The sequence below is a fragment of the Pleurodeles waltl genome, chromosome 6 (assembly GCF_031143425.1).
Source record: "Pleurodeles waltl isolate 20211129_DDA chromosome 6, aPleWal1.hap1.20221129, whole genome shotgun sequence".
NCBI classification, from domain to species: domain Eukaryota; kingdom Metazoa; phylum Chordata; class Amphibia; order Caudata; family Salamandridae; genus Pleurodeles; species Pleurodeles waltl.
Genome location: NC_090445.1, coordinates 1,343,869,978 through 1,344,446,693, shown reverse-complemented (window position 1 = coordinate 1,344,446,693; position 576,716 = coordinate 1,343,869,978).

Below are 576,716 nucleotides of genomic sequence, written 5' to 3'. Positions count from 1 at the left end.
GCAAAGTACAGTCGTCGCAGCACTACATTGGAGGGTCCCACACCGCCGGAGAGCAACTCAAGGAGCTGGGTGTCGCAGGATGGAGTGCTGGAGAACTGGGTTGTGCTGTGCAAGAAGAACTTTTGGAAGAAGTGCACAGAAGCCCAAATTTGAACAGCTGGACCTTTGCACAGTGTGGGTCACTTTGGTCCACCACCTGTGTTCGTCGTCAGGAGAGGAGTCTCCGAGTACCGGCTGTCATCGCAGAAGGGTGCTTGCAGAAGCAGGAAAGTGACTCCATCACTCCACAGGATATTCCTTTGGTTCTTCTAGTGCAGGGTTAAGACAGGCAGTCCTCAGAGCGTGCACACCTTGGAAGCTGTTGCAAGTGCTGGCTAGAGCTGAAGTTGCAGGTCACAGGTGTCATCCTGGATATTGTGTTGCAGTTAGATTGGTTCCTGGAGCAGTCTGAGGTTGATTTGGCAGTCAGAAACTGAAGCAGAGGATGCAGAGAAGTTGTGAAAACTAAATCTGAGGGAACACCCAGAGGATAGACCCTAAATAGCCCTGAGAGGGGGATTGGCTACCTACCCAGGTATGCACCTATAAGGAGGGGTCTCTGATGTTCCCTGCTGGCACTGGCCACTCAGAGGTCTCCAGGGGGTCCCCAGACCTTGGAATCCAAGATGGCTAACACCAGGCACACACTGGACGAGCTCTGGGTACCACCCCTGGGGTGATGATAGACAGGGGAGTGGTCACTCCCCTTTCCTTTGTCAAGTTGCATGCCAGAGCAGGGACTGGGGGTTCCTGAACTAGTGTAGCCTGTATTATGCAAGGAGGGCACTGTTTGTGCCCTTCAATGCATTTCCAGAGGCTCTGGGAGGATACCCCTCCCATGGTTGTAACACCTATTTCCAATGGGAGAGGGTGTAACACCCCTCTCCTAAAGGAAATGCATTTTTCTGCCTTCCTGGGATTGAGCTGCTCAATCGCCAGGAGGGCAAAAACCTGTCAGTGTAGTGGGAGCAGCGGGGCTGCAGTGGAAACCTCAGAGAGCTGGTTTGGGAGCACTGGGTTCCATGGTGGAGCCCCCAGGGTGCATGGGATTGGCTCTCCAGTACAATATTTTGATTGGGGGGTCAATTACATGATTTTAGACTCCTCACATGGCCATATTCAGAGTTACCATTGTGAAGCTACACATATGTATTGAGATATATGTAGTGCACCCTTATAATGGTGTCCATCCACTCACTCCAGATGGTCCCCACAACTTGGAATCCAATATGGCTAATGCAAGGGACACATTGAAGGAGCTCTGGGCACCACCCCTGGGGTTATGATGGACAGGGGAGTAGTCACTCCCGTTTTCTTTGTCCAGTTTCATGCCAGAGCAGGGACTGAGGCTCCCTGAACCTGTTTAGACTGGATTATGTTAAGAGGGCACCATTTGTGCCCTTCAATGCATTTCCAGAGGCTCTGGGAGGATACTTATCCCATGCCTGTAACACCTATTTCCAATGGGGGAGGGTGTAACACCCCTCTTGTAGGAGGGTGGCCTGGCTTATAGTGGGTACCTTGTGGTACTTTCACCTTGTGCCACGTCCAGTTATCCCTTAGTAGTAGAATATAGGTGTTTCTAGCAGCTTAGGCTGTTAGAGGTAGCTATGGCAAAGAAGCTCAGGCTGAACTAGGAGACATGCAAAGCTCCTACTATACCACTTATATCGTATAGCACAATATCATAAGAAAACACAATACTCAGAGTTACTAAAAATAAAGGTACTTTATTTTAGTGACAATATGCCAAAAATATCTCAGAGGATACCCTCACTTAGGAGGTAAGTAATATTCACAAATTATATGTGCACAAACCCAAAACAGGTAAGTAACAGTAAGAAAAGTAGTGCAAACAATGTAGAATCACAATAGGATGCAATAGGTAGACATAGGTCTAGGGGCAACACAAACCATATACTCCAAAAGTGGAATGCCAATCACGAATAGACCCCAGGCCTATGGGAGGTTGTAGAGGGTCGCTGGGACTGTAAGAAAACAGTAAAGGTGTCCAAAATACCCCACCCCAAGACCCTGAAAAGTAGAAGTAAAGTTACAATATTACTCCAGAAAGACAGTATAGGCGTGATAGGGGATTCTGCAAGAACCACAACCGCTACAAAAGCACTGACAATGGATTCCTGTACCTGACGACCTGTAAAGGAAAAGGACCAAGTCCAAGAGTCACACAAATGTCTGGGGGGGCAGGAGCTCACTAGACCCCGGATGAAGGTGCAAAAGGGCTGCCTCCGGGTGGAAGAAGCCAAAGATTCTGCAACAACAGAAAGTGCCAGGAACTTCTCCTTTGGTGAGAAGATGTCCCACGGCGTGCTGGAGGATGCAGAGGTGTTTCCACACAGAAATACTGCAAACAAGCCTTGCTAGCTGCAAGAGTCACAGTGGAGGATTTTAGGTGCTGCTGGGGGCACAGAAGGACCAGGATGTCGCCCCTTGGAGGAGGAGACAGAGATGGCGCTCAGCAACTCAGAAAGCCCCCACAGAAGCAGGCAGCACCCGTGAGAGTACCAGAACAGGCACTTAGAAGACCTGAGGACAGCAGTCAACTCAGAGTCACAAAGGAGGGTCCCACAACGTCGGAGTCCAACTCAGCGAGTTGGGCAATGCAGGACAGAGTACTGGGGACCCAGGCTAGGCTGTGCACAAGGAAGTCCTGGAAAAGTGCACAGAAGCCGGAGCAGCTGCAAATCACGCAGTACACAGGTTTGCTGTCTGGCGTGGGGAGGCAAGGACTTACCTCCACCAAATGTGGACAGAAGGGCCACTGGACTGTGGGAGACACGTTGACCCAGCTACTGTGTTCCAGTTACCACGCTCGTCAGGATGAGAGGGGTCCCAGAGGACTGGTGATGCAGAAGTTTGGTGCCTGCGTTGGCAGGGGGAAGATTCCATCGACCCACGGGAGATTTCTTCTTGGCTTCCAGTGCAGGGTGAAGGCAGACAGCCCTCAGAGCATGCACCACCAGGAAACAGTCGAGAAAGCTGGCAGGATGAGGCGCTACAATGTTGCTGGTAGTCGTCTTGCTACTTTGTTTTGGTTTTGCAGGCGTACTGGAGCAGTCAGCGGTCGATCCTTGGCAGAAGTCGAAGAAGGAAGCGCAGAGGAACTCTGGTGAGCTCTTGCATTCGTTATCTGAGGAACAGCTCACAGGAGATACCCTAAATAGCCCTCAAAGGAGGTTTGGCTACCGAGAAAGGAGGCTTGGCTACTGAAAGAGGTAAGCACCTATCAGGAGGGGTCTCTGACGTCACCTGCTGGCACTGGCCACTCAGAGCTGTCCATTGTGCCCCAACACCTCTGAATCCAAGATGGCAGAGGTCTGGGACACACTGGAGGAGCTCTGGGTACCTCCCCTGGGAGGTACTGGTCAGGGGAGTGGTCACTCCCCTTTCCTTTGTCCAGTTTCGCGCCAGAGCAGGGCTGGGGGATCCTTGAACCGGTGTAGAATGGCTTATGCAGAGATGGGCACCATCTGTGCCCATCAAAGCATTTCCAGAGGCTGGGGGAGGATACTCCTCCCCAGCCCTTCACACCTATTTTCAAAGGGAGAGGGAGTAAGACTCTCTCTCAGAGGAAATCCTTTGTTCTGCCTTCCTGGGACTGGGCTGCCCAGGCCCCAGGGGGGCAGAAACCTGTCTGAGGGGTTGGCAGCAGCTGCACTGGAGACCCCGGAAAGGCAGTTTGGCAGTACCCGGGTTCTGTGCTAGAGACCCGGGGATGCATGGAATTTTCACCCCCAATACCAGAATGATATTGGGGTGACAATTCCATGATCCTAGACATGTTAAATGGCCATGTTCGGAGTTACCATTGTGACGCTACATATAGGTAGTGACTTATATGTAGTGTACGCGTGTAATGGTGTCCCCGCACTCACAAAGTCCGGGGAATTTGCCCTGAACAATGTCGGAGCACCTTGGCCAGGGTGCCAACACACTAAGGGGGTGATTCTGACCGCGGCGGACGGCGGTCGCCGCCCGCCAAGCGGTTCCCGCCGAAAGACCGTGGCGGTCATTCTGGCTTTCCCACTGGGCTGGCGGGCGACCGCCGAAAGTCCGCCCGCCAGCCCAGCGGGAAACACCCTTCCCACGAGGAAGCCGGCTCAGAATGGAGCCGGCGGAGTGGGAAGGTGCGACGGGTGCAGTTGCACCCGTCGCGAATTTCAGTGTCTGCAAAGCAGACACTGAAATTCTTTGGTGGCCCCCAGGGGCCCCACGACACCCCATACCGCCATCCTGTTCCTGGCGGGTGCACCGCCAGGAACAGGATGGCGGTATGGGCTGTCAGAATCCCCATGGCGGCGCAGCAAGCTGCGCCGCCTTGGCGGATTCCCATGGGCAGCGGAAAGTCGGCGGTACACCGCCGGCTTTCCGCTTCTGGCCGCGGCTGTACCGCCGCGGTCAGAATGCCCGGCGGAGCACCGCCAGCCTGTTGGCGGTGCTACCGCCAACCTCCGCCATGGCGGTAATTACCGCCAGGGTCAGAATGACCCCCTAAGTAACTTGGCACCTAACCTTTCACCAAGTGAGGGTTAGACATATATGACTTATAAGTTACTTATGTGCAGTGGACGTTATTTCACTCAGGCTGCAGTGGTAGTCCTGTGTAAGAATTGTCTGAGCTGCCTATGAGTGGCAAAAGAAATGCTGCAGCCCATAGGGATCTCCTGGAACCCCAATACCCTGGGTACCTAGGTACCATATACAAGGGAATTATAAGGGTGTTCCAGTGTGCCAATGAGAATTGGTAAAATTAGTCACTAGCCTGCAGAGACAATTTTAAAGCAAAGAGAGAGCATAAACACTGAGGTTCTGGTTAGCAGAGCCTCAGTGATACAGTTAGGCACCACACAGGGAACACATACAGGCCACAAACTTATGAGCACTGGGGTCCTGGCTTGCAGGGTCCCAGTGACACATATCAAACACACTGACAACAGAGGGTTTTCACTATGAGCACTGGGCCCTGGCTAGCAGGATCCCAGTGAGACAGTAAAAACACCCTGACATATACTCACGAACAGGCCAAAAGTGGGAGTAACACGGCTAGAAAGAGGCTACCTTCCTACACCTCTCCTAAAGGAAATGCATTGTTCTGCCTCCCAGGAGGGCAAAAACCTATTTGTGTAGTAGCAGCAGCTGGGGCTGCAGTGGAAACCTCAGAGAGCTGGTTTGGCAGTACTGGGGGCCCATGGTGGAGCCCCCAGTATGCCTGGGGTTGGCCCCCCAATACCAGATTTGGATTGGGTGGTCAATTCTATGACACCTCACATGGCCAAATTCGGAGTTACCATTGTGAAGCTACATATATGTATTGACATATATGTAGTACATGCTTATAATGGTGTCCCCGCATTCACGAAGTCTGCGGAATTGGCCCTGTACAACGTGGGAGCAACTTTGCTAGTGCAAGGGTGCCCTCACACACACTAACTTTACACCTAGCCTTCAGTAAATGAAGGTTAGACATATAGGTGACTTACAAGTTACTTAGTGCCGTGAAAAAGGGCTGTGAAGTAGTGTGTGCACTATTTCACTCTGCAGTGGCAGTCCTGCTGAAAGGTTTGTATGTGCTCCTTATGGATGACAAAAGAAATACTATGGACTTATAAGGGGGGTCCAGTGTTCCCATCAGAATTGGAATACGGAGTCACTAACGTGTAGTAACAAATGTGATAAGTAGAGAGAGCAAAAACACTGGAGTTCTGGTTAGCAGAACTTCAGTGACACAGTCAAGCATACTGACAACACACATAGGCCACAAACAATGAGAACTGGGGTCCTGGCTATCAGGATCCCAATGAGACAGAAAAAAACACACTGACAAATAGGTTTTAAACTATGAGCACTGGGGTCCTGGCTAGCAGGATCCCAGTGAGACAGTAAACACACACAGACAAACACTCACAAACAGGTCAAAAATGGAGGTAACCATGGTAGAAAGAGGCTACTTTCTCACACTAACCTAGTCTTTCTATCCAACCGGTGCTCCATCATGTTGGCTTTAAACCTTACTCTTGCCCTGGTATAATGGGAAAAGTTTCCTGCAATTGGTTATTTGTGCTTTTTGATGCTATTTTACTTGAAACTTCTAAAAATTCTGATCACATCTCCAGTTTCCAGAATTTGATTTTTTTATAAATTGGAGTGTAATTCATATTCTGTTGTGTTTTTAACTTTTGACTGTTTGTGGTACTTCAAAATGCAGACACACATTTTCTTAAGTTAAGCCTGCCTTGTATGTGCCATAGTTACCATGGGGTGATCTGAGGTTTAAATCATTGAGGCCTTTACTGGACCACACATTAATAGTGACGTTATTACTTGTTGTGGGGCCATAGTCCAACCCAACTAAAAATCTAAATTCTCCCATAAACATAGATTGTAATCTGTTTTGGCAGTTTTGCTGTTTTGTAGCTTTTCTATGTTATGTTGTTGTCTGTGGTCTGTATGGCTGAACAAACAAATTGGACTACATTTCCAGCCAGCACATTCCTTTCAAGTAGCAGAAATATCCATTTACCTCTGTCTAATGTGGTACCATACCCTGCCCTGGTTCTTCAAATATTTAAGACACTGGTCGTACCAGAACTGTGGCAGAGATCATAACTTAAATTAACATTTCCAGAGAACACTTTATGTGATGCTTCCCAAGGTCTTCATTCATTTATAGTGACAATCAGCCCAGACCTATGGCATGCTCCATGCCATAAATGAACACTTTCCATAATACCTTTATTTAATTCAGGTGAGTGCATGAAAATGATAATTTTCCAACGAAGCAGGATAAGGGAATCAGTGAAAGACTGTAAGTATGTCAGAAGAGAAAAACGGAAATACTGATATAACAGATGTACAGGAAGACAAGGTGGGGAAAACTGAAGCAGACAATGAGGCACACAGACGTGGATTAAATGAAGATAGAGGAAAGAAATTTGCAGCAAAACGGAGAACTTGAAGCCACAGCAATACTGAAAAATGGGAAGCAAAGGAAGAAGCGAGGGACAGTGACATAATATATGAGTGAGCCACAAAGAGAGGGCAAGAGAGTGAAATCAAGGGAGAAAGCATCACAGAGAAAAAAGAAACCCAAGACTCCTAGCCACCTTCAGGAGTAGCAACTGTTTGCTTTTGAGAACTACGAATTCTCCTCAACACCTACCAAAATGGCTCATGATTTAGAGGTTTGATCACGTATTACATGTGGTATGTAAATGTTTTGATGCTGTTATTATTTAACCACTCTTTGACTGGCATCCAGCTCAATAGACACTGGGCCCTTCCCACAGAACTTGCTTTTCATAAGTATGCGTGGTTTCCTTGTAAAGAATAAAAGGTAAGCCTACCATAAGTCTGAATAAAATCATGCCAACTCTCATTAAAAATGTGTGAAAATGGTTCCAGATTACCACTTTTATAAAAAGGAGATTTATTACTATTCTATTATCCAATGACGATTAAACAAATTTAGAAAAAATGATATGTTTTCCTTAACTAGGTTGAAGAGGTTCTAGGCATCGTCTATGGCCAACCCTTAAGCGAACTTGGTTGGATACAATTTAGTGGTTGGTCCCACGTTTAACATGGGAGTTAGAAATGTTTCTGGAGGAAAAGTATCATAATGTAAGGTGATTGCTGTGTGAAATGAAAGCTCTATACGGTTAGATAGGATGATTGCACGACACACAGTAGTCTTGAGTTTTGTGCTTAGCTGAGCGTGTTGATGTAGTAATATGTTCGAATTAGAATGTGCTGATTGTCCCCAGTCTCGCAATCGAAGCTTTTCACAAAACTTAATTTTTTTTTTCACAATTTCTCAAATTTGGAGGGCATTGAGTGAAAGGCATAAACATCTACCGGAATTGTTTTTCAGACACAAGTCCGCTTCTTGTATTTGTATTAGTTTGAACAACTCATTTTTCAGGTCCACAAAAGTTGACCAGCACCACCTCATACACTGGAGTTCTTCCAGGCAGGCAACAGCTTCCTCTTTCTTAGGACCCTATGCGCCCGTTAATCACAAGCGGGAAGTAATACATAGGCATGAAGGCTTCACTGGCTGGACCTTGACACTGCAGTTCCGTAGATAACAGGTAACTGACACCACATGTACGGAAGCAAATAAATTCAGATAGAGCAGGAGAGAGCTCTTGGAAATGATCAGGGATAAAAAGGCTTCTGAAGGGAACAAATTTATAGGTGCAAGATTTCTTCCCAAGGTTTCTGGCAAATTCTTCCTTTGTGGTGAGTGGAACAAGTTGTTTAAAGTGGTAAAAATATTCAATGGGAGTGAGAATTAGTAACTCCTAGTAAAATCCCCTAACTCTCCCAGGTTTCCGCAAAGTGGGGGCATTTCATCGACTGGATACACGTTTTGTGGCTTCAAACCACTTGCAAAGTTTCATATAACTTAAATCCAAGAGCGTGTACTCATCTCAACTGTGCAGAGTTCCATCTTTCCTCTCAACTTTGTTTGGCCCCGCCAGGTCAATCCCAGGAATTTAAAAGGACATGTCTTCCCCACAGCCTACCCTTAACACAGGCCTGCAACAGGGCATGACTTCACTGATTCACTCTGGCACCCCTTCTCAACCGGTAAATGTTCCACCCCTTCTATTCAAGAATATATTTCCACATGACATCACAAGATGTGAAGTGGGGTACAGACACAAGCGTCTTTCATTAAAATGTGATGAAACAGAGGTAAGTCAGAACATGTTTTATGTCACATACCTCGAATAAGGGCTTTTACTGGAATCTAACTTCATTATTAGTCTTTAAGTAGTCTGTGTGCTACAGGTGTGTTTTTGATAGCATTTTGAAATTAAAAGCTGCACTTTAAATACCATGTTATGTCGTATGTATTGCGTTATAGACCAGTAGGTGTGTTTTACGATTGTCAGAAAGTTTATTTTTGTGTGAAAGTCGTAAATGAAAAAAATAAAAAATCCACTTTGTGGTTTGTGGTGTTTTGTGGTGGTTTATGGTGGTTTGCAAGATTGTGTGGGGAGTGGAAAGGGTGAAAAGCACTTAAACGTAATTTAAACCTGTTAACAATTTGTGAAACTCACTTAAAGGAATAAACGCACAAAAAGTAACAAATTCGTTCCTCTCCCAAAATTTCTTCCATAGGAAGACATAGCATGTTTCACATTTTGCGCAAAAATTTGGACCACCAATAGTTGTATATCACATGATAACGAAATTCTGGAATTCAAAATAGTTTGCCCTTTTGGCAAGGGCCTACATGAGGGAACACATCTCTACTTCAAAATCTGCTTCTACAGTTTCAGTCAGCTCCACGAGGGTAAGCGTAGAGCTTCCAACTGTTAGAAATCTCTCTGTGAAATATCATACCAACTCAACTAATAATGAAGAAGCTCATATACTTCAAGTGCTAATGCTAAAGGAATTTGCAGCAGCAATGATTTGTCACAACCATAGGCAAAAGGTTCTGTGCAGCATTCATGGAAAATACATTAACTCTTATGTGACTATAACTAAATATTGCCTCTATTTGTATTTTACCATCATTATGATAAAACAATAAAAACATTTGTCTCCTTGTGCTCTCCTAAAATTATATAAGAATTCACTCACATACTTACAGTAGATACGTCAAAACAAGAACATTAATTCCCGAAGACAATGTCTAATCGATCATTACCATCTCCAGCTGACTTCCTTCATGCACATGCTCTTACATCTTGTCGTTTTACTTTACTAATAAACTGAATCCCCCATTATCTTTATTATACAGCAGACATTGTGAAATACATTGCATGAACGACCCGAAAATAAGATAGAAAAGCTTTTTCCTCAGGTGAATATAGTTTTTTTATGTGAGGAAGTCTGGATTCAGATGCAGACCTCATGATAATTATATTTACACGTTTGTAAGTAGTTCACATCTCCAAATAGACACTGTCGCGTTCATTCATTTACCCGGACAACTCAAAAAGACAAACGTTTCCTGGTGTGTGGAAGGACGCATTTTTTCAGACATTGTTCATCGGCACCCCCATATTTAGGTCAGATAAGAGAAGTCTTGAAGAGCTTCAACAGTCAACACAGAAACAGAGGTGAAATAGGTCAGCTCCTCTCAGCCACTGGTTGCTGGGTCATTCAAAGGTTGATCACATCACGACACACTACAATCTGCAGTGATTGTATCATGGTACCTTGAAATTGGTGGTTTTAGGAAATCCGTCTTTTCTGCGTGTTCACCCCATATCTTTCACCTTGTGCAGGACCCTATAATTTTTCTGGCTTTAGAACTGTCTGCAGGTTATGCCTTCTAACCAACAGTTGGGTGCCTATGCACTCCCTTTAAACATGGCGGCATTGGCACACTCCTAATGGGTATATTTAGCTTGACCCTTAGGTTCCTAGTATAAAGTACAAAGGCGGTCATTCTGACCGCGGCGGTCGGCAGTCGCCGCCCGCCAAGCGGTTCCCGCCGAAAGACCTCACCGCGGTCAAAAGACCGTGGCGGCCATTCCGGCTTTCCCGCTGGGCCGGCGGCTGACCGCCAGAAGACCGCCGGCCAGCCCAGCGGGACAGCCCCTTCAACAATGAAGCCGGCTCGGAAAAGAGCCGGCGGAGTTGAAGGGGTGCGACGGGTGCAGTGGCACCCGTCGCGATTTTCACTGTCTGCTAAGCAGACAGTGAAAATCTTAGTGGGGCCCTGTTAGGGGGCCCCTGCACTGCCCATGCTAGTGGCATGGGCAGTGCAGGGGCCCCCAGGGGCTCCACGGCACCCGTTCCCGCCATCCTGGTTCTGGCGGTGGACACCGCCAGAAACAGGCTGGCAGGAAGGGGGTCGGAATCCCCATGGCGGTGCTGCAAGCAGCGCCGCCATGGCGGGTTCCCTGGGCCAGCGGGAAACCGGCGGGAAACCGCCGTCTCCCCTTTTCCGACCGCGGCTTTACCGCCGCGGTCAGAATCGCCCAGGAAGCACCACCAGCCTGTTGGCGGTGCTTCTGCCGCACTCCGCCATGGCGGTCATGGACCGCCAAGGTCAGAATGACCCCCAAAATGTTCCCAGGATCTGGAGGTTAAATGACACTAGTGGACTGCTGCACCAGTAGTGCCATCCTTTACAGCGGCAGTGCAGTCATTATGCTTACCCGTATCACCTGACTGTAACAGTGCAACTCATGCACTGCAATCTGTCAAAATGAAGCCTTTTGACAGGTAAAACCTCCCTTTTATATATCAGTAAGTCATTGCTACGAGCGCCTTGTAGCCCATTAGGTAGGGTGCATGGTATATAAAACTGGTACATGTAGAAAATCAGTATTACCAGGTCCTTACAGGACAAAGCTCTAATGCGATTTTAACTGTGGCAGGACTAGCTGTCCTATGTAGAAATGCAAAGTACAGATGTAAATACTAATAATAACGTAATACTTACCTGAACTGTCAGAGGCATAGGACATTGCCTGTTCTCAGCCTAAGGCTCAGCCTTGAATAGTTTGGAAATACCACCCAGGAGCAAACAAAAGGGCTGACCTGAATGGTCCGACATAGCTAGTCTAAGCTCCACAGAATATGCAAGGCGGGGGCTGTTAGTATCCTTTTTTACACTACAGTGTCAAATCCTGATGACTGTTGAGATACATGTAACACTTGGGCCATAAGTGAAAGGGAAAGAACAGGATGCCAAGAGTATTGTTGTGTATCTAGTGTCTGGTTCCTGGAGCACTTTGCTTTTGTCTTACCAGGGGTACAGTGCAGTGCAGATTTAGATGTAGGAAGATATTAGGACATCAGGATATTACACTCCTCAGATACACCCCCATCCCTCAGAACCTGCTCCTTCATGTACCAATAGAGAAGTGCAGTCCAACAGTCTTTTGGCTGACCTCCTGGAGGGAGACACCAAGCTACAATAGATCTTTTCCTGGAAATAACCAGCTGACATGGGGCAACTGGACCCAGACTGGAACCTGCTGTTGACCTCTTCCTGACACCCTCCAAATCTCTAAAGGGCATATTTATACTCCATTTGCTCTGAATTTGTGTCATTTGTTGTGTACATTTGGTACAAAACTAACTCCATATTTATATTTTCACATTGGACATGTCTAACGTCAACATTTTGGAGTTTGCACCATTTTGTAGATGCGTGAACCTACCTTGCGTCAATGAGATGCAAGGTATGTGTTCCCATCTAAAAAATGGTGCTAATCCCATAGCCCCATATTTATATCTCTGTGCTAAAATGACGCACAGTTAGAAGTTTGTTCCTGTTTTTGCCTTTAACCAGCCTAATGTAATTTTTTTGTACAAAACCCCGTTCTCCCATACCGCCACCCCCACCCAACTAACGTCATTTTTTTACGCTAGTCCACTCTTTGTACTGGCTTGCACCATTCCATAAATGTGGTGCCCAGCTGGCACTGAGGAATGGCGCAAGCAGGTGCTAAACTTTTTGATGCAAAACTGCATTAGTGCAGTTTTCCATCAAAAAGTATAGATATGCCCCTAAGTGCCTCCCCTGAGGTCCTGGGGACTTTAGAGTAGTACTCCTGTGGTTGATTGGGACTTGAAAGATTAAGTAAGAAGATAAAACCTTTGGGGCCAGATTTATACTTTTTTGACACAAACCTGCATTAGTGCAGTTTCGTGGAAAAAATATAGCCCTGGCTAGTGCCATTCCAGGGCGCCAGCCGGGCACAATATTTAAGGAATGGCGCAAGCTGGCGCTAAGGCCCAGTTAGCGTCAAAATACATGATGCTAATCGGGTAGGGGAGGCGTAAGGAGGACTGGAGGTTGTATGGGAAAAAATGGCTCTAGACAGGTTAGAGTAAAAAAAATGACTCTGACCTGACTAGCGTCATTTTATTGATGCACAACCCCCATGGACTTGACTTCTTTCTTGGTAAAGACAGGAGTCATGCCCCACAGCCCAATGGCCATGCCCAGGGGACTTATGGCACAGTGACATGTAGGGGGGCCCAAGTTATGCCCCCCTATGGCACTTTGAAAACAAAAATACCTACCTGGACTTACCTGGGATGGGTACCCCCATCCTTAGGTGTCCTGCAGGTGGGGTGCGGGTGGGTGGGGGTGTCCCTAGGAGAAGGGAAAGGCACCTGTGGGCTGTTTCCATGGTCTTTGACCATGGAAATTAGCCAACAGGTCATCTAACGCCTGCCCTGACCCAGGCGTTAAATAATGGTGCTAAGCAGGCTTAGCGCCTTTATTTAAGGCCCTCCTCCTCCCGTACAAGTATCACACACAGGAGGATAAATAAGGCGCTAGGGCCTTTGAGTAATTTTTTGCCTCTCATTGACGCATAGTAGTTTTTCACAGTGAAATTCTTTTTGCGTCTAATTATCATAAAAAAATGACGCTAATTCGACACAAACAGAGTATAAATATGGGCCTTGGACTGAACCTACCTAGTTGCTATCTCCAACCCTAGCTCCATTGCAATTAGATTTCAATTGCAGGCTGATAGCCATGGAGCCCAGTCTACCCAGGCTACTGTCTACCCTGCTTTACCATGAACATTAACTATCATTGCATTTTGTGTTTTTGGGCGGGATGTCTCCTTAAAACTTTACACATTCATTTTCTGCCAGGGTGGGAGAAGGTAAGTGGGTGGGGGTTGGGAGTCACTGCAATGTTTTTCTAAGTTGCTTCTTTGTGAATGATCCTTAAATATCAATAAAACATGTTCTGAAGAAATCATTTTTTTTCCCCTTATTGGATTTTTGTCATTTTGCCTATTTCACTATACACTAGTTTTCTAATTTTGTTTGGGAATTTTATTGTTGTGCTTTGTGACTTTATTACTGTTTTGGTAGTGCATAAATACTTTACTTGTTGCCCTAAGTTAAGCCAGTCTACTCTGTGCCATAGCTACCAAGGCGTTGAGCTCAAGTTAACTTGTGACTTTGTGGGTTCACCCTGACAAGGGTTTTTATTACTTTTTGAGGTGGGCAGTCATCCATCTAAAATAATAATCAAATTTCTTGCAGTGGTTACTGCATTTCAAATTAAATTACTAGCGAGTAGCAACATCATGTTGTATATAATGCCGTCCCTCCGCTGCTGTTTCTACAGTCCCTCAAAATGCCATCATATATTTTCAGTTTGGCTGATCACACCTATCTGACAAAAAACACATGCCATCTATATACCGAAAAATCGGAAGATCAACCTTCCTCAGCCTTTGCCTTTGTTTGTGGTAGTTTTCATTCATATACTGTGTAAAGTGTGTTCCTCAGTATTTTATTAGTTATAACTGTTAGTCTTAAATTGTTTTTTTTTTTTACTTGCACAGACACCAATCAACCAAAAACAGCAAGTAATGTTTTCATGCATGTAAAAAGCAATAAATAATTAGACATCCATGAGTGTACAAAGCATAGAGATGTCCTATTTCTCACATAACACCTGACTCTTCCCATGCAGAAAATACTGCAACCACGCACTCTCAATAAAATAAGTCTCAACATGCAATTGGTCAACACTGTTTGAGTGCTAATATGCCTCAATATTTGTAGTTTCAAGTTATATGGATGTCAGATAAAAGAGAACGTATTAGTGTTCACATGCAGAGTAAAACAAGTATAGGCATCAATGGTCAAATGGACTAATGTACACAGAGACATCAAGGAACACAGAGCCAAATGTTGAGGCACCCAAAGACACCCGTGCACATGCAGAACATGTGTTACCTCAAAAATACCCCTACCAGTACTCAAGTGCAAAAGAGTTCAGCATGCCCACACACAAACACACACCATACAGAGCAAGTGTTTTCACACCCTAGTTGCAACAAGGATAGTGAAGCACATTAAATCACACAGATATAGTCCTATTTGCATTCATGTAGCACTTATAACTTGACACAGAAATGCACACACTGATACCACAAATGAAATCATACGTTATATGCAAACATACACACATGCACCGAAGTGATTGTGTAATTCATGATGTGTGGGTGAATGATCAATGGACACAGAAGAGCGAGTGGATAGATGAATGACTTTATGGATATGAGGAGTTATACATATATGGATAAACAAATGGTGTGTGAGCTGATGGACATACAAGTGTGTAAATGGGGGATAACAGAAACACTAGGAGATGAATTAATTGATGCAGATGGATGGATAATTCATTCATCCATCCATTGATACATCCATCCATCCATTGTGCACACATATATATTTACACATCAATTCCCCATCCATGCACTCACCTACCCATTCATTCACCATCCTAGCTTGTATTCCCTTACCCATCCATCCAGATACTTAGTACACATAGTACAAGTATTCACCAATTATTTTTATCACTAACTAACTATCCACAAAGCCATGCAGTCAAGCTCACCAATCAATACAAGCATGTTGTCTTATGAAAAAACAGACATTTGTTTTGTTTTATTTGTTTTGTCACTGCCTAACATAATTTGCACCAATCAGGAATTAGATGCAGACTGCTATCACTGGATTTCTGCACTTTGGGGATTTTCTTAAGAGATTTTACTCCCCGATTATGGCTAAGATGCTAGATGACACCAAGAGAAGTTAGATGATCCCAGATTTTCCTTACACAATTGAGAAACTCTTTGCCAGCTGCTTCATCTGCACCTTGAAATAAAGAGTTTTTAGTTGTGGGTCACAATATCAACCTGCAACAATACTGAATCCAGAATGCCCAACTATCTCTAATATTTGCACGTAACTCGTATTATCTTAATATGCCACTAGAAAATGTGGGGAATTATTTAGTTACCTCAGATCAGAACACTAACTCAATACCTAACAAATTTACAAACATTAATAACCACTAGGGTAATCACTAACTTTGGTTTACAGAATAGCATACTAACCGCATAAAGCGCTTCATCGCCTCAACAGTGGTTGTAAGCGCTACATAAATGCAGTTACAGCACAAAAAAATACCACCATATCATCAATGTAAGTACATATAAATATAGATTTACTCTTCGTAGCACACATCTGCATACTTACATTGAAGATATAGTGGTCGGCAATATTTTGGATTCTGTATGTTGCAGCTCGACATAAGTAAAAAAAAAAAAAAACTTGATATTGTGGAAGAATACCAAGGTTTACGGTAGACATCTTCCTCATGTAGAAGTTTTTTCCTTTGCTTCTTACTTTCCTCTTTTTTTGTAATGAAGGAATAAACAAACCTGTAGCAGTGATAACACCAATTATCTGCCTCTTCTGTAAATTGATTGACACCCCTCTCCTTGTTGCACTTCTCTTTGAAGTCCAGCAGCATAACATTGTTGTAGGGACTCCTGTTATAGTAACAACACTGTTGGATTTGGGCAACAGCACCACTGAGCGCAGGGAATTGAGTTTGATCCTGTGCCATTTGACAGCTGTTAGGCTAACCCTTCCCACCAGCCAACAGCACCTCACCAGTACCAAAGAGTAAAGGTGATTTGTGGCAGCCATTCACATGACATCTAGATTTCTCAGGGAAACCATGGTGGAAGAGATAATACCACTTTCTCTCAGTCATATATGTCTCACACATACAAAGGCAAACCAGTAACAGGACTAGATTCAACAAGTTTTATTGATTCAACTGCATTCTATGTAAAAAGGCATATATTTCAATCATAAGGATGATAAAACATAATCAAAGCAAGACTGTGACAAGGGAAAGTGAAACATAGGAAAAGTCTCATCATACAGTCACAACAATGGTTTTAGAATCCCTACCTGCACTACTAAGATTATATACAAGAGCATGGCAGTGTAAGCCTAAACTGCCCATCAGGTCCCCTAGAAGGATCTCGTACCCCATACCTGTGATTGTAGGTAGAGACGAAGTCTGTTGGTCTACTGAGAATTCTTCCACATGAAGAGAAGTTGTCAGGTCTCAGAAGAAACTTGAAAGGCAACAGGCAGCATACAATGGCAAATGTTAGAATTCCCCTCTATCATGTAAGGGGGAGTGACTTGACAACATGTATATTTATGTATATTAGAGTTGGGAACACCTTGTGCTGGCAATAACTTGTAACTTATCTCATTCAGCCTTGAATGAAGCACAGAATAAAAATATTATGCAGAGAAAAGAATAGCAGAGTCCTGGGCAAAAGAACGAGCTGATTAAATCATAAAAACATCTCCACTAAAATAAAGCTTTGGATAAAATAATAATAAGAAAAAAAAATAACGTATCGGAGTAAAAAAGCCCAAGCTGTAGGCCTAAGCTAAGATAATGTGCCTGTGTAATAGCTAAAGTAACCTCTCGACAATGTTCTGAATTAAATCAATTAATAATTTTAAAATAGAGAAGTGCTTGTTCACAACATTCATCTCATGCTTATAATTTTGTAAAATATCTTAAGGCAAAAGTAGTTTGTTTGAGACAACCTCATAATTTTCAGCAGTATTGGAGCAACGCGATTTAGACTCCATCCTTTAGATGTCATCATTGCGCAAATATGTATTTGCATTTGACATTATGGCCCTCATTACAACCCTGGCGGTCAGTGATAAAGCAGCAGTAATACCGCCAACAGGCCGGCGATAACAAAAATGGAATTATGACCACAGTGGAAACTGCTCAGACAGACAGCCACTTTAACACACCGATTGCCACGGCGGAATCAACAAGCACCACAACGGTAACCGCCAACAGCTAGAAGGAAGACAATTTACCATTCACACTATCATGACCGGCCTATCCACCACATTTTCTGGGGTGGTACCAACAACATCAAAAGCCTGGTGGAAACAGATCTCAGAAGTCAAAGGACTCACCTGTGGAGACACACCACGTCGCCATGGAGCCCGAGCTGCGCAGATTCCCCTTGCTCGTCTACCTTCTGCTGCATTATAAACATCAACGCCTGTGAAAACGACCACGGTGAGTACTGCCACCTAGCACACAAGGGAGGAAAAAGAGAATGACACACATACGCAACACGCAACACCCCCACCCCCAACACCATACACACAACCAGATGCAGTAACATTACATATTCATCCCGTACCCCTGAGGAATAATGCAAGGACAAAATGATTTGAAGAAAGTGAGTGTAATGCGACAAAATACTATGAATAAGTGCATCAAAATCCAAACGTATATACATATTTACAAATGTAGGGACACTGCCCAGTCCTCAAAGTCCGTGGGCCACAGGGCCACATCACATAGGCCAAGGCCCCACCTCACTCCTGCAACAACACAGAGAGAACACTGCAGGGACATCAGGACGAAAATACACAGGCACCTCAGGGGGATGGGGAATTGGGGGGGCACCTCAGCCAGAAGATGATATAATGCCACTGGTCCTGGATGGGGCTACATTCCCACTGCTTGCTCCTGGGGAGTACAAGGCCACAGTCTCTCAAGTGGGTGGTTTGGCCACTGCTTTTTCCTGGGGAGTGCGAGGCCACAGTCTCTCGAGTGGGTGGTTTCCCACTGCTTTGTCCTGGGGAGTGCAAGGTCACAGTCTCTCTAGTGGGTGTTTTACCCACTGCTTGGTCCTCAGGAGTGCAAGGCAACAGTTTCTCAAGTGGGTAGTTTGCCCACTGCTTGGTCCTCAGGAGTGCAAGGCCACAGTCTCTCTAGTGGGTGGTTTGCCCATTGCTTGGTCCTGGGAAGTGCAAGGCCACAGTCTCTCTAGTGGGTGGTTTGCCAACTTCTTGGTCCTCAGGAGTGCAAGGGCACAGTCTCTCTAGTGGGTGGTTTGCCCACTGCTTGGTCCTCAAGAGTGCAAGGCGACAGTCTCTCAAGTGGGTGGTTTGCCCACTGCTTGGTCCTCAGGAGTGCAAGGCCACAGTCTCTCTAGTGGGTGGTTTGCCCACTGCTTGGTCTTGGGGAATGCAAGGCCACAGTCTCTCAAGTGGGTGGTTTACCCACAGCTTGGTCCTGGGAGTGCAAAGCTACAGTGTCTCAAGTGGGTGGCTACTTCCACTGGTTCTGGAGGGGCATTGGGCCCAGTGTGCTTCATCCTGGGAAGGAGAGGGTGAGTGGATGGATTCACCATTGGTTCTGGAGGGGGCATTGTGCCCAGTGTGCTTCATCCTGGGAAGGATGGGGTGAGTGGATGGCTTCTTCCACTGGTTCTGGAGGGGGCATTGTGCCCAGTGTGCTTCATCCTGGGAAGGATGGGATGAGTGGATGGCTTCTTCCACTGGTTCTGGAGGGGGCATTGTGCTCTGTGATGCAGATCTTTTGGAGTGCAAGGTCACAGTCTCTCACCTGGGTGTCAGACCCACAGGATTTGCAGGGCCCAGGCTGCACAATAACCATTGGATGCAGGACTACAAACTGCCCATCAACGGTGATGGCTGCTCAGTGGCGGCAGTGGCCGTGCAGGTGTCGGTGCTGGCAGTGGTGGGGGAGGCTCCAGCCCTTCCACTGCAGCCTCAGACTGCTGCCCACTGGACTGCTGCTCCTGGCAGCGGTGTTGGTGGCAGTGCTGGTGGCGGTGCTGGCAGTGGTGGGGGGAGGCTCCAGCCCTTCCCCTGCAGCCTCGGACAGCTGACCACTGGGGATGCTGGCAGCGGTGCTGGTGGTGGTGCTGGCAGTGGTGGGGGGAGGCTCCAGCCCTTCCTCTGCAGCCTTGGATGGCTTCCCACTGGTGCTGCTGCTGCTGGCAGAGGTGCTGGTGGTGGTGCTGGCAGTGGTGGGGGGAGGCTCAAGCCCTTCCCCTGCAGCCTCGGATGGCTGACCACTGGGGTTGCTGCTGCTGGCAGCGGTGCTGGTGGCGGTGCTGGCAGTGGTGGGGGGAGGCATCAGCCCTTCCCCTGCAGCCTCGGATGGCTGCCCACTGGGGCTGCTGCTGCTGGCAGCGGTGCTGGTGACGGTGCTGGCAGTGGTGGGGGGAGGCTCCAGCCCTTCCCCTGCAGCCTCGGATGGCTGCCCACTGGGGTTGCTGCTGCTTGTGGGGTTGCTGGTGGTGGTGCTGGCAGCGGTGCTGGTGACGGTGCTGGCAGTGGTGGGGGGAGGCTCCAGCCATTCCCTTGCAGCCTCGGATGGCTGAACCACCATGGTTGGTGGTGGGGGCTCCGAATGAGTCCCAGCACCATGCCTCCTGTCCTTCCTGCCTGCTGGTGTAGGCCCCTTGCCCTTGCTATCAGCAGCAGGGGATTGCCCCTTGCCCTTCCCTGTAGCAGCTGGGGGTGCCTCCTTGCCCTTCCCTGTAGCTGCTGTGGGTGCCTCCTTGCCCTTCCCTGTAGCAGCTGGTGGTGCCTCCGTGCCATTCCTAGACGCAGCTAGTGGTACCCCCTTGCCCTTCATAGACGCAGCTGGTGGTGCCTCCTTGTTCTTCCTTCAAGCACCTGGTGCAGGCACCCTTTCATTGTGGCTGCCTGGTGTCCGGGATCCTCTCCCACCTGGAGTAGCTGTCAACACTACTGTGGCCGTGGAGTGGGTGGTCGAGGTGCTCGCCTGGGTTCTGACAACTCTGGCCCGACGTGAAGGATGGGGGGAGTGGTAGGGAAGAGGTCAACAGGGGAGGGGAAAAGATTCTTAGGGACATTGGGGCAGGAAGAGGGTGAATGTTTGGGAGAGGAGGAAGAGGAAGTGGTTGAAGGAGGTGTCTGTCAACTGATTTTGGGTGCAGGCATTCCATCGTGTACAGGCCCCTGGTGGACTTGGCAACAATGGAGGACAGGCACATTATCCTCACCTATAGACTGGACAGGGCCACAATCACAGAGTTGTGTGCCCAATTGGAGCCTGACTTGATATCTGCTATCCGTCACCCCACTGAGATTCCCCCTCTTGTGCAAGTACTATCTGTGCTCCATTTCCTGGCAACTGCTCTTTCCAAGTGACAGTGGGATTGGCAGCAGGAATGTCAAAGCCAATGTTCTCAATAGTGCTGACCACACTGTTGTCTGCCCTGATTAAACACATGCATTAGCTACATCATTTTCCCCCAGGTGGATGATTTGGCCACAGTGAAAGCTGATTTCTAGCAATGGGACACATCCCCAACAATATTGGGGCTATTGATGGTACACATATTGCATTTGTCACCATCCGGAGAAATGACCAGGTGTTCAGAAATCAAAAGAGCTTTCACTCAATGAATGTGCAGATAGTGTGCCTGGCGGATCAGTACATCTCCCATGTCACTGCAAAGTATCATGGGTCTGTGCATGATGCCTTTATCCTGAGGAATAACACCATCCCATATGTGATGACTCAACTCCAGAGGCACCGGGTGTGGCTAATAGGTGAGCCCTGGTTCCCACCCAGTGGATGTTGGTGTATGGGTATGGTGTGGGCCCTAAGGGTTAGTGTGTATCTAACCTTTGTACCTCGATATTTGCAGGTGACTCTGGTTATCCCAACCTCTCATGGCTATTGACCCCTGTGCGAAATCCCAGGACAAGGGCAGAGGAACGTTACAATGAGGCACATGGGCAAACAAGAAGAATCATATAGAGGACATTCGGCCTCCTGAAGGCTAGGTTTTGTTGCCTCCATCTGAGAGGTGGTTCCCTGTGCTACCCAAGAAGGTCTACCAGATGATCGTGGCATGCTGAATGTTGCACAACCTTGCCTTATGTTGCCAGGTGTCTTTTCTGCAGGAGGATGAGGCTGGAGATGGGTGTGTGGCAGCAGTGGACCCTGTGGACAGTGAGGGATGAGGAGGCATAGGATGAGGATGAGGACAGCAGAAGTGCAATATTTTGTCAATTCTTCGAATGACACACAGGTAAGACAGTGTAACTTCACTTTTAATTGACAGTTTTGTGTTTGACATTGTCATTGGCAGGTTGATTTTCCCACGTCTATGACCACATACTGTACCCTTTGGCATCTCTATTTTCAGATATGTGTGCCCCACTATCGATCCTGGTGTGTTGGCTGCAGCCAACTACAGGTCATTCATATGTATACATTACTGTGTTGTAATGCATGTTAAAAACTTGTTAAACAAATACATAGTTCAATCATTTGACAGACTCCTTACTTGTATTTTTTCAAATGGTGTTTATTTAAGTACTAATAAGTAGAGGGGGATGTGCAATGGGCAGGGGTGATGGTGGAGGAAAGTCCAGGATAGAGTCTAGTCTATGTGGATCACAGGTGCATTGTCCAAGGGTTCATTCAAAGTGGAGCAATGGCAGTTCAAGGTGGACAGAGTGACACAATGGTGACAATTAGGAGAGTCTTATTTCCTGTCCGGGGTCTTGGAAATAGTCTCTGGCTTCTGCCTAGATCGAAGGGAACATTTGCGGAGAGGTTCTACTTCTGCAGGAGGAGGGGTGCTGGTGGCCTGTTGGCCCTGTGGGGAGCCTCCTGTCCACTAGCGGCAGTGGAGGTGGAGGGCTGTACATCGGTTTGGCTAGTGGTAGGGGCCCGGTGGTGTGCCACTGCCTCCCTCATCATGTTGGCCATGTCTGCCAGCACCCCTCCAATGGAGACCTGAGTGGTGATAATGGACTTCAAGTCCTCCCTGATCCCCAGGTACTGTCCCTCCTGAAGCTGCTGGTTCTCCTACATCTTGTACAGTATCTGGCCCATCGTCTCCTGGGAATGGTAGTATGCTCCTGGGATCTTGGTGAGTGTCTCCTGGAGAGTCGGTTCCCTGGGCCTGTCCTCCCCCTGTTGCACAGGAGTCCTCCCAGTTTCCCTGTTGTCCTGTGCCTCTGTCCCCTGAACCATGTGCCCACTGCCACTGACCACAGGTCCCTGATCGTCCTGTGTTTGTGAGGTGGCCTGGGGTCCCTGTAGTGGTGGACACACTGCTGATTGACGTGTCCTGGGGACAAAGGTATGGGCCCACGGGGTGGATGCTGTGGTGGTGTTCCATGAGGGGGGAGGCTCTGTGGTGGTATGGGACTGTGCCTGGGTAACCGACTGTCTGGAGATCCCTGATGGGCCAGGTTGGTCATCCAGATCCAGGCGTCCAGAGCTGCTGTCATCACTGTGGGCCTCTTCTGGGTGGGACTAGATGTTGCTGGCACCTCCACTCCGGTGACATTGGATGGGGGACCTGTGGGGATGTAAATGCAGTGTTATTGTTTCTGTGTGTGACATCTTGTGTACAGGTGTGTTGCCCCCTATGGTTGCTATTGCCCTGACAGCTCTGCCTTATGTGAGTAGTTATTTGGTGGGCTTGCTGTTTCCCTCTAGAGTGTATGCTTTAGTGTCTGGTGTCCATGCAGGTCTGTGATGGGGGTCCATGCATTGGTAGAGCATGAAGGACTTGGTATTGGGAGGGGTGGGTTGTGATGGTGGGTAGTGTGGGAGGTGGTGGAGTGATGGGAGTGAGGATAAGGGTGGGGGTTTGTGATGACATGCAGGTGGGGGGTGATAGTAATAGAGATTTGACTTCAGTCCTACTCCTACTCTTGCCAGGCCCTCAGGATGCATGATTGCCAAGACTTGCTCCTACCATGCTGTTAGTTCTGGGAGAGGAGGTGGGGGTCCACCGCCAGTCCTCTGTATAGCTATTTGGTGTCTTGCTACCACAGAATGCACCTCACTACATAGGTCATTCCACCTCTTTCTGATGTCATGCCTTGTTCTGGGGTTCTGTCCCACGGCGTTGACCCTGTCCTCGATTCTCCACCATCGCTCCATCTTTCTAGCAATGGATGTCTGCTGCACTTGTGATCTGAATAGCTGTGGCTCTACCCGGATGATTTCCCCCACCATGACCCTTAGCTCCTCCTCTGAGAACATGTGGTGTCGTGGTGGTGCCATGGGTGTAGTGTGAGTGATGTGGGTGAGGGTGTGTGGGGTGATCTGTTGGGGTGTGTGATGTAAGGTGCGTGGATGGTGTATAGGTGATGGTGGTATGTGGCTGTGGTCTTGTCTATGGTCTTGCTATCTCTCTTGTGGCATTTGTTTGGAGTCATAAAGGGTTGTGGGTAATGTGGGTGTTTGTTTTATAGTGGTGTGGGTGTGGTGTGTGTATGGGTGTCAGGCGTGTGTTATAGAATTGTCCAATGTGTAGTTGTTTTGTTAGTGTGTGTGTATTTTGAGCACATCGGTATGTACCACCAATGGTTTATCGCCATTGAATGTCCGCTGCTGTGATTCCTGGGTCATAATGTTGTGGGCGTAGTTCTGTTGGTGTAACGGTGTAGGTTTTGCTACCACCAGTTTAACACTGACCTTTGGGCTAGCGGACTTGTGTGTGTGGCTATATAGTGATGGATTGCTTTGTGTGTGTCATAATATGGGTAACAGTAATTTGCTGCGGCAGCGGTATGTTGGCAGCAGTCAGCTTGGCGGTAAGCGGTCCTTGCCGCCAATGTCATAAGGAGGGCCTATATATGCTGCGTGCACCTTAAATAATATTAGCATGTGTAAACACTTAAATGCATTAATGAAATGTAACCACGGAAAGAATGAAACTTTATAATTGTATGCACTAATGTTCATTTGAAAAGGTTTACATGTATTCATTATTCAATTTTCTATTTACATGCTATTTTATTTGTGTTCTGCATTTATTTTGAAAGGTACATGTGTATATGTATAATCAGATATTCGAAAAGCACATTAAGGCCCTCATTGCGACTTTGGCGGATAGAATCATCCGTCCGCCGAAGCCATGCGGTCAGAAAACCGCATTGCAGTGATCTGACTGCGAGGGCTAATAAGATTTTACTGCTGGGTTGGCGGGCGGAAACAGAGATTTTGGCTGACAAAAAAGTGGCAGTGCCGGCAGTCCAACCATGGCGCTTTCGCCACACTCATAATATGCAGGCCGGACACCTCCAGACTTGTAATGATGGGCTAAATATTTAGTTAAAGTTAGCCTGGCTAAAGTCCTTTTAAAGAGTTCTTTGCTTGGTTAGCGTGTTATTTCTTTTGCAGTTGTGTTTCAAGGTTTCAATACACCCAGGAGCCCCTTGTCCTTGTCATTACATATATGAGATATATCTATCTCACAGAAAGAAAAACAAAACAAAAGGAATACTGGAACTCTACCCCACTCCCTCTCTCCAAGAGTACTTAGGATGTACTTCCACAGCATTCTTTCTGTTCTTTTTTCTGTCTGCCAACAGATTGGGATGAGGATAGTTTTGGCTCCCTTTAAGCCTTTGGAAATGGTGGATATCAATTTAGTCATGTTTGAAGTGGTGTTTCTGGTAGCCATCACTTCCGCGAGGTGTCTTGGTGAGTTGGGGCCCTGATGGCTAGTGAACCCTTTTTGTCTTTTTCTGAAATGGAATTGTGCTACGGTTTGGTTCTTCCTTTGTGACCAAGGTTGCTTCTCAGTTACATAAATCTCAGGAAGTGATCCCCACTTTGGTAGCTGGTTCTGGGTGAGGATGTTCAGTGGTCCTGATTGGACATGACACTGGCCTTGCTGGTATATTTGGATCAAACAAGATCATTCAGGAAGACGTACTCTTTGTTTCCTTTGGGGCTTCCTCCAGTGGGGATAATGCTTCCTCTTTCTCTATCAGTCATTGGATAAAACAGTTGATTGAGCTGGCTTACTCTCTGTCTGGGACTCCTCTTCCGGCTGGGGCTCAGGGGATATCAACTCGGGGAAGTAGCTGCTTCTTGAGATGAGGTGAGATCGGTGTCCATGTCTGAGATGTGCCAGGCTGCTACTTGTGCTTCCTCTAATACCTTTGTCAAGCATTATCATCTCCAGAAAGTATTGCAATCTGTGCACTCCTATTCTGCGTATCTTCAAACTAAGAGGAAACAAGGCTAAAGAATGCAAGGAATGCAGCACTCTTAGTCTAAGTGATGAATTTATTAAGGCACTTCCCAGGGCTCAAACAAAAGTATACACACGTATTAATCGGAGCATTTAACTTGAATGCAGCAAAACACATGCAGCTACTAAAATAATCACAGCAGTAGAATAATCAGAAAAAATGTAATATGTCAACAGTGAATAAATATGTATAAAATGAACATATATATAGTTATGCATGCACACAGTAAAGCTAGAGAATTAAGAATCAAAAATGCATCACCATGGGGATTGAATCCAACATCATCCTTGTCTTTGCCAGCGTCAAGCTGTGGAACCCTGGACAGCTGAGACAGAAGAAATGTTCCCTACATTTTCTTAGCAATGCATCCACCATCAGAAATGAGTTCCTTCTACCCCAGCGCCATGTTTTCCCACATTATATACCTTAAACAAACTTAAGAGGAAGGTTATGGTAACCTCCCGCTCCACCCTCCCTTCGAGTGAGTTGTTAAATTCAAGTGCTGCCTGTACTTGGTCAGTTTTGAAAACACACACAAAAGGATTGGCCAGATCCCAAGGTCCATTTCCAAGACACAGCCATTTCCTTCTCTGTTATAAGCACTCTCATCCTTGTAAACTCTTATCATCCTTGCATCACACATGTTATCATACATGTTATGTTCCCCTCCCTGGTGAGAAAAGCAAAAATATGTTCAATGTAGAGAACAAACTGTGCGAGGAAAAATATCTGCGTCACCGATGTGACGGCATTTGAAGCTACGCTAAGCACAAAATGGAGTCAGTGGTCAAGATGGAATGGGTGGCTAAATATAGATAGCATTACCTGTGTTAATAAATCACTTTTGGGTGTTGTTGTATGGTGTAGTATCCTTTCGAGATATCTTTCTCGGTGAATGCCGGGTTCTCGGCTTGGGTATTTGGATACTTAATGAATGGGACAAGGACAAGGGGGGCCTAAGGGTTATGTCCTATTACTTACTGGTAATCTTACTTGCAACCTTCATTATTCCTGGCCCTGTGGTCCTTGTCCCATTCATTACACCCCACACTCCCTCCCAGAAAGCCTGCCTTCATGATTGGGGCTTGGTAGGTCAGAAGGAATGCTTGGTAAGTACATCTTATGTACTCCCGGTGGGAGGGGGTGGTGTAGAGTTCCAGTATCCTTTTTGTTATGTTTTTTGTCTGAGAGATAAATATATCTCATACGTAATTATTGGGATGAGATCAACAGGGCCAGGAGTAATAAAGATTGCTGGTAAGTAATAGGACATTAGCTAAAGAAAAGGAGTATTGTTATATCTATTAGTTTGCTGATAGTAAGGCCTTAGAAGAGAGAGCTTGGCAAGAGACGTGAAGACCTAATGAGCAGCTGAAGTCTCCTATTTATCACGTATCAGGAATGGGATATGTGCAAAGTGGGGGAACTGTCCAAAGACTTGTGAGATGAGAAATTCAGGTGATTTTGCCAATGCTCAAGAGGGACAAAGAGACGATTAGTTCCTGGTGGGTAGGGAAGAAATACAATTGTTGTTGAAGGGTTTGTTTGTTTTAATTAGTGCTTATGCTGTTAAAGGTTAAAGCAGAGTCCTTTAGACTTTGAGAAGTACTGACCTCTCTGCTTCCTTTATTCTTGCAAGTTTGGAGTTTTATGCTAAACTCCTTTGCTGGAAGACTTTTACTGGAGACTTCACTATGCTAGCCCATTCTTGCATTTCCAAATTTCCTTAAGATTTCATTCAAAAACCATACTCATTCCTTACCTAGAACTCTGATTAGATGAATTTAGAATCATTTCAAGTTTAGGGGAGAGAACAGGAGTTTCTTAATGGAATAGTTATTTTTAATTCACAATTTCTGTACTGCAGTGACCGTTTTTATCTTGTATCTTAATTTATTAAGACTGAAGCAATTGCGTTATTTGAGCTTGCCAACTCTTATCCTGTATCTTTATATTTTCATAACACACATATATATGGGATTGATTATTGATTGGAAATAAAATTACCTAACTTCAATCACCGATTCGTGGCCCTCATTGTGTGGCCATCCAGACTTCACAAAATTTGAAATGTTTACTATAGTTGACTCCCTCTGCTTTTCAGTCAACTTTAAAGGTCCATCAGAAGAAAGATTGTGAGTCACTCTCCAGTTCAATCTCAAATAGTGGCATGTCAGATTGTTCAGTTACTGAGATAGTGGGAGTTACTGTGGAAGCCCAGTGTTGACCAAGTCCTGTCCCGATCTTGAAGCACATATCTTGGTTTGGAGGAGCAGTGGCCTTTCAGAAATTTGGAAGGAAGTTGCAACTAAAGAGAAGTGAGTATCAATAGGGTTGCACGTTGCAATTGCTTCTGAATAGCTTGCTGTGTTTTGGTGAGATTGTGTGGTGTCATGCAGGGATATTTTAAGTTGTTGTGTGGAAGCGGAAGTGCTTAGTGTGAAGAAGTTGAAGTGTTATCAGGTTTGACGTAGCCTAAGATCAAAGGATAGTAATAGGTTATCAGTGTGGAAGACACTGTGTTGTAATTGTCTGCTGTTTGGTGCTGTTAGTCTTGAGGTACCATCAGCTGCACAATTGAGTTAGAGACAAATATCTTTATGTGAGAGTAAGGTATGGTTGATGTGGTAGATCTGTCTGCGTAGGAGCAAAACTACATTAATATGGGTGATTTCCTGCTACTCGAGGTGTGAGTCAGAAGAGGCCGAAAAGTGTCACCCCGGACCATTTCTTGCGTGATTAGATACTATTGATTCTTTAGTGAAGCAGACAAAGTTGTTGAATTTGCTTGCCATTGTTATTGTACTTGTATTGCAATGTTTGCAAAGAATTGTGAAGGAGGGTGAGCTGCTGCAAGGAGTGAGAAGGACGTCACATTGTGCTTTGTTGAGATTGGACAGTTGGCATTTATGCTGTTATTGGTTGACTGTGTCATGCAGTGTTGTGCTGTTATTGGGTGTTGACAACAGACACAATTTGAAGCAGAAATAATGTATTCCTTGTTTAAAATTGTATCCTATTTATGATTATTGACACACTTGCTAAAAAATGAAATTCTTGAAGGCTATATGGAACTAGATTAGGGTAGATTTAAGAATACCTGTTTTTTTAGGGAAAAAGGCGACACCTGGCGATATGCAAGGTCATTGTATTGCCATAAATGTAGGGCTTCACAAATGTATTTGGCTGAGTCAATGGCATAAGATCACAAAGAAAAAAGGTGTATTGATTTTTCCACACTATGGCACATTTAGGCGGTCATTATGAACACGGCAGGAAACACTGCCGACCGCTGTGGCGGGGGTGAACAGAATCCCGCCGTTGGCAGTGAATGGAAACCTGCCATATAATGAACGAAAATCCCATCCCCGCCGAAAATTACCAGACAACCACTCCCCACCATGACCCTGTTGGCGGGAATCCCGGACATCCCCACCCCGCCACGGCCAAGCACACCCACATCTGCCCTCCAAATAATGATGCACAAATCACCTTGGTGGACAGTGGAGGCTGGACGACCATTGGCAGCTGCGACCGCCACAGGCGGCAAGTGGACTCAACAGCAAGAAGTGCACACATTGGATAAGCATATAACCCACACACCTAACACACATCCAGAACCCCATAAAACACCCCCAGACATACCGCATAATTCTTTGCAATGAATGTAGGCCAAGAAGACTGAGAGCACGAGAGGCAGACAGCGAACGCCAGCATACAGGAGACGCACACTGACCCACAGCAGAGCACCCTCACCTCTTTCCCAGCCCCAACACCATTGAGCACACTCACCATGTCACCCCCCAAACATCCACGATTCACCGAATCAGAGTTAAGGACCATGGTGGACGAGATCTTGAAGGTGGAGCCACAAATATTCAGGGCCGAGGTGCAGCACACACCCATCGCAAGGAAGATGGAGCTGTGGCAGACCATTGTGAACAGGGTCAATGCAGTGGGACACCATCCATGCACCAGGGACGACATCTGGAAGTGATGGAACGACGTGCGGGGGGAAGGTCAGGGGCATGGCATCAAGGCACCACATTGCAGTGCAGAAGACTGGGGGAGGACCGCCACCAACACCACCAGAATACACAGACTGGGAGGAAAAGGTACTGGCCATCCTGCACCCTGAGGGACTCAGTGGACTCACTGGAGGAATGGACTCGGGTAAGTCATCAACATATACCCCATGTACACCATACCTGTAATGCATGCACCACCCCACCCCACCCCACCCACACCTACCAGGACCATCACCCCACCCAGGCATCAGCCACTAAATCCACCCCCTGCATGACCACAAACCCACTAACAGGTCCGCATCCCTCCCCCTGTGCACAGCCACCCACCCCTGCAATACCCACAATGGAACGACACCACACACCACAATGCAACCCCACACTGGCGCTAAATGCAATATCAACCTCACAAAGGCACCCTGGAAAGCCACTGGAAGTAACACCAGCACAAAATAGCCCAGTCCTGTTCACCTCACATGTTCATGCAGCTGTAACAGACATGTTTATGTCCCCCAACAGGCACCACCACCCATGCAATCCTAACGGACGAGACAAGGAGTGCCAGTGCCTCCAGGGAGACAGAGACACCTCACAGGACACTGGTGAAGGATCCCTGGACACTGATGAGCAGGCAGGCCAATCACACAGTCCTGTACTCTCACCATGCAGCAGCCCCACCCAGGAAACCACTGTCACCCCAACCACCCAGTCAAGACCAACAACCCAGGGCAAGTGTCCCCACACCAGTGTATCCAGGCCACAGACGGGTGGAACATAGGTACAGAGGCCACAGTCTCCCACTCCCAACATGCAAGAAGGCGAGGACCCCAGTACAAGTGGTACTGCCAGACCTGTACAGGGGACATAGGCATAGGGGGCTAGGGCAAGTGCAAAAGTGGCAGTGGGCCGGGGGGAGGCCACAGTTTGGATGCAGCAGCCCAGGACGTTATATCAGAGGTATTGGGGGCCTACCAGCATACTCATGACAGCTTGGCACAGATTGTGTCCACTCTGGAGCACAGTCAGAGGATGCAGCAAGAACGCCACCAACTGGCAATTGAGCAGTGGAAAGAGCACAACACCACAATGGCCACCATAGCAGGAGCACTGCTGCAGCTGGTCCAAAACCAGTGTGACACCCACACAGGACAAGAGGCCCCCGCAACAGCACCGGACAACCAGCATCAGATTACCCCCTCAGCAGAAACATCACAGGAACTACCCTCACAGGAAACCCAAGGGCCTACCATGTCATCCCCTGAAGATCAACAGCAGGTGCCCAAACACACCCTCAGGCCAAGATATGGCACTGGAACACCAGCAAAGAACAATGCCCCCAGCAACAATCTGCACAGCAACCATCCCACCCAATCACCAACCACACATTGCTAAGAGGCAATATGAACTACTGTAAGACAAGATGGACCCATCATTAGTACCAACAAGGGTGCCACCATGTTGGTCTTGAGGACACCCACCCCTTACAACTTGCCATCACTGTAAATAGCACTAATCACTCACATCAACCAATAAAACACATATCACATCTGTAACACTGTCCCTTGTGTGTATTAAATTGTGAACAAAGTGAAGTATGGATGCATCTGGCTGAGAACTACTTTATTGGCAAATCTGTTCATGAAGGGAGTCCTGTGTGCCTAAATGGTGGCAATGAGTAAATGCATACAATTTCTATCTGTACCAAGCAGAAGTGGACCATATTTTACCTGTCATTACCAACCCCCCCTATATGACTGAACACACTGACAGTATTTGTCACAAACCCCATTGTCAGGCCCAAGTCCCACACATTTGCTGGAAGTAGAGTTGTATCATTTGGTTCCTGGAATTGACATCTTCCCCTTTTCATCATCACTCTCTTCCCCTCTCTGAGGTAGCTGATCAGGACATACAGCACCCTCCACCTCCAAGAGTGGGATAGAATGTGTCATTGCCACGTTGTGCAGCATGCTGCAGGCCACCACTATTCTACACACTGTATCAGGCCCATAGGCCAGGGAACCCCCAGAGATATGTAGACAACTAAATCTAGCCTTCAGGAGACCTATAGTTCTATCTATCACCCTTCTAGAAGGTCCATGGGCCTCACTGTAATTCCTCTCTGCATCCGTCCTGGGATTCCTCACTGGTGTCAGGAGCCAGTGCAAGTTTGGATAGCCAGAATCACCTAGAAAAAGGTGCGATACAGATTCATCATTGTTATGCCCCTTAGTCAGACAGCCTGGCTGTCTGCTATGTGCCAGTTAGTGACAGGCACCCTTACCTATGATCCACCCTCTGTCCTCTTGGAGTTGTTCCATCTTCTGTGGCACACTACTGTTCCTTAACACAAAGAAATCACTGACTGAACCTGGGAACATGCCATTCACATGTGAGATGTCCTGGTCTGCAGTACATACCAATTGGATGTTCATGGAGTGAAAGTTCTTTCTGTTTCTGTACACTTGTTCACTCACTCTTGGGGGGGTGATCGGTATGTGGGTGCCATTGATGGCACCTATAACATGGGATATGTTGGCAAAGACATAGAATTCAGACTTGATGGCAGGGAGGTCAGTACTATGGGGAAACCTCACATAGGACTGCAAGTGTTGTACAAATGCATTCAGAAAACTTGTCAGTACCATGCTGAACATAGGCTGTGAAAATCCAGCACCCATGCCCACTGTCACTTGAAATGAGCCCGTGGCCAGGAAATAAAGTGCAGAGAGCACCTGCACTTCAGTTGGGATGGCATGCTGATTACAATTTCCCAGAGTTAGTGCAGGATCCAGTAAAGCACAAAGTTCCTGAATTGTTGCACCTGTGAGTCTGTAATTGATTATGATCTGACACTCCACCATGGTCCTCACATCCACAGGTGGTGGGTAACCGATGGTGCCCTTCCTCGCCACAAGTGTCGATACCTACGAGGAGTTTCAAAAAGGTGCGATGAAGACACACACATAGGCACACTTGCCATCATTTGTGCACTGCATAATTCATTGTAGTGACTCTACATTAACTGCTACCTACATGTACCTATACATGTACATCACAAAGTGGGAACAGAGTATTTCATGTGTGGTAGAATACTTAATGGACAGAGGCTTAGGTGCTTCATGTGGCTAGTAGGGCCTGCATTGTGAAAAGTTTATTTTTGAAATGCATAGGTCATGGCAAGATGTCTGCCCACTGTAATTCTGGCCTTTCATTGTGGAAGTGACCTCATACCGCTAGTGGTTGACATCACAGCAAAAGGCAGTGTTTACCGCTGTTCGCACCCTCATTGGTGAACATGGATGCCAATGGGGAATCCTGGCGTATCATGATCACCGCCGGCGGTGACGGTGCACTCGGCCACGGAACGTACCCAAGTTTGTAATCGTTTATTCACTTGACTCCCTGATCCCGTGTGGACAGGTACTCCACTGTGTGTACTGCTGTGGCCTGCCTCTGGGTATGGATGTGCCTCGTGTTGGAGGGGAAAGGGCCTCGGCCTTCTTCCAGGAGGAACTGAAGAAGCTAGTGGACGGGGTCCTGCCCCTGTACGCAAAACTGTATGGACGGCCAGAGGTACAGTTGAGTCTGGGTTTGGGGGGCACTGTGTGTGTGTAATGGATGGTGTTGATTGGACATATGTGTGCACCTCTGAGCCTGCATGGGCCATGGTGCATGGCATGCTGTGTGTGTATGTCCTGTATGTATGACAGTACTGTCCGTCCCATAGTGGACGAATAGCCAGATGTACCTATCGTGCAAGTGCCTGACCTCTGTGTTCCATTTCTGTGTCACACTTTTAGGACAGCGCACACCAGAAGAGGGCACTTTGGCATGCCATAGCCAAGGAGGTGCAGACATTGGGGGTCTACAACCGGCAGAGCACCCACTGCAGGAAGAGGTGGGAGGACCTGTGGCACTGTGCGCGTAATATCAGTGAAGCCCAGCTGGGGAAGTCCTCCCAACCTGGAAGGGGTGCCCGTTGGGCACTGACCCCCCTCATGCGACGGATCCTGGCAGTGGCGTACCCAGACCTGGATGGGCGCTTGAAGGCTGCACAGCAGTCACAAGGGGGTGAGTATTCATTTTGCATACTTCAGTCTGGAAGGATGTCTAGGTGTGCATTAGAGTTCATGCTGCTTAGAGGCAGGGACTTCGACTGGTGTCCATCTACTTTGTGGTCCCCGAAGGATGTAGGGGTGTCTTTGTCAGGTCTCCCATATGTCGCCTCTTTAGGTAGTCCAGGGGATGGGTGTAGAGCAGTACTCTGGTCAGTAGTCAGGGGCATGGCCAAGGGCATAGTGAATGGTGCTGCATGTTGGGTGTGTCTTCTGGGTGGGTGTATGTCTGGACATCATGTACCTCCATTCAGCTACTTACAATTGTCCCTCCTGTTTTGTCTCCCCATCCCTGTTCTCTTGTGTTGGTTTGGTACAGCATCAACATCTGGAGAGGAAGCTGCGGCACCAGCAAGTGGGGAAGCAGAGGCCCACGGATCCTCAGAGGCAGAGACAACCAACTCCCAGGGGACCAGTAGGTGGGAGGGCGAGGGGAGTTCCACGGGGGAGGCAACTACCACAGGAGGTAGTGACTCCGAGACCTCCTCTGATGGGGGCTCCCTGGCGGGGGTGGACCCTAGTGGCCGCATCACTACCGTGACATCTTCCGCCACACCCTATTCCATCACCGCTCTCCCTTCTGCTCCCCACCGAATTGCCCGTGCCCGCTCACCCAGAAAGGTGGGCATCTCCTCCACCCCAGGCACCTCCTCCCCTGCCCCAGTCAGCCATGCTGCCCTCACAGAGGACACTATTGACCTCCTGAGAACCATCTCTGCAGGGCAGACAACCATCGTCAATGCCATCCAGGGGCTAGCATCAGAGGTGCACCAGACAAATGCCTATCTGGATGGCATTCACAGTGCTGTGTCTGCCCTACAGAGATCTTTCAGGCTCTGGCCTCCTCTCAGACGGCAGCCAGTTTCCCTGGCCATTCTGTCCCCCCACCAACCTCTTCTGCCCCTTCCAGCACCCCACTCCCTTCACCCATCCAAGGCACACATTCAGACATGCAGTCAAGCACATCAACACACAAGAAACACACTTAAAAACACAAGCATCACACCTCCCACAAGCATTCACACAGCCAACAGACACATGCACACACAACAACATCCACTTCCCCCAGTGTGCCCACCTCTTCCGCCTCCCTGTCTATCCCCTCTACATCCACACCCTCATGCACTGCACCTTCAGTCACTGTTGCTGCTCCTCTTACTGCACTCACCACAATAGCAGACATCCATACATGCACCCCATACACCTCACCTGCACTCACCACAACTACTGTAGTTGACACATGCGTAACACTTACCAGACTTGCAGACACCCACACAACATACATCCACACTAGCTGTCTATCTTCTCCCACTGTGTCCACCCCCCTCCAAAAACACACAAACACACCGACACCCACCCATCAGACATCCACCACACCACAGCACACTGTCCAGTCACCTGCACCCACTACACGCACCCCTACACCACAGACATCCACTGCCTCTGCCTCCACTCCCACGCCCTCATGCCGGACCACCCCAATTGCTCCGAAGAAACTTATCCTCTCCTGTGCTGACCTCTTCCGACCCACTGGCCCACCCCGTCTTGTCCCCAAGCGTGCTCACCTCCTTGCCCTTTCCACTCCTTCCACATCACAGCCCACCCTTGTCCGCCCTTCACATTCCTGTGCCCCTTCCCCAGATAAAAAAGGCCCATTCTAAGCCGAGTCCATCTAGCTCCACCCGATGTAAACAACCCCCACCCCCTTCAAAGGACAAACCCACCCCCCTCCACCTTCCAAACGAAAGTCCAAGGCCCACCCCGTCACAAATCCCCACCCCCACCACCCCCTGCCCCCGTTCCATGAGGTGCCTGGATGCCCATATGTTGCCCCATTAGGTGGAGTACCATGCACTTGTGGGAGTCAGGTTGGGTCCATTGTGGCCCATGGCAATTGTAGCCACACGGACTGGCCATTGGCCCTGTTTGGACTGTTTGGCTCTGTGAGCTTCACATTAAACATTTCTGTGTCACCTGTGTTTGGTGGCACGCTGTTGAACCCTGTTTATGGGTGTGGGCCATTTGTATGTACTATGGTCAAGTTTAATTAGCCTTGTGTCGGGTAAGTACCTCTTGCTGTGGGGTGTATGACTTGTGCTGCTGTGAAGGGTTGGGGGGTTGGGTATGTAACTGTGCCCTTTTCTCCCTTGTTTCATAGAATGCGGTACTTACTGTCGTCGTCTTCGTCGGCGGTCTCTGTCATGGAGGTATATGGCCAGGAGCAGGGCTGGCATGATCTGTAGCTCTCTATCCATGTCTGCTTCAGCACGTTGTGTGGCTCTCCGGTGAGTGTTTCCTTATATTTGGTCCATTTCTGCCTGGCTTTGCGTGGCGGTGGTTCTCGCCCCGAACTGGCGGTGGAATGGTGGTTCATTATTTGATGGGCGGCTTGGGCCTTTCTGTCGGCCTGTGGGCGGACTCTGCCGTCGTCATCAGCATTCCTTTGCTGGCGGTGGGTGGTTTTCGGGATGCCTGTCTTTCGTTTGGTTCATTATTTGGCGGTCCAGCCCGCTCCTCTGTTGGCGGTTTTTACCACCTCCACCAGTGGCGCAAAATGGACCGCCATGTTCGTAATGAAGGCCTTAAGTTTAGAATCATTGAAAACTTGTGAAGGCTATTGTATTGAATGAAACTACCCCCTAGACCTGCACAGTTGGAAGCTTTTAGTGCTTGGGAGCACACGGCTTATGTTAAGGAAAGGAAAAAGTATCAGGGAAGAGTCCCAAAGGCAGTGTGTAGCTGTGCAGCTGCTAGATGGGATGCAAAACAACAGCGGTGGAGGACTGATATGATGGAGCAAATGAGATTTTACCTTGCATTGTTGAGTGAAAAACTTGAGAAAGAGAAAGAAAAGAAAGGAAAGAGGAAGGAAAAGACAGGAAACCCAGAGAGTTCAGGCAAAAACTGTGAGAAAACTGTGATATTGATTCTAGTGATGATCTCCTAGATATGTATTTGTCAGAGTGTCCACCTCCATATACTGTGACCCAAACTGAAGGAATGAATAGAGCAGTTGCCAATGTAAACTCTGGAATGTCTACTAAGTCACAACCTGATAGAAGAGAGCTCAGGGTTTAGTGTCCCTGTTAGCTCCACTGTTCCAAATACCTCAGAGGCAATTGCTGTTCCAATCACTATAGGTCCTGTAGTTCCTTTGCATAAACCCGAGTGGGCAGGGTCGATTACACATTCTTTGAAAATCTCCATCGGAGGAGATGTGGCAGCTAATACTCCTGTGGTTCCAGGAATAGGAGGAACTCCTTTAGCCCCAACTCAGATGAATACCTGTTATTTTGTCTCTCCAGTATCAATCGTGAATCAGACAGGACTTACTCCTGTAAAAGATGCTACTCCATGATCACAAAATCCTAACATGTATATTTAGAATTCACCTCAGGGTGTTAGCAATAGTAGTCCTAGAGAAAGGACAGAGTCCAGTACCCCTGTAATACAAAATGATATTAATCTCAGAGCAGTAGATGGTTTGATTAGATTTGACAATAGGTTCCCGAGAGAAAATGAAGGTTCAGTATCAGGCAGAGAAATAATTCAATCACCAGTGAGGGTAAATGCAGTGAATGTGGTCAAACTAAATCTAAAACTGGATGAAATGATACAAGGTAAGCGTGATCTTTCCCGATTAGATAACTACCAAGAAAATGAACTTGTATTCACGTGTAAGACATTACTAAATGGGCAGGACAAGTTCATGATATATTGCATAAATTGGATCAAACTTATATAGGGGGTCATTCCGACCCTGGCGGTCAAAGACCGCCAGGGCCGCGAATGACGGAAGCACCGCCAACAGGCTGCCGGTGCTTCCTTGCCCATTCTGACCGCAGCGGTAAAGCCGCGGTCAGAAAACCGGGGCCGGCGGTTTCCCGCCGGTTTACCCCCGGCTGGGCGAATCCACCATTGTGGCGCTGCAAGCAGCGCCGCCATGGGGATTCTGACCCCCTTACCGCCAGCCTGTTTCTGGCGGTTGTCACCGCCAGGAAGAGGCTGGCGGTAACGGGTGTCTAGGGGCCCCGTAACAGGGCCCCATTAACCTTTTCACTGTCTGCTTTGCAGACAGTGAAAAGCGCGACGGGTGCAACTGCACCCGTCGCACCCCCTCAACACCACCGGCTCCATTCAGAGCTGGCTTCTGTGTTGCAGGGCTCCTTCCCGCTGGGCCGGCGGGCGCTACCTTGGGTAGCGCCCGCCGGCCCAGCGGGAAGGTCAGAATGGCACCAGCGGTCTTTTGACTGCGGTGCGGCCAAATGGCGGTTCCCGCAAGGCGGGCGGCAACCGCCGCCCGCCGGGGTCAGAATGACCCCCATAGTGATTTTAAACCAAACCACATCACTGCAGAAAAGCTATCATGCATGTTTTGATGAGAATGACATTTTCAGTACGAGAACATGAGGAATTAAAATGTAAATTAAGGAATTAATTAGTAGCATCCGGGAATGGAGTGAGTTGGATAAGTGGGAAAGCAGATAGAGGAAGAAGAAAGAACAAAGGAAGCCAAAGGGAGAGCCGCCTCCTTCTTTAATGGATATAAAGGTTGCTTCAAATTATCCATTGAGGAAAGTGCCTGATTGAAGCTATGTCCATGTGCTTTACAGTAAGAGTGATCTTGCATCATTCTCTAATGATTTTCTAAAATTGAGATTAAAATCAGTGGAATGGCATAAGCAGGTTGAGTGATTTGAGAAGATTTCACAAGTCTTGTGGGTAGATGTAAATGCCTCCTTTGACACTGTGGCACCAGGGTACTTGTGGGCAGATAGTAAAGTGGCAAGACGTGTCCCGAAAAGGAACGTCTAAGAAATCCAATAACAAATACTCCTTCACTGTTGGTGAGAAAAAACTATCAACAGGTGATACCTATTTGAAAAGGAAAATGCCAGCTAAGGACGTTGGTTGGGTAAAACATGACAGGATGACTCACAAGCCCAAAGGGTGAGTGCTTGCTCACTATGAGAGATTGTGGTAAGTGTTTAAGAAGCACAGTGGAATGGAGCCTCTTGAAGCTAAAGACATAGGAAATTTTGTGTCCTGGTTTGTGACAAAATTGAGACCTGAGATTAGCTTGATGATTCAACAGCATTTGATTTGCTGGCAGAATAATTCAATTGATGGAATCCTGAGATATGCAAAATAGTGTAGTGATTAGTTGGAAATGAAACAGAAATGGTTGAAGGAGAAGTCGATGGTGGCACCGATGAAAGCAGCACAGAGAGTAAGTCTGAGTCCACCTTTTGTAGGAAATGTTGATTCTAAGCAAGGAGTGTATCAACAGGAAGCTCCTGTGATGAAAGGTGGAAATGAGTTCTCACAACAAGGTAGAGGTTGTGGTGTTCCAGTTCAAACGAGTACTGGGAGTGATGTGGCAACCTTGAAGCGATTGAATCCTTGTCATTATTGCAACAAGTTAGGGCATTGTAAGCAGGAATGTTGTCTTAATTCCAATAGAGTGATGAATGAGAACCAGATTCAGAATTTAGAGTGTATTCACCCCCAGAGTAATAAATCTGTACATCCTCAGAACATACAGAGAATGCAAAATTCTGATATGTCCTAAGTTCCAGTGATGTAGGTTCCACAAGCCCCGATGCCACAGCAAAATGCCAATGGCCCCTGATTTAATTCAAACCAAGTTGCAAATTCAAATCAAAATTCCTTCCAAAGCCATAACTCGTTTCAGCAGTTTCCTGTGTTTGATGTCTTTGAGGGCTATATTTCTGATCAGTCACAATGACGGTACCTCAGGGAGCGGAAGATTTCGCACTTGGCGCTGTCTTAGAGATAGACCAGAGTGGTCCATTTGTAGAAAGTAAGGTGAATGACCACCCTGTATCATTTTTGGTTCTGGTGCTACCCGCTCTACTATTAGAACAGTGGAAGCTCCAACCCTAACCCTCTCTGGAAAAAGAATCCAAGTTGTAGGAGTCACAAATAAGCACATGACAAACCCTATCAGAGAAGTACCTGTTGAAATTGGGTTCTTTGAGGCGAATTACCAATTTGTGGTGTGCGATTTGAGTCCTGTGAGCTTGCTAGGACGTGATCTATTGTGCAAATTAAATAGCATTATCTATTGCACACCAAAAAGGCATAGAGTTCCAAACCCAGGATGAGGATGTAGGCTTTAAACTGATGAGTCAAGGGACAGAGATTGAGTTTTACCCAGTAATAACACCTGATGATTTACCTCTGGATCTTAGAGATACAGTGAAGCTGAGATCTTGGACTTTTCAGGAAAAGACATTGATCTCATAACGGGAGTTGAGGCTCTTTGTATCAAAATAAAGCCCAATGTTGTGTATCCAAGAACCCCACAGTATTATCTGATCCCTAAAACAATTGATGGGATTATGCTGGTGATTGAGTCAATGATACAAAAATGCATTTTGAAGGAGATAATGGGGAGTCCATGTGACCCACCAATTATGGGTTTGCAGAAGCCTAGTAGTAAATACCATATAGTGCAGGACCTGACAAGGATTAATAGCATTGTTATTCCCTGTTGTCCTGACATACTGAATCAAGCTCTGATTTTGCTTTAAATTCCATGTGAAGATGAGTGGTTCACTGTCATAGATTTGTGTCAGGCATTTTTCTCCATTACCCTGCATGAGGAAAACCAGTACCTCTTTGCTTTCCAATTCTAGAATCATGTTTTGGCATGGTGCCTAGTCCCACAAGGGTATACAGAGAGTCCCTAATTCTATAATTAGATCCTTAAAAATAATCTTGAGGCTCTAACCATGCCTTGTAACTATGTCCTAATTCAGTGCACCGATGACCTGTTAATGGCGTCTGATACTCAAAAAGCTTGCAAACAAGACATCTTTGCATTGTTGAACCACTCAGCTGAGAATGGACATAAAGCATCCATGAATAAGGTGCTCTACTGTCATAAGGAATTGCTATACCTCAGACACCACATTGAGAAAAGAGCAAGAAAGTTGTCACAAGAAAGAATAATGGCAATTCTTAAAATGAATCTGCCAACCACCCAAAGAGAAGGCAGGATGTTTTTGGGAATGGTAAGCTTCTTTTGCCAGTCGATACCCAACTTTTGAGAGGCTTAAACACAAGGAAAAGTCTGATCCAATAAATGTAGTAAAAACTGCTTGGCTGCCTTCCTAGATCTGAGAGAAAGTCTCTGTCATGCCCTGGCACTCGGAATGCCAGATTACAATAAAACGTATATGCTTTTCTGCAGTTAAGTAGAGCACTACGCTCTTTCAGTACTTACACAGATGCACAGAAATGTGAGACGACCTGTGACCTACTTCTCTGCTACTCTTACTCCTGTAGCAGCAGGACTGCCTGGATGCCTTAAAGCTACAGTAGCAGTTGTTGTCAGCATAGAACGGTGTGCAAGTATTATGATGGGACATCCCAACTGTTCTTGTGCTACATTCAGTTGAGATATTGTTGGCACATACTCACACTCAGCATCTTACAAATAGCCACAAAATATGAACAAATTATGCTGGTGGCTGAGAATGTCACCCTTAGTAGATGTGCTATCTTGGATCCTGACACCTCAATGCCTCTCCCAGAGAATGAAAATGATTATAGGGATGTTGGGCATGATCGTCTTGATGTTACTGAACCGTGCACTAAGGCGAGACCAGATGTTAGAGATGAGCCACTGGTAGAGTCTGATCACACACTGCTTGTGGATCGGTCTAAGAGACAATGAAGGAAACTTGAGAGCTGCCCATACAGATTGTACAGTTTCAGGAGGAGTTGAAACTTCCTGGAATGGAGGGCTATACATTGTACAAGAGGCTGAATTCATAGTTATCACTAGAGCTTGCTGTTTCTGATCAACTGAAAGTAATTATATTTAGAGATACTAAGTCTGGCTTTGGTTTTGTTCATAATTTCGGATACTTATGGTCACAAGTAGGATTTATGACATCATCTGGATCCCTGATCCACAGTGGGGAACATGCCATGAGATTGCTTGAAGCACTACAGCTGCCTGCACAAACAGCAGTTGTGAAATGTTCTGTACACCGCAGTGGTGACAATTATGTGACAGTGGGCAAACATTATGCTGATGAGGTTGCCCGATACTGTGCTTATGGGTCATGAAACTTCAATGGTAAGTATGTGAATGAATGTGAAACTAACTACGCTCTTTTGTGGTCAACAACTGATACCTGGGAGGAGGTGAAAATATTTCAAGAGAAAGTGTCAGAAGCCGAACAGCAGGGTTGGATGTGAGCAGGCTGTTTAAGGAGAGATGATGATATGTGGGCTTCTGTAGCTGGCAAAACAGTACTGCCTGACAGCATACTATTTCAAATGGCAAGACATTTCCATGGACCCGCACATATTGGAGAGGATGCCATAGTCAGTTTATTCACACAACATTAGTATAACCCAGAAAACCCACAAAGTAAACTGTTGACTGGAGAATTGTGTTGTGTTGTGTGTCAACAGATGAATGTAGGGAAAAGAACTCCAGTGACTGAGCCATAAAGGAAAATCAAGAGGGCCATTCAACAGGTTGCAGATGGACTTCATTAAAATGCTTCTGTGCTTCAGCCTTAGATGAGTCCTAGTGATTGTGTGCATCGTCTTGCGTTGGGTGGAGGCCTACCCAACCTGAAGAAATGACAGTCTTACAGTAGCCTAATTGTTGTGGAGGGAGTTGACATCTAGATTTGAGCTCTTATCTATACTTTTTTGGTGCAAAACTGCACTACGCAGTTTTGCACGAAAGATGTTTAGCACCGGCTTGCACCATTTCAGTGCACCAGCCGGGCACCATATTTATGGAATGGTGCAAGCTGGTGCAAAGGGAAGGCTAGTGTAAAAAACAAAGACGTTAGTTGGGTGGGGGTGGTGGTATGGAAGAAGGGGGTTTTGCACAAATAAATGACGTTAGGCAGGTTAGAGTAAAAGAAAATGACTCTAACCTGCCTAGAGTCATTTCCTGACGCAAAACCATCCATACCACATGACTCCTGTCTTAGAAAAGACTTTGAGCCCCCCACCTCAATGGCCAGCACAGGGGACAAGGGTCCCCTGGACATGGCCATTGCACCCAGTTCCATGTAGGGGGCCTCTTTCAGGGCCCCCAATGGCACTTAAAAAACAAATATTTACCTATACTTACCTGGTATGGGTCCCCCATCCTCTGCTGTCCCTCTGGTGTGGGTGGGGATGTCCCTGGTGCCCAGGGAGGGCACTTGTGGGCTCATTCCATGGTGTTCCACGATGAAGATAGTCCCACAGCTCCCATAATGCCTGCCCTGACCCAGGCATTATAAAATGGTGCAAAGCAAGCTTTGCACCATTTTTTACCCCTTCTTTCCCCGGGATCCGCACGGGAGGATAAATAAGACGCTAGGGCCTTAGAGACATTTTGTGCATGGGAATGCCTACTTTGCATCTCATTGACGCAAAGTAGGTTTCCGAAATACAAAAAATTACTTTAACTCCATAAATTTGAAGCTAGACAGGTCTAGCGCCAAAGTATAAATATGGAGTAAGTTTTGCACCAAATATGCGTCAAAAAAACATGATGCAAATTCGGTGCAAAACAAGTATAAATATGCCCCTTGGTTCCCTGACTTTACTGGACTCAGACCAAGGAATTAATTTCAATAATGAGATCCTGAGGACGTTGTATGCAGCATTACAAGTGGAGCAGAGACTGCATTGCAGCATTGTGGAGGTGATTGGAACATTGAAAGCCAGATTGGGCAAAGTATATGCATAAACATTTCTGAGGTGGCTTGACACTTTGCCTCTTGTGATAATGATTCTTTCCAGTGTTCCTGATAGAAAAACAAGATTTTTCCCCTGTTACATATTCATGGGGAGAGCCATGAGACTGCCTGCAATGCCTGAAAATACACTTGTGTTTACATTACAGATGAAATGGTTCTATTGAAAGGAACTAGCTGGCTGATGAAGGGTGATACCCTGAAATCGGTCCCAGGATGCTTGCTTCCGGTCCAGGGAGGACCTGGCTTGGCAGTTCGGGCTGGACTGTTCCCATGAGGAACAGGGTCAAGACTGATTTGCATATAGCTGGGTCCAAACTGGGGTGGCATGGTGAGCAAAAGAACAATGGATTAAACCCAGATCTGTGACTGGGGGTGAGTGTATGCATTGTTCAACACTCCATCCATCATCCTTTTGTGTTGCATCAGTTCTGTGTCCCTCCAGTTTGAAAGTGTTACTGCCTATTCATATCTGGAGCAGTGCCATGATCTCAGTCCTGATGACTAGGTCTCAGTGAAGAAACATGTTAGGAAATTATGTCTGGAGCTTGGGTAGCAGGGACCATACCAGGGTATTCTAGTTACAAATACTGCTGTTAAGTGTGGGCTCTTCTGGGGGCACAGCCAAGATGGCTGCCATATCAGACGCTTGTTGAAAGATCTCTGTGCCAGGTCCAATCAGTATCCTGCTTTATCAGCAGAATCTGCCCACAGACGTGCTACCCTCAGCCCTGATTGCATTCTGCAGGTGCCATTAACCAAGAGACCTGCTTTCAACACACTTGTGACCCTCCATAAGGCAATTGGAAGTGGCATTGAAGAGTATGGGCTGGCGTGGCCACTCTCTACTCAGATGCTTGATTGGAGCAGGGGCCATCTCGTGGAGCAGTGAGTGGTGTGTGTTACGCAGCAAGCAAAGCGATAGTGCTACAGCACTACACCACCCTCATGCTGGCACCCTTCCACCTGCTGTCTGCTGCCAACAGACACTGGCATGGTTTGTAAGAACATGGAATTATTTCCAGCACAGTTTTCTTACCAGCTACATGGTTCACCTGTTACTGGCATGTCCAGACCCGAAGGGGCTACTGGCAGTGGCATCAGTGCATCTGACCTGCATTGCCTTGGCCCTAATATGCTGTGCCACAGAGGTACTGTCAATCCATACCAACATCGAGCCAACATAACCCATGCCATCAAGGCACAATACGGCTGACCTACCTTAGAATTCTGCAACCCCTTGATGGGCGGAGGGCCTGGACTATTATAACCTGCTTATGCCAACTGAAGAGTGATGCTTAAGATGCACAAGGACTGCCTGGTTGATCGGGGCAGCAAGGCAGCAAGGCAGCAGGTCTCATCACAGAAGGCATAACCGAGGGTCACAGTGTGATCCCTGAGAGTTATCAGTAGCTCTGATTTTTTCCAAAACAGCCCGAATATGGAGCTGTGCCTTGCCCCCATGTTGTGGACTGTCATTGGGGGAGCGGACCTTGTGCCAGGGACGGGCTTGTCCTTCTGGTATATTGTGATCTTTGGTGGCCCGTGGGGTGGCACTGATCAACCCTGTGAATGCTCAGGGGCACTGCTGGAGTGCAATAACTGTAGAGGTCTGCTGGTGCACTGGTGGAGCCTCACTGAATCTGAATCTGGTATCAGTGTGATTGTTTGACCATGCAGTGTTGTACCAGTGTCCTGCAACCCTGCCGCTGGTACTGTGCCCTGACACATCTCTGCTCAACACACAACACCTAGGTACCTGTGAGACTGATGTGGTTGTTGGGTCAGGGTGCCCAGCAGACCAGCGCCCATACCGTAGTGTGCCCTCCCGGGTGAAGGCGTGTGCCTTCAAAGCAGCACCTGCCTGGACAGGGCCCTGGACAGGACCCTCTCTCTGCAATCTGCCAGTGGCAGTCTACACCTGGAACCCTAGGACTCTACCCCTCATCAGGGGCTTTGTCTATAATTGAACTTGGGTTTCCCATCACTCATTATCTGTCACACCTGTTTGTGTGGGATTGTAACAACCTCCTGCCTATTCCTCGCAACCACGGTTTACCATGCCACAGCATTCACTTGTTGCCTCTTACCTGCATCATACCATGATTGGGAAAACAGAGAACACCAGAACCCTGACCATGGAATCTAGCCCCCGCACCATCTTTGACCTCCTTAGACCAAACCATAGGCTCTCTGTAACACCTTGAATCCACAATACTCCTGGGGATGCCTTCGCTAAGGTGGTTACATCGTTGGAAATTGAGAAGGTGTTTGACACAATCAGCTGGGACTTCTTCTCCTTAACCCTTGAGACCATGGGGCTCAGACAGTTTCTGAGTTAGATCCATACTCTTTATAATAGCCCATCAGCACAGACTGCCCTTCCAGGTCTCATGTTCATGCTGGATGTCTTTGGGGACATATCAGGAATTTGCACAAACTGGTCTAAGTCCTGTTCGTTTCCACTTGCGCCACAACCCACACTGCCTGGAGTTGAGCCTCCAGGCACTCGCCTTCAGTGGTGTTACGATGATTTCAAGTCCTTGGGGGTCCAGATCTACCACTCAGAGAAGAACATAAAAGAGGACAACAAGGACAGAGTAATAGACTTTAACTGCCATTTTTTACCTTTGTGGCGAGGGTTGCCTTTATCTTTGCTAGGTCAGATGACAATCTCCAAGATGCTAGTATTGCCCCAAGTACTCTACTTTTTCAGATTTCTCCTGATTGTGCTTCCTAGACGTTTTTCCTCAGAGCGCTCCATGGGCTACTGCTCCAAATGATTTGGGGTGAGGGTTGATGACATGTCGCCTTTGCTACACTCCAGCATGCACCGATCGAGGGTGGGCTAGGGGTGCCTAACTTCAAGCTCTACTACGCAGCAGTGAAATTGCAATGGTTTCACTCACCCACATACCCTGAGCTACCACTTGTCTAGGCTTTCTTAGGTAACCTGAGCATTTACGACTTCACTATCCATCCCCAATGGGACACAATACAGATCACGGTTGCCTGTACCTGTTGGCGGAGAGTCATGCATCCTAAGGGCCCTCACTTCTCATACTCACTGTCCATTGTGATCTGGGAAATTCTCCTGCTTCATGCCATGGTGCAGAGCTATGACAAGGACCCCTGGAGGCAAGCAGGAGTTGTTCAAAAGGGGGATCTCTATCACAAGGCGTCCTTCATGTCTTTTTTACATGTTATGGACACCTATGGATTAGGAGCTGGTCAGCTCTTAATCTTTCATGACGTAAAGCATGCACTGCAATGGAGGCCTGGGGAGGGGGAGACCCCCACTTATGTCATGTTACATATACTTCTGTCCTCTGATAGTACACATTGTGTATAACCATTTGTATGTCACTCATCTTGGCACCGCTGACCACACCACTGGTGCATGCACTGGATGGGATGGAGTACTACAGCAGCCTCTGTCAGGTAAGGCCTGGTCCCGGGTGCCTAAAATGGTTAAGGATATATCCTGTAATCCACAATTTCACTTCACACAATTCAATTATGTGAATTCAATTATGAGCATCACACCTAACTTTCTCCTCAACATATTAAGCCCATATTCCTGGTATTGTCCCCGATGTGCGCTTGTTGTAAATTACTAGAACTTGGGTTTTACCATGTGGTGTGGAACTTTCTGGCGCTTTACCTGGTCTGTCCAGTGGTTACAGGCATGGTGGCTGAACTCACAGGCTCACAGGACACAATCTTGCGCTCGCACCTGAATCCTGTCTGTTGAGCTACCCAGAGAGTGAAAGGTGAAAGACACTTTAGCAGATTCATTGATCTTGCCTTTGTTTTATTTAAAATACAGGGAGCAATGTGTGGCAGGCACCTGAACTTCCTGTTCTTCAAAGTTGGCGAACCACACTACTAACTTGGACATGTATGGAGGCCAGTACCCTCAAATTGCTTCTCAAGAAAGCAAGAAATGGAACTCATGCATTGGTGGGGAATGCTTGGAGACCTTTCTGTTTAATGTTAAAGCCAAAAATGATGCAAGTCCACGTTGAACAACATGAGCACACTCTCTGCATAGGAACAAAAATACATGGCAGTGGCTCTGAATTGTTGCAGGTGTAGGTATAGAAACCAGACCGGTGGATACGATGACCATCGTGCTTTGCATGGCTCCCATGCAAAAATCCAATCTGTTGAGTACAACTCTTGCCAGATGTGTCCAAACATTTTCAGGTAAGTGCAGTAAAGGTATCAATCAGTGTGGTCAATCAATCATTTCAGAGCTGGGGGCTTTCCATCTCTCCTGACCCCACCCGCACATGCCTGAAAGGAGACCACGTAGCAGCAGTATGATCTGTCAAAGAGACAAGTATGATCATTCTCGCAAATGACATTTGTCAGCTGCTACATGCCCCCATCATTCTTTACTGGGTTTCATGACTAGCAAAACATTGTCATTACCCTTGACTATGATTTCTGCTGGTTCAGGAGGATGATTTGGGGATTCTACCCACACCTTAGCACCAGGGTTTTTGTCAATCAAACCAAAACCTTCCTCCCCACAAACTGTAAGGAGAGCTGGGGCAGTTTCCTTTTTCACAATTCCTCCATACACTGGGATAATTTGTGTGAATCGATCTCCAGAGTGTATCATCAAATCAGTATTTCCAATATTCAGGAAAATAATTTTAATTTTTCCTTGGTAGTCTGCATCGATCAGTCCCACGAAGGCCTGAATACCTTTGAGTGCCAACCTAGATCTGGGAGCAATCAATTCGAAATACTTCGGAGGAACCTGTATTCCAACACCTGTTTCAAAAAGTGCCATGTCTCTTTGTTTCAAGGTGTAAGCATTAAAAGCATGTAAATCAAGACCTGGAGATTCTGGTGTGGCTCAGTAAGGAGCCAAGGCTCCTGGTTTTGTTTCCCAATACAGGTTGGTGTTGGTTGCCCCATGGGGTTGTGTCTGTAATGCTTGGCTTAGCATTCTCATCAATGGAGTCTCTGCATTTATCAGTGGCCTGTAGTCCAAAATTTGGAGGCCTTAATTTAAATGCTCTCTCCAGTTTTTCAAAGTTCCATCTGATAGTTTTTGTAATTGGGCTTTAAGCAAGCTGTTAATTCTCTCAATCAGTTCTGCAGCTTGTGGATAATAAGGAATGTGATAAATCCACTCAATAATGTGCTGTAAATAGTAGTCTTGTATGAATTTCCCTTTGAAATGTGACCCATTGTCACTCTGGACCTGGAGTGGGACTCCATAATATAACATTAACAAGTCTAGAGTATTAATAGTGATGTACTGAGTTTCACGTTTATAAAGGATGGCAATCAGGTAACCAGAATAAGTGTCTACTACTGTGCAAGCATATTGATACCTGTGACTAGTCGGTAGTGTCCCAAAGTAATCAATTTGCCATATCTGCACTGGTAACTTCCATCTCCCCAACTGACCCTCTGACAGTTTGCGGGATAGATATCTATTGTGTGTGTTGACAAATAGGAGATTGCATGATCACAGTCTCTATAAAGTCTAGGGGTATGTTTATCCCTCTAATCTCTGCCCACCCATAAGTGGCTTTCTCTCCCAGGTGCACCCATTCAGCAATTCCCACTAAGTCAGAACTCTGTGTCGCCACCTCTGCCTCTGAAATTTTGGATTTGTCATCTGCAAGGGAATTGAACAAGCATTCTAGTGAATCAGTGGAACAGTGTGCATCTACATGATACACAGTAACTGTACTTTGTGCTAGCATTTCCAAAATTTCCTGCCACAATTCCTTTCCCCAAACTTCTTTTACTGTATTTGCCAGTTATGTGTATGTCATATGGGAAGCCAGGTGGCTAACCCATTGGCGGTGGACTAAGAATCAGCATGAATGTGACAAGTCCCAGGTAATTTTTAGTTCAATGCCTGATACACAACATATAGGCCCTCATTAGAACCTTGGGGGCAAATGCCGCCTACCGCCACGGCGGCGGGCGGCAACATACCATCGCCATGGCTACCGACCGTCCATGCCATTATGACAGTAGCCGGAATTCTGCCAGAAGACTGGTGGAATTCCAGCGACGGTAATGGCGGCAGACGGCAATAAGGTGGCACTGCTGCCAGCAGCAGCACCACACCAGCAAAACACCACCTACCGTATCGTGTTCCATGATACGGCCTGGCATTGTTTTGCTGGCAGACACTGCTGGTGGCCAGGAATGCCGCATCCCGTCTCCTGCCGGAGGACACCCTGCAAGCAGGTAAGTCGGGTTCTCCGACAGGAGGAGGGAGTGGGTGGGTGTTGTGCGTGGGGGTGTGTGTGACTGTGTGTGAATGCGTGCATGCATGTGTAATGCGTGTGTGCATGAGTGGGTGTGTGTGTACGTGCATGTTGTGTCGTGTGTTCTAGCGTGTGTGTCAGGATGTATGTTCATGAGTGTTGCTGTGAGTGTGTTTGAATGTATACATGCATGGCTGAATGTGTGTATGGGTGTGTGCATGGATGTGTATGTATGTGCATGTTTGTGTGTATATGTGTGAGGGGTCAGCAGTGGGAGGGGGAGGATGAGGGAGGACTCTGGGGAGGGGGCAAGGGAGACCCCTATCAGTGCCAGTGAAGGAATTCCCTGGCACTGATAGTGCCTACCGCCATGGTTTCCGTGGCGGTACAGAAACCATGGAAACCATGGCGGTGGGCGGAGTCAAAATGCCATGGGCTGCCTAGTGACGGCCGCCAGGACTCCAGCACGGCAGTCGTTACTGCCGTGGCGGTTGGTGTGTTGACTTGGCGGTTTGGCTTTGGACAAACCGCAAATGTCATAATAGTGGAGGTAGGTACCGCCAGCCTCTTGGCGGTAATACCTCCACTATAGCACTGACCGTCGGGGTCGTAATGACCGCCATAATTCTGAACATTGACTACTCTTTCCTTGTAGCTAACAACTTCTTGGTGATTGGGTTATATGACACTGCTTTCCAATATCTCTTGGCCCCCACATATTTGGCCAAACCGGTCGGTAAACCATACATCCTTCCTATCCTCAGGGGACAAGGATTCAAATGGCTCACCCCACCTCACTGTTTACTCTTTTATTTGCGGTACCTCCTTCATTTTCTCATCATCATGCACAGGGGCTAGTGACACCTGTTCATTTAGAGCTGCTGTCCCTGCTAGTCCCATTCAGGCCCTGTCTTCTATGTACTGTTTCTAACATATGATACTAGCTTCTTGCGCATGCACTATACGGTGAGTTTTAGGTGAACTCATCACCCACTGCATCACCCGCTCCAGTAACAAGCAAGTAACTGTTTTTTCAAAGGGAGTATATTGCTCTTCAGCATGAGGTAGATTTTTGGTCCAGAATCCCAAGGGCACCCTCTTTCTTCAATGTTTTTGCCACATGCTCCAATTTGCATATTGCCCCTTGTTAGAAATGGGGTTTCTGGTTGGCTAGGGTATGCACCTCAGCCAGGCAGAACCCACCCACTCTAGTCAGGGCAAGGGAGTTACACGTCCAAGATAACCCCTGCTCACCCCCTTGGTAGCTTGGCACGAGCAGTCAGGCTTAACCCAGAGGCAATGTGTAAAGCGTTTGACCAACACACACAACACACGTGACGCAATATCCCCACCACAAAGGAAACACAACACCAGATTATATGGAAATATACTGTATTGTACACAACGCAATTATCAGACCAAACATCACATATCAGTACTATCCTGCTACCTTAGCAGTTGTCAGAACGTTACACATTAGTTACTCTGCAACCTAGCAGTAGTCACACATAACACACAGGTTACTCAGTATTCTGCAACATAAGCAGTAGTCAGGAAAACACGTTATTACATCACAGCACTTGTCATAAGAATATCATAAAATGCCCATAGTAGGAACATTAGAAAACATATGGCAAGTTAGAAAAACATATTAGCAAGCATGTCCATAAAAGGAACATTTGCATACACGTATGTAAAAACATCAAACGCAGGTAGGTAATATATGAATCAAACAAAAGTCTGTAGATAGAACTTTGGATTGCAACTATATTGGTCCTTTAAACAGTACCTGTTGGATGAAGGTACCTCCAGTGCCTAGAAGGCAAACAATGGGACCCCCGGCGCTCTTATGCGCAAAACGGGGGCCTCCCTTATACTCTGGGTGAGAGGAGGGCGACATGCACCTCCTCTCTTTTATAGACAAGCCCCTCTGGGGACCGTGATTACTGGGGGCCCCCCAGGGCCTCAACCGGCCCTCACGAGGGGGGCCAAAGCCAGCAAAAACAACTTAGGGCAGGAGGGGGGCACCACGCACCCCCTCCAGTTTAATGACAGGCCCCTCCCAGGACCCGCGAACTCTGGGGGCCCTCCCGGGCCTCCACTGGCCCTTCCACCAAGGGGGGGCACACAATAATGCCCATTTTACCTAACAGCAGAAAAGGAGCGTCCTGCTCCTAAGGCAGAGGCCAGGAGGAAGGGGGGACTCCCCGCTCCTTCCCCTGGTCCTGCCGTGAAGCCACAAGAAGATCGGACCCCTCTGGGGGCCCAAGCAGCCACTCGCCTGTACCCGATGCGGTGCGCAAGTGTTCTTCCAGCTTCCCGGGCCGCTGCGGTGATCTTATTTAAAGGGGCACAATGCAGCAAGGAGCCTACGAGCTCCCAAGGCTCCATAAGCGTGCTGCAATAAGCGCTATGGCAGCCGCAACCACAACCACGGAGAAGCACCCCTCATGAAGAAATGGATGCAGGGGTCAGGGGCCACAGCACCCTGCCCCTGGGGAGCAGAATCTTAAGACAAGGTCCTCAGGTGGAGGGCCCAGCTACAGGCCAGCACAAGGGAAAGGCAGCAAGTGGCAAGTCCTTCACAGTGACCAGGCAGGTCAGCACAGCAGCAGCAGTCCATGGTGGTTCCTGGTGAGTCCTTTCAGCCTTTGGTGTCCAGTTCCAAGATGATTCCAAGAGTCTCCAAATTGTGGGGAAAATTCCCCTGTACTTATAGTCAGTTCTTACAGTGTTTTACAATGGTAGGGAGAGGAGGTTCCAGCCAGTTACAACTGGTTCTGGGAGAGCCCCCTCTCTCTCCTTTCAGCACAGGCTCCAAACATCAGTGGGGGGTTAACGACCCTATTGTGTGAGGCCAGGGTACAGTCTTTACAAATGCAGGTGTGCCTCGCCTCTCCCTTCTCTCAGCCCAGGAAGATTATTCAGTATACAGATGCACCTCTGTGACACTTCCACCCTCCCTGTGTACAGGCTGTCTGAAAAGTATGCACAAAGCCCCAACTGTCACTCTGCCCAGACGTGGATTGGAGTCAAGCTGCAAAACACCAGAATCATAAGCACAGATAAATGCGCACTTTCTAGAAGTGGCATTACTGTGATAGTAATAAAAAATACACCCACACCAGTAAGCAGCATTTATTATCACCATCACAACCATACCAAACACGCCTACGCTACCCCTCATAAATCAGACAATACCCCTTTCACATAAGGCAGGGCATTTCTAATGCAATCCTATGAGAAGTCAGCACTCACAGCAGTGAGACACCAAGTCAGGCTGTTTGTCACTACTACAACAGGCCATGCAATATGGCACATGTCCTGCCTTTCTACATACATGGCCCCCTGCCCATAGGGCTAGCTACGGCGTACCTTAGGGGTGACTTACATGTAGTAAAAGGGGAGTTCTGGGCCTGGCAAGTAAATTTAGATGCCAGGTCCCTGTGGCAGAAATCTGCGAACACAGGCCCTGCGCTAGCAGGCCTGAGACAGGTTTGAAAGTCTACTTCAGTGGGTGGCGCAAGCAGCGCTGCAGGCCCACTAGTAGTATTTAATTTACAGGCCCTGGGTATAGAGATACCACTGTACAAGGGACTTATAGGTAAATTAAATATGCCAATTAGGTATAAGCCAATCATACCAACTTTAGATGGGAGAGCACCTACACTTTAGCACTGGTCAGCAGTGATAAAGTGCTCAGAGTCCTAGAGCCAACAGCGAGAGGTCAGAAAAACCAGGAGGAAGGAGGCAAAAAGACTGGGGATGACCCTGTGTAAGGCAAAAATTCCAACACCCCTCAACAGTTACATGCAACTCAATGTCTCCTTCCTGTACTTGCCATAAGTCTAAAGCCTGTTGGATCACCTCCTTTGCCAAGTCAAACGCACACTGCTGTTGTTCACCCCATTCAAACGCGTGATTCTTTCATGTCACTTTGTACAACGGAGCCAAAAATCTGACTCAAGTGATGGATATGCTGTCTCCAAAAACCAAACAATTCAATGAATCGCTGTGTCTCTTGCTTAGTGTGGGTAGTGGCAAACTCTAAAATCTTTTGTTTTGCCTGTGGCAACACCTCTCTGTGCCTCTGATTCCACAGAATTCCTAGAAATTTCACATTTTGAGAGGGTCCCTGTGTCTTATCTAGATTAATCATCCACCCTTTACTCTGCAAGAGTTCCACAACCCACTCCAACTGAGTCTACACCTATTCTTGTGTCTCTCACTGAATGATCACATCATCAATGTAATGGGTCAATTGTACTCCTGGAATGACAGATACTTCATCCAGGTGCTCTGCCACCAGCCGGTGCCAGATGGTGCGTCTATGTAAATACCCCTTAGCAAAGACAACATCTTAAATTGTCGCCCACAATGTGAGAAAGCAAATTGTTCTTGACACTCAGGGGCCAATGGTATAGAAAAGAAAGCATTAGCAATATCAAAGGTTGCATACCAAGTCCCTTTATGTTTCTGCACTCTTTCAAAAAAAGTGATGGTATCGTGAACTGCAGAGGTCAAAGGGGTGTATGTTTGTTCAGCTGGCAGTAATCATGTCATTCTATAGCACCCATTTACGAATGGGCCACAGAAGCTTCATCCATTCAGTGGTGCTTGGAGCTATCACACCAGCCTCAATTAATTATTGTATAGTTTTACTTATTTCCAGATGCCTTCCTGGAATTCAGTATTACTTCAAGCAAATTACCTTGGTTGCCGGGGGCGCCTTCACTGGGGGTATCTTGAAATGGCCCACCCTCATGGCTGCCACTGTAATGTATCCGTTTGATCCAAATTGATAACAACCATCATCCAAAATAAAGTCATCCTCTTTAGAATGTCAATTCCCAGTATATATTCTAGAAGGGGTACAATAAAAACAGTATGGTCTCTAGTCATAAATTTGGTCTTTGGTTGGAAGTCAGGTTTACCCCTATCCAATCCTCGTTCTAATCAGGGTAAAAGAGAATCACATTCAGTTAACCCCAGCTCACCCCCTTGGTAGTTTGGCACGGGTAGGCATGCTTAACTCAGAGACAAGGTGTTAAGTAATTGTACCAACAAACACAGTAATACAGTGAACCACTACAAAATGACACAACACAGGTTTAGAAAAATAGCAAATATTTTATATAAATAAACAAGACTAAGGGGCATATTTATACTCTGTTTGCGCCGGATTTGCGTCGTTTTTTTTACGCAAATCCGACGCAAAGCTAACTCCATATTTATACTTTGGCGTTAGACCCGTCTAGCGCCAAAGATCTTGGAGTTTGCGTCATTTTTTAGCGTGGACACCTACCTTGCGTTAATGATATGCAAGGTAGGCGTTCCCTTCTAAAAAATGACTCCAAGGCATGTGCGCCTTATTTAAACTCCCATGCAAAAATGACGCACGGGAGTGGGCGGGCTTTAAAAAATGACGTCCAGCCGCTTTAGCGTAATTTTTTAACGCCTGGTCAGGGCAGGCGTTAAGGGACCTGTGGGCTCGGAAGGAGCCCAGAGGTGCCCTCCCATGCCCCCAGGGACACCCCCTGCCACCCTTGCCCACCCCAGGAGGACGCCCAAGGATGGAGGGACCCATCCCAGGGAACTCAAGGTAAGTTCAGGTAAGTATATATATATATTTTTTTTTGTGGGATAGGGGGGCCTGATTTGTGCCCCCCTACATGCCACTATGCCCAATGACCATGCCCAGGAGACATAAGTCCCCTGGGCATGGCCATTGGGCAAGGGGGCATGACTCCTGTCTGTGCTAAGACAGGAGTCATTTCAATGGGGGTTGGGAGTAAAAAAAAATGGCGCAAATCGGGTTGAGGCCAATATTTTGCCTCAAACCTGACTTGCCTCATTTTTTGACGCCCAAGCTCCATTTTCCCCTACGCCGGCGCTGCCTGGTGTGGGTCATTTTTTTTGACGCACACCAGTCAGCTGCGCCGGCTAACGTCATTCAATAAATAAGGCGCCCGCATGGCGCTTTGGAATGGCGTTAGCCGGCGTTAAAATTTTTGACGCACAACTGCGTTGGCGCAGTTGTGCGTCAAAAAGTATAAATATGGCCCTAAATATGATAAAAATCCACAATACACCATTAAAAATATGATCTTAGCTCTTAAAACACAAAAATAGTGCCTAGAGGCACAAATGCTGCAATTTGATGCTAAGCGTCATTGTGACTGAGTTGCTTCCTACAATGCAGTGCCACTGACACCATTTATGGAGTCATACAGACCCCCAGGAACAATTATTTTGTAAAACAAGGGGAAGTAGGCCGATACATGGAGTTAGGGAGCGAGGTGTTGCCGCATCAAATACGGCGTTGGTTCCGGTGCTATGGGATAAAGGAGCAAAGGCTTGTGCGGTGGTGTCAGTTCCTTACTACAGAGCGGTGGAGGTGAGGTGGCATTGGTTGCAAAGTGTCAGTCTGTTGGTACCTCCGGCAGACATGAAGTCTGGCAAAGTCACGTTGCTGCGGGGTGATCTTACGGGGTCACGCTCACGTCACGGGGTCACAGGCGCCACAACAGAGTTATGACACTCTTATCTCAGCGAAGTCGGGCAGGATCAGCTGCTGCGGCAATGCAAGGTTTGCAGAGTCATTGGGGTTGTCGCACTTCTGCGAGGTCCACGGCTGCAGGTGCAGGCATCGTTGGGGGTTCCATGCAACAGTGTCCTTAGCAAAGTTGCACTGCATCATCCGGTGTCACTTCACGGGATTTCACCAGAAATTCACTTCCAGGTGCCCAGGAACTGGAATGGCACCGTCTGGCAAGCTAGAGTCCACAACATGCAGGTTCAAATCTGAATGGTGAAGCCTCTGCTGTCCCTGAGGCTTTAAAACACTCTACTCCAAGACCTTGGAAATATCTCTCAAGCAGGAATGTACAATAGAGTACAGCCTCTGTCACCTCTCACAGGCAGAAGCAGCAACTGCAAGATACCCCAACAAAGCACAGTCACAAGTAGGGGCAGCACTCCTCCTCAGCTCCTCAGCTCTTCTCCTTGGCAGAGATTCCTCTAAATTCAGAGGGTTTGAGTCCACTACTTATACCCCTTTCTGCATTTGAAGTAGGCAAACTTTAAAGGAAAGTCTCTATTGTTCACAAGATCCTGCCTTGCCCAGGCCAAGCCCCAGGCACACACCATGGGGTTGGAGACTGCATTGTGTGAGGGCAGGCACAGTCATTTCAGATGTGAGTGACCACTTCTCTCTCCACTGTAGATGGCTCAACAGGATATGCAGGCTACATCCAGCACCCTTTGTGTCACTGTCTAGAGGAGATGCACAAACAGCCCAACTGTCAAACTGACCCGGATAGGAAATCCACAAACAAGCAGAGTAAAAGAGTGGTTTAAGCAAGAAAATGCAATTTTTCTAAAAGTGGTATTTTCAAAAAGACAATCTAAAAACCAACTTCACTAAAAGATGTTTTTTTAAATTGTGAGTTCAGAGACCCCAAGCTCCATATTTCCCTCTACTCTCACAGGAAAATTGCACTCTAATAATATTTAGAGCAGCCCCCATGTTAACCTATTAGAGACATTTTTCCAGACTCCAGCTCTACTTTTTCACCCTGTGCCTTGCACTGTGCCCTTGTCTTGACACACACCAGTTCAGGGATACCCAGCATGGCTGCATGGGTTTTCAGTTCTACCTCAGCCCATGCTGAGGACTCCAGGTCATTTCCAAGCAAACAGTCTACTGGGATATTTGAGGAGACCACCACCTGTTTCAGGCCATTGACCCCTCCCCACTCTAAAGTTACCATAGCCATGGGATGTACTTTAGTCTGATTGTCAGCGTTGGTGACTGGATAAGTTTGTCCAGCCAGGTATTGGCCAGGGGAAACCAGTTTCTCTATCACCATGGTGACACTGGCACCTGTATCCCTCAGGCCCTCTACACTTGTCCCATTAATTAAGAGCTGCTGCCTGTATTTTTGCATGTTAGGGGGCCAGGCAGCCAGTGTGGCTAAATCCACCCCACCCTCAGAGACTAATGTAGCTTCAGTGTGACACCTGATTTGCTCTGGGCACAATGTTGATCCCACTTGGAGACTGGCCATTCCAGTTTTAGCTGGATGGGAGTTAGAAGTGGTATCTTTCTTGGGACAGGCCTTGTCTCCAGTTTGGTGTCCAGACTGACTACAGTTACGACACCAGGCCTTTTTGGGATCAAAGTTTTTACCCTTGTACCCAGAATCGTTTTGTGAAGAGGCTCTGGGCCCACCCTCCTGTGCAGGTTTTTGGGGGCCTGTAGAAGACTCTTTACTATCTTTGTTTTTGGCTGTCTCACCACCTTTCCCCTGGGGAGGTTTTGTGACCCCTTTCTTTTGGTCACCCCCTGTGGAAGTTTTGGACACCCTAGTCTTGACCCAATGGTCCGCCTTCTTTCCCAATTCTTGGGGAGAAATTGGTCCTAGGTCCACCAGATGCTGATGCAGTTTATCATTGAAACAATTACTTAATAGGTGTTCTTTCACAAATACATTGTACAGCCCATCATAATCATTTACACCATTGCCTTGAATCCAACCATCTAGTGTTTTTACTGAGTAGTCTACAAAGTCAACCCAGGTCTGGCTCGAGGATTTTGGAGCCCCCCTGAATCTAATCCTATACTCCTCAGTGGAGAATCCAAAGCCCTCAATCAGGGTACCCTTCATGAGGTCATAAGATTCTGCATCTTTTTTAGAGAGTGTGAGGAGTCTATCCCTACACTTTCCTGTGAACATTTCCCAAAGGAGAGCACCCCAGTGAGATTTGTTCACTTTTCTGGTTTCACAAGCCCTCTCAAAAGCTGTGAACCATTTGGTGATGTCATCACCATCTTCATATTTTGTTACAATCCCTTTGGGGATTTTCAACATGTCAGGAGAATCTCTGACCCTATTTATGTTGCTGCTACCATTGATGGGTCCTAGGCCCATCTCTTGTCTTTCCCTTTCTATGGCTAGGATCTGTTTTTCCAAAGCCAATCTTTTGGCCATCCTGGCTAACTGGATGTCCTCTTCACTGGAGTTATCCTCAGTGATTTCAGAGAGGCTGGGCCCTCCTGTGAGGGAGCCAGCATCTCTGACTATTATTTTTGGAGTCAGGGCTTCAGAAGCCCTGTTCTCCCTAGATAGGACTGGTGGAGGGGATTCTTCCTCCATCCAGTTCACTATCATCCTCCTCTGTGTTATCCACAGAGGGGTTGGCTCTATCATACTCTGCCAACAGCTCCTGGAGCTGTACTTTGGTAGGTCTGGAGCCCATTGTTATTTTTCTTATGTTACAGAGTGACCTTAGCTCTTTCATCTGGAGATGGAGGTAAGGTGTGGTGTCGAGTTCCACCACATTCATCTCTGTACTAGACATTATTCTTCTAAAAGTTGGAATGCTTTTAAGAATCTAAAACTAGTTCTAGAATCTAATTCAAACTTTTACAAACTTTTAAACTCTAAAAGAAATGCTAACAGGGACTAACACAAGGCCCTAGCAGGACTTTAAAGAATTTAGAAAACTTTTCAAATTGCAAAAATCAATTTCTAATGACAATTTTGGAATTTGTCGTGTGATCAGGTATTGGCTGAGTAGTCCAGCAAATGCAAAGTCTTGTACCCCACCGCTGATCCACCAATGTAGGAAGTTGGCTCTGTATGTGCTATTTCAAAGTAAGGAATAGCATGCATAGAGTCCAAGGGTTCCCCTTAGAGGTAAAATAGTGGTAAAAAGAGATAATACTAATGCTCTATTTTGTGGTAGTGTGGTCGAGCAGTAGGCTTATCCAAGGAGTAGTGTTAAGCATTTGTTGTACATATACATAGACAATAAATGAGGTACACACACTCAGAGACAAATCCAGCCAATAGGTTTTGTTATAGAAAAATATCTTTTCTTAGTTTATTTTAAGAACCACAGGTTCAAATTTTACATGTAATAGCTCTTTTGAAAGGTATTGCAGGTAAGTACTCTAGGAACTTTGAATCATTACTTTAGCAAGTTGTTTTAAAAGTGGACACTTAGTGCAATTTTCACAGTTCCTGGGGGAGGTAAGTTATTGTTAGTTTTTACAGGTAAGTAAGTCACTTACAGGTTTGAGTTTTTGGTCCAAGGTAGCCCACCGTTGGGGGTTCAGAGCAACCCCAAAGTTATCACACCAGCAGCTCAGGGCCGGTCAGGTGCAAAGGTCAAAGAGGTGCCCAAAACACATAGGCTATAATGGAGAGAAGGGGGTGCCCCGTTTCCAGTCTGCCAGCAGGTAAGTACCCGCGTCTTCGGAGGGCAGACCAGGGGGGTTTTGTAGGGCACCAGGGGGGACACAAAGTAGCACAGAAAGTACACCCTCAGCAGCGCGGAGGCGGCCGGGTGCAGTGTGCAAACACGCGTCGGGTTTCCTTCAGTTTTCAATGGGAGACCAAGGGGTCTCTTCAGCGATGCAGGCAGGCAAGGGGGGGGCTCCTCGGGGTAGCCACCACCTGGGCAAGGGAGAGGGCCTCCTGGGGGTCACTCCTGCACAGAAGTTCCGTTTCTTTAGGGGCTGGGGGCTGCGGGTGCAGGGTCTTTTCCAGCCATCGGGAATTGGAGTTCAGACAGTCGCGGTCAGGGGGAGCCTGGGGATTCCCTCTGCAGGCGTCGCTGTGGGGGCTCAGGGGGGACAACTTTGGTTACTCACAGTCGTAGAGTCGCCAGAGGGTCCTCCCTGAGTTGGTTGTTCTCCACCAGTCGAGTCGGGGTCGCCGGGTGCAGTGTTGCAAGTCTCACGCTTCTTGCGGGGAGTTGCAGGGGTCTTTAAATCTGCTCCTTGTAACAAAGTTGCAGTTCTTTTGGAGCAGTGCCGCTGTCCTCGGGAGTTACTTGTCTTTTTCGAAGCAGGGCAGTCCTCGGAGGATTCAGAGGTCGCTGGTCCCTTGGAAAGCGTCGCTGGAGCAGGTTTCTTTGGAAGGCAGGAGACAGGCCAGTAAGTCTGGGGCCAAGGCAGTTGGTGTCTTCTGTTCTTCCTCTGCAGGGGTTTGTCAGCTCGGCAGTCCTTCTTCTTGTAGTTGCAGGAATCTAAATCTTTAGGTTCAGGGAAGCCCTTAAGTACTAAATTTAAGGGCGTGTTTAGGTCTGGGGGGTTAGTAGCCAATGGCTACTAGCCCTGAGGGTGGGTACACCTTCTTTGTGCCTCCTCCCAAGGGGAGGGGGTCACATCCCTAATCCTATTGGGGGAATCCTCCATCTGCAAGATGGAGGATTTCTAAAAGTTAGAGTCACCTCAGCTCAGGACACCTTAGGGGCTGTCCTGACTGGCCAGTGACTCCTCCTTGTTATTCTCATTATTTTCTCCGGCCTTGCCGCCAAAAGTGGGGGCCGGGCAACTCCACTAGCTGGAGTGTCCTGCGGTGCTGTGACAAAGGGGTGAGCCTTTGAGGCTCCTGCCTGGGGGAGGTGTTAGCATCTCCACCCAGTGCAGGCTTTGTTACTGGCCTCAGAGTGACAAAGGCACTCTCCCCATGGGGTCAGCAACATGTCTCTAGTGTGGCAGGCTGCTGGAACCAGTCAGACTACACAGATAGTCGGTTAAGTTTCAGGGGGCACCTCTAAGGTGCCCTCTGTGGTGTATTTTACAATAAAATGTACACTGGCATCAGTGTGCATTTATTGTGCTGAGAAGTTTGATACCAAACTTCCCAGTTTTCAGTGTAGCCATTATGGTGCTGTGGAGTTCGTGTTTGACAGACTCCCAGACCATATACTCTTATGGCTACCCTGCACTTACAATGTCTAAGGTTTTGCTTAGGCACTGTAGGGGCACAGTGCTCATGCACTGGTGCCCTCACCTATGGTATAGTGCACCCTGCCTTAGGGCTGTAAGGCCTGCTAGAGGGGTGTCTTACCTATACTGCATAGGCAGTGAGAGGCTGGCATGGCACCCTGAGGGGAGTGCCATGTCGACTTACTCAGTTTGTTCTCACTAGCACACACAAGCTGGTAAGCAGTGTGTCTGTGCTGAGTGAGGGGTCTCTAGGGTGGCATAATACATGCTGCAGCCCTTAGAGACCTTCCCTGGCATCAGGGCCCTTGGTACCAGAGGTACCAGTTACAAGGGACTTATCTGGAGGCCAGGGTGTGCCAATTGTGGAATCAAAAAGTACAGGTTAGGGAAAGAACACTGGTGCTGGGGCCTGGTTAGCAGGCCTCAGCACACTTTCAATTCAAAACATAGCATCAGCAAAGGCAAAAAGTCAGGGGGTAACCATGCCAAGGAGGCATTTCCTTACACTGACTAAGTATTTTTTACCCATGATTCTAATTATGTATTGTATGTGCATATGTGTGTTTTATTCATGTGTGTGTGTGTGTGTATAAATATATATATATATGTGTATGCATGTGTATATGTTGTTTCTGTGCCTGGCATGTTTGTGGATCATTGCATGGCTCCTGATATCTATGAATTTCTGCTCTCTTTTTATCACACTTATCTACCCATCACTCTTATGTCATGTCTCTATCAAACTATCCTCCATTCTCACTCGGACTCATCCCAAATCCCTTCGACCACTTTCATCTCCTAAATATCTCTGCCTAAGCTCTTCCCCTCCACCTCCACATCTAACTCACCAAACCTCACTCTACCTCTGTGACCTCCCACACAACTCTACTAAATTCTCCTGCATTCGTCTCACCCTACTTCTATGCTCTCCCTAACCCATCCACATCCTCTTTCCCCTCCGCTCCCCTATTATTCATCTCAAGCCTTTGGATTGAGTAAATGAAGGATAAACTCCCAATTAACACTTCTGGATTTCTTTCCTCCTCCACCCCTCCATTACTCCAGTCAATCTAACTAACAAACTCTCATATCTGCAACTCAAATTAACTCATAATAATACTAAAACTGTACTCCTTATTAAATTATACTAATCCATCACTAATTCTTGTTGGGTACCGGAGTAGCGTGCTACTCTTCGAAAAGCGCTTAGACGCCTCGTCAGGGGTAGTAAGCGCTATATAAATAAGATTACAATTACAATTACATAGGCCTTGTACAGCGAAAAATGGATTTGGCAGTATTTTACTGTGAGGACATGTAAAACACATCAGTATATGTCCTACTTTCAACGTACCCTGCACCCTGCCCATGGGGCTACCTAGGGCCTACCTTAGGGGTGCCATACATGTATAAAAAAGGAAGGTTTAAGCCTGGCAACTGGGTAACCTTGCCAAGTCGAACTGGCAGTTTAAATTGTACCCACAGACACTGCAGTAGCAGGTCTGAGCCATGTTTACAGGTCTACTCACGTGGCTGGTACAATAGGTGCTGCAGGCCCACTAGTAGCATTTCATTTACAGGTCCGTGCACCGCTAGTGCACTTTACATGGGAAAGCCAACACATACAATTTCACATAGGGAGCAATTGCACTTTAGCACTGGTCAGCAGTGGCAAAGTGCCCAGAGTAACAAAAACAGAGTCTAGTACACAAAACAGCCTGGGAAGTAGAGGTAAAAAATTAGGGGAGACCATGACAAGGAGGCCAAGTCTAACATGTGTACCCCCAGTTGAAAGTGGGGAGCGTTTATCCAACCTCCTGGGAGTTCTCATCACTAAGGCGGAAGAATCTGAACAAACCAACAGCATTGTCATGTTCTGTTCAGGGCGGTGTTCATCGTAAAGTCCATCCCCTGTAGGGAAATGGACCACCTCAACAGTTTTGGATTCTCACCCCTCATCTGCTTTAACCATCTGGGGGGACTGTGGTCCATCTGAACCCGGAAATGAGTCTCAAAGATGTAGGGTCTTAGCTTCTTCAGCACCCAGACCACAGCAAAAGCTTCACGCTCTTTTGCATTCTACCTATGTTCCCTGGGAAGCAACCTCCTACTGATGAAAGCTACAAGTTGATCTAGGCCCTCTTCGTTTAGCTGTGACAATACGACTCCCACACCACTCTGAAGTGTAGGTCTGCACGACAAACCACTTGAAAAAGTCAGGTGCCTTCAGCACAGGTGCCGTGCACATTGCTGCCTTCAGGGCATCAAAAGTTGGCTGGTTGGACATAGTGTAGATCACCTTTTTTGGTTACTTTTTAGTGGTTAACTCTGTTAAGAGAGCCACAATGGTACCATACCTCTTAAAAAACCTCCTATAGTAAGCTGTGAGGCCTAGAAAGGCTCTTACCTCAGTCTGGGTCTTGGGGGGCTCCCAAGCCAGAATAGGGTAAATTTTGGGTTGTAGGGGTGCCACTTGGCTACTCCCTTTTGCATTTTGCACTTACTAGCCTTAAAAATGAGGCCTTCCTTTTGCAGGGCTTCTAACACTCTACAGAGGTCCTGCAAATGTTCCTCCAAAGTGGAGCTGAACACAGCAATGTCATCCAGCTTTGCAGCACTTAAATCATCCACTCTAGCCAACACTTGGTTAACCAACCTCTGAGAGGAGGCAGGGGCATTTTTCATCCCAAAGGGCATCACTGTAATTTGATAGTGCCGATCTGGGGTAGAAAATGCTGACCTCTCCTTAGCCCCCTCTGTCACAGCAATCTGCCAATATCCAGACATTAAGTCAACTGTGCCCAGATATTTGGCATCCCCTAACCGATCAATGAACTCATCAGCTCAGGGCATGGGTTGGGCGTCAGTCTTAGTGACCGCATTGAGTCCCCAGTAATCCACACAGAGCCTGACTTCTGGAGTGGCACCAGGAGCAGCAACTTTTGGGACCAAGCCCACAGGACTGGCCCACGGGCTACTGGAGAATTAAATAACCCCACGAGCTAACGTATTAGATCCCTCATCCTTAATGCTAGCCCTGACCTTGTCAGTCACTCTGAAAACTTTTTGTTTTACAGGAGGACTGTCCCCAGTGTCCACATCATGTGTACACAAATGAGCGACCCAGGGATCAAGGAAAATAGTTAGGAAAACTGTCCCAACACCTGGCAACAGTCCCTTTGTTGCTCTAGAGTCAGTGATAGGGAGAGGTTCACACCCTCCACTGAACCATCTTTTTCGAAAGCAGACAGGAGGTCAGGAAGATGCTCACTCTCTTCCTCCACCCCATCATCTGTTGCCAAGAGCATAGTCACTTCCGTCCTTTCAAAGTGTGACTTGAAGCGGTTCAGATGCAGGAACCTCAAAGGTTTCCCAGGAGTCTGTAATTTCACTAGATAGGTGACACCACTTTTGCACTCCACCACCTCAAAAGGCCCAGTCCACTTGTTGTGGAGAGCTTGAGCTCAACTGGTGCCATTACCAACACTTTCTGGCCAGGCTGAAACTCAACCACAGTGGCATTCTGGTCAAACCAGTGTTTCATGTATTCCTGGCTTGCTTCCAGGTTCTCTTGAGTGAGCTTCCGTAAGTGGGCAGTCTGGTTTCTGAAGGCCAGCATATAACTGAATACATCCTGTGGGGGCTTACTTGAGACTTTTTCCAAGCCTTCCCTAACCAGTCTCAAAGTTCCCCTGAAAGGGTGGCAATACAACAACTCAAAAGGACTAAGTCCAAGACCCTTTTTTGGAACCTCCCTGAAGGCGAACAGAAGGCATGGCAAAAGGACATCCCACTTACGCCTCAAGTGCTCTGAGAGGCCCATAATCATGCCTTTCAAGGTGTGGTTGAATCTCTCAACCAGACTGTTTCCTTGAGTGTGGTAAGGAGTGGTAAACTTGTAGGTTACTTTACACACCTTCCACAGACGTCAAATTGGTTGATATGAAGTTGATACCCCTATTGGAGGCCATTTCCATGGGGAACCCCAAGCGGGTAAAACCCCCCATCAATGCACGTCCCACCACAGGGGAGGTGATTGATCTTAAAGTAATGGCTTCTGGGTACCAGGGGGTATGGTCCACCAAGACCAGGTTAAACCTGTTGCCCACGGATGTCTTGGGACCCAGAGGCCCCACAATGTCAATGCCGTCCCATTCAAAAAGGGTCCTGACCACAGGAAAAGGTTACGGGGAAGCTTTACATTCCCCCCACTCTTGCCACTTGCCTGACAAGTTTGGCAAGACCTACAGTGTGCATCTGAATGCCTGAGCATTTGGGGCCAGTAAAAGTGGGTGACAAGGTATTCAAAGGTCTTGTCCTGCCCCAAATGTCTATTTAAAGGCACATCATGAGCAAGAACCAGTAGTAAAGCTCTGAAGCACTGGGGTACCACCAACACACAGGCTGGCCCATGCTCTGCAACCTTAGGCTCGTTATATATGAGGCCGTCCTCCCAGTAGATCAAGTGTGATCCACACTCACTGCCAGATGCCTGAGCTGCAGCCTGCCGACGCAAACCCTCCAGAGTAGGGTATGTTCTCTGGGCCTCACAGAATGCTTCCCTGGTGGATCCCCCTTCCTTCTGCCACTAGGTCAGCTCAGAGACCTCCCCAGCTCAGCCATCTGTTCCCCTGTGGGCTCTAGGGTGTCACCGTCAGGCTCCACCTCCTCCCAGAACATGGGAACTTCTGGGGCCGGTTTCCCACACCTCTTGCCCTTCCTCCTTCTGGCAGACACCTGAGGCACTCTATTAGGCTCCAGGGTCTCCTGATCACCCTGACGGGCTTCCAAAGACCAGGTGGATACAGTCACGGACCCAGGCAGACCCAACATCACCAAGCTAGACCTATGTTCCACCTCCTTCCAAGAGGAATCCTCCAGGTCACTGCCAAGCAGGCAATCCACAGGAATGGTTGGACTCACAGCTACTCTCAAGGCACCTGGGCCCCCCCCCCCCAATTCAAAGGGAACATGCGCCACTCTGCAAAGGCACTCTGAGTTGTCTACCACAACTACTTAGTGAAGTACATAGGGATCGCTCTGCTCTTCAGACACCAGGTGAGTTCTCACAGTAGTCACACTGGCTCCTGTCTTACAGAGCCTCTACCCTCTGTCCATTGATAGTCACCCACTGCCTGTACTTCTTTGTGATCTCAGGCACCAGGGTTCTCTGGACCATCTCACTGTACCCTAGCGAGACAAGGATCATCTCAGCTGTCGCCTACCCACCTGGAAACAACTCCTCCCCAAGCACTACACTGGCCAAAACCTGTGACTGAGCACCAGTGGGTGCCTGTGTCCACTTGGGAATTTGGGATCCCCTCTCACCTGACCCACCTGGTCACATGCATAACACTTGTGGGGACCCCCATCCGCAGGTTTCCATTTGGAGAAACATGGCTTTTTCTCAACGGGGGCTGGGAATCCTTACCCTGGGAACTAAATTGGGGCCCTTTACAGAACTCCCACTGTTTATTCTTACTCCCTTTCTTCTGAGAGGGACCCTGCCCACCTTTGACGTGGTCTCCACCATACCTATTTTGGGCCCTGGTGCTTTCGCAATGGTCCGCTTCCTGTGCAAGCTTCCTGGGGTCAGTCAGCTTGCTGTTAATCAGGTGCTGGTGCAGCTCTGGGAAACAAAGACTGTACAAGTGCTCCTAAGCAATCAAGTTGTAAAGCCTCTCATGAGTTGTTACCTTACTGCCCTTCACCAAACCATCCAGTGACCTTCAAAGAATGTCAACACATTCATACCATGTTTGAGATTCCTTCTTCTTGTAGGACGTAAACTTGTTCTTATACTGCTCTGGGGTGAGGCCGTACCTTGTGAGTAGGACATCCTTCAAGATAGTGTAGGTGAGCCCCTGTGGGTCCCCTAAGGATGTCAGTGTGTCCTTACATTCTACCTCAGAGTGCTTCCACAGACCCGCCCCCCAATGTGCTTCAGGGACCCAGTTCATGAGGAGAGCAGATTCATACCCATTGAGCCACAAGTATATGTCATCTTCTCTCTTGTGACCCTTTACAAGGTCTTTAGGAATGTACACCCTTCTCTCAGGCTGCACTGCGGTACTGCTTCCACCATCCCTATTAGACTGGCTCCCCTGATCTAGTTCCCTCAAACTAAGCTCATGAGCCAGCAGTAGCTTTCTCTCCAAAAATGGCCATCCTCCTCTCTTCCAACTCCCTCTTCATCTTAGGCTTCTCTAGCTCAAGTTGGTGCACCCTGTCTGCCTGTCTGTCCTGCAACTCTTCAGGACTCAGACCCTTAGAAGACACACTGCTACCTGACCTGGATGCCCTCCCCCCTTCTATGCCCTCATGGCTGTCTTGCACCTCCTCACTCTCATTCTCTTCCTCTATGTGCCCCCAACCTCCTTGGCTCTCATCCAGGCCCTCAGTGCCTTTTGCAGCTCCTCCTTCCAGGTGGAGGTCCTAATGGGACAGGCAAGATCCATACAGAACTGTTTCAGTTGAACAACTGTATAACTTTCCCGCTTCCAAAACTCAAAAACAGCTCCAGCTGGTGCATCTCCAGATTGAGTCATGGTGGTAAGTTACAAAGTGAAAAGTTCCAAGGCAAAAGAAAAGGTTCCCAAAGAGAAGTTCACAAATTAAAGAGTAGAAGTAAAGGAAGTCCAAAGAAGAAAAACAACAAAATCAAGATCACCAAAACAAGTGGTATGTTGATTTGCAATGGTGTACACTGAAAATAGTAGTGTACACTTCATCACTGTATGTCAAGTATAAATACAAGTTCAATGCTCACCACTGTTCACCAATGTTAGAAATGGGTTATTTGGTTTGCAGTTATGTTACCCCCTGTCCTAACAAGGACCCTCACTCTAGTCAGGGTAAAGGAGAACCACACTCAGTTAACACCAGCTCACCCCCTTGGTATCTTGGCACGAGCAGGCAGGCTGAACTCAGAGACAAGGTGGTAACTGTTTGTAGCAACACACACAGTAATACAGTGAACTGCTACAAAATGGTTTTATCTAAATAAACAAGACAAAATACAATACAAATGCACAATGCACTATTAGAAATATGATCTTGGCACTTAAAAACACAAAAATAGTGCTTAGGGGCACAAATACTGCAATTTGATGTTAAACAGCATTGTGACAGAGTTGTTTCCGACAATGCAACGCCATTGGCGCCGTTTACGGAGTTGTACAGCCCCCCAGGTACAGTAAATTTGTAAAACAAGTAGAAAAAGGCTAGCGCACAGAGTCGGGGAGTAAAGCGTTGTGGATCCGATGCAGCGTCGGTTCTGGTGCTACAGGGCAGAAAAGCAGAGGCATCGCACAGCGGCGTTGGGTCGTTACTACAGAGTGGTAGAGGTGAGGTGGCTTTGGTTATGAGGTCTGCTGAGACATTGGGGTAGTCGCACTTCTGCGAGGTCTGCAGCTTTAGGTGCAGGTGGCATCTCGGATTCCATACAGCGGCGTCCTTAGTGAAATAGCATGGCGTCCTCTGGTGTTATTTCACAGGATTTCAGCAGAAATTCACTTCCAGGGGCCCAGGAATTGGAATGACACTCTCTGGCAAGCTGGAGTCCACAGCATGTAGATTACAAACTGGATAGGGTAGCCTTGCTGTCCTGAGGCTTCAAAACAGGAGGCAAGCTCTACTCTAAGCTCTTGAAGATATCTCTCAAGCAGAAATCCACAAAAGAGTCCAGTCTCTGTACCCTTTCAAAGGCAGAAGCAGCAATTGCAGGATAGCCCAACAAAGCACAGTTGCAGGCAGGGGCAGGAGCAGCACTTCTCCTCAGCTCTTCTCCTCGGCAGTGGTTCCTCTTGATACCAGAAGCGAACTAAATTCTGGGGGTTTGGCTCTACTACTTATACAAAAAAAACAGTTGATGGATGGAATGTAGACCAAATCCATCAGTTTTTTGCTCACCATGCCATTCCAGTTTGGACTCAGCCGTATGCAAATCCGTCTTGACCCTGTTCCCCATAGGAACAGTCCAGCCCGACCTACTACTACTTATACCCCTTTCTGTCTTTGAAGTAGGCAAACTTCAAAGGAAAGTCTGTTGTTCACAACATCCTGCCTTGCCCAGGCCAGGCCCCAGACACACGCCAGGGGGTTGGAGACTGCATTGTTTAAGGGCAGGCACAGTCCTTTCAGGTGTGAGTGACCACTCCGCCCTCAACTCTAGCACAGGTGGCTAATCGGGATATACAGCTATAGCCCAGCACCCTTTGTGTCACTGTCTAAAGGAGATGCACAAACAGCTCAACTGTCAAACAGACCTGGCCAGGGAATTCACAAACAGGCAGAGTAACAGAGTGGTTTAAGCAAGAAAATGCCTTTTTTCTAAACGTGGTATTTTCAAGCTAACAATCCAAAAAACAACTTTATTAAAAGTCTCCAAACTCCATATTTCTCTCTGCTCTCAAAGGGAATCTGCACTTCAGTAATATTCAAAGGCAGCCCCCATGTTGACCTATGTGAGAGATAGGCCTTGCACAGCAAAAACCGAATTTGGCAGTATTTTACTGTTAGGACATGTAAAACACATCAGTACATGTTCCACCTTTAAAGTACATTGCACCCTGACCATAGGCCTAGCTAGGGCCTACCTTAGAGGTGCCTTACATGTATAAAAAAGGATGTTTTAGGCCTGGCAAGTGGGTACACTTGCCAAGTGGAACTGGAAGTTTAAAACTGCACCCACAAATTCTGCAGTGGCAGCCATGTTTACAGGGCTACTCATGTAGCTAGCACAACAAGTGCTGCAGGCCCACTAGTAGCATATGATTTACAGGCCCTGGGTACCTCTAGTGCACTTTACTAGGGACAAATTAGTAAATAAAATATGCCAGTTATGGAAAAGCCACTACATACAACTTCACATAGGGAATACTTGCACTTTAGTACTGGTCAGTAGTGGTAAAGTGCCCACTGTAACAAAAACAGCAAAAACAGAGTCCAGCACACAGAAACAACTTGGGAAGTAGAGACAAAACATTAGGGAAGACCAAACCAAGGATTCTAGGTCTAACGGTCTCTTTTTGGTGTTCTTCCTATTTTCATCTAAACAGTAGTCTGCACTGCAGGGGTTTGTTTTCCACCCAACCCGGTGATGGTATAGTGCTGAACTGTAAACTTTTTGGGAGTTCCATAAACTCTAGAGACCTCTGCTCCAGTGGCAACTAAAGCACGGACTCTTTGAACATTTCTGTTTTTCTGGTGTATTTCTAAATCGATATAGGGTCTGTTATCTTTAAGTGCCCATCCCTGTACTGGAGCTTGGTCTGTTTTCTAATCTGATTTGAACCGGTCAACTTTTGCCCAAGTCAGGTATCGATATATGCTTTCATATCTGTGAGTAGATTCTCACCCTTCGTTGTCCAAATCTTCTTTCTTTTTCCCTCGTGAAGAAACATTTCTTTCCCTTCCTTTTCCATCCTCCTGCATCTGTGGCTGGCCCTGAATTAACTCATTTATTATCCTACTTGTTTACTTTTCGACTGCCTTCCTTTCAGCCCAGCCCTCTTTTGTGGTACATCTCCCACAAACTTTTTGGATCTATTCCATCAATCTGCTCCTTGCTGACACCATCCTTTAGTAATGTCATAAACATATCTTTCCTAGATACTCTGTTGTTATCTGTGCAACCCTTAGATTTCAAGTTGCTCTCTGGTTTACTCCAGTCTCCAAGCTCTCGTAGCTCACGAAGTGCCTCTTGCACCTCTTTTATTCTCTGTCCTGTCTGATTAATTAGGAGAGTCATTATTACTTGCATGTAAGCTGAAAAAGTAAGGCAAATGATTTTATGTCATACTGAAATGGTCAATGGAGCCTTTAACAAATTGTGAATTTCATCTCATGGAACAGCAGTTTTGATACTTTCTTTTTAAATTCTTTGCATAGCATCTCTCAGCGTGCCCCAAGCCTTATCATTTGGCAGCCAATGTGATTCGGTATGATATTTTTTATTACATCCCATGGCTGCCAATTGTGAGAAATTGGTCCCTCCTTGATTCCCATAACTCCTAAGTTGTTCTTGTATTATGGGGTCAGTGTTAAGAGTAAAACAATTCCTTGAATCTCATGCATCTAATGTCACTCCTGAAGCATCCGTGTCAAACAACCTCACCATCCACGTAAGCAATGCTTCCCCAGATTTCTGTTTATATCCGTCCATAATATAATTTACTTCTTGCTGGGTGTACTCTTCTAGAGAATTAATTTCAATTCCTCCCGGGTTCTGACGAGTGCCCTTTATTTTTCGTCTGAATATTGGTTGTGCGTGAACCACTTTTGGCTTGTCTGGCTCAAAATGCCCCCCCCCCCCCCACCTTTTTAAGCTCTTCATCACTGGAAATTGAATAATCAGTACTCTCTCAAATATTCATATCCCATTCATCGGGATACCAGTCTAACCCAGCTTTAGCAATTGCTAAATATACTTTCATTTTATTTATTTTACACTTGTGTTTTGACTTCTGATCTGAGGGACTTTGCCAGCTGCCCTTTCTGCACCAAACTGATAGGTATCAGCCTTATCTTACAATAGCTTATTCTGAAAAGACAGCATGGTTACAGTATTTGTTATTGCAACAAGCTGCCTCTCTAATTGCTGGTTTTCATGTTCCAGCTGCTCACATTTTTCATGCATTTTTCCATAAGCAGCTAGCAAAATCCATCCCCTCTGACTTAAAATAGATACATTATTACCCCGTTCAAGAGGTACTTTTCATAAACATATTAGTACATCTTTCAGTTCACCTTCACTAAAACATTCATCCCAGGACTCTGAAAGCCCCAAACCAGAAAGGCCACTCATTCACAAAGACATTATAAGGTTCTTTGATCCACCCTGGAATCTCACATGAAATTTGGGAAATGGCTTGTGAAGCCACTTTTGCCTTCTTGCCAAACATTTTTCACCTTTAAATCTTACACTTCCCCCCTTTCGTACTGCTTGACTATGCCAAATAGTTCTGCTCTACTTCAGACTGAGACGAAAGCAAAGTGAATGGAATGCAAAGAATGCAGCACTCTTAGTCTGAATAATTAATTTATTAAAACACTTCCCAAGTTTCGTGCACAGAAAGAATAACTAAAGCTTTTATTAGAAATGCAGTAACACACATGTGCATATATATGTATATATATATATATATTTATATATATATATATATTTATATATGTATATCAAGAATAAGGTGTTGCTCATCACAGGCACCAAAAGACCGCACTCCAGGGGTTGGTGAGAAATGCAATGTTTGATGGCAATGCGTTTCGATCTTACAAAGATCTTCCTCACAGCCCATATCCCACAATGTGCACTATCGCATTTAAAAACAACATAATACACCAACACATAGACAAAGTGAAAATACTCTGATCCAACTACTTATTGTTGGAAAAAAGATTCCCTGTGGAAATTTCATTCATAAAATGTCATTTGTAGAAAATATAAATTGTGAAAAAATGTTATTGCAAAAAAAGAAATCTAAACTAAGTCTACACTGCATAATTACAGATACTTATAAATCTCGTAAGCATTTCATACCACATGACATTTTCTCTGTTGTAGATTCAGATACATGGGCCAAGTGACCATAATAATTTTTGGGCCGCAGAACCAGAATAGTTTTAGGAATGAAGATTAAATATATTATCTCTTCGTCTTTCAGCAGTTATTTGGAGCTTTCAGCCTCACTTCTCATGATCCCTTGTCAAAATCGGTAAGTAGGTTTCAAAAGTCAAATCAAGCTATCAATGTCTTTTCCGGTTACTTTCAACAGTCTCTTTCTCAAAACTTTTCTCAAAGATTGTTTCAACAGTTGAGTTGATCAGCTTCCTTCAAGTACCAAATTATTGACCCAGAATGTCTCTATCAAAACCAAAAGACAAAAAGTCTTGCTGCCATTCAGTTGTAGTTGCATACGCCCATTCAGGACCTGCGTATCTTCTACTTGCAATTCTCTTTCTTTTCAACTTTCGATCACCATTCAATTCTCCTTCACTTAGATCTTCTCTCCTTGCCTCCTCCTCGATTGTTGTCTCAACAACCACTTCCTTTCCCTTCCCTTGCAACTCCGGCCATTTATCTCCTTTCAGTGGACCTTTTGTCAGTGTTCTCTTCAGAGTCGAACTTAAAACTTTCCCTTGTTCTGTGGTGTGTTCTCTTGATGGACCTGCAACTAGACGAGGAGGAGTCAGATCACAGTGACTTTGATCAACCTCAACTCCTCTCCCCCCGGGGTCTGGAAATTGCTCTGTTTGTCTCTCAAGATCATCTGGTTCTGGGAAATCCCTCTTCTGACTAGGCTCTCCTGTTGCCTCAATTGAGATAGGCTCTCCTTCACCCTCCTGGATGTCTTCTCCTTCATCTCTCACAGGAGTGACTCAACCGTCCCCAACGGGCTCAGATCTGCTCTCAGTTCCTCTTTGTTCTATTTCCAGCCCTTAGAATTGTTTTGCTGTTGTTGGTACTCTCAACATCTCTTCTTCATGATTCAGTGGACATGCCACTTTCTTCATGTTATAGGCATGGATTCAATTCGGAATTCCAACACACTTCACAGCTGTGTCTGTTGTCAGAACTACCTGAAATGGTCCTTTCCAATGAGGTTCCAAACATGTTTTCCTCACATATTTCCTGTACCACAACCCAGTCTCTGGCTCTGAGGTTGTGTCCTGGGTCATGGATCGGTGGCAGTGTGGTGGCCTCCACATGCTGATAGAAAGAGTGAACCACATCAGCCAGACCTTTGCAGTAGTCCAACACCATATCATCTGTAATGTTGACAAGTGCATTTGCAGGCATCGCTGGCAACCTCATTGCTCGGCCCATAAGGATCTCATGCAACAACAATCCTGTCTTCCTTGTCGGCTGTGTTTCTCATCAACATCAAAACTAAAGGCAATGTGTCAGGCCATTTCAAATTTGTGGACGCACACATCTTTGCAACTCTTGAATTCAGGGCGGTAACTACAATGCATCTTCTGCTCAATGTTCAATGCTGCACACATAAATTTAATTACTTCATTGTTGAAGTGACTTCCCCTGTCTGATTCTAAAGAGATTGGAAACCCGAAACGCAGTATCAGTTCCCTAAGCAGTAGTTTTACTACTGTGAGACTGTCATTCTTTGTGTAGTCTAAGCTTCAACCCAATCACTAACACATATCTCAAACCTCCACACACAGGCATCTCAATACAATCCATCTGCATTCTGCTGAATGGAACTCCTGCTCTTCCAATGTGACTCAAATCAACCACTGTCCCTTTCCCCACGTTCATTTGTTGGAAAATGACACAACGATGACAAACTACTTCGGCAACACGTCTAAACCTTGGTTTGAACAAATCATGTTTGAACAACCAAATCATGGCATACCTACCAACATGTGTTTGACCATGATAATGCCTAGCCATATGAGACAACAGACTGTTTGGCAAAACCAATTGACCCTCTTCTGAAACCCACAATTCATCTTGTCTTTGCACACATTTCATTTTACTCCATCAACGTTTTTCCTCCCTGTCAACATTATTCTGCAACATTTTCAATTCCTCCAAGGTGTCAATAACTTTCATTGGAAAACTTGGACATGTTTTGTCCTCTTCAGGTAACATTTCCCACTTATCTTTGAATGATATACAGTTCAATGCGCAATACCTTGTGACTTAATCCGCATATCCATTTCCCAATGATACGAAGTCCTGCAATTGCAGATGTGCACTGTATTTCACCATGCCAATCATTTCAGGCATTTGGATACCATATAATAAATAGTTCTTTAATCCTTTCACCATTTCTCACAGGTAAACCCAAAGAGGTCATGAAACCTCTCTGTGACAACAACTGGCCACAATCATGGACTATTCCAAGTCCATACTGGCTATCCATATAGATTGTACCTTTCAGCTGAGCAGAAACATGGCACGCTCTACTAACGGCTACCAGTTCCACTACTTGGGCAGAATACACTCTTTGAAGCCAGGAAGCTTCCAAAATACCAGTAATTGTGCACATGGCATATCCTGCTTTCAGTGTCCCTACATTGTCTCTCAGACAGGAACCATCAACAAGGATAATTTGGTAATTCTCTTCTAATCGGGTATCTCTAATGTCAGATCTCGGTTTTGTGCACAAGTCTGTTACTTCACAACAATCATGCTCAACATCTTCCATCTTTTCAATTTAAACATTTTCAGTTTGGAGTAAGATTGCCGGGTTCAGCACTGTACATCTTTTCAATGACACATTTGGTGACCCCAGAATACTCGTTTCATACCTGGTCAACCTCGCACCAGTCAAATATTGGGCTTTCATCCTTGTAAGTAGAATCTCAAAAGAGTTAGGGACCATTATAGTCAGGGGACGTTCCATCACAATGCCCTCACACTGTGTAAGGCTTGCCCAACTGCTGCAACTGCAAGCAAACAACCTGGTAAGGCCCCTGCAACTGGGTCCAAAGCAGCTGGAAAATATGCTACTGGGCGGTTTACATCTCCATAGACCTGTGTCAAGACCGACAAAGAACATGCATCATGCTCATGACAAAACAATGTGAAAGGTTTTGTGTAGTCAGGCATTCCCAAGGAGTCTTGCACAGACTCTCTCTCAATTCAGTGAACGCTTTCATTCCAGCCTGGTCTAACACTATGGGATCAGATACTTCCTTATGAGTCAGATTCTGAAACGGTATTGAAATGACTGAAAAATTTGGAATCCATTGGCGACAGTAGCCTACCATCCCTAAACACATTCTGACACCCCTCTGTGTAGTCGGGGGGTTTATCTGCAAAATGGCTGTAATCCTTTCTCTGGACATCTTCCTTGATCCTTTCTCAATCTGGTGACCCAAGTATTTCACTACTTTTTGACAGTATTGCAATTTAAGCGGTGACACTTTATGACCATTCTTTCCCAAATTTTTCAACAGTGCAATCGTCTCATACTTGCACTCGTTCCTTGTACTGGGCGCAATCAGCAAGTCCTCAATGTACTGTACCAAAGTTGATTGGAAAGGCAGTTCCAATGACTCCAAATTCTTTTTCAAGATCTGATTGAAGATGGAAGGTGACTCTGAAAACTCTTGAGGAATTCTGCACCAACAACAAACTTGATCCAGAAATTTGAGACAAAAGAGAAATTGTCTGTCCTCATGAAGAGGCACAGAAAAGAAGGCGTGACAGACCAATGACAGTGAACCACTCAGCATCACATGGAATCTGAAACATTATCACAGCTGGATTTGATACCACAGGACAACATTTCACCACAATCTCATTTATTTTTCTCAAATCCTGGAAAATTCAAACTTTCCCACTGGACTTTTGCAAACCCATTCTTGGTGAATTACATGGGCTGCTCAATATTTCCTTCAAAACCCCTTGCTTTACAAAGTCTGCAATTATTTGGGAGACCTTTATAAGGACTTTCTGTGGCATATGGTTCTGTGGAAGTTGAGGGAAAACTGTGTTTGCTTTTACAGTAACTTTAACTGGCTGAACTCCCTTTATCAGACCTACTTCTTTTCCTGTCAAATCCCACACCTTCTCTTTAACCGTTCTATTCAAATCAGGATGAAGTTCCTTCACTGTAAACATCGTAAAAATTCAATAAGTGGGTACTCCTCATTTGTAATTTCACCTTCTATCTCTGGGGCTTGGTCATCTTCATCATCACTATTCATCTGAATCTCAATTCCACAATTTGAACAAGTAATTGAACATTTGGTCTTACACAGCAAGCCTCTTCCCAGTAGGGATACCGGACTTGAATCGTAGACTACAAATTTGTGCAATCCCTGAAAGTTGCCAATTTTAACCTGAACCGGTTCTGTAATCGGGTTAGTCAAATGCTGATTTGCACTCCTACAATCTGAACTGTTTTACCTGAAAGTGGCAAGTTTGGAACTTTTGCACTTCTCACTCTAGAGCGTGTAGCTCCAGTGTCAACCAAGAATGAAACTCTGTGACCCATAACCTTTCCCTTCACATAGGGACCTCTCAGATCTACTTCTAAGGAAGATGCAAACACACATGGTTCCTCATTTGAACTGTTGCTCATCCAGTCATCATTTATTCCATTCTCACTGTGTAACGGGAATTGGTGTAATGTTTTATTACTTTGGTTAAGCCTCTGACCTGTGACATGTTGAGAAATCATCATCTGTTGCTGTTCCACTGGGGCTTTAGGTATTTGAATTTGCTGACTAGGTACCATGGGAACCTGCTGCTGCATTGGCTGCAACAGTGTCATTTGTACATGTGGCATTTGCACCTGCTGCATGGCTTTACATTTCTGCACTTGATTCATATTATTTTGAAAATTTGTATGAGGACCTCTCACTCTCGGCCCTCTCATGTTCTGGAACAAACTGATGTCATTACTCTGCTGAACAATACCTTCCTGCACCATCACCGGGAACTCCGTTTCCAATGTCCAACGTCTCCGCAAACATGACAAGGCAATAATTACTTCATTCACTGCATTACATTCTGAACCCCTACAGTACCCAAGTCTGTACCACGATTCATATTACCTCCGTGACCTCTACCTCTCATCTGCCTGTTTGAGCAGCTTTAATCTGCATCACCATCGCCTTTTCTTTCAGCTTTCTCTGTTTCAACTAAATCTCATCACTACAGTACTTTGCATACTGCAACACCTCATCAATCAGATTTTCTTGCCAGCAAATCAAAAGACCCTTAATCATCTGGTCAATTTCAGGTCTTAATCCTTCCACAAATCTGAACACAAAATGAATCATATCTTTCCCCTCAATTTTCTCTGTACCACTGTAATGCTTGAACGCCTGTAACAATCTCTCGTAATACGCATGTCTCAACTCCTTTGCTTCCTGAGCAGTCCTGTCAATCCTCTACCAATCAATATTCTTGGGTGAAATTCTCGTTTTCAAAAATTCAATCACGTTATAGTAATATTTCATTACCTCGGGAGATGGTGCACCTGTATTCATGTCTCTCTCTCATTTGCTTATTGGCCCATCTACACTCCTCTTACACTCTATCCACAGATCAGCTGGAACCACTATCTCTAGTAATGTGTTCATGTCCTCCCACAGGCACTTTGCAAGTTTCACAAACCTGTCTGTCTGCTGATGCCACTCTACTGCCTTCTTTTTCAAATTTGGGTAATCATTTCTAAATGATAGAATGTCACTTCTGCTCCAAGGGACATGAATACAATTCCCTCCTGGAACCTCTCTCATCGGTAAAATCTTCACTGGATCTTTATCCTGCTGCACATTTGCAGTCAGCTCAACAGAATCCCTTTTTCTTTTGTCTATTTTCTTTACCCATCTGTCTTCCTATTTATCTAATCCTCCCCAAGTCTGGGCACTTTGAAGGAATTCCTTAAGGTGTGCCTGCATTTTAGAAAACAAGATACCTAGGGGAATCCAAGATGGGGTGACTTGTGGGGCTTGCACCAGGTTCTATTACTCAGAATCCTTTGCAAACCTCAATATTTGGCAAAAGAATACTTCTTCCTCACATTTCGGTGATAGAAAGTTCTGGAATTTGAGAGGAGCCACAAATTTCCTTCAACCCTGCATTTCCCCAAGTCTCCCGATAAAAATGGTACCTCACTTGTGTGGGTAGGCCTAGTGCCCACAACAGGAGTAGATCACACAAACGTCAATGTTGGTCCTTCCATGAGGCAACTGTTGACCCTCGGGTGATCCATTCCTGACGCAGGCACTAGTTACAGGCGCTGAAGTGGGGTAGTGTTTTTATCAGGACAGGTGTGGAATCACTAGGTGGTAGGAATTTTCTGGATCCCAGCATATTACTGTATTTTGTGTGAAAGAAATGTAAGAAAAATAGAGTTTTATTCAACATTTTAGCTTTGCAGGGTATTCTGGGTAACAAAAGCTTGGGGAAGCCACACAAGGCACACCTCTGTGCACTCCCCTGGATGTCTAGTTTCCAGAAATGTCTTGGTTTAGTATGTTTCCCTATATGGCAACGAGCCCAGGACCAAAAACACAGTTGCCTGCCTTACAAAACCAGTTTGTTTTGTCATAGATAATTTTGATGTCTCCACAATACGATATGGGCGGTGGAATTTGGGGCAGAACTAAACTGGGGAGTTCCCAAGAGAGCACTCTCTCTCTGTGCTTGCCGCCGCCTTCACCTGCTCTCTGGGTTGGGCTAACCCGCTATTGCCCCGTTGCACACACTATTCTTGCGAAGGGACAGCAGGATTGTTCTCATCACTTCCCTCATAATTACTGGAAGCAGAGTTATTGAATGGGACACCTGCGACTGAAAAATCACTCCCAGAGTCTGCGCCACTGTCCTATCCCTCAGATGCTGTCTCATTATCTGCTGTCTCAGTCCTATGTCAGAGCTGTCCTTTATGACCCGACTGAGGGCGTGAACAGCAGTCATCCAACTAGATGCCATCTCTGCTACTGGCTAAACTGTAGCTCTAAAACACTAGCCTACGTAGACAGTCACAAAATTGCTGGTGTGTGTGTGATACATGCAACAGTACATGTCACCTTACCTGCGCTTATTCCCTCAATCAGCACGTTCTTTCAAGACACTCCAAAAACACTATGGGGGTCATTACGACCCTGGCGGCCAGCGGTAAGTTGGCGGTAACACTGCCAACAGGCTGGCGGTGTTCCGCCAGCAATTATGACCATGGCGGAAAAGCCACGGCCATACCGCCGGCCCCTCCACTTTCCCGCCAAGGTTCCGCCTGGCAGTCATAATCCCCAGGGCAGCGGTGCATGCACCGCTGCCCTGGGGATTATGAGTCCCTGACCGCCAGCCTGTCCATGGCGGTAAACACCGCCTTGGAAAGGATGGCAGTAAGGGGACTTGGGGTGCCCCTGGGGGCCCCTGCACTGCCCATGCACTTGGCATGGGCAGTGCAGGGGCCCCCAGGCATAGCCCCGTCGCGAATTTCACTGCCCGAATTTCGGGCAGTGAAATGCGCGACGGGTGCTACTGCACCCGCTGCACATCAGCATTGCCGCCGGCTCTATTACGACCCGGCAGCAATGTTGATGTGACATTTCCGCTGGCCCAGCGGAAATGTCATAATAGGGATCCAAGAATACCACCGGCAATGGCGGTATTCTGTCTCCCGCGGCCTCAGCGGTCTTTTGGCAAGACTGCCGAGGTCGTAATGACCCCCTATGTCACATACCAATCATCCCAGTCTTTAGCACCTCCTGCGCCCAGTCCAAAAATCATTATTGGTGCTCCCACTCCCATGTCCTCCTCCTCGGATTCCCTCATTACCACCCAGCAAAAGTGCCCTTCATCTCTCCTTAGCCAACCCCCACCCCCACACATACAGTTCATTTGTATTAAGGTGCAGATAATGGCTGACTTTACTGATCTACTCAGCTATTTACATAAATACAGATTTTCTCTTTGCAGTAGGCATATAAACCTTCTCTGCTTCTTTATGGCACTAAAACTGCCACTAGACAAAAGTCTGATCCTTTTGTATCAGAAACATAATCACAAGACTTTTTTTTATTGCTGCCTAAAAGCTACAGTTGAAACGCGTCAGTTGAAGTGTGTGCATTGCTTTGAAGACGCAAGCTGCAACTGCAAGACAACTGGTGGCAAAAAAAATAATATATATATATATATATATCAAAAACAAACAATTGCGAAGCAATTGACTCGTTGCACTCCAGGAGAGTTTATTGCTTTATCCAAAAGTGTACTTCAAACGACACCACCAACGCGTTTCGACCTCTCGGTCTTGTGGTGGAATGCACAAGGGGACCTGTCAACCAGAACAGACCAGACGTGATTTGGAGACATGGCTGTAATGCACAGATGGCAGTAAGTGCAGAGAAATGTCCACTTTCTATGTAGATATATATATATATATATATATATATATATATATATATATATATATACTCCATCAAACAGTCCACCTTGTGGTGCACAAACTTACGGGTGCACACGTGAGGAAAGAACCATTCCTCTACAATCTCCAAAACAAACAATTGCGAAGCAATTGACTTGTTGCACTCCAGGAGAGTTTATTGCTTTATCCAAAAGTGTACTTCAAACGACACCACCAACGCGTTTCGACCTCTCGGTCTTGTTCACAGTTTATAAAAAACACCTTCCCATGAGTCTTTTTTATAGTTTTTTTACCTACTACCAACAAAGTGCATTATGGAACATGTGGTCTCAACAGAATTAGATAAAACACAGAGTATATCAATAACCCAAAAGCATCAATTTTCATCACCCATTTAACTCAATATTGATAAAAAGTGATAAAAAATATTAGTAGCAGTGGTTATCAAACAAAAAAGGGGAATTGCAAATTAATACCAGATGTGTATGAAATATATTTACAGAAAAACTGCTGAATACAGTATGTCAGGAGGAGATCATGAAAACCATATACGAGGAAAACTTATATTCCTTATACTTCTTTATCTAGTTAATACAGTTGGCATAATTTCAGGGTCAAATCCTCATTGTACATATTCATATTTACATGTACATATGGTACTTTCTCCCCTTTGTTTACACACTCCGATGTTCATTCCCTCCAGGGCCTTCCTCAAGTTTTTGTTGTTTCTTGAATAACAACATATTTTATCACAATGTATATTCCTCACAAAAGGTAATGAAGTTCTTCATCCCCATTGAGACCCCTCGGGATTTTTGGTTTGAGCTGTATTCTTAGCTGTGATTCCAAACGCCTCAACCTCAGCTCCCGATCCCCTCCTCTCTCATTTTTTTTTACAGTCGCGATGCCAAAGAACTTCATGTTTGTCCAATTTTTATCCTTGTGTGTATTCAGATGTGTTGCCATAGCATAATTTACAACTTTATTTTGCACAGCTCTTATGTGTTCTAATATCCATTTCTTTAGGGGGCAAATTGTACTCCCCACATAGCGTACCCCACATCCACACTCAATTATATACACTGGGTGGGTGGTATTACACATAATTCTTTTGGTAATCCTAATTGGATTGCCTTTGTGGTCTTGATATTTTCTTGTATTTACCCCCATGCGACAAGCTTTACACTTTCCACAGCATATAAAGCCAGTTGTCTGAGTTTGTAGCCAATTCGGAGACTTTGTCAACTGGAAGTGACTGTTCACCAGAAGGTCTTGTAAAGATGACACCTTCTTGTATGTAACCATAAGTCTTGCTCCAACAAGTTTTCCAATGTCTGGATCTTTTCTTATGATATCCTAATATGTATTGCTAATGTTCAGAATCAAATGATCTTCTTTACTGTATGTCAGAATCATTCTTATGGTGGAATATTTGTTTACTTTATTCAATGTAGGTTTAGTTAGTATTTCCTCTCTTGTTTTAGATCTCGCTTTTTGTTCTCCCAGATTTATATCTTTTCACTTATATTTTCTCTGAATACATTTTTGTCGAGTTTCTGTAAATTTTGATTCCATTTCTTGTTCCATATAGCAGTTCTGTTTGATTCTGATAAGTTCTCCATATTGTATACTTTTCCTCAAAGAAATTGGATGGAAACTGTCACCATGTAATATGCTATTTGTCGAGGTAGCTTTTCGATGTAAAGTGGTCCCGATCTTATTATTTTCTGTATATACTTGGAGAACCAAAAATTGAACGGATTCAGAACTGATATTGTAAGTGAATTGTAAACCCATCTCATTCTTATTCAACAGTTCAAAATATTGTACAAACTCCTTTTCTGTTCCATTCCAAATGATGAATAAATCATCTATATATCTCAAAAAGGTGGGAAATTCTGACACTGGAAAAATATATAGAAGTTGACAGAGTTCCAAGAGGGCTAAGGATTTTTACTTTACCGAACCATTCAGGTACTAAAATCGGAAATGTTTTAAGAATGGGGTGCAAACAGTATGGAGTGTTAAAAAAATATGATGCATATTATCATTAATTATGCTGAGAAGGATGTAGAATTAATCTTGAAGGAGACGAAGGAAATAGAAGAAAACATCATTGCACTAAATAAGGGAGAAGAAAGTAACAAATTAAGACAGATCATGGATATCAACTTGGAAAAATATGAAAAAATTATTGAAGAACGAAAACAAAGAAAATTCAGAAGGGATGTGATTGATTATGAAACTGGAAAAATATTAACATTTGCGAAAAGATTTGATGTACTCAAACAACAAAATCCTAATATTTTGGAAAAGAAAACACAGTCTCCAGAGACATCAATAAGTAAATCAGATGCTGTAGGAGGCTGGACTGGCTTGTAGTGAGTACCAAGGGGTACTTGCACCTTGCACCAGGCCCAGTTATCCCTTATTAGTGTATAGGGTGTCTAGCAGCTTAGGCTGATAGATAATGGTAGCTTAGCAGAGCAGCTTAGGCTGAACTAGGAGACGTGTGAAGCTACTACAGTACCACTTAGTGTCATATGCACAATATCATAAGAAAACACAATACACAGTTATACTAAAAATAAAGGTACTTTATTTTTATGACAATATGCCAAAGTATCTTAGAGTGTACCCTCAGTGAGAGGATAGGAAATATACACAAGATATATATACACAATAGCAAAAATATGCAGTATAGTCTTAGAAAACAGTGCAAACAATGTATAGTTACAATAGGATGCAATGGGGAAACATAGGGATAGGGGCAACACAAACCATATACTCCAAAAGTGGAATGCGAACCACGAATGGACCCCAAACCTATGTGACCTTGTAGAGGGTCGCTGGGACTATTAGAAAATAGTGAGAGTTAGAAAAATAACCCTCCCCAAGACCCTGAAAAGTGAGTGCAAAGTGCACTAAAGTTCCCCTAAGGACAAAGAAGTTGTGTTAGAGGAATAATGCAGGAAAGACACAAACCAGCAATGCAACAACTGTGGATTTCCAATCTAGGGTACCTGTGGAACAAGGGGACCAAGTCCAAAAGTCACAAGCAAGTCGGAGATGGGCAGATGCCCAGGAAATGCCAGCTGCGGGTGCAAAGAAGCTTCAACTGGACAGAAGAAGCTGAGGTTTCTGCAGGAACGAAAAGGGCTAGAGACTTCCCCTTTGGTGGACGGATCCGACTCGCCTTGGAGAGTCGTGCAGAAGTATTTTCCTGCCGAAAGAATGCCAACAAGCCTTGCTAGCTGCAAATCGTGCGTTTGACGTTTTTGGACGCTGCTGGGGCCCAGGAGGGACCAGGAGTTCGCAAATTGGACCTGAAGAGAGAGGGGACGTCGAGCAAGACAAAGAGCCCTCACTAAAGCAGGTAGCACCTGCACAAGTGCCAGAAACAGGCAATACAAGGATGCGTGAAACGGTGCTTGCCGAAGTTGCACAAAGGAGTCCCCCGTCGCCGGAGACCAACTTAGAAAGTCGTGCAATGCAGGTTAGAGTGCCGTGGATCCAGGCTTGGCTGTGCACAAAGGATTTCCGCCGGAAGTGCACAGGGGCCGGAGTAGCTGCAAAGTCGTGGTTCCCAGCAATGCAGCCCAGCGAGGTGAGGCAAGGACTTACCTCCACCAAACTTGGGCTGAAGAGTCACTGGACTGTGGGGTCACTTGGACAGAGTCGCTGGATTCGAGGGACCTCGCTCATCGTGCTGAGAGGAGACCCAAGGGACCGGTGATGCAGCTTTTTGGTGCCTGCGGTTGCAGGGGGAAGATTCCGTCGACCCACGGGAGATTTCTTTGGAGCTTCTGGTGCAGAGAGGAGGCAGGCTACCCCCACAGCATGCACAAGCAGGAAAACAGTCGAGAAGGCGGCAGGATCAGCGTTACAGAGTTGCAGTAGTCGTCTTTGCTACTATGTTGCAGGTTTGCAGGCTTCCAGCGCGGCCAGCAGTCGTTTCCTTATCAGAAGGTGAAGAGAGAGATGCAGAGGAACTCGGATGAGCTCTTGCATTCGTTATCTAAAGTTTCCCCAGAGACAGAGACCCTAAATAGCCAGAAAAGAGGGTTTGGCTACCTAGGAGAGAGGATAGGCTAGCAACACCTGAAGGAGCCTATCACAAGGAGTCTCTGACGTCACCTGGTGGCACTGGCCACTCAGAGCAGTCCAGTGTGCCAGCAGCACCTCTGTTTCCAAGATGGCAGAGGTCTGGAGCACACTGGAGGAGCTCTGGACACCTCCCAGGGGAGGTGCAGGTAAGGGGAGTGGTCACTCCCCTTTCCTTTGTCCAGTTTCGCGCCAGAGCAGGGGCTAAGGGGTCCCTGAACCGGTGTAGACTGGCTTATGCAGAATTGGGCACATCTGTGCCCAAGAAAGCATTTCCAGAGGCTGGGGGAGGCTACTCCTCCCCTGCCTTCACACCATTTTCCAAAGGGAGAGGGTGTCACACCCTCTCTCAGAGGAAGTTCTTTGTTCTGCCATCCTGGGCCAGGCCTGGCTGGACCCCAGGAGGGCAGATGCCTGTCTGAGGGGTTGGCAGCAGCAGCACCTGCAGAGAAACCCCAGGAAGGGCAATTTGGCAGTACCAGGGTCTGTGCTACAGACCACTGGGATCATGGGATTGTGCCAACTATGCCAGGATGGCATAGAGGGGGCAATTCCATGATCATAGACATGGTACATGCCATATTCGGAGTTACCATTGAGAAGCTACATATAGGTAGTGACCTATATGTAGTGCACGCGTGTAATGGTGTCCCCGCACTCACAAAGTTCAGGGAATTGGCTCTGAACAATGTGGGGGCACCTTGGCTAGTGCCAGGGTGCCCTCACACTAAGTAACTTTGCACCTAACCTTTACCAGGTAAAGGTTAGACCTATAGGTGACTTATAAGTTACTTAAGTGCAGTGTAAAATGGCTGTGAAATAACGTGGACGTTATTTCACTCAGGCTGCAGTGGCAGGCCTGTGTAAGAATTGTCAGAGCTCCCTATGGGTGGCAAAAGAAATGCTGCAGCCCATAGGGATCTCCTGGAATCCCAATACCCTGGGTACCTCAGTACCATATACTAGGGAATTATAAGGGTGTTCCAGTAAGCCAATGTAAATTGGTAAAAATGGTCACTAGCCTGTTAGTGACAATTTGGAAAGAAATGAGAGAGCATAACCACTGAGGTTCTGATTAGCAGAGCCTCAGTGAGACAGTTAGTCACTACACAGGTAACACATTCAGGCACACTTATGAGCACTGGGGCCCTGGGTTACCAGGGTCCCAGTGACACATACAACTAAAACAATATATATACAGTGAAAAATGGGGGTAACATGCCAGGCAAGATGGTACTTTCCTACAGATGCGGAGCTGAGTGAGGGTGAGGGAACGTCAGTACCAATAAGAAAGACGACTTTTTTAGAAGAAATGAAACTGGTCAATAGGGACCAGAGGACGCCAAGAGGAGGAGGATGGGGTCAAATACGAGGACGAGGAAGAAAATTCACACTGGATAGTGGAAACATCGGAAAACAAGAAGGGGGTCTGGAAAAAACAATAGGATAACCGCTGAGAAGCAAACAAACAAGCAAAACCAAGTAACTGATAGGAACCCCAATGAGAATCTAGTTGTGAATCTCGTGAATCATGATCGGACACACCAAGAATTGACCCTCCTAAACAAAGGCCTGTTCTTCTGTCCAGAAATGCATTATGTCCAAGTTGAAATGAGAATTGACTTGTACAAATTTGTGCGCAAATGAACATTGGCCAAATTATTCTCTAAACAAATATCTGGAGAACGATTACAGGATGAACAAGGTCCAACAACGACCAATCTGATTATTGGACACAAATCGGATCTCAAAACAGCATATGATTTGATGCATAGCTTTGAAGACCATGAATTCTCTGAAACACAAGTGCTGGAAGAATTATAAATAAATACGGGTGCACATTGTCATACTAACTTGAAACCCAAATCTACATTTTGTCCAACACTATCACCGGGAAATAGGATGGATACATTTCATGATCTGGTGGTTGAAGATTTTGAAAGATTAAATAGAATTAAACATGTAACAAGGCAAAATATAACCAGGCAAGAACAAGAGGCTCTCAAGAAATTGATGGAAAATCAAAATCTGGAAATCAAGCTCGCCAACAAAGGGGGGAACATAATGAATATGGAAAAATAAGATTAAATGAAAGAAGCGTATCGACAGCTGAATGTAAAAAAACATTATCTGAAACTTGAAACTAATCCCACTAATCAACTTACTATGGAATTAACCCCTTCTGTGCCGTGGACGTAATGGTTATGTCCAACGGCACAGTGCTCATGTGCAGAGGACATAACCATTACATCCTTGGCACTGGGCTCAGAGGGAGCATTAGTGCTCCCTCTGTGGGCTTCCCTCCCACCCCCCAAGGCAGGGATGGAAGGGGAAGCCGTTCCCCTTCTACCCACGACCCCCCGCCCCACCCCAGTAATGTCTGATGATGTCAGCACGCATCGCTCCCCAGGGGGCAATATTTTTCAAAGCCTTTTCTTCCCCCTTATTGTTGTTAGGCCGATCTGCCCTTGGGGTGGCAGAAGCCATTAGGCATCAGGGATCTTTTTTTGTGTATTTGTTTGTGTTTTTTAGCGATGGGGCGCGACCCCTTAGGCAAGGGTCACTCCCCTAGAGGGAAAATTATATTTAGGCCATTTCTGCCCCCCTTGGGGGCAGATCGGCCTATTTTTATGAGGTCAGTCTGCCCCCAAGGGGGGCAGAAACCAATAGAGACCAGGGAGTGTTTTTTTATGGCGAACTCACGGAAGGGAAGCGACCCCTTAGGCAAGGGTTGCTCCCCGGGGGGGGCACATTTATTTTAGGCCAATTCTGCCCCCCGGGGGCAGATTGGCCTATTGTTATTAGGCCGATCTGCCCCCAGGGAGGGCAGAAACCTCTAGGTCCCTGGGATTATTATTATTATTCTTAATTTTTTTTTATTTTTTTTTTAGAGGTGGGGAGCGACCCCTTAGGCACGGGTCACTCCCCTGGGGGGCATATTGCACTTAGACCATTTCTGCCCTGGCCGCTTTTTGTTAGCCCAATCTGCCCCCAAGGCGGGCAGAAACCACTAGGCGCTGGGGATTTTTTTTTTGTACCAATTTCGCGCAAGGGTTGCTCCGGGGGGTGGGGCACATTTATTTTAGGCCATTTCTGCTCCCCGGGGGCAGATAAGTCTATTGTTATTAGGCCGATCTGCCCCCAGGGGGGGCAGAAACCCCAAGGCACCAGGGATAATTTTCTTTTTGGGGGGGGGGGTTGTTTTAGATGTGGGGAGCAACCCCTTAGGCAAGAGTTCTTCCCGGGGGGGGCAAATTTATTTTTGGCCATTTCTGCTCCCCCTGGGGCAGATCTGCGTATTTCTTTTAGGCCGATCTGCCCCGGGAGGGGGGAGAAACCACTGTGTATGTGTGTGTTTTCTTTAGGAGGGCAGCCTCTTTGGTAAGGGTCGCTCCCCTTGGGGGCACAATACTGTTGGCCATATCTGCCCCCTTGGGGGCAGATTGGCATATTTTTGGAAGGCCCATCTGTCCCCAAGGAGGGGCAGAAAGCCCACTAGAGACCAGGGAAGTTTTTTTTTCTCCAAAATAAGCGGGTGGGGGTATGGCCATTTCCCACCCCAAATAAATATGGCCAAAGTTGTTCTGCCCACCAGTGATCCACACCCCGGGGGCAGAAGGTCTACTAGATGACAGGGAATTAAAAAAAAAAAAATGTGGGGTGGTGGCTACCAACCAGTATGGGAATGGTTATGCCCCCACCCCAACTGAAGGGGTAACAGCCTTCCAGCTCTCCCCACACACTCTAAAACATCTTATCCCACAGCAAGCAAGAAGACATTTGAGAATTTTGGGTTTTGGTTTTACATTTGGGCCATGAGAGCTTGGCTAACTCTCAAATTCATCCCACTTGGATTGGTGAGGGCTACACTTTATGGACTTTGGGATGCTGTCATGTAGAAAAATCCACAAGACCTAGACACATCTGAAAAATAAACATCTGGTTGATTCCATGGTGGTGTGTTTCACATGCACCCCACACCATTTTCTTACCCACAATGCCCTGCAAACCTCAAACTTTGCTGGAAATCACACATTTTTCCTACGTTTTTGTGATGGAACCTTCTGGAATCTGCAGGAATCCACAAAATTCCTACCACCCAGCATTGTCTCATCTATACCGATAAAAATTCTGCAGCACTTGTCAGCCTAAAAATGTGTTTTTTTCAAACTGCCCTTTTGGACCTGCTTTGGTTCCCCTCAATTTTGAAATGTTTTTGGCTCTTCCCTGTCACAAGCACTTGGCCCACCTACACAAATGAGGTATTATTTTTAGGGGGAGAATTAGGGGAACGTTGGGTGGTATGAAATTTTATCCCAGTGCGGTGATCCCACACAGAAATGTGGGAAAAATATGATTTTTTAGCTAAATGTGAGGTTTGCTGAGGTTTGCTGAGGATTCTGGGTAAGAAAACATTGGGGGGGTCCACGCAAGTCACACTCCCTGGACTACTTCAGGTGTCTAGTTTTCAGAAATGTCTGGGTTTGGTAGGTTTCCCTAGATGGCTGCTGAGCCCAGGACCAAAAACGTAGGTGCACCCCTCGCAAAAACAGGTACTTTTGTATTTGATAATTTTGATGTGTCCAGATAGTGTTTTGGGGCATTTCCTTTTGCGGGCAGTAAGCCTACCCACAAATGTTAGGTACCATTTTCATCGGGAGATGAGGGGGAACACTGGGTAGAAGGAAATTTGTGGCTTCTCTCAGATTCCAGAACTTTCTGTCACTGAAATGAGAGGCAAAAGTGTTTTTTTGGCCAAATTTTGAGGTTTGCAAAGGTTTCTGGGTAACAAAACCTGGTCAGAGCCACACAAGTCACCCCATCTTGGTTTCCCCTAAAGTGCTGTGTCCATGTTGTGTTTTGGGGCATTTCCTGTCGCGGGCGCAAGGCCTACTCACAAAAGTGAGGTACCATTGGTATGGGAAAACTTGGGGGATTGCTGGGTGGAAGGACATTTGTGGCTCCTCTCTGATTCCAGAACTTTCTGTCACCGAAATGAGTGGAAAAAGTGTTTTTTAGCCAAATTTTGAGGTTTGCAAAGGATTCTGGGTAATAGAACCTTGTGAGAGCCCCAAAAGTCACCCCATCTTGGATTCCCCTAGGTGTCTAGTTTTCAAAAATGCACAGATTTGCTAGATTTCTCTAGGTGCCGGTTGAGCTAGTGGCCAAAATCCACAGCTAGGCACTTTGCAAAAAACTGCTCTTTTTTCCTTGGGAAAATGTGATATGTCCACATTGTGTTTTGGGGCATTTCCTGTTGCGGGTGCTGGGCCTACCCACGCAAGTGAGATACCATTTTTATCGGGAGACTTGGGGGAACACAGAATAGTAAACCAAGTGTTATTGTCCCTTGTCGTTCTCTACATTTTTTCCTTCCAAATGTAAGACAGTGTGTAAAAAAGAGGTCTATTTGAGAAATGCCCTGTAATTCACATGCTAATATGGGCACCCCGGAATTCAGAGATGTGCAAATAACCACTGCTTCTCAACACCTTATCTTGTGGCCATTTTCGAAATACAAAGGTTTTCTTGATACCTCTTTTTCACTTTTTATATTTCAGCAAATGAATTGCTGTATACCCGGCATAGAATGAAAACCCATTGCAAGGTGCAGCTCATTTATTGGCTCTGGGTATCTAGGGTTCTGGATGAACCTACCAGCCCTACCTATCCCTGCAGCCAGAAGAGTCCAGCTGACGTAACAGTATATTTCTGTCAAACATCTGACATTGCAGGAAAAAGTTACAGAGTAAAACATGGAGTAAAATGGCTGTTTTTTTACCTCAATTTCAATATTCTTTTATTTCAGATGTTATTTTCGGTAGGAAACAAGGATGAGAGATCCTTTCTGAGTAATGAGAGTCCAATCATGCCTACAATTTATTTTCTCCCCAAAATTCATAAAAGGTTGGAGAAACCACCTGGCCTTCCGATAATCTCCAGTTGTGGATCGTTATATGAGAACCTGTCAACTTATGTGGATTTTTTCCTAGCTCCAATGGTACCCAATTTAAGTTCCCATATTAAGGATACAGGTAATTTTTTTAGAGCACTTTCTGGAATTGATTGGGTACCAGGAAACAAACTAGTGACCCCTTTATATCAATAAATCATGAGATTGGACTGATGGCAGTACACTATTTTTTACAACAGCGGGATATCAAGTATTTGAAGCACTCAAAAATGCTGTTGAAGATGATTGATCTGTGTCTGAGGAACAATGTTTTCATTTTCAACTATCAGATATATGCCCAAGGCTGCTGGACAGCAATGGGAGTTTCCTTTTCTCCTAGCTACGCAAACCTGACTATGGGATTGTGGGAAAAGAATGTGGCATGGCGTGAAGAGAACGAGGAATTTGCAGAGAAAGCAATAATGTGGTTGAGATATATAGACGATTTATTCATCATTTGGAATGGAACGGAAAAGGAGTTTGTACGATGACCCTCATTATGAACATGGCGGTCGAAACTGCTGTGTTCATGCTGGCGGTCAAACTACTGATTGCCAGCGTCCCCGGATCCCCGCTGGCCGTATAATGAACATTCCTTCCAAACATTGTTTCCGCCCGCCGGCCCACAGGAACGCCTGGCTGGGACATTGACGGTGGCTTCACATGGAGCTGTCGCCAATGTCTCTGTGCGGCGGGTGCAGCCGCACCCGTCACACAGATCACTGCCCGAAAATCGGCCAGTGACCTGCGCTATGGGGCACTGCACAGGGGCCCCTGCACTGCCCATGCAAAGTGCATGGGCAGTGCAGGGGCCCCCAGCGGTGCCCCGGTGCACCCTCTCCACCAGCCTTTCCCTAGCATGAAAACACACCAGCGAAAGGCTGGAGGATTAGGGATCATTATCCAAGGGGCAGCACCGATGACCTGTCGTATAATGATTCAGACCGCCGCCAGGCTGCCTGACGGAGGCAGCCTGGCGGTGTGTGAGGGCCACCATCGGCGGCCCTCATAGTGTTCATTAGGTGGCGGTGTGGCCCCCCCATGCAAGCTGGCGGGTTTCCCCACCACCGCCGGCATGGCGGGTCACACAGCCATGATCATAATGACCGCCAATATTTTGAACTGTTGAATAAGAATGAGATGGGTTTATAATTCACTTATATCAATATATCAGTTCTGAATCCATTCAATTTTTGGATGTCCAAGTACATATAGAAAATAATAAGATCAAGACCACTTTACATCGAAAAGCTACCTCGACAAATAGCATATTACATGGTGACAGTTTCCAGCCGATTTCCTTGAGGAAACGTATACCATTTGGAGAATTTATCTGGATCAAACTTAACTGTTCTACTGAACAAGAAATGGAATCAAATTTACAGAAACTCGACAAAGATTTATTCAGAGAAAATATAAGTGAAAAGATATAAATCTGGGAGAACAAAAAGCAAGTTCTAGAACAAGAGAGGAAATACTAAATAAACCTACATTGAATAAAGTAAACAAAAGTTCCACTCTAAGAATGATTCTGACATACAGTAAAGAAAATCATTTGATTCTGAACATTAGCAATAAATATTGGGATATCATATGAAAAGATCGAGAAACTGGAAACCTTGTTGGAGCAAGACCTATGGTTACATACAAGAAGGTATCATCTTTACAAGAACTTCTGGTGAACAGTCATTTCCAGTTGACAAAGTCTCCAAATTGGCTACAAACTCAGACAACTGGTATTATATGTTGTGGAAAGTGTAAAGCCTGTCGCATAGAGGTAAATAAGAGAGAATATCAAGACCACAAAGGCAATCCAATTAGGATTACCAAAATAATTACGTGCAATACCACCCACGTAGTGTATATAATTGAGTGTGGATGTGGGTTATGCTACGTGGGGAGTACGATTTGCCCCCTAAAGAAACGGATATTAGAACACATAAGAGCTGTGCAAAATAAAGATGTGAATTATGCTATGGCAAAACATCTGAATACACACAAGGATAAAAATTGGACAAACATGAAGTTCTTTGGCATCGCGACTGTTGAAAAAAATGAGAGGGTAGGGGATCGGGAGCTGAGGTTGAGGCATTTGGAATCACAGCTAATAATACAGCTCAAAACAAAGCCGAGGGGTCTCAATAGGGATGGGGATGAAGAACTGCATTACCATGTGTGAGGAATATACATTGTGATAAAACTTGTTGTTATCTAAAAAACAACAAAAACTTGAGGAAGGCCCTGGAGGGAATGAACGTCGGAGTGTGTTAACACAAAGGGAAGAAAGTACTATATGTACATGTAAATATGAGTATGTACAATGAGTAATTGACCCTGAAATTATGCCAACTGTATATATTAAATGAAGAAGTATAAGGAATATAGGTTTTCCCCATATATGGTTTTCTCTTAGAATAACATGATCTCCTCCTGATGTGCTGTATTCAGCAGTTTTTCTGGAAACATCTTTCATACCCATCTGGTATTATGATGTTTTATTTAATTTGCAATTCCCCTTTTTTGTTTGATAGCCACTACTATTAATATTTTTTAGCACTTTTTCTCAATATTGAGTCACATAGGTGATGAAAATTGATGTTTTTGGGTTATTGATATGTTCAGTGTTTCATCTAATTCTGTTGAGACCACATGTTCCATAACGCACTTGGTTGGCAGTAGGTGAAAAAACGATAAAAGAGACTCATGGGAAGGTGTTTTTTATAAACTGTGAACAAGATCGAGAGGTCAAAACGTGTTGGTGGTTTCGTTTGAAGTAAACTTTTGGATAAAGCAATAAACTCTCCTCACAATTGTTTGTTTTGGAGATTGTAGAGGACTGGTCCCTTGTGGACCGTTTGATGGAATATATATATCATAAATATATATATATATATATATATATATATATATATATATATTTATATATATTTTTTTTAATATCAAGAATTAGCAGTGCACTCCATCGAGGGAAAGTTTCTTGTTTTTATTACTCTTTTAAAGACTTGAAAACAAAAAGAACAACGCGTTTCGACCGTCTGGTCTTCTTCGAGTTCATATATATATAGATCTACCTCTATATAGATATATCTATCTACAAAGATAGATAGATAGATATCTGCATAGAAAGTGGGCATTTCTCTGCACTTACTGCCATCTGTGCATTACAGCCATGTCTCCAAATCACATCTGGTCTATGCTGGTTGAAAAGGTCCCCTTGTGCATTCCACCCAACCATAAACACAGGACACTCAGTCACATCTGCATCAATCTCCATACTGAATGGGTCTCCCTGGGTAGGAAGGGTGGAGGGGTTCTCTCTTATACTTTGAAGGCGATTGGCCTGGCGTCACACTGATGACTTAGAACCCCCCACCGGGATCCTGGCAGAACAGGACTGGGCTGAAAGGGGAACTTGTGCACTTCAAAACCAGTCTTTGAAGTTTTGCCCACTTCAAAGGCATTTTTGGGTGTTTAAACTGGGTCTTTCACCCCTCCAAATCAGACACTTCGGGATATACACCTGGACTCTGTCAGAGATACTACCTGGTTGCCCAAAGGACTCATCAGGACTGCTTTGCTGATGGACTGCTTTCTTGCTTGTTGCCATGCTGCCTGGTGCTTCTGACTCAGCTGGAAGGACTCTGCCTTCCTTCTAAAGTGCTTTCCAAGGGCTTGGATTGAGCTTACCTCCTGTTTCCGAAGTGTCAGGGCCAACAAACACTTCAACCCTACAGGAAATCCTCATGTGTCAAAAGGTCAACACAACACCTGCAGATATTTGTGCAGCACCAGCATTGTGGCCGGAAAATCATCGCAATAGTGAAAGAACTTAGGTCCTCATTTCAACCTCGGCCAGTGCAGGTGGTTTTCTGCACAGCGTATCATGACTGCTGGCAGCCCTCTGCCCTTTTTCGGATGGAGAGCCGCCAGCAGCCATACTAGTGGTCGGCGGGGAAGTGGAGGCTGCTCCACCTCCACGTCACCAGAACACCGCCCACCGAATCACATCCCATGATTTGGTGTGGTAGTATTATGGAGACGGGGAGCTGGCAGCGGAGCAGCCCCCATGGATCCCGTTCCCTCCCGGAGGATCACCGGACCAGGTAAGGTGATCGTCCGTTATGGGAGGGGGTGGAGGGGTGTTGTGTGTTGTGTGTGTGCATGGGGGTGTGCGTCTGAGTGTGTAGAGAGTGTGTATGAGTGAGTGAATGCATGCAGGGGGTGTGTTGTGTGTTAGGAAAATGTATGCATGTCTGTGTGTATGTCTGTGTGTATGTGTGTGTGTGCGCGTATGTGTGCGTGTATGTTTAGTTGTAGTGTAAGTGTGCGTGTAGGGGTGTGTGTGTCAATGTTGGGGGGCAGGGAGGGGGGCTTGTTTGAGGTATTACCGACACTTCTCCACCGACCGCCAGGGTTGTAATGAGGGTCTTAATGTTTATTAGGTTTTGAGTCATTAAAGAACTACAACTTTGCATAAATGAACCATATTGACCAGAATGCACTGTGAGGGCTACTGAGATGTGTTTCACTTGAGATTCACACCTGAAAGCTATTGGTGAATGCCATGCTTTTTTGGAGGCTTTTGTTGTATACAGTGGTACTTGGTGCCAATGACTACATGCCTTGAATTGAAATGTTGTTTGATGACAGTTAAACAAGTTTGCCACTACGTACTTGCTATGCTTCACAGAGAAGCTCCAAAAGAGTGACATACATGTGTCTGGGGCTAAGAAAATAAAAAATGAGGAACAATTAAGTTATCAAGCTTTACTGCTCCATAAGGAATGCATCTTAGATAAATGGACTATATTAAAAACAATGCACTAGGATGGCTTATTTGAGATAAACAGATGACTGTCAAACCTATTTTGAGTGCATACACATTGAGGTTGTTGTTTCATAGTTTGGTTTCTGGGACCAATGGCTACTACTGGGATGGAGATAGTCATTAAAGTAACATGCTGTTTGACGATGAGTTAAGAAGGCCCTGGTCTTTAAATGGTATGCTGCAAACAGGTTTGACACTCAAGACCAGATTAATCATTTTTCTTGCACTGTGTAAAAGGGAAATTGCATATATACACTACATTTGTCAAGATTTGGTGCATTCCTATCCAAAGCCTGGGCTTGCTCACAATTTGCAGCCTAGCAACAATGCAGGCCAACCTTGAGCGATGGAGCAAGGGTGCCACCATTGCTGACAGGATTGGTTTTGTTCAGGTAGGAACACCTTCCTGCACAAAACAATCCTTTGTGGCATTTTCCTGTTCCTAAGTGTGCTGCAGAATGCTTAGAAAGAGGAAACAAGAAGAAGAAATACATATATTTCTCCTTGTTGTGCCTCTGGTGGGGAGGTGTACAATTCTGATGCATTCCCAGGTCTGCCACTGTTGGTAAATGCTTCAGAATACATGTGTGGTTGTGTGGTAACACCCCCATTTCATCAAGTATGTAAGTAAAGCCCCCACCACGCTCAGTAATGGAAGGCAGCAACTTGCACTGCCTTACGTTACTCCACATATACTAATCCACTCAGGGCCACGCAAGTTATCCTTGAATGGCTTAATAAATCTCATATAGGTTTTCCATCACTCTTGTGATACCTTGAGTGGTGTAAAGGTGACGCAAAACTTTGAGAAAAATGCATCACAGTACATGATGTGCTCCACCAATTAGCCCTTGAAGAGTAAAATACATATGTCTATGGCTAAAAAAATGAAATACTAGAAGAAATTAATAGTCATCAATCTACAAAATGAAATATTGGAAGCAACTAAAATGTATTAAGAATCATTGAAAGAACTACAACTTTGCATAAATCAGCCACATTGACCAGAATGCATATGGAGGGCTATTGAGTCACGTTTTACTTGAAATCCACAACTGAAGGACATTAATGAGTGCCATTCCTGTTCTGAGTTCTCCCAAATGGAGGTTATTAGAACCCTACTGTTTGACATGTAAATTCTGATACCTCATATGCTTAGTATGATGGCACCTATATACTTTAGTCTGTTAATGCCCATGATAGATATAACTTGTTGACTACCCTTCAAGTATGGACATTGAGATGCCTTTGAGTCTGCAGGGAATGGTCATATGTTACTTTTGTTAGTTTCACTCCCCTTGTGTCAGGAAGACTCTTGTATTACTTGTAAATAGTGGCAATATCACAGTTGTTTTCATTTATGATTGCATTTTGAGGTTCACATGGGGATCATAAACTCAACAATTTATCCTAAGGGTAAAACCAAAAGTTGCACAAACTTTGAATTAAGGTTATGTTTTATGCTATGTTATGATATATTATTTGCATTCATACATCACACAGTACACCACTAGAATCACCTGTTGGACTGTGTGTTGCCGGGTGATTTCTTAAAAGTGACACCCATTTTTCTATAAGGGTAAGAAGTCCAAGTCATCATGATATGATGTGCTTTTTAGTATTACATTCAGGTAAGTCACTAGGGGGAATATTTATGCTCGGTTTGCGCCGAACTAGGGCCATATTTATACTCTGTTTACACTGGATTTGCAGATTTGTTTTACACAAATCCAGCACAAAATTAACTCCATATTTATATTTTGGCGCTAGACATGTCTAGCGCCAAAGTATTGGAGTTAAAGTCATTTTTTGCCTGCGGAAAACTATCTTGCATCAATGAGATGCAAGGTAGGTGTTCCAGGGCAAAAAATGGTTCTAAGGCCCTAGCGCCTTATTTATCCTCCTGTGCAAAAATCATGCATGGGGGGAGGAAGGGTCCAAAAATGGTGCAAAGCTTGCTTTGTACCATGTTTTAATGCCTGGGTCAGGGCAGCCATTAGGGGACCTGTGGGCCTATTTCCATGGGACCCTGGTCCCCTGTGCTGGCCATTGGCATGGTGGGCATGCCTCCTGTCTTTTCTAAGACAGGAGTCATGTGGTATGGATGGTTTTGCATCAGAAATTGACTCTTGGAAGGTGAGAGTCATTTTTATTTTACTCTCACCTGCCTAAAGTCATTTTTTGGTGCAAAACCCCCTTCTTCCATACTGCCAGACCCACCCAAATAACATAATTTTTTTTATGCTAGCCTAGCCTTTGCACTGGCTGCACCATTCCATAAATATGGTGCCCATCTGGTGCACAGAAATGGTGCAAGACGGTGCTAAACTTTTTGGTTCAAAACTGTGTTAGTGCAGTTTTGCACCAAAAAGTATAAACCAGAGCCTTAGTGTCAAATTAAATTACGCGAATTCAGCGTAAGCTTCACTCCATACTTATACTTTGGCGCTAGACCCATCTAGCGCCAAGCTAAGCTAATTCTCACCCACTTCTGTCACTAACTGGAAGGAGGCTGAAAGCACAAAAAAATGTAAAAATGGTGAATGTCCTAGTAAAATGTCAAAATTGTGTTGAAAAATTGGGTTTTCTAATTCAAGTCTGCCTGTTCCTGGGAAGATGGTGATTTTACCACCGAAAACCCTTTGTTGATGCCATTTTCAGAGGAAAAACCACAAGCCTTCTTCTGCAGTCCTTTTTTCCCATAAAAAAAAAAAAAAAAAATGGCTGTATTTTGGCTAATTTCTTAGTCTCCTTCAGGGGAACCCCAAAGTTTGGGTACCTCCAGAATCCCTAGGATGTTGGAAAAAAAGGACGCAAATTTTGCGTGGGTAGCTTATGTGAACAAAAAGTTATGAGGGCCTAAGCGAGAACTCCCCCAAATAGCCAAAAAAAAGGCTCAGCCCAGGAGGGGAAAACGCCTGGCAGTGAAGGGGTTAAGTGTATTATAGCTTAGGAGCAATAATGACGCTTTACTTGTCTATGACCAGTGACAAGGGCAACAATGAGCTGGCTCCCTTCTAGGAGAAAGTAACCATTACTTAGCATGGGTAAGAGCATTGCCTTACCTGTCCTAGCGACTAATGGGCACTTTGAATGCATGTTACGAACCATACAAAGATATTGTTCACTGAGCACCCCCGGAGTATGTGAAATGATAAGGGAATGGATTACTGATGCTATCAACTGGATTCACAATGGGGCACTGAGTAAGTTGTAAAGTGTATTCATACATGACTAATGTGCCTCAAGGAATGAAGTGCACCTATTTTTTTTTTAAATCACATATCATCCGCTCCAAAAATATACAGATTATTTTTAAATGAATGAGTGCCTGTTATCTATACCATTTGATGTCTCACTAACTAATATAAATATGCGTCCCTTTAATTCAATCAAAGGGTGATAAATACGGGGTATGAGCTTGCAGTACTAACAGATTTAATTATTTTTGGCTCAATGTATTTATTTGAGATTCTATGTGATGTTTTGTAATTGTAGAGTCCAACCCCTGAAGAAATTGGTGTGGCCCTAATGATGACCTCATAAAAATTTGAATGTCCAGTGATCTGAGAGGTCGAAATGCGTTGGTCTTTTAAGAATGAGGAATGGTTTTGAATGGGCCCTGTGGACAGTGGTCAAAGAAATGTGGTGATGTTTTAAAATATAATGAAACTGAAAAGAAGGGGCCAATTTACAGGACATTTTGCCTTCCACATGTAGTAATGGGTGCTTGATTATCTCTTTGGAGCTATCCCAGGAATTAACTTTTGGGCTAGCTACTGTCTGTGATTAAATCAGGGAAAGGACTCTCAAGGAAGGTTGAATTGTTGATATTTCAATATAGGGCAATGTGTACATGTATATGTCTTTTTTATTTTTTGTTTCTATTTTCAAGATGGGAAATGAGGTAATGGTGCAAAAAGATACTGTGAATTGACACATATAAAAAAAACAAAAAAATAGTAGTTGACAGACAGTATTGATGTATTGTTGCGTATTAAAGTGATTAATCTGTAGCCAGTTGGTTTTGCTTACTGGTTGTGATGCTTTCTAAAAGTGGTATTTCTAAAATAGTAATGTTAAATCCAACTTCACCAGTAAGCAGGATCTCTCACTACCATTCCAACCATACCAAACATGACAATGCCACTCCTTTCAGATCAGAAGTTACCACTTAATAGTTTATAAGGGAATTTCCAATGCTGGTCTATGAGAGGAGCAGCAGGCTTAACAATAGTAAAAAACTACTTTGGATGTTTTTCACTACCAAGACATGTAAAACTTACAAATACAGGTCCTGACTTTAACTTACATAGAACCCAGCCCCGTGGCCTACGTGAGGGGTGACATATGTAACAAAAGGGGAGTTTAAGGCTTGACAAGCAGTTTTAAATGCAATGTCAAAGTGGCAGTGAAACTGCAAACACGGGCCTTGCAATGGCAGGCCTGAGATGTGGTTAAGGGGCTACTTAGGTGGGGGGTGCAATCAGTGCTACAGGCCCAACAGCAAAAATTAATTTACAGGTCCTGGACATATATACACTTTACTAGGGAGTTATATGTAGATTTAAATATGCCAATTTGGTATGAGCCAATGTTACGAGGAAAGGGCACAAGCACTTTAGCACAGGTTAGCAGTGGTAAAGTGCACAGAGTCCTACAACCAGCAAAACAAAATCAGAAAAATGGAGGGAGGCAGGCAAAAAGTTGGGAGAAGACCACCGTAAGGCTGTGAGGTCTAACAGTGTGGTTGTAGCTTATGAGGGTTCCACAGATTTAAATTGCAAGTAGACAGCCAAACCAAATCTGCACTCTTATAATTTGGCTCTTGAGAGTCATGTTTGTCGTTATGCACTATTATGTATTTCTTGGTTTTGATAAAGTATTCTTTTGCTTTTGTCTGAATGTTCTGTAGTGCTCGCAACCTCTCCATGACAGCAGGTAACATAGATGGGGAAGAAGGTTGTAAAGTGGAAAGGAAATGTTGATGTTGGCCTGACATGAAATAAAAAGGGGGACACCTGAGTGGTGGTATGTTGGCTGTTATTATACACAAATGTGGCCAATGTGAGTGCCTGATCCCACCGGCTGGCCACTGAGGTGTGCAGACAACAGATATGTTGTTCCAGCGTTTGATTGACAAGCTTGTTATGCCCATTAGTTTGTGGGGGATAGGTAGATGACAAAGCCACTTCAATACCCAGAGATGTACACAGTGAGTTCCAATACGTGGTGATGAACTGTGGTCCACGGTTGGAAATGATCTTGAAGTGGAGACCATGTAGCGGTACAATATGTTGTTTGATAATGTCACTCAATTTAGTTGCAATAGGTGGCTTGTGGGGGGGTGAAATTATACATTTTTGACAATAGATCCATTACCATTAAAATTGCTGTATATTTGTTTGCTGAGGGTAGGTCTGTGAAAACATCCACACTTAAGGTATGCCAAGGCTAAGGTATAGGTAAAGATTGCAGCGAACCCATGGGGTTTGAATGGGAATCCTTATTTCGGGCACAAACAAGACAGGTTGAAATGTACTTATGAACTCCAACCACAGAATTCCCAGAATGACCCTAAAAGTCATAGTCAATCAGATCAAATGCTAACTCCTCAGTGTGCTGATTGTCACAAACTAAGGTTAGAGGTGTGGTTTGAAATGTAAATAATCTGGAGGATAACTCTAAACCATCAACCGCTCATACCAGCTGGACTCTTTTTGGGAAATTTTTGATATTTCTAGTTTAGCAACTAAAGAATTATCAAAGTAACTCCTCGTGGCTCCTGAGACAGTAAGCATAGGCAGGATCATCCTCTGCTGCGGGGATAGTATCACAGTTATGTATACAGTATAGTCAGGTGGTGCAGCATTCTACCTAGAGTGTTAGCTAAATACTGTGAAATTTGTGATAGAGCCTCTCTTAGCGAGGTGACCTCCTCACTCACCAAGAGATCTGTTTTACCTAATTGTGTTCCCCTTCTTCCAAACCTGTGATCGTTCTGCCTCTTTTAGGTTTTGCTGCCCAATCGCGAGCAAAAAGTCCTAGCTACTGCAGTATAGGCATAGAAGCAGACTTCTTCTATGTTATTTTTATTCAGCTGATTACATGCGGTCACATATATAAGGAGATCTCTGGATCCATGTTTTAGGTTCAACAGTTTGTTGTCACATATTTAGCAAACTATTTTTTTCATGGCTGAGACATTGTGCTAAATATTTGCATGATTTAACATGTTTTTTTTCAGTACACCAGCATATTAAAACTAAGCTATGAGGGTGATTGTAAAACTTGACTGATACTCTATAAGCAAATGTAGGGGTGGATGTTGACAAGTGAGATTTGGTGAAATACATTATATAGCTCTTTCTAAATTGCAGGCCTGACTGGCCATAATGGTACAGTTGCACAGTGGAGATTTACCCTGCATGAAGCAAATTAAAGAACCAGAGTAATGTCTTGTGATCACACATCATCATACAATAGAGCAACACAGTTCTTAGATTTCCCATGCTGAAGAAGATACAATGATTACTCAAAAACAGTGCTCTACCCATATAACCCTACGAGACCTGGGTAGGAAGTACAAACAATATAGAAGATTGGTCTAAGAGTAGGAAAACATCTGTCACATAAATTCAGACACAGTGAGGCTATTAGTCTCTCATTGGCAATGAAAATACATTTTAACATTTATTCAATTCATTAATTTGAACGGCAAGGATGAAAAATCAATAAAAACCAAACAACATTCCAACATTTCTAGACAAACAAATATCATTGAAACTCCATATTCTCACACAGAATTCACCATTGCTCTCCTAATTTACAAGTGATGTGGTTATGTCCATAAATAATATTATTCTCCACATTAAAGCGATGGTTGTACTTAAAACCACATTTCGAGTTCTAGAGCCACTTCATCTTAATCATAAAGAAATGTGTTCCACAATCCTTTGAGGGTATATTAAACCTTCCTTACAACCTCGCAATACATCAAAAACAGTTGACACATTTTGACCTCTTCAAATTCGGGCCTTATCAGGACTAATGGAGACTACAATGCCTTTCAAACATGAAAAAATCCAAAATGACAGATTAAAAATATTTTTTTACACTAAAACAGTCTTTTTAATCCCTCCACCATATGCAAACTAAAAAAATATACTACTTCAAAGTGAAAAGACAAGTAAAAGAAAAATGGAAACCCCACTATAAGTTGCAAAATCCACCAAAACAAAAAGGTGTCAAAGTGGTTCACGTGTTCTGTTTAATTTGAGCTTGAATGTGAAAATTAAACTCCTAATTTACAGCTCATTGTGTCTTAAAATTAGCTGTATAGTGACCAAACACAGTGCCTCTAGATGGAAAATCAAAGATGTTCACCTTATTCACTACTCAACTCATTTCCATGAACTGTGTTTTCAAATTCTAGGAAATAATATTGATATCATATTAAGAAAACCAGTATAACTCTTTCAGTGTTAAACCTAAGGTAAACCTTTCTTTGCGTATTTACTTGATTAGTCACAAGATTCTTTCTGAAGTGACCGTCATGGTCTCGCGCTCGGGCACATATTCTCCGAGGTCGCAACGCTGAGGAGATCAAAGCACTTCTGATTCCAGCGTGCAGGGCGTAAGAGGAACTGCTTCCACAATGCGAAACGCAGTGATGGCTATAAAACCCAACCACGTTCGTAACTGATCGCGTCAGGAAGTTTCAGCCATATTGCCGATAAGCTATAGCTGTGGAAATAATGTCTGCCATCTTGGAACAGATATTTATATCTGAAACTGTGTCAAATATTAGCAGTAAACCATAATATGTCTCATTGATCAAAAAGCAAAACGAGTCTCAAATCCTTTTGTAAACAGGTAAAACACTGTTAGCATTAAAAAGTACCTGGGTAGCATCAAAATAACATTCACGGGGGAGTGTGCATCAAAAAAGGTAAGCAGTGTGTTGATTTCTCACCCGCATGCGAGCTCGTGCATTGTTTTTGCTTCTCCGGTCGGACCGACATGCACCGATTTTCCTCCAAGCAGGGGTGCAATCCATCGATCCGGCCAACACTCAGGTCAGGGCAGCTGTTGCGTCATTTTTCCGCACCCAGCAAGGTTTGCATTGAAAATCTTGCTGCGCGGTCTCAGCAAAAATGCACAATGTGGGGTGCGACATTAACAGCCTCCGTCAGTGGGTGTGAGCGTTGTTCTTCCAACTCCGTGCCTCAATTTTCCATCCGCGATGCCGGTGGAGCTTCGATTTCTGCCGCAAAGCTGATGCTGCGTCATTTTTCAGCCGTGTCTCGGAAAGTGAGTCGAATTGTTCCCCACATGGCGGTCTGTGCATGGATTTTCAGTTTTGGTCTGCCAGCTTCACCTTCAAAGGCCCCAGGAACTGGATGGGGCCCCACTTGCCAGGGCAGGAATCTTAGCAGAGAGTCTAGGTGCTGGCAAGGGAAGTCTTTGATGGCCCTGAGACTTAACAACAGGAGGCAAGCTCAGGACAAGCCCTTGGAGATTTCTTCACAAGCTGGAAGGCACACAAAGTCCAGTCTTTGTCCTCTTGCACAGGCAGAAGCAGCAACTGCAGGATAGCTCCACAAAGCACAGTCTCAGACAGGGCAGCACTTCTCCTCAGCTCTTCAGCTCTTCTCCAGGCAGAGGGTCCTCTTGATGTCCAGAAGTGATCTAAAGTCTGTGGTTTTGGGTGCCCTTCTTATACCCATTTTGCCCTCTGAAGCAGGCTTAATTGAAAGAAAAGTCTCTCTTGTTTGTGAAATCCTGCCTTGCTCAGGCCAGGCCCCATACACACTTCAGGGGGTTGGTGACTGCATTGTGTGAGGGCAGGCACAGCACTTTCAGGTGTAAGTGACCACTCCTCCCATCCCTCCTAGCACACATGGCTCATCAGGAAATGCAGACTACACCCCAGCTCCCTTTGTATCACTGTCTAGAGAGAGGTGTAAACAGACCAACTGTCAAACTGACCCAGACAGGGAATCCAAAAACAGGCAGAGTCACAGAAATGGTTTAAGCAAGAAAATGCCCACTTTCTAAATATTGCATTTTCAAACACGCAATCTTAAAACCAACTTTACTAAAAAATGTATTTAAAAATTGTGAACTCAGAGACCCCAAACTTCATATGTCAATCTGCTCCCAAAGGGAAAACTGCACACACAGACACTGCAGTGGCAGGTCTGAGACATGTTTACAGACCTACTAATGTGGGTGGCACAACCAGGCATGCAGTAATAGTGCCATTGTTTGTCCATCAGTGATGAGTCTAAGGGCCATATTTATACTTTTTGATGCAAAACTGCGTCAACACAGTTTTGCGTCAAAAATATTACCGCCGGCTAACACCATTTATTTGCACCGGGCGGGTGTCAAATGTATACTTTGACGCACGGCGGCGCAAACCACAGGTGTGAGTCATTTTTTTTACTCAAACCAATGTGTCACGTCGTAAAGGAAAATGACGTTAACGCGGCAAAAATTACCGTGAGCCGGTTTACGACTTCACAAACCGGATACGCGCCGTTTTTTGATGCAGTTGCATCAAAAAGCAGCACTAACACTGCAAAATATGCTAAGGAAAGCCAAAATGGATCCCAGATGCTTGCACAGACCCCAGGAAGATGACAACAGAACAGGAACCAGCCAGGAGGACCCACACAAGGCCCAGGACAGGGAGAAGAAGAAAAGGATGTGTTGCTTCAGTGCAGAGGAGCAGGAAATTCTGATAAAAGAGGTGACGGAACACCAGCACCAACTGTTTGTCAGCTCAAACTTGCCAATCTGTAGGAGAGAGGCAATATGGCAACAAATTGTTGGCAAGATGAACAGTGTGGCAGAAGTACGGAAAACAGTAATCGAGTGCAAGAAATGCTGGCATGACTGCAAGAGCAGGACCAAGGAAAAGATGGCCAGGAACAGGAAGGCAGCACTGCAGACTGGAGGTGGGAGTCCAGCACCGCAGGAGGCCCTGGACCACGTGGAGGAGATGGTCACAGCCGTCATCCCTGAAGAGATCGTCAAAGGGATTCAAGGACAGGACAGGGCAGACTTCCTGGAGACAACACACATGCAGGGTAAGTCGCATGGGGAATTAAAATGCACAAATGTTAACTGTAAGCAGGGGGGGTGGAAATACCTACTACACAATGCATGTAAGTCATGATATTCAGGGAGTGGCATGGGTAAAGGTGCATGGCACGGGGGCATGGGCTGTACAGAAGAAACCTGGGGCACAATACTACACTACACCAACAACTTTTGAATGGGGGTATGCTGCCATGCCAAGGATATTGCAAAGGTAAAGCCAGGCCGGGAGGGCAGGGTACAACGTTAAACTGGCAGCCCATCTCACGTCAGCCAGTATTCTCCCTACATTAACTAGGGCCCAATTAACAACCTCTGGCCATATCTGCAAGTGGAATTTAACATTGACAACAGTTGCCACTACCACCTCTGCTGTGTGTGCAGGTCAAGTAGCTAATGGCAGTAACGTCCCCATGGATCAAACACACCCAAATTACAGGGTTCAGGATGACAATGTTATCAACCTCGTGAAATCAATACAAATGTCCCAATCTTGTCAAATGTGATTGTCCATAGTTGCTGCAAACATCAGCCATTGTCATAAACATTAGGAGGTACACAGCACTAATGTCATACCCATGCTGCATATGTCAGGGTCCATCCTATGCCTGGGTCACAATAGCTCCAATGACACCATGCAACATCCCAAATGTCATACCTCTCAGACAACAGCATTGAGGGGGAGCACACATGTAACTGGTTACAGAAATACACCCGCACAGTCAGGGGAGGAAAGGGAGCACTGCTAGGAAAATCAGTGAAATCCAATATACCACACATTCCCCAACATCAGCAGTACACATAACCAATGCTGACATCCACCTTGTGCCATAACAATGCTATACATAGTATATGCTAGATCTCAACAACATATAGGTGGATGCGAAAGATCAGAGACTGGGGCAGTTCCAGATTGTTAAGTGTAGTGCTAGTGTCAACAGAACACCCACAGCCAGTGAAAGGCCTCACCATGAGAATGGAAGTAGACAGAAGGTTGAGTAGGAGAAAAGGTGGCAATTCACAATTTGGCCTGAACCAACACCTACAGGATGTGATGCTGACAAGTCCACAAACTGACCACAATACATGTGACATGCAGGTAGGGCATAGGCCTGGGAGAATGCTAATATGAAAGACAGGAACAATCAACAGGAACCAAGATCACAATGTGAAGATAATCGGAAGGCAGGCATGTCACATTACAAATCCCACAACACAGACACACTAATTGTACCATATCTCATTGCAGAGGATGATGGCTCTCCTGCGGATATACCTGTCCAGGACTACCCTGGTGACATGGATGACGAGCTGACAAACATCAGCCAGCAGACCCTCCAAGATTTCCTTGGAACCCTCCAGAGCCCACCTTCAGTCACAAGGAGGAGCACAGAACTAGCTGCCATCACAGAGGACCCACCCACCACCCCAATTGTACAACCTGCCAGCTCCAACACAGCTGAGGACTCTGATGACCCGGCACCAGCTTTGAGCGATCTGTAGTTGGAGTACAGCGGGAGCTGGCCAAGGAGGTGCAGGTGGGGATGAAAAATATGGCAGCCAGCCTAGAGGGGGTACGTTCGTGCAGGATGTCAACTGAAGAACAGGCAGCAGCTATGCAAGGGCGAACAACTATCTTGCAGGAACTTGAAAAAAGGTTGAAGGAAATCAGCACAGCTGTAATAGAGTTTACCCAACACCTACAATGAAAATCCTGTCAACACATGCACAAATGCACTATTGAACCCCTCAGGGCCGACATGGCTGCCTACCACTGTGATGTGCCTGCTATTCTTAAGAACCAGCAGCTCTTCCTTGCTGCAGTACTGCCCTTAAGTTGGCAGCTACCGGGATGTCTGACTCCACGTCTTCAAACACTGAGGTGTGTGTTGCCCCTTCAAAACCACCACCACCAAGGGCAGAGGAGACTACACACACATCAGAAGATGAAGACGTGGAACGGATCACCTTCACCCATAAGAGTACCCGGTAGCAATAGTCCCTGCCACATGGCCACCTATTACCAAGGTCCTGTGCTTTGTAACATGCCAGTCTTACAACAACTGTACTCAAGCACTGCTCTTCAACCCACTGTTTATCTTGTCACCCTGCCCTGCAATTGTCTCTCTCTACCTCATTGGCAAATCCTGTCCCTCTGCACTGTCTGACACTTCATCCCAGCATGTCCAATGACATGTCCTTTTGCACTTGCGTAGGATCACAATGGAAGATGTCACACTAATGGACTCACAATTATGGACAATGTACATGTAGCACTACAGCACTTTTAAATAAATAGCACTTACACAAACAACTTTGTCTCTGTGTAATGTGACACATTAACCATGATGGCCATCAGTGATGTTTACCTCAGGTCAATGATTATTGATTGTCAATACACCTGACCTGAACGAATCTTGGCTGATAACTAGGCAGAGTGGTCTGGAATGTACCATCATCTGCCCTCCCTAAGGGTAATTTCATAGGAAAATGTAAACTATACACCGTAATGCTGTGTTGGACAGAATAACGCTTCCTCAAGGGATGTCTAAGCCAGAAAATAGTGCCTTCAATTATTTCTGAAATTCTAAACTTACATGTGTGACATTTGCCCCAATTTTTAGCTAACACACACCATACAGCATGAATGTGAATGTGTATGAGTTTCCATAGAAATAAGTCACCGGGCTAACATTGTAACAAATGATAGGTGTGAGTAATGTATACCATACTACATGAGAGCATACTACCACTCACCCTATAAGTATTCTCTTGGACATCTGGCTGAAGGCAGACTTAACATGGTGTTCTCAATACCAAATCTGTTAGCAAAGTATATGACATTGAAAACATACATTACAAAATAACCACACTTTTGGATCCATAGTATCCGTGAGTGGTGGGTGCAATGGATGGCCGAAACTTAGCTAAGTAGCTTTGGTGTAGCTGCCAATGTAACAGATCAGTTGGGATATGGTTGCAGCATGGAACACAAAAGCTAAGACAAAAGAGACACTATTCACTCATGCTAAGGCCCTGATCTACAAGCACTTGACACATACTGTAAAGGGTAACCCAGATATTTATTAAACAGTAAAAACAGAAGCTAAAACCAGAGGAAACATCTTATCTAACCTAAACTACTCTAACTACACATTACCCACAACTGTCCCTAACTAACCTAAGCTAAACTTTCTTATCACATTTACTGAAATGATCTAAACATCAGCCCCCCACCCCCCTTATAGGACGGGACACATGGAGGACAACATATACTAACCTAAACACATACTATCTTATACTAAAGAAATATATATTTTTTTGTATTTTTTTGTTTGTTTGTTTTTTTAAAACACCAAAACCCCAACATCGTCCCCTACCCTCCCACCCACACACATAATAAAAAACAGTTGTAAAAAGTACGATACCCCCACCCCACACCCCCTACTACTAACTAAACTAGCAGCATATATTATCCTAACACTAAGCCCCCTAAACCTACTAAATTAAAGAACCAGGAAAGAGGAGGGACGGGAGTGAATCATGGCTGAGTATAAGCCTACAAGTTGGACCTCCGCTAGGTCTTTTTGATAGCACTCACCATCTGATTCACTTGTGCCACCTCCTGCTGCAGCCTGGTCATTTTATGCAACAGACGGTCCAAGTTCTGTTGCATCTGGATAAAAGCTGCAGGGTCTCTGACTGCAGCAGGGGTGCTCTGTGTGCCAGTGGAGGAAGTATGGGCCCTTGTCGGTGCCATGTCTGTAGGAGGTGGTGGAGGTGGTGCTTTGACAGGTCCTGGAGCTGTGGATGATGATGGTCCAGCAAAGGTCCCTGCTAATGTCGGTGCCAACTGGGAGATAGTGGTGGTGCGGGTGGTGGTGGCTGTGGTGGACACCGAAGGGCCCCCTTGGGCAAATGCCATCCACACTCCGGAGGCTCTTTCATGGCAATAACACCTTGCCATGTTGCGGAACCCAGACTCCACATCCAGAATGTGGCGGTAACACATTGCCCTGTGCTGAAACTCTCGAATCTGGATGACAAATAGAAAACCAAACATTAGGTACTTTATTGTGTGAAATGGCTCAAGAAGTAAATCAAACAATACATTTAATGTACCTGAAACAGCCCATACCATAAGACAGATCACTGATTGTCCCTGAGGCAGTACATGCCAAGCCAGCCTACACATGTCCTATCATCAAACAGCACTTCTAAACCGTAAAAGATGGGTAACAACTGGAAGGACTGTGGCATCATTGTTCAGCCATTTGTCAGGTAAAAATCATGCTGCAAATCCTCCACCACTGACAGCTCAACAAATTACTATGTTCTTGATGACAATCTAGGGCCACAAGATCTGCGAGTTGTAAATTTAATTGCCAATATAGAATGCAGTTGCTAATTATGAGTGGGTATCCTAGATTTGGACAAGTGATTTACAGATTTACATGTCTGTGTACTAGACTTGGATCATCAGTCCTAGGTACACTATTCACAACCCTACGTCTCTGCCTGAGGGGGGGTGGATAAGCAACAAATAATTTCCCACACACCCATGAAGCTTTGGAAAGATGTACATGGGTTTGGCCAGCACACCACAGGTAAGGAGGAAGTCTAACTAGGATACACCCAAACCTTGAATAATCCCATCAACACTTATCTTTGGAAATGCAGACCATTGTCAACATAATTTCCTACCAGTAACCCATGACTTACAACAAACAGATAAATGCAAGCACACCTCTGGCCATGAGCTGCATGTACACCTAGGCCATTGTACTCAAGTACCTCATACTCATAGAACAACATGTGGAACTACATGCTGCTAGGAAGTTAAACATACAGTCAAACATGTCCATTAGTGAATAGGGAAGCAGACGTCTATGGGTAAGACTTTGGCATCCCTATTCTGGGAGAATCAGGGTCTGACTGGCTGACTAAATGACTAATATGGTCCCCTGCTACATTTTCTGATTTCACATTTTATCCACATAACTCATCGCTATTCACATTGCCGTGCCTACAGGACTGACCTACAATCCCAAATTATGACAATACGCTAATGATTGGCAAGCTCAAAGATGGGGAAAAAATGATACTCCACTCATGGAACAAAATCGATCATTGACCAGCGCATCACACCTTGCTATGTGTCCAACACACAGGAGTCAATCACGTATCATCAGCAAACACAACACAGAAGAGAAATAGCAACACTTACTGGAGATGTCTGGGTCCGCAAATCGAGCCACCTCTCCGATAGTGTAGGGTGCAGGTCCACCTGTAAGGCATGGAAGGGAGAGATATGCTCAATGGCTGTGTACTGTATAGCACTTCCAAATACAAATACTATGTGTAATATTAACTCAGAAAGTCAAGCCTCTCAGACATGATGATACTGCATCCTACATACCACTGCACACATGTACAGTCCCGGGGTCTCCAATGAGTGAGACACACATGTCTGCACACATGCTGTGGCCCTGACTATCATGTGGTGGCAAACATGCTCCTTCATTAGTTAGCAGACACATTCATGGTGTGTATTCCTCTCATCATGTGGATCCATGAGAGACATGCAAAGCCACTTTCCGTGAGGACTGCAATAGCAGTCACCCATACATTGTGACTAAGACCAATTTAAGACACACAGGTACAATGTACAGAGGGCCAGGGACAGTTGTTAGCCCTCAATGTGTATCATTTTCTTCATTTGATGTGCCACAGCTATGGTAAGTTGCACCAACCATAGAGATATGAACCTGTGTGCATACCTATTGCCATTACTCCCTAATTTAAATGTGGCACTACAAACTCAAATTATCAGTCTAAGATGTTACCTGAGGTAAGCTATAACTTGTTACGTATGTGTCAGAATCCAGTTCAGACATGTATCCGAAAACAATTGAGGGACACAATATTTATTGAAAAAATGTGGATTTCAAACATATGTTTCCTGATACACTCACAGACCATACATAAAACATATGTTAGAGCCACATTGGCATCATCAATTGACGTGAAGCCAGCACTAATGTACAGGCTCCTGTTGTGTTTTGAAAGTTAGTCTAGCTGTTGCATCAACAAATGACGGTAATGTGTAGGAAATATTGTATACCTCACAGGCAACTGTGGCCCAAATGTACAAAAATTTTGCACCACATTTGTGCTGCTTTTTGACACAATACAATTGTATTTTGTAAGTTTGCGCCGCTCTTGCTTTAAAACAGGTCGCATTTGTGGTGCTAACAAAGTAGAACTATGGCCCTGTATGTTTAACTAGCATTCCACATGTTCAAAAACATTCCCTGCAACATATGAAAAATCAGCTACTGTCACTACAGACTCCTAACACAACAAAGTTAAATGTTGACACTACAAATGACCAAAAAACAATAAGACAGGATACCACAAACAGTTATGAAACATAAAACGACAATTTAAAGACCACACTGGAGACAAAATAACAAAATGCACAGAGAGACAAGTCAAAACACAGCCACACAGTCAGGAAATATCATAGACTAAAAAGTGAAAGTGAAAGTACACCCACTGTACCAATTCTGTAAACAGGATATCCTATTACATCACTTCCTGCCTCAAATGCGGTGCGTTTTTATTGGTATGTGTCAAAATATTATGAAGCTTACAGTCTGTGCATCACTTTTTTTTTCCGCACATGCATAGAAATAACCCTGCATTTATATTTTGAAATATGTTTCATGCCTACCCAATTTCAGGGGGTACAGTGTGGGGATTACCGCTCAGGGCCAATGGATGTTTCCTGGCACTGTGCATCATATTTTGACGCATATGCATCATTTTTTGATGCATATGCATCTTTTTTTGACACGTTTGCGTCAAAATTTCTGTCTTTAACTGGGTTTGGGTCACTTCTCATTTGTAATAGTACATGACAGTTGTGACAATACAGAGTTAGGCTGATTGCACCCACATTGGGCATTACGGTGTATGGGCACATGTGACAGATCACATAACTGCGGACCATGATCCTCTAGTTGATGTACCAGATTTGTACTCTTCACTGATGCAATAGATGGGCAAACGTGTGGGACACAATTTGGTATTACCCAGTTTGGGCATGTTTTGTGTCAAGAGAGGATAGCAAAGTGACACAACTCAATACAGTAACTCGATGCCTAGGGGTCAATGTGTGTGATCTGCCTATTACTATTGTTGTTGTCCCACTGTGTGACCATCACAAGATGCATTTTTGCAAATCTGCTTGTATGCATGTGGAGTCAATGTGTACAACCCTCAGATGCTAGTCAGTGTGGAAATGAGAGAGGACATGTGTTAGTCATACATGTAGCAACAACTGCTGTGTGTACTTCCTAGGTTTTTTAGAACATAAGCACCACCAATGGCAAAGCATGCACAGGATAGATAGCAGACGGTTGTTCATGGCAAGGTTCCAAAACTTAGCCATCACATGTCCTGGAATGTCGGATACTACTTCCTAGGCACTTCTTTGTTTACCCACCATGAGTCAAGCATGGGATAATGCTATGTGGGTACTGTGTTTGTGACATGAGTCCCAAATATAATACACAATTGTAATGTTACCCCACAGTTGGAGTCATATAACTGAGCCATGTCTCTCCTGTGGCAGTGGAGGACCAGCAGACTAAGCAGCACGTGTTCACATATTTCCAGTGGTAAAATGCACAAACGTGTCTGGTTCATATGTGTGGCCCAATGTTTAGCAGTATCATTATTGGGGTCTATGTTGTCACAGTTACATGCAGGTCTAGTCATGAATCTGTGGAGCCATTTCCTGTATCTACAAAGTATCTTTCGCAGATCAATAGAAGGAAAGCCAATGAGGAGTTGAGAACACACATGGAGATGATCCAGCTCCGTCACTGCAGACGTGTTATGAGACTGTCAACAGGGAAACCTTGGTGTGCTGAAAAAGGTACTGTCTCAGGATTCTTATACCGGCAGGTGTCCTCACAACATTTGCACACAGGTTGGCCTCTAAAATTCCCACTGCATCTGGGAACATCAGTGCCTCTGTGCTGATTAATCTCACAGCTATTCACCACACAAGCCCCATCAAGATGTTGGGAACAATGTGAATCAGCGTGTGGACTGTCATGGTCCTAACATGTGTAGACATTTCATGCACATTATCTGATGTTGTTTGTTGTGCTGGAGGCACCACACCCAATCCATGCACACAGCCATGGTACACTGTCACTATTTGTCACTCATGCATACATGAAACCCAGACAAGGGATAGGCCCTCATTCGGCTATTTGGAGACAAGTTCCCCTCCATGGTATGATAAATAAACTGATTATGCTATACAATGTTTTTGAGTATGCATTGTAGACCCACCTGACACAATACCCCAGGAGGAATGTGAGGGTTGGGAAAGCAACTATGATACAAATGTAGCCACAAGGAACCTTTAGGGTAACACAAAGACAGGAGCCAGTCAGGCTAACAGGATGCAGGGTCAATCAGGATCCCAACGTTTGACAAGGTAAATACACAGTGGTCAGACTGAGACTGGTCAAAGGTGGAACAACACTGTGGAAACTGACACTGTGTTTTTCCTGTGTGTTGGAATGTAATACATTAACCCAAGGGCTGTGTTACACAGCTGATTTTTACGGCAATAACAGTGTTATAGATAAAATGGCAGCTTCTATGCTGTTCCAGGCTGCTGCAAGGGTAGTGCATGTTCAAATGGCTGGTCTCCATGGAGGTGCTCACAGGTGTGTGCAGCATCAGTCTCTCACAACTCCTGTAGGTGAGATTCAAGTTCAATGGGCCAACAGTACCTTTCACATGGGAAGCAATGTACAGGTGATTACAGGTCATAAAGACTACAAGCCAGTATTTAACCTGACGTCCATGCAGACAGAAGTACAAAAACTATAGCATACCATACTAAAGAGGGAAGCACACTGGATTAACATTGTGAGTCTGGGTGTGTGTAGAGGAGGGATTATCTGGGGACACATATTCCCATTCCAGGGACCTCTGAAGAAGGGTGGGCTGAGACAGGGAACATGGGTATGGCTGGACTTAGGACATGGGCTGCCATGTGCAGGGGATGTCATGTGAGCAATGCTAGTCATACCTGGGGCACTTGTGCTTTCTATTTGCCGCTTATATGGACATCTGTCACACATAGTCCTTGCAAAGATAGGTGATGTAAGACTTACTGCTGTCAAGGGTCTGGTCATACCTTCTTGTCACCAATGCAATAGCACATCCACTGCCTCATGTATGAGGCATTTTTTTCCCTGATTGACTGATGGTATCTAGTGGTGTGCCATATGCTGCGATTAACCATGTTGCAAACATGTATATGTGAAATAGCAGTGGTCCTCTGCTATTGCCCTTCAAATGTGACATGTACAGGATATATGTCATTTACAGTCTATGTGAATGTGGCTGTACATTCATACGCATCAAAATAGATTTGGAATTTTCTGTGTCCTCATCTGTATTTCAGCAATGCTCCAAGAAGCTACACTCTGATTCTGATAGTTAGAGATAATGTTATGCAAAGATGATTATCCAGACCATGATATAGTGAATAGTATAGGTGTTTATTGACTATGGTAAGACAGTGGTGATGGATGAGTAGAATTAAAAGAAATTTTGGACAATAGGTTGTCTCCGATGCAATCCTGCAGCTGTGTTTGGATGGTCCCCCTCATGTTGATGGACAGCATCCTCCTCTTCCTCCTCTTCAGGCGTTTGTGGGTCGGGTTCATATAGGGGAATGTTCCTTCTTACACATATGTTGTGCAGGATGGCACAGGTCAAAATTATTTTGCACACCATTTCTGGTGAGTATAGGAGGCTGCCTCCGGTGATGTTGAGGCACCTGAATCTTGATTTCAAGATGCCAAAGGTCCTCTCGACTATGGTGCATGCCCTCCTATGTGCCTCATTATAGGCACGCTCTGCTGCAGTGCTTGGGTTTGCAAATGGGGTCATGATCCATGGCTGGATCCCATACCCCTGATCAGCTGAAAGAGAAAATGAGTGAGAACATGTTGATGTACCTTGCAAAATGATTATCACTTTGCATGGCAGTTGTTCTCTTGTGTTGTCTGTGACTCATCGGTGTTTGTGTTATTGTGTGGAATCCCAGGCTTCTAGGATGTACCATCAGCATTGGGTTGTTTCCTTATCTGAATGGGTGTTTGGCTGTTGACCGGATGTCAGCAGTATTTTTGTAGAGTTGCAGTACAGTGTGTACTCCCTTGCATTGTGTCATGTGAAATAGGTGTCTCTGTGTGTTAACTGGGTGTGACATGATACTTCAATACACAGAATCAATTCCACATTGGTGGTAACTTGGGTGCATCTATATACCCTGGACATCCCATCCAATTTCACATATGCAATGTAAGTATTTAAGCATCAGTGAGACCCTTTGATTTGGCAAGGTGACAATGTGCAACACATCTTCGTACGTTTCAGCACTGATGTGTTAACAATTGACTATGCACTAATTTCAAATGTGTGACAAGTTCAGTGCAGACCTATTTCTCTGCCCTTGCCAAGTCAACTCAGGTTGTAACGTGTACCTATACTACTAAATATGTTATAGTTCAGATGGCTAACTTGGTTGTGAGGTTGTCATTTTGAGTTTCAGAAGGTCCATATGCCTGTACATCTATTGTGTGTGTGTTAATTTGTGGCAATGTGTATGTGTAAGAATGTGCACTTTCAATACTGTCCCATGAAGATGTGTTTTTCGCACAGTCCACTTGCTTATTGGTAGTGGGTAATGTGAGAGCAGGAGTGATGTGAGATATTGGTACATCCTCAATGATTGCATGTGACTTTCATTGTAGTCATCATCATGATATGTGTGTCATGGTGTTTGACCTGCAGCAAAACACATTACACACCCCTTACACCATACGTATTGTTTGGAAGGGTGTTTGATTGAGTGTTATTGATGTGATATTGAAAGATTAATTTTCTAAATTGTACTGCTGGTTGGGGCCATGTCTTTGTGTTGTTTTAAATTGTCCCCTTTTCGCTCTGGAGTGGCATCAGTTGTTATTTGGAACTGTCATTTGTCCCTAGGTGTGTATCCCATTGGGTGAGGATATCAAACATGCCTAGCGGTGTCACTACCTAATTGTCTTCCTGTCCACGTGTCGATGTTGTGGTGTATGTGTTGTGTGTCCTAGAGGTTTTCTGTGCAGTGTGTATATAACTGGGTTTCTGTACTTACCAACAAGTAGTCCATTTCCATATCGTCCATCCTGGAAGTGTTGATTGATGGTGCAGTGACGGAAGATGAACAAATCATGTACACTCCCAGAATACTTTGCCACGATGTTGGTGATCAAACCCCGGTGATCGACAATGGCCTGCACATTGATGGAGTGTGTGTGCTTCCTGTTGCGGTATAGATGTTTTGTTGCAGAAGGTGGCACAATGCATACATGTGTGCAGTCAATGGCACCAAGGACGTGTGGGAAGCCATTAATTTAGTAAAACCCCTGTTTTATCTCCTGCTGCTTCTGCTGTGTGTTGGGGATGCTGATGTGGCGGGGTGTGATGGAGATGATAGCATCCAGCACCTTGGGTAGGAAGGCGGAGAATGATGGCTGTGAAATCCTGGCAACCAGGGCACCAGTGGTTTGAAAGGAGCCACTGGCCAACATGTGTAGTACAGCTGGCAGCTTGGTTTCTGGTGGAAAGGTGCGGGTGTCTGCAAGCTGGGTGCCAACTGTGGCTCAATGTTGCGCAGCAGCTGCTGAATGGCTTGCCTGTTGAGCCTGCACCTTTGAATGATGTCTTGTTGATGGAGTCCCAGAAGGGTTGTCCTAGTGTGTAATATCCTCTCCTGCCTTCTGTGTTGCCTTTGGGGATCCCTGCTGGTGTTGTGGAATCTGCTGTTGTTGGTCCTGTCCTCTGAGTCGGCGTGCATGCTGGATGACAAGCACCACTATGTTTCCTTTTGGAGCTCTGCTGTTGCTTCTGTGTGTTTTCATTAAGTACAGGTGTGTTTGCCCCATTTTAATGGCTGCCCTGACCCAGGCGTTATTTTTTTACGCAAATCGGGCTGCGCGTCATTTTCCAACTCCGCCTCCCGGCTGTGCATCATTTTTCTGCAGTAGCATAATTAAGGGGCACAGGAGTCATTTTTTGGGATGGGAACTCCTACCTTGCATGTCATTAACGCAAGGCGGTTTCCCACATCCAGAAAATGGCGCACACGGCGGAATTTTGGCGTTCGTGGGCTCGGGCATCAAAGTTTAAATATGGTGCACGGTTTGCACCAATTGTGCCTCAAAATTTTTGCCGCAAAGTTGGCGCAAACAGAGTAGAAATATGCCCCTTTTTTCTTTATCACAATGGAGTCTGGCTGGGATCTCCTTCCACCCCTAGCAGCCACTCACTCCCTGACCTGATATTTTTGTGAAATGAGAGGTAGGGGAATATTTCTATGTAGTTAAAATTTCCATTGTATATGAAAGAAATGAACTTATATTGATTGGAAGGTGATGCGCAAATTAGAACTTTAGACTATAATTAGAACTTTAGAGTTTGTAATGTTTGTGCTTTGTTTGTTTCGTATAGAAATAATAAGTACTGCTTTGCTAATTATAACAAAGATTTATCCTTTGTATTTTTCATTGAATTGCATTTTAATTTTTTATAAAAATGTTCTTAAAAACTTAGAGTTTAATGTTGTCTAGTGGTATCATTAGATGAAGTATGGTACAGTAGAGTGGAGATGAGTGTCATACAGTGTACTGTTGTAGAGTGTAGTTTCGTAGAGTCAAGTAGAGCAGAGTGGAAAGAGTGGAGTGTGGTACAGTGGAGTGGCGTGCAGTAGAATAGCAAAAAGTGGAGAATCATGAAATGGAATATCATAGAATGGAGTGGAGTAGACTGGAGTGGGATAGAGTGGAGTGGTGAAAGTGGACTGGAGTACAGTGGAATGTCATAGAGTAGAGTAAAATGGAGTGGAGTAGAGTAGAGTGGTGTAGCGTGCACTGGAGTAAATTGCTATATTGTACAGTGGGGTGTTGTTTAGTACACTGGCATGGGATGCACTAGAGTGGACAGGCATAGTGTAGAGCGGACTAAAGTGGTATAAAGTGCAGTGGCATCTCATACACTAGAGTGGAGTGGTGGGTCATAGAATGTTTGAAAGTGTCATAGAGTGGAGTAGAGTCTTTCACACTGGGGTGTGAGGGTGTAAAGTGCAGTAGAGGCTTATACAGTGTAGGGTAGGAGCATAGAGAGGACCTCAGTGTAGTTTAGTGGCATAGAGTGTAGTAAAGTCTTGTAGAGTGGAATCCATAGAGTGGAGATGAGTGTGGTAGAGCAGGGTGGTGTAGAGTGGTGTGTCAGTCAGTCAAGTAACTTTATTCGGCGATTGCCATAAAAGTGTGAACCAGAACGCATTTGCCGATCTATAAATATTATAAAACACAGATAAAACTTAAAAACCATTACTAGAAACACCGCATAAACATCCAATCTAAAACCCCTTAACATAAACAAATAAATATACTAAACATGAATAAAATCACAAAATCTGAAAAATACAAATATTTGCTTAAAATGATAAACTACATACATATAACAAATTTAAAATTGAATAAGCCTTTTCCTAATACTTAAACAAGCTGTAACAAAATTTTATACGTGGTAACAAGTTTGAATATCTGGCAATCTCTGAAGATATAGTAGAGCTTCCTTGTAGTGAATGGGTCTAAGAGGACATAAAATGGGTAGAATGAAAGCCCCTCTGGGTGCAGCAGATAGAGGGCAAAAAAGAAGAAAATGCAAGGTACTCTGAGTTGATTTGGAATCACAGGGACAAAGTGGTAAATCCTTTTTCCAAAGACATGGTTCAGGGAAAGCTACCTTAAAATGAATTAGATTAAGTCTAAAAAGTGTTAAAAGAGAAAGTATCCTAAAACTTGAGAACCAGGTCAAATAGGGTTCAAGGCATGGAACAGTCACAATCCGAGAATAGGGATAGAAAGATTTCAGTTTCAGGGAACTATAAAATCTCAGCTCTGATATATGGTTGGAATAAGTAGACTTCAAAACAAACCTAGAGTTTGTAGTCAACAAGTGTGGTTCATCAAACATGTACCTAAGCCCTAGGTTCACAAAGGAATTTCGCAGAAACATAAGCCAAGGGATCCTATTTGAATTTTCTAGTTGTAAACAGTCAGAAATACAGTCTTGGACAAGTTTTGCCATAGGGTTTGACCAACATCTGATCCAGACCAGTAGGGGAGCCAGAGAGATCCTATCCTCCAAAAAGCGCTGGCCAAGTTCTTCATGGCAGATGATGTTTGCGATACATTTTGGAACCAACAATAATCTGCGCAGAAATTTATTTTCAACGCTCTGGAGAGAGGGTATTTTGTTATAGCCCCAGACACAGCCCCGTAAAGGACTGCTGCAACGCACTTAGAGTTGTAAAGGGTTTTCATATGTGCAGGGGGTCTGTGGCCTAATTTGTTTGAAAAGCGAAATATCGCTTCATTATTCCTTATCTACTGTTGGAGCTTAAAATTAATGTGTGTCTTCCAGGACAAAGAAGAACTCAAAAATGTGTCCTCCCATGGTAAATTGTTTAGACTTTGTGTTACGTGGGCCACAGGTCATAACAAAAGTCTTGGGGTAATTTACTTTCAAGTCGAGGTTCAACATGAAATTATAAAATGCATCCAATAGTCCCTGTAAACCATTAGCAGTACGAGCAATTAAAACTGCATCATCAGCGTATAATAAAACTGGCAGTAGTCTCCGGCCCATCTTCGGTACGTCCTTTGCATGTTTTACCAGTGAGTCATAGAGCCCATTTATGTATATCAGAAAAAGAAAGGGGGCTAAGCTACATCCCTGTCTTACTCCCCTTGTTGACGGAATGGGAGAGGTTCTCTGCCCATGTGGGCCGACCTGAACAGAAACCGTTAGGTCTGTGTGTAGGCGTTTGATGAGCTCCAATAGGGATGGATCACAGCCTAAAGCTCCCAAAATTTGCCATAGCTTTGACCTGTTGACCATATCAAAGGCACTAGTTAAATCGATAAAAGCCATGTGAATGGACTCTTTTTTAACTATCACATATTTACTAAGTATCAGCTGCAGGTTTAAAACTTGCTCAACTGTGCCTATACCGGGTCTAAAACCAAATTGAATAGGAGATAAAATCTGAGCCTCGGTCACCCAATCTTCTAACCGGGACAGGATCACACTGCCTAAAATCTTTGCAGTCGAATCGATGAGAGAGATTGGTCTGTAACAAGAAGGATCTTGTCTGTTTCCTTTTTTGAAGATGGGGACAATAATAGCCGATTTCCATGAGATGGGCACGTTACTATTTGCCACACTATTCAGCACATTGGTAACTAGCGGGCCCCAAAGGTCAATTTCTGATTTAAAAAGATCAACGGGAACCCCATCAGGGCCAGGAGCCTTTCCCTGCCTTGATCTGTTAATAGCGCTTAAGACCTCATGGAGATCAAAGGTAGTATTTGGGGCCTTAGTACTAAAATCTAAAATAGAATGTGAAGAAGAGTTATCTGTTATATGCAAATTCTCGTGAATTCCTGAACAAAAGACTTTCCTAAAATGAGTTACCCAGACGTCCTCAGCAATAAGACAGTCATCGACCCTGGTGTGGTTATCAGAGAAGTAGGAGTGATTTATCACCTTTCAGAATTTAGAAGTATCCTTCAGCTCAGTCGCAGCCAAAAGTTCGTCCCAGGCCTTAGACCTAATTTCTGTTTTCCGAGTTTCAAGGGCGGCCTTATAGTCAGCTCTGACTAATTTGACTAATTGACAGGAGAAAGGAACTGCTTTAAGAGCGTCTTTAAGTTTTTTATGGGCGGATGAGCACACAGAATCAAACCATCTGTGGGTCACCAGCCCCTTCAAAGGCCTGTCCACCACCAGGGCACGTGAAATATTAGTGCTTAAAGATTCAAATTCACGAACTATACGGTCAGGATCTAACTGCTGGGACAAACACATATGAATGGAGTCAGACCTACTACTTACAATTTCCTGGTTAAAAATGTTAGGATCTATTTTGTCCCATTTTAAACGTAGCCCTCAATTTGGGTTATAGACAGTAGCAGCTCTCAGGCTTTTGTTCTTAGGTGCCTGGTTAATTTTTAGGTCCAAAATAATACTAAGGGGGTGTGTTGTACAGTTCTGTAGTGTGGGATAGAGTGTCATGCAGTGGAGTAGAGTGGAATGGAGTTCAGTGTAGTAACATAGCATACAGTGGAGTAGCGTGTCTTAGAGTACAGTGGTGTGGAGTCGAGCAGAGTTGAGTCGTCTAGTACACAGTGGAGTAAATTGTTATATATTGGAGTGGTGTGTGGTACAGCCGAGTGTACTGGTCCATTGTAGAGTGTCAAAAAGTGTTAGAGAGTGGAGTAGAGTAAAGTGTCACACAGTGGATTAAGTTATTGTACAGAGGAGTGGCATGGAGAAGAGTAGATTGTATACAGTATGGTAGAGTGGAGTGGGACAGGTTGCCCTACAGTTGAGTGCCTTGGAGTAGTGTACAGTGGAGTGGAGTAGAGTGCAGTTGTGCAATAAAGTGGGGCCATGTAAAGCTTAAATACACGCCCTACTTTTTAAACACCATGCACCCCAATTGAGTAGTGGTTAGCTCCTATAATAGGGGTGATGTATATCTATTAAAAAGTCAGGCATAGTTGCAGCAAATAGCTTTTCTTGCGGGAACATAATGGCAGTTTATAACTGCACTACAGGCTGCAGTGACAGGCCTGAGAAACCACTACTTTGATAGGTGGTACAGTGATTGTTGCAGCCGACTGATAGCATTCAATGTACAGGCCCTAGTTGCATGTAGCACCATTTACTAGTGACGTATATGTAATTTAAAAGTACCAATTAAGTGTAGGCCAGTTTTACCATGTTTAAGGAGAGCACAAGCAGTTCCCCACGAGTTAGCTGGGATAGAGTGCATAGAGTCCATAAAAAGGAGTTAATCAAAAACAGGGGAGTTAAGGCAAAAGTCTAGGATAAACCAGCCAAGGATATCAGATTTAACATCATGACCAAATACACCAGATGTAACTACTGTACAAAACTGTGCGGTATCTTCAGTTTTCCCTATGGTGCACATTAGTGCCTGTAGTCCTTAATCCGGAACACCAAAGCCTAGTTTTTACTGTTAGCATTATAGAAAATAAATAATACTAAAATAAAATGAATAAAAGGCAATGTTAAATGTGCCCTGGATCTAGCCTTCACAATTTCCAAGATGCAGACACTTAGAACACCTCGCAGACATTCTGGTATGTGAGGATGCTGAACATACAATGCTTCTCCAAAAACCTTTCATTTCATCAATGCATGGTGTTAAGGTTAGCTGGGGTACTGTTTTCCGTGCCCGGCACAATTTCTTGTGTACGTGACAGACTACGTCAACAATTTGTAATACATGAAATACCCTGGAGGCAAACCGGAAATGCCCTAATCGAGTAGTTACTGATTATTGAACACCACCTTGGCAACGGATACACGGCATCTCAATTAAAGTACCATACTTGTTTGATCAGGTTGCAAACCTTTACTTCATAATTACTTCTGTCTGAACAAGATTGGAATAGACTTCTATTACAATTGTGGGTCCACTATGCATTATACAAAACTACATAATAATAAACATTAATGCACTATGGGGCAGATTTATGGAAAAGTGCAGCGCTACTTTCCCTGCGCCCCTTAGCAGCCCCCTACCTCCACCATGTGTGCGCTGTATTTAAAATACGGTGCACTATGGCACAGGGTAGGGGTCTATAGTGTCATTTTTTATGACACTATTGATGTACTCTGCAGGAGTAGCACCAAAATATTGGAACTGCTCCTGCAGAGTACATAGGGGCACATTCTGAAGAACAGAAGCTCCCTTTTAATGCCTTCTCTTGAGTAGGCGTTAAAAGTGCTGTAATAAATGGTGCAAGGAAATCCTCCTTCCACCATCTTACCGGCTCCCCTAAATGGGGAACGCCCCCTTTTCTTACATTATGCTTGGTGCAGGCATAATTTAGCGCAAAGGGTTACAGAGTGGCTCAATGCATGCATTGCGCCACTGTAAATACAACGCAGGGACTGTGGCCTCATTAGGCCACATTAAGGTCAAAATAAATGATGTTAATGTGGCGCAAGATTACGCTAGGGGCCTATAAATATGCCCCTATGTACATTAAAGAAGTTCAAAGTCACTTGTAAAAACCAAGGACAATCTTTCTGGGAAAAACTGGAGGCAGCACTATTAAAATGCCACTTTTATTGGTTATTTTGTTTTATTGTGCAGTGGTGAATGTATTCTACTGTAGTCATGCAAGACTGTCAAACAATATCTGGTTTGCATTGCTGATCACATTCTATTATTGTAAAGGGCGTAGGTCAAAATACTCTATTGTAAAGTACATTTTCTAAAGTTGCTGATTGACCAGTTGTCATAGTGGGTGGCAGCCTGAATTGGCAACAGTGGTTAAGCATAGTCAGCTTGATAGGGTATAAATGTAAGGAATGGCAAATGCTTTTGTCTAATGCACACTGCTATATGCGTAAGTCTGTCAATGATTAGCAGTGCCTCAATACATTTTACAGTTCCTTGCTTTTCGTGTGACCCTTGCTTTTCCCATTAACCTACTATGGTATGCAGAATCATACCATGAATCATGTTATAACATTGTTACATAAGCATGTGCCTCATTCAATAATGATGGAATGTATATGAGTACTTGCAATTCCATGTATTTAGTCCTATTATTTTATATCTAGATTTTAATTTTTACAGCTTTTTGACTGTTTCATTCGCAGTAGCTGTTACTTATGAAGTGCTGACCACCCTTGTTTGGCTAATAACAAAAATTTGACCACTATAACCCTTAGGAAGAGGAGACAATTGTGATTAATAAGGTTTATCTTCAACAATAAGCTTCCAAATGTTTAATAATTAGTGCTAACGTACCATTAAATGTTTTTACTCCCCACCACTAACTACATAAATAGAGAATAAGAAAGCTACCTAATTTAAGTAAGGTTTAGTAAGAACTAGGCATCACTTTCCTGCTTACCCTATTTGTAACTATAAATTCTCCACTAACCTCACACAAACACCAACAAACAATCAATGCAATCGAGTTGGAGTGGAGGTGCTGGATTACTAAATTATTGAGCCCCAACATCACCTCTTTGTATGTACCCGAGGTTCTCAGCTAATTCTGTATGTGAGAAATAAGAATGTTCCATGGCCTGGGCCCTAAAGTACTGTTTAGATAGTGTTGCAGTTGGGTATCATGCAAGTATAATGAGGTTAGCTGCAATTCTGTCCATAGGGAGGCGAAAGGCTTCAGCTCACCATTTTGGATGATACCTTTTATAATCTGAAACCTCTCCATTTCCCAGTCCTTCCATAGTTGAGGGCGATCCCCCACCCGAATGTCCACATTGTTTCAGAGGGTGGCTGTAGGATGAAGTCGGGCAAAACTATGTACTAGTTTTGAGAATGGTCACAGGTCCTCACCATTGGTTGCACTGTAGGATTGAAGTTCAATTACGCCGGTGTTTTATGTCAATAGTGAATGTCTAGGCCATGCTATGGTCATGGCGTGTTCTAGCCAGGCCCAGAATGGAGGCTTAAAGGAATTCCACTCCATGTACACCAATTGTGCTAAATGCAAAGCCTGATAGTAATGTCCTATGCAATGTAACCCCAATCCACTGTATTTCCTTTGTGCCATTAGTGTTGAGAAAGACAGACAAGGTGTCATGTCACCCCATATAAAGGATTTGATGCCTTTGTCTACCACTCAAAGAATGGAAGTGTTAGCGCGTCGGTCCTCAATAAGTAAACTTACAAGCGGACATGTATCTGTTGATGGACCTTTTGACTCATTTAAGATGTTCTTACCATAGCTCCAGAACAGAAACAATAATCAACACGCAATAATCAATAATCATTAGTCAAATCAATAATCAATAGAGTCAGTATTTGTCACACACCATGACCTTTCAGCCATGAATAACCACACCTTTAGTAAAAGTTTAGTAAGTTTATGTCCCCTATATTAACAATGCTAAAGTCATGTAGAATAATCTCAAAATCAAATGAAACACATATAAGAACAATATTGGTTGACCATAACGACGAAAGAAACGCAGTCTAACCAAAGCTTGTATCACAATACATTCCAAAGCAACATTCCAGATCAATAGCAAAGTTAGCTGCAATTGGGATATGGCATACATAGATCTCAGCAAGAAATTTCATCAAAACATTAGTCCCTGTGATTTGTCCGACGTCATTAGCATCAGCATGTTGAACTTCATTCAAACAATTTAGAACACAAATTTGGAAAACATCTAGCTAAAGAAAACTATTAAAGTCAGCGCAGTGGTAGCTAGAAAGAAAAGGCATACAAATATATCACAGTCATATTGTCACATCTACCTATCGATGGTATGGGTTAGCAAGCAGAATCAGTCTTCGTCCTCAGGTCATCAATCGATCAGCAAAGCATCGGGCTCTAGTCAGAGAGTATGATCCCAATGACAGAATCTGGAGTCTCTTCTTCTCTAAATATCGTATTACAAAATCAGAATAAGGTCTGAAAAAGGTCTGCCCTCAATAGTAGTCTGCCTCAACTCTAGAAATCTGAATAATTCTCCTCTGTTGCGTTGTTATATCAAAGTCATCCAAACTATCCCCAATTCCCAATTGGTCAATTAATCGTACGTTATCACTCTACCCAATGAAAATTCTATACCAAATCTGTGAATTTTAATATTTCGTCCTTCACACAACGTTGATTGGTCTGCTTTATGATATTCTAATCATCTGGCTCATCAGGTATCAAATTTGTTGAATCTTCTCCTCCAGTCAGTGTCTTCACTGTTCACGTCCTGAGAAAGTACTTCTCACATGCTTTACACACAATTGTTACAATTTTAGGACACTGTCTCCTGTTAGTTGGTTTTCATGGAAAGCGTCTGCTAAGCACTTAATTAAAACAATGAACATTTCACAGTTTTAGTTCACTGTGTCAGCATTTTTATTAAAAGCTAAGAAATACAGCGTCTGCATGAGGCCTGGCAAATCTAGGCCAAGACTCTTGCTAAGTTAAGGCCTATAATTAATAACTAGAGCATACTTTATAACCCTTAATATGACATATTACTACATTAATCTAATACATGTTCAATATTTCAAAAGTATTAATCATCAATTAGTACATTTCGTGAAAACTGGTGGCCATTCTTTGAGGTCACAATTTCAAACGTGTGCATTATTTTTCTACCTTCTTTCATTTTCTACACAATTCATTATTCAAAATACATAAACACTCATTAATAATTTCAAATTAAAACATTCTGCTTCATCAGAAGTATGGACAAGAATGTGCAGCATGTCCAGAATGTAAATAAAGAGGGGGGCTACGACCATCTATTTGGCCTTGCCCTCTCTGCAGTCATCCCCAAACCTTTTGCCTTTTTCCCCTCCACTTTTTGTTGAATTTGTTTTTGTTGATCTTAGGACTCTGTGCACTTTACTACTGTTATTCAGTGCTAAAGAGCTTGTGCTTACTTCCCTAAAACATGGCTTGATTGGCATATACGTAAATGGAATATTTCATTTATTTACAAGACCCCTGTAGAGTGGTCTGCCATGTGCCCAGGGCCTGTGTATTAAATGTTACCAGTGAGCCTGCAGCACTTATTGTGCCACCCACTTAAGTAGCACCCTAAAACATGTCTCAGGTCTGCCATTGCAGCCTGAACACAGTTTTAAACTACCATGTCGACTTGGCATTTGAATCCCCATGCCACGCCTTAAAATTCTATTTTATCACATATCAGTCACCCATAAGGTAGGCTCTAGGTAGGCCATAGTGCAAGGTGCTGTGTAATTAAAAAGCTGAACATTTACTTCTTAGTTTTATTTGTCCTGGGAGTGAAAAAATATCAAACGTGTTTTTCAATACTGTATGGCCTACATGTCATTTAGGATAATAGTGAGAGTTCCTTATTACATTTGATAAGCTGTAATCCCTAATTTAGAAGAAGTAGATATGTCTTGTGTGGTACCTATGAAACTGTAATGATGAACCCTCCTTAATGGTGAAGTTTGATTTTTCATTACAATTTGCTAATTCCTTTTTTCAAAAGTTAGCCTTTACCTGCCCCCAGCACCTTGTGCCTTCCGCCTGCCTGTCTTCGGTCACAGGACTGTGTGTAGCTGACAGCTAGACTTTGTGAATTCCTCCCAGGCAGTCACACAATAGAAGGATTAGGTGTGCCTCAATGGGTCATCTGCTTGCAGGACGGGATGGCAGAGCTGAGCACAGCCAGACTTACACCTGAATAGCCTGTGCTCTGCCTTCACACAAAGGGACTAACCATCCTGTATTCTCACTGCAGTCAGCTTAGAGTTAGGGAAGGGGAGTCAGGAAATTCCGTAATCTGCAAAGAACATCCCACCTTCCATAATAAGGGTACCAGGGTACAACAATAGGACACTGTTAGACCTGACATCCTTAGGGTGGTCATCCCTAACTTTTTGCCTGCCTCCCTCCACTTTTTGGACACTGTTTTTGCTGGCTTTTAGACTCTGCACACTTTACCACTGCTAACCAGTGCTAAAGTGCATATGCTCTCTCCCTTTAAACATGGTAACCTTGGATCATACCTGAATGGACTATTTAATGTACTTATAAGTCCCTAGTAATGTGCACTATATGTGCCTAGGGCCTGTAGATTAAATGCTACTAGTGGGCCTGCAGCACTGGTTGTGCCACCCACTTAAGTAGCCCCTTTACATTGTCTCAGGCCTGCCAGTGCACGACCTGTGTGTGCAGTTTTACTGTCACTCCGACTTGGCATTTAAAAGTACTTGCCAAGCCTAAACCTCCCCTTTCTCCACATATAAGTCACCTCTAATGTGTGCCCTAGGTATCCCCTAGAGCAGGGTGCTTTGTGGGTGAAAGGCAGGACATGTACCGGTGTAGTTTACATGTCCTGGTAGTGTAAAACTCCTAAATTGGTTTTTACATTACTGTGAGGCCTGCGCCCTTCATAGGCTAACATTGGGGCTGCCCTCATACAGTATTGAAGTGGTAGCTGCTGATCTGAAAGGAGTAGGAAGGTCATATTTAGTATGGCCAGAATGGTAATACCAAATCCTGCTGACTGGTGAAGTTGGATTTAATGTTACTATTCTAGAAATGCCACTTTTAGAAAGTGAGCATTTCTTTGCACTTTAATCTTTCTGTGCCTTACAATCTACGTCTGGCTGGCCTTAGTTGACAGCTCCTTGTGCATTCACTCAGACACACCCCAAACACCGGGTACTCAGCCTCACTTGCATACATCTGCATTTTGAATGGGTCTTCCTGGGCTGGGAGGGTATATGGCCTGCTCTCACACAAAGGACTGCCACACCCCCTACTGGGTCCCTGGCAGACAGGATTGAACTGAAAGGGGACCTGGTGCACTTCTTAGCCACTCTTTGAAGTCTCCCCCACTTCAAAGGCACATTTGGGTATAAAACAGGGCCTCTGCCCTACCTCATCAGACACTTGCTGGAGAAGAAACCTGAACCAGAACCTGCATCCTGCCAAGAAGAATTGCCTGGCTGCCTAAAGGACTCACCTGACTGCTTTCTACAAAGGACTGCTGCCTTGCTGTTGCCCTGCTGCCTTGCTGAACTCTTGTCTGGCTGTAAAAGTGCTCTCCAAGGGCTTGGATAGAGCTTGCCTCCTGTTCCCTGAAGTCTCAGGACCAAAAAGACTTCTGTCTTTCATTTGGACTCTTCATGCGGCGAAAATTTAAACGCACAGCTTGCTCCGCGGCGAGAAAATCGCGCACATCAACGCTGATCGACGCAACACCTTCTGGGCGACCGGAACTTCGACGCACGGCCTCGCAAGGACAACGCCGCCCGACTTCCAGAGGGGAAATCGACGCAATGCCTGCCGTGAGAACGAGAATTCCACGCACAGCATCCTGGAACAACGTGCAGCTGGAAAACAAGCCGAAGAATCAAACCACAGACCCCGGGACATCTGGTAATCCCGCGACCCACAGAAAGAGACTGTCTGCATGCCGGAAAACGACGCATGACTTTCCCGCGTGAAAAATAACGACACAAGTCCGTGTGTGCAAAGGAGAAATCGACGCACACACCAATTTTCCACGTATCTCATCTTCTGCGACCCTTTGCAGAGATTTTCCACTTTAAACCAGGTACTTTGTGCTTCAAAGAGCTTTTGTTTGCTTTTTAAAAACTTAAGACACTTTGGGGGTCATTCTGACCTCGGCGGTAAAAGGCTCTTACCGCCGGTCAGAAGTCCGCCATTCTACCGCCGCGGCCGCGGCAAACCGCCACGGTCATTCTGACCCACAACTTCCAAACCGCCAAAAACCCGACATCCACGGAAGGCCGCCTCATCAGCGGTCAGCGATAAACTGGAGATGACCAAACCTCCACCGTCACCCCAACACGAACACGCCCATGCCATTACGACCCACGAATCCACGCGGCGGTCTTTCAACCGCGGTATTCCATTGGCGGTACACACCGCCGCAGTCAAAATACACACACCTTTACAAAACACAGCCACATTGGACAATTCGAAATACACACACCTGATACACATACACACACCACACCCACACATCCAATCAACTATAAAACACACACCCACATCACCCACAAACCCCCACTACTAGAAATTCGGAGAGAAGGCGAGAGAGAGAGAGAGAGAGAGAGAGAGAGAGAGCACAGCTATCGCAAACCCCAACACACAGAGGAATACAACATCATCACCCACACCACATCCACGCACAAAACATCACACACCACCACACACACCACACTCATCACCACAAACACCACCCCACACCACCCCATGGCACCCCAAAGACACCCCAGGTTCTCGGACCAAGAACTCAGGGTAATGGTGGAGGAAATAATCAGGGTAGAGCCCCAGCTATTCGGCACACAGGTGCAGCACACCACAATAGCCAGGAAGGCGGAGTTATGGCAAAGGATCGTCAACAGGGTCAACGCTGTGGGACAGCATCCCAGAAACCGGGAAGACATCCGAAAGCGCTGGAACGACCTACGGGGGAAGGTGCGGTCGATGGTGTCAAGACACAACATCGCTGTGCAGAAGACTGGCGGCGGACCCCCACCCACTCCACCTGAATTCACATCATGGGAGCAAGAGGTCTTGAACATCCTGCATCCTGCGGGCCTCGCTGGAGTAGGCGGAGGAATGGACTCTGGTAAGTCTAATCCCAAATACTTCACCCCCCCAACCACCAGTATGCCAACCCGCACCCCCAACCTCACCCCCAACCCCCCATCACACTTCCTCCCTGCCAATGTCTCACCAGCACAACCCACCCAACACAACACCAATCCCTGAATGCCAACACAAACCATGGACACCCATCACCCAAGCATGACCAGTGCACATCCCCAACCCCCCCCAAACCACCCTCACAACTCCTCCCACAAGGGAATGCCAGCACTGGGGGACAAGGGCACCCACAAATTGCACGCCATGGCACACACAGAAGCAATAACCATACTCTTTTACCCCTGCAGGGCCCGAACGCCAACACACCGGCCAGGAGGGTCCAGATTTGTCCATCCCGCCCCCAGAACAGGCCCCCAGTGATGACAGCAGCTCTGTCGACCTGGAACCTGATGACCAGCCCGGACCATCGGGGAACTCTGGACAGTCAGTTCCCCACACACAGACACAGGCTCCCACCCAGCGGGCCCATGCCACTGTCTCCAGGACGCGTCAATCAGCGGTGTGTCCGCCACTACAGGGCACCCAGGCTGACCCACCACCCCAACAACAACAGGGACCTGGGGGCGTTGGTAGTGGGCACACCGTCAAGGGGACAGAGGCCCGGGGAAACAGGGCAACTGGGAGGGCTGCTGTGCCAGAGGGGGTTGACCGGCCCAGGGAACCCACTCTCCAAGAGGCCCTCACCACCATCATGGGAGCATACCACCGCTCCCAGGAGACGATGGCGACGGTACTGGCCAGGTTCCAGGAGATCCAGGCACAGCAGGTGGAACGGTACATGGGGTTCAGAGACAAACTCCGCCACATCGGTACCGCAATGGGGACCATCGTCCTGGCCCTCAACCAGATAGTTACCACATTGCGGGACCATGTGGCACCTCAAAGGGCCCCTGTCACCAGCCCGGATGACGAACAGCCTACCACCTCCGCCGGCGCAAGTGGACAGGAGGCCCCCACACCACGACAGGCCACCAGAACCCCACCTCCTGCTGAAGATCAACCACCCCGCAAGCGGAACCTGAGATCACACAAGAAAACAGAGTAGGATGCCAAGACCCCCGCCAGCCTAAGATACCCCCTGATGTCATCCTACTGTCCCACATTGTCACCCTGTCCAACCTTGAACTGCCCCTGCTCCATCCTTCCACAGGCATATGGACATTGCACCTGTGCTACTGAGAACTGGACTCTGCCATGGACATTACTCCACCCCCACCCATCACCGTTTTACTATCACGGACCTATACGCAGCACTTAAAATAAATCACCAATTGCACTTCAAATGTCAGGAGTCTGCTTGTATTCTTAACAAATGTATTACACATAACGGTGCAATAATGTTCATTTACATTGTGATGACAACATACCAGTGTCAATAAGCATTAGTCCATGGGCAAACAAAGCAGAAGTCACGCTGTGGGTCATACAGCTCTGAAAAGGGAAGGGAAAGTCAAAAATCAGTGAAAAGGAACTGGTGGGAAACACAGAAAGTAGAGATGCAGGAGGCCAGAAGTAAATGTAAAATGGTGTGGGTGATTCTTACCTGGCTGCTACTGAAAATACTGTTGTATAACTGTGTCCCTGTTGTCCGTGTCGTCCCCGTCGTCTTCCTCCTCTTCACTCTCCACAGGCTCCACAGCTGCTACAACACCACCATCTGGACCATCCTCCTGCAGGAAAGGCACCTGGTGTCACAAAGCCAGGTTGTGAAGCATACAGCAGGCCACGATGATATGACACACCTTCTTTGGTGAGTACATGAGGGATCCCCCTGTCATATGCAGGCACCTAAACCTGGCCTTCAGGACCCCGAGGGTCCGTTCTATAATCCTCCTAGTTCGCCCATGTGCCTCATTGTACCGTTCCTCTGCCTTGGTCCGGGGATTCCTCACTGGGGTCAATAGCCAAGGCAGGTTGGGGTAACCAGAGTCACCTATTAGCCACACACGGTGTCTCTGTAGCTGTTCCATCACATAAGGGATGCTGCTATTTCGCATGACATACGCGTCATGCACTGACCCAGGGAACTTGGCATTTAGATGGGAGATGTACTGGTCAGCCAAACAGACCACCTAGACATTCATCGAATGATAACTTTTTCTATTTCTGTACACCTGCTCATTGTCTTTTGGGGGTACTAAAGCCACATGGGTCCCATCAATGGCACCAATGATGTTGGGGATATGTCCAAGGGCATAGAAATCACCCTTCACAGTGGCCAAATCACCCTCCTCAGGGAAAACAATGTATCTCCGCATGTATTTCATCAGGGCAGACAACACTCTGGACAAAACCTTAGAAAACATAGGCTGAGACATCCCTGATGACATGGCCACTGTTGTCTGAAAAGACCCACTTGCCAAAAAATGGAGTACTGACAGCACCTGCACCAGAGGGGGAATCCCTGTGGGTTGGCGGATGGGGGACATCAGGTCTGGCTCCAGCTGGGCACACAGTTCATGTATAGTGGCTCTGTCAAGTCGGTATCGAAGTATAATATGTCGTTCTTCCATTGTCGACAGGTCCACCAGCGGTCGGTACACGGGAGGATTCATCCTTCTCCTCGCAAGTCCCAGCGGACGGTGCCTAGGAAGGACAACATGGAACACAGAGTCAAGCAACCCTCAGGTTCGTTCCCACAGCTTGCAAATTACACGATTCGCTATGCATTGAATGGCTTGTATGAGTGGCAATGCAAGGCCTAGGCCTGTGTGACCCAGTAGAAATCAGGCCATGTGGGCCCTTGAAATGGCGGCTGCCTGACCTGTGAAGTTTGACAGTGGGATGTGAGGTCACTGCGCTGGCGTGGCTCACCGTGGCGGTAGGCGGTCGAAGACCGCGGCGCAAAGCAGCATTGGTTAACATTGAACCCTATGGGTCTCAGGAGCCAATGACGATGTGCGCCGGCGGTCGCGGTACGCACCGCCGCGGTACGCACCGCCGCGGGAGTGACCGCCATTTTCTATCTGCTTAATCACTCGAGACCTGATCATCCACAGGAGGAGACCTATACTGCAAGTGCTGCTGTGACCTCGGTCTGGAAGAGACAATGGCTGCTGCGACTGGGGAAAGGGCCCCTGCCTTCACTTCAGAAGAGTTGGAGAAACTTGTGGATGGGGTCCTACACCAGTATGCGCTACTCTACGGTCCTCCAGACCAACAGGTAAGTACACTGGGTGCACATTGAATGGGCTATGCCTGGGTTGTGTATGGTGGATGTAAGATGGTGGGGTGGGGAGCGAATGAGGAGTGCAAGGCACGACAGATGAGAGCATGTGCCACATGGCAGGGTTGGGAGGGGGGGCAATCACATCTAACATGCAGAAAAATGTTGAAATTTCCTTTCCCACCCTGTACATGTCAAATAGGTCAGCGCCCATCAGAAAGTCGACATTTGGCGTGCCATCGCCAAGGAAGTCCGGGCCCTGGGGGTCCACACAAGACGGGGCACCCACTGCCGAAAGAGGTGGGAGGACATCCGCCGCGGGACTAGGAAGACCGCAGAGTCACTGCTGGGGATGGCCTCCCAACATAGGAGGGGTGCCAGTCGTACCTTGACCCCCCTGATGTCCCTGATCCTGGCGGTGGCCTACCCCGAATTGGATGGGCGCGTGAGGACATCACAGCAGACACAAGGGGGTGAGTACCAGCACATACTGCTATTTTTACGCGCAGTGGAGGTGCCTGGGTGGGGGAGGAGGGCTGTGGGTGGCATTAGGCCAGGGCGCTTTCTGTAGTGTAGTCCCCTCCTTTAGGCATGGCCCTGTGCCCCCGCCCCCCACCTCTGTAGGGTGCCAAGTACAGCAATCCATGGTCCTGCATCACCCATGTGCGCATATGTTGTCCATAGACCTGTTGGCCTAGTCACAAGTACTGAGTAGTGTACCCCGATTGCGCGGCGTAGTGCATGAGGCTCCTGTGTCTGTCCTCTCCGCCAACGGTGTTGACAATGCACCTGTTTTTATTTCTCCCCCCACTCTTTTTCTTTGTCTTCTTGTGCATGTGTGCATTAGCATCATCAGGCGGAGGAGAATTGGCATCGGAGCACGAGGGAGCTGCTACTCACAAGTCCCCGGTGGGCCATGCTACGGACACCGAGGTCACCAGTGATACGGAGGGCGAGGGGAGCACCACAACGGGGACGCGTGGTGACACCAGCGACACCGACACGTCCTCGGAAGGGAGCTCCCTAGCGGTGGCGGCAACATCCGGGCCCCCCTCCTCTACAGTTACAGCCGCCACCCAGCGCACCAGCTCCGCCCTCCCAGCAGCCCCTCAGCCTTCGCTCCGTGCCCGCTCGCCCAAGAAGGCGGGCATCTCCTTCGCCCCAGGCACCTCAGGCCCTGCCCCTGTTACCCCTGCTGCCTTCAGTGCGGAGGTCATTGACCTCCTACAGACCATCATTGTTGGGCAGTCCACCCTTTTGAATGCCATCCAGGGGGTAGAGAGGGAGGTGCATCGGAGCAATGCATACCTAGAGGGCATTCATTCGGGTCAGGCTGCCCATCAACGATCGTTCAATGCTCTGGCCTCAGCACTGACGGCAGCCATTGTCCCTGTTTCCAACCTCCCTCTTCTAACTGCCTCCACCCTGTCTCTGTCTCCTGTTCCTCAGCCTATCCCATCCACACCATCAGACCAGCCTGCACACACCTCAACACCCAAGGGCAGCTCATCCAGACATAAGCACCACAGATCACACAAGCATTCACCCAAGCAACACCCAGATGCAGACATGCCAACAGTCACTACCACCCCTGTGTCCCCCTCCTCCTCGTCTCCCTCCTCCCTCCCTGTGACGTCTCCACTCACACCTTCATGCACACCACCATCAGCCAGTACTTCCATCACCAGCACACCCTCCAGTACAGTTCGCACACGTGCAGTCACCACCCCCACTGCCATTTATACGTCCCCTGTGTCCTCTCCCACTGTGTCTGTCACCCCCTCTTCCAAGACACACAAACGCAGGCAGCCACCCACCCAACAGCCAACCACCTCACGACAGCCTACGTCACAAGCACCTGCACCCAAAGACAGCACACCTGACTCTCCTACAACCACATCCTCTTCCTCCACTCCCATACCCACTACACCTACCCTTTACATTGGTCCTAAAAAACTTTACCTCTCCAAACTTAACCTCTTTGCCCCACCTGACCCACCCCCTCCATCTGCTAAGAGTCCCTAGAGCACCTCAGCCACCATCAGCCCTGCTTCAAGTGTCACCATTGTGCAGGGGTTTTGGAGTCCACCCTTTCCCAGCACAGATACATCGGCCAGCAGCAAGGGAACAGCCAGCCCCCACCCTGGGAAGAGGACCCGTAAAATCAGGGGCCGCCGCGAGAAGACTGACACGGCTGCCCCCAAGGAGCAAAGTCCTGGGCCCTCACCTGCCACAACATCCAGGGGAGGCAAGGGCCAGAGAGCCTCATCGAAGGAGGGCAAGGGCAGCAGGGCGGATAAGTCGGCCAGCAGGGGCGCGAACCAGGAGTGCCCCACAAGCCCCATCCCGGGTGTGAGGGAGGACACCCAAGGGCCCAGGACTCCGTCACAGAAGGGTCCAGCAACTGCACGGTCGGAGGGCGACTAAACAGGGAGTCCTGGCCAGGTCTGGCTCCCTTGGATGACTGGACAAGCACCGCTGAAGAGGGCCCCACCGTGCAGAAAGACACTGCTGCAGAGGGCCCCGCCGTGCAGAAAGACACCGCTGAAGAGGGCCCCGCTGTGCAGAAAGACACCGCTGAAGACGGCCCCGCCGTGCAGAAAGAAACCGCTGAAGAGGGCCCCGCCGTGCAGAAAGACACCGCTGAAGAGGGCCCGCCGTCTCTAGCACCGCTCCGCTGGGCCCCGCCGTCTCATGCACCGCTCCGCTGGGCCCTTCCTGTCAAGCACCGCTCCGCTGGGCCCCGCCCTCTCAAGCACCGCTCCGCTGGGCCCTGCCGTCTCAAGCACCGCTCCGCTGGGCCCTTCCTGTCAAGCACTGCTCCGCTGGGCCCCGCCGTCTCAAGCACTGCTCCGCTGGGCCCCGCTGTCTCAAGCACCGCTCCGCTGGGCCCCGCCGTCTCAAGCACCGCTCTGCTGGGCCCTTCCTGTCAAGCACCGCTCCGCTGGTCCCCGCCGTCTCAAGCACCGCTCCGCTGGGCCCCGCCGTCTCAAGCACCGCTCCGCTGGGCCCTTCCTGTCAAGCACCGCTCTGCTGGGCCCCGCCGTCTCAAGCACCGCTCCGCTGGGCCCCGCCGTCTCATGCACCGCTCCGCTGGGCCCTTCCTGTCAAGCACCGCTCCGCTGGGCCCCGCCGTCTCAAGCACCGCTCCGCTGGGCCCTTCCTGTCAAGCACCGCTCCGCTGGGCCCCGCCGTCTCAAGCACCGCTCCGCTGGGCCCCGCCGTCTCAAGCACCGCTCTGCTGGGCCCTTCCTGTCAAGCACCGCTCCGCTGGGCCCTTCCTGTCAAGCACCGCTCCGCTGGGCCCCTTCCTGTCAAGCACCGCTCCGCTGGGCCCTTCCTGTCAAGCACCGCTGGCCCATTGGCAGTCCCGGTTCTGTGTCGGGCAGGCCTTCACGACGCACTCTGCCCACCATGCCTCCTCCATGACCAGTGGTCGCTGTAATCCACCTGATGGACTGTGGCTTTGCACTCCCCAGGATGTAACAGTGGGCAATCCACCCACTGTAGAGACTTGTGAGACTGTGGCTTTGCACTTCCCAGGATGGCACAGTGGGCATGGTGGACCCTTCGTGGATCTGGCGTCGTGGACTCATGTGGCTGAGGTGTTCCCCCTTCCCTTCCCCCTGAGGTGCCTGTAGTTTTGTCATCTGATGCCCCAGCAGTGTTCTCTCCAACGGACTCAGGTCTCCTGTGTGGGCTTTGCCCATGTGTTGATCCACTTTGGCCCACGGACAGTGGAAATTTAGGTGACTGTGCAGGACTTATTGCCTATGTTTATCGGTTTCGTTATTTTCCTACTTGTTTTTTTACTATTCATATTGCTATTTTACCATGACTTCAAAGAACCTCTTATATACATAAATGTTGTTTCTCACTTTAATTATGTCTTTGCATTATTACAGGGGTTTTGGGTGGTGTCACTGTGACTTGGTGATCTGCATTGGTGTGTAGATAGTTGGGGGGGGGTCGCATATGTGTGTGCCCGTAAGCTTTCCTCCTCCCCCCTCCCCTGTGTCGTAGGTGTAGTACTCACCGTTGTCGTCTGTGCCGGCGTTCGTACTCGTGGTAGATGAGCAGGTAGACAATAGCCGGTAGGATGTGTAATTCGGGCTCCATGCTGTCCTCCTTCCTCGTGGAGTGTGTATAGGTGAGCGTTTTCCCGTTCGTAGTCTGTTTCCGCCGTGTTTTTATCGGCGGGGCTCCCGCCCCGGAAAAGGTGGTGGATTGGTGAGTTGTGATAGGGTGGGCGGTACATTGTCTGCCGCCTGGCTGTTTGCGGTGACCGCCGAGCTGTTTGTCTGTCCCGCCGTGGCGGTCGGGGTGTTAAAGTGGCGGCCTGTGTTGGTGGTTCCCGCCAGGGTCAGAATACCTTTTTTTTGACCGCCTGCCTGTTGGCGGGTTGGCCGCCGCTTTATCACCGGCCGCCAGGGTTGGAATGACCGCCTTTATATCACTTTTCAGTGATATCTCTACAATTTCACATTGCATCTTTATTCGTTTTGACCTACAATTATCCTGATAAATATTATATATTTTTCTAAACACTGTGTGGTGTATTTTTGTGGTGCTATATTGTGTTATTGTATGATTTATTGCACAAATACTTTACACATTGCCTTCTAAGTTAAGCCTGACTGCTCGTGCCAAGCTACCAGAGGGTGGGCACATGATAATTTTGGATTGTGTGTGACTTACCCTGACTAGAGTGAGGGTTCTTGCTTTGACAGAGGGTAACCTGACTGCCAACCAAAAACCCCATTTCTAACAGACACTCAAACCCACTTTTCAGTTCACTACTGGACCTCTGGAAGGACTCTCAGAGGACTGGCTGCTGCTGTGACCTGCTGTGCACTCTGCCAGACTGCTGTTGTACCTATAAGACTGCTTTTCTGCTTGGAGCCTGCCTTGACCTCTGAAAGGCCAGCCCTGATGCTGAGCCCTGCATCTACACCTGCACCCGGGAGTAACAGAAGTGACTTTCACAGTGAGTGTGCTGGCCCCCTTTTTAGAGCTGAAGGGACATAGCGGGCCCCAACCTGGACAAAGCCTGAGGGAGTCCTGAACTCCCAAGAGGCCTCCATCCTCCCATAAACCCTTTGTTGTGGTACTTACGGTGCCCGGAAGGCCAATTTCCAAAACTGAGGAGTTGGACAATTTTTTTTCAAAAAGTGCACTGAGAAGCAGGAGGAGATTGGGACCAACCTGCTCCCCTCTTTGCTGAAGTGTATCTCTTATCAAATTGACGTTGTGGCTTCTACTACGTTTTTTCAGCAGCAGCAAATCTGTTACAGTGGTTCTTTGCCAAAGGAGTATCCAACTGTGTGGAACTGTCTTCAGCTACAGCCCTCTGCTTCACTCTTCTGGAGAGGTTTGTCTTCCTTTCCGGTGAATAAGTCCACAGGTAAAAATCTTCACCATGACGATGCTCCCTCCTCAGATACTTTTATTTAAAAATGTAAGTCTCACGATATTCGCTGACCAGTCCCACTTCAGAGCACTTCTATGTTTGCCAAGCCAGCGTGTGTAGCGCATGTTCATTTATCAACCCAGCAGGTTTAGCACGTCCTCGTCTACCAGCCCAGTCTGTGTCAAGCACTTCCCAGCATTCTGCAATGCTGTGCTTTGCCCAGCACAGCCTCTGCAACTGAGGGCATCTTAACATAGCCATCCAGACACCGACAAGGTACTGTGAGGAAGGGGAGTGGACTGACTGCTCTGCCTCCGAGCATGTTTACCCAGGAAGACCCCACACCGCAGCCATGGGCTGCCTGTTGTGTATTTCTGCCCCACATTGATTTCCAGTCTAGAGGGGCCGGGGAACCCGAGGTCCCATCCAAACCATTCCAGTATGGAGACAGCATCAGAACTATAATTGCGAGTGCTATCCTAGCACTCCTCTAAAGAGAACTTACCGTAACTCCATGAATGGGAGCGCCTGCATCTTTTAAGCACTGATTTTCAATACTGCAATTGAACCGTGCTAACCAATGGAAATGTCATTGAATTTTTGTTGTTTGGGTCTAAATTTAATTAAATAAATATTCCCTATTTTTCTAAACAGGTGTAGAGTATTTTGTGGTGTTTTCACTGTGTTACTGCAATTTACGTGTTGCATAAATCATTTACATATTGCCGGAGGGTGAGCACAGGTAAATTTTGAAAGAGTAACTGACTTACCCTGACTAAGATTGTGGTCCATAGTTGGACAGGGTGAATACTTCTGCCAACTAGAGATCCAATTTCTAACAATGTGTTTTTACATATTAAACACTGCTTTAATGGTTCAACTTTATTTTTCCAGCACTATAGTTCCTGACATGGATGAGTGTAAGCAACATAAAGTGCTCGTCTTCTGGTGGAGTAAAAACAATCTACTCCTAGGGGAACCACGTTCTACTCATCAAATGTGAGATACAGGCGATTTTCTAATATGAAATACAATTGTACAATATGGATGGCTCATTCCAGACTTCTCAAATTCTCACTGGGCTAGAAATCTGTAAATCATCTGCGATACTTCAGACATTGGCTGGTTTGTTAGTTTTTCATTCATTTGCTTGTTTGTGCATTCACTCATCATTCCTTCAATCACTCACTCATTCATTTACTTGGTAGCATTTAAAGTATCAGTTATTGTCATGAGTTGGTTGTACCGGAATGCTTGATGGATCTTTCATTGTAAATCAATAGTTAATTTCATGGTCTAGCCTACTCAATTTAATGGTAAAGGAGATGTCACAGAGGAAGCATTGCACTTTGTGAAAAAACTTGTTTCCACTGATTGTCTTCTGCTGTAATTTGTTCCCTTGAGAAAACGGGTATGCATATTGCAGTGTTAAAAATGTCCCAGGATTGCTTCTTACTGTTGTTTATAACGAGCTTAACTATTCAGTAAAAATAAGTGAAATCTTCACATGCGGTGGTCTAATATTTGAGAGTCACAAATATTCAAACAGGTGTGTAAAAAACAGGTCAAGGAGAGCTAGAGAAGTGAGATTTACAAGATAACTCTTAACTATATAAACGATTGTCATTAATGCTGTATGTAAAGGTGTTCATGTTAATATTATGCAACTCCTGGATCCACCGTTTTCTAAGGCGATCATCTCTGTACAACGACTAATACGGGTGTGCAAAATGTGTGTATTTTTAGCAACATTTTAAGAAATGTAATTGAAATTTCATGAAATTGCACTTTTAGAATGAAATGTGTCTTTGTGTGTCTCCTGTTTTTTTTTTTTAATACATACTTCGCATAAAAAGATACTGGCAGATGACGCCAGACACTTTCCAGATGACTGGTTCAAGCTGACATTTTCTAGGCGACTAAGTCCCGCATGGGTGGAAATTATGCAAAATAACACTTCAAAAATACTGCGAATTTTATGAATTTCCGATAGCTCAACTTTTGTGAGTTTCATGAATTTCACCTGACATAATTGACATTTTTCCCAGTCTTAATGATAAAACGGTGATCACGGAAGTGTGGTGTTCAGTGTGCATGCTGGGTCAGTTTCTGTTTTCACGAGTGAGAGGAACTAAACACCTTGAAGCAGAAATAGGGCCAAAATGTATGTTTCCACTTTCAAACATTTTCTCAATTGTAGCCACATAATTGTAGGAATCAGATAACAGAGGCAATTTGAAAAAGGCAAAGGACTTGAAAGAAAGAACATAGGTCCTGATTTATACTTTTTGATGCAAACCTGCGTTAGCGCAGGTTTGAGTTAAAAAGTTTACCACCGGCTAGCACCATTCCTGGACGCCAGCCGGGCATCATAATTTAGAAATGACGCTAGCCTGCGGTAAGGCCCGAATGGCGTCAAAATAAATGAAGCTAACCGGATGGGGGAGGCGTAGGGGAAACAGTAGGTTGTGTGTCACAGAATGGTGGTAGTCAGGTTAGAGTAAAATAAAATGACTCTAACCTGACTAGTGTCATTTTTTTGAAGCACAACCCCCATGAACATGACTCCTGTCTCAGTAAAGACAGGAGTCATGCCCCCCTGCCCAATGGCCGTGCTCAGGGGACTTATGTTCCCTGGGCATGGCCATTGGGCACAGTGCCATGTAGGGGGGCCCAAGTTAGGCCCCTCTATGGCACTTTATAAAAAAAAAATGTAAAACTTACCTGGACTTACCTGGGATGGGGCCCCCATCCTTAGGTTTCCTCCAGGTGTGGGTAGGGGTGGCTGAGGGTGTCCCTGGGGGCAGGGAAGAGCACCTGTGGAGGGCCTCCATGATATCTGACCATGAAAATTGCCCACAGGACCCCTAGCGCCTGCCCTGACCCAGGTGTTAAATAATGGTCATAAACAGGCTTAGCACCATTATTTAAGGCCCTCCTCCTCCCGGGCTTGATTTTTGCATGGGAGGATGAATAAGGCGCTAAGGCCTTAGTGTCAATTTTTGCCTGGGAACGCCTACCTTGCATCTCATTGGCGCAAAGTAGGTTTTCACAGTAAAGAAATGACGTTAACTCCAATATTTTGACGCTGGACAGGTCTAGCCTTAAAATATAAATATGGACATAAGTTTGTGCCGGGTTTGCGTAAAAAAAAAAAAATGCAAATCCGGGACAAACAGAATATAAATATGCCCCAATGCTACTTAAATGAATGACACACACACATAGTTGTGCCTACTGGAACTGGCCTCTGCACATGAGTCTAGACCCCTTTTTATTTGCAGGTCATCTGACTGGTGACACCTGTGATGGATGGGTGTGGGATGAGTGTGAAAACCAGTCCTCAAGGAGTGGCTGGTAGAAGCACGTTATCTTAGATTTTATTGTCCAATATTGTGGGAGAGAAATAAACACTAAAATAAACACCACTGAGTCTCTTCAGATGGTCCACCAGATATGAGTATATAGGTGCAGCTGGGAGCACTGGCATTACGGCACGTCTCTGCAGTTTAACCAGACTACTCTGGGCACGAATGGCAGTGTTGGCAAAGTCTGGATCCCTTAATCAACTGTCAATGAGGTTAAAATGCACTCAGGTACTGTTGGCCCTGTTCCACATGGGCTCACGGTGTTGGCGTCTGCTTACAAAGTCCACTGGGATGTTGCATCCTGAGCAAGCGCAGATAATTAGATGCACTGCAGGCCATAATTTTCTTTGTTTTGTCCAGTGAGGTAGAGGCACTCATGCCGTGCAAACTTTCCTCATTGCTTATCTCTGTGCAGTGTTCAACATTGTTGCTCACGTCTCTCAGTGCCCAGACTTCCCAGGAGTTTCTCACCCTTGTCTCTCTCTTCTGGAGATACCTCAATGATATTGCAGGGCAATGCTAACAGGCCAGTGTCATAGCATCTGTGGGTGTCCTGTCAAGTTTGATTTCCCACCCGGGCGGGGTGCGGTATTGTTAGGACCTTCTAGGTGGAGGTGTGGCCACCTCTTGTTACAAGCTGCTATGGCCATTACAGTCGTGCAGATGGGCTGTGCAATGTTAAAATGCCAAAGTGAGGTTTCCTTTGTTGCTGGTGCAGCATAATGGCCACTAGATGGCACTGCAGTCATTTCTCAAAGTCACGGCAGCCTTCTCTAACTGTGGCCCTCCGTGTGGTAGTAACAGCAGAGAGTGCAGTTGTGGAGCCGCGTGACCCTGGTGCAGCTTGTCTCCCCACAACTCTATCGGTACATGTTCTCACTGCCTATGCAGGCACTGCAAGGTAGGGAAGTTGCATTTTCTATGACGGCTCAGCGTTGGAGCAGCATACCTCAAGCTGGGTAGGTGTCCTGTGCAATCTGTAGCATACCGTCCCCACACGGGTCTCTCTCACCCATGGCTTCTGTTCTCTGCTTAGCCCGCAGGGTTCACCTCATGCCCGGCGAGTGAGCGGGCACTCGTCTTAGTCTGCCTTCAACCGCATGGTAAGAGAAGACAGCAATTGCTTACTGTGCAGGAGTCTCTGGGCTTACGGTGTCAGTCTTCATCCCTTTGTCGCAGAGATCACACGACAGCTGGCAGGGTAGCGGGCGAGCATCGCAGCAGGTAGAGGGCCGCTCCTGATGTGTCAGAGTGTCACCTTCTCTGTTCCTGCTCAGCATGCCTCAGACATTAAGGGCACACACTGTCCACTGGAGCTTTTCATCCCATTTTAAAGAGCAAGCTGCTCACCGTTTTCACACAGCCACAGATTCTACGTCTCACTTCATGTCCAGACAGCACAGGGCATTGATTCAGTGAGATGCTCATTCTTCCACCAGCACACTTCACCCCTCTTTCTTCTCCCAGGTAGATCAGCATATTGGATTCTGGGAGGTGGGGGGCTGCATGGGCATGCCTTATGGGTGGCATATGCGGGGACACCTCGTTCATCACCTCCTAGAGCCGTGACCGAACTGCAGGTGACTCAGGTGTGGGGCAGACCCACTAGTCGCTATTGTAGTTTTGGGGGCTCTATACCCTCATGCTACTGAAATGAATGACACAGACACATAGTTGTGCTTCCTGGATCTGGCCTGGGACACGTGCGCCCAGACCCATTTATTTGCCAGGTCACTTGGCCAGTGACATCTGTGAAGGATAGGAGTGGAATGAGTGTGGAAACTAGCCCTCAAGAAGTGGTTGGTTGAAGCACGTCATCTTAGAACACTAGTCTGAGGCGAACCAGACTCTACACGTAGTACAGATTGCTCTGTATATTATTTACTTAAGGACAAGAAGATGGGAGTCTGAACTTCCGGTCATATATTTTAAGGATGAGCTGCCCTCTACAAGACCGCACGTGTACTCCACTTGAAACCAGATAGTCTTTGCTCCAAAAGAATTACCTAGTTTATTGGAAGAATTTAAGTAAAAAGCTCCGTAATTGTAGGACTTTTGCCCTTTTGAAGGGTCATCCCCAATCTTTTTTCCTACTGCCTCCTATTTTTTTCTGACCTGTTGCAGTTGGCTTTTGAACTCTGAGCACTTTACCACTGCTAACCAGTGCTAAAGTGCATATGCTCTCTGAGTAAGTTGTATGGTTGAATTGTTTATCCATGATTGGCATATTTTATTTACTAAGTCCCTAGTACAGTGCACTAGAGGTGCCCAGGACCTGTAATTCGAATGCTACTAGTGGGCCTGCAGCACTCGTTGTGCCACCCACATTAGTAGCTATGTAATCATGTCTCAGACCTGCCACTGCAGTGTCTGTGTGTACAGTTGTTAACTGTAAATTTGACTTGACAAGTGTACCCACTTGCCAGGCCTAAACCTTCTGTTTTCTTACAGGTAAGGGGACCCCAAGGTAGGCCCTAGGTATCCCCAAGGGCAGGGTGCAGTGTATGGATGAGGTAGGACATATTGTAATGTGTTTTATATGTCCTGACTGTGAAGTATTGCTAAATTTGTTTTTCACTGTTGCAAGGCCTGTCTCTTTCGTAGCTTAACATAGGGGCTACCTTTAAATCTGATTAAAGTGTAGATTCCCTTTGGGAGCAGATGCACATGTGGGGGGAGTAAGTGAATGTTTTGTGGATAGTTAGTTGAAGATCCAGTTCTTCAGCTTCTTGCAGAATTTAATAAACAGAGAAAAAGCCCTGACATGTAGAAGGAGGTCATTGTATGTTTTAGGCGTGATGTGCTAGAAGGCCAGGCATCCTGTTCTGCTTTTCATGGTACTAGCTGTGTGTGTGAGTGACAATGAGGCAGTGCACATGTGTCTGATAAGCTTGTTGGCAATAAAGGCAGTTGCTGAGGTATGCAGGTATATGCTGTAAAGTTCCCTGTAAGGGTGTGTGAGGAGTTTGAATTGACAGTGTTAGTGTATCAGTAGCCAGTGAAGCTCTCTGAGGTGTGGTGAGGGTGTGATGAGGGAGGTCTAGAATGAGCCTGGCTGTGGTGTTTTGAATGATATGAAGTGGGTCTACGAAGTGTTTAGAAACTTTGGCATAGAATGCTTTGTGGGAGTCTATTCTTTTTGTTACTAGGGCTTGAGTGATGGTGCATCTAGTGTTCTTCTTTTGAGCATGCGTAATATATCGAAGCAGGAGAAGTTGACTGCATTTATCTGTGCTGCGATGCTGAGTTTGTCATCTAAGTGGTTAGTTTAAGTAGGTATTGATACAAGCTCTGATGGCTACCTGGTAGAGTCTTAGAGGGAGTTACTCTTGCTAAAGATTAGCACTTCTGTTTTGTCAGAGTTGATGTTTAGGCAGTTGGTTTTCACCCACTTTGCTATGCTGATCATTCATTTGTTGAAGTTGGTTCTGGTGTTGGTGGATTTGTCTGACATTGATAAGCTGAGTTGGGTGTCATCTGCGTAAGAGATGGTGGAGATGCCATGTGTTCTGATACCATCAGTGAGTGGTGTCATGTAGGTGTTAAAGAGGGTTGGTTTGACAGAGTGATGAGTCCTGTGGAACCCTGCAAATTTGGTTCTGGGGTTTTGATATGTAGGGTAGGAGTCTCACTTTCTGTGTTGTTCCTGTGTGAAAGGAGCATATCTATTTGAGGACTGGTCCTTTAATGAATTTTTTATGTAGTCTTTCGATGAACCTGGAGTATGAAAATGTATCAAACACAACTGAGAGGTCAAGCAGTATGAAGATGGCCTGCTGTCTTGACAGTTTCAGGTTGATTAGTCAAGCTGGGGCTGAGAAAAAGGGGATGGTCTCAAAACACATTTTCCCCATGCAGTTTCCCCTAGGGAATTTGAACATGACTAAAGCCGGAGACACTGAACAACATTGCACAAAACTTGACAGAAAGGTAGCTCTCGGTCCAGAAAGAGCCCTATTTGTTATTTAATGTAAATTTGTTCAGTAGTTTTTGAGATATTAAAGGGTAAAGAAATATAAATATCTAGGGACTCAAATCCTTTGCAGACCCAACAGTTCCAGTGCTGATATCTGATTGGCTGACAACATTTTAACCAGGAAGTGTTGGCAGCCTTTTTGGACTTTTTTGGAAAAAATTTAAAAATAAAGAAATGGGTGCAGGGTAGAAAAACCCTGATCCCCTCACCTTGGTTCTGGGGTCCTCCAGGGACCCCACCAAGAGTCAAAAATGTTTTTGCCTTGAAATCACAGGGGAGCCGCAAATCTGCATCAAATTTAAAAAGAAAAAACAAGTGCCGACCTCAGCGCTTGTTTTTCCTTCAGCCTCTGGGTGATCAGGTCCCGGGGACATGCCAATTTGGGATATTTTATGAGGGGCGCACATGGCGTACCCCCTCACTTTTCAAAATTCCCCAGGGGCCACCACCTCCCTGGTGTATTAATCATAAATAGGAGGGGGCCCTTGTGGACCCCTTTCAATAGGCTCAGAAGCATCCTGGGGGCCACCACCTCCCTAGGGCTTTAAACGTACTGGCTGTGTGTTCCCCCTCCTCATGCTCCAAAAAGCCTGGGACCACCACCTGCCCCAGGGATTTAATATTTAATATTCATTTAGAGAGGGCTCTGCAGAAACCCCTCCTTTGCTGGGGTCCACCACCACTCCAGGGCCAGAAATAGACATGAAAGGGGGAGGGTAGCCGTGCAGCCCCTGTTTCAGGCAGTTTTAGGCCCCAGGGACCTCCACCTTCCTGAGGCTGGCCCTAAAGCACAAAGTAGGGGGGCATTCAACCCCCTTCATGTAGTCAATAATGGCTCTGGGGACTGCCACCCCCATGGCTTGCTCCCTTGTAGTGAATCTATTTTAGTTCCCTACTGGGACATAGGAGTCAGCTTTGCCTTTGGCTTGCTGGCCTGTTGCCTCTGTCACTTAGTGACCTTTTACGTACTTAGCATGCTCTGTTTTATTTCGTTTATTTTATTATTTCTTTCAGCTTTTATCATTGCTTACAATTTATAAGCAATGTTTTGGATTTTCACTATCAGTGCCATTCTGAGAAGGCGTAATTATCAGCGTCACTACCAGTGATAAACGTAGGTATTGTCATCATGTCCTTTTCTCATTTACGTGTGATAGGAACATCATGCACACTTGTTAGGGATCGTTTATACAATTCTGCGACACAAGATTGTTTATGCAATTCGGCGAAACAAGTCTGCCTTATTATCAGTGGTTTAGGAACATACCTGCATCAAGGATCCTACATGATCTGAATAAATACACTTCACACAGACAAGGTTCTTAGAGGGGTTCTTTCCAGATGCCATCTATGCTGCACGTCACCTTGTTGCATAACTCAGTCTTTGTGTCACCACGGAGTCTGACATAGAGACCTCATTCCAAGGTAACAAGGGTTGGGGGGGTGCTTCTCATGGAAAGATTAGGTTTATCATACCTAGCTCTCAAGTAGAGAATTGGGCTTTCTTGGTTAGGAATTTTTATAACTCATGTTGATTGTAAGATGGTGTGGGTTTTCATATTATTACTGTTAATTCTCCTAATCATTGCAGCACATGTATTTTACAGTAGATTGCACTCTTTTCAATAAATATAATGAAAACTCTCCTGCATCTCCTTCATTGCCTTTGTGTGTATGAGACTTATTGCTAACTAGAGAAAAGGGTAACATCCTTTCCACCATGACTTCCCTGAGAGGTCTAATCTAAAGCCAATGCCTAAGGCTGCCAGAAATCACCTTTACTGTCTGTGTTTTGATGAGGCACTGCTTGTGAGCTGGGAGGGTTGGGACAACAGTTGTGGCTTGTTGTAGGAGTGACTCAGTCACCTAAAAACAGAAGTACTATCACCCCTAAACCAGCAGTCTCGCTAGGGAGCGAGAGTCCAACTATGACACCCTATCTCCAGAGGTGCGCACCAATTTGTTGTCGCTTAGCAGGACCTATGGCAGCTCCCACCAAGCAAGAGCAAACTTAAGTCCACTCCCATGAGGCAGGAGCAGGAAAACAGCTCCAGCTCGATGTGAGCAGGCTTTTCATTTATCTTCCTGTCCTCTGTCAAGCCGGTTGAAAGGATTGCTCCAGCACGCAGGGAGCAGCATTTTTATCTAATATAGAGTTACCTCAGATAACTATAGCTCACAGCCTCACCATGCCCAGCTAATTACCCCTCATATTACATTATTCATTACATTTTCTATGTGGCATAATTGATATTGCCACTGAAACATTTGCAAAACAATTATTGGCAAGAAAACTGTACATGGTGAGGGCTCAAGTTATAGTTACATTAGGGCATGAATTATAGTTACTTCAAAATAACTCTAACTAAAACAGCAGAATTTCTGTGGTGTTGGGCATTGTAATTTCAGAACCTGACTATAATGTCTCTGTAACTTTTGGCTTCTTCAGTGAATATATACATATATCTATCTATCTATCTATCTATCTATCTATCTATCTATCTATCTATCTATCTATCTATCTATCTATCTATCTATCTATTCACTAAAAAAATGGTTACATATATACATATCCTACCTGTGTCGCTGGTGCAGTTTCACAAAATTCACAAAATTCCCCAAATTTTAAAAACTACTTTTCCACTCGTTGACAAGCTTTATTCGGTCATAGAAAGCCACCAAAGCAAATAACCACAATGCTCGATATAAATACAAAATTGGATTAAAAAGCTATATAGGAACAATTTAAAAAAATACAGTATTAAGAATAAAAATTTATAAAGTCTCTCCGTCCTTGCCCTGTAACATGCATATTTACATAACTGATGTTGTGAAAGGCGAGTGCAAATATGCCATGCAGCCACAAGGAACTTGCTAACTGCATGTATCAGTATAAGAGAAGTGTCGCTCTTTAAAACCCTAAGGGCAATAACATATTGTCTAATGCCCAAATTCTGACAGACTGGGCGGATCCACTTGTGTCGTGGAAAATGGTATGCTGTGCAAAAGAACAAAAAGTGTTCAAACGATTCTGGGACATTGTTACAGCCTGGACATAGGTTGGGTACTGACAATGCCCTCCAACTACTAGTAAAAAACATTAGCAGTAAACACCCATAGCGAAAATGGGCATACAAGCTCTTTCCTAGGGGATCGGGGATAAAATCTAAGAAAGGTTCATACTAGGGATACCATTTAAAGTTGAGGAATTTGTTAGTCAACCGCCCATGGGATGTGCCAAGGAGATAGTTATTCATAACATGAGACCAGTAGGCTATTTTCAATGTTTGTTTCTGGGCCTTCCCTAAGTCCTGTGGGTTCTCCCAATAATCCCCAAGACCCAAAGTGCAGAACTAGTTTGACACATGCCTAAACCATGGAATAGAAGCTACATTAGGTCTTTTTAAAAGGTCAAGAAGTGAGTCCCTATAAATAGTAAGCTCCGGGGTGGTCGAAATCCTTACCCAAAAAAGTAGCAGCCTCAATGCTAATGAATCTGAGATACGATTAAAGCCAAGATCAAGAAAGATAGGAATCAAAGGAGGGGCACACAAATAGTGCTCTGGCAAAGGTATTTTCACTCAGAGACAATTTAGGAGCTTTGCAGAATCCCCACACCTCAGCACCATAGATAGCAGCATTTTGTGTTTTTTCCAAATATATCCTAATAGCCAAAGAGACGGCTTTCATGGCAATACTTTTATATAAGCGTAAAATGGCACCTGATCTATGTTGGAGGAGAGACAGACTTTTACTGATCTGATCTTCCCAATTTAAATTATTGGAAATCCTCACGCCCAAGTAGTCTATCGTGCTAACTTTATCCAAAGGAACCAGCTATGTTAATACTGCATCTCGTGGCTGGTCTTGGGCTAAACACCATTAGTTTGGTTTTGTTGACATTCAGTTCCATGGTCTGCACAGAATGCTGTAAACGTATTAACCAGAGTCTGGAGCCCCATTGGAGTCTTAGAGATGAGGAGGGAATCACCTGCAAAAAGTAGTATAGGGATTATTTTTTGAGCATTTAAGGAGGGAGCATCATTCTGGCAGTGAGACTCAGCTTGAACCACCTCATTTATATATAAAGTAAATAGTGTTGGTGCCAAGACACAGCCTTGGCGAACACCCGCTGGATGGCAAAATGATCTGTTAATTCTCCCTGATTACCCCTTCTCATCTGGGCATATTTGCCCTCGTGTAGTCACTGTAAAAGATGAATTTTGTCCCCTGGAGTACCTATTTTGTGTAAAATACCCCACAATTTCTCTCTGGGTACCATATCAAAAACAGACCGAAGGTCCACAAAAACAACGTATAACCTTTGTTTAGCAAGGGTTACATATTTCCAATAGAGCAGTGCCAACCTAAAAACTTGATCCACTGTACTAGTTTTGGAGCGGAAACCGGCCTGGAGTGGCGAGATCACTTGATGAGCATCAACCCAATCCAACAACCTCTCCAAAAGTTGTTTTGTAAAGATTTTTGGGAGATTATCAATAAAGCTGATGGGTCTGTAGTTATCAGGGAACCTCGCTTCACCCTTCTTATAAATGGGTATTATTTTGGCGCCTTTCCAAGTGCTGGGCATTAGGCCCCCAGCTGCTATTGCATTTGATATCATATTGATGTAACTGGACCAGATTACTGGCTAGGACTTATGTAAGTCCCCCTGTGTCTTATCTGGACCTGGGGCTTTAGAAGATTTTAGGGAATCGATTGCAGCAATGGTGTCCCCCAAGGTGAAGACAATGTGATCATCGTAGTTACAAACGTCCATTCCTAGGTCGTCTGACAATAGATGAGTTTTAGCCAGCTGCTGGGGGAAGGAATTGTGGGTTAATGAATTGCAGAACGGAGCATGAAGAGTAGTGAAGTGGTCCACCCAGCTCTCTGGTTGAATATGAGTACGAATTGTACTCCTAACCTCTCTATGTCTATTGGAAAGTAACTTCCAAAAAGTCACATTATCATTGTGTCTAGTTGCATCAAGCAAATTCTGCCAGATTGAATCTTCCCAGCTTTTCTTTGCCTGTACTATAGCCCTATTATATGCTAATCTGGCTGTTCCAATCACCCCCTGAGAACAAGACACAATAGCTGACTTTAATACTAATTTAGCCTTAAAGCAATCCTCAATGAACCACTCCCTTATTTTATATGTGACAGCAGTTTGCTTGGTGGTAATCTTCTTATAGAAGACATTCTGTAAATCATGCACCAGCATCTCGTGGATGATGAGAATTGGGATATTTCTGACCTTGTGCTCTTAATAATTAGCCATGACATCAACAAACAATTTATAGATCTCCTTGATCAAGTACGGATTGGTCATCACTTTTGGCCAGCTAACACATTTATAATTGTTGGCCACAAGTGGCTCTGGGACCATAGTATGGTGAATATTCTGGAACCTCCTAAATTCACCACTGCATAAAGTAAGAGGTTATGATCGCTATCGTTGTAAAAATCAACCCTCATATCATCCAACATTGGCTACATCCACTAGGATATAATCAATAACACTTAGCCCGACTAGTGCCCCCATCTGCAGGTTGGGCCACCACACAATGGGATGAAAAACCATCCAGGTAGACTGGGTCCTCTGTCCAAGTCTCCTGGAATATGCATACATCCTGCTTGCTAATGTAGGTGGCCCACTCCGGGTCCAGCAATTTACTACCCAGCCCAGCCAGATTCCAGGACATGATAGATAGTTCGGAATTATTTTCCAATGCTCTAAACCCAGGATACTGAGCTTCCCGGCAATCTACAAACTCATCTAACACCCTGCAGCTACCAACAGAGACCAAAACTGGTTTTCCACTCACTTCAGCTGCTCTTGTGAAAGTTTTGGGGTGATTCGTCAAGCAGGGGCTGAAAAAGGGGGGTCCTAAAACATGTGTTCCCCATGCAATTTCAGATAGAGATTTTGACTGCGACAACAGCCAAACCGCTGAATTGAATTGGCTAAGAAAGTTAGATCTTGGTCCCAAAACAGTACTTTTTGTAATTTGCTATAAATCTGTTCAGTAGTTATGAAATAAAAATATATATGTATATCTGCAGACGTGGAAGGGTCCAAGAATCTGACAGATCCCAACATGAGATCTGATTGCCTGCCATGACTTCAACTCAGAAGTAGACGCAACCATCTTGGGTCTCGGACTCTGCTGAGTACCAGGAAAAAACATAAAAAAATATAAGGGGGTGGGGTACTAATACCTTATCTCCCTATGGCTGGTGGTGGAGTTCCACGGACACCCAGCCGGAGGCCAAAACCCCTTTTTTAAAATCTTCCCTCAAATTTACCCAGGATCCAGAGATCCAAAATAAAATTAAAAATACATAAACATAGACTTCCGTGCTTTTGTTTTACTAACACTCTGGTGGCCCAAATCAAGGGGGAATGTATTATTCATACATAGTGAGCAGGAGCGGCACCGCCGAGCTACGGGCCACTGTCTCCCAGCAGCAGGGCCAGAAATGCACACACCGGGAGTTAATAGTTTATTGCTCTTGAAATAAATATGACACAGTTCTTGCTAAGTGAAATCCAAAAGAAAAGTGCATTTGAAGGATGAAGAAAAAGTTGCATTCTCAGGAAAGCTACCCCTCTTCCCATGGCATCCATTTATCTCTGTTGGAGGTGCAGTTTCAAAATCAATATATACAGCTGCCAACCTCCTTATTGAGGGACATTTTTAATACCCCAAACTCTCTTCCACATAATCTCCTTGTTTGTCTGTACTGTACTGTGTATTTTTTCACAGTATTTGTTTTATTCAGTACATCACCTGGGTGAGTTAGCAAAATTCTACACTTACAGTCACTGTGGTGCTGAAGGATGCAACTGATGGAAAGAAATATAAAGCTAAATGCCTGAGAAAGTTTCTAGTGGGTGTAACCAGGGCATGCGCTGCAGCAACTCTTACAGTATTTCCTCCTCGTGCCTTCTTTCCATGGAGGAAATAAGCTGAGACCCTCTCTCTCCCCAAAGTAAGGAGTTTGAAAGATCCTCTCAGTGTGATGGGCCAGCATTACCTCCCTGATGGAATGAATGTCCTGTATCTCTAGTGTTATGTAGCAGAAACAAAGGGGTGCAGTGTCTGAGGTAGGGGCATGGGTGCAGCCCATAGAGTAGCCCCTACGCCCCAGAGTGCTAAAACTTAGCTACTTGTTTTCAATTGTATTTAGAGATATATCTTGAAGCCTGCAGAACATGTTTTCGGGTTTTACTTGCCAGCCAGAACAGATCACTGCTTAGAGACAGAGCTGGAGAAGTGACATTTTGTTGTCAAATCTCTGAACATGATACACAGAGGGAAAGGCAACCAAATTCATTCATGTAAGCTTGCCTTTCTTCCCTCACCCCCTTCTGTAAGGGTTTGTTTTGCAATTTTATGAGTTATTTTGTATGAAAATAATCTGAAGCAAATTCAATATGTAGCAAGTGCTGCTTGAACCTTTTCAACTATAGCACGCTCTCTTACCATGCAGTGCTAAACCTTGCAGTCCTAAACCTTGATATACACACATAAATTTTAAACAGCAAAAAAAAATGTGGAGTACAAAAATATATGAGAGAAGTAAAGGCTTGCGTTGTAAAGGCAGTTATCCTTACATCAAATAAAGCACTGGAGTTAAGGTTTTGATGAGTAATACTAACTGCATGCAGACTAAAAGTTCATTTTTGCAGTTGCAAATCTTGTGATATTAACATGAGAGGCTGTGAAACAAACAACGCACAAGTTGTAATGCACTATAGGATCTTTGCGAGTTAGAGACCCTTTCTGTCTCATCCAGACCAATTTGTAAATCATTTTGAATTGTTAGGGGGCATCACAATTAGAGTTTTACACCATTGAAAAGTTGCCAACACAACCAGTACTGGGTGTTAACCCATTTCTAAAGAGTAGTCTGCCTCGGTAGAAGAATTGATATCATGTGAATAGATTTGGGCTGCTGCCGGAAGAGTAGTCAGTACTCCAGTGGGCCACTGATAGCTCCCACAATATCATTTTCTACATGGCAATTTTTTTAAAGTCTTGGGCCCTCGTTACGAATGTGGCAGTCACAAGACCGTCACACTCGCAATGGTAGTCAGACTGCCACAGACAGGGCGGTCCGTGGCAGATGGGCCAGGGCCCGACCTCCTGCTCTGCCAGGTTGCTGCCTGTCAACAGTCTGGCAGTCTCGGCAGTCAAAGGCAACGCTGCAGCCTTTGCATGGCAGTCTCACGGCGAAGCAGAGGCTTGCGAAAAGTGGGTGTCAGGGGCCCCATGGGGGCCTCTGTACTGCCCATGCACTTGGCATGGACAGTGCCGCCCCCCCATGGATAGCCCCATAGCGCATTTCACTGCCCGAATTAGGGGCAGAGAAATGTGCAACGGGTGCTGTCACACCTGACGTACCACGAGTCGGCATCAATGTTGTGGTGAGTTTTCCACAGGGCCAGCAGGCCGAAACGCTGGGCCAGCAGTGGAAAACTCCTAATAGGGCGGGCAGCATACCACCAGCACTGGCGGTATGCTGGCTGCAGCGGCTTCGGTGGTCTTTTAAAAAGACTGCCGAAGTCGTAATGAGGGCCTTGGTCTCTATGAGGGAAATGAAGGTTTTTAAAATAAGATGACAACATACATGGGATGTTAATAGGTCTTGGTGGAGGTCTTGATGGTTTTAATTAGAAATATATTTGTGCTTAATACTATGAGATGCTTGCAATTGACCCAAAAATGTACAATGTGTAGAACTGTTTGTATGGCCTAATCTTAACTATTCCTCACTAGGACTCTTCCATTTTATAAATCTTAGCTGCCGAAATAATATTTACTGTGTTTATTTCTCATTGACACTGCATGCAGCAAAATGTATACTGTTTATTTTGTATAACATGTTGTTCTTGAAAAACTCTCTGGGGGAAGCCTCCAAGGCTCTTCTAGCACTCTGTATTACATTCATTAATGAGAATTTTCAACGTTCATATAACCAGTTTGTTCTGACAACTCTTAATGACATTAGGGGCCAGATGTAGCAAAGGGTTTTACCCATTCTGTGTCTATGGGAAAATGTGTTCATACATATGGCCCTAGGTCACAAGAGACAAATCATTACTCAGGTAGTGGGATAGTATTGTGATGGTAGGGGTATGTTACATTTTATAGTGTGGAAATGTGATTTGTTAGTATGTCAACACTTTTGTTTGCTCCATGCTAATACTGCAGTGTCTGTCATTTTCTATGGTGAAATTGTCTACATAAGCCCTCAAGTTTGTGGGTGAGCCAGATCATTCTAGGACTCTACTTTTGATGCTACCCAAATTTATTTCAATTTGCTGCACATTTGGGACTGATAACGAGTTCGGTGGACGGGATGACCCGTCTGCTGAATTTCCAATGCGAAGGGTGGCGCCATACTGGCTACCTCCCTGCTGGGCCTCTTACAACTTTCCAGCTGGGCTGATAGACAGTAAGTATTGGGTTCTGGGCAGGGGAACTCCTGCACAGCCCATGCCAAGTGCATGGGCCCCCCTATGGCCCCTGCACCTGTTCCTTGCCAGACTGATCATGGCATTTTCAGGGCTGGGGGAGAACCAGGTTGTAATCAGCAGGGCAGCATTGGGTTCAGCGCCGCCCTGGCTGATTCCAATCTTGACTACCGTCAGCCGTTCGGGAACACTGTCCCTAGTGTAGACAGTGGTGATTTGGCGGTCTGTCCACCAAACTCTTAAACTGGAGGCGGTCAGGACTGCTAGCACAAGTCTGGAGGTCTACTGATGGCCAGATTTGTAGTCAGGTCCGTGGTCTATTTTCAAATTTTGCTTAATGCTGCATGTATTTAAACTCTGAAAGCCTCTGTGGCCAATGTTTTGTTTTCCTTTGACTTATTTTTTTAGATGATGCTACTTTTATTCTTTCTGTATGCATTTAAATATTTTAATACACCTTCATGATTTTACAAATTTGTGATCTCAAACTCGCTTTTTGAGTCCATTCTTACGTTTTGATTGTATTTTGAAATGCTATTTTTATGGACATAATACCTGATCTGTTCTTGAGAAAAACACTGCTCCCCACCCAACATCTGGGTTCTACTATTGTGAAGATTACCTTTCAATAATGCTCAGAGTTTTAGGTGGCGCATGCAGAGAAGATTAAAAATAAGATAACTGATCTTTCTAGAGATCACTTTTGTCCCCAATCCTAACTTCTGCTATGCTCCTTAGATACAAAGACCAGATAAAAAATAAATCCTTTACATTGTTCTAGTGTCCAGAATTGTTCCTTAGAAGAGAAGTGTGAATAGTAGTGTGCAATGCATTGTGAATGATTGTGATACTGCATTGTCGGATTTGTAATTTGAAGAAAAGAACTTGCATGGAGTTATGAATTGCAGTGTATGAGAGATTTTTGTTTATGCACTTTATAAATTTGAAGTTCATTAGGGGGACTGATTATTGATATTGTGATAATTTTGCAATATCGTTGAGTTAGGGTCTAATTAGGGTTTCACACAGAAGGAAATCTTGGATTTCCACGATTGTTGATGGTATGGTAACCTACTTTTTCACATCATTTCAGGATCTCAAGAGATTTTGTTGAATTTGTCTGGAAATGGTAAAATGTTAATGTGAGGTGCCACAAAAAACAGAGGTATAAATTCCTGAATGAATAGGAATCTTTGAAACAATTGTGTTCAAACTTACATTGATATTTGTTGAGTTTTTGGTGCACAGGAGTAACTGTGGTGTTGTAATCTGGTGAATTACAGCTGGCCCTACCAGAATTGTACTGATTCTCTTCAACTTGTAAATTTGTTCTTTCTTTGTTTCCTAATTGTTAGGTGGAGAAGACAGTGTTTATTTGTTTGTGTGTATGCAGGTGAAGGGATTTGGTTGACTTGGCTGGGAGCCCTGGTCAAGCAGCAACCACAATCCTTGTCACTGTGAGGCATAAGCCAACCCTAAATGAATATGTGCTCAACCCTCTGGTAGCTTGTCAGAGAGTAGTCAGGCCTAATTGAGAGGCGATGTGTAAAGTATTTTTGCAACACTTCAAAGAATAAATGAAAACACCACACAAAAAAGAATCACCCACTAAGTTAGAAAAATACAACTTTCCTTAAAAAACAAAATGACCAAAAGGACAAAAATCAAATCAGTAGAACTTGAGACATTACATTTTTTAAGATTTTAGTGAAAATAGCACCAAAAAGCACAAAGCATAAATTTTGGACATCTGGTCGCACCACATTGGGACAAAGTGACAAGTTCAGACTGATTGCATTGGAGCACAGACCTGCTACAGGGACCCAGTTTGGCTTGTTGGAGAAAGAACCTAAAATCCTGATGCTAATTAAGTGGGTGGCATAATCTGTGCTGCAGGCCCACCAGTAGCATTTAACTTATAGGCCATGGGTACAGGTCATGCCACATTACTAGGGACTTACAGGCAAATTAAACATACCCATTGGATATAAGGCATTCTTGTAATGTTTAAGGAGAGAGCTAAAGCACTTTAGCACTGGTTAGCAGTGGTAAAGGGTGCCAAGTCCTAAGGCAAGCAAAAACAAAATCAACAAAAACAGGAGGTCTGAAGGCAAAACGTTAGGGCTAGAATCATGTTCAGGACTTCAGGTCTATCAGCATTGCATTACTTTTGTGTATGAAGAAGTTGCACTGCCATTAGTTTAACATCACTTGAGAGCTGAACAGGCATTGGTGAGATGTCACCACAAGGTATGCTATAATTGAGCAGTTGCAGATTGCTGAGGGATTAGTTGACCTTTGCCATAGCTTTTCTCTCATTGATTGGTTATTCTTTTGTTTGGTTTTGCATGGTTGAGAATATTTTTGATTGGGAGAAATGGGTGCTGGATTGAAAACACCTAAAGTTTTTAAAGTTGTTCCAACTATGAAAGGAGAACATATTCTTTTGTGTGTACACCTGTGTTTCAAATTATGATAGGTGTAGGTTTTCATGCATGTGTATGGTTACAAAACTGGCATAAGTTACATTTGGTGATGAGAATTTGTGATTTATTTTAGAAGGTACCTTTGATATCAGAACACTTGGGTACCTGAGGCATGTGATGTGCAAAATCAAGCAGCAACCTAGACCTACACAATTTGAAGCATTTAATGAATGGGATAGAGTGGAGATCAAGAAGGAGAAGAAAATAATTAAAAAGCAGTTCAGAAATATAGTGGGCTTCTGTCTACAGTCAAAGTAGGGCATGCAAAGAAAAGTACTAAGCAGGAGTGAGGACACAATGCTAGGGGTGGGTATGTTTTCTGCGATAGTAAAACTGACAAAAAAAGGACTTAGAACAAATCAGATGAGTCAGAAAATAAATGAAAAATGCAACACAGAGGTAACTAAAATAAATCTAATAAAGAAGATAACTTCCTAAATGATCTGTTGGATTCCAGACTTCCTTGTTACACAGCTACTGAGACTGCCAATGACTGATGTGGATGCCAGGAAACCATGCATGAGTATATGTGAAATATTAGCATTTGTTAGTGCACGTTCTCCACCTCAGGATTTTTTTCCTTTGTACTAGTGGAATTACAACTATTGTTGACACCATAGTTTCTGTAATGGAGGCTGTTATTACTGCTCCAAAGTCAACAGAAAACGGAGAAAAGAAATCCATGTTGCTAATTTGAAAATTAAATTTGGAGAAAATGTACAAGGGAAAATTGATGAGTAAAGACTATTTGTCTATAATTCAGATAATTTAAAATACTTGATCAGAGAAGCAGCTAGGTGTACATGTAATGCAAAGGGTAGGCTTGAAGGATTAGCATACCAATATGTGCAAAATCTTTGGAATAAATGAATATGAAGTGAATAAAATGAATCTACTGACTGTGCAAGGTCATGTCACGGAATTTATTGATTCCATAGAAGACTGCAGAGATTTAACAAACTAAGTGGATGAAAAAAGCTACCTTTAAATAGAAAAGGCTTTGACCTGGTAAGAAAGCAATTATGATCATGATTGAATCCGAAATAGAAATGGTTATGTCAAAATTCCCTTTGTGAGAAGTCAAGTCCATGGAGGAAGATATGTGTGTGTCCCTTGAACGAGATCTGATCTCTATGCACTGACAACACATTTTCCAAAATTGAGAGAGGGACCAGATAAATGGTAAACAGAAGTTGAAAGACTAGTGAAAGAATAGAGTCCATTTGCGAAGTGCTGTGGTTGGATATGAACACACTGTTTGAGATAGTTGTTCCAAACTAGTACAAAGTAACTGTTTCTTGGCTGACAGATGAACCTCAAAGAGTAGCTCCTATTAATTGTCCATTTTCTCTTGCGATTTCTAAATATAAAAAAGTGACCAAACATTTAAAGAAGAAAGTTCCAGAGTAAGAAGTGAATTGGGCAAAGATTATGAGAGTCACAAAAGACCCTAAAGAGGTGGTGCATACATATTATGAGTGACTTATTCAGATTTAGAAATAGTACAGTGGAATTGAAGATGCTGCAAGTGAAGGCATCATTAGTTTCATATTTTCTTGTGTTTTGGGGTTGCTTCCGAGCTCAGTTCTCATATTCATCAGAGCTTGGTGTACTGGCAGACCAAGAGAATTGATGAGATTCTCAAGTATGCCAAATAATACAACAATTGTTTTGATGCAAAGCAGAAGCAAATTAAGAAGTTGAAGGTTGCACAGACAAAGCTGCTTTGAGGTTTAAAAGTCTGATGATGAGTTAGGGATGTCATTCTGGTTATTTTGATGGTGCAAATTGTCAAAAATCTTGTGTGAACTGTGGAATGAAAAGAATGAAAGGAGTTGAGATAATATGATGCCTTTAAGAACTGGAAATCTGGTTCTGCAAGGTAGAGGTTTTGTAAATAATTCTATAATGAATATGCACATTAATATGCTTAAGAAAAGTACTACGCATCATTTCTCTAGGAAATGTGGCCACTGGAAGTGCGAGTGCTGCCAGAAACTAGATTGGATTCAGATGCTTTTGTGCTTGAAGTGTAGTATATGCAAATTATTCACAGACACAGTTTATCGCTCAAGCCCAATTGATGCAGTATGCCCAAAAATCATGGGTAAATCCATCCCAAAATATCTTTAGCCCAAATGTTGAAGCAAAACATGAGAAACACAATGACCCTTGTCTTGTGACGCAAAAACAGGTACCAAATAGGGCAGGAAAATGCCAACTTTCTAAAAGGGGAATTTTCACAATTGTAACTTAAAATTTGACATTACAATTAAAGAGGATTTTTTAATTACAGTTTCTCAGACACCAAACATGAAAAGCTCACATGTTCTCAATCAAAAGTTAGCACTTATTAAACGTATTAAGGCAACCCAATGTTGTCCTATGGGAGAGGTATGCCTCACTGTAGCGACAAACAAATTCAAGAGTTTTTCACTACCAGGGAATCTAAATCATGAAAATACATGTCCAAGCCTTTAATTACAATGCACCTTGCCCTATAGGCTACCTAGGGCCTACCTTACGGGTGACATATGCAATAAAAGACGAGGTTAAGACTTGGCAAGGGGTTATTTTGCCAAGACGAATTAGCAGTTTAAAACTGCTCTCAGGCTGCAATTGCATGACTGGGAAATGTTTTAAGGGTCTTCTTAAGTGGATGGCACAATAACATTTAATTTAGAGGCCCTGGGTGTATGGTATACCCCTCTACAAAGGACTTTAAAGTAAATTAAATAGCCAAGTTTACCATTTTTAAAGAAGAGAGCACAAGCACTTTAGCACTAGTTAGCAGTGGTCAAGTGCACAGAGTCTCAAGCCGAACAAAGACAAATTCAACCAAAATAGGTTGGGTGAAGGCAAAAATGTTTTGGGGTGATCCTGTGGAGAAGGTCATGTCCAATGGGATACACCCTCTAGCCAAAGACCAGGGGAGAATAATCAGTACCTTGATGGACTTCCCTGGTTAGTCAATAGAACATAAACAATGGCCCTCTATGCAGAGGTCCTGGCCAGTTGGATGCCAGTCTGCATTCAGATGGATCCTTCTGTATATAGTCTCCTGAGCCACTAGACATACCCATGGGGAACCCTTCCCCTCACCTGTGGACCCATCTATGCATAACTCAACTGTAACATGCAGAGAGATGCATGCCAGTAGTCAGACATTACCACCACTGCCAACAGAGTGATGTGGCCCATTCCACCCCTTGGATCACACTTCTGTTCCCAACCCAAGGAAAGATCTGCCCATAAGGACAGCTACCAACAGAGGCCACTGACAGGCGTAAGTGTCAATAGCCAAGTCTCATGCCATTAAGGGATTTCTGAACTTTATGTTTTCTCATAGTGGGAGGAAACACCGATAGGTGGTAGGAACCCTTCTTCCACTGCCTTCCCGCAGTCCAGTGGTGGTATCCTTAGACTGGAGACTCAGCGTCTGTACCTTGAGGCTCAGCAGGGGTCAGAGGTGAGTCCTTCCTTCCCCTGGCCCTCCATCTGGACCTCTATATCATCCATTTGAGAGTGGTATCCCCAGATATCTGAGCTTCCAGGGCACCCTGGGCGGCTGCCTCTCCTAGGTCTTCCATCACAGGTGGCAACTCATTCCCCATAATACAGTGCCTATGGGCATCTGGGGACTAACTATGACTCTCCTCTAAGTTAACTCTACATCCCACTTCAGGGATATCAGGGGCAAGGGGCAGAAAAGCCCTGTCACTGGGCATGAGTTGCCCTACACACCTCACTGGTGTCTTGCTCTTGGGAAATTAGCCTTACCATTGCTATGCTCGGTCGGGCCCCAGTGTCCCTTAGAGCCGTGTCAGGGACCCCACTGACCTTAGCCTGGAGGAAGTGACAATTACCACATTCAGAGATCACAAGCCTACCCTCTGAATTTACCTCCCAACTGAGGGAGATATAGGCATGATCTATCTCCTGCCCCTGGGACTAATTACTCTTTTGACCAGATTGGCCACCCCTGTAGAGGTCCCAACAGTGGGTAGTTTCTTAGGACAGACAGAGCTCCCATGCTTGCGCTCTAGCTAAGGACTGGGGTTCAAAATGGGGCACTCTGGTTCACCGCCTGTTAGACCTGACAGCCTTAGGGTGGTCATCACCTCAACTTTGTGCCTGCCTCCCTCCACTTTTCTGACACTTTTATTGCTGGCTTTAGGACTCTGTGCACTTTACGACTGCTAACCAGTGCTAAAGTGCATATGCTCTCTCCCTTAAACATGGTAACATTGGTTCATCTCCAATTGGCTTATTTGATATACTTTAAGTCCCTAGTAAAGCTCACTACATGTGCCCAGGGCCTGTTAATTGAGTGCTACTAGTGGGCCTACAGCACTGGTCATGCCACCCAAATAAATAGCCCCTTAACCGTGTCTCAGGCCTGCCATTGCAAGTCCTGTGTGTGCAGTTTCACTGCCCCTTCGATATGGCATTTAAAAGTACTTGCCAAGCCTCAAACTCCCATTTTCTACATATAAGTGACCCCTAAGGTAGGCCTTAGGTAACCCATAGGGCAGGGTGTTATATAAGTAAAAGGCAGGACATGTACATGTGTGTTTCATATGTCCTGGTAGTGGGAAACTCCTAAATTTGTTTTCCACTACTGTGAGACGTGCTCCTTTCATAGGATAGCATTAGGGCTACCCTCATTTACTCTTTGAGTGGTAGATTCTGATCAGAAAGGGGTAACCAGGTCATATTTAATATGGCCAGAATGGTAATAGAAAATCCTACTTATTGGGGGATTGGAATTTATATTACTATTTTAGAAATGCCACTTTCAGAAAGTGAGCATTTCTCTGCACTTCGAATCCATCTGCCCCTTACAGCCTGTCTCCAATCAACATCTGGGCTGGGCTGGTTGACGGCTTCCTTGTGCATTTCACCCAGACAACCACAAACATAGGATACTCAGTCACACCTGCACTCATCTGCATGCTGAATGGGTCTTCCTGGGCTGGAAGGGCGGAGGACCTGATACTTACATTTCCAAGGCAAGTGGCCTGCCCTCGCACAATTGACTGCCAAACCCCTTACTGGGACCCTGGCAGACAGACCTGTACTGAAAGGGGAACTTGTGCACTTCAAAACCACTCTTTGAAGTCTCCCCCACTTCAAAGGCATTTATGGGTACATAAACTGGGTTCCTGACCCTACCAAATCAGACACTTCTGGACCTGAACCTACAACCTCTCAAGAGGAACTTCCTGGCTGCCCAAATGACTCATCTGGACTGCTTTGTTGAGAAGGACTGCTGCCCTACTGTTGTCCTGCTGCCATGCTGCCCTTTGATTTTGCTGAGAAGTGCCCTCCAAGGGCTTAGATTGAGCTTGCCTCCTGCTTTCTGAAGTCTCAGGGCCAAAAAGACCTAGGCGGTCATTACAACATTGGTGGTAAAAGCCACTTACCGCCGTGCAGGAGACCGCCAACACACTGCCGCGGCTGTGGAATTCTGCCACAGTTATTATGACCCACAGCACGGAATCTTCCAATATTCAGACACCCACACAAGCCCGCCACACCAAAGGTCAGTGATAAACTGGCAGTAACAAAACCTCCACCGTCACACCAACAGAAATACGCCCACACTATCACAACCCACGAATCCACGCGGTGGTCTTTCAACCGCGATATTCCATTGGCGGTACACACCGCTGCGCTCAAAATACACACACACATACAAAACACAACCACATTGGACAATTCGAAATACACACACCTGATACACATACACACACCACTCCCACACACCCAATACAATATAAAACACACACCTACATCACCCACAAACTCCTACAACCACAATTGAGAAAGGAGCACAGAGAGAGACACCACCATCAACAATACTAGCATCCACAGGCACACAACACCATCACCCACATAACTTCCACGCACCTCACACAACACCCCACTACATATCAGCACAGTTATCACCACACACACCACCCCACACATCACCCACACCACCCCATGGCACGGCAAAGACACCCCAGGTTCTCGGAGGAGAAGCTCAGGGTCATGGTGGAGGAAATCGTCCGGGTAGAGCCACAGCTATTCAGATCACAGGTGCAGCACACCTCCATTGCAAGGAAGATGGAGCTATGGCGAAGAATAGTGGACAGGGTCAACGCAGTGGGACAGCACCCAAGAACCCAAGAAATCAGGATGACATCAGGAAGAGGTGGAACGACCTACGGGGGAAGGTGCGTTCTGTGGTCTCAAGACACCACCTTGCGGTTCAGCGGACTGTCGGCGGACCCCCACCTCCTCCCCCAAAACTAACAACATGGGAGGATCAGGTCTTGGCGATTCTGCATCCTGAGGGCCTCGCAGGAATAGCTGGAGGAATGTACTCTGGTAAGTCAAACCTTAACTATTACATCCCCTAACCCTACCTGCATGCCATCACATACCCCCACCCTCACTCCCATCACTCTAACTCCTCACAAATGTCCCAACATCACAAACCACACATCCTAACACCAAGCCCTGCATGCAACAACAAAGCATGGACACCCATCACTAAAGCATGTCCACTGCGCATACCCATACACCCCCCTAAACCATCACCACACAAGGTCCCACACAGAAATGCAAGCACTGGGGTACACGGTCACCCACCCATTGCACACCATGGCACACACAGATGTAATAAACATCCTTTTATACCCCTGCAGGACCCCTACCCAACGTCACCGGACAGGAGGGTCCACACATGTCCACACCACCAACAGAAGAGGCCCACAGTGATGACAGCAACTCTGTCCAACTGGATCTAGATGACCAGCCCGGCCCATCGGGGACCTCTGGACAGTCGGTTCCCATCACACAGTCACAGGCCACTACAGAGCTTCCCCCCTCTGGAAACACCAGCACAGCACCCACCCAGCAGCCCCATACCTCCGTCCCCAGGACACGTCAATCAGCAGTGTGTTCACCACTACAGGGAACTCAGGATAACCCAACACCCCAACAACAACAGGGACCTGGGGGCAGTGGCAGTGGGCACACGGTCCAGGGGACGGAGGCCCAGGAACACAGGGGAACTGGGAGGGCTGCTGTGCGACAGGGGGAGGACAGGCCAAGGGAACCCACTCTCCACGAGGGCCTCTCCAACATCATGGGAGCCTACCACCACTCCCAGGAGACGGTGGCAACGGTACTGGCCAAGTTTCAGGAGACCCAGCACCTGCAGGAGGAACAGTATATGGGCTTCAGGGAGGAACTCAGATCCATCAATTATACCCTGGGCACCATCGTAGGGGTGCTGAAGGAAGTACTCAACACCAGGAGGGACACTGTGGCACTACAAGGGGCCCCTGACACTAGCTTGGACAATGAACTGCCCACCACCTCCGCCGGCGCTAGTGGACATGAGGCACCGCCACAGGACCACCACACCAGCACCCCACCCCCTGCAGAGGGAGAACCACCTCGCAAACGGTCCCTGAGATCTAGGACAAAGAAAGAGAACGATGCCACGACCCCGCCAAGAAATGAGACCACCCTGAATGTCATCCTTCTGTCCCACTTTGTCACCCTGTCCATCCTTAAACTGTCCCAGCTCCACTTCCTATGCCCATTTGGGCAATGCACCTGTGAGACTAATAGACTGGACTCTGCCATGGACATTCCTCCACCATCACCCCTTACCATTTTGCTACACCCTCCAATATTGAGCACTAAAATAAACACCCTTAAAGCACAAAACAATCTGTAGTCAGTCTGTGATTTCAGAATAGTGTATTAGCAATTACAGAGTCAAAAAGCTCTTTCATTTATAATGTCAACATACCTATGTCACACAGCTGTAGTCCATGAGGAATAAAAGCAGATGTCACACTTTGGGACCCACATCTGTGAAATCGTAAAGGAAAGTGACAACTCAGTGACCATACACAGGGTGAAAATGACAGAGAGTAGAGAGGTAGCAGATTGAAATCAGATGTAGCAGGCAGGTTTGTATTCTTACCTGTCTTTCACTGGAAATATTGCTGGATCACTGAGTCCCTGTTATCCATGTCTTCTTCTTCTGCTTCCTCGTCTTCACTGTCCACAGGCTCCACAGCTGCAACAACACCGCCATCTGGACCATCCTCCTGCAGAAAAGGCACCTGTCGTCGCAAAGCTAAGTTGTGAAGCATACAGCATGCCACGATGATCAGGCACACCTTCTTTGGTGAGTAGAATAGGGATCCACCTGTCATATGGAGGCACCGGAACCTGGCCTTCAGGAGGCCGAAGGTCCGCTCGATTATCCGCTGTGTTCGCCCATGGGCCTCATTGTAGCGTTCCTCTGCCCTTGTCCTGGGATTCCTCACTGGGGTCCGTAGCCATGACAGGGTGGGGTAACCAGAGTCACCTGCAAATGTCGAGGGACAACTGTTAGACACACACTAACTCATAGGGACATCCACAGACCCACACAACCATTCCCACTGTCTTGCTTCCAGGTGCTCAACTAGTAGCCACACACAGTGCCTCTGGAGTTGACCCATCACATAAAGGATGCTGCTATTCCACAGGATGTAGGCGTCATGCACTGAGCCAGGCAACTTGGCATTAACATGGGAGATGTACTGGTCTGCCAAACATACCATCCGTACATTCATGGAATGGTAACTCTTCCGGTTTCTGTACACCTGTTCACTCCTGTGGGTGGGGACCAAAGCCACATGGGTCCCATCAGTGGCACCTATGATGTTGGGGATATGTCCCAGGGCAAAGAAATCACCTTTCACTGTAGGCAAATCCTCCAACTGAGGGAAAACGATGTAGCTCCGCATGTGTTTCAGCAGGGCAGACAACACTCTGGACAACACTTTGGAAAACATAGGCTGGGACATCCCTGATGCAATGGCCACAGTTGTTTGAAATTACCCTCTTACAAGGAAATGGAGCACTGACAGCACCTGCACTTGAGGGGGGACTCCTGTGGGATGGCGGACAGCTGACATCAGGTCTTGCTCCAGCTGGGTACACAGTTCCTGGATTGTGGCACGGTCAAGCCTGTAGGTGATGATCACATGTCGCTCCTCCATTGTCGACAGGTCCACCAACGGTCGGTACACTGGAGGATGCCACCATCTCCTCACATGTCCCAGCGGACGGTGCCTATGAAGGACAACAGTGAGCACAGAGTCAACCAACTCAGAGGTACGTACCCACAGCTTACACAGAACACGAATCATAATCCAAAAAGTGGCCTGTATGTGTTTTGAGTCTAGGCCTAGGTATTTGTGACGCAGTTAAAAATGAAGCCATGTGGGCCCCTGAAATGGCGTCTGCCTGACATCTAAAGTGGGACAATGGGATGTGAGGTAACTGTGCTGGCGCTGTACACCGTCTCAGTAGGCGGTCGAAGTCCGCGGAGCAATGCTGCATTGGTTAACATTGGACCCTAGGGGTCCAATGAGCCAATGACGATGTACGCCGGCGGTGACTGTACGCACCGCCGTGGACGTGACTGCCATTTTCAATCTGTTCAATCACTCGATACCTGAACTTCGACAGTAGAGGACCTACACTGCAAGTGCTGCTGTGACCTCGGTCTGGAAGAGACAATGGCTCGAGTGTCTGGGGAAAGGGCCCCTGCCTTCACATCAGAGGAGTTGGAGAAACTCGTGGACGGGGTCCTCCCCCAGTACACGCTAGTCTACGGTTCTCCAGACAAACAGGTAAGTACACTGGGGGCATGCTGTATGGGCTATGTCTGTGTGGAGTGGGGTGGATGTAAGACGGGGGGGAGATTGCAGCATGCATGAAACGACGGTGAGTCACATGGCAAGGGTAGGGATGGGGGCCAATGACTGTGAAGGTGCAGTTGGTAATAAGTTTCTCTTCCCCCTGTACAATTCATGTAGGTCAGCGCCCACCATAAAAAATATATTTGGTGTGCCATCGCCAAGGACGTCCGGACTCTGGGGGTCTACCACAGACGGAGCACCCACTGCCGGAAAAGATGGGAGGGCATTCGCCGATGGAGCAAGAAGACAGCGGAGGCTCAGCTGGTGATGGCCTCCCAACGTGGGAGGGGTGCCTGTCGCACCATGACCCCCCTGATGTTCAGGATCCTGGCTGTGGCGTACCCAGAGTTGGATGGGCGCTTGAGGGCGTCACAGCAGCCACAAGGGGGTGAGTACACTCTCATCCTGCTGATTTTGCGTGCAGTGGAGGTGTCTGGGTGGGGGAGGTGGGCTGTGGGTTTCCCTAGGCCAGGGTGAGTTTCGTAGGCAAGGTCCCTCCGTAAAGCAGCCCATGTGGCACCCCAAACCACCTCTGTAGAGTGGCAAGTACACCTAGTCATGCCCCTGTGTCATCCATGTGTGCAGATGTCATCCATAGCCTAGTAAGCCATTTCCCAGGGATTGAACAGTGGAGCCCAAGAGCGCGGCGTAGTGCAGGGGGCTTTTGCGTCTGTTTCGTCTGTCAACGGTAGCGGTAATGCATGCACTCAACATGTCTTTCTTCTGTCGTTCCCACCCCCTTTTTGTGGTCTCCCTGTTCTTGTGAGCATTAGCATCATCAGGCGGAGGAGCAGTGGCACCGGAGCACGAGGGGGCTGCATCCCACATGGCCTTGGAGGGCCACACTATGGACTCGGACTTCACCAGTGGGACGAAGGGGGAGGGGAGCTCCACGGCAGGGACAGGAGCTGAGACCAGCGACACAGACTCGTCCTCTGATGGGAGCTCCCTTGTGGTGGCGGCAACATCTGTGCCCCTCCATCTACAGGTATAGCCGTCACCCCCCCTACCAGTACCACCCTCCCAGTAGCTCCTCAGCCTTTGCCCCATGCCCGCTCTCCCGGGAAGGTGGGCATCACCTTCGCCCCAGGCACCTCATCCCCTGCCCCAGTCACCCCTGCTGCCCTCAGTGAGGAGGCCATTGACCTCCTCAGGTCCCTCACTGTTGGGCAGTCTACCATTTTGAATGCCATCCAGGGGGTAGAAAGGCAGCTGCAACAAACAAATGCATTCCTGGAGGGCATTCATTCTGGCCAGGCGGCCCTTCAGCCAGCTTTTCACACTCTGGCCCCAGCACTGATGGCAGCCATTGTCCCTGTCTCTAGCCTCCCCCCTCCAACGTCCTCCACCCAGACCCAATCCCCTGAACCCCAGCCTATCACAAGCACACCTACAGACCAGCATGCACACACGTCATCACACAAGGGAAGCTCTGGCAAAAATAGGCACCACATACCCCACAGGCACTCACGCAAGCATCAGACACATGCAGACACACCAACATCCACTGCCTCCACTGTGTCCCCCTCCTCCTCATCTCCCTCCTCCCTCCCAGTCTTGTCTACACTCACACCTGCATGCACTACATCTACAGCCACTACTGCCATCACCAGCACACACACCACCACACCCCGCTCACGTGCAGTCAACACCCCTACTACCATTCACACGTCCCCTGTGTCCTCTCCCAGTGTGTCTGTGACGCCACCTCCCAAGATACACAAACGCAGGCACACACCCACCCAACAGCCATCCACCTCACGACAGCCTCCAGCCCATGCACCTTCACCCAAAGTCAGCAAACGAACACCTTCTACAACCACAACCTCTTCCTCCCCTCCCAAACCCCCTCCAGCTACCCGTCCCAGTGTCTCCCAAAAACTTTTCCTGTCCAACCTTGACCTCTTTCCCACACCTCCCCCACCCCATCCGTCTCCTAGGTCCCGACTCTCCAGGTCCCAACCTAGCACCTCAGCCACAACATCTCCGGGACCAGTGGTGCCTGTAGTCACCGGAATCTGGAGTGCACCGGCCACCAGGGCAGCCAGTGTGGCACGGAGCCACAGCTCGGACAGTCCCCCACCGGTGAAGCATCAAAAGTTGGCCAGTGCCTGGCGGGAGAGGGGGAAGACTGCAGCCACCAAAGCTGCTCCCAGGGGTCCCGGTGGGAGTGTGGAGTCAGCTGGGACACCTTCCAAGGTGGGGAAAGGCCACAAGAAACCAGGAAAGTCTGGGAAGAGCAGCACGGCGGAGGAGACCGCCATCATCCCCGCTGCCCCCAGGAGGCCAGAGGCATCATCCACGCTGGCCAGGAGGCCACCGCCATCATCCCCGCTGCCCAGGAGGCCACCGCCATCATCCCCGCTTGCCAGGAGGCCACCGCCATCAACCCCGCTGGGACAGAGAGGACCGCCAGCACAAGCCCTGCTGGGACAGAGAGGACCGCCAGCACAAGCACCTCTGGGACAGAGAGGACCGCCAACACAAGCCCCGCTGGGCTAGAGAGGACCGCCAGCACAAGCCCCGCTGGGACAGAGAGGACCACCAGCACAAGCCCCGCTGGGACAGAGAGGACTGCCAGCAGCTGAGTCACTGCAAAGGAGCCCGCCGCCTCAAGCACCACTGAACAGGGCACCACCGCCTCAAGCACCGCTGAACAGGGCACCACCGCTTTCAAGCACCGCTGAACAGGGCACCGCCGCCTCAAGCACCGCTAACCCATGAGTGCCAAGGGCACTGACGCTACTGAGTCTGTCACGAGCAGGATGAAGCACTCTGGGCATCATGCCCCCTCCAGAACCAGTGGAGAGATACATCCACTACCTCTGTCCTTAGCAGGATGAAGCACTCTGGGCACAAGGCCCCCTCCAGAACCAGTGGAGAGATACATCCACTACCTCTGTCCTAAGCAGGATGAAGCACTCTAGGCACCATGACCCCTCCAGAACCAGTGGAGACTGTCATCCACTTGAGAGACTGTGGCTTTGCACTCCCCAGGATGGAACAATGGGCAACCCACCCACTGTAGAGACTTGAGAGACTGTGGCTTTGCACTCCCCAGGATTGAACAGTGAGCAACCCACCCACTGTAGAGACTTAAGAGACTGTGGCTTTGCACTCTCCAGGATGGAACAGTGGCCAACCCACCCACTGTAGAGACTTGAGAGAGTGTGGCTTTGCACTCCCCAGGATGGAACAGTGGGCAACCCACCCACTGTAGAGACTTAAGAGACTGTGGCTTTGCACGCCCCAGGATGGAACAGTGGGCAACCCACCCACTGTAGAGACTTGAGAGACTGTGGCTTTGCACTCCCCAGGATTTAACAGTGGGCAAGTGGCCCTCTCGTGGATTTGACATTGTGCACTCAACAGGCTGAGGTGCCCCCCCTTTCCCTCCCCCTGAGGTGCCTGTTTTCTTGCTCTCTGATGCCCCTGCAGTGTTCTCTCCATCATGGTCGGGGATCTTGTGTGGGCCTCGCCCATACCATATGGGCCCAGTGTTCCACGGACTTCATTGGAGTACTACCTGGACTACTAAGCTTGGTGTATATTTTGTTTATGGTATATATATATATATATATATATATATATATATATATATATATATATATTTGCCTACTTGATTTTAATATATTACAATGGTTACACTAATTTTCTTTTGTCTTTGCATTCTTCCAGGGGGGTCGGGGTGTAACTATTATGTATAAATATGTATTAGTGCGTGTGTTGTAGTGGGTGAGGTTGAGGGTGGGGGTGGGGGTTTTGCATGTGTGTGTCCTTGTTTTTTCCCTCCCCTGTGTCGTAGGTGCAGTACTCACTGTGGTCTTCGCCGCCGGCGTTCGTGCTCCTGGTAGAGGAGCAGGAAGACTATCGCAGGGAGAATTTGGAGGTCCGGCTCCATGGTCTCCTGGTTCCTCGTGGAGTGTGTAGAGGTGAGCGTTTTCCCTTCGAAATCCTGTTTCCGCCGTGTTTTTATCCGCGGTGAATCCGCCCCGGAAAAGGTGGCAGATTGTTAGGTTGTGATACTGTGGGCGTTACTTTGTGTTCCGCCTGTCTGTTGGCGGTGACCACCAAGCTGTTTGTCTGTACCGCCATGGCGGTCGGAGTGTTAAAGTGGCTGTCTTTGTTGGCGGTTTCCGCCACGGTCGTAATTGCAATTTGTTTACTGCCGGCCTGTTGGCGGTCTTACCGCCGCTTTAACACCGTCCACCAGGGTTGTAATGACCCCCCTAATCTCTTTAGAAAACTCCTTGTGTACTGAGAATTGATGCACAGCCTGCAGACACGATGTACAGCCATTTTCCAACCGAGAAATAACCACACAGCTGAGCCAGAATGATGCAGCCTGAGTTCCTGAGTGAAGAATTGAGGCAGCGCCTGCCTTGAGACTGGAAATTCGATGTATAGTGAAAGCGGAACGACGCAGCCCAACTTCCAGAGTAAAGAATCAATGCAGCACCTGCTGCGCAACAGAAAATTTGATGCATCACCATACTGGATTGACCCGACGCCTACACACCCAGGATTTGCACGCATCATCCCTGGGTATCAAAAAGATCAATGCATCGCAGTGAGGAACCAAGACTGCGCGCCAGAAATCGACACAAAGCCTCTTGCAGTGTGAAGAGAAACTTTGCATCATCTGTCCACCATCAGAAAATCTGACTCACACCCTATTTTTCCACACATCTCCTCCTTGCAGTCTCTGTGCATGTTATTTTTTACGCATACCAGGTACTTTGTGTCAACAAGAGACAACGTTGATATCTAAGATTTAAGACTCTTTTTACTCTTCCAAAAGTAATATCTCAACTTGTGCTTATTGAAACTCTATCACTTTGACATTAATTTAACCTGATAAATATCATATATTTTTCTAAACCTGTCTGGTGTATTTTTGTGATATTTTCACTGTATTATTGTATGATTAATTGCACAAATACTTTACACATTGCCTTTTATGTTAATCCTGACTGCTCAATGCCAAGCTACCAGAGGGTGGGCACAGGATAGTTTACATTGTGTGTGACTTACCCTGACTAGAATTGTGGTCCCAATTTGGACAAGGGTGTATACCTCTGCCAACCAGAGACCCCATTTCCAACACTGCCCACCATAAGCTCCCTCATTCTTCACAGAAGGGGCCGAAGAACCCTCCCCCTCCCTTACTCTGGGATTTGTCTGTGTCTCCCTTGAACTCCCTTTCATTCTGCTGGGGGAAACCTGTATTGACCTTCTTGCAGTCATTCCCAGGTACCTTCTTATAGATCCTGGTGCTGATCCATCAGTCAACTTCCTTAGCAAGTTACCTAGGGTCAGAGAATTTACTATCCACAAGGTGTTGGTGCAGGTCCTAATTAAAAGCTGAAAATGTGCTTTCTAGCAATCAAATCGTACATACCTTTGTAATAATTTACTGCACTGCCTTTCACCCAATCATCAGGTATTTGCCTTCTTGGCTCTGATGTCCAAGTCCTAGATACTGAGCGCATGGGCCATCATCTTTTCCTCCATGGCCAGTTTCTCTCTTGTGAAAGCTCTCTTAGTCTCACATTTCTCCTTGACCAAGACTCTTTGTGCCTTAGTCCTCCTCTCCTCTGCTTCCAGCTTCCTCTGGGCCAGCTATAGCCTGAGCTCCCTCTCCACCTTCCTGTCCTCCAGATTCTCAGGAACTGGTCCTTGGAACAATTACTGCTCTCTCCCACATCCTGGGCATCCTCTGAGGGTGAGTTGTGCTTCCCTTGCAGCTCAGGACCCAGGACCTCATCTGAGGTAGTTAATACTGAATAAATAAACTTTACAATTACAAAACTGCTATAATGACCCCAACAGTCTTTGTCTCCTACTGGTGGGAGGTGATTGAGGGTTAAGCATGAATTTGCCCACTTTCTGAGGGTGGGAAAGAATGCCCACTAGCCACCAGGGATTTTTATTTTTTTTAATGGGGTAGTGTGTTGTCAGGTGGTCCACCCAGCGAACAGGACCTGCTCCCACATTTATGGTTCCAACAGTTTTTTTTGTCCCCTAGAAAGACAGATTTCAGGGATGAACCCAATATTCTCTACAGGGACAGAAATCCCACTAGAAATCAGAGATATTTTTATTTGTAAAATGAAAGGAGTTGGGAGTCAGCCCACCCAGGAAACAAGCTACATTCCCACCTCGAAAGCCACAACAGAGTTTCTGCACCCACCTCCACCAGGACTGAGAGCATCCAAATCCCCATGGCATGCAAGAGGAAGTTTAGATTCATATGACTTTAGTTTTGATATCCATTCTTGAGCCATCCAAGAGTGGGTTAATCCTGTACTTTGGCATCCCAAGTTGATTGATAGCAATATTTGAGTTTTGAATCAGCAGGAAACCAGGAAACTTGACCAATTCTGGGCATTTCTGAAACCAAAAAACCCAGAGATATCAAGGATAATGTGTCTTGTGTTGACCCCAGCATGTTTTCCATCCCTGAATGCCCTGAAAACATCAAAGCATAGATCAAAAAAACTATTTTCCTTGTTCATGTGACAGAAGATCTGGGCCCTTCCAGCCAATGGCCAATGTGTTACCACCTTGTATTTTCACTGTTCTCTTGATTAAAACACTGCTTCATATATGTTGGTGTACCTAACCAACATCCTTCGATGGACCAAATGACTAACCATGTGAAGACCTAATTCACAAGGTCCAAGCTTTGACCACTTCCTGCCGCAGACATTAAGACGCAAAATTAACTTCATATTTATACTTTGGCGTTAGACGCGTCTAGCGCCAAAGTTCATGGAGTTGGCGTCATTTTTTTGCGTGAACACCTTCCTTGCGTTAATGATATGCAAGGTAGGCGTTTCCGTCTTAAAAAATGACTCCGATGCAATTGCGTCGGATTTATACTCCCGGGCAAAAATGACGCCCGGGAGTGGGAGGGTCTAAAAAACCCGCATTTGCGCCGTATTTTAGCGCCTGGGTCAGGGCAGGCGTTAAGGGACCTGTGGGCTCAGAATGAGCCCAGAGGTGCCCTCCCCTGCCCCCAGGGACACCCCCTGCCACCCTTGCCCACACCAGGAGGACACCCAAGGATGGAGGGACCCACCCCAGGGACATTAAGGTAAGTCCAGGTAAGTTTTTTTTTTTTTTTTTGTGGCATAGGGGGGCCTGCTTTGTGCCCCCCTACATGCCACTATGCCCAATGACCATGCCCAGGGGACAGAAGTCCCCTGGGCATGGCCATTGGGCAAGGGGGCATGACTCCTGTCTTTGCTAAGACAGGAGTCATTTCAATGGGGGATGGGCGTCGTAAAAAAATGGCGCAAATCGGGTTTTTGCGATTTTTTTGCCTCAGCCTGACTTGCACCATTTCTGTACGCCCATACGCCATTTTCCCCCTACGCCGGCGCTGCCTGGTGTACGTCATTTTTTTTAACGCACACCAGACAGCGCCGGCGGCTAACGCCGGCTAACGTCATTCAATAAATACGGCGCCCGCATGGCGCTTCAGAATGGCGTTAGCCGGCGCTAATTGTTTTTGACGCAAAACTGCGTTGGCGCAGTTTTGCGTCAAAAAGTATAAATATGGGCCTAAGCCCTGCCATTCAAGTAGGGTACAATTTATATTTGGAGAAGCATGGGAATGCTGAATGGTAGAATATTTGTGTCTCACCCACGGATACCAGAACATTCCACTGGGGAAAATGTTGTGATTTTAGCCCAAGTTTGTAGTATTCAAGGCATTCTAGGCAGTGAACAGCTATTGGCATCCATGCACTTCACATTATATTGGCCTTCCCTGAATGTTTAATCTACAGAAATGTATTGGTTTGGTAGGTTTCAAATACTACAGCTACCTCCATGGATGAATTTTCCAACTTGATATCTTCGCATTGTGTTTTCGGGCCTTTTCTGATGTGAGCCATACGCCCAGTCACACAAGTCGAGTGGCGATTTTATTGGTGTTTAGACAAAATATTCCAAAAAATATTGTGATGCAAGAATATTGTGTTAATAATATTGGTATTTCTCAAATATCATTGATAGGAATGCACAAGCTAAAAAATATTGTTTTAGTCTTGTGTTTTATATCATTTTAAAAAAACATAGATGTAGGAAATATCATTGTATTTTATATTGTTTTTGATAATTAGTTTGTGATTTACTGTAGTGTGTTTGTGTATGTTTATTATTATTTTTATTTGTGTTTTTAATAAGATAGTTTATTGGTTACGAAACTGTTGAAATGTGCATATTTAGTTTTAGTAATGTATATAAATAATGGTTTTAAACTTTTTCAGAAGGGGGATATTGGGTTTTTAGGGGATAAGAGTGGACATTTTTTTAATGTGTATATTTTAAAACAAAATTTATTGTAATCATTTTAATGATATGCACATTTATATTTTACAATTTGTGCATCTATTTTGTAACTTTAAATAAAGCTTCATTTAATACTAATAAAATACATAATAATGGTAATAAATAAGATTAATTTTAATGTTAAAAACATTTAAAATATGATATTTTAAAATGGATTTTAAGAATGTGAAATAATTATAATTATGTGTATACAAAATTTAAAATGTTAAACTTTTACTAGTAAAATGTTTTAAATTATATCAATATAATAAATGTTTTTTTGTTATTTTTATGTTATTAAAAATAATGGTAACATTAAAAAATATCTCAGAACATATTTCCTTAAAATAAAATAATTTAAAATTATTTTTATAAAAATGTCAAATATTTTTTCTGAAAAATATTTTTAAATAATACAAACATTTATGTTATTTCACATGTATAATTTTATTTTAAAATTATGTTTTTATTTTTCAAATATTTAATTTTATGATTGTTAATTATGTATTATGATTTTATTTGTAATCTTATAAAGTTTACGAAAGGTAGTAAATATTTTTATAATAATACTTATTAACTCTAACACTTTTTAAATATTTATATGTTTAAATCTCTATATATAGGTTTGTAGTTTTGGAGAGTTTTTTTTTTTTCTTTTACATTAAGTGCCTGATTAAGAGATTGGTGGTCCTTGGACTGCCAAATATGTGGTGGCGGTCGGACCACCACACTCCTGGTGGTCCAACTGCCAGATCACATCCTGGCGGTCAGACGACCAGGAGATCGCAGCCTCCGCTTGGATCAGGGATCCGGATGGGTTGGCAGTGCTTAAAGTTGTGGTCAGCCACAGCGGTGCCCATGGCGGCACTGCCATGCTGATCACTACTTCACTTTCCACCAATGCTGGTGGCCTCAGAGGGGCCCCTGCACTGCCCATGACCATGTTGTTCAGGGGCCCCCCTGCCAGCACCCTCACAATGTGCACTGTCGTTTATGCAGACAGTGTGAATTATGGGGGTGGTGATGGCTGTTGCACTGTTTCCACTGAACTGACAGGTTAGCCTGGTGGAAACATTGTAAAATAATGGGGGTGAGGCAGCCTCATCCCCACTGTATTGACAGTCAGATCATAATCAGGCCCTACATTTTGTTGTATTTCATAATTAAGACATGTGTGTGAGTATGGAGTATTGATTGTGTATATCAAATGTTCATTTCTATTACCTTCTTCAAAATATTTTAGATTAAAGTGCATACAGTAAACTGCACCTCTTTAGCATCTAACATTTTTATCAAAGATCCTTAGGTTGGAGTGGGAATTGTAAATTTAACAACATCTTCCTCCAATGTAGTTAAACTGGAGTAATGTAAACTCTTTAGTTTTCATACCTTCTCCAAAATGGTTTAGATGTAAATGGCAATAGTAAGTGGCACTCCTTTAGTGTCCAACCTTTTAACCAATATGGTTATATTAGAGTGGGAATATTAAACGTTTTTCCTTTATTGTCCAACACTGTTACTCAATATGGTTAGATTGAAGTGGGAATAGTAAATGTCACCCCTTCAGTATCCAAAACCTTCACACAATATGGTTTGATTGGAGTGGAAATAGTGAATGTCACCCCAATAGTGTCTACCACCTTCCCCCAATATGGCTAGATTAGAGTGGAAATAGTAAATGTTATCTTTTTAGTGTACAACATCTTCCCCAGTGTGGTTAGACTGGAGTGGGAATAGTAAACAGCACCCCTTTTGTGTCCAATACCTTCCCCAGATGTGGCTAGATTGCGGTGGGAATAGTAAATGTTACCCTTTTAGTGTCAAACACTTTCCTCCAATATGGTCAGATTAGAGTGGGAATAGTAAATATTATCCTCTGGTGTGCAACATCTTCACAATATGTTGGTTAGATTGCAGTTGGAATAGTAAATGACATCTCGTTGGCGTCCAGCACCTTCACAAAACATGCTTGGATTTGAATGGGAATAGTAAATACCACCCCTTTATTGTTTAATACCTTCTCCCAACATGATTAGATTGGAGTGTAAATATTAAGTGTCACCTTTTAGTGTCCAGAACCTTCCCCTAATATGGTTAGGCTGGAGTGGGAATAGTCAATGTTGTCAACATGTTTCCCCAATTTGGTTAGATTGTAGTGCGAGTAGAAATTGTCATGCCTTCAGTGTCCTACACCTTCCCCAAATGTAGTTAGATTGAAATGGGAATAGTAAATGTCACTCCTTCAGTGTCCAACATGGTTAGATTGGTGTGGGAATCCTAAATGTCATCTCTTTAGTGTGCAAAACAACATTTAAGTGTCTAATGTCTTCCTCAAATTCCCCTTAAAGCCTGCAGTGAACATAATGTCGTAGATATGTTTCAAAGCTTGTGATGCAACTTTTAAATATTTTTTTGTTCATATATGAGCCTTAAAATGTCAGCAGCCTGACCTACTGTACTGGACATTAGTAAGTGACCTAAGTCTGCCGGAAGTCGTCATGGCAGTAGGTGGATACAACCACGGTGGACATTGCCACTGGCACACATTGCTGAGTTTGGCGGTCTTGAGCCAATGGTGATGTCCGCCAACAGTGACAGTCTTTTACATTGCAGATGTGACCACCATCTCATACTTCATCTCTCACTTGACTCTTGACTCTACTGCCAGCAAGTTCTCCATGACCTGAGATGCTGTCTACTACGTCTGGGAACAATCATGCCACATCCTCCAGGTGATAGGGCCCCTGCCTTCTCCCCAGAGGAGCTTGATAAGCTTGTGGAGGAGGTCCAACCCCTGAATGGACAGGGTTACTTGTGCACCAGAAGGACAAGTAATTTCAGTGGAATTGCAGTGTTTTACGGGTTAAGTGTGTGATGATGTCCAGGAAATGTGATAGAATGAAGGATTGTAGTAAAATGTGTGGGTAGATGGGCATGTGCATATGTGTACAAATAGATTTTGAGTCCTGAGACATATTAGAGAGTGTATGATGTATGTAACCTGACCCAACTGTAGACTGTAATACATGATTATTGGAAGCGGTGCGAAAAATGTTTGGAAAGATATACCATGTTTAGAGATATACTTGTGGTCTTGTCACGTTTCAAGCTAACACTTGGGCCCATATTTATACTTTTTTAGCGCTGCATTTCCACCGCTTTTTGACGCAAAAACGGTGCAAACTTTCGAAATACAATCGTATTTTGCAAGATTGCGCCGCTTTTGCGGCAAAAAATGACTCAAATGCGGCGCAAAAAAAAGTATAAATATAGGCCTTGGTGCTTCATATGCATGTTGTGTGCCTGTCTCAACATCACACAAGGCCTGACGGCAGATGGTCATTCCTCATTGAACGGGATGTTGAAGGCAATCTGTGGATGGCTAGTTGCACTAATTTGTGTTTTCACTCTGCTTGTTTTGGTATTGTGTATGTGGACATTATATTCTATTCTTGTCTGCCTCATCCATGCATGTCAACATCCATCAGAAAAAGTGGATTTGGCATGCCATGGCTAGGAAAGTGCGGGCCTTGGGGGTCCACAACCGGCAGAGCACCTAGTGTAGGAAGTGGTGGGAGGACCTGAGATCCTGGGCCAGGAAGACCGCAGAGGTCCAGCTGGAGCTGTCCTCCTGAGGAGGACAGGCTGCCCATCAGATCTTGAACCCCCTAATGGCCCGCATATTGGCGGTGGCCTAACCAAAGTTGTATGGGTGTTTGATAGGAGCACAAGGGGGTAAGTGTAGATAACACATTTTAAATCTTCAGCAGGTTAGTGTATGATGTGAAAGGTTCTAAGCTGTGACAATGTGGTAAGTGCAAAGGGTCAAAGATCTCCAAGGAACACATTGATGTACAGTCCCCAACATTGGTACACAGGTGTGCACATTCTAATTTATATAGGGACATATTACTTCCCTATGTTGTCCCCTCTATATAGAAACATATCCTGATGCTTATGGCTGTGTCATATGTGTACCACTATACAGCTTTCCTTACCCTGGTGGCTGTTCCTTCCCACCTACAGGTCAATACTCCCAATATCATGATGGTAAGTTCTCCAGGACTTTGCTTTCTGTCCATTCCAATGTTCCTTGTTGCATGTCTACGTGCAGCATAGAATCTAACAATTTGAAGTCATTCCTACTTTTCATAAGGTTTCTGATGAGTGATAGCTTCATGTGAAGCTGTGATGTTCATCTGACATTTCACATGCCATAGTTGCAAAACTCATTCAGACCTGTTACAAGGTGAACCCTCCTGGTAAGTGAGGGATGTACATAGGCATCTGTAATGTGTCATCTGAGTGGACATCCTACATGTTGGTAACCATGGAGGTATTTCTAGACTCCTACTGGATCACACACATTGGTGTCAGGGCTATGAATGTAAGAAAACCATGTTCATGTTCTGTAGGTGAGAAGTAGCTACATGGCTATTTCCTTTGCCATAGTGTTGTGGGCATGATAAATAGGCCAAAACATATTATTCACATCTACACTCTTAACTGTGTTTGCCAATATCATGTGTATAAGGAAAGGTTATATCATGAATCCACATTGTAATGAGTTATAAACATACTTTCTGTTGCTATTTGGGATATGTTTTGAGTCCTTGTTGAATGGAAGCCTATTGTTTGCACTGACACCAATGTGGTGCAGCTGTGGAAGGTCGCATACACATTTGAGAAGTATGGTATGTGTATTCAGGCATTTGGCTTTCATCATGTTGGGTCTACCTGTCATGGTAGCCTCTGATGTGGTTTGTCTCTCTGAATTATTCCCATCACTATCCCCTAATGTGTGGATATTGATGATGCCACACAGTCATTGTGTTATTGATGGAATAATTGTATTATACGTTGAACTGTATGTCACCTTCATACACGTGACAGGTGTCCATTGACTTGAAGGAGTAGATATGTTACTTGTGGTTGTGTGTGAGTAAATGCTCTGAGCATATTAGACCCTTATATGAGTGCTATACTTTGCTTTCAGGAGGACAATTACTTAGATGTATAATCCTTTCCTACATCACTATTGGTACAAGTGTAGGTTACATGTGTTCTGATTTTTTTACCTTCTAACATTTGGTTATGCCAATTGTAGTTGTTGCATTTTTGCAAATTTCCATTGTTAAGGTTGTGAACTTAGTGACATGAAGTGGATATTGCTTGTGTGCAACATGCTGTCTTGTGTTTACTATACAATATGTTTATTTGCCTGGTATATGATATCAGGTCAATTTGTTAGTATGTGTTTAGTATGTGTATGTGATATGTGTAAATCTATGATACATCTATTTCTCATAGCTTGGTTGTTGGTTGACTATGTTGCTGTGGATAGGGACCCAGTAACCTGTGGCCAAGTCAACTTGTCATGGAATGGTTAGTGTGATAGCTCTACAGAAATCATGGTATTGTATGTGTGAGATAGGTAGCTTAGCTGACGTGTGACTATGTTATGTTTGAAGGACGTTTGTTGTATCTTGCTGTGACATGATCTTGGCACTAAACATTTACTGCCTGGGGGTGTTATACAACTAGATGTGATATTACAGATGTGTACAATGTGATGTTAGTGGTATGTAAAGAATGTGATGACCCTACCTCACTTTCTGTTTCTCAGCATCATCATTGGCTGGTGAAGGAGACTCACAAATTCCCCCCTAGACAAGTGTAGTGTGTGCAAAATTGCTGGGAGAGTAAGAATACAGTAAAGGTAAGTAAATTACCCCATCCAAGAGCCCAGAAAAGCAGGGTAACGTACTGCAAGTTTCCATAGGACACACTACACTTCATGATATGGATTATTGCACTAACCAACCAAGTCTGGAAACAACAACTGCTGGACCTGAAGACCTGCAAAAGAAGGGGACCTAGTCCAGAAGTTGAAAGAAGTTCTAGGAAGAACAGGAGCCCCTGCGAACCCAGAAGAGGGTGCAACAAAAAGAGTCCCTGGTTGGATGACGACTGCATAAATGCACCCTAGGAAGATGCCAGCAGGTTCATGCATGATGCAAAAGATGTCCCACAATATAAATCTGGATGCAGACATGATTTCGTGTTGGAAGTCGCCTGCAAGTCTTGGTTATGACAAACATGCATTTTGCGTCAAAATGGCGCTAGCTGGGCCCAGGAGGGACCTGGAGGCCTCAACACTGTGTGAGGAGGAAGAGGGGGCTCTCAGCACTTCAGAGAGCCCTCAGGATGCCAGACAGCACCCAAAGGAGCCTCAGGATACAGGGACAAAGGAGGTGCAAAATGTGGTTGGTGCAGCACTACAGAGAAGGGACCCACGCCGCCGGAAGTCAACTCAGCGAGTTGAGCATTGCTGGATAGAGGGGACCTGAGCCAGGCTGTGCATGAAGGAATTTTGCGAATAGTGCACAGAGTCCTCAGGAGGTGAAGAAGAGTCGGTGCATAGGGGTACTGTCGCTCTCAGGAAAGGCAAGGTCTTACCTCCTCCAAATTGCATCATCAGGACCGATGGAGTCCACCCTCTGTGCTCCTAGGAGCATGCTCGTCACAGTGAGAGGAGTCCAGGCGTACTGGTCGTCAACTTGGAAGGTGCCTGTGTGAACAGGGGAGAGACTCCTTCACCCCAAAGGAGATTTCTTTGGTCCTTCTGGTGCAGGGTGAAGACCGGGAGTCCCCAGAGCATGCACACCATGGAAACTGTTGCAGTTGCTGGCCGGAGCTGAAGTTGAAGAAGAAAAGTATCCCTTGTGGATACTTTGTTGCTGTTACAGCGGTTCCTGGAGCAGGCTGCTGTTGATCCGATGTCAGAGGATGAGGTAGTGGTTGCAGAGGATTCCTGAAGGAAACGTGCAAGCAGAATCTGAAGAAAACCCACAGGAGAGACTCTAAATAGCCCTAAGAGGGGGATTGGCTACCTTATCAGGTAAGGACCTATCAGGAGGAATCCCTGATGTCACCTGCTGGCACTGGCCACTCAGAGCCCTCCAGAGTGCCCCCAAATCTGGCAAAGCAAGATGGCTGAAGTCTGGGACACTGGAGGAGTTCTGGGCATCACCCCAAGGGTGGTGATGACAGGGGAGTGGTCACTCCCCTTTCTATGGTCCAGTTTCGCGCCAGAGCAGGAGTCGCGGGGTCCCTGAATCGGTGTAGACTGGCTTATGCAAAGAGGCACCACCTGTGCCCTTCAAAGCATTTTCAGAGGCTGGGGGATGCTACCCCTCCCCAGCCCGTAACACCTATTTCCACAGGGAGAGGATATAACACCCTGCTCTCAGAGGAAATGCTTTGTTCTGCCTTCCTGGGACTGAGCTGCTCAGACCCAGGAGGGCAGAACCCTGTCTGTGAGGTGGCAGCAGCTGTAGCTGCAGTACAAGCCTCAGAGAGTTGTTTGGCAGTACTGGGGGTCCATGGTGGAGCCCCCAGGATGCATTGAATTGGCTCCCCAATACCAGATTTGGAATGGGGGAACAATTCCATAATCTTAGACACCTCACATGCCATCTTTGGAGTTACCATTGTGAAGCTACATATAGGTATTGATCTATATGTAGTGCACACATGTAATGGTGTCCCCACACTCACAAAGTCCCGAGAAATGGCCCTAAACTATGTGGGGACACCTTTGCTACTGCAAGGGTGCCCTCACACTTAGTAACTTTTCGCCTAACCTTCGGCAAGTGAAGGTTAGACATATAGGCCCTCATTACCACATTGGCAGTAAATCCCGCTTACCGCCGTGCAGAAGACCGTCAACACACCACTGCGGCCGCGGAATTCAACCACAGCTATTACGACCCACAGCTCTGAATCTGCCAAAATCCAGACACCCACACAAGTCCGCCACACCAAAGGTCAGTGATAAACTGGCAATAACAAAACCTCCACCGTCACGCCAACAGGAATACGCCCACACTATCACGACACACGAATCCACGCGGCGGGCTTTCAATCACGGTATTCCATTGGTGGTACACACCGCAGCGCTCAAAATACACACACATTTATAAAACACCACCACATTGGACAATTCGAAATACACACACCTGACACACATACACACACCACTCCCACAAACCCAATACAATATAAAACACCCGCCCACATCACCCACAAACGCTTACTACCAAAAATGTTGACGAAGGCCAGAGAGACAGCACAGCAAAGACAACACCACCATACAGAGGCACACAACACCATTTCACATACACGCCCATGCAAAAAACACCACACCTCCCTAAACATCACCCCACACATCACAACACACACTACCTCACACATCACCCACACCACGCCATGGCACTGCAAAGACACCCCAGGTTTTCTGAGGAGGAGCTCAGGGTCATGGTGGAGGAAATCATCCGGGTAGAGCCAAGGCTATTCGGATCGCAGGTACAGCACACCACCATAGCTAGGAAGATGGAGCTATGGCACAGAATCGTGGACAGGGTCAACACAGTAGGACAGCACCCAAGAACACGGGATGACATCAGGAAGAGGTGGAATGACCTACGGGGGAAGGTGCGTTCCGTGATCTCATGACACCACATCGCGGTTCAGAGGACTGGCGGCGGACCCCCACCTCCTCCCCCACAACTAACAACATGGGAGGAGCAGGTCTTGGCTATACTCCATCCTGAGGGCCTCGCAGGAGTAGCAGGTTCATGCATGATGCAAAAGATGTCCCACAATATAAATCTGGATGCAGACATGATTTCGTGTTGGAAGTCGCCTGCACGTCTTGGTAATGACAAACATGCATTTTGCGTCAAAATGGCGCTAGCTGGGCCCAGGAGGGACCTGGAGGCCTCAACACTGTGTGAGGAGGAAGAGGGGGCTCTCAGCAATTCAGAGAGCCCTCAGGATGCCAGACAGCACCCAAAGGAGCCTCAGGATACAGGGACAAAGGAGGTGCAAAATGTGGTTGGTGCAGCACTACAGAGAAGGGACCCACGCCGCCGGAAGTCAACTCAGTGAGTTGAGCATTGCTGGATAGAGGGGACCTGAGCCAGGCTGTGCATGAAGGAATTTTGCGAATAGTGCACAGAGTCCTCAGGAGGTGAAGAAGAGTTGGTGCATAGGGGTACTGTCGCTCTCAGGAAAGGCAAGGTCTTACCTCCTCCAAATTACATCAGCAGGACCGATGGAGTCCACCCTCTGTGCTCCTAGGAGCATGCTCGTCACAGTGAGAGGAGTCCAGGCGTACTGGTCGTCAACTTGGAAGGTGCCTGTGTGAACAGGGGAGAGATTCCTTCACCCCAAAGGAGATTTCTTTGGTCCTTCTGGTGCAGGGTGAAGACAGGGAGTCCCCAGAGCATGCACACCATGGAAACTGTTGCAGTTGCTGGCCGGAGCTGAAGTTGAAGAAGAAAAGTATCCCTTGTGGATACTTTGTTGCTGTTACAGCGGTTCCTGGAGCAGGCTGCTGTTGATCCGATGTCAGAGGATGAGGTAGTGGTTGCAGAGGATTCCTGAAGGAAACGTGCAAGCAGAATCTGAAGAAAACCCACAGGAGAGACTCTAAATAGCCCTAAGAGGGGGATTGGCTACCTTATCAGGTAAGGACCTATCAGGAGGAATCCCTGATGTCACCTGCTGGCACTGGCCACTCAGAGCCCTCCAGAGTGCCCCCAAATCTGGCAAAGCAAGATGGCTGAAGTCTGGGACACTGGAGGAGCTCTGGGCATCACCCCAAGGGTGGTGATGACAGGGGAGTGGTCACTCCCCTTTCTATGGTCCAGTTTCGCGCCAGAGCAGGAGTCGCGGGGTCCCTGAATCGGTGTAGACTGGCTTATGCAAAGAGGCACCACCTGTGCCCTTCAAAGCATTTTCAGAGGCTGGGGGATGCTACCCCTCCCCAGCCCGTAACACCTATTTCCACAGGGAGAGGATATAACACCCTGCTCTCAGAGGAAATGCTTTGTTCTGCCTTCCTGGGACTGAGCTGCTCAGACCCAGGAGGGCAGAACCCTGTCTGTGAGGTGGCAGCAGCTGTAGCTGCAGTACAAGCCTCAGAGAGTTGTTTGGCAGTACTGGGGGTCCATGGTGGAGCCCCCAGGATGCATTGAATTGGCTCCCCAATACCAGATTTGGAATGGGGGAACAATTCCATAATCTTAGACACCTCACATGCCATCTTTGGAGTTACCATTGTGAAGCTACATATAGGTATTGATCTATATGTAGTGCACACATGTAATGGTGTCCCCACACTCACAAAGTCCCGAGAAATGGCCCTAAACTATGTGGGGACACCTTTGCTACTGCAAGGGTGCCCTCACACTTAGTAACTTTTCGCCTAACCTTCGGCAAGTGAAGGTTAGACATATAGGCCCTCATTACCACATTGGCAGTAAATCCCGCTTACCGCCGTGCAGAAGACCGTCAACACACCACTGCGGCCGCGGAATTCAACCACAGCTATTACGACCCACAGCTCTGAATCTGCCAAAATCCAGACACCCACACAAGTCCGCCACACCAAAGGTCAGAGATAAACTGGCAATAACAAAACCTCCACCGTCACGCCAACAGGAATACGCCCACACTATCACGACATACGAATCCACGCGGCGGGCTTTCAATCACGGTATTCCATTGGTGGTACACACCGCAGCGCTCAAAATACACACACATTTATAAAACACCACCACATTGGACAATTCGAAATACACACACCTGACACACATACACACACCACTCCCACAAACCCAATACAATATAAAACACCCGCCCACATCACCCACAAACGCTTACTACCAAAAATGTTGACGAAGGCCAGAGAGACAGCACAGCAAAGACAACACCACCATACAGAGGCACACAACACCATTTCACATACACGCCCATGCAAAAAACACCACACCCCCCTAAACATCACCCCACACATCACAACACACACTACCTCACACATCACCCACACCACGCCATGGCACTGCAAAGACACCCCAGGTTTTCTGAGGAGGAGCTCAGGGTCATGGTGGAGGAAATCATCCGGGTAGAGCCACGGCTATTCGGATCGCAGGTACAGCACACCACCATAGCTAGGAAGATGGAGCTATGGCACAGAATCGTGGACAGGGTCAACACAGTAGGACAGCACCCAAGAACACGGGATGACATCAGGAAGAGGTGGAATGACCTACGGGGGAAGGTGCGTTCCGTGATCTCATGACACCACATCGCGGTTCAGAGGACTGGCGGCGGACCCCCACCTCCTCCCCCACAACTAACAACATGGGAGGAGCAGGTCTTGGCTATACTCCATCCTGAGGGCCTCGCAGGAGTAGCAGGTTCATGCATGATGCAAAAGATGTCCCACAATATAAATCTGGATGCAGACATGATTTCGTGTTGGAAGTCGCCTGCACGTCTTGGTAATGACAAACATGCATTTTGCGTCAAAATGGCGCTAGCTGGGCCCAGGAGGGACCTGGAGGCCTCATCACTGTGTGAGGAGGAAGAGGGGGCTCTCAGCAATTCAGAGAGCCCTCAGGATGCCAGACAGCACCCAAAGGAGCCTCAGGATACAGGGACAAAGGAGGTGCAAAATGTGGTTGGTGCAGCACTACAGAGAAGGGACCCACGCCGCCGGAAGTCAACTCAGTGAGTTGAGCATTGCTGGATAGAGGGGACCTGAGCCAGGCTGTGCATGAAGGAATTTTGCGAATAGTGCACAGAGTCCTCAGGAGGTGAAGAAGAGTTGGTGCATAGGGGTACTGTCGCTCTCAGGAAAGGCAAGGTCTTACCTCCTCCAAATTACATCAGCAGGACCGATGGAGTCCACCCTCTGTGCTCCTAGGAGCATGCTCGTCACAGTGAGAGGAGTCCAGGCGTACTGGTCGTCAACTTGGAAGGTGCCTGTGTGAACAGGGGAGAGACTCCTTCACCCCAAAGGAGATTTCTTTGGTCCTTCTGGTGCAGGGTGAAGACAGGGAGTCCCCAGAGCATGCACACCATGGAAACTGTTGCAGTTGCTGGCCGGAGCTGAAGTTGAAGAAGAAAAGTATCCCTTGTGGATACTTTGTTGCTGTTACAGCGGTTCCTGGAGCAGGCTGCTGTTGATCCGATGTCAGAGGATGAGGTAGTGGTTGCAGAGGATTCCTGAAGGAAACGTGCAAGCAGAATCTGAAGAAAACCCACAGGAGAGACTCTAAATAGCCCTAAGAGGGGGATTGGCTACCTTATCAGGTAAGGACCTATCAGGAGGAATCCCTGATGTCACCTGCTGGCACTGGCCACTCAGAGCCCTCCACAGTGCCCCCAAATCTGGCAAAGCAAGATGGCTGAAGTTTGGGACACTGGAGGAGCTCTGGGCATCACCCCAAGGGTGGTGATGACAGGGGAGTGGTCACTCCCCTTTCTATGGTCCAGTTTCACGCCAGAGCAGGAGTCAAGGGGTCCCTGAATCGGTGTAGACTGGCTTATGCAAAGAGGTACCACCTGTGCCCTTCAAAGCATTTTCAGAGGCTGGGGGATGCTACCCCTCCCCAGCCCGTAACACCTATTTCCAGAGGGAGAGGATATAACACCCTGCTCTCAGAGGAAATGCTTTGTTCTGCCTTCCTGGGACTGAGCTGCTCAGACCCAGGAGGGCAGAACCCTGTCTGTGAGGTGGCAGCAGCTGTAGCTGCAGTACAAGCCTCAGAGAGTTGTTTGGCAGTACTGGGGGTCCATGGTGGAGCCCCCAGGATGCATTGAATTGGCTCCCCAATACCAGATTTGGAATGGGGGAACAATTCCATAATCTTAGACAACTCAAATGCCATCTTTGGAGTTACCATTGTGAAGCTACATATAGGTATTGATCTATATGTAGTGCACACATGTAATGGTGTCCCCACACTCACAAAGTCCCGAGAAATGGCCCTAAACTATGTGGGGACACCTTTGCTACTGCAAGGGTGCCCTCACACTTAGTAACTTTTCGCCTAACCTTCGGCAAGTGAAGGTTAGACATATAGGCCCTCATTACCACATTGGCAGTAAATCCCGCTTACCGCCGTGCAGAAGACCGTCAACACACTGCTGCGGCCGCGGAATTCAACCACAGCTATTACGACCCACAGCTCTGAATCCGCCAAAATCCAGACACCCACACAAGTCCGCCACACCAAAGGTCAGTGATAAACTGGCAATAACAAAACCTCCACCGTCACGCCAACAGGAATACGCCCACACTATCACGACACACGAATCCACGCGGCGGACTTTCAATCACGGTATTCCATTGGTGGCACACACCGCAGCGCTCAAAATACACACACATTTATAAAACACCACCACATTGGACAATTCGAAATACACACACCTGACACACATACACACACCACTCCCACAAACCCAATACAATATAAAACACCCCCCCACATCACCCACAAACCCTTACTACCAAAAATGTTGACGAAGGCCAGAGAGACAGCACAGCAAAGACAACACCACCATACAGAGGCACACAACACCATTTCACATACACGCCCATGCAAAAAACACCACACCCCCCTAAACATCACCCCACACATCACAACACACACTACCTCACACATCACCCACACCACCCCATGGCACTGCAAAGACACCCCAGGTTTTCTGAGGAGGAGCTCAGGGTCATGGTGGAGGAAATCATCCGGGTAGAGCCACGGCTAATCGGATCGCAGGTGCAGCACACCACCATAGCTAGGAAGATGGAGCTATGGCACAGAATCGTGGACAGGGTCAACGCAGTAGGACAGCACCCAAGAACACGGGATGACATCAGGAAGAGGTGGAATGACCTACGGGGGAAGGTGCGTTCCGTGATCTCATGACACCACATCGCGGTTCAGAGGACTGGCGGCGGACCCCCACCTCCTCCCCCACAACACAACATGGGAGGAGCAGGTCTTGGCTATACTCCATCCTGAGGGCCTCGCAGGAGTAGCAGGAGGAATGGACTCTGGTAAGGCAAATCTTTACTATTATTATATTCCCCACCCTACCTGCATGCTATAACATACCCCCACCCTCGCCCTCACCCCATCACTCCAACTCCTCACAGATGTCCCACTATCCCAAACCACACATCCCAACACCAGGCCCTGCATGCAACAACAAAGCAGTGACACCCATCACCAATGCATGGCCACTGCAAATACCCACACAGACCCCTAAACAATTAGCACACAGGGACCTACACAGGGATGCAAGCACTGGGGTACAGAGTCACCCACCCATTGCTCACCATGGCACACACAGATACTAAAACTATGCCTTTACACCCCTGCAGGACCCCTACCCAACATCACCGGACAGGAGGTTCCGGACATGTCCACTCTACCCACAGAAGAGGCCCACAGTGATGACAGCAGCTCTGTCCAGCTGGATCTAGATGACCAGCCCGGCCACTCTGGGTCCTCGGGACAGTCAGTCCCCCTCACACTGGCACAAGCCACAACAGAGCCTCGCCCCTCTGGAAACACCAGCACAGCACCCACCCAGCGGGCCCATACCTCTGTCCCCAGGACATGTCAAGCAGCAGTTTGTCCACCACTACGGGGAACCCAGGCTAACCCACCACCCCAAGGACAGCAGGGACCTGGGGGCAGTGGCAGTGGGCACACAGTTCAGGGGACAGAAGCCCATGAACACAGGGGAACTGGGAGGTCTGCTGTGCGACAGGGGGAGGCCAGGCCCAGGGAACCCACTCACCACAAGGCCCTCTCCAACATCATGGGAGCCTACCACCGTTCCCAGGAGACGATGGCAACGGTACTGGCCACATTTCAGGAGACCCAGTGGCTGCAGGAGGAACAGTATTTGGGGTTCAGGGAGGAACTCAAATCCATCAATACCACCCTGGGCACCATTGTAGGGGTCTGAAGGAACTTGTGAACACCAGGAGGGACACTGTGGCACAACAAGGGGCCCCTGACACTAGCCTGGACGATGATCTGCCCACCACTTCCGCCGGCGCTAGTGGACAGGAGGCACTGCCACAGGACCACGACACCAGCACCCCACCCCCCACCCCCTGCAGATGGAGAACCACCCCGCAAACAGTTCTTGAGATCCAGGAGGAAGACAGAGAACAATGCCAAGACCCCCGCCAAGAAAAGAGACCACCCTGATTGTCATCCTTCTGTCCAACTTTGTCACCCTGTCCATCCATCAACTGCCCCAGCTCCACTTCCTATGCCCCTTTGGACAATGCACCTGTGAAACAAAGAGACTGGACTCTGCCATGGACATTCCTGCACCATCACCCCTGACCATTTTACAACCCCCTCCACTATTTAGCAATTAAACAAACACCCTTAAATAACAAAACTATCTGGAGTCAGTCTGTGCTTTCACAAATGTGTATTTGCAATAACTGAGGAAAAATGCAATATCCATTGTATTGTCAGCATACCTATGACACACAGCTCTAGTCTATGAGGAAACAAAGCAGATGTCACAAAGTGAGACCCACATCTGTGAAATCGAAAGGGAAAGTGACAATTCAGGGTCCATACACTGGGTGAAAGTGACAGACAGATGTGAGGTAGAACAGGTGTATCAGATGTAGCAGGCAGTGATGCCTTCTTACCTGTGTCTCACTGTAAGTATTGATGAATCACTGTGTTTCTGTCATCGATATCCTCTTCTTCTGTTTCCTCGTCTTCACTGTCCATAGGCTCCACAGCTGCCACAAGACCTCCTTCAGGACCATTCTCCTGCGGAAAAGGCACCTGCCATCGCAAAGCCAAGTTGTGCAGCATACAGCAGGCCACGATGATCTGGCACACCTTCTTTGGTGAGTAGAATAGGGAACCACCCGTCAAATGACCGAAGGTCCTCTCTATAACCCTCCTAGTTTGCCCATGTGCCTCATTGTAGCGTTCCTCTGCCCTTGTCCTGGGATTTCTCACTGGGGTCAGTAGCCATGACAGGTTGGGGTACCCAGAGTCACCTGCAAATGTCGAGGGACAACTGTTATACACACACTAACCCTTATGGACAACCCCAGATCCAGACACCTAGTCACACTGTATATGGTCCATGTCCTCACCCACACACGGTGCCTCTGGAGTTGCCCCATCACATGAGGGATGCTGCTATTCCTGAGAATGTAAGCGTCATGCACTGAGCAAGGAAACTTGGCATTCACATGTGAGATCTACTGGTCGGCCAAACACACCATCTGCACATTCATTGAATGGTAACTCTTCCGGTTTCTGTACACCTGTTCGCTCCTGAGGGGGGGTACCTATGCCACATGTGTCCCATCAATGGCACCAATGATGTTGGGGATATGTCCCAGGGCATAGAAATCACCTTTCACTGTAGGCAAATCCTCCACCTGAGGGAACACGATGTAGCTGCGCATGTGTTTCAGCAGGGTAGAGAACACTCTGGACAACACGTTGGAGAACATAGGCTGGGACATCCCTGATGCTATGGCCACTGTCGTCTGAAAAGACCCACTTGCCAGGAAATGGAGTACTGACAGCACCTGCACTAGAGGGGGGATACCTGTGGGATGGCGGATAGCTGACATCAGGTCCGGCTCCAACTGGGCACACAGTTCATGGATTGTGGCACGGTCCATTCTGTAGGTGACAATTACATGTCACTCTTCCATTATTGACAGGTCCACCAGCGGTCTGTACACTGGAGGATGCCACCATCTCCTCACCTGCCCCAGCGGATGTGCTCTATGGAGGAGAACAGCGAGCAGAGGGTCAGCCAACACTGAGGTACGAAAACACAACTTTATTGCACACATGTTTCAATCCGCTATGTGCCTGTCTTAGTGCGTATGCAAGGCCTAGATATGTGTGACGCATTTAACAATAATGCCATGTGGCCCCCTGAAATGGCGGCTGCCTGACCTGTAACGTGGGACAAGGGGATATGAGGTAACTGTGCTGGTGTTGTACACCGTCGTGGTAGGCGGTCGAAGACCGCGGAGCAATCCTGCATTGGTTAACATTGGGCCCTATGGGTCCCAGGAGCCAATGACGATGTACGCTGGCGGTGACGGTACACGCCGCCGCGGATGTGACCGCCATTTTCTATCTGTTCACTAACTTGACACCTGATCTTCGACAGGAGAGGACCTACACTGCAAGTGCTGCTGTGACCTCAGTCTGGAAGAGACAATGGCTCATGTGACTGGGGAAAGGGCCCCTGCCTTCACCACGGAGGAGTTAGAGAAACTAGTGGATGGGGTCCTCCCCCAGTACACGCTACTCTACGGTCCTCCAGACAAACAGGTAAGTACACTGTGAGCATGCTGTATGGGCAATGCCTGTGTGGAGTGGTGTGGATGGAAGATAGGGGGGGGGAGAATGAGACGTGCATGAAACGACGGTGAGTGCATGTGCGTCATGGCAAGGGTAGGAACGTGGGCCAAAGACTGTGACAGTCCGGATGGTTATATCTTCTCCTTTTCCCCTGTACTATTCCTGTAGGTCAGCGCCCACCAGAAGAAGGATATTTGGCGTGCCATCGCCAAGGAAGTCCGGACCCTGGGGGTCCACCACAGACGGAGCACCCACTGCCGTAAAAGATGGGAGGACATTCGCCGCTGGAGCAAGAAGACGGCGGAGGCCCAGCTGGGGATGGCCTCCCAACGGGGGAGGGGTGCCCGTCGCACCATGACCCCCCTGATGTTCTGGATCCTGGCGGTGGCCTATCCAGAGTTGGATGGGCGATTGAGAGCATCACAGCAGCTACAAGGGGGTGAGTACACTCTCATTCAGCTGAATCAGCGCGCATTGGAGGTGTCAGGGTGGGGGGAGGTGGGCTGTGGGTTCCACTAGGCCAGGGCAAGTTTTGTAGGCAAGGTCCCCTCGTAAGGCAGGCCATGTGGCATACCACCCCAACAGTGTTCAGAGCCAACTACACCTAGTCAGGCTCCTGTGACTTCCATGTGTGCCCCATGGCCCTGTGATTAATTAAGGAACTCTAAGTTCAAGGCGTAGTGCAGAGGGCTGCTGTGTCTGTAGTGTCTGCCAACGGTAGCGGTTTTGCATGCATTGAACATGTCTTTCTTCTGTCCCCCCCCCTTTTTGTGGTCTACCTGTTCTTGTGTGCAATAGCATCATCAGGCGGAGGAGCAGTGACACCGAGCAGGAGGGAGCTGCATCCCACATGGCCCTGTAGGGCGAGACAACGGAGTCTGAAGCCACCAGTGGGACAGTACATTTCATTACCTTTTGTCCTTGCATTCTTCCGGGGGGGTTGGGGGTGCAAATGTAATGTGTCAACATGTATGTGTGTGTTGTAGTGGGTGAGGGTGGGGGTGTTGTGTGTTTTATGTGTGTGTCACTCTCTTTTCCCTCCCCCCTCCCCTGTGTCGTAGGTGCAGTACTCACCATGGTCTTTGCCGCCGGCCTTCGTGCTCCTGGCAGAGGAGCAGGAAGACAATGGCTGGTAGAATATGGAGTTCGGGCTCCATGGCATCCTGGTTCCTCGTGGGGTGTGTAGAGGTGAGTGTTTTCCATTCCAAGTCCTGTTTCCGCTGTGTTTTTGTTCGCGGTGAATCCGCCCCGGAAAAGGTGGCGGAATGGCCTGTTGTAATACTGTGGGCGGTACATTGTCTTCCGCCTGTCTGTTGCCGGATACCGCCGCAGTGTTTGTACCGCCGTGGCGGTCGGAGTGTTAAAGTGGCTGTCTATGTTGGCGGTTTCCGCCATAGTCGTGATTCCATTTTTTTTACCGCCAGCCTGTTGCTGGTTTTACCGCCTCTTTAAAACCGACCGCCAGGGTTGTAATGAGGGCCATAGTTCACTTGTAAGTTACTTAAGTGCAGTGAAAATGGCTGTGAAATAGTTTTTGCACTATTTCATGCAGGCTGCAATGGCAGGACTGTGGAAGGGTTTGTCTGAGATGCTTATGGGTGGCAAAAGAAATGCTGCAGCCCATAAGGTTCTCCTGGAACCCCAATGCCCTGGGTACCTAGGTACCATATACTAGGGACTTATAAGGGGGTGTCCAGTGTGCCAATTTAAATTGGTAAATTAAGTCACTAGCCTATAGTGACAAATTTAAAAGCAGGGAGAGCATAAGCACTGAGTTTCTGGTTAGCAGACCCTCAGTGACACAGTCAAGCACTACTGACAATACACACATTAGGCCACAAACTATAAGCACTGGGGTCCTGACTAGCAGGATCCCAGTGAGACAGGCAAAACACACTGACATATAGGTTTTTATCTATGAGCACTGGGGTTCTGGCTAGCAGGATCTCAGTGACACAGTAAAAACACACTGACACACACTCACAAACAGGCCAAAAGTGGGGGTAACCATGCCTGAAGGAGGCTACTTTCCCACAGTGGTGGACCCATCTCATCCCATTTCTATCACCGTCCTCCCTGTAACTCCCCCCCTAGTTGGCCGTGCCCACTCACTCAAGAGGGTAGACGTCTTCTTTGCCGCAGGCAACTCTGCTCCAGTGCCTATTAGCCCTGCTGCCCTCAATGAGGACGCTATTGACCTCCTGAGGTCAAGCTCTGTGGGTCAGTCGATCATTGTGAATGCCATCCAGGGACTCTGTTACTAGAGGGCATTCACGGTGCACTGGCTGGCCTACAGAGAATGTTTCAGGCTCTGACCACCACACTGACCACAGCCAGTCCTTTGTCTACACCCCCTCCACCTTCCTCTTCCGAATTCTGATCCCCCTTCCTCTACTCAGCCAAAGCACACAAACAGACAAGCAGACATCCACCTCAACATCCAAGGGTAGCGCAGACAAACATAAGCACCACAAGACACACCAGCAGCAAACACACAAGCTAAATATACCTGCACACACAGCAACAGTCATAACCAGTTCTGACACCCCCAGCATCACAGACATATCACCTGACACACCTCCAGACACCACACTAACATTCATTAATCCAGCCACCACACCTGTCCTACCCACAGATAGTACCCCAGCAACCTGACCAGCCTACATGCAGCACACCTACTATACCTGCAGTCCCCACCTCAACAGACAGCCACCCACCCACAACAGCATTCCCGAACACCTCCACCCTCCCAGCCCAAAACACTTAAAGGCCCTTATTCACCCACCCACAGACACCTACCAACCCCAATCATACCTCCCACAAACATGTACCCAAGACATCCACACCAACACCTCATGCAACCACTTCTTCTCCCTCCATAACCAAACCCTATTGTTATGACGGTCCTTGTGTGTGCAAAAAAGCTTTCCTCTTGGAGTTTGACCCTTCCCCTGCTCCTCTCCTGGGGCACCCCTACATGATCCGTTTCCCTCCCCAAGGCCATCCCTTCCACCTTCAAGGCCTCCCCTGCCAGTACCCATGCCCCTCCCCCCACCAAGAAGTTACCTCTCCCAAGAAGACCCAACCATCCCCTAAGCCTAAACCAACCCCCCCTTCCAAGCCAAAGCCCAAACCCCTCCCCCAAGCCTAAGCTCAACCTCCCTCTCCAGGTCATACCTAAGGTGCCTGCCTGCCCCCTTGTCCCCCCTTCCTGTGGAGGTTACATGGCAGCCATGAGTCAAATTGGGGCACTTTTGGCATGCCCCAACTGTGCTTTTGGCGCAACACATTGTTTTTATATTGGACTGGCTAATAGCCTTGAACTTTTCTGTTTGTTATGTCAAAAATATATCCAGTTGTTGGTTTTCTGGTTACATCTTTGTCCTGTTTTTCCTTTCCTAGGTTTGAGTTGTTTCTGCCTGATGTTGGTTGTGGTAGAGTTTTTGGTGTATGTGGTACTTGTGCTTCCTGTAGTGTTTGGGCAATATGTGAGGGTGTGTGCGGTGCTTTTTTCCCCCAGGGTGTGTTATGTGATGAGAATGTGTATGTTACGGACATGTTGTTGTGATGGTATTGTGTGGTGTTTGTGTTGACATGTGTTTGTTGTTATGGTGTGTGGCTTTGTGTACTTTTGACTGTGTGAGTGTGTGAACTGTGCATGGTATGATAGGTCTGATGTGCTGTGTGTGTGTGTGATGTGTGTGTCAATTGCTAAGTTGGATTATTGTGAAATTGTATGTGTTTGTTTCCTGTTGGTTGCACATTGTGCTGTATGTGTGATGAGTCCCTGGCCAGTGTCGGTTGTGTGTGCTTGACAATGTTTTTATGATGATGTGGTTGTGGTATTGTTGTGACATGTTGCAATGTTGAGTGGGATTGTGTGAGACTGTGCTTGTGCTGTATTGCTGTGCATAAGTGTGTGTTCTGAACATGTGGTGTGTGTGTATGCTGGCTTCAGTGTGTGTGCTATGTATGTTTGGGTGTCTTTGTTATATGTGATTGTACGTATCAGTGTACTGTTACATGTCAGTGTTGCCCTCGCAGCCTCCTCCATATGGTTTGTTATGTAACTGTACAAAAAGTCATAATGTATAACTGTAAAAGGTGAGTGATTGTACCTACAGTTGCTGTCGGTGGTGGTGGTGAAGATTCCATTGTCTTTCGGTGAGGAGGCGCAGCAGGATGAGGTCTAATTGTGGCTCCATGGTTGCTCTGCAGTATGGCTTCCTGGAGGAGAGTCTCTTTTTATACAGGTCATTTCTGTCTAGGTTTCTGCTGTGGATGGCTGCAACCTGTGTGCTGTGTGCAACCTTGTAATAAATATGAAGGAAACTTTGGGGCATATTTATACTCCGTTTGCGCCAAATTTGCGTCGTTTTTTTCGACGCAAATTCGACGCAAAACTAACTCCATATTTATACTTTGGCATTAGACGCGTCTAGCGCCAAAGTTCATGGAATTAGCGTAATTTTTTTGCGTGAACACCTTCCTTGCGTTAATGATATGCAAGGTAGGCGTTCCCGTCTTAAAAAATGACTCCGATGCTATTGCGTCGGATTTATACTCCCGGGCAAAAATGACGCCCGGGAGTGGGCGGGTCTAAAAAACCCGCATTTGCGCCGGATTTTAGCGCCTGGGTCAGGGCAGGCGTTAAGGGAGCTGTGGGCTCAGAATGAGCCCAGAGGTGCCCTCCCCTGCCCCCAGGGACACCCCCTGCCACCCTTGCCCACCCCAGGAGGACACCCAAGGATGGAGGGACCCACCCCAGGGACATTAAGGTAAGTCCAGGTAAGTATTTTTTTTTATTTTTTTTGTGGCATAGGGGGGCCTGATTTGTGCCCCCCTACATGCCACTATGCCCAATGACCATGCCCAGGGGACAGAAGTCCCCTGGGCATGGCCATTGGGCAAGGGGGCATGACTCCTGTCTTAGCTAAGACAGGAGTCATTTCAATGGGGGATGGGCGTCGTAAAAAAATGGCGCAAATCGGGTTAAGACGATTTTTTTGCCTCAGCCTGACTTGCCCCATTTTTGGACACCAAAACGCCATTTTTCCCTCCGCCGGCGCTGCCTGTTGTACGTGTTTTTTTTTCACGCACACCAGGCAGCGCCGGTCGACTAACGCCATTCAATAAATACGGAGCCCGCATGGCACTTCAGAATGGCGTTAGCCGGCGCAAATTTTTTTGGCACAAAACTGCGTTAGCGCCGGTTTGCGTCAAAAAGTATAAATATGGGCCTTTGTCCCTGCCGGCCTGCTGTTAACTTCAATCGTCTGCAGCAGTCTGACCACACTGAAATGCTGTCGGTGCTTTGGCAGGACTCTGTATGCATCACAGCCAATGTCATAATTTGATAGTCCTCTCCGCCATTCTGTTGGCGTTCTGACTGCTACCGCCAACTTTGTAATGAGCCACAACGTTTATGTTATTTTATAAGTAATGTTGGTGTTTAGATATGTAATAAAAATAGTAACTTTTATGTGTGTAGTCAATAATATCATATTTTTCACAGGGAGTGTGAGAACATTGTTTCTGGCAGCACTCCTACTTCCTGTTTATAACCTTGACATAGATGCAGCAGATGAAATAAATGCATAGGGTTAAGGGTTCTGTAGTCAATTTTAGCATTCATTTCCAAGTTCCTCACTTCCCTCATCTACAGGGCCAGTATATCCCTGTGTTCAATCAAATGGCATCATTCAAAAGATCTCTGAGAAAGAGCCCCTTTTTGGGGCCCTTTGGACATTGAAACACCAGCCCAATGAGGAGCAGGCCCAAGGATGAAGCAAGAACCCATCTGGGTGTGTGAAGGCCTTTGCTTCTACTTATAGAAGTGCCTAGATTCACCTGTATCCAATTTAAGGGTCCTATTAGAAACTCTTCCCCTGGGAACTGTGTATCTTTGTGTGATATTAATAATATTATTATATACATTTTTTATTGAAAAAGAAATGTAACATATTTTCATCATTGTATTTATATTTTCAAATGTTGGGGGTCATTAGGAGTTTGGCTGATGGAAACATCCGTCCTCCAAACTCCATACGAGGAGACCGCTGCAGTGCTGGCAGTCTCCCCACCAGCCCCATTAAAACTTTCCCACTAGGCTGACCGGTGGAAACCATGAGCATGGGCAATGCAGGGCCCCACACTGTGGCCCTCTGCACTTGTTCTCCACCAGCATTTTCATAGTGGTGAAACCACCTGGTAATCACCAGGGCTGCTCTGAGTTCAGTGATTACAACCAGGATTGCATCAGCCCTTCGGGATCTTGGATCTGCCTGCCAACCTTGTAATGTGGCAGTCTTGTGGTCACCAGCATCCTAATCGCCCCCTTTATCTATTGCAAAATGTATGACTGCTAAACATTTATATTTCATCATAAAAATAAACATATAACATTAAGTAACTAAATAAATGTTTTTTTTCATAATATTTTTTTTAAAGTAAATTATTTTTTATTACTATTGTATGTTGTATATTTTCTACTTTTAGTTTCCATCTTTTAACATTTTTTAAAATGTCTTACAATTTTTTATATACATGTTCTCAACATCGTTTTAACATGTTTCTCAGTGTACATTAATTATTTGTATTTATTTTATACTATTATTTAATTTACACTTTACAATTTTGTAACATTTGTAATGAAATATTTGGACATGTTTTACTTGTTTAATAATCGTTTACTTTCTTTTATCTATTTATTCAAATTTTTTACATTATTTTCTATTAATTGTGATGGGGAGATAGGGGGTCATTACAACCCTGGCGGTCGGTGTTAAAGCGGCGGTAAAACCGCCAACAGGCCGGTGGTAAAAAATTTGAAATTATGACCGTGGCAGAAACCGCCAACAAAGACAGCCACTTTAACACTCCGACCGCCACGGCGGTACAAACAGCGCGCCGGTCCCCGCCAACAGACAGGCGGAAGACAATGTACCGCCCACAGTATTACAACAGGCCAATCCGCCACCTTTTCCGGGGCGGATTCACCGCAGATAAAAACATGGCGGAAACAGCCATTTCACACCCCACGAGGAACGACGACACCATGGAGCCGGAACTCCATATTCTCCCTGCGATAGTCTTCCTGCTCCTATACGAGGATCAACAACGCCGGCGGCGAAGACCACGGTGAGTACTGCACCTACGACATAGGGGAGGGGGAGGGAAAAACACAGGGACACACACAACCAACAGCACAATCCCCACCCCGACCCTCACCCACTACAACACACACACCAATGCATAACCAAACATTACAGTAACAACCCCCAAACCCCCTGGAAGAATGCAAAGACAAAAGGAAATGAGTTGAACCATTGTAATATATCAAAATACAGAAACCAAATATATACATATATATATACACATTAAACAAAATATACACCACGATTAGTAGTTCAGGTAATGCACCATTCATTGTCTGTGGACCACTGAGCCCAAAATGCATGGGCGAGGCCCACACTAGATACCTGATCAAAACGGAGAGAACACTGCAGGGGCATCAGAAAGAAATACAACAGGCACCTCAGGGGGAAGGGAAGGGTGGCACCTCAGCCGGATGAGTGCACCACGCCAGATCCACGAGGGGGCTCCAAGCCCATTGATGTATCCTGGGGAGTGCAAAGCCACAGTCTCTCAAGTCTCTACAGTGGGTGGTTTGCCCACTGTACCATCCTGGGGAGTGCAAAGCCACAGTCCCTCAAGTGGATAACAGTCTCCACTGGTTCTGGAGGGGGACTGGTGCCCGGAGTGCTTCATCCTGTGCAGGACAGACAGAGTGGATGCATGTCTCCCCTTGTTCTGGAGGGGGACTGGTGCCCAGAGTGCCTCATCCTGTGCAGGACAGACGGAGTGGATGCATGTCTCCACTGGTTCTGGAGGGGGACTGGTGCCCAAAGTGCTTCATCCTGTGCAGGACAAACGGAGTGGATGCATGTCTCCACTGGTTCTGGAGGGGGACTGGTGTCCAGAGTGCTTCATCCTGTGGAGGACAGAAGGAGTGGATGCATGTCTCTACTGGTTCTGGAGGGGGACTGGTGCCCAGAGTGCAGCACTCACCCCGTGACGGTCCCAGTTGCGTCACTGCCCCTGCCGCTAATAGGCTAGCGGTGCTCGCCTTGGCAGCCTTTGCCCTGTTCAGCGGTGCTTGAGTTGGCATTCTCTGACCTGTTCAGCGGTGCTTGCCCGGTTCAGCGGTGCTTTCCCTGTTCAGCGATGCTTGAGTTGGCAGTCTCTGACCTGTTCAGCGGTGCTTGAGTTGGCAGTCTCTGACCTGTTCAGCGGTGCTTTCCCTGTTCAGCGGGGCCTTCCATGGCGGTCTTTGCCCTGTTCAGCGGTGCTTGAGTTGGCAGTCTCTGACCTGTTTAGCGGTGCTTGCCCTGTTTAGCGGTGCCTTCCATGGCGGTCTTTGCCCTGTTCAGCGGTGCTTGAGTTGGCAGTCTCTGACCTGTTCAGCCGTGCTTGTCCTATTCAGCGGTGACTTCCATGGGGGTCTTTGCCCTGTTCAGCGGTGCTTGAGTTGGCAGTTTCTGACCTGTTCAGCGGTGCTTGCCCTGTTCAGCGGTGCCTTCCATGGCGGTCTTTGCCTTGTTCAGCGGTCCCTGGCCTGTTCAGCGGTGCTTGCCAAGGTGGTCCTTCATTGCCCAGCAGGCCTGTGGCTGGCGGTCCCTCATGGGTCAGCTGGGCTGTGGCTTCCGAGGCCCTCCTGGCCAGTGACGATGGGGCTAGCCTCCTGGGCAGTGACTCTGGCGGTGGCCTCCTGGCCAGTGACTATTGGGCTGGCCTCCTGGGCAGTGACTCTGGTGGTGGCCTCCTGGCCAGTGATGATTGGGCTGGCCTCCTGGGCAGTGACTCTGGCGGTGGCCTCCTGGCCAGTGACTATTGGGCTGGCCTCCTGGGCAGTGACTCTGGCGGTGGCCTCCTGGCCAGTGACGATGGGGCTGGCCTCCTGGGCAGTGACTCTGGCGGTGGCCTCCTGGCCAGTGACGATGGGGCTGGCCTCCTGGGCAGTGACTCTGGCGGTGGCCTCCTGGCCAGTGACGATGGGGCTGGCCTCCTGGGCAGTGACTATGATGGTGGCCTCCTGGCCAGTGACGATGGGGCTGGCCTCCTGGGCAGTGATTCTGGCAGTGGCCTCCTGGCCAGTGACTATTGGGCTGGCCTCCTGGGCAGTGACTCTGGCGGTGGCCTCCTGGGCAGCGGGGAAGATGGCGGTCTTCTGCGCTGTGCTGCCCCTCCCAGACTTTGGAGATCTCTTCTGGCCCTTCCCCACCTTGGGAGGAGTCACAGCTGAGTCAACACTACCCCTGGGACCCTTGTGAGCAGCTTCGCTGGCTGGAGTCTTCCCCCTCTCCCGCTGGGCACTGTCCAACTTCTGGTGCTTCACAGGCGGGGACTGGCTGTGCTGTGGCTCCGTGCCACACTGGCTGGCCTGGTGGCCGGTGCACTCCACATACCTGTAACAGGCACCACTGGTCCCGGCGATTTTTTGGCTGAGGTGCTAGAACGGGACCTATGAGTTGGAGGGGGTGGGGGGGTGGTAAAGAGTTCAAGGTTGGCCAGGAAAAGTTTCTTAGGAACACTGGGACGGGTAGCTGGAGGGGGTTTGGGAGTGGAGGAAGAGGTAGTGGTTGTAGGAGGTGTACGTTTGGTGACTTTGGGTGAAGGTGCATGCGCTGGAGGCTGTTGTGAGGTGGATGGCTGTTGAGTGGGTGTGTGCCTGCGTTTGTGTATCTTCGGAGGGGGCGTCACAGACACACTGGGAGAGGACACAGGGGACGTGTAAATGGGAGTGGGGGTGGTGACTGCACGTGAGCGGGGTGTGGTGGTGGGTGTGCTGGTGCAGGACGTAGTGGCTGTAGAGGTAGTGCATGCAGGTGAGAGTGTAGACCAGACTGGGAGGGAGGAGGGAGACGACGAGGAGGGGGACACAGTGGAGGCAGTGGATGTTGCTGTGTCTGTATGTGTGTGATGCTTGCGTGAGTGCCTGTGGGATGTGTGGTGCTTATGTTTGCCTGAGCTTCCCTTGTGTGGTGAGGTTTGTGCAGGCTGGTCTGATGGTGTGCTTGGGATAGGCTGGGGTACAGGGGATTGGGTCTGGGTGGAGGAAGTTGGAGGGGGGAGGCTAGAGACAGGGACAATGGCTGCCATCAGTGCTGAGGCCAGAGTTTGCAGGGTTCGATGAAGGGCAGCCTGACCAGAATGAATGCCCTACAGGAATGCATTTGTGTGTTGCAATTCCCTTTCTACACCCTGGATGGCATTCAAAATGGTAGACTGCCCAACAGTGAGTGACCTGAGGAGGTCAATGGCCTCCTCACTTAGGGCAGCCGAGGTGACAGGGGCAGGGGCTGAGGTGCCTGGGGCAAAGGTGATGCCCACCCTCCTGGGTGAGCGGGCACGGGGAAAAGGCTGAAGGGCTGCTGGGAGGGCGGTGCTGGTAGGGGGGTGGCGGGTGTACCTGTAGAAGTGGGGGGCACAGATTTTGCCACCACCACAAGGGAGCTCCCATCGGAGGACGAGTCTGTGTCGCTGTTTGCTGATCCTGTCCCCGCCGTGAAGCTTCCCTCGCCCTCCGTACCACTGGTGTATTATGAGTCCGTGGTGTGGGCCTCCATGGCCATGTGGGATGCAGCTCCCTCGTGGTCCAGTGCCACTGTACCTCCGCCTGATGATGCTGATGCACACAAGAACAGGGAGACCACAAAAAGGGGGGGACGACAGAAGAAAGACAGGTTGAGTGCATGGCTTACCGCTACCTTTGGTGGACAATACAGACACAGCAGCCCCCTGCACTACGTCGCTCTGTTGGGCTCTACAGATGCAATTCCTGGGATATGTCCTACATGGCTATGGTCGACATCTGCACACATAGATGACACAGGGGCATGTATACGGAACTCGCCCTGGCCTAGGGAAACCCAAAGCCCTCCTCCCCCACCCAGACACCTTCACTGCGCGCAAAGTCTGCTGAATGATGTTGTACTCACCCCCTTGTGTCTGCTGTGATGCCCTCAAGCACCCATCCAACTCCGGATACGCCACCGCCAGGATCCGGAACATCAGGGGGGTCATGGTTCGACGGGCACCCCTCGCACGTTGGGAGGCCCTCCCCAGGTGAGCCTCCGCCGTCTTCTTGCTCCAGCGGCGAATGTCCTCCCATCTTTTCCGGCAGTGGGTGCTCCGTCTGTGGTGGACCCCCAGGGTCCGGACGTCGTTGGAGATGGCACACCAAATATCCTTCTTCTGGTGGGCGCTGACCTACATCACATGTACAGGGGAAGAAGAGAAGTCACTACCAACTGCACCGTCGAAGTGAGTGGCCCACATCCCTACCCTTGCCATGTGGCACATGCATTCACAGTCCTTCATGCATGCAGAACTGTGCCCCCTTCATTCTTACAACCAGCCCTCTCCACTCAGGCATAGCCCATACAACGTGCTCCATTTGTACTTACCTGTTGGTCTGGAGGACCTTAGAGTAGCGTGTACTGGGGGAGGACCCCGTCCACGAGCTTCTCCAACTCCTGTGCAGTGAAGGCGGGGGCCCTTTCCCCAGACGCACGAGCCATTGTCTCTTCCAGACCGAGGTCACAGCAGCACTTGCAGTGTAGGTCCTCTCCTGTCAAAGATCAGGTATTGAATGTTAACCAATGCAGCATTGCGCCGCGGTCTTCGACCGCCTACTGCGACGGTGTACAATGCCAGCGCAGTTACCTCACATCCAATTGTCCCACTTTAGAGGTCAGGCAGCCGCCATTTCAGGGGCCCACATGGCTTCATTTTCAACTGCGTCTCACAGACCTAGGCCTTGTCGCGCAACACAAATACAGGCCAGATTTTGTGTATGAATGGTGTTCTGTGTAGACTGTGGGTACATACCTCTGGGTTGTTTGACTCTGTGGTCGCTGTTGTCATTTCTAGGCACCATCCGCTGGGACATGTGAGAAGATGGCGGAATCCTCCGGTGTACCGACCGCTGGTGGACCTGTCGACAATGGAGGAAAGACATTTGATTATCACCGACAGGTTTGACCGTGCCACAATCCAGGAACTGTGTGCCCAGTTGGAGCCAGACCTGATGTCAGCAATCCGCCATCCCACAGGGATCCCCCCTCAAGTGCAGGTGCTACCAGTGCTCCATTTCCTTGCAAGTGGGTTATTTCAAACAACAGTGGCCATAGCATCAGGGATGTCCCAGCCTATGTTTTCCAACGTGTTGTCCAGAGTGCTGTCTGCCCATCTGAAACACATGCGTAGCTACATCGTTTTCCCTCAGGTGGAGGATTTGCCTACAGTTAAAGGTGACTTCTATGCCCTTGGGCATATCCCTAACATCATAGGTGCCATTGATGGGACCCATGTAGCTATGGTTCCCCCCCACAGGAGTGAACAGGTGTACAGGAACCGGAAGAGTTATCATTCCATGAATGTACAGATGGTATGTTTGGCAGAACAGTACATCTCCCAGGTAAATGCTATGTTCCTTGGCTCTGTGCATGACGCCTACATCCTGCGGAATAGAAGCATCCCTTATGTGATGAGTCAACTCCAGAGGCACCGTGTGTGGCTATTAGGGGACTCTGGTTACCCCAACCTGTCATGGCTACTGACCCCAGTGAGGAATCCCAGGACCAGGGAAGAGGAACGCTACAGTGAGGCCCATGGGCGGACTAGGAGGGTGATCAAACGCACCTTCGGCCTCCTGAAGGCCAGGTTAAGGTACCTCCATATGACAGGTGGTTCCCTATTCTACTCACCAAGGAAGGTGTGCCAGACCATCGTGGCCTGCTGTATGCTTCACAAATTGGCATTGCGACGACAGGTGCCTTTTCTGTAGGAGAATGGTCCAGATGACGGTTTTGTGGCAGCTGTGGAGCCTGTGGACAGTGATGAGGAGGAAGCAGAGGAAGAAGACATTGACAACAGGGACTCAGTTATCCAGCAATATTTCCAGTGACACACAGGTGAGAACAAATTCCTGCCTACTACAAGTACTTTCACACTTCTACCTCTATCCTGTCTGTCGATTTCACCCAGTATATGGTAACTGAGTTGTACATTTACCTTACGGTTTCACAGGTGTGGTTTCCAACGTGTGTCATCTGCTTAGATTCCTCATGGACTTGAGATGTGTGACATAGGTATGTTGACATTACATTTGAAAACACATTTTGTCACTGTCATTGCTAATACACATTTTCGAAATCACAGACTGACTCCAGATTGTTTTGTGTATCAAGGGTGTTTATTGAAGTGCTCAATATTGGAGGGGGGTTGTAAAATGGTGAGGGGTGATGGTGGAGGAATGTCCATGGCAGAGTCCAGTCTATTGGTCTCACAGGTGCATTGCCCATATGGGCATAGGAAGTGGAGCTGGGGCAGTTCCAAGATGGACAGGGTTACAAAGTGGGACAGTAGGATGACAATCAGGGTGGTCTCATTTCTTGGCGGGGGTCTTGGCATCGTGCTCTGTCTTGTTCCTGGATCTCAGGGACCGTTTGTGGGGTGGTTCTCCATCTGCAGGGGGTGGGGTGCTGGTGTGGTGGTCCTGTGGCGGGGCGTCCTGTCCACTAGCGCCGGCGGAGGTGGTGGGAAGTTCATCGTCCATGCTAGTGTCAGGGGTCCCTTGGAGTGCCACAGTGTCCCTCCTGGTGTTAAGTATCTCCTTCAGCACCCCTACGATGGTGCCCAGGGCGGAGCTGATGGTTCTGAGTTCCTCCCTGAACCCCAAATACTGTTCCTCCTGCAGCCGCTGGGTCTCCTGAAACTTGGCCAGTACCGTTGCCATCGTCTCCTGGGAGTGGTGGTAGGCTCCCATGATGGAGGAGAGGGCCTCGTGGAGAGTGGGTTCCCTTGGCCTGTCCGCCCCCTATCGCACAGCAGCCCTCCCAGTTCCCCTGTGCCTCCGTCCCCTGGACTGTGTGCCCACTACCACTGCCCCCAGGTCCCTGTTGTTGTTGGGGTGGTGGGTTATCCTGGGTTCCCTGTAGTGGTGGACACACAGCTGATTGACGTGTCCTGGGGACTGTTGTTTGGGCCCGCTGGGTGGGTGCTCTGCTGGTGTTACCAAAGGGTGGAAGGTCTGTGGTGGCCTGTGACTGGGTGTGGGGAACCGACTGTCCCGAGGCCCACGATGATCCGGGCTGGTCATCTGGATCCAGTTGGACAGAGCTGCTGTCATCACTGTGGGCCTCTTCTGTGGGTGGGGTGGAGATGTCTGGACCCTCCTGTCTGGTTACGTTGGGTAGTGCTCCTGCAGGAGTATAAAAACATGAATATTGCATCTGTGTGTGTCATGGTGGGCAATGGGTGGGTGAGCGTGTACCCCAGTGCTAGCATTCCTGTGTGGGGGCTTGTGTGATGATGGTTGAGGGTGGTGTTATGGGTATGTGCAGTGGGCATGCTTTAGTGATGGGTGTCCATGCTTTGTTGTGTCATGCAGGGCTTTGTGTTGGGATGGGTGGTTTGTGTTATTAGTGCATTTGTGAGGAGTTGGAGTAATAGGGGAGGGGGCCAGGGTAGGGGTCTGTGATAGCATGCAGGTAGGGTGGGGGATATGATAGTTAAAGGTTTGAGTTACCAGAGTCCATTCCTCCACCGACTCCTGCGAGGCCCTCAGGATGCAGAATAGTCAAGACCTGCTCCTCCCATGTTGTTAGTTGTGGGGGAGGAGGCGGGGGTCCGCCGCCAGTCCGCTGTACCGCAATGTTGTGTCTTGAGACCATGGAACGCACCTTCCCCCATAGGTCGTTCCACCTCTTCCTGATGTCGTCCCTATTTCTTGGGTGCTGTCCCGCTGTGTTGACCCTGTCGACAATTCTTCGCCATAGCTCCATCTTTCTAGCTATGGAGGTGTGCTGCACCTGTGATCCAAATAGCTGTGGCTCTACCCGTACGATTTCCTCCACCATGACCCTGAGCTCCTCCTCCGAGAACCTGGGGTGTCTTTGCCGTGCCATGGGGTGGTGTAGGTGATGTGTGGGGTGGTGTATGTGGTAATTAGTGTGGTGATATGTAGTGGTGTGTGGTGTTTTGTGCGTGGAAGTAGTGTGGGTGATGGTGTTGTGTGCCTGTGGCTGCTAGTTTGTGGATGGTGGTGTCTCTCTCCGGCCTTCTTTCTGAATTTTTGGTCGTAGGGGTTTGTGGGTGATGTCGGTGTGTGTTTTATATTGTATTGGGTGTGTGGGAGTGGTGTGTGTATGTGTATCAGGTGTGTGCTTTTGAATTGTCCAATGTGGGGTTGTTTTGTAAGAGTGTGTGTATTTTGAGGGCAGCGGTGTGTACCACCAATGGAATTCCGCGGTTGAAAGACCGCCGCATGGATTAGTGGGTCGTGATAGCATGGGCTTATTTCTGTTGGCGTGACGGTGGAGGTTTTGTTATCACCAGTTTCTCACTGACCTTTGGTGTGGCGGACTTGTGTGGGTGTCTGACTTTTGTCGGATTTCGGGATGTGAGTCGTAATAGCTATGGGGGAATTCCGCGGCCACGGCGGTGTGTTGGCGGTCTTCTGCACGGTGGTAAGCGGCTTTTGCCACCAATGTTGTAATGACCCCCATAGTCTTTTATTATATTATCATTTAGCAACACTTTCCTTTTTTACTGCTACCTTCCATTTTGTAATCAATTTGTGTTCTTTTAGTCTATTTTCCTGGAACCAGGTTGTGATAAGGTGCTGCTGTGCAGCAGAAAAGGTAATTACTTTTTACAGATTTTGGACCTCATTTCGAGGTTCGGCTCACCATCCCCGCGGAGAGGAGACCACCACAAAGTTAGCAGTCTCTGCTCAGGCCTAATTACAATTTCTACTGGGCTGACCGGCGAAAACCAGTGGAAACTGTGAGGCAAAAAATTGGCCTGGGCTCCTATTAGACCCGAGGCAAATGCCATGCTGTCACACAGAGGCCCTCAAAACACACACTGTCAGCTGCAGCATACAGTGTGCATTCCAGTAGTGCTGGATAGGGGACCCCTGCACTGTCCATGCTATTGGCATGGGCAGTACAGAGGCAGCCTTGTGGCCCCTAGCACTGGGTTTCTGCCAGCCTTTTCATGGCGTGGTCCCTGCCATGGAAAGGCTGGTATAAACAGGAGTCATGATCCCATGGCTGATCACGAGTCCGACCGATATCAGCCTGTCTGGAACCATGTTCCTGGTGGTGACAGGGGTCCCCTAGACATCCAACTGCCAGAGTTGTAATGTGGCGGTCAGACTGCCTGGAGAGGGGTGGTCAGACCACCAGACTCGTAATGAGGCCCTTTGTTTTAGGGTTTTGAGAGTAGGGGGGCTTTAGGGAAGGTCTGCAAGTTAGTTAAAGATTTGTTTGTGGCTTTCTTGGTATATTTAGATATACAGTATTAATAGCAGTATATTTCACTAGTTTGTGGTTTTGGGTATTCATACATTATTTTAGTACTGTATCTATACTTTTTACTTTCAATTCTTTATTTCAGGTTTCCTGGAACATTTCTTACATTTTTTATGGTTTCTAAATACTTTGGATAGCTTCAAGGGATCTCTATTGTATTTGTTTTATTTTGGCATTTTTATGGGCTTTTTGGACAACATTTTTCCCATTTTTGGTGCATTAATATTTTTGACTGCATGGATAAAGAGGAAGAGCTGCACATACAGAACACTATGGGTTCCTTTTGACCCCGGCGGTCGGTGGTAATGTGGCGGTGGTACCACCAACAGGGTGGCGGTACATTCTGCCACATTATGACATTGGCGGGTTAGCTGAAGCCATCCCGCCAATGTACCACGCCAACCGCCATGGCGGTAGCAGCCGACGGGCTGGAGAATCTCTATCCCCGCGACCACTATTGTACCACCTCAGGCATTTATACCCGGCCTGCTACCATTATTTTCGTGGCATTTGTAATGCCATGAAAACCATGGTGATAGGCCCTATCAGTGACAGGGAATTCCTTCCCTGTCACTGAGAGGAGGCCCCCTCACCCAAACACTACACAGACACCCCCCACACCCCTCCATCCACTCTCCCCCTTCCAATCCCTCCCGCTCCCCCACACACATGCAGACACATACTCACTCACACAGGCATACACGCATTCATACATGCATGCATCCATTAATTCATGCACACATCCGTACAAACATTCACAATGACACGCAGACATACATTCACATATCCATTCATACACGCATTCTCACACATACAAACATGCATGCAAACAATACTACACATACATTTTCATTCACGCACACACTCACACGTTCATGCACACACCCACACACACACACACCCAAAACACCCCCTACCCCACCCCCTGTCAGAAACCCGACTTACTTGAATCCAGGGGGTCTTCTGGCAGGGGATAGGACGGGGTGCTGCTACCGCCAGCAGCCCACCTAGCAGAACACCACCAGGCTGTGTTATTTTTCATACTACGTCTGGCGGCGGTCCACTGGCGTGGCTGTGGCGGTGGTAGCAGCGCCACCTTAACGCCATCCGCCAGCATTGCCACAGCCTGATTTCCGCCCTTCATGTGGCTGTAATCCGGCTGTGGTCATTATTTGGCAGACGGCTGTTAGCCGCTGCAACTGTATTTTGGTAGCTGTCGCCACGGCAGTAGGTGGCATTTACCACCACTGGCAAAATTAGGGCCTATGTTTCTTTTTGTACTTCAAATCTTTAGAAGGGAAATGCGATTATTTATTGTTTGTGTAAATATTGTGTGACTGTTATTTGGGATTATGTGGTTCATGTGTTGCTATTCATTTATGTGGTGGATTGAGTTTGTTTTTAGTTTCTTGGTTAATGATGGTTACATTTTTTATTTAAATAATTTATATAATATTCAATTTTCTCTCTCTTCATTAATATTGAAATTCAATTTACTTTTTTGACTGGCGTAATAAAAGATATATGTATTATTTAAAAAAATATATTTGTTGTGTTGGTTTAGATTTTGTGATAATTTTTTAGGACAATGGTAGGTTAATATTTATTTTATTATAAGCTTTTGGTTATTATTTCGTAGTAATCTACTCCTTTGTTATTTATGAAGAGGTTCACTTTAAATTGTAGCATGTTGTCCATTCTTTAGATTTTGTTTGGTAAGTTTCACCCCATTTTGCCTGACAGATTCCTACATTCATAGTTGTTGGTAGCTTTGGTCTTTTTGTAATACTTCTATACAATTTTAGAGTTTAGGTTGCATTCTGCCTAGTGTGGATTGCAAGGTATTCTTCCATCCTTCAACTGCATTGTTTGTTTTGGCTTCCCATGCCAAGGAGCTGTCATAGACATTCCCTCATGGTATTTGAAATTTGGGTTCTGTGTCCAGAGCAATGCAGTATGCAAACCTAAATGTCTGCAAAATAATCTGGTAGGGAACTTTAGAGCCTGATTTGGAACTCGGTGGATGGGTTACTCCGTCACCACTGTGATGGATGGTCCATCTGCCAAAATGTAACCCCCATTATACCCAGTGGGATTTAGATTTTAGTGGACAGGACATCCATTACCATTGTGACGGAGTGGCCTGTCCACTGAGTTATAAACCTGGCCCTAAGGATACATTTTTTTGGGAAGAAAGGGCTTTCTATTAATAAATCGTAGTGGTTGGCTACCTCTTTGACAGGGATATCGGTTAATTCTATGCATTTTTTTCTTCAAATGCACAGTGGCAGTTTGAAGAATATTCCTCATTTAGTGCAGATTATTGTAGGTTTCTCCATATGCTTTGATTGACATGATAGTAACAGCCTTGTATGGCTATGTGATGGTACATTTTTTTGGGTGATTTGAACTATGGCTTGCTTAAAGTCAATGACTATTTTGGGGGTAGTAGCTATTTGTTTTATGTTTAAGGTGGTTTTAGAGGTCATAGTAAGTGCTACTTTGTTTTTTGGTAGTAAGCATATACAGAAAGGATACTTGTATTTTGATATTCTACATGTATAGTGTGCATCTGAGTGACTGACTTGGAACACATTTTGAAGGTACCATTCATCATTCACCTTTGAAACTTGATAAGCTTTAGTAAGTTATTTGCTGTAGACAATATTTGGATTCAGTTCTTATTATTTAGGTTGTCATGTAAAAGGAAATATTCTTCATTATGTGTCATGGTTAAATGTTCGGTTCTTCTAGGGGCAGGAGGGGTATTGCTGTTTTTTTTTTTTATTTGTTCAATTGAATGTTTTGCGTGGGTGTAGGTGTAGTTGGCCAGTGATGTGTTTGGGGACTTTAGGTAATATAACTTAAAGGATTTTAGTTGTTGATTCCTGGGAATTAGTGCTTGCCTCTCTTCAATCCTGCAGTATCTCACTTCTTTTCTATTACATATTGGGTGGTTGTGCTTGCTTACATGAATTATAATGTTATCTTTTATAGTTGCCCTCCCATAGCATGCATTAGGATAATATGTGGTACATGTCAACTTATATTTTCTGTTAATGTGCTTTCTCAGCAGCAGGTGCTGCTTCCCTTTCTATGAAGTTATGTACTTTGTTACCTCTGTCATCGTATCTGAAAATAGTGTAATTGTATAAATATAAACAATAGTTGACATTTTGTACATTTGTTATTTACATATAAAATTGTGCAACTACTTCTAATTTGTGTATATACATGTATATTCTGTTTAGATATTTGACATGGCTTTGCAGCTTTTCCGTTGGTGTTGTTCTAATGTGGAGCAGGTGCTTTTTTTCTGTTAAATAAAAAAGAAGTGTTAGTTTCATTTGAAAAGTACATTTGGTTATGGTTTGTAAGGTTGAACTCATTAGGTTTATTTTAACACACTATTAAGGTGAGTTTATAGTTCTTTAATAATTTATTTATACTTACTTTCTTATATCTTTTTGCTAGTTTGTGGCAGTTGTTTCTTTTTATTTTTTTCTGGCAGTTTATCACTTTTTCAAGTCACAGTTCTTTTCTTTTAAGAAGTCTACGTAAAGAGATAGAAGTTTGAGAGTGTTTTATCAATGATTTCTTATTATATATTTTTATGTTTATTAACAAGTATGGTTTAGGTTACAAATACGTTTTTCTTACTTGGTTAGGTAGTTGTTGCATATATTTCTTCCTTAATGGTCTGGTGGGACACACCAACCAGCCAGGCTCTTTCTGGGCACGGTTGTGACATCAGCTGTGGAATTGGCCTGCTAAGCATGATGGACATTAATTGAAATGGATGTTCTTCCTGTTCCGATAGACTTGTTTGTTGCCATGCGGTGGAACCAAGGCAAAATGTGTACCACCAATGGCATGTGGGTTGTGTGCCAAACCATAGAAGTTACACTACACCTGGGCGAAATCCTCACGTTGAGGAAACCGGGTATAGCTGTCCAGGTGTTTCAACATTACTGAGAGTACATCATTCACCACAAGACTGAATATAGGCTGGGACTTCCCGGCAGATAGGGCCACTGTATTTTGAAAGGACCCTGTGGCTAGGAAGTGCATCACTGCCATAACTTGTACAGTGTGTGGTTTGCTATTTGGATGAGAAATGGCAGACAGTAGATCGGGCTCCAGCTGATGACAGAGATCCATAGTTGTTTGCCTATTCAGATGGTACATCTGAATGATGTTTCTGTCTTCCATGGCCTGATGGTCTGGCAGTGGACAATAGACAGGAGGAAGTTTGATCCTTCCCCTCCCCGGGTTCCTATGTAGGACAAGAAATTAGTATAGGCTTCATCCAATTCATTTCTTTCACATACATAATGCATGTTATCGGTAGCCTGTGACAAGGCATACCATGATGTGATAACATGATGTTCAGTACACATTACCACTGTCAATTAATATGTTTTCCCATTGCTTTACCATAAATGTGCACACATCAGCTATCTGGACGGGCATCAACTTTTTACATTAAACTTGCTACTCTGAATGTGACATAAGTTCCCTAGTTTAAAAATGACAAGTAAGGGGGGTGTCTGTGGTCAAAATAAACTTGCCATATGTGCCTGACAATGTACAAAAATGCTGTAAAAATAGGAATACAAACATGACAGGACAAGGCCAGCACTTATCAGTTCTTAAGACCATTTTGTGGACTTATGACACATTTTCTATTTGCCAAATACAACAGAAAATGCACTTAAAATGGCAGGTGCCTGACCTACTCCACTGGACACTAGGAACCGCCCATGTCCACCAGTGGAAGTCTTCATGGTGGTAGGCGGTTGCATCTGTGGCGGACACAACAATGGGCTAATGATTTTGCACATGGTGGTTTTGGGCCAATGGCTGTGCACGCCAGTGGTGATGGCTGTGTATGTGGTGGACGTGACCGCCATGTTCTGAATAATCCCTCACTTGACTCCTGACACTGCTGCCAGCAAGACCTCCATATCCTGTTCTGCTGTGTGCCTCCTGCAGGAGCAATCATACCACGTCCAGAAGGTGACAGGACCCTTACCTTCTCCCCGGAGGAGCTGGAGAAGTTGGTGGAGGAGGTCCTACCCCTGTATGAACAGCTCTATGGTGCACCATGGGATCAGGTAGGTGCCTCATACCCTCTTTTTTCTCATTACTTCACCATTTTTCCCTCCTCACAGGTTAGATTGTGCCTATACATGCCAAAATGTTTAGTAAAGTGCATGGAGCTGTAGTTGTCTTGTGTAAAGATGGCTGAAGATTCGATGTGCAAGGAATGTACATTTATATTACTCTATAGTAACAGTCATTATGCCAATATCATTGATGATCTTACTTTCTCAGCTGGAAAAATGCTGTCCACTACACCACCACCCAGCTTCTGGGTAATCCATTCTCCTACATGTTCTGGAAAGGATGTTAATCCTTTGCTTGGGCAAAATTATGACCAAATCCAGGGTACAAAAGGTTCAGATAAGAAATTATGAATAGCCACTTCCACAAACGAACATGGCAAAAAGCAGCTTGCTCATCCCCTATTTTGTCTTTTTCTTAGGGGCTTACTAATGCTTAATTCCATGCACCAAGGGTCGAGAATTAAACTTTAACTGTAGTAAAGCCAGTTACTAATGACATGTATCATTTTATGGATAGCTTTCAGGAGCAAATTTGCTATTTACTGCTGCTAATGTAGGTTTAGGGCTGTACTAGCATTGTCTATCTAGTCAACTGTTATACATTTTTCACGTCTTTTATTATTTTGTAGTATTGTATTATGATTATTTATTATGGATGGTGATCGGAATAAAAGTTACAATGGTGATAATGACTTTAAAATCTGTTTCAATTATTCTTTGATGGCCCAGAATCATTGATGAACCACTCTGAACAAATATTCCTTTATTTCTTTTTTGGTCTATAAATGTTCAACCTTTCTGTAACTGTACCCTTCTTTCTTTCAAGGTAATGCCTGTATCTTTTCTAATGCTCTTTCGACATCTTATTTCTGCTTTCATATTTTACCACGTTTTCAACCAGGTAGTAATCACTTAAGAATTTACAATTCTGCCACTTACCGACCTAAAGCAAGAATTGAAATTATTTGTAATGAGATACTTCCATTTAGATAGTTCTAATTCTTATCACTAATTCCTACACTTTTTCCCAAAATGTCCATATCTACAGAAGTATCCCCATTAATACTTTACTGACCATTTCAGTGACTCCATTATTTCTTGGTTTACATAGTGATGTAGTGTGTGTCTGTTTGTAATTTCCTTTCTTTTTTCAGACGCTGTACTCTTTGCTCGCTGCCTTTACATTTCAGCAGTCCTTTCAAACAATTCTGATGGGAGCCTCATCACAGATTCAGTTCCCACTTGTTCCCCGTACTCTACATTCGGCCATATGTTGAAATAGTCAATCACCACTAGCAGATAATCTCTTCTGTTTCCATCTGGCCCACATTATTTCAAAAACGATTCTTTCTCATGGCATGCCTTGACGTTCTATTGGTACTAACAATGGATTCCAGGTATTTCCCAAAAAACATTTTCCCTTGCAGATCACCATTTGGCTAATCGAACAATTATTTTAGTTAGTATTGCAAACACACACATGACATCACATGATGTTCTCACTTTACTGATAGCAAAACATAGCCATCTCTTTCATTTTTTTAGGACAAGTCAGTGCTCATTTTGCGAAAAAGACTTACATTACAACTTCTAGGATCCTTGTATATACTTTCTCCCTTTTTCCAAATTATCCTCCTTCCAGTACCACTTTCCCCATTTCCTTTCGACTCTAAATTACACATTATTGCTGTTAATGCTCCTAAACACTCACCTCATTTATCCTCCTCTACGACCCCTTTTTGGACATCCTTGCTGTGCATTATGATGCCTTCTAGATTCAACTAGTGTTTGGAAAATGTGTTACCACGTGATATAACTCCTGAGGATAAACTAGTGCCCCACAGGATGTTTTGAAAACAATTGATGCCTGACACATTTCTTAGGATTTCCCCTTCTATTAGATAGTATGTTCCTTTGAATATGCTCCATTAAGGAAAGGTATAACATGTGAAATTCATAGGATTCCGTAGTGTGGTTGCGACACCTGTTTTTTTGTCATATCCCAGTTCATGTCCTAGATTTGAAGGTTGTCCACCTCCCTCCAGATCATTACACATACTATTTCCAATCCCATACGTGTTTGTTGTAGCCTAATGCATTCCTGGCATTGTCAACTTGTTTCAATTTATGACCTAGTTAGACAAACACACATTAAACCAATGGTGTGTAATTGACTTTTTCCAGATTGAGACACTTTAATACCACAGAGTGAAGTGGTCATACTACATATATGTCATGCAGAGTTACAATTACCTCATACTTCTCTTGTGCCACAAAAATACCTTTTTTAAGGCAGTCTTAGTTCCCCAGACCATTTCCATCTAGGTTCATGCAAACATTGCATTGCTTCCATGTCATTTTAGTTGATTCTGTTAACCAACTAAATGCGCACCACATTTCCAGAACTTTGGGGCTGATTACGAGTTTGGCGGTCGTCCGTCAGACCGCCATGCTGGCGGTCCCAAAAAGACTGCTGTTCTGATGGTCCCAAGACCACCATATTACAATGCAACCACTCCCCGCCAAACAAAAAAGGCAGCCTTCCAGTGACACAGTGGCTCGTATCTAGGCGGTCCGACCTCCAGCACCGTCACCACCGAGGCCAACCAACAAGCCAATTACAAATAAAGTCACTGTGGCCGTGTCTTGGCAGTGGTTAGCCAATGGCAGTTGATGACTGCGGTCCACGTTCAGCAAAATAACGGACAAATGCACATCGGAGGAATTAAAAAACAGCACAGCTCATATGGATTGGTCTGGTGGGCACAACTGTGAAGCACACTAAAAAACACACCCCTTCACAGACCACAATCCTTTACATTTCAACATAGAGCCAAACAACCAAAACCCACATTTATTTAGTTTGTACATAGATTAGGCACCCCCTTTTCCATTATCCCATAGAACACCCAGCACACACTTGTGTCCATTCACTCCATATTGCACTTCCCCTGTTAAGTAAGTCCCTGTCATCCATATTTTTTCCACCGTCACGTTAAAAAAATCCCTGTTTCTCTGAAGATGAATTGAGAGTCATGGTAGATGAAATCATAAGAGTAGAGCCACAGCTGCTTGGAGTCCAAGTCTGGCACACTCCTTTCAGTAGGAAAGTGGAAATGTGGGACAGGATAGTTGACAGAGTGAATGCTGTAGGCAGTACCCCACGCACCAAGGAGGACATTAAGAAGAAGTGGAATGACCTGAGGGGGAAGGTCCATTCCCTTGTCTCCAGGCACCAGCAGCAGGTCAAGAAGAATGGCAGTGGCTCTTCTACTACCCCATTAAAAAAAAATTCCTGGGAGGAGAAAGTCTTGGCCATCCTGCATCCTGAGGGCTTGACAGGAATGCACAGGGGAGTGGATTCTACTAATTTAGCAAATAAAACATGTCACAAAACTGCAATGTCATGCATGCTCACAGCTCACCTTTTGCCACTGTCTTGTTCATGTACCACAACAAAATTCAATACCCAGAGTATCTGAGTTTTAACACGATCAGTATGTACTATTCGACCCAATATCACAGTTACCAAGGCCAATCACTGCCATATGTTCAAATGGTGCCTGGAAATCTCAAAATACCAAAAGCACATTCCAGGAATCATGGTATGTCCCAAAATGTAAATATATGTTCAAACCTAAATGCAGCCTGCATACAGATATGTGATATCCAACATAGTCAAGTGATGGGGAGTAGAGGGAGTGAGCTGACTGCAATTCCCAGGAGGCCCTGTTTCTCTATCAAAACGTCAGATCAGTTGTTTCTTGGCCCAATACATCTGTTAATGAACTCCCACATGAGGTGTATTCACCAGGGAGCATACCAATTGTACCATTGTGAGAAACTAGCACCTTGCTGCAGTACCTCCCACTTTTTGACAGGTTTCTGAATGCAACTTGAACTGGAGTGCACTGGGATCCTGCTAACCAGATTCCCAGTGACAGTGTTCTTTCCCTACAGCATTGTAAAAGTAATTGGATACACCTTTAGCTACCACAATAAGTCCCTAGTAAAAGGTTCTTAGGTACCCAGGGCATGGAGTTCTATGGGTAAGCCCCTGAGGGCAGCAGCACTGATTGGACATCCCTCAAGGGCCATGCACCCAGATGCACCCAGCAATGCCATAGCAGGCTCAGTGTCCTGGTGCAAACTTAAAATACAAACTTGCCATAGCACACTCCCTGTGTGTCCTGTCCACCCTACACTGCATACGTTATGTGTAAATCACCCATCTAGCAGGCCTTCCAGCCTTAAGGCAGGGTTCACCATACTATATATGAGGGCATAATTACATAAGACATATATCCCCACTGTGTCCTTGCCAAACCTGGGACATAGTGAGTGAACAGAGCAGCAATTTTAATGTATGTGCTTGACACTGCTCAACACAAGTTTCCCAGCTACATAATGGCTACTCTGAACCCTGGGTTGTTTGGAATCAAACAACTCAGAATGATAAACCTAAACTGGTTCTAGTACTGGATTAATTATACAATTTACCCAGGGGTCACATTAGAGGTGCCCCCTGCAAAAACTAATTATCCTGGCATGGTTGCTGAGTGGTTACAGCAAGCCTGCCACATCCAGACAGCCAATATACAAACCCCTTGAGACCTCAACAGCTGAAGGGGACCCCCAGGCACCATGTTTAAATCTGCAAACCAGCTCCTTTTCCAAGTGGCCCCTCCAGGTGGCCCCTCTGCTTTTGTAAAGAGACTTTCCAACACTGCTCCCCCAGAACCGGGAGCCGCCCAATGCTCTCCAGCTGGCATAAGGATCCCACAAACTTCTGCCAGCATCCTGCAAAAGAACAGATTAGTAACTCAACTGTACAATTTTTTATGAATTTCTTAAAAGTGACTGCATATAGATTCCATTGGTGCGTAATTATGCACAGAAAGACTAACTTTATCAAAACTTTAAAAAGTCATATATCAAAAAGTAATTAACTTAACTTAAAGGTTTTAGTCTAAAAATGTATTTAAGAGTCTAGAGAATTTATTGTAAATTCTGGTCTTGAGTTATTTATTGAGTGCGTTTTTGGTTCATGATTGGATTTGTGAGAACAGCAAATACTTAGCATGTCCCCTGGATTACCATAACTGCTCAACTAACTACCTTACAAATTAAAGCATTAGGTGGTCTAATTTTTACCTCTGTAATCCAACATGTGGTTGCCTGGACCCCCTCCATAGTGTGCCTAGTTTTGTACAATACATAGAGGGCCACCCTCCTACAACAGTGTGTGTAGTAGAAAGAGTGGCTGGATTACATCTCCCAGGAGGACCTGTTTCACTATCTCCAACCATCAGCCCAGTGGTCACTCTCCCAAATATACCTGTTTGTGAACTGTCAAATGAAGTGTACTCACATGGGACTATACTATTTGTCTAGTGTTGGAAAGTAGAGGGAGTGACCTGACTGTAACGCCCAATAGGTCCTGTTGTTGTAACTCCGAATTCCAAACCAGTGCCAACTTTCCCAATTACCACTGTGTCTTCACTCTCAATTGAAGTGTACTCACCTGGGAGGATACCATAATATAGTGTGTGCAGTAGAGGGAGTGACCTAACTGCAACTACCAGGAGGCCTTGTTTCTCTAACTCCAAAAACCAGCCCAGTGTACACTTGCTCAATTACCCCTGTGTCTTCACTCTCAATTGAAATTTACTCACCTGGGATGATACCAGGGAGGAAGTGACCTGACTGCAACTCACAGGAGGCCATGTTCCTGTTACTCCAACCACCAGCACAGTGTGCATTTTTCCAAATACCCTTGTTTGCTAACTCTCAATTGCAGTTTACTCACCTGGGAGTAATCAAGATACAGATCATGCTCAACTCAGAGACTGTGTCTGGCCACATGGCTCCATCTTGACCTTCTAACCTAAGTTGAAACTACTGAGGACAGGAATGGCACTTTACCCAGTGTGTACAACTAGTATTCCTAAGGCCTCCTCAGGCTGCATCACCAGATTAGTGTTGGCAGCAGACAATTGACACGCCACTGTCCACATGATGACTCCAATCACATGTACAACAAAATCCTGGGTTTGCCTGGACTAGGCCTCCAAATGGTCAAAGCCATATGTTACCTCTCCACTGTGTTGGCTGCACTAGTGGTAAAATGTCATTTTTAGGTCATCTTACCAAAAGCAACTGATCAGAATATCTCAGCAGCTGCTTGAGTCAAATAATTTAGGCATGCTTCACACATGCCATGTAAAAAACCAATACCATGGTAACTTGGCACAATTGGATTACCTACAACTTAACTATGTCCAAGATCTCTGCTTACTGTAAAACAAAACCTTTGGAGGTAGATGTCACAATTTAACCAGTAACAATGTATTTTTTTCATCAATAGGTGGATCTGCCACTGGGCACACAGAGGCCACAGAACAGACTACCACTACCCCCTGGATGATGTCCTCAGTGATGACAACACCCCTGTACCTGGGGACATGGAGGAAAGTCCTGTAACATCTGGGCAACCTGATCAGAAAACAATAGTGATTCTCACTGTGCCCACAATATAACCTCCCAGCCCTGTTTCTTCTATATCACAGACAACCATTCGCACCCTGACCTGTGGACCTAGCACAGTATCCATTGTGTTGTGCCCCCCAGTCCTGGACCCTGAGGTGCAGTTCAACACTTCGGTACTGAGGGTCTAGGAACCAGTTGGAGAGGGCACCCTTTGCCAAGGGCACAGGCTTGTGAGGGGAGGGATGCTGAGAGCCAGTGGAGTAAGGCCACTGGGGCTGCTGTCAGCTAGGACACCATCAGCCAGGTCTTACGGGTCTATCAGGAGTCCAAAGGCATGAGGGACCATGTGTTGATGGAACACCAGGAAATCAAGCAGCTGCAGAGGGACATGCATAGGGACATGTGTGAACAGATGGAGGCCCAATATTCCAACATGGCTCTCCAACTGGGGGGCTGAGGGACATTCACACAACCATGAGAGGGGCTTTTCAAAATCAATCTTCTCCTTCCTTTGGCTTAGCAACACCAGGCCCATGTACATCAGTGCCAGCCACAGAAAGGGCGGCTCTCCCAGAGGGACAACCAGCCACAAGCACCACTGCCTCTGTAGCAGCTGATACCCCCTTGTAAGCATGGACGTCCAGCAAAGAATCCAAGAGGTGGGGGTGCCCAGACACCCACCACTGCCAGCAATAATCCTCTTCCTTATGGACCTCCTTTGTGTCAAACATTCACTCTGTGGACTGATCCTGAACCACCTTCCATTTCCAATGGGAGTAGTACTCTGGACTTTGGACTTCCAATGGTATAGCATCTACTTCTATGATTTCTTTCACAATGACCGACCCCTTCACATATCTTTTTTTTAAGTCATGTCACAAATATTTTCTGTTACTCGTAGCTTCACAACAAAATCACCCGTTACTGACTCATTGTCTACTGATGTTGGTTTCATATTAAGCCATGTAGATATGTCAGACCATGTGAACTATACAATAATGATCTAAGGTACTTGTTCAAAATGGGATTGTTGCATGTTCACAGTGTCCAGCTCAGGATTATAATCATCCCAAACAAACACATATATACGAGTGTCTGGTCAAACTAAAACATTTTTTACAGTGATCAGCACATAGGCTCTCAATATGTCTGAACTATAGGAAATCATAAATGCTTGACTCGGACTGAGTAAATGAACTTATTTACAGGTAGGTACCTCCAGACCACGGAAGGAAGGGATCTGCCAGATATTGTCTTGTACAATTGGCAAATATTGAAGTGGTTGATGTCACCATCTTGAGCCTTATAACATATCACACCAAAGATATCCAACATCACAGAATCCAAGATTCAGACAGATGGCAGTACAAAGTTTCTGATCACAGGGTCATTATAATCCAGAGCTCATGCCTCTTGTGATATGACACAAACATATGTCAGTGTTTTGGCACATGCACTGTGGCCTACAATGTTAAAACATATCTACAGCTATATACAGTCATACAAAAAGAGTGTTTATCAAATGTGAAGGGGAACTGACTTGGTCGTGGTCTAGGACTACATGATTTCTGACCACACAATGACACACATGATGCATCAGGTCCAGATAGGACACAAAACAAGTCCCAAGGGCACTTCTGAACTTCCAACCACTATGCAAGTTGTCTTGGCACCTGTCAACTAACCCAAACTCTGCAACCTACATTACCTGTGTTGAAGTAAGCCTCAGCAAGGCCTACTAGTGCAAGGGGTTCGCCCTTCTCTGCACAAAGTCCTCAGACCATATAGGAAGAAGTTGGCACAGAAACTGAAATAAAAGTCAAAGTTTATTAAACCTCATGAGGTGGTACTACAGTACAAACAGCACCCTTCGGTAATGTTTGAAGTAGCACACTGAACTAAGAGAGCATGGTCCTTTTATACCCACGCAGGGGCTAAAAGAAGGTGGTACAAATATGGAAGCAAGACTTATATACATATAAGGCCATATGGAAATGCACAGTCAACAGGTTGCAGGGGCTAACAGTTTTCAAGGACTAGTTGACACATTACTGTCTGCTACTAATTACTAACAGCTGCAGATCTTACTGGGCATGTGCGAAAGTGGGAGATGCTAAATATAACTTGTCACTAGACAGATTTTCAAGAGTAGTTACCAGGAAGGTAGGACAGAGCACATGGCGAGCACATGGCAGCATGTGGCAGAGATAAAGGATGCCATGAATATAAAATGGATTCCGCCAAATGTTCACAATAGTTGCTAAATACAAGATGTCTTCTGCTAATGCTTAATCGAATCACTGCTAAATTACAACAGATGACCCTTTCAGCATTAGCTGAAGACATACGTCTTTCTGGGATAATCTAAATATTCATCTTGTATATTTATGCTCATCATTTCAGCTATTTCCTTATCTAACATGTGTTGTGCTTTCATTTCTGTAATATCTCTTTTGGTAGGCATACTAGCAGTAATACACATGGAGCAGAACATTGGACCACACTGAGTACAGATACAGCATGTGAAAAATATTGCAATCATCACACACAGGATAGTCTGTAGTTTCCAGCCCCAAGCGGAAACAAGAGCCCAAAACCATCCAGAAAAAGTCCAAGTACCAGTCTCTGTGTGAATTTCTGCAGCAATTTTGTGCAATTTAGATTTTGCATCATATACTGAAGGTGAGTGATCTGGAATGAAAACGCAGCAACTACTACCAATGATGTGACATGCACCACCTCGATCAGCTAATATCACATCTAGTACCATACGATTTTGGAGCGCTACAATCCTTGCAATTTGGAGCTCCTCAGTAATATTCCCAAGAGCCAGAGCTGCCTGATTGGTAACAGCTTCCACAACCCTAGTCAATCGTCTCACTTTCCTACTGTTTAACGAAGCACCCACAAAGGAGAACAACCCTAAATTAAAATCAACATATTGTTGCAGGCTAGTGTCCGTTTGGTCTACCTCATTTGTACTTATTGTCCTTTTATATCTATTTTTAATGATGTCATTGAACAGTTTAAAGTCTCGGTGATATGATGCAGGTGCCAAAAGAACAGGGGGTAATAGAAAAGATACATAACACACACCTGACCACCCAACAGGTAGTTGGTAATATCCATACTTACCACAAACAAAATATGTATTTTGTGAAGCTGTAAAACTACTATTATTTACCCCCTCAATAGTTAAAATCAAGGTACAATCGCTTATCCCCACTGGAATTCGCCCAATGCTACGTATTCATAAATCTGCTTTAGTTTTTGTAACAGAAATCACAAATTGTTCTTTCTTGTCAGAGACTCTTACATTTGTGAAGACATATGGTATTGAAACATTGTCCGGTTGATACTCTTCCCATTCCCATTTAGTTCCTTTGGCTTGGGGATACCCATCTTTGTCTTGGTAGCATACTTTATTAAGGTGAAAAAGAAGTCCGCCCTCTGTACGTTTTCCAGATGCAAACAAAAGCGTATACCAAGCTTGACAAGAACCATTGTGTGAAAAAGGAAGAGGAATGAAAGGTGTTACTCCTTTCTTTTGATGCGCAGGTATCATTCCACATACCCAACAGTTAGTAGTATTTGTAGCATTATAAGTATGATGCAACATCTGAATGAAAGTATTATTGAAGTACGATTGACAGTGCTTCTGCTCATGATAGGGAAGCGTAAAGTAATAGTTATCCTCTGGTACTGGAGTAGTGGCAACAAAAAACTCACGAGCAGGAGCCATCTTTTCAACAAACCAGGTGATTATTGCTATAACCACCAAAACAACAACAAACCCCACAGTACTAATGATCAGTTGTTATTCATTTTAGCAACAGTGATAATCGACCCTTCCAGAAATTAATTAAAAACAATTGTTGGAGCTCTTATCCCTGGGCAGCCGCTGATTTCTTCACCTTGGGCCAAGACGGGTGTCACTACTCTAATGCATGGATGATCCCCCCCCTTGCCACATTGGCTCTCCGTTTCACTAACCCAGAGCGGTAGCTCAACCAGTTTTTTCCGGCACTACAGAATCTTTCCTCTGTCTTAAATTATATTGCGACACTCCAGAAATCGTATGGTCCGGGAAGAACTCCACAGATTTGTCAAGTGATATAGCACGGCCTTTCTACGTAGTCGAAATCTCTCGATGATCGGTCAGCACAGCAGGTTCCACCAAGGTAGGGAGAACTCTCTTGCAGTGAGTACTATGGACGCAGTTCTTTTGGTTCGTCACTCGAACTGCTGTCCTTGTCGCAAAGAGCACCTGCTCTGGGCCTCACCCCCTTGGTTCCAAGCTGCTTGATCTTTCAAAGCACTTAATCATCACCTGGTCACCAGGTCGAAGTTCATGGCCTTCACCTGTAGATCTGTCAGGAAGTGCTTCTAGAACCTGTTGATGAATAGAAACCAAATTGTCAGTTAACTGTGACAAATAATAATTCATCGGGACACAAGGTACATCATATACAGAATTTGGCTTAGGAACTCCCCAAATATTCATTGGCCTTCCAAATACTATTTCATAGGGGGTAAGGTCTGTTCGAGAATGTGGCACTGACCTAATAGACAATGCCAACGATAATGCATCCGGCCAAGTTAAAGATGTGGAAGCCTGTATCTTCGCTAACTTCAGCTTCAAAGTAGCATTATACCTTTCCACCAACCCTGCTGATCGTGGGTGGAAAACCGCATGGAACTTCTGTTTGATCCCTAATCCTTTCAGGACATAACTCAATAACTTCCCCAACAAAATGAGGTCCGTTATCATTCCATAAAAGTCTGCAAACACCAAACCTAGGGAAAAATTATTTCAAAAACACCTTCGCTGTGGTAATGGCAGTATTATCCTTTGTGGGGTACGCCTCTATCCATTTACTAAAGGCACATACCACCACCAAGACATACTTTAAATTGTTGCAGCGTTCAAGCTGAATATAATCCATTTGTAGAACTTTGAAAGGTGCAGTTGGTGTAGCAAACCCTCCTGCAGGAGTTCGTGTCCCTTTTCCAGGATTGTATTGTAAACAGATCAAACAAGACTGTACTACTCTCTTAGCTGTACTGGAGATTTCTGGATGCTCCCAAACTTGCGTAAGCAACTTCGTTATTGTTGAAGCTCCAACATGTGCCAGCCCATGTGCCATCTGAACCATAGGTTGTACAAAAGCTATAGGCAATTTCCATTTATCCATCTGCTTATTCCGCCAACAGCCCTCATCATCAAATTCTCCTTCTTCAGACCATTGCTCACGTTCTTTCACAGAAGCAGATTTCTGTATATCTAATACGTCTTGTCTAGCATTATGCCAACGTTCAGCTTGTGACTCACTACATACATAAAAGTAGTATTTTGCTGCATCGCAGTCTCACGTGCTACGCGGTCGGCAAGGGCATTACCTTGCCCTATCTTATTGGTCACTCTCTTGTGTGCACTAAATTTCACAATAGCTATTTTCTTTGTATATGTCAATGTAGTCAAGTGGTTATGCACTAATTCTCCGTGCATTATCTGCATCCCGTGGGATGTGAGAAAGCCTCTTTCCTTCCAAAGCAAACCAAAATCATGAGCCACTCCAAAAGCATAGCGGCTGTCTGTATAAATGTTCACACATAAGTCAGTACTAAGCTCACATGCTCGTGTCAAAGCTATTAGTTCAACTGCTTGAGCTGACTTCTGTGGTATACGAGCTGTCTCCACTACCGTGTGTATTGTGGTGATTGCATATGGAGCTGAGGTCGTACCGTCTGGCAACATCAAACAAGACCCATCAACCCACAATTCCCCGTCTACATCTGGAAGGGGCGTATCTTGCAAATCAATACGACCTGTTGTCTGTTCTTCGGTAAGGAATATACAATCATGTGTTTCTTGCAACTGAGGCTGAGTCACCGGATATGACAACAAAGTGGCTGGATTTAGTGTTGCACATCTCTTCAGTGTAATGTGAGGAGCCAGCAATGTCAATTCATATCCTGTCAGACAAACGCTAGTTAAATGTTGCGTCTTTGTTTGATTTAAAAGAGCATCAACCGCATGGGGTACTAACACCAACAGCTTAAGTGACAAAACTATCCCTTCACTCTGACGTATTGACACAGCTGTTGCCGCAACTGAACGAAAACACCCAGGCAACGCTCGAGCGAGAGGATCAAGTACTGCTGAAAAATATGCACAGTGACGCTGCTTATCGCCATGTGTCTGTCCTAAAACTGGCAATGCACATCCATCTTTCTCATGTACGTAAAGTTCAAAAGGCTTCGTGTAATCTGGAGTACCTAACACTGGTGCTGAACAAAGGGCTTGTCGTAGCTGCCGGAAAGCAGTCTCACATCATCTGTCCATGGGAGGGGCATTGGAGTATCTTTAGTCAAAAGTGCTAGCAAAGGTTTGACAATGTGTGAAAACCCTAATATCCATTGCCTACAAAAAGAAGTAAGACCAAGGAATGCACAAACATATTTCTGAGTAGAGGGTACTGGTGTGTCTAAAATTGCTTGAATACGATCTGATGTAAGTGCACGGCCCTCCTTAGACAAAAGGTGACCTAAATAGGTTACCTTTGGTCTACAAAATTGCAATTTCTTTTGTGACACTTTATGATAGTGTGAAGCAAGAAAAGAAAGTAAGGACAAAGTGCACTTTTCACACTGCTCAGGAGTACCAGCTGCCAACAAAATATCGACATATTGTATGAGAGCCACACCTTCATGCAAAACAAAAGAATCAAGTTGTCATTTTAACGCTTGACTATAAATACTAGGACTCTCAGTATAGCCTTTAGGAACTCTGCAAAATCTAAATGATTGTTTATTCAAAGTAAAACCAAACAAATATCGGCTGTCAGGATGAATAGGAATTGAAAAGAAAGCATTCTTCAAGTCTATCACAGAGAACATTGTTGCTGTCGGGGGAACCAAAGTAAGAAGTGTTGTGAAGTCAGATACCACAGGATATTGTTGTACCACAATCTTATTCACTTCTTGTAAATCAATAATGAATCAGTAAATCCTAGTATCAGTATCCTTTTTCTGAAGAATCGGACTGTTACAAACATTATACGGAACTTCCTCAACAACTCCAACTGCAATAAGATCATGCACAATTCGTATGAGTGTTTCTTCGCCCTCCTGTGAAATTTTGTATTGAGCCAAACATGGTAATACTGCTCCCTCCTTGATACTAATATTTACCGGTGGAATAATCATTTGTCCCACATCAGTATCTGAAGTAGCCCACAAAGTACTAGGGAGTGAAGCTAATGCAATATCCTCCTTAACAAGACAAACTCTTTCCATCACAGGATGATTATCATTCAAAATAACATGCACCCCTTCAGGAGAGCATCGTATTGTAGCCCTGAAATACTTGAGCATATCAAGACCCACAATATTGTCTGGTGTATTTGGAGAAAGCTAAAATGAACATGGAGCAGTAAATTTGTCAACATGGAATGCAAATGGTTGTGACAATGGGCTAGGGGAAGGTGTTCCATCGAAACCTATCGATGTAATGGTTAAGCCAGACAGGGGAGCCCTTGGAATCAATTGTTTAGACAAGGCGCTACGAGTAGCTCCCTTATCAACGAGAAACTGATCAGTAGAACCCAAAACATGTGCTGTAACATAGGGACCCCTCTGATCTACTGGGACTTCAACTGATTCTTTACCCCATCCTAGGCAATCCTATGCATAAGCAGAATCTTGAAAATCAGGCTGCACATAGTTAGACATCTGGTATTGGTTCCGTCTGTCAAAAGTGTTAAACCCATCCTGCCCTCATACATTAGCATCAACTTCTTCTAGGCCCTGAATATCCTGGGCGATTTCTCATTTGTCCCTGACCAAGTGAACACTGCTGAACACGTAGTGCTGGACAATCGGCAGCCCAATGCCCAAATTTCTTATAATACGCACACTGATCAACAGATAAATTCGAACAAGTGTGAGAAAAACCGTAAGATCCACGTCCACCTCTATCACTACCTATAAAAGGCGGACCATAAGCTTGAGCCATCATAACCTTCGTCTTTAATTCTTTAATCTTTTTATCCTCGCTACCTTTTGCTTCTAATTCCTGATGTTCATAATACTGAGCAATAGTCAAAAGAGAAACCGGAGTAGAGGTAGTCCATGAACTTTCACTAGCTTTTAGATGACTAGCTATTCCTGGTAACAGATTTGCGACATATTTATCGACGAACAAATGTCTGCCCATGTCATCTGACAATAACTGGCCGCTAAAATCATAAAATGCTTCTTCAAAGCGTGTAAAGAAATCAGAGACCGATTCATCTGCCTTTTGATTACAAGACACTAAAAGAGTCCAATCTATCTTTTTAATCGTTTTTGACTTAACTTATATGGCTGCGGGAAGATCTAGAATCAACTGATAAGGCTTTTTCGCAGGTTCCCTATCCCCGTCCATCTGTTCTAATTCTTTCCATGACGCCCCAAAAACTACACGATCATCAACTTTACGAACAGTTCTCCACATATCTGGTGGTAATATCAATCCGAAAAATAAATCAATGTCAGCCAAAGTCATAGTACAAGAACTAATTGCTCCCTAAACCTCCTCATAAAAGGCGGCTGGATTTTTCTGCGGGTCAGGTAATGCTGTTTTAAGTGCCATTACATCTGTCCTTTTCCAAGGAGTATACACCCAATTACAAATAAAATAACCCTTAGCGTCAACAGAAGTTGTATCATCACTTGTACCCGATCCTTTAGGAGGAACATACAAAGGCACGGCCTCCCGCATTGGTTTCGCGTGAACTATCATAGTCTTATCTGTTCCGAAGATGGAAGCTTGCACCCCACCGGTCTGAGATGTATGTGCAACTATGTCCACGGCCCTTTTCTTCTCTTGCAAACGGAGTGCCGCAACACATAATTTCACCAAACGCCTGATTGCATCAGCCACCTGGGAGAAAACAAAAACACCATCACACATTTGCTTATGATCAGATGCTACATCCCCAGGCTCTAACTCATCAGAATATTTCCGAAATAGTTCAATAACTTCTGTGCCAAATGCCTCAGTAAAATATAGCTGCTCCTTTTCCGTCCACCCTTTCATGTTGTTAAAAGTTCAGAAGCAGAGACAACATTACAAATTGTTTTACGAGCAATAGATCTAAGCTCAAATGCACGGTCAGCAGGCAACATAGAGCGACTGTCTCGTATCTTCTGTTGCTCCGAACCGGAGACCTCTGGTATTGGTTCCGTCTGTCAAAAGTGTTAAACCCATCCTGCCCTCGTACATTTGCATCAACTTCTTTTAGGCCCTGAATATCCTGAGTGATTTCTCATTTGTCCCCGACCAAGTGAACACTTCTGAACACGTAGTGCTGGACAATCGGCAGCCCAATGCCCAAATTTCTTACAGTACGCACACTGATCAACAGACAAATTCGAACAAGTGAAAGAAAAACCGTAGGATCCACGTCCACCTCTATCACTACCTCTAAAAGGCGGACCGTAAGCTTGAGCCATCATAACCTTCGTCTTTAATTCTTTAATCTTTTTATCCTTGCTACCTTTTGCTTCTAATTCCTGACGTTCATAATACTGAGCCATAGTCTAAAGAGAAACAGGAGTAGAGGTAGTCCATGAACTTTCACTGGCTTTTAGACGACTAGCTATTCCTGGTAACAGATTTGCGACATATTTATCGACAAACAAATGTCTGCCCATGTCATCTGACAATAAGTGGCCGCTAAAATCATAAAATGCTTCTTCAAAGCGTGTAAAGAAATCAGAGACCGATTCATCTGCCTTTTGCTTACAAGACGCTAAAAAGAGTCCAATCTATCTTTTTAGGGGGAATAATCATTTTTAACTTAACTTATATGGCTGCGGGAAGATCTAGAATCAACTGATACGGCTTTTTCGCAGGTTCCCTATCCCCGTCCATCTGTTCTAATTCTTTCCATGACACCCCAAAAACTGCACGATCATCAACTTTACAAACAGTTCTCCATATATCTGGTGGTAATATCAATCCGAAAAATAAATCAATGTCAGCCAAAGTCATAGTACAAGAACTAATTGCTCCCTCAACTTCCTCATAAAAGGCGGCTGGATTTTTCTGCGTGTCAGGTAATGCTGTTTTAAGTGCCATTACCTCTGCCCTATTCCAAGGAGTATACACCCATTTATAAATAAAATAACCCTTAGCATCAACAGAAGTTGTATCATCACTTGCAAACGGACTGCTGCAACATATAATTTCACCAAACGCCTGATTGCATCAGTCACCTGGGAGAAAACAAAAAGACCATCACGCATTTGCTTATGATCAGCTGCTACACCCTCGGGCTCTAACTCATCAGAATATTTCTGAAATAGTTCAATAACTTCTGTGCCAAATGCCTCAGTAAAATATAGCTGCTCCTTTTCTGTCCACCCTTTCATGTTGTCTAAAAGTTCAGAAGCAGATACAACGCTACAAATTGTTCTACGAGCAATAGATCTAAGCTCAAACGCACGGTCAGCAGGCAACATAGAGCGACTGTCTCGTATCTTCTGTTGCTCCGAACCGGAGACCTCAGCTAACTCATTAGGGGCAGAAGGAACGACATACGGAGGTGGAGGGCGATCTAGTAGCAAACAATCATTGTGCGGTTTATTAAGGATAGGAAAGAGAGGTTGCCGAACAGTGTATTGGCCAGTTACCTGTAATTTATGTTCTTTCTCTTCTATCTCCTTTAAATCGTTTATTTCTTTCGTTCTCATTTCCAGTGCTTTCACATATACATTCTTATGCTGCTCTTTCTCAAGCAAGGCTTGCTCACGCTTCCTTCTCCCACATTCGTACACAGTCAAACACATCTTACCTAGACCTTTGCTTACACATACATTGTTCCACATACTCAATCTTTCGCAAATCAAATGACCCATGCATAGGCCAACGTAACTCAGGATCCGCATGAGTGTATTTATTCCATAATGTGCTGTACATTATAGAAGAAAGACCAAGTTTAACATACATATCTCTATTGGGCGTCCCCTCTGGGGGTTCCAGTTGCGATTCTTCCAGTCTCAAATTGGTACCATTACAAAAGCAACACATCCTACGAAGTGCGCTAAAAACAGGCATGCCAAAAATAGTGCAGAATATGCAGCATTATAATTAAAGTAGCACTTAAGGTGCAGTTCAAATAAAAATTAAATTGGAGAAAATTCTCCTCATTACCTGCCTATATAAATTGCAATTTATATATAAATTCAAAGAACACAAATTGACTAGTCACCCAAAACACGAGAGCCACAGTAAGTGGTGCTAAACTTCATTACCAAACAAAGGCACCAAAACCCACAGAAAGTGCTGTAAAACGGCTCTTACCAATCACAGGGCATCCAGGTTCCAACTGCCAAGTTCTAAAATCGACCAAATGGTCACTGCACAACGAATGAACAAAAAGGATCTCAGTCGAGGACTGGCGCCACCTGGATGGTCAAATCAGAAAGAAGGGAAAAATGCCGTGGTTGCCAAGACTCGGGTCTCCTCAGGCATTGATCGTCCACAGCGAGATCCCAATCCTTCATCGCGACCAATCCATCAGGTGTCCGAGTCACCGATGATTCCCTGTTTGGGTGCCAATTTGTTGAAGTAAGCCTCAGCCAGGCCTACTAGTGCAAGGGGTTCGCCCTTCTCTGCACAAAGTTCTCAGACCATATAGGAAGAAGTTGGCACAGAAACTGAAATAAAAGACAAAGGGGGTCATTACAACATTGGCGTTAAAAGCACTTACCGCCGTGCAGAAGACCGCCAACACACCGCCACGGCCGCGGAATTCCCCCACAGCTATTACGACTCACATCCCGAAATCCGACAAAAGTCAGACACCCACACAAGTCAGACACACCAAAGGTCAGTGATAAACTGGCGAAAACAAATCCTCCACCGTCACGCCAACAGAAACACGCCCATGCTATCACAACCCATGAATCCACACGGCGGTCTTTCAACTGCGGTATTCCATTGGCGGTACACACCGCCGCGCTCAAAATACACACACATCTCCAAAACACCAACACATTGGACAATTTGAAATACACACACCTGATACACATACACACACCACTCCCACACACTCAATAAAATATAAAACACACACCCACATCACCCACAAACCCTTATGACCAAAAATGTAGACGAAGGCCAGAGAGACAGCACAGCATAGACAACCCCACCATACAGGGGCACACAACATCATCACCCACACTACTTCCACGCACAAAACACCACACACCACTACATATCACCACACTCATCACCACATACACCACCCCACACATCACCTACACCACCCCATGGCACGGCAAAGACACCCCAGGTTCTCCGAAGAGGAGCTCAGGGTCATGGTGGAGGAAATCATATGGGTAGAGCCACAGCTATTTGGATCACAGGTGCAGCACACCTCCATAGCTAGGAAGATGGAGCCATGGCGAAGAATAGTCGACAGGGTCAACGCAGTGGTACAGCACCCAAGAAATCGGGACGACATCAGGAAGAGGTGGAACGACCTACGGGGGAAGGTGCGTTCCGTGGTCTACAGGCACGACATCGCGGTACAGCGGACTGGCGGCGGACCCCCACCTCCTCCCCTACAACTAACAACATGGGAGGAGCAGGTCTTGACTATCATGCATCCTGAGGGCCTCAGAGGAGTCGGTGGAGGAATGGACGCTGGTAAGTCAAATCTTAACTATCATATCCCCCACCCTACCTGCATGCTATCACAGACCCCCACCCTCACCCCCTCCCCTATCACTCCAACTCCTCACATATGTACTATTAACACAAACCACCCATCCCAACACCATCCCTGCATGACACAACAAAGCATGGACACCCATCACTAAAGCATGCCCACTGCACATACCCATAACACCCCCCTCAACCATCACTAGACAAGCCCACACACAGGAATGCTAGCACTGCAGTACACGGTCACCCACCCATTGCACACCATAATACACACAGATGCAATAATCATGCTTTTATACCCCTGTAGGACCACTACCCAACGTCACCAGACAAGAGGGTCCAGACATCTCTACCCCTCCCACAGAAGAGGCCCACAGTGATGACAGCAGCTCTGTCCAACTGGATCCAGATGACCAGCCCCGATCATCGTGGGCATCGGGACAGTCGGTTCCCCACACCCAGTCACAGGCCACCAGAGACCTTCCACCCTCTGGTAACACCAGCACAGCACCCACCCATCGGGCCCATACCTCCGTACCCAGGACACGTCAATCAGCTGTGTGTCCACCACTACAGGGAACCCAGGATAACCCACCACCCCAACAACAACAGGGAACTGGGGGCAGTGGTAGTGGGCACACGGTCCAGGGGACGGAGGCACAGGAACACAGGGGAACTGGGAGGGCTGCCATGCGACAGGGGGCGGACAGGCCTAGGGAACCCACTCTCAACGAGGCCCTCTCCTCCATCATGGGAGCCTACCACCACTCCCAGGAGACGATGGCAACGGTACTGGCCAAGTTTCAGGAGACCCAGCGCCTGCAGGAGGAACAGTATTTGGGCTTCAGGGAGGAACTCAGAACCATCAGCACCGCCCTGGGCACCATCGTACGGGTGCTGAAGGAGATACTTAACACTAGGAGGGACACCGTGGCACTCCAAGGGGCACATGACACTAGCATGGACTAAGAACTGCCCACCACCTCCGCTGGCGCTAGTGGACAGGAGGCACCGCCACAGGACCACCACACCAGCACCCCACCCCCTGCAGACGGAGAACCACCCCACAAGCGGTCCCTGAGATCCAGGAACAGGACAGAGCATGATGCCAAGACCCCTGCCAAGAAATGAGACCACCCTGATTGTCATCCCACTGTCCCACTTTGTAACCCTGTCCATATTGGAACTGCCCCAGCTTCACTTCCTATGCCCATATGGGCATTGCACCTGTGAGACTAATAGACTGGACTCTGCCATGGACATTCCTTCACCATCCCCCATCACCATTTTACCACCCACCTCCAATATTTAGCACTGCAATAAACACCCTTGAAGCACAAAACAATCTGGAGCCAGTCTGTGATTTTGAAAATGTGTATTGGTAATGACAGTGACAAAATCCATTCTCAAATGTAATGCCAACATACCTATGTCACACATCTCATGTCCATGAGGAATCTAAGCAGATGACACACGTTGGTAACCACGCCTGTGAAACTGTAATGGAAATGTACAACTCAGTTACCATATAGTGGTTGAAATCGACAGACAGGTTAGAGGTAGATGTGTTAAAGTACTTATAGTGTGCAGGAATGTGTTCTCACCTGTGTGTCACTGGAGTTATTGCTGGATAACTGAGTCCCCACTGTCCACAGGCTCCACAGCTGCCACAACACCGTCATCTGGACCATCCTCCTGCAGAAAAGGCACCTGTCTTCGCAAAGCCAGACTGTGAAGCATACAGCAGGCCACGATGATCTGGCACACCTTCCTTGGTGAGTAGAATAGGGAACCACCTGTCATATGGAGGCACCTGAACCTGGCCTTCAGGAGGCCGAAGGTGCGTTCAATCACCCTCTTAGTCCGCCCATGGGCCTCATTGTAGCATTCCTCTGCCCTGGTCCTGGGATTCCTCACTGGGGTCAGTAGCCATGACAGGTTGGGGTAACCAGAGTCCCCTAATAACCACACCCGGTGCCTCTGGAGTTGACCCATCACATAAGGGATGCTGCTATTTCGCAGGATGTAGGCGTCATGCATGGAGCCAGGTAACATAGCATTTACCTGGGTGATGTACTGGTCTGCCAAACATTCCATCTGTACATTCATCGAATGATAACTCTTCTGGTTCCTGTACACCTGTTCACACCTGTGGGGGGGGACCAGAGCTACATGGGTCCCATCAATGGCACCTATAATGTTAGGGATATGTCCAAGGGCATAGAAGTCACCTTTCACTGTAGGCAAATCCTCCATCTGAGGGAAAACGATGTAGCTCCGCATGTGTTTCAGCAGGGCAGACAACACTCTGGACAACACGTTGGAAAACATAGGCTGGGACATCCCTGATGCCATGGCCACTGTTTTTTTAAATGACTCTCTTGCAAGGAAATGGAGCACTGATAGCACCTGCACTTGAGGGGGGATCCCTGTGGGATGGCGGATTGCTGACATCAGGTCTGGCTCCAACTGGACACACAGTTCCTGGATTGTGGCACGGTCAAACCTGTAGGTGATGATCAAATGTCTTTCCTCCATTGTCAACAGGTCCACCAGCGGTCGGTACACCGGAGGATTCCGCCATCTCCTCACATGTCCCAGCGGACGGTGCCTAGGAAGGACAACAGCGACCACAGAGTCAAACAACTCAGAGGTATGTACCCACAGTCTACACAGAACACGAAACATAATCCAAAAAGTTGCCTGTATGTGTGTTGAGTCTAGGCCTAGGTATGTATGACGCAGTTGAAAATGAAGCCATGTGGGCCCCTGAAATGGCGGCTGCCTGACCTCTAAACTGGGACAATGGGATGTGAGGTAACTGCGCTGGCGTTCTACACCGTCGCGGTAGGCGGTAGAAGACCGCGGCGCAATGCTGCATTGGGTAACATTGGACCGAAGTGCACCGGCGGTGATGATACGCACTGCCGCGGATGTGACCGTCGCGGACGTGACCGCCATTTTCTAGCTGTTGAATCACTCGATACCTGATCTTCGACAGGAGAGGACCTACACTGCAAGTGCTGCTGTGACCTCGGTCTGGAAGAGACAATGACTCGTGCGTCTGGGGAAAGGGCCCCTGCCTTCACTGCAGAGGAGTTGGAGAAGCTTGTGGACGTGGTCCTCCCCCAGTACACGCTACTCTATGGTCCTTCAGACCAACAGGTAAGTACACAGGGAGCACATTGTATGGGCCATGCCTGAGTGTAGAGGGCTGGTTGTAAGAAGGAAGGGGCCACAGTTCTGCGTGCATGAAGGACTGTGAATGCATGTGCCACATTGCAAGGCTAGGGATGTGGGCCACTCACTTCGAGGGTGCAGTTGCTAATGACTTCTCTTCTTCACCTGTACATTTCATGTAAGTCAGCGCCCACCAGAAGAAGGTTATTTGGCGTGCCATCGCCAAGGACGTACGGACCATGGGGGTCCACCAGAGACGGAGCACCCACTGCGGTAAAAGATGGGAGGACATTCGTCGCTGGAGCAAGAAGACGGCAGAGGCTCAGCTGGGGATGGCCTCCCAACGCGGGAGGGGTGCCCGTCGCACCATGACCCCCCTGATGTTCTGGATCCTGGCGGTGGCCTACCCTGAGTTGGATGGGCGCTTGAGGGCATCACAGCAGACACAAGGGGGTGAGTACAACATCATTCTGCAGACTTTGTGCGCAGTGAAGGTGTCTGGGTGGTGGAGGAGGGCTGTGGGTTCCCCTAGGCCAGGGCACATTCCGCAGGCTAGGCCCCTCCATAATGCATGCCATGTGGCACTCCACCCCACCTCTGTAGAGTGCCAAGTACAGGTATACATGCCCCTGTGTCATCTATGTGTACAGATGTCGACCATAGCCTTGTAGGCCATATCCCAGGTACTGCATCTGTAGAGCCCAACAGCGTGGCGTAGTGCAGGGGGCTGCTGTGTCTGAATTGTCCGCCAACGGTAGCGGTAAGCCATGCACTCAACCTGTCTTTCTTCTGTCGTCCCACCCCCCTTTTTGTGGTCTTCCTGTTCTTGTGTGCATCAGCATCATCAGGCAGAGGTACAGTAGCACCGGAGCCCGAGGGAGCTGCATCCCACATGGCCATGGAGGGCCACACCACAGACTCTGAATACACCAGTGGGACGGAGGGCGAGGGGAGCTTTGCGGCAGGGGCAGGACCAGCAACCAGCGACACGAACTCGTCCTCCGATGGGAGCTCCCTTGTGGTGGCGGCAAAATCTGTGCCCCCCACTTCTACAGGTACAGCAGCCACCCCCCCACCAGCACCGTCCTCCCAGCAGCCCCTCAGCCTTCGCCCGTGCCCGCTCACCCAGGAGGGTGGGCATCACCTTCGCCCCAGGCACCTCAGCCCCTGCCCCTGTCACCTCTGCATCCCTCAGTGAGGAGGCCATTGACCTCCTCAGGTCACTTACTGTTGGGCAGTCTACCGTTTTGAATGCCATCCAGGGTGTAGAAAGAGAATTGCAACACACAAATGCATTCCTGGAGGACATTCATTCTGGTCAGGCTGCCCTTCATCAAACCCTGCAAACTATGGCCTCAGCACTGATGGCAGCCATTGTCCCTGTTTCTAGCCTCCCCCCTCCAACTTGCTCCACCCAGACCCAATCCCCTGTACCCCAGCCTATCCCAAGCACACCATCGGACCAGCATGCACACACCTCAACACACAAGGGAAGCTCAGGCAAACTTAAGCACCACACATCCCACAGGCACTCACACAAGCATCACACACATACAGACACAGCAACATCCACTGCCTCCACTGTGTCCCCCTCCTCGTCGTCTCCCTCCTCCCTCCCAGTCTCGTCTACACTCTCACCTGCATGCACTACCACTACAGCCACTAGGTCCCGCACCAGCACACCCACCACCACACCCTGCTCACCTGCACTCACCACCCCACTACCATTTACACGTCCCCTGTGTCCTCTCCCAGTGTGTTTGTGACGCCCCCTCCCAAAGTACACAAACGCAGGCACACACCCACCCAACATACATCCACCTCACGACAGCCTCCAGCGTATTGCACCTGCACCCAAAGCCACAAATGATACACCTCCTACAACCACCTCCTCTTCCTCCACTCCCAGACCCCCTCCAGCTACCCGTCGCAGTGTTCCTAAGAAACTTTTCATGACCAAGCTCGACCTCTTTCCCACCCCCCCTCCGATTCATAGGTCCTGTACTAGCACCTCAGCCAAAAAATCTCCGGGACCAGTGGTGCCTGTTGTTACAGGTATGTGGAGGGCACCAGGGCAGCCAGTGTGACACGGAGCCACAGCACAGCCAGCCCCCCCGTGAAGCACCAGAAGTTGGACAGTGCCCGGTGGGAGTGGGGGAAGACTCCAGCCAGCAAAGCCGCTCACAAGGGTCCCAGGGGGAGTGTCCACTCAGCTGTGACTCCTCCAAGGTGGGGAAGGGGCAGAAGAAATCGCCAAAGTCTGGGAGGAGCAGCACGGCGGAGAAGACCGCCATCATCCCCGCTGCCCAGGAGGCCACCACCAGCCCCATCATCACTGGCCAGGAGGCCACCGCCAGAGTCAGTGGCCAGGAGGGCAGCCCCATTGTCAGTGGCCAGGAGGCCACCGCCAGCCACAGTCCAGCAGCCCAGGAGGGCCCCGGCAGCCACAGCCCAGCTGCCCAATGAAGGACCACCAGCCCCAGCCCAGCCGGGCAATGAAGGACCACCATGTCAAGCACCGCTGAACAGGGCAAGCACCGCTGAACAGGGCAAAGACCGCCATGTCAAGCACCGCTGAACAGGGCAAGCACCGCTGAATAGGGCAAAGACCGCCATGTCAAGCACCGCTGAACAGGGCAAGCACTGCTGAACAGGGCAAAGACCGCCATGTCAAGCACCGCTGAACAGGGCAAGCACCGCTAAGCACCGCTGAACAGTGCAAAGACCGCCATGTCAAGCACCGCTGAACAGGGCAAGGACCGCTGAACAGGGCAAAGACCGCCATGGCAAGCACCGCTAGCCCATGAGCGGCAGGGGCAGTGACGCAACTGGGACCGTCACTGGGAGAGTGATGCACTCTGGGCACCAGTCCCCCTCCAGAACCAGTGGAGACATGCATCCACTCCATCTGTCCTTAACAGGATGAAGCACTCTGGGCAGTAGTCCCCCTCCAGAACCAGTGGAGACATGCATCCACTCAGTCTGTCCTTAACAGGATGAAGCACTCTGGGCACCAGTACCCCTTCAGAACCAGTGGCACTGTAATCCACTTGAGAGACTGTGGCTTTGCACTCCCCAGGATGGTACAGTGGGCAAACCACCCACTGTAGAGACTTGAGAGACTGTGGCTTTGCACTCCCCAGGATGGTACAGTGGGAAAACCACCCACTGGAGAGACTTGAGAGACTGTGGCTTTGCACTCCCCAGGATGGTACAGTGGGCAAACCACCCACTGGAGAGACTTGAGAGACTGTGGCTTTGCACTCCCCAGGATGGTACAGTGGGTAAACCACCCACTGTAGAGACTTGAGAGACTGTGGCTTTGCACTCCCCAGGATGGTACAGTGGGCAAACCACCCACTGGAGAGACTTGAGAGACTGTGGCTTTGCACTCCCCAGGATACAGCAGCGGGTATGGAGCCCCCTCGTGGATCTGGCATGGTGCACTCATTAGGCTGAGGTGCCCCCCCTTCCCTTCCCCCTGAGGTGCCTGTTGTATTTCTATCTGATGCCCCAGCAGTGTTCTCTCCGTTTTGATCAGGTATCTGATGTGGGCCTCGCCTATGCATTTTGGGCCCAGTGGTCCACTGACAATGATTGGTGCATTACCTGCACTACTAATCGTGATGTATATTTTGTTTAATGTGTATATATATATGTATATATTTGGTTACTGTATTTTGATATATTACAATGGTTCCACTCATTTCCCTTTGTCTTTGCATTCTTCCGGGGGGGTTGGGGGTTGTTACTGTAATGTTTGGATATGCATTGGTGTGTGTGTTGTAGTGAGTGAGGGTCGGGGTGGGGGTGGGGGTGTTGCGTGTGTGTGTCCCTGACCTTTGCTTCCCCCTCCCCTATGTCGTAGGTTCAGTACTCACCGTTGTCTTCGCCGCCGGCGTTGATGATGGTCGTATAGGAGCAGGAAGACTATCGCAGGGAGGATTTTGAGTTCCGGTTCCAAGGTGTCATCTTTTCTCGTGGGGTGTAGAGGTGAGCGTTTTCCCTTTGAAATGGATGTGTCTGCCGTGTTTTTATCCGCAGAGAATCCGTCCCGGAAAAGGTGGCGGATTGGTAGGTTGTGATACTGTGGGCGGTACATTGTCTCCCGCCTGTCTGTTGGCGGTGACCGCCAAGCTGTTTGTCTGTACCGCCGTGGCGGTCGGAGTGTTAAAGTGGCTGTCTTTGTTGGCGGTTTCCGCCACGGTCATAATTCCAATTTTTTTACCGCCAGCCTGTTTGCGGTCTTACCGCCGCTTTAACATCATCAGCCAGGGTTGTAATGACCTCCAAAGTTTATTAAACCTCATGAGGTGGTACTACAGTTCAAACAGCACCCTTCGGTAATGTTTGAAGTAGCACACTGAACTAAGAGAGCATGGTCCTTTTATACCCACGCAGGGGCCAAAAGAAGGTGGTAAAATTATAGAAGCAAGACTTCTATACATATAAGGCCATATGGAAATGCACAGTCAACAGGTAGGAGGGGCTAACAGTTTTCAAGGACTAGTTGACACCTTACCGTCTGTTACTAATTACTAACAGCCGCAGATCTTACTGGGCATGTGCGAAAGTGGGAGATGCTAAATATAACTTGTCACTAGACAGATTTTCAAGAGTAGTTAACAGAAAGGTAGGACAGAGCACATGGCGAGCACATGGCAGCATGTGGCAGAGATAATGGCTGCCATGAATACAAAATGGATTCCGCGAAATGTTCACAATAGTTGCTAAATACAAGATGTCTTCTGCTAATGCTTAATCTAATCGTTACTAAATGACAACACCTGGAACGATCCATGTCCACTTTGTATATGTCAGAACAGTATCACATATCTGCCAATGTCACAGCTCTGAAATGCCCACATGAAGATATCATGGTGGAGGTGGGCTTGCCCAGATGGCCAACAGGTTGTAATTTCCTTCGGCTCCGCTGTTGCCCACAGCAAAGTTGGGAAATGTGGACATTTACCAGAGCAAAAGTGTAATCTGTTTAATGATTATAAGGGGGCCCTAGATAGGAATGAGGCCCTGGGCGGCTCCCGATGCTGACGTCATGCTGCATACAGAGAATAAGGGTCGCAGATGCTAGCAGCGAATGAAGGATGTGGAATGTGATGGCCCAGGGGGAAGCCACAGTCACGAATAGACAGATCCTCCTCAATGGAAGCTGAGCCAGTCAGTGCGTTTGCTGGGGAGATTGGGAGGAAACAAATTTAGGAGTTTCCCACTACCAGGACATATAAAACACAAATGTACATGTCCTGCCTTTTACCTACATAGCAACCTGCCCTATGGGTCACCTAGGGCCTACCTTAGGGGTGGCTTATATATATAAAAATGGAGGTTTAAAACTTGGTAAGTACTCTTAAATGCCAAGTCGAAGTGGCAGTGAAACTGCACCCACTGGCATTTCAATGGCAGGCCTGAGACATGGTTAAGGGGCTAATTATGTGCGTGGCACAACTAGTGCTACAGGTCCACTAGTAGCATTCAACCTACAGGCCATGGGCACATGTAGTGCACTTAACTAGGGACTTACAAGTAGATCAGATATGCAATTGGGTATGAACCAATGTTACCATGGTTAAAGAAGTGAGAATATGCACTTTAGCACTGATTAGCAAAGGTGCACAGAGCCGCAAAAACAGTATCAGAAAAGTGGAGGGAGGGAGGCAGAAAGTTGGGGGATGACCACCCTAATGCTCTCAGATGTAACAGAAAGACGCGCTTGAAAGTAAAAATAGACAGAGTCCACAGGGTGGGCATTCGAGTGTCAAGTGACAAGCAACAACTACGAGATGTGCTAGGAAAGCTACATTCCTTCAAGATCAAAGACGGCATCCTTCAGGCAGGGAGGTAAGCAGAAAATAATCACATTTCAGGTAGAGACATGTATTCCCCCTTCTAAATCTTGAAATGAAACTTCATGCCAGGATTCTCATGTCCCGACTAGAAGGCATGCTGCCAGACTTGGTCCACCCGGACCAATATGGATTTGTTAAATGTCACCAGATGCATGACAACATCCAAAGTGTGATTCACCCAATTGAGAAAACTCAGAAGAAAAAGCCTCCCACCATTTTGTTGAGTCTTGATGCCGAGAAGGTGTTTGACTAGGTCGATCAGACCTCACGTCCCATGCTCTTTGACAATACGGGTTTTGTGATCAATTCATTGGGATGATTAGGGCTCATTATGCAGAACCTCAGTCCAGTCTTGGTAAATGGTATCAGTTCAGTACTGTTTCATTTGACAAGGGAGACAAGACAAGGGTGTCTCTTATCCACCCTATTATTTGCACCAGTGTAGAACCTTTGGCAGCACGTACTCGCTTATCACTCATCATTCACAGGATAACATTTGGAATGACAGAGCATAGGATTTCACTTTTTGTTGATGACGTTCTCATTATACTTACTGACTCCTCGATCGCCTCCCACCTGGACGAACTCCAGGTCAATATTAACCTCACTACCAGAAGTACTTATACCTTATATGTGGTCCAGTTATCCCTTATTAGTGAAATGTAGTCAGTGTCTAGAAGCCAGGCTGTCTAGAGGTAGCTGTAGGCAGAGCAGCCAAGGCTGAACTAGGAGACATCCAATGCTCTTGCAATACCACTGTAGTCACACAGTACTCACACATATGAAAGTCAATACTCAGTGTTACCAAAAAAAGGTACTTTATTTTAGTCACACAATTCCAAAAATGCTTTGGAGGCTATACTCCCTTAGGAGGTAAGTAAATTACACAATAAATATACTAATTACCAAAAACAGCTAAGTAAATAGTCGGAAAATAGAGAAAACCGTGAAAATCACAGTAGGTTGCAATGGGCCTAGGGGGAACACAAACCATAGACTAAAATAGAGGAATGTGAAAGTTGGTTTCCCCACCTAGGCAAGTGTAGTGTGTAGAGGGGTGCTAGGAGTGTAAGAAAACACCAAAGGTAAGTAAAATACCCCACCCTAGAGCTCAGGAAACCAGGAGTAAGACACAGCGAGTTTCCTCAAACACACTACAAGTCATGATAGAAGACAGTGCAAAAACCAGAAGAGACTGCAAGGCACCAACAATGAATTCCTAGACCTGAAGACCTTTGGAAGAAGGGGACAAAGTCCAAGAAGCGGGTTCCTAGTTGGTGCAGAAGATGTCCCACGCTGGATGGATGAATGCAGTCTGGTTTGCGTCACTGGATTCTGCCAACAAGCCTTGGCACACGCACAGCTCATGGTTAGTAGAAAATGGTGCTGCCCGGGACCAGGAGGGACTTGGTGGCCTCTACCCAGGAGGGAGAGACAGAGGGGGCTCTCAGCAACCCAGAGAGCCCTCAGAAAACCAGGCAGCGTGCACAGAAGTCCCACAGCATTTAATAAAGAAGGTGCAAATTGAGGCCTAAGCTGTGCTGTACACAAAGAACTTCTTGGAAGGTCACACACAAGCATAAGCTACTGCAAGTAATGCGGTGCATGAGGGTATTGTCTTGCATGGGGAAGCAAGCTCTTACCTCAACCAAATTTGGATAGCTGGATGTTGGGACTTTCAGAGTCACTTTAGTCCACCTCCCGTATCACTGGACCCACACCTGTCATCGCAAGAGGGGACCCAAACCACTGGCCATCAATGCAGAGAGATGCCTGCTAAAGCAGGGAAGTGACTCTGTCACTTCATGGGAGAGTCCTTCAGTTCTTCTGGTGCAGGCTGAAAACAGGCAGTCCTTGGAGGATGCACAACCTGGAAACTGTTGCAGTTGCTGGCAGGAGCTGAAGATACCATGTTGCAGAAGTCATCTTAACTTCTTTGTTGCAGTTTTGGAGAGTTCCTAGAGCAGTCAGCAGTTAATCTGATGGTAAAAGATGAAGTAAAGGATGCAGAGGATTCCTGCTGGAGTCTTGCAATCTGAATCTGAAGAAACACCCAGAGTAGAGACCGTAAATAGCCCTGAGAGAGGGGCTGGACACAAAACCAGGTAAGCACCAATCAGGAGAGGTCTCTGACGTCAACTGCTGGCATTGGCCAATTAAGTGCTCCCAGAGGTCCCTGACCATCCTGAAAACGAGATGTCAGAACCCAGGGACACTCTGGAGGAGCTTTGGGCACCACCCCTGGGGTGGTGATGAACAATGGAGTGGTCAATCCCCTTTCCTTTGTCCAGTTTCCTGCCAGAGCAGGGACTAGGGGTCCCTGAACCGTTGTAGACTGGATTATGAAAGGAGAGCACCATCTGTGCCCTTCAAAGCATTTCCAGAGGCTCTGGGCAGATACCCCTCCCATGCCTGTAAAACCTATTTCTAAAGGGAGTTGGTGTAACACCCCTCTCTTAAAGCAAATGCATTGTTCTGCCTCCTGGGACTGAGCTGCTCAAGCCCCAGGAGGGCAGAAGCCTGTATGTGAGGTGGCAGCAGGTGGGCTGCAGTGGAAACCTCAGAAGGCTGGTATAGCAGTACTGGAGGTCCACTGTGGAGCTCTCAGAGTGCATGGGATTGTGCAACCAATACTGGAATCAGTATTGGAGTACGATTCCCAATTGTTAGACACCATACTTGGCCATATTCAGAGTTAGCATTGTGAAGCTGTGCATAGGTATTGACCTATGGACAGTGCACACTTAAAATGGTATCCCGCACTCATGACATCTGGGAAAATGGGCCTGGACAACTAGGGGTACTTCTCCTAGTGCAGAGGTGCCCTCACACAGAAGTACTTTGCACCCAGCCTTAGGGTCTGAAGGCCTGACATGTAGGGGACTTATAAGTGACCTGGTGCAGTGAAAATGGCTGTGAAAAAGTGCATGCACTATTTCACACAGGCTACAATGGAAGTCCTGTAGAAGCCTTTGTATGGGCTCCTTGTGGGTGACAAAAGAAATCCTGCAGCCCATAAGAATCCCCTGGAACCCCAATGCCCTGGGTACTATGTACCATATACTCGGGACCTATAAGGGGGGTCCAGTATGTCAATTTACAGTAAAATACTGGGTTACCAATATATAAGTACCAATTTCAAACAAGAGAGAGCATACGCACTAGAGTTCTGGTTAGCAGGACTCCAGTGACACATTTAAACATACTTACATGAACAGTGAAACAGACTGACAACTAGGCCACAAAGCATTAGCACTGGGGTTGTGGCTAGCAGGATCCCAGTGACACAATTAAAACACACTGAGAAACACTAACAAACAGGCCAAAAATGGGGTTAACCATGCTTGAAAGAGGCTACCTTTTCACATACCCCCCCCAAACAAAGGACAACAAGGCTAACCTTGGCCAGTTGAGACTTTGGGGGTCATTACGACCCTGGCGGTCATGGACCGCTAGGGCCGGGGACTGCGGATGCACCGCCAACAGGCTGGCGGTGCATCCAGGCCAATTCTGACCGCGGCGGTAAAGCCGCGGTCAGAAAAGGGAAACCAGCGTTTTCCCGCCGGTTTTCCCCTGGCCTGAGGAATCCTCCATGGCGGCGCTGCAGGCAGTGCCGCCATGGGGATTCCGACCCCCTTACCGCCAGCCTGGTTCTGGCGGTTGTGACCGCCAGAACCTGGTTGGCGGTAACGGGTGTCGTGGGGCCCCTGGGGGCCCCTGCAGTGCCCATGCCAGGGCCTAACAGGGCCCCACCAAGATTTTCAGTGTCTGCATAGCAGACACTGAAAATCGTGACGGGTGCAACTGCACCCGTCGCACCCTTTCCACTCCGCCGGCTCCATTCGGAGCCGGCATCCTCGTGGAAGGGGGTTTCCCGCTGGGCTGGCGGGCGGCCTTCTGGCGGTCGCCCGCCAGCCTAGCGGGAAACTCAGAATTACTGCGGCGGTCTTTTGACCGCGCAGCTGTATTCTGACGGCGGTACTTTGGCAGGCGGCCTCCGCCGCCCGCCAAAGTCAGAATGAGGCCCTTTATTGTCTAAGACTATGGGCCTCATTCTGACCCTGGCGGTCCTAAACCGCCAGGGCCGCTGGCAACGGAAGCACCGCCAACAGGCTGGCGGTGCTTCAGTGCCCATTCTGACCGCGGCGGTAAAGCCGCGGTCAGAAAAGGGGATCCGGCGGTTTCCCGCCGGAATACCCCTGGCAGGGCTGAACCTCCATTCCGACCCCCTTCCCGCCATCCTGTTTCTGGCGGTTTTTACTGCCAGGAACAGGATGGCAGGAACGGGTGTCATGGGGCCCCTGGGGGCCCCTGCACTGCCCATGCCACTGGCATGGACAGTGCAGGGGCCCCCTAACAGGGCCCCAGCATGATTTTCACTGTCTGCATAGCAGACAGTGAAAATCGCGACGGGTGCAACTGCACCCGTCGCACCCTTGCAACACCGCCGGCTCCATTCGGAGCCGGCCTCTGTGTTGCAGGGCCTTTCCCGCTGGGCCGGCGGGCGTTCCTTTGGCGGGCGCCCGCCGGCCCAGCGGGAAAGCCAGAATGGCCTCCGCGGTCTTTTGACCGCAGAGCGGCCAAATGGCGGTGACCGCATGGCGGGCGGCTACCGCCGCCCGCCGCGGTCAGAATGACCGCCTATGTCTTATCATCCACTGTATGGTTACTTCCCTGTGGGGAGATAAACTTCCCTGATGGGAGATTTTTACCTAGAAAACAGTGCAAGTGCGTAGTATGAGATTCTCTATGTGTAACATTTAAGATGTTTAAAGTTGGGCAGTGTGACTGTCCCTGTGATCCTATGTCAAGACAGGGCTGCTGTCCTAAGGATTGCAATGCTAAACAGGGGTGCTGTCTCAGCAAGGCCAGAGCAGGGAATAAAGTTTGTCCCCATGGCTCTTAGAAAGGACAGGGTTGCTGTCCCTCTTGGGTTAGAGCAGGACAGGGCTGCTGTCCTAAAGGCTCCACATAAGGACAGGGCTGCTGTCATATGTCGTTAGAGGTAGTGCAGGTGTGCTGCATTAAAGTTTCTCTGGGAGGGCTTGAGGGTTGCTCCAAATTTACCAAAACAGTGCAGTTATGCTTATCTGTTTCAGTGTTTTCACAGAGGGGTACTTTTACCTCTGGAAGTTTAGCTGTGGTAGCTGTGGACTCCCTTGGTGCAGGTTCCACCCCAGGAGAGGTATCTCCCTCCACAGGAATGGTATCCCTAGTGGTAAGGTGGGGAAGGGATACTTTGATACCCTTTTTACATGTTGGGTGAGGAGGATCCTGAGGCTTCAGGGCTCCTTCTCTTCTTTGCTTCTTAATTTCACTTAAAATGAGAGGAAGAAATTCCTCAGGCATACCCAGAATGGATGCATGGGTCTTAAACTCTACCAAAGCCCAACTTGAGGCCTCTGAGTCATTATCTAAGAGACAGTCTACAGGCAAGCTAGGTGACACCCCCACCTGCTTTGGGTCAGTAACTCCATGACAACTAAGTTGCACTTCTGCTAAAGGGAGAGACTGAGTGGAGTTATTGACATCAGTAACCTGGTACTTCTGTCCAAGGAGGTGTTGTGCATGTGACACCAGATTTTCAGTCATCAAAGTGACTCTGGCACCTGTGTCCCTGTAGGCCTGGGTCTCAACACAATTTATTTCAATTGACTGCTTGTACTTGTCTATGTTAAGGGGACAAGCAGCCAAGGTGGCAAGGCCAAGGCCACCAGGTGAGACAGAAACTGTCTTGGGGTCTCTACACTCACCCCAGTTTCTATAAGCGAACCAAAAGTGAACCTCACTGAACATTTAGTTTGACTATTGACAGTAGTCCCACCACTATTACTACTAGTACTACTAGGGGCACTAGAAGCTGAAGTGGATGATTTGGTGGTGGTAGGCTCAGGGGTTTTACCTGGACAGGACTTATCTCCTGGCCTATGGCCTTTACCTCTGCACACATAGCACCAAGGCTTTTTATTGTGTATACAAGAGAAAGAATAAGATGTTTAATCCCCACCCCCAGAAGAGTGTTGTGGACTTGGAGACAAATCTTTATGTTTATGCTTGTCCCTATGCTTGTCCTGAGATTTTTCACCATCTTTCTTATTTTCCTATTTACCCCCGTATGAGCTTTTCTGCTCATCCTTGTTCGCACCCATGTGTCTGCCTTCTTTCCAAATTCTGAGTCTACCAAGTACTGGTGTAATAAATCAGACACACAACTGTTCAGAATAAGCTATCTCAAAATCAGATTATATAGATCCTCAGAGTCAGACACTTTGTTGCCATGTAACCAACCTTCTAAAGCTTTGACAGAACAGTCCACAAAGTCAACCCAATCCTGTGAAGATTCTTTCTTGGTTTCACTGAACTTAATTTTGTATTGCTCTGTGGTGAGCCCAAAACCATCAATGAGTGCATTTTTCAGATTGAGGAGTCTGTCCCTCTCTTTATCAGGGAAGGACAACCAGAGAATAGCAGCGCACTTGCCATGAGGGACCCTCTGAACTTCACAGGCCCTCTCAAGTGCAGCAAACCACTTTTGGATATCATCCCCCACCTTGTATGGGGGAACAATTTTGTGTACGTTTCTTGAGTCAATGGTGTTCTCCCTGACCCCATAACTTCTTAAACTGCTGTTGCTGCTACCACCGTGGGGAACTAACCCCAACTATAACCGTCAAAACATGTGCTCTTCACAATGTGATATGTATTGAATATGTTCCACGATCAGGAGGATAATTGTTCATTTCCTTAACAAGCAACCAACTGCCTTTCCACCTTCTCCAACTGTAACTGCCAAAACATGTGCTCTTCACAATGTGATCTGTATTAAACATAATTGCTCATTTCCTTAACAAGCAATCAACTGCCAGAAGGCACATGTGCACATTTGATTATTTAAGGGTGCTTGTGAGTCTGAGGCCTTGGTTGGCTTCATACCTATTGTTCTACTCACCTGTTTCTAGCCATGTCAAGTTACTTATCCCCCAGCCTGCCTCCAGTCAAATTCCGGGGCAAGTCAAGTTCCTTGTTCTCAAGCCTACCTTCAGTCAAGTTCCACTGTTTTCATTTTCCTACCAGCTTCCAGTCGAGTTCTACCATTTCTCATCCTCTGGATAGCCTCCATTCGAGTTCCGGCGAGCCTCACCCTCCAGACGGCTTTCTTCGGAGTTCTGGCTCTCCTCTTCCTTCTTCTGCCGACAATTCCATAGTTCCTGTAAAAGAGAGAAAATGAGAAAGGTGAAAAAACACAGTTTGGGTTCTTCTGAAACTTTCAAGCAAGTAACTTCATTTAAAGGTAAAGAAAGATTAATTGCTTAAATGAACAAAACAGAGCTCTGTATTTTAAATAATTTATGACAATAAGTACAAGCATGATTTATGGTTTGGGTTTAAATCCAAGATAGCGCTGAACAAACATTAAGGAAAGACATATTTCCTGTAACAAGCCTTCCCCTGAGAATTAAGATATTAGAACTAGAGCAAGTTAATCAAAACTTTAATTGGCAAGAGATTATTGGCAGAACACAAAGAAGCCACTTAGTCAGGGTGATTGTTTTTTAGTTTGGACATTGCTTTAGAGACTCTGAAAGTATTGCCAAAAAGGAAGAGACTTGTTCAGCCTCATAGAAAGGTATGGCAAATGTGTCAACAATAACTGACATTATGCATTGTCTAATTTTGTAATGGTTTATGCAAGTTAAAAATATAAATAAAGCAATTCTATTGCAGCCCATAATCCAAAAAATGAAGAACCCAGTATTTTGATAAATCCGAAGTCCTGATGCCATACACAACATGCAGCCCAGGATCCAGCAGAGCGATTCTGCAGTCCACGAAGCAGAAGCTGATATTTTCTCTTTTTCTCTTCTCAAAACCCCCTTCCCCTTGAGCACTTGCGAGAGGGCAATGCACTCTTCATCACAGTCATGTTAGTCTTCACTGAGATTGGGGAATTGCCATCACCCTATCGGAATGCCTGGAATTCTGGTGAGTGGCTCACACAGAACAAAAATGTTATGAATGCCAATGAAATCCGGAGTCCTTGGGATCATGAATTTCCTGTTACACTGCAAAGCAGCCCAGCTAAGAGTTGTTACTGAGTGGTCATGTAGGGAGACTAATAAACACTGGCTACATATGAACTGGGCCATAGTGGGGAGGGTTATATGGGATTTACTTTGGAAGCCAAGAGCAGACTGCCCCACAATGCTTACCTTAGCACACCAACAAAAATGACTCTGAATGTTTGGGACGAAGTGACAAAAACAGCAGGCTGGATGACCTTTCCCTTGCCATGTACACCAATAAATTACAACCCAACCTTCCCCCGTCCCTCTGACAGGGTCCTTCTGATGCATGGAGAGAAGTAGGCTGTCTTACGCTAGCTGACCCCTACCACAATTGAGACATACTAACAAATGATAATTGCAAAAAAGACTTTGGTATTCCCCACTGTTAGATCTGGCATCCTTGTGTGGTCTCCCCTATCTTTGCCTCTGCTTCCCATATTTTAACTGTGTGCAGGACTCTGTTTTTGCTGTTTTTGGTGCTCTGGGCACTTTACCACTGCTGACTAGTACTAAAGTTCAAGTGCTCCTGTGTAAAGTGTATGTGTAATTGGCTTTTCTATGATTGGCATATTTGATTTACTAGTAAGTCCCCAGTAAAGTCCAGGGCCTGTAAATCAAATGCTACTAATGGGTCTGTAGAACTGGTTGTGCCCCCCACATTAGTAGACCTGTAAACATGTCTCTGACCTGCCACTGCAGTGTCTGTGTGAGCAGTTTTAACCTGCCAATTTGACTTGGTAATTGTATCCACTTGCCAGGTCGAAGCCTTCCCTTTTTATACATGTAAGGCACACCTAAGGTAGGACCTAGGTAGCCTCATGGGCGGGGTGCAGCGTATGCTAAAGGTGGGATATGTATTGATATGTTTTACATGTACTAACAGTGAAATACTGCCAGATTCGGTTTTCACTGCTGCAAGGCCTATCTCGCTCATAGGATAACATGGGAGCTGCCTTTAAATATATTTTAAGTGCAGTTTCACTTTGGGAGCTCATAGAAATTTGCAGTTTTGTGTCTCTGATCTCACAGTTCAAAAATACATCTTTTGGTAAAGTTGCTTTTAAAATTCTCAGTTTGAAAATGCCACTTTTAGAAAGTGGGCATTGTCTTGCTTTATCCCTTTTGTGACTCTGCCTGTTTGTGATTCCCTGTCTGAGTCAGACTGACAGTTGGGCTGTTTGTGAATCCCCTCTAGACAGTGACACAAAGGGAGCTGGGGTGTAGCCTGCATATCCTGATGAGCCATCTGAGCTAGACTGCAGGGAGGAGTGGTCACTTACACCTGAATGGGCTGTGCCTACCCTCACACAATGTAGTCTCCAACGTCCTGGTGTGTGTCTGGGCCCTGGCCTGGGCAAGACAGGATCTTGTGAACAACAGAGACTTTCCTTTGAAGTTTGCCTTCTTCAAAGGCAGAAAGGGTATAAGTAGTATACCCAAAACCCCAGACTTGAGATCACTTCTGGAACCAAGAGGAACCTCTGCCAAGAAGAAGAGCTGAGGAGAAGTGCTGCCCCTGCCTGTGAAAGGAGACAAAGACTGGACTTTGTAGTGCATTCCTGCTTGAAGAAGAATCTCCAAGGGCTTGAACTGATCTTGCCCCCTGTTTTGAAGTCTCAGGGCCATCAAAGACTTCCTCTGCCACCACCTGGACTCTCTGCTGAGACTCCTGCAAGTGATGCCCTATCCAGTCACTGGTCCCTTGAAAGGTGAAGTTGGCAGAACAAGCGCGGGGAGATTTTTGATTCACCATCTGCAATGCAGCTGATAAATGACACGCCACCTACTTTGCGGCTGAAATCGATGCTCCACCTGCATAGTGGTTGGGAGATCGATGCATTGTGGCTGGAGAAATGACACAACACCTGCTTGCAGCTGCTGATAATGACGCAAACCCCACATGGCATGTTTTTCTAACACTTTGTGACTGGATTTCTCACGCATCATTGCTGGGCATCAACGTCATTGTAAAACTGCATGGAACCGATGTGCCCTGTCCAGAAATCAATGCATTGTTCTTTTGCGGGGGAGAAAAACTGCACATCGCCTACCAGACAGCAGAAGAAACGACAGACCCTTACTTGCGAGTAAGGAATCAATGCATTGCTGACTTTTCTGATGCACGCTCTCCTGTGCAGCTTTATTTTTGACGCAAACCAGGGACTTTGTGTAAAATCAACGTTTCCTTTGTTTTCTATGGAGTAAGGCTCTTATTCTTTTGAAAATTCATATTTTGACTTGTGTATGTTGGAGTTTTGTTGTTTTGGTCTTGTTTAATTTAGATAAATATTGCCTATTTTTCCAAAGTGGTGTGGTGTCCATTTTGTAGTGTTTTCACTGTATTACTGTATGTGTTGGTACAAATACTTCACACATTGCTTCTGGGTTAAGCCTTTCTGCTCATGCCAAGCTACCAAGGGGGTGAGTAGGGGTCAACCAGGTGTGTTTCTCCTCTGCCCTGACTAGAGTGAGGGTCCTTGCTTGGACAGGGGGTAACCTGACTGCCAACCTAATAACCCATTTCTAACTCCCATAGAGAGTTTTACCACTACACACAATTACGGCACTTGGCACCTAAACCTTAGAACCAACTAGCAGCCACACATGAATTAACTTCATTTCAGACACACAATGGGATAGGTTATTTTGGGATATCTCACAATACAGTATATCCATGGCCTTGAGAGAACCGCATTACAAGATCATGTATAACTGGTATCTATATCCTACTAACTTGAACAAAATATTTTCTGACACCTCAGACCTTTGCTGGTGAGGGTGTGCCTGCAGGGTGATTTTAGACACATATGGTAGGATTGTCCCACAATCTGCCCTTTTTGGAGCAAAATCCTAGCGCACATTAAAGAGATATTAGGATACCCCATTCCTCACAAGATGCGCCTTGTCCTTTTCGGTCTATGGGATGACACTCTCTAACATCAAATGAGTGGTGATAAAGTAATCCTTTGGCTCTGCTGGTTGCGGCTAAGATGGCAATAGCCGAGGCCTGGAAAAAGAAGGCAGCCCCGGTGGTCACTCAATGGCATGCTCGCCTTTGGAGTACACTGACATTGGAGAGGATGGCAGACATATTCGCAGACGACTTTAAGAATTTTTAATACAAATGGAAACCTTTAGTCTCAAATCTGTCAAAGGGCTTCCCCTGTTCACCTGCCCCACCTGAACTAGGACATTACATTTTTTTCAGCAATAGAGAGTTGGGACTCTCAGCGCATTACTCTGCCCTACATTTTGTTCTAGGGAATGTAGACAGGAGCTGAGGAATGGCCGTCAGGGACTTATTAAAAGTGAATCCCCACAGCATCACAGTGCCTCCTGGCTTTACCAGATATCAGCTATTAATTATGCCCATCCCCCGAAGCCCACATTATGATTGGTTAACTGAGTTTTGATTTAGTTTTTTTGTTATTCCCATTCACTGAGAAAGGTTGAAAGATATAAAGAATGACGGTGTGATGATATTCTGTGTTTCGTTATATGCTGTATACTCCTAATAGCAACTATGTTTAAACGGGGAACAAAGATGTGTTCTTACTTTACTGAACTAAATTTCAACCTACAAAAACAAGTTTGGCAGAAAAAAGATGTCATTGTGAAGGTACCTATACAAAGAAAAAAACAAGGAGTATAGCCATGAAACCATTTATATGACACAAGTCACATAGCAAGCATGTGGAAAACAAAGTCCATTACAAAGAACCTGAAACAAATGAAGCAACATCATCAAGGGGATGTGTCAAAGGCTATCTCATCAATCAAGCCTAATTTTTGCAGAGCTACCTAACTCTTTCAAAAAACTCAACTCCACACATTCTCACAACTACAGTTCATTGTGCAGTCATAGTCATGACATCACATAACATACACTTATGAAAAGTTTCTGTGCATGCTATCTTCTCACAAATCAGCTCCTTCCTCTTCACCACTGTCATCTTTAGTTGGCATTTCAGCATTTTCACCAGGTGGCACTGCATGCTCCCCCTCTTCTGGATGGTTGGGATATTCCTCCGCAAGGTGATGTTAGAAAGCCCGCAGCATGGCACAATGATCTGACACACTTTGGTGGGTGAGTAGAGGAGGGCTCCCCAAGTCATTTCTAGACAGAAAAATCTGGTCTTCAGGATCCCAAAAGCCCGCTCAACTGCCCGTCGTGTTCTTCAATGGGCCTCATTGATGCAAATTTCCCCTGGCATACTTGGATTCCTCTGGGGCGTCAATAACCAAGGACGGTTTGGATTTGCTGAGCTCCTGTATAGGAATGGGACATAAGTGCAACAATGAGTCACTAACTTTATGATTGTAGCACCGGACAATGCTCACCCACAATCAGGACAGACACGACTTACCAACCAGCCAGGCCCTCTCTGGGTGCAGTTGTGACATCAGCTGGAGTATGTTGCTGTTCCACATTAGAAAGGAATCATGGGCTGATCCATGAAAATAGGCACAGATGTTTAAGTAGTAGAGATCCACCAAACAGACAAACAACTTTGACATTGATGGAATGGAATGTTTTTTTTTCTTTTGCAACAGACTTGTTCAGTAGCCTGTAGTAGCATCAAGCGACATGTGCCATTAATGGCTCGCACGCCATGTGGGAGGCTGGCAAAACCATAGAAGTCAGCCTTCACATTGGCTAAATTCTCACCTCCAAGGGAAACCTGATAAAGCTGTCAATGTGAACTGAACATAGGTTGAGACATACCACCAGATAGGGCCACTGTATGTTGGAAGGACCCTGTGGATGGGAAGTGCAATACTGACATTACTTGAAAAATAGGTGGTATATAGTATGGATTACTGATAGCTGGCATCAGATCTGGCTTCGACCGATAGCATAAATCCACTATTGTTTGCCTATTCATACAGTAGAGTTGGATGATGTGGTACTCCTCTATGATCGGATGGTCCTTGCAATTGACAGTAGACAGGAGGTTGTTGCCCACTACACCTCCCAGGGTACATATGTGTGAATGTACATGATTTTGAACATTAGTCAATGTGTCCACAATGTGTCTACTATACATGATACATACCAACAAACTCATGTGTCAAAGCATTTCTAACTGGAACTTTATTACACCCAATACACATCATAGCCATCAACTACACAAAAGTTAATTGTGTCCATAAAATGGATTCAGGCAATCCCCAACTATCTTCTATTCAATTGCCCCTCGAAATATGACAGTCTTTTCCAACTACCAAAAATAACGTCTTCAGTGATGGACTGGGCTCTGCCGTCATATGTAATCTGTGCCCTGCAACACGCTACACTGGTGGTTTCATAGTCAGACCTACACAACTAGACATCTTTTGGATATTTGTGATGATCCTCCAAATATATTGTTGTTGAGGTGCATTTAACAGCGCCATATACAGTATTTCAAACCACCAAAATGTTGGATGCTTGATCTACTCCACTGGACATCAGGAACTGCCTGCGTCCACCAGCAGAATCTTCAGCATGGTAGGCAGTACCAACTGTGGAAGACGCAGTCATAGGCTAACATTGTTAAATGTGGTGGTCGCAGCCCAATGGCTGTGTCCGTCAGCGCAATGACCGCATATGCGGCATACGTGCATGCTGCATTTTGCAAAATCAGTCACTTGACTCCTGACACTGCTGCCAGCAACACCTCCGCCACTTCAGCTGCTGTGTGCTGCCTCTGGAATCAATCATGCCACGTCCATCAGGAGAAAGGGTCCCTACCTTATCTCCAGAGGAACTGAAGAGGCTTGTGAATAAGGTCCTTCCCCTCTATGGTCAGCTCTTTCGCTCACCAGAAAAGCACGTACATACCTCATTGGGACAATGTGTCCCTGTGTGCCAGTTAGACTTCTTGTGTGCCTGTTGTTGCAGTTTATGTGACATGAATGGGATGTACATGGTGCCGGTATTGGAGACCAGTACTAAATGTTGTGGTCATTCACCCTGTGTTATGTGATGTTTTTTGATGCCCTTGATCCTCCTTGTGTTGATTGCACATAACTAGGCAGGGAGACTTTACTGCCATACACTAACATTTCTTTGTTTATGATGGTTTGGAAATGTTAGACAACATGTATGTGCATGACAGCATGAGCTGTGTATGCATCTTGCCTTAGTCATTTGAGGATATTGTAAGCAATGTGTATTATGGCACAGATCTTTCACCCCACATCTGGCTTTGTAAACTGTTGTCTGAAAGGCATATCATGACTCATTATGCCCTTCAGGTTGCCACACAATCCACAATGCTGATGGCCACATGATGTACTGTCATGCATGGAAGTGAGGGAAATCTGAGTGTCATGTAGGTTCTGTATGCTCAGCGTGCAGAGACCAGAGCTTGTCAAATGTCTCCCCCAGTATGGGACATACTTCAAGCTGTGGGAGACTCACTGTGGCTAGGCAGCTGTGGCACTGTCCACTCTCTGTAGCCCTGCAGATCCTGCCATGTGGCCAATATGGGACTCTAGTGGCAACACCTTCCCGGAATGCCTCAGTCCATTGATAAGATTATGAATAGGTACTAAGGTAAATACATGAACTAGTCCATATGTGCATTTTGCATCATTGTCAATGCGTGTCTTTGACTCGTGGCATATCCCTTACTTCAACAGTTCTGCTGTCACCTTCACAAAAGTCATATTTCTCCCATACAGGCTTATTACACAAATGAAAACCCACAGTGCAGACAGTGTGAAGATTTCGGAGGTTGATGGGAATATGAGGGGAGCACAGCAGCCACAAGGGGGTGAGTACAGGGCATATTCCTGCCTGTTACATAGCCAAGTAAATGTGTTAGGTTCTGACATCTCCCCAGACCATTGGGGATAGGCCATGTGTAACACAAAAGATGAGTACTTGCTTGTGTAGATATAGAATTAGTTGCATTGCCTATTAGCCCGCGGACCTAGGCCAAAAACAAGTACACTCCACAAAAAATTGCTCTCCAGGGACAACATTTGGCTGTGTACAGTGATCAATCAAATAATGTTTATTGTTCTAGTGGGTCTAAAATATATGCAACAGACCTCTATTCCTCAGTGTTACAGGCCAAAGAAAAAGAAGTGATGGATCACTGTCCTCAGCCATGTGTCTGCTCAAGTGACTAAATTGGCATCTGCCCCCTAGAGGCCACTTGCCTTCAGTGTGTGATGAGCTCTAGTGCTGCACTACTGTGTGTCATGTGAAGGTGGCCATCATACATGCAACAGAGCATACATTGTTCTTTGGGTGCAGCTATAGATTAATACTTTCCCTGGACATGATTTGTGTGACATCACTGTTGTCAACATTCCTTGTGACTACCTGTTAGCATTTGTACCTTTCACTCTGACAAAATGTGTAGACTGCTGTGTCATACATGGTCTACCTGTGTTCATGGGATAATATCTGAATTCTCTCACATATATGTGCATGCCAACCTGTGTTTCGAATTGCGCAAATGTAATGGGTCTAAATTTCATATGGTGCCACAGACAGGGGTGTGTCACCATTGATTGTTGGCTCACACATTGCATGCCATTTGGCATATATAACTGCAGTAGCAGTGAGGGACATGACAGGTAGGACTACAGTATTTACCCACAATGTGCATTTCCATACCATTGTTGTGGGATCATGTAGCAAAGTGCTCTGCATATGTAAAATGGGGAAGGTTTGTTACATAACTGTTGGCATGCATCATGGGGTGAAATGCAATTATGTGGATTCATATGTGGTTGGGCACAACCATGCATCCATAGACATCTGACTTTGGCAGACCAAAATGGGGACACTGATGTAGCCTTCCATTGGGTAAAATATTGAGGGCCTTCTATAAGTACTTGATAGTCTCTAGTGCTCTCCAATTCACAAAGGACTAATGGCTTCTACTGATGCAATCAGAGTATGTCATTGTAAGGGGTGCCATACAGTAGAGGTGATTTCCCGGGGACTAGCTGATTCATTTTGTTGTGAGTTTTAGAGACATATCTCCCTGACAATTTGTACAAATTGTATACTCTGCACATTTCCATGCCAAATGTGTAGTATATTTGAGCAACATTAGTACTACCTACATGACTCCATTAGGACAATTTACACATGGACACAAAGCTCTGCACAACACCAAAGCAGCCTACCTGAACTAGCGACTCCACTTCCATATACCTCAGCCCAGCTCTTTCTTGCATAAGTTCCCCACATCAGAAAAACCAGAACAGTAGGACTCTCCTTCTCCTACCTCGCAGCCACCACCTGGAAAGCCCTCCCTCTCCACATCAGACAAACCACCTCCCTCCTCAGTTTCACAAATGAACTGAAGACATGGCCTTTTTAAAACCACCTCACCGGTAAGCTCTACGCTACCCCCCACCGTGCCTTGAGACCCTAACGGGTGAGTAGTTGCACTTTACAAGCACTGATTGATTGATAGTGAAGTGTGCATTGTTGATTTGTTTCCAGTGTGACATGGGTATTTCCATGCCACCTTCTTCAGGCTCCTGTACTGCTGCCAGCAACATGCCCGGATTTTGGACCATCAATTCTTATTGTTGTGGTATTGTGTATGTGGCAAATAGATGCATGCATGACCTTTTGTGGGACCTGTGGGAATGAACTTGACCTACTATTGTGTAACATCAGATATATGATTTATGATCCATGAGGCAAACCATTGAAGGTGATGAAGCCCACTTCTTGTTCAATTGTTACTGTGTTGCACAACTTTACCCATGCAATTAGAGCTGTCTGAGATTCTGATTTTCCTTTAGGCAGCTGTTGACAGTTCATGTGGCATGCATGCATATGGTGTGGTACATGTAGGAGCTACTTTGTTGTATTTTGTTGCTGGGCCTTCTTGACATCATGGCAGTATTTGTTAGGTGACCCTATTTCTCTTAGCATTTGCAGCATCATTCCAGGCAAGAGAAGGATGCTGGGTGGAACCAAGTGGGCAAGTATTTGGCCACGGTACCTCCAGTCATGACACCACCAACATGAAGGGACCCAGTGATCCGGAGGGTGAGGGGAGTGCAACGGAGGACACAGGATTAACAATTCAGATTCCACCTCTAATGGCACCTCCCTAGTGTTGGTTGACCCATCAGGACCTGCTCATGCACCATCCTTGTTCGTTATGCCCAGTTCTCTCGCCACCCTGTAGCTCCTCACCTAGTTGGCTGTGCCCAGTCACCCAAGAGGGTGGACAATCCTTCTCCCCAGCCACCTCACCCCAGCCCCTGTTACCACTGCTGCCCTGAGAGAGGAGGCTATTGACCTCCAGAGGAGTATCTCTGTGGGATAGACTGCTATTGTGAATGCCATCCAGGGTTTGGCAAGCCTACCTCCGCAGACAAATGTGGACCTGGAACTCATTCTTAGTGAAATGTCTGGCTTACAGAGATCTTTTCAGGCTCTGGCTTCCTCACTGATGGCATTCATCAACCCCCACAATCCTCCTCCACCACCTCCCGCTTCCCAATCCAAATTATCTATTTCCCTACCTGTCCCAAGCACACAGACACATCCGCAGGCCCTCACCTCAACACACACAGGCAGCACACATGGACGCAGCGCCAAAGGACACGGCGGCATAGAAGCACCCAACAGTCACCCACCGACACACACAAAACAACCACCATTTTCACAGACTCCACCACAATCCCCACTGACACACACATCACAACCACCATACTCACAGACATCACCACAACACCCAGTGACATATCCACCACACTCACCTTACACCCAGACAACACCTAACACCCAGTGATATATCCAACACACTCACCTTACACCCAGACAACACCTCAAAACCGACAGACCCAAAAACCTCAGACAACATATCACCAGACACCACCACAACACCCACAGAGACATCCACCACATCAACCATACCCCAGCACCACCACAACACAGAGGCACAAACACCACATCCACCATACCCACAGACACCATCCTAACACACACAGACACATCTACATCTTCCATTATACGTACAGACACCACCCCAACAGACACACGCAAGTCCTCCACTCCCACATCACCCAGCACCTCCACCACACAGACCCCTAAGATGCGCGAATGCCCTCACTCATACATGCAAAAGACACCACACAAAAAACAAGCAAACCTCGCACATGCACACACCGAAGGAATCAACACCCACAGAAAAGGCCACCATTCCCTCAATCTCCAAATCTGTAATCCCTTCTGATGACCCTACCTGTTAGAAATGGGGTCTTTGTTTGACAGTCAGGTTACCCTGTGTCCAAGCAAAGACCCTCACTCTAGTCAGGGCAAAGGAGAAATACACCTGGTTAACCCTCACTCACCCCCTTGGTAGCTTGGCACGAACAGGCAGACTTAACTCAGAAGCAATGTGGAAAGCATTTGTACCAACACACACAGCATACAGTGAAAACACTACAAAATGGACACCACACCAGTTTAGCAAAATAGGTAATTTTATCTAAATCAAACAAAACCGTGCTGCGTGCGATTTGCGTCATTATCAGCAGCCGCAAGCGAGTGTTGTGCATCGTTTGTCCAGCCATGATTCGTCGATCTCCCAGCTGTGATGCAGGTGGAGCATTGATTTCAGCCGTGAAGCCGGAGGTGCATCGTTCATCAGCCATTCTGCAGATGGTGCATCGAAAATTTGACAGCACAGCATTCTGTGCATGGATTTTACGGTCTTGTCTTCCAGCATCACCTTTCAAGGGCCCAGGACGTGGATAGGACACCACTTGGCAGGTCATGAGTCTCAGCAGAGAGCCCAGATGTTAGCAGAGGAAGTCTTCGATGGCCCTGAGCGTTCAAAACAGGAGGCAAGCACAGTTTAAGCCCTTGGAGATTCTTCACAAGCAGGAATATACACAAAGTCCAGTCTTTGTCCCCTTTCACAGGCAGAAGCAGCAACTGCAGCATAGCCCAACAGAGCACAGTCAGAGGCAGGGGCAGCACTTCTCCTCAGCTCTTCTCCTTGGCAGAGGTTCCTCTTGAATCCATAAGTGATCTAACTTTCAGGGGTTTAGACTCCAATACTAATACCCCTTTCTGTCTTTGAAATATGTCGACTTCAAAGGAAAGTCTCAGTTGTTCACAAGATCCTGCCTTGATGGGCCAGGCCCCTGACACACACCAGGGGGTTGGAGACTGTATCGTGAGAGGCCAGGCACAAGCTATTCGGGTGTAAGTGACCACTCCTCCCTCCACTCTAGAACAGATGGCTTATCAGGATATACAGGCTACACCCCCCAGCTCACTTTGTCTCACTGTCTAGATGGGATTTACAAACAGCCCAACTGTCAAACTGACCCAGACAGGGAATCCACAAACAGGCAGAGTCACAGAATGGTTTAAAGAAGAAAATGCCAACTTTCTAAAAGTGGCATTTTCCAACCAACAATCTAAAAAACAACTTCACTAACAGATGTATTTTTAAATTGAGAGTTCATATACTCCAACCTGTATACTTCCATCTGCTCTTAAAGGGAATATGCCCTTTAATAAAATTTAAAGGCAGCCCCCATGTTAACCTGTGAAAGAGATAGGCCTTGCAACAGTGAAAACAGAATTTAGCAATATTTCATTGTTAGGACATGTAAAACACGCCAGTACATGTCCCATCTTCAACATACACTGTACTCTGCCCATGGGGCTACCAAGGGCCTACCTTAAGGGTGTACTACATGTATGTAAAGGGAAGGTTTAGGCCTGGCAAGTGGGTACACTTGCCAAGTCATTTTGGCAGGTTAAGACTGCACACACAGACACTGCAGTTTCAGGTCTGATCCATGTTTACAGGGCTACTAATGTGGGTGGCACAACCAGTGCTACAGGCCCACTAGTAGCATTTGATTTACAGGCCCTGGGCTCCTCTAGTGCACTTTACTAGAGACTTATTAGTAAATCAAATATGCCAATCATGGATAAACGAGTCAACAATACAATTTACACAGCGAGGATATGCACTTTAGCACTGGTTAGTAGTGGTAAAGTGCCCAGAGTCCTAAAGCCAACAAGACAGGTCAGAAAAACTAAGAATAAGGGGGCAAAACGTTGAGGGATGACCCTGCAAAAAGGACCATTTCCAACACTACCCATTTTCCAAAGGACAGTTTCATTTTTTAGCTTGCCCTTTCCCCTATTATCTACCCCCTCTCAAAACCAAGAGGCCCCCACCAACAACCCAATCCGTCCCTTCCAAATCAATCTTCTCCCCTGTCACACCTGCTCCCCGCAAGCACCCATACCCCTCCCCCAAAGAAAAAACCCAGCCCTCTGAAAAAAAGTTCCCCTCACAAACTCAAACCCACCCATCCCAAATCTGAGCACACCCCACCCAAGCATGATTCCTAAGGTGCCTACCTGCCCACTTGATGCCCCTTCCTGTGGAGGTTCCCAGGAAGTTATTGGGGTCAATATTGGGCACAGTACTGTGCCTGGACTGGTCAATGACCTTTGACCTACATCATCTGGTGTGAATAAACACAAGATGTTGTTTTGCTGTGTAACATTTGTCCTGCCATTACTTTTCTACCCTTTTGTTGTCCCTGAGTAACTTGTGTTGTATACCTACAGTTGTGTGTGTTTCACCCTGCTTGCTGATCTCTTTTCTGTTGTTTGCAAATTCTGACTTTGTGTTTGTGAGAAAGTAGCCTCTTTCTAGCATGGTTACCCCAATTTTTGGCCTGGTTGACAGTGTGTTTGACTGTGTCACTGGGATACTGCTAGTCAGGAACCCAGTGCTTATGGTTTGTGACCTGCTTGTCAGTATGTTCCACTGTTTTTGGCAGTATGCTTGACTGTATCACTGGGATCCTGCTAACCAGGACCCCAGTGCTTATGCTCTTTCTGGTCCCACATTTGTCTCTACATACTGCTAACCCCTTATAAGTCCCTAGTATATGGTATATGGTACTGAGGTACCCAGGACATTGGGGCTTCAGGGGATCCCTACGGGCTACAGCATTACTTTTGCCACTCATAGGGAGCCCATGCCAAGGCTTCTACAGGACTGCCATTGCAGCCTGTGTGAAATGGTGCATGCACCATTTCACAGCCATTTACAGTGCACCAGGCCATTCATAAGTCACCTTTATGTCAGGCATTCCAACCCTGACAGCTGAGTGCAAAGTACCTGTCTGTGAGGGCACCCCTGCACTTGCAGAGGTGCCCCCACATCATCCAGGACCATTTTCCCAGACATCGTGAGTTCAGGGATGCCATTTTACACATGCACTGGACATAGGTCAATACAGATGTCCAGCTTCACAATGGTAACCCCGACTATGGCCATGTAAGGTGTCTAACAACTGGGTATTGTACCCCAATACTGATCCAAGTATTGGTTGCACGATCCCATGCACTCTGGGGGCTTCGTAGTGGAACCACAGTACTGCCATACCAGCCTTCTGAGGTTTTCCAGGCAGCCCCAGCTACTGCCACATAACAGACAGATGACTGCCCTCCTGATGCTTGAGAGCTCAAGCTCAGGAAGGCAGAACAAAGGATTTCCTTTGGGAGAAAGGTTTTACCCCCTCTCCCTTTAGAAATGGGTGTGAGAGGCATGGGAGGGGTAGCCTCCCAGAGCTTCTGGAAATGCTTTGAAGGGCACAGATGCTGCCCTCCTTGCATAATCCAGTCTTACCCAGTTCAGGGACCCCCAGTCCCTGCTTTGGTGTGAAACTGGACAAAGGAAAGGGGAGTGACCACTACTCTCTCCATCACCAACCCAGGGTGGTGCTCGTAGCTCCTCCAGAGTGTCCCTGGGTTTTGCCGTCTTGGATTCCAATTTGGTTGGGCACTCTAGGAGCATCAGAGTGGCCAGTGCCAGCAGATGATGTCAGAGACCTCCCCTGATAGGTGCCTATCAGGTTAGGAAACCAATCACCCAAATTTAGGGCTATTTAGGGTCTCTCCTCTGGGTGTTTCTTCAGATTTGGATTGCAAGACTCCAGCAGGAATCCTCTGCATCCTTTACTTCATCTTCTACCGACGGAACTGCAGCTGAACCCTCCAGGAACTCTACAAACTTCAACGAAGAAGCAAAGACGACTTCTGCCACATTGTATCTTCAGCTCATGCCCGCAACTGCAACAGTTTCCAGGTCATGCATCGTCCGAGAACTGCCTGTCTTCAGCCTGCACCCGAAGAAGCAAAGTAATCTCCTGTGAAGTGACAGAGTCTCTTCCCTGCTTCAGCAGGCACCTCTCTGCAGCGATGACCGGTGGCGTGGGTCCCCTTTCCAGACAGCGAGCGTGGATCCAGCAACACGCACGGGTGGTGGACTAAAGTGACCCCGACAGTCTCAACATTCAGCTGTCCAACTTTGGTGGAGGTAAGAGCTTGTTTACGCATGCAAGACAGTACTCCCATGCACTGCATGACTTGCAGTTGCCAAGGCTTGTGTGCAACCTTTCAAGAAGTTCTCCGTACACAGCACAGCTTAGGCCCTCAAAATTTGATCCTGTGATGCACAGCTTCCTGAGTGGTTCTCCGGCGGCATGGGATCCCTTTGTGTCGTGCTGCATGGACCTCCATTTGCCCCTTCTTTGTCACCATGCTGTGGGACTCCTGTGCATGCTGCCTGGTCTTCTGAGTGCTCTCTGAGTTACTGAGAGCTCCCTCTGTCTCTCCCTTCTGGGTAGAGACCACCAGGTCCCTCCTGGTCCCAGGCAGCGCCATTTTCCACTAACCACAAGGTTTGTGAGTGCCAAGGCTTGTTGGCTGAATCCGGTGATGCAAATCAAATTGCAATAATCCATCCGGCGTGGGATATCTTCTGCACCAACCAGGAACACGCATCTGTCTTCTTGGGTGGGAAACCGGCGGTTTCCCGCCGGTTTTCCCCTGGCCTGAGGAATCCTCCATGGCGGTGCTGCAGGCAGCGCCGCCATGGGGATTCCGACCCCCTTCCCGCCAGCCTGGTTCTGGCGGTTTTGACCGCCAGAACCTGGCTGGCGGGAACGGGTGTCGTGGGGCCCCCTAACAGGGCCCCACAAAGATTTTCAGTGTCTGCATAGCAGACACTGAAAATCGCGACGGGTGCAACTGCACCCGAAGCACCCTTTCCACTCCCTGGACTCTTCAGTGCTTCTTGGACTTTGTCCCCTTCTTCCATGGGTCTTTAGGTCCAGGAATCCATCGTTGGTGTCTTGCAGTATCTTCTGGTTCTTCCATAATTTTCTCTCATGACTTCTTGTGTGTTTCAGGAAAATTACTGTGATTTACTCCTGTTTTCCTGGCCCCTCAGGTGGGGTCTATTACTTATCTTTGGTGTTTTCTTATACTCCAAGCACCTCTCTACACACTACACTTGCCTAGATGAGAAACCGACTTTCGCATTCCACTATTTAGTATATGGTTTGTGTTCCCCCTAGGCCCATTGCAACCTATTGTGATTTTCACTATTTGCACTGTTTACTGACTGTGTACTTACCTGTGTTTGGTTACTAGTGTGTATATTACTTACCTGCTAAGGGACTATAGTCTCTAAGGTATTTTTGGCATTGTCTCACTTAAATAAAGTACCTTTATTTCTGATATTGTCTTTCATGTGTGTGAGTACTGTGTGACTACAGTAGTATTGCAAGAGCGTTTCATGTCTCCTAGCTCAGCCTTGGCTTCTCTGCCTACAGCTACCTCTAGGCAGCCTGGCTTCATGACACTGACTACATTTCACTAATAAGGGATAACTGGACCTGGTATAAGGTGTAAGTACCTCTGGTGCCCACTACAAACCAGGCCTGCCTCCCACAGTGGTTAGTGCTGGTGTCACCTAAGACAAGGGTAGATGCTCACTGTATGGCTGTGTTTGGCAATCCAATTGCGGTTTCCATTGCATTGTATTATGTTTGCTATAGTAAGTATTTCATTTTGGGTGGCCATTGTCAGCATGTACAGTGTTGGAATTGTTCCCCTGGTATGGATTGTACATTTGTCTCATGTGTGCAAGCTAGACTGTTGTTTGTTCACACATGAAGAATGTTCAATTGTGCTACCTTCCTATACACTTGAATGATCATGTGTGTGTCAATTTTTATGTGTGTACCTTGCAGCTACTTCACCTAGATGCATGGCTCATGCTGTTTCTGGTGTATTTGCTTCCGTGACTTGCACTTACACATTATGCAGTTAGGCATGTCACTTGGCTCATATACTGTTTGTCCCTGAGATACATAAAGTGCCATTTCCTGCACAAATGGCATTTTAGGGAATGTACAAAGTGAAATGTGTCCCAGGGTTGCATCCTTCCAGGAGTGCTCCTGATGCCCCATCCCTATTGTGCAGATATTGTCTGAACTGTGAGCTTTGGATATTTGTCTCACAAAATATTGTACATCCCATTGACCTTCCATTGTATTGCAATGTGGGTGATATGTGTTGATCCATCACAGGGATGTTTCATGGGAGGGGTGTTTGTGTTCCATGACACATCCATATATATATATATATATATATATATATATATATATATATATATATATATATGTATCTTCAATTTGATGACAGTCCATGCCATGTGTGCAATGTGAGGGTGTCAGTTGAATTGGTAGATGTGATGTCGATTTGCTGTTGCTGTTTGTGTGAAACAGTGTTTTGTACACTTCACTATCCCTGTGCCTAAGATGAATAGACATGTGTTTTTGTTGAGTGTGGTGGCGCAGTGTTAGTGACCTGCCCAAAGGGGGTGTTTTATGACCCGGGACATAATGACGAGTGTACTTGGTGGACATATCATTCAGATGATGGCACAATGATCTGTTGTTGAGCCTAATGACACAGGTAGGAGTGTGTTCTTACTATCAGTTGCATCCACAGCAGTGTGGATTTTGGGCTCCATCGATGAGCACCAGTAGCGGCAGGATGTGTGTCATGGGCTCCATGGCAGCACAGGATGTTTAACGCTGCCTGCAGGTGAGTTGCTTCCTTCATACTCTCTGTTTGTGCGTGCTGGGTTGTGATTGTTGGACCGCCACAGTCATGTTGGTGGTAGGCAACATCATAAAAATACTGGCTCAGTCAGCCTGATTCGCCTGTCTCTCCACTGTGGTGGTCTGCGCTGCCTGGCGGTGCTGGTGGGACTGCGGCGGTCTTTTCTCTATGGGACCGCATGCATCGTAATATGGTGGTCCAACCATCAAGCTGATGGCGGTCAGACCACCGCCATGGCAGACCACGGACCATCAAACCCGTAATAAGGCCCTTGCTCTCCAGTATCTCTAGTTTGTGTTGTATTTGAGTAGGCAGGTTAGAATACATGGTTATGAGAATTATTTTCACGATCACAACAGAAAAACAACCATAATCTGTATGTGAAAAATTAAACTATATGGAAAATTATAATTCCTGTTTATTTTTATAAATCATCAGAGTATAACTAGGCAAAATGTAAAAACTATTTTATAGTAAGGCACAACACACCTCATTGTAACTCATTTACCATGAAAGCCCCCAAAGAGGACATTGATTCTAAAATTAAGGCACCAATGAACAGTACTCTGGAGAGGTTTTTCCCCTTTTTGTATGATAGAGACATATCTCTCTTTTGTAGCTAACTAACTGAGGCTATGTCTGTATGGACACATTGACCCACATCCTCTTCATGCGGCTTCGACTTTTGATTTGCAGAATTAATTTCTGTATTTCTGTATTTCATTTTAAACTAATTATAGAGTGCGAAGCTAAGACCCTTTCTTGAGTACCTGGAATCAAACCCAAATAAAAGAGAACATAAGTAAGGCTTGAAGCAAAATAACTGTTGACAAGCCCCACTACGGGAAAAAATTGGAAATAACTATGTTTGCAATAATTTACAGAAAGGTAAAAGATTTGGGACCGTATTTGTGGCCAAGTGACGCAGTGTAGCAAGTCACCTTGCTGCACTGCATAACAGGGAAAGGACAGGAATCCACCATATTGAAAATAATATGGTTAATTCCTACCTTTGTTTCTGCGCTGGCACTGTTTTGGCAGCCTAACACCAATGCAGGACCCTTGCACCATTGTTCAAGTGTGCCTCTGTTGTAAAGAGAATTGTTTTTTGTAGGATGGGGCTCCTTCCTGCACAAAAACAATCCTGGTAGGCATATTCCTTTTTCTGTGTGTGCTGCAGAATGCAGCATACATTGAAAAACAAAGTAACAAGGAGAAATAAAGATATTTCTTCTCAGTTCATCTCGCCTGGGGAGGTATAGGTTTTTGGTGCATTTCCAAGTCTATCAGCTCTGGTAAATCTGGGTATGCATCAAAATCCATGGATGTTGTGAGGAAACAGCCATGTAACACCCATGAAACACCTCTCTGGGGCAGGGTACCGCAAAACAGTGATTGGTGCTGCGTTGCTGATTTATGAAGCCTTGCATTTTGGGCTTGCATCAGTCTTTCACCACTTTGCATGGTGCAAAAACGATGCAACAGGGCTCATAAATATGCCCGTTGGTTTCGGGAGATGAGATGAAAGTGTGTTCCAGCATGACTGAAACAACAGGACTAGCCAAAAGGAACAGTAACCCAGGGAGTCACGAGGAAAGCTTGGTTAGTAGAGCCCAAAGAATGGTGAGGACAGCACCATGCAGAACGCTTAGACAGAATTGAGCCACTCATCGAACACATGGCATTTTGAATGTGCAAAGCGATGGAATAAGTAAACTTTCTTTAACATGGAGCCAGTGAAGGGAGGCAAGACTCCCAAAATAAGGGTACACAGCTTTGTGTCTGGACACCAACCTTGCTACCTAATTTTGTTCTTTCTGAAGCTTTTGAGTCAAGTAATCTGGCACTGCTAGATTGTCCAAAGCATTAACCTAGTTACATAGAATTGGAGCAGAATCAGTTCTGAATGATGAATCACTGATTGGTGGCAATATCTGATGTACCTGCTGATGTAGAAACATTAACCTTCTCCTTGGCCTACTGTGGTTAGGAGACCTTTACAATTGGCATTAGAACAAGTAGGCATCATGCAATGGGGTTGTAGCACACATGGTCACTATTGCAGAAGACCCCAACAAAGCACAGATGTGTGTTTCTCTATCTAACAGCTATTGATGGTGGCGCTGCTCCACGATCTCTCCATGTTGGTAAATGCGCGTCTGCAAGTTAATCAACTCCTCCTTATTCTATGGTGTGTCTTGTCATAATTACGGAAAGGCAAAAAATAAAAAAGTTATTGAGTTGTCATGACAGCCGTTTACATGTTACATGTTACAGGTCACACAGTTTTGAGCTGCACTGTAATATATATAGTCGCTATCCAACTTTTTAAGGCTTGATATATACTTGAAAATCAGCCACCTCTGTGGATGTCACCCCGTTTGAGGTCAATCAGCTTTGCCAGAATGCAGCACTTCAGATTGAGCTCCTCGGGCTAAATAATGTAATGCCATATAATGGGGTCTGCCATAGAATGTGATCACGATGCCCCTGCATCTTACGATATTCATTGGCGTTGGGGTGAACGGAGACCCCACTGAAGGGCTAGGGCCCCCCTTATGCTGCAAGGCAGCAGGGGGCTGCTTTTGTGCCATGTAGAATGTCCAGGACAAGAGTAGCGTCGCAGAGCCATGTGACTTCTGAGACAAGGAAAAAGGAAGGAAGCACAAAGGACAAGGTAAACGACCAGGCAAGTACCCTTCCTCATTCTAAGTAATGACATTGTTATCACACTGAGGTTTCTCTCTTAAATTGAATTAGGTGGCATTAGCACAGAACATCAGATTGCTATTTGCCTGTGAGGAGGTCAGCACCTTGGTGATTAGAAAAAAAGTCCACTCCACAGCTGGGTGATAGGCGTCTAAAGACTAACAGCACCCCTTAAATGACAGTTTCAGAACGAACAACAAAAGCTTCCACTGAAAACTATCCTTTTGGTGCTAGCTTTGAATAGTGTTCATCTGTTTTCCTCTCCAACTGCTCTGTTTTGCTTGGTACAGTAATTTATGATTCAGTGCCCCACCAGGATTCCGACATGTTCACCTCTGTAGTTTTTGCATTTTTTTTCCTTTGAGTTGAAGTTATCGTTTTCTTCCCCTTTGCAGCGTTTGATGTGAGGTATAAAATGTGAGATTAAAGAAACCAAGACAGATCCGAAAAAACTTTCGAGTGGTAAGTTATTGTAAACCAACATGTTAAAACCACGGGGAAAAAAACTATACTGCGATCAAACTTTTCATGTCTTAGTAAAAATGTAGACATCATGAAACCTTTTCAAAAGAGAATAAGAATCAATTTTGTAGGCACAGTGCTTTAGATTTCTCAATTTCTACTTTTCAATTTCTTGTATTGATAATATCTATTATTTTTACTTTGTTCCATCACTTTCATTTTACATCAACGTACTTCTCACCTTGCTTCATTCAGCATCCGTGTGAACAACACTTGCCTATACTTATCTTTGTTGCTACGAATTACACAATTAATAACAACTATGTACCAATGCAGGCTGATATCGTGAATATAAATATTATGATACAATTCAGAAGCTAAATTACTTTATATTCATAGATTTATTTATTTTTTTGCCGTTTTTCGACAATGTTCCAGGGACACACTGAGGTGAATCACTGCGTGATATCATTCACGTGATGTTATATGTTTGAGCCTAACAGAAGAAATCTTTCAGGGAGTAAGAGTTGACAAGAGAGACTTGGAGCCTGAAAAGAGCTGCAGTTCAGTTTCTCCAGAAGAGGCTTTGATATTTACCGAACAAGAGATTCGTTGAAAAAAACACCTGTCAGGACCTTTGTTAGATCATGTAAAAAGAACTAAGGTGCCTGGATTTTTTCCCCAGAAACAAAGCACTATCCCTTTTTTTCAGAGTAGCGCTGCAAAGTGAGAAAGGGTCTTGTTTATCACAAGATACACCAAGCACAACCGCATTCTGGCATTAATTGCCACTAAGGATAGCTATACTGATTACCCTTTGAAGCTGACTGAGTAGGCTGTAGTTAGGAAAGAATGCTATTTAGTCGCAACAAGTGAAAGGTAATCTATAAGGCCTATTCATCTATAGTACGTACAGCAGGGAAATGTTTTGTTTTCCAGAAAGGGAGGATTCTTTTTTGGATTAGCTCCCTCACAGAACAAAGTTAAGCCAGGTTAATCTCGTATAGGTCCTGATGGCGTGTACTGACTAAAGTGAAACACTTGTCATGCTCTGCCAGTTGGTGCTTATGTTGTCCATAAGTCAAGATCAACACATTTCTCAACAGATATTTGCTGTCACTGTGGTTAGAAATGCTGATTTAATTCATGACAGGGGGCATGAAAAAGATCCTTTATCTACTGTAAACACTATGTTCACGTCACACTATTCACACTATTCACCTATAAACACTATTCACCTATAAACACTATTCACCGTCTTTGTGGTCCCAGTACATTTCGGGATGTGTCCCTTCATCAAGAGGCATATAAGTAATTATTATCTATGTCTGATGCTGTAATAAATGTGGTTACTGTTTGAGGTAGGTGGACGCCCCACTCAAGCAACAAACACAATCATTATCAAGGTGACCCTCAAAAGTCAATTCATTAATCTGTGCTTAACCCTCTGGCAGCTTGGCACAAAGTAGTCAGACTTAATTTAGATTATTTATGCAGCACACAAACAATAATGAAATGAAAACACAATACAAGAAAAAATTCCAAAACAAATTAGAACAATAGAGTAAATTTCAATAAATAAAATGATACCGGAACAACAAGAAACCAATCAGTAGATCCGGAGAAATATGGTTTAAATTTAAGGTTTTTAGTGTAAATAATACCTAAAAGCACAACGCGCCGCCAGCGGCCATCTGTGACAGAAAGTCACTGGTTCAGGTCCACTGTGGGTTAGTCCCACTGAAAGAGTTACCTTCTCAAAGTCCAGCTTGAAGAGTTCTGTGAAGAACAGAGAGAGTATAGCGGATGGTTGTTGCTGCAGAGTGAAGAGCAGGCCGGGCAGCCTGGGCTGCTGTCGCTGTAGCGGGAAGAACTGGTCAGGCATCAGGGATGGTTGTTGCTGGTGCTTCACTTTATGAGTGACCACAGCTCTTAGCGTGAACTGCAGATTCCACATTGCTGGTCGCCGCTAATTGTTGCTGTAACGCAAACAGTCTGGTTCACTGGAGCTTTGCGTTTGCTGTTGTCATGAGTTTCTGATTCTTGTCGGAAAGGGGCCTTTCACAGTTGCAAAGAGCCCCAACTTCAGGATTTCACCTTTACTTCTTCGGAGGAGTTCAGACAGATACCAGCCAAGGGTCCAGGAGCAAGGAGGCACCTCTTCGGGATTAGGAACTCACATTTATTGCATATATGTTTACAGCACTTAAAAAAAATAAAACAGTAAATTAAGTTGATGCATGTAATGGATATTAAATAGAGTGGCTTTAAAAAAATACAACAAATTATTTACTGAACAATACTCAGTTACTTGGTATTCGATAACACAAAAGAAGGCGATTGAGGAGGTGCTGGAGGAGGAGTTTTAGGGAGAAAAGGTGTAGGAAGTGGAACGTATTACCCAACAGCTTTCATGAATGCTTTCTACACCAGCACTGATAAATCTGCCCAGGATACTTAGAACATCATTGTTAGAGGAAAACAAAAAAAAAACATGATTGTGGCTCATCTTTTTTCTTGCCTGTTTCGTAATGTTTATCAATAGGCCTGGTGAATTCCCTTTTTTGCTGAATGTGGAAGACAAAAAACACAACAAACTACATTTTCTATTTCTTCATAACTTTGTCCATATTGAGATTTGTGGTAGTTCACTAGATTGTGTAGCCAAAAGGAGAGCGGAAGCCCCTCACAATTCTGTGAAAACTACAAAATGTTACCAACGTAGTGGAATACGTTTGCAAAAGACTGACAAATTAATTCCACATGTAAACTTTTCCCTGCAAGTGGATTGTTCATGTTTCGCTTCATTGCTTTACCCAATACTACATGTCAGTGATTGCTGAAAGCTCACTTGGTAAACTAAGCTATAGGATTTTTTTTTAAATCCAATGTCAGCTTCTATATGTGACAATAACTTTCAAGGTATTCAGGGTCGGATTCACTAATTTTCCCCACAAAGAAATACAGCAATTAGATTTGCTTCATTGGACACGGAGAAACGCATGATGCAGAGCCATATCAAAGAAGGTGGGCCTGCTGCTGTTGTCATCTTCCAGGCTGACACTCAAACGAGGCAGCCTGTGAGAAGTACAGTAGTGCAGAGGTGAGTGTGCTCTGTTTAGCTTTAGGTCTGTTTTGGAAGCACACCCTTCCAGTATACATTCCTATGTCTATAAAAACCTTGAAGGACCCCATGCTTTGGATGTGTGCTGCGCACTTGTTTCAAAGAGGAGTTCGTTTTGACGCATAGCTCATTCTGGCTATCTGACTAGAATCAGCTTTGTCTCAACACCTATAGGTGTTTGCTCTTTTTTGTGTAACATTTCTTTATTAGAATTCACATGCATGCAATCATCACTGGCATGTGTCTATAGAAGCTTATCTAACACATTCTTTGATGGATAATGAAACAAAGAAATAATTGAAAACCAGGTGAACCACCCAAGTTCCGCCCTCCAAGAGGACATCATTAATACTCGAACAACGTTTCCTTACATCCTCCACACATTGGTGAGAGAGTAGACGTACCTGCGCACAAACAAACAGTCCCTTATAGTCTTCCACCCCCTCCTTGTAGACAGATCGGGTAGGAAAAACACAATGGCACAGGTGTCAGCTCAGTTCGCTGTAGAGAAGTCTCTTCCTCTGGCGACCGACCGTATTATCCACCCATGTAGAATAGACTGTAGTAATGTCAAGGTCACAAATAGCATGGAGTCATGGTGTGTGCATTCTCTGTTGAAACATTTTATCTTGAGCAAAGTCGAAGCCCCGGGCAGGGAAAATGTCCGATTAGTAGTAAAACTAAAGTCTCGTAGCAGTACCCTGGCAGTATCAGAGCGAGCCTGGGGGTGGGGATTTCACAATCAATAAGAGTCTGAGCTACTGTGTATTTAGTGCTGCCTGCCTTGGCCACTAGGTGTCCCCAATGAACTTGCTGTCATCGGTATGATGTTAGTCCTTACATATACTCTTTAGCCCATTTTCCCATGGTTATGGCTAAGAGAGTATGCCCCAGCTGGGCGCCATGCTAGTATCAGGAGTTGGTCATCTCTGGGCCATTTATTATTCATAGACAAGTACTTTGGCTTTGTTTCCAGAAGGGTATATTGAGCTGTATTCATGGCAAGGGCTTTCAGTTGTACAGAAGTAGACAGAATGTTCCACGATGTCTTCTGAGAAGACGGGCACTTATGTTCTTGTTCTAGGCTTCTTAACTGGGTTTCTAGATGCTTCCCTTTGTCCTTCGCCAATTTTTTCATTTGTGGTGCCTCAGAGATAAAAATACCTTTCAGGACTCCCTTGAGGGTGTCCCAAGTTGTTGCTATATGGGTCTCAGGATGGCATTAGTCATAAAATAATCTGTGGTTTCCATCCCCACTTTGTTTTAACGGTTGAATAGTGTACCAGGAACCTATTCAGCCACGAGGAGTGATCCCTGATCGGCAGACTTGGAATGTGGAGTGTGAGGGTCAGAGGGGACCATGGGGCCAAAGGAGATATTGATTCTGTCTGGCTTCATTAAACAATGGCCTATGCTGGTGCATGTTTAATGTGTGAATAAAATGTGTAATCTCTTGTCCGTGTTTCTCTCTCCAAAGGTCTACAAGGTCTACCTCTGCTAGACAGTCTCTGTATCCTCCACCGATATTTCCACCTTAGTCATATCTTCGATAGGAACAATCCATTTGGCCATCCATCACCACGTTTAGGTCTCTCATCACTATTATATCTTCATCTGCAAACTGAAAGCTCGCAGAAAGTGAAGATTTAAGGAAGACTCCTGGCCCATCTTGGTGGGGTAAGTTGTAGCTATATTTTATGTGTTGCTTCCCAGTTATATTGCCACAACAAGGAATATCCCTTACTTATCCTTTTCGATTCTTTAATTTTTGCTATTGACTTAGGTACAGCATACAATTGCAACACCCTGCAGATTTTGATAAGTTTGAGGATATTTTCTGTGCTGAATAAAATATAGTGGTCATCCATCCCAATCACCTTGTTAGTAGGTGAGTCTCTTGGAGAAGCCCCTGCAAGTCACATAAAAGGTGACTGTTCTCTGTTTTCTCATGCATTAAGGCCTTTCACATTTAGATTAATCAAATGTACCATATTTACTCAAGTACGCTTGTGGAATCTATTTGTGTGACACCCGGGTCTTAGCTCTGTATTTGTCTCCCCTATGTACCTGGTGCCTCGTCACTTTGCTGTATGTGTGTCTACTGCTGACATCTCATCCCCTGCCCCTTGCATGAGTTGATACATCCGTATCCCCTCTAATGTTCCCTCCACTTTCTTGTGTGTGGTATGACTCCTGTGAATGTTTCCTATTCCCTCTTATCCACAGAATTCCCACCTTACCCCCACCCCTGCCCCCCACATCCCCAAACCACCTGTCTTTCATCCGGGCTCCACTTCCCTCCTTTAGCATGCTCTCACAGTCACCTCATGGAAACCCAAAGTTATTTCTTACAAAACCCTGGTAAACCATCGACTTGTGCATTGAGCCCCAGACATCCACGTTATTTCTGTGTGTGGTTAAGGATTGCAGTTTCCTGACGTCTTCTAATGCTGCTTAACTTGCTTTTTCAAGTTCTTTGTGGGAACTGGATTTCTTTTGGAGTTCTATACTGTTTGCCATTGTCGCCCATGAGTGGATCTAGCTCGGCTTCTTCTATTCTCGCTCGAGACAGTGATTCGGCATACAGACCTAAGATCAAAAGGGGTTCCTATATTGTTCTAACAAATGGTTGGGGTTTTTGCACATGAAAATTTGGAGGAAAAGGTGTCCGCATCGGTACCAGATATCTTGTTTTCAGAGGTAATCTGCTTCTTGACAGAACTACCACGTTCTGTACAGGGTTATTGCTGCTACATCATGAAATAAGTGTATCTATAGAATACATATTACACAACATCCTGGGCCCTTACCAATACCATGACTTTTCCCTTCTGCTCGAAGTAGTAGACCTTCTTTAGTATGTCTGGAGGAGTCTCCTATCTGGGCGCCCCTTGTCGTGACACTGTAGGTGTGACTTAGACATATTGGCAGATCCCTTGCCTTGCCCCTAATATGGCATGGTAACTTTTGGATGTAGAACTGGATGCCTGGGCCTTCTGCTTCTTGTGGAGGGCCTCTGATAAGATATCGTTATGTCCGAAGTGGGCATCTTCCAGTTTAAGTATGATGCCCGTGTATTTTTCTTCCAGGCATAACAAGCCACTGCTGATGAGGTGTACTTCCTTTGCTATTCCCCAAGAGAGCACTTAATATCATTGACTCTGGGGCCCAAATCGCTCCCATCCTGTCTTATGTCTCATAGATACTTTTTCAGATCATCATTAGTAATGCCTATTTCCTCCTTTTTCTCTTTTAGGAAGTGTTGCAAGTAATCCTGGGATATTGAGATTGGAATCTCCTCACCCACTTAACTTTTGGGCGAGGACTGATAGGGCCTCTGATGTGTCTCATGTTTGTGTGTCTTGCTGCCCTTAAAGTTTAGTATGTCTTTGATGTGATGGTCACTACAAGCCATGCCTGATGCCATTTTGCGTTTGTGCGTTTGATCCTAACATTTGGGAATTACATTGATCTATGATCTCAGGGTCTATAGGGCACTCCCTATCCCACGCCTATGATCCCCCGAGAGTTGCAGATAGTTTATCAGTGCTCTTTTCCAGGGCAAGGGTATATTTTGTGATTGTTTATTAAGTTGCAACCCGTGATGCATGCAGTCAGGTTAGCTGGTGGAGTCCTCTATTCTAAGGACCACTGACCAATGCCCAAAGACTCCCTCACCCCAACTTTGGTGCTCTAAGTGAAAGTATTAGTTATAGCAGTGCCCGTGGGTCTTATTGGCTTGAAGATCAGTGCTTTTAGGCCACTTTTGTTCAGTTTTTAGCTACCCAGTTTTTGTCGGTCTTAATGCCACTGGTTGCATGACCAGAAGCTAAACAAAACATACCTCCCCCCCATACAGTGAAGAACTTACTTTCACTACACAGGCATGGGACCAAGTGAGAAACAAACATACGAAAGTCAAAACAAAGAATCCTACTAGCCTGTTTTTAATTTTCTAAAAGGGAATTAATTCACAGTGGAAAGACCGAACTTATGCTTTATGTCTTTTCGCACAGACCATCATATTTTATTTTATTTTACTTTTTTTATCAGTATTTTAAACATTTTATATATTGTGTACATTACTCTGGTAATGTAGTCACAGTTCCCATAAAATTTACCCTAATAAACAAAAAGAGCACATTTATCCAAATTGTTTTGTCTGTACAATATTCATAGTGCATCCCAAAAATCACACCCCATTTGCCCCCTACTTTACACTCTCACCTCAATCACACCATTTATACCACATAACACACAATCAGCTTCCCCAGTTCATAAAAGTTGTATACCCCCCAAACACAGACAGCGATCTTTCTCCTCCTTTCTGTTTTGGTGTCGCCAAACTGGGTTAAACATTTTACAACGCACGTCTCTGTGGGTCTACATCATCTTTACCACCTTTTTTAGGACCACAATATGATTTTTAGGACCACATCATATTAAAAATAACTGGACAAACAGGGATATCGACAATAAATAGGAACATGTATTACTAATAGACAACAACAAAACTATAATCTTTTCACTATTTTACTATTTTTTTGAAAAAACATAGTTTTCAGAAACTTTTTTTTTTTTTTAAATGTTGACATAAATATCCTTTTCTCTCTCTCAACACCCAAGTGCAGAATAATTATCATGCACCAGTGGGTAATAAGGTTCACCCTGGAAAAGGTGGCACCCATGTTTCTGAAACTTTGCAGGCAAACTGACAAAGTGGACATGCAAAGTATAAGTGATTTCACAAGTATTTTATCTCCATTTTCAGTGCTTCCAGACTTATTACCTATCCTTATAGTATGCACAAAGGCATCCACGACACTTCATAGCATGATCATGTGTGCTTCGTGATTATAGATCATCAGCTACTCTCATGTTCTCACACCACAGTGTGTATCATAATCAGTCATTTTGAACTTAAACACTGCAGCTCAGTCAGTTTCTGTCATCGATTTCTTAATCTCAACAAGTTATATAAATGTGGAAGAACACCACAGAACTGTCGAGGACAAAAAGAGAATGATAACCTGATGGTATGTCAGAGTAAAACAATTTTACTCAAAGAGAGTGGATGTAATTTAGTATCTGAGACATCACTTTTTCGCTCATCTCATTCGAGTGGCCTCGGTGTAGCACCTCGAGGATGTACGTGGAATGCACTGACACGCTTATACAAGAAGAAGGGTGTAGAATTTGATTAGTGCAGTAGCAAGGGAACAACGTGAATGACAGCAACAGGAGCGGCAGGTCCTCTGGGTACTATAATATTTTGTGCTCCTTTTGCATTGTATGTCATTTCACATAATGGTTACAGAATTTCATGTAATTATGCAAAACAAATTGCTCACATTTTGCTCACACCACTTTTACAATGTTAACATGAAGTAGGGAACCCTTGTTAGTTAGAGTTTGGACACCCCACCTCTCCCTTCCAGATCGAATTCAGCGTTAACACACACACACATAATTGCACAAATGCACACACTCACCTTGTTTTAGAAGGCAACAATTTCCAAGAGAATATACAAGAAATACTTTAATGAGCATCAAGTGCCTGAAATGCTCTCTACACCAGGGCCGGCTTTAGCGCTAGTGGCCCCTGGCCTGGCAATATTTTTTGCCCCCCCCCATGACCGCATCCTCTGATTCCATCACAACCATCCTACAGAAGTACCCCATATCTTTCCAGAGCCCATCTCTCACATACATTTCATTTGTTTTAACGCTCTGGTAAACGCTGTCTTTAATAATCCACTCAGATATCCACATAAAATACAGATCTGTTCTTTGCAGCAGGCATATTAACCCTCTGCTCCTACTTTATGGCCAGTCAAAACTGCTGCTAGACAAAGCTTTGGACTCTGTCTCTAGCAGGAGCATTAATCACAATAGTTATCCTGACATTTGTATTGCTGCCTGAAAGCTGGACGCACACCGAGCTCTGCAGTGGGTTCTTTTAAAACATAGGTTATTGCTGAACACAGCGGCCCCTTCCCGGAGGTCAGTGCGCAAACAAATCCCCCTCAGTCTTCCGTCCCTGCCCAGTGCGGCCGCATTAGCCTCACTGCCCTAAAGCCGGTCCTACTATGCACAAATCCTCTATTTCATGTTAACAGAAAAGGGAACTAAAAGCTCTAGACTAACCATGCTTACAAGCAGCCCTTGTATCGAATTCCCTGAACTACAGACAGTACACCACAATAGATCTTTTCAGCTCACCCGCGAGACCTCCTGTGTGGATAGCAACAGAAAAAACCTCACAACATTCTCTACTGCCGAGATACTAGCTAGTGATTTGATACCTGCGTGCAGGTTTCTATTCTGGAATACGTAATGTGACATTGCTCAAAGTTCTCCCTTACAGTCTAATTAAGATGTTCCAGAAATAGTAGTCCCCCGACCCCACTCCACGCTCTTTATTTATCAATTCATGTTGCTGCGTGTGACAAGTTTTTCTTCCAGACCATAAACACTTGATTTTTTAACCTTTGTAAAGTTTCAAGTGAAATGAAGATGGAATTAAAAGCACCCTACACAGCTGCACCACTGGTTGCTTAATTGTATTCTTGGTGAAGGCCTATATCACTCAGAGCAGAGGCCAGTGGAATGATATATAGGCATGTGCTCATTTATACGACCGCTAAGCGTCATCATAGGAGCTTCATTTACTCGGGAAATTATAAGCAATATTACATCGAAACGGGTGTTTAATCATTGCTGGAATAGCGGACCATCAAAGATGAATTTCATCTGCTGGTAGCTGGCATGTGTTTGATGGATTCCGAACGCACACCTTAATGGTGTTTATGAAACATTTAGAGGCAAGAGAAAATAGGCTAAAAGCAGAAATTGTTTCCAGGTAGCTATCGCTGGACAGCTCCGCCGCTGTAAATAATCGCTTTCCTGACTGGCGTGATGCGGTACAAACAGGCGGGCGCGGGTTACTGCTCGATACACGAGCCAACTCCAAGCCCGGTAAATGTTGAGCAGAGTAAATAATGACGCCGTCACGGCTCAGGTTGATGGGTTATTTATGGGTCTCTTTGGTTTACACATGCAAATTGCGCTTCTAAACGGCTTCTTCCAGACTTGCAAATGCTTCCAACCATCGACGCTGACACTGAAAATCAGATTATGGCCATGAAAAATACATTGTCGTTAACCGCTCTCCCTTCGCAGTACCGAAATGTAGAAGTTTCACCTCTGCACAATAGTTGAGACGCAGAGGGAAAATATAAAGGAGCGTGTGTGATGGCACATCAGAAGGAGGAAATATTTAGGAAGGAGATCATAACATATAGATATTAATCTATGTTTATTTGTGAAAACAGGAAATCGGAACCAATACGTTCGCTGTTCCTCCTGTTGCACTTTTAGTGTTAGAAATGTCATGGCCATGTGAGGGTCAATGCAAGCCACAGAGCAGTTTCAAGACCCATAGGATGAACAAGGTTGAAGGCTTTGTTCATTTATAGATTATGACTTGCAATATCTTCATTACGTACAGTAGGGAGTACTTTAGTCCTTGTAATACATGATCACACGATCACCTTTCCCACAAACCACTTAAATCCTTGATGAGTACCTCAGTTAAATGGAAGAGAGAGCATGTGTGCAAGCAAGAACATTATGAATAGAATCTCTGTTGCACAATGAAACACACCAGAGTTGTAAAAAAAAATTAGAACTGGTTTAATTCAAGTTAAGGTTTTTTATTAATTATTAGAAAAAGGCACAGTATCTTGTGATGTGCAAAACATGTAGAAAGTTTCTAAGGGCCTGAGTTCATTCCTTCCGGTTTGCCCTTCTGACCCTTGTCCACCACACATCTTCAAGAACATTCTTTTATCTACTTCTGCTGCCACACCTGTAAGAAGAATCAACAACTCTTTAAGGAACTTTTCCTGCAGACCTGAAAAAGACATACACACGACTTTTATTAAAGAAAACAAATCTAGACTCGCAAGACCCCAACAAATACAGACCAATCACAAGTGGACCTTTCCTGGGCAAACTGATTGAAAGAGCAGCATTTGCCCAGATGTCACAATTCATTGAAGGCAATTCTATACTTTCAGACTTCCAAACTGGATTCTGCCAAGGAATAGGCACTGAATCGGCACTCATAGCAATGTGGGATGATCTTAAAGACACAGTCGACCGCAATGGAATTGCTGCACTACTTCTCTTGGACCTCTCGGCTGCCTTTGATATGGTTGATCATGACCCCCTAATTCAAAGACTACACGAAGCCGGCATAGAAGGGGCTGCTCTCGAATGGATTACATCCTACCTTCAAAAAAGATCTAATATCATCTATTCTCCCCCCTTCTCATCCAAACTCTATCTCACAAAAACAGGGGTCCCCCAAGGATCAATCATCTCACCTTTGCTTTTCAACATCTAAATTATATCATTACCAGAACAGATCAATGATTTTCATCAGTTTCCTCAGAGCCATTGATCGGTGGATGACCTGGAGCCATCTCAAACTAAATACCTCCAAAACAGAAATACTCACATGTGGTGACTGGAAAAGTTATGACCCACTGTGCGCCTGGCCTGATGATCTCGGACAACCTCCTCAATTACCCAAGGAAGTTAAAAACCTTGGAATCACCATGGACTCCAAGTTAACTATGAATGCCCAAGTGGACAAATTAGCACAAACAAGCTTCATCACCTTGAAGACTCTACGACGCATCTTTCCCCACCTCGGATTTCCACACAAGGTGCAAGCTACTATCTCGCTTGTACCATCCAAGATGGATTATGCCAATGGCCTCTACCATGGATCATCTCTATTATGAAAAAACTACAATGTATTCAGAACTCCGCAGCCAGGCTACTATTACATGTAAAGCCATAAGCCCACATCACCTCTGCCTTGAGAGCACTTCACTGGTTACCTGTTGCCAGAAGGTGCACTTTCAAGCTGCTTTGAATCACCCACAAAGCTATACATGGAACAGGACCGCTTTTTATGAGAAACAAAATAACCAAATACATTCAACAAAGAAACCTCCACTCAAGGTTGGCACCCCGCCTTAGAACACCACCATACAAGAAAAAGACTATAGGTGGTACATCCTTCTTCGTTCAAGCAGCCAAACTATGGAATTCATTACCCCCAACTATAAGACCAACAGATAACTATCTTGTCTTTAGAAAACTACTCAAGAGTTGGTTCTTTCCTTCATAGCCACCATATTCAAACAACTATGGACTGCATATGCCTATGTTGATACATTTTTTTTTCTGATTATATGTATATTCTAGTTATATATTGTTCTTTAGAAAATATGTATCACTACTATGTCATAACAGTAAACTACACACACACTCTTTAAACCTGTTTAAGTAAGTATATTTATTCATGGTTTAAATATGTATAGGTATGTACATATATGTGTGCATATTTGTGTGTATTCATGTGTGTATGTATGTGTGTGTGTACATATATATATGTATGTATGTATATATATATATATATATATGTATGTATGTGTATATATATATATATATATATATATATATATATATATATATATATATATATATATGTGTGTATGTTATTCTATGCTTAACATGTTCATAGGTCATTGCATTACTCCTAGATAAGTTGTTATACTAGATACTTATGAAAGCCTCCTCTCATCCTATATCACACTTATCTACCCATCTCCATATGTCATGTCTCTATCAATCTATCCTCCATTCCCACTCTGACTCATCCCAAATCCATTCTACTACTTTAATTTCCTAAATAACTCTGCCTAAGCTCTTCCCTCCTCTTCCGCATCTAACTCACCCAGACCTCACTTTACTACAGTTTTCTCCCAAACAACCCTTTTATATTCTCCCTCATTTATCTCACCGTGCTACTATGATCTCCCTAACTCTTTCCACAGACTCTTCCCTCCTCCATCCCCCCTTTACTCATTCCAAGCCTAAATCGTATTACCATAAACTCCCAATTAACACTTCTGGATGCTTCCCTCCTCCACCCCTCCATTACTCCAGTCAATCTAACCAACAAACGCTCATATCCGTGGCTCAAATTAACTCATAGTAAAACTAAAACTATACTCATATTTCCCTATACTAATCCACCACTAGTTCTTTTTGGGTCCTGGAGTAGCGTGCCACTCGCTGAAAAGCGCTTCAATGCCTCGTCAGGGGTAGTAAGCGCTATATAAATACTATTACAATACAATACAATTCCTGGCAGTAGGATACTTTGTCACAATGGCAACAGAGTATCCTTACCGCCAACAATTGGATCCACCCACCAAATTTATACCCAGATTAAATTTAGGATTAATCACAGTGGAGACTACTCCATCTCGGCCATGATTTATGTCCTCCAATGGCTCGAAGGAGTAAGGGCGATCAGGGGCTGACATGTCATTCCACTCATCTAATTTAGATGGGCAGAATGACAGGTCACTTTCATTGCCCATCACCACCAGGAAAATCCGGGTGGTAAGAGGACGTGAAAACTGCTAAATGCTCCCCTTGCCATGGGAGAGGACTCACAGGGCAAGGTAAGGATTTTATTTTTTATTTTTTAATAGAAAATTCCAGTTCAGGATTTCCTTTTTGGAAATAATTATTTTTTACTGTTTGGTGCAGGGCTCCGTCCCCCTGAAGGAGCCCTGCACCAAACAGGGAAATGCATTGACAGGAACCGCCATGATAACAGTTCCTGACAATGCTTCATAAATGACTACCAGCATGGAGATAATTTATAAATTCGGCAGGCCTGGTAGTTTCAACTGGGCTGAGGTAAAGTCCTCTGCCAGACCAACAGAGATTACTCCATCCACCAACATCAAAATTGGGCCCATAGTTTTTTATATTTACCAAAGGAGCTCAAAATAAACACGCTGTCATAAATATCGCCTTTCTGCTTGCCACTGTACAGCTAGCAAAATAGGGAAAAAGAAAGAAAAGCAACATTTCAAAATAGCTGCTTTATTTATGCTTTGTGACTGGACTTCCATTCCCCTTAGCTGCTGGCTCGGGCCGCAGGCATTGTGATGTCAAAAGCCAACTGTAATAAGTTATTACAGTTGAATACTGATGCCATTTCTTTATAATCGGTGACTGGGGCATCAGAAGTTACATATTATCAAGAGATTAGAGACAGGATTTTAACACAGTGATTGCAGACTCCTAGGTATAATAGCCTTATAACACACTGCAAAGCAAATGGCTATTTAGGTTTGTTAAAGTTCATGAACTTAAGCGCAAAGGCCTATATTGATGGAGAGGACCTTCAACAATAGGTATGGCTTGAGGAAGAAGGGCTCTAAGGCTATTAAAACATCCCAACCACTGACAACAGAATGTCCTAAATTAAAAAAGGAAAAAGACAAAGACAAAAAATGGGGCTTTTGGAGCAGACGACTTATCCTAGTTATTATTGGCCCTGAACCACTTTATTGTCCTGAACATTTCAAAGTTCTAATATGTGGTAAATCTCTATGACAGTTCTGTTATCTTCCTTCTGTGTGATGAACACAGTGGGAACACAGTGTCCCTTCCTGTGCTATTATGTGCATCAAGTTGATGCAATATTTTGTGTGTGCATCACACAATTGTATTGGGACAATTAGCCAACACATTTTTGACTTGCATGATTGACTTGTGGGTCACACGGACCGGGGTCAAACAATTCAAGACACTATCAAAAGTACACAATTGTATGTTTCACATCTTAATGATGAGGTGTTTGGTGCCATGGTCATTGAAAGTGCACTGCTGGTGTAGCCCCATCACCTAAAAGTAGAAAAGCATTGATACAGCCTTTCCTCCCATCACCTGAAGTGTAGTTGAGCTGAACTTTGAGCATGATTTCAGATGCAAAAGTGTGGTTACTCTAGAATGGAGTGCAATTGCCCCTTAGTGAGGGATCTGGCCTGTGGTGCTGCAAAAGGTCACACAATGGTCCACAATAGTACACTTGTAGAGCTTGGATAATTTAGTGCACCAAGTAGAAAGAAATGAGGTTCAAATGCTTCTAGGTAGTGGAAGGAAAAATAAGAGGGTGAGGCTACAATAGTGAAGGACCATCACTATTATTTTCGTATTGGGGCTTCTAGGAAAGAACAGGACTTGCTCCTATGCTCTTTGCAAATGTCAAAAAATATCCTCTTCAACTCAGAACAATCATGGGTCTGATATATGCACTCCGCTGAGTCTGTACACTTGCTTCTCCAATAGCTTCAATCCAGCACACCAAAAGCAATTTATTTCCCTTCTGATGCTGCTTAACACAGTGGGCCATTACATCACCCTAGAGAGGGTCTTATTTATTGGAATCATTGGTAAAGCACTCCTTTTTGACTTCCTACCACTTCAAAAGCTCAGTCTCATCATCTTGAAATAACAAAGCCCAGCTTTCACTACCTTTCCTCTAGAAATCTGAGAGAGTTAGGTTTGTGAACAATTGTTATTCAGGCTCTGTGCCACATCTAAAAATCATGTTCTAAGACTTTTTGGTGCATATCATGACCTATGTATTGCCAAAACCAAACTCTTTTGCTTCTTCTTTGCCCTCACTCCTGCCATCCCGACTCATTTCAGAATGGTGTACTGAAATTAGACAGCAGAGAGATAGTCAACGCCTTATGAACTAAACAAGCATTGTATAAGAAATTTAAATAACCTCCACATCACCTCCTTCTAACTCGAGTTTATTACTCCACCACCTTGTTCCAGATTCCAAGAGCACTTTCTGATAGTAAGCTCATGGACGTCAATTCACCAAAATGCCAGGGGTGGGGAAAGTTATATCACATGTCATTGGACTTTCACTCTGACTCCCACACATAAGGTTATACCTACACACACATTCACACAATCACACATAAGCACTCTTCCACCTGCCAGCATGCATACAACATATATTTAAAACATTTTTCCTTACCTTCACTGCCAAATAGGGTCGTATTCCAGTTATTTGTACTCCATTTTCTGTTACACAAACAGTGAATAATAGTATTCACTATTTTGTGTAATACAGAAATTGATCTAAAATCAGGAAAGTGGAGCCCCAACCGACGTCCAGTAGGACCAGCTGTCCATGTGTTTCAGGCACTGATTCTGCAACCAGGTGTCACACAGGCAGTGCCATGGGTCGCAAGGGGCACCCAGGGGTTTCAGCTGCGACCCCTGGCAACTCTTAAATGACATCCATGAGTCGGCTGCATCGTAGTGCCATCATGGCCTCTGCCAAAACTGAGCCTCACCTCTAAATAAAAGAGACATGGTTCTGGGGTAACAGTAAAATTCTTTGCAAAAGTACTGTTTTCATGAAGTAATTGCACACCAGTACTGTGCAATTATGGGTAAATCCAATGAAATCAGAAATTGATAAATGTGATGGATTTTTCAGATCATAAAAATCCGCTGAAAATCTCCATACCATGGGGGTTTACCACATACATTTACCACCTTCTTTGAGTAGATAATTTATGTGCAGCCCTGAGGGTGGGGCGATGAATAACGTTGGGGAGCAGATGAAGTAGGGTTAGAAGTGAAAAGTTTTTTCAGACGTGGAGAGGACTGTATGCTCCCCAGTTGAACAAAATGGGTGTGAGACCTGGCTATTGCTATGGTCAAAGTCTTGCACGAAAACATCCCTAAAATCAAATCAGGTTCTGTCATAATCAGGTGTGGAAGAACCTAACTACTCCAAATCACAGAAGGAATTCTAATATTTCCCTTCTCCCCAGGCTCATAATCAGGCCTTAATAATTCAAAATAAGGCAACTCCGCTTGAATATGGTGCTCCGTGCTCCCAAATCCATTATCAATCATGAGATACCATGGGGTGAATAGTGAAGAATGTGGGTGGCAAATGTCTTAGATAGTTTTGAGGTGCATGATTATATATTTTTTAGTATAAGGTAAATTGACTATGACCTCTAATTTAATTGGGGAGGGCTGACTGGTGTTGGTAGTGGTTTTAAGACACTGTTGCTGCCTCTTTTTGTGTCTTGATCTGTGGTCTTGTTCTGTGGACAAATTGTACATGTGCAGACATATTAAGTAATCTGCTCCCTTATCTCCTCTTACTAGAAGCAGCATTACTCCTTTGAAAGCTTCCCAGTCAGCCCTTTGTGTACTAATGGCATCTCACTGTAAAGCTTTACATTGTCGCATTTCAACTGGAAGGTCAAAAATGGACTGATTCATGGGAGCCCATTCTTTAAGGAGGGAACTGATGGCTATTTTGCTATCCATTGCCAAATGTCTTGTCTTTTCATCTCTTTACAGAACAACACTTCTACAAGGCCCTTCTGTAGATACATTTTATATGTACATCATTTGAAGTGAGATGAAGTCCATGAAAAATTACTAGTCTTCAATGTGATTCATTTGTGTATGCTCAGAAAATGACACAAACGTACAAGACAGCCAACACGTCTTACTTGGTGTAGGAGAGTGCTGCTTTCTCACGGGTGTAGTAGTTACATGAGAAAAAGCAACAAAGAACAAAAAAGGAGAAACATAATTTAAGTGGCAGTACATTAGCCCTGAATCTCAAATACATAGCATGTTTGCAAAAATGTAGAGATTGCATTTGTTGTAATTTGAAATCAATTAATATATAACTGATATTTAATACACCTGACAACTGTACTTCACACTTAGAAATAAATCAAGGAATTTATCACTTTATTGACAACTTTACATTTGATTTAAGAGTTGACTAACAATCGTATTCTTTGTCACCTCACATGCCCTCATGGAACGAAGGATTTTAATTTAATCTAGTGCAAGTATCATCATATACATATCTTGCTTAGTTATTAATGACTTTGCTGGTGCAGGTGTTTCAATAAAAAAATAATAAAGTAGAAAAATAATGCACGCATTTGAAAATGTGATTACGATGAGTGGCCGCCAATGTTCACAAAGTGTACTTACTAATGAATTAATGTTGTGAAATGTTGAATATATGTTTGACTAATGTAGTAGTATGTCATATTAAGGGTTATGCATTATGCTTTAGCTTTATAAATTGTAGGCCTTAACTTAGCGAATGTCTTGGCCTAGTTTGCCAGGCCTCATGTTAAAGCTTTATTTCTTAACGTTTAATAAATGGCTGTCCTAAGGAGAGAGAAACTGTGAATTTCCATTTTGCATTATGTGCTCATAGCTGAGAAACCTTTCCCATGAGAATCGACTGCTAGAAGGTGCTGTTAATGTAACATTTTGTGTGTAATGCGTGTGAGACTGACTTTTGTCGGAGGAGCACAATGGAGATACTGACTGGAGTGGAATCTGCAATAATATTGTTACATGACAAGCAAGATGATGAAGACATTGAAGGACAAACCAATGACATGTTAACTGAGTAATAGTAGAGTTCTGAGATTTGGAGTTTTAGTTTTATTTGCCAAAGTGTGAACATGTGATTAACTGACCAATGGGGATTTGGAAGATAGTTTTAGAACATGTAACATAGTCGGACTGGAGAGAGGAGACACACATTCAGGCCCATATTTATACTTTTTGACGCTAAACTGCGCTAACGCAGTTTAGCGTCAAAAAGTTTTGCGCCGTCTAACGCCATTCTGAAGCGCCATGCGGGCGCCGTATTTATGGAATGGCGTTAGACGGCGCAATCAGACCGGCGCTGCCTGGTTTGCGTGGGAAAAAACCACGTAGACCAGACAGCGCCGGCGTAGGGGGAAGATGGCGCATGGGCGTCTTAAAATGGGGCAAGTCAGGTTACGTCGAAAAAATCGTCTTAACCCGACTTGCGCCATTTATTTTCGACGCCCATCCCCCATCAACATGACTCCTATCATTGTAAAGATAGGAGTCATGCCCCCTTGCCCAATGGCCATGCCCAGGGGACTTCTGTCCCCTGGGCATGGTCATTGGGCATAGTGGCATGTAGGGGGGCACAAATAAGGCCCCCCTATGCCACCAAAACAAAATATAAAAAAAAAAAAAACATACTTACCTGAACTTACCTGAATGTCCCTGGGGTGGGTCCCTCCATCCTTGGGGGTCCTCCTGGGGTGGGCAAGGGTGGCAGGGGGGGTCCCTGGGGGCATGGGAGGGCACCTGTGGGCTCATTTTGAGCCCACAGGCCCCTTAACGCCTGCCCTGAGCAGGCGTTAAAAAGTGGCGCAAATGCGCCGTTTTTTGTCACGCCAACTCCCGGGCGTCTCTTTTGCCCAGGAGTATAAATACCACGTAAAGGCCTGGGAGTCATTTTTTAGACGGGAACGCCTCCCTTGCATATCATTAACGCAAGGAAGGGGTTCACGCTAAAAAATGACGCACATTCCGGGAACTTTGGCGCTATTCGCCTCTAACGCCATAGTATAAATATGGCGTTAGTTGGCGTTAGTTTTGCGTCGAAATTGCGTAAAAAAAAACGACGCAATTTCGGCGCAAACGGAGTATAAATATGGCCCTCAATCTTTTGCCATTGCACCATTTCTCTATTCTTCTAGGGGGTTTACCTTGTTCCCTTTTATTTGCCTAAAGACTTTGCATTTTCTGAACTTTGATACTGAATCTCGATGCCTTGCTGATCGACTGATGTCCTGAGGACGAACTGACTGACCTTGCTTTCTGATGCACATTGAGGATAGGTATAATGAAATAGACTGTTGATTATTATGCATATTTGCTTTTTCTTTCTAGGTACCAACTGCATTGTTTTGATAGAGCCATAGTTATATGTTTTTCCAAATTTGTGTTACTAGATTGTTTTGCATGAATCACAATGTGCTGATGCTAATTTGGTGTTAGTTAAGGATCCTCACTAATGAAATCATGCTAATAGGGATTAATGATGACTTTCTCTGCTAAACTTAATATATGTGATTACTTTGACGCAGTTGAATCTGTTACTGACTTGCACCATAACTTTAGAATGTGTTGTAGTTCAAGCTTTGATTAGATTACGTTTCTTCCGTCACTTTGGACAGCATGTATTGTTTCTGTGTTTCATTTGATTTTGAGATTAATCTACATAACCTTAGTATTGTTAATAAAGGGAAAAAATATTCTAACCTTTACTAAAAGGTGTGGTTATTCATGACTGAAAGGTCATGGTGCGTGATAATTACTGACTCCATTGATTATTGATGTTATTGATTGTTGTTGATTATTTACTGTTGTGTATTGGTTATTGATTATGTACTGGAGCTATGGTAAGAACATCTTAATTGTGAGTCAAAAGATTTATCGACCTATTCGTGTCCCCTTGTAAGCTTATTTATTAAGGTCAGACAAACCAACAACTTCAAAATATTTCACTCTATAGCCACAATAATTCAATAGTTCAATTAACAGTTTTGATTAGTTTTCCATATTTCAATTCCTGTTTCTTGTAGGTGTGGGGTCTGCTCAATCTCTAAAATTGGCTCACCATCTGTTCTGGAGGGTGGACATAGTTTCAAGTAAATCTCTGAATCAATTGTTGATTTGGACATGCTATGTTCATTATTTTTTGTCAGAGCACGATTACCAAAACGGTCCCTGGTGCTTTTTCCTGCCTTTCGAGAATTTGGCTTAATGGTAGAGATGGGTTTTCAATATTTTGCTAAATTATCAATGATTGTACCAGCCAAAGCACCATGCTTTTCTATTAGTTATACCTAGCCGAACCGCTGCTCTGAAATCTGAAAATAATGATGATCATCTCAAGCGTTGTACTGCCACAGGTTTTGACCGCATAGGAACCTGGAAACTCGTATGATATTTGGAAACTAGTAATTCAGACCCAGTACAAAGCAGGAGATGAAGCTACACTTGTTTCACTGGTAGATGCAACTTACAAGTCATGGTGTAGCTGTATTTGTCTCCTGTTTATGAACCTAACTGAAAAGCAAATGCATGCACTGCAAAAGTATCAACTCCAATGTGAATGCATAATGATTAGTCTGTGCCTGGAAATCATGTGCATGTAGTTATATGATTGGTGTTGTCAATTTGCCTTTTTGAATCACAAAAGCCGCCTCTGCTCATTGAAAAGTTTTTATTTACATGTTGAGCAACTTAGTTATGGGGGCACCCACCTGGAAACATCATTGAATGAACCTATAAGATTAATGGGAAATCATAAATGTGTGAAACACATTATGCACAAGAAGTGGACCACCGACCAGCTATTGCATGTAACTTCTTTTTTATTTGTGATTTTTCCAAATTATATCATCATAAACCCCACAAATGTGCATGATGTTGATAAGGCTGTTGCTGTCCTACTTTAAAAAAAGACTTTACAGTTCTCTTACATTGCGTACAACTGCCTGTAACGGTTCATGTTCAATCATAGTTTTTGAAAATGTCAAAATATCAAAGTAGATTGCTTATTGATCTACGTAATCATGCAAAACCACAGAGGTTAATATTGAAAAACAGTGTGCATTACAGAGGCTGAATGGCATTCATTTATATTAAATATTTAGCTCCTTTATATTAGGTGGTATTACCTTAGAAGCTCAAGTTTGGTGCAAATTTGAGCCTTTTTAAAGATTATTTAGCAAGAATTTGGCGACCAGTAGAGGTTAACCTTTCTTGAAAATTACATTATATATTTCTCTAAATCTCTACAGTTCCCAGATTCACCTTTTTCTGAATGTGAAAGACAACTATGAAGTCCTGATATTAGCCTGGTATAGCTTGGTACTGTTAATCAAGAGGCTTATAATGGTCATAGAGGGTCCCAAAGAACGAGAGAAAGTGAGAGAGAAATTATTTTTTAATTAGCTGAAAGGAAACATCCTGGTTATTATTGTGATCTTCAGCTTTCTGGATGGGCTGTGCTTTGGGTGTAGGACATTCCCAAAATATGTAACAATTGTCTGAATCAATCAGGTTAAATTGCAAGATCACTGAATGCACTTACTGAAAAGGAAGTCTGATATCCTTTTTATGTTTTATTTTGGTACAAACAGCAGAGATTTGCCATCAACTGCCCCTTTGCACGCTCAGATTCGTCCTTTCTAACAATGCATTTTTTTTTATTTCCGTATATGGATGTCACAGAAGATCTCAACTGCTCTGGTGTGCATCATGTCAATGTGCTGGGATATCTTTCTCAAAGACAACTAATAATAATGCATGGTTGTGTGGGAATGGCTGAATGTATTGCAGTGATCATGCAAAAACCTGGCTGAGTTTTCATCGACTTTGTGCTCTGTAGTAGAAACCCTAACTCCAGCCAGCTGCATTTTTGACCTATTGTTTTTAATTTCAGGTAATCAAGGCGGAAGTGCCCTTTTTGCCAAAGCGTTGATTTTTTTTTTTTTTCTTTTTTACATTTGTCATTACCAATTGTTCCTTCGGTTACCATAATTCGCAACCAGCATACTAATGTGACAATCATAAGACTGCAATGGGCTGGGCTTCAATTTTCAAAATCTTGTCACACACACAGAATGCCATGCGGGGAAAAGATTGATGCGATTCCGATCCGTGGCTGAAGAAATGACAAGCCGCAGGCTTTGTGGCTGAAAATTAACGCTTGCCTGCAATGAGACCGAAGGATCGACGCATGGAGCTGGAAAAAACAACACGCACATTGCTGATGGAGGTCGGGAGATTGCAACCCGCGCTGCGTGGTTTTCGGATCATCGTGTGGCTGGATTTCTGACGGAAGTACTGCTGGGCGTGTAAAAACAATGCAAGGCCTGCCCGGACCTGCTGACCGGATCGACGCATCGCTCTCCTGCGGAGAGAAGGAATGACGCGCCCTGACCCTACAAAAGGAGAAACGACGCAATCTCATAAGTGAAATCGACGCATCACAAGCCCTTTTTGACACACCCTCACCTCTGTGGGGTTATTTTTTGACGCACCCAAGGTACATTTTCACGCTAACATTGTTAGTGTGTGTTTTAAACTACTTAAAGACCTCTTTTTGCTTTTTAATTTATAACTTGACTTGTGTATTGTGGATTTTTGTCATTTTGGTCTTGCATTCTTCAGATAAATATTTTCCATTTTTCTAACCTGTGTTTGGTCATTTTGTAGTGTTTTCATTAATTTACTTTGTGTGTTGATACAAATACTTTACACCTAGCACTCTGAAGTTAAGCCTACTGCTCTGCCAAGTTACCAAGGGGGTAAGCAGGGGTTAGCAGAGGGTGATTCTCTTTTACCCTGACTAGAGTGTGGGTCCTTGCTTGAACAGCAGGTAACCTGACTGTCAACCAAAGACCCCATTTCTAACATAAGGAAAAGCTGTGTATTTAAGGGTATGTTACCTTTACTTTGCAGGCTCTGAAACCAGAGTTATTACACAGGAGTTGCATCAGGCACATCTACATTAAAGGTACGTTTTCAGGGGCTTATTTATTTACAAGTGGCTTGAGCCGCAGGTGCATCGCTTTTTGTGCTGTGCCAGCAGGACAGGCTTCAGGTCCATATCTACAAGACCACGCAAGCCACTTTGATTGCTTTTCATGGCCTTGTAAATGTGGAGTAAGGCAATATAGCGGAAGTCGCTGCATTGCCTTGCTTTGCATCAAAGAATCATTCCAAGGGTGTTGCTAGGGGTGTTCCCACACAACACCCATGTCTTTTGAAGTATTCTCAGATTTACACATTTTGTAAACCTGAGAATTTGTCAAAAGCCTATGCCTCCCCAGGGGAGGCGTAAAGGAGGCTCATTGAGAAGGAAACAGCTTATTTCTCCTTGTTTTCTTCATCTTTCCTCTGTCTATGTATGTTGCATTCTGCAGCAGACATAAACAGAGGAGATCACCTCCAGATGTTCAGTCCTGCACAAACTCAATCACTCCTACAACACAGCCACCCTTGCACCATTGTGCAAGGGTGCCTGCGTTGGCATATGGCAGCCAATAGTGTGCCAGCACATTTGCAAAGCAAAGGAATGCGCCATATATCATAGATACAGCACATTCATGCCCTTTTCTTTTGACGTAGGGCAGCCAGCAAGAACCCTTGCAGTGCTGCTCGGCAACAAAACCTTGCAAATGATGCCCTCAGTGTTTCACTTCACAGGTCTATGACATTTTAACTGTGACTTAACGATAACAGTATGTGTTATGTGTATGTGTGTGTGCATGCATGTATATGTATGTATTTTTATATATATATATATATATATATATATATATATATATATATATATATATATATTTTTTTTTTTTTTTTGTTAAGGTACTTTTTCTTAAATTTTTAATGTTTTTTTATTGAAATTAAAATCAAATAATTATTTAGATAAACATGGCTTAATTTTGAATAACTGAGTTTCAGATAATTGATGTATTACGTAAAATTAATTTACAAAAATGAGTATTAAATATTTTTTAACATGAACCAATATAAATATTTGGCAAACAATATTATTTAATATATGGCTATATGTTTTTAACATTTATAATTTCTATTGGGCAGTAAGTAGTATTAGTGTTCAGGTATGGGAAGTGTATTGTTGTAATAGGGAGTTTTTTGGGATTAGGCATGGGTTGTGTTCAAGCGGTACTAAGATACTTTTAGGCTTCAGGAATAGGTAGTGTTTAAAGGTGGTAAGAGAATACTGGGAATCAGGGATGGGTAGTGTTTATGCATAAATAGGGAGATTTTAGTTTTTTGTTATAGGTAGTCTTTAGTGGTAGAATAATAGTTCTTAGCATTCAGAGAGGGGTAGACTGTAGTAAGTATTTTTTAATGTTCACCAAAGAGTAATCTAAAAATATTAATATTAAATAAAATAATTTAAATTCAATTAGAATTCAAGTCATTTAAAATTAAAAGTAAATAAAGTAATTTAAATTACAGTTTACAGAATGTTATTATTATATTTTAAAACTGTAATTATTTAAATTAAAATTATCAGAATATTTCTTTTAAATAAAATGTGTGTTGTGTGTGTTTGTGCACTTGTGTGTGCAGGGGTTAGAACTATTACTTACTGATTTTACTTACTTTACTTATCTCAAAGTGAGGATTCCTGACGTAACAACAGGCAAAGTAATGACTGAGATTCTGTATAAAATGGAAGAGATATTGGAGCAGGTGAGCGGGTGTTGTGTAGATGATTTAATCTAGTTATTATCAATGGTGTCTTTAGCTGATATGAGATGGTTCATGTTTTGAATGTTACATTGATTAAGCACTAAAGCTTGAGCACATTCCTTGGATAAACAGGATCGATCCTTGGAACAGAATATAATGAATAATTTGACAATCACATTAATGTGATATTGGTTTGGTTTTCCAGTATCTGGTGGCGAAGATGGAGCAGGAGTGGCCTCTACAATGGCTGCGGCGGATGTGCGGTGTCCTTGCCTGGGCAAGGGAAGCAGAGCAAATGTTTCTGGATGGTTGGTGGAAGTTCAGGATGTGGTTTATGTATGCTGGCCCTTGTTCATGGAGGGCTTTGAAGGTATGCATCAGTAACTTGAATTGGCATCTTTTCTGGAAGGGGGTGCCAGTGAAAGTTTCTCAGGTGTTGGTGATGTGGATCCATTTGGGTAGTTTGAGGATGAGTATGGCCACTGATTTCTGTATTGTCTGAAGCCTTCGCCTGAGTCCAGTGGAGGTTGCTACATACAGTGAGTTGCCGTAGTCCATAGTCAGCTGGTGATTAAAGCTTGTGTGACTACTTTATCGAGATGAAGTGAAGCCATTTGAAGATTCTTCAGAGGAGAAAGGGAGTATGGAAGCAGGCAGAGGAGACTGTGTTGATCTGTCATAGCATGGTGAGTTTCCTCTCAAGGATGATGCCTAGGTTGTGGGCATGGTATTTTGGTGTGGGAGTGGGCTGGGGTCAGCAAGCCCCAAGTGTTGTTCCAGAAAAAGGCATGGTGGCCAAAGATCATCACTTCACTCCTGTCAGTGTTGAGCTTCAAACAATTGGCCCACATCCAGTCTGCAAATCTCTCATTCAGTCGTGGATGTTGGTCTTAGTGGTTGTGGGGTATGCTGAGAGCGAGAGGATGAACAGGGTATCATCAGCGTAGGGTATGATGTTGAGATTGTCGGTTTCTGACAATGTTCTTTAGAGGGGTCATATGGGTGCTGAAGAGAGTGGGGCTGAGGGTTGAACTTTGAGGTACACCGCAGATGGTGCTTGTGGGTTCTGAAGAGAAGGACGGTAATCTAATTCTTTGTGTTCGTCCCTCCAGAGAGGTCAAGGAGAATCAGGGCCACTGATTCTCCCCTGTCACACAGGATGTGGGTGTCATCAGTGGGGAAGATCAGGGTTGTCTCAGTGCTGGTATTGACTCAGAAACCAGATTGGCTGCACTTTGGCTGCCTAGTGCCAATGCAGGCACCCTTTCATCAGGAGGCAAGGGTGCCTGCATTGCAGGCAGGATTGTTGTATGCAGGAAGGGGCACCTACCTGTGAAAAAACAATTTTCAGAGACATTTTGCACTTTGTGTGTGTGCTACAGAATGCAGCACATGTAGAAAGGGGAAAAACAAGGACAAATTAAGATATTTTACCCCGTTATGAATCTCCTGGGAGGGGTCGTTTTTTTGCCATTCTCAGGTCTACCACTAATGGTAAATCTGGGAATGCACCAAAATCCATGGGTGGATGAGTGGGAACACCCATGCTCCACCCTTGGAATGCCTCCCTGGGACAAAGTAACGCAAGACAGCAATTTGCGGTGCCTTTTGTTACTCTAGATGTATTATGCCATGCAGAGCCATGCAACGTGCAAGGTGGCCTTGCATGGCTTGATAAATCTGACTTTAGTGTTGTGTCACCTTTACGCTCCCTTGCATGGCGCTAGGGCAGTGCAGTACTTTGATAAATATGAGCCTAAGTCTGTAGCTATTTCAAGACTTGGATTTGGTTGTTTCGTGTCCAGTGACTTTCTATGCTATTTCAGTTTCATTTTTTGTATTAGAAGATCAGTTTTAACTTGTTCTCTCATGCATACAATGGAAGGACTGTTCAGGTCTTAGGGAAAAGTCCTGCGCAATTTGGCTTCAATTTAGATTGACGATCAAGCGATATAGGCGTTTCACCAGCAGCACTCAGCCTGGAAGTCTTAGCTCATGCATAAAACGAGCTTGAAAAATAAAAACAAGGAAGTTTTATTGAAAATAATTACAAATTAATCTTTTCGTGTTTTCAACTTAAAATGTAATTAGTTAAATACAACATTTATTAAAAAAAGAAACAACAAACGTTTATAAACGCCAGCCGTCTACGCACTGTCTTGGCTTCAATTGTCTCTTTGTAATTGCTCTGTATTTCTTTGTCAGGCTTGCTCCCTCCTTTACCTGGCAACACATCAGTAGCTTTTTTTCCAGAATCCTAAATTAATTGTCTGTCTACAACGCGATGGGATAATTTAGATTAATTAAAATTTGTTTGAATAGTGTTCTAAAGCTGCTGTGTCTGTGATTTACGAAAATATATATTTGCATGTTTTAAGCTGGCTTTTGTGCCTTAGATTTCTGGCACCTTGTTTCAAATGATTTTAGTGCTTAACACATCTTCCTCATGTCCTACTCATTGGTGTTTCACATATTCTTTTTTCAGGTTCGAGCCATGCATGTGAATCATACATAGAAAATGTGATAACTGTCAACATAGTACTCAGTGTATTCAGTTTAGATAGTCAGTGTGTGCGATTTCAAACACATTAGAACTGTTTCCAGCATGAAACGTATATTTAAGTTATAGTCCACTTTAGCTTGAATGAGTTAAAAATAGGTAATATATTTTAGGTAGAGGGTGAGTCAGAGATAAGCTGGCAACAAACAAGATAAAACAGATGTTTATACTAAACTGAATAAACTAGCATCAGTTATACTGGTGTTAGATCTCTCATCCTTCGGGTGGTCCCCTCCCAAACATTTTGCCATACCCCTCCAATTTTCCTGATCTCATTGTTGTTGGCCTTAGGACTCTGCACACTTTACCACTGCTAACCATGCTTAGGTGCTTGTGCTCTCTCATTTAAACATGGTAATATTGGCTTACATTGAATTGGCATGATTAATTTGCTTGCAAATCCCTAGTAAAGTGGTATTGCATGTACACAAGGTTTATGAGCTAACTGCTGCGAGCAGTGCTGAAGCACTGATTTTGCCACGCACGTAAGAAGCCTTTTAAAACATGTCCTAGGTCTGCAATTGTAGCCTGTGTATACAGTTTAAACTGCCATTGTGACCTGGCAAAATACACCTTTTGCCAGGATTAAGCCTCCCTTGTTAACACATATAACCTAGGTTAGGCTCTAAATAACTCATAGGGTAGGGTGCTCTGTATTAAAAAATGAATATGCATGTTTAAGTTTTACAGGTCCTGGTAGTAAAAGACTCCTAAATTCCTTTTTACACTACTGAAGTCCTACCTCTCCAACAGGGTAACATTGGGTTGCATTATTATATTTACTAAGTGATAACTTTGGTTTGGGAGCAGGTAGGAATGTCATGTTTGGTGTTTGAGGGATTATAATTCAAAATCTTCCTTAATAGTAAAGCTGGATTTAGTCACAATTCTGAAAATGTTACTTTTAGGAAGTTGGCATTTTCTTATCATAGCTAGTTGGTGTCTGATGACTGATTCTGCGACACATGAGCCAGTTGGTCTTTGTGTATTCCTCCCAGACAGTATTATAAAGTGGGACTAGCTGTTGGAAATCTAGGCCATCTCTGGCAGGATGAGGGGCGTAAATGTCACCTACCACACTTGCATTTTAACGAGGCTGCCTCAGCACACACACAAAGGACTTCAGACTAGCCTATGGTGCCCCCAGGCAGACTTGGACTTTCGCAGGGCTACAGGAAAACTCCTGAGGTTTCTCTTACTTCAAAGTGGGCACCATGTATAAAAGTGGGGACTCTCAAACCCACTCCTCAATATACTCCTAGACCTGTGTATACTTCAGAAGAAGGACACCCGCTGCCCTGCTGCTTGTGACCTACCCTCCTTTCAGAGAAGGAAGACTGGACCTGCATCCTTCATCCCAGTCTGACATGACTCCAAGGGTTAGCAGACTGACCTTCTGTTCTGAGCTACTGGGACATAACAAACTGCAGAGGTGCCTCTGCATCTGCACAGCTGATCTGGTGCTTGGACCTGTAGCTGGACCTGCAACTGGAAATACATGGGTCCTGCTGACCTCTGCAAGGGTGAGTCTCTGATCTCCGAGAGTTGCCCCCCAAGGTCCAAGACCTTGACTGGCATCAGAGTGCACTTCTCTGATTCAAAAAGACAAAATTCTGAATTTTGGGCTTTTCATCACCGTGAACAGGCCCGTTCATGCCAAATTCTTGCTGTTCGCACTGACCACCAATGCAAAACTCCATTGAACCTGACGCTGCAGTGAGCGGCAGCGATGATTAGCAAAGTGAGATCTGCACTTCATGCTACAGCATCAACAGCCCACAGTGATTGCCAATGCAAATCTCCATCAATGACCACCAATGATGGGTGACAGGATCTTTGCGTTACTGTGATGACTGTCCACCACGCCTGGCCTGCTCTTCGCGCCACAGGGACCATCATCCACTACTCTCTCCCTGCTGTCTCCCTTACTGTGAACAGAACTCTTCACTCTGAACTTCAGAAGGGAACATTTTCAGCATGACTAATCTGGACCTTGTACCCGGCCTTTTCTCTATCGCAATTGGCCAGAACTTGTGACTTTCACCTGATCTTGCACAACTAGCTAACCATGAGTGGTGCTTTTTCACTTTTAGGCACTATACTTACCTGAAATCTTTGAAATATCGCATATCGCTGTTTCTACTTATTGGATTTTTGTCGGTTTGGTGTCAAATGATTTATTATATTTTACTCAATTTTTTAGATTGGTGTGGAATTTTTCTTCTTTTGTAAATTCACTTTATTACAGTCTGTATGCTGAACAAATACTTTAAGCGTTGCCTCTAACCGAGTGATAAGCACAAGTTAATTTAATGACTGTTTGTGGTTCACATTGACAAGGATTGTGGCTGTTGATTGAGGATGGCTCACTTCCCCATCAACCAGCAACCCAGTATCTCACAACTGGAAGGTGGGAAGGGTGAAAGGCAAATGCTACCAGTTAAACCAATGATACATATAGCTTCAAGCCTAAACATGTTAAAAGCCTAGCAGTACCAGAACTGACAACCAAACATTTTACACAGGTGGCAGAGCATTGCAAACAAACACAGGGATCTTCTTTATATCACCTCTAATCACCACATCATAGTTAAACAATATGAGATAGTTGAAGTAAGAGAGGATGATGTTTGGGACATAAAGGCAGATGTATGGTGCTCAGAACAAAAACTGATTTTAAGTTAATACAGTTCACCTTCTTAATGAGGCTTCACTCTGAACATGTCAGGACCCATTACAAACAGCCAAGTAATCCCAATGGGACCGATAAAGGGAGTTACTGGACCTATTGAGAGTATGGGAATCATAGCAAATCTCTGGCCTTGTGGTCTTTCATCACATGATGGTACCTGTTAAAAGCTGATATGAGGGACCCCGAGAAGACAAACCCCAGAAACAATTAAATGTTCCTGATGTGCTGGTAGAAAATTACACGAGGTAGGGAGATTTTTCCCTGCTTCTTCAGGGTTTTACTTCTGATAAGAAGTACTGACAGGAATATTTACAGGAAGTGTTCCCTCCATGTTGGCAGACGCACTTCAGATTAGTGTTAGATCGAGCTCTGCATGATGCGGATTCACAGTGACTAACGACTGGAATCGGGGTTGAGGAGGGCGAGGTGCTAGGTGCAGACTCCTACCAATACTTTTTTATGGGGTGGGTTAGGAATCAGGTTTGTCCCTGATCTTGTTTTGCTCCTTCATGCAAGAATGTACTAAAGTAAGTTACTGGCTTCCACGTGGAACACTCTGTCACAAAGAAATGTTTTTTCTACTGCCTAACATAAAACAGAAGATCATTTATTTGGGGGCGCGGGGGGGGACGAGGGTCGAGAACCCTGTAGATTGCTCCGGTTCAAAACTCCCGTTGTCCAGAATCCAAGAGGCTACAAATCTATACACACACGAAGACTACCGCTTCCTTACAATCATACTTAAATTCTGTTCACTTAAACGTCTTAACTACAGCTCAAGAAGAAAGGGGTGTTGAGAGAGCAAGATGAGCAGTATGAAGAAATGGAAAGTCAAAGCATAATCAGCAATAATCTCAACGGCTCACACATTTACCTATCGAAACATACACAGGCAATGTAAGAATGAAAAGAGAGTTAATTACCATCCACAAAGTTGAAAAAAGGTTGCAAAAAATTCATAGTTTGTAAAATGTGCATTTTATTAACCTAATTCATAGAAGAACATTTCTACAAAATAAAAACATTACTTGTGTGAATTTTGATTCTGAAAGTCTTCATATAGAAGGAATTATGTTGTGTTATTCTATTTTTATAACTACAGAAGCAACCAAAATATAAACAACCACTAATTCCTAGACAAAGAAGAGAGGACTTGTTTTAGATACGGAGACATACAAATATTTTTTAAGCGGGGCGCCAGATAGCATACGCACCTCTTTCTATGGTAAAAAAATATCGTTCAGTAAAATAGAAAACATTTCAGCATTTGGCACCATCTGATAGACTGGCCGTGTATGCTTCCTGCTCTTTAATAAACAAGGAGTGCCTGCTTCAAAATCTATAAATGAGCTTGTAATATACCAGTGTGATACTGAAAAAAACACAAGACCAGTGTAATAATGCGTCCCCTGCCTCCAATCTAATGACAATGTAGATACAGTGCCATTTGAAAATTTACTAAAAAAATTTCAAGATTTAAGTGTCGACCTACCAAATTATTCTTGCCAAAATATTGAGTACCAGAATATGATGAAGGGAAGTATACGTAAGTATAGGTTTACGGTGCTTAACTCCACATCTATGTACCTTGATATATCTATCTATCTATCTATCTATCTATCTATCTATCTATCTATCTATCTATCTATCTATCTATAGTGGCAGTCTCCACAAGGTACTTATAGTCAGGACCTAGGGGCATATTTCTACTTGTTTTGCGCCAAATTTGCATAATTTTATCACGCAAATTCGGTGCAAAACTAACTCCATATTTATACTTTGTCTAGCGCCAAAGTTATGGAGTTTAAGTAATTTTTTGGGACGTGGAAACCTACCTTGCGTCAATGAGATGCAAGGTAGGCATTCCCATGCAAAAAATGACTCTATAGCCTTAGTGCCATATTTATCCCCCGTACTAAAACCACACATGGGGGATGGAGGAGTCAAATAATGGTGCAAAGATTGCTTTGCATGATTATTTAATGCCTGGGTCAGGGCACCATGGAATAAACCCACAGGTGCCCTCCCCAGGCCCCAGGGACACCTCCACCCACACCAGAGGGACGAGGAGGATGGAGGACCCCATCCCTGGTAAGTATAGGTAAGTACAGGTAAGTATTTCATTCCTTTTTAAAGTGCAATTTGTGGCCCTGAAATAGGCCCCCCTACATGGCACTGGGTGCAATGGCCATGCCCAGCGGACCATGCCCCCTGTGCTGGCCATTGGGGTGGTGGGCATTGACTCCTGTCTTTTCTAAGACAGGAGACATGTGGTATGGATGGTTGTGTCAGAAAATGTTGCTAGGATGCTTAGACACATTTTTTTATACTATAACCTATCTAAAGTCACTTTTTGGAGCAAAACCCCCTTCTCCCATACCGCCACCCCCACCCCCACCTGCCTAACGTCATCTTTTTTTACCCTAGCCTAACCTTTGCGTTGGCTTGCACCATTCCATAAATATCCTGCCCGGACGGTGCTCAAGAATGGTGCAAGCCGGTGAAAAACTTTTTGATGCAAAACTGCAATGGTGCAGTTTTGCACCAAAAAGTATAAATATGCCCTTCAGTTTCTATATAAAAAGCTTTTTTTTATTTGCCTATTTCTTTGGCACCGCTTGATGAATCTTCACAAAACTTTAAAAACAAAATGCCAGCCCCGTCAGCTACTGCTTGGAAAGTTTTGGGGTGATCCATCCAGGGGGGCTGAGAAAAAAGGGGGGTCCCAAAACCTGTTTTCCTCATTCACTTTTCCATAGGGATTTTGTTTGACTTGGCATACTTGGCGTTGTCTCCCATAACTTTTTGCCTCTGCTTCCAGGGTTGTTTCTGTGTGCTGGACTCTGTTTTTGCTTTTCTACTTGCTGTGGACACTTTACCACTGTTGACCGGTGCTAAAGTGTGAGTGTTCCCGGTGTAAATTATATGTGTAATTGGCTTTCATGATTGGCATATTTGATTTACTAGTAAGTCCCTAGTAAAATGCACTAAAGGTACCTAGGGCCTGTAAATCAAATGCTACTATTGGGCATGCAGCACTGGCTGTACCACCTACAGGAGTAGCCCTGATAACATGGCTCAGATCTTCCACATTTGATTTGCTTCCAAGTCCCTAGTAAAGTGCACTAGAGGTTCCCAGGGCCTGTAAATCAAATGCTACTTGTGGGCCTGCAGCACTGGTCATGCCACCCACATAAGTAGCACTGTAATCATGTCTCAGACCTGCCACTGCAGTGTCTGTGTGAGCAGTTTTAAACTGCCAATTCAAACTGGTAAGTGCACCCACTTGCCAGGCCTATACCTTTCCTTTTGTCTACACCCCTAAGTTAGGCCCTAGGTAGCCTCATGGGCAGGATGCAGTGTATGTTAAAGGTGGGACAAGTACTGATGTGTTTTGCCTGTCCTTACAGTGAAATACTGCTAAAATTCAGTCTTCACTGTTGCAAGACATATCTCTCTCATAGGTTAGAATGGGAGTTGCCATTAAATAACTTTAAAGTGCAGATAACCTTTGGGAGTAGATAGAACTTTGGACCTTAGGGTCTTTGAACTCACAGTTTAAAAATGCATCTTTTAGTGAAGTTTGTTTTTAGATTGTTAGGTTGAAAATTCCACTTTTAGAAAGTAGGCAATTTTTTGCTTGAACCATTCTGTGACTCTGTCTGTTTGTGGATTGCCTATCTTGGACAGTTTGATTGTTGGGCTGTTTGTGAATCCCCTCTAGACAGGGAGACAAAGGGAGCTGGTGTGTAGCCTGCATATCCTGCTGAGCCATCTGTGCTAGAGTGGAGGGAGTAGTGGTCGCCTACATCTGAATGAGCTGTGCTTGCCCTCTCACAATGCTATCTCCAACCCCAAGGTGTGTGTCTGGGGACTGGCCTGGCCAAGGCAGGATCTGGTGAACAACTGAGACTTCCTTTTGAAGCTGGTCTACTTCAAAGGCAGAAAGGGGTATAAGTATTGGACCCAAAAACCCTGAAAATCAGATACCTTCTGTAACCCTTAGGAACCTCTTCCAAGGAGCAGAGCTGGAGAGCTGGCAGGGGAGTACTGACCCTTTGCCTGTGACTGTGCTTTGCTGGGTTGGCCTGCAGTAGCTGTTTCTGTCTGAGAGAGTACAAAGACTGACATTTGTGTGACTTCCCACTTGTGAAGAAACTCCAAGGGCTTGAACAGAGCTTGCCTCCTGTTGTTAAAGTCCCAGGAACATCAAAGACTTCTCTCTGTCAGCACCTGCACTCTCTGCTGAGACTCCTGCCCTGCCAGGTGGTGCCCTAGCCTGTCTCTGTGCCCTTGAAAGGTGAAACTGGTGGAAAAGGACAGAAATCAATGCAAAGACCGCAGTGTGGGGACATTTTCGCATCTGGCAGATCGATACATCGTGGCTGGAGAAAAGATGAGCAACACCCGTTAGCAGTTGCTGATAACGACGTAAGCTCCACATAGCACGGTTTCCTAACACTGTGCGAGCAGATTATGAAGGCAACATCGCTAAGTATGAAAAATCAACGCAAAGCCTGCCCAGAACCCGAGGTGGCGACTGGGAATCAACACATTGCTCTCTTGTAGGAGAGGGAAAATGACACATGGCAACCCGACCGGAAGAGTAATGTAAGAAAACTGGGCTGATTGCAGAGGCCTCCTACATTTTTGCCCCTTTTTACTGGTGTTTTCGTGACTCTGATGGTGCCCTGGGCACTGCTTACCAGTCCCAGAGCCTGAGTATGCAACTGCGGCTAATTAAAATTGGCAATACTAACCTACCTATAAGTCCCTAGAATATGGTAGGACACATTAAGTTTTGGGACCCCAGCAGGGTAGTGCACCCATAGATGCACTGCTGAGGTGCCCAGTGTCATTTTAAAGGCAGGCCTGCCTTGCTGGCTGTTTTTAAACTAAAGATATATGCAAATTCAACTTTGGAATTAAAAGTACTTCCAAAGTCTTAAACTACCATATTTTTACATATAGGTCACCCCTAAGGTGTGTCCTATGTGCCCCTAGGGTTGGGTGCCACATAATTATGAGCAGTGACCTTATAAAAATTGTTTTATAAGCCCTGGTGAGGTAAAATAGAAACAATTGTTTTAACTCAATGTAGTGAATAGCCACCATAGGCTAAAAAGGGGAGACTTTATTTTACTTAACACAGTCCCCTTAAGTGTCAGATACCTCAAGTTTGGAATCAAATTAATTGTTATAATAAATCTCACAACTTACAATTGTTGGATATAAAATAACTAGTTCAGGTAAAAAGTTTTAAACTCTACCTAAAATGTTGCCTACTTCAGCTCTGTAGTGCCCTTCTCTGATTGGCCAGCGTCTGGCAGTCTGGCCAGGCTGCCTTGATGAGATTTGAAGTGGCCTGGGCTGAACACAAAAGATGTGCCTGGGGGAGGAGAACTGTCTCAGCAGAAGGGGACGCAGGAAGAGGAGAAGGGCTGCCAAACTAGTCTTCAAAGGCAGGCAAGGATATTTGGAGCAACCCAGCACCTCTCTCACATCCTGCAACCCCAGACAATTAGGTGCCCTCTTGATTAGATTAGGATAGGCGTGTGATTAGGACTGTTAGCCACACCAGTGCGTGGGCTCAGCCAGATGTAACCTCTAAAAATCGTTTTCAGCAATGATGCATTTTTTAAGAATGTTGCTCCCTGGGATTGATTTTTGCCACACTTCACAGGAAGTGGTCATCACAGGGGGAAGGACCCTCCATCTGATTGGAGAACCAGGACCCCCTGTTTTTCACCCAGGAGCAAGGATAAATATCGCAGAGCTGCACCCATACCTCAGATGCTACCAGATCCCTACAAGGAACAAGACAAAGAAGAAGAAGGACTGCCATGCTGGACCCCTGACCTACACCTGGACACTGCACTCTGAAGGACTGCACCAGATGCACACTTGGGCTTCACAACTAAAAGGACTTTGCCTGTCTTCCACTACTTCAAGAAGAGACTCTCTGTTTGCTACAGGTATAAAGGAGCTTCTCACAGTCCCCTGCATGAAGACGTGCAAGCAGAGCCCAGCTGTCCAGCATCCAGTGGCCATTTGAGGATTCTGACCAGGTGCATTCTGGGAATTGTAGTCCAAACTCCCAAGGAGCAACTCCTCAGACCTTCTGGAATCTTGGATCAAGCTGTGGACAATTCAAGAACCAAAAAAGGACCTCTGGAAGAAAATCCAGAAGTTTGGAGACATTTGAAACAACTCCATAAATTGAAGAGGTACATTTGTAGTCCCAGACCCCAAGAGGCAACCAGAGCCTCTGAAGCAGTGGCTGGTGTTGTGGATCACTTTCCTGAATCAAGAAACACTTATGAAAGTGAGTGTGACAGTGTTACCTTGTGAGTGGCCTGAACTCTGGACTTCATCTCTTTCCAGTGTGACCATTTTAACCCTTTGAGCTCTAGCTGCTTCTGTGCACTAGAAAACATTAATTCTTTAAAAATTCATATCTCTCGTTACCCTCATCCGATTTAGTAATTTTGGTATTGTTTTAAAGATAAAAATATAATCTATTTTTATAAATTGGTTATGGATTTTTATTGTGTTTTGTTTTCTACTTATTTACTGTTCTTTGATTTTTAAATGCTTTACATACTCATCTCCTAAATTAAGCCTTGTCACTCGTTGTCAAGCTACCAAGGGTTGAGACCTAACTGGACCTAAGTGGAGGTTACTGGCCTATTGCTATGTGTAGGTACTTTCCTGCCCTTACCAATAATCCACTTTCTAACAATGCACAGTCTCGCTTGGGATTGAGAAATCGGCACATCTCTGGCCTTTTTCGATGCACGCTCAAATGTGCAGCTTTATTTTTGCCGCCAACAGGGTACTTTGTGTAGCTGCAGCATTCTCATTGTTTTCTAAGGATTAAGACCATTATTCTTTTTAAAATTCATATCTTGACTTGTGTTTGTTGGAATTTTTGTTGTTCTGGTCTTGTTTGATTTAGATACATTTTACCTCTTTTTATAAACTGGTGTGGTGTTCATTTTTAGTGTTTTCACTGTATTACTGTGTGTGTTGCTACAAATACTTTACACATACTTCTGGGGTTCAGCCTTTTTGCTCGTGCCAAGCTACCAAGGGGGTGGGCATACATGTATTCACACAGCCAGTCATTCACCTGCACAGTCGTTCACCTATACGGGCACTGACATATCAAGTCAATCACCAATGAAAGCACTCGTACCCTCATTCACTCACTTTTACAGCCACTCACATACCCAGACACTCACCCATTCACACACTGACATAACCAGATACACATCCATTCAGCCACTCAGACATGCACCCATACAACTAGTAGTGCTGCCAGTATCTCTTCCATAAAGCCACTCAAATATCCAGTCATTGAATCGTGCAGGCACTCACACAGCCAGTCGTTCACATATACAACCACTAACATAGCAAGTCACTCATCAATGCATGCACTTGTACACCCAGTCACTCACCTCTACAGTCACTCACATACCCAGACACTCACCTATTCACACACTCACATACCCAGATACTTATCCAATCACACACTCGGACACCCACTTATTCACCCATACAGCTAGTCATACACCCAGTCACTCACAAAAAGAGCCACTCATGGGACCAGTCACTCACTCATACATGCATTCACGCAGAAGACAGTAACCCATACAACCATTCACATAGTCAATTACTCACCCATAATAGCACTCACATAGCTAGTCAGTCACCCATAGAAGCACTCATACACCCATATACTCAACCATACAATTACTCTTGCCAACTGAAACTCACCTGCATAGACACTCTAACAGATACAAAATAACAAACAAAGGTATAACAGATAGTTATTGTGTTTTTTGCAACAATTTCTTTGTCTTTTTTTGACAAAAAGTTTATAAACAGTTATAAAAACATAACACATGGGGCAGATTTAAGGAACGTGGTGCTGCATCCAATGCAGTTCCACTTTTATTGCGCCCTTTAGCACCCCCCTAATGCCACCATGTGCGCACCATATTAAACATACAGAGCACCATGGCAGTAGTGAGGGAACTAGTGTCAACATTTTGATGCTAGTTTGTCGCTTTGCAGGATTAGCGGCAAAAATGTTGATGCTAAACCTTCAAAGCACATTAAGGCCACTGAAAACAATGGTGTGTCTCCTTTTAATGCCTGCTCTGGGCATGCTTTAAAAATACAGCTAGAAATGGTACAAAGAAATCTTTTGGATTTCATTGAGACATTTTTGCGGGCCCTGTAAAAGGGGTACACCCCCTTTGCAAGCATTATGCCTGACGCAGGCGTAATGAGGCGCAAGAGGTTATAAAGTGTTACCCTGCATGCATTGAGCCACTTTGTAGATATGGTGCTGCATTTTTGCCATAATATCGCCACATTAGAGTAAAAAACAAATGACGCTAATGTGGAGATATATGGATCTAGGCCATAGTTTATTATAAACAAAGACCAAAAAACTGGCACCTATGTACTTTGATGGCATTCACAATGCACAGATTGTTTGTCTATACACAAAGTGCGTTTGCACTTTATGCAGCACTGATGAAACTGCAGAAAAGTCTGGCACTCTTACAGCGAAACTTGATGGTACACCAGATCTAGATGATGTTCCTGTATGTGGATCTTCACTTGCAGCACTCCTGTGGCAAGATCTCTCTCACTTTTCACACGTGCTAAACAAGTCCTGGCATGCTTTTTAAGTGTTTCCTAATGGACGAAGTTCCACATGCATATTTCTGGTCATACCCACATGACTACACTTTCTTGCACAGACTGCATGTCACTTTTTTGCATTCACCTTGTTTTCACCCTCAGGTATAGTGAAAAAAGGTCCACACAATGCTCTCCTTTCTTTGTCTGGGAGCTTCTTCGTCCTGAGAGTTGCTGCTGTGTTTGTTATCTGCAGAAGAAGGAGATGCCATCCTGCTTTTTTCAAAAACTGCTGCTGCAAAAAAAAATGAAATTGAACTCTAGCAACACAGGTGCAAACTGCCTGGAAAATGGTAAAAGGATGAGAAAAAACAGGTGTGGTATTCCTGTGCAAGCAACTGAAATGTCTTCAACTAATCCCCCCAATTTCTTTTTGGGTCACATGGTATCCGCAACACCATTGTGTACGCACTCCATTTCCATCACTACTCTGCAAAAAAAGTCAAAAACATGATATTATAGCCACATATTTATATTTATATTACTTTTCCTGCTATCATCACATTTCTAGAAGTTAATACTAAAATATAAATGTCTACATATATTGAAAATCATAATTTAAAAAAACGATAAATTCACATCTCCATTGTAACTCCCGAAGTTCGTCTCACTAGGGCCACATATCCATCGCGACCACGAAAAGTAGAAGAAATACTTGAAAAAATCAATTTCTAATGACTATCACATTTAGTTAGTATTGACAAATGAATGCCTGAGGCACAGTTACATTTTGAAAAGATGTTTTTATATGTTTTAGCAATACAGAAAATACTATACAATTGCGTGTCCAATGTGAATCTCTGCAACGAGTACGCGACTACAGTAAAAATTAAAAATATAATAATAAAGCATATTTCAATAAAATAGGCCTGTTTACATTTTGTAGGAGTAAAATTTTAAGAAAAAACTTTTTTAAACCTATATTTACACATAAACATTTTCTTTTCAAACTACTAAATGTAGTAAAAAAATTGATATACAAATATTAACAATTTCAGAAATGCTATAAGTAGAGAACAAAATAAAATTTCTTATTCAATATATTTTTACAGCATTTTAAACAATTATAAAAAAAGTTAATCATTATTGACCTCTAGACACTGTAATCAGTATTTCGGCCCACATTCATACTCTGTTTGAGTCAAATTAGCGTCATTTTCTTTACGCTAATTTGAAACAAACCTAACTCCTTATTTATACTTTGGTGCTAGACCTGCGAGGCGCAAAAGTTATGGAGTTAGCATAATTTGTTTACCCTGAAGACCTACCTTGCGTCAATGAGATGCAAGGTAGGTGTTCCCGGGTAAAAAATTACTCAAAGGCCCTACCGCCTTATTTATCCCCCCTGGAAAAATCACGAACGGGAGGAGGAGGGCCTTAAATGATGGTGCTAAGCCTGCTTAGCACCATTATTTAACACCTGGGTCAGGGCAGATGTTAGGGGACCTGTGGGCTCATTTCCATGGTCAGAGACCATAGAAACAGCCCACAGGTGTTCTTCCCTGCCCCCAGTGACACCCCCACCTACCTGCACCCACACCTGGAGGACATCTAAGGATGGGGTACCTATCCCAGGTAAGTCCAGGGAGGTATTTTTAATATTTTTTTCAAAGTGCCATATGGTGGCCTAACTTGGGCCTCCCTACATGGCACTGTGCCAAATGGCCATGCCCAGGGGACATAAGTCCCATGGGCATGGACGCTGAGCTGGGGGCATGACTCCTGTAATTTTCTTTACTCTAACCTGATTAGCACCATTCTTTGCCGCACAACCTCCAGTTCTCCCTACGCCTCCCCCACCCGATTAGTGTCATGTATTTTGACGCTAACATGGCATTAGGGCTGGCTTGCGCCATTCCTTAAATATGGCACCTGGCTGGCATATAGGTAGCCAGCTCTATACGTTTTGATGCAAACCTGCGCTAACACAGGTTTGCATCATAAAGTATAAATATGGGCCTTAGTTTTTTTTTTTTTAAACACACAAATTCACATAACCTTCAAACAACATAGCAACTTTTTAGGTATAAAAATACAGTTTAAAAAAACGTACAAATTCACTGAAAAAAACAAAGGGTACGGGACGTTATAGTTAGGAAGAAGAACTAAAAAAAGGAATACACTAAAAAACAAAAAAAACAAAAAAAGGTTACAGGGATGTTATAGTTAGAAAAAGGAATTAAAAAAAAACATAGAAATTCACTTAAAAAAAATTAACGAAGGCTTCAGGGATGTTATAGTTAGGAAGATGAATAGAAAAAAACAATCACATAAAAAACAGAGGTTCTAGATACTCACACATCTACCCACTTATATACCCACTAACACACCACTACCAAACTAACTGTAAAATTCATAAAATCACTAACTCATGTATACAGTATCTCACATAGCCACTCACTGTTTTAATATCCTGTAAGTCAACCAGACACTCATTTACACAAGCACTCCAAGAGTTCTTACCTTATTAGATATTTATTTCACTCCGTAACATTTAGAAAGAATAACATTAAAAGAATCAAGTCATTAGTGATGTCATCAGTGATGTCATTTGAGATGTTATCAGTGATGTCATTTGAGATGTAATCAGTGATGTCATCAGTGATGTCACTCACCATGTCATGAGTTATGTAATCTGTGAGGTCATAAGCAGTGCATTAGGGGGTGCAAGTTATAGTTAGCTGAGGTAACTTTGACTGCTGAGTTTCTATGATTAATGCGTAGAAAATGTGAGCCTAACTATAACGTCCCTGTAACCTTTGTTTTTTTTCAAGTGAATATATATATATATATATATATATATATATATATATGTGTGTGTGTGTGTGTGTATATAACTAGCAGCCACTAGGTAGTTAAAGTTAGGACCTAGTTTCCATTGAAAAAGCAGTTTTTTTACTTGACCATACCTTTGGCGCCGCCTCATGAATCTTCAAGAAAAGTTCCCATAATGATTTGAAAGTCATGTCAGCACCTGTTTGGAAAGTTCTGGGATGATCCGTTAAGCAGGGTGTCGAGAAAAAGGGGGGGGTCAAAAAAGAAGTGTACCCCATGATAATTCCCATAGGGATTTTGAACAGTGATAGTGCTCGAGCCACTGAATGGGATTTCACCATTTGGCAGAATAGTAGCACTTGGTCTAGAAAGAGCACTTTTTGTTTTTTGTTGTAAATCCGTAGTTTTTGTGAAATTAAAGGACATCCTAACCTGTATATATCGGGACGCAATGGATTTGCAAGCCCTCCTGATCTTGTGCTGAGATCTGATTGGATGGCAACACTTCAACAAGGAAATTTTGGCAGGCACGTTGGGACTTGGCTGTAGCCAAGTCCCAGAAAAAAACTTAAAAAAAATATAAGAAAATGGTCCAGGGTAGTGTCATCCTGACCCATTAGCTCTGGTGCTGGGGTCCCAGAAGGACCCTTCCCCCAGAGCATAAAAGCGTTACAAAAAAAAAAAAAAGTGGGATTCACAGTGGATCTTCTGAAAGTTTTTTTTAAAAACAAGCACAGTTTCCAGCGCGTGCTCTATCTGCTGCCCACAGGTGTGCCAGGTCTCTGGGGCATTTAAAGTTTGAATGCAGGTGCTGCCTGGCACTCCTGCAGACCCAGGGACCGCTACCTCACCGGGGCACATATTCATATCAAATGCGGGGTATTCTCGGCCTCCCTACAGTCCTGGGCATGATCACTTCCCCAAGGCACCCATTCCATTTCAATTCAGGGGGCCATGTGCCCCCCCTTCAGTCCCAGGGACCACCACCTCCCCAGGGCACATATTCAAATGAAGGGGGGCTGCTTGGCCCCCTGCAGCCCTGGGGACAGCCACTTCCCTGGAGCACACATTCTATTTCAATGTGAGTGTCCATGCAGCCCCCACCACAACCCTAGGGACCACCATCTCCCCACGGCACATATTCAAATCGGATCGGGGGCCACTCGCTCCCCCTCTAGCCCCAGGGACCACCACCTCCCCAGGGCAAATATGAAAAAAAAGAAAGGGGGTCAGTTTTGGACCCCCATGGCCCCAGGGAATACCACCTCCCTGGGGCTCAATGCACAGTTGATGGGTGCCGTGCGGCCCCCTTGATGAGCCATTGATGGCCCTGGGAACCACTACTCTCTAGGCCATCTCCTGCAAGTTCCTGGGGTGCCCACCCCTGGACATAACTGCTTGCATTTGCTTGGTTGTAGCTGATAGCTCCCACCATGCAAAAGCAAATAAAGTTTGCTTTCTGTTGCTTTCTGCAAGAGAGAGCTGTCAAACAGCTCTCTCTTGCAGAAAGCAGAGTTTTTATCTGTCTTCCCTCCATACAAATATGCATGCAGGGAAGACAAATGAAAACATTGCTTCCATGTGAAGGGAGCTGTTATTTAAAGCAGCTCCCTGCTTGTTGGAGCAACGCCAGCTCCCACTGGACATGGGGAGCCGCTAGGACTTGGGGGCCATGAGTCTCTCCCTGTGGTCCTGTCGCTCTCTCTTGCTTTCATTGCATGATGGGATGGAAGAGAAATAGAGAGAGAGAGAGAGAGAGAGATAGTCATTGCAGTGGTCTCTCCATGTAATCACTAAAAAGCACAGCAAGGAGTCACCTGTGGCATAATGGTTAGGGTCACAGACCCCCGCACTGAAAGTTGAGGGTTTCAGTCCATGTGTGTCTGTGGTCATTTCCCTATTCAAATTCATTTTCAACTTCAAAAGGTTAAGGTTCATAATGAAAGGTGATCTCACTCTTTTTAATTGAGAGAGACATTTTTCTTTTCAACTTGTCCAGAAATATCCCATCCTGAATATATCATTTACCAAAGCATAAAAAACTCTCTAGCTCTCTCTCTCTCACTCTCTTTCTCTCTCTCTATCAATTTCTCTTTTTCAATCTCTTTTACCCACCTTACACACCCACTCACAGACCCACTCACACACCCACACACAGACCCACGCAGAGTCTTATTCACCTATTCACAGCCCCACTTGGATCCTCACGCTTCTACGCACAGACCCACTCAAACACTCACACACCCAGTCACAGACCTACCCAGAGTCTCACACCCCCTCAAAGACCCAGTGAAACTCTCAGGCATCAACTCACAGACCCATACAGAAACTGACACACTTACTAAGGCACTGAAGCACCCACTCTCTCACCCAGACAGACACTTTCACATCCACTCTCACTTCCAGATATACCCTCTCATACCAAGAGAGATAGGCCTCGGCCAAATCCTGGGGTACATGGCCAAAGGGCTGGGCACAGCATGGGGTTGAGTGGTTGACTGCAGGGTCTGGCCACAGGCCAGGCCCTGCAGCCAACTGCCGCTGCCCACAGCCAAAAGTTGTGCATGGCTGTGGTTGGATTACCACTGAAAAAACAAAGGTTACAGGGACTTTATAAATAACGTGTGCTACAACTGTAACTTGTGTCCTAAAGCTGTTGTTCCCCACCTGTGTTCGGGGGACCCCTGGGGGTCTGCAAAGCCTCCTCAGGGGGTCCATGACTGCTTAGAAAATTAACTAATATTAACAGATTACTAAAGTGGATATAAATAAAGTAGCTAAAAATTAAGTTGGTATCCTCAGATTGATTTGTGGAAGTAGTGCTTGTGCATCAAACAGAAAATAGTATGGATGACTTGTGCCTGAAGTTGAATTTAGTAAAGTTCCAACCTTCCTCTTGAAATTAAAATGTTTCTGTTTAATTTTATTTTTTTGCAAATTAAATAAAATGTGTTATAATTTTTTTATGTGTTTGATGGAATGCTTATTTCTTTATATTTTGTGCATTGTTTTGTGGTTCACATCATCAACAGTAATGACTCCGTGAGGGGGTCCCTAGATTCCAATCAGGATTCAGTGGGGATCCCTGGGCTCCAGCAATTATAAAGTGGGGGTCCCCAGAAGTCAAAAGATTGGGAACAACTGCCCCAACCTGCACCCTCACCATGCACTGCTAATAACCACACAAATTACAGCACTCATGAAATCTTTGATAACATCATTGATAATGTCACTGTAACATCTGCAGTAAAATTATTGATCAGATAACTGTGCAAATTATAGTTACCTTAGGGCACAAGTTATAGTTACTTGAGATAGCTCTAGCTATAACAAATGAATTTCTATGGTTTGGTACGTTTGCAATGTGAGCCTAACTATAACGTCCCTGTAACCTTTGTTTTTTCAAGTGAATGTATATATATATATTTCCGCAATGTAAAATGATATGGAGTTATGAAGAACTATATATGCTTACATTCACGATGTTTTGACTATTTTTTCCAAACATATTAGCAAGTTGATATTTTTGTTGTCAATATTGTGACAGTCACACAACAAACGCATGTCAGAATCAGGATCATTAATTTGCGAGGTAGTACCCATTCCCTCTTCTGAACGCCGATTAATACATTTTTAATCAGTAGTCAGTGGTCTTTGGGACAAGTGCCTAGCTCTAAAAACTGTTTGTAAAATTATTTATTTTCATTTTGAAATACATCTTTTGTTCATTTTAGGAAAACAGGCGGCATAAAAAAAAAAGATTGTTTTATTTAAAAGCAACCACCGACATGATGCTGTACGGAACCCAGAAGGTCAATATGCTTTGGACTCTAACCAAGTGACCTTCTGCATGCATAGTACTGAGGTTGATTGAATAGCGACCTACAACAAATGAGCATTTTGTGAACCAGTCTATTAATACATAAGTTGTTTCACAGAATACTAAGCATTCAGTAGAAGTCAGTGTGCAAATTGCACCCACTGCTAAAGAATACACTCTAGTAGATTCCTAATAAGAAATCATTAATTGCAAATTATTTAATGAAATTTACAATTCTGTGTTAGGAATATTTACATATCAGACCCTTAGGGCCTGAATTAGAGCTTGGCAGATGACTTACACCATGACAAACATGACAGATATCCCGTCCGCTGTATTAAGATTGCAATAGGATATAATGGGATCGTAACACAGTGTACGGAATATCCATCATGTTTGTGATGGAGTAACCCCCATCTGTCAAACTCTAAATCAGACCCTTAGTCTCCAACTGTTGGGAATATATCTTCTGGTCAGTCCTGCAGTCCACAGCACTTCAGGGCAGGTTCCTTGGCACTACGTCTCCTTCCACAAAGATATCCTGCAGGGTCTAGTCTTCTTTAGTCATTTGAGCCCTTTTGGAATCAGCAGTTCTGTTTTTGTAGGACCTGACCCTTTTAGCAGGGTCATCCACAAATGTTTTGTCTTACTACTCCTATTGTTCTGTCCCTCTTTTTGTTAACTTTAGGACTCTGGGCACTTTGGGCCAGATGTAGCAAACAGTTTGCGAGTCACAAACGGCGAAAATCGCCGTTTGCGAGTCGCAAACCTGAGTTTGCTATGCAGAAATGCATTTTGCGAGTCGGAACCGACTCGCAAAATGCATTTCAGAGTCGCAAATAGGAAGGGGTGTTCCCTTCCTATTTGCGAGTCGCAGTGGTATGCAACTCAATTTGCGACCGCGTATGCGGTCGCAAATGGAGTCGCAGTTACCATCCACTTAAAGTGGATGGTAACCCACTCGCAAAAGGGAAGGGGTCCCCATGGGACCCCTTCCCCTTTGTGACTGGACCCCAAATTATTTTTTCAGGGCAGGTAGTGGTCCAAGGAACCACTGCCTGCCCTGAAAAAAAACCGAAACAAAAGGTTTCGGGTTTTTTGAAGTGCAGCTCGTTTTCCTGTTAGGAAAACGGGCTATACTTCAAAAAAAAAAACTGCTTTATTGAAAAGCAGGTCGCAAACATGGAGGTCTGCTGACGACAGCAGGCCTCCATGTTTGCGAGTGCCTATACTCGCAATGGGGCCGCAATTTGCGACCCACCTCATGAATATTCATGAGGTGGGTCATTGCGACCCCATTGCGAGTCGCAGTCGGTGTCTGAGACACCGTACTGAATAGCAATTTGCGACTTGCAAATTGCGAGTCGCAGGGACTCGCAATTTGCAAGTCGCAAATTGCTTTTTTCGTACATCTGGCCCTTTATCCCTGCTGATCAGTGCTAAATTGCATGTGCTCTCTCCTTTAAATTTGGTATGATTGGCTTACAGCTGATTGGCACATTTAATTTACCTATAAGTCCCTTGTACAGTGGTATCCCTTATACTCAGGGGCTGTAAATTAAATGTTACTAGTGGGCCCGCAGCACTGCTTGTGCCACCCACAGAAGTAGCATTTCAAACATGTCTTTTTCCTGCCAATGCAAGGCCTGCATGCACACTTTACTGTCACATTGGGTTGGCATCTAAAATTACTAGCCAGGCCTGGAACTCCCCTTTTACTACATGTAAGGCACCCTTAAGGTAGGCCCTAGGTAGCTCTATGGGCAGGGCGCTGGTAGGCCATCATTGTGTGACATGTCCTGGTAGTAGCAAACAGCCTATTTGGTTTCTCGCTGTTGTGAGTGCTGCCCCTTACATGGATTTGCATTAGGAAGTCCCTATATAAGTAGTGATTTCTGATCTATTGGGAGTAGTCTGAGCAAGTTTAGTATATGTGGAATGGTAATGAGAAATCCTACTTTTTGGTGTAGGTGGATTTTTTTATTGCCATTGTAGAAATGCCACTTTTAGAAAGTGGGCATTTCACTTTGCTTATGACTCTTGTGCTTTGAACCCTAAATCCAACCCATGTCTGGGGTAGAGTGATAGCTGGGCTTTGTGCATATGTTCCAGACAGCCATCACACAGAGAGGGTGGAGGCTCACTGGATTACATCTGCATGCTGAATGGTGTTCCTGGACTAGGAGTTTGGGAGGCGGGACACACTCATATTTATATAGGCTGTGTCCAGCTCTAACACAAAGGGCTCATTTATCCCCTACTGATGTCTGGAGCAATGGCTGGGGTTGAGAGTGGGGTGTTGTGCACTTCTAAAGTTCCTTTGAAGTGCCCCTTTAGATCAAGGACATTTAGGGCCTGATTACAACTTTGGAGGAGGTGTATATCCGTCCCAAAAGTGACAGTAAAGTGACGGATATACCACCAGCCGTATTACGAGTCCATTACATCCTATGGAACTCGTAATACGGCTGGTGGTATATCCGTCACTTTACCGTCATTTTTGGGACGGATTAACACCTCCTCCAAAGTTGGAATCAGGCTCTTAGGGCCATATTTATACTTTTCGACGCTCAACTGCGCCAACGCAGTTGTGCGTCAAAAAATCTAACGCCGGCTAACGCCATTCTGAAGCACCATGCGGGCGCCGTATTTATTCAATGACGTTAGCCGGCGTTAGCCGGCGGAGCTGCCTGGTGTGCGTGAAAAAAAATGACGTACACCAGGCAGCGCCGGCGTAGGGGAATATGGAGCTTGGGCGCCAAAAAATGGGGCAAGTCAGGCTGAGGCAAAATTTTCGCCTCAACCCGATTTGCGCCATTTTTTTAAACTCCCAACCCCCATTGAAATGACTCCTGTCTTAGCAAAGACAGGAGTCATGCCCCCTTGCCCAATGGCCATGCCCAGGGGCCTTCTGTCCCCTGGGCATGGTCATTGGGCATAGTGGCATGTAGGGGGGCACAAATCAGGCCCCCCTATGCCACAAAAAAAAAAAAAATTACTTACCTGAACTTACCTTATGTTCCCTGGGATGGGTCCCTCCATCCTTAGGCGTCCTCCTGGGGTGGGCAAGGGTGACAGGGGGGGTCCCTGGGGGCATTGGAGGGCACCTCTGGGCTCCTTCCGAGCCCACAGGTCCCTTAACGCCTGCCCTGACCAGGCGCTAAAAAACGACGCAAAAGCAGCTGGACGTCATTTTTTTTGACCCGCCCACTCCCCAGCGTGATTTTTGCCCGGGAGTGTAAATACGGCGCACATGCCTCGGAGTCAATTTTTTAGACGGGAACGCCTACCTTGCATATCATTAACGCAAAGTAGGTGTCCACGCTAAAAAGTGATGCAAAGTCCATGGACTTTGGCGCTAGACGCGTCTAACGCCAGAGTATAAATATGGAGTTAGTTTTGCGTCGAATTTGCGTAAAAAAAAACGACGCAAATCCGGCGCAAACGGAGTATAAATATGCCCCTTAGAGTCTAATTAAAGGGGTTGTAGTCTATGCTTTTAGACATTGTGTGGGACTTGTTGCTCGATGCTGCTGGTTCTACATGATGCACCAGATTACTGCTGTGCTGCTAAGGGAAACCACCACTAGGACTTTGCTGTGATGTGCTGACCTGTTTGACTGTCAGTAAGACTGTCACTTTGCTGAGGAAATAAGTGTGTGAGCCTGCTGCCTGCCTCTTTGCTCTTGTGCCCACTAGTTGATCTCCAGGGGCTGGGTTGTACACACCCTTTCCCTCCGTTTCTTACTTTCTAGCATGAGGTGAGCGTTATAATCTTTTGCTGGAACTCTACTTCTAGCCTGCAGAGAGCACTTAGTGAATGTCCAGCTGTCTTCAGCTGTGTGCCCGGGTTCTGCGCTGAACCTTTGTGTGCCACGTTCCCCCCCTATCCAGGAGGACCGGGGAGAAGAAGAAGTGCATAAGGGACCAATGGGAGAGTTTGTGAGGAGTATGGACAAAGCATAGGAAGGTAGTGGTCCCGGAGGACCTGGGAGAGGTCCGGACATGCTGTCCATTGAGAGCAGCTTGCTCAACAGCTCAGGAACCAGCAAACACATCGCAAGGATCAGGCAGCTGTAGTTGATCTTCCACCTGAGGGAGGGGAACCCGGTGAGGTCCCCTGCCGACGAGGAAGACTTGTGGAGTTCCCCCCGGCTTATGCATACCTGATTGGGGCATTCATGACACGGCTCACATGGGCGGGAGGGAACCCTCAACAGAGGCCCCATCCCTGCCGAGACCCTGTAGTGCTGCATGCATGATAGTAGGAGTGCAGGAGCTCTTGCTTTAGCCGGAGTGGACTTTCACACACTGTATATTTTATAAAAGAAACATAGATGGGCGATGGTCTTTGTGTAGAGGGTGTTGTTGGTGTATAATCTGTAGTTCACCAATATATTCCTTTATCCTCAGTGTTCCTTCTGCCATGTCATACCTGGATGCATATTCTAGTGAGGGTTCTCAGTGGGAGGGTTCCCAGGCCATATCCCTAGTGGGCTGTGATCCTGAAGAGACTGACCCAGAAAGAATGAATGACCAGACAGGGACACCAGTAAACAGGGAGGACTCCTCAGAGAGGGAGTCCCTTGCTGGGTCCAGTGCCAGGAGCAGTAACCTCCCATACCCTGCCCCCTGAGGAGCTCATAGATAGACAGGAAGAGAGGGTCCTGAGGTTGTAGCTAGTGCGATTGGCTGTGAAGGAGTGAAGGGATGAGATGGAGAAGGACTGAGTCCAGGAGAGCATGGCAGAGGCTGATAAGGCCTTTGGCAAGTAAAAACACACTCTTGAGAGTAGTTTGAGAGTCATGGGCTCACCAGTGCTGCAGGTGGAGTCCAGTGGTGGCAGCAAATTAGAGTGTAGTTTTGGGAACAATTCCGACATATCCACAGACTTGGTGTTAGGGTTCAAAAAGGGGGAGGTCATACATCAGTGGTTGCAGGAATTTGAGAAGGCTCTCATAGCACACAGGAACCTGGCTTGGTGAGCTATATTTCTGAGGAGGGAAGGGATGTCCTACTGGCCCTGAAAAGGAGTTACGGGCAGGAGTGACCCCCCACGAAGGATTCACTGATAAGGAAGTATGGCTTCACTTCTGAGGAATACAGGTTAAGGTTCAGGGGTAGTAGAATACTGTCTCACAAGTCATGGGGGAGTATGTGGAGGATTGCTGGAAGGCCCTAGAGGGATGGGTGATGGGTAGCACAGCAAATAGTGTTGAAGGACTTTTCAATCTGATTGTCAGAGAGCACATGTTCCTTTGTAGTTTTCCAGAGCTATGCCATCACTTGTTGGAGTGTACATTCTATGACCCCAAGGAGCTTGCAAAGGAGGCAGTCCTCTGGGTGAGTGCCAAAAAGTCTTGAAAGGAATTTGGGAGTGATCCTGAAAGGAGTTGCTCAGATGTCCCCCACTGAAGGCAATGGAGGTTTGGAATGACACAGACCGGTCCCCTTGGAGAGGAATGGGTGCACTGTCCCACGTTTCTTTTCAGAGTATGTGAGGAGAGGTAGGGGTGGGAGATGTCCCAAATTGCCCTATGCCCAGCCCTGAACCTGGAGAGTACCCCGAAGAACCCCAGGAAGGGAACCTGGTCTGTACTGGGGGTCTGTCTGCTGAGGGGGACCCCATAATGTCAGAAGGTCTAGGGGGTGACTGTCACCAACGTCCCACCAGTCCTTGTATCTGGCAGTACCTCTTCAGATTGGAGAGTGTGATGTGCCAGATGGAGGGGTGAGAGGGTGAGGCAGTCCCCATTGGGGACACCAGAGGGTCAGGGGTCAGCTCTGATGTCAGAGCGCCCCAAGAATGACCCTGGAGACACTACTTCTGGTTTGGGGGTTCATGCTCTGCCATTTGTCCAAGGGTCGGGACACCAACACGAGACAGACACTTGCGGAACACATGATTAAACTGGGTATATCACAGTCTTACTTTAATTGACATCTCTTTGACTGATTCAAGGGATCTTTCCCATATTGCGTGGTAAAGTTCCATCCCAGGTGCACCTCCCCTCACTCCTTTAGCTGCCACCTTGATTGTACCTTTTGATTCCTCAGCGCCATGTAGATACTCATAAGAGCACTACGCTCTTGACTGTGCACCAATAACACTATTAATCCTGGAGCCGAGTCAGATATACTTAGTGGGTCACCCCTTTACCATCGCAGCACTGTGGCCAGTACCCCATGCACAAGGAACTGCCCTGTACTCTGTCCATACACCTCCACAAAATTGGAGAATAAACACTATTTCCCATTCCCAATTAAATCACCCAATTTCGTCAAACCAGTGTGCATCCAATTATATTTTTAGGGTTCTAGACAGGAGCATGGAGCATAATGGCAAAAGGGTATCTGCCCTTTGGTGGTGGAATCACATTTCCTCCAGCAGACTTTTGCTACTCTTAGCAGTCTGTTATCCAGTTTAACCCTGGCGCTGCTCCCATCAGATATTCTAAAATAGTATATTCCCTTAGTTGGCCTATCACATCTGCTTGTTCCCAGTTGAGAGGCCCAGTGAGCCAGGGCACAATCCACTGCAACTGGGGCCGCAACATAATACCATTGATAGTTAAGTGCATCCAAACCTCCATCTTCTAGTGGTGCATAAAGGTTCGCCAGAGCAACTCTGTGTCTGCCTGCTCAACATATCAAGGAAACAAGTATACCCTGTAATTTCTGACAGAAGGTGGGTGATAATGACACCGGTAGGGCCATAAAAGTGTAACACTATGAGTAGGACCAAAGTTTTGGTACTGCAATTCTTCCCATTGATGATAATAGGATTTGGATCCAAAAAGGCAGGGGCTGCCTCGTTACTGTCAGCACCTTTCCCAAGTTCCCATCTATGAGGTCCTACTCATAGTGATACACTGTGACCCCTGGTATTTAAATGCAAGGAGTGTAGTAGATGACGTGTATCTGCTCCTAAAAGACTTTAAGCAAGGGGAAGATACAAGACTTAGCCCAGTTGATCCTAAGGCCACATTTGTTGAGTTGCTCAGTCAACAATGGATATTGTGGACATCAGCAAGCAAATAAATTAGGTTGTAATCAGCATATAGTGATATGTTATGGACCTGATGACTGTTAGAAATGGGGTCTTTGGTTGGCAGTCAGGTTAACCCCTGTCCAAGCAAGGACCCTCACTCTAATCAGGGTAAAAGAGAATCACCCTCAGCTGACCCTTGCTTACCCCCTTGGTAGCTTGGCATGAGCAGTAGGCTTAACTTCAAAGTGCTAGGTGTAAAGTATTTGTACCAACACACACAGAAACTTAATGAAAACACTACAAAATTACACAACACAGGTTTAGAAAATAGAGAATATTTTTCTAAACAAAACAAGACCAAAACGACCAAAATCAACAATACACAAGTCAAGTTAGCAATTAAAAAGCAAAAAGAGTCTTCATGTAGTTTTAAATACACACTAACACTGTTAGCATGAAAATGTGCCGTGGGTGCGTCAAAAATAACCCTGCACGGGAGAGTGTGCATCAAAAAGGGCTTGTGATATGTCGATTTCACTCATGGGCGAGCGCTTGCGTCATTTCTCCTTTTGTCAGGTCGGGGCATGTCATTTCTTCTCTCCACAGGAGAGCGATGCATCTATCCGGTCAGCGGTCTAGGTCCGAGCAGGCCTTGTGTTGTGTTTACACGCCCAGCTGTACTTGCGTCGGAAATCCAGCTGTACAATGATCCAAAAAACAAGCAGCGTGGGTTGCGATCTCACCAGCCTCCATCAGCGATGCTGCGTGTCGTTTCTCCAGCTCCATGCATCTATTCTTCAGTCAGGTTGCAGGCAAGAATCGATCGTTTCCCCGCACGGTGTTCTGTGTGTGGATTTCTTCCTTTTAGGCTGCCAGCTTCTTCTTTCAGGGTCCCAGGAAATGGATGGGCACCACATGGCAGAGTAGGAGTCTCTACAGAGACTGCAGGTGCCCTCAGAGAGAAGTCTTTGCTGCCCCTGAGACTTCAAACAACAGGAGGCAAGCTCTAAATCAAGCTCTTGGAGATCTTCACAAGCAGGAAGGCACACAAAGTCCAGTCTTTTCCCTCTCACTGTGGAAGAAGCAGAAACTACAGGATAGCTCCAGAAAGCACAGTCACAGGCAGGGCAGCTTTTCTTCCTCAGCTCTTCAGCTTTTCTTGAGGCAGAGGTTCCTCTTGGTTTCCAGAAGTGTTCTAAAGTCTGTGGTTTTTGGTTCCCTTCTCATACCCAATTTATCTTTTGAAGTAGGCCTACTTCAAAGCAAAGTCTCTCTTGAATATGAAATCCTGCCTTGCCTAGGCCAGGCTCCAGACACTCACCAGGGGGTTGGAGACTGCATTGTGTGAGGGCAGGCACAGACCTATCAGGTGTAAGTGACCACTCCTCCCCTCCCTCCTAGCACAGATGGCTAATCAGGAAATGCAGATTACACCCTAGATCCCTTTGTGTCACTGTCTAGTGTGAGGTACAACCAGCCCAAATGTCAAACTGACCCAGACAGGGAATCCACAAACAGGCAGAGACCAGGCCAAGGATGAAAAGTCTAACACGTGTCCCCCCCAGCTGAAAGTGGGGAGCAACTACCCAACTTTAGGGGTGTCTGACATGTAAGAGACGGGAAGGTTTAGGCCTGGTAAGTGAGTACACTTGCCAAGTTGAATTTACAGTTAAAACTGCACACACAGACACTGCAGTGGCAGGACTGAGACATGATTACAGAGCTACTTAGGTGGGTGGCACAACCAGTGCTGCAGGCCCACTAGTAGCATTTGATTTACAGGCACTGGCACCTCTAATGCATTTTACTAGGGACTTGCTAGTAAATCAAATATTCCTATCATGGACAAGCCAATTACATACACATTTTTTAGGAGCACTTGCACCTTAGCACTAGTTAGCAGTGTTGAAGTGCCCAGAGTAACAAAAACAGTAAAATCAGAGGCCAGCACATATCAACAACCTGGGGAACAGAGGCAAAAGGTTAAGGGAGACCACGCCAAGGATGAAAAGTCTAACATGTGTCCCCCCAGCTGAAAGTGCGGAGCAACTATCCAACCTCATGGGAGTTTACATCACTAGGGCGGAAGAACCTGGACAGACCATCAGCACTGACGTGTTCTGTACCAGGACGGTGTTCCACCGTAAAGTCCATCCCATGTAGGGAAATGGACCACCTCAACAGTTTTGGATTATCCATCTGAGGGGCCTATGGTCGGTCTGAACTCGGAAGTGAGTTCCAAACAAGTAGGGTCTAAGCTTCTTCAGGGCCCAGACCACAGCAAAGGCTTCATGTTCTACAGCACTCTCCCAACATTCACTGGGAAGTAACCTCCTGTTAATGAAGGCTACAGATTGATCTAGGCCCTCTTCATTAAGCTGTGAGAGTACTGCTCCAATACCATGCTCTGAGGCGTCTGTTTGCAAAACAAACTCCTTGGAGTAGTCAGGTGCCTTCAGCACAGGTGCTGTGCACATGGCAGCCTTCAGGGCATCTAAAGCGGTCTGGCAAGCCTCTGTCCAGATCACCTTCCTGGGTTACTTCTTTGGAGTCAACTCAGTCAAGGGGGTAACAATGGTACCCTACCCCTTGACAAACCTCCTGTAGTATCCTGTTAGACCTAAAAATGCTCTCACTTCAGTCTGGGTCTTGGAAGGCTCCCATTCCAGAATTGTATCAATTATTGGCTGTAGGGGTACCACCGGGCCACTCCCCACCTGGTGTCCCAAGTGCACCACAGAACCCTGCCCTATTTGGCACTTGCTCACCTTTATAGTGAGGCCTGCCTTCTGCAGGGCCTCTAACACTCTCCAGTGATGTTGCAGGTGTTCCTCCGATGTGGAACTAAACACAGCAATGTCATCCAGGTAGGCGGCACTGAACTCATCCAGCCCAGCCAAAACTTGGTTAACCAACCTCTGAAAGTTGTCAGGGGCATTCTTCATCCCAAATGGCATGACTTTAAATTGAATGTGTCCATCTGGGGTAGAGAATGCTGACCTCTCCTTGGCCCCATCAGTTAAAGCAATCTGCCAGTACCCAGATGTTAAGTCAAACATACTAAGGTACTTGGCAGCTCCCAACCGGTCAATAAGCTCATCAGCTTGGGGGATGGGTTGCACGCAGTCTTGCTGACCGCATTGAGTCCCCGATAGTCCACACAGAACTTGAGTTCTGGAGTGGCACCAGGTGCAGCAGCCTTTGAAACCAACACCACTGGGCTGGCCCAAGGACTACTGGAATGCTCAATAAGCTCTAGGGTAAGCATTTTGGATACTTAGGGCCAGATGTAAGAAGGCGTTTGCGAGTTGCAAACGGCGAAAAACGCAGTTTGCGAGGCGCAAAAGCCTCACCGGTATGCAGAAATGCATTTTGCGAGTCGGATCCGACTCGCAAAATGCATTTTCGACTCGCAAATAGGAAGGGGTGTTCCCTTCCTATTTGCGACTGGCAATGCAATTCAATTCCATTTGCGAGCGCGAAAGCGGTCGCAAATGGAATCGCAGTTACCTTCCACTTGAAGTGCATGGTAACCCAGTTGCAAGTGAGAAGGGGTCCCCATGGGACCCCTTCCCCTTTGTGACTGGAAAAAAAAATATTTTTTCAGAGCAGGCAGACCACTACCTGCCCTGAAAAAATCAGAAACTAAAGGTTTCGGTGTTTTTTTCAAAGTGCAGCTCGTTTTCCTTTAAGGAAAACGGGCTGCACTTTGAAAAAAAAAAAACTGCTTTATTAACAAGCAGTCACGGACATGGTGGTCTGCTGTCTCCAGCAGGCCACCATCCCCGTGAGTACCCATACTCGCAATGGGGTCACAAACTGTGACCCACCTCGTTAATATTAATGAGGTGGGTCTTTGCGACCCCATTGCGAGTTGCAGAAGGTGTGTGAGACACCTTTCTGCATACCAAATTGAGAATTGCAATTTGCGAGTCGCAGGGACTCGCAAATTGCAAGTCGCAATTTAGTTTTTTGCTACATCTGGCCCTTAATCCTTAATGCATGCCCGGACCCTGTCAGTCACCTTGCAAACTTTTTGTTTAATAGGTGAACGGTCCCCAGTGTCTAAATCATGTGTGCACAAGTGTGTGACTCCTGGGATCAGAGAAAACAGTAAGGCAAACTGTCCCAACACATGGCGACAGTCACCCTGCTGCTCCTCAGTCAGGGAGGGGGAGAGGATCACTCTCCTCCTCCACTCCATCATCTGTCTCAAGGACCATGGACAGCTCAGTCCCCTCAAAGTGAGGTTTGAAGCAGTTGACATGCAGGGCCCTTAAAGGGTTCCTTGGAGACTGCAAGTCCACCAGGTAGGTGGCTTCACTCTCATGCTCCACCACCTCAAATGGCACAGTCCACTTATCCTGGAGTGCCCTACGCTCCACTGGCACCATCACCCACATTTTCTGACCAGGTTGAAACTCGACCAGAGTGGTATTCCAGTCGTACCACCGTTTCATATCCTCCTGGCTTGCTTCTAGGTCCTCCTGTGCGAGACTCCTGAAGCATGCAGTCTGGATTCTCAAAGCCAGCATGTAGCTAAATACATCATGGGGGGATACTAGGAGCTTTCTCCAAAGTATCCTTCACCAGACTCAAATGTCCCTTAACAGGGTGGCCATAGATGAGCTCAAAGTGACTAAACCCAAGTCCCTTTTGAGGCACTTCCCTGTAGGTGAACAGAAGGCATGGCAAGAGGAGTAATACTTCCGCCTCAAGGGCTCTGACAGGCCCATGATCATGCCCTTCAAGGTGTGGTTGAATCTCTCAACCAGACCATTACTTTGGGGGTGTTAAGGTGTGGTGAACTTGTAGGTCACCCCACACCCTTTGCACAGAGACTTCATATACGTGGATATGAAGTTGGTACCCCTATCAGATACCACTTTCTTGGGGAACCCCATGTGAGTAAAAAACCCCATCAGTGCACGACCCACCACAGGAGAAGTGACTGACCTTAGAGTAATGGCTTCTGAGTACTGGGTGGCATGGTCCACCAAGACCAGGATGAACCTGTTGCCCAAGGCTGTCTTGGTGTCCAGAGGCCCCACAATGTCAATACATACCCTCTCAAAGGGGTACTAACCATAGGTAAAGGTTGGAGGGTAGCCTTATATTTCACGCCACTCTTGCCATTGCCTAACAAGTTGGGCAAGACCTACAGTGTGCAGCAGAATGCTTGTGCATATGGGGCCAATAGAAGTGGGAGACAAGCCTCTTATAGGCCTTGTTCTGCCCCAGATGTCCTACCAAAGGCACATAATGAGACAACCCCAGAAGGAAGGCCCTGAAGCACTGGGGTACCATCTGCATACGAGCTGACCCAGACTCAGGAACCTTAGGCTCACTATATAGGAGGCCATCCTCCCAATAGATCAGGTGAGTACTGGGCTCCTCACCAGACGCCTGTGCTGTACACTGTTGCCACAGTCCCTCTAGAGTATGCAAGTTTTCTGTGCTTCACAGAATGCCTCCCTGGTGGGTCCCCCTCCCTGCTGCCACTGCGACAGCTCAGGGACCTCCCCCAGTTCAACCACCTGTTCCCCTGTAGGCTCCGGGGCGTCACTCTCAGGCTCCGCCTCCTCACGGACTGTGGGAACATCTGGGGCTGGTTTCCCGCACCCCCTGCCCCTCCTCTTCTTGACGGTCACCAGGGCCACTGTTTCAGGCTCCAGGGGCTCTTGACCACCCTGATGTGCTGCCATTGACCGGGTGGATACGCACACCCACCCATGCAGACCCAACATCTCCAAGTGAGACCAATGGGAATCCTCCAGGTCATTGCCTAGCAAACAATCAACAGACATGGCTGGACTCACAGCTACCTTCATGGAACATGAGACCTCCCCATTCAAAGGGAACCTGCACCACTCTGCACAGGCGCTCTGAGTTGTCCACTGCAACTACTTGGTGAAGTACCCAGGGATCTGTCTGCCCTTCAGACACCAGGTGACTCCTCACTGTAGTCACACTGGCTCCTGTGTCTCTCAGAGCCTCCACCCTCTGTCCATTAATGGTCACCCACTGCCTGTAGTTCTTAGTGTTCTCAGGCATGATGGTTCTCTGGACCATCTCACTGTCCCCTAGTGAGACAAGGGTCATCTCAGCTGGCTACCCCCCACCTGGAACCAACTCCTCCCCAAGTGCTACAATGGCCAAACCCTGGCACAGTGCACCAGTGGGTGCCAGTGTACTTTTGGGGCATTTGGGGTCCCCCTCACATGACCTACCTGGTCACATGCATAACACTTACATGGGGGACCACCTACCACTGGCTTCCCTTTGGAGAACAATGGCTTCTTCTCACTGGGGGGTTGGGCATCCTTACCCTGGGAATCAGTTTCGGGCCCTTTAGAGAACTCCCACTGTTTACCCTTGCACACACTTTCTTCTGAGAGGGACTCTGCCCACCCTTGGCGTGGTCTTCCCTGTACCTCTTCTGGACCCTGGTGCTCTCCCAGCGGTCCTCTTCCTGCACAAGTTTCCTGGGGTCAGAAAACTTGCTGTCAATCAGGTCCTGGTGCAGCTCTGGAAAACACAAACTGTACAAGTACTCCCAAGCAATCAGATTGTAAAGCCCCTCATACGAAGTTCCTCACTGCCCTTCACCCAACTATCCAGTGACCTGCAATAAGAATCAACACATTCCAACCATGTTTGGGATTCCTTCTTCTTGTAGGACCTAAACTTATCCTTAAACTGCTCAGGGGTCAGACCATACCTTATGAGTAGGGCATCCTTCATGATAGTGTAGGTGAGATTCTGAACATCCCCTAAGGCAGTCAGTGTTTCCGCAGACCCGAACCCCAATGAGCGTCAGGGATCAGATTCATATGGAGAGCAGACTCATACCCCTTAAACCACAAGTATATGTCATCCTCCCTTTTATAATCCTTTACAAGATCTTTAGGAATGTGTACCCTACTTTCAGGCTGCACTGTGATGTGGCTGCCACCATCCCTACTAGACTGGCTCCTCTGATCCAGCTCCCTCAAGCTGAGCTCATGAGCTAACAACAACTTTTTCTCGTCAATGGCCATCCTCATTTTCTCCAACTCCCTCTGGTGCTCCCTCTCTGCCTGTCTGTCCTGCAATTTTTCAGGGGTCAGACCCTTAGATGAGACACTGCTACCTGCCCTGGAGACTCTCTTCCTGGGTATAACAGGAGCACCCACAATCCCATTGTGTAAGGAATGCTCTTCCTCCTCCTCATACTCCACCTCCTCTGTATGCCCTTCAGTGTTCTTGGATGTCACCCAGGCCCTCAGCGCCTTTTGCAGCTCCTCTTTCTTGGAAGGGCTCTTAATTGGACAGTCAAAACTGAGTCTTGGTATAACTATCCAATTTCTATAGGTCAAAAGCAGCTCCAACTGATGCATCTAAAGATTGGGACATGATGAAAAGTCAACAAAAGGGCAAAGTTCCAAAAGGCAGAAAGCAAGTTCCCAAATGTTCAGAAGTCAATCAAAGATTTCCACAAACATGGATGTAGGGCAAATTCCAAGCAAAAGAGAAAAATCAAGAATCACAGGACAAGTAGTATGTGGTCACATAGTGGTCTCCACTCAAAACAGTAGTGTACACTTAATTACTGTTTGTCAAGTACAAATACAATTCTAATCCCAACCGCTGATCACCAATGTTAGAAATGGGGTCTTTGGTTGGCAGTCAGGTTACCCCCTGTCCAAGCAAAGGACCCCACACTCTAGTCAGGGTAAAAGAGAATCACCCTCAGCTAACCCCTGCTTACCCCCTTGGTAGCTCAGCATGAGAGGAAGAAGGCTTAACTTCAGAGTGCTAGGTGAAAAGTATTTGTACCAACACACACAGTAACTTAATGAAAACACTACAAACTGACACAAGACGGGTTTAGAAAAATAGAGAATATTTATCTAAACAATACAAGACCAAAACAACAAAAATCTACAATACACAAGTCAAGTTAGCAATTAAAAAGCAAAAAGAGTCTTCATACAGTTTTAAACACACACTAACACTGTTAGCGTGAAAATGTAACTTGGGTGCATCAAAAATAACCCCGCACAGGCGAGTGTGTGTCAAAAAGGGCTTGGGATGCGTTGATTTCACTCACGAGCGAGACCTTGCGTTGTTTCTCCTTTCGTTGGGTCGGGTGCATCGTTTCTTCTCTCTGCAGGAAAGCAATGCGTTGATTGGGTCAGCGCTCTTGGATCCGGGCAGGCCTTGCATTGCTTTTACACACTCAGCGGTACTTGTGTCGGAAATCCAGCTGCAGGATGATCTGAAAACCACGCAGCGCCGGTTGCGATCTCACCACCTCCGTCAGCGATGCTGCACGTCATTTCTCCTGCTCTGTGTGTCAATTCTTCAGTCGAGCATCGATTTTCAGCCGCAAAGCCAGCAGCTCGTCAATTTTTCAGCCGCAGATCGGAGTCGCATTGATCCTTTCCCCGCACAATGTTCTGAGCATGGATTTCTACCTCTTAGGCTGCCAGCTTTTCTTTTCAGGGTCCCAGGACCTGGATGGGCCCCAAGGGGCAGAGCAGGAGTCTCTCCAGAGACTCCAGGTGCTGGCAGAGAGAAGTCTTTGCTGTCCCTGAGACTTCAAACAACAGGAGGCAAGCTCTAAATCGACCCCTTGGAGATCTTCACAAGCAGGAAGGCACACAAAGTCCAGTCTTTTCCCCCTTACTGTGGCAGAAGCAGAAACTGCAGGATAGCACAGTCACAGACAGGGCAGCTCTTCTTCCTCAGCTCTCCAGCTCTTCTCCAGGCAAAGGTTCCTCTTGGTTTCCAGAAGAGTTCTAAAGTCTGTGGTTTTGGGTTCCCTTCTTATACCTAATTTCTCTTTTGAAGCCTCTCTTGAATGTGAAATCCTGTCTTACCGAGGCCAGGCCCCAGACACTCACCAGGGGGTTGGAGACTGCATTGTGCGAGGGCAGGCACACCCCTTCAGGTGTAAGTGACCACTCCTCCCGCCCTCCTAGCACAGATGGCTCATCAGGAAATTAGATTACACCACAGCTCCCTTTGTGTCATTGTCTAGTGTGAGGTACAACCAGCCCAACTGTCAAACTGACCCAGACAGGGAATCCACAAACAGACAGAGCCATAGAAATGGTATAAGCAAGAAAAAGCTCACTTTCTTAAAGTGGCATTTTCAAACACATAGGCCCTCATTATGACCCTGGTGGACGGGGGAGAAGTGGCAGTGAAACCGCCAACAGGCCGGCGGAAAAGAAAATGGAATTATGACCATGGTGATTACCACCATGGTCACCCGCCACTTCTCCACTCCGCCCGCCAGGGCGGTGACGACCGCTGGGCTGGAGGCTTCGGTCTCCAGCCCAGCGGCCATCACCAGACCGCCGGCGGTATCAGGACCTTGCATACCGCCATGGATTTCGGGTGGTTTGGAACTGCCATGAAATCCATGGCGGTAGGCACTATCAGTGCCAGGGAATTCCTTCCCTGGCACTGATAGAGGTCATCCCCTCCCCAAGTCTTCCCCCCACACCCATGCAACCCCCCAAAGGTGGCAGGACCACCCTCCCCACCCCTACCCCCTACATACACAGACACCCCCCACCCCCAACATGCACAGACACACACAGACCGACCCGCACACATTTTCCATACACACAACACACCCCCCTGCATGCATACACGCTCTCACACACCTCCTCCACATACTAACACGCACACCCCCATGCATGCACACAGCACACAATGCCCCCCACCCTCTCCCCTAATGGATGATCAACTTACCTTGCCCGTTGATCCTCCAGGAGGGACGGGGCCCATGGGGGCTGCTCCACAGCCAGCTCACTGTCACCAGAACTCCGCACACCGAATCATGGAATGTGATTCGATGGGTGGTGTTCTGATGGTGGGGCGGTGGAGGTGGAGCAGCCTCTACTTCCCCGCCGACTGCCAGTATAGCTGCTGGGGGCTCTCTGTCCGAAAAAGGACGGAGGGCTGCCAGGAGTCATAATACGCCTTGCGGGAAACCGCCTGTACTGGCGGTCTTCAGCACGGCGGTACCTCAGCAGTCTTTGAAAAAAAACGCTGAGGTCGTTTTGAGGGCCATAATCTCAAAATCATCTTTACTAAAGGATATATTTTTAAATTGTAAGCTCAGAGACACCAAGCTCCTTATGTCCATCTGCTCCCAAAGGGACTCTACACTTTAATCAGATTTAAAGGTAGTCCCCATGTTAACCTATGAGAGGGACAGGCCTTGCCACAGTGAAAACGAATATGGCAATATTTCACTGTCAGGACTATAAAACAAATTACTATTTGTCCTACCTTAACCATACACTGCACCCTGCCCTTAGGGCTACCTAGGGCTTACCTTGCGGGTGTCTTACATGTAGGAAAAGGGAAGGTTTAGGCCTGGCAAGTGGGTACGCTTGCTAAGACGAATTTACAGTTAAAACTACACACACAGACACTACAGTGGCAGGTTTGAGACATGATTACAGAGCTACTTATGTGGGTGGCACAACCAGTGCTGCAGGCCCACTAGGTAGCATTTAATTCACAGGCCATGGGCACCTCTAGTGCACTGTACTAGGGACTTACTAATAAATCAAAAATGCCAATCATGGATAAACCAATTACATGCACATTTTGTTAAGGAGCACTTACACTTTAGCACTAGTTAGCAGTGGTAAAGTTCCCAGAGTAACAAAAAAAGCAAAATCAGAGTTCAGCACACATCATCAACCTGAGAAACAGAGGCAAAAAGTTAAGGGAGACCACACCAAGGATGAAAAGTCTAACAATGACCTACTGTAATTCCCGGACAGGAGCCCTTAGATGGTAACAGGCACACTAAGGCCCATATTTATGTATTTTTTTAGGCGCATTTGCATCACTTTGTGACGTAAAAGTGGTGCAAACTTACAAAATACAATTATATTTTGTATATTTTGTAAGTTTGCGCTACTTTTGCGTTAAAAAGTGATGCAAATGTGGTGCAAAAAAAGTATAAATATGGGCCTAAAGTTTTTCCATGCCAGGGCGAAAATTATAGGGGAAAAGGGGGACCTCTGTCTGGTGCCCCTTGTAGCCACTATAGGCTCCAAGAGTTTTGCCTTTGTGTATACATTCACTGTGGGGTTAGTGTGCCCACCTCTGGGGTTCCCACATTTCCCACATCCTGTCCAGTCTTGCAAAAAAGAAAGGACCAGTTCAGCATATTGAATGCCTTTTCAATATCATGTCATGCAAGGTGGTACTGAAAATCATGAGCCTAACCCAGCCCATGACTCTGATCAGCCATCTAAGATTTAGAAAAGTGTTCCTACCAAGATGAATCATTTGTATTCAGGGTGCATGCTTATCTGTGCTATAGGTATCAGGCAAGATCATATTTTTTCCCAGAGTCTGAAAATCACTGTTTAGGAGTGATAATGGCCTTCAGGAGCCTAGGTTGAGGTTGTGTCTACCAGCTTTAGGTAACTTCACAATTATAGCTTAGCTGATGGAGGGTGGTAGCATGCCTTTGGCTCTAGCATAGGTGAATACCTGCAATAATCCCTGTGTTAATCCATCCATTTAGGCATCATGGAATTCCACAAGGAAGCCATCTGTCCCAGGGATCCTACCCTTTGCCATATGTTTGATGGGCAGTGTAATCATTTGAATCGTAATTGGGCCATGCAGATCATTTTGCTGAACTGCAGTAATGGACGGTTTAATTACTCAGTCTAAATAATGTGACAGTGTGTTCCAGTCCTTGTTGTGTGTTCACCAGGGACCAGTTTTGGGCATGAATACACTTATTGGCTTCCTTGGTCTATCTTCTCTTAGTAACCATGCCATAATAGACCCTGCCTTGTCCCCTGATGCATGTTGGTGTGCCAAATATTCCTTGTAATCTATTCTGCATAAACAGATAAGGGTGTCATCATGCTCATTAAGCAGATCTCCTTGGACCATACATTCCCACTTCTACCACACTCCTGTTTTCTAAATCCCTTATATTCCCCTCTATATGTGAAAGTTCCCCTTGTAGCACCTTTTTTGTCCCAGGAACTCTGACATAAAAAAGCCCCTGAGGACAACCTTAAACACATCACTTTCTGCACTATCTGGATTCATGGATTCTCCCAGAAGTACTGGTCTATTGCAAATCCAATCCACTCTCAGAATATTAGGCCACCCAACACCTCTGGCAATAGTCACCACAGAGTTATTGTGAGGCGTGGCTCCCACATTGAATGATGATCTGTAAGGTGTTGTGATCAGACAAGGTTTGAGCCAAATACTCAGCGCTCATGACCCAAGTCCATCTAAGATCGGGTCTCTGCTGTACCTAAGGCCATGTTTAGTCCAATGTGTAACACATGTACACTTGAATAATGGGAACATTCTGCACAGTGTGGGGGTAATGGCCTCCATATGTCCATTTGATGAGCATGTGTAGTCCATTGGTTTAGCGATCTAGTGTTGGCATCTGCCTGTGTTCCCAACACTGTTGGATAGGACCTCTCAATGTCATGTATGAGGCACCATTCAAATCCCTGCACCAGTAGGTTAGAGTCTGAGTTGTAGTGTAGTAAGAAGGGCAGGAGTTAGGGACAAGTAGAAAGGGGCTTGGGAAGTGTTGGATTGTATATAGCCACTAAGTCAAATGGGGTCCTATCTAAGTCGCCCTGTGCCACCAGATACCTCTCCTCCGGGTCTACTTTAGTGTGACAAATGTTACTCCTAATTCCATCCATATTAATACCCCCGGCAAATCCTGAGTTACCATATGTTTGTCCTCTCCATCTCTTAGCTCGTTTTTGCAACCCCAAGCCCCTTAATGAGTCTCTAGAAGACAAGCAAAGTGTACCTTCCTATGGCCTAAATAGGAGTATATTTTGTGCCATTTCATGTGAGTGACTGTGCCATGCACATTTCACGTTCAACACTCTGTGGCAATACTGTATTCACACCTGTGTTCCTGAACAACAAACCTGTGTTTGGTGCACTCCGTCCCCTAAAAAACACCTCCCTCAAAGTCTCATTCCCAGGCTAATTGTGAAAACATACTAAGTCAACCAATCTGCATCTTAAGCATTTGGATGTGAACTGTTCTGCTTGTATCATGGCATGTGTGGAGCAAGCCTTTATTAGGAAAACAACTTACAAGAAAATAGGCTCAAATGTGCCCCCCTGTGTCATCCCCACTGCTAATGTATCCTCTCTCCCATGGGAGGGACACTGTGATGCTATTAATTGTGTTTGACCAATGACGTTGTGTTTCACCACTGTGCATATTAGTTGCTCAATGTTTACCAGTAGCACATTATGGTGGCCATTACAACCCTGGCGGACGGTGTTAAAGCTGCGTAAATACCGCAAACAGGCCGGCAGACAAAAAAAGGGAATTATGACCCTGGCGGTAACCGCCAACAAAGACAGCCACTTTAACACACCACCCGCCACGGCGGTACAGACAAGCAGCGCAGCGGTTACCGCCAACAGACAGGCGGGAGACAATGTACCACCCACACAATTACAACCCGCCAATCCGCCACCTTTTCCGGGGCGGATTCACCGTGGATAAAAACACGGCGGAAACAGCTTTTGCTATGGGAAAACGCTCACCTGAACACATCCCACAAGGAAGGAGGACACCATGGAGCCCGAATTACAAATCCTACCTGCCCTTGTCTTTCTGCTCCTCTACGACCAACAGCTACGTAGGCGCCGAAGACACCGGTGAGTTCTGCACCTACGACACGGGGGAGGGAGGAGGCAAAAGTTAGTGGGGCACCCAACAAACACCCCCTCCCCCACGCTCGCATATTACAACATACACACCAATGCAGTCACAAAAATCACAGTAACAACCCACAATCCCCCCGGAAGAATGAAAACACAAAGCGAATTTCGGGCAAACATTGTAATGTGGCAATATACATGTCATACAAAAATATACAGATATATATATCTCCAAATCACTCTTATTTACACATACAATCCGAGAAGTAGTGCAGATATGTACACAACAATGTCCGTGCACCAACAGTCCAAAAATGCATGGGCGAGGCCCACAAACTATACCTGACCAAAATCGGAGAGAACACTGCCGGGGCATCAGATAGAAACACTACAGGCACCTCAGGGGGAAGGGAAGGGGGGGCACCTCAGCCACATGAATGCAAAGCCAGATCCACGACGGGGCTCCATGCCCATTGATGTATCCTGGGGAGTGCAAAGCCACAGTCTCTCAAGTCTCTACAGTGGGTGGGTGGCCCACTGTGCCATCCTGGGGAGTGCAAAGCCACAGTCTCTCAAGTCTCTACAGTGGGTGGGTTGCCCACTGTGCCATCCTGGGGAGTGCAAAGCCACAGTCTCTCAAGTAGATGCAGTTATCTACTGGTACTGGGTGGGACTGGTGCCCAGACTGGATGAGTCTCCCCGTGAAAGTTCATGTCCTGTCACTGTCCCAGCTGCACATGGGAGAAGGATGCCTGATGTGGCAGCCTCTTCATTCCTACACGGTGCATGCCCTGTTCAGCGATGCTTTGCCATGGTGGTCTTTGCCCTGTTCACCGGTGCTTTGCCATGGTGGTCTTTGCCCTGTTCAGCGGTGCTTTGCCATGGCGGTTCTGGACTGTTCAGCGGTGCTTTGCCATGGCAGTCTTTGCCCTGTTCAGCGTGCTTTGCCCTGTTCAGCAGTGCTTTGCCATGGCGGTCTTTGCCTTGTTCAGCGGTGCTTTGCCATGGCGGTTCTGGACTGTTCAGCGGTGCTTTGCCATGGCGGTCTTTACCCTGTTCAGCGGTGCTTTGCCATGGCGGTCTTTGCCCTGTTCAGCAGTGCTTTGCCATGGCGGTCTTTGCCCTGTTCAGCGGTGCCTTGCCATGGCGGTTCTGGACTGTTCAGCGGTGCTTTGCCATGGCGGTCTTTGCCCTTTTCAGTGGTGCTTTGACATGGCGGTCTTTGCCCTGTTCAGCGGTGCTTTGACATGGCGGTTCTGGACTGTTCAGCGGTGCTTTGCCATGGCGGTCTTTGCCCTGTTCAGCGGTGCTTTGCCATGGCGGTTCTGGACTGTTCAGTGGTGCTTTGCCATGGCGGTCTTTGCCCTGTTCAGCGGTGCTTTGCCATGGCGGTCTTTGCCCTGTTAAGCGGTGCTTTGACATGGCGGTTCTGATACGGACATTGGTGAGTGGCATGACGTTCTCTACAATGGGCATTGGTGTGTGGCATGATGTTCCATCATTGCCCAGCGGGGCTGTGGCATCCGGGCCCCTCCTGGGCACTGACTCCGGCGGTGGTCTCCTGACCACTGACGATACTTGGGCCCTCCTGGGCTGTGACTCCGGCGGTGGTTTCTGGACCAGTGACGATACTTGGGCCCTCCTGGGCAGTGACTCCGGCGGTGGTCTCCTGACCACTGACGATACTTGGGCCCTCCTGGGCTGTGACTCCGGCGGTGGTCTCCTGACCAGTAACGATACTTGGGCCCTCCTGGGCTGTGACTCCGGCGGTGGTTTCTGGACCAGTGACGATACTTGCGCCCTCCTGGGCTGGGACTCCGGCGGTGGTCTCCTAACCACTGACGATACTTGGGCCCTCCTGGGCTGTGACTCTGGCGGTGGTTTCTGGACCAGTGACGATACTTGTGCCCTCCTGGACTGTGACTCTGGCGGTGGTTTCTGGACCAGTGATGATACTTGGGCCCTCCTGGGCTGTGACTCCGGCAGTGGTTTCTGGACCAGTGACGATACTTGGGCCCTCCTGGGCTGTGATTCAGGCGGTGGTTTCTGGACCAGTGACGATACTTGGGCCCTCCTGGGCTGTGACTCCGGCGGTGGCGGTGGTCTCTGGACCAGTGACAACGGTGCTGGCGGTTGTGTCTGGACCGCCGGAAATGATGGCGCACTTCTCCGCCGTGACACTCACAACTGGCTGGGCATACTTCCTCTTCACCTTCCATACCTTTGTTGGAGTTACAGCTGACTCACCAATCCCCTTCGAACCCATGTCACTTGTTGTCCCACCAGGAGTCTTAACACGGTCCCGTCGGCCACTCTCCAATTTTAGAGCCTTTATAGGGGGTGGGCTGCCAGTGCCTTGGCTCCGGGTCCTTCTGCCTGCCCTGGTGGCTGGTGCACTCCACAAACCTTGAACAGGCACCACTGGTATTGGAGGCTATTGGCTGAGGCGCTACGACGGGACTGATGAATTGGAGGGGGGGTGGGGGCAAAAAGGTCAATTTGACATAGGGACAGTTTCTGACGGACACTGGAATGGGTAGCTGGAGGAGGTTTGGGAGTGGAGGAAGAGGAGGTGGTTGTAGGAGGTGTCACTTTAGGTGTTTTGGGTGCAGGTGCAGGTACTGGAGGCTGTCGTGAGGTGGATAGATGTTGGGTGAGTGATTGCCGGCGTTTGTGTACTTTGGGAGGGGGCGTCACAGACACACTGGGAGAGGACACAGGGGACGTGTAAATGGCAGTGGAGGTGGTGAGTGCAGGTGAGCGGCTTGTGGTGCTGGGTGTCCTGGTGCGAGTCCTAGTGCCTGTAGATGTGGTGCATGCAGGTGTGTGTGTAGACGAGACTGGGAGGGAGGAGGGAGAAGAGGAGGTGGGGGACACAGTGGAGACAGTGGATGTTGCTGTGTCTATATGTGGGTGAGGCTTGCATGATTGCCTGTGGTGTGTGTGGTGCCTATGTTTGCTTGAGTTACTTGTGTGTGTTGACTTGTGTGCATGCTGGTATGTAGGTGTGCTTGGGATGGGCTGGGGTACAGGGGATGGGGTCTGGGTGGAGGAAGTTGGAGGTGGGAGGCTGGACACATGGACAATGGATGCCATCAGTGCTGAGGCCAGAGATTGCAGGGTTCGCTGAAGGACAGCCTGACCAGAATGAATGCCCTCCAGGAATGCATTACCATGTTGCAACTCTCGTTCTACACCCTGGATGGCATTCACAATGGTAGACTGCCCAACAGTGAGTGACCTGAGGAGGTCAATGGCCTCCTCACTGAGGGCAGCTGGAGTGACTTGGGCAGGGCCTGAGGTGCCTGGGGTGAAGGTGATGCCCACCCTCCTGGGTGAGCGGTCACGGGGTGAACGCTGAGGGGCTGCTGGGAGGGCGGTGCTGGTAGGGGAGGTGGAGGCTGTACCTGTAGAAGTGGGGCGCACAGATGGTGCCGCCACCACAGGGGAGCTCCCATCGGCGGACGAGTCCGTGTCGCTGGTTGGTGATCCGATGGCTGACGTGAAGCTCCCCTCCGTCCCACTGGTGCATTCAGAGTCTGTGGTGTGGCCCTCCATGGCCATGTGGGATGCAGCTCCCTCGTGCTCCGGTGCCACTGTACCTCCGCCTGATGATGCTGATGTACAAGAGGACAGGGAGAGCAGGAAAAGGGGGGGAGACAGAAGAAAGAGAGTTTTAGTGCATGGCATTCCGCTACAGTTGTCGGACAAGACAGACGCAGCAGCCCCCTGCATAACGCCGTGCTCCTGCCCTCTGCACATGCAATTTCTGGGATATGGCCTACATGGCAATGGTGGACATCTGCGCACATGGATGCCACAGGGGCAACTATACCTCAACTTGGCACTCTGCTGAGGTGGGGTTGAGTGCCACATGGCCTACATTACGGAGAGGCCTTGTCTACCGAATTCGCCCTGGCCTAGGGACACCCACAGCCCACCTCCCCCACCCAGACACCTCCACTGCACGCAAAGTCCGCAGAATGAGGTTGTACTCACCCCCTTGTGTCTGCTGTGATGTCCTCAAGCACCCATCCAACTCCGGGTAGGCCACCGCCAGGATCCGGAACATCAGGGGGGTCATGGTGCGACGGGCACCCCTCCCACGTTGGGAGGCCATCCCCAGCTGAGCCTCCGCCGTCTTCTTGCTGCAGCGGCGAATGTCCTCCCATCTCTTCCGGCAGTGGGTGCCCCGTCTCTGGTGGGCCCCCAGGGTCCGGACCTCCTTGGAGATGGCACGCCAAATGTCCCTCTTCTGGTGGGCGCTGACCTACATGACATGCACAAGGGAAGAGGAACAGTCATTACCAACTGCACCGTCAATGTGAGTGGCCCCCTCCCTACTCTGGCCATGTGGCCCATTCATTCACATGCATTAATGTTCTATGCACTCTGCCCCTTTCCCTCTTCCACCCAGCCCTCTCCACCCAGGCCTAGCCCATACAACGTGCTCCCTGTGTACTAACCTGTTGGCCTGGAGGACCGTAGAGTAGCGTGTACTGGGGGAGGACCCCATCCACAAGTTTCTCCAAATCCTGTGCAGTGAAGGCAGGGGCCCTTTCCCCAGATGCAGCAGCCATCGTCGCTTCCAGACCGAGGTCACAGCAGCACTAGCAGTGTAGGTCCTCTCCTGTCGAAGGTCAGGTATCTAGTGATTGAACAGATAGAAAATGGCGGTGACGTCCGCGGCAGTGCGCATCATCACCGTATGTGCAGTGAGCATGCTTTAGTGAGGGGTGACCACGCTTAGTTGTGTCATGCAGGGCTTGGTGTTGGGATGGGTGGTTTGTGTTATGGGTAGATTAGTGAGGATTTTGGGTGATAGGGGAGGGTGTGAGGGTGGGGGTGTGTGATAGCATGCAGGTAGGGTGGGGGATGTGATAGTTAAGATTTGACTTACCAGTGTCCCATCCTCCACCTACTCCTCCGAGGCCCTCAGGATGCAAGATGGTCAAGACTTGCTCCTCCCATGTTGTTAGTTGTGGGGGAGGAGGTGGGGGTCCGCCACCAGTCCACTGCACAGCGATGTTGTGCCTGGAGACCGTGGAATGCACCTTCCCCTGTAGGTCGTTCCACCTCCTCCTGATGTCCTGCCTATTTCTTGGGTGCTGTCCCACGGCGTTCACCCTGTCCACTATTCTGCGCCATAACTCCATCTTCCTGGCTATTGATGTGTGCTGTACCTATGAGCCAAATAGCTGTGGCTCTACCCGGACGATTTCCTCGACCATGACCCTGAGCTCCTCCTCGGAGAAGCGGGGGTGTCTTTGGCGTGACATGGGGTGGTGTGTGTGAGTGTGGGTTGGTGTATGTGGTGATGAGTGTGGTGAGTGTAGTGGTACGTGGTGTTTTGTGCGTGGATGTTGTGTGGGTGATGGTGTTGTGTGCCTCTGTGTGATGGGGTTGTCAATAGCTGTGCTCTCTCTCTCGCCTTCTCTCAGAATTTCTGGTTGTAGGGGTTTGTGGGTGATGTGGGTGTGTATTTTATATTGTGTTGGGTGTGTGGGAGTGGTGTGTGTATGTGTATCAGGTGTGTGTATTTGGAATTGTCCAATGTGGCGGTGTTTTGGAGCTGTGTGTATTTTGAGCGCGGCGGCGTGTACCGCCAATGGAATACCGCGGTTGAATGACCACTCGTGGATTCGTGGGTCGTAATAGCATGGGCGTGTTTCTGTTGGCGTGGAGGTGGAGGATTTGTTTCCGCATGTTTATCGCTGACCTTCGGTGTGGTGGTGTTGTGTGGGTGTCTGAATTTCGGCGGATTCCGTGATGTGTGTCATAATTGCTGTGGCGGTCTATCGTGGCCGCAGCGGTGTATTGGCGGTCTTCTGCACGGCAGTAAGCGCCTTATACCACCAATGTTGTAATGACCCCCTATATGTTTTGTTCAGCTCAGCTGCCTATTGGCTTTGACATGGCATTAGCCATTACATTCTGTATTCAGTTTAGCTGCCTATTGGCTTTGAAATGACATTAGACATTACATTTGATATTTAGGTTAGCTGCCTATTGGCTTTAACGTGGAGTTAGACATTGCAGTTGAGACATAACAGATATCTGTGTTTTTCCAAGCTGTGTTTTTCCACAAGATGGACCATGCTGTTTTCTTCACACCAGACCTTAGCTGATAAGAGCACGTAGATTTTATGTTTACCTCGCAATCCAGTCTGAGAGCGAATTTGCTCAGGAGAACTGGCCCCTCTCCAAGGTTATTCGGCTCTCACACTGAGTTTGCTTTTAAGGATGACTCTGGGCTACAGTGAGTTAGATTTGAATCTGCTTGACTTCAGGCTGGAGCTAGACGTCAGTTGCCAGTCTCCCGTTTGGGTAGAGAATCTCTTTCTCGCAGTTGACCGGAGTCATCAACTTGCAGACCCCAGAAAGATGAAGCTAAGTTTAGGCCCTACCGCCTTACCCATACGGTGATGAATTTGACTTTTATGCTTTGCTTTGCAGTTATAGTATAATACAATCACATCTATTTGCTGTGTACATTGCAACTGAGAAGTACTTTGATATATTTTGCTTTCATTGCTGCGACAACTTTTGAACGTGTGCTTCGAATCTACTAATTTTGTCTCTCAGGAACTTGTGGGTGGGGGGGGAGAATTAACAACAATAAAGGTCTTCTTTAAACTCAGAAGTGCATTCCAGAGAGGTTCTGTAAGCTCCGACAGGAGATATGTGGGAAAGCAGAACAGACACCCATACCTTGCACCTAAGTCTAGGGTCCACACCAGTGAGACTATCATGGACCCAGCATTGCTGCACCCCTGGCTAAAAAAGGATGGGGTCATACCAAGCCCAACAAGTTACACCACAAAGTCAGCTATCATTGGGGTGATGAATGCCCCACACATAGGGCCTTCACCACTTCAGCAATGGAATCCCTCTCAGGGGATCTGGTAGACTCCACTATGAGTCTATATCATCCACCTTAGTTGAGTTTCTCTGCTCCATGCCTGCCACCACTTGCACTCTTTCCCTTGCTGCCTGCTCCTTTGAGGGTTTGTTGTGGACTCTCCTGGCTGTCTGCCCAGTGCCCCTTGCCTGCAGGCAACCTCCTTTATCTCTTGTCCCAATCGGAGTAGATGCCACCCCCTGGCCACCATTCAGTCACACACCTTCCTTGGTGTCTGGTAGAAAATCAGTTTGCTCCCATCTGGAAGATGAAGCTGTGCTGGGAACACCAGAGCATTCTTAATATTCAACTTGCGTAACTGCTGCTTGACCTACATGGACAACTTTTGCTTCCTTTGTATTGTGTAGTTGGGAAAAATTGTCACTTGGGAGTTTTCCCCCGCTAAGGGACTTCTGGTGTGAGCAGGCTGCAGGATATTGTCTCTGTCACTGTAATTGAACAGTCATATCACCACCAGCTAGGGAGGAGCACTCAGTGAGGCCTATGACCTGTGCACACTCTCCACCCAAAAAATGTTGATGTCTGGCCCCAGCACCTTGTCAGCCAGCCAGTTCTCTATGAACAACTCCACACACGTGCCTCAATTCGCTCGGGGAGACCCACCATTCTAACATTATTGTGGTGCGTACTGCCCTCTGCATCATTTTCCCATTTCCACAACTGTCAGACTTCTTCCTGTAGTTTAGCTATCTGAGCTTAAGCCCAGCTCAGTCAGGGATGGGCACATAGTGGCCAAGGTGGATTCTGCAACATTGATATGATACTAGGGTATGGATCTTAGGATCCTGTGGAATGCTTACACATGGTGTTCGAGTGCTGAAGATGCACATCCCCCAATTTAACAAGTTTTGGTTTTACTATGGCCACATTCTCTTGTTCTCCTCCTTGTCTCACAGCCAACATGATCCCATGTCAATATGAGGGGCATTATGCATACATTTGTATTGTAGCAAGAGTGAGCTAGGCAACCCATAGCCACTGCCAGTGGGTGACCAACCCCAGAAAAAAGGCTGAAGTCTGTCCCTGAAGGGCCACAACTCAGAGCGAACAAGAGGTGAGTCTGAGCCCAACAGACATAGACCATGGTTCCCCCAGAATCCAGAAGCCAACAGGGCAACCATATCTCCTTTATTTCAACCCCCTCATCAGCACCACATCAGTCTGCAGGCAAAGAGGGAATGGGAGGGCTAAAGCGGATGACCTCCTTGATCCCTGCCGCAGCTCCATGTGCCCGACTCCGGCATGGCCAGAGCATACAGGCCCCCAGGGGAGACTCCCAACAACAGCCATGCACCTGCTCCCCTAGCAGCCACAGATGCCTGCACCTCAAGAGATGGGCCTACTGCCTCAGGTGGTCCAACAGCAGGGACTGTGAGCTCGATGATGTACCTTCTCCTCTCCACCTGCAAGTCCCCTCAGGCCGACCGCTTTCTGGGCCAAAGGCAGCAGAGCCACAGTCTCACACCTATGTTGGGAAAAGCACAGGCCACACTCAGGGCTGAAGGTCCTCAGCCTAGATGGGTTTCCTGGCATTGTGTCTCTGTTAGGTCACCGCAGGGACCACTGGAACCCGGTTTCAATCAATTGACCCCCGCAGGGTGTAAAGTTTGGGACAGCACTCACAGCCATATTCTGGGTACAGGCCCCCACTACCTACAATCTCATTCTCACCTTGCATGGGCCACTCAGCACCAGGTCACCAAGCTTCAGGATACTGCTTCAAAGCGCGATCTTCAGGATGGCACCGTCGGCTCCCCCATTGCCAGCACACATTTCTTGGCCTCATTTCTTCTTCAGCTGCCCCCCATGATGAGGGGCCTAAGTAGGTTTGTAGGATACTTTAAGAGGACTTGCATTCAAAGCTCGGTGTTTTGCAACCGTTCCCTCCCCCATCTTGGCCACACACTCTAGAAGACACCAACTACTTGACCTTTGGAAAGCAGTTCCAGTCCTTGGTTGCCAGCATAATTTAGGAGTCGTTGAATCCTTCTGTGACTTCTCTCCTTCCAGCAGGTTTTCAGAGCCAGAAATCAGCATTCTTCTTCCATCAGGGCCTTCTTCCTCAGATGAAACCTTCCCTGGTCCAGGAACGTTTTGAGGAACTGATGATGGAGATGCCAGATTAATTTCACTCACTAGAAAATTATCGGAGAGATTCAACTGGCCATCCCTGACTATTTTTTGTAGTTCCCCCATCTCCCCTTGCAGCACACCCTCTTTCCCTCAGTGTAACATTATCTAGGAGCCCCTTTTTCAAGATGGCAAAAATAAGCTGCTATCAGATAGGCCTATCTTCAGCTCCTAAGTCACTTTTCTAATTAGATGGGATTACAGGGGCAAAACTGTTTTCCCTCCTAGTGTGATTGGTGCCTAACTTTCTTTCTGGGTCCTAAGAAATAATATGATAACCTCTCCATGGCATCCCCAAGTCAAAAGAGGTAGTGCTAAAGTTGTACTTCCTTCTGCCGCCCATTCCTGTCCAGAGCCAAAAACCTAATACATGCTAAGTGCTCAGAAATCTAACTCATTAGACTTTTTCTGGGCTCAGAGATAGGCCATTGCCCCCTTGGGAAGGGTCTTTAATACTTCCAGACAAGAATGTATATTCCATCTCTGGAGTTTTGATGAGTGTCAGAGCTGGCTTTCAAACCAGTTCTGATCCAGGCAGCCTACAATCTATTTTCTGCTTAAATTGTGATAAATCTGACTTCACCATTAAATCAGAATTTGAAGTCAAAGCAGAAAATTCCTTTTGAAGAGTTTAGTAGGCTTTTCCTAAGAGGAGATAGGGAATTTAGATTCATATACTTTGTTAGCTTAATTAGGGAAAATATGCAAGGCTTTTTTGTCACTTTGAGGGCACAGTAACCCCAAGATGTAGCGAGCCCTATTTTTATAAATTAGCACCCTACCCTGTGGTCTTAACAAGGCACACTCTATGGGCTACTGATAATCATATCAAATTAGGCCTTTGCTGCTTCGTAGAAAAACATTTCTCTCCATTATATAATTGCAGTGCACTTAAAATGAACTCTAGCCAGAACACAGTGGTTCTAGTAGGCATGTAGTTTAATCACATATATGGACGGTGTAAATATACTCTGCAGTCCACATATGACATGTACCTTTCTTGTCCATAAAAACACTTTTACATTGTACTTTTAGGGAAGTTAAATAAGCCAAATAGGGAGATCCAAAGTACACCACAATTTTTTGGGGAGAGGATTAGAGAGGAAGCTCAAGCAATATACTGTTGTTTAGCAGTTGTATCGTGCACACCACTAAAACGGTAAACATAAAGTAGAAAAAAATGGTGACAAATCTAGGGCGACTATGAAGAAAAGGCACATTATTTACAATGAGTATTGGACTTTCTAAGCATGAAAACACAGAGCTGCTAACATCTGATTTTACACAGTGTCACTCCTCGCTTGTAGGCCCAAACCCAGCAGCTCTTCCTTAAGGTTCATGGAACTGTCAGCAAATTAGAACAGACAGAGAAATTGGAAAAATTCTCAATGAGAGAAGCAAATGCATCAGGGCTTATCACGTGTAAAGTTCACGTGTATTCATCAATATAAATAGTTTTACATTCAGCTTAATTGTCGGTGCATATTTATCAGACACAATTAACACACTAGCAAAGATGTATGTGCATTATTGCCAATAATTTCAGCATTTAGCTTTATAACTTTATGCTTTATCTTTCTAACATCCTCGTTATTTCGGAAAGTTGTTAGCAGAAGCTGAAAAGATTTGTATTTTTCTACTTTTTAACTCTTCGACTTTAAGTCTTGCTTTTAAGGAGCTTCCTGGCAGCATTGTAAGAGGAAGTTTAAACACACATAGAGGATACACTTCTGTTATTAGATTAGTATATTAATAATTGCTTAATGGAGCAAGTACCCTACCTACTGGTATCAAATACATTACAACTATCCACAAAAAATTCAATTAAAATATGGAACACTTTTCTTAGATAGGAACAATTATAGCTCATCAATAAGCGGAAACGTGCACATATTCTAGTAATTTTTAATGGAAAGGGCATCTGCTACACTGTTTTCGGTTAAAAGTATGAATGAGGCAGATTGGCTTGCGATTTCTAATGGAAAAGCACAAAGATCAGGTCTAAAGTAACAGGTAAAAATGAATACACTGAAAATGAAAATCAGAAAAAATGGCTTCATCTCAGTTCGCAAAGAATTACTTGAGAAGGTAAACAGACAACTTAAAGAATTTAAGGAGTGTATACACAGCCAAAAATTAGCCAAACGTAAAAAGTATACCCACAACTTTAAAGTGAATCTCTGTATCGGTACCTAAACCTGTCACCAGAATACAAAGGCAGCTCAAGAAAATGACCTTTCACCGTTTCTTAGACTTCCTCCTGCTCCAGCTTTAAAGGTGAACAGGACACATTAGAAGGGTCTTCTAACTCGTGTCTGGATTTGATCAGCAGCAATGTCGCAAACCGAAATGTTTTTTTTCAGAAAGGAACGGTGCAAGATGTGTATTCAAACTCAGCAAAACTTCAAGACTACCTAAATCCAAGCGAGGAGACAGGTCTGCATGTGGTGATTGTTATGTCCCTGGAGGGCCTGAATCAGTGGCTGTTACTCTGCATGGTAATTACGGGCACCACGCGCATTGGAATAAAAACACTCAGACGCTGACATCGGCTTTCATGCCTCGCGCCGTCTGCTTTCGCGCGCAGCTCTCGGCTCTTTTATTAACTCTCTCCTAACTCCCGGTCTAACAGGGGTGATGGCTAACACGTGTTACACCACACGCTCTAAGCCCACCCCTCGCATACATGGTATGCACCAATGACGTAAACATAACATTCCTCCTCAACTTGGATTTAAAACAAACATGAACTGAAAAAAACACCCACGCAATCGATAGAGTCATGGCATATGACCTCCCGACCCACATTGAGCACTGGTGCGTTCAGTCTACAATTTCCTGACGGGCACTGAGGGACCCCCGTACCTCCTCAAAAGTCTAACTAATACCTCACATAGTCTTTCAGTTTTTCAGGAGCCGAAGTACGGGGTCGTAGGCTGTACCTGTTCATACCTCCTCTCTGACCGACCGCTGATGGCACCTCAGCTGCAATTCTCTCCTCACTCTTGTCGGGCGCTTTCAACGAGGTGGTGTACCTTTCTTCCGATTCTCCACCGGCTTGGACGGGACCATTTATCACGGACTCCTCATCACCCAGAGATGGTTCGTTGCTTATTTCAAACCTTTCGGACTCCCGGGGTTTCCCATGATATAACTTGAACCATGAGATATTTCTCGTTACTATTTCATTTACCAGCGTTCCTTTTACTCGGGTGACTGTCCATACTTCTGGTTCAAACGGTGTTTTGAATTTTCCACCCGGATGTCTGTTTTTCACCAGGACCACATCACCAACTTTGAAATACCTCATCCGAGCCCTCCTTTTTTTTGACATTCGCTCATTTTGAATGTGTCTTCGTCGCAAATTCGCTTCCACTTGTTTCTGTTTCACTGTTGTGCTTCCCACCTGAAGGATAGTATCTCTTACCTCCCGTTGGATACAGATTGAACTCGGGGACACTCCCGTCGTGCTGTGTGGCGTCAGACGGTACTCTCTGAGGAATTCAAAAATGGCACAGTCCAGGTTCCTTCCTTTTGCCACCGCTATTCTCAAAACTTTGTTTAAAGTCCTCATAAATCGCTCGGCTTCTCCATTGGCTTGGGTCCATCGCGGCGTGATTTTTATGTGTTGGATCGCATGTGAGGCCAGATATGATGCAAAGTCATGACTTGAAAACGGGGGACCATTATCCGTTCTGAGCTCTTGTATTATCCCATGGGTAGCCATTATTTTCTCCAGACAGGGTATGATCCTCTCAGTGACAGTGGATTCCAGCAGCTCCACCTCTGGGTATTTTGAGAAATCATCAATCACTACCAACATATGTCGTCCATCTGGTAAACTTCCTAAGTCTGCACTGGCTCTCTGCCAGGGATTGGTCGGGATGGGCTTAGTAATGATGGGGGGTGGCGGCTCCGCCGGCCCCACCAGTTGGCAAACATGGCACCTTTGTATAGTTTGCTCCACATGTGCATCCATATCCGGAAACCACACTTTGCTCCTCAGTCTCGCTTTGGTTTTCACGATGCCCTGGTGAGCAACATGGGCCAAGTCAACTGTCCTTTGTCTCAGCCGTTCAGGTATGACAAGACGGTGACCTCGCAAAAGGCAATGTTCTGACGACACTGCCAGTTCGCGTCTGACTCGAAATAATGCTTGCACTGTGTTGGTGGCCTCTGCGGTTCTCAGAGATAGGTTTTGTTTCAGCAGGTGCCACCTTCCATCACTGACACATGAAATAGCCATTTGCAATACTTCATCCTCCTTTGTGGCCTCTTGTATTTCGTTGAGGGACATGGGCAAAGGCCGAGATCTCTCCACTATCAGTCTTACATACTCCTCGGTATGCTCTATTTCCTCTTCTTCGCTTGCTGTGACGGGCCGGGCATGTTGCGATAGATAGTCAGCAGGGTTATGAGTACCTGGGCGATATGTGACTGTAAACTGATATCCCTGTAGTTGAAGAACCCATTTCTCGATTCTCGGGGGAGGCTGCGACCCCGTTTTGTTGAACAGCGGAATGAGTGGCTTGTGATCTGTATATATTTAGAAGGGGTGACCGTAAATGTACAGATGATAGTGGCGACATGCCCAGTTTACCGCTAGTGCCTCTTTCTCTATGTGAGAATATCGTTGTTCCGTGGGCGTCAAAGCTCTGCTGGCATATGCCACTGGTGCCCACTCGCCTTCTTTTCCTCTTTGTGACAGCACAGCTCCGAGCCCTACAGGGCTGGCATCTACTGACAGTTCCGTATCCTTGGTAGGGTCAAAGAAGACTAAGGTTGTCTCTGCAGACAATGCCTTTTTTGTGTCCTGAAATGCCTTTTTGTGTGTCCGACTCCATTCCCATGGGGTGTGGGCTTTTGTCAATTCACGCAGTGGGGCAGTAAGGGAGGTCAGATTTTGAATGAACCTGCCACAGTAAGTTACCATTCCCAGGAAACTACGAACACCTGTGACCGATGTGGGGGCAGTCGCAGACTTAATATCCGCCACCTTCTCTGGATCGGGTTGGACACCTTTCTCTGAAAAATGGTACCCAAAGAAGGCAATATCCTGCCTCAAGAATTCACATTTTTCCTTGTGTAATGTCAGTCCATTTGTGTGTAGTGTTTGGAATACTGCTCTCAGCCTATGTAGATGGACCTCCACCGTGGGCGCATGCACTAAGATATCATCACTCACATTGATGACTCCTTCTAATCGAGCCAGCACTCCTCTTATTGTGTCCTGAAAAACCTCTCCCGCACTGGCAATGCCAAAACGTAGGCATCTGTATCTCCTCAGTCCCACATGGGTGGAGAACGTGGTGATTGCTCTAGACTCGGGGGCTAGCATGAGCTGATGATATCCTGCTCTTAGGTCCATTTTTGAGAACCATTTGGATCCGCTGACTTCAGTCACGATGTCATCAACCGTGGGAGTTAGGTGACGTTCCCTCTGAATGGCCACATTGGGAAGGCGCATGTCTACGCATATGCGTACCTCGCCTGGTTGCTTTGGTTTTCGTGTGACGACAATGGGCGACACCCATGGGGTTGGTCCTTCCACCTTTTCAATGATGTCCGCCTCTTCCAGTTTCTTTAACTCAGCCTCCACCTGTGCCCTGAGGTGAAAAGCTATGCGCCTGTGTTTTAGGGCCACCGGTTCTATGGAGTGGTCTATGTGCAGCTTTATTTGACGGTCCTTGAGACAGCCTATCCCTTGTAACAACCGGGCGTATTCTTCTTGCAGATTCTCCAACTCTTCAGCGTGTATGCTAAATGCAAACGCTACCAACTTCAGTTCTTCAGCCGTTCGACAGCTGAGTAACATTCCTGTCCCGATCTTGGTGACGTACACTTTGACTTGCACAGTTGTCTCGTCATGAGTGATACTTGTCCTGAACACTCCTGCCATTGGGAGCGGTTGAGTTGATCCGAACGCGAACACCTGTACTGCCGTGTGGCGGAGAGTCGGAGGATTTGGCATTTGGTCCAGTGCTGATTGCGCTATTATGTTGATTGAGGCCCCGGTGTCAATTAGGGCTGTTACTTGATGTCCGGCCACCTGCACTTTGCATTTTGGGATTTTCTTCCGGATTTGACTATCTGATTCCGCGGCGTGAATAATGTACACCGTCCCTTCTGGCTCATCGTCATCATCCATGTCGGGGATAAGATCTGGGGGTTGGATTGCTTTTACTCCTTGACTTGTCCTTTGCGTGTCTCCCCTTGCTCTGTAATTTGAACGACAGACCTTTGCGAAGTGGTTTAATTTTTGACAATTTGTGCATTGTTTCCCCAGAGCTGGGCATTTGCCTTGATGTGGGAACAGTCCTCCGCACATGTAACAGGATCGGTGATTTCCGGTTGGTTTTGTCTTGTCTTTTCTTCTTGTTGTGATTCCTGCAGCCACGACATTCACCGGTTCTGTTTTAATGTGTTGTGCAAGCGCCGACTCCATGTGTGCCGCTCTAACTCTGGATAGTTCTTTCGACATGCCCATGGTCAGCATGTCCTCCATTGTCATGCCTGGGATCTGCAAAATGTGCCCTCTGAGTTTTGTGGAATGACATCCTTGAATAAATTGCGCCCTTAGTTCATCATTGGTATCTGGTAGTGTACATGTGCTGGCCAGTTCCCTTAGTCTTGCGTAGTAGGTGTCTACCGACTCATCTGGTTGTTGTTTGGCTTGTCGCAGGATGAAACGCTCATAGTCGGGATTCGCCATTGGTTCAAAGTATGCCGTTATCGCTCTTTTTAGAGTTTGGTAATTGAATGGGGGTCCTTCTTCCGTCACTGTTTTGCTAATTTTGTGCAGCATCACTCCTCCCATATAAAGAAGCATCGGCCTTTGTCTCTCCGGGTGTAACGCGGTGGCTGCAAAATAGTTTTCTAGGCGTTCCACCCATAGTTTCCATTTAGCGGCTTGTGCTGATGGAGGCCCCTCCATGACAAAAGGTTCTAATGCTGGGAATGTGGCCATATTGTTGATTCTTTCACTTAGGTGAGTCTTCCTTGGAAACTGAGAAAATAAATATTTTCCTCTTATTTTTTTTTTTTTGACTAGAGTTCGTGTTTTATGACCAAAACTCTCCTGTGCATGAGTGCGATTAGTGCACTCTTTTCCTTTGTGATATCCCCCTTTTTTTTGTTTGTTGTTGTTGGGGGGGGGGGCGGGGCCACTGCTTTCAACTCACCGCCCCAAAGGATCTACTCCGTCTGATGTCACCATTTGTTCTACCTCTGAGTCAGCATCAGCTGTTGGCTTGATTTATCGGCGTGTGAGCGCGCTCACCTTCTGTGCTCCGGCCGTGAGCCCGTTCTCTCCCCAGGCGCCGTGTTGATCGTTCCTCCGAGCGGTCGCTCCTTCCTTTTCAGCGCGCGTTGATAGTTCACGCAGCTGACAAGTACCGCTCGACCGGCCGCATTGTTCTTTTCCGCTCGTCACCAATTTGTTATGTCCCTGGAGGGCCTGAATCAGTGGCTGTTACTCTGCACGGTAATTACGGGCACCACGTGCATTGGAATAAAAACACTCAGACGCTGACATCGGCTTTCATGCCTCGCGCCGTCTGCTTTCGCGCGCAGCTCTCGGCTGTTTTATTAACTCTCTCCTAACTCTCGGTCAAACCAACTTCCCCTCCTCTAACAGGGGTGATGGCTAACACGTGTTACACCACACGCTCTAAGCCCACCCCTCGCATACCTGGTATGCACCAATGACGTAAACATAATAGTGATCAGCAAGGCTATCAGAAATGTATCCATGCACTCATTACAAATACTCATAGCATTACTATGAGTTATGTCCTGAGTACAGCGGACTGCGTAGAAAATGGATTCGTCAAATTTGTCTGCGCTTAGGGACAGCTCGCTATTTTGCAAATGTGAAACAGTGGATCATCTATGTCCTTGTGGTTAATAGATTTTTATCAAACATTATTTTTGTCCTTATAATGATTCAGCGATTTTAAATTGTATTTCTTTTTTTTCTTTTCTCTGTATTTTAACTGTATGTAATGAAATGCTGTTTTACTTTGACGGTTGTTGACGACCAAATAAAGTATTTCTACTACTAATCATAGCATTATTGTCCAAAGAATTATCATTTGCTCCATCAAAACCAACGCATTTTGCCAATCTTAAATGAGTAGCACTTCAATCCTTCTGGAAACGAAGATTGCAATCAAAGCAACAGAATGCATGGCACCACTCCAAAAACTGTCAGCATCAATACTACCTAAAGCAGAGGTTCCATCTCAGCTTTTCATGTTTGGAAAGAAAGTGTTATCGGCTACTGATCATCTTTAACAAATGTAAAAGTACCAAAAGTTCAGTGCATCAAGAGCCCATGTAACCACACTCATCAACTCATGCACATCATTATCAAGCCAGCTGATAAAGGAGGTTGTATAGAATAACGGATAAATATAATTTTATCCCAGAAGGCCTTCAACTTTTAACCAGGAGCATTGTCGTGAATTACTAAGGGGTTACAACAGTTCAGGTGCAAAGACAAAGTCAAGACATTCTTGGAGAAAGAACCATGTGGAGGATGGCTGAGTACAAGAACTGATTTTCTCAGAAACATAAACTCACACCTCCCCACCATCTATGCATTACTAAAAGTAAACAAGAATTCTAAAAAAAAAAACAGGCAGACCAACTGTCTCAGAATATGACAACCTATTGGATTCCATTTCAAAATTCAGTCACATTTTCTTGTAACTCTTTGTCTACACCACCATATTATGGCCCTCATTATGACCCTGGCAGTCGGTGATAAAGCGGCATTAATACCGCCAACAGGCCGGTGGAAAAAAATGGGATTATGACCACGGAGGTAACCGCCAACACAGACAGCCACTTTAACACACCAACCGCCAGGGTGGTAACGGCTGCTGGGCTGGAGACTTCGGTTTCCAGCCAGACGGCCGTTACAATCCCACCCTCGGGATTATGACCTCGCCTACCGCCATGGTTTTCATGGCAAGCGCACTGCCACGAAAACCATGGCAGTAGGCACTATCAGTGCCAGGGAATCCCTTCCATGGCACTGATAAGGGTTTCCCCCATCCCTCTCCCCAGAGCCCATGTTTTAAGGAGTGAGCACATTCACTTTAGCACTGGTTGGCAGTGGTAAAGAGCACAGAGTCCTAAGGTTAGCAAAAATGAGATCAGCAGAAATGGAAGAGGAAGGCAAAATGTTTAGGAGATCATGCTTGGGTCAACACTCTAACCGGTGTTCCCACAGCTGAAAGTGGAGAGATCTACCCAACCTCTGTGGAGTTCTCATCGCTAAGATGGAAGAATCTGGATAGACCATCAGCATTGGCATTGTCAGCTCCAGGACAGTGTTCCATTGTAAAGTCCAGTCCATGTAGGGAGATGGATCACCTCAACAGTTTGGGATTCTAACACTTCATTTGTGTGAGCCATTGAAGGGTCCTGTGACCTGTCTGAACCCGGAAGTGAAATCTAAAAATGCATGCTCACAGCTTCTTCAGTGCACAGAGCACAGGAAAGGTCTATCTTTCAATTGCACTCCACCCCTGTTCCTGGGGAGATAACCTTCTAATGAAGGGAACTGGTTGGTCTATGCCTGCCTCATTTACCTGTGCTGAAGCAGACGCTATGTCATGTTCTCAAGCATCTGTCTGCACAATAAACTCCTTAGAGAAGTTAGGTGCCCTGAGTACAGGTGTTGTACACATGGACTCCTAGAGAGTACAAAGGATATCAAATGGTTTTTGGATGGTCTCTTCCAGATCATGTTTCTGGGCTGCTTCTTTTAAGTCAACTTCATTAGGGGGCAGCAATGGTGGCATATCCATTAACAAATTATCCTATTGTAACCAGGTGAAGTCCAGAAAGGCTCTCACTTCTGCCTGTGTTTGAGGGGCTTGTCAGGCCAGTATAGTCTCAGTGTAGGCCTGGAAGGTCTGTACCTTACCCCTGCCCACCATGTGTCCCAGATGTGCCACAGAACCCTGCCCTATCTGCCACTAATTGGCCTTGATAGTCATGCCTGCCTGCTGCAGGACCTGAAGCACCTCTGGGAGGTGGTACAGTTGTTCCTCCTAGCTGAAGCTGAAGACAGCTGTGTTAGCCAGTTAGGCAGCACAGAATGCCTCCTTCCCAACTAGGACCCCTTTGACCAACTTCTAAAAGGTGGCTAAGACATTCTTGAAACCAAAGGGCATCACCCTAATTTGGAAGTGGCTCTCTGGGATCAAGAATGCCGACCTCTCTTTTGCCCCCTCAGTTAGAGAAATCTGCCAGTAAACTAATGTAAGACCAAAGGAACTCAGGAACTTAGCAGCACCCACCCTGTCAATAAACTCATCAGCTCTGGGGATGGTGTGTGCATCAGTTTTATGTGACATAATTGAGTCCCCTGTAGTCCACACAGAACCAAAGTTCTGGAGTGGTGCCCGGTGGGCCAGCCTTGGTAACCAGCATCACTGGGATGGACCAGGGATTGTTGGAGTGCTCATATCACCTCTAACACCAGCATGTTGGAGACCTCTCCATGATATTGGCCCTCACCTTGTCTAAAAGCTCACTGTCCTCTTCCACCCCTTCATCTGTCACCAGTAGCATTCTTACTTCTGGTGTCTCAAAGTGTGGTTGAGTTCACATGGGGCACCATAAAGGCTTTCTAGAGGTCTTGAAATCCAGCAGGTAGGTGGACTCCCACTTTCATTCCTTCACCTCATATGGGATTGTCCTGCAATCCTGAAGAGCTCTGGGTTCCACAAGCTCCATCACCCACCTCCTCTGGGCAGGATCAACTCTACCAGAGTGGCCCTCTGCTCATACCAGAGCTTCATAACCTTTTGGCTGGTCTCAAGATTGCTTTTCACCTTCTCCTAGAATTAATGAATCTGGTTACAGAGAGCCAGCATGCAGCTGACTATATCCTGAGGGGGGTTCCAGGGAGCTTGCTCCCATTCCTCTCTGACAAGGTTAAGAGGTCTCTTAACAAAGTGGCCATAAAGAGGTTTGAAGGGTCTAAAACCAACCTCCTTCTGTGGCACCTCCCAGTAGACAAATAAAAGGCATGGCAGGGGGAAGCCGCACTTATGGCTCATGGGCCCTGTTAGGCCCATTATCATGCCTATGTGGGTCTTGTTGAATCTCTTTGCAAATCCTTTGGGAACATATATGTCACTCCACACTCATCCCTCATAGACTTAATATATGCTGAAATGAAGTTAGTGTCTCTGTCAGACCCTACCTCTTTTGGGAACCCCACACAGGTAAAAATCCTTATCAGGGCCCCGGTTACCACAACCTCATAGGGATGGTCTCTGGGTAGCAAGTGGTGTGGTCCACCTGCACCAGGTTAAACTTGTTGCCTAAAGCTGTTTTGGAGTCCAAGGGACCAACAATTGTTGATGTCCATCCTCTAAAAGGAAGTGCCAATAACAGGTAATGGGGTCAGGGAAACTGTGAGCTTTTTCCCTGACTTCCCATTGGCTTGGCATGTGGGACAGGATCTACAGAATGCATATGAGTTTGTCTTCATCTAGGGCCAATAGAAATGGGCAACAAGGCTGGTGAATGCCTTCTCTTGCCCTAGATGTTCTGCCAGGGGAACGTTGTGAGCCAACCCCAGTAGGAAGGCACGGTAACACTTGGGGACCACCAACATATAGGCTGCCCCAGGTCCAGGAACCTTAGGCTCACTGTATATGAGGTTGTTCTTCCAATAGGTAATGTGATCTTCAGCGATATATCCTGCTGCTTGGGCCTCAGCTTGCTGCCTCAAGCCTTCTAGAGTGGGGGACTCATTCTGCTCTTTAGAGAATTTCTCACTGGTGGGCCCAGCTTCAACTTGCCATCCAGCAAGCACAGGGAGGACACCAAAGGTAACAATGTCCTGCTTGGTTGGTTTAGAAGCATCCTCATGAGGTGGCCTGGCAAAGTGATATTTCCAATTTTAACTCCCATACAATTATTTTCTCCTTGATACAGAAAACAACTGTTGAAAACAATTGAACCAAACTTGACATGAAAGTAGACGTTTGCCCACAGATTTTGCTCGATTTGATGTAAATCCACTCAGTAGGTTTGGGGAATTAAGCATTTTAAAAGTGTCTCAGCCAGGCATGAAAATGATATATTTTAAAGATCTAAGTACACAATCAGAGAGGTGGAGGTAAGCCAGCACACATCCTCCCTACTCACTAGAACAAAAACAACTCAAACAATACAGAAACTTGTTGGCATAATGTGGCTTGATTAAGCCATTAATAAAGGTGATGACCTGGGTTACCTCTAGGAATTTTTAGTTATCTGATCCCTCATTGAACTTTATCCAAGAACTCCCTTCCCCTAGTTTTCGAGGTTGAGTCCACCCTGGTGGCATCATCCAACTAGGGTGGGGAGATGTTGCCTATGATAAAGCATATCACATAAAGTGGGTGAGGCTTCCTCTTCCTAAAATATTGGTTGTTGCTAGGGATTTCCAAGCCCAATTAGGGTATTTTTTGAGGCAGAAACCATTTTGGTTGAGCTTGTTCTGCCGCTTTCCCACTCTTTTGTGTTGTTCAACATTTTAAAGCTATCATTACTGTTAATCTGCAGAGTTCCATACATTCAATTTCTTGGATCACTACAGTCCTCCATTTTGCATCTGTGAGCTCACTCCATGATCAACAAACTTAGATCTGAATGGCTAAGCACAACTTGGAAAACATGTTGTGGTCACTATTAGAGGACTCAAGTACTAAAGCCTTGTCCTGTAAAAAGTGAAATGTCACATAGAGAGATGGGTGAGTACACCCTGACCTACAAGTACACATGGGGAGAGGACTTAAAGGAAACCCCCATCTTTTTTAAATGCAAAAAATTGTGATTTTGCTGCAGGGTTTGCATAGCTCTGAGGATACAAATTCTGACTATGTCAGCGAACCTGGCACAGGCGTCATAGTTATGGTATCCCACAGAATGTTTCAAGGGCTGCTAGAGCCCATGTTGTCCTATTGGCTGGCTCCAAAAATCCCAAAAACTGATTGTCAGACCCCACTGACCTTAACTGTGAATCCTGAAAACAAAAACCTATGCGAACAGAGCCTGTCTAAAGAAAACTGTGATTCCCAGTGATGGTTGGTCCTGTATGGTGGGTTGGAGCAGGCATGTCCAAAAGCCAGGCTCATTAGCCGATCTATGTAGTGCACTTCTAATGCCTATGTGCTGTAAGTGATGGTAGTTTGTAGATGGTTGGGAGCAGGGCCTGGCTGGAAGCCATGACCAGTGCCCATTCTGATGCACACAGTCAAAGGCCTTGCACTGCTGGAGAAGGGTATTAGTGGATGATTGTTGCAGGGCGTGAACAGAAACCAGGCCCTGCTGCCAACTGTGCTGCATTCAGCTGAAGGACATATGCAGTTGGAGATGGAGATGAGGGTTGGGTACAGGCCTGCCACTGATCCCAAAATCTGGCTGATACCCACTTCACATACCCTCTCACTCAGTCTCAATCATTTTCTCATTCACCCACTCCTCCCACACTCCCACAAATATGCAACTCGAAACACCCTTCTGAATTTTTACTCAATCTCTCTATCTCTCAATCACTTTGACTTACCCACTCACTCCCCCTCACTCGTTTCTTGCTTTCACATACCTTTTCAGTCACTCTTTCACACATCTCATACACAGGGGCATATTTATAATGCCCTAGCATCACCTCGTGCCACATTACCATCATTATTTTTGTTGTCAATGTGGCCCAACGAGGCCCATATCCCCACGCCATGTTTACAGGGTGGCGCTATGTATGCATTGCACCACTCTGTAACCCTTTGCACTACATTATGCCTGCACCAGGCATAATGTATGCAAAGGGGGCGTTCCTCCATTAGGGGAACAGGAAAAATTGCATAAGGAATTCTATGAGATTTTCTTGCACCATTTTTTACTTTTAACGCCTAAGGGGGTTTTCATTCTTTAAAATGGGCCCTATGTACTCTGCAGAAGTAGCGCCAATAGTTTGGCACAACTCCTGCAGAGTACATCAATAGCGTCATGAAAAATGACGCTATAGCCCCCTACCCTGCACCATGGTGCGCAGTATTTTAAAGACGGTGCACACATGGTGGCGGTAGGGGGGTGCTAAGGGGCGCAGGGAAAGTGACGCTACACTAAGTGCAGCGCCACTGTCCCTAAATCTGGCCCTCACTCTTTAACTTAACCACTCTCCTTATGCCCATTACTTGCTCTCAATCATTTCAAGTCAAATAAAAAACAAACCAGCACCATATTCATATTATTATCTTTTCATAAACATTCAAGCTGGTTCTGAAAAGAACCATTTTTAAAATCTAAGGTTAGATATATTTTTTTGTCATTTTTATTTTTTGTCCTAGTTTGGTGACACTGGTATTCATCAAAAAATGACACAATAGGAATATAGATCTTGGATAGCCTAATATTCTTTAATTTGCTTTCTTTGAGCATTCTTCTGTTAGTCAGTGGAGATTAACTTGCCACACACAAAACAATGCCATTGCAGAGTTGAAGTACAAAGATTGATGGCTTCCTACTCCGCCTGTATATTTTGCTCAAGCAATCGCTCTCCAGGAAATGTGATATTAGGCATGGTTGCAAAAGCCTCTTCAGCATTCATCTTCTGCTTTAATTTCTCATCAATGAACTGCTGTAATGCCACATATTAAGATGATTCTGCATTGATGTGGTCCTGAAAATATATTTTTCTCAGTTGGCACTAGTCAGCTTCTTCTCCGAGAGGAGTGACATGTTTCAATTGTATTTTTTTTATTGAATGGTTTACAACTCTACAAATGGGATTCAGGCAGTAACCTGCAGTCATTAACCCCATCACTTTTTAAATCTTCTTGCCTCCCTTCCCCTGGAATACTTGAGTTTTTGATCTTCTTGCCCAGAAGCCTTAATTGAAGAAGAACAGTTTTATTTTCTCCAAACATAAAGCACAGCAGAAAATCCCTCTTGTGCAAGAGGCTCAACAATGTATGCAAGACAGTCAAGAACTATCTGAATGTGGTACAACATATTTATAGAAATCAATCAAACACCCATAGCTTTCCACATAAACAATTCCCCCTATAATTTCCCACCCTATAGCCATGCACAGTGGAAAGATGTCCACAGAGTCTGGCTGCAGGCCCTATCCCGCACAGCAAGTCAACCCCCATGTAGCCAACCCCCTATCAGACTGCCACCCTCACCAACACACACGGGCAGCCATACCTTCCATCCACCCACAGGCAGATTAACAGATCTTCTGAAAACTTTGGGACTGGATGGCACTTGAATGTATTGGGTTCACAGTACTGAGTCTTGGTACAGTGAATTCCCAAAGCTTAAAACATAGAACAATTAAGATGTAACACAGTATTGTGACCTTTCAGTTGTAGTTAGATATCAATTTAGTTACAATTTCTTTTCAGGTTCAATGCATGTTGAAGGTTTTGCTGTACTCATTTTTGGATTCACAACAGTCAAAATGAAAGTCTATCTTCTGCAACTACACAAGACCCACAAACTTGGACCAGGCTCATGGTTCCAAGGTACTTTCTATAAGGATGAATTTGCAAAAGATACATGAATCATTGAACACCAAAAAAATAAAGAGGCCATTTCATTGCTTACAATACAATACAAGTTCCTATGTCCAGCAAAACAAGTCTCCACTTTTTCTGAGACAACATTTTCATTACAAGTGTCCATTTATATACACTGAGAAAACATTTCAAAATAGTTAAGAGTCACAGAAGCAACATGCAGCTTTGCTTCTCTATGACTATCAGAAACTAATGCAGCATCAGGAAACAATTATGTTGCTGCAGTACCACCAACTTCACAAGGAGTAAAGTATTGTGCATGGAAATGGCATTCCTATAAATTCTTTTTTCACCAAGGGATGAAAATAAGATGGAACCCAGAAAAGTGACATGGACTTTGTGTAACCAGATTTTACAAAGAGGACACCCTGGAAGTTACTCGTATAGAACAACTGTCATGATCAAATGACTTTATGCTATGCACTAAATTAAAACTCAAAGTAGAGATGGAGAAACTGCATTAATATCAGGAAAAAGAAGAAACTCTTCCTCCAGAAAATGCACAAGCCACAGAAGGGGATTCAAGATTACTGATCTGCTCGACTGAAACAAAAAAAAAACCTGTCATATGCTCTGTTGAACACAACTAGTACAGGATTAAGTTTTAAGTTTGTGAGTGGATTTGGAGAATTTTAGTGACTTCAAGTTACTCTTGTAATGCAGAGTTCTGACCAAAATCCACCAGTCACAAAGTGATGGAATTCTTTTCCATTTGAGCTATGCAATGACAATGGAAACAACATATGGCGTGAGTGAGATTCAACATCCCGTAGTGCAAATATTTTAATTTTATTTAATTTGTTTTACCAGAAAGTAAGTGCCACAAAGACTTTAACTACCTCTTCTTGTACAGAACGCTCCTCCCACTTCTTTGTCTGCAATTTCAGTTGCACATATATACCGATGGATTTTTTTTTTTTTTAAATCATGCAAGTTAAATAATTTTTGGATACGTTTGTTGTTTGATGGAGGGCATGCAACATATTTGTTTCACCTTTTGTAACATTTTTTTTGCATTTTTAATTTTGATTGAGGGTGGCCTAGAGTTGCAGTAGGGACCTATTATGCATTAACTTTTTAGTTTTTTCCAAGAGAAAATGTTTGCAGATTTTTGGGAGGTTAGAGGCAGGGATTCAAACTTCTTTTCACCATTTTCCTTTTGTGTTGTTTGAAGAACGAGCAGTATGATGTGCATTTTCTGTCTTTGGCAGAACTCAGCAGAATTTCATAGAGATGTTATGTAACTCCCCATGATTTCACTAAATGAAATTCCATGACTTCCATCCAGGCCAAAATAAAACAAGGATTTTAAGAATGCTCTCTTGCAAGGGTGAAAAACTATGCATCGCCTACCTGACCGGAGAAGAAACGATGCACAGCATCACTTGGGAGTAGGAAATTGACACATCACTGGCTTTTCCAATGCACGCTCACCCGTTAGGCCTTATTTTGGAACCAACCCAGGTACTTTGTGTAAAATCATCGTTTGCATTGTTTTCTATGGAATAAGACTCCTAGAGCCGAATTTGCATTATTTTTTACGCAGATTTGGTGCAAAATGAACTCCATATTTACATTTTGAGGTTAGACATGTCTAAAATCAAAATATTGGAGTTTGCATCATTTTTTATATGCATGAACCTACCTTGCATCAATGAGATGCAAAGTAGGTGTTTTCATCTAAATAATGTTGCTAAACCCATAGCTCCATATTTTTCCCCCATGCTAAAATTATGCACAGGTGAGAGGAGGAGATAAATAATGGTGCAATTCTTGTTTGCACCATTATTTAATGCCTGGGTCAGACCAGGTGTTAGGGGACCTGTAGACCCATTTCCATGGTTAAACACCATGGAATAGGTCCACAAGTACCCTTCTCAAGCACCAGGACCACCCACACCCACACCAGAGGGACACCGGTGGATGGGGGATCCCATCCCAGGTAAGGAGGGTAGGTATAGGTAAGTATTTTTTTTTTTTAATTAAAGTGTCATCGGCGGCCCAAATTGGGGTACTCTGCATGGCACAGGGTGCAATGGCCATGCCCAGGGGACACTGGTCCCCTGTGCTGACCATTGGGGTGGTGGGCATGACAGGGGTCATGTCGTATGGATGGTTTTGCATCAGAAAATGATGCTAGGCTGGTTAGAGGCATTTGTTTTGCCTCTAACTGGCTTAACATCATTTTTTGTTGCAAAACTCCCTTCTCCCATAGTGCCACAGCAACCCGGATAATGTAATTTTTTTTACACTAGCCCATCCTTTGCACCGGCTTGCACCATTCTATAAATAGGGCGCCCGGCTGGAGCTCTGGAATGGCGCAAACCAGTGCTTAATTTTTTATACAAACTGCATTAGTGCAGTTTTGCATCAAAAATTATAAACATGACCCTTATTCTTTTGAAAATTCATATCATGACTTGTGTATGTTGGATTTTTGTTGTTTTGGTCTTGTTTGATTTAGATAAATATTACCTATTTTTCTAAAATGTTGTGGTGTCCATTTTGTAGTGTTTCCATTGTATTACTGTGTGTGTTGGTACAAATACTTTGCACATTGCTTCTGGGTTAAGCCTTTATGCTCCTGCCAAGCTACCAAGGGAGTGAATGGGGGGCTAACCAGGTGTGTTTCTTCTTTGCCCTGAATAAAGTGAGGGTCTTAGCTTGGTCAAGGTGTAACCTGACTGCCAACCAAAGACCCCATTTCTAGGCCCAAATGATGGTACAATCCCACGTATGACCTTTTTAATTAAGTCCTGTATAATACTGCTCGTGTTCCTGGGAGGAAAAGAGGCCACCACCATTTTAATCAGACACACAGTACCTACCACACTATCAATACTCCTTCAGAGCAAAAGTAATCATATATAACTCAACATGTCCATAAATTGTGTTCTGTGGTTCTTTATTTGATTTTTAAGCAATGTCCACAAATCTTCTGGGTAGCCAACATGTATTTAGTCATCGCCACTTCATCAGAGCTAAAAACAAACACAGTCGACTTAACCACAATCGTTATACATAAGTTCACAAATCCCATTACCTATTTACTGGAGCAATACTGAATCAAAATTTCATGTGCCGATTGTATCAAACCAGATTGCAATGAAAGACCAAACTTAACCCCAAACTAAATTCATGACACCCAGAGTAATAGAACAGTACTTAGTGGTGTCAAACAAATAAACATGCAAAAGACATTCTGTGACTAATGTTACCATCGACCTAATCAGGTACAAACGTGGATAATGCAAAACCCTAATAATTTCCTGCAGAACATGGAGTTTCACTGGAAACATCAGGTTGTATTTCATGTTTAAGTCTCATACATTTCTTGATGTATGTCAAAGTCTTCTGTTGTTCTTGCACTCTTTGCATGTAGTCAGGAAATAAAGAGATAGGATGTCCTTCTAATAATATTGAACCTCAAGTCTGTACACATTGCAGAGGTCTGTCACGGTCACAAAAGTTGAAGAGGTGGGCAAATATGGCCCTTGGTGGGGCCCCAAGCTTCGGCGAGTGGGACAGTGCCCTATGGGCTCTTTCAATTGGGAAAAACTGAGGGGCATATTAATAAGCCCTTAGCACCACCGGAACGTAACTTTATGTGATTCTCCATTGACTTTATGGCCTGTGCGGTATTTACAAGGTGGCATTAAGCCACTTTTTGTGGCTTAACGCCACCTTATAAATACAACTCCTTCACATGCAGCTCTTTGTGTGGAAGGGGTGTGCACTGGGTGTTGCTGGGGGCGTGCCACAGCCACACCCATTGCATTTTGACGCTGCCTTAAATTTACGAATTTTCGTAAACCTGAGGCAGCACCACAATCTAATGCCACCCAAGGGGTGGTGTTAGCAAAGCGCTACAGGGAGGAATACTTTTATTCCTCCTCATTTTTTGCTTTTTCTATGTGTGCAGCATTCTGCAGCATGCATAGAAAGAGCAAATTGCCAGACATGATTGTTTATGTGTGGGAAGGTGTCCTTTCCTGCACACAAACAATTAATTGAATATGATGCTTTAGCACTTCTGTGTGTGCTGATTTTGCAGCACACACGGAATAGCAAAATCGCCATTAGGGATTGTTTATTTGCAGGAAGGTGAACCTTCCCACTCATAAACAATCATACCCCTTGTGAGAAAACAGGGCTGATTGCAGAGGCCCCCTAACTTTTTGCCCCCATTTTCCACTTTATGCTGGTGTTTTCCTGACTCTGATGGTGCCCTGGGTACTGCTAACCAGTCCCAGGACCTGTGCTCTGTGTAAAATCAATATGCAAATTAGGCTAATTATAATTGGCTAAGTTAACCTACCTGTAAGTCCCTAGTATATGGTAGGGCATGTAGGTTTAGGGACCGCAGCATAGGTAGTGCACCCATAGGTGCACTGCTGAGGTGCCCAGTGTCATTTTAAAGGCAGGCCTGCCTTGCTGGCTGCTTTTAAATTAAAGTTATATGCAAATTCGACTTTGGAATTAAAAGTAGTTCCAAAGTCTTAAACTACCTTATTTTTACATATAAGTCACCCCTAAGGTGTGCCCTATGTGCCCCTAGGGCTGGGTGCCATGTAACTATAAGCAGGGACTTTATAAAAATAGTTTTATAAGCCCTGGTGAGGTCAAAACAGCCAAATTCGTTTTTCCCTCATTGTAGAAAATGGCCTTCTTAGGCTAGAATGGGGAGACTTTGTTTTAAATTTTAAAGTCTCCTTAAAAGATGCATACCAAGAATTTGGTATCAAATTAATTGTTGTAATAAATCCCACAACTTCCAGTTGTGGGATTTAATATAACTTGTTCAGGTAAAAAGTTTTAGACTTTACCTAAAAGGTTGCCAATTTCAGCCCTGCATTGTTTTTGCTGCTGTGCTCTGATTGGCCAGCCTGCAGCAGCTTAGCCAAGCTGCCTTGATGAGGTGTGAAGTGGCCTGGCTTCACACAAAGGAATGTGCTTGTGGGAGAGAATCTCCCCTCAGCAGATGGTGAGGCAGGAAGGGGGAGGGCTGCCAAACTGGTCTTCAAAGGCAGAGAAAGACATTTGGAGCAACCAGCAACACCCCCACATCCTGCAACCCCAGACAACTAGGTGCCCCCTTGATTAGATTAGGAGAGGGGTGTGTTTAGGATTTTTAGCCACACCAGTGGGTGGGCTCAGCCAGATGTAACCTCCAAAAATCAGATTCAGCCATGTTGGATTTTTAGAGAATGTTGCCTTTTGGGATGGATTTTTGCCACACTTCCCAGGAAGTGGTCATCACAGGGGGACGACCCTGTACCTGATTGGAGAACCAGGACCCCCCTGCTTTTCACCCAGGAGCAAGGATAAAACTGGCAGACCTGCACCCACACCTCAGATCCCCACCAGAATTCAACAAGAAAAGAACTAAAGGAGAAGAAGGACTGCCCTGATGGACCCCTGGCCTGCACCTGGAACCTGCACTCAGAAGGACTGCACCAGCTGCACACTTGGGCTTCACCACAAGAAGGACTTTGCCTGGCTTCAACTGGTTCAAGGAGGGACTCCCTGTTTGCTACAGGTGAAAAATTGCTATCCAGAGTCCCCTGCACCAACTCCTGAAGAAAGTGACCAGCTGACCACTGTCCAGTGGCCAAAAAGGAGTTTGCGCCAGGTGCATTCTGGGAGTGGTAGTCCGCACCCCCCAAGGACCATCTCAGAACTTCTGGACCCTTGGGGTGAGCTGTGTACCCCAAAAGAACCTTAAAAGAACATCTGGGTGAAGCCCCAGAAGTTTGGAGAAGATTTGAGAATTTTTGTAAAAAAGCTCCATAGAGGGACCGACCCGCCGCGGAAATTCTAGCCGGCTTGCCTCAACCCCGACCCGGCCTGATTTGGTGGTTCGTCCCGGTAAAGAAAAATCTCCGAAAAAGAGACTAAGTCCGAAGGTAAAAAGTTGACCGGGACCTCCCAGCCATCGTATCCGAGAAGGGCTCCATGGACGTTGGATCAAGATCCAGGTTTACCCCAGTCGAAGGATTTTCACCTCGAAAAAACGACTAAGTCCGAAGGTAAAAATCTCCACCGAGGAATCCAGCATCGCGTATCCGGAGAAGGGCTCCAGGAGGTCGGATAGGACTGGCAGGTTCGTCCCGCTGAAGAAAATCTTCAAAATAAAGACAAAGTCAGAAGGTAACTTTTTAACCGAGGCCTCCCGCGACCTGTAGCCGAGCAGGGCTCCATCGCGGTCGGCCTGAAACTTTGACTTTGCCCCGGTCGAGGTGCAACCAGATGACCCGATTGGCGCTTTTTGTTTCTAAGCGCTAGAAAAATAATAATTCTTTAAAAATTCATATCTCCGGTTCCCTTTATCCGATTTTATTCGTTTTGGTGTCATTTTAAAGATAAAAATATAAACTATTTTTATAAATTGGTTTTGGATTTTTAAACTGTTTCCTGTGTTTTATTTAATTACTGTTTTGTGATATTTGAATGCTTTACACACTGTCTCCTAAGTTAAGCCTTGACGCTCGTTGCCAAGCTACCAAGGGTTGAGCTGGGGTTAATTTACTGAGACCTAACTGGACCTAAGTGGAGGTTAGTGGCTTGTTGCTAGGTGTAGGTACCTACCTGCCCTTACCAATAACCCATTTTCCAACATTTTTGGTGGCAGCGGTGGGATCCTGTACTTGTGTTCAGTATCACGTTACAGTTTTAAGTAAAACAAATTAAAAATCCTTTAAATTGTCTTAGTGCAAAAAATGTGTTTTTTTTTTTTTTAAATTAAATTTTTAATTTGGATTAATTTCTATTATTGAATTTTTGTAATTTTTCTAAATTATTGTTTCCAATTTTTGCAAAAAGTTTTTGTTGACACAAAACTAGGAAACCATGGAGCTTGATCTGGCTAGCCTACCCACACTGACAGTAGTCCAGCTTAGGGGGTTGTGTACTGAAAGAGGGTTGCCTGCAACCACTGACCTCAGGAAGCAAGTCCTGATCAAATCCCTGACAGCAAGGGCTGAGGCCCAAGAGGTAGACCTAGGGGAAGCTCCAGAGGAGGAAGAAACAGGGGAGGGTGCTAGCTCTAACCACTCAGGGGAGGGAGGGCATCTGAGCCTAAGTGAGGATGAGGAAGAACGGTCCTCAGTACATACAGTCACTAGGGGCAGACCCAAAGCTAGTGGTGGGAAGGGGGTCCTTTCAGGAGGAGAGAACCCATCCATCAGGGAAAGAGAGCTGGAGGCCCAGCTAGCATATATAGCTTTGGAAGCAGACAAGCTGGCCCTAGAAAAGAAAAAGTGGGCAAACAAGGAGAAAAGAGATGGTGGCAGCGATAAAGAAGCTGAGGTGTCCCTGGGTGGGGGTTTTTCCCCCAGATTACCCAAAGGGGTGGTTCCTCCCTATGTAGAGGGGGATGATGTAGATAAGTGGCTGGGGGCCTTTGAGAGGGCCCTCCAGATGAGGAGAGTCAAGCCTCAGTACTGGGGTTCACTTCTTTGGGAGTTAGTTCCCAACTCTGGGAGGGATAGGTTCCTAACCATGAGGGAGGAGGATGCAGACTCATACCCCAGTATGAAGAGTTGCTTGACTAAAAAGTTTGGTCTGACCCCAGAGCAGTATAGGCTCAAGTTTAGGGACACCCAGAAGGTCAGTACCCAGTCATGGGTTGACTTTGTAGACACCTCACTAAAGGCACTAGAGGGCTGGATTATTGGTAACAAAGTAAATACTTATGAGGGGTTATGCAATCTGATCATGAGAGAGCACATCTTGACCAATTGTACCCAAGAAAGGTTACGCCAGCATCTAGTGGACTCTAAGCAGACCAACCCTAGAGAGCTAGGTGAGGCAGCTGATGAGTGGTTGAGAACCAGGGTGGTTGTCAAGTCCCAGGTGGGAGACTCCAAGAAGGGGGGGTCAGGTCCCCAAAACCCTAAGGAGGGAGGTGGTGAGCCCACCACAGAGACTCCCTCTGTACCCCAGAACCCTAAGAAGGAGGAGAGTAAATCCCACTCCCACTCTGACAAGCAGAGACAGGGAGACCCAGGGTTAAAAAAGCTCTTGGACAGTAGGGCTTGCTTTGACTGTCAGCAGACAGGTCACTTCAGAGGGGATGCAGCCTGTCCAAAGAAGGTGGTTAGCACTGGGCAGTCCAGTGTAGCCATGGAGGAGGACTCCTCAGATGATGAAGTCCTCCTAGCATTGAGCTGGGAGACAGGAACAGATGGTAAGCTGGTGATCCCTGAGGGTGGAAGTAGGCACTTCCACCCCATTCTGGTGAATGGGATCCCTACCACTGGCCTGAGAGACACCTGTGCCAGTCACACTATAGTGAGTGACCGGTTAGTGACCCCAGACATGTATGTCCCAGGAGAGACAAGGAAAGTCAGGATAGCCACAGGGGAGGTCACCACCAAACCTGTAGCCATAGTGCCCCTAGAGAGGGAGGGTATCCTTGACTGGTTTAGGGTGGTAGTCAGTGCTGACCTCCCCCTAGATTGTATCCTGGGCAATGACCTCCCAGAGGTGGGTCTGGTCCCAGATGGGGCAGTCGCCCTGGGCGCCCCCCCAAACCAAAGTCCTGGGGAGACAGTCCCTACAGTTAGGAGACAGGGGTCCCCAAGAAAAGGAAAGAAGAAAAGGAAGGGTAGGCCACTCTTAAAGAGAGTTCCAGGGAGCCAAAGGCCTTCTGTCCCAGTAGGGGGGGAGCCCAGAGTTGGCACTGGTGAGGCCTCCCCTGACCCCAAGGAAGTCCTGAGTAGTCAGGCAGCTGTCCAGATGCAGGGTGTTGCCCCTGCACTGCCAGAAGGGAGAGTGGAAGGAGGGTGTCTGCCACAGGAGGTGGTAGCCCCCCACTCTAGACAGCAAGAGGGGTGCCAGGACCCCAAAGTTGCCCCTAAAGCAGCTCAGCCACCTGTCAGTGGAGAGCTTAGGGTGTGGTTCTGGGTACTGACAGCTGTCAGTAGCCTCTGCTGGGTGCTAGCCTTCCTGGCAGCACTGTACTTGGCCTGGGAGGCAGACCCCAGGGCCAATAGCAAAGTAGGCCCCCTGACCCTGTTGGTCATGGTGGAGTTGCTCAAGTGTTGGGTGACCTCTTTGGGTAAGCTAGGTGTTGCCCTAGCAAAGTTAGGAGTAGGGGAGGTGGGCACCTCACTACCCAAGTTGGCAGAGAGAGAGGAGGAAGACCCCCCTAGAGGGAAGTTTCAGTTTGAGATGGGTCCTTTCACTGTTGGGATGGCTTCACTACCCAGAGGGAGTGACCATGACATGAGGATGTAAGGCAGAGTAGGCCCTGCAAAGGGACAGCCAGTTTTCTTCACTGTCTTCCTCGCCTAACAAGCCAGGAAGACTCTCCCAGGGTTGGGCTGAGTCTCCTGGGCGTGTGGGCTGGGGGGGACTTGATTGAGAAAACAGGGCTGATTGCAGAGGCCCCCTAACTTTTTGCCCCCATTTTCCACTTTATGCTGGTGTTTTCCTGACTCTGATGGTGCCCTGGGTACTCCTAACCAGTCCCAGGACCTGTGCTCTGTGTAAAATCAATATGCAAATTAGGCTAATTATAATTGGCTAAGTTAACCTACCTATAAGTCCCTAGTATATGGTAGGGCATGTAGGTTTAGGGACCACAGCATAGGTAGTGCACCCATAGGTGCACTGCTGAGGTGCCCAGTGTCATTTTAAAGGCAGGCCTGCCTTGCTGGCTGCTTTTAAATTAAAGTTATATGCAAATTCGACTTTGGAATTAAAAGTAGTTCCAAAGTCTTAAACTACCTTATTTTTACATATAAGTCACCCCTAAGGTGTGCCCTATGTGCCCCTAGGGCTGGGTGCCATGTAACTATAAGCAGGGACTTTATAAAAATAGTTTTATAAGCCCTGGTGAGGTAAAAACAGCCAAATTTGTTTTTCCCTCATTGTAGTAAATGGCCTTCATAGGCTAGAATGGGGAGACTTTGTTTTAAATTTTAAAGTCTCCTTAAAAGATGCATACCAAGAATTTGGTATCAAATTAATTGTTGTAATAAATCCCACAACTTCCAGTTGTGGGATTTAATATAACTTGTTCAGGTAAAAAGTTTTAGACTTTACCTAAAAAGTTGCCAATTTCAGCCCTGCATTGTTTTTGCTGCTGTGCTCTGATTGGCCAGCCTGCAGCAGCTTAGCTAAGCTTCCTTGATGAGGTGTGAAGTGGCCTGGCTTCACACAAAGGAATGTGCTTGTGGGAGAGAATCTCCCCTCAGCAGATGGTGAGGCAGGAAGGGGGAGGGCTGCCAAACTGGTCTTCAAAGGCAGAGAAAGACATTTGGAGCAACCAGCAACACCCCCACATCCTGCAACCCCAGAAAACTAGGTGCCCCCTTGATTAGATTAGGAGAGGGCAGGAGAGGGGTGTGTTTATGATTTTTAGCCACACCAGTGGGTGGGCTCAGCCAGATGTAACCTCCAAAAATCAGATTCAGCCATGTTGGATTTTTAGAGAATGTTGCCTTCTGGGATGGATTTTTGCCACACTTCCCAGGAAGTGGTCATCACAGGGGGACGACCCTGTACCTGATTGGAGAATCAGGACCCCCCTGCTTTTCACCCAGGAGCAAGGATAAAACTGGCAGACCTGCACCCACACCTCAGATCCCCACCAGAATTCAACAAGAAAAGAACTAAAGGAGAAGAAGGACTGCCCTGCTGGACCCCTGGCCTGCACCTGGAACCTGCACTCAGAAGGACTGCACCAGCTGCACACTTGGGCTTCACCACAAGAAGGACTTTGCCTGGCTTCAACTGATTCAAGGAGGGACTCCCTGTTTGCTACAGGTGAAAAATTGCTATCCAGATGCCCCTGCACCAACTCCTGAAGAAAGTGACCAGCTGACCACTGTCCAGTGGCCAAAAAGGAGTTTGCGCCAGGTGCATTCTGGGAGTGGTAGTCCGCACCCCCCAAGGACCATCTCAGAACTTCTGGACCCTTGGGGTGAGCTGTGGACCCCAAAAGAACCTTAAAAGAACATCTGGGTGAAGCCCCAGAAGTTTGGAGAAGATTTGAGAATTTTTGTAAAAAAGCTCCATAGAGGGACCGACCCGCCGCGGAAATTCTAGCCGGCTTGCCTCAACCGCGACCCGGCCTGATTTGGTGGTTCGTCCCGGTAAAGAAAAATCTCCAAAAAAGAGACTAAGTCCGAAGGTAAAAAGTTGACCGGGACCTCCCAGCCATCGTATCCGAGAAGGGCTCCATGGACGTCGGATCAAGATCCAGGTTTACCCCGGTCGAAGGATTTTCACCTCGAAAAAACGACTAAGTCCGAAGGTAAAAATCTCCACCGAGGAATCCAGCATCGCGTATCCAGAGAAGGGCTCCAGGAGGTCGGATAGGACTGGCAGGTTCGTCCCGCTGAAGAAAATCTTCAAAATAAAGACTAAGTCAGAAGGTAACTTTTTAACCGAGGCCTCCTGCGACCTGTAGCCGAGCAGGGCTCCATCGCGCTCGGCCTGAAACTTTGACTTTGCCCCGGTCGAGGTGCAACCAGATGACCCGATTGGCGCTTTTTGTTTCTAAGCGCTAGAAAAATAATAATTCTTTAAAAATTCATATCTCCGGTTCCCTTTATCCGATTTTATTCGTTTTGGTGTCATTTTAAAGATAAAAATATAAACTATTTTTATGAATTGGTTTTGGATTTTTAAACTGTTTCCTGCGTTTTATTTAATTACTGTTTTGTGATATTTGAATGCTTTACACACTGTCTCCTAAGTTAAGCCTTGACGCTCTTTGCCAAGCTACCAAGGGTTGAGCTGGGGTTAATTTACTGAGACCTAACTGGACCTAAGTGGAGGTTAGTGGCTTGTTGCTAGGTGTAGGTACCTACCTGCCCTTACCAATAACCCATTTTCCAACACCCCTCAACACAGACATACTGGCAGCTCAAGTTGCCGCCAGCGCAGGGGACAACACAGGGGTGCGCTGTATTCAATTAAATATGGTGCATCTCTAGATTGTGAAAATTACAGAGCGCAGCACTGGCAATTTTAGTGCAGTGTCTCGCTCCATCATTTTCCTTTAAATATAGGCCCTAGAGTCCCTAAGGGAGCAGGACAGTAGTGATCCAATCCTTCAGGAGAAGTTCAATCCACTGTCCCTCTGACCTCTCTGGGAGCCTCACAAACCATAGGTTATTGCAAGGAGAGTGTCCCTCAGAGACCTCCACTCGATTGTCTAGATGAGCCATCACATTCTGTGGATTACTGAGACTAAGGACCTCTTGTTGCAGGGTGTCCACGCCTTGTTTCGTGGCAGTTATACAGTCCACCACTTTCAGGAGGTCTGCTCACAATATATCGATTGCAACAGTCAATTTTATTAACCATTTCATCTTTTGAGCTCTGTATTGCCAACAATAGGTCTGCTAGGGATGGGGCTGAGCTTGCCGCTCCGCCAGTCTTTTCATATGGACCCTTTCATTGTATCATCCCTAACATGACCCTCCAGAGGAACAGCCTGTGTATAGTGTACTATTTTGTTTGTTTGGGTGGACTTTATTGGCTTGTCCTTTATCATGATGACAGTAGCCCCTATGCAGGCTCGGGAGGCAGGGATGGCCCCACCCGCAGTCACTATGGGGGTTACACACATGGGGTAAAGATGTTTTATGGGTTGCAGCAATAATTCATCTCATCCAGGCTCAGGAGTGGCATACTAGGGTCTGCAATCACTCCTCCACCTGAATCAGCCCTGAGGACTGTCACACAGCCCTCATTGTCTCAAGTTCAGGGCCCCATGGCAGCTGGCACCATGGTCTTATCGGCAAAGCCTACGGTAACTCACTCCAGCACTACCCCTTCTTTTCACTCACATGCAGACACCAGAGGGTCCAGGGGAGCCCACACTACCCAGATCCAGTTGATGGAGGCACCTGTCCCAGAGGGGACACTGCAATTAGCTGTCCTAAGCATAGACATGCACCCCCTGCAGATTTGCTGTGGACTCAACTGGTGGCAGGTGTCATAAGGAGGCCCCAAATGTCAACAGGACCACCGAATAAGGCACTCCAGAGGTGATCTAGCATCTCAAACTGTCCCTGCCTCACCGGTCCGACTCCCGCAGGGTCTGCAGCACTTATCACCAATCCAGTGGGCAGTGCAAGGCGACTCCACCCAGACCGCAGCCTCAGTACACGGAGGATCTGTCCCTCAGTTACTCTTCTGGTACCGGCACCTGCTGGGTGGAATGCTGGATGATGCATGTGGGTCTGCATAGCAGGTGTGCCACAGACCCAGAGAAATGTTCACCACGGCGGGCACTTGTTTTCCCTTGGCCACCCATTTACAGCCGTTACTTGTGCTGTACTGTCTCCCCTGAGGAGTCAGTATCCTTTGGTGTGCCCTGTCATCGCCATAATTACAGGGGCAAATCCCTTCAGGGTCTCAGCATTACATAGACAAATGGCCCGATTCAGACTAGTGCAAAGATGGCCACTGCGGCCTCCCTAGGCAGCTCAGAGGAACTGCAGGGGCCCAGTACGATCCTCTAACCCCCAGTCAGCCCCTGTTGCAACAGTCACTCACCAGCCGTAGCGCTGCCACCTACACAGCCTCCCCTGGTGTCTCATCATGGCATCTTCTCATCACGGGAGCTGCAACAGCACTAAGGAACAGGAGAAAAAGGCCTGGCACAGCCCAGCTGTTGTATTGCATGTAGAATGTTCTGTGAAGGTGTTCTTAGGAAGAATTTTCTGAGGTAGAATAGAATGGGAGAGAGAGAGAATGTTGATGAGAAGTGAACAGAGGTGTTGGTGTTATGAAGGAAGACTTGTAATGAAATTTCACTACAAACTACAACGTGCTGGTGACATTATAACAAGAATTTTGACGACGAGGTGAAACTACGATCTGGACAACTTTTGGGGACTATCTGCTGACCTGAGGCCGTCAGTATATGGAGGAGTGAGTACGCTTAGCACCAACACCTCACTGTTTGTTTACATTTGTTCAGCTGTAGAGCTTTGAGCTGTTTGGATTTTTGTGCGGCTCACTTCATTGCGGCATAGCCTTTATTCGTGATCCACTGGGGATCTCAATTGTCTTTGGCTGGTTTGAGAACTGCAGTGCGAACGGACCAGCACTGTGCACATTTAAATTGGGACTGATAGAGTGAGCGCGGTCGCGTATTTGGACTGTGTGCGATTGCGCGCACTGAAAACAGACATTTCCATTTGGATACTCCAGCACGAGTGGATCAGTACAAAAGGATTAGCCCTTGTGCATTTAAATTGGGCCAGACAAAGTGCACGCTGTTACGTGTTTCGATTGTGTGCGTTCGCACGCTCCGAAGATGAACAGTTGGAAGTTTCAACGCACTTATATGCGCACAACTGTGGGTGGAAGGCCATTGTCAGAACGAGCGCTGCCCCGCGCTTCAACTATTAGACAGCTGTATATACTAGTGTGTCTTGTTAAGACGCTCTTTCACGAAGTACAGGGCTGTTATGTATTACAGGGGCAGTTCTGGCCAAGACACTAGTGCTCTCACTCGAGTTGTTTTGAATGCACTTTACAGCCATCTTGAGGGTATTACGCTTTGGAAGGTTGGCGAATAGCACATAGTTTTTTGTTGTTGTGTATCATAATGTGTGCTGCCCAGACATTTACCCTCACTCCCCCACAACCATTTTTGAGCTCTACAGGATGTCTGCAAGTAAAGTGGCAGGAATGGAAAGAATACCTTTTGAATTACTTGGAAACTATAGAAGATGAGGATCTCACTGCATTTAAAAAGAAGAAAATTTTGTTACACTCTCTTGGACCTCAAGGTCTTAAAGTGTATAACTCAATAGAGAAGAAGATTCGGCAAGATGGTGACTCTAATGTTATTTTACATGCCTTGGAGGGCTTAGACAGATATTATTCCACGTCAGTCTGTATCACTATTGACAGAGTTAATTTCTTCAGGCAGAAACAAGGAAAAACAGAATCTATAGAAGAGTATGTCCCTGAACTTAAAAAACTAGCAATCACTTGAAGGTGTTGTGCTTTACATATTGAATTGATAAGGGATCAGATTATTATGCATGTGAACAATAACCATATCCAAGAAAGATTGTGGGTTCATGGGGAGTCACAATTAGAAGAAGTCATTGCTTTGGTCAAGAAGGCTGAAATTTCTAATAAGTGTGCAAAGGCACTTTTAGCTGACAAAAAAGAAGCAGAGAATGATGTCTTTAGTAAAGTAAGGTATAAAAAGAATAAAGATAAGGTGAAAGACGACAGGCAACGAATTGAGAAAAAGAAAGTAGACAAAAGATGTTTTCGCTGTGGACGTAAGGAACATTTAGCGTTTAATAAAAAGGGCCCTGCTCGTGACAAATTGTGTGCTAATTGTGGAATTAAAGGTCACTTTGCCAAAGTTTGTAGGAGAGATAGGAAGGTGTCCATGATTCACAATAAATCTGATTCGGAGTGAGGATTGGCATCTGGATCTAGTTCTAAGAAACAGGAATGTGTCAATAATACTATCAATTCCTCTGTCTATGGTGAAATTGAAGAAGTAAATAGAGAGGGGAATCCTTGTGTCAGACATTTAAGTGTACAGTCCAGGAACAAACCTGTTTGTGAGATCTGTTTGGGTGGAGTAGAGATATTGATAGTTGCTGATTCTGGTTCTCCATTCACGATAATCAATAAGTAATTGTTGGAAGAAAAATTTAAGAATGTTCTGAGTCCTGCTTTGCTCCCTCCGGATTTTTCACCAGAGAGCTTCACAGGAGAGTCTATACCTACGATCGGGTTCAGGAAAGTTGTGTTTGAATTCAAGGACAGGAGAGCATTGGGCAAATTGTATATTGCTGAAGGAGGACCAGCAGTTCTGGGATGGTTGGATCAGAGAGCTTTGAACATTGTATTAGACCCCAATAGTGTGGATCAAGTGAATGTGGTGTGCGATAATGATGGTTACGAGGCAAGATTAAAAAAAAAAAAAAACTTCCAGAAGTATTTTCTGGGAACATTGGCACTCTTAAGGATTTTACACCTAAGATTGTATTAAAGTAAAATGCTGTGCCAAGGATACTTAAATCTCGAAGCGTACCTTGGATGATTGGAGAGGAAGTTAGTAGAGAACTAGAGTCAATCTTAAAGAAAGGTATAATTGAAGAGGTTAATGCATCCGAATGGATTTCTCCACGCTAATGGAAAGATTTGTTTGTGCATTGACTTGAGGAAGTTGAATAACAACATATTGGTGGAGAAATTTCCTATGCCAAAGATAAATGAAATGTTGGCTTTGTCAAAGGACATGGAATGGTTTACTTCCATAGATTTGTCCTCGGCATATCACCAAATTAAGGTGTTTTTTTAAATTGCGCATTGAGTTGTCAGTAATTCAAAACAATGTTGTAAGGGGAGATAGGATTTTGTCACCAAAAAAGTTCACGGATTCTATTAGTAAGATAAACCATGCAGGGCACTTAGGTATTGTCAAAACTAAGTTAAGGATTAAGGAGAACTACTGGTGGCCAGGTATGGAGATAGAAATTGAGAGAATGGTTAGGAATTGTGACTTGTGTCTGAATGCTGATAAGTCTCTGGTTCCCCTAAAACCAACGTTGCATCCTATTCCATGTCCTGAAATCGCATGGGAAGTTGTAGATGTGGACATTATGGGTCCGATTGTTGAGGAAAATATAGAATGGTTCATAATCATGGCCATTGATTATTTTTAGAAATGGCCAGAAGTTAGATTTGTTAATAACGCCAATTCAGGAAACATATTGATGTTTTTGGATGAACTTTTCCAAAGAGAGGGGCTGCCTAAAAAAATTATTACAGACAATGGGGTTCAATTCAAGAGCAGGGAAGTTGAAGACTTTTTAAGTAGGAATGGCATTGAGCACAAATTAGTGTCGGTTTATCATCCAAGTGGAAATGGTGAAGTGGAGAGATTTAATTGGGTCATTAAAGACTCGTTACAACTTGCTAAAAATAAGAACGTTGATTGGAAATCCAGTATTAAAAAAATGATTTGGATGTATAGAACCACCCCGACTGTAACAGGGTACAGCCTATTTACCATAATGAGGGGAAGAATTCCATTTATGAAGGACAATCAAGGCTGGTTGAGCAATTCGAGGTTGAAAGATTGGTCTCCTGAGGAGGTAAAGAAGAAAGTACAAAAAGCTCAAGAGATGTATAAAGGTTATGTCAAGTTTAGGAAGGGTGCTAAAGGAATACATTTAAGAAAGGGAGATTTGGTTCAAGTCAAGTTACCAGGAAAGGTTAAACAAGGGGATAGCAAATATTCAGAACCTAGAGTAATTGTTCAGATTTACAAAAATTTGGCCAAATTGAGTGATGTTCGGGTTTGGCACATGAGTCGTTTCGCAAAATGTAAAGGGGAATCAACAATGTTAGGTAAAGATTCTACAAAAGATTTAACAAAAGGTTCTGTGATAGAATCTTCAAAAAACTACATTTGGTTGGATTCCATACAAGACAATGAAATTCACTCATCTAGTGGAAATGAATTGTGCAGTGAAATTGGGGAAGAAAATTTCCAAGTGAGAATGCTAGGGCTATCAATTGTAGTTTTGGAAGAATGGTAGAAAATGGAATCTATAAAAGTAAACAAGGTAGAATCGTCAAAAAGCTGGCATATTTACACAATTACATTGTGAAGTAGTTTATTCTAAGTTCATATGTACTGTTTTTTTATTCTTTTTTTTCTCTTCTTGTTTTTTTCCTTTTGACAATTCTGTTCTTGGTTCGCTTGTTCATTAGATAAAGGGGGTAAATGTGTTTTATTGCATGTGGAATGTTCTGTGAAGGTGTTCTTAGGAAGACTGTTCTGAGGTAGAATAGAATGAGAGAGAGAGAGAGAATTTTGATGGGAAGTGTAATGTGATGACAGTTTGTTCGGACATTGAAAATGTACAGAGGTGTTGGCGTTATAAAGGAAGACTTGTAATAAAACTTGGCATTATAACACTAGCTCATGGTCTATGAAAACCGGTGTTCGAACTGCACACATGACCTCTGGGGATCAGCATACTGCTCAGCTGCTGTGTAGTTTGTAGCATCAGTTGGCAGGAGAGGGAGAGGAATCTGGATGCCAGAGGATTAAGGCTGCAAAGAGATGCATTTTATTTTGAGGCGGTGAGAGTTAAAATTAGAATTCCTGTATTTGCTGTGTTAGTTAGCTTCCGAGATGAAGAGCATTAGTCAACCAATACTCTCACACCTTCCTGCAGTGCCGGTTAGAGCCTACACCATTGTTGTCTTTTATCAGTGGCCATTTTGGGAGAAGTAGGAATCACAAAGTGGAGTAAGGAGAGTGCTAGCTCTTCGGAATCACACTGGAAATGGAATAAAAGACGTACCAGTTTATGGACATGGTTTGTAAAAGGAAGCATTTTATTTCGAGGCGCTGAAGCTATGGTGGTCTCACAAGTAACTGCTGCTATTTTTCCACTTTATTTATAAATATTAGAGAGTGTTTGTCTATTAACTTTGAATGCTTGCACATTGAGTTTTTTAAACTTTGAATTCCTGTGTATGCTGTATTAGTTAGCTGCTGGGGTGACGACCATTAGTCAGACAAAAGGCTCTCGCCTTCCAGCAGTGCCGGTTAGAGACGGCAGCATTAATTTATTTTCTCATTAGCCATTTTGGGGAAGTAGGAATCACAAGGGGGGTAAGCAGGGTGCTAGCTCTTTGGAATCACACTGGATGGAGGATAAAAGGTGTGCGTATGTGCAGCAGACCTGGCAGCTAGTTCATCACCAGCATGCCAAAGGCATACCTAAGGCAAGCCTGTCCTCGTCCAGACGAGGCCAGGGGCCAGGATCCCCATCTGTCAGAGAAGCTATCTGCTGGTTCCATGGTTTAGTGACTCTTTGAGACTTGAAAAAAAGTGATTCAAAGTGTTATTAAGAGAATGGACGAAATCATATAAAGAGGACCACAAGGCCATTTATAAAGTATGCCTAAAGAAATACCATGGCCTTTGTAAAGTGGCCAGAGCAGCATTTTATTTGGACGGGGTGGCAGAGGCTCAAACCTATCCTAAAACATTGTTTAACATGGTTAGAGACCTTGCAGATCCTAAACAGACTACGAATAAATCAGTAATGTTGGCTGATACTAGTGAAAAAGTAGCCAACTTCTTTGTGAATAAGGTGGCCAATATTATGTCTACTTTGGCTGGAAGCTCCAGGGCCACCAGAACGACAATAGAAACTAGCATAGAGATAAAAGAATGCAGCACAGGAGGTTGCAACTATGCTACAGAGTTTCAACTGTTAGGTCCAGAGCTGGAACAATGTGCCCGGCTGGATCTCCCACAATTTTTAGCCAACTGCAGGCAATCAAGTCGGGATCCCATGCCCTCCATTATTCTAAATTAGGCCTTTTATATCCAGGGGTTCTGCAAAGCTCGGTTGAAATATTCAATACCTTTCTGAAAGCATGATGCAAGACACAGCCCTGGAAACATGCATTGGTCCTGCTGCTATTGAAAAAACCTAACCTAGACCCTTCTATCTGGGCTAATTTTAGACCAATTTTCGTGCTGCTCATCTTTGTGATGGTTCTGGAAGAAACGTGTACACTCAGCTGATAGCCTTTTTGGAAAATTATATGGGTCTATATTCATCTCAGTCAGGATTTAGGGCTAGACATACTACAGAATCCACTCTCTTGGGGGGCCACTGAATATCTTAGACTGATCCTTGATGAAGGTGGTATGGTGGCACTGATAATACTAGATATTAGTGCCAGTTTTGATATGGTGTCCCATCCTATTTTTCAGGAAAGACTTGTGAAGATGGGACAGCAAGGTAAGGTGCTAGAATGGCTCTCTTTTTTTTGGGGGGGGACTGATCCTTCAAAATGTTTGCTGGTAGCATGAGATCCAAGGTGCATGCACTGAAATAAGGCGTCCCCCAAGGTTCAGCATTAAGTTCCCTCCTTTTAAATATCTATGTCCACCTGCTGGCAAAGCTGGTGGCGAGCTTTGGCTTTACCCTATTCTCATATGCGAAAAACACACAAATTATATTTTCTCAGTCAGCTGCTTAGGGTAACAATGTGCAGGAACCACTCTGAACACCCTTAAGTTAGGTTTGAGTAGGATTCCTGCATGTATGGACCTGAACTCACTTAATTTTGTTTTGGGAAGAACTACCTGGCGTTGGGGCCCAGAACACTTGCCTGAAGTGCTAGGCTGACTTCCAGACCTCTCTGGGCAGGTGAAGAACCTTGGATTCTGGCTGGATGATAGGTTTATGATGAAGAACCAGGTAACCAAGAAGTCTTCCACCTGTTTTACTGACTTGAGATGGGTCAAAAAGATTTTGCGCATGTTATTATTGGCTGCTCAGAAAAAGATGATACAAGCTCTGATACTATCTAGAGTTGATTATGGAAACATTCTATATTTGGGGGCTAAAAAGAAAGTAATGTGACACCTGCAAGTGATGCAGAATGTGGCAGCCTGGCTATTCCTTCAGTTAACGAATGATGCATTGGTAACTCATCTGTTTCGGGAACTTCACCCGTCTAGCATGACCAGATGACTGTGAGTAGCTCTTTGTGCTTTTGGGGTGCTCTGTCTATCTAACTCTTTGAAATTGAATATCTTCAGCTCTACTGATTAGATTTTAATTATTAAAAGAACTAGAACAAGCAGGGTTTATGGATATAAACAAGTGGTGGAGATGGCAACTTTAAAAAAGTATATTGAATGTGAAAGAATTACAAGGGGACTTTGAATGTGTGTGCTTTCTATATTAAATGATATGGATCAGGACCTATTAAAACAACGGCAAACTGATACAGTGGATTGCTCTATGAAACGAATGAGCACATTAATCATACATATGAGAACACAAATTAGAAGCAGTATCAGACAAAATTAAATACATTGAAAAAGCCTTGGAACCATTGAGAGATACAAAACGTGGCAAATGCATAAGGAGATATCGAGAAAAAAATAATTTAAAAAAAGATGAAAAGGAAGTTCAAACAAGGAAAGCTAAAAGGTCCAACAGAGAAAGTGAACTATGCATTGGGAAGAGTGTGTACATTTGCAAAAATCTTTAAATCCCTATAAAGTAGGTGGGCAATGGATAAGGCATTGGAAAAGAAAGCAATACCATCCAGTGTACAGAGAGCTCAGAGATCAGTTCCCAATGCCTCCTTGCTCCTTGTTGTTTGATCATGTGGCTGGCGACAATTTTGTCAATCCAGCCAGTGTTCCTTTACCATAGAGTTGCATGTGTTCTTTGTTTGCCATTTCCCCTTGCCCCTTCTTGTTGTTTGACCATGTGGCTGGCAGCCATTTTGTGCATGCAGCCACTATTCCTTTTTCTATAGGCTTGCATGTGTTCTTGCTTTGTTGCAAGTCCCTCCTTATTCCTTGTTGTTTTTGTTTGACCATGTGCTGGCAGCCATTTTGTGCATGCAGCCAGTGTTCCTTTGCCATAGGCTTGCATGTGTTCTTTTTTTGTTCCTCATGCCCCTTCCTCATTGTTGTTGGTTGATCATGTGGCTGGTGTCCCTTTGCCATAGGTTTGTCTGTGTTCTTGCTTTTTTGCCCATCCCCCCTTGCTCCTTCTTGTTATTTGACCATGTTCCTTTGGTAAAGGCTTGCATGTGTTCTTGTTTTGTCGCCCATGCCGCCTTGCTCCTTGTTGTTGTTGGTTGATCATGAGGCTGGTGGCCATTTTCTCCATCAAGCCAATGTCCTTTTGCCATAGGCTTGCATGTGTTCTTTGTTTGCCACGCCCCCTTGATCCTTGTTGTTGTTTGACTATGTGGCTGGCAGCCATTTCGTGCATCCATTAAGTGTGTCTTTGTCACATGTTCATATACAAACATCATTAATTATTGCTCATTTGTTTATTTGAAATTTATATTTCAATTTGTATTTGTATTTTCTAATTTAAATGTTCTCTTATTTTTTGTTCTATTATTTTTTAATTCAGTTGTTTATTTCATTTTTTATTTTAATTTTGTACTTTTTTTTATTTCTTATCTTCTATTTTTATTTTAGTTTTCATTTTTTTCTACATTTTTAAATTTTCAATTTTTATTTGATTTAATTCTGCATTTGGCCTTGACCCATCCATCCACATCCATTCCTCCATCCATTCACCAAAGACGCACAGCCACACTACAACATTTGATTTCTTTAGGTACCTAATAATTACATTTCCTCCTGGACACCCTGGCTGCAGAGCACTGTAAACAAATCAGTGGCATAATTATTTTATTTAATGAATATTCCACTTCCCCTGGACCACCTTGCCGCCATAGGTTTTTGAAAGGATCATTCCATTTACCCATGCACCTCTCTCTGACTACCCCAGGCCTCCCCTTTAAAACAGATGGAAATAAAGCAAAGAGCTATATCTGCATGTTGTGCTGCATGATTTGAAATAAATGTTTACGGTGTGGTTTGACTTTATAATGTTTGATGAAATTGCTATTCATTACATAAGTAACCAACTGTACTTAGATTGTATTTGTCTGTACTATTTCAATCAGCAACAATGCCACATTTAACTAACTTCATGTTTTTCTTGCTAGGTTTCGTTTAGGTGCACAACAGAAGAGACCTCATATCACCCACAGTACTGCCAAAGAGAAGGCCTTACACTTACTCACCTACTTCAGTCCTCAAACTCTTCAACTTGTGCATCTGAGGGCCACTGTAAACCTAGAGTTTACATGGTCCCAAAGAAAGTTGCTCCCAAAAAAGTGGGCAGTGAGAAGAGGCAGCTTTTCTTCAGTGGCGTGCCAACTCCAACCTTTTTTGGGAGACGTATGCCTGCCACACTAGCCTCCCTGGAGAATCTGAGAGCAGTACTCCTGCATAAAGATCACCACCCCAACCTAAGGCCAAGGCCATGTCTGTCAGTGAGGCAGCCACTGCAATCATGGTGATGTTGATGAGCAGTGCCGTTGATTTGGATTTGTCCCTTTTGCAAAGTAGTACTCAATTGTTTGAGGAAACAAGAGCAAATTGGACAGCAGCCAGCAAGAGTTAATCTTCCTAAAGTTGGAGGAGAATGGGAGATCGAGCTTCCTGCTGAGCAAGAACCTCCTCTGTTAGAATCAATGGCTCCCAGATCTCCTGAAAAAAAAAGAAAGGTATTACTCCACTATCTTTTCCAAGCACCACTTCTAATGACTACAATAGGGAGATAGAGTGGACCCTAGCAGAATCCGGGAGGCACCAGGAGAGGCAAGGGAAAAGGAAAAGTTCCAGAAAGCCTTAGAATCATGTAAAGGGATGACGATGAGGAGGATGATGATGACGAGCCATCCATTGTGTAAGCTGGCACAGAGAAGTCCAACATTACTATACACCCTGCTCTGTGCGATGTGGTACAGGCAGCGCTGCCAGCTCCCATATTTGTGAGGCCCCAGCAGAGACCTGCACCAACCCTTACATCAGTAGAAGTATGCATTGCAGAGAGGCAATTGGCACACCCACCTACCTTAAGTTCTTCTTTGGGCATTGTCAGTGGGCCACTAAGAAAGTACTCCTCCCCATTTTTGGACTTTTTTACGCTAATCAAACAAGAAGATAACATTGCAATAAGCTCCATTTGCCATATGAGTGTTTGTTGAGCTAAGCCTGTTCTCATTATGGTACTGTAGGTCAAATGACCCATAAGAAAAAACATCTCAAAATCCAGTGGGAGGAGCACCTTAAAAAATTATTGAATGTGGTTATGGTGGTGAAGGTGAGGAAAGCAGGGAAACATCAGCTACAAGTCCAATCACAGTGGGAGGTGAGGATGAGGAAGAAAAGGGTGACATCCTCACTCAAAGCAGTGCTTCTACAGTAGTATACCAGAATCATCCCCCTCAGTGACGTCACAATGACACAAGAAGACTCAGATGGGGAACACCACGGTATACAGTAACTGCTCCAGAATGCACACTGAGGCTACCGCCACCTACTCCTTCAAAGTTATCTGCCTCAGTGGCCTCAGAAAAAAACATGCAGGCTACCATTAGGGGCATGTTTAAGCAGGGGGCCCTATGACCTCCTCCCTTTTCCTTTTGTGAAAGGAATGGGATTCTTAGAAATTGTGGTAGCCATATCCCTATTATGAAGGTTCCAAGTCGGACTGATTTTACCAGAGTTTATGTTCAAGCACTGTATCATGATGTTCTGCAATTGGTTGGACACGCTTTGAAGCACTTGACGATTATATGTGCATCACTGCACACTGGATCTCTTTGTGAGGGTAAAGCAAAAGCTATCTTTAGATTTTGACCCTGAAAAAAATGTTTATAAAGCTTTTGGCAGCCTGTAACACTAGCCATGTTGCCCATGGAGAAATCACATACAGCTGCAAACATCTTGGACAAATTTAACAGCAAGGTGTCTGAATGGCTGCGACCCAGTGGCCTCAGAATTGGATTTGTTGCCATGGACAATGGCAGTAACATAGTCAAGACCATGGCAGACTGTGGCTATCTCAGGGTCCTGGGTTTTGCCATTGCATAAACCTGGTTGTGCAAGACATTCTCAAAAAGAAGACATAGGGTCTGATTTAGATACTGGCGGAGAGGTTACTATGACACATCGGTGACGAATTTCCCTTCCACTGAAATCTAAATCCCATAGGAAACAATGGGATTTATATTCAGCAGACAGGATATCCATCACCATTGTGATGGAGTAACCTATCTGCCAATATCTAACTAAGGCCCATAGTCAGCAACATACTGACCACCTATAAAGCAATCTGCACTCATTTCAGCCATTCATTTAAAGCAGAGACGCAGTTGTGGATTATTCTGCATGCCAATAGAATACCAGTTATAGCCCTGATACAGGAGGTGCTAATATGTTGGAACTTGATCTATTATACGTTGCAACATCTGTTAAAGCAGCATAGACAGATCAATGACTATGACATTCAAGGAAGAAGGAATGCAATTGGGAAAGCTAAGACCATGGATGCTGACAAATGGGGCCCAGTCAACTGCTTTACAGAGATGCTACTCCCTTTTGAGGTGTTAACACAGGAAGTTAGCAAGGATGCCAAGTTATCCTGTTGCTGCATCTGCTACAGGACCAGCTAAAGAAGGCATCTGAAAGGTTCACAGTTGCAGGTGTGAACGAAAAACCAGGAGAGCATGCATTGGTAGAAAGATTTATCTTTTGCTTGTCTTGTTTCTCATTGAACTTCTTTCTTTGTAAAGAAAAGTGGCTAGACCAACATTATATTTGTGTTAGATTTATGTTGCATCACCACTTTTTAGTCACATATATGGCTGGTTTGGAGTTTGAAAAGGGTGCAGTGAAGAAGCCCCCACAATTCATTCATGACATTGGAGACAACACCAGCCACCCTTGCAGGCCTATTCTTCTTGTGCATCACTTAGCAGGGATGCACCAGAAGATCATTGATTTACAAGAGTGCCAGTACCAAATTCCAATGTGTTACTTGCCTCACAGATACAATTGTGTATCCAACTGACCTGTGCTTGGATTGGAAGCGGTAACTACAACCATTGCACCAATGAGTGAATGATTGTGAGTAATGATTGATGATTTATGTGGTGGCAGACAGTGAGGAAGGGTATTCAATTAATAGTAAACTTGATTTTGATTAATTGAAATGTTTGGTGCCTATTGGATGATCATTTTTCCTGCCGGTTATTGGCCTTTACCAACTTACTTAGCAAACACTTACTGTAGGGTCCATTCCTTTTTCATGGTTCTTCTGAGACCAGACCAGTCACTTCAGTTTACAAACAAAACTCTATACAAAATACTGCAGTTCTGTTTCTCTACTTGTTCTTCAACAGCAGTGCAATACAAATCTCTCTCACTCAGGTTGGAACTGGGATGGACAAGAGCTAGAAGAAGGAAATTATCGACTTCAAGGGGGAAACCATAACCTAGAAGCCTGGTACTCAGCTACGTGGAGAAAGGGGAGTTGATTTGGAAAATGCTGCTGAGTGTGTGTGTTTCACTGGTGGCAAACGTGAAACTCTGAGTCTTCCTGTATTTGCTGTGCCTCTGAGCCTTCTTGATGCACTCCCCATGAAGCTTTCTGTCCTTCTCCTTCACTCTACAAAACAGTTTCTGTTTACAATCTGCAGGCTTTCTCATCTCCTGCACGAACAAAAGGCACAAGCTGAGCTAAATACGGTTCAGACAGGCACCCAAGAGTGACCCAATTTGACAACACAGAATCATTTTTCTTTTAACAATCACATTTTTAGAAGTGGGTGAGTTCAATTTATTCCTACCTAATTTGATTTTTTCAAACCTAAACGAAAGAACAGTTATATATCTAATAACTTGAGTCTCTGGGGCAAAAGAACTGTTGTAATGCATTTGACTGATCTGTGTCATCCTCATTCCTTTGTTTCCTTCCACAACAGATTAATGGCTCGTCACTCTGATGAATATTGTTCTTGTGTTTGTCTTTATCACACCTTTCCTCAAATTCCCTTTCTCATCCATTCATCAAACCCCTAACCCTTTCCCCCCATGCTATGCAATTTATTGAGGGGTGACTTAATTTACACCACATAGATCACACACGTGGTGGGGGGATGTGGTTAAATGTAATACCACCTCACTGTTGAATCTTCTATTCCCTAATCGTCCACACCAGCCACACTTACCCAACTACGCATAAGTAAGAATCTCATTCCCCAGTGTCAACATCATCATTCTGGCCTTTGGAATGTGTAAATACATTCTTAATCTTGTCAACTACAGAGTACAGACCTTGCATACATTTTCCCTGACTTGACGATTTCCTAACTTTGGTTTTCAAATGTCATGCTCACCAATGCTCAGGATAATTTAGTATTGCTAGTCTTTGTTATAATACGTAGTATTCCTTGATGTGTCATGGTGGTAGTTATCTGTCCCCAGTCTTTCCAAACTATAATATGAAGGTATGTATATAACCTACTAAATCTCTGTTTTTCTTTTAAGTCAGTTGCCTGTGATCCTTGTGATTAATCCTAGAGTTGGAGATCTCCTAGCTTGGAGTCAGAACTTGCTTGTTGTGATGCTTTTCCTGTTAGCACACTACTACTACTACTACCATGAAGAAGACACCTTGAAAACCTCCAGTAATGTGTTGAAACATTGACAGAGGGAGCATCCACCAGCCATCACTTCATCTATTCTGGTATGAGAATTATAGGGTGAAGTGAACTGTTTTAGTTAGTACGTAACTAACGTCGATTACAGATGAGATAAGTAATTGTTTATCTAGGTTTCTGTAGGCAACAGAGGGAATGGTAACATACCCTCCTAACTGGCATACACTTTAAGAAGTAGAATAAAAGACAAGTTGCACAAATAGGCATCAGTGTAAAGTTAAAGTCGAAACACAAAGGGGCATATTTATACTCCATCTGCGCCGATTGTGCGTCAAAAATTTTGATGCACAATCAGCGCAAACATTGCCCCATATTTAAACTTTGACGCCCGAGCCCGCGGACGCCAAAATTCCGCTGTGTGCGTAATTTTTTGGATGCGGCAACCCGCCTTGCGTTAATTATATGCAAGGTAGGCGTTCCCGTCCAAAAAATGGCGGAAAGGGCCATGCGTCGTATTTATGCTTTTGGGCAAAAATTACGCACGGCCGGGAGGCGGAGCCAGAAAATGACGCACAGCCCAATTTGCATCAAAAATTAACTCCTGGGTCAGGGCATGCGTTAAAATGGGGCAAACACACCTGTATTTAATCAGAACACACAGAACAAACAGCAGAGCAGCAGAGCAGCAGAGCAGCAGAGCAGCAACAGGGAGCCATGGAGGTCATTCTAATCCAGCATGCACGCAGACGCAGAGCCCAGCAGCAACAACAGCAGCTACAACAACACCAGCAGGGACCCCAAAGGCAGCGCAGAAGGCAGGAGAGGATATTCCACCCAAGAACAACCCTTCAGGGCCTCAGGGAACACAACATCATACAGAGGTACCGGTTGAACTGGCAGGCCATTCAGCAGCTGCTGCGAAACATTGAACAGCAGTTGGCCCCCACTTTGGTGACATACCGCACCATCCCAACTGAAAAAAAGCTGCTTGCCGTACTTCACATGCTGGCAAGTGGCTCTTTCCAAACAACTGGTGCCCTGGTTGCCGGAATATCACAACCATCATTCTCCGCCTTTTTGCCCAAAGTACTGGATGCCATCATTCGACTGACACCCCGCCACATCTGCTTCCCTAACACACTGCAGAAGCAGCAGGAAACTAAACAGGGGTTCTACGCAATCAGTGGCTTCCCACACGTCCTTGGTGCAATCGACTGCACACATGTACGCCTTGTGCCACCTGCTGCAACTGAACACCTCTAACGCAACAGGAAGCACACACATTCCATCAACGTGCAGGCCATAGTCGATCCCCAGGGATTGATCACCAACATCGTGGCTAAATATCCTGGGAGTGTACATGACTCATACATCTTCCGTCACTGCACCATCAATGAACACTTCCAGGATGGACGGTATGGCAATGGACTACTTGTTGGTAAGTACAAAAACCTACTTATTTACACACTGCACAGCAACCCTCTAGGATACACAACACATACACCACAACAGCAACATGTCAACAGGAACACACTGAGGTCGTGACATCGCTAGCCATGTTTCTTAACTCACCATTGAACCTGTCACACATCAGAATTTACTGTACAGCCTAATGTGAAGACGTCAATGAGTGTGGTTGCCTAAATGTCACCTTGCAAATTGTAAGTGTCCCAATGACCTTTACATTAATACATTGCCTAAGTCTAAAAGTATGGGATGTCCAGGGTACTTTGATATGAACGTGTTAACAACACTTTAAATTTTAACTCTGCATGGAACTATCATCTCACCCCCAGTGAAGACACACGGACACCTGTATCACAAGTCACAATGCTAGGGAGGGCACACTGTACTGAAAATCCAAAAACATACTGCTGACAAACGGTTAGCAGACAAACACTTGTTCAGCCAAGGAAACAACACAATGCAGGTGGTTAGCCTACAAGCATAGGATGTCACATTAGTACACAAAAGAGTCACAGACAACACAAGACAACTATTGCCATTAAAGGTCTTTTCAATAGTGCCAGCTACATCAACATGATCCCATTCATTTTCTCTTGCAGCTGATCAGGGGTATGGCACCCAGCCATGGATTATGACGCCATTTGGCAAACCGAGTACAGCTGCAGAGCGTGCATACAACGAGGCCCATAGGAGGACACGCAGCATTGTTGAGCGGACCTTCGGCATCCTCAAGTCAAGGTTCCGCTGCCTCGACATCACTGGTGGTAGCCTCCTATATTCCCCCGAGATGGTCTTTAGGATCATCCTCACATGTGCAATATTGCACAACATTTGTGTCAGAAGAAACATTCCCCTCCTGGAACCAGAGCCACACATGCCTGAAGAGGAGGAAGAGGAGGATGATGGCCTGCAACAGGAGGGGGAACTACAGAACACAACAGCTGGTATACGCAGTCGGCAACAGATTGTAAATAATTTCTTCTGAATATGATCACCTTCACCACTTTAGTTAACTAATGTAAATAAACACCTATTATAATCACCATATCATGGTCTGGCTATTCCTTTTTACACAGATTCATCTCTACTTATCAGAATAAGAGTGTTGCCTCATGGAGCATTGCTGAGATACTGAGTAGGACACGGAACATCCTAGAGCTTATGTGATGCCTAACATACAATGGTCACATACACACACACTCTTAATGACATATATCATGTACATATCTCCTTTGAAGGCCTATAGCAGAGGACCACAACTATTTCACACATACATGTTGAAAGCAAGGTCCAACACAGAATGGTGGTTTATGGTATCTCACTTCATTAGATTATTCCCTCAGGATGGGGAGAGTATGATGCAATCATGGTCACTGTGCAGATTTCTCTAACTACATAATATCTGGACAGTTGTTTTGAGAAGCTACGTTATTTGACAGTAGGGACATTCCAATTATCTACTGCGCAGTTGATATGTCACATTACCCAGAGACAGATTTGTGGTGTAAGTGCTATTTATTGAAAAGTGCTGTAGTGCTATATGTACATTGTCCATTACTGTGAGTCCATTATAGTGACATTTTAAATTGGGATCCAACACAAGGGTTTACCAAAATGCTTTTGTCATGCTGGGGTTGCTGCTTCAGACAGTGCAGAGGGACAGGATTTTGCAATGAGTAGGAGAGAGACAATCACTGGGCTGGGTGACAAGATATACAGTGGTTTGCAGAACAGTGCTTGAGTACAGTTGTTGCAAGACTGGCAAGTTACAAAGCGCAGGACCTTGGTAAATGTGGGCCATGTGGCAGGGACTAGTGCTTCCGGGTCATTTTCCTTGTGAATGTGATCTGTTCCATGTCTTCTTCTTCTGATGTGTGTGTTGCCTGCTTTGTCCTTGTTGTTTTTGGTTGTGAAGGGGCAACACACACCTCAGTGTTAGAAGACGTGGAGTCAGACATCCCGGTCGCTGCTCCCTGTGAAGGTCTTAAGGGCAGTACTGCAGCAAGGAGGATCTGCTGGTTCTTGAGAATAGCAGCCACATCACGATGGTAGGCAGCCAGGTAGGCCCTGAGGGGTCCAATGTTGCATTCGTGCACACGTTGACAGGATTGCTGTTGTAGGTGTTGGGTCAACTGTATTACAGCTGTGCTGATTTCCTTTTGGGTTTTCTGCAGTTCCTGCAAGATAGATGTTAGGGCTTGCATAGCTGCTGCCTGATATGCAGATGACATCATGCACAAATGCACCCCCTCAAGGCTGGCTGCCATAGTTTGCATCCCCACCCGCACATCCTTGGCCAGCTCCCGCTGTACTCCAACTACAGTTCTCTCAAAGCTGGTGCCAGTGTCGTCTGAGTCCTCAGCTGTATTGGAGCTGGCAGGTGTTACAATTGGGGTGGTGGGTGGTTACTCTGTGATGGCTGCTTGTTCTGTGCTCCTCCTTGTGACTGAAGGTGGGGTCTGGAGGGTTTGAAGGACCTTTTGGATGGTCTCTTGGGGAATGTTTATCGCCTCGTTGTCCATGTCATCAGGGAAATATGGGACAGGCATATCGGCAGGAGATCCATATTCCTCTGCAATGAAACAGGGTAGAATTAGTGTGTCTGTGTTGTGACAATTTTGACGTGACGTGCCTGCCTTTTGATGAATTCACTTTGTGATCTTGTTTTGTATTAATATCTGCAGTCCTTCAGATGGGCATTGTTTCAGGCCTATGGCCCACCTGTGTGTCACATGTATGTTATTGAGTTATCAGACTTGTCTGCATCATTGCCTCTAGGTGTTGCTTTATGGCAAATAGAAAATTGCCACCTTTTTGTCCTACTCAACCCTCTGTGTATATCCATTCTCATGGTGAGACCTTTCACTGGCTGTGGGTGTTCTGATGGCCCTGGCAGCACACTTAACTATCAGGACCTGTCCCAATCCCTGATCGTTCACATCCACTTAAATGTAATAGACATGTGGCATATCCTATGCATGGCAATGTCATGATCCGATATGGATGTTGACATTGTTAATGTGTCCTGCTGATTTTGGGTAATGTGTGTTACATTGGATTGCCCTGATAGTCGTATCAGTGTCCTATTTCGTCCTCTGACTGTACAGGTGTATTTCAGTGACCAGTTACATGTGTCCCCTCCTCAATTGTGTTGTCTGAGCAGTATGACATTTGTGATGTTGCCTTGTTACCCAGTGTTGGACCTGGCTTTTTGACAGGGACATCCCCAAACTTTTTGCCTCCTTCCTCCTATTTTTTCTGACCTGTTGTTGTTGGCTTTTGACCTCTGAGCACTTTACCACTGCTAACCAGTGCTAAAGTGCATATGCTCTCTGTGTAAATTGTACTATTGATTGGTTTATCCATGATTGACTATTTAATTTACCTGTAAGTCCCTAGTAGAGTGCACTACATGTGCCTAGGGCATGTAGATTAAATGCTACTAGTGGGCCTGCAGCACTGGTTGTGCCACCCACCTCAGTAGCCCCTTAACCTTGTCTCAGGCCTGCCATTGCAAGGCCTGTGTGTGCAGTTTCACTGCCACTTCGACTTGGCATTTAAAAGTACTTGCCAAGCCTAGAACTCCCCTTTTTCTACATATAAGTCATCCCTAATGTGTGCCCTAGGTAACCCCTAGAGCAGGGTGCTGTGTAGGTAAAAGGCAGGACATGTACCTGTGTAGTTATATGTCCTGGTAGTGTAAAACTCCTAAATTCGTTTTTACACTACTGTGAGGCCTGCTCCCTTCATAGGCTAACATTGGTGCTGCCCTCATACACTGTTGAAGTGGCAGCTGCTGATTTGAAAGGAGCAGGAAGGTCATATTTAGTATGGCCAGAATGGTAATACAAAATCCTGCTGACTGGTGAAGTCGGATTTAATATTACTATTCTAGAAATGCCACTTTTAGAAAGTGAGCATTTCTTTGCACTAAAATCTTGTTGTGCCCTTCAATCCACGTCTGGCTAGGTTTAGTTGACAGCTCCTTGTGCATTCACTCAGACACACCCCAAACACAGGGTACTCAGCCTCACTTGCATACATCTGCATTTTGAATGGGTCTTCCTGGGCTGGGAGGGTGGAGGGCCTGCCCTCACACAAAGGACTGCCACACCCCCTACTGGGACTCTGGCAGACAGGATTGAGCTGAAAGGGAACTTGGTGCATTTCTTAGAGACTCTTTGAAGTCACCCCCACTTCAAAGGCACAACTTAGTATAAAACAGGGCCTCTGCCCTACCTCATCAGACACTTGCTGGAGAAGAAACCTGAACCAGAAACTACATCCTGCCAAGAAGAACTGCCTGGCTGCTCAAAGGACTCACCTGTCTGCTTTCTACAAAGGACTGCTGTCTTGCTGTTGCCCTGCTGCCTTGCTGAACTCTTGTCTGGCTGTGAAAGTGCTCTCCAAGGGCTTGGATAGAGCTTGCCTCCTGTTCCTTGAAGTCTCCGGACCAAAAAGACTTCTTCCTTTCACGTGGACGCTCCGTGCGCCGAAAATTTCGACGCACAGCTTGTTTCGCGGCGAGAAAAACGCCGCCCACCGACGCTGATCGACGCGACGCCCTCGGGACGATCGAGACTTCGACGCACAACCTCGCAAGGACAAAGCCGCCCGACTTTCCAGGAGAAATCGACGCGACGCCTACCGTGAGTGCGAAACTTTGACGCACGGCCTCGCAAGGACAACGCCGCCCGACTTCCAAGGAGAAATCGACGCGACGCCTGCCGTGAGACCAAAATTTCGACGCACGGCCTCGCAAGGACAACGCCGCCCGACTTCCAAGGAGAAATCGACGCGACGCCTACCGTGAGATCGAAACTTCGACGCGCAGCCCCGCAGAACGACGCGCAGCCGGAAAATAAGCAGGAGAATCCACGCACAGACCCGGGACATCTGGTAATCCCCGCGATCCACAAAAAGAGACTGTCTGCGCGCCGGAAAACGACGCCCGACTTCCCCGCGTGGAAAAGAACGACGCAAGTCTGTGTGTGCTGAGAAGAAATCACGCACACACCCCTTTTTCCACGCATCTCTTCTCCTGTGGCCCTCTGAGGAGATTTCCCACCAGAAACCAGGTACTCTGTGCTTGAAAGACACTTTATTGCTTTTTAAAAACTCAAAGACCCTTAATATCACTTTTCAGTGATATCTTTACAAATTCGTATTGCAACTTTGATCGTTTTGACCTACAATTACCCAGATAAATATTATATATTTTTCTAAATACTGTGTGGTGTATTTTTGTGGTGTTATGCTATGGTGTTGTATGATTTATTGCACAAATGCTTTACACATTGCCTTCTAAGTTAAGCCTGACTGCTCGTGCCAAGCTACCGGAGGGTGAGCACAGGCTGATTTTGGATTGTGTGTGACTTACCCTGACTAGAGTGAGGGTTCTTGCTTGGACAGAGGGCAACCTAACTGCCAACCAAAAACCCCATTTCTAACATTGGTGATCAGCGGTGAGGATAGGACTTGCGTTTGTGCAGTGACATACAGTAGCTAAGTATTTCACTACCTACCCACAGTGGAAGGTCAACTTGATTTTTCATCTTTTTTTGGCTCTTGGTTCTCTGATGTCCTCCTGGATATACTATTGATATTTTGGACTTTGGATTTTGGTTTTTGCTGATAAGATCTTATCAAAATGGGATTGCTTACCTACTCATTCTTTGTTCGTACTGACCACCTCACTAAGGCTGACCTAAGGAAGCTTTGCAGACAATGGGGCCTTCCTGTAGCAAGGAGATCTACTAAAGCGGAGATGCTCCATCACTACATAGTCTGGGGGGAGGAAAGATGGGCAGAGAGAGAGGCAGCAAGAAACCAAATGACTAAGTACCCCTCAGATGAGGAGGAAGACTACTCAGATGAGGAGGAAGGCTACTCAGAGTTGGACAGTGACCCAGAAATAGATGAATGGCTCCGAAGTCAAAGGCGACAGGAGCAACAATTAGAGGAGTATCTTGCAGAGGTTGAGGCAAAAAGACTTTTAGCCCTGGAAGAAGAAAAGATTGCAGCTCAAGAGCTGAGCTGTAAAGAGCTGAAACTGGAGGCCGGAAGGGCTGAGTCCAGTTCAGATGGTGGCAGCAAAAATCTTGCATCTAGTACTGCTGAAGAAGGGCACAAGCCCAGAGATGTGGTGCCCAACTTGAAGAAGGGAGTTGACACACCCCAGGCAGTTCAAGGGTATGAGGTAGTCCCCGTTATGCACAGGGTCCCTGAGAAGGATTGGGGAACTGGCACAGGGAGTCATATTCCTACTGGGGGGAGGGACACTTTACTGACTCTAGCAGAGAGTGACAGAGAAAAGGGTTCCCCCCTGGTGGACGTCCTGGATATAGAGTGTAGAGACATCCCAGAAGAGTTTGGGTTGAGTGTCAGGGACAGACAGATACTGTCTCACCAGTCTCAGGAGGGTGAAGTAGAGTGCTTTTCCAAGGTTGAGTTACTGGGTGGTTGGGTGAAGGGTACTGTGGTTAATACATGTGAAGGGCAGAGTGATGTAATTGCTGGAGAGCATATGTCTGGTCCTTATTTTCCAGAGCTACGCCAACACCAGGTGGAGTGTGAGTTCTCTGACCCCAGGGAACTTACAGTGGAGGCAGACTTTTGGGTGAGTACCAGAGAGTCTGAAGAGACATTTGGGGGTGCTCCTGAAGGGAGTGGTCTAGGTGGTTCCCGACCAAGTGAGGTGGGAGAGGATTGTAGTGTCCCAGGTAGGTCTCAGAGCCTAACCTGTACCGTAGGGCTACCTTTTGAGGGAAGCCCCGCAGTGTCAGAAGAACTTGGGGGGATGACTGTAGACAGCATCCCAACAGTTCTGGTGTCTGGCAGTACCACTCCTAGTGAGGGGGTGCAGAAGTCCAGACATAGGGTTGAGAGGGGGTGGCCGACCCCAGTGGAGGATCTTGAAAGTCAGGGGTCAGCTCTGAGAGCAGAGCCCCCCAGGAATGACCCAGGTGAAACCGTTTCTGGTTTGGGGGAAACCCAGACTCTGCCGGATGGGCAGAGGTCGGGAGACCTGCGCCAACCAGACTCTTGTGTGGCCCTTGGGGACGGCGTGTCCCTTGTGGGGGGTGAGAGTGCCCCCCAGGAAGTCCTGGCATGCCAGGCAAAGATTCAACCTCAGGGTGGTGACTCTGGGTTGGATAACCGGGTTCAGAGGTTAAACTTTGACCTGGTGGGGGGTAGATGTGCCCCCCAGAAAGTCCTGGAATGCCAGGCAATGGTTCAACCTCAGGGTGGTGACTCTGGGTTGGCTTACCAGGTGAAGAGGTCAAACTCTGACCGGGTGGGAGGTAGGTGTGCCTCCCAAGAAGTCCTGCTGTGCCAGGCAATTGTCCAACCTCAGGGTGTTGACTCTGGGTTGGATGGTCAGGTTCAGAGGTTAAACTCTGACCTGGTGGGGGGTAGGTGTGCCCCCCAGAAAGTCCTGGCGTGCCAGGCAGTTGTCCAACCTCAGGGTGTCGACTCTGGGTTGGATGGCCAGGTTCAGAGGTCAAACTCTGACCTGGTGGGGGGTAGGTGTGCCCCCCAGAAAGTCCTGGTATACCAGGCAATTGTTCAACCTCAGGGTGGTGACTCTGGGTTGGATATCCAGGTTCAGAGGTTAACCTCTGACCTGGTGGGGGGTAGGTGTGCCCCCCAGAAAGCCCTGGTGTACCAGGCAGTTGTCCAACCTCAGGATGGTGACCCTAGGTTGGAGAACCAGGTTCAGAGGTTAAACTCTGACCTGGTGGAGGGTCAGTGTGCCCTCCAGGAAGTCCTGGCGTGCCAGGCGATTGTTCAACTTCAGGGTGGTAACTCTGAGTTGAATGGCCCAGTTCAGAGGTTAAACTCTGACCTGGTGGAGGGTCAGTGTGCCCTCCAGAAAGTCCTGGCGTGCCAGGCAATTGTTCAACCTCAGAGTGCTGACTCTGGGTTGGATAACCGGGTTCAGAGGTTAAACTCTGACCTGGTGGGGGGTAGGTGTGCCCCCCAGAAAGTCCTGGCGTGCCAGGCAATTGTTCAACCTCAGGGCGGTGACTCTGGGTTGGATACCCAGGTTCAGAGGTTAAACTCTGACCTGGTGGGAGGTAGGTGTGCCTCCCAAGAAGCCCTGCTGTGCCAGGCAATTGTCCAACCTCAGGGTGTTGACTCTGGGTTGGATGACCAGGTTCAGAGGTTAAACTCTGACCTGGTGGGGGGTAGGTGTGCCCCCCAGAAAGTCCTGGCGTGCCAGGCCATTGCCCAACCTCAGGGTGGTGACCCTGGGTTGGGGAACCAGGCTCAGAGGTTAAACTCTGACCTGGTGGAGGGTCAGTGTGCCCTCCAGGAAGTCCTGGTGTGCCAGGCAATTGTTCAACTTCAGGGTGGTGACTCTGAGTTGAATGGTCAGGTGCAGAGGTTAAACTCTGACCTGGTGGAGGGTCAGTGTGCCCTCCAGGAAGTCCTGGCGTGCCAGGCAATTGTTCAACTTCAGGGTGGTGACTCTGAGTTGAATGGGCAGGTGCAGAGGTTAAACTCTGGCCTGGTGGGGGGTAGGTGTGCCTCCCAGGAAGTCCTGGTTTGCCAGGCGGTGATCCAGTCTGAGGGTACAGACCCTGGGCTGGAAGACCAGGTTCAGGGTGTCCCCCCGGACCTGGAGGGAGGGGCTACTGATAACAGTGCCCCTACCATGTTGTCTTCTGAGGAGGCCACTCCTAGTTGGAGGGTGCTGGACCCCAGAAGGGAGGGCAGGGGGAGGGAAGCCTCACCCCGGGCCCTAGTCCAACCTGAAGGTACAGGCCCCAGGTTGGAGGGCCAGTGGCAGGTTAACAGCCCTGCACTGGTGGAGGAATGGTACAGGGTGACTTCTGTAAGCACCCTGACCATGTTGGACTCTGGGGGTACCGCTCCAGGAGGGAGGGTACAAAGCCCCAGAGGGGAGGACCAGGTTCAGGCTGTCATCCCTGACCTGGTGGAAGGGAGAGTGGTTAAAGGGTGCCCAGCACCTGGGGCTACCGCCCCCCACTCTCCACAGCCACAGTGGTTGGAGAGCTTTGAGAGGCCTGGGGCCTGGCTCTCATCCCTGGCAGCTGTCAGTAATCACTGTGGCTTGCTGTCCGGGTGGACAGAGTTATCCCTGGGGAGGGGACAAGTGTCACACCCCAGGGGTAGAGTGGGCAACACCACTATGTTGGTCATGGTGGTACTATCCTGCTCCTGGGATACATCTGTGAGCAAAGTAAGGTTAGGTGCTGCACAGATGGGATCTGCAGGAAAGGAGAAAGGTTCCCCATGGATGGGCTTAGTGGGCCCTGAGAGTATGGACAGAGGGATCCAATGGGAGTCAGGAAGGCGAAGAACTGGAGCATGCCCCTGCTGTTGTGGGCCTGGGTCCTTGTTCTGTCGCCTCAAACAGGGAAGTACATCAGGATAGTGATTGTTCTCCCCTGGCTTTAGGCTGGTGGGGGGTCATGTTGGACCTGGCTTTTTGACAGGGACATCCCCAAACTTTTTGCCTCCTTCCTCCTATTTTTTCTGACCTGTTGTTGTTGGCTTTTGACCTCTGAGCACTTTACCACTGCTAACCAGTGCTAAAGTGCATATGCTCTCTGTGTAAATTGTACTATTGATTGGTTTATCCATGATTGACTATTTAATTTACCTGTAAGTCCCTAGTAGAGTGCACTACATGTGCCTAGGGCATGTAGATTAAATGCTACTAGTGGGCCTGCAGCACTGGTTGTGCCACCCACCTCAGTAGCCCCTTAACCTTGTCTCAGGCCTGCCATTGCAAGGCCTGTGTGTGCAGTTTCACTGCCACTTCGACTTGGCATTTAAAAGTACTTGCCAAGCCTAGAACTCCCCTTTTTCTACATATAAGTCATCCCTAATGTGTGCCCTAGGTAACCCCTAGAGCAGGGTGCTGTGTAGGTAAAAGGCAGGACATGTACCTGTGTAGTTATATGTCCTGGTAGTGTAAAACTCCTAAATTCGTTTTTACACTACTGTGAGGCCTGCTCCCTTCATAGGCTAACATTGGGGCTGCCCTCATACACTGTTGAAGTGGCAGCTGCTGATTTGAAAGGAGCAGGAAGGTCATATTTAGTATGGCCAGAATGGTAATACAAAATCCTGCTGACTGGTGAAGTCGGATTTAATATTACTATTCTAGAAATGCCACTTTTAGAAAGTGAGCATTTCTTTGCACTAAAATCTTGTTGTGCCCTTCAATCCACGTCTGGCTAGGTTTAGTTGACAGCTCCTTGTGCATTCACTCAGACACACCCCAAACACAGGGTACTCAGCCTCACTTGCATACATCTGCATTTTGAATGGGTCTTCCTGGGCTGGGAGGGTGGAGGGCCTGCCCTCACACAAAGGACTGCCACACCCCCTACTGGGACTCTGGCAGACAGGATTGAGCTGAAAGGGAACTTGGTGCATTTCTTAGAGACTCTTTGAAGTCACCCCCACTTCAAAGGCACAACTTAGTATAAAACAGGGCCTCTGCCCTACCTCATCAGACACTTGCTGGAGAAGAAACCTGAACCAGAAACTACATCCTGCCAAGAAGAACTGCCTGGCTGCTCAAAGGACTCACCTGTCTGCTTTCTACAAAGGACTGCTGTCTTGCTGTTGCCCTGCTGCCTTGCTGAACTCTTGTCTGGCTGTGAAAGTGCTCTCCAAGGGCTTGGATAGAGCTTGCCTCCTGTTCCTTGAAGTCTCAGGACCAAAAAGACTTCTTCCTTTCACGTGGACGCTCCGTGCGCCGAAAATTTCGACGCACAGCTTGTTTCGCGGCGAGAAAAACGCCGCACACCGACGCTGATCGACGCGACGCCCTCGGGACGATCGAGACTTCGACGCACAACCTCGCAAGGACAAAGCCGCCCGACTTTCCAGGAGAAATCGACGCGACGCCTACCGTGAGTGCGAAACTTTGACGCACGGCCTCGCGAGGACAACGCCGCCCGACTTCCAAGGAGAAATCGACGCGACGCCTGCCGTGAGACCAAAATTTCGACGCACGGCCTCGCAAGGACAACGCCGCCCGACTTCCAAGGAGAAATCGACGCGACGCCTACCGTGAGATCGAAACTTCGACGCGCAGCCCCGCAGAACGACGCGCAGCCGGAAAATAAGCAGGAGAATCCACGCACAGACCCGGGACATCTGGTAATCCCCGCGATCCACAAAAAGAGACTGTCTGCGCGCCGGAAAACGACGCCCGACTTCCCCGCGTGGAAAAGAACGACGCAAGTCTGTGTGTGCTGAGAAGAAATCGACGCACACACCCCTTTTTCCACGCATCTCTTCTCCTGTGGCCCTCTGAGGAGATTTCCCACCAGAAACCAGGTACTCTGTGCTTGAAAGACACTTTATTGCTTTTTAAAAACTCAAAGACCCTTAATATCACTTTTCAGTGATATCTTTACAAATTCGTATTGCAACTTTGATCGTTTTGACCTACAATTACCCAGATAAATATTATATATTTTTCTAAATACTGTGTGGTGTATTTTTGTGGTGTTATGCTATGGTGTTGTATGATTTATTGCACAAATGCTTTACACATTGCCTTCTAAGTTAAGCCTGACTGCTCGTGCCAAGCTACCGGAGGGTGAGCACAGGCTGATTTTGGATTGTGTGTGACTTACCCTGACTAGAGTGAGGGTTCTTGCTTGGACAGAGGGCAACCTAACTGCCAACCAAAAACCCCATTTCTAACACCCAGGCACAGGATGGACCCTGACATATGGAGCATGGGTGTGTCCTTAGTGCTGTGTCGCTCCTATTGTTGTTTACTTTGGCTGATGTTTGTGACAACTATGGGCATTGACATTTGAGTGTACTGGGACCTTTGTCTTGTTTCAGGAGATTGTTGCAGATGTCATCCTCACCCCCTAATTTAGGTATGTATGTTCCATGGGGAGATTACTGCCATTGGCTACTTGAGCTGCACACAGATCAGAGGTGGTAGTGGCAACTTTTGTTGCAGTTACATTGCAGTTGTCGGTTTGGCTAGAGGATTGCTAATAGGGCCCTAGTTAATGTAGGAGGTATGTTGGCTGACGAGTGCCAGGATGTCAGTTTGACGTAGTGGCCTTCCCTCCTGTCGTGGCTTTCCCTTTCATCCATCGTTGGTATTACAGCATGCCCCCATGGGACTGTTGTTGGTGTAGTGTAATGGTGTGCCCCTGCTTATGTTTGTGCAGGCCATGCCCCCCTGCCGTGCCCCTTTACCCATGCCACTACATGTATATGATGACTTCCATGCAATGTGTAGTAGGTATTTCCCCCCCCCCGGTTGCAGTTGACATTTAGGCATTTTTGCCCAGAGCAACTTACCCTGTACATGTGTTGTTTCCTGGTAGTCTGAGCTGTCCTGTGATACCAGTGACGATTTCCTCCGGGATAACGTCTGCAACCATCTACTCCATCTCGTCCAGGTCCTCTTGCTGTGCTGGACTCCCACCTCCAGTCTGCAGTGCTGTCTTCCTGTTCCTTGCCATTTTCTCCTTTGTCCTGCACTTACAGTCATGCCAGGGTTTCTTGCACTCCATGACCATTCTCCTGACCTCTGTCACACTGTTAATCTTGTCCAAAAACTGTTGCCAAATTGCCTCTCTCCTCCCTCTTGGCAATTTTGAGGTGATGAATAGTTGATGCTGGTGCTCCATCACCTCTCTGACCAGTATTTCATGCATGCTCCACTGCACTGAAGCAACAGTTCCTTTTCTTCTTGTCTCTCCCCTGGGTCTTTTCTGTGTCCTCCTGGCTGTTTCCTGTTTTTTTGGGGTTTCCCTGGGGTCTTTCCTGGCTTCTGGGATCCATTTTGGGGCTCCTTAGCACTGTTTGCTGGATTTGCATCGCTTTTTGACACTATTGCGGGGAAAAATGGTGCATATCCATTTTGGGACGTTTTTCAATATACCACCAATAGGAAGTCAGTGATGTCACATTACAACTGCCACAACACAGACACACTAATTGTACAATATCTCATTGCAGAGGACAATGGATCTCTTGTGGTTCTGTCTGTCCTGGACTACCCTGATGAGCTGGATGGCCAGCTGACAACCATCAGCCAGAAACCCTCCAAGATGTCCTAGGAAGCCTCCAGACACCGCCTCCATTTGCAAGGAGGAGCACACATGTAGCAGCCATCACTGAGGATCCACCCACCACCCCAATAGTACGACCTGCCAGCTCAAACATAGCTGAGGACTCTGGTGACACTGGGAACACCTTTCGAGAGGACACTAGTGGGAGTACAGCGGTAGCTGGCCAAGATGGAGCGGGTGGGAAGGCAAACTATGGCAGCCAGCCTTGAGGGGATGTACATGTGCATGATGACGTCTGCAGAACAGTCAGCAGTCATACAATTCATACAATCCCTACTGCAAGGAGACCAAAAGTGTGTGAGGGACCTCTCCACTGCTGTGAGGGAGTTGCCACAACACCTGCCTTCCCAATCTTGCAGCTGCATGCATACATCAAGCTGGACACACTCAGGGCAGACATGGCTGCCAACCACAGGGATGTGGTTGCTATACTCAGTAATCAGCAGCTCCACCTTGCTGCAGTGATGACAAATCTAGTTCCACAGATGGCAGCTGGCAGGAATTTGGAGTCCACTGCTCCAACCACTAGAGTGTGTGTTGCCCCCTCAAACCCACCACCACCACCATCAAGGGCAGAGGAAACAACACACACATCAGAAGATGAAGATGTGGAACAGATCATATTCACCCTAGGTGTACTCAGTAGCACCAGCCCATGCCACATGGGCACTGATTTTCCTTTGTCCTGTGCTTAACAGCATGCCATTGTTGCTACAGTTGGTGACATGCACTCTTCACCGACACACTGTTAACCTTACCACCATGGACTGCAATTGTTTCTCACTACTCAATTGGCAATTCATGTTCCGCAGCACTGAATGAGACTTCATTTCAGCATGTCCAATGACATGTCCCTCAACCATACACTTGTGTTTCCTCACTATAGAATGCTTTACACTAATGGGGTTACAAACCTGGACTATGTAACTATTGCACTACAGCACTTTAAAATAAACAGCACCCACACAACCACTTTGTCTCTGTGTAATGTCTAACCCTTGCATGGAACACTATGTCAACCTCCAGGCACGTAATATATCAGATCATGTGTCAGCTCATCTTATCTTGAAATAAGTACAACACCAAGTCACTCACACAACCGCTGCAATCACTACACAGGACAGACATTTTCACACTTACTGGATATGGCTGGGTACTCAAATCGAGCCACTTCCCCAATAGAATAGGGGCCGGTCCACCTGTAAGACATTGAAAGGAAATATATGCTCAATATCTGATCAGTGTACAAACATGTGGACAACATATCACAGTGTGTAACATTTTATGTGAGTGAGCTGCTGATCCTGCATGTAAACACTCCAAAAGACATACCACTGCAAACTTGCATTGACACTGACACTCTAGTGAGTGATAGACATGCATATGCACACATGCACTAGGCCTAACAATCATGTGGTGGTAAACCTGACTTCAAAGCTTGCAATACAAGTGACTCAAGTATTGTGGCTTGTGCATCAAAGGACAATGAATAATTGTGTGATGGAAATGTGGGTCAAATTTCAGTCAACAAATATCATTCATTAAGCGGTCCATAACAGATGTGGCATAGTTTATTATAAGTAACAAATGCCCCATTGGCAGTGTCCCCTAAGCCGTATATGCCCCCTTTGCCAACAAGATGGCAGGGATCATGTGTGTGTAATGATGACAATGTAGCACTAAACATGGATAGCCCACTTTGCTGTCCCAAAACAGTGAAATGTGGTATGCTGACAGTGTCTTAGCTGATCATTATTGACAGAATGCATGGGCACAGGTATTGTCATTGCACCTGAAATGTGTTACTCAGGGGCACATGTACCAAGATCAGGTTTTGTGAGTCACACATTGTGAGACATAGCAACTAGCAATTATCAAGTAGGATGATCTGACGTACACCACTCTCAATGACGCTGTTTGCAAGTCACAAATAGGGTAGCAAATGACCTACCTCATGAATTTTGATGCAGTAGGTCTCATTTTACAAACCCCTTGGGAATGGCGCCACTGCTGGCCTGCTGGGCTCAGCATAACACCTTGTCTGTGACTGCTTTCAAGTAGGGATGTACATTTTCATTTAAATGAAGCCTTATTTCAGCAAGGGTAAACAGAAAGCATTTAAAAAAACAATATTATGACGGAAATCATTTTTTGGAAGCAGTCATTGATCCTTGGGACAACTTCCTGCTCAGAAAAAATTTTTGGGCATGCATTCACAAAGGGGAAGGGATCCCATGGGGACCTCTCCCCTTTTGCAAATGGGTTAGCCCAACTTAAAACAGATGGTAACTGCAATTGTTTAGTGCCAGCATTTTTGGTCAAGAAAGAATCAATCAGCGGATTGCGACTCGCTAATAGGAAAGGAATGCCCCTTCCCAAATGCCACTAGCAATCCTGTTTTTTGATTGGGCAATGTGAAAGCAGAATGGCAAAATTGGGGGTGTGCATTTGAAGGAATATTTTTCCTGACGTAAACACCAAGAATCTGAAAAGTAGGCAGTTTGTGAAAATTATAAATAGCTTGGTACATGTGGCCCTAAGTAATAGTTGGACATGACTCAACAAATCTCAGGACAGCATTCTACTTTGCTGGAGATTTGTGATGCATGTAACATGTCAATGGTCAAAGAGTGTCAATACCAGAGCACAGAAATAATGTGGGAAGATATTTATGACTTCTAATTCTTCTGCACTGCTTTTGCCTCATTTTTGAAGTAAAAGCAGCACAAACTTACAAAATATCATTGCAATTTTTAAGTTTGTGATGCTTTTGTGTTAAAAAAATTAATTAGGCAAATGCTGTGTAACAATAGTATATTTCTGCCCTGAGGTATCTACAAGATGAAACTCAATGCTGGCCACATCCCCTACAAGAAAGTCATTGTGTATGTGACATTTGCTTCAACACATACATGCCTCACCCACAACACACTGCAGGAATGGCCGTGTAAGAGTATTTGGCCAAAAACATCAGCTGGGAGTAAAATTAAAACACATAGGCACGAATTTTGTATACTTTACCTCATCAGAAATTGACACTACTCAGTTTAGCAGTGTTAACATGGACATCAAGCTGAAGGAAGATGTCCAACAGTGCCCAACATTCCAACACAGGACCCAAACGATGACAGCTTTAAAACCACACGTAGTGGTCTTATACATGGGAACCATAGTCAAGTTGAGTGGGGGTACAATCAATGGCAGATGCTTAGAGATTTAGATTTGTTGTAGCTGCCAATGTGACAGCTCAGTTGGAAGTGGGAATTAACATGTCAAGAGTGGGATGTGCATGCAGGACGTAATACACAGGCCAACAGAAAATTGGCACTGTACACTCATGCAAAGACCCAGAGCCCCAAGCATATGACACATGCCATAAGGGAGTACTTAAAACTTTAATAACTATGTACAAGACAGAACTTAAAACTACATCACACACTTATACTAAACTAATCTATCCTAACTATACATTACCCACAACTGGCCCTAACTACCCTATGCTAAGCTTACTTAACACACTTAACCTTACACTCTAACATTTGCCCCTCAACCCACTTATATGACACATGTAGGACACATATACTAACCTAAACAGATAGTAACTAACACTAAACAAATATATATTTGTTTGTATTTTTTAAAAGTTGTATATATATTTTTTAATTAGAATACACAACAGCCCTAACATTAACCCCCACCCACCCACAAACTAAGATGCAATAATATGAAACCCCCACCTACTTATCCTATCTAAACTACTACCCCAATCTATCCTATCACTAAACCCTCTAAACCCACCAAAAAACTGGATAAGGAAAGAGGAAGGAGGGGACAGAATTACTGGTGAGGGAAGGCAGGAGTTCAGAGGTTTGCTCTCTTCAGAGTTTTCTTAATAGGTTTTAGCCTTCCGCTGGGAAGTGTCAAGCTTTTTCATGACTTTACGCATGTCCCTCTGGAGCTGGGAAATGGTGGCCATATCAAAGCAGTAGATGTGGTGGTCTGTGTTCCAAACGTAGTTGCTCCTGCAGGTGTGGTGGTCGTGGTGCTGAAATGGAAGGTGCAGCAGGTGTGGGGGGTGTTGGTCCCGAGGTTGAGGGTGCAGCAGGTGGGGCTGATGTTATGGTGGGCCGCTGTGATACTGGCTGCAGTTGTGGTGGTGGCTCCACCTGTTATGGACAATGCCGGTCCACCTTGGCTGAAAGCCCCCCATTCTCCTGTGGCTCTCTCTCTCCGACGGTGTCTTGCCATTCTCCGGAACCCAGACTCAACATCGAACATGAGCATGTGCCTCTGGAAATCCCTGATTTCCACTGCATTCATGTTGTCAGCTTTAAAATGAAACAGGCAACTATCAGTGTCATCATTGTGTGATGCATGTACAGATGATAATCTAGCACTTTCCCTCAAATTGCAAATGCAGTCCAAATCACAGTACAGATGATATATTGTCCCTGAGGAATGAAATGTCAATGCTGCTGAACCATCAAGTATTTAACAGCACAGCAAAGCACAAGATGTGTACCAAATAAAGTGATCTGTGCTTTTATGTATTGCAATGTGTCACAATTCAAATGCAGCAAGTACTTCACATGGGCCAGGTGGATTAATCTTTATCATCTGAGACAACTTCAAGGCACCCAAGACCAGTGATTTGTAAATGTAATTGGCAGGATGGCATGCCACTAAACATAAGGGGTTAGTGTTGTTTGGGACACATGCATGCTTGAATGAGATGACAGCCATCTACACTGGGACCATCACATCTATCTACATATATGTTCTTCCCCTACCGCTGTGCCTCAGGGGGGATGGGCTTGCAATACATCATCACAACTGTCAAGGACAACCACAAAGCCATGTCCAATGTACATGGATTTAGTGAAGGGAACACACTTGAGGGGGGCTGACACCTAGGAATGAGGTTTCCATTGGTCAATCATATCTACATTCATGTTTCCATTTGTGGACAACCATTAACACCTGATCCGCCAACACATTTCAAAATTCACCCACATTGATGACAGCACATGTCTGGCCTTGACCTGCATGTATGCCTATTACATACCACATAAGTCTCACGTAAATGGAGTACAACATATGGGGCTAGATGCTGGGGGACAGTTACCCATACATTCCTACATGTACATTACAATACAGGGATGCGCAATTTTGTGTGGAAAACTGATGCATCACTATCTTGTGAAAATGAGGGTATGACTCGGTGACAAAATTCTGACACTGGAACACTTCCAAGTCAAATGTGGACCTACATGTGGCTACTAATCACCTTGTTCACATGCTGCTGCCAATTGTGCAACACAAGGCTCCCAAGATATGACTCTCTGACTGTGAATGTCTAACCCTTACATGGAACACTATGTCAACCTCCAGTCAAGATCTATCTGATCACTTGCCAGCTCATCTTATCTTGAAATGAGTGCAACACACAAGAGTCATTCACACAACCGCTGCAATCACTATACAGGACATACATTTTCAACTTACTGGATACGTCTGGGTCCTCAAATCGAGCCACTTCCCCAATGGAATAGGGGCCGGTCCACCTGTGAGACATTGAAAGGAAATATATGCTCAATGTCTGATCAATTTACAAACGTGTGGACAAAATATCACAGTGTGTAACATTTTATGTGAGTGAGCTGCTGATCCAGCATGTAGACACTCCAATAGACATACCACTGCAAAATTGCATTGACACTGACACTCCAGTGAGTGATAGACACACATATGCACACATGCACTGGGCCTAACAATCATGTGATGGTAAACCTGACTTCAAAGCTTTGCGGCTAATTCATTTCAGATGGTACTCCACGTCATGATTTGTAATTGGGTGACAATTTCAATGGCACTTCCCTGGTGCACTGCAATACAAGTGACTCAGGTATTGTGGCTTGTGCATCAAAGGACAATAAGTAACTGTGTGATGGACATGTGGGTCAATTTTCCGTCAACAATTATCGTTCATTCAGCGGTCCATAACAGATGTGGCATAGTTTATTATAGGTAACAAATGCCCCATTGGCAGTGTCCCCTAAGCCCTATATGCCCCCTTTGGCAACAGGATGGCAGGGATCATGTGTGTGTAGTGATGAAAATGTAGCACTAAACATGGATAGCCCACTTTGCTGTCCCAAAACAGTGAAATGTGGTATGCTGACAGTGTCTTAGCTGATCATCATTGACAGAATGCATGGGCACAGGTATTGTCATTGCACCTGAAATGTGTTACTCAGGGGCACATGAACCAAAATCAGGTTTTGTGAGTCATACATTGCGAGACTGAGCAACTAGCAATTAGCAAGTAGGATGATCTGAAGTACAACACTGTCAATTACACTGTTTGCAATTCACAAATGGGGTAGCAAATGACCTACCTCATGAATTTTGATGAGGTAGGTCTCATTTTACAAACCCCTTGGGAATGGGCACACTCATAGGGATGCTGGCCTGCTGGGCTCAGCAGACCCCCATGTCTGTGACTGCTTTCAAGTAGGGATGTACATTTTCGTTTAAATGCAGCCTTATTTCAGCAGGGGTAAACAGAAAGCATTTCAAAAACCAATATTATGACTGAAATCATTTTTTGGAAGCAGTCATTGATCCGTGGGACAACTTTCTGCTCAGAAACAATAATTGGGCAAGCATTCACAAAGGGGAAGGGATCCCATGGGGACCCCTCCCCTTTTGCAAATGGGTTAGCACCAACTTAAAACGGATGGTAACTGCAATTGTTTAGTGCCAGCATTTGTGGTCAGGAAAGAATCAATCAGCGGACTGCAACTTGATAATAGGAAAGGAATGCCCCTTCTTAAATGCCACTAGCAAATCCTGTTTTTTGATTGGGCAATGTGAAAGCAGAATGGCAAAATTGGGGGGGTGCATTTGAAGGAATATTTTTCCTGACGTAAACACAAAAAATCTGAAAACTAGGCCGTTTGTGAGAATTATAAATAGCTTGGTACATGTGGCCCTAAGTAATAGTTGGATATGACTCAACAAAGCTCAGGACAGCATTCTCAATGTGTATAAACATGTGGAATACATCTCAGTACTGAGACACTAACAGTTTGTTCTATCTGCATTCAACATGGCCGCAAGCATTGCATGCAGCCTGTCGAGCCATCTGCTACTGCCACTCACGAGCATTCTGCTGTACACATTTGTCAATGTGATACTCACCAACAGGGCCACAAATCACCACACCCAGGTGGTCCAGCAGGTCCTGTTCTCTGGCCACCAGGTCAGCCCAAGGATTCTTCAGCTGGTATTCATTCCTTGATGTGTTGAAGACATGTTTGAGGTTGCAGAGCACCTTACCCCTGTATCACACGGTCACCCAACTCCAGCATCATCGGCAGAAAGTGGCACACCAGCCACACAAAGGCCCCAAGCTCCTCCTCGCCCATGCAGGTCAGCCTCGCCCTTCACGACATGTTAGTGCACAACAATATAAACAGAAAAAGGAAGGAAAATAAATCTGAAAAAAGGAAATTTACAACCCAAAATACAACCCCATCTAACCCAACTAATCTAAACCCTAAACAGACACCCGACAGTACAAATACAATCCAAAAAACACTAAACTACACAAAAACACTTTAACAGGTACAATATACAAATAGAATACACAACAAGACATGAGAGACACCACAAGATACAAGAAACGCAATCCAAACACGAGCAACACCAAGACACAGCCACATAGTCAAGAAAAAGCACAGACTGTAAAGTGAAAGTTAAAGTACACCCACAGTACCATGGGGGTCATTCTGAGCCCGCCCGCCAAGCGGGAACCGTCAGAATACCGCTGCGCGGTCAAAAGACCGCCACGGTTATTCTGAGTTTCCCGCTCGGCGGGCGGGCGACCACCAGCAGGCCGCCCGCCCGCCCAGCGGGAAACCCCTTCCCACGAGGATGCCGGCTCCGAATGGAGCCGGCGGAGTGGGAAGGGTGCGACGGGTGCAGTTGCACCCGTCGTGATTTTCAGTGTCTGCTATGCAGACACTGAAAATCTTAGTGGGGCCCTGTTAGGGGGCCCCTGCAGTGCCCATGCCATTGGCCATTGGCATGGGCACTGCAGGGGCCCCCAGGGGCCCCACGACACCCGTTACCGCCATCCTGTTCCTGGCGGTGAAAACCGCCAGGAACAGGATGGCGGTAAGGGGGTCAGAATCCCCATTGCGGCGCTGCTTGCAGCGCCGCCGTGGAGGATTCCCTAGGGCAGCGGGAAACCGGCGGGACACCGCCAGTTTCCCGTTTCTGACCGCGGCTGTACCGCCGCGGTCAGAATGCCCATGGGAGCACCACCAGCCTGTTGGCGGTGCTCCCGTCATTTTAGCCCTGGCGGTCGTCGACCGCCAGGGTTAGAATGACCCCCCATGTCTGTAAACAGGATTTCCTATTACATCCCTTCCTGTTCCCTTTGTGGCCTGTTTTCCATCTTGCGTGTATTTTTTTTACGCATATGTCGTTTGTGTGGATATATTTGACGTATAACCTACATGTGCGGCAAAATACCACACATTACCAGAAAACTTCTATTTTCATGATTATCCGCATGTGTGGGGTGCCCTGGTGGAACTAATGCTAAGGGCTCATGATGTTTAGTTAGGGTTTGCGTTGTTTTTCGACTCATTTGCGTCACAATATTTGACTCAAACTGTGTTTGTGTGATTTTTTAATATTTAACATGCATACGCCCTGTATCAAGATGAAGATAGGATGGTATGGCCTGCAGTGTGTAGTATAGTGGTTGGCCACATGTTGTAGAGCAGGCAATTGCAGCCCACATTTATACTATCTTTCCACCATATTTCCTTCATTTTCTGATGCAAAAGTGGCACAAAGTTACAAAATTCAAATGTATTTTGGAGGTTTGCTCCGCTTTCGGGTCAAAAAATGACAGCAATGCGGCTCTACAAAAGTACAAAAGTATAAATCATGACCTTTGTGTTTTGTGTGTAAATGAACTGTAACAACAATATGTCTGCTTCTGATGGAACGGCATGCAGTATATGTGATGTAATGCTCATGTATGAATGTGTTACAAATGGGTATCTACATCAGATGGCAATCAGTGATGTACAACAGTCATGATACGTGGTTGCAATATGTGTTGACTCAACTGATGTGTGTAGTTGTTTGACTTTGGGGACATTATATTTCCCATGACAACAAAACTTAGTGATGATTGAGGATGGCTGATGAGGGCTATGTCGGGGATGTTACACCTCATATGTCATTACTTCTTGGCTACGACTTTATGGTGACTTTTGTGTGAACTACCCAAATGTCGGCCATTTGTACATGTTTGGTAGGTACAGTGTTTGTGAAACTGTGCCTCAATTCCACTCATTAAATTGTTAAGTACACGTCAGTTTGACTAATGAAAATTACCTATGTTACTCATGCTGCTGTGGTAGACCTGCTGCCCTGGCTGCTTGTGTTCACACATTTTCAGATGTCCATTCCACAGAAGTGTCCTATTCAAGTGTGTGGACATGTGTACCCTGTGTCAACATTGGGCTCCATGGTGTTTCGTGTAGGCCTAGTCAGGAGTCTGTTGGGGCCACCCTTGAGTTCACAGAGTATCTTGCAAGGAAGAAGTGTACCAAAACAGATGAGCAGCTAAAGGCATACAAAGGGATAGGGCAGCTACAGTAAGGCAGATAATACAGAAGAGTGAATACAGAGCAACCTTAATGTGGACAGATATGGAATGGGTCAGTAAATACGAAGGGCTTCTCACTAAGATTGTACATAGAGTAGGGCTCAGAATTACCCACAGCAACAGGGAATGTCAGTGCCTATGTGCACATTAATCTCACAGCTAGTCCACGCAAGCCCATTAAATATGGCAGCAGAAGTGAATCTGTGTCTGGACCCTTAGGGAACAAACAAGGATTGTCTTTACATACACGAGACTAGCCCTTGTTTGTCGGGCTGGAGACACAGGTGGTCATTACGACCCTGGCGGTCGGTGGTAAAGCGTCGGTAAGACCGCAAACAGGCCGGCGAAAAATTTTTTTTAATTATGACCATCATCCGCCACTTCACCATTCCGACCGCCATGGCGGTGAAGACCGCTGGGCTGGAGATTGCGGTCTCCAGCCCGGCGGTCTTTACTAGACCACCAATGGTATCAGGACCCTGCATACTGCCATGGATCTCGGGTGGGTGGGAACCGCTATGAGATCCATGGTGGTAGGCACTATCAGTACCAGGGAATTCCTTCCCTGGCACTGATAGGGGTCTCCCCCACCCTGCTACCCCCCACGAATCCTCCCCACCCCCTGCCACCCCCCAAAGGTGGCACAACCGCCCTCCCCACCCCGACCCCGAACATGCACATATACACACCCCTACACGCACACACACCCCCAACATGCACATATACACACCCCTACATGCACACTTACACCCGACAACACATACCCGCACATATACAAACAGACATGCACACCGTCCGACCCGCACACATTTCCCATACACACAGCACCCCCCGCACGCATACACTCACTCACTCACTCACTCACTCACCCCCTCTACACTCTCACATGCACACCCCCATGCATGCACACAACACACAACACCCCCTCACCCCCTTCCCTAACGGACGATCAACTTACCTTGTCCGTTGATCCTCCGGGAGGGGACGGGATCCATGGGGCAGCTCCGCCACCAGAACACCGTCACCAGAACATTATGGGACGTGATTCAGTGGGCGGTGTTCTGTTGACGTGGTGGAGGTTGAGCAACCTCCACTTTCCCGCCATCCGCCAGTAAGGCTGCTGGCGGCTTTCCATATGAAAAAGGACGGAGGCCTGCCAGCAGTCATAATATGCGGCGCGGAAGACCGCTACCACTGGCGGTCTTCAGCACGGCGGTACCTCGGCGGTCTTGCGAAAAGACCACTGAGGTCGTAATGACCCCCACAGTAACAATTCCTGGAATACAGCCATAGCACACTGTTACTATCAGGCACTAATGACTACATGCAACACTAGACAAAGGATGGGGGCTGGATTAGCCTCCTGCAAACCAGGTGCCAGAAGAAATACAAAGCTTAACACTTCTAAACAGGTGAGGACTGATAGTACACTTACCAGACACGATACCCCAAGAGGAAACAGAAGGCAAGGGAACCAACTAGGAGGCAAAACCAGGCAGAGGGAACAGGTTCTGGTTGACACAAAGACTGGAACAGGTCTGGTTAACAGAAAGCAGCCTCTGGCAGAAACAAACATGAACAAGGCTGAGAAACAGGGAGCAGAGCCTGACTGGAACAAGCAGGAACAGCACGGTGTAGACAGAGAGCAGGTTCAGTCATAATCAGGACGTAACATAATCCAATAAGGGCTCTGGAACACAAATAAATTGTACTTCAAGGCATGATGAGTTGTTTCAGGGAATAGCAGCTTCTAAGCAGTTCCAGGCGGGAGCAAGGCCAGAGCAGAGTCACATGGCTGGGCTGCACAAGAGAGGTCACAAGTGTGTGCAGCTTCAGTCTCTCACAAGTCCTGGAGGAGAGAATCCAGTATAAAGGGACAACCGGACTTTTCCCATGGGAATCAATGGACAGACGATTACAGGTCTTACGGATTACCAGGCACTGCATTATGGGACCTGAAGTCCATGCAGGCTAATGTAGTTCTTCTATAGCATGCCATATGGAAAAGGGAAGCAAACAGGAGTCAGAATGGGAGTCTGGGTGAGTGCTAATGATGATTCCCAGGGTACGGATAGTCCATTTACAGCACCTCCTAGAGATGGGAGGGCAGAGACTTAACACATGGCAGTGGCAGGACTTATTACCAGGGATGGACTGCGCAGGGCATGTGTTGTGACCATTGCTTGTCATACCTGGGACACTCATGCTATCCATTTTCAGAAATGGTGCACCTCTTGTCACACAAGCTCCTTGCAGAGATACAAAATGTCACACCTACTGATGTCAGGGATCTGTTCATACATTCTTGTGACCACTGATATTTCACATTCAATGCATTATGTATGAGGCACTTATTTACCTTATGATTGGAGATATCATAGTTGTGTGTCATGTGCTACAATAGACCATGTTGGCAGCATGGATGTGTGTCATATGCTGTGGTCCTATGAATTTGTCTTTCATATGTGAGATTCAAAAGATGATTTTTTTTATATGTGTTTGATGTTTGCTCTACAATCATATGCATCACATGTGATGTCACATCCAAAGTTGTCAGATTTGTCTTCGTGAAATGCTCCCTAAGGTAATACTCACATTTCTAAATAACATGTGATGAAGAAATTAGTAACTAGAGCAGGATTGTGTGATAAAGTGAGGTGTTTAATTGCATATCCTAACAATTTGTTTAGAGTGACTATTGGTAAAAAAAGTTTTGAACAATCTGCTGTCTGCGGCGCATTCCTACAGCTGTGTTTGGATGTTCTCCGTCATTTTCCGTGGCACCATCGTCCTCCTCCTCCTCCTCAGGCAGTTCTTGAGTTCATATAGGGGGATGTTCCTCCTCACCCAAATGTTGTGCAGGATGGCACAAGTCAATATGATCCTGCAGACCATTTCTGGGGCATATAGGAGGCTGCCTCCTGTAATGTCCAGGCACCATAATCTGAACTTCAGGATGCCAAAGGTCCTTTTCACAATGGTGCGTGTCCTCCGATGTGCCTCATTATAAGCACACTCTGCTGCTGTGCTTGGTTTGGGGAATGGGGTCATGATCCGGTTCTGGATCACGTAACGCTGATCAGCTGAGAAATGAAATAGGCGCAAGTATTTTGTTAGTGCTTGCAACAGAAATGTCATGTAGTATTGCAGTTGATATCTTGTGCTGTCTGTGACTCATATGTGTTTGTGGCATTGTGTGAGATCCTGGGCTTCTGTGAGGTTTTTTCTGCAGTGGATTGTTTGACTTGACAACTTGTGTTTAGCCCATTGACCTGGTATATATGAATTTATTTTCAAACTGCTGGTCAGTATGTATGTACCATGCGTTGTGTAGTGAACAACATCCTTTAGTGTGCTTTCATTGGCTGGGACATGATACTTCCACACACAATAGATTTTGATGTGGTGGTGACATGGTTTCACTACATGTCCTGGACATCCCATCTGTTGGACCTGGCCTTTTGACAGGGTCATCCCCAAACTTTTTGCCTCCTTCCTCCTATTTGTTCTGACCTGCTGTTGTTGGCTTTTGAACTCTGGGCACTTTACCACTGCTAACCAGTGCTAAAGTGCATATGCTCTCTGAGTAAATTGTACTGTTGATTGGTTTATCCATGATTGGCTATTTGATTTACTTGTAAGACCCTAGTAGAGTGCACTATATGTGCCTAGGGCCTGTAGATTAAATGCTACTAGTGGGCGTGCAGCACTGGTTGTGCCACCCACTTAAGTAGCCCCTTAACCTTGTGCATCCTGCCATTGCAAGGCCTGTGTGTGCAGTTTCACTGCCACTTCGACTTGGCATTTAAAAGTACTTGCCAAGCCTAAAACTCCCCTTTTTCTACATAAATGTCACCCCTAATGTGTGCCCTAGGTAACTCCTAGAGCATGGTGCTGTGTGGGTAAAAGGCAGGACATGTCCCTGTGTAGTTCATATGTCCTGGTAATGTAAACCTCCTAAATTAGTTTTTACACTACTGTGAGGCCTGCTCCCTTCATAGGCTAACATTGGGGCTGCCTTCATACATTGTTGAAGTGGTAGCTGCTGATCTGAAAGGAGTAGGAAGGTCAAATTTAGTATGGCCAGAATAGTAATACAAAATCCTGCTGACTGGTGAAGTTGGTTTTAATATTACTATTTTAGAAATGTCACTTTTAGAAAGTGAGCATTTCTCTGCACTTAAATCTTTCTGTGCCTTACAATCGACGTCTGGCTAGGTTTAGTTGACAGCTCCTTGTGCATTCACTCAGACACACCCCAAACACAGGGTACTCAGCCTCACTTGCATACATCTGCATTTTGAATGGTTCTTCCTGGGCTGGGAGGGTGGAGGGCCTGCCCTCATACAAAGGACTGCCACACCCCCTACTGGGACCCTGGCAGACAGGATTGAACTGAAAGGGGACCTTGTGCACTTCTTAGCCACTCTTTGAAGTCACCCCCACTTCAAAGGCACATTTTAGTATAAAACAGGGCCTCTGCCCTTCCACCTCAGACACTTGCTGGAGAAGAAACCTGAACCAGAACCTGCATCCTGCCAAGAAGAACTGCCTGGCTGCCTAAAGGACTCACCTGAATGCTTTCTACAAAGGACTGCTGCCTTGCTGTTGCCCTGCTGCCTTGCTGACCTCTTGCCTTACTGCAGAAGTGCTCTCCAAGGGCTTGGATAGAGCTTGCCTCCTGTTCCCTGAAGTCCCAGGACCAAAAAGACTTCTCTTTTTGAACTGGACGCCTTGTGCGCTGAAAAATTTGACGCACAGCTTGCTCCACGGTGAAACATTCACTGCACGCTGATCTGGAAAAACGCTGCTCGATGCGACGCCTGCAGTGCGACCGGAACTTCGACGCATGGCCTCACCTGGACAACACCGCCCGGCTTCCAGAGACGAAGTCGACACGATGCCCGCTGTGAGGAAGAAAATTCCACGCACAGCCCACTGGAACAACGCACAGCCGGGTAACAAGCCTAGGATTCCACGCACAGACCCTGGGACATCTGGTAATCCTGCTACCCACAGAAGGAGACGGCCCGCGTGCCGGAAAATGACGCACGTCTTCCCCGAGTGAAAAATAATGACGCAAGTCCGTGTGTGAAGGAGCGAAACCGACGCACACACCATTTTTCTTCCCGTAGAACGACGCACGTCTCCCCGCGTGGAAAATAACAACGCAAGTCTGTGTGTGAAGGGGTGAAACAGACGCACACACCATTTTTCCACACACCTCCTCCTCTGCGGCCCCTCTGTGGAGATTTTCCACTCCAAACCAGGTACTTTGTGCTTGAAAGAGACTTTGGGGGTCATTTTTACCCTGGCGGTACGAGACCGCCAGGGCTAAAATGACGGAAGCATCGCCAACAGGCTGGCGGTGCTTCCAGGCGTATTACGACGCGGCGGTAGCGCCGCGGTTGCACCGCCGGGGCGGCCGGTATTCCGCCACTTTTGCCCCGGCAGTGATAATCCGCCTGGGCAGCACTGCTTGCAGCGCTGCCCAGGGGATTACGAGTCCCCGACCGCCAGCCTTTTTCTAGCGGTTTGCACCGCCAGGAAAAGGCTGGCGGAACGGGGAGTCGTGGAGACCCTGGGGGCCCCTGCACTGCCCATGCCGCTGGCATGGGCAGTGCAGAGGCCCGCTGACAGGGCCCCATGCAGCTTTTCACTGTCTGCTATGCAGACAGTGAAAAGCGCGACGGGTGCAACTGCACCCGTCGCACGGCCGCAACACAGCCAGCTCCATTTGGAGCCGGCTCCTATTTTGCGGCCGTGATCCCCACTGGGTTTCCACCCGCCGGCCCAGCGGGGATCTCCAAATGGCCGCGGCGGGGGTGCGGCCGCATTGGCGGCCGCACAGCGGTCAAATCTTGCCGCCCGCCAAGATCGTAATGACCCCCTCTGTTTGCTTTTTAAAGACTTAAGACACTTTATATCACTCTTCACTGATATCTCTACAATTTCATATTACATCTTTAATCGTTTTGACCTGCAAATATAAATATTATATATTTTTCTAAACACTGTGTGGTGTATTTTTGTGCTGCTATATTGTGTTATTGTATGATTTATTGCACAAATACTTTACACATTGCCTTCTAAGTTAAGCCTGACTGCTCAGTGCCAAACTACCAGAGGGTGGGCACAGGATAATTTGGATTGTGTGTGACTTACCCTGACTAGAGTGAGGGTTCTTGCTTGGACAGGGGGTAACCTGACTGCCAACCAAAAACCCCATTTCTAACACCATCCAATTAGAAATATGCTATTGCAGATGAAATGCAACAGTGAGGCCCTTTGATTAGGCTTGGTGACAATGCACAACACATCTCCCTAAGTTGGCAGCACTAAGGTGTTCAGTATTGACAATGCACAATGCAAACCTTTGTAGTTCCCTCTGCCAGAGGTTCATGTGCAACCGTGCACCTACACTAACAAACTTGCTCCAGGTAACCTGGCTAACTGCCTTGTGGAGGCGGATTTATCTGTTGAGGAAGCGCCATCTCCCTGTACGTCTGTTATTTTGATGGACAATTGGCTCTTTCAGTGTGCAGCAGTGTGCAGTTTGCATTAGTGGCACATCAATATGTGTTCATAGCACAGTCACTTCCTTATTGCTACCTGGCAATGGCACCCCAGAAGTGATGTATGATGTTGGGACTGCCTTGGTATTTCTGTGTCACCTACATGTGAGTCTACATCATCACATTATGGGGGTCATTCTGACCCTGGCGGTCATGGACCGCCAGGGCCAACGACCGCGGAAGCACCGCCAACAGGCTGGCGGTGCTTCCTGGCCAATTCTGACCGTGGAGGTAAAGCCGCGGTCAGAAAAGGGAAACCGGCGGTTTCCCGCCGGTTTTCCCCTGGCCATAGGAATCCTCCATGGCGGCGCTGCAAGCAGCGCCGCCATGAGGATTCCAACCCCCTTCCCGCCATCCTGTTCCTGGCGGTTCTTAGCGCCAGGAACAGGAGGGCAGGAATGGGTGTCGTGAGGCCCCTGGGGGCCCCTGCACTGCCCATGCCACTGGCATGGGCAGTGCAGGGGCCCCCTAACAGGGCCCCATAATGATTTTCAGTGTCTGCTTTGCAGACACTGAAAATCGCGACGGGTGCCACTGCACCCGTCGCACCCCAGCAACTCCGCCGGCTCCATTTGGAGCCGGCTTCATCGTTGCTGGGTCTTTCCCACTGGGCGGGCGGGCGGCCTTTTGGCAGTCGCCCGCCCGCCCAGCGGGAAAGTCAGAATGACCGCCGCAGTCATTTGACTGCGGTGCGGTCTTCTGGCGGGGGAACTTTGGCGGGCGGCGAAGTTGGAATGACCCCCTATGTGTCTCATGGTGTTTGACCTTCATCAACACACATTGCACACCCCTTCAGCAGTACTTATTGCTTGTGAGGGTGTGAGATTGACTATGTGGCCTAATGTAATAGTAAATGGTTCATCTTCCAAGTTGTACTTCCAGTGCAGGCCATGTATTTGTCACTGTGTGCTTTGGCATTGGTCCCTTGTAGCTCTAGAGCAGCAGTTAATGTTATTGGCAGCCGTCATTTGTCCATAGGTGTGTATCCCATTGTGTCAGGGTGTACAACATAACTACCAGTGTCATACCTCAGTGTCTTCCTGCCCATGTGTCAATGTAGTATGTATGTATTATGTGTCCTACAGGGTTGCTGTGCCATGTGTGTATTGCAAGGTTTATGGACTTACCGACAAGAAGGCCAATACCATATTGTCCGCCCGGGAAGTGCAGATTGATGGTGCTGTGACAAAAGATGAAGGAATCATGTACACTCCCAGGTTACTTGGCCAAGATGTTGGTAAATAATCTCTGGTGGTCAACCATGGCCTGTACGTTTATGGAGTGGGTGTGCTTTCTGTTCCAGTATAGATGCTCTGTTGCTGCAGGTGGTGCAATCTGGACATGGGTGCAGTCAACTGCACCAAGCACATGCGGGAAGCCATGTATTTGGTACAACCCCTGTTTGATCTCCTGATGCTTCTGATGGGTTTTGGGGAAGCTGATGTGGTGAGGTGTGAGGGAGATGATGGCATCTAGTACCTTAGGGAAGTAAGGCGGAGAATGAGGTTTGTGACTCCCAAGTGACCAGGATACCGATCGTTTAGAAGGAGCCACTTGCCAACATGTGAAGGACAGCTAGCAGCTCGGTCACCGGTGGTATATTGTGTGGTGTCTGCAGGATGGCTGTTATGCGTGGCTCAATTTGGTGCTGCAGCTGCTGTATGGCTTGCCAGTTGAGTCTATACCTCAGGATGATATCTTGTTCCCTAAGGCCCTGTAGGGTTGTCCTAGTCCTGAAGACCCTCTCCTGCCTTCTGTGTTGCCTTTGGGGGCCATGTTGGGGTGGTGGTGGGTACTGCTGTTGGTCCTGTACTCTGCGTCGTCTAGCATGCTGTATCAGTAGCACCTCCATGTTGTCCTTATTGAGCAATGATGTTGCTTGTGTGTGTTTTCCTTAAGTGTTCGCCTCATTTTAACACCTGCCCTGACCCTGGCGTTAACATTTGACGCAAAATGGGCTCAGCATCATTTTTCAGGTCCGCCTCCCACCCGTGTGTCATTTTTGCCCTGTTGGATAAATATGACGCCAAGGTGTTTAAGTCATTATTTGGACGGGAACGCCAACCTTGCATCTCATTGATGCAAGGCGGTTCCACGCATCCTTCAAATGATGCAAACCCCATATTTTCGAAGCTAGACAGGTCGCGCGTCAAAATATACATATGGAGTTAAGTTTGCGCCGGATTTGCGTGAAAAAAAATTACGCAAATCCGGCACAGAGTTTTAATATGGGCCTTACTCCCACTTTACTTCCTGCCATCACCCTGAAACACAATTTATTTCAATCAAACACATTGACTTGGCCGTAAGGGAAGGAAACATGAGTTAGGGCCTTATTTAGGTCTTGGTGGAGGGAATACAACTTCACAAATGTGAGAGATACTCCGTCCATTGCATTACAATATCCACAAGATAATGGGCTCATAATACAGTGGATGTTATCTCTGTTGCACTTGTGACTGAGCCTTTCCCAAGCCCTTAATCATGCCCTCAGTCTGCTGCAGCAGCGTAAGTTAGAGGGAAAAGGCCGTATAGCTATGGTAGAGGTTTTGCTATAGAATAATGGTGATGGTAGGTCACTGACGATGTGCCTAAGCTTAGGATCAGCAGTTACTGTAGTTGAAACTGAAAGTTGATGAATGTCAAAAGGGAAATATTTGAACAGGTGTAAATCCATTATGGAAGCCATATGAACCACTTGTCCCGTAATTTATGGCACATGCCAATTTATTTATTTTTAATACTTTTGGTAGGCTTAGGTACAAATTAGGAACAAATAAAGAGTGCTGTACTAGGAGGTGACTGAGTGGGCACTGAGAGAGAAGTAAAAGACACCGGCCCTCATTACACCATTGGCGGGCGGCGTTTCCGCCGTGCAGCCGGCAATGCGGCAGCACTTCAGCGGAGGCCATTTGGAGATACCTGCTGGGCCGGCGAGCGGAAACCTGGTTTCTGCCCACCGGCCCAGCGGGGATCTCAGCCGCAACACGGGAGCCAGCTCCAAATGGAGCTGGCGGTGTTGCGGCGGTGTGACGGGTGCAGATGCACCCGTCGCTCTTTTCACTGTCTACTATGCAGACAGTGAAAAGCTCCATGGGGCCATGGCAGGGGGCCCCTGCACTGACCATGCCAGTGGCATGGGCAGTGCAGGGGCCCCACGACTCCCCTTTCCGCCAACCTTTTCATGGCGATTCATAGTAGTGGGAATATCAGCCTGCCAGTGAAAATATCCAATACAAAACTGTCAATCGAAGGCGAAGTTACAGTGTCTTACCTGTGTGCCACTGAAGATACTGTTGAATGATTGATGTTCTGTTTTCCACATCCTTATCCTCTGCCTCCTCTTCGTCACTGTCCACAGGCTCCACTGCTGCCACACACGCATCTCCAGCCTCATCCTCCTGGAGAAAAGGCACCTGGCGCAGTAAGGCAAGGTTGTGCAACATGCAACATGGCTAGGTGATCTGGCATACCTTCTTGGGTGAGTAGCAGAGGGAATCACATGTTAGATGGAGGCACCAAAACCTGGCCTTCAAGAGGCCGAATGTTCGCTCTGTAATTCTTCTTGTGCCTTATTGTAACATTCCTCTGCCCTTGTCCTGGGATTCCTCACTGGGGTCAGTAGCCATGAGTGGTTGGGGTAACCAGAGTCACCTGCAAATATTGAGGGATACCTGTTAGTCAAACACTGACCCTTAGGGCCAACCCAATACACCAACAACATATACTGAGTGGGAACCATGGGCTCACCTATTAGCCACACCAGTGCCTCTTGAGTTGAGCCATCACATATGAGATGCTGCTATTCCTCATGATAAAGGCATCATGCACAGAGCCTGGATACTTTGCATTGACATGGGTGATGTACTGGTTCGCCAGGCACACTATTGACTGAAAGCTCTTTTGATTTCTGAACACCTTTTCATCTCTCCGGGGTGGGGGGAAAAGGCAATATTTGTACCATCAATTGTCCCAATGATGTTGGGGATATATCCCATTTCATAGAAGTCATCTTTCACTGTGGCCCAATCCTCAACCTGGGGGAAAACAATGTAGCTGCGCATGTGTTTCATCAGGGCAGACAACACTCTTGTTAGCACTATTAAGAACACTGGCTGTGACATTCCTGTTGCCAAGCCCACTGTCACTTGGAAAGAACCAGTTGCCAAGAAATGGAGCACAGATAGCACTTGCACAAAAGGCGGGGATCCCAGTGGGGTGACGGATAGCAGAGATCAGATCTGGCTCCAATTTGGCACACAGCTCCTAGATTGTGGCCCTGTCAAGTCTGTAGGTGAGGATAATGTGCCTGTCCTCCATTGTTGCCAAGTCCACCAGGGGCCTGTACACGGGGGAGATGTCTCCATCTCCTATTCATCTGCAACTGTTACAATCTAGGGGGCAAAATGATGAGCATCTTGTCAGTACTCAACATTTCTAAAATGTACAGTGCATTGCATGTTGTGACTAAAACAGTATGTTGTTGTATAGGCCCAAATGGTGCCTATGTGTGCTGTGACGCACTTAGGTGCCATGGCCTGCCACCCCCAGAAATGGAATCCGCCTCTCCTGTGTGGATGGACAGGTGGAAATATGGTAATGCCGCTGATGTTGTGCACCGTTGCAGGAGGCTGTTGAGTACCGCCGTGCAACTCCTCATTGGTTGTAATTCGGCCTTATGGGTTCCAGTGGCCAATGGTGATGTATGCCAGCAGTGACGGTATGCACCGCCGCAGACGTGACTACCATTTTCTATCTGTTCACTCACTTGCTACCTGACCTTCAACAGCAGAGGACCTACACTGCAAGTGCTGCTGTGACTGGAACCGACCATGGCTCGTGTCACTGGGAAAAGGGCCCCTGCCTTCACCGTATTGGACTCCAGACCAACAGGTGAGTACACTGTGAACACAATGCATGGGGCATGAAAGCATGGAGTGCTGTATGTGAGGGCCTTGTGTAAGGGGGGGGTGGTTGGAGGGTCCTGGGCAGCGTGCTGCATGTATGGTGGCCAATATCTTTGTGTAAGGGGATGGGAGGGATAGGGTAGGCCATGAGTGTAACAGGCCAGGTGGTGTGACTGATACCTTTTTACTATGTTTATTTCTCTGCAGGTCAGTGCCCATAAGAAAAAGAGTGTATGGCGTGCCATCGTCAAGGATGTGCGGACCCCGGGGGTCTCCGGCAGGCGGAGCACCCACTGTCGCAAACGGTGGGAGGACCTGAGATGCTAGGCAAGGAAGACGGTGGAGGCCCAGCTGGGGATGGCCTCCCAACGAGGAAGGGGTGCCCGTCAAACGCTTACCCCCCTGATGTTCTGCTTACTGGCGGTGGCCTATCCAGAGCTGGATGGGCGCTTGAGGGCATCACAGCAGCCACAAGAAGATGAATACAGTTTCACATTATACTACTTGTGCATGGTGGAGTGGTCTTCGGGTGGGGGATGTGGGCCTGTTGGTGCCCCTAGGCTGATAAACACCACCTCCAACCAAGCTAGTAGGCATCCACTACTGGGCAGGCCTCTGTGTGTTTCAGGTATGCTACAATTGGCGTTAGGTATTCCTGTCCATGGCCTGGTGACTAGCATTGTGAATGGTAGTGCATGGCTTAGTGCGTAGGGAGGTTCCCTGTGTGTGTGTGTGTAATGTATGCCAACGGTGGTGGTGGTGGTGCCACTGACCAAGTGTATCCTCTGTCTCTCCCCCCCCTTTTTGTTTTGTCACCCTCTCCTGTGTATTAGCATCATCTGGCGGAGGAGCAGAGGCACCAGCGACAGAGGAAGCTGCATCCCACAGGGCCCAGGAGGTCGAATCCACCAATGGTGAGGGCACCATTGGGATGGAGTGTAAGGGGAGCACCACGGCGGAGGCAGAGGGGACAGTTCTGACAGTGATACCGCCTCTTATGGAAGCTTCCTAGTGGTTGCGGACACCTCTGTGCCCACCCCAACTACAGGTACAGCTGCCACCCCTGCACCAGCACCGCCCTCCCAGCAGTCCCTCAGTGAGTTTCCTGTGCCCTCTCACCCAGGAGGGTGGGTATTGCCTTCGCCCCAGGCACCTCAGGGCCTGCCCCAGTTAGCCCTGCTGCCCTGAGTGGAGAGGCTATTGACCTCCTGCGATCCATCTCTGTTGGGCAGTCAACCATGGTGAGTGCCATGCAAAAAACAAATGCATTCTTGGAGGGCATTCACACTGGCATGGCAGACCAACAGAGATCAATCCAGGCTCTTGCATCCTCCCTGATTGCAGCCATTGTTCCTGTCTCTAGCCTCCCCCCTCCAACTTCCTCTGCCCAGTCCCATTCCCTTGAACCCCAACCTGTCCCAAGAACACATTCAGACCAGCATGCACACAAGACAACATACATGAGTGGCTCAGCCAAACATAAGCACCACACATCATCTCACAGGCACTTACACAAACACCATCCAGATGCTGACACTCCAACATCCACTGCCTCCACTATGTCCCCCTCCTCCTCCTCGTCCACCTCCCTCCCAATAGCGTCACCACTCACACTTGCATGCATTACATCCTCCTCCACTACCCCCATCACCATCACGCCTATCGCAACACACCCCTCACTGGCAGTCACCACCCCCACATCCATTCACACTGTGTCCTCTCCCACTGTGTCTTTGCCCCCTCTTCCCAAAGTACACAAACGCAAGTACTCAGACACCCAACAGCCATCCACCTCACAACAGCATCCAGCCCATGCACCTGCACCCAAACACAGCAGACAGAACCTCCAACAACCACTCCCTCTTCCTCCACTCCCAAGCCTTCACCCTCCTCCCACCCCAGTTTCCCTAAGAAGCTCTGCCGTTGACCTCTTCCCTACCCTTTCTCCGTGCTTCACGTCGGGCCAAGGTGGTCAGAAACCAGGCTAGGATCTCAGCCACCCAAACCACAGCCACAGTAGTGTCAGCAGCTACTGCAGGTGTGAGAGGCTCCAAAGAACCACCCATCAGCACTGGCAGTGTGCCTGCACCAGCTGCCAAGGGGAAAGGCAAGGATGCACCACCAGCTGGCAAGGTCGAGGATGCACCACCAGCTGGCAAGGGCAAGAAGGCACCACCAGCTGGCAGGGCAAGAATGCACCACCAGATGGCAAGGGCAAGGCATGGGGGAACCACCAGATGGCAAGGGCAAGGTCAAAGGGCCTGCACCTGCAGGCAGGAAGGGCAGGAGGCCTGGAGCTGGGACTGATTCTGAGCCCTCACCACCAACCATGGCAGTTCAGCCATCCGAGGCTGCAGGGGAAGGTATGGAGCCTCACCCCACCACTGCCAGCACCGCTGCCAGTAGCAGCAGCCCCAGCGGGCAGCCATCCAAGGCTGCAGGGGAAGGGCTGGGGCCTCCCCCACTACTAACAGCACAGCCACCAGCACCGCTGCCAGCAGCAGCAGCCCCAGTGGGAAGCTGTCCGAGGCTGCAGGGGAAGGGCTGGAGCCTGCCCCCACGACTGGCATCACCGCCACCAGCACCACTACCTGCACCACCACCAGCACCACTGCCAGCAGCAGCAGCACCAGTGGGCAGCCGTCGGAGGCTGCAGGGGAAAGGCTGGAGCCTCCCCCCAACACTGGCATCACCGCCACCAGCACCGCTGCTAGCAGCAGCAGCTCTAGTGGGCAGCCGTCTGAGTCTGCAGGGGAAGGGCTGGAGCCTTCCCTCACCACTGCAAGCCCTGATACCAGCACCGCCACTGCCACCACTGAGCAGCCATTGCTGCCGACGTGCAGTGTGTAGTCCTGATTCTATAGACTGTAAGCATCCAAACCCCTGCAAATGGTGTGGGTGTGACACCCAGGTGAGAGACTGTGACCTTGCACTTCCCAAGATCCGCATCACAGGGCACAAAGCCCCCTCCAGAACCAGTGTAAGAAGCCATCCACTCACCCCATCCTTGCCAGTATGAAGCACACTGGGCACAAAGCCCCCTCCCGAACCAGTGGAAGAAGGCATCAACTCACCCCATCCTTGCCAGGATGAAGCACACTGGGCACAAAGCCCCCTCCAGAACCAGTGGAAGAAGGTATCCACTCACCCCATCCTTGCCAGGATTTTGCACACTGGGCACAAAGTCCCCTCCAGAACCAGTGGAAGAAGGCATCCACTCATCTCATCCTTGCCAGGATAAAGCAAACTGGGCACAAAGCCCCCTCCAGAACCTGAGGAGAAGGCATCCACTTGGGAGACTGTGACCTTGCACTCCCCACGATCTGCATCACAGGGCACAAAGCCCCCTCCAGAACCAGTGGAAGAAGCCATCCACTCATCCCATCCTCACCAGGATGAAGCACACTGGGCACAAAGCCTCCTCCAGAACCAGTGGAATGAGGCATCCTCTCACCCCCTCGTTGCTAGGATGATGTACACTGGGCACAAAACCCCCTCCAGAACCAGTGGAGAAGCCATCCACTTGAGAGACTGTGGCCTTGCACTCCCCAGGACCAAACTGTGGCTAAACCACCCACTTGAGAGACTGTGGCTTTGCACTCCCCATGACCAAGCAGTGGGCAAACCACCCACTTGAGAGACTGTGGCTTTGCACTCCCCAGGACCAAGCTGTGGGCAAACCACCCACTTCAGAGAATGTCGCTTTACTCTCCCAGGACATCGCACAGGGCATGTTGCCCCCTCCAGGACCATTGGTGTTGTACCATCTTCCGGCTAAGGTGCCACCTGTTCCCCGTCCCCATGAGGTGCCTGTGTATTTTTGACCTGATGCCCCTGCAGTGTTCTCTCCATGTGGATGCAGGAGTCAAGTGCGGCCTTGGCATATGTGATGTGGCCCTGTGGCCCACAGACATTGTGGACTGGGCGGTGTCCCTCCATTTGTATATATGTATATATACTGTTTTGATTTTGTAGGATGTATTTCTAGTATTTTGTCTAATTACACTCACTTTAATCACTTCCTTTTGTCCTGCAATATTCCTGAGGGGTAGGGGTGAATATGTAATGTTACTGCAGCTGGTTGCATGTATGGTGTTGGGGGTGGGGGTGTTGAGTATGTGTGTCACATTCTTTTTCCTACCCACTCCCTTGTGTGCTAGGCGGTAGTTCTCACTGTAGTCGTCTTCGCCGGCGTTGGTATTCATGGAGTAGGAGGAGGTAGACCAGCATGGGGAATACCTGTAGTTTCCCTTCTGTGTTCTGTTTCCGCCGTGCTTTTGATATCATTGGAACCGCCCCGGAAAAGCTGGCAGATAGGCCGGTTGTAATACGATGGGCGGTACATTGTCTTCCGCCTGGCTGTTCCGCTGGTTGCTACCCCCATGGCGGTCGGTGTGTGAAAGTGGCTGTCTGTGTGGGCGGTTTCCGCCGTGGTCATAATTCAATTGTTTATCCCGCCGGCTTGTTGGCAGTGTTACCGCCGCTTTATCACCGACCACCAGGGTTGTAATGAGGGCCTATGTCTTATGGTGTGACCTAAGTGCAATCTCTATGAAATTCACCACACTCAAATTGGGTCAATTAAGTTTCTCAAATCAATTCTATATCATGGTTCTGACTACCAATGAAAGAAAGCACTTTTGTTTTCTTCATGTAGTGGGTCAGAAAATTCACATTCAGGATATAAGAGTTAATGATTTTGAAACACCCTGCATCGCCAGCACCACTATCACCATGGTGGGATGCATCAAGGCTAAACCTCTAAATGCACAAATGTTGTACCACACTTTGGTTAACTGTGGGGGCTGTTTCAAGAGGCTATAACAAGGACTCGAGGGTGGACACTGAGAGGGTGACTAGACTTAGCATCTACGGCTAAATCTAACATGTGCAGTGATAAGCCACATAGTATTATATGATCATCTGGTTATATGATTATATCATGGTGAGATACATTTGAGTACAGAGGAAGTAATAGCGTCACCTTGCTAGAGATATTTATTCTGCCAGGGTGACATATGTGATAGAAATGTATGGTTGCAGTGAGTGGCATCAAGTATCACAATGTGTGCCTGGAAATGATCCAAAATAAATCACTAAACTAACTATAGGTCTGGTGTTGATGGTGAATGCTACTGCGGGTGCCAGGACACATCAACTCAACAATTGATCAAACAACAGCAAACTATGTGCAAAATCTATATTTGAGCATTTGGGGATCCCTGCTACACAGCCAGTAGGGCTGCATATGGATCTACCACTAAACATAGATATGACATTGATGTTGCCCAATCATTATTTCATGTAGTTCTTGCAACAGTCAATGATGAGTCCTCACAGCCTTAATTGTGACTATAAATAAACCATTGGCTGTCTTGCAGTTCCTGGTACACATATAACACCAGACCATGATTTACCCTTCATTTTGCAAACTTTGTGGATGGGCCCGGCCCAGGACAGTCTCTCTGAAGACCAAACAGCCTAGAAGAAGATGAAAGTCCAGAACCAAACCAACTCCCACACCCCCTGCAATTGGACAACTACTGTTCTCAACCAATCTCCATTCTGCTCCATAGCTGTTTTGCAAGCAATATGCTGTAGCAATTTTCTTACATGATCAACAGAAAACAACTTGCCTTTGTGGGGGACATATAGCTATGGTTTCATAGGTAATCTGAACGGAGCACTGCCTGTTTTAGAGTTTTAGGGTTGTGCCCTGGGGTCCTGTATTCACTTATACAGCACATCATCTAGACCGGGTGTCTACGAAGTCCTCTCTAGTCCATGTCTTCCATACCCTCACTAGAGTAGTCTTGAGGTTTCTCTGGGCACATGGTCGGCTTTTTCATTCCTTTCCTGTAGATGTTCCATAGCCTTTGATTCATGATATTCTGACATTCGGCCAACCATTGGAGTAAGCTTCTTCGCCGGTTCCAGCGTGTCATATTTTAGGTGATGTTTCCTCACTCGAGACAGGAGCACCAAAAAGCATTTCTCTTTGAAGTAATTTCCAAACAAACCATCTGGCAAGAAAAAGACCTTGGTGTTATTGTTTGCATACAGGGCATGTTTTTCGTGGTGTCAAGAATTATGCAGCTATGTTGATGCTGAAGATAGCAGGCAATGATCTGCTGTGCTCAGGTCGGGAGATTTGTTATTAAGATCTGAAGCTGTGTTCTCTCCTGAATTCTAGGTGTGGGTTAAAGCTAATGCCCAGAAGAATCAGAATCAGGAAACCAAGAAGCTTCATTATGTTATTGCATTCTTGTGAACCTGACATGTATGTTATCTCTTTGGCTTCTATCCTGCAAGTCAATTGTCCCCTGTGTAGTTCCAGGATCTAAGGGACTCACTCAGCTGATTATCTTATCAGGTTTTCATATATGTGACCCTTTCTTCCAGTGTGACCATTTAGAATGAAGTGAGGTAATTTCCCAACAAAGAGATTGCACTTTGGCTGATGTTGATGTTGCCTCATTCTTGACTGTACCTATAGAGATTTTAATATCCACCAATTATTTCATTGACATAGCCAAGGCAGACTGCAAAACTGTTGTGTGCTCTGGTCAGCATTTATGTTGGTTGGAGCTTTTACCTTCCCGTTGTCAGCCACTGATCAGAAAATATTAGTTATCAAACGTGTTTTTTTTTTGGCATGTGTGACATAACGATCTCTCTGCAGTGTGAGTAACACCCTATTGATTCTGGACCACATCAACAGTCCTACTCTTCCAGGTATCATGACCTTTTTTTGCATCACCTCAAATATCATCACCACCTAGTAAAGTCCAGCATGCGTTACCCCTATTTGAGTCATGCTTATATCTTACGAAAGGTACTGTGATCATCCAAACTATTCAAACTAACTGGGAGACATATGGGGGAACAGTATGAGATAGGCACAGCGCAAGATCCACTACAAGCAATTGTCCATGCCTTACTGCTCCACCTTCAACCACTGACGTTGTTGCAAAGATTGCTGCTCCTTTCAGCTACAATGTACAAAGACAAACTGAGGCTGTGCTATAAAAAGCTTCGGTTCCTTCCATCCTGTGGGCCCAATTAAAAATGTCTGCTAGTAAAGGTGCAGAAGCCTAGCCTCATTGATCAGTGGTCAAGAGCCTTCCAAGCATGCTTAAGAGTCCCAGCAATCTCTTGGGTATTGATCATACAGCAATACATGTACCACAATGTTGTTGGAGCCCAGGGAAATGATGTAGGAGTCAGAGAGCAGCATGTAAACATCAACTGAAGGGAATGAAGACACCATAACCAAGATGGCCACTTGAGTAGCTTGCTTCAGTCCCCTTTCTGTGTTAACTGGAGTGCCAAAACAGTAGGCTGTATTTATCTCTAAGTTGAAGATTCCTAAAAAAATTGTTCTCCCTCTTGACTTACCAGGACTGCTAACTGCAAGCCTAAGTAGAGGGTTGCAATCTCTGCCTACTAGTGTTTGGTCCCAGTTCTACAATATCATGTCAGTTGGCATGCAGTGGAACTCAGCTGTGGTGTCCATTTCCTCCCCGGATTGAGGGGAGTCGTCATGACAAACAATAGTGATGGGGAGATGAACGGAAGGAGGGTGGAGGATGCCCTGGTCAGGCACACTGAATGAGTCCTTCCTCCCATACTCGCAGGGGTTACAGTGACCTTTGGCTTCTTCCCACTACCACTCTCCCCTGCCCCTGGGTCAGATAACTTAGAGAAATGCCCACACTGAGCCTCAAAGGTTGGCACACCACTTTCCTAGGGTGAGTCACTCAACTTCTCCCCTTCAGCTCACTGGTGTTTGCCACTCCTTCTCAGAATACACAGCTATAGGCCTGTCAGCATCAGAGGAATGTTAGGTAGATACCACCCCAATCTTTAGCAACCAGCCACTCTCCTCAGTATGATGCGTGCTTGATGAATATAGCATTCACAGTAAATTATGTTTTTTGAAAATGTCTTACCTGCCGAGGCTTCCATCGCTTGCTTGCCTAGATGCCTTAAGGTGACTGTTACATCTTCTTTGAGGCTGTGCTAATCTGAGGTTGCGGCTTGTAATAAGTAAACACTATGAACAACAGATCTGAGTCATATGACTATACCATATTTCTCCTCATCTGCACCTCCTTTCATCTGTTTATGATTTCTTTATTAGTAATAGCCATCTTTTTCGGGTGTTTTGCCAATAGGATTGGATGTTAATTTTTCATACGGGCCAATTATCCCACAGTACCCTTAAGGAAACCTGGATCCCCTGGCTCTCCAATATGCTCTGGTTTTCCACAAACTGTGCATTCTGCAATATGGTCCTCTTCAGCCTAAGTGTAAATAAGTTACAAACTTGTGAGAAAAGCTTCCCTAACTGACTGAGCAAAGACGGAAGTTGTATTGAGCTAGACTGGGTTTGCTTTTCCTTAAGGTAGGCAGTGACTGCAGCAAGCGTTTTTGGTGCTGATTTGTGGATTGTTGAGCAGCTGTCTGTGGTACAGACACTGGCTGAATGGGTGTGATATGCATTTCAACAGGGTCACTCTCAACATGAATGAGCACTCGTTCATCTTTTCCACTAGGATTTCTGAACTTTCCTTTTGCCCTCTTATGGTGAGATATGTTGGTAAACTCAGTGTCCTCTTCACCTGAAGAGCTCTTGAAGAAGATGAGGCAGTGGTCTTTCTCCTTCTCGGAGGAGATGATTAAGTTAATTTGTCTGATGTAAGAGCAGCCAAAACATGCTGCTGTGCAGCAAGCTCAACTTCCTTGCTCTGCTCCTATCGCAGGAAGATTAGGTATCGGCAGCACTTGTTGCTGTTTATTTTCATGGGAAAATTCTGTGCGCTGGTACAATTCAATTTTTGATTCACTAGACTCAGCCATGAATATAGTTACTGCAGGACTGTGAGTTGACAGCTTTGGTTTTGATGGTGGTAGTCTGATTGTTGAACCAGGGGAGATCTTGCCAAGATGTTTTTGACTATGAAGGGCGGTACCAGATACTGTGCTTTGTGCAATATGATGGCAAAGCAAGCAGGCTTGATGTTAGTAGTGGCAATGGATTTCTTCTCCTGACTCACTGACCTTCATAATCACCTCAACAGATGTGAAAAGATGATTTGCATGCTTGCTGTAGGTATCGGGTGAAAGGAGGGAAGTTGAGTGAGAGAGAAATACTATACAGTCTCTCATACCCAGAATGAGTTTGTCACAGGTGAGGGACAGCAGAGAGCAACTTGGTGTTCAAGCAGTAGAATGTCCCTGAACCTACTATCGGGGAAACAGAAGACCGCAGGTTAGTGTAAGCTTAGTAGCAAGAGTGAAGTCATAGATTATAAAAGTAATGCAAGCTGACTGGTTTTGGCAGTGGATGTTTCTGTGATGAACCTTCAAGAAGGCCAAGATACCGGGTGAGGACCGCAGGAAGCCTACACAAACTGGATTGGTCTGAAGCTGAGGAAGAAATTAGCATGACAATGTGGTCAAGGAGGCCTAAAATAAAATCTAACATGAGAGAACTAAGAAGGAAAACCAGTAAATGTGTGGGGCAGATAAATAGTGTCAACTAGCATGAGGCAAAGAGCCACAACAACTCAGGACATAATGCAGGACGGAAGCCGCATGTCCTAGAAGTGAACCAATGACCAGGAAGTGAGTGTGTTAGTAGGACAGTCAGTTAGAACCCAATGTCCCCAACCTTTTCAGGTTCCATTGTTCTGTTCTCCACAACCTCCAGTCTTAGTTAGTCTTATAATTGATCAACCATTTGTACTAAGCCTGATTCCTGACACCTCATTGCATTCTTGGCAGGATACTGTTTCTTAAGTTCCACTCCTTTACTTCTTTTTGGTGAGCATGAGCAATAGTACTCACTAGAGAGGTTTTTAGAGTCTGCTGTCAGCTGGTTCACAGACTTCTCCTAATCTCAGTGTCAGATTGTTGTGCACCTGCACACAAAAAATAACTGGAAAATAAGAAGTAAGACTGCTAGTGTTGATCATGCTGGTCAATGCAATACAAAAAATCATAACAATAATATATACATGTGTAGACTTATTTTTTAATAGACTAGGCACTAGTTATAGAAATGCAGTGAAAAGCTAGATAACCACCCAGTGCCCCTTCAAGACCCGTGTGACCCCCTAAGAAAGCTACAGGGATGCTGGTTAAATATGATTACTTAATTAAAAATAATAATAACCTTGGCAAAAAGGTCCAATACATGTGGTCAAAAATGTGGAAACAATCTAACAAATGTTAAATACCTGGTGCCCCTCTAGGTCCAATGTGACCTTTTGAGAGTCAAATGGAGGGTGGCAGAAATCAAATAAAATATAAAAAATATTAATAACTATGGTCTTCAGAAGACTACCACCAGCACAATATAATATCAGGAAAGATAAAGGGAAAAGGAAAAATGGTCTAAAATATTCATGGGTACCTAAAGTGTCAAAATAAATACAATATCCCAACAGAAAGCTTTAAAAACTGGCATAAAATTGTTATTTAGATGCTCACACTGGTTACATAAAATTATAATTTATAAAGACGGAGGGCATGGAGAACAAAACAAAATGGCTACCTAGGAGGCACACACTTGTTTCACAGAATTGTTTGTGACAATTTGGCAATGAAAGAGGAGGCATAGAGAGCAAAGGCAAAATGGCCACCTATGAGGCACAAACTGGTTTCACATGATGGTGAACAAGCATATTGGAAGGATCGAGGAGTCATGAAGAACAGAGACAAATGGCTACCTGTAAGACGCATACCTGCTTGATAGACAGATCGATGAACACAATGTGAGGAAGGAGGAGACAAGGGAAATAAAGAAAATATGGCTGCCTGCCCTGGAGCCATTTCCCCTTCCCTCCACCAAATAACAGAGGCAGCGTTGCAGGAAAAGGATTGCACAAATATATATCAAAAGGTTCATGAGCCCATCCATGTCCTACAGATGACCAGTCAAACAGAATTGGAAAAATAAGCCAAGCTATGTAAAAACAAAAACAGCACTGCAGCATGGAAACTGACAGAAGGAAGTTTAAAATAAACCTAAAGATACCCCAACCACAAACAAAGCTAGTCAAGAATTATTCTAGTCACAGTCTTTTAAAGTTGCAGAAAATAATCTCAAACACACATGTACAAAATGATGGGCAGGGCCAGCACACGAGGAGGAAATTGGTTGAGAGCAATAGAAATTAACCTTGTATGTGGCCAGGATTCCTGCAGACCCCCTTACCCTAGACAAAATCAGGCACATGCAGACCAAAGATAACCTACATCTGCTGTTATTGCAAGGCCATCAACAAGCCCATATTGTTTCTGTAGCAACTTAGCATTGAGAATGTTATAACTTCATAAAAAACAACATCAGTAACCCGCAGCAGACCGTGCCCTAAACAATAATTTACCGCAGCATTATCACAAATCTGGACAAAATCATAAGGAAGAGTCAGTAATATAACACCAGCCCAATCATCCCAAGATGCCCATTGCCCTTACATGAATATTCCTGAATGCACATAGGCTATCCTGCAACAAAGTAAACAAGCATTTGCAATGCAATGGATCTCGCGTTTGCGCGAGTTAGAGCTGTTAGCTTTGTAAATTCCTAACTGGACTTTCTTGTCACCTAAATTGAAAATGAAAACAGTTGACATAAGTGAGCCAATTCAAAGCACCACAGCTGCCATGAGCATAAGCGCAAAGGAGGGACAGAAAAGTAAAAAAAAGTTTGCTTTCAATGAAACGTATCAGCAAACGTGCAATTATCCTTGTAACAGGGACGGTGCCCAAGGCAGTAACAAAAGTGCCCCAAGGAGGGACAAAGGTATAGCATTTACCAATGATAACAAATGATATTTGAACAGCAAGCCCATGAACGAATGGTAGTGATGGGCGTGCAGTGGGCTTGGTTAAAAGCCCACAGATAGATTACACGCTTGGGCTCTCGACGTAAAAAGATGAAGTAAAGGGGTACAGGGAACAAAACACTTGTCTTAGAGAATGTACAACAAAATAACACAACACTTACTGTGAACTGAATCACCTTTAACCACTTTTTGTATTTAGCTTAGTTGTCAGCATTTCAATAAGTTGATGTGTGCACTGATATAAAAATTGCCAGTCCAGCATTAAGTTTCAGCTTGCAGTCTTACTATTTCATTTCCGGTGTTGTTGTTCGAGCCATCGGAAAGCATAGCTTCTGGCCCCCTCCCTCTTCTTTTCACAGGTCAGAGCCGCCCCTGTCCCGTTCCTCTTCCCAGTTGGGTTTTCAGGCAGCTGTTTAAAATGCTGGGAACCAGCTAGCAGCAGGGACAGATGTTAGAATGATACAATCATATGATTCCATTCCTGCCAGCTCTTTAATCACATTAAAACAAAGATTTCATAGTCTGCAGAATTCTCTGCATTTTCTGAGGAATTATTTGTTAAATGCCAACAATTCTACTTTTCCAAGCAGAGGGAAAGCATGTAGAAACACCAGAAAGGCAGGAGGAATGACTGCAACCCACAGCGAAACTATTACATTAGACTAGTAACACTGCAGGTGTTGACCAAAGCACTCAGTTGTAAGAGCAGCTGAGTCCCAAGGTGGGTAGAGCAGGGGACCAGCATGTCAGGGTTTTGCAGAGAAGCCAGCCAGCTAGGGCATCTCTGTACTCTTTAACAGAGTGCAGCAAGCACTATTATGTTAGGTACACAATCGTGCAAAGGAGGCCCTAAGGAAAGGTGTGTGAAGGTGCACACACCCTGACACAAGGGCACACAAAGGCTCCTGTGACATGAATGCAGGGGTGGAGACGCAAGAGACAGACCGAGGTCTTGATATTCAAGACTCTGAAACTGAATCCGAACCTTAGGCTCTAGGTCGACAAGCAAGCTCTACATTTTAAAAAGCTCATTACCAGGAAAGCTGGAAATAAATAAACCAAAGGCAGTCAGACGCGTTTTTAGCATCATTTTGGCATCGTTCTGACAAACAAACATTTTTCGCTAGTTCCGCAGATTTTAATTCTTTTTCTCGCAGGAATTTGAAAAACATTCACCAGATTTGGACTGCCTCTCCTCATGAATTGCAGACGCCACTAATGACGGAACGCTTATTGCACCATTACATTTTAGTGTCAAACCTCTGTGTTGACCTTGAGGTGTATAGACTGCGTCACTAAATTCCTCAGCCTAAGACTTTCCCATTTATGTTTCTTAACTTTCTGGCATTGTTCAGTAGAAAAAAACTTCTAGATTATTTCATAGCAGTGGTGGCCTGTCCTTTAGGGCGGAGGGGCCACGCCCCCCCCACCTTTTGCCCCCCATGAAGAGTGTCTGTCAGGCTGAACAAAGGTCAGCCTGACAGACACTCTTCATGTTCAGGTCAGGCAGCCAGGAGCAGACATGTGCGATTTGCGCAGACTCCTGGCTGCCTGAGCTGAACTTTGCTGGGCTGAGTAGGTCACAGCTCCTATGGGCGTCACTTCCGCGGCCCAGCAAAGGTGCCTCGAGGCCCTCCCCTGGGTGAAGAGGAAAGCATCACCAATTGACACACTCCCTGGGCATTTCAGTTTAAGCCCTGAAGTGCCCAGGGCGAGTGTCAATCAGTGACACTTCGTCACAGAGTGGGGTGGGGTCAGCAGTCTCACTGACCCCATCCCACTCTGTGATGAGGCTGGGACTGCTACCTTCCCTCATTGGCTAACCTAAGGTCAGCCAATGAGGGAAGGCAGCAGTCCCAACCCTCCTGGGACCTGGAGGCCAAAGGTAAGTGTGTGTGTGTGTGTGTATGTGTGTGTGTGATGTTTCAAATTGAATGTTTGGTGCGTGCATGCATGTTTGAATGGTATGAATGTTGTTAATGAATGTGCGTGCATGAAAGAATGAGTGTGTGATGTTTTAAAATGAATGTTTGGTGCATGCGTGCATGTTTGAATGGTATGAGTGTTGTTATTGGTTGTGCATGCGTGCGTGCGTGTCTGTGTGTGAAAGAATGAGAATGTGTGTGTGTTTGTGCCCCACCCCCCCCTTCCTCCTAAAGCTGCCGGCCACCACTGTTTCATAGTTCTTGTTTTCCTTTCAATTCAGTTCTACCTCCATAAAACATGGGTTTCAAACTCATTGCTCAGATTCCCTGGATATTTTGGACAATCAGTTCCAGCTTTTTATATGTGAAGTAAATAAAAAAACTAAATGAACCACACAACTTTAACCAGAGTAGAAGGAAGATATACCACGATTCGCATCCTTCCCATTCATTAATAATGGAGAACAGCACATTAGCCAGTTTAGCTACTAAACGAGCAAGAAAGGAAGTCCTTACAAGACAAAAACACGCATTGCCTTTTCACAGTAGTGACACTCCAAATGAACGGCACACCATTATAAAATACACGGTTAAACATCCAGTAGCTTTGCCATTGTACTGACGTGAACCCATTAAGAGGTGGTACTTTAATAGTGCTTAGTAGAACCGCTGCCTCAAGTAAACAACAAGAGACAACCATGCACTGTGGGACGAGAGCAATATCAGTGCTGCTCTCAGCAGAGAGGGGGGAGGCTAAAGGGGCGCTAGACAAAATTATTAGTTACAACATTTGGAAAATATTCTGCAAACGTCTCTTGGATCCTCTTTCTTAAGGCACCTACATACTTTAGTTTTTGGGTTCGGAGGAGCCCCGGACTGCTGCCATTGACTGGTGTTGTGTGACTGTATGTGTCGGTCCCTGTCCCAGAGCCACGAGAGGAGGGAAGTGAAAATGGTGAAAAGTGGGAGGAGCAGAAGAATGAAGGCAGAAAAAGGAGGCAGAGTTGCAGTGGACTCCAGAGTGAAGAGCGAAGCGAGAGCTGATTTTTTGTAGTTGAAAAAGAGGCACACGTGTGAGCAAGGAGGGTGGTACAATAATAAACAAGCATTTGGAATGCAATAGTCTTGTGTTTGCTCGAGTTAGAGCTCATAGCGTTGTAAAGTATTGACTGAACTTTTATTGCCACACAGACTGAAAATAACAAAAGGAAGAGAGCGACAGTGAGCTGGCCCTGGAAAAGCCCCCCACTGCTGTTGGTTTATGTTTACATTGGGAGCTGGTGGGGAGGAGGGACTTAACAAGCACCTACACTGTTGAGGTGAAACAGGCAAATGCCAAAAAAGTCCCTTACAGAAGAGATAAACAGGACATAGCATAATTACACAGTACTTTGTGCTGCTCCCAGAGTGAAAAAAGGCAGGACAAAGAGGCAGAACTGACCACTAGCAAGCAAGGATTTTTGAAGGACACTGCAACTAACAAATCAAAATGCTGGAACTCACTCAATTGTATACTTTAGTATGCAGCAGGCCGAACGCTAACGCTCGACCTAAAAATTGACAAAATGGTGGTGCCTGCCGTCCGGCAAACATCAATCATTTTGCATAGTACTGCACTGAATTTACTTGATTCCCCCCTCAAGAAATTCTGAGGGTGGATGATTCGGCTGAGAATGTAGAGAAATTATGAGCAATGCTTACCCTCCAGAATCCAAATCCAAAATGATCAGGGGCTCAACAAATGATGACAGGTGTCTTCAGTAGGCCTTGGCGGAGTTCCATGGAGTTACAGAAAAACTCTACAAATGTCCGCCGAGCTCCACTAGCGGTCGAAATCAGGCACATTGTGTGGGACCTCATGCTGCTCATGATGGTTATTAGCATCATGAGCTTCTTCAGCACCATAAATCAGTGCAAATGGCATCGCACAGTGCACCAGAGGGTGCTGCATCTTTCTGCCACTCAAGTAGATTTTCTCACCAGGAGGCATTCTAGGTCCTGAAAATTGCACTAGGGGATGCAAATTTTCAATTGTCCTTGCCAACATAACATTGGCCAGCTGTGCACAAGAACAATAGGTTGATGGAGTTTTGCCAGAACTACGCTCTACAAGTGGAGTGTTGAGTGAGCAAATCACTGTGAACTCTGCTAGTGGAGTACAATTTTTCAACCGCTCCTAATCTTCTTTACATGAAGGACAAATTAATACCATATGAAAAGCACCTCACTCTTTGTGTCATTTACCATATACTAAAAACTGTAAATGAAAAAAAATGGATGATGTGCTAAAAGACTTACCTGAACAGTGCACTCAGGTAAATACTTTAATTGAAACTAATTTTGAGTTCAATATTGTTGCCCAGACTTATAACAACAGACACTTAAAATCAACAACAACGACAGCAAACAAAATATTTAAATGACATTGTATTTTGGCTCAATCTCGAGCTTTACAGATCATATCGGTAACGTAAAATGCCGAAAATTAAGCAAGATCATCATAATTGCATCAAGGAGATTTCACCCAGCTTGAATTAAACTTGAGATTTGAGCAATTTGATAGGAAAACTGTATTGAATGTAAATTGCTCTCGTTTCAGCTTTTACTATTGACTTTAAGTAACCGTGAACTGTATTCTTCACAAAGGTTTAAGAAGCTCAACAATGACTACTCAAGCAGCATGAAGGCAGTATATAAGATTTGTAAATATGGTGCATCATTTTCAGCTATGTATTTTGCATTGTCCTCCCGATAGAAAGTCCAAAGTTGTTTCTAGCAATGTGAGGCATGCTAAGGGACTTTTTCTAGCTCATTGTTTCCTATCATATGCACCACTATGTGTGGCTATATGCTGCATTAGGTGTCCGTCCATCTGCATGGCATTCACTGACATGATTTGCTTTTCCTAATTTCTTAAAAATCATATATGATATTTGATGCATTTGATAAGAATGTACGCTTTCTGCTTTAGTTTTTAATTGTGTATATTGGAGATTATTACAATATTTAAATTTGAATGTTATGTGCAAACAACGTATTCCACGGATGATCCCACATGTTAGATATTAGTATAAAAATAACTTCATAAATGGCAATGGTGGAAAATATCCATTCCGGTGCAAAGTGATTTTCAGTAAATTAACTCCCAGTAGGCATCAGTGGCATACATTCAAATGTCCATTTCTTTCTATTCACAAGGGAAAGTTGAAAGCATATAATTTACACGTTTTAGGGAGCAGATATGTCTTGTAGGTACACACAGAGTGACCACCTTCCATGTGTAGTCAGGCAGGGAGACAATACTACAATTTTGTTCTCCAACAAGGAACAATAGCAGCTTGCAGTGGAATGAGGGGGAGAAAAGGGGGCACATGTTGTATGATGTTACACAACATGGAGCGGTCTAGGTTAGAAAGTCCAGCACCAGTGAACTGAACATGTATAAAAGTTTCTTGAGTAGCAATAGGAGACATGGGTAGAATGGGAATCCAGAGTTCTTTGCTGTATGGTTGAAGGAGGAGTTTTGAGGTCCTTACTGAACTGCTTCAGTGAGGCGGTCTACCTGAGGTTGAGAGGTAGCGTGTTCCATGAGCGGGCTGCGTGGTAGAAGGATCTTTCTCCTGCTGTGCTTTTCCAGATTTTGGGAACAGCTGCAAGGGCAAGCTGGGAAGAATGGAGCTGTCTGTTAGGCACCCAGGAGGTGAAGCGGTGGTTGAAGTATGCCGGTCCTATGTTGTGTAGTGCCTTGTAGGTGTGGATCATGAGTTTGTATGTGATGCGCTTGTTGACTCGGAGGCAGTATAGGTCTTTGAGGTGGGAGGAGATCTGGTCGTGTCAGGGGATGTCCAGGATGAGTTTGGCTGCCGCATTCTGGATTCTTTGTAGTCTTGATTGTGGTTTCTTGGTGATGCCAGCAAAGAGTGTATTGCCGTAGTCCAGTTTGCTAGTAACAAGTGTATGAGTGACTGTCTTCCTCGTGTCTGAGGGGATTCACTTGAAGGTCTTTTGAAAGTGTCAGAGGGTGTGGAAGCATGACCACAAGACTGATTTGGCTTGGCAGATCATGGATAGAGAGGAGTCCTGGATGATGCCCAGATTGCATGTGTGGTCCGTGGGAGCAGGGGCGTTTCTCTGTGCGGTGGGCAACAAGGAGTCATTCTAGGCAGACACATGAAAGAAACTATAAAGAGTACATTTAAAAAGTATTATTATATGTTAAATGATGCAAATATACAATTATATATTTACTAAAACTAAAGTAATTCATATGAATAAACAAAATGTTTCATTTATTTAAACTATATAAATATTAGATCCCAACATACCTGTTGAGCCACTTTCCCTACACCCAGAAAGAAAAACTATTTGTAACCTCATCAGGATAAACCTACATCAAATAAAACACAAGTAACCAATGCATTGACTGGAGATGCGCAAACTACTGTTCTAATGGGTGATATGGAAAGGCACAAGCACACAACAATGACATTCTAAATGTTAAAGAACACAATTACCCACCTAATATGGAAGAGTTTCAAATGTGTAACACAATAAAAGATTCAATAGGAACTGCACAAAATTGACACTTTCAAAACAAGTTCAACACCTCCCAGTAGACACATCCTAAAAGACTGCACATTCTCAGTGCAAACCCGGTTCACGGGACTACTTCCATATGTCCTAAAATCTAAATCATTATATCATACACAAGAACAGGAAATCATTCAAATCCAGCCTTAAATTATGTGCAGAAATATATACCCCAATACTCACCAGCATTAAAGAAAATGCACATTATATAACTTAAGCAATGAGAACATAATATTTTCTACAACCAACTTCATGTGTATCCTAAGCCGGTAACCGATTTGATTGATGGACTGCACATAAAAATGGTCCCGCCATTGTGACACACAATACACAGCCAATACAAGAATAATGCTGTTTATAAAATGTTTGCATTTTTCCACATCAAAAGAGCAGTAACTGCAAAGAGTTATTAATCACAATCCAACAAAAAATACTATTCATCTACAAAAGCAGATATGATTCACAAAGGTAAGCTTACAATTCTGTGTAAGCTTATGATTGTTTATTATTCACAACGGTATATTACTAATAGTATCTTCATAACTGCTGAGTCTTGGCACATAAAATATATGACAGTCCTATCTTTTTATGTGCACAGGCTCTGCAGTAGTAAAGATACTACTATTAAAATACCATTGTGAAAAGCAAACACTCATGAACTTACAAAAACATTTAAGTTTACCTTTTTAAATCAGGTCCATGCATTTTAAATAGGCTATGATACGTACTGTTAGACATGGGGTCTTTGGTTGGCAGTCAAGTTACCACCTGTCCAAGCAGGGACCCTCACTCCGGTCAGGGTAAAGAAGAATCACACTCAGTAAACCCCCACTCACCCCCTTGATAGCTTGGCAGGCGCAGGCAGGCTTAACTTCAGAAGCAATGTGCAAAGTATTTGTAGCAACACACACAGTAATACAGTGAAAGCACTACAAAATGGAAACCACACAAGTTTAGATAGATATGTAATATTTATCTAAATCAAACGAGACCAAAGTGACAAAAATCCAACATGCACAAGTCAAGCTATGAATTTTAAAGAGTTTTAATCCTTAGAAAACAGTGAGACTGCTGTTGTTACACGAAGCACCTGGTTAGCGTAAAAAATATAGTTGCACGGATGAGCTAGTGTAGGAAAAGGGTAGTGATGCTTCTATTCCTTAGTCACAAGTGAGTTCATGCGTCATTTCCTTTTCTGGTCGAGTCAGTGATGCATCTTTTTTCTCCCTCGCAAGAGAGTGATGCATTGATTTTCGGATAGGCACCTCGGATCAGCACAGAGTCTGGTTGACTTGGATGCCCAGGGAGGATGCATGGAAAATCCAGTCGCACGATCTCAGAAAACCATGCTGTGTGGGGTTTGTGTCATTATCAGCTTTCGTAACCGGGTGTTGTGCATCGTTTCTCCAGTCGAAGTGCATCGATCTCCCAGCCACAATGCAGGTGGAGCATCGATTTCAGCTGCAAAGCATTTATTAGCCGTGTTGCAGAAGGTGCATCGAAAATTTCCCCGCATGATATTCTGTGCATGGATTTTTAGTTCTTGTCTGCCAAATTCACTTTTCAAGGATCCAGGGACTGGATAAGGTACCACTTGGCAGGGCAGGAGTCGCAGAAGAGAGTCCAGATGCTGGCAGAGGAAGTCCTTGTTGGTCCTGAGACTTCAACAAGAGGCAAGCTCAGTTCAAGCCCTTGGAGATTCTTCTCAAGCAGGAATGCACAACAAAGTCCAGATTTTGTCCCCTTTCAAAGGCAGAAGTAGCAACTGCAGGCCAACCCAGCAAAGCACAGTCACAGACAATGGGGCAGTACTCCTCCTCCAGCTCTTGTCCTTGGCAGAGGTTCCTCTTGATTCCAGAAATAATCTAATTTTCAGGGAGTTTGGGTCTACTACTTATACCCCTCTGTGCCTTTGAAGTAGGCAAAATTCAAAGGAAAGTCTCTCTTATTTGTAAGATCTTGCCTTACCCAGGCCAGGTCCCAGACACACCCCAAGGGGTTGGTGACTGCACTGTGCGAGGGCAAGCACAGCCTTTGTAGGTGTGAGTGACCACTCCTCCCCTCCCTCCCAGCACAGATGGATCTTCAGAATATGCAGGCCAGCTCCCTTTATGTCACTGTCTAGAGGAGAGGTGCAAACAGCACAACTGGCAAACTGATCCAGACAGGGAATCCACAAACAGGCAGTCACAGAATGGTTTATGCAAGAAATGCCTACTTTCTATATCTAAAAACAACCTTTACCAATGATATATTTTAAATTGTGAGTTCAGAGACCCTAAGCTTCATGTTTCTATCTGCTCTCAAAGGGATTCTGCACTTTAATAATATTTAATTCAAATTGGCAGTTTAAAACTGTGCACACAGACACTGCAGTGTCAGGTCTGAGCCATGTTTAAGGACTAGTAATGTGGGTGGCACTACTAGTGCTGCAGGCCCACTAGCAGCATTTGATTGAAAGGCCCTGAGCACCTCTAGTGCACTATACGAGGGACTTACTAGTAAATCAAATATGACAATCATGGAAGGCCAATTAAACATGCATTTTACATAGGAGCTCTTGCACTTTAGCACTGGATAGCAGTGGTAAAGTATCAACAACAGCAAAAACAGAGTCCAGCACACATCAACAACCTGGGAAACAGAGGCAAAAAGTTAAGGGATACCATGCCAAGGATGCCAAGTCCAAAACATACAATGACCAACATTTTCCCAAACACTCACACTTACGGAAGGTATTTTAATTTTAATCAGGCGACCTCTACTCTACGCTAAGCATTGAGCGCTAGATTTATGAAAAGGTGGCGGTGCCAACCCACCGCCATATTAATATTACGACGTTAGGCCAAACTAATGTCAAAATAAAGTTGTTAGCATCATTTTTTGGGAGCGCCAACCCACTTTGCGTTATATTGCGACAATGATATGCAAAGTAGGTGTTCCCTTTCAAAAAATTACTCTAGCCCTCCCCGCTATATGAACCACCACCAACACAAAAATGATGCACAGAATGGAAGCGGGCCCAAAAAACGAAACAAAGTCAGACCAGGCATTAAAAAGAGGCCCTCACACCACAAACTTAAGAGAACACACAGACGGAGCATTGACAAACTCCAGGACAACATGGAACTGTTACTGCTCCAGCTTGCCACTCGTCGCAGATGTCAGTGATGACAACAGGTCTCTCCATCACCACCACAGCAAACCCAACCACTACCAAAGCAGCCACAAAGGCATTGCAGAAGGTGGGAGAGGATCTTTTGACAGCGTGCAACCATCCTTGGGCTCAGGGAACAAGATATCATCATGAATTATGGTCTGAACCGGAATTCTATAGTGCGCCTGATGCACCACATTGCACCAGGCATCACTGCAAGTGTGGCAACTCCAACAAACATACCACCCATGACCAGCCATCATCTGCCACAAAGGGTCACTATGTGTTGCACTGCAGGCGTAGTGTCACATGGTGACATGAAGGCCAGAGTTTGGCTTTGTAGGGCTACCATGGTGTCTCTACATATTACATCTCTGTGGTGTGAGGAGGTGGAAGCTTCCACCAATACTATGACACTGGCACAAATATGGACAACACAACACATATTTGCAACGGCTAAACCATCAGTTTGGATTGAATATTACAATCCCCAGGTCCCTGAGTCATAACCCAATATTGTCATGTCCATTAACACAGATCCATTAAACCATTTCACAAAACAGGAACATACACTATAGCAGAAGCAAGTCTGAGTCACCGCTCCACCTAAAACTAACAACTGCCAAGGTACATACCAAACCACTATCATGAATTACCAATACATCTTCTCTGATTCCTTTGCAGCCGACTAAGTTTACTGCATACAGCCATGAATGATGACTCCATTTGGCAATCCCACAACAGTGGAAGAGCGTGCATATAATGAAGGGCACAGAAGAGCACAAACTGTGGTGGAGAGGATATTCGGGCCTCTGATGTCAAGGTTCAGGGCCTTGGCCCTGACAGGAGGAAGCCTGTTGTAAGCTCCACCACTGCTTTGTAAGATGATACTGGCACTTGCATAATACATGTATACAGACCAATGTTCCCTGGGATGAACAGGTAGATGTCCCCAATGAGGAGGAGGATGACAATCATGCAGCACATTTCGAGGGGGGACTACAAAAGACCGCTGAAGGGGTTCGCAGGAGGCTACAAATTGTACAGAACTTCTACACATAGGGGGTCATTCTGACCCTGGCGGCCGGTGGCCGCCAGGGCCACCGACCACGGGAGCACCGCCAACAGGCTGGCAGTGCTCCCACGAGCATTCTGACCGCGGCGGTTCAGCCGCGGTCAGAAGCGGAAAGTCGGCGGTCTCCCGCCGACTTTCCGCTGCTCGGGGGAATCCTCCATGGCTGCGGAGCGCGCTCCGCAGCCATGGGGATTCTGACACCCCCTACCGCCATCCTGTTCCTGGCGGGTCTCCCGCCAGGAACAGGATGGCGGTAGGGGGTGCCATGGGGCCCCTGGGGGCCCCTGCAGTGCCCATGCCCACGGCATGGGCACTGCAGGGGCCCCCGTAAGAGGGGCCCGCAAAGTATTTCAGTGTCTGCCATGCAGACACTGAAATACGCGACGGGTGCAAACTGCACCCGTCGCACCCCTGCAACTACGCCGGCTCAATTCTGAGCCGGCGTCCTCGTTGCAGGGGCATTTCCTCTGGGCCGGCGGGCGCTCTTTTGGAGAGCGCCCGCCGGCCCAGAGGAAATGTTAGAATGGCCGGTGCGGTCATTTGGTGGCGGAACCTTGGCGGACGGCCTCCGCCGTCCGCCAAGGTTAAAATCAGGCCCATAGTCACTGTACAAATATAATCACTTTCCACAGATCACCAATAAATTACTTGGCACCTGAATCTCCATGGTCTACTCATTCTCCACTAAATATACCATTGGACTGTAACTCATATACCTCAGAGAGCAAGAAAGAAACACAACTGTTACAAGTATGGTTGCAACATAGTTTGTGATGTAAGAGGGTCTAGTGCCTCCATGCCACACATGACTGTTACATAACTCACTGGCATTAGGCCCTTAAAGACCTAGATCCATGCACCACAAAATATAACGTGACGTTAAGTGGCCAAAGTGCAAATTCCTAGCCCTTTCCCCACATCATTGCCACACCTGGCAGGATTTATGCTAGAGCGGGGCATTCATATGGTATGGTTTGTTATCAAATGGTGTTTAAGTAATGTAAGAAATGAACGGGTCACATCTCAGGCAGATTGCTACTACGCTAGCACTATGCATTTGTGAAAATGTGGGACCTCATTGGTAACTACTGACCTTCACTTACTGTTCAGAGTTAGTAACCAATGTTAGAGCCAGAGCTGGCACTGTATATTAATGGGCTTATGTCCTTGCACTGCCATTGGGCCCAACCCTGACACATGGTGCGCTGTACCTCACTTATGACACACACACATTGCCTGTGGAGTATGCTATGGGTTGCCAGGCAAATGAAGCAGCAATGGGTGCTGAACCTCTATACAAACATATGGTCCTTGTAAGAAATTAAGAATGAAATGGGACAATGCACCACCAAATTAATATCTGGACGGAATGTTAGGCAGAGTGTGTTCCACTCCCTATTTACATTTTGTTGTCTTGACATATGCCTACATCAAATCCAGATATACAGACTGATATACAGATGTATGGCCTAGTACAGTCTGTATTACACCATCACACAGCACAAATTAATGCACACCACTCATTGTCACTTGCATGCCACACCAAGAGAAAGTTAGCAACAGTGACAACATTCCCTAATATGTCTAGGTCTCCAACATGCCATTCAGGTGTGGGATGTGAAAGTATGTCCAGCAATGTCCAAACATGTCACAGACCCATCAAAAAATGAATGGGAGTAGAAGTAGACAGATATGTTGCATGTGTCTAAAATAAAAAGCAGTACTGAGATGATTTCAAACACTAACATCATACACTCATGGTAAGAGTGACATAGGTTGTGGAATGCAGGAATAAATGCATACCCATGTTAGACGAAATATGTTGATGGACCACTGAGAAATACCCACAGATACTTGGAGATACAACGTGAGAGGTCACTGGGAGACGACACAAGTGCTGTGGCAGGTGTAATGTCATGTGTGTGTGGAGGACATAACCTGTTAGTTGCCCATCACATACCAACATGACAGAAGGCAGTGACAGATAACATCATCTATCCCCTGGCACCTTCACAACAGAAATACAATCTTTAACCAAGCTGCCTATGGAAATTACAAAGGAAATGAAATAAATAAATAATTAAAATTATGTCTGTCAGACCATGCCAAATGATGAGACATGTCCTACGCGTGCAAGTAGCCAGTCCTCAGTACATGATAGAGGAAGGCTGACATCAAGTACTCCAGAGAAAAAATATATCCCAGTCCTTTTGATCACAATTGTACATGTGTCTGTCAGCAGGGGACAGTGCAATGCTCTGCTGAAGAGCAATCATGAAGAGGCTAGATCCCCACCTAAAACACCCTAACACCACAGCTCAGGCTACATAGACTATTGACATTGTCAGGGTCCTGACACATGTGCACAGTGGAATGAGTAGGGGGGAGCTCCATAATCCTGCTCCTAAACATGCAACCATGGGTTTGTGTGCAATTAAGAACTCCCACAGTAGTGACGATGAGTAGGCTAGCATCTTTACCAGACTGCTACACAGTGGTATGCTATTGTGTGTGACAGTCATAACACACATGATGTGGTCAATTGTGAGTACCTAGATGGTGGCATTCACACATATGCCAGATATCCCTGCACACATGTTCCACTCAAATGACACAGGATTGGTATTATGTATTGGAGCCTGAACAAAAGACAACTTTCCATAAATGTAAGTGAACATATATCACAATATCATTAAGAGAAAAAAAGTACCTTCACATGTGTTCCGACATACTGAAACATAGGTGGCACTGATATGACTACACAGGCATTTTTCAAACTCCAACATGTGTCCATGGAGGAAGATAGACATGTGAGGTTCAAATCCCATGAACACACTACTGTGGTCATATGGCACTGAAATACACTCATAGTACGCATGTGCTAACATGTATGTGGACACAGTAGTTACACATGCACATATGCATTTGATATCAGTCATGGCATGCATCACTCACATAAATAAACATATAGGTAAAACATACGGATGTCACCGTCAAGATATGAATGGACATGCTCACAAATGTAGCCATACCATACTGACAACATAACTGCATAGATCCTGTGACATGGTATGCGAATCTTGGCGCACTGTAAGCCTTTCTAAATAATTTCCATGCATTCCTGTCATGCATCAAAATATTTTGACGCAAACGGCTACATTCTATACTCCTCATGCCCAGAAAATTGATGCTTGCCCCATGTGCGTCAATCGCATGGCCACAGGCCTTGTCAGCGCGTATGGGAAGGAATGCATAAAAAAACAATGCATATCAGAAAACCTGATACACAGGCCCAGGAAGCGATGAAACTGGACATTCTGCCTGCATACATGGTATAGTGAGTTCACTTTCAATTTCACTTTACAGTCTTATTGTCTGTGAGTGTGTAAGGGTGTGTGAATCTGGTATTATTGGTGGATTTTAGTTTTTGGAGTGTTTTTGTGCTGTTTCCTGTTGCAGTTGTGTCAACATTTGTCTTTTCATCAGTAATCTGTAGTTTTGTGTTTGTCTTGTGGTAGTATAGTTTGTTGGGTATTTGGGGTAGGCAGGAGATTTTTTTTTTCCTTTTCAGCTATTACATTTTCAGTATACAAAAACCACATTATGTCTGGGGAAGGGAGGATGTTGAAGATGATGGCTGATGAACTGGGGGACTTGATATGGCTTGTACAGCATTCCCTACCAGTGATACTGGTTTTGTGAGGCCATGCTACCCAAGGCTACCCCACAGAGGCCAGGAAGCTGCAGTGGGCGAAGGTGTTCCACCACCTAAGAAGAAATTTTGGAGCTGGGCGTAATGACCACCAGCTTAAATACCATTAGGTTGACCTGACCTCAAGTGAACAAGACCTACTGGATCACCCGGGGATTCAGATTGGCAGAGGAGTTGTTAAATATACCATTTGCATTGCAACAGTATTATTTGCATGTGCATGACAGGTGGAGGTAAGGTTGAGTGCAGCATGTTTTGTCAAAGAATCTGGACAGGTTGTATTGGGCCTGTGTGAAGAGTCTCACTGCAACCTTAGGGCTGCCATTGTGATTTACAATAATGAAGCAGAGCCAGGGCAGAAGTGCCATCTTCCCTATGCCATAATAACAAAGTGATGCAATGAATGCATAGGGCCACTCAGTTTAGACCAGCACAACATGAGGCCTGCGCCAGGCATCATGTATGGGGGAGGTACCCCTGTATGGGGAGCTAAAGTACATGGCTCTGAGAAATATGATACATTCCACTTTCCTTAAATCTGCCTCTTTGTTTCATTGGCAAATACCATTTAAGGGAGCTTGTCTATGCACTGGGTCCAGACTACTAGCATTTTCCTCTTCCTGTACATTGTGTATCACATACACCCCAAAATGTGTCTATTACCCCCCACACACATATACTGATTTTTTACCACAGGAGTCATGTCCACCACCCCAGTGGCCAGCACAGGGGACAAGTATCCCCTGGGCATGGCCATTGCACCCTGTGACGTGCAGGGGGCCCCAAATTAGGGCCCCTGATGGCACAAAAAAAGAATTAAAAAATACTAACCAATACTTACCCTACCTACCTGGGATGGGGTCCCCCAACCTCTAGTGTCCCTCTGGTGTGGGTGGGGGTGTTCCTGGGGCTTTCAGAGGGCACCTGTGGGCCCATTCCATGGTATTTTACCATGGAAATGGGTCCATAGGTCCCCTCACTACTGGTCTGACCGAGACATTAAATAATGGTACAAAGCATTCTTTGCACCATTATTTAGCCACTCCTCCCACCCGTGTGTCATTTTAGCACGGGGGATAAATATAGGGCTAAGGGGATAGCACCATTTTTGAGATGGGAACACCTACCTTGCATCTCATTGACGTAAGGTAGGTTCACACATCCAGAAAATGGTGCAAACTCCAATATTTTGATGCTAGACATTTCTAGTGTCAAAATATAAATATGGAGTTAAGTTTGTGCTGAATTTGCGGGGGGAAAAATGATGCAAATTCAGCACAAAGAGAGTATAAATAAGCCCCCAAGGGTGTGTGCCTTGTAATGGCACCCACACATTCGAATCAAGAAACAATGAAGTATCAATGCATTCCTCAATACTTTTCAATACTCACGCAACTCCTGGGCAGTTGTTGTCTTATTGCAGTGACAGTGAGTTAGATGTTTTCAGCATCTGGGGCAGAGTCAAAAGCTATGGGTTCCTTCCCTGTCACTGATAGGGGTCCTTCCACCTCTCCAAATCCCCCTCACCCAACACATCTTCTTGTGTCAAAAATCCGGCTGTGGTCATAATATGGAAGACGGCTGGTAGCCGCAGCAATGGTCTTTTGGCAGCCATTACCACAGCAGTAGGTTGTTCAGGTTGTATCAAATACAATATGAAATTCAGTAACTTGTTACTGAATCGCAAATTGGATTTGCGACTACATACCGATTCGGTATTAGGAAGGAGCGTGTCAAGGGCATCCCTTCCTAATACTGAATAGTAGAGGTATGTATGATTCATTTGTGACTGTGAATGCAGTCGCAAAAAAATACAGTTACCACCTATTTCTAACCTATTCGCAAAGGGGAAGGGGTCCCCAAGGAACCCCTTCCCCTTTGTCAATGCATGAGAAAACATTTTTTAAGAACACTGCCTACTCTTAAAAAATAAAAACAAAACTTTTCATTTTTCTTTTTTGTTGCGACCTACCTCATGATTATTGAGGTAGTTTAATTTGCCAGCCCTTGCGAATCGCTATATGAAACTCCTGGAGTTTCATACATTCCAATAGCGATTACTTAATTGTGATTCACAAAAAATCGCAATTTAATAATCGCTCTTGGTACTAAAGATACATCTGGCCCTTAATCCTTATGAAACAGTGAGAATTATGTTGTTACACAAAGTACCGGTTTGCGTAAAAAATAAAGCCGCACAGGCGAGCGTGCATCAGAAAAGTCAGTGATGCATCAATTCCTTACTCGCAAGTGAGGCCGTGCATCATTTCCTTCTCCAATCAGGTCAGCAATGCATTGTTTTTCTCCCTCGTAAGAGAATGATGCTTCAATTTCAGGATGGGCACCTTGGGTCCATGGAGGCTTTGTGTCGATCTTTCATGCCTAGTGATGTTGCGTTGAAATCCAGTCGCACTTTGTCAGGAAACCGCGCTACGTGGGGTATGCGTTATCAGCAGCCGCTAGCAGGTGTTGTGCATTGTTTCTCAAGCCGCTATGCATCGATCTTCCAACCACAATGCAGGTGGACGATTGATTTCAGCCACAAGGCCGGTGGAGCGCTATTTATCAGCCACGTTGTAGATGGTGTATCTAAAATTTCCCAGCACGACGGGCTTTGCATGGATTTTTGTCCTTTTCCACTAGCTCCACCTTTCAAGGGTCCAGAGACAGGTTAGGATATCACTTGGCAGGGCAGGAGTCTCAGCAGAGAGTCCAGGTGCTGGCAGAGAGAAGGCTTTGATGTCCCTGAGACTTCATGAACAGGAGGCAAGATCAGTTCAAGCCCTTGGAGATTCTGCACCAGTGGGAAGTCACACAAACGTCAGTCTTTGTCCTCTCTCAGGTAGAAGCAGCTACTGCAGGCCAACCCAGCAAAGCACAGTCACAGGAAAAGGGTCAATACTCCTCCTCCAGCTCTCCAGCTCTTCTCTTTGGCAGAGGTTCCTCTTGGTTCCAGAAGTAAATCTGATTGTCAGTGGTTTTAGGACCAATTACTGCCTTTGAAGTAGGCCTACTTCAAAGGGAAGTCTCTGTTGTTCATCAGATCCTGCCTTGCCCAGGCCAGGCCCCCCACACACACCAGGAGGTTAGAGACTGCATTGTGAGAGGACAGGCACAGTCCATTCAGGTATAAGTGATCACCCCTCCCTCCACTCTAGCACAGATGGCTCAAAAGGATATCCAGTCTACACCCCAGCTCCCTTTGTCTCACTGTCTAGAAGGGATTCACATACAGCCCAACTGTCAAAATGACCCAGACAAGCAATCCACAAACAGGCAAAGCCTCAGAATGGTTTAAGTAAGAAAATGCCTACTTTCTAAAAGTGGCATTTTCATATTAACAATCCAAAAACCAACTTCACTAAAAGATGTATTTTTAAATTATGAGTTCAAAGACCATAAACTCCACATTTCAATCTGCTCCCAACAGGAATCTGCACTTTAAAGTTTTTTCAAGAAAGCCCCCATGTTAACCTATGAGAGAGATAGGCCTTGCAACAGTGAAGACTGAATTTAACAGTATTTCACTTTTAGGACAAGTAAAACACATCAGTACATATCCCACCTTTAACATACACTGCACCCTGCCCACGGGGCTAACTAGGGCATACCTTATTGTAGCCTTACAGGTGCAAAAAGGGGAGCTTTGGGCCTGGAAAGTGGGTACACTTGCCATGTCGAATTAGCAGTTTAAAACTGCACACACACACTGCAGTAGCAGCTCTAAACCATGTTTACAGGGCTACTCATGTGGGTGGCACACCCAATGCTGCAGGCCCGCTAGTAGCATTTGATTCACATGCCCTAGGCACCTCCAGTGCACTTTACTAGGGATTTACTAGTAAATCAAATATGCCAATCATTGAAAGCCAACCACACATATAATTTAGACAGGGAACACTTACAGTTTAGCATTAGTCAGCAGTGGTAAAGTGTCCAGGGCAAACAAAACAGCAAAAATAGAATCGAGCACACAAAAACAACCTGGGAAGCAGAGGGAAAAAGTTAGGGGAGACTACGCCAAGGATGCCACGTCTAACACGTGTCCCCCCCAGCTGAAAGTGGGGACCAAATACCCAACCTCATGGGAGCTCCCATCACTAAGGCAGAAGAATCTGGACAGACCATCAACATTGCATGCATGCTAGGGCGGTGTTCCATCGTAAATTCCATTCCCTGTAGGGAGATGGACCACCTGATCAATTTGGGATTCTCACCCCTCATCTTCATTAACCATGTGAGGTGCCTGTGGTCTGTCTAAACCTGGAAGTTAGTCCCAAACAAGTAGGGTCTTAGCTTCTTCAGTGCCAAGACCACAGCAAAAGCTTCACCCTCATTTGCACTCCACCTATGTTCCCTGGGAAGTACCCTCCTGCTAATGAAGGCTACAGGTTGATCTAAGCCCTCTTCATTTAGTTATGAAAACACTGCTCCTATACAATGCGTTAAAGCATCAGTTTTCACAACAAACCCCTTGGAGAAATCAGGTGCCTCAGCACAGGTGCTGTGGACAAGGCTGCCTTCAGGTCTTCAAATGCTGCCTGGCAAGACTCAGTCAAGATCTCATTTCTGGACTGCTTTTTGGAAGTCAACTTAGTCAAGGGAGCAACAATAGTACCATACCCCTTGACAAACATCCTATAGGCCCTCACTACAACATTGGTGGTAAATGACACTTACCGCCGTGCAGAAGACCGCCAACACACCGCTGTGGCCGTGGAAATCCGCTACAGCTATTACGACCCACAGGCCAGAATCCACCAAAATCTAGACACCCACACAAGTCCGCCACACCAAAGGTCAGTGATAAACTGACGATAACAAAACCTCCACCGTCACGCCAACAGGAATACGCCCATACTATTGCGACTCACAAATCCACGTGGCGGTCTTTCAACTGCGGTATTCCATTGGCGGTACACACCGCCGAGCTCAAAATACACACACATTTACAAAACACAACCACTTTGGACAAATCGAAATACACAAACCTGATACACTTACACACACCACACCAACACACTCAATACAATATAAAACACACACCCCACATCACCCACAAACCCCTATGAAAAAAATTGAGAATGAAGCACAGAGAGAGACACCACCATCAACAAACTAGCATCCACAGGCACACAACACCATCACTCACACAACATCCACGCACCTTACACAACACACATAAACACATCCCCTCACACATCACAACACACAGCACCTCACACATCACCCACACCACACCATGGCACCGCAAAGATACCCCAGGTTCTCTGAGGAGGAGCTCAGGGTCCTGGTGGAGGAAATCGTCCAGGCAGAGCCACAGCTATTCGGATCACAGGTGCAGCACACCTCCATTGCTAGGAAGATGGAGCTATGGTGCAGAATCGAAGACAGGGTCAACGCAGTGGGACAGCACCCAAGAACACGGGATGACATCAGGAAGAGGTGGAACGACCTATGGGGGAAGGTGCGTTCTGTGGTCTCAAGACACCAGATTGCAGTTCAGAGGACTGGCGGCGGACCCCCACCTCCTCCCCGACAACTAACAACATGGGAGGACAACGGAGTCTGAAGTCACCAGTGGGACGGAGGGCAAGGGGAGCTCCACGGTGGGGACAGGAGCAGAGACCAGTGACACTGACTCCTCCTCTGATGGGAGCTCCCTTGCGGTGGCGGGCCCCTCTGTGCCCACCGCATCTACAGGTACAGCCGCCACCCCCCTGCCAGCACCTCAGCGTGTGTCCCGTGGCCGCTCACCCAGGAGGATGGGCATCTCCTTCGCCCCAGGCACCTCAGGCCCTGCCCCAGTCAGCCCTGCTGCCCTCAGTGAGGAGTCTATTGACCTCCTGAGATCCCTCACTGTTGGGCAGTCTACCATTCTGAATGCCATCCAGGGTGTAGAGAGGCAGTTGCAACAAACAAATGCATACCTGGAGGGCATTCATTCTGGCCAGGCAGCCCAACAGCTAGCATTTCAGGTTCTCTTCTCAGCACTGATGGCAGCAATTGCGCATGTGTCCAGCCTCCCCCCCAACCTCCTCCACCTAGACCCAATCCCCTGTACCTCAGCCTATCCCAAGCACACCATCAGACCAGCATTCACACACCTCAACACACAAGGGTGGCTCAGGCAAACATAAGCACCACACATCCCACAGACACTCACAAAAGCACCATATCCATGCAGACATACCAACATCCACTACCTCCACTGTGTCGCCCTCCTCCACATCTTCCTCCTCCCTCCCTATCTCGTCTCCACTCACACCTGCATGCACTACATCTTCAGCCACTACCTCCATCACCAGCACGCCCATCACCACACACCACTCACGTGCTCTCACCACCCCCACTACCATTCACACATCCCCTGTGCCCTCTCCCAGTGTGTCTGTGAGCCCTCCTCCTAATGTACACAAATGCAGTCACACACCCACCCAACAGCCATCCACCTCACAACAGCCTCTAACCCATGCACCTTCACCCAAAGTCAGAAAACGTACACCTCCTACATCCACTACCTCTTCCTCCACTCCCAAACCCCCTCCATCTACCCGTGCCAGTGTGCCTAAGAAGCTTTTCCTATCAAATTTTGACCTCTTCCCTACACCTCCCCCCCTCGTCCATCCCCTAGGGCCCGCTTTTCCAGGTCCCAACCCAGAACCTCAGCCACCACATCACCGGGCACAGTGGTGCCAGCAATAGCGGGATTTTGGAGTTGGCCAAGCAACAGGGCTGCAGGTGTCCCAAGGAGCGAGGCCAAGGACATTCCCCCGGCTCCAAAACAAAAAAAGTTGCCTACATCCCAGAGGGAGAAGGCAAAAACACCTGCCACCAAGGGCTCAGGCAAAACAAAAGTGGAAAGTGGGAACACAGCTGCGCCACCATCCATGGTGGGGAAGGGCCAAAAAATCAAAGGTATGTCCACGTCGACGCCAACCTGCATGGCGGACAAGACCGCCATTGGCACCGCCACCTGCACTGCTGCCACAGACACCACCACCAGCACCGCAGACACTGAGCCCTTCACCAGCACCGCAGACACTGAGCCCTTCACCAACACCACAATCAGTGAGGCCGCCACCAGCACTGCCCCTACTGACACCGCTGCCAGCACCGCAGTCAGTGAGCCCGCCACCAGCACCGCCGCCACAAAGACCGCCGCCAGCACCGTTTCCACAGAGCCCGCCGGAAGCACCGATGGCACAGAGCCCGCAGCCAGCACCGATGCCACTGAGCCTGCCGCAAGCACCGATGCCACAGAGTCCGCCGCAAGCACCGCCGATACGGACACCGGCGCCAGCACCGCCAGCGGCCCCACGACATCCTGAGCCAGTGGCACCACCGTACACATGGCTGCCATCCACAGTGGTCAGTCGAACGAGGATGGTGGTCAGTTCCAGGAGCCTGGCCAGCTTGCATGTTGCACCACCGTCAGTGGAGTATCACATCCACTACCTCAGTCCTTTGCAGGATGAAGCACTCTGGGCACAATGCCCCCTCCAGAACCAGTGGAGAAAGGCATCCACTACCTCATTCCTTGGCAGGATGAAGCACTCTGGTCACAAAGCCCCCTCCAGAACCAGTGGAGAAAGGCATCCACTACCTCAGTCCTTGGCAGGATGAAGCACTCTGGGCACAAAGCTCCCTCCAGACCCAGTGGAGAAAGGCATCCACTACCTCAGTCCTTGGCAGGATGAAGTACCCTGGGCACAAAGCCCCCTCCAGAACCAGTGGAGAAAGGCATCCACTACCTCAGTCCTTGGCAGGATGAAGCACCCTGGGCACAAAGCCCTCTCCAGAACCAGTGGAGAAAGGCATCCACTACCTTAGTCCTTGGCAGGATGAAGCACTCTGGGCACAAAGCCCCCTCCAGAACCAGTGGAGAAAGGCATCCACTACCTCAATCCTTGGCAGGATGAAGCACTCTGGGCACAAAGCCCCCTCCAGAACCAGTGGAGAAATGCATCCACTTGAGAGACTGTGGCTTTGCACTCCCCAGGATAAAGCAGTGGGCAACCCACCCACTGAAAAGACTTGAGAGACTGGCTTTGCACTCCCCAGGATAAAGCAGTGGGCAACCCACCCACTGAAAAGACTTGAGAGACTGTGGCTTTGCACTCCCCAGGATACATCAATGGGTATGGAGCCCCCTTGTGGAGCTGGCGTCGTGCACTCATCCGGCTGAGGTGCCCCCCCTTCCCTTCCCCCTGAGGTGCCTGTTTCATTTCGATCTGATGCCCCAGCAGTGTTCTCTCCGTTTGCAGTCTGGTATCGAGTGTGGGCCTTGCCCATGCATTTGGGCCCAGTGGTCGACGGACTTTGAGTGGTGCACTATACGGACTTGTATAGTTGGTGTACATAATTGTTTATACTGTATTTAAAGTTTTGACTAATGGATCTTTATTGATTACAATCATTACAATCATTTCCTTTTGTCATTGCGTTCTTCCAAGGAGGTTGGGGAGTGTAAATCTATTGTTGCAGCATGTTTTGGTGTGTGTGTTGTTGTGGGTGAGGGTGAGGGTGTTGCGTGTTGCGTGTTTGTGTCACTCTCTGTTCCCTCCCCCCTCCCCTGTGTTGTAGGGGCAGTACTCACCGTGGTCGTCGCCGCTGTCGTTCGTGTTCCTGGTAGAGAAGCAGGAAAACTATCGCAGGGAGGATTTGGAGTTCTGGCTCCATGGCGTCCTGGTTCCTCGTGGGTTGTGTAGAGGTGAGTATTTCCCCATACAAGTCCTGTTTCCGCCGTGTTTTTGTTCGCGTTGAATCCGCCCCGGAAAAAGTGGCAGATTGGCCTTTCATAATAGTGTGGGCTGTACATTGTCTTCCGCCTGTCTGTTGGCGGTGACCGCCATGCTGTTTGTTTGTACCGCCGTGGCTGTCGGAGTGTTAAAGTGGCTGTCTATGTTGGCAGTTTCCGCCATGGTCGTGATTCAATTTTTTTTACCGCTGGCCTGTTGGCGGTCTTACCGCCGCAACACCGACTGCCAGTGTTGTAATGAGGGTGATAGTCTCCAGTGAGACCTAAAAAGACTCTCACTTCAGTCTGGGTCTTGGGAGGTTCCAAAGCCAGAATTGTGTCAATTTTTGGCTGTAGGGGTCCCACCTAGTCACTCCTCACCTGGTGTCCCAAGTACACCACAGAACCCTGCCGTATTTGGCACTTACTTGCCTTAATAGTGAGGCCTGCCTTTTGCAGGGCCTCCAGCTCTTTACAGAGGTGCTGTAAGTGCTCCTCCCAAGTGCAGATGAAAACAGCAATGTCATCCAGGTAGATTGCACTGAAATCATCCAGCTCATCCAACACCTGGTTGACCTACCTCTGAAAGGTGGCAGGGGCATTCTTCATCTCAAAGGACATCACCCTGAACTGGTAGTGTCCATCTGGTGTGGAGAATGCAGATCTTTCCTTAGCCCCCCCAGTTAAGGCAATATGCTAATACTCAGAGGTAAGATCATATGTACTTAGGTATTTGGCAGCCCCAATCGGTTGATGAGCACATCATCTCAGGGGATGGGGTGCGTGTCAGTCTTGGTGACTGCATTCAGTCCCTGGTAATCCACACAGAATTGAAGTTTTGGAGTGACACCAGGAGCAGTAGCTTTTGGGACCAAGGCCACAAGGCTGGCTCAAGGGGTCCTGGAAAACTCAATAACCCCTAATACTAACATCTTAGAAACTTCATATTTGATGTTAGCCCTAACCTTGTCAGTCACTCTGTAAACTTTATGTTTAACAGGATGACTGTCCCCAGTGTCCACATCATGTGTACACTAGTGTGTAACTCCTAGGATTGAGGGGAACAGGGAGGAGAACTGACCCAGCACCTGGCGACAGTCCCTCTGTTGTTCTAGGGTCAGGAAGGAGGAGAGGTTTACACCCTCCATAGACCCATCCCGCTCCTTAGCAAACAGGAGGTCAGGAAGTGGCTCACTCTCTTCCTTCACCATATCGTATGTTGCTACGAGCATTGTTAACTCAGTTCACTCAAAGTGTGGCTTGAGGCGGTTCACATGAAGGACCCTCAAGGGGTTCCTGGGAGTCCGCAAGTATACCAGGTAGGTGACCTCACTCTTGGGCACCACCACCTCAAATGGCACAGTCCACTTGTCCTGGAACACCCTAGGATCCTATCAGCATTTCATGTCCTCCTGGCGTGCCTCTAGGTTCTCTTTTGGAAGACCCCTGAAGTGGACAGTCTGGTTTCTAAGAGCCACCATGTAGCTGAATACATCTTGGGGTGGTTACTGGGGATTACTGGGGGCTTTCTCCAAATCCTCCAGACTCATAGGTCCCCTGACAGTGTGGTCATACTATCACTCAAAAGGACTAATTCAAAGGCCTTTTTGGGGCACCTTCCTGTAGGCAAACAGAAGGCAGTGCAAGAGGACGTCCCACTTACGCCTCAGTGGCTCTGCTAGGCCCATAATCATGTACTTCATGGTGCACTTGAACTTCTCAACCAGACAATTGCTTTGGGGGTGGTAAGTAGTGGTGAACTTATATGTTATCCCACACTCCCTCCACAGAGACTTCATATATGTTGACCACCACAGGGGAGGGGATTGACCTCAGAGGAATGGCTTCTGGGTACCGGGTGACATGGTCCACCAAGACCATGATATACCTGTTGCCCATGGATGTCTTGGGATCCAGAGGACCCACAATGTCAATACCAACCTCTTTAAAGGGGGTACTAACCACAGGAAAAGGTAGGGCGGGAGCCTTGAACTTCCCCCCATTCTTGCCACTTGCCTGGCATGCCTGGCAAGACCTATAGAGAGCATCTGAGTACCTGCGCATTTGGGGCCAGTAAAAGTGGGTGACAAGCCACTCAAATGTCTGGTCCTGCCCCAAATGACCAGCTTAAGACATATCATGAGCCAGACCCAGTTGGAAAGCTCTGAAGCACTGGAGTACCACAGCACATGGGCTAACCCAGGCTCAGGAACATTAAGCTCACTTAATACAGGCCATCTTCCCAGTAAATCAAATGTGATCCAGGCTCCTTGCCAGGTGCCTGGTCTGCAGCCTGCTGCCGCAAACCCTCCAGAGTAGGGCATACTTTCTGTGCCTTACAGAATGCCTTCCTGGTGGGCCCCCCCTTCCTGCTGCCACTGTGACAGCTCCTGGACCTCCCCCAGTTCAGCCACCTGTTCCTCTGTAGGGTACGGGGCCTCCTCCTCAGGTTCAGCCTCCTCCTGGACAGTGGGAACTTTTGCAGCCAGTTTCCCATCCCCCTTGCCCTTCCTCCTTCTGGCAGACACCTGGGCCACACTTTCAGGCTCCAGGGTCTCCTGTTCATTCTGATGGGCTGCTGTGGACCAGGTAGATACACCCACCCACCTGGGCAGGCTTAACATCTCTAAGTGTGACCTGTGTTTCACCTCCTTCCGGGGGAATCCTCCAGGTCATTGCCAAGCAAACAATCCACAGGCATGGTTGGACTCACAGTTAATTTCAAGGAACCTGAGACCCCCCCAAATCAAAGGGAATCTGCACCACTCTGCACAGGTGTTCTGAGTTGTCCACTGCAACTACTTGGTGAAGTACACAGGGATCTATCTGCTCTTCAGACACCAGGTGACTCCTCACTGTAGTCATACTGGCTCCTGTGTCTCTCAGAGCCTCCACCCTCTGTCCATTGATGGTCACCCACCGCCCTTACTTCTTAGTGTTCTCAGGCACTAGGGTTCTCTGGAGCATCTCACTGTCCCCTAGCGAGACAAAGGTCATCTCAGCTGGCTCTCACCTACCTGGAACCATCTCCTTCCCAAATGCTTCACTGGCCAACACTGTGAGTGAGCACCAGTGGGCCCCGGTGTCCGCTTGGGACATTTGGCACCCCCCCCCCTCATGTGACCCTCCTGATCACATGCAAAGCTCTTGTGGAGACCCTTCTCTGCAGGTTTCCCTGCAGAGACCCATGGTTTCTTTTCTACTGGGGGATGGGATTCCTTACTTGGGATCTAGGTTGGGGCCCTTTAGAGAACTTTCCCTGTTTACCCTTACCCCCCACTTCTTCTTATGGGGACCTTGCCCACCCTTGGCAGGGTCTCCCCCACATCTGTTTTGGACCCTGGTGCTCTCCCAACGGTCCGTTTCCTGTGCAAGCTTCCCGGTGTCAGTCAGCTGGCTGTCAATCAGGTACTGGAGCAGCTCAGGAAAACAAAGACTATACAAATGCTCCCAAGCAATTAAATTGTACATTCCCTCAAAGGTTGTTACCTTACTGACCTTCACCTGACCATCCAGTGACCTGAAAAAGAGTCAACTCATTCCAGCCAAGTTTGGGATTCTTTCTTTTAGTAGGACCTAAACTTGTACTTATACTGCTCAGGTGTCAGACCATACCTTGTGAGTATGGCATCCATCATGATAGTGTAGATGAGCCCCTGAGGATATCAGGGTGTCCCTCCCCTCTAACTCAAAGTGCTTCCACAGGCCCGCCCCCAATGTGCTTCAGGGACCATGTTCATGCAGACTCATATCCCTTAAACCACAAGTATCTGTCATCCTCCCTTTTGTAATCCTTCACCAGATCTTTAGGAATGTGTTCCCTCCTCTATGGCTGCACTGAGGTACTGCTGCCACCATCTGTACTAGACTGGCTCCTCTGATCTAGCTCCCTCAAGTTAAGCTCAAGATCAGCAGTATATTCTTCTCCTGAAATACCATCCTACTCTCTTCCCTCTCCCTCTCCATTTTGAACCTGAGCTTCCCTAGCTCTAATTGTTACTCCCTCTCTGCCTGTCTGTCCTGCAACTCTTCAGGTGTGAGACCCTTGGTGGACACACTGCTATCTGCCCTGGATACCCTCCCCAGGCAGAACAGGTACCTCCACTATTACATCCTGAACATTTTGCACCTCCTCACCCCCATCCTCCTACTCTGTGTACCCCTCAGTCTCCTTGGCTGTCACCCAGGCGCTCAGTGCCTTTTGCACCTCCTCCTTCCTGGTGGAGCCCTAATGAGATAGGCAAGATCCTTACAAAACTGCTACAGCTAAGCCACTGTGTAACTCTCCAGTTTCTTCAACTCAAAAACAGCCTTTGTAGGTACATCCCCAGATTGAGATATGTTGGCAAGTCAAAAAGTGCAAAGTTCCAAGGCAGATCAAAGAGTTCCCAATCAGAAATTCAAAAAATCAATAAAGAGATTACCAAAAATATGGAAGCAGGAGAAAAATTCAATAAAAGAAAAAAAGCGGAATCACAAAGACAAGTAGTATGTGGTCACGTAATGGTCTGCACTGAAAACAGTAGTGTAAACTTAAGCACTCTGTGCCAAGCACAAATACAGTTCCAATCCCAACTGCTGATCATCAATGTTAGAAATGGGGTCTCTGATTGGTAGTCAGTGTGCATTCTGGAAAATCAGTGACCCTCCCTCTAGTCAGAATAAAGGAAAAACACACCTGGTTAAACCCCTTGGAAGCTTGGCACAAGCAAAAAGGCTTAACCCGAGAAGCAATGTATGAGGTAAATGTACCAACACACACAGTAATACGTTGAAAACACTACAAAATGGACACCACACCAGTTTAGAACAATAGGTAATATTTATCTAAATCAAACAAGACCAAAATGAAAAAAATATAACAAACACAAGTCAAGATGTGAATTTTAAAACAAATAAGAGTCTTAGGGGCAGATTTATGGAAAGTGGCGCTGCAATGCGTGCATCACCATTTTCCCTTTGCCCCTGAGCACCACCCTACTGCCACCATGTATGCACGGTACTTAAAATATGGCATAAGATGGTGCAGGGTAGGGGGCAATAATGTAATTTCTCATGACGCTATTGATGTACTCTGTGGGAGTAGCGGTAAAATATTTCGGCTACTCCTGCAGAGTACATAGGGCCCCATTCTAAAGAATGCTGTAAAAAAATGGTGTAAGGAAATCTCATAGATTTCCATACCCAATTTTTCCAGCTCCCCCAATGGGGGAACGACCCCTTTGCATACATTATGCCTGATGCAAAGGGTTACAGAGTGGTGCAATGCATGTATTGCGCCACTCTGTTAATACGGCGTGTGGATTTTGGCCTCGTTGAGCCACATTAACCTCAAAATAAATTACGTGAGTGTGCTGCAAGGTGGTGCTAGGGGCCTCTAAATATGCCCCCGAATACTTAGAAAACAGTGAGAATGCTGTTATTACACAAAGTACCTGGTATGTGTCAAAAATAAAGCTGCACAGGCGAGCGTGCGTCAGAAAATTCAGCAATGCATTGATTTGTTACTTGCAAGTGAGGCCGTGCGCTGTTTTCTTTTCGGGTCAGGCCTGCGATGCGTCATTTTTCTTCCTTGCAAGAGAGAGTTGCGGCGATTTCTGAAAAGCCACCTCGGATCCGGGCAGGCTTTGTGTCAATCTTTTGACATGAACTGACGTGTTTTACATTTCATAACAGTGAAATACTGCTAAATTCAGTCTTTCTCTGTTGCAAGGCCTATCTCTCCCATAGGTTAATATGAGGCCTGCCTTTAAATAGTGTAGGAATGTGGCACAAGTGTTAGAGTGGCAGACCCTGATGCAGAGATTTGGCCCAGGACCAAGGTTCAGTTCCCACCTTGGTATCTCAATTCCCTTAGACCAGCTAATTCTCACCTCAGTGCCTAATCTAATTAATGTGTCCCACTCTGGGCAATAGCTTGCTTAATCTCCACATGCCCCTCACAGCACTTGGATGCCTGGCTTCACCCTGGGGGTGTCCAGGAGTGGGCACCTCACAGGTAAAAGCCAGGAGGGGTTCCACAGCGGTATGCATACAGCGCCTTCAGACCCTAACAGGTAAGTAGTGTGCTACACAAGTGTGAAGTTCACAGTTTTAAATAACTGTAAAGTGCAGATTTCCTTTGGTAGCAGATAGAAATATGGAGTTTAGGGTCTCTGAACCTACAATTTAAAAATATATATTTTGGTAAAGTTGTTTTTTAAATTGAAGGTTGGAAATGCCACTTTTAGAAAGACTCTGTCTGTTTGTGGATTCCATGTCTGGGTCAGACTGACAGTTGGGCTGTCTGTGAATTGCCTCTAGACAGTGAGACAAAGGGAGCTGGGGAGTAGTGTGCATATCCTGATTGGCCATTTGAGCTAGATGGAGGAATGGTCATTTACACCTGAATGTGCTTTGCCTGCTCTCACACAATGCAGTCTCCAGCCCCCTGGTGTGTGTCTGGGTGCCTGGTCTGGGTAAGGCAGGATCCTGTAAACAACAGAGACTTTCCTTTGAAATTTGCCTATTTCAAAGGTAGAAAGGGGTCTAAATACTAGACCCAAAACCCCAGATTTGTAGATTACTTCTGGAATCAAGAGGAACCTCTGCCAAGGAGAACCTCCTCTTTGCCTGTGACTGTGCTTTGCTGGGGTGGTCTGCAGTTGCTGCTTCTGCCTCGGAGGGGACAAAGACTGGACTTTGTTGTGCATTCCTGCTTGAGAAGAATCTCCAAGGGCTTGAACTGAGCTTGCCTTCTGTTTTGAAGTCTCAGGGCCATCATGGACTTCCTCTGCCAGCAAGTAGACTCTCTGCTGAGACTCCTGCCTTGCCAAGTAGTGCCCTGTCCAGTCTCTGGGACCTTCAGAAGTGAATTGGCAGAACAAGGACTGAAAATCCATGCTCAGAACGCTGTGCATGGTCATTTTCGACCCAGCACCTGCAACGTGGCTGAAAAACGATGTGCCAGTCACTTCACGGCTAAAATCGATGCTCCACCTGCATCGCGGCTGGGAGATTGATGCATCGCAGCAGCAGAAACGAGATAACACATGCTTGCAGCTGCTGATAACAATGCAAACCCCACGTGAACCTGCGTGGATCTGAGGTGCCCTGTCCGGAAATCAATGCATCGCTCTTTTGCAAGCAAGAAAAACAACACTTCGCCGACCTGACCGGTGAAGAAAATGATGTATAGCCTCCCTCGTGGATAATGAATTGTTGCTTCTGAGTAAAGCCTTTCTGCTCATGCCAAGCTACTAAGGGGGTGAGTAGGGGTTAACCAGGTGTGTTTCTCCTTTGCCCAGACTAGAGAGAGGGTCCTTGCTTGGACTGGGGGTAACCTGACTGCCAACCAAAGTCCCAATTTCTAACACCCTCCCTAAATATGGAACATTTCCTTGCACACAACATATTGGCAACAGTTATGTGCTGGTGTGAGGATGTTGAATGTGAATCAATGCATGCATTGTGCGACTTTGTTGATGTGTCACAATGGGAACGTGCAGCTTGGTGCCACATGGGCTACTATTTGAATGATGATTCAGTTGCATTAAGGGCTAGAGACATTGTGTCGGTAGTGCAACATTGATGGCACTTGTGCCAGTTCTTATTCATGTTGATTGTACCATTAAGCAATTAAGCATTACAGCAACCAGTCACACAACACACTCTATGTTGTCAGATGGTGAGATTGCAGCTACTTGTACAGTTGCACACATGATGTTCACAGACATACCCCATGTTTTGTATGTGTTGAATTGTGTGGCCATTCCTAAATGGCATATGGAGTTGTTTGAGAGTTGTTGATATACCCTGTGCGGTTTGCATTCCATAGGTTGCACACTTCAGACCAGATTTTTGCTCATGTGGCACAGCTCAGTACAGCAGCAATATGCGTTGCACGATGCTGCACCACTTTAGAAACACAGGGATGTGCCATGTTTACCGGATTGCCTTACATTCCTACAATCCCCCCTGTGTCTGCGCAAATGTGTTCTCCCTGCAGCAATGCAGGCATTGTTGAAGCATGATGAACGGGTGCCTGCGTTGAGGGGATAGATTGTTTATGTGCAGGGAGTTCTCCCTTCCTGCACATGTACAAGCTATTTTTGCAAGGTGGAATTTCAATGTGTGCTGCAGGATGCAGAACACATGAGAAGAGCAATGACACAAGGAGGAAGGGAAGCATTTGGCCCTGATATGGCATCTTGACAACCCCCTGAGGTTGTATTGACTTCAGTCCCAGACTCTGATGTACAAGTTGTGTTGGATCAGGGGCGATGGCAATATGCAATGGGTGTTGTCATGGCACAGCCACACTAATTGTCGTATCTAAACAGGGTCCCTGAGCTAGATACAGAGAGTAACACACAGGGAAGCAATACTATGAGTATAACGTAGTTTAACGTACAAGATGTACGTTTGCCAATTATACTGAATCATAAAGTCCTGATGAAGGTGTATTTATATTTTTCTTCACTCACCGAAACGCGCGTCGGCTTGTAAATTGGCATGTCTTGAACATTGGCATGAAGTGTTTGAAATTGGCAAATTTGAAGCCCTGACCAGGATTGGCTACCATCAGGCCTGTAACACGAGAATTTGAATCAGGAAATTATAACCTAGAATTGGCTGTTAATCCAAACTACAACGCATAATTGTAGCATCAAAGCAGTAACTTTATTGTGCGGTTCAAATATCCTCTCATGTATGAGGCGGTTGTAAATTTGTATGTATACTATTTTGTGATTTTGTTGGTTCTGTGTTATTTGTTTATTTTTGCGTATTTACTGGTATGTTATTTATGTTTTCATATATGTATGTTTCATTTAGGGTAGGGGGTTGTATTATATTTTTTGGGTTGATTCTATGGTGATTATATTATGTGCGAACTGAATGTTTAATTAGCTATAATAAATATCTAAATTGAAATATATTGTATGTTGTATATTTGAATTTAAGATTTCCATTCCTATGTTTGCTATGTTAATGGAGAGTAAACTACGTTATACTCATAGTACAGCCACACTAATTGCACATCAATTCCAGGCAGTGTGCTGCATATTTACATGGTGGGGTATGGCCATAGTGAGTGGCTTGCATCCATGTTGTGTATATGTCGGAGTTCATTGCTCAACCAGAGCGTCAGTATAAGTGAGGCTTGGGTGGGGATGGGGATTTTGACACTGGGCCTATGTGTCCTGATGCAACCCTTTAGCATGCTTTGAGTATTTGCTATGTGCCTCCTCCTTCTGTCATTTGTGAGATTCCAGATAGTCTCTGCATTTGTGGTAGTTCTTGGTAGTCTGCACTGTTCTGTCCTGCGATTTGAGGGACCAACTCTACCTAAATGACTACTGCAACCATCTCCTCCAACTCATCAAGGTCCTCCTGTGGTGCAGGACTCCCACCTCCAGTATGCAGTGCTGCCTTTCAGTTCCTGGCCAGTTTCTCTTTAGTCCTGTGCTTGAAATTGTGCCAGCTCTTCTTGCAATCCGTGACAGTCCTCCTAACCTCTGCCACACTGTTGACTTTGTCTGCTATGGCCTGCCATATGGTGTCTCTCCTACTGACTGGCAATTTGTAGGTGTCAAAGAACTGGTGTTGGTGCTCTGTCACCTCTCTGACAGGGATGCCATGCTTCTCCTCACTAAAGAGACACTTCTGCTTCCTGTTCTTCTTTTCGTGGGACTTTGATGTACCCTCATGGCTGGTACTTGGGTGCTTGGGGTCGCCCTGGGGTCTCTACTGGCCAGCATTCTCCATCTCATCTTTCCAAATGTTTTTTCTTGCTTGTGCGTTTTTTTTTTTACGTTAATGCAGTTAAATATGGCGCGAACCCGTTTAGTGTCAAAAATATATGCTGCAAAACAGTCTAGTGCCACATTTGCAGCATTAGCGTAATTTTTTCTTACGGCATGTCGCAATAGTTAGTGTCATTTTTTTACGCTAACCATTCTTTAACACCATTGTGCATCATTTTTCAAATATGACACACGGATGGCGCTAGGGAATGACGGCAGCTTGCGTCAAAACGTTTGACGCAGTTGTGCGTCATTTTTCATGAATGTGAGTCTGAGTATATAACCAGGAATTAATGTATTCTTAATTGACTCATACAATACTCATACAATACAACATAATTTCTTCAAGGTGACATCATCTAGGTTGAAAGCAAACTAACTAAATCATGGGAATGGTACAGTAAATCAACCATACTAACATCTCCTGGTAAAGCAAAACAAAGAGGGGGTCTCCGCCTCCCTGGCGGAAGGCGGAGAAGCGGTGGTAAGACCGCCAACAGGCTGGCGGTCTTTTTTTTTGTATTATGACCATGGCGGTTACCGCCATGGTCATCCGCCGCTTCTCCGTTCCGCCCACTGGGCTGGAGACCTGGGTCTCCAACCCGGCAGCCGTCACTATACCGCCGTCGGTATTTGGACCCGGCTGACCGCCATGGATTTCATGCGGTTTGAAACCGCAATGAAATCCATGGCGGTGAGCACTATCAGTGCCAGGGAATTCCTTCCCTGACACTGATAGGGGTCTCCCCCACCCCCACCCTGACTCCCTCCCCTACCTCCCCACCACCCCGGCCACCCCCCAAAGGTGGCAGGACCCCCCCACCCCGACCCCCAACATAACATCACTCATACACACACAACAAGCACACACGCACCACCAACACACATACACGCACACACACCGACATACATGCCAACATCCACACACACAGTCAGACACGCACACCCACATTCAAACATACATGCACACATCCATACAGACATACCTACAGACATACACGCACTCATTCCCAAACACACAACACCCCCGCACGCATACACGCACTCACACACCCCCTCTACATACACACACGCACCCCCTCATGCACGCACACAACACCCCCACAGCCCCCTCCCCTCACGGACGATCGACTTACCTGGTCCGACGATCCTCCGGGAGGGGATGGGAGCCATGGGGGCTGCTCCGCCGACACCACACCGTCAACAGAACACCGCCACGGCGAATCACAGGACGTGATTCGCTGGGCGGTGTTCTGTTGGCGTGGCGGTGGAGGCTGTTGGCGGCTCTCCGTCTGTAAAAGGACGGAGCGCTGCCAAAGGTCATAATAGGCTGAGCGGCAAACCTCGGCGGTCCCTCTGCGGTCTTGGAAAAAGACCACAGAGGTCAAAATGACCCCCAGAGTCATGTGCATTTCAATATTAATAATTAATGATTGGCTATTGTACATAGTTGTGGTTCCATTGTCTCCCTAACACTCTCCAAATGTATCAGCTTTAGTTTCCCTTCTATGCACTTTTTTGGCTGCATTGTTTATCCTTTGTCACTGTGTCATCTCTTGTAGGCACTGATCACTTATTTCCATGATTTTCTGACACAGTTGAAGCATATATGTTTCCTAATTTAAATATTCTAAATAGATGAACATGTGAGCGGTAGCCAAGTTCCCACAGTGGAGCTGGATTATAAGGTTAAATAATAAGCTTCAATTGTAAGAAGCTTCCCTCCAATGGCTCTAGGCAGGTCTAACAAGGCCTTGACTATCTGCCTGTTCCTCCTGTTTACATATGTGGTATATGTTTTGTACTATACAGAAGACTGCAGTCTATGCTTTTGTACCTTATAGTTGATCCCAGAACTTAGTAAACCCTAGAGGGATATGTGTCATTTATTGATAGCACACTAAAATACCCTAGGAATGTGGACTCTTTTAAAGTTGTTTTAAGGAGATACCTGTCTTCCCTCAATGCCCTGCACTTGACTTTCTCTCACGGATGCTTAAAAGTAGATGTACCAATAATGCTGCAGTTTGTGTAATTGTTATTTTTGCTTACTTAATTTCATGAAATAGATATGGAAGCAGTCTGTGATGTAATGGATTATTGTGTAGCCACTATGGCCCTCATTACAACCCTGGCAGTAAAGTCCGCTGACCACCGTGCCAAGGACCGCCAACATACCGTGTCCACAACGGAAATCCGCTACAGCTATTATGACCCACAATGAGAAATCCTCCACAATACAGACACCCACACAAGTCCGCCACACCAAAGGTCAGTGACAGATTCACAGTAACAAAACCCACACTGTCACGCCAACAGGAATACGCCCACACTATCACAACCCACGAATCAACGTGGCGGTCATTCAACAGCAGTAAACCATTGGCGGTGGACACCGCCGCGCAAAAAACACAGACACATTTACAAAACACAACCACATTGGACAATTCAAGATACACACATCTGATACACATACACACACTACACCCACGCACCCAATCCAATATAAAACACAAAACCACATTACCTACAACCCCTCACAATGAAATTTTTGGAAGAAGCAGAGAGAGAGAAAAGCAAAGACAACACCAGCATCCAGAGGCACACAACACCATCACTCATACACCATCCACACACAAAATACCACACACCCCAACACATCACCCCATCACATCAACCATCACCTCACACATCACTCACGCCACATCATGGCACCTCAAAGACACCCCAGGTTTTCTGAGGAGGAGCTCAGGGTCATGGTGGAGGAAATCATCCGGGTAGAGCCACAGCTATTCGGATCACAGGTGCAGCAGACATCCATTGCTAGGAAGATGGAGCTATGGTGGAGAATTGTCGACAGGGTCAACACAGTGAGACAACATCCAAGAACACGGGATGACATCAGGAAGAGGTGGAAATACCTATGGGGAAAGGTACGTTCTGTGGTATCCAGACACCAGGTAGCCCTACAGAGGACTGGCGGTGGACCCCCACCTCCTCCCCCACAACTAACAACATGAGAGGAGCAAGTCTTGGCGATCATGCATCCTGAGGGCCTATCAGGAGTAGCAGGAGGACTGGATTCTGGTAAGTCATATCTTTACTATTATATCCCCCCATCCTACCTGCATGCCATCACAAACCCTAACCCCTACTCTCACACCCATCACTCCACCACCTCACATATACCCCACTACACCCATTGCACAAGATGGCCACACAGATACAATAACAATGCATTTCCACCCCAACAGGACCCCAACACAACGTCACCAAACAGGAGGTGCCAGCCAATAATGCAAGCACAGGGGTAGAGGGTCACTCACCCATTGCACAAGATGGCACACACACATACAATAACTATGCATTTACACCCCAACAGGACCCATACCCAACGTCACCAGGCAGGAGGTGCCAGACTTATCCAGTCCCCCCACAGAAGAGACCCACAGTGATGACAGCAGCTCTGAACGCCTGGGTCAAGATAACCAGCCCGGCCGATCAGGGACCTTGAGACAGTCGGTTCCCCTGACACAGTCACAAACCACCACAGAGTCTCCCCCCTCAGGAAACACCACCACAGCACCCACCCAGCGGGCCCATGCCATTGTCCTCAGGACATGTCAATCAGCGGTGTGTCCACCACTACAGGGACCCCAGGCAAACCCACAAACACAGGACAATCAGGGACCTGGGGTCAGTGGCAGTGGGCACACGGTTCAGGGGACAGAGGCACAGGATAAAAGGGAAGCTGGGAGGCCTGCTGTGCAACAGGGGGAGGACAGGCCTAGGGAACCCACTCTCCACGAGGCACTCTCAAAGATAATGGGAGCATTCCACCATTCCCAGGAGACCATGTGCGCGGTACTGGCCAAGTTTCAAGAGACCCAGCGGCTGCAGGAGGGCCAATACCTGGGGATCAGGGAGGACTTGAAGTAATTAACATCGCCCTGGTCACCATTGCAGGGGGGCTGGCAGACATGGCCAACACCATGAGGAAGACAGTGGCATACCACCGGGCCCCTGACACCAGCCCAAATGATGAACAGCCTTCCACGTCCGCCGGCGCTAGTGGACAGGAGGCCCTGCCACAGGACCAACAGGCCACCAGCACCCCACCCCCTGCAGAAGGAGAACCACCCCACAAACGGTCCCTGCGATCCAGGCAGAAGACAGAGAACATTGCCAAAACCCCAGCCAGGAAATAAGACTCTCCTGATTGTCACCCTTCTGTCCCACTATGTCACCCTGTCCACACTGAACTGCCATTGCTTCACATCCTATGCCACCTTGGACAATGCACCTGTGATACCAAGAAACTGGACTCTATCCTGGACATTCCTCCACCATCACACCAGCCCCTTCCACATACCCTTATACACCTTAGCCCATAAATAAACACCCTTGAATCACAAAACAATCTGGAGTCAGTCTGTACTTTCACAAATGTATAATTACAACTTCTTCGACAAATATCAATGTTAATGTTCATTTGCACATACCAATGTATGATAGTTGTTGAGCAGCAGTAAACATAGCATAAGGCAGAATGAGGTACCCAGATCGGTGAAATGGAAAGCCAAAGTAAACTGTCAGTCTCCATTCACAGAGGTTAAAAGGATGACTTATACAATGTCCTACAGTAGTCAGATATGAGATGAGCAGTGCCAGTCTCTTACCTGTGTCTCACTGGAAGTACTGCATGATGATGTTGTTTCAGTTGTCAATTTCTTCTTCCTCTGCCTCCTCTTCATCTCTCTCCACAGGCTCCACAGTGTCCACAATACCATAATCAGGCCCATCCTCCTGCAGAAAAGGCACCTGGCATTGCAAAGCCAGGTTCTGCAACATGCAGCATGCCACGATTATCTGGCACACCTTATTCGGTGAGTAGTATAGGGAGCCACCTGCTAGATGGAGGCACCGGAATCTGGTCTTCAGGAGGCAGAAAGTACGCTCAATAATATGCCTAGTTTGTCCAGGTGCCTCATTGTAGCGTTCCTCTGCCCTTGTCCTGGCATTCCTTTCTGGGGTCAGTAGCCATGAGAGGCTGGGGTAACCAGACTCACCTGCAAATGCCGAGGGAAATCTGTTAGACACACACAAACCCTTAGGGACTACCCCATAACTAGATATCTATTCATATTGTGTGGGGACCTTGGGCTCACCTATTTGCCACATCTGGTTGCTCTGGAGTTGGCCCATCACATAAGGGATGCTGCTATTCCTCAAAATGTAAGCGTCATACACAGAACCAGGATACTTGGCATTCACATGTGAGATGTACTGGTCCGCCAAACACACCATCTGCACATTTATTGAATGGTAGCTTTTTCGATTTCTGTAAACCTGTTCAATTCTGCGGGGGGGACAAATGCCACATGTGTACCATCAATGGCACCAATGATGTTGGAGATATGTCCTAGGGCATAGAAGTCACCTTTCATTGTCGCCAAATCCTCCACCTGGGGGAATACAATGCAGCTGCTCATTTGTTTCAGCAGGGCAGACAACACTCTGGTCAACACGTTGGAGAACATTGTCTAAGACATCCCTGATGCCATGGCCACTGTAGACTGAAAGGAGCCACTTGCTTGGAAATGGAGCACTGACAGGACCTGCACTAGAGGGCGTATTCCTGTGGGATGGCGCATAGCTGACATGAGGTCAGGCTCCAATTGGGCACACTGTTCTTGGATTGTGGCATGATCAAGTCTGTAGGTGATAATGATGTGTCTGTCTTCCATTGTCGGCAGTACCACCAGGGGTCTGTACACTGGAGGATGATGCCACCTCATCATCTGCCCCAGTGGATGTGCCCTATGGAGGAGAATGGTGAGCAGAGGGTCATGTACCACATAGGTTGCACAAGTGTTTTTTCTGTACTGTGAGTAAATCCGTGTGTGGCGTTTGTCCTTATTTCTGCCCAAATGTGCTGTGACGCAGTTAGGTGCCATGACATGTGCCACCCTGAATTGGCAGCTGCCTAAACTGTAAGGAGGGACAAGGAAAAATGAGGTAACTGCACTGGCGTTGTGCAGCGTTGTGGTAGGCGGTCGAAGACCGCCGCACAATTCAGCATTGGTTATCATTTGGCCCTATGGGTTCGAGGAGCCAATGACGATGTACGCCGGCGGTGACGGTACGTACCGCCACGGACGTGACCTCCATTTTCTATCTGTTCCCTCACTTGATACCTGACCTTCAACAGGAGAGGACGTACACTGCAAGTGCTGTTGTGACCTGTGTCTGGAAACGACAATGGCAATGACAATGGTGTCTGGGGAAAGGGCCCCTGCCTTCACTTCGGAGGAGTTGGAGAAGTTAGTGGATGGGGTCCTCCCCCAGTACACGCTACTCTACGGTCCTCCAGACACACAGGTGAGTACATTGTGAGCATGCTGTATGGGCAATGCCTGTTTGGAGTGGTGTGGATGGAAGATACATGTGGGGGTGGGGGCTGAGGCCTGCATGTGAGGATGGTGAGTGTATGTGTGTCAGGGCATGGATGGGAACTGGTGGGCAATGAGTAAGACGAACTGGAAGGGGGAGTAATTTCCTTTCATCCTATACCTTTCCTCTAGGTCAGGGCCCACCAGAAGAAGGGTATTTGGCGTGCCATCGCCAATGAAGTGCGAACCCCGGGGGTCTATCATAGACGGAGCACCCACTGCCGCAAGATATGGAAGGACCTGCACCGCTGGAGCAAGAAGACAGTGGAGGCCCAGCTGGGGATGGCCTCCCAACGTGGAAGCGGTGCATGTCGCACCATGACCCCCCTGATGTTCCGGATCCTGGCACTGGCCTATCCGGAGTTGGATGGGCACTTGAGGGCATCACAGCAGCCACAAGGGGGTGACTACAGTCTCAATCAGCTGACTATGCGCACTTTACGAGGTGTCCGGGTGGGGGATGTGGGCTGTGGGTTCCCCTAGGCCAGGGTGAACTTGGTAGGGTAGGTCCCTTGTTAGGCAGGCTCTGTGGCACTCCAACCCCAATAGTTTTAGTGGGCATCTACAACTAGTCAGCCTTCTGTGGGTTCCAGGTGCGCAGCAAATGGTGTTAGGCATAGTCCCCCATGGGCAGGTGATTTTCCTACTAACTGCTAGTGCATGACCTAGTGCTTAGGGCTGCTTCCTGTGTGTTGTGTCCGCCAACGGTAGTGGTGTTGCTGGCATTGACCATGTGTCTCCTCTGTCTTCCCCCCCTTCTTCTTTTGTCACCCTGTCCTTGTGTGCATTAGCATCATCTGGCGGAGGAGCAGAGGCACAGCAGACGGAGGGAGCTGCATCCCACATGGCTCTTGAGGGTGAATCCACCGACGGTGAGGGCACAAGTGGGACGGAGGGCGAGGGGAGCTCCACGACGGGGACACCAGCAACAGCAACTCCTCCTCTGATGGGAGCTCCCTTGCAGTGGCAGGCAGCTCTGTGCCAACCGCAACAACAGGTACAGCCACCACCCCCCCTCCCAACACCGCCCTCCCAGCAGCCCCTCAGAGTGTATCCCGTGCCTTTCACCCAGGAGGGTGGGCATCTCCTTCACCCCAGGCACCTCAGGCCCTGCCCCAGTCAGCAATGCTGCACTCAGTGAGGTGACTATTGACCTCCTGAGATCCCTCACTGTTGGGCAATCAACCATTTTGAATGCCATCCAGGGTGTCAAGAGGCATTTGCAACAAACAAATGCATACCTGGAGGGCATTAATTCTGGCGTGGTGGCCCAACAGCAAGCATTTCAGGCTCTGGCCTCAGCACTGATAGCAGCCATTGTCCCTGTGTCTAGCCCCCCCTCCAACTTCCACTACCCAGACCCAATCCCCTCTACCTCTGTCTTACCCAAGCACACCATCAGACCAGCATGCACCCACATCAACACACAAAAGTGTCTCAGGCAAACAGAAGCACCACACATCCCACAGGCACTCACACAAGCACCATACCCATGCAGACACACCAACATCCACTACCTCCACTGTGTCCCCTTCCTCCACGTCCTCCACCTCCCTCCCTTTCTTGTCTCCACTCACACCTGCATGCACTACATCCTCAGCCACCAACTCCATCACATGCACGCCCATCACTACACACCACTCATGTGCAATCACCACCCCACTGCCATTCACATGTCCCCTGTGTCCACTCCCAGTGTGTCTGTGAGCCCTCCTCCCAAAGTGCACAAACGCCGGCACACACCCACTCAACATTCATCCACCTCACAACAGCCTCCAACCCATGCACCTTCACCCAAACTCAGCACACGTACACCTACTACACCCACTACCTCTTCCTCCAATCCCAAACCCCGTCCATCTTCCCATTCCAGTGTGTCCCAAAAAAATTACCTAGCTAACCTGGAGCTCTTCCCTACACCTCCCCCGTCCTTTTCCTAGGGCCAGTATGTCTAGATCCCAGCACCTCAGCCACCTAATCTGCATCCACTGTGGTCCCTGCTACCAGTACGTCAAAGGGGGCACTCATCAGAGCTGCAATGGGCCACCGACGGAAAAGAAGGACCACCCTATTCCACCACCTGCAAAGCTCAAAAAGGGACCATCTTCAAGCAGGGGACAGTCACACCAACTGCCTAGCAAGGCCTCGCACAAACACAGAGTGGACAGTGCCAAGGTCCCTGCAGTGGCGGTCAAGAGGGGGAATGGCCACGAACCAAAGGGCACATAACCTCTGGGCACGATGTCACCTGGGGAGGGGACGGTGACCACCAAATCACACCAAATCATCAGGGATGTCTGCCACATGCACCTTAGTCTCCCCCGCCTCTCCGACCGCCACCTGCACCGCCACCTGCTCCCCCACCTGCACCGCCGCTGCCACAATGTCAGTCTGCAGCATCCTCCCAAAGGATCTGCCATCCGAGGCGGCCAGAGACGGTATGGTGTCTCCATCCACCCCAACAGTCACTTGCACCACGGCCTGCACTAGCAGCATGTCCGTCGCAGCCACCGCTGCCTGAACCACCATCAGCACTGCCACGTGCACAGCTGATGCCACTCTGTCAGAAGTCAGCCCCATCCCCAGTGTGCAGCCGGCAGAGTCTGCAGGTGACGTCCTGGACACACCACTTGAGACACCACCACCAGCACTGACACGAACCAGCAATTGGCAGCCTAAATCGCCGCAGGATGGAGTGTGGGTCTGCCTCCATAGAGTATCATGCTACCTGTTCCGGGTACATCGTGTGTCTGTGACACACAGGAGAGACAACATGCCACACCCCAGGAGCAGCATCACTAGGCACAAATGCCTCCAGAACCAGTAGAGAAAAGCATCCACTAACCCAGTCCCTGCAGGATGAAGCACTCTGGGCACAAAGCCCCCTCCAGAATCAGTGGAGAAAAGCATCCACTAACCTAGTCATTGGCAGGATGAAGCACTCTGGGCACAAAGCCCCCTCCAGAACCAGTGGAGGAAAGCATCTACTAACCCAGTCCTTGGCAGGATGAAGCACTCTGGGCACAAAGCCCTCTCCAGAACCAGTGGAGAAAAGCATCCACTAACCCAGTCCTTGGCAGGATGGAGCACTCTGGGCACAAAGCCCCCTCCAGAACCAGTGGAGAAAAGCATCCACTAACCCAGTCCTTGGCAGGAAGTAGCACTCTGGGCACAAAGCCCCCTCCAGAACCAGTGGAGAAAAGCATCCACTAACCCAGACCCTTGGCAAGATGAAGCACTCTGGGCACAAAGCCCCCTCCAGAACCAGTGGAAGACACCACCCACTTGAGAGACTGTGGCGTTTTACTCCCCAGGATAGAGTAGTGGGCAAACCACCCACTGGAGAGACTTGAGAGACTGTGGCTTTGCACTCCCCAGGATAGAGCAGTGGGCAAACCACCCACTGGTGAGACTTGAGAGACTGTGGCTTTGCACTCCCCAGGATAAAGTAGTGGGCAAACCACCCACTGGAGAGACTTGAGAGGCTGTGGCTTTGCACTCCCTAGGATAATGCAGTGGGCAAACCACCCACTGGAGAGACTTGAGAGACTGTGGCTTTGCACCCCCCAGGATAATGCAGTCGGCAAACCACTCACTGTAGAGACTTGAGAGACTGTGGCTTTGCACTCCCCAGGATAAAGCAGTGGGCAAACCACCCACTGGAGGGACTTGAGAGACTGTGGCTTTGCACTCCCCAGGATACAGCAATGGTGATGGAGCCCCCTCGTGCGACAGTGGCGTTGTGCGTTCATCTGGCTGAGGTGTCCCTCCTCCCCCTCCCCCTGAGGTGCCTGTATATTTTCGGTCTGATGCCCCAGCAGTGTTCTCTCCATTTCCAGTCAGGTATCTAGTGTGGGCTTCGCCTATGCATTTTGTGATCAGTGGTCCACGGACAATGATTGGTACACTATCCGGACTTTTGTAGTTGGTGTACATATTTGTAAATCCTGAATTTAGATTTTTAACTAACAGATTTTTCATGATTACACTGGTTACAATCATTTCCTTTTGTCCTTGCGTTCTTCCAGGGGGGTGTATATGTAATGTTGCTGCATGTATTTGTGTGTATGGTGTTGTGGGTGAGAGTGGTGGTGGGGGTATTGCGTGTTGCGTGTGTGTGTAACTCTCTTTTCCCCCTCCCCTGTGTTGTAGGTGCAGTACTCACTGAGGTCATCGACGGCATCTGTCCTGCTCCTGATAGAGCAGGAGGAAGAGCGGCATAGGTAACACCTGTAGTTCAGGCTCCATGGCGTCCTGGTTCCTCGTTGGGTGTCGAGAGGTGAGTGTTTTCCCTTCTGTGTACTGTTTCCGTCATGCTTTTGATAGCGTTGGTTCCGTCCCGGAAAAGGTGGCGGATAGGCGTGTTGAAATACTGTGGGCTATACTTTGTCTTCCAGCTGTCTGTTGGTGGTTACTGCTGGGTGCTTGTTGCTACCAGCGTGGTGGTCTGAGTGTTAAAGTGGCTGTCTATGTTGGCGGTTTCGCCATGGTCGTGATTCCATTTTTTTTACCTCCGGCCTGTTGGCGGTATTACTGCCACTTTAACACCGACCGCCATGGTTGTAATGAGGGCCTTAGTACTTGCATTATGTTTTGAGGAAAGAACTGGTTATGCTTTGAGGAAACAAATGGTTGTGTGCTTGGTGCAGTTTCCCTAATTAATGGGGAGAGACTGGATACACATAGTGCAAGGTACCAGGCATGTTTTGTTTGGTTTATAAAACACACTCTGTGTGGGGATATTGCTTGCTAAATTAGAAATATTATTTGCCTTAACTATTAGGTAAGGAATACTTTGTTGAGATACGGAAATGCAGGAGGGGAATTGTGATGGTTCATTGGCATATATTGTATTGATCTACCTCCAGGCTAATGCTCTAAGTATATGACAGGCTAGAGAACTTTGGATTGGAGAATGGTGGGATTCAAATGAATAAGGATAGAAGAGTGAATAATATCACAGCCTGGAAGATTTGGAGTGTAAAACAGGATGTGCAATATAATAGGGAGGAATTTGTTCTTGATTATTTGGAGTGTACCATAGTTGATGATGACATTCCATATGACTTTGAGATCTTTCCGTTGTACATAGGTCTTTATTCAAATTTGGATTCTCAAACCAACTCGTCTGCCAGCACTGCCCGTTTACCTCCACAGGCAGATCTGGCGGTGCTGGTAGTCCCTAATTAATGACGGCAGTGGTGCAAGCCGCACTGTCCTGGGGATTACAACACCACTCTCCATCAACTTTTACATGGCAGAAGCACAGCCATGTAAAGGCTGGCAGAGACAGGGTACAGGGGGCCCAAGGGGGTCCCCTGCACTGCCCACACACTTGGTATAGACAGTGCAGGAGCCCCCATGGCCAGCCCCCTCAAACTGTTCATTGCTTTGCAGATAGTGAACAGTGCAACAGGTGCTGGTGCATCCTGAGCACTGCAGCATTGCCGCCAGCTCAATTATGAGCCGGCATCAATGTTGTAAGCAGTTTCCTGCTGGGCCAGCCGGTGGAAACTCCAGCAGGAAGGTGGCCACACTGGCAGCAACCTGAACGTGGGAGTTTTGCAGACAGCCTTTTCCGTCCTCCAAACTCATAATGAGCCCCTATATGTTGAAGTATTCTTGATCTTTTGCAAGATTCAAATGCTCACTGAGGCCCACAAATCTTTGGGCCCAGTAAAGGGTGTGGTAGAGCCATTACACAATTTCAAATAAATATATTTCACGATATAACATGGTTATACAAGGTAAATTACATTCAGAATTCAGGTTAAGGGGTTTATTACAAACTCAAGTGATATAGACAATTCTAAGGACAAGATTATAAAAATAAAGAATCACCAAACGTTGACAAAGACAGCAAAACAAATTCATACAAAATAACATCAGGATTACAAGACTCTCAATCAAGATCATACGAAACAGAAGCAAAAGGTTCTGTGAATTAGAGAATAACCGTTGATCATTTCTAAACTGCATTGGTTCAGTTTCAAGTGACAAAGTCAAAGAGCTGAGAATAGAGGATGAACCCTACTGCTAATCAAATTAGGAAGATACATGGGTGGGAAAGAACACATGCAGGCAAAAGATAAAAAGCACAAAAAGGACAAAAATAATTTGAAAAAAGGGATGCCCTTTCATCAAATAACTACCTAAGGTTGGAAAAAGGTAGGTAAAAAGTGAAAGCATCAGTATGTCAGAAGCTCGGTCAGGAGTCTTCCGATAGGGCACAAGAGGAAATTTCTAAGCTCTAGCAAGAGATCTCAAGGGACAAAGGGAAAGAGGAAGATACCTCTCCGAGGGGTTCAGCATACAGGATTCTTCATCAGCAGTCAGGATCAGTGAGGATTATTTGGGGAACTCTGACACAAATCCAAATGTCCATCATTATATCAAAAGGACCACATTACTCTGATTCGCTAAAATGGTCCGTCCACATTACATTGAAACGATACCGTCCAATAGAAATCGATCACATGACTTGTATAGTTACACTGCTATCCTTTCCAATGTATGTCATGGGAACACCATCTCTACTTCCGGATCCATGCAAGGTTGCAACAAATGTTTAAACTTTATGTCCATTGTCCAAAATGTTCTCATTTCAAGGCCAAAACTACACATCTGTCTATGAACAAATAATGCATTGTTCTATTACCAACTAGCTTCTCATGGGAAAAAAATCTTAAAGAAAGTTAACATTAAATGGAATGACATTGCAATTTCTGCACAATCATGAAATTGAACTAGGCCTCAATTAAGCTAATGGAACAAAAAAAATAACACATTCTCATTCAAATAAAGCATTACATTCATTATGCAAATTGTAATTATAACATAAATGCAATTCATTAGTGTTCATGTTACATTAATCCAAAACAAATTATTTTTGCTGACACATTTCAGTAAGTGTGATGCACTACTACATTTTTCTAAGTTGCTTATATATTTAAAATATAAACCATTAAAAAATTCAATATCCTTTACATATATTCTGTTAGTGCAGAGTGTAAAATACTGGAGTACATCACTTTAGTTCAGTTAACATTCAATAAAACATAAATACCACTACGTTTTCTAGCGTTTGATTAAACATGTGCACATTTAAAATGACTATAGGGGTCATTATGAGTTTGGCAGATGGAAACTGTGGTCTGCCAAACTCACGGGGTTAGGTTGCTGCCAGTACGGCTGCCTTCCCGGGGGCCCCATTACCAGTTGCCTGCTGGGTCAGCGAGTGGAAACAGTGGTTCTGCCCGCAGCCCAGCGGGGAACAGCCTACAACATTGATGCCAGCTCATAACTGAGCCAACAGCAATATTGCAGTGCATAGGGTGCATCAGCACCAGTCTTGCTGTTCACTGTCTGCAGACAATGGACAGTGCGATGGGGCTGGCCAAGAGGGGCTCCCGCATTGCCATGTTCATGGGCAGTGCAGGTGTCCCCCTGGGGTCCTCTGAACCCTGTCTCCTCCAGCCATTTAAAAGTTGGCAGAGTGGGGAGGGTCATAATCCCCAGGGCGGCACTGCTTGGAGCGAAGCCCTGGAGGTTTAGGACCACCAGTACAGCCGTCCCTCCTGGGGAGGTAAACTGGTGGTTCTGTCAGTTCGACCTTGGCACAACCACCACGGTCATAATTTGGCAGTCAGACCGGTGCCAAAGTGGTCAGCCACTGCTCTGGCAGCAGTCAGACCACGCCAGGGTCGTAATGTGGCCCTGTGTGTTGCCAGTTCTACATTTCAAATTCATAATTCTAAGTCAACCTAATGCATTTTCTATTATATATAAATGAATTCTATAGAATGAGAGACAATTCAAACATTTCTGCTATATTAATGTCTTCCATGTATGAGAGTTCTCCCATATTTATGATTGATTTTTCATAGCAGTGGATGCCATATGCTTTATGGCAAATGTCTATATTATATGAGCACTAATATTTGATCAAATAGGCAATGTTTCACATATGGGGATTGTGCAACATTGTTCCACAGTCACCTGGTTTTCTTTTTGTATGCCAGGTGCATGGAACTGAGGAAAAGTAGATCTAACTGGGTTTGCCAGTTTACAAATAATAAAGAGATTTTAGTCTTTTCCTAATATAAAAAAATCTTCCTGGAGTGCAAATGATGAAAAATATACCATATAAATTAAGAATAACTTCTCTACTGTGCTTTAAATACCCTGTGAAAAGACTTCAAGCTATTTCTTTGTTAATGTGACTGCTTCGGAGAAAGAGGATTATTATTGAGTGCTAATGGCCCGTGACTAAATTCCAATTAATGTAAATGAAAAATATTGATTGCACAAAGCACACCATAATGCAGAGATTTATAAAGCCTAACAAAAGTGGCAAGAGTCTATGCTATTTTCTTCTTAAAATTCATGTTATGATATATTTATGATGCTTTCAAAATGTGAGCTTTTTGCACATACCCATGTGTTATGTTGTACAAATTAAAAGGGATTCAACTGAATGGTCATGTCATCTAAATTTATTGCAGACTCCATATCTTCATTATTTCAGTGCAGCAAAATATTCTGCAATAATAGTTCGCAACATATTTCTTTTGCAACCTGTTTTTATTTATTAATTACATGTTAATTCTATTCAAGGTTATCTTTTGATGTTTGTAATAATGAAAAAAATCTATAAGCATTTGGCAAATGCACCAATGGCAGAAATGCACAGACCTATTGGCGGTACACACAATTTTTTTAATCCAGATATCCACTGTGAGATAAAGCTGTCTGAACGAGACCTAATACTTTGTTGCTAAGCGCCACTTTTGTGAAAGTCTGAATAACATAAAGTACTAAGAGGTATATTTATAAAATACATCACTTAGCGCAGCAAGTCACCTTGCTGCGCTGTTTAACTAGGAAAAGGCAGGAATGTGCCAGACATAAGATTCTACAACACATTCCTGCCTTTTCCATGTGCTGGTGCACAATGTGCTGCCTAGTCTGGCCCTGCAGCCCACCCCTTTAACAACCCAACACCAACAACCCAGCTTGCAAGCACGCACAGCAGAAGTTGGCTACACAGCCTAGCATGTGGCCAGACCATGGGCGGCCAACCCCTATAACCACCCAACCCCGTGCTGTGCACAGATGAAGGCCATGTGCAGTGGGTTTGGCCACGGGGCCTGACCTGCGGCCTGTCTCTCTGGGTGTGAGAATAGGTGTGACAGAGAGTATCTGTGTGTGAGATTGGCTGTGGGAGTTTCTGTCTGGGTGTGAGAGCGGATGTGTCAGTGTCTGAATGGGTCTGTTAGTGGGTGTGTCAGTGTCTGTCTGGTTCTGTGAGTGGCTGCATGAAGGATTCAGCGGGGCTGTGAGTGGGTGTGTGAGTATGAGTGGATCTGTGAGTGGGTGTGTGAGGGTCTGAGTGGGTCTGTGGGTCAGTGCACGAGGGTCTGAGTGAGTCTGTGAGCACATAGCAGGAGCTTGCCCTAGGGGGTGGAAGACCTCAGGGCCATCAATGGCTCCTCGAGGGGAGTTGAGTGACCCCCCAAACATAAACTAGCCCCGGGGAGGTGGTAGTTCCATGGGGTCCAAAACAGATCGCCCTTATTCTTTTATTGAAACCCCAGGGAGGTGGCAGTATATGGGGCTGTGGGGGAGCACTAAGACCCTGGGGAGGTGGCAGTCCCCAGGGCTGCGTGAGGGCTGCATGGCCCCTGCACAACATTACATTAAGGTGCTGGGGAGGTGGTGGTCCCTGGGGCTTCAGGGGCTCCACGCAGCCCCCTGCACAGAATTACAAACAAGCCCTGGGGAGGGGTAGTCTTTGGGGACTGGGGGTCCACAGGATCCCCCTATATTAGTTAAGGCATGTTGCCCAAGGGAGGTGGTGATCCCAGGGGTGCAGGATGGCCATACGTCCCCTCACATGCAAAATGAACAAAGCCCCATGGAGGTGGGCAGCCCCAGGCAAATATGAGCCCTGAAGGGGGACCCCTTGTGCCCTCTCCTGATATGTTCCATTACCCCAGGGACCTGGCCACCCTGGAGCTTATTAATAAACAATCACAGTACACTGCCAAAGTGTTTTTTTGCCCATGGGGGTCCCTCTGGGACCCGAGCACCACAGCTAAGGGGTCAGGGTGTCTCTACCCTGGCCCTTTTTCCTTTTTTTTTGTCTTATGTTTGGACTTGGCTAGATCAGGGTCCCAAGATGGCTACCAACACTTCCAGGTTTAGGTGTTAGCAGCCAATCAGAACTGTGCATTTCCCTGCACAAGCTCATCATTATTCGTGAATTAATTGCCAAGGATCTACGGCTCTAGATATAAAAATTTGTTTTCCCTTTAATATCTCCTAAACTACTGAACGGAATTACACCAAATAAACATTATCTGTGTTCTGAAAGCTAGCTTCCTGCCAATGTTGTGTCATTCTGTCCAGCTGTTTGTACTGTAGTTGTGTCTAAAGCTCCTTTGGGAATTAGCATGGGAAAAGCAACTTTATTCACCCCACTTTTTTCTTGTTTCCAAATTGACCGATCACCCCAAAACTTTCCATGTGCAACAAGAATCACAGGCAAACTTGTTTTTGAAAATTTCAGGAATATTTGTCAAACGGTGCCAAAGATGTAGGCAAGTTAAAGAATGCTTTTTGTATGGAAAAACTACTTACTGATATATATGTGTGTATATATATATATATATATATATATATACACATATATATATATACATATATGTATATATATATAAATATATGTGTGTGTGTGTGTATATATATATATATATATATATATATATATATATATATCTCACTGAAAGAACATGGTTAATATGGTTATACGTAGCTCAATAAGCTAAAACTGATGCTCTAAAGTAACTAATACTCTTGCCCTAACAATTCCCTGCCACTTACTCCAAATTTTACATCAGAAATGACATCTTCTATGACATCATTGATAATATAACTGCAACATTTGCAAAAACATTAGTGATGAGAAAACTGTGCATGGCATGGGGCGCATGTATATATACATATATATATATAACCTACTGGCGATCGCAAGTAGGTAGTTGTTGTTAGGATCTAGTTTGCATTGGAAAAACATTTCTTGTTTTGCCAATAACTTTAGGACCATTTGACGAATCTTCACTACATTTTCAGACTAGTATGACAGTCACTTCAACTGCTGTGTTGAAAGTTATGGGGTGATTTGTCATGTGGGGGACAAAAAAAAGGGGAAGTCCCAAAACACTTTTTCCCATACAATTTCCCATATGGATTTCAAACATGACAACAGCGCAAATCGCTGGATGGGATTAGACAACTTTTTCTAAGCAGCCGCGGATCTCCTGAGGAGGCTTCACAGACCCCCAGGGGTGCCCGAACCATAGGTTAGGAACCACTGGTCTACAGAGCTCAAAACGAGAGCTGAAGTTTATATGCATGGAAAAATGCACTCTAAGAATATAGGGCCACATGTATCAAGCGTGTTTGCATTCTCAAATGGTGCGAATGGCCGTTTGCGAATGCAAAAATGCCTTTTATTATGTATGAAAGGCATTTGCTATGCAATGTTAAGGAATCACTAAAATAGCGATTCCTTAACATTGCAAGCCCGTTTAGAGACTCACATATTGTGATTCTCTAAATAAGAAATCACAAATAAGGAATCCTTATTTGCCATTTCTTAAGCACATGTATCAAGCTTTTCCTTATTGCGACTTGGGCATGAAGGAATCTCAGTTACCACCAAGTAAAACTTGGTGGTAACCATGTGCAAATTTTAAAAATGCATTAAAAAAGCATTTTTAAAATTGACATGTAACGCACACATGCCCCTTTGGCATGTGTGTGCCTTAAACGTCCTGAAATATTTTTTGGGGTGCAGCAGAGGGGGCCTTAGGCCCCCAGCACCCTGTGGTTTTGTAATTCCTAAATTGCGAATTCCAGTTGGGAAATGCAAAAAATGTGCAAGTATGGGCCTACAGGCCCATAGGTGCGAATGAGCTCAGAATCACTATTTGCGATTCGGTAATAACATTTGCCATTTTTAAGAAAACGCTATTACCGAATCGCAAATATGATACATATCATTTTGCGGATCTGAAATAGTGATTTGTTAAAAATCGCTATTAGAGATTCGCAAAGTGGTTTCTTCATACATCTGGCCCATATATATATATATATATATATATATATATATATATATATATATATATATATATATATATATATATCATACCTAGTTGCGGTCACCACTAGGTAGTTTTAGTTAGGGCCTAGTTTCTGTAGAAAGAGTGTTTTTTGCTTTGCCACTAACTTTGGCGCCGCTTAACACATCTTCGTGAAATTTTTAAAACTTATAGTTTGATCGGTTCAGCTGCTGTCTTGAAAGTGTCAGGGTGATCTGTCAAGCAGGGATAAGGAAACAGAGTGGTTCCAAAACACATTTCCCCTATTCATTTCTCAATTGGGTCTTTAGACACACCTACAGTCCAAACTGCTGAAAAGAATCACACCAAATTAGTCAGGAAGCTAGATCCTATTCAGCAGATTGTGCATTATGTAATTTTTTTCAAATCCGTTTAATAGTTCAGGAGAAATGAAAGGTAAAAAAATATAGATATCTATGGAAAGCAGATTCTCAGAGGATCTGACTCTCCCCTGCAGATATCTGATCGGCTTCATTCGAGTACCGGAAACAAAAGGTAAAGAAAAACAAAAGGGGCCAGAGTATGGACACCCTGATCACCTAACTCTGGTGCTGGGGTCCCGGAGGGACTCCTCCAGGGCTTAAATACATTTTCCTGATGTTTTAGAAAAAACAAAATGAGTGGTTGCCTGCCCTTTTTCTGATGCCCCCGATGTTTATTGACCCAGGGGGCATGAGATAGTTAGGAGGGGGTGCACTGGGCCCCCCTCCTGGACTTGCCACAGCCCTGAGGACCGCCACCTCCCTTGGGCTTCAATCAAATTTGATGCGGGGGCGCTGTCCCCCCACAGATTCCTGGACCACCACTTCCCCATGGCTGAAATGAAATAATCAGTGGGGCCGTTTCCGACCTCCTGCAACCACCTCCCCAGGGCTTAAAGTTAATTGAATGTGAGGGCACACTCCCTCCCACTGTAGCCCTGGGGACCACCTCCTCCCCGGGGCTTCATATAATTACAGTGCAGTGGGGGCTGTGACCTGCAGCCCCGGGGATCACCACCTCCCCGGGGCTTTAAATAAATAGAATGCTTTGGGCTGTGTAGCCCCCCAGCAGTCCCAGGGCCCACCAACTGCTGGGGCTTCAATAAAAGAATGAGGGGACAGTCCGCATGTCCCCCCTCGTGGAACCAATGATACCAATATTTATATATATGTGTATATTCACTTAGAAGAATGTTACAGGGATGTTATAGTAAGGCTCATATATTAAATGTGTAAAACAATAGGAATTAAGCTGTTATAGACAGAGTTAGTTCAAATAACTATAACTTGTGCCCTATAGCTTGTGCCTCGACCATGCACAGTTTTCTCATCAATAATAATACTGCAAATGTTACAGTGATATCATGATTAAAATTATAAATGGTGTGATGTTTGCTATAATATCTGGAATAATTGGCAGTGCTTGGCGAGGGTTTGAGCTACAGTTACCTTGAGGCATGAGTTATAGTTATTTGAAATAACTATAAATATAACTGCTGAATTTCTATGGTTTTGAATGGTTGAAATGTGAGCCTAACGATAAGGTCCCTTTAACTTTTGCTTTTTTAAAGTGAATTTCTATGTTTTTTTTATTCTTGTTGATAACTGTAACGTCACTGTAACCTTTCGTTTTTTCAGTTAATTTCTATTTTTTTAACTATAAGTAAAATCCCCATCACAATGCACCCTGGGAGGAGTTGTGTGCAGGGCCTGACCTGGAGTTGTGCTGTCCCCACCCAAGCTTACTTCTTCTGCCACCCTTGCCATCCATTGTACAAGTCTATGCCCCTGATCCCTCATTACAGCCCTGTGTGGCCGTTGTTCTGGCACTGCCCTTCCTGCCTGCCCTGGACAGTTAGCTTGCTGCCCTATCCGACATCTCCCTACCCTCTGTTGTCAGTCCATGCACCAGCCCCCTCCTTCCTACCCTGCATGGTCCAATATGCTGCTATACTCTCCATTTAGCTTGATGTCTCTGCCCACTCCTCCAGCCCTCCGTTGGTTGCTAGATTTTATGCCCCATATTTGCCCTCCATCTTAGCATCTGTGCTTAGCATGCTGCCCCTACACGCCTTCCCACTGCCCTCTGATGTCTGTGGGCTTGTCCCTTGTGAGAAAACAGGGCTGATTGCAGAGGCATCTTAACTTTTTGCTGGTGTTTTCTTGACTCTGATGGTGCCCTGGGTACTGCTAACCCTTCCCGTGGCCTGTGGTCTGTGTAAATTGAGTATGCAAATTAGGCTAATTGGCTATGTCAACCTACCTTTAAGTCCCCAGTATACGGTAGGGCATGTAGGTTTAGGGAACCCATCTTAGGTAGTGCGCCTATAGGTGATCTGATGAGGTGCCCAGTGTCATTTTAAAGGCAGGCCTGTCTTGCTGGCTGCTTTTAAATTAAAGTTATATGCAAATTTGACTTCGTAATAAAAAGTACTTCCAAAGTCTTAAACTACCTTAGTTTTACATATAAATGACCCCTAATGTGTGCCCTATGTGCCCCGGTTGTTGGGTGTCATGTAACTATCAGCAGGGACCTTATAAACATTGTTTTATAAGCCCTGGTGAGATAAAACAGCCAAATTAATTGCCCCTCACTGTAGTGAATAGCCTCCATCGGCTAACATGTGGACACTTTATTTTAATTAATAAAGTCCCCCTAAGTCTCAGATACCTTGAGTTTGGTATCAAATTGACTGCTTTAATAAATCCCACAATTTACAATTGTTGGATTTAATATAACTAGTTCAGGTAAATAATTTTACAACTCTACCTGAAAGTTGCCAAATTCAGCTCTGTAGTGCACTTCTCTGATTGGCCAACCTGTAGCAGCCTGGCCAGGCTGCCGTGATGAGGTGAGAAGTGGCCTGGGTGGAACACAAAGGATGTGCCTAATAGAGGAGTACTGCCTCAGCAGATGGGGAAACAGTATGGGGGAAGAACAGCCCTACTGGTCTTCAAAGACAAGAAAGGGCATTTGGAGCAGTACAGTACCACCCTCACATCCTGCAGCCCCAGACAATTAGGTGCCCTGTTGATAAGATTAGAACGGGGCAGGAGAGGGGTGTGTTTAGGATTTTTAGCCACACCGGTGGGTAGGCTTAGCCAGATCTAACCTCCAAAAATAACTTTCAGCCATGTTGGATTTTTGAAGAATGTTGCTCCCTGGGATTCATTTTTGCCACACTTTCAGGAAGTGGTCATCAAAGGGGGAAGGAGCCTGCTTGTAATTAGTTATCCAGCCCCCCCGCTTTCCACCCAGGAGCAAGGATAAATGTGGCAGAGCTTCACCTACATCTCAGATCCCTACAAGGAAGAACATCAGAAGAAGAAGAACTGCCCTGCTGGACCCCTGACCTGCACCTGGACACTGCACTTTGAAGGACTGCACCATCTGCACAATTGGGCTTCACTAAAAGGACTTTGCCTGCTTCAAGAAGGGACTCCCTGTTTGCTACAGGTACAAAGGAGCTGCCCAGAGTCCTTTCCATCAAGCTGACCAGCATCCAGTGGCCATTTGAAGATTTTGACCAGGTGAATTCTGGGAATTATAGTCTCAACTCCCAAGGAGCAACTCAGAGCTTCTGGAACCTCGGATCAAGTTGCAAGTTGTAGACATTTCAGGGACCCAAAAGGGACCTCGGGAAGAAGATGCAGAAGTCTTGAGATGTTTGGAGCAACTCCATAAGTTGAAGAGGTGCATTGTGGGAGTTGTAGTCCAAGACACCAAGAGGCAAACCAGAGCCTCTGAACCCTTGGCTGGTGCTGTGGATCACTTTCCTGAATCAAGAAACACTTCTGAAAGTAGGTGCAATAGTGTTACCTAATAGATGGCCTGAACTCTGGTCTTTGTCCCTTTACAGTGTGACCTTTTTCTAACTGTTTGAGCGCTAGTTGCTTCTAAGCGCTAGAAAACATTAAGGGCCTCATTACAACCCTGGCGGTCCAAGACCACCAGGGCTGTTCTGGAGTTTGTACCGCCAACAGGTACAAACTCAGGGATTACGACCGCGGCAGAAGCGCCGTGGTCGCACCGCCGTGACCGGCGGTTTCCCGGGGTTTCCCGGCACATTGGTCCCGGCGGTTTCCAGGCACATTGGTCCCGGCGGCTTCCCGGCACATTGGTCCCGGCGGTTTCCCGGCACATTGGTCCCGACGGTTTCCCGGCACATTGGTCCCGGCGGTTGTAATCACCCAGTCAGCGCTGCTTGCAGCGCTGCCCAGGGGATTACGAGTCCCCCTCCTGCCAGCCTTTTCATGGCGGTAGGAATGGCCATGAAAAGGCCGGCGGAAAGGGGAGTCGCGGGGCCTTTAGCATGGGCAGTGCAAGGGCCCCCCCGCCAGGGCCCCATGGAGATTTTCACTGTCTCCATAGCTGACAGTGAAAAGTGCAACAGGTGCAACTGCAAACTTGGTTTCCACCCGCCGGCCCGGCAAGGATGTTGAAATGGGCACCGCGGGAAAGTGGCCGCATTGGCGGGCGCACGGCTGATACAACTTGGCGGGCAGCGGTTGTTGTAATGAGGGCCTAATTCTTTAAAAGTTCATGGGGGTCATTACAACATTGGCGGTATAAGGCGCTTACCGCCGTGCAGAAGACCGCCAATACACCGTCGCGGCCGCGGTAGACCGCCACAGCTATTATGACACACATCACGGAATCCGCTGAAATTCAGACACCCACACAATACCGCCACACCAAAGGTCAGCGATAAACATGCGGAAACAAATCCTCCACCTCCACGCAAACAGAAACACCCCCATGCTATTACGATCCACAAATCCACGCGGCGGTCTTTCAACCGTGGTATTCCATCGGCGGTACACACCGCCGCGCTCAAAATACACACACATCTCCAAAACACCGCCACATTGGACAATTCCAAATACACACACCTGATACACATACACACACCACTCCCACACACCCATTGCAATATAAAACAGACACACACATCACCCACAAACCCCTACAACCCAAAATGAAAGAGAAGGCCAGAGAGAGACAGCACAGAATAGAGAACCCCATCACACAGAGGCACACTACACCATCACCCACACAACGTCCACGCACAAAACACCACATACCACTACACTCACCAAACTCATAACCACATACACCACCTCACATATCACACACACCACCCCATGGCACGCCAAAGACACCCCCGCTTTTCCGAAGAGGAGCTCAGGGTCATGGTGGAGGAAATCGTACGGGTAGAGCCATAGCTATTTGGCTCACAGGTACAGCACAAATCCATAGCCAGGAAGATGGAGCTATGGCAAAGAATAGTCGACAGGGTCAACACTGTGGGACAGCATCCAAGAAATAGGGAGGACATCAGGAAGAGGTGGAACGACCTACGGGGGAAGGTGCGTTCCACGGTATCCAGGCACCACATTGCGGTTCAGCGGACTGGCAGCGGACCCCCACCTCCTCCCCCACAACTAACAACATGGGAGGAGCAAGTCTTGTCCATCTTGCATCCTGAGGGCCTTGCAGGAGTCGTTAGAGGAATGGACACTGGTAAGTCAAATCTTAACTATCATATCCCCCACCTTACCTGCATGCTATCACACACCCCCACCCTCACACCCTCCCCTATCACCCTAACTCCTCACTAATGTACCCATAACACCAACCACCCATCCCAACACCAAGACCTGCATCACACAACTAAGCATGGATACCCATCACTAAAGCATGCCCACTGCACATACCCAGAACACCTCCCAACCATCAGCACACAAGCCCCCACACAGGAATGCCTGCACTGGTGTACACGCACACCCAACCATTGCACACCATTACACACACACATGCAATAATCATGTACTTATACCCCCGCAGGAACCCGAAGGACCGTCACCACACCAGAGGGTCCAGACAACACCACTCCACCTCCAGAAGAGGCCCACAGTGACGACAGCAGCTCTGCCCTACTGGATCTTGATGACCAGCCCGGACCATCGTGGGCCTCAGGACAGTCGGTTCCCCTTGCCCAGCCACAGCCCAACACCGAACTTCCACCCTCTGGTAACACCAGCACAGCACCCACCCAGCGGGCCCATACCTCCCTACCCAGGACAGGTCAATCAGCGGTGTGTCCACCACTACAGGGCACCCAGGCTAACCCAACACCCCAACAACAACAGGGACCTGGGGGCAGTGGTAGTGGGCACACGGTCCAGGGGACGGAGGCACAGGAACACAGGGGAACTGGGAGGGCTGCTGTGCGACAGAGGGAGGACAGGCCAAGGGAACCTACTCTCAACGAGGCCCTCTCCTCCATCATGGGAGCATACCACCACTCCCAGGAGACGATGGCAACGGTCCTGGACAAGTTGCAGGAGACCCTGCGTCTGCAGGAGGAGCAGTATTTGGGGTTCAGGGAGGAGCACAGGACCATCGGCTCCGCCCTGGGCACCATTGTTGGGGTGCTGACGGACATTCAAAAGACCTTGAGGGACACCGTGGCACTCTAAGGGGCCCCTGACACTAGCCAGGACGATGAAATGCCCACCACCTCCGCCAGTGCTAGTGGACAGGACGCCCCGCCACAGGACCAACACACCAGCACCCCACCCCCTGCAGATGGACAACCACCACGAAAGCGGTCCCTGAGATCCAGGAACAGGACAGAGCAAGATGGCAAGACCCCCGCCAGGAAATAAGACCACCCTGATTGTCCTTCCACTCTACCACTTTGTTACCCTGTCCAAATCGGAACTGCCCCAGCTCCACTTCCAATGGCCAGATGTGCAATGTACCTGTGAGACTAATGGACTGGACTCTGCCATGGACATTCTTCCACCATAACCCATCCCCATTTCACAACTCCCCTTCATTGTTATGCACTTAAATAAACACCCTTGAAACACTAATAAAACTGGAGTCAGTCAATGATTTAGAACTTTGTATAGTCAACTACAATGTAAAAAATGGTTACCCATTGGAAGTCCAACATACCAATGTCACACATCACAAGCCTTTTAAGGGTGCAAGCTATTGACAAGTAGGTTACCACATTTGTGAAACTGAAATGGAAGGGGACAACTCAGTTAACAAATAGTGAGTGAAATGTAGGTACAGGATAGAGGTAGACGTGTGAAAGTTAATGTTATGTTAAACCTGAAAATGTACTCACCTGTGTCTTACTGGAAATATTGCTGTATGACTGACTCCCTGTTGTCGTTTTTCTTCTTCATCAGCTTCATCCTCATCACTGTCCACAGGCTCCACAGGCTCCACCGCTGCTACAACACCGTCATCTGGATCATCCTCCTGCAGAAAAGGCACCTGGTGTCGCAATGCCAAATTATGGAGCATGGAGCAGGCGATGATGATGTCGCACACCTTCTTCGGTGAGTAGAATAGGGACCCACCTGTCATATGGAGGCACCTGAACCTCGCCTTCAGGAGGCCGAAGGTGCGTTCGATCACCCTCCTAGTCCGCCCATGGGCCTCATTGTACCGTTCCTCTGCCCTGGTCCTGGAATTCCTCACTGGGGTCAATAGCCAGGACGGGTTGGGGTAACCAGAGTCCCCCAATAGCCATACACGGTGCCTCTTGAGTTGACCCATCATATCAGGGATGCTGCTATTCCGCAGGATGTAGGCGTCATGCACTGAGCCAGGGAACATTGCATTTACCTGCGAGATGTACTGGTCTGCCAAACAGACCATCTGGACATTCATGGAATGATAACTCTTCCTGTTCCTGTACACCTGTTCGGTCCTGCGGGGGGGACCAGAGCTACATGGGTCCCATCAATGGCACCTATGACATTGGGGATATGTCCAAGGGCATAGAAATCACCTTTCACTGTAGGCAAATCCTCCACCTCAGGGAAAATGATGTATCTCCTTACGTGTTTCAGCAGGGCAGACAACACTCTGGACAACACGTTTGAAAACATAGGCTGGGACATCCCTGATGCCATGGCCACAGTAGTCTGAAATGACCCACTTGCAAGGAAATGGAGCACTGACAGCACCTGCACGTCAGGGGGGATTCCAGTCGGATGGCGGATTGGTGACATCAGGTCTGGCTCCAACTGGGTACATAGTTCCTGGATTGTGGCACGGTCGAACCGGTAGGTCACGATCAAATGTCTCTCTTCCATTGTCAACAGGTCCACCAGCGGTCGGTACACCGGCGGATTCCGCCATCTTCCAATATGTCCCAACTGACGGTGACTAAGAAGGACAACAGCGAAGAAACTGTCACCATACCTCCAGGTATGTACCCACAGTCACACACAAGACTACAACAGACAATTAACCCATCCGGGAAATGTTTTGAGTGTAGGCCTCGGTATGTGTGACGCAGTAGTAAATGAAGTCATGTGGGCCCCTGAAATGGCAGCTGCCTGACCTCCAAACTGGGACAATGGAATTGTGGGGTAACTGCGCTGGCGTTGGACACCGTCGCGGTAGGCGGTCGTAGAGCGCGGCGCAATGCTGCATTGGTTAACATTGGACCCTATGGGTCCCAGGAGCCAATGAACAGGTGCGCTGGCGGTGATGATGCGCCCCGCCGCGAACGTCACCGCCGCGGACGTCACCACCATTTTCTATCTCTTCAATCACTAGATACCTGACCTTCGACAGGAGAGGACCTACACTGCTAGTGCTGCTGTGACCTCGGTCTGGAAGCGACGATGGCTGCTGCGTCTGGGGAAAGGGCCCCTGCCTTCACTGCACAGGAGTTGGAGAAACTTGTGGATGGGGTCCTCCCCCAGTACATGCTACTCTACGGTCCTCCAGACCAACAGGTTAGTACACAGGGAACACGTTGGATGGGCTAGGCCTGGGTGGACAAGGCTGGGTGGGAGAGGGAAGGGGGCAGAGTTCTTACAACAGAAATGCATGGGGATGAATGGGCCACATGGACAGAGTTGGGAGGGGGCCACTCACATTGACGGTGCAGTAGGTAATGACTGTTCCTCTTTCCTTGTGCATGTCATGTAGGTCAGCGCCCACCAGAAGAGGGACATTTGCCGTGCCATCGCCAAGGAAGTCCGGACCCTGGGGGCCCACCAGAGACGGGGCACCCACTGCCGGAAGAGATGGGAGGACATTCGCCGCTGCAGCAAGAAGACGGCGGAGGCTCAGCTGGGGATGGCCACCCAACGTGGGAGGGGTGCCCGTCGCACCATGACCCCCCTGATGTTCTGGATCCTGGCGGTGGCCTACCCGGAGTTGGATGGGCACTTAAGGACATCACAGCAGATCAAGGGGGTGAGTACACTCTCATTCTGTGGACTTTGCGTGCAGTGGAGGTGTCTGGCAGGGGGAGGTGGGCTGTGGGTGTGCCTAGGCTGGGCGAGTTAGGTAGGCAAGGCCCCTCCGTAATGTAGGCCATGTGGGACTCTACCCCAGCTCAGAACAGAGGCAAGTTGATGTATAGTTCCCCCTTTGCTATCCATGTGCGCAGATTTCTACCATTGCCATGTAGGCCATATCCCAGAAATTGCATGTGCAGAGGGCAGGAGCACAGCGTAATGCATGGGGCTGCTGCGTCTGTCTTGTCCGAAAACGGTAGCGGTATGCCATGCACTAAAACTCTCTTTCTTCTGTCTCCCCCCCTTTTCCTGCTCTCCCTGTCCTTTTGTACATCAGCATCATCAGGCGGAGGTACAGTGACACCAGAGCACGAGGGAGCTGCATCCCACATGGCCATGGAGTGCCACACCATAGACTCTGAATGCACCAGTGGGACGGAGGGCGAGGGGAGCTTCACGTCGGCCACAGGATCACCAACCAGCGACACGGACTCGTCCGCCGATGTGAGCTCCCCTGTGGTGGCGGCACCATCTGTGCGCCCCACTTCTACAGGTACAGCCACCACCTCCCCTACCAGCCCCGCCCTCCCAGCAGCCCCTCAGCGTTCGCCCCGTGCCCGCTCACCCAGGAGGGTGGGCATCACCTTCGCCCCAGGCACCTCAGGCCCTGCCCCAGTCACCCCTGCTGCCCTCAGTGAGGAGGCCATTGACCTCCTCAGGTCACTCACTGTTGGGCAGTCTACCATTGTGAATGCCATCCAGGGTGTAGAACGAGAGTTGCAACACGGTAATGCATTCCTGGAAGGCATTCATTCTGGTCAGGCTTTCCTTCAGCGAACCCTGCAATCTCTGGCCTCAGCACTGATGGCAGCCATTGTCCCTGTGTCCAGCCTCCCCCCTCCAACTTCCTCCACCCAGACCCAATCCCCTGTACCCCAGCCCATCCCAAGCACACCTACAGACCAGCAGGCACACAAGTCAACATCCAAAAGTAGCTCAAGCAAACATAGGCACCACACACCACAGGCACTCACACAAGTATCACACCCATACAGACACAGCAACATCCACTGTCTCCACTGTGTCCCCCTCCTCCTCTTCTCCCTCCTCCCTCCCAGTGTCGTCTACACACACACATGCATGCACCACATCTACAGGCACTAGGACTCGCACCAGGACACCCAGCCCCAGAAGCCACTCACCTGCGCTCACCACCTCCACTGCCATTTACACGTCCCCTGTGTCCTCTCCCAGTGTGTCTGTGACGCCCCCTCCCAAAGTACCCAAACGCCGGCAATCACTCACACAACATCCATCCACCTCACGACAGCCTCCAGTACCTGCACCTGCACCCAAAACACCTAAAGTGACACCTCCTACAACCACCTCCTCTACCTCCACTCCCAGACCCCCTCCAGCTACCCATCCCAGTGTCCGTCAGAAACTGTCCCTATGTCAAATTGACCTGTTTGCCCCCATCCCCCCCCCTCCAGTTCATCAGTCCCGTTGTAGCGCCTCAGCCAAAAAGCCTCCAGTGCCAGTGGTGCGTGTTCCTGGTTTTTGCAGTGCACCGTCCATCAGGGCAGGCAGTAGGACCCGGAGCCAAGGCACTGGCAGCCCACCCCCTGTAAAGGCTCTGAAATTGGAGAGTGGACGACGGGACCGTGTCAAGACTCCTGGTGGGACAACAACTGAAATGGGATTGAAGGCGATTGGTGAGTCAGTTGTAACTCCAAAAAAGGTGGGGAAGGTCCCGAGGAAGTCTGCCCAGCCTGTTGTGAGTGTCACGGCGGAGAAGTGCGCCATCATTTCCGGCGGTCCAGACACACCCGCCAGCACCGTCGTTACTGGTCAGGAGACCACCGCCGGAGTCACAGCCCAGGAGGGCCCAAGTATCGTCACTGATCAGGAGTCCACCGCCGGAGTCACAGCCCAGGAGGGCCCAAGTATTGTTACTGGTCAGGAGACCACTGCCGGAGTCACAGCCCAGGAGGGCCCAAGTATTGTTACTGGTCAGGAGACCACCGCCGGAGTCAAAGCCCAGGAGGGCCCAAGTATCGTTACTGGTCAGGAGACCACCGCCAGAGTCACAGCCCAGGCGGGACCAGGATGCCACAGCCCCGCTGGGCAATGATGGAACATCATGCCACACACCAATATCCAGTGTGGAGATCGTCATGCCACACACCAATATCCAGTGTGGAGATCCTCATGCCACACACCAATGTCCAGTGTGGAGATCGTCATGCCACACACCAATGTCAGTATCGAACCGCCATATCAGAGCACCGCTGAACAGGGCAAAGACCGCCATGGTGAAGACCGCTGAACAGGGCAAAGACCGCCATGGTGAAGACTGCTGAACAGGGCAAAGACCGCCATGGCTAAGCACCGCTGAACAGGGCAAAGACTGCCATGGCTAAGCACCGCTGAACAGGGCAAAGACTGCCATGGTTAAGCACCGCTGAACAGGGCAAAGACTGCCATGGTGAAGACCGCTTAACAGGGCAAAGACGGCCATGGTGAAGACCGCTGAACAGGGCAAAGACCGCCATGGTGAAGACCGCTGAACAGGGCAAAGACCGCCATGGCTAAGCACCGCTGAACAGGGCAAAGACCGCCATGGTGAAGACCGCTGAACAGGGCAAAGACTGTGTGGGTATGAATAGACCGCCACATCAGGCATCCTTATCCCATGTGCAGCTGGGACAGTGACAGGACATGAACTTTCACGGGGAGACTCATCCTGTCTGGGCACCAGTCCCACCCAGTACCAGTAGAGAACTGCAGATACTGTAGCTTTGCATTCCCCAGGATGGTCTAGTGGGCAACCCACCCACTGTAAAGACTTGTGAGACTGTAGCTTTGCACTCTCCAGGATGTAACAGTGGGCAACCCACCCACTGTACAGACTTGTGAGACTGTGGCTTTGCACTCCCCAGGAAGTAACAGTGGGCATCCCACCCACTGTAGAGACTTGAGAGACTGTGGCTTTGCACTCCCCAGGACACATCAATGGGCATGGATCCCCGTCGTGGATCTGGCTTTGCATTCATCTGGCTGAGGTGCCCCCCCTTCCCTTCCCCCCGAGGTGCCTGTAGTGTTTCTATCTGATGCCCCGGCAGTGTTCTCTCGGATTTTGGTCAGGTATCTATTGTGGGCCTCGCCCATGCATTTTTGGACTGTTGGTGCACGGACATTGTTGTGTACATTTGTGCACTACTTCTTGTATTGGATATATAATTATGACAGATTTTGAGATATATATCAGTATTTTTTTGTATGACATGTATATTGGCACATTACAATGTTTGACCGAAATTCTCTTTGTCTTTGCATTCTTCCGGGGGGATTGTGGGTTGTTCATGTGATTTTTGTAAATGCATTGGTGTGTATGTTGTAATATGCGAGGGTGGGGGTGTTTGGTGGGTGTCCCCCTAACTTTTGCCTCCCCGTGTCGTAGATGCAGTACTCACCGGTATCTTCTGTGCCTATCCCCTTGCTCACTGTGCCACTGGAATCAAGTTAGCCTGGCTGAAGAAGGGTGATACCCTGAAAGTGGTCCCAGGATGCTTGTTGCTGGTCCAGTGAGGACCTGGCCTGGCAGTTCAGGCTGGACTGTTCTTATGAGGAACATGGTCAAGACTGATTTGCATATGGCTGGGTCCAAACTGTGGTGGCATGGTGAGCAAAAGAATGATGGATTAAACCCAGATCTGTGACTGGGGGTGAGTTTTTGCATTGTCAGCACTCTGTCCATCATCCTATTGTATTGCCGTATTATGATTGCCATAGGATGTAATGGCATCATATTATAGAAAATGGGATATCCGTCACAATCTTGAAGGAGAAACCCCTTCTGCCAAACTTTAAATCAGGTCCTAAGGAATCACTAGACAGCTGGAACACACCACAAGACAACTGGAAGCAGTGCAATGCAAGGAGTGAATAGAAACCCATCCTTAAATAGGTCCAGGAGAGGGAAAAAACCTTGAAGTCAGACCACCTTGCTGGATTGCGAAGGTCCCATACAGAGCAATGGAGGAACCACCATTTTGGATTGGGCAGTATACCCTACCCCGGAGATCCTCACCAGAAAATTCTGGGAAGAAGGAGTTGCAGCATGGTGACCTAAAGGATTCTGAAAGCCATTTTCCATTTGTGCACCTTCCTTTATCTTGAGATGGTAGTAGGCTACATGAAGATCTAGGGGCATATTTATACTCTGTTTGCACCGAATTAGTGTCATTTATTTTTACTCTAATTCGGTGCAAAACTAACTCCATATTTATACTTTGGTGCTAGACCCCTCTAGCACCAAATTTATGGAGTTAAAGTCATTTTTTGAAAGTGGAGACCTACTTTGCCTTAATGAGATGCAAGGTAGGCGTTCCTGTGCAAAAAATGACTCTATGGCCTTAACGCCATATTTAGGGGCATATTTATACTCTGCGGCATATTTATACTCTGTTTGCACCGAATTAGTGTTATTCTTTTTTACTCTAATTCGGTGCAAAACTAACTCCATATTTATACTTTGGTGCTAGACCCATCTAGCACCAAGGCCCTGATTAAAACTTTTTTTGCGCCGCATTAACTTCATTTTATGACACAAAAGTGGCGCAAACTTACAAAATATTGGCCCTTATTTATACTTTTTGCTGCAAAACTGCACTAACTCAGTTTTGCACCAAAAAGTTTAGCACCGGCTTGCACCATTTCTGTGCACCAGCCGGGCACCATATTTATGGAATGGTGCAAGCCGGTGCAAAGGGTAGGCTAGAGTTTAAAAAAATGACTTTAGTCGGGTGGGGCTGGCAGTATAGAAGAAGAGGGTTTAGCACCAAAAAATGGCTTTAGGCAGGTTAGAGTAAAAAAAAATGACTCTAACCAGATTAGCGTAATTTTATGGTGCTAAACCTACCATGCCACATGACTCCTGCCTTAGAAAAGGAAGGAGTCATGCCCACCACCCCAGTGGCCAGCACAGAGGACAGGGGTCCCCTGGGCATGGCCATTGCACCAGGTGCCATGTATGGGGGTCCATTTCAGGGCCCCCTATGGCACCTTCAAAAATAAAATGCACTTACCTGTACTTACCTGGGATGGGGTCCCCCATCCTCGCAGTCCCTCTAGTGTGGGAGGGGGTGCCCCTAGGGCCTAGGGAGGGCACCTCTGGGCTTATTCCATAGTGTTCCACCATGGAAATAGGGCCACAGGTCCCCTAACACCTGCCCTGACCCAGGTCTTAAAAAATGGGGCAAAACAAGCTTTGCCCCATTTTTTGACCCCTCCTCCCTCCCTTGCACCATTTTTGCATGGGAGTATAAATATGGTGTTAAGGCCATAGAGTCATTTTTTTGCACGGGAACGCCTACCTTGCATCTCATTAAGGCAAGGTAGGTTTCCACTTCCAAAAAATGACTTTAACTCCATAAATTTGGTGCTAGACGGGTCTAGCACCAAAGTATAAATATGGAGTTAGTTTTGCACTGAATTAGAGTAAAAAACAAAATGATGCTAATTCAGTGCAAACAGAGTATAAATATGCCCCTTAGCGTCAAACAATGATGCTAATCTGGTCAGAATCATTTATTTTGACTCAAAACTGCCTAACGTCATTTTTTTTTAAGCTAGCCTACCTTTTACACCGGCTTGCACCATTCCATAAATATGGTGCCCAGCTGGTGCTAAAAAATGGTGCAAGCCGGTGCAAAACTTTTTGGGGCAAAACTGCCTTAGTGCAGTTTTGCACCAAAAAGTATAAATAAGGCCCCTAATTTGGTGAAATGCCTAGCATTTCACATTGATTCTAAGATGTCCTTCATTAAAGCAAGAGGATATCTGTCCTTTATGGTGATTTTATGCAAACCTCTGAGGTCAATGTACAGCCTTAACTCTTTATATTTTTAAGGAACCAAAGAGAGTAGTACCACGGCAGGAGAGGTAGACTGGTTTATGATGCCATTTTGCACATTTTGCACATTTTCTTGCAGATATTGCTCTAGGTTTTTCTTTTTGGATTCTGATAGAGAATGCAATCTTCTCAAAGGAACAGTTGCTCCTGGTTCAATAGGAATAGCACAACTGGACTCCCAATGAAGAGGCAAGAATATTTCTTTTGGTTTCTCGAAGAGATCTGCACAATTGTGGTATTGAAAAGGAACTCCTTCAATCTTGTACTGAAACCATTTCCATTAGAATCCAGTAATCATCTGATGAATATCCATGGTTATGGGAGTTTTGAGAAGATATGAAAATAGTTCTATTTCAAACTGATATATGGGTTGACGTAGGTCAACCAAACTGTGCCAAGGATAGCTGTATGGTTGCAAGACGAAATCAGGTCAAAAGACAATGTTTTCAGAAAGTCATTCTTATAGGTACAGTCATTTCTGTGACTGTCCCAGAACTTAAGCGAGTGCCATCAATGGTCTGAAGCCTGTTCTGGGTATTCCTTAGAAATGTTGGAAACACTCTTGATCCTGACCCATCTCTCTTATAGGTACAAGCCACTTACTGCACAATCCAAGAATGCCAGGATTCTTTCTCTTTTTTCTGTCATGTAGACCCAAAAGCACTGGTATAAGGAAGAGTTAGTGGCAGTATAACCATACATGCCAAAAGACCAATTCAGGCTGGAGACTCCCAATGCTGATAAGCTGAAAAGGCCTTTGTTTTATCTGTCCTCCTGTCTAAAATCTCCTCTTTTTCAGTGTGGGTCAATTGGGAAAATCAATTCCCCATGCTTTTTTCTAAAATCTCCGTCCTACTAATTTCAAAATTTTGGGAAGTATGGTACATTGGATCACTGAAGGCAGGAGGGAGACGGGCAGGGGCAGCAAACTGACCTTACAGGGCAGGCCTCGTGGGTTGCAACAGCCTGATATACCATTCAAAGCAAGCAAGTGAAGCACAACGGGCCATGGAAAGCAATAGGAAGGGGACAAGGCACGGCACATGGACAACAAAGAGCAGAGGTGAAAGAGGCAAGGGCACCAAGCTGATTATACTGGACAAAGAGGAGGGAGAGTTGCAGCATAACAGACCATGAAGAGCAGCAACAGGTCACAGTCATCTGACTATGCTAAGTAGGTGGGAGGGGCAGTGGCAGCTCAACAGAACACTCTGAGTAGATAGGAGGGTCAGTGGCAGGTCTATGGAACATGGTGAGCAAAAAGGAAGGAGCAGGGGTATTGGAAAGTGGATCACTGGTAAGGGCATGTAAGTACCTTCACCTAACAGTAGGCCAATAACCCCCACTTAGGTCTAGTTAGTTCTCAATAAATTAAATGCAGCTGAACCCTTGGTAGCTTGGCAACGAGCAGCAAGGCTTAACAGAGGACACAGGTGTGTAAAGCATTTCAAAAATCACCAAACAGTAAACAAGTAAAACACAAAACACAATAATAATCCAACACCAATTTTAAAAGAAGAGATTATATTTTTATCTTTAAAATGACACCAAGATGATTAAACCCGAAAAAGGGGAACCAGAGATATGGGTGGTCATTACAACCCTGGCGGACGGTGTTAAAGCTGCGGAAATACCGCAAACAGGCCGGCGGACAAAAAAAGGGAATTACGACCCTGGCGGAAACCGCCAACAAAGACAGCCACTTTAACACTTCACCCGCCATGGCGGTACAGACAAACAGCGCGGCGGTTACCGCCAACAGACAGGCGGGAGACAATGTACCGCCCACAGTATCACAACAGGCCAATCCGCCACCTTTTCCGGGGCCGATTCACCGTGGATAAAAACACGGCGGAAACAGCTTTTGCTATGGGAAAACGCTCACCGTCTACACATCCCATGAGGAACGACGACTCCATGGAGCCGGAACTCCAAATTCTACCTGCCTTTGTCTTTCTGCTCCTCTACGACCAACAGCGACGTAGGCACAGACATGGGTCCCGTGCTCACTATGCCACCAGATTCAAGCTAGTCTGGCTGATGAGGGGTGATACCCTGAAACCGGTCCCAGGATGCTTGTGTCTGGTCCAGGAAGGACCTGGTGTGGCAGTTCGGGCTGGACTATTCCCAGGGGGAACAGGGTCAAGACTGATTCGCATATGACTGGGTCCAAACTGGAATGGCATGGTGAGAAAAAAAACTGATGGATTCAACCCAGATCTATGACTGGGGGTGAATGTTTGATTTGTTCTACAGTCCGTCCATCAACTGTTCTTTTTGTGTTTGTCACCCCAAGTGGGAAGGGTATGCCCAGACGTGGGTCCTGTGCTCACTATGCCACCAGATTCAAGCTAGCCTGGCTGATGAGGGGTGATACCCCGAAACCGGTCCCAGGATGCTTGTGTCTGGTCCGGGGAGGACCTGGTCTGGCAGTTCGGGCTGGACTGTTCCCAGGGGCAACACGGTCAAGACTGATTTGCATATGACTGGGTCCAGACTGGAATGGCACGGTGAGCAAAAAAACTGATGGATTGATCCCAGCTCTATGACTGGGGGTGAATGTTTGATTTGTTCTACAGTCCGTCCATCAACTGTTCTTTTTGTGTTTGTCGCCCCAAGTGGGAAGGGTATGCTCAGACGTGGGTCGCGTGCTTACTATGCCACCAGATTCAAGCCAGCATGGCTGATGAGAGGTGATACCCCGAAACCGGTCCCAGGAAGCTGGTGTCTGGTTTAGGGAGGCCCTGGTCTGGCAGTTAGGGCTGGTCTGTTCCCAGGGGGAACAGGGTCAAGACTGATTTGCATATGACTGGGTCCAATCTGGAATGGCAAGGTGAGCAAAAAAACTGATGAATTCAACCCAGATCTATGACTGGGGGTGAATGTTTGATTTGTTCTACAGTCTGTCCATCAACTGTTCTTTTTGCGTTTGTCACCCCAAGTGGGAAGGGTATGCCCAGACGTGGGTCCCGTGCTCACTATGCCACCATATTCAAGCTAGCCTGGCTGATGAGGGGTGATACCACGAAACCGGTCCCAGGATGCTTGTGTCTGGTCCAGGGAGGACCTGGTCTGGCAGTTCGGGCTGGACTGTTCCCAAGGCAAACATGGTCAAGACTGATTTGCATATGACTGGGTCCAAACAGGAATGGCATGGTGAGCAAAAAAACTGATGGATTCAACCCAGATCTATGACTAGGGGTGAATGTTTGATTTGTTCTACAGTCCGTCAATCAACTGTTCTTTTTGCATTTGTCGCCCCAAGTGGGAAGGGTATGCCCAGACGTGGGTCCCGTGCTCACTATGCCACCAGATTCAAGCTAGCCTGGCTGATGAGGGGTGATACCCCGAAACCGGTCCCAGGATGCTTGTGTCTGGTCCGGGGAGGACCTGGTCTGGCAGTTCGGGCTGGACTGTTCCCAGGTGGAACAGGACCAAGACTGATTTGCATATGACTGGGTCCAAACTGGAATGGCATGGTGAGCAAAAAAACTGATGGACTCCACCCAGATCTATGACTGGGAGTGAATGTTTGATTTGTTTTACAGTCCGTCCATCAACTGTTCTTTTTGCGTTTGTCGCCCCAAGTGGGAAGGGTATGCCAGACGTGGGTCCTGTGCTCACTATGCCACCAGATTTAAGCCAACCTGGCTGATAAGGGGTGATACCCCGAAACCGGTCCCAGGATGCTTGTGTCTGGTCCAGGGAGGACCTGGTCTGGCAGTTCGGGCTGGACTGTTTCCAGGGGGAACAGGGTCAAGACTGATTTGCATTTGACTGGGTCCAAACTGGAATGGCATGGTGAGCAAAAAAACTGATGGATTCAACCCAGATCTATGCCTGGGGATGAATTTTTGATTTGTTCTACAGTCCGTGCATCAACTGTTCTTTTTGCGTTCGTCGCCCCAAGTGGGAAGGGCATGCCCAGATGTGGGTCCCGTGCTCACTATGCCTCCAGATTCAAGCTAGCCTGGCTAATGCGGGGTGATACCCCAAAACCGGTCCCAGGATGCTTGTGTCTGGTCCAGGGAGGACCTGGTCTGGCAGTTCGGGCTGGACTGTTCCCAGGGGGAACAGGGTCAAGACTGATTTGCATATGACTGGGTCCAAACTGGAATGGTATGGTGAGCAAAAAAACTGATGGACTCCACCCAGATCTTTGACTGGGAGTGAATGTTTGATTAGTTTTACAGTCCGTCCATCAACTGTTCTTTTTGCGTTTGTTGCCCCAAGTGGGAAGGGTATGCCCAGATGTGGGTCCCGTGCTCACTATGCCACCAGATTCAAGCTAGCCTGGCTGATGAGGGGTGATAACCCAAAACCGGTCCCAGGATGCTTGTGTCTGGTCCAGGGAGGACCTGGTCTGGCAGTTCGGGCTGGACTGTTCCCAGGGGGAACAGGATCAAGACTGATTTGCATATGACTGGGTCCAAGCTGGAATGGCATGGTGAGCAAAAAAACTGATGGATTCAACCCAGATCTATTACTGGGGTGAATATTTGATTTGTTCTACAGTCCGTCCATCAAGTGTTCTTTTTGCGTTTGTCGCCCCAAGTGGGAAGGGTATGCCCAGATGTGGGTCCAGTGCTCACTATGCCACCAGATTCAAGCTAGCCTGGCTGATGAGTGGTGATACCCCGAAACCGGTCACAGGATGCTTGTGTCTGGTCCATGGAGGACCTGGTCTGGCAGTTTGGGCTGGACTGTTCCCAGGGGGAACAGGGTCAAGACTGATTTGCATATGACTGGGTCCAAACTGGAATGGCATGGTGAGCAAAAAAACTGATGGATTCAACCCAGATCTATGACTGGGGGTGAATGTTTGATTTGTTCTACAGTCCATCCATCAACTGTTCTTTTTGTGTTTGGCGCCCCAAGTGGGAAGGTTATGCCCAGACGAGGGTCCTGTGCTCACTATGCCACCAGATTCAATCTAGCCTGACTGATGCGGGATGATACCCCGAAACTGGTCCCAGGATGTTTGTGTCTGGTCCAGGGAGGACCTGGTCTGGCAGTTCGGGCTTGACTGTTCCAAGGGGGAACAGGGTCAAGACTGATTTGCATCTGACTTGGTCCAAACTGGAATGGCATGGTGAGCACAAAAACTGATGTATTCAACCCAGATCTATGACTGGGGGTGAATGTTTGATTTGTTCTACAGTCCGTCCATCAACTGTTCTTTTTGCGTTAATCATAATACGGCAGCTGGGATATCCATCACATTTTGAGACAAATGTAAAGTAATCATTCTGCAAAACTCCAAATCAGGCCCTCAGACTCTTCTGTGAATTGACTATCTCCTTCCTGTTCATTTGCAGGTTCTCCATTCATCTTCCGTTGGTTTGGATCCCCCAAGTCCACCCTATTTCCTGGCATGATGTCTCTTCAGCTTCCCGAAGCCATTTTGGAGATTTTATGCTCTCAGGGTTTTTCCTATTTCTTGGGGCCAGTTCCAGAAGGAACTTTTTGCTTAGACGTTTCCTGTGTCTGCAGCAATGTGGCTACTGGAAAGGGTTACCCATAACTCTGGAAGTCAAGAACTGTGACAACCTGGGCCTCCGAGACAAACTGCAGCCAAAGACTCTCTGGCAGGCATCAGCTCTATGACACTAGCTGGGTTACGAACCTTTATATGAACTGACTTGTGTGACCCTAGTTTGTCTGCTCTATTCTATTTTCAAGTAAGATGAGAAGCACAAACATTAGTAACTAGTTGAGAAATTATGTTAAATAATAAGAAGCCAGAGTGTGTCCTATACACAGCAGATACTCTATTAGTCGTTTCTAGCCACCCTTAGCTTGGCTTATATAATTTCATGCAAGGTAAACTATTTTAAGAATTACAGACTGACTTCTTGTTATTCTGCTTGTTTTATCAACCCATTTATTTCCTTAAACCACTACTGTATATTTTGGTCTTTGTCTGTTGCTTCCAGATGGGCAGTGCTGCTGAATGGACTTATGCTATTCTAGGTGACATTAAGGGGGTCATTCCAACCCTGGCGGTCGGTGTTAAAGCGGCGGCCAACCCGCCAACAGGCAGGCGGTCAAAAAAATTGAATTCTGACCCTGGCGGAAACCGCCAACACAGACCGCCACTTTAACACTCCGACCGCCACGGCGGGACAAACAAACAGCGTGGCGGTCACCGCCAACAGACAGGCGGGAGACAATGTACCGCCCACCCTATCACAACTCACCAATCCGCCACCTTTTCCGGGGCGGGAGCCCCGCCGATAAAAACACGGTGGAAACCGAATACGAACGGGAAAACGCTCACCTCTACACACTCCACGAGGAATCTGGACAGCATGGAAATTATAGGGTGCAATCCTGGGGAGTGCAAAGCCACAGTCTCTCAAGTCTCTACAGTGGGTGGGTTGCCCACTGTACCATCCTGGGGAGTGCAAAGCCACAGTCTCTCAAGTGGATTACAGACTCTACTGGTACTGGAGGAGGCATGGTGCCCAGAGTGCATCGTGCAGCCCTGCCCGACACAGATCCGGGCCTGCCCCTTCTGCCAATGGGCCAGCGGTGCTTGACTTGAAGGGCCCAGCAGAGCGGTGCAGAGATGAAGGGCCCAGCGGAGCGGTGCTTGAGACGGCGGTGCCCAGCGGAGCGGTGCAGAGATGAAGGGCCCAGCGGAGCGGTGCTTGAGACGGCGGTGCCCAGCGGAGCGGTGCAGAGATGAAGGGCCCAGCGGAGCGGTGCTTGAGATGAAGGGCCCAGCGGAGCGGTGCTTGAGATGAAGGGCCCAGCGAAGCAGTGCTTGAGACGGCGATGCCCAGAGAAGCGGTGCTTGAGACGGCGGTGCCCAGCGGAGCGGTGCTTGAGATGAAGGGCCCAGCGGAGCGGTGCTTGAGATGAAGGGGCCAGCGGAGCGGTGCTTAAGATGAAGGGCCCAGCGAAGCGGTGCTTGAGACGGCGGTGCCCAGCGAAGCGGTGCTTGAGATGAAGGGCCCAGCGGAGCGGTGCTTGAGATGAAGGGCCCAGCGGAGCGGTGCTTGAGATGAAGGGCCCAGCGGAGCGGTGCTTGAGACGGCGGTGCCCAGCGAAGCAGTGCTTGAGATGAAGGGCCCAGTGGAGCGGTGCTTGAGATGAAGGGCCCAGCGGAGCGGTGCTTGAGATGAAGGGCCCAGCGGAGCGGTGCTTGAGATGAAGGGCCCAGCGGAGCAGTGCTTGTCTCGAAGGGCCCTGTTCAGCGGTTCTTGAGACGGCAGTGCCCTGTTCAGCGGTGCTTGTCTTGAAGGGCCCTGTTCAGCGGTGCTTGTCTTGAAAGGCCCTGTTCAGCGGTTCTTGAGACGGCGGTGCCCTGTTCAGCGGTGCTTGTCTTGAAGGGCCCTGTTCAGCGGTGCTTGTCTTGAAGGGCCCTGTTCAGCGGTGCTTGTCTTGAAAGGCCCTGTTCAGCGGTTCTTGAGACGGCGGTGCCCTGTTCAGCGGTGCTTGTCTTGAAGGGCCCTGTTCAGCGGTGCTTGTCTTGAAGGGCCCTGTTCAGCGTTTCTTGAGAGGACGGTGCCCTGTTCAGCGGTGCTTGTCTTGAAGGGCCCTGTTCAGCGGTGCTTGTCTTGAAGGGCCCTGTTCAGCGGTTCTTGAGACGGCGGTGCCCTGTTCAGCGGTGCTTGTCTTGAAGGGCCCTGTTCAGCGGTGCTTGTCTTGAAGGGCACAGCGGAGCGGTGCTTGTCTTGAAGGGCCCTGTTCAGCGGTTCTTGAGACGGCGGTGCCCTGTTCAGCGGTGCTTGTCTTGAAGGGCCCTGTTCAGCGGTGCTTGTCTTGAAGGGCCCTGTTCAGCGGTTCTTGAGACGGCGGTGCCCTGTTCAGCGGTGCTTGTCTTGAAGGGCCCTGTTCAGCGGTGCTTGTCTTGAAGGGCCCTGTTCAGCGGTTCTTGAGACGGCGGTGCCCTGTTCAGCGGTGCTTGTCTTGAAGGGCCCTGTTCAACGGTGCTTGTCTTGAAGGGCCCAGCGGAGCGGTGCTTGTCTTGAAGGGCCCTGTTCAGCGGTTCTTGAGGCGGCGGTGCCCTGTTCAGCGGTGCTTGTCTTGAAGGGCCCTCTTCAGCGGTGCTTGTCTTGAAGGGCCCTGTTCAGCGGTGCTTGTCTTGAAGGGCCCTGTTCAGCGGTTCTTGACATGTGTCTCCAGGGCACCATATCCGGCCAATATATGGAGTTCACTCGCCATCCGACTTCTCGCTTGCGGGGGCCCTCCTGTGCTGGAGTCCCGGGCCCGTGGGTGTCCTCCGTAAACACCCGGAATGGGGCTGGTGGGGCCCTCCTGGGCAGCTCGCCTTCTGCCGGACTTGTCGGCCATGCTGCCCTTGCCATCCTTCCGTGATACTCTGTGGCCCTTGCCTCCCTTTGTAGATGTGCCAGGTGGCACCCCACTTCCTGACGGTGCCAGGGTAGTGCCTTTGGAGGCTGCCGTCTCTGGCCTCTCGCGCTGGGCGTTGCCTTTCTTGGATTTTTTCGCAGGGGGTGGGCTGGCTGTCCCTTTACTGCTGGCCGATGTAGCTGCCCTTGAAGGTGGTGGACTCCAATATCCTTGTACTATGGTCCTTGTAGGTCCAGGGGTTGTGGTGGCTGAGGTGCTGATGGACTCTTACGAGATGGAGGGGGTGGGTCAGGTGATGGAAAGAGGTTAATTTTGGACAGGAAAAACTTTTTAGGAGCAGTGGGAAGGGTGGGTGCAGTGGGTATGGGAGTGGAGGAAGAGGATGTGTTTATAGGAGAGTCAAGTGTGGTGTCTTTGGGTGCAGGTGCTTGTGACGGAGGCTGTCGTGAGGTGGATGGCTGTTGGGTGGGTGGCTGCCTGCGTTTGTGTGGTTTGGAAGAGGGGGTGACAGACAAACTGGGAGAGGACACAGGGGACGTGTAAATGGCAGTGGGGGTGGTGACTGCACGTGTGCGGAGTGTTCTGGTGGGTGTGCTGGTGATGGATGTAGTGGCTGATGATGTTGTGCATGCAAGTGTGAGTGGAGACGTCACAGGGAGGGAGGAGGGAGACGAGGAGGAGGGGGACACAGAGGAGGCAGTGGCTGTTGGTATGTCTGCATGTGGCTGTTGCTTGTGTGAATGCTTGTGTGATGTGTGGTGCTTATGTCTGGATGAGCTGCCCTTGGGTGTTGAGGTGTGTGCAGGCTGGTCTGTAGGTGTGTCTGGGATAGGCAGAGGAACAGGGGAGTGGGACTGGGTGGAGGAAGTTGGAGGAGGGAGGCAGGAGACAGGGACAATGGCTGCCGTCAGTGCTGAGGCCAGAGCGTTGAACGATCGCTGATGGGCAGCCTGACCCGAATGAATGCCCTCCAGGTATGCATTGCTCCGGTGCACCTCCCTTTCTACCCCCTGGATGGCATTCAAAAGGGTAGACTGCCCAACAATGAGCGTCCTGAGGAGGTCAATGACCTCCTCACTGAGGGCAGCAGGGGTAACTGGGGCAGGGCCTGGGGTGCCTGGGGTGAAGGAGATGCCCGCCTTCTTGTGTGAGCGGGCACGGGGCGAACGCTGAGGGGCTGCTTGGAGGGCGGAGCTGGTGCGCTGGGTGGCGGCTGTACCTGTTGTTGCGGTGGGCACGGATGTTGCCGCCACCACAAGGGAGCTCCCTTCCGAGGACGTGTCTGTGTTGCTGATGTCTCCACGTGTCCCCGTTGTGGAGCTCCCCTCGCCCTCCGTCTCACTGATGAACTCCGAGTCAGTTGCATGGCCCTCCAGGGCCATGTGAGATGCAGCTCCCTCGTGCTCCGATGCCACGTCTCCTCCGCCTGATGATGCTAATGCACACTTGAACAGGAAGAGCAGCAAAAAAGGGGGGGGGAAATAAAGACATGTTGAGTGCATGCATTGGTAACACAGTTGGCGGAGAGGACAGACATTGAAGCCCCCGGCACTACGCCGTGCACTTGGGGTACACTACTCAATCATTGGGACTTGGCCTACAAGCCTATGGACGACAACTGCACACATAGGGGACACAGGGCCATGGATAGCTGTACTTGGCACCCTACAGATGTGGGGGGCAGGGTCACAGGGCCATGCCTTACGGAGGGGCCTAGCCTACAGAAATCGCCCTGGCCTAGGGATACCCACAGCCCTCCTCCCCCACCCAGACACCTCCACTGCGCGCTAAGATAGCAGAATGTGCTGGTACTCACCCCCTTGTGTCTGCTGTGCTGTCCTCACGCGCCCATCCAAATCTGGGTAGGCCACCGCCAGGATCCGAGACATCAGGGGGGTCAATTGACGAGTGGCACCCTTCCTACGTTGGGAGGCCATCCCCAGCAGAGCCTCCGCGGTCTTCCTGCTTCCGCGGCGGATGTCCTCCCACCTCTTGCGGCAGTGGGTGCCCCGTCTGTTGTGGACCCCCAGGGTCCGGACGTCCTTGGCGATGGCATGCCAAATGTCGATTTTCTGATGGGCGCTGACCTACATGACATGTACAGGGGGAGAAATAAAATTGTCATAATTTTCTGCATGCTCGATGTGAGTGGCCCCCCATCCCCACCCTTGCCATGTGGCACATGCTCTCATCCATCGTTTGATGCATGCTTCAATCGCTCCCCTCCCCACCATCTTTCATCCACACGACTCAACACAGGCATTGCCCCCAAAGCATGCTCCCAGTGTACTTACCTGTTGATCTGGAGGAAGGTAGAGTAGCGCATACTGGGGGAGGACCCCATCCACGAGTTTCTCCAATTCTTCAGAAGTGAAGGCAGGGGCCCTTTCCCCAGTCGCAGCAGCCATTGTATCTTCCAGACCGAGGTCACAGCAGCACTTGCAGTATAGGTTCTCTCCTGTGGATGATCAGGTCTCGAGTGATTAAGCTGATAGAAAATGGCAGTCACGTCCGCGGCGGTGCGTACCACGGCGGTGTGTACCGCGACCGCCAGCGCACTTCGTCATTGGCTCCTGAAACCCATAGGGTTCAATGTTAACCAATGCGGCTTTGCGCCGCGGTCTTCGACCGCCTACCGCCACGGTGTGCCACACCGGCGCATTGACCTCACATCCCATTGTCGCACTTCACAGGTCAGGCAGCCGCCATTTCAAGGGCCCACATGGCTTAATTTCTACTGCGTCACACATGCCTAGGCCTTGCATCGACACTCATACAAGCCATTCAATGCATAGAGAATCGTGTACTGTGCAAGCTGTGGGAACGTACCTGTGGGTTGATTGACTCTGTGCTCGCTGTTGTCCTTCCTAGTCACCGTCCGCTGGGACTTGCGAGGAGATTGAGGAATGTTCCCGTGTACGGACCGCTGGTGGACCTGTCGACAATGGAGGAACGACATGTCATTCTGACATACAGGCTTGACCGAGCCACTATACAGGAACTGTGTGCCCAGCTGGAGCCAGACCTGATATCACCCATCCGCCAACCCACAGGGATCCCCCCTCTAGTGCAGGTGCTGTCAGTACTCCATTTTTTGGCAAGTGGGTCATTTCAAACAACAGTGGCCATTTCATCAGGGATGTCTCAGCCTATGTTTTCAAAGGTGTTGTCCAGAGTGTTGTCTGCCCTGCTCAAACACATGCGGAGATACATCGTTTTCCCTGAGGTGGGGGATTTGCCTACAGTGAAGGGTGATTTCTATGCCCTTGGACATATTCCCAACATCATTGGTGCCATTGATGGGACACATGTGGCTTTGGTACCCCCCAGAGAAAGTGAACAGGTGTACAGGAACAGAAAAAGTTATCATTCCATGAATGTCCAGGTGGTCTGTTTGGCTGACCAGTACATCTCCCATGTAAATGCCAAGTTCCCTGGGTCAGTGCATGACGCGTACATCATGCGAAATAGCAGCATCCCTTATGTGATGGAACAACTACAGAGACACCGTGTGTGGCTAATTGGTGACTCAGGTTACCCCAACCTGTCGTGGTTACTGAACCCAGTGAGGAATCCCAGGACAAGGGCAGAGGAACGGTACAATGAGGCACATGGGCGTACTAGGAGGGTGATCGAGCGGCCCTTCGGCCTCCTGAAGGCCAGGTTTAGGTGCCTGCATATGACAGGTGGATCCCTAATGTACTCACCAAAGAAGGTGTGCCAGATCATCGTGGCCTGCTGTATGCTTCACAACCTGGCTTTGCGACGCCAGGTGCCTTTTCTGCAGGAGGATGGTCCAGATGGTGCTGTTGTAGCAGCTGTGGAGCCTGCGGAGAGTGAAGAGGAGGAAGACGAAGAGGATGACACAGACAACAGGGACACAGTGATACAGCAGTATTTTCAATAACACACAGGTAAGAATCAACACCGGCATTTTACATTTACTTACAGTCTCCTGCCTCTCTACTGTCTGTCCTTTTCACCCAGTGTATGCTAACAGAGTTGTGACTTTCCCTTCCAATTTCAGAGATGTGGGCCCCACTGCGTGACCTCTGCTTTGTTTGCCCATGGACTACAGCTGTGTGACAGTGGTATGTTGTCATCACAATGTAACTGGTCATTTTGGCACGTTTATGTCTAATACATATTTTCAAAAATACAGGCAGACTCCAGATTATTTTTGTGCAATAAGTGTGTTTATTAAAGTGCTCAATTTTGTGACATGGTTGAAAATCGGTGATGGGTGATGGTGGAGGAATGTCCATGGCAGAGTCCAGATTCTCAGTCTCACAGGTGCATTGTCCATATGCCTGTGGAAGGTGGAGCAGGGGCAGTTTAAGGTTGGACAGGGTGACAATGTGGGACAGTGGGGTGACATCAGGGGGTATCCTTTGCTGGCGGGGGTCTTGGCATCCTACTCTGTCTTCTTCCTAGATCTCAGGCCCCGCTTGCGGGGTGGTTCTTCTTCTGCAGGAGGTGGGGTTCTGGTGGCCGGTTGTTCTTGTGTCGGGGCCTCCTGTCCACTAGCGCCGGCGGAGGTGGTAGCCTGTTCCTGGTCCATGCTAGTGACAGGGGCCCTTTGTGGTGCCACATGGTCCCGCAATGTGGTGACAATCTGGTTGAGAGCCACTACGATGGTGCCCATTGCGGAACTAATGTTTCTCAGTTCTTCCCTGAACCCCATAAACTGTTCCTCCTGCAGTACCTGGATCTCCTGGAACCTGGCCAGGACCGTCGCCATCGTCTCCTGGGAGTTTTGGTATGCTCCCATGATGGAGGTGAGGGCCTCGTGGAGAGTGGGTTCCCTGGGCCTGTCCCCCCCCTGTCGCACAGCAGCCCTCCCAGTTCCCCTGTTTCCCTGGGCCTCTGTCCCCTGGACCGTGTGCCCACTACCACTGCCCCCAGGTCCCTGTTGTTGTTGGGGTGGTGGGTTAACCTGGGTGCCCTGTAGTGGTGGACACACCGCTGATTGACGTGTCCTGGAGACAGAGGCATGGGCCCGCTGGGTGGGTGCTGTGCTGGTGTTCCCAGAGGGGGGTAGGTCTGCTGTGGCCTGTGGCTGTCTGAGGGGAACCGACTGTCCCGAGGTCCCCGATGGGCCGGGCTGGTCATCTGGGTCCAGGGAGACAGAGCTGCTGTCATCACTGAGGGCCTCTTCTGGGGGTGGGATGGACATTTCTGGACCCTCCTGGGCGGTGTGGTGGCGTTCGCGTCCTGCAGGGGTATAAGTGTATGGTTATTGCTTCTGTGTGTGCCATAGCGTGCAATGGGTGGGTGCCCGTGTACCCCAGTGCTGGCATTCCTTTGTGGGGGCTGTTGTGACGGCGGTTTGTGGGGGAGATGGGTATGTGCAGTGGGCATGCTTAGGTGATGGGTGTCGATGGTTTGTGGTGGCATGCAGGGTTTGGTGTTGGGATGGGTGGGTTGTGATGGTGAGACATTTGCAGGGAGGATGTGTGATGGGGTGGGGGGGGTGGGGGTATGAGTTGACATGCTGGTGGGTGGGGGGGATGAAGTAGTTGAGATTAGACTTACCAGAGTCCATTCCTCCAGATACTCCTGCGAGGCCCTCAGGATGCAGGATGTTCAAGACCTGTTCCTCCCATGTTGTAAATTCTGGGGGTTGAGGTGGGGGTCCGCCGCCAGTCTTCTGCACCGCGATGTTGTGCCTGGATACCATGGAACACACCTTCCCCCGTAGGTCGTTCCACCGCTTCCTGATGTCGTCCCGATTTCGTGGATGCTGTCCCACAGCATTGACCCTGTCCACTATTCTTTGCCATAGCTCCATCTTCCTGGCAATGGTGGTGTGCTGCACCTGTGTCCCAAAGAGCTGGGGCTCTACCCGAACTATTTCCTCCACCATGACCCTGAGTTCTGCGTCTGAGAACCTGGGGTGTCTTGGGGGTGCCATGGGGTGGTGTGGATGAGGTGTGGGGTGGTGTTTGCGGTGATGAGTGTGGTGAGTGTAGTGGTGTGTGGTGTTTTGTGCGTGGTTGTTTTGTGGGTGATGGTGTAGTGTGCCTCTGTGTGATGGTGTTCTCTATTCTGTGCTGTCTCTCTCTGGGCTTCGTCTCTGATTTGTGGTCGTAGGGGTTTGTGGGTGATGTGGGTGTGTGTTTGATAGTTAATTGGGTGTGTGGGAGTGTTGTGTGTATGTGTCTCAGGTGTGTGTATTTCAAATTGTCCAATGTGGCTGTGTTTTGGAGCTGTATGTGTATTTTGAGCGCGGCGGTGTGTACCGCCAATGGAATAACGCGGTTGAAAGACCGCCGCGTGGATTCGTGGGTCGTAATGGCATGGGCGTATTTCTGTTGGCGTGACGGTGGAGGTTTGGTCTTCGCCAGTTTAACGCTGGCCGTTGGTGTGGCGGACTTTTGTGGATGTCGGGTTTTTGGCGGTTTGCCAGTTGCGGGTCAGAATGACCGTGGCGGTTTACCGCGGCGGTGTTATGGCGGTCTTCTGACCGGCGGTAAGCGCTTTTTACCGCAGAGGTCAGAATGACCCCCCAAATATTGGGTCCCTTGCACCTTGTTCCTTGAATTCCATGCTCTTGTATGTTCCATAATTCACATAATTTTACCTACCCCTACAAGCACCAAAAACATAACATGCTAAGTTGTGTTTTTGTGTCCTTTCAAATTGAAGTATTCAAGTGCAAATGCTATTTGGTTTAAACTCAGGCTTAATAACAACAATAAATATGTTAAACATGATTAACAATAATTGCGATGTGAGACAGGTTTAAAAAGATAAGCACATCTTTAAGTATAAACCATAATAGTCCCAACTGGCAGTAAAACCCACAATGGCTATATAGGCCTCATTGTCAACAATGACCACCCAATGAAAATTAGTAACTACATCAAACATGGTCAGTAATAATGATCATGTCTTGATGGTATATGCCCTCATACACACACAGGTACATACCCAGAATCAAAGGATATCCAGTCCGCCAATTTGACTTGCTCCCAAACTAGAAGTAAATACAAAGTCAAGCTTATAAATCCCTATTTCTGATGACCTGTTCTGCTGAAGCCAGCTGCCCCTGTCAGACCCACTTTCAGTTATGTTCCTAATCATAGTGTGGAGTGTGTTTGAAGGAAACATGAAGGTTCATTATAGCCATGGAATTGGTATTACATATGAAACAAATTTACACTGATATGGTTGTGTGGCTATGAGCATGGAATGCAAGAAGAATATGAAACATGTTGGTATTATGCCTTTTGCCCAGTAATCAGCTACTGGCCCACAGGGGGTGCTGTCCATGAAAGTGGAGTTGAGATAGCCTGTAGAAAGCATAATGGTGAGTTCTCCATCACAATTATATCTAAGACTGAGGATTTAAACAATTATAGGGAAGGCAATACAGAGGAGAGGGGAGCAAGCAACCTGAAATAAACAATTGAATAAGCACTCCAACAGCATACCTTGTGCTCATGAAGAGCTTTTTAAGAAAACAACAACTACTGGGAAATGGCATGATGAATGGAGTTCATGAATTACAGCACCACTTATAATCTGAGGGAGAAATCAGGATGGTTCTAAATTACAAGAGTCCCTGTTCTTTATTTCCAGTGTCTTTCTACAAATACCATCTAAGCGCCAACAGGCCCATGTCCCACCAAGGAGATGAGAAGGTTTAAAAATGTTCATCCACCTAATGAACTTAGAACAAATACTAAATTGTAATAATATCTAGCCAGATAAAAGGGACTGTATCAAAAGTAACAACGTAATGGTGGTAACCAAACTGACATTGAAATACAGGTGGGTCACATGTGATCTACTGCAGAGGAAATGCTGCAAATCCTGACTCATTATTAGTAAATTGCAAAGGTGACATTGTAGTGGAATTGATCGCCAGTTCTATGGGGTTTGTAGTTCACTAATTTAAGCATTTACTTTGGTATTGGAAATTGATGTTAACTACGTGGAATCATGTACGACTCTGGCTGGAAATCCTATAGGAAATGAGAAGCTAGATCTAATAGCCAAAGTAGTATCTGCTCCCTCTTCCAATACCTGCTAATCAACATGTCACTGCACAGGTGCCTAATAATCATAGAAACAACAGGGCCTGCCCTTTGCTTGATGGAATGCAGACAAAATCAATCATTGAGCATTACCAGAGGAATACAGATCCTTTTATGAATAAATGTACAATGAGCCTGCATTTAAATTGATCATATGCTGTTACTTTGAGGATCATATTGTGGATTTTGTGGGGAATATGGATCTCATACCCAAATATGTCTCTGATGACCATAAGGCAAATATTTTTTATATTATTATCCTCATTGATGTGACCAATTGCAAGAACATAATACTTCATAAAATTCTACTACAGTAACTGCTAACAATGTGAACAACAGTTCAACAGATCCTTGAGGAAAACAAGTAGGATAATAATGCTTTAGGATATTTTTGAGGAGAGAAAATGAGTTTGCTGCTAGGATGGAAAGTTATACATACAGCAATGAGATCTGGAGAGTTATATATGGTAAGAAATGCAGCAATGAGATCTATCACAAACACAGGGCACTGCAATGGACACGTGTTTCGCCCCCAGCTACGCTGGACTGTATCTTGGGTGGTGGGACGTACAGGTAGTGAGTAACATCCATCTATTTGATGAACACATGGTGATCTGGTTGAGGTACATAGATACTATTTCTTGTATTTGGAGAGGCTCTAGAGAGGCAGCAGAGGAATTTGTGAAGATATTAAATAAAAACACATTGAATCTGAGTTTTACCAGTCAAATCAATAAACACACCACAGAGTTTCTAGATCTTAAGATCAAATTATCAATAGCAAATTAGAAACTAAACTCCACAGAATGGCAACTGCAAGGAATAATCTGTTAAATGGATTGAGTAACCACCCCCAGAATTTGAATCACACTATTCCATTCGGGGAGTTACTCAGAGCAAAGTGAAACTGCATCACACAAGAAGCGTTTACAGAAAATGTAATAACAAAACATTTGAGGAGACAGGTGACTCCATACCCACTTTAAACAAAGGCCTGGAAAGAGTAGATAGGGTGAAGAGTGAAGATATACAGTATGACAATAGGAACAAAAAGGAAGAATCTAATAGGAACTGTTTCATTACAACATACAATAGCAAAGCTCCCAGACTAAGATATGTTCTCTGCAAATATTGGCATGTCATTCATACATATGAGACACTTACCAAGTATACCCAAAAATAACGTGCAGAGAAAATAGATCACAAATGGACATACTATGCAACCACATGGTTATCCTCAATAAGATCCACAACAAAGTAAAAGGTTTTTTTTGAAGGGCTAATTGCCAGGCAAGGCTAAATTGTGATTATCCCCAGTATCTCTTCTGAGTATTCTCAGCAGGTATTTAAATGCTCTGTTTACTTGTTTGCTTATTAGGCAGGTGTATCAAGGAAATAAAATTCTAAATTGAAATTATTTTGTTTTCTAATGAGAGAAGAAGTGACATTTACCTTTTTTTTTAATGTTATATGTGTGTTTTATGCAGGTACAAACTGACTGTTCCAGTAAGTCATTAATGCAAGAGAGCTAAGGTATACCTTCACCTTCTTACATTTTTTATATATTTTATTATGTTTTCCTTTGTTATATTTTCTTTTGTAATAATTTTGAATGATTGCATATTGAATTTAATTAACCTGGGTTGAGCTGTAATAAATGAAAGATTTACAAAGTTTGCAATTGCCAAAATAGGGAGCAGGATTGTTAAGTAATTCCAAAGATAATATAATTCAAATGAACTACTCTTGCAAATATTCAGTGTTTTTAATATTGCTACCATAGTTCAAGTATTGTTTCATGATGTCTAGCAATGATAGTATCTACAGTCTATAAAACTGTAGTTTATTTTACTAGACTTAACAAGATAGGCACTGGTGATGTTAAGATTTGTTTTAAGTAATTTGCCCACTGGGGCTTTAACATAATTATTAACTTTTTTGACCAAATATGGCATGTATAGATTTTATAATAATGATTTTGTGTTTGCTGGTATATTACTGAGGAGGTGCACTGTACTTTTTTGATTGGGGTTGTAGGCAAAATGACATACCAGGAAAAATAATGTGTGAGAATCCAAAGAGGAGCACCATATTATGAACTATCATTGTTGGTGTGCCATGAAAAATTGTTACCTTTCATTTGGCAAACTTTCAATTTCATTTCAAATTTGTGGTAACATTTGTGGTAATCTCAATACAAAAATATCAAAATAAGCTTTTTGTTATATGATGGCCCCCTGTTGACTGTTACTGGTCATACCTGCATACGTGTAGTCCTTTCTCACTTTGATGCACTGTTTTAAGTGGTATTTGGGTATTAAACTCTTCAACTCATAATCAAGGAGAGTCCTCTCAGAAAAGTGGCTGGAGTGGCTATTGACAATAAATGATTCTGGTAGTACTTGAGGGGTTTTGTGCCCTTTTTCTTGACAAGAAAAGTATTTGCTGACGTGTAATATGTTGGGATTCACACTGGAACACAAACCACTGCAGTAAGGGGCCAGAAAATGAGTGAACACTTTAATCGGCTACAGACATGGCAAGAAATACTAAGCTGCAGTGTGACTGTACTATTATTCAATCTAGGTACGTGTGCAGTTACATAAATAATGAGTTGGGTGGTAAAAATGTAGACGTTGAAACCTCTCATGAAATTTGAGTGCACACTTGCAGTTAGGGCAGGAAGGGGAATGACAAATTGCAACAAACACTATTAAGATGTGATACTAATCCTTGTGCAGTCTCAGGCAAAAGGCATACATTGAAATAGATATTGAGTAATAAGATAGTGATGCAGCCCTGACAAATTTCCCAGGTCCATGCGTGATGTGTTGCTCCATCCCAGGTAATTTCTTTGAATTCTGGGATGTATAGTATTGTTTTTTGGAATAATTAAGCAGGACTACAATTCCCAGAATGCAAAGAAAAAAAACAGAGAGTGGAGCAGCATATCACTCATGGACTGGGGAAATTTGTCAGCTGTGGGGATGCATTTGATGCATTAGCTGCTCCCCAAATGAATCCTATATTTACATTTAAGGAGGAGGGGGAAGATAATGCATTGAAAAACATGTTAGAGTCTGAGTACTATATCTCAACTTCCCAAATAAAAAAAAAAACAGCCAACTTGTTAAATTGAAAAAATTAAAAATGTGTATGTGACTAAAGTTCATGTAGTACAAGTACTATAAATATCAATGAACTTCTTGAATTAGGAATGTGCATGTGACTAAAGCTCGCATAGTAGCCATAGTATGAATAGTGCCGGAATTAATAAAGAAGGTAAAAAGTAAAAAAGGTATTATGAAATATAATGTCCATCACAGACCCTCAGTGAGACAGGTGACATATTCAATAACCATTTTACCAGACATTTTTCACTTGACTACTCAGGAGAATATTTACAACAGTTTTCCCACTATTTGTTGATGATCATCCAATAAATCAATGTAGGAAAATTGGAGGATTATGCAATCATTGAAAAAAATCCAGTACTAATTTTTAATAGACACCACCAATACCAAATGCAAAGCGCTGAAAGTATTTATGCAGTTAAAACAATGTCAAACCAAATATAAAAAAGAGCTAAAATATTTGTTTCTAAATTTACTTTCCAGTGCAAAACATGTTTTTTCACTGCAAATTTACTTGAAAGTATATAATTGCATTCCTGAGCACAAAGATGGCATTACATGGGTGTTGCCATGTAACCACCCATGGTTTTTGATGCAAAACCCTATTTACTAAAAAGTTAGACAGCCATTGTGTCAAAAAAGTAGCACTCATTTCAAGCAGGTGCTATCAAGGAAAAATATTTTAATTTTCCTTTTTCCCCACTTTGTGCTGCACTGTACACCACTCTTACAAAGTGGGAAAAGCTTTGAAGTTGATCTAAACATAGTATTTTGTACTGGAAGGCTACCCTTCCGGTGCAAAGCCTATGCTAGACTCACACAGACACCCTTGCACTATGGTGCAAAGGTGTGTGCATCGTGCACAGCTGCCTGATTGTGCGCCGGCGCTAGGGAGATTGGAAGAAAGTGCGATATCTCTTTAAATATGGTGCTCTCCTGCTTCCTGCTTCTCACGCAGTTCAGTGCAACATTTGTAGCTGCTCTTCTGCATAAGAATATGGTAAAAATACCCCATTATCTCAAATATTGAAGTAAAAAAATCTTCAGCAGGGCAAGGCATCAGGATGCAGATGAGGAGGATCCAAGAGTTTGGTAAGCTGTTTGATGAAGCAAACTCTGGTTTTTGGTGGGAGAAATTCAAATTGTGTGCCAAAGGAAGGTCCAACCCCAGCCAGATTCTTTTGGTGACTTTGACCAGTCAAGATTTTTCTGATCGCAGTGAGTCACTTTTGAGGAGCTTGGATCATCCAGTGGGCAAGGCTACAGGCTGTAGCTGAACAGAGCTCCACAACTTCATGTGAGGTCCCACAGAGTAAGACTAGTTGCTGTGGAAAAGCTCAGAGCAGGAAGAATCTTCAGCACAGTGGCAATGCACCTTGGTTAAATTGGCTTGGCATGTTTCTCCCAGTCCTCAGGCGGTCATGAGAGCAAATTCGTTTCTAAGAACTGGTGTGGTAGGAGACGCTAACTGAGACCCAGCCAAGGGTTCCAGGACCTTGGGAAGAACACTTTGGGTTCAGGACTCACTCCAGCTGAGGCCATCAGAAGGGCCAGAGGCAGGTCCAGTTAGAATTTGTGAGCTGTATATCTTCAGGAGAAACGTCTTGTAAGTTGGTGTGTAGCCCTGGTAGGGGGGAGAAGAGAGAAATAGACTGACTCTAATCTTTCGGGGCTCTTCTTGGGTCTCAGACAGCAGGTTTAGCCCTCTTTGGATCTTCCTCAGGTCTACTAGTATTCTGAGGCGAGTACTAAATTTGTCACATTTATGCCTGCCACTAGCTTTTGGGTGGAGGGGACTCCTTACTCCTCCCTAACCAATGGGATAAATGTTCTTAGGGGCTACCCTACTGACTTAATTATAGCATTTCCTGGGTGTCTTACTGCAAACAGTCCTACAGTGCCCCTCTCTTTTTAAATCCAAGACAGTGAAAATTGTCTCTACTTGTGGAGAACCTAGGCGCCCCCCATGGGAGTTGCCAGGGAAGTGCCTCCTCTGTGGTCACTTCAAAACAGTTCTGGAGGCAGGCCTCCCCATTGGGATTGTGTGACTAGATGCCTGGAGGATTACTAATGGGGCCTGTGCAGATATCATCTGATATTGAAAGGGGCTGTGCCCTTTGTAGTTACTCATGTTCCTGGGCACTGCCCAAATGCCAAATGAACAGAAACACCTCCCCACTCCCAGGCCTTAGACTTAGCTTTAGGAGCAGTTTTCACATCTCATTCTGGGTTCGAGCACTCAGAAGGCTGCTGCTGAAGGCTAATGCAAATTAACATCCACACAGGGAAGTAGGGAAAGGTAACTTTCTAAAAACACTTTGGCCCTCATTCCAACCCTGGCGGTCGGTGTTAAAGCGGCGGCCAACCCGCCAACAGGCTGGCGGTCCAAAAAATGGAATTCCGACCCTGGTGGGAACCGCCAACACAGCCCGCCACTTTATCACTCCGACCGCCACGGCGGGACAAACAAACAGTGCGGCGGTCACCGCCAACAGACAGGCGGGAGACAATGTACAGCCCACACTATCACGACCCACCAATCCGCCACCTTTTCCGATGCCAAAGAAAAGAGTGACCGTCTACTCGTTTATATCGAGGCACTAGAGAAAGAAATCCGGGACACGAACCTCAAGGAAGGCATAAATAAGAATTATGATATCCTAAATAATGTTCTCCAACAACATCAGAACTACATAAAGAACAAGAAAATGCGTAAGCTAAGACGTGATGCTAATGATTACGCCACAGGCAGGGTCTTTACCTTTGCCCATAAATTTGATAACATTATCAATGACAATCGGGCTAATAGAACGTCACTACCGCCAGTACAAACTGTTTCCAGCATCACGTCTAGTGACACTGAATTATCCAGCTGCTCTAGCATTACAAGTGAGGAAGCGAACAGCTCTAGGCAGGAACAGGGTTTCCTCTCCCACAGTAAATCTACTTTTTTTTATTAGAGATGGAAAGGTTCCGCAGAGGACAGAGGCACAACAGAAACACACAGGCCACGCACACAAGAGAACCAAAAGGGGTAAGAGAAACAAGGGCGGAACTAACAAACAAGACCGGGGTTACCACAAGATCAACAACACGCAGCATGAAAAACTAGACGATTGTACCACTCACAATGATGACCTATGTGTCATCAACTTATCAAACGTGACCTTAGACGAACAACAACTGAGTGTCCTTAAGAAAGGCCTGGGTTTCGTTCCAATGGCATTTCCGGATTTTACGGAGATGCATATTGATCTCTTTAAATTCACACGGAAATGTAAAGTAATGAAATATTTCGATCACAAATTCGTAATAAACGAAAGACAAACTGACAACATTACTACCTGCAACTTCTCCATTGGAGATATTAGGGACATACAGACCCTACTCTCCTTAGAAGACGATGACAGTAGCAGAAATGCACCCACCTGCGATGACATTTTAAGAGACCTTGGTCTCAGTAGTTCAACCACCTGCGCCAGTGGTCTTAGACCACGATCCAAATTTACACCTATCTTCTCATCAGACAATGCAATAGAAGTGTTCCACAAATTGGTTACTAATGATCTTTACAAATTGGAGAATCTATACTCACTTGGCCATAAATCCCGGCCACGTAATTTAAGCTCACAGGAGCTCAGGGCCCTACAGTCTCTGGATGATATGAAAGATGTAGTCATTAAGGAGGCTGATAAGGGTGGCAATATTGTCATCATGAACCGCAATGACTACGTTGGAGAAATAGATAGACAACTCCAAGACAAAATAGCCTACTGCAAACTTCTTACCAACCCCATTGGCAAAATCACCAGCGAGATAGAGACCACACTTAATTTTTGGATGAACAGAGGACTCCTTACTAATTCTGAATGCAAGTATCTCTTCAACCCAACACCCGTGTCTCCATGCATCTACATCCTTCCCAAAGTTCATAAACCAGCACCCTTCCCACCGGGCAGACCCATCATATCCGGCATCAACTCACCCACCGAAAAACTGTCAGAGTATATAGATCTTTTCTTACAATCCTTTGTAAGTAACCTGCCGTCATTCATTAAAGACACGACACACCTTCTCAGTCTCACTGCAGACTATGAATGGACAGATGGCCATTTTTTGGTTACACTAGATGTAACCTCTCTCTACACGTGCATACCTAAAAAGGAAGGTTTGGCTGCCATCCAATTTTTTCTAGACAAAAGGGAAGCCATGTTTTTTTAACATATCACTATGCTAATGGATCTTATCAATCTAGTCATGAACAACAACATTTTCTTACATGAGGGATCCTGGTATAGACAACAGCAAGGGGTGGCAATGGGGGCTAAATTTTCACCCTCCTTTGCTAACCTTTACATGGGCCATTTCGAACATCATCACCTGTGGACAAACGGTCCACCAGAACTCACGCAGCATATTCTCTACTGGGGTCGGTACATTGATGATATCCTCCTTTTTTGGTCAGGTGATCGTTTGTCCCTAGATCGGTTTATCCAGCACCTTAATATCAATTCATACAATTTACATTTTACTTGTAACATTAGCTCTGTGAGTGTTGACTTCTTGGATGTGACACTATACACTGTTGACAACCACATCCGCTCTAGGCTATTCAGAAAGGCCACAGCCTCAAACTCCTTTCTACACGCAAGGAGTGCCCACCCGCATTCCCAAATTAAAGCCATCCCATATGGGGAAGCGGTAAGGGTGAGACGCAACTGCCGGGAGGATCTGGAATTTTCTAGACAGTTAGATCTACTAGAATATAGTTTTCTGAACAGAGGCTATTCAAAGAAACTAATAAGCAATACACGGGAGAGAATCATGAAGATTAACAGGACATCCTTATTTCAGAAGAAGAAGAAAAAAACACAGATACAGACGCACCATATAAAAGCACCAGCATTTATAACCACCTACACATGTGCTAGCTCAGAAGTCTTTAAGATTCTCAAGAAAAATTGGCACATTCTACTGTCTGATGAGAGTCTCAGGAAGGGTTTAAAGAACAGACCGGACATGATCCATCGCAGAGGCCGTACCCTGAGGGACAAATTGTGCCACAGTTATTTACCAATTGTTACCAATGCCAGCTGGTTACCTTCACCACCACCTGGGTTCTATAAATGCGGTCATTGTAATGTTTGTGAATATGCTTTGGACAAAAATAAGAATTTCTGTCACAACACAAAAATAACGCACACTATAAAACATTTTATGAACTGTAACACCAAGTTCATTGTATATTGTATCATCTGTATATGCAAAAAAATGTATGTTGGCAGCACAATTAGACCATTCAAAGAAAGGTTACAAGAACACATCCGGGCAATTAAAAACAATAACAAGGACTATCCTTTTGCTGTGCACTATAACTCAGCACACCCTCTATATGAGAAACTAGACATACACACACATGACATTGCCACCCTTGGTAACTGTCCAAGGGGGGGCAACAAAACTCTCCTCCTGAGACAACTGGAGAGCAGATGGATAGTCAAACTGCACTCTGTGGAAGAGGGGCTTAACTCTGATAAAGATCTCCATGTGTTTCTATAGACCATCACTTACACAATACGGGTACTGTCATTTGTTACTTGTTCAACATATTGATTTATCTGTAATATCCATATGAGAGGCTTAATCAATGACATAGATTTTCAACTTGAAATAAGGAGCACTTTCTGTTATGTTATTACAATCATATCTGAGATGTGCTTTGTGACTGTATTACATAATCTACATGAACTGTAAGTTTCCATGAACTCTGCTTGTCACTATATGCCTGCTTATTTGCCTTGGCTCAATAGCATATTCTTATGTATTGGCTCTGTGGTTGCTGATTTGTTCATTCACATTTTCTGATATTACTCATGAGATTTTATTGTTTATAATTATATATCCTCTGTAGTCCTTTTCACTGTTTAATTATTTAATTGTTATACTATATATCTTTTATTCCTAGAACATATTTTTCTTCTAAGTTCGAAACTGTAATATTAGATATGCTCATTACTTTTGTCTTCTGGGTACATACATCCCTGCTCCTAGCATGATGCTTATTGTTTTTCACTTAACACATCAAAGTAGACTACTGCCTTTGATGCATGCTTGCACGTGGTGCGGGTAACTTGCTATATCTCTTTCTCACATAGTTACCATCCACCAATCTATCAGAAATGTTTTCCCTGTGTTTTAACGTGAACACGTGATTTTTTAATCATTTACATTACTCGGACTTCCCCTTGCTCCGTCCAAACATGGCGGCTCAATTTCAGCCCGTATAGTCCCATTTCTATTCACACGCCCAGTCTCGGTTTCCACTATAAACATCCGGTTCCTTGGCTGGCGAACGTCTCTGGGTCGACGCCTACACACACGGCTTACACACATCATGGACACCTTGAAGGTAAGAATTGCCTGCTTAGTTAGTTTCTGTCTAATCTGCTGACGAGTTCAACTGGTTTTCACTTTCCCTCCTCCCTAGGGCTCACGTCCCTTAAATTTATGATTTTAGTTTTTCTCCCATTTTTGTTCAACCACCTCGTCTACGCTCCTAAGGGCGTTCGGACGCTTTGGGAGCCCGCCGCTCGATCGCACTCTGTTTTATTTTCAACAGAGTGCTCCTAAAGGAGATTTCCTTAGTCCTATTCTCATCCCCAATGACATGCAGGTCCTATATTTGTCCCTGTGACCGTTTACCAATATCCATTCTGCACCCCGCCCGATACATTTTCATGTATATTTTTCATTTTTTTTTTTCTTATAATTTTGTAGTCCACCGTGATATAAATTATTGTCAAGTCTTTTTCTCCTCCAAACCCGCGGAAAAGGCTAAAGGGTTCTTTAGAAGTTCTCTAGTCCCCAGATCGCACGTCCGCATCGAATATTTTCAATTACATTACTTTTTTTCGCTTTTAATGGGCAGCGGGACGCCAGCAGTTTCCGCCACTCAATCACACCCTCCTTCTCCCTTTTATATTCTACAGACTGTTCGCGATAAGACTTTTTCCAGTTCTATTTCGCCCCTAACGGCGTGTGAACACCAAATTTTGGGACTTGTGACCTTATACGATATTGCACTTCGTCTGCCATTTTTCTAGCTCACCGCATTTATATTTTTTCCTCCTTGTTTTCAGACTTACCATAGTCTCGGGCATTGAACTACATTTATACTACAACTTGTACACTATGCTGTACGGTTCAGATTTCTTGGAATTGTATCAAGATTAACCATTTAGTTCGTATACTACAAGGTATGCACTTATATTTTTCCCACCTAAACATACCATTTCTAGTTGTACATTCTTCCTTTTTCTTATATCCACTTTACCGCACTGGTGAAGATCATTAATCATCTGGTACACCACAGATAATAGTGTCTTTTGCAGTCACTAAATGGTTTTTTGCATGGTTTTTCTGTGTCCTGCCACTTTTCTCCTTTGCACAAGAGCACTAGTATGCTCTTTTCCTATCCTGCCACCCACTGCTATATTACTAGTCTATCAACACATTGGCTGATGTAGGCATCATCCTCACCTTTACTCTCAAAATTTCTTGTACACACTATCCTAGGACACTGGGCTTCTCGCTTCTATCCATTACTTCCAATGTTGTTTCACGTCTCCAACGCAAAAATCCACTCTGATTTCTATGTATTATTAAGCTCTGTGACTGATACATCCTATTTGTATATACTTACAGCCTTGAAAAAGTCAAGGATGACGAAACACGTGTCGGCTGTTTTTTCACAAACATGAAAATTGTACAGTGCTTTCATACTACGTATCCAGTGCATTTCATGATATCAGAGGATCTCCACCCTGATTTAACACCAATGAATAACATTTTCTCACCTTGATCCTGGGATGTGCCGTGGTGTTTTCTTACCTTTTCCACGGTGGTTGCCCCGCCGATAAAAGCACGGCGGAAACAGACTTTTCTAACGGAAAACGCTCACCTCTACACACTCCACGAGGAATCTGGACAGCATGGAACCGGAACTACACATCCTCCCAGCCATTGTCTTCCTGCTCCTCTACCAGGAGCACGAACGCCGGCGCAGACGACAACGGTGAGTACTGCACCTACGACACAGGGGAGGGGGGAGGCAAAAAATTACGGGGACACACATACGCCACACACCCACCCCCACCCTCACCCACTACAACACACACATCAATGCAGAGCAACAAGTCAGAGTGACACCCCCCAAACCCCCCGGAAGAATGCAAAGACAAAATAAAATGATCATTAAAAATGGAGTATATTATAGCATAATTGAAGTTTAGTGAAATATGAAATATATAAATAAAATATATTAGATCATGAATAATATATACATAGGTCAAATGTCCGGCCCATATTGGCTATCATCCATTGTTCGTGGGCCAATGGGCCTAAACACATGGGCAAAGCCCACACACGAGACCCGATTCCATTGGAGAGAATACTGCAGGGGCATCAGATAGTAAAACTTCAGGCACCTCAGGGGGAACGGAAGGGGGGCACCTCAGCCAGTTGAGTCCACGACGCCAGATCCACGAGGGGCCTCCATGCCCACTGTACCATCCTGGGGAGTGCAAAGCCACAGTCCATCAAGTGGATTGCAGACTCCACTGGTTCTGGAGGAGGCATGGTGCCCAGAGTGCTTCGTGAAGCCCTGGCCGACACAGATCCGGCCCTGCCAATGGGCCAGCGGTGCTTGAGATGAAGGGCCCAGCGGAGCGGTGCTTGACAGGAAGGGCCCAGCGGAGCGGTGCTTGTCAGGAAGGGCCCAGCGGAGCGGTACTTGAGATGAAGGGCCCAGCGGAGCAGTTCAGAGACGGCGGTGCCCAGCGGAGCGGTGCCTGAGATGAAGGGCCCAGCGGAGCGGTGCTTGTGAGGAAGGGCCCAGCGGAGCGGTGCTTGACAGGAAGGGCCGAGCGGAGCAGTTCAGAGACGGCGGTGCACAGCGGAGCGGTGCTTGACAGGAAGGGCCCAGCGGAGCGGTGCTTGACAGGAAGGGCCCAGCGGAGTGGTGCTTGAGATGAAGGGCCCAGCGGAGCGGTGCTTGAGATGAAGGGCCCAGCGGAGCGGTGCTTGTCAGGAAGGGCCCAGCGGAGCGGTGCTTGACAGGAAGGGCCGAGCGGAGCAGTTCAGAGACGGCGGTGCCCAGCGGAGCGGTGCTTGACAGGAAGGGCCCAGCGGAGCGGTGCTTGAGATGAAGGGACCAGCGGAGCGGTGCTTGAGATGAAGGGCCCAGCGGAGCGGTGCTTGACAGGAAGGGCCCAGCGGAGCGGTGCTTGACAGGAAGGGCCCAGCGGAGCAGTGCTTGACAGGAAGGGCCCAGCGGAGCGGTGCTTGACAGGAAGGGCCCAGCGGAGCGGTGCTTGACAGGAAGGGCCCTGTTCAGCGGTGCTTGTCACGGCGGGGCCCAGTTCGGCGGTGCTTGACATGGCGGGGCCCTGTTCAGCGGTGCTTGTCTTGAAGGGCCCTGTTCAGCGGTGCTTCTCACGGCGGGGCCCTGTTCAGCGGTGCTTGTCACGGCGGGGCCCTGTTCAGCCGTGCTTGTCACGGCGGGGCCCTGTTCAGCGGTGCTTGTCACGGCAGGGCCCAGTTCGGCGGTGCTTGTCACGGCGGGCCCTGTTCAGCGGTGCTTGTCACGGCGGGGCCCAGTTCGGCGGTGCTTGTCACGGCGGGGCCCAGTTCGGCGGTGCTTGTCACGGAGGGGCCCTGTTCAGCGGTGATTGTCTTGAAGGGCCCAGTTCGGCTGTGCTTGTCACGGCGGGGCCCTGTTCAGCGGTGCTTGTCACGGCAGGGCCCTGTTCAGCGGTGCTTGTCACGGCGGGGCCCTGTTCAGCGGTGCTTGTCACGGCGGGGCCCTGTTCAGCGGTGCTTGACATGTGTTCCCAGGGAACCAGCTCAGGCCAATATTTTCCGCTCAGTCGCCATCCGACCTTTCGCTTGCGGGGCCCTCCTGTGCTGGAGTCCTGGGCCCGTGGGTGTCCTCCTTCACACCCGAAATGGGGCTGGTGGGGCCCTCGTGGGCAGCTCGTCCGCTGCCGGACTTGTCCGCCCTGCTGCCCTTGCCCTCCTTCGCCGATTCTCTGGGGCCCTTGCCTCCCTTTGTGGATGTGCCAGGTGACGGTGCCAGGGTAGTGCCTTTGGGGGCTGCCGTCTCTGGCCTCTCGCGCCGGCCTTTCCCTTTTTTAGTTTTTTTCCCAGGGGGTGGGCTGGCTGTCCCCTTGCTGCTGGCCGATGTTGCTGCCCTAGAAGCTGGTGGACTCCAATAGCCCTGGACTATGGTCCTTGTAGGTGCAGGGCTTGTGGTGGCGGAGGTGCTGTTTGGACTCTTACGAGATGGAAGGGGTGGGTCAGGTGATGCAAAGAGGTTAATTTTGGAGAGGAAAAACTTTTTAGGAGCAGTGGGAAGGGTAAGTGCAGTGGGTATGGGAGTGGAGGAAGAGGATGTGGTTGTAGGAGAGTCAAGTGTGGTGTCTTTGGGTGCAGGTGCTTGTGACGGAGGCTGTCGTGAGGTGGATGGCTGTTGGGTGGGTGGCTGCCTGCGTTTGTGTGGTTTGGCAGAAGGGGTGACAGACACACTGGGAGAGGACACAGGGGACGTGTAAATGGCAGTGGGGGTGGTGACTGCACATGTGCGGAGTGTTCTGGTGGGTGTGCTGGTGATGGACGTACTGGCTGATGGTGGTGTGCATGCAGGTGTGAGTGGAGACGTCACAAGGAGGGAGGAGGGAGACGAGGAGGAGGGGGACACAGAGGAGGCAGTGGCTGTTGGTATGTCTGCATGTGGATGTTGCATGTGTGAATGCTTGTGTGATCTGTGGTGCTTATGTCTGGATGAGCTGCCCTTGGGTGTTGATGTGTGTGCAGGCTGGTCTGTAGGTGTGGCTGGGATAGGCAGAGGAACAGGGGAGTGGGACTGGGATGAGGAAATTGGAGGGGGGAGGCAGGAGACAGGGACAATGGCTGCCGTCAGTGCTGAGGCCAGAGCGTTGAACGATCGCTGATGGGCAGCCTGACCCGAATGAATGCCCTCCAGGTATGCATTGCTCCGGTGCACCTCCCTTTCTACACTCTGGATGGCATTCAAAAGGGTAGACTGCCCAACAATGAGCGTCTGGAGGAGGTCAATGATCTCCACAATGAGGGCAGCAGGGGTAACTGGGGCAGGGCCTGAGGTGCCTGGGGCGAAGGAGATGCCCGTCTTCCTGGCCGAGCGGGCACGGGGCGAACGCTGAGGGGCTGCTTGGAGGGCGGAGCTGGTGCGCTGGGTGGCGGCTCTACCTGTTGTAGCGGTGGGCACGGATGTTGCCGCCACCACAAGGGAGCTCCCTTCCGAGGACGTGTCTGTGTCGGTGACGTCTCCCCGGGTCCCCGTTGTGGAGCTCCCCTCACCCTCCGTCTCACTGGTGAACTCGGATTCGGTTGCATGGCCCTCCGGGGGTATGTGAGATGCAGCTCCCTTGTGCTCCGATTCCACTTCTCCTCCGCCTGATGATGCTAATGCACACATGAACAGGAAGACCAAAAAAAAGGGGGGGGGAGAAAAAATGACATGTTGAGTGCATGCATTGGCGACACCGTTGGCGGAGAGGACAGACACAGAAGCCCCCTGCACTACGCTGCGCACTCGGTGTACACTACTCAATTATTGTGACTTGGCCTACAAGCCTATGGACGACAACTGCACACATAGGTGACCCAGGGCCATGGATAGCTGTACTTAGCACCCTACAGAGGTGGGGGGTGGGGACACAGGGCCATGCCTTATGGAGGGGCCTAGCCTACAGAAATCGCCCTGGCCTAGAGATACCCACAGCCCTCCTCCCCCACCCAGACACCTCCACTGTGCGCTAATATAGCAGAATGTGCTGGTACTCACCCCCTTGTGTCTGCTGTGATGTCCTCACGCGCCCATCCAAATCGGGGTAGGCCACCGCCAGGATCCGGGACATCAGGGGGGTCAATTGCCATGTGGCACCCCTCCTAGGTTGGGAGGCCATCCCCAGCAGAGCCCCCGCGGTCTTTCTGCTCCCGCGGTGGATGTCCTCCCACCTCTTTTGGCAGTGGGTGCCCCATCTGTTGTGGACCCCCAGGGTCCGGACGTCCTTGGCGATGGCACGCCAAATGTCGATCATCTGATGGGCGCTGACCTATGTGACATGGACAGGGTGGGAAAATAAATATCATCATTTTCTGCATGGTCGATGTAAGTGGCCCCCCCTCCCCAACCTTGCCATATGGCACATGCTCTCATCTGTCGTGCGATGCATGCCTCATTCGCTCCCCTCCCCACCATCTTTCATCCACCCCACTCAGCACAGGCATTGCCCACAAAGCATGGTCCCAGTGTACTTACCTGTTGGTCTGGAGGACCGTAGATTAGCGCATACTGGGGGAGGACCCCATCAACAAGTTTCTCCAATTCCTCAGATGTGAAGGCAGGGGCCCTTTCCCCAGTCGCAGCAGCCATTGTATCTTCCAGACTGAGGTCACAGCAGCACTTGCAGTATAGGTCCTCTCCTGTGGATGATCAGGTCTCGAGTGATTAAGCAGATAGAAAATGGCGGTCACGCCCGCGGCAGTGCGTACCGCGGCGGTGCGTACCGTGACCGCCGGCGCACATCATCATTGGCTCCTGAGACCCATAGGGTTCAATGGTAACCAATGCTGCTTTGCGCCGCGGTCTTCGACCGCCTACCGCCACGGTGTGCCACGCCAGCGCATTGACCTCACATCCCATTGTCACACTTCACAGGTCAGGCAGCCGCCATTTCAAGGGCCCACATGGCTTAATTTCTACTGCGTCACACAGGCCTAGGCCTTGCATTGCCACTCATACAAGCCATTCAACCCATAGCGAATCGTGTTCTGTGCAAGCTGTGGTTACGTACCTGTGGGTTGCTTGACTCTGTGCTCCATGTTGTCCTTCCTAGGCACCGTCCGCTGGGACTTGCGAGGAGATGGAGGAATGTTCCCGTGTACAGACCGCTGGTGGACCTGTCGACAATGGAAGAAAGACATGTCATATTGACATACAGACTTGACCGAGCCACTATACAGGAACTGTGTGCCCAGCTGGAGCCAGACCTGATGTCCCCCATTCGCCAACCCACAGGAATTCCCCCTCTGGTGCAGGTTCTGTCAGTACTCCATTTTTTGGCAAGTGGATCATTCCAAACAACAGTGGCCATACCATCAGGGATGTCTCAGCCTATGTTTTCTAAGGTTTTGTCCAGAGTGTTGTCTGCCCTGATGAAATACATGCGGAGCTACATTGTTTTCCCTGAGGTGGGCGATTTGGCTACAGTGAAGGGTGATTTCTATGCCCTTGGACATATTCCCAACATCATTGGTGCCATTGATGGGACACATGTGGCTTTGGTACCCCCCAGAGAAAGTGAACAGGTGTACAGGAACAGAAAAAGTTATCATTCGATGAATGTCTAGGTGGTCTGTTTGGCTGACCAGTACATCTCCCATGTAAATGCCAAGTTCCCTGGGTCAGTGCATGACGCGTACATCATGCGAAATAGCAGCATCCCTTATGTGATGGAACAGCTACAGAGACACCGTGTGTGGCTAATTGGTGACTCTGGTTACCCCAACCTGTCGTGGCCACTGACCCCAGTGAGGAATCCCAGGACAAGGGCAGAGGAACGGTACAATGAGGCCCATGGGCGTACTAGGAGGGTGATCGAGCGGACCTTCGGCCTCCTGAAGGCCAGGTTTAGCTGCCTGCATATGACAGGTGGATCCCTAATGTACTCACCAAAGAAGGTGTTCCATATCATCGTGGCCTGCTGTATGCTTCACAACCTGGCTTTACGACGCCAGGTGCCTTTCCTGCAGGAGGATGGTCCAGATGGTGGTGTTGTAGCAGCTGTGGAACCTGTGGAGAGTGAAGAGGAGGAAGACGACGGGGACGACACACACAACAGGGACACAGTGATACAACAGTATTTTCAGTAGCACACAGGTACGAATCAACCCCGCCATTTTACATTTACTTAAAGTCTCCTGCCTCTCTACTGTCTGTGTTTCCCCCCAGTTCCTGTTAACTGAGTTGTGACTTTCCCTTCCGTTTTCAGAGCTGTGGGCCCCACTGCGTGACCTCTGCTTTGTTTGCCCATGGACTACAGCTGTGTGACAGTGGTATGTTGTCATCACAATGTAACTGAACATTTTGGCACCGTTATGTCTAATACATTTGTTCAAAATACAAGCAGACTCCAGATTTTTTAAGTGCAATAAGTGATTTTATTAAAGTGCTAAATTTAGGGACATGATTGTAAAACGGTGATGGGTGATGGTGGAGTAATGTCCATGGCAGAGTCCAGTTTTCAGTCTCACAGGTGCATTGTCCATATGCCTGTGGAAGGATGGAGCAGGGGCAGTTTAAGTTTGGACAGGGTGACAATGTGGGACAGTGGGATGACATCAGGGGGTATCCTTTGCTGGCGGGGGTCTTGGCATCCTACTCTGTCTTCTTCTGAGATCTCAGGTACCGCTTGCGGGGTGGTTCTTCTTCTGCAGGAGGTGGGGTTCTGGTGGCATGTCGTTGTGTGGGGGCCTCCTGTCCACTAGCGCCAGTGGAGGTGGTAGCCTGGTCTGGGTCCATGCTAGTGACAGGGGTCCTTTGTGGTGCCACATGGTCCCGCAATGTGGTGACTATCTGGTTAAGGGCCACGACGATGGTCCCCATTGCGGAACTAATGTTTCTCAGTTCCTCTCTAAACCCCATGTACTGTTCCTCCTGCAGTACCTGGATCTCCTGGAACCTGGCCAGTACCGTAGCCATCGTCTTCTGGGAGCGGTGGTATGCTCCCATGATGGAGGAGAGGGCCTCTTGGAGAGTCGGTTCCCTGGGCCTGTCCCCCCCCTGTCGCACAGCAGCCCTCCCAGTTCCCCTGTTTCCCTGGGCCTCTGTCCCATGGACCGTGTGCCCACTACCACTGCCCCCAGGTCCCTGTTGTTGTTGGGGTGGTGGGTCAACCTGGGTGCCCTGTAGTGGTGGACACACCGCTGATTGACGTGTCCTGGAGACAGAGGCATGGGCCCGCTGGGTGGGAGCTGTGCTGGTGTTCCCAGAGGGGGTTAGGTCTGCTGCAGCCTGTGGCTGTCTGTGGGGAACCGACTGTCCCAAGGTCCCCGATGGGCCGGGCTGGTCATCTGGGTCCAGGGAGACAGAGCTGCTGTCATCACTGGGGGCCTCTTCTGGGGGTGGGATGGACATCTCTGGACCCTCCTGGGTGGTGTGGTGGCATTCAGGTCCTGCAGGGGTATAAGAGTATGGTTATTGCTTCTGTGTGTGCCATTTCGTGTAATGGGTGGGTGGCCGTGTACCCCAGTGCTGGCATTCCCTTGTGGGGGCTTTTGTGACGGTGGCTTGTGGGGGAGATGGGTATGTGCAGTGGGCATGCTTTGGTGATGGGTGTCCATGCTTTGGGGACGCATGCAGGGCTAGGTTTTGGGATGGGTGGGTTGTGGTGGTGAGCCATTTGCAAGGAGTTGGTGTGATGGGGTGGGGGTGAGGGTGGGGGTATGATTTGGCATGCAGGTGGGGTGGGGGGAATGAAGTAGTGAGGATTTCACTTACCAGAGTCCATTCCTCCGCCTACTCCTGCGAGGCCCTCAGGATGCAGGATGTGCAAGACTTCCTCCTCCCATGCTGTGAATTCTGGGGGAGTAGGTGGGGGTCCGCCGCCAGTCTTCTGCACTGCGATGTTGTGCCTTGATACCATGGAACGCACCTTCCCCCGTAGGTCGTTCCACCGCTTCCTGATGTTGTCCCGATTTCGTGGATGCTGTCCCACAGCGTTGACCCTGTCCACTATTCTTTGCCATAGCTGCATCTTCCTGGCAATGGTGGTGTGCTGCACCTGTGTCCCGAAGAGCTGGGGCTCTACCCGAACTATTTCCTCCACCATGACCCTGAGTTCTGCGTCAGTGAACCTGGCGTGTCTTTGGGGTGCCATGGGGTGGTGTGGATGAGGTGAGGGGTGGTGTATGTGTTGTACAGTGTGGTGAGTGTGGTGGTGTATGGTGTTTTGTGCGTGGATATTGTGTGGGTGATGTTGTGATTTGCCTCTGTGTGATGGTCTACTCTATTCTGTGCTGTCTCTCTCTGTCCTTCAGTCGCAATTGTGGTCGTAAGGGTTTGTGGGTGATGTGGGTGTGTGTTTTATATTTAATTGGGTGTGTGGGAGTGGTGTGTGTATGTGTCTCAGGTGTGTGTATTTTGAATTGTCCAATGTGGCTGTGTTTTGTAGAGGTGTGTATTTTGAGCGCGGCGGTGTGTACCCCCAATGGAATACCGCGGTTGAAAGACCGCTGCGGGGATTTGTGGGTTGGAATGGCATGGGCGTATTTCTGTTGGCGTGACGGTGGAGGTTTGGTCATCGCCAGTTTTTCGCTGGCCGTTGCTGTGGCGGAATTTTGTTGATGTCGGGTTTTTGGCAGTTTGCCAGTTGCGGGTCAGAATGACCGTGGCGGTTTACCGCGACCGCGGCGGTGTTATGGCGGTCTTCTGACCGGCGGTAAGCGTCTTTTACCGCCGAGGTCAGAATGACCCCCTTTATCCTTAATAATTATTAAAAATCTGACTTCACAATTGAGGTGGCTTAAAATAAATATTGGAATGAGTCCAAGAATAAATACCTCATTTAAATCTTGGCGTGGAAGGGAACTCTGTCCCAATGGTGATTAAGTTCCCTCCCCTCCAACAATATAGTCCACTCACCCAATTTAAATTTGGGTGGCCATAGTTTGATGATAACAGAGACTACTACATCTCCTACATGGTCAACCTCCTCTGATGTCCCGGAGGAGTAAGGGGCAACTGAAGGTTCGGCGATATGATCCCCCACTTCATTTTGATGGGCGGACATACAGATGTTTTTCACTGCAAAACACCACCAGGAAAATCCTGGCAGTAAGGGGCATTGGAAAATGCACAATACTGCCCCCTCACCATGAGAGGAAACTCCCATGGCGAAGAGGGCATTGCTTTTTTTGTATTTTCAAAAAGAAAATATCAGTTTCAGATTTTCTTTTTAAAAATAAGAAAAAGTTATAATTTTGACATATGGCTCTGTTGTGTTGATAGAGCCGTCCATCAAACTTGCAATGCTTTGGCCAGAAACTCTTTGACAGTGGTTCATGTCAATCCTAGAAATGTGTGCTTTACCAGCAGACATTTCTAAAGCTGGCAGATGATATCTCCGTCACGGTCTCATACACCCTGAGATTTCAAAAAGGCACAAAATTTCCAAGATTTTCCTAGCTGATGATCGCATTATTACCTTTAATATTGCATCATAGTGTTTCTCTATAGAATAGCCATGTCTTGCTAGTGTGAAAATTGCTTTTAGGTTCCAGTCACAATAAGGACATGTTTTACATTCAATTTCTACATGCCCTACTTTTAAATACCATGCACTTTGCCTTAGGGGCAAATAGGTCTACTTAGGGGTTTCATAATAATCAAAAGTAAAATTTAGACCTGTTAAAGGGTTCAGTTTTATAGGTCAAATTTCAGTTTGAAAACTGGGTTACTCAGGATAAAATGGTAAGCCTGAAGGCATGATTGAACTTCCACTGTAGTGGATCACGCAATAGGTGCTGCAGTCCACTAGTGGCATTTAACTTACAGGTTTTGGGTACACTTTGTACCACCTACTAGAGACCTGTAGGCAAGTTACATATGCAAATTAGGGTTATGCTAATTAGATCACATTTAAAGGGGGAGTACAGGCACTTTACTACAGGTTAGCAAAAGTAAAGAGCAGAGTTCTACAGCCAACAAAAAACAAATAGTGCAACAATCAGGGGGTACACTATTTAAAATATGGCCATTTCCTATTCTATCTATCCCTAAGCCAATGTTTAACATATCCTGACCCCTAATGCTTAACCTTGACTACTATCTAAGCCTTTCCCAAATGTTTACCCAAACCATAGCCTCAATCCTAGTCCTTAACTTACCACTTAACTTAACATGAGGTGAAAGATGGCCCTCTACCTAATTCACATTCTTCCCCTGGCTCTTTTCTTTCTGTTATCCTATCCTTACTCCTTTTCATTTGTCATTTTCAAATTTTTCAAACTGTTTATGAAGTCTTTATTTTTTTCTTTATATTGTCTTACTTTTTGGTATTCTCAGTTTGTTTTTCACTTCACTCACTTTAATTTTTTCACTTTTCTGACCTGAAAGAGAAATGAAAGATATTTGCCTTTGATTGATAAATGTGACTACGGATTTAGTAGATCAGTTTTACTCAGTTATTCAAGATGGTGGTCCGCATCCACACTACTGATTCTATAAGTAGATCAGTCAAAGCTAAGTGAAATGCATATGCTTGCACTATATGAAAATGTCCCTCCAAGAAGGGACATAACAGAGGAGTGATTCATCCAGAAAATCAACTTCGCACTGTGGTTCAAATCTATCCAACACTGAAATTATATCGTATACGTCGGAGAGATGAGCATATATATTGCATTTTAGCCATATATTGAGGTGTTTTCTGGAGTTTCTGTAGAAATACAATGTACTCAGCCTGTGACAAACAAATGAAGCAGCCTGGTGACTTTTTAAAAGGCAATTTTCTCTTAATGTGTGAAGTCTAATGTCTGATGTCTGACTTTGATTGGAGCATTGCGTATGCTTTCCTATAACACATTCTAGCCCTTTCACATTTAAAAACAAAGAGAAATAGCTTTGCTATTAGCCACATATCAACCTTATTTTTTGATAAGCTATTCTATAGTGCCACCAGTTGGTAAACCATCCTTAATGTATAATATTCTGCTTGATATTCCTACCCCACTCTGTAGGAACTGCACATATCTGAATCAAATGTGAGAATCCATGTGTCTGTTTGTTGCTGTTCATTAATGTTAATTTTACATTAAAATTAAAATTAGCTCTCCCTAATCTAAAAACCTAGCTTTCCTTCCTCCTCCACATCCATTTTTGATTAATTAACCACTGACTATTAACAAAATGGGCAACTTACATCATACTGCCTCCCCGTAAGTTTTTTCCCGCTTTTTTTTTGGTTTTTTTTGCATCCTGTATGTTTCATTTATTATTCCTTGAATGCAATGAGAATTGTACACTCTGATTTTCACTATTTATCTTCATCATGAAATTTGTTAAAATATTCATAATCACATAATTACTATACATAGTTCAATATTACTCCATTTGGTCATTGTGTGTGTGATTTAATGAGGCTTATGTCAAATTGCCATATGTGAAATACAAGGCGGGACTCCCTTTTGGAATGGTTGTGCAAGGATCATGGTCAAGAATGGGCTCTAGTTTTATTACAAGCTGATACAATCTGGGCTGTTTTATTTATTGGGCCAAAGGGACTGGTAGATAAACATTTCACTTTACAGAGACAGTTTTCCATCTAAATATCAGACAAAATATATTGCGGAACTAAAGTGTGGTGGAAGAAAATATCGAGAAGGTAAGTTTACATAGGTGAGTAATGGTTAAAATATATGCATATTTACATAAGTAACTAGATGCTATGTGTTAGAAATGGGGTCTTTGGTTGGCAGTCAGGTTAGCCCCCATCCAAGCAAGGACCCGCACTCTAGTCAGGGGAAAGGAGAATCACACTCAGTTAACCCCCACTCACCCCCTTGGTAGCTTGGCACGAGCACTGGCAGGCTTAACTTCAGAAGCAATGTGTAAGGTATTTGTACCAACACACCAGTTTAGAAAAATAGTACATATTTATCTAAATCAAACAAGACCAAAACAACAAAACTCCAACATACACAAGTCAAGTTATACATTTTCAAAAGAATAAGGGTCTGATTAATGAAAAGTTAACTCCACCTTCACGTCATTTTGTGTGGATTTTCAGTTCTTGTCTGCCAGCTTCACCTTTCAAGGGCCCAGGGACTGGATAGGGCACCACTTGGCAAGGCAGGAGTCTCAGCAGGGAGTCCAGGTGCTGGGAGGGGAAGACTTTGATGGCCCTAAGACTTCAACAACAGGAAGCAAGCTCAGTTCCACCCCTTGGAGATTCTTCTCAAGCAGGAATGCACAACAAAGTCCAGTCTTTGTCCCCTTTCACAGGCAGAAGCAGCAACTGCAGGATAGCTCAATAAAACACAGGCACAGACAGGGGCAGCAGTTCTCCTCAGCTCCTCTTCTCCTTGGCAGAGGTTCCTATTGATTCCAGAAGTGATCTAATTTTCTGGGATTTTGGGTCCACTACTTGTAGTCCTTTCTGCCTTCGAAGTAGGCAAACTTCAAAAGAAAGTCTCTCTTGTTTGTAAGATCCTGCCTTACATAGGGCAGGCCCCAGACAGACACCAGGGGGTTGTAGACTGCATTGTGTGAGGGCAGACACAGCCCTTTCAGGTGTGAGTGACCACTCCTCCCCTCTCTCCCAGCACAGAAGGCTCATCAGGATTTGCAGATTACACAACAGCTCCCTGTGTGTCACTGCCTAGAGGGGAGATGCAACCAGCCCAACTGTCAAACTGATCCAAATAGGGAATCCACAAACAGGCAGAGTCACAGAATGATTTAAGTAAGAAAATGCTTACTTTCTAAAAGTGGCATTTTCAAACACACAATCTAAAAAACAAACTTTACTAAAAGATGTATTTTTAAATTGTGAGTTCAGAAACCCTTAATGCCATATTTCTATCTGCTCTCAAAGGCAATCTGCACTTTAATCATATTTAATGGCAGCCCCCATGTTAACCCGTGAGAGAGATAGACCTTGCACAGTGAAAATCGAATTTGGCAGTATTTCACTGTCAGGGCACATAAAGTACATTACTATGGCCCTCATTACAACCCTGGCGGTAAATCCTGCTTACCGCTGTGATGACGTCCATCAATATACCGTGGCTGCGGCGGAATGCCGCTACAGGTATTACGACCCACATCTAGAACTCCACCACAATAAAGAAACCCACACAACTCCACCACACCAAAGGTCAGTGATAAATTGGCGATACCAAAACCTTCACCGTCACACCAACAGAACTAAGCCCACACTATCACGACCCACGAATCAACGTGGCGGTCATTCAACCGCGGTAATCCATTGGCGGTACACACCACCGCGCTCATAATACACACACACTTACAAAACACAACTACATTTGACAAATTCAAAAAAAATACACACACCTGATACACATACACACACCACACCCACACACTCACAACACTATAAAGCACACACCCACATTACCCACAACCCCTTACAATGACCCATTTTGAAGAAGCCCAGAGAGAGAGATAATCAAACACAACGCCAGCCACCACAGGCACACAACACCATCACTCATACAACATCCACGCACCTCAAACAACACACCCCATCACATCCCCACACACATCACAACAGACAGCACCTCACACATCACCCACACCACATCATATCACAGCAAAGAAACCCCAGGTTCTCTGAGGAGGAGCTCAGGGTCATGGTGGAGGAAATCATCCGGGTAGAGCCACAGCTATTCGGATCACAGGTGCAGCAGACGTCCATTGCAAGGAAGATGGAGCTATGCCAGAGAATTGTCGACAGGGTCAACGCAGTGGGACAGCATCCAAGAACCCAGGATGACATCAGGAAGAGGTGGAATGATGTACGGAGGAAGGTGCGTTCCGTTGTATCCAGACACCAGGTAGCTGTACAGAGGACTGGTGGCGGACCTCCACCTCCTCCCCTACAACTAACAACATGGGAGGAGCAAGTCTTGGCAAAACTGCATCCTGAGGGCCTCGCAGGAGTAGCAGGAGGACTGGACTCTGGTAAGTCATATCTTTACTACTATATCCCCCATCCCTACTTGCATGCATCACAAACTCTTACCCCTACCCTCACACCCATCACCCCAACACCCCACAGATACCCCACTATCACAACACACACATCCTAATCCCAAGCCCTGCATGTCACACCAATGCATGGACACCCATCACCAAAGCATGTCCAGTACAGACACACACCCAGGCCCCAAAATTAACAATCACACAAGGCCAAAGACAAGAAGCCAAGCACAGGACTAGAGGGTAACTCACACATTGGACAAGAGGGCACGCGCAGGTACAATAATTATGCATTTACCCCCCAACAGGACCCCTACCCAACGTCACCGGACAGGAGGTACCAGGCATATCCAGTCCCCCCACAGGAGAGACCCGCAGTGACGACAGCAGCTCTGCACGCCTGAATCAAGATGACCAGCCCGGCCCATCAGGGACCTCGGCACAGTACCACTGTCACAAACAACCACAGAACCTCCTCCCTCAGGAAACACCCCCACAGCAGCAACCCTGCGGACCCATGCCACTGTCCCCAGGACACGTCAAGCAGCACTGTGTCCACCACTACAGGGACCCCAGGCAACCCCACTAACCCAAGACAATCAGGGACGTGGGGTCAGTGGCAGTGCGCACACGGTTCACGGGACTGAGGCACAGGACAACAGGGAAGCTGGGAGGACTGCTGTGCGACAGGGGGAGGACAGGCCCAGAGAACCCACTCTCCACAAGGCACTCTCCAACATCATGGGAGCATACCATCATTCCCAGGAGACCATGGGAACGGTACTGGCCAAGTTTCAGGAGACCCAGCGACTCCAGGAGGAACACTACCTGGGGATCAGGGAGGACTTGAAGTCCATTAACAGCACCCTGGTAAACCATTGCAGGGGTGCTGGCAGACATTGCCAACAACAAGAGGGACACAGTGGCACACCAACGGGCCCCTGATACTAGCCTGAATGATGAACAGCCCTCCACCTCCACCGGCGCTAGTGGGCAGGAGGTCCCGCCACAGGGCCAACAGGCCACCAGCACCCCACCCCCTGCATATGGAGAACCACCCCGAAAACGGTCCCTGAGATCCAGGCACAAGACAGAGAACATTGCCAAGACCCCCACCAGGAATAAGGCCTCTCCTGATAGTCATCCTTCTGTCCCACTCTGTTACCTTGTCCACTTTCAACTGCCATTACTCCACTTCCTATGCCCCCTTGGACAATGCACCTGTGATGCCAATAGACTGGACTTTTTTCCACCCTAACCCCAGCCCATTGCAAAGCCCCCTCCATTTATTAGCACAGAATAAACACCCTTGAATCACAAATGAAATCAATCTGGAGTCCGTCTATACTTTCACAAAGGCTTTTTGCAAACTTTCAGTAAAATAGCAATGTCAATGTTCATTTTCACATACCAATGTTAGACAGTTGTTGGGCAGCCGTAAACATAGCAGAAGGCACAAAGTGGTACACAGATCTGTAAAACGGAAAGCCAAAGTGAACTGTCAGGGTCCATACACAGATGCAAAAAGGCAGAATCAAGCAATGTCCTACAGTAGTCTGATATGAGAGGAGCAGTGCCAGGCTCTTACCTGTGTCTCACTGTAAGTATTGCATGATGATGTTGTTTCGGTTGTCTATATCTGCTTCTTCTGCCTCCTCTTCTTCACTGTCCACAGGCTCCACAGCTGCCACAAGACCATCATCAGGCCCATCTTCCTGCAAAAAAGGCAGCTGGCGTTGTAAAGCCAGGTTGTGCAACAAACAGCATGCCATGATGATCAGGCACACCTTCTTCGGTGAGTAGTATAGGGAGCCACCTGTCAGATGGAGGCACCGGAACCTGGCCTTCAGGAGGCCGAAAGGACGCTCAATTATCCTCCTTAGTCTGCCCCTGTGCCTCATTGTAGCGTTCCTCTACCCTTGTCCTGGGATTCCTCACTGGGGTCAGTAGCCATGAAAGGTTGGGGTAACCAGAGTCACCTGCAAATATAGAGGGACAACTGTGAGACATACACCAACCATTAGGGACTCTACCATAGCCAGACACCAATGTCATCTGTGTTGGGACCTTGGGCTGACCTATTAGCCCCATGCACTGAGCCAGGATACTTGGCATTCACATGGGAGATATACTGGTCTGCCAAACACACCATCTGCACATTCATAGAATGGTAGCTTTTGTGGTTTCTGTACACCTGTTCATTCCTGTGTGGGGGGACAAATGCCACATGTGTACCATCAATGGCACCAATGATCTTGGGGGTATGTCCCAGGGCATAGAAGTCACCTTTCACTGTGGGCAAATCCTCCTCCTGGGGGAATACGATGTAGCTGTGCATGTGTTTAAGCAGGGCAGACAACACTCTTGTCAACATGTTAGAGAACATTGGCTGTGACATCTCTGATGCCATGGCCACTGTTGTTTGCAAGGACCCACTGGCCAGGAAATGGAGTACTGACAGGACCTACACTAGAGGGGGGATTCCTATGGGATGGCAGATAGCTGACATCAGGTTTGGCTACAACTGGGCACACCGTTTTTGGATTGTGGCACGATCAAGTCTATATGTGATGATGATGTGTCTGTCTTACATTGTCGACAGGTCCACCAGGGGTCAGTATAACAGAGGAAGATGCCATCTCATCATCTGCCCCAGCGGACGTGCCCTATGGAGGAGAAGGGTGAGCAGAGGGTTATACACCACATAGGTTTCACCTGAGTGTTTAGAACAAATGTGATGTAATCTGTGTTTAACACTGTATGTCCGTATTAAAGCACAAAAGTGCTGTGACGCAGTTATTTGGCCTGCCGTGTGGCCACCTGAAATGGCAGCTGCCTGACCTGCAAGGAGGGACAAGGGGAAATTAGGTAACTGCGCTGGCATTGTGCAGCGTCGCGGTAGGCGGACAAAGTCTGCGGCGCAATTCAGCATTGGTTATCATTGGGCCCTATGTGTTCCAGGAGCCAATGACAATGTATACTGGCAGTGACGGTACGCACCGCCTCATACGTAACTGCCATTTTCTTCTGTTCACTCACTTGATACCTGACCTTCAACAGGAGAGGACCTACACTGCAAGTGCTGCTGTGACCTGAGTCTGGAAGCGACAATGGCTACAGTGTCTGGGGAAAGGGCCCCTGCCTTCACTGCGGAGGAGTTGGACAAACTGGTGGATGGGGTCCTCTCCCAGTACACGCCAGTCTACGGTCCACCAGACAAACAGGTGAGTACACTGTGAGCATGATGGATGGGACATGAATGTATGGAGTGGCGTTGATGGAAGATACAGGTGGCGGGTGGGCAGAGGCCAGTAGGTGAGGATGGTCAGTGTATGTGTTTGTGGCGCAGGGTGGGTAGTTGTGGCCAATGATTAAGAATAACCGGACGGGGGATTAAAAGCCATTCCTACTTTACATTTCCTCTAGTTCAGCGCCCACCAGAAGAAGGGTATTTGGCGTGACATCGCAAAGGAAGTGCGGACCCTGGGGGTCTACCGTAGATGGAGCACCCACTGCCCCAAAAGATGGGAGGACCTGCGCTGCTGGACCAAGAAGACGGCGGAGACCCAGCTGGGGATGGCCTCCCAATCTGGAAGGGGTGCCCGTCGCACCATGACCCCCCTGATGTACCGGATCCTGGCAGTGACATATCTGGAATTGGATGGGCACTTGACGGCATCACAGCAGCCACAAGGGGGTGAATACTGTCTCATGCAGCTGATTCTGCGCGCTTTATGAGGTTTCTGTGTGTTGGAAGAGGGCTGTGGGTTCCCCTAGGGCAGGGCAAGTGTGCCAGGGTAGATCCATTGTTAGGCAGGCTTAGTGCCAGTCCAACCCCAAAAGTGGTAGTGGCCCTCTACACCTAGTCAGTCTCCTGTGGGTTCCAGGTGTGCATCAAATGGGTATAGACACAGTACACCATGGGCATGTGATTTCCCCCTGAACTGTTAGTGCATGGCCTAGTGATTAGGGCTTCTCCCTGTGTGTTGTGTCCGCCAAAGGTGGTGTTGTTGCAGCCATTGACCATGTGTCTCCTCTGTCTTTCCCCCCCTTTTAGTTTTGTCACCCGGTCCTTGTGTGCATTAGCATCATCTGGCGGAGGAGCAGTAGCACCGGAGCAGGAGGGAGCTGCAACTCACATGGCCCTGGAGGGTGAATGTACGGAGTCTGAAGACACCAGTGGGACGGAGGGCGAGGGGAGCTCCACGACGGGGACAGGAGGAGACACCAGCGACAGCGACTCCTCCTCTGATGGGAGCTCCCTTGCGGTGGTGGGCACCTCTGTGCCCACTGGAATAACAGGTATGGCCACCACCCCCCTACCAGCACCGCCCTCCCAGCAGCCCCTCATCGAGTTTCCCATGCGCGCTCACCCAGGAGGGTGGGCATCTCCTTCGCCCCAGGCACCTCAGGCCCTGCTACAGTCAGCCCTGCTGCCCTCAGTGAGGAGGCTATTGACCTCCTGAGATTCCTCAGTGTTGGGCAATCGACCATTTTGAATGCCATCCAGGGTGTTGAGAAGCATTTGCAACAAACAAATGCATACCTGGAGGGCATTCATTCTGGCGTGGTGAGCATTTCAGGCTCTGGCCTCAGCACTGATGGTACCCATTGTCCCTGTGTCCAGCCTCCCCCCTCCAACATCCACTGCCCAGACCCAATCCCCTGTGCCTCAGCCTATCCCAAGCACACCATCAGATCAGCATGCACACTCATCAACACACAAGAGTGGACATGACAAACATAAGTACCACACATCCCACAGGCACTCACACAAGCACCATACCCATGCAGACACACCAACATCCACTGCCTCCACTGTGTCCCCCTCCTCCACATCCTTCACCTCCCTCCCTGCCTCATCTCTACTCACACCTGCATGCACTACATCCTCAGCCGTTACCTCCATCATCAGCACGCCCTTCACCACACACCACTCACATGCAATCACCACCCCCACTACCATGCACATGTCCCCTGTGTCCTCTCCCAGTGTGTCTGTGAGCCCTCCTCCCAAATTACGTAAACGCCGGCACACACCCACTCAACAGCCATCCACCTCACAACAGCCTTCAGCCCATGCACCGTCACCCAAATTCAGCAGATGTACACCTCCTACAACCACTACCTCTTCCTCCACTCCCAAAACTCCTCCATCTTCCCGTCCCAGTGTGTCTAAAAAACTTTTCCTGGCTAACATTGACCTCTTCACTACACCCTCCTGTCCTTCCCCTAGGGCCAGGATGTCCAGATCCCAGCCCAGCACCTCAGCCATGAAATCCTCCAGCACTGTGGTCCCTGCAAGTCCTGTAACACCGCGGGTCGCACCCATCAGAGCTGCCGGTGCGCCACCTAATGAGACCAAGGATCACCCTATTCTGCCGCCTGCCAAGGTGAAGAAGGGGACAACATGCCGTAAGGAGAAGCCGCACCAACCAAGGAGCAAGGACTCCTCCAAGACAAAAGCGGACAGTGCCAAGGTCCCAGCAGCGACTTCCAAGGTGGGAAACGGACACAAGGCTAAAGGGAAGGCAGCTCAGGGCACGGAGCCTCAAGGTGAGGGACTGTTGACACCCCTTCTGCTGGTCAGAACAGCAACCTCTACTACAGTGGACACCGCCACAACCACCGCGACTTGCACTGCCACCTACACTGACACCTGCACGCCTGCTGCCTCTGCTCCAGTCCCCAGCATCATCCCAAGTGGGCAGCCGTCCGAGGCTGCAGGAGATGTTCTGGTGTCTCCCTCCACAGGTGCTGACACATGCACCACCGTCAGCATGTCCGCCCCTGACACCTCCGCAACTACCGCCACCTGCCCCGTGACGTACTCAGACTGTGCCACCACAGCTGACATGGACATCATCCCCAGTGGGAGGTCGTCCGAGGCTGCAGGAGACGTCCTGGACCCTGCACAGCGTACATGAGGCACCACAACCAGCACTTGCAGTACCAGCAGTTGGCAGGCTGAGTTGCGGCAGGGTGGAGTATGTCTCTGCCTCCATACAGTATCATGCTACCTGTTCCCAGGAAATCTTGTGGCTCTGACACCCATGTGCGGGAATGGGAACTGTCACACACCATGTGAAGCACTCTGGGCACCAAGCCCCCACCAGAACCAGTGGAGAAGAGCATTCACTACCCCAGTCCTTGGCAGGATGAAGCACTCAGGGCAACAAGTCCCCTCAAGAACCAGCGGAGAAGAGCATCCACTACCCCAGTCCTTGGTAGGATGAAGCACTCTGGGCACCAAGTCCCCTCCAGAACCAGTGGAGAAGAGCATCCACTACCCCAGTCCTTGGCAGGATGAAGTACTCTGGGCCCCAAGCCCCCTCCAAAACCAGTGGAGAAGAGCATCCACTACCCCAATCCTTGGCAGGATGAAGCACTCTGGGCACCAAGTCCCCTCCAGAACCAGTGGTGAAGACCATCCACTACCCCAGTCCTTGGCAGGATGAAGCACTCTGGGCCCCAAGTCCCATCCAGAACCAGTGGAGAAAAGCATGCACTACCTCAGTCCTTGGCAGGATGAAGCACTCTGGGCACCAAGTCCCCTCCAGAACCAGTGGGGAAGACCATCCACTACCCCGGTCCTTGGCAGGATGAAGCACTCTGGGCACCAAGCCCCCTCCAGAACCAGTGGAGAATAGGATCCACTTGAGAGACTGTGGCTTTGCACTCCCCAGCACCAATCAGTGGGCAAACCACCCACTTGTGAGACTTGAGAGACTGTGGCTTTGCACTCCCCAGGACCAATCAGTGGGCAAACCACCCACTTGAGAGACTTGAGAGACTGTAGCTTTGCAATCCCCAGGACCAATCAGTGGGCAAACCACCCACTTGAGAGACTTGAGAGACTGTGGCTTTGCACTCCACAGGACCAATCAGTAGGCATGGAGCCCCCTCGTCGATCAGTGGCGGTGTCCCTTCATCCGGCTGAGGCGCCCCACCTCCCCTTCCTCCTGAGGTGCCTGTTTATTTGCGACTTGATGCCCCAGCAGTGTTCTCTCCGTTTCGAGGCAGGTATCATGTGTGGGCTTCGCCCATGCATTTTGGGACCACTGGTCCACGGACAATGAATGGAATACTATCCGGACTTGTTTAGTTGCTGGACATACTTGTTTATACTGATCTGTTACGGACCTGTTTCCATATCTGAATTTTAGATGATTACACTTGTTACAATTATTCCCTTTTGTCCTTGCATTCTTCCAGAAGGTTACGGGGTGTAAATGTAATGTTGCTGCATGTAATTGTGTGTATGGTATTGTGGGTAAGGGTGTGGGGTGGGGGTGTTGCGTGTTGCATGTGTGTGTGTCACTCTCTTTTTTCTCCCCCCTCCCCTGTGTACTAGTTGCAGTACTCACCGTGGTCGTCGCTGCCGCTTTTGCTGCTCCTGGTAGAAGAGGAGGTAAACCAACATTGGTAGCACCTGTAACTCGGGCTTCATGGCATCATGGTTCCTCGTTGGGTGTCGAGAGGTGAGTGGTTTCCCTTCTTTGTACTGTTTCCGCTGTGCTTTGGATGGGGTTGGTACCACCCCGGAAAAGCTGGCGGATTGGTGCCTTGTAATACAGTGGGTGGTACATTGTCTTCCGCCTGTCTGTTGGCGGTTACCGCTGTGGTGTTTGTTTCTACCGCCGTGGCAGTCAGAGTGATAAAGTGGCTGTCGGTGTTGCCAGTTTCCGCCATGGTCGTGATTCCATTTTTTTACCACCGGCCTGATGGTGGTATTACCGCCGCTTTAACACCAACCGCCAGGGTTATAATGAGGGCCTATGTGTCCTACCTTAAACATACACTGCACCCTGCTCATGGGGCTACCTAGTGCCTACCTCAGGGGGGCTTACATGTAAGAAAAAGGGAAGGTTTAGGACTGGCAAGTGGGTACACTTGCCAAGTCAAATTGGCAGTTTAAAACTGCACACACAGACACTGCAGTGGCAGGTCTGGGCCATGTTTACAGGGCTACTGATGTGGGTGGCAAAACCAGTGCTTCAGGCCCACTAGAAGCATTTGATTTACAGGCCCTGGGCACATCTTGTGCACTGTACTAGGGACATACTAGTAAATCAAATATGTTAATCATGGAAAGCCAATTACACATACATTTACATAGGAACACTTGCACTTTAGCACTGGATAGCAGTGGTAAGATGCCCCGAGTATCAAAAACAGCAAAAACAGAGTCCAACATCAAGAACCTGGGAAACAGAGAAAAGAAGTTAGGAGAGAGCATTCCAAGGTTGCCAAGTCTAGCACTATGTATATCTTCAAGATATGTAAATGTGGAGTTAAGACTGGCCTGCATGTTAGCCAGACTGAGAAAAGTCTGTGTGGCAGAGCTGGAGAATTGTGTGCTTGTATTCCAATGCCTATGAGTTTGAATGCCATCTACTCCTATTCATCATGAATACTTATACAACCCACAAGTTAGAAGCCCCTGATTAGGAAACCATGTTTTTTCTGGGTCACATGAAATCTGCCTTCTAAAGGGCCAACATCATCAACCCTATACCGGTTGAAAAACATATATTTCCTGGCCCAACGAATTCTTACCAAAAGCTCCAAGATACCTTTGATTTGACTTTCAGGTAATGGTTGTACTATACTTAAATTAACATAGCATTTCTCTTAGTTTCAGTTTGCTTTTTGTTTCAGTCAAAAGGTCCATGAACTGTAGAGGTCTGTGAACTATACCAAACCAACATTGTATAAACTATTTCATCACTATAGTGACTCCAATGGTACTAAGTTGTGTTTTCACACTTTTACGAGGATTTGATGTTTACATTCATCTAGTGATTATGATGGTATGGTGTGTTAATATCCAGAAGTCCTGGTATTATCACAGTATTGTGTAACATTAACAATGTATTATGTATTGAGATTTTGTGTTTTTAAGCTTGGGATCTTCATATCTACCTTAAATTTTAGAAAATAATTTTAGGCATCATTTTAGTATTGTGCATTTACAAACATTCATAACTTCTTCTGTGCAATCTCATCTTTATTGCAACTGGAATAGTTGTGTTGTTCTGGACCTAGACTCAACCCTACACTGTCTTCTTTGAGTGAATCCTTGTCCATGTCCAAGGCCAGATCAACTGCTTATGGTCCTTGTCAGTGGGAAACAACTTCTCTCTTACCTATGATAATGCTTGACTGGCCTGTAACTATTTGGGCTAGGAGAAAAGGTTAATACACCTCAAATGCTACTTTTAAATAGAGCTGAAAGCCACATTGGCATTTTGATGGGATTATGGATATGCAAAGGATATGGGCCTCTATTTTTCCAAACATGGGCAAGATTTAAGAAACTGTATACAGTTTTTGCAATGCAAGTGGTAGTTTGGATAAAAATGCACCTTATAACAGAATGTTACTGAGATCATTAAGTAGTTGGCCATCTAGTAATGATATTCACTTCTTTCACATTTATTTATCATAATTGATTACAAAGAGAAAAGCATTTTGAAATAAATGAGAAGTGAACATGATTACAAAAGCTCTTTAACTTCACTGTATTGAAGCTTGAGATACATGTTTTTCAATATGACCATACAATTTTACCAATTAGAGAACTCTATGAGAATAATAAGGTACAGTTTCTTTGGCATTTACTCTAAATCATGTTGTTATATAATTGTCAATGAAATTCAAGGAAGTGTTCAAGAAGAACCTAATACAAGAGTTTTATTCCATTTCGAGCTATATATTTAATAAAAATCCAGATTACCCATTTACAGCTTGTTTTGCTAGGAAAATGTATATTCGAACATAGCTATTTTTGTTTTGCACATACTTAAATTTGTTAGTGTGTAAATGTATAAGAATGTCCCCTTTTGGTGTGTTATTCAAGGTATACAAATATTTCATGTTTAAAGCGTATACTGCCTCGATTCAGTGCCAATCCTATCACAAAACATTCATTGGCTTGATGTGTATTGTATAATGTTGTAACTGGAGAATTGTGTTGACAACCACTGAAATCTATATCCTTTAGCTCTTTTTTTACTCTATTCTTACTGCACGAATGCCTTTTTATTTATTGTTGAACTTCATGTATCATGGAGGAAATGATATCAGATACACTAGCTGCTCATGTCAGAATTATAAGAGGATGCAGTCTTTCAGTGCCCCTTGATTGTTTCTAGATAAATCATCTCCTGTTGTGTGTTGGTGCACAGGTTGTTGTTGAATAGAAAAGTAAACGCTAGTGAAAGTAGCATCTACAATGATGCTTTTTGCAGTACATTGACCAAATAAATCTTAAATTCTTGTGATCAGTCCAAATAATGACATTGTAACAGAAGCCGCAAAATAGGGTCTCCAATTTAAAAAGGTGTCTTTAAAGTCTAAAGGTTTCTATTGTAGATAGTATTATTATTATTATTATTATTATCATTATTATTATTATTAGCATTATTATTATTAGCATTATTAGCATTAATTTATCAGTGTGTTCAGTTAGTTAAAACCATTACACAGAAAGAAAAAAAAGGAAGAAGAGAAAAAAATAATACAAGAACATAATAGATTTTGAGTTGAAAATATTCAGCTGAGTTGTGAAGTATTACGAAATTGCTTGCTGGCTAGTGGTGCGTGCTTGTCTAGCTTGTTCGGTCTCTTGGAGATGGCGCCCTAATTTGTCCAAGAATGTATCCAGTCTGCAGCAGAGCTGCACGTCGTCCCCTTTAAAGCCTGCCAGAATCACCAGTCTGCACCTATGCAGTCCCCTTTGAAGCCAGACTGGTCATAAGACCCTATTACGATCCACTGTGGTGCTTTTGCACTGGCATATCTGATGAATCAGTGTTTCCGCAGCCAGCCCACATAGTCAACAGGTGCCCTTCATATTGGCTTGCGTCCACCTAGGGGGCTGGTCGTATGTTGGAAGGCAGCCCATTCGGTATTTCAGAAAGGCTGCTTTGCTCCATGGATTAACTGCTGCTCTAAATTAGAATTGTGGGGTTAGAGTGCCATATGATAATAAAGCTATCCAAGCATGGCTTTGTTTCGATAAAGCCTCTTTATCCTGAAGATGTGAGAGAGACTTGACACTTGGTTTCATTGCACATTTGCCAAGCTGGTGTGAGCTGAGTTGGGGTAGTTGGTCTACCAGGCCCAGTGTTGTCAGAGAGGACTCAAGGTAGAGACGAAAGGGGGAATTGGGGTCCCTAGTCATTTCCCCCAAATAAAAAAGCTTAGAGAGCCTTCCCTTTCTACCTTAAGTTTATGGCTTAGGTTGATAAATGCCCTTTTCCTTGCTAGAGACTGCCTAACCAAGCCAAATTCTAGATGGACTTGGGCCGGTGAAACATAATTTTGTAGACTGAACAGCCTCTTGAAGAGCTTGCCGATCATTTTGTGCAGGTGCTCATCACCATGGCCTCTTAGAGCTTCGCTGCCATATGGGATTGTTCGAATTAGTTTGGCTTGGATGACCTTTAATAGCGGCAGATAGGTTGAAGAACCAGTTACTTTTTTGACACTGTTGACATGAATGTGAGCAAGATGGATTTTCGATTGAGGGACTCAAGGTGGGGCTTGTAAGAGCCCCTGTTGTCAAAAAGAACCCCTAAGTACTTATATTTGTGCACTGTTTCAACCTTGTTGTTGCCAAAGTACCACTGATATTGCAGCGGCGTGGTTGTCTTGAAGGGCATGATTTTTTATTTATTCAGTTTGATGATGAGAGCATTTTTTTCAGAGAATCCAGTTGTTCCGCTGAGTAGTCTCTTTAGGCCTATTCTAGTGCGACAGAAAAGGATGAGATGATCAGCGTACATCAAGCTTGTCATAGTAGTTTGCCACAACCTTGGTGGATGGGAATTTACCTTGTCCAGTTCTGCTGATAAATCAGCCAAAAACAGATTAAAAAGAAGTGGTGCAAGTACACATCCCTGGTGCAAACCCTGGAGGGAGGGAATTTTCCTAGAGAGGTACGTCCCGCTACCCAATTTTACCCTCACCCAAGTATATGTGTGGAGGAGGACAATTACTTTCAATAGCTGGGGCGGAATGCCCCATTTTGCGAGTTTAGACCATAGTTTACCTCTTTCTACTCAATCAAATGCAGCTTTGTAGTCTGTAAACAAAAGAAAGAGGGACTTCTTGGCACATTGACATTAATCAAATATTAGTGCGATGGCTATGACGTTGGCAGTCATACTTATCCCTTTTGAGAATCCAGTTTGGTTAAATGGGATCAGGTTATTGACAGCAGTCCAGGTTTCAAGCTCCTCAAAGAGTATCCCTGCAAAGATTTTGGATTTGACATCTACAAGTGCAATTAGGTGGTAATTTGCTGGGTCATTGGTCGACCTTTGAAGATAGGGGTGATGGTTGAACCTCTCCATGCTTGCGCAAATATGTTAGTGGTGAGAATGCGAATGTAGAGAGTTGAGAGGTGCTTTGCCCAAAAGTCTGTATCCTCTTTGTGCTGGGTGGCAGGGATAGCATTGGATCCTGGTGGTCCCTCATTCCGGCACTTAATAATGTTCTTCCTTGCTGTTTCTGAGAAAATCGGAAAGCAGCTGCGTTGTTGTTTTGAAGAGTCGGTGGGGCTACAGGTTAATGCTTTTGCCTGGGGGTGGGTGCCCTCACCTGCGAGGCCCTTGATGCATGCAGGAGTTTTTCTGCTATCCCGGCTGCCTTGCCTCTTTGGTGTGCCCATAGGTGGCCTCAGTAGGTCAGTCTGGAGGTGGGGACCAGTGCTCTCAGGGCCTCGTTTCTAGGTTCTTTCTGAAGACAGTGAAGGGCGACGTTTAGGTTCCCTTTAAGCGTCTTTGTATAACTTCTGGATGGAGAGCTTTGTGAGCTGTAGAATCTTGTTCCTTGTAAGTGATGCTGGTAGAATGCCACAAGCTCTGCTACAACATCATCCCAGGCTGCTTGTGGTGTTTGCTCAGGGCCTGCAAGGTTCTGTTTAAGGGACCACATTCGCTTGGCTATTTCTGCCAGTGAATTAGTGGTCTTTTAGGACTACTTCATTCACCTCCTGTTGGTTGTATATGTTACTCGCTGCAATGCATCTGTCGGTTCGTGATGTTCAAGTAGATTAATAAAATGCAGCTCTTGTGGTAAGTGGTTACTCTCCCCTCTGCTTGCTACCTGAAATTTAAAAATTCGGCCAAACAGGGGTAGAGATAAGATGGTATAATCTATTATCGTTCACGCCTTTTGATTAAAAAATGTAAATGAAGGAGGTTGATCCATACTGTAGCAGCTGTTGACGGGTGAAAGGCCCATGACTTCAAGATCTTTTATGAGTTGTTTCCCTAGCCTGTCCGCTTTGCAAATTCTAGGTGGAATTTGGTCTGGTATCTGCCAGAAGAAGTTCTGTGCTATGGTGGCTTCATCAGAAAGCTCAGATCCCTGAAGGTTCATGTTGAAATCACCACTTAGAATCAATTGGGAACATGGAACGTTATTAAATAGTTCTTCAATATACTCTTTCAACAGTCATGCAGCTTCCAGTTTGCAGGTTTTCCCCGGTGGGATATAGGTGTTCATTAGGGCTAAATGGAGTATAGAGGAGCATTGTGTTGCAGAGAGAAAAACTGTCAGCAGATTTTTGCACATGACTGGGGGCATGTGGTGGTGCCCCTTCATTGTTGAACAGAGATATGTGATGAGCCCACCACTCAGGAGCCCGAAAACGAGCCCTCCTCGTTGTCAGGACATGATAGCTCACAAATCCTGAGATTGTAGGTGGGGATTCTGTCCAGGTCTCTTGCAACATAATTATCTGGAATGACGTTAGGTAGTTAAGTAGGCACTTGTCCTCCAATTTGTCCAGCAGCCCATTAATGTTGCAGGAGCATATTGGAAAATTAGATGTGTCCTTTTGGTTGCTGGTATGTGGCCTGTCCCATCATGATTGCCCTGGTCCTATGCTCAGGGTGCTGGGTAGCCAGATCCAGTCGTTAGAGAAGGGTGAGAGCATCCTATCATGAGAGTTCCTTGAATTCCTTGAAGCCTTACTGAAGGCGCTGGGTGATGGTTGAGACCCTCTGCTACCCTGTTGATTTAATAGAAGATGTGAATAAGCAAGCTGTGCTGCAGGGGTTGTATCTATTCCCCAGGTCCTGAGAGTTGCACCTGCTCCAAGCACTTGCTCTGCTACCTCTGCCGAGGTCCAGGTCACTTTGGTTACTTCACTGGTCGGGGGTGCCGAGGGTGGGATAAATTCCACTGAGACCATATCAACTGAGGTAAGATTTGCGGTCTCAGGAAGCTGTCCTAGCAGCCATAAAATGTTCCCGCTGTTCAGCAGGTAAAATGTGCCTCTCGATTTGTATGCTGGGTGCAACAAAGTTGCTGTAGAGCTTGGCCCACACTTGAGGCAGGGGCATCGTTCAGCTGGTCCTGTTTTGAGTTCCGGTAGCCTCAAAAGTTATTGGCACTGTTGGTATGAGGTTCCTCTCCTGCGCCCTCATCTTGAGCCTTTCTTGACTTACTAAGTTCTGGGAGAGTTGGACCAGGCAAGATCTTTTGTCAAAGTTTGCTGTAACAGTGAGTGGGGTGTTTGATGAAGCTCATTTGTCACTTCTCGAAGAGGCAGTCTGGTAAATGACTCCTTTGCCAGTGGTGTTACTACAAAATTTTCTGACAGAGAAGCCTCCTCAAGATTGGTTTAGTAAGGAGGCGAAACTAGGGCGAGTTGCCGGTTTGGACAGGGCTAGATGTCCCACCCTTAGTTTCTGATGGGGATGAATTTGCTTGGGTCTAGAGCCCTACAGAAGAGCAGGTTGATATTTTAGGACCCCCTGCCTGGTTGCTGAAGAAGGAAGTAAATGTCTTGTTCTTGAGTTCTCTTAGCCTGTGTTTCCTCCCTTTCCGTTGGCATTTCTTCTGGGGGTGGGGGTGGCAAATGACTATTGGCTGGTGTGCCAATTGTGGTAGAAGGAGGAGAGTCCCCGAGGCAGGGAGGGGGCCCTTAGTCGTGGCTCCCAAGTAGGCAGCTCAGCAAGTCTAAGTTTTGCAAGAAATTTTCGGGGAGCCGTACTGCTTGGTTGTTCACTGGCATTCAATTTCCATGAGTGGATTCCTGTGCATAGGTCTTGGAAGGCTCCGAGGGCGTGTCCTGTAGATGTGTTGTTATAGGCTGCAAGGGGTTGTCGCTCATGGGGTTGGTGGCAAGTCTGATAATAGCCGTCTCTTTTTGGGCCACAACTCTTTTTAAGTCCTCAAGGACGCGGCTTAAGGTTCCTGGTAAGGATTCTAGTTTGTCCAAGGTTGAATAACATGTACAAGGACAGGCAGCTAGCCAGGAATCTACAGAGTTCTGGACTCTAACTTTCAAATTGTTGAGATCTGCAATTTTTGAATAAATTCCTGAAGTGAAAACTGCTAATGTATTAAGCAGCTTGATTTGAGTGTCCAATTTAGTGGACTGGAGGTTAAGGGCTTTGGCAGTGAGCTGCAGGGTGTTCTGTATGATGTTCAAGACTGTTGGTATGTCTGGAGCCGTGACAATCTCAAAAGGCATATTGGTGCCCAATTGAAGCTTAGTCATGGAGCAGGACCCTGCGGGTGAGCGCGGGGTGGAACAATATTGGCTCTGCCCCAAGGCACCGTCTCCATCTCCGTCTCTATATGTAGCCACCATTGCTTCCCATTCCAGAGAAGTAAGTGATGATGGATTCTGCTGTGAGCAGCTTGCTGGTTTGTCCCGGAGTGCAGAGCTGCCAGGGGGTAGACTGGGGCAGTGTCCGTCCGTTAGGTGCTTTGGGTACTTTGATGAGTGCAGACCCTTGATTGGGTCTGCTCGCACTGTGCTAGGCAGACTATCGCAGGAGCAAGCTCTTGGTAGATAGTTTGGGCTCAAGGCTGGTGAGTCTACTGAGCATGGATGGACTAAGCTTGCATGCTGGGAAGGCACCTTTGTGGTGATAACAGCAGAGATCGGGAGAGAGGAGGGTTGGGGGTCTACTAAGTTAAATTTGTCTGTGCAGCCTTCGTTGCTGCCAGTTTCACCTGTGGGTGGGAACTCCATCCCGGGGGCGTGCAAATGGACCTGTGCCCCTATAAAGGATTTAGTTGTTGTTTGTAGGAAAGATGGCCCTGATGCAGGGACACAGATGGGCTTGATTGTTGCCGAACAGTTTTAGGGGTGCGCTCTGGATTTGGAGCTAAATCAAAGGTGGCTACTTGGCTGATAATAGTTGGTTCTAGGAGGGAAGGTAAACCTGGAATACCTGAGTCTGCTTGGTAGACAGTTGAAACTGGATCCTTAAGAAGAAGAAATTTTGCACCAATTTTGGACTAGTACTTTGCAGCTGTAAGAATGTCTTGTATAGTCCTCGGGCCTCCTGGGTTGATCCTGCTGTGGGACCCTATCTGGTTGGGTGTGTTGATCAAGTTAGAGCAGCTGTTCTGTAGGGGCAGTGACTGATCGATGGTATCAATGACACTGACAAGAGTCTCAGGTGTGTCAGTCCCCTCTCCCTGACTTGGCTTCTTCCTTTGGCAAGAGGTAGGGGGAGGCCTAGTTCTTCCAGAGCGCACTTTTAGATTTGCAGCTCTCTCGCTTTATTGCTCCCCTGCTACACTCTTGCTGCACAGATAGCCTTGGCAACTAGGTGATAGCAGGTAGCAGCTTAATTTCCTGCAGTCTCTCTTTCTTTTTTTTCCTTTGGCGTATGGCCTGGGGGGGCTTGCGGAGATTCAAACAGGTGGTCAGCAAGTGGAAGGTGATTGAAGAGGGTGAGCTACGAGCAGGTCTCACAAGCCGCTCTCAGACCTAGCTGGGCTGCTTCTGTGAGAAACCTGTGGCGCACACTCAGCGGTGGCCTGCTCCAGCCGCCGTGCTCGTAACCCTCCTCATGACACGGCAGCATTGTTTTAGAAATCTTCAGCAGATGAAGTAAGGCGGTGCCAGGAGGGGTGGGGGGGGAGGAACTAGGACCAGTGGGGGCTAGTGGGGATCTGCAGGAAGAGGAGGGGAGGGGTGGGGTGGGTGGTAAGTAGTGGCCTAGGGGCAGCTGAAGCCAGCAGAATGCGATGGCAACCAGGGAACAGTGGCAGCGAGGATGCAGTGGGGGGGCAGCAGAGTGCAGCAGAGGGCAGGGTGGATGAGAGGAGGAGCGGGGCAGCAGGGACCTAGGGTGGGACGGGTGGATTTTACAACAGAGATTTAGCAGGGGAGGTAGGGGAGGCAGGGACAGGTAAGCAATGCGTGGTTAATGGCTCTGTGCTCACCCTATGCACACTATGCACACTCTGTATACTCTGCACACTCCTCACCTCCACAGAAGCACCTCCGTCCCAACTTCCAGATTCAGCCCCCTTCAGCCCCATGCCCTCTACCCTCAACCGTCCCCAACTGCCCCTGACCTTGCACTGTAACCCTATAGCCAATGATGACATGCCTCTGCCTTGGCAACCCTGCAGACTCTCAACCCCTAACCCCACACTCACCTCTCTTGGTTCCACCACGCTGCACCATGCTGCTCTCATGCCTGTCTCCCACAGATCTCCTGCAGTTACTCTCCAACCACTCTCTGGCTGCGTGGTCTCCCGGTCCCTGAATGTCAGAACCCCCGGTCCTGGCTCAGGCAGTCGGCGCTCGATTGCTCCCATATTGTCCCGTCACTTCGTAGATAGTATAATGCTGGTCAGATTCTTTAATACTAAGGTATGGAATACAATTCCATGGTAAGAAGCTTACCCTGTGGCATGATAGGTTAAATTGCAGTGGTGGGAGAAGCGGTGGGTTAGACAGCAAAGGGATGTTTAATCTCTAAGTGCACCTCTTTTCTTCGGTCCCATTTGAATCAGCACATGTGCTGTCACTGGTGAGTCCATTGTTACTTAAAAACATTTAAAAACTACCTAAAAGGGCTTAGAGCCTACAAACTACTTACTAAATGTTGTCTTAATTGTCACTCTCATTTACTTTCTTCGATTGGTCAGCGTGTGGGGTTTAATTTCTCCCAGCTTGTTTTCCTCTCTTTCTTCTTTATGATAAATGGTTCTCACTCATGAGGGTGAGTGTTTTGACCTACACTATGAGGGTTAAAACCCTCTTTATCACGGCGATCATATGAGGTGCCCTGTGGGAGTTGTCATCTTTATTTAAGTGATGAGCATTTGTGGTACCAACTTATCATCAACATATCCTTTTAGGAAAGTTCAACACTAGTAAGTGTCAGTTTCTCCCCGAACCCCAAGTGTTTGACTACAGAACTACACCACCCCTAGACATGCATGAGGCATGGATAACCAACCAATAGGGTAAAAATATTGGATACATTTTTACACCTGGGTAAATGGTGGAGTTGTCGTTTGGTGACAGAGGTGGGAGCATGCCTTTTCTGTTTATGTTTTTGTCTGGTTTCAATGATTTGGTCTCCTGAGATCAGGTGATTGGTTATGTGAGGATTCACAAGAAAGGAAAAGGAACAGTGTTATTTTGACTAAAATATCTTCATTGAGATAATACTGTGATGACTACTGACATTTTAGACACAGGTGCCTTTTTTGGAACAACAACAATACATAATTAATTCATATGAGTGATGCAAAATAAGGGAGTTAGGAGAGAGTGCAGGCATATGTGAGGTGCTATAAAACTTTCCTTTTTGATGGTTTAATAGGAAAGGGTGACCAGTATTGTGATCATCCATTTATGAAGCAAAAAAATAAATAAATAATAAATTGACAGGTAAACTGTGTGCCTCCTGTCTTATAATGATTGGGATGTCTTGTTTTAAGGAAGGGAAACATCATAGATTAAACCTCTCTGATGGACTAATGCTTTATCTTTTGGTCTATTTTAGGTGCTTCAAAAAATGAAGTCAGGTAGAAGAAACAGGTGAGAGCAATAGGTCTCATGAGTGTGCATGTCGTTGGTGATAGAAAGCAGGGAGATAGTTGCCCTGACAAAGGCCCCTAGACATGGCTGGGCTCTTTGCGAGGGCCAAAACATTTTTACTAGAAAATAGGGTTTCCTGGGAACATAATAGACCCCAAGGAGACCAGGAACATTGTTTTTATTCATACCTTTGGAACCCCGCATCAAAAAGAGAAATTCTTGGGGCATTCCAACAGGTATTTTGAGGATTTTTATCTGGATCCCTGCTATTATCTATCTAATTTTATTACCGAGAAGTCTTGGTTGAGTCTGCCCCAAAAGTATCATCTTACCAGGGTGTGGATAGACAGCAGATGATGAAGCATGCCACTATTAAGTGGGTGAAGTATCTATTTCAAATTTTGGAATGATCCTATTAGCTGGTAGATATGGGAGGTCAGATTTGATGGGTTTTCTCAAAAATTTCTCATTGGACAAAAGGTCCTGATATTTGAAGATTAGTCCCCCAATCCTAGTTCCTATAGTTTGGTTAGTGTACCTCTTTACTGACAGGCCATATATACCATACCATGCCATGCCATGCAATGCCTGGAAAGGGTATACCATATCATACTGTACCGAACTGTAATGTACCCAACCATACCATGCCATCCCACACCACACAATCAAAGTCCAAACTCGATTATGCAATTACAGGCCATACCATGCCATTCTCTAAAAGGACAGGCCTTACCACTCCATACCATACCATACCATAGTATACTATATCATTCCATACTTTTTAATGACAGACCATACCTTGCTGTCCAATGACAGACCATACCATACCATAAAATGACAGGCCACACCATATCCAGTGCTTTAAATAGGCAGATACTCTCGGGTATTTGGGACCTGCACTTCTTGAATTTGACTGGCAGAGAACCTGCACTTCTCAGCACTGCTGCAATACATTTAATGGTGGAGTACGAGCACTTCTTGGGAGAAAGCAGGTACTCTGAACAGTGGGTACCTGAACTTTTATGTTTCAATTTAAAGCACTGAGCATACCATATAATGATAGGCCATACCGTACTATACAATGTCAAGCCATACCATACTATACTACACAATGACAGTCCATACCATACCATATAATGACAGTTTATATCATGCCATGCAATACCATACATTGCTAGCCCATACCATTCTAGAAAATTACATGCTATACCATATCATTCTATGACATGACAAGCTATACCATACAATACCAACCAATACAATTACAAACCATAACATCTCATACCATCCCATACCATACCACAGCATACCATATCCTACCATACATATACACCATACAGCATACCATAGCATACCACAAAATACCATACCTACCATACCCCATACCATACTATACAATGGCAGGCCACAAACAGCACTTTGTACCATGCTATGCAAAAGCAAGCACTATCATACCATACCGTACAATGACATGCCACACCATACTATGCCATACTAAATTAGACTATGACAGACAATACCACACTATGCAATGCCAGGCCATACCATATCATACTACCATAGTATACAATGACAGGCCATATCATGCAATAACCATACTATACAATGATAACCCATAACATACCATGACATGATGTATCATACCATACCATGCCATACCATACATCATACCATGCCATACCATAATATACCATACCGTACCATACTACACCATACCAAACCATAACATACTACACAATGACAGACCACCCTGCATCATTTAGTACCATACCATACAATGGCAAGCAGTACCATGCCATACCATACAATAACATGCCACATCATACCAAATCATACTATTTTATACAATGACAGACAATACCATACTATGCAATGACAGGCCATACCATACTATACTTTGTAATGACAAGTTATAACATACCATATTGCAAATACCTTGCTATACAAGAATAGGTCATACCATACTATGCAATGTCAGGTCATGTCATACGATGCTAATTTGTACAATGACAAGATATACCATATCATACCATAGTATACAATGATAGACAATGCCAAATTATATAATGACAGGCTATACCACACTATACAATTCTATGCAATGACAGGCGATACCACACCATACAAAACAAAGACAGGCATTACCATAATAAATTATGACATACCATTCTATACACTTACAAGACATAAATTTCACACTATATCATACAATACTATACAATAGCAGGCCACACCACAACACACAAAGCCACGCCACACTGTACCACACTGACAAAGGAAATAGATCTTGCATAGGTGAGATCTATTTGCTTTGCCAATATTTGTGTGTTTTAGTTTTGCAATGGGTGCAATAGTCGCATAATTACAGATGGAAGGGTCTACAAACGGTGGCAAAGCAAATAAATTATTGAACTTTCTTCACTGTTTTAGTAATAGGCCATTACAACACAGCGTGTAGTTTAGGGTTAGCCACGGTGAATTCTGATGCATAGATATGGTATTGTATAAACAATCCAGCTGCCTACTAGAAGGAATATTTTTCAACTTTCAACTTTGGTGAACAAGGAGTGATCTCTGTGATGCTGCAGAACTATTTAGGAATGTCCATGATGTTCATTTAAGGAAGCAGAAAAGATTAGTGTTTTCAAGGTATGCCACCACAAATTGATTTAAAGTATCAGGAAAGATGTAATTAATAAAGTTCTGGAATGCCACAGGTGTTTTTCATAAACTAGAAGACAAAGGCTCTCATCATGACATTGGCGGTACGTCCCGCTTACCGCCATGCTGACTGCCACCAACATACCGCGATCGCAGCGGTATACCGCTACCCATGTTATGACACACACCTAGCAATCCGTCACTACACAGGCACAAGTCTGCCAGCCCAAAGGTCAGTGATAATCTGGCGGTAGCAAAACCCACACTGTTACGCCAACAGAACTACGCCCACAGCATTATGACCCCCAAAGCACCGCGGCGGACATTCAACTGGGGTAAACCATTGGCGGAACATACCACTGCACTCAAAATACACACACACATACAAAACAACACCAAATTGGACAATTCAAACTACACACACCTGACACTCATACAAACACCACATCCACACACCCATGAGAGAGAGACACACCAAGAGCACCCACAGAACCAGAGCCACAGAACACCATCACCCACACAGCATCCACGCACCTCAAAGCACACACCCCAACACATCACCCACACACCCTCACACGCACTACATCCATGGCACCACAAAGACACCCCAGGTTCTCTGAGAAGGAGCTAAGGGTCATGGTGGTGGAAATCATCTGGGTAGAGCCACAGCTATTCGGATCACAGGTACAGCAGACATCCATAGGAAGGAGGATGGAGCTATGGCGGAGGATAGTGGACAGGGTCAACGCCGTGGGACAGCACCCCAGAACAAGGGATTACATCAGGAAGAGGTGGAACGACCCACGAGGGAAGGTGCGTTCTGTGTTTGCAAGACACCAGATAGCTGTACAGAGGACTGGCTGTGGACTCCCACCTCCTCCCTCACAACTAACAACATGGGAGGAGCAAGTCTTGGCAATACTGCATCCTGAGGGCCTGGCAGGAGTAGAAGGAGGACTGGACTCTGGTAAGTCAAATCTTTACTACTTTCAATCAATCAATCAATCAATCAAACAAGTTTCTTAAGCGCACTACTCACCCAGTAGGGTCTCAAGGTGCTGGGGGGGGGGTTACTGCTCGAAAAGCCATGTTTTGAGGTACATTTGATGGTTAGGAGATCCTGGGTCTTGCATAGGTTGGTGGGGAGGGCGTTCCAGGTCTTGGTGATGAGGTGGGAGAAGGATCTGCCGCCGGAGGTGGTGTGTTAGATGTGGGGGACTGTAGCGAGGGCGAGGTCAGCGGAGTGGAACTGTCAAGTTGTTTTGTGGAAGTTGATTTGTTCGTTGAGGTAGACTGGTTCAGTGTCGTGGAGGGCTTTATGAGCATGGACAAGGATTTTGACGATGATTCTTTTGTTGGTGGGCAGCCAGTGTAGGGATCTGAGTTGGGCGGAGATGTGTTTGTGGCGGGGGAGGTTGAGGATGAGACGTGCAGCTGCGTTCTGGATTCGCTGGAGTTTTCTCTGAAGCTTGGCTGTGGTCCCTGCGTAGATGCCGTTGCTGTGGTCCAGTCTGCTGCTTATGAGGGTGTGAGTGACCGTTCTTCTTGTTTCTAAAGGAATCCATTTGAAAGTCTTGCGTAGCTTGCGAAGGGTGTTGAAGCAGGAGGATGATATGGCGTTGATATGCTGAGTCATGGAGAGAGATGAGTCCAGTATGATGCCAAGATTGCGTGCGTGGGTGATGGGGGTGGTCCAAGGGTGGTGGGCCACCAAGAGTCGTTCCATGCTGCCTTGTTGGGGCCGAAGATGATGATCTCATTTTTTTCTGAGTTCAATTTGAGATGGCTTGCTGTCATCCAGTTAGCGATGGCCAGGAGTCCGGTGTGTAGGTTATTCTTGGCAGTAGATGGGTTCCTCGTGAGGGAGATGATGAGTTGGGTGTCGTCAGCGTATGAAATGATGGTGAGGAGGTGGGGGTGGATGATGTTGGCGAGAGGAGCCATGTAGATATTGAAAAGGGTGAGGCTGAGGGACCACAGATGGTCTTGGTGGCTGTAGACCAGAAAAGAGGGAGGCAAACTCTTTAGGTTCTTTCGGAGAGGAAGGAGGTGAGCCAGTCCAGGGCTTTGTGGCGAATTCCAGCGTCGAAGAGGCGTGTGCGGAGGTTTGGTGGCATATGGTGTTGAATGCTGCGGAGAGGTCTAGGAGGATGAGGGCGACGGTCTTGCCCTTCTCCAATCTGTTCCTGATGTCGTCTGGACAGGCGATGAGGGAGGTTTTGCAGAATTCAGACTGGGTGATGTTGAGAATGTTGTTGTCTTCTAGGAAGTGAGACAGTTGTATGTTTACTATCTTCGCTATGACCTTTACGGGCAAGGGGAGTAGAGAGATGGGTCAGTAGTTTGTGAGTTCTTCAGGGTCTGCTTTGGGTTTTTTGATAAGAGCGTTGACTTCAGCGTTTTTACAAATATCTGGGAAGGTTGCGGTGTTGAAGGAACTGTTGATGACAGCCCGGAGATAGGGGGCGATGATTTGGCTGGTCTTGTTGAAGATGTGGTGGGGGCAAGGATCTGTTAGGGAGCCTGAGTGGATGGAGCTAATGGTTTTGCCGATTTCTTTGTCGTTGGTGGGGGTCCAGGTGTTCAGTAGGATGGTGCAGCAGGGTGTAGTGGTGTTAGTTATGTCGGTGGTGGTGATGGTGGGTGATGACAATGTGAAGCTGTTGTGTATGTCTGTGATCTTGTGGTGGAAGTAGTTGGAGAGGGAGTTGCAGAGGACTTGGGAGTGTAGAGGGTCGATGGTGCAGGATTTGGGTTTGGTGAGTTCTTTGATGATGGCAAAAAGTTGCTTGCTGTTGTGTGTGTTGTTGTCTATGCGTTCTTTGTAGAAGGATCATTTGGGTGTCCAGATGAGTTGGTGATGTTTGTGCATGGCTGATTTGAGGGCGGAGAAGTAGCTCATTGAGGGTTCTTGGTGCCAAGCTTTCTCAATTTTTTGGCATTCTCGTTTGGAAGACTGAAGTTCTGTGGTGAACCAGGGGCGGTCTTGATGGTATGGGTGTTGTTGTTTATTTTGAATGGGGCGAGGGAATCTGCGCATGTTTCTAGCCATCGTGTGAGGTTGAGGGTGGCGGCGTTAGGGTCATTGGTACTGGGCTTAGGGGCTTGTGCAAGGTTGGAGATTAGTTGTTCTTTGGAGATCTTGTTCCACTTGCGGTAGAGAGTAGGATGTTGTTGGTGGTGGGTAGGGCATTTCAGGAGGGAGAAATGGAAGCAGTGGTGGTCAATCTAGTGCAGTTCGGTGGTGTGGGTAAAGGCGATGTGGCTCCTGGAGGTGAAGATGGCCTCTAGCGTGTGTCTGGCTGAGTGGGTGGGTGAGGTGACCAGTTGCTTGAGGCCGAGGTTAGCAAGGTTGTCCAGCAGGGCCGTGGAGTTGCAGTCGTGGGTGCATTCCAGGTGAAAGTTAAGGTCACCAAGGAGTAGGTAGTCTGTGGAGGTGAGGGCGTGGGAGCTGATAGTGTCGGCGATGGTGTCACAGAATGGGAGGTGGGGTCCTGGTGGTCTGTAGATGAGGGTTCCTCTTAGTATGGTGTTGGCATTGACTTGTACCTAAAACTGTAGGTGGTCTGCGTTGTCTAGGGTGTTGCTGATGTTGGTAGAAATCTTGATGGAGTTTTTGTGTATTATGGTGATTCCTCCTCCTGGTTTGTTGGTGCGGTCTCTACGGGTGATTTTGTATCCTTCTGGGATGGCTATGGCGATGTCGGGTTTTGATGAGGAGTTCATCCATGTTTCAGTGAGGAAGGCAATGTCGGGAGAGTTTGTGGTGAGTAGGTCCCAAAGCTCAATGGCATGCTTGTGGACAGAGCGGGTGTTAAGGAGGATGTAGTTGAGGTGATTGGGGGGTTTGCTGATGTTGTGGTGCTTGTTGGTGTTAGTATGAGTGCAATAGAAGTGGCATGAGTGGCATGTGAAAGGTCCATGTGTGTGTCTGGGGTTGACCTGGGAGCAGGCCGGGGTTGAGAGCAAGGAGCTCTGTGGAGAAATAGTGGTGCATGGGGGGACGGAGGAACGTGGACTAGAGGAACGGGTGCTGGGTGCGGGCTCAGATGGGCTTGCCTCTGGCGTGCCATTAAGAAAGGGAGGTGGAAGGGAGGAGCAGCTGGGAGGAGGGAGGCAGGAGGGAGTGGCCAATGGGGGCGCGAGGAGGCGGGCCGCAGGGGACGCAGCGGCATGGTCAGAACAAACAGGCAAGAGCTCGAAAAGGAAAAATGGGCACAATACGAAGCAGAGCAGAAAATGGGCACAGTTAAAGTTCAAAACAGTGTGTAATATGAAAAACAAAATGCAAGAAACGAAAAACTATATACAAAAAACGAAATTCACGGTACAAAGCAGATACGCCTACCACTAGGCACCAGGGATGAGGTGCAGGCCGGTGCCTGCGGGTGGTGGAGGGCCTCTAACTTCTCTTTGCAGCAACGGCAGAGTCAGGGGCACGGAGGCAGGCTGTTGGAGCCGAGTGTACTCCTGGCCCAAAACAGGTCAGGGGGTAACAATAGGCGCCGTGCAGCGGCCGCCATTAAGAAGGGGAGGTGGGAGGGAGGAGCAGCTGGGAGGAGGGAGGTGGAAGGGAGTGCCCAATGGGGGAGAGAGGGAGGCGGGACCGCAGGGGATGCAACGGCAGGGTCAGAACAAACCGGCAACAGCAGGAAAAGGAACCCCCCGCTCCCTGCATGCCATCACATACCCCCACCCTCACCCTCACTCCCATCACGCCACCACCTCCCACACACCCCACCATCACAACCCACCCATCCCAGTACCCAGCACTTCATGCACCACCAATGCATGGACACCACTCACAGACCTGCATGAACACCCATCACCACAGCATGCACACTAGAGAGAGTCACCTAGCCCACAAAATAACTACTCACACAAGGCAAAGCTCACAGGGCACTCACAACCATACAGGGCAACACACCCATGCACAAGATGTCACACGCAGAAACAATAACACTGCATTTACATCCCCACAGGTCCCACACCCAACGTCATCGGACAGGAGGTGCCAGCAACATCCAGTCCCCCCCACATAAGAGGTCCACAGTGATGACAGCAGCTCTGGACGCCTGGATCAGGATGACCAACCTGGCCCATCAGGGACCTCCGGACAGTTGGTTACCCAGCCACAGTCCATACCACCACAGAGCCTCCCCCCTCAGGAATCACCAGCACAGCACCCACCCAGCGGGTCCATCCCTGTGTCCCCAGGACACATCAATCAACAGTGTGTTCACTACTACAGGGAACCCAGGCAACCTACAAACACAGGACAATCAGGGGACATGGTTCAGGGGACACAGGCACAGGACAACAGGGAAGCTGGGAGGACTGCTGTGAGACAGGGGGAGGACAGGCCCAGGGAACCGACTCTCCATGAGGCACTCACCAACATCCTGGGAGCATCCGATGGGCCAGATACTGGCCAAGTTGCAGGAGACCCAGTGGCTGCAGGAGGGACAGTACCTGGGGATCATGGAGGACCTGAGGGACATCCACACCACCCTGGTCACCAGTGCAGGGGTGCTAGCAGACATGGCCAACACCATGGGGGAGGCAGTGGCACACCAACCGTCCCCTGATACTAGCCACACTAATGAACAGCCCTCCACCTCCGCTGTCGCTAGTGGACAGGAGGCCCTGCCACAGGAACAGCATGCCACCAGCACCCTTCCCCCTGCAGAAGGAGAACCACCCCACAAATGATCCCTGCGATCCAGGCAGAAGCCAGAGAACATTGCCAAGAACCCCGCCATGAAATAAGACTCTCCTGAATGTCACCGTCGTGTCCCACTCTGTCACCCTGTCCACCTTGAACTGTCATTGCTACACTTCCTATGCCCCCATGGGCAATGTACCTGTGATCCACATAGAATGGAGTCTATCCTGGACATTCCTCCACCATTACCCCAGACCACTGCACATCCCCATTATATTTTCAGCAAGTAAATAAACACCACTTTAAAAAATACAAGTATGTAGTATGTCAAATGATTTAAGTATGTATTCCTTTTACAATCTGTAGACATTGCAAGTAGACTGTACAGTAATGTACACATAGGTATGACCTGTAATGTGCTGCAGTCAATACACCAGGAGCCAGAGTAGGGCACAAATATCTGTGAATAGACATGTCAAAGGGTACAGTAAGTGGCTATAGTAGTGTGAAATATGTTTATTCCCAAAATGTGCTTATGTTGGCTTTGACACAGTTAGGTGCCATGGCCTGCCCCCCCCCCCTCAAATGGGGATGCCTGTCCTGTGTGGAGGGATAGGTGGAAATGAGGTAATGCCGCTGATGTTGTGCACCGTAGCGGGAGGCGGTTGAATACTGCTGTGCAACTCTTCATTGGTTAACATTGGGCCCTATGAGTTAGAGTGGCCAATGGTGATGTATGCCGGCAGTGATGGTACGCACCACCACGGACGTGACCACCGTTTTCTATCTGTTCACTCACTTGCTACCTGACCTTCAACAGGAGAGGACCAACACTGCAAGTGCTGCTGGGACCTGTGTCTGGAACCGACCATGGCTCGAGTCACTGGGGAAAGGGCCCCAGCCTTCACCACTGCGGAGTTGGAGAAACTGGTGAATGGGGTCCGACCCCAGTACCGATTGCTTTATGGGCCTCCAGACCAACAGGTGAGTACACTGTAGGCACGATGCATGGGGCATGAATGCATGGTGTGATGTGTGTGAATGCCTCGTGTAAGGTGGAGTGGGGGAGGGGTCCAGGGCAGCACGCAGCATGTATGGTGGTCAATGTATATGCATAAGGGGATGGGAGGGATATGGTAGGCCATGGGTGTAACAGGCCGGACGGTATCACTGATCCCTTTTCCCATTTTCATTTTTCGGCCGGCCAGTGCCCATCAGAAAGAGGATATATGGTGTGTCATCGCCAAGGACGTGCGGACCCTGGGGGTCTACGGCAGGCGGAGCAGCCACTTTCACAAACGGTGGGAAAACCAGAGACGCTGGGCATGGAAGAGAGCAGAGGCCCAGCTGGGGATGGCCTCCCAACGAGGAAGGGGTGCCCGTTGAACCCTGAGCCCCTGATGTTCTGCACACTGGTGGTGGCCTATCCGGAGCTGGATGGGCACTTGAGGGCATCACAGCAGCCACAAGGGGGAGAGTACAGTTTCAAAATCTGTAAATTGCGCGTGGTGGGGTGGTCTCTGGGTCAGGGATGTGGGCCTGCGGGTGCCCCGAGGCCAGGCCGGACATTGCATGGTAGGTTCCATGTTGGGCAGGGGCTGATGCACCCTACCGCCAAACATGCTAGTGGGCATCTACTACTGGGCAGGGATCTGTGTGTCTCAGCTATGCTGCTATTGGTGTAAGGTATTCCTGTCCTTGGCCTGGTGACTAGCATTGTTAGTGGTAGTGCATCGCCTAGTGTGTAGGGCTGTCCCCTCTGTGTTGTGTACGCCAACGGTAGTGTTGTTGCTGGCAATGACCAAGTGTATCTGCCGTCTCCTTCCCCGCTTTTTGTTTTGTCACCCTGTCCTTCAGTACATTAGCATCATCTGGTGGAGGAGCAGAGGCACCGGCAACGGAGGGAGCTGCATCCCACATGGCCCTGGAGGCCAAACCCACCGACCGTGAGGGCACCAGTGGGCCAGAGGGCGAGGGGAGCACCACTGCGGAAATGGGAGGGGACAGTTCTGACAGTAATACCTCCTCCGATGGAGCTCCCTGCTCTTGGCAGACAGCTTTGTGGCCAGCCCAAGTAAAGGTACAGCCACCACCCCGTACCAGACTCGCCCTCCCAGCAGCCCCTCAGGGAGTTTCCCGTGCCCGCTCACCCAGGAGGGTGGGCATCTCCATCGCCCCAGGCACCTCAGGATCTGCCCCAGTTAGCCCTGCTGCCCTGCGTGAGGAGGTTGTTGACCTTCTGCGATCCATCTCTTTTGGGTAGTCAACCCTAGTGAATGCCATCCAGGGGCTGGCAGGGCATTTGCAACATACAAATGCATTCCTGGAGGGCATTCACACTGGCGTGGCGGCCCAACATAGATCATTCCAGGGTCTGGCCTCCTCCCTGATAGCGTCCATTCACCCTGTCTCTAGCCTCCCCCCTCCAACTTCCTCTACCCAGTCCCATTCCCCTGACCCTCAACCTATCCCAAGCACACGATCAGATCAGCATACACTCAAGACAACACAGAGGAGTGGCTCAGGCAAACACAAGCACCACACATCATGCCACAGGCACTCACTCAAACACCATCCAGAAGCAGACACAACAACATCCACTGCCTCCACTGTGTCCCCCTCCTCCTCCTCATCCACCTCCCTCCATGTAGCTTTTCCACTCACACCTGCATGCACTACATCCTGATCCACTACCTCCATCACCATCACGCCTATCACTACACAGCCCTCACTGGCACCCCCACATCCATGC